The sequence below is a fragment of the Castor canadensis genome, chromosome 4 (genome assembly GCF_047511655.1).
Source record: "Castor canadensis chromosome 4, mCasCan1.hap1v2, whole genome shotgun sequence".
Classification (NCBI taxonomy): Eukaryota; Metazoa; Chordata; class Mammalia; order Rodentia; family Castoridae; genus Castor; species Castor canadensis.
In genome coordinates, this window is record NC_133389.1 from 19065273 (window position 1) to 19609834 (window position 544562).

Sequence of the window (544562 nt, forward strand, 5' to 3'; positions counted from 1 at the left end):
GCCTATAGTTCTCCTTTTTGGAGGTGTCTTTGCCTGGTTTTGGGATAAGTGTAATAGTGGCTTCATAAAATGTGTTTGGCAGTTTTCCTTCCCTTTCTATTTCATGGAACAGTTTAAGGAGGGTTGGTATCAGTTCTTCTTTAAAGGTCTGATAGAATTCAGCAGAGAATCCATCAGGTCCTGGACTTTTCTTTTTGGGGAGACTCTTGATTGCTGCTTCAATTTCATTTTGTGTTATAGGTCTATTCAGGTGATTAATTTCCTCTTGGTTCAGTTTTGGATGATCATATGTATCTAGAAATCTGTCCATTTCTTTTAGATTTTCAAATTTATTTGAATATAGGTTCTCAAAGTAGTCTCTGGTGATTTCCTGGACTTCCATGGTGTTTGTTGTTATCTCCCCTTTTGCATTCCTGATTCTACTAATTTGGGTTTTTTCTCTCCTCATTTTAGTCAGGTTTGCCAGGGGTCTATCGATCTTGTTTATTTTTTCAAAGAACCAACTTTTTGTTTCATTAATTCTTTGTATGGTTTTTTTGGTTTCTATTTCGTTGATTTCAGCTCTTATTTTTATTATTTCTCTCCTTCTATTTGTTTTGGGATTTGCTTGTTCTTGTTTTTCTAGGAGTTTGAGATGTATCATTAGGTCATTGATTTGGGATCTTTCAATCTTTTTAATATATGCACTCATGGCTATAAACTTTCCTCTCAAGACTGCCTTAGCTGTGTCCCATAGGTTCTGGTAGGTTGTGTTTTCATTTTCATTGACTTCTAGGAACTTTTTAATTTCCTCTTTTATTGCATCGATGATCCATTCTTCATTAAGTAATGAGTTATTTAGTTTCCAGCTGTTTGCATGTTTTTTGTCTTTACTTTTGTTGTTGAGTTCTACTTTTACTGCATTGTGGTCAGATAGTATGCATGGTATTATTTCTATTTTCTTATATTTGCTGAGGCTTGCTTTGTGCCCTAGGATATGATCTATTTTGGAGAAGGTTCCATGGGCTGCTGAGAAGAATATATATTGTGTAGAGGTTGGATGAAATGTTCTGTAGACATCTACTAGGTCCACTTGATCTATTGCATATTTTAGATCTTGGATTTCTTTATTGAGTTTTTGTTTGGATGACCTATCTATTGATGATAATGGAGTGTTAAAGTCTCCCACAACCACTGTGTTGGCGTTTATATATGCTTTTAGGTCTTTCAGGGTATGTTTGATGAAATTGGGTGCGTTGACATTGGGTGCGTACAGATTGATGATTATTATTTCCTTTAGGTCTATTTCCCCTTTTATTAGTATGGAATGTCCTTCTTTATCTCGTTTGATCAATGTAGGTTTGAAGTCTACTTTGTCAGAGATAAGTATTGCTACTCCTGCTTGTTTTCGGGGGCCATTGGCTTGGTAAATCTTCTTCCAGCCTTTCATCCTAAGCATATGCTTATTTCTGTCGGTGAGATGAGTCTCCTGTAAGCAACAAATTGTTGGGTCTTCTTTTTTAATCCATTTTGTCAAACGGTGTCTTTTGATGGGTGAATTAAGTCCATTAACATTAAGTGTTAGTACTGATAGGTATGTGGTGATTCCTGCCATTTAGTTATCTTAGTTGTTTGAAGGTTTGATTGTGTGTACCTAACTTGATGTTACTCTCTACTGTCTTGCTTTTTCTTATCCTGTGGTTTGGTGCTGCCTGCCTTTTCATGGTTAAGTTGGGTGTCACTTTCTGTGTGCAGGATCCCTTGCAGAATCTTTTGTAATGGTGGCTTTGTGGTCACATATTGTTTTAGTTTCTGCTTATCATGGAAGACTTTTATTGCTCCATCTATTTTGAATGATAGCTTTGCTGGGTAGAGTATCCTGGGGTTGAAGTTATTTTCATTCAGTGCCTGGAAGATCTCACCCCACGCTCTTCTTGCTTTTAATGTTTCTGTTGAGAAGTCTGCTGTGATTTTGATGGGTTTACCTTTGTATGTTACTTGTTTTTTCTCTCTTGCAGCCTTCAATATTCTTTCCTTAGTTTCTGAACTTGTTGTTTTAATGATGATATGTCGTGGAGTAGTTCTATTTTGATCTGGTCTGTTTGGTGTCCTGGAGGCCTCTTGCATTTGTATGGGAATATCTTTCTCTAGATTTGGGAAATTTTCCGTTATTATTTTGTTGAATATATTACGCATTCCCTTCGCTTGCACCTCTTCTCCTTCTTCGATGCCCATGATTCTCAAGTTTGGTCTTTTGATGGAGTCGGTGAGTTCTTGCATTTTCTTTTCACAGGTCTTGAGTTGTTTAATTAGTAGTTCTTCAGTTTTTCCTTTAATTACCATTTCATCTTCAAGTTCTGAGATTCTGTCTTCTGTTTGTTCTATTCTGCTGGATTGGCCTTCCGTTTTGTTTTGCAGTTCTGTTTCGTTCTTTTTTCTGAGGTTTTCCATATCCTGGCTGTTTTCTTCTTTATTGTTGTCTATTTTTGTCCTGAGTTCATTTATCCATTTATTCATTGTGTTCTCTCTTTCATTTTGGTGTTTATACAGTGCTTCTATGGTTTCCTTTATTTCTTCTTTTGCTTTTTCAAATTCTCTATTTTTATTGTCTTGGAATTTCTTGAGTGTCTCCTGTACATTTTGGTTGACCCTATCCAGTATCATCTCTATAAAATTCTCATTGAGTACTTGTAGTATGTCTTCTTTTAAATTATTCTTGTGGGCTTCATTGGGTCCTTTGGCATAGTTTATCTTCATTTTGTTGGAGTCTGGATCTGAGTTTCTGTTCTCTTCATTCCCCTCTGGTTCCTGTACTAATTTTTTGCTGTGGGGAAACTGGTTTCCCTGTTTTTTCTGTCTTCCCGTCATTGTCCTTGGTGTTGTTACTGTCCCTGTACTGTGTGTAATTAAGTATTTTCTAGCTTGTAATAATAAGAATGGTAATATTTAGAATGGAAGAGTGAGCTGAGATCGAAAGCAAGAAGTTAAAGAAAAGGGGAAAACAAATATACAGACAAGAGGGAGAAAGCAGAACAAGGTATCAGACAAGAGAGTTTCAAAGGTATAAACAGGGAGTGTTAGTGTACTAATCGACAGTAAGCTGGTCCGCGTCTTCCCAAGCCGTATGGGCGCCAGCCACTGGCGGCCCGGGGGCCTCCTTGGTTCTCCGTTTAACGTGAAGTGGAGATTCTCTGCGCTGGCTGGAGATGTGGAGGAGTCAAAGTTATGCCTTTTCTCGGTGATTATGCCTGCAAAGTGTGTCTCCAGCGTCTCTCCAAGATTTCACTATAGGAGGGTCGCTTTCTGCTTCCTACCTCTAGCCGCCATCTTGGAATTCTCCGCCCAGAGAATTTTCTAAGGTCAAAATTTAAGGTACTAATGTGTATTTTAAAAAATGTGTTTCTGTTCCATCAAAATAACTATCAAGATCTTTTGGTGCTATAGGCTGATATAAAATTTTACCAAAACCAAACAAAAGCTCACCCTCTAGATGGGATGATAAAACTGTAAGTTTTTAAGAGTCTACAAAAGGTAATTAATCCTAAAATACTAAATTATACATGTTACTAATTCTCAATGACTGAGCCTGTTATTTGGGGGCACCAGGGGCTACATGCAGGTCAATGACAACCCTGCTATATGTCCCAAGTTATTCTGTTAGTTAACATCAGCAGTCTGGGATGTAATTTCTTAACAACGTCTAAGCCATGGCTGTCTGTCATTGGGTCCCCTAACTTTATGCTTATCCCCTTATCTCTGTATCTGTATCTAATCATTTAAAACATTATCTTAATTGAATTATAATTTAAAAATGTACACGTTCCCCCATTTTTCTCAGTTTACAAGCTGACTACAACCCCATGGCCTAATACAAAAGCTGACCACGAGTGATGGGTTTGTATCAGCCAAGCTTACCTTGGTGCAATTTGGATTTGATAGTTAATTTCATATTGGTTACAACAGTTCATATGAAGATGTTTTCCTTTTAACACTCAACAGATTGTCTTCCTACATATTGTTATCTTTTCATTTTACATGTTGTTTTGGTATCCTGATGTTTTAATAGTTTTGTCAACATTCAGTATCAGCACCCCATTTTCAAACCCTCATGTAGGGGTGGAAGAAATGGGCCCTTAGAAGAACAGTTGACTCACAAGACAGGGTACCCTGCCACTCGCTTGCTCTAGAGACATCTGATGGAGCAAGTCGGAGGGGCCTTCAAGATAGAAGAAGGATGCTTATGGATCTTGAATGTTCTCATTTTCTCTCTCCAAAAGGGTAACTTTCCTCCTTTCCTTTTCCTCTCTCTCCCTCTCCAGCATAGGGAATTCCATTCAGGAGCCCTTGTGCAGAGGTGGAGGGGTGAATGGATTTTCCCCTTTCTCTTCCTTCTCTCTCTTTCTACCAGCAAGCATATGTGAAGCCAACTTATTCACTTGACTATAGTATCCTTAAGTACTGGGAGATGCTTTGATCCTACTAATCAAAAGTAAGATGACTAGTTCTCTTCATGGCTCATTAAAATTATTTACTATTCTTTATATCCCGCCTAAGTCCTAAAGTATTTTTCTAATAACACTAAAAAAAAAAAAAAACAACTAAATCTAAGTAAAAATTCTTTGAAATGGTTCTAATATTGCTAGTGCCTTGTATCTAAATGTTACAAAATCATTTACAGAGTTAAAAATATATATACATATAAACAGCTATGGTTCTTTTATCTAAGGTACATTCTATCTAATAAGGTTTTTAACATTTCTGCTCTTTATAACAAATGCTAAAAATTCTGCCACTTAGGCTTGATACCTATTTGTCAGCTAAAGATTGGTTTACCTGACATCTATTCATCAGATAAACACTGGTTTATCAGACATTGACCAGCTAAACATATATATGATACACAAATGAGCATCAAAACAGGGGCTTTTAAAAATTATTGACACTACTTTCCCCTAACCATTAGAAAATTTAAGGTTTTTAATTGTTACTTTACCTAACCAAAATTCAAGGTTTAAATTGTGGTTAACCATTATTATTTTAAGTTTTTTCATTACAGTTCTGATCCTACAAAAACATTTACAGGCAAACCCATGAAAAATGACTCTGACAAGTGCTTATCTATCGACCAGGACAGACATGCTTAAGTACTGGAGTCATTCTGTATTTTCCTTGTAAAAGCTTTATAACTGTTGCCTGCTGACACTTTATGACAAGGTAAAGGTGTCAGCACATCCTCTATGGGACAAACAATCAGATTAATTAAGCTTAGCCCAAGAGCCGTTTTCTAAAATAAGTCTCTTTGTTGCTTAATTTGACCAAAAAGATCACATTGGCACTGACTTCTGATCTGTTCAATGTGTTACTCCCCCTCCTCCATCGGGACAAAATCTGACTTTCTGGGAGAAGCCACTACCTCACTGAGGGACAAAACTGCCAAATTGGCAAAATCTTCAGAGATGTTAAAAAAAAAAAAGTTTAAGAGGATGTGACCCCTGAGCTGTCAGTGTCCCCCCAACTTCTTAAAAAAACAGGTGGTGTTCAGCTGCCCAAGACAATTCAAAAGAACTGTACAAATGAGAAGACTTCTCCAGATCCAGATGGAGTCAATTATGGCAGATCTCGAAAAGTAACCAAAGCTGAGAGATTTTAAAAAGGGGGCTCTTATATGTGTGCTCTAATATTTTAGACTTGTAGGCTTTTGGCAAAAGGCAAACTCATGTCTTTGGCCAGGGCCTTCTGTTTAAATGAAGGCACTATAACTTTCAGTGGTTTCTAACTTCTGCTTAGGGACACTGGGAGTCTTCTTTCTGTACAGCACTGACTCTTGATTTTTTTACTCTGTAATTGGACTGACACCTGCCCCCTGGTACACCTAGCCCCTAATGTAGTCAGCCCTTAATTGCCACTTTAATGACATTTAAGGGCCATATAAGAGTTAAAAATGCTACAAATATAAACACCAATAGGTAAAGTAACTATAAAACTCTTTTTCACTTTTCAAAATTACTTTTCCTTCCTGCCACACCTAGCAGGGCCCTTCTGATGCTCCTATCATTGTTAATGTTTGGAATATGCCTTCAAAACCAAATTTTTCTCTTCCAGAATAAAGGGCTCTAGGAGTCAAACCATGACACAACAGGGCCATCAACTTCCAGAGGTGGATGAGATCCATATGAGCAATCTTGATTGGGCTGGACAAAGATTCAGACAACAAACATCACTGTTCAAGTCCCCAAGGACAGCGATAGGAAAGGGGTAATATTCCTGATAGGTAGTGTCTACAGTCCCTTGTCATCTTGAAGCAGCTACCAAAGATTGACCCTCCCCCCTTCAGCAACCCCAAAAAAGAATTTTTGGAATATTGTCCCTCACGGGGAGTTTGAGGCAGGCTAGGTTAGTGATAGCCTGGGACTGCTCCCCCTCTTGACTCAAGGGCTCCTCCCCGTAGCCCACAGGTGAGAGGAGCCAGGTGATGACGGATTGTCTCCCCACCTCCAAGTTCGAGGTGGTATAAAAATGACCTACCAAGAGACCCCAGCCCTTCTTCTCTTCCCTCACCTGGCAGAATGGGTGACTCCCCTTCCCTCAATAAAGCGATTCTACCTCACCCCATCCACTGCTCTTGGATTCCTCCATTTGGAACACAAAGACCAAGATCTTGTGAGAACACCATTTGCTGATAGCAATTGGTTGATTGATCTCCTCCGTCACTTTCATTAAACACTAATGAGAACCACAGTGGGCCAGGCTTCCGGTCCAGTGGTTCCAAACCTGCATATGAATTCCTTAGAGGGCTGTGAAACAGGTTGCCTGCCGCAACCCTAGAGTTTTTGACTTTGCAGTCTAGTGCACCAGATGAGCTGCATTTGTAACACGCTCCAGTGGAGCTGGTGCTGCTGTTGCCTATGAGGTGCATTTTCTTTTGTCCTCAGCTTCTTCCTCTGTGCCCTTTTCCTGCTCTCTCAGCCCACCTAAGTCCCCAGTGCTTCTGTGGTTTGCTTTACTGTTTCCCCACTACTAGAAGCACAAGCTTGTTCCCTTCTGAGAGAATTTTAGGTAGTGGCACTCTAGATGCTTATGCCAGGATTCCTCCCTTCTTTTTCCTCTGAATAACCTCCCCTTCTCTGTCAAGTCTCTATTTCCATGTCTCCTCCAGGAAGTCTTCCTTCAAGTCTCCAGTTGTACTCTCTCAGAGTTCCTGGCACGTCCATCTCCTTGCACTTGGGTCCAATTACCTAGATGCAGCTCTATTCTCTAAAGACTGGAATAGGTCTTATCTCTATATGCTGGAGACCCAAAACATGGTGGCCACTCAATGAGAATTTTCCTGTCAGAAGGAAAGATGATAGCTTTGGGCAGCTTGGGCCTTTGCTCAAGGGCAGGATGAACCTGGGTTGGTATCACTGGACCCAGTGTAGGCAGAGAGCCTGGTGTGTCCCTTCATTTTTAGGTTCACCTGGAACTGAAAGACTTCCCTGCTGAGCTCAAAGCTGCCTGCTGTTTACTCCTCAAGACTCTTCCTGCCACACACTTAGGTTGTGTGACTCCTCATATTCCCCACCTTAAAGAGATTTGAGACAGCTTGCTCTTGACTCTCTTCCTAAACCTGTAAGGAACATTGGGTGCAAACACCCCTGGCCTCCTGCCCTTTCTCCCTCTCCAGAAATTCCTAGTCAAGTAGTAGCTTCTTAGGGCTCAGAGGACATCTGCCAGCATCTGGAGATGCCCTGAGTTGTCACAACTGGGAGTATAGCAGGTACTTAGAAGGTGCTTTTGATAAAAAGCACTACTCACCTTGGCCCACAAATTAACTAAAAGCAAGAAAAAAACCTGGTATACCTGCCACCATTTTGCATCTGTGTCCTTTGTTTTTCCACAATTACCTTGGGTTCCTCAAAGGATAGGACTGACTGATAACATCTTTATGACAAGGGAATGAAAGTATTCCTAAGGAACAGCAGAACCTCCCAGGACAGACCATTCCCCAGATGAGGACAATTATCTATAGAGATGAGGTTGAACCCTGGAACAGGAGTAAACCAGATTACTCCCCTCAAGTGGTGACAGCCAAAACAGCTGCTCCAGAACCCCTCATAATGATCAACCAGGAACCTTTTGTATGGGACTGATTAATTATGCATGTCTCTCTCCCTCTGCCCCAATTCTTCCTCTACTTAAACCCCAAGCTCATGTCCATACCCCAAAGATGGACTGAAATACTTACCCTCTCTCTTCCCACACATGACTAGTACATTAATAAATTTCCTTTCTCTGTCCTTCATCACTACTCATCTCTTTAATTGGCATATTGGGATGAGGGTCTGGACCTGACATGTGGGTACCCCTGGCATTGGGCCTAGGAATGTGGTTAAAGGAAGATGCTACTAGCATCTAATGGATGGAGGCTCAAGGGATGCTCTACCTCCTGCAATGCCCAGGACAGCCCCCACCATGCAGATTTATACCCCGCAGGAGGTCAGCAGTGCTGAGGGGAGAATCCCTGGCTAGTCGGCCTCTTTTCCTTTGGGAGGCCTTAACACCTATGGAGGGGACACTCTGCCATTTTTCTGGCAATGCTAAGTTCATGTTGGTGTGAGTCTCTAATTATCCACGGTCTGTGGGCTAAGCCTAAGTTTTCCTCAGGGCCAAAATGCCTGAGCAGTCTTAAGAATGTAATAATAACACTAGTAATAATTAATGGCCACCCTGAGCACAGGCCTGGGAACACATGGGTGCTCTCAGGGAAAAGCTGGAGCTGAGCACAGTGGTGTCTCCTTCCTGGCCAAGAAGGAGAGGGCCAGAGGCTGTCTTTGCAGACGACTGCTTAGAATAATTTTTCCCTGGAGAGGGAGATTCTTTCACAGCTGAGGAAATGCAAGCTGCTCTTAGAAAAGTCTGGGACATCTGAACTTCCCTTGGGGTCAAAAAGCCCATTGGGAACCCAAGTCTTGGCTACCACTGTGGAGCGGCCTCTCTTCCATTACTCTGAGAAATGAGTCAGGGACCTTAGAGGGACCAGGTCAGCAGTACAGAGGTGTGACAGAATATGTAAACCAGGCCTCAAGGCCATCACAAAGCACATTTTACACCATTCTGCAGGTTCCTGGCAGTGGCTTCTCCCAGCCAGGTCTCTCTTTTGCCTCTCCTTCCTCACACTCTCTACTGGACTCTCCCTGCCACAAGCCTAGGTCACAAACCTCCTCATATCCCCAACCTGAACCCAAGGTTTCAGAATACAGCAGAAGAGAGACACCTGCCAGAGAGGCAAGGTGGGCACAGTGAAGTAGAGAGCAGAGAGCAGCACAGCAGTCATGACCACACAGCTTGATGTGCACTTGGGAGAATGGACAACTGTCACTTAAACTCAGAGTGCCTCAACTTTCTGAGGGCTGAGGACTGTCTTGTGGATTGGACCATAAGAAAATTGTGTCTATGCATAAAATGCCATTGTCAGTTTCAGGGGGCATCGAAGAATCATCTTGATTCCACCTCTGGACTCAGGATTAATGCATCCATGCCTAGGACAGCAGGAACAGCAGCATCTCAGGTTGGCACCTGCCATGAGAGACACAGGGCAGATATTCAGAGGATAAAAGAGAAGGTAGGAAACCAGATCAGTGGACACCAGAGATAGCCAATTCCATCATTGTAAGAGGATGCATATCACCAAAGTCAAGTATTGATTAGCAGTAACATGACCAATGGGCGAGAACACAGCCTTGGAGCATGACTTACAGCCATTCGTTTATCCAATAAATGAATAAGCCTTGCCACTTTATCACGTGATTGGCCCTGTTCTGTCAGCTGGGGATCCAGGAAGGTCCTGGATAGACAAATCAGTCCATGGGGAACGATGGGGAAGCTTCTTTGAAAGGACAACTTTGAGTAGAAACATAAATGAAGAAGCAGGGTATGAGCATATGTAGGGAAAATGGTCCAGGTACAAGGAACAGCAATTTCAAGACCCCTGAGCCAGAAGTGCACTTGGCCTGTTGAGGAACAAGGGGTGTGGGAGGGGGAGCAAGTAAGGGGAAGAGAAGGCAGAGGTGAGGACTTGGATTTGTACTTCCAGTGGGATGGGAAGCCATTGAGGGATTCTGAGTAGGAGAGAAATATGAACTCATGTACATTTCCTGGCTTTCAATGGGGAAATCAGGAGGCACCATGAACGCTATGTGACTGTTGTAATCAGTTATATCACCTTGCCTTATCAGATAAAGTACCTACTCTAACCTGTTTGGGTTTTTTTTGTTTGTTTTTTTTTTATATGACTGGGTTTCAAAGCTACACATTTACTACATAGGTACTCTACCACTTGAATCACATCCCCAGAACTTCTTCCCTGGTCTTATAGGGAAATGGAAATGGAAATGTAGATTTTTGTTGAAATTTCACTTAAAATTGAATTTTATACAAATTTCATGTATCATGAAATATTCTTCTTTTGTCTTTGTTTCAACTTTTTGAAAAGGTAAAGGCCATTCTTGGTTCATGCAAAAGCAGGTGGAAGTCTGGATTTGGCCTCAGGCTGTAGGTTGTCAGCTGCCAACCGCTGGTATTGATGGTGCCCTGGATAAAATACATGACTTCTAAATAGCAGTGGTCACCATGCCTGCCCTCCTCATGCTCCTCCTCCATCCTGGTGCTAGGACCATGCACAGCCCCCACCTCTCCATCTCCTTGCTTTTCATGTTATTGCCATACCAGCCTGCTTCCCACTCTTTGGGTGATGCAAATCCTAGCCCACTGAGACTTCACACATGCCATTTCTTTCACCTGGCAATTCTTCCCCTACCTTGTCTTCACCTGGACAAAGGGCAGCTCTTGCTCAGAGTAAAGGTGACATAGTACTTCCTGTGGTAGACTTTCTCATACTTGTCACCTTTGTTTTTTGCTGCCCCAAAGATTGCCAGCAGCCCATGTTGGCCTGTAGTGAAGACTCTACCCAATGAGAACACATAGCTTAACTGGCACAATCAGTTCTCAGCTCAGGAAGCCATAGTAGAGACACAGAGGGGGAGTAACACACATGGTGGTCCATGAAGAATCTGAAAAGACACCAAAAGAAAGCAGGCATGTGGAGGCCACAACATGTCAGGGCCACAAGTCCCAGAGTCAGCAGAAGAGGAGTGCATAACAAGAGAGGTGAGTAGAAACTGTAGATAAGGATGCAAGTAATTATGACAGCAGAAAATGGGAATAAATGCTCCCCTAAGACCATAGAGGTCTGATTTATTTCTACATCATTGATGGTGACCTGATATTGTGGTCTCTGGATCACTCACAAATCCTGACTGCCCTGTGTTCATAGGACTAGTTGGAAGCAGTCTTTGTGGTTCCTGTCCTCCTGCCATGTTGGCCCTTAGGAAAATTTACACAGGGTCAGTGCCTTGTACATAGTAGTTGACTAAGAAATACTGACCTAAGAATGAGTTACTTGAGATAATCAAAGAAAAACAATGCTTCTTGCAAGTGAAATTTCCTAACATGTCATCTATATCTTTGGGTAGCGGTTTGGCGGTCCTTCCCTTGGAACTTGTATAGCCACTCTTTTTGTGCGTTGTGAAACCAGTGTATTATTCAATCTAATTGCCAGGCAAAGGTCCACTCTGAGATCTACTGTGCTCCTAGAGAGACAGAGGAGAGGCTAGAAAAATCTCAGGCCCTCAGTGCTCAGTGAGAATGCCTGGAAATACAGTAGCTGGCACATCTAAGTACCGGGAGATAATCTCTGATTCATTGTATCCTGCTGCAATGTGAGGTCAAGCAGAAAAGCAGGGTGATGTGCTCTAGGGAAGAAAGGCAGCCCAAAGAAATGGGAAGTACTGCAATTAGCTCTTGCTTGGGCTAAATGTGCCAGAAAAACGAAAAGGAAGAGCCCTTTTTGTCTGGGTAGAACAAGATTCGTTCTTGTCTAGGGTATTTAATGGGTCAACAGTCACTCAAGAGAACAATCTCTTTCACTCTTTTCCCACTCTCTCTCTGCATTGAAAATGCACTCCAGCAAAATTAAAGTTGGGTTCTGCTGCCAAGGGGGCCCTAATACAATCACTTTGGAATATGTGGTAGCAAACTGAAATGCTTTTGACCCACCACTGTTCCGATGTGTAGAGGCCCAGCGTACAGCTGTGGGGGAGCATTCCAAGTTAAGTGCAGCCCCAGGCGCGAGTGCACTAGCAGATGCTCCCTCCGCCCCAGGCAGAGATCAGAGCACCAGCTTTTCCTGGCTCAGAAAATTAGGAAGGAAAGTCCCGAGTGAGACTCTAGAGGAATTTTACCCAGCTTCTTTGAGAAATTAAAATTCTTTACATACGCTCACACACACACACATGCACACACACACATACACAAACACACACATACACACACATATTCACAGATACTCACACATACACACAGACATACACACATATTCACACATACATACACATTCACACACACACGCACACACACACACACTGCCCTAGTCATTTGTCAAGCAGTGCGATGCGCTTCTTGTAATTAAAAGGGAATCTTCGTGAGCATTTGGCTGCATTTGAACGAGGAAAATCCCCACCCAATACATTCCAGGTTTATAGTTCTGTTGTTCTCTGGAGGGAGTCCTGGGGAATGCTTTGGAAACCTGAAGGTAACTCAGCCTCCATCAAGGTGAAAATGTCTACTCTTTCCTTGCCCATGTACCTGCTTCAAAGATCCTACAGAAACCTCAGCCATTACACGTTGCCTGTGTGTTCCTCACTAGACTGGCAACATCTAGGCTCTGGGAGACCGTTCCATCTTTAAATTTTCCGTGGCCAGTGACTCTCTGGCTGCCTTCATCTTGTAGGAACACGTGACTAAATGTTGGTTGAATGAATGAGGACAGGAGCCACTGCTAGAGTCTGCCTGCTCATCATTGCCTCTTGTGCACTGCCTTGAAATATCTCAAGCACACGATAAATTTGTATCACATCAATCTTTTTTCAGATTCCCTATGGTGATCCTGCCTTATAAATTAAGAGGTCCTATGTTCAGTTCTTTGGAATCTGCGTGGCCAGCTACATTTTTGTGAGCCCATGTATATGTTGAACCCTTTGCTTGTCCTTCAGAAAGCTCGGAAGGAACTTGGGTATCAAAGAGAAGAAAGTGGACACCTCCACCCACTACGGAGGGTGCCTGCCATGGACTTGCTCCCCACAGTTTCCTTGAAGCTGTCCCGACAGAGGATCAGTGAAGTGTTCTTCTGGGGACCTTGGAGTAAGTTTTTGGTGACCAAGGAAGAAGCAGCAGTGGAAGAAACAGACTAATTGAGGCAGGTTAGCAGGCAGGGAAAATAACTTACTAGGGGCTCTCTTCTCTTAAGCAAACAAAGCTAACTGGCACCCCAGCACAGTTCTGAACCATCTCTAGAGCAATAAATCCCCTCTAAGTTGTAAATACCCTGGCATCATTACAAGATAGCCAGAAGAGGTGACTTTGGGTCTGCCTTGCTTGTTAAAAAAAAAATGGGGGGCCTGCCAAATTCAACCTCGCAGCTCCAAGTCCTCTTATTTAGGATCTCATGAATATTGATCACATCTCATACATACAATTAAAGGCTAAAACTTAGCATAAGCACAAATGTAGAACACCCCCGTTAGCCCCTCCCTAAGGACTGCCCAGGTTTTTCCCGCCTTACAACTTATAAATTGGGCTTAAGCAAAGAAATCAATGCTTCTGTGCCACCTGGCAGAGCCCACCGCTTCCCTTGCAGTGCTTCTTCTTCCTCTTTCTTTCCTTTTCTTTCAATAGTTTTGCTACTGTTTTGCTATTTGTGTCTCTGTCAAATTCTCTGCTCAGGTGACACTTGAGATCTTCTAGACTAGTGTCTTCTTAGACTACCCAGCCCAATAACAGAATGGTGTGGTTAATATGCTAACAACCCAGCCTGCACTGTGAAGTATGGCCAACTTACATCCTACCCAGCTCCTCTGGGAAATTCAGATTTTTCCCACATATAACAGAAAAGCCTACAGCTCCATCCTTCAATGCAGCAGATCCTGGGCTGCTTATTAGATTACCAAGTGACAAAGTAAAAAAAGGAGCAAGATCTTCATATGATAGCATTGCTTTCCTGAACAAAGAAATGCCCTCTCCCTGTGACCTGATGGAACTGAATTACCAAAGAGAACAAGAAGGACTAGTTCCCCAATTGTAACAAAAAGAGATCACAACATCAAAGACTCAGAGTTTCTTAATTTGGAAAGAAATGAGGGGCATTCAAGTCTCTTGGCTCCTTGTCTACACCTCTGGGTGGCACCTAACACAGTGAGGCAGAGATGTGTTTAGGCATCTATCCAACTCCAAGATAGACAGCAGCTTGGGAAAGAACCTGGCTTCATTCCTTTTTTGCAACCCCACAGCCCACAATATCTGACATATATGACCCAGGCCTGCTCAGTGAGTGACTGATGATGCCAGAGAGGAATGATGCAAACATGAACCCAGCCAGCAAGTTCTGGAATTCCTGGGTTTTAATTTCCTGATCACAGCAGAGTAAATTGGTTTCCAGTATTAGCATTCTATCTTCTCTAGGAAGTACAGAAGTGGAAAAATTTTACAGGTTTAAGAAGCGTCCAGCAAAATGTGTGTGTGAGCCATTGACATATGGTAACCATGACGTGATTTCATAAACCCTCCTCTGGAGCTGGATGAAAAGTAGGACAGGCCCTCAGTGGTAACTGTTTTGTTCAAGGAACACAGTGTACTAAGATGGAAGGATTCACAGGGCCTCGCCGGCATGATCCACAAAGAAAAGTAAGACTCAAGTGGCCGGTTTCCTGGAGAAGAAAACAAGTCATTGTGGCCACTGGTGTTCTCAGCTGCCTCCCTAGTCCCAGAGTGATTTTAACTGTGTGTCCTAGTGGAGCCTTTCATCTTGCAAACCACACTCAGGGTCAGTAAGTGTGCCTAGGAATGCTATAGTGGAAAAGATTGGTCAGATCTTCCATGGGGCAGGAGAGCAGATGAAAGCTGGTCTGGAGAAGGACATCAGGGGTTTGGAGCAGCAGGATTGTACGGTATGTGGTTTTAAAGTTGGAATGTGGAAGTCTTGCCTGCTAAGTGTGTTGCTTGAAAACCCACAGAAAGAACAGGTCTCGAATCTTAAATGCAGAACTCGTCATAATAAGCTAGTAATCGTGAGAAGTGACTAAATGAGCCACACGGGGAGAAAGAATATAGAACACAGAATGCCTTTCTCTTTGCTCTCAGTTCAGTTCCATCTGAGCAAGAGCTCAGGGTGAGTAGAGCAAACAGGACAGTGTGGGCCAAGTGCTGCCAGGGTCCTCAACTCTGGGAACAGCTAGGGTGCTGCCTCAATTTGCTGGCTTACTTAGACGGCTACTCTATGTCTCCATAGCCTGGTCACTCCCATCCTGACCCCCAAACTACCACGCAGATGTTTCATCTCTCTCTTTTCACTTCTCTCTCGCAGTGTTTTTGCAATATTTGGCCTTCTCTGAATTATGAACCTCCAGGAGGCAAGACTGTTACATGACTCATCCCTTTTTTATTTATAGATTTTCCCCCAGAACCTATCAACAAAGCAGATGGGAGCCGAGGTTATTGATCAAGTAATGGTATGATTAACCTGGTTCCCACATAGACTCAGTCATGAAGCATGAGGTTTTGTGAAGTAGCCAGGCTGAGGAAAGATGCAGGTAAAGGATGGAATTTTAGATTGAAAAGACTCGTGTTATGTTGTGGTTGCATAACCAAATAATTCCAGAAGCATTCAGAGATTCAGTTTGCTATATATGGGAGGGGACCACAATCTGTCATCTTTGCCCTGTGTGTTATGGGTCAAATAAAACTGTATGCTTTACTATAATAGTAGAATCCTCTGCCAATGCTTGTTCAGTTGGTGCTTTCTGAAAGAATATTGGTGTATTAGGTATTTCAGGGTGGTCTGGATCTGTTTTTGACAGTTGACCGTGGCAGAAGGGAAGATGTGGGAGGTAGAAGGAGATGAAGGGCAGGCAGAAATACACTTCTTTTTCTTCTTTGTACAGAAGGGTTTCATGACCTTGAAGCCTTTGTAGTGTGTCCCAGAGTGTAGGCTGTGCTCCAATGATGCTTTCCAGCAAGGAGCTTGGAATCAGTTTGCAAAATTTTGCTCACTGGGTTCCATATTAAATATAATTGGAACCATTAGGATGGTCCCAAAACAGAATGTGAACCAGTGACTGCCCATCTCTGGAAATAATGTTAGACAGTACCAGACACGTGGGAGCCACTCTGTATGCATTTATTTGATAAGTGACTGGTTGATTGATTAAATGAATTTGTTACTGATGGCTGATCCAACCCTGACAATTTGGTTAAACATACACTTGTTTAACCCACCCAGAACCTACTCTTACTGTAGATGACTTTCAGAGAAAGAATGTGTTCCAAACCAGACCACCCAGCTGGGCCACTGTCCCAGAAACTGCATGGTTTTAAAATATTCAGATTTGCTATTGTAGCTCACACATAGTTTACATATAATTTTCTTATGGGAATTCATTGAAACATAGGGAAGAAAGACTTAGCATACAGATTCAGTAACCAGCCTGGTAATTGGTTAAAATCGATAGAAACCAAACATGTTCTAGAACTTCTGAAAGGTCAGTTAAGCTATATGTAAATTCATTATAAAACCTTTTTTATGATGAAAAGGGAAGGACCCACATACCTTAATTTATTGCCTACGAGCCTGTGGTTTGCATAATCTAGATTTAACTTTCAGTGCTTTCCTAACTATTCATTTTGACTCAATAAGCATGGCTTGAATGATTACCAGGTGCCTCTCCTTACACTGGGCACTGTGGGGGACTCAAATATTTTTTACTGACTTGGGGAAATAAGAAAATTCACCATCATTATTATATTATGATACACACACATATTTTGATCTTCATCCATGGTTCCTGGCTCATATCTATAGTCTACATTGTCTGATAGAGTCATTAGAACCTCCTCCTTCCAGGAGGTCCTGTCCCAAGCGTACAAGAAAGAATGCACAGAGAGGCCAAGAAGAATCTGAACAGACAGGCTTGCTGGGTTTTCTCATCCCGGTTTATTAGCATTAGCTCAGACCCTTTTAATGTAATCACATGGTCACAGGACTGTCCATGCTCCAAACACACCCAAGCAATGATGAAAGTTCCCAAAGGACAGGGTTTCAAGAGCTTCTGAGTAGCTGGAAATGTGGAGGTTCTGGAGGGTGGTGTGCCTGGAGAGGGCCTGGAAGCCCAGCACCCATCCCCTACACCTAGCCCTATGCAGCATCCATCTGTATCCTTTATAATGATACAGATGGCAAACCTGTTTCCCTGAGTTCTGTGGCCCACTCAAGCACATTAATTGAACCTGAGGAGGCAGTGTGGGAACGCTGACTTATAGTCAGTGGGTCAGAAGCACAGGGAAAACAACCTGGGCTTGCAATGAGCATCTGGAAGGGAGGCTGTCTGGGGGATCTGAGCCTTCAACCTATGGGATCTGATGCCATCTCCAGGTAGACAGCGTCAGAACTGAATTAGATTAGGAGACACCCAACTAGTGTCTACTGCCATCAATTGCTTGCACATCTTGTGTCAGAAGTGATCTGCATTGTGAAAGTACAGTAGGAGAAACTGAGTCTGGGTTGGTTTTTCTTTTGTTATTTGATGAATCGTCATCTACTAACAACAGCATGCGAGAGGCGGGGTTCAGACGGACATATGGTTACAAGCACAAGAGTACCAGACTTTATTCAGAAATGACACATGATAGAGAGCACTGGTATAATATGAACCTTCTTGCCCAGACCAAACAGATGCCAACACACTTATTGAGTGGAAGGATTGCCTAGCAGTAGCTATTTAGTGTGATAATGGCGTTTGATAGTTTGGAAACAAACACCAATGTCACACTCCACAGCTCTGCTAAGGAAAATCTGTAGGCTTGAAGGTGTCAAGTCCACCTCCACATCCATTGTCACTCCCCATCATCAGGCATCCTCAGCAGCTCCACAGTTGTGACCTGAACAGAAGAAAGAGGCATCAAAGAGGAGCACCTTGAGCAACAGGGACAGACAAGCCCTCACAAAGGTCTTCCACCAACAGCAATAAAGACTACCTATGAAAATGGATGGAAAATTTGTTTACATCAATTTTCTAAAGGTCTAAGAGAGAATGGTTGCTACAGGGGATAGATTTTGGAAAAATACTTAGCAGAAGACCACATTATAAATTAGAATAACCCTATTGCATTAATGAATTCTCTCCAACTCTCATGTCACCATATTCCCCAATCTAACATCAGAAGAGTGATCAATTCTGCAGTCTAAGAAAGTTAAAAATGCCTTTCTGTATTTCAGTACTCTATTACTGTGATCTCCTCTCACTGGCATCCACTGGGTACAGAGGCATCCCACTTGCTCAAAATTTAAGTCTTATTCACCACAGTCAATTTCCATTAGAACAGTGGGTAGAAGATGGGGAGTTAAGAAAAAAGAAAGATGGAGAGAGAGAAGCAGTCCATTTTTAGTTAATAATACTCATTTTCTAGCAAAAAGGGAGCTCGTGAGTAAATCCCTTCTGGAATTACTTGGGTTCCTGCTAAAAAAATGGTTTCCAACTGTTATGTGAACCTTAGAGAATATAGAATAAGAGGAAATAAAAGCATTTTTCCTAATCCTTTATTTTCTCCTAATGCTTGGAGAGGGGAAGGTTGGGGGCCCAGTTATTTTTTTCCCCCAGGACAACTGAGTTAACATTTGACCAGAGCCTTGTTTTAACCATAAAATTGGTCTGAATTTAACAACTGAAAATGAACCCTTCTGCATTTTTCCATAAAAAATGCCCCTTGTTCCCATGCAGACTGTGAAATCACCCTCTTCAAGCCAGAAGTCTGCAGTTACAGCGCACTGTGAAGGCTGCCTGCTCCGTGGGGTTGGAGGATTGAGTCCTTCCTCTTTAACCCTTTCCCTTTTTGCTAGATCCATTTGCTTATCCTCTACTCCATTACTGCCTTCCTTGGGCTCCTGGCTGTGACCCTGGCTTGCCCCCACAGGATGCTGTCCTTTGGGAGGCAGCAGGAAAGTGCCACTTGGCCCAGTGTTAGACAAGCTGTCTTCAGTGGAACTTGCCACAAGTCAGTGCTATGTGACTCAGAGAGCATGAATGCAAACCCAAGAGCTCCAGCTGGCTCCAATCCCTACCACAAACCCTAGCACTGCAGAGGCAGCGGGCACACATCACAAGATGAACTGTGTTCTCTTTCCTACTGCTCCCCCTGCATTGTCTTTGCCCTAGGGACCTAGAACAGAAATCCCACACCTCCTAGTCACTCCAGAATGTTGCTAACCTTTGAAGTGAGGCTCTAGAAAGCCCTCAGCTCAGTTTGTAAGAAGCAAGGAAGGAGTGGAACACTATTCACTGAGGACAAGCTTGGTGCACCCCACACTGGGTCAGGGCCCTGTGCGCTTGGATGCTCAGGACCTCATGGTAGTGTGTGAGTCACCACCACTGCTCCATGAGGGATCTGTTTGCTTTGGGTTTTGAATAACCTGCAAAAGGGAAAGAAGAATAGATAGCAAATACAGCAGTTAATGAATTACAGGTAAGTCTTACCGAGGTCCTCTTCTTTATTTCCAGAGATGTATCTCAAGGAAAAAGTAAAAAATATGTAGAAAAGTGTACTTGTAAGGTTGTTTGTGGTGGCATTGTTTATAATAATAAAAACAACCGAATTGGCCAACTGTTGGAGAAGGGCAGTGTATTTAGGATGTACCACAGTCATTTAATTCATGTTACAGAAAAATGGTTGTTGACTTAGGAAGAAATTCAGGATTTATTATTGAATGAAGAAGCAATTTATCACACAATATCCACAGCATGAACCTATTTCTGTGACGGTGTCTAACATCAAAGTTAACCATGGATATCTTTGGGTGGAAGAATTATTTAATTTTTTTCTCTTTTTCTGTCTCTGAATTTGTTAATTTCTGAAGTTTGGTACTTTTATAGTGAGAAAAATAATTAGGATTTAAAATTTTAAGACTTTTTTCCCTTCTAGAGTCTGTAAGACAAATTCCTTCTTGCGAAACACTTTTCTGAAATTTAGAGGGTGGCACTGACCCTCCTGAAACACCTTTGTTTGTTGCATGAAAGTTAGTTCTGAGAGGGGCCTCAGGCCAATTACTTAGTAAATTAGTACTGAAATACTGTATCATGCAGTATGGTAATTTTATAATATTGTTACATCAAGCAATAAACTCATTTATTGAATGCCAGTTATTTTCTTTGCCTTGTGAATAACTTTTAAACATTGCTAAAATAGCCATCATCTTTTATTCCTTTCTTGATTGTTTCTGTAAGAAGTATTAAACTCTGTCAACTGCCCTGCAACAGTTTGCACAAACCAGAAGAACGTTTTCATTTATTTTCAAGCATCACTTAATAATGTCTCACTAACAAAAAATAAAAAGCGGTTAGTGCCAGGATCTACTCTTGGATTTTTAAATATTCATGTGGTCTTTTCTCATTCTGCAGGTTTAAAAAAAGTCTTCTAGTATTTTCAAATTTAACAGCTTAAACTAAATAACATCAGCTAATAACCAATAGAAAGTTCATAAGCTGGTTATTTCCTGTGGAAAAAAATAATGCTTAAGACAGAGGTGTTGGGGTTGGCAGAGAGGCTCAAGTGATAAGAGCACCTGCCTAGCAAGTGTGAGGCTCTGAGTTCAAACTCCAGTGCTGAAAAAAAAAAAGAGAGAGAGAGAGACGTGTTGGATATTAATCAGGGTAACTTATCCAAATGCCAGCAGAATTTTCTAGTTAGAAAAGACCTTCAGGGATCTTAGCTTCTCTAGAACTCTGAGCTCATCCATATACATCTCCCACCACCTATCTATCTATGTGCTGTTTCTGACATCCCTGAGGGAGCTGTCTATTGAACTCAATTTCTGTCCCTAAATGGGACAGAATCTCTAGGCATTTCCAGCTGCTGTGGTCAATTCTGAATACAGTTTTCCCATTGAACCTGTAGTATGAATAGCAAGCTGGGCTTGGTTTGCTTCTCTTTTAATGCCATGCGTTACTTTTCCTAAGTGGAAATGAAAACTCATTAAGGAGGAAGACTTTACGCAGCCTAACCTTCCAGCAAATTCCTTACCCTCTAAGTATTCTGTATTCATAGCTGCCAGCAAGGTGTCTTAGCTTTATAGGTACCAGGAATATGGCAACGCTTTGTGTTCTTCTCAGGTCAGCTCACAGCTTGTCTTGGCTTTTATATCTGGTTCCACGGGTTAAGGACATTCTAGGGCCGACCCCATAAGACTGAGAAGAGAGTGCTTTGGGGACTGTGAGATGTCACTCTGCTGCAAACTAACCTATCAATACAAAAAAAAAAATTCTTAAAAAGCAAAAAAAATAAGAGGCGATGCTTTTTCATTCCGAATCCTCATTTATTGTCACATAAAATAAATGCGTTAAGTGCATCAATTTGATTCTTTTAGACTATTATAGTCTAGGTGAAGACAAAAGAAGTCAATCTCATACTTCCCAAGTCCTGTCATTTTTGAAAGCACATGGAACTTTTAAAATAGAATGTTCCTGTCAACAGGGAGCAAAGCAGTCTTTCTTTTCATTGAAACCCATGTTGAAGGGGAAATCTGGAATGTTCCTTATTCACCCATCTGTCATTTGCATTTACCACCAGTCAGGGTGGAGAGGAAATTATTGGGCAAATTCTCAGCCCATGCTGGTATTTTGATGGACTCTTTCAAAACAGAATTGCTGAGACTTGGAGATTCCTACAGACCAGTTTCATTTCTGTGCAGGTTGGCCAGCTATTTCCAGTGCTGTTGAGGGGACAATTCACGTTGGACAGATGCATGCAAAAGAAAGCAACTCTAATGCTGGCATTTTAGAAGTCTAAGAACAAGACAGTGAATTTTGCCTGTATGTTTGCCCTGGACACAGGCACGAGGAGGATTCCTGGTCAAATAAACACAATTTCAGTCAGTCATACTGGTGGAATCCTGGTGGAAGGTCTTGGTGTTATTGATCAATTTGATCATTGTAAAATAAGAAGTGCTTACTGTACAGCTACTTCGAGGGCAAAAATAAAAGCCTACATTGCCTCTGGACCCTCCACTGCTCCCTGGCCTCACTTTTTGCCTTTATTGGGTAAGAAACCCTTTGAGAAAGTCTCTAGTTTTGCTCAGGCTTTCTGAAGAAAGTAGACAACTTCAACTACAGTGTGTTCAACACTTGGTGTTGCTTTAGAAGCCGTGTGGGGTCTTTTTAAACACCTAAGTCAGCGGCCTGATCATCCTGTCTCAGTCAGTGACCACCCTGAGGAAAGACCTAATTTACACAAGAACTAGAAGGCCCCAGAGACAAAGCACTTACCTCAGCTGGTGCTTGTCTTCTCTCAGCCTGGGGTCCCTCCTCTGACCATCATAAGGGGACCTTCCATGTCTGCCAGGTGTGCAAGGGCAGCCGTGGGCAAGAGCTCTGAGCTTCTGTGACTTTTAGGCCTATCCCCTCTCCCTTTATGGAATCCAGGGTTTAAAAGTAAACAATTCTTTCTCTTTCTGATAAGTCACATTAAATTATTGATTGTGGGGGGAGGGAGGGCTTGACCTTAGTCCACTAAGTCAGCGTCACCTTTGGTCAAACACTCAGCAAGACTGAAGGCCCAGCACCCCCCCCTCTACTGTGTGGAGTGTGCAGCCTGCCTGCCCCCGGGCAGACATGGGGGCCTAGGAGTGAGACAGGCAGCCACCCCTCATGAACATTTTCCCCTCAGGACCCTGATTAAACTTCTTTAGCTCTACACTGTCAACTTCTCAGGTCTCTAGATCCAGAAGAGTCACCTGGTCATAAGAACTCACTGAATTAAATATATTCCTGGCTCATCCTCCTGAGAGCTCTTGACCAATATTTGGAAGCCAACCTCGTGCTCCTCTTGAACTGGTCACTTGTGATGTACTTACGATGTAGTCACTTGTTCATGCCAACTTTATTTATGAAGCACCTCCCTGTAAGCTAAGCTCTGGGAAAGTGAGGGGACCAAGGTAAACAGAATGACAACCAGAGAGTTAGAACAGATACACAAGCAATGACAAACAGCCATGGAGCCCACCATGGTCCTAAGTGTATTCTGTTGTCAGCTATTATTTTTCATGTGTCTGATCATTTCTTTTTCTTCTTTAAGCCATTTTGGCTGTTTGCTTTCTTAAGCTTTAAAAAAAAACTATATGTTAAATTTTCTAGTTACCTAAAATGTGACCTAAAGTGAGGTCTGGCTTTTCTGGTGAAAGTTGATGGTGCTCTGAGGAGGCGAGCAGCCTGGATTAGTAAGTGCTATCAACCTGCCTTACATTTTCTTATAGTTGTCATGTCTCTTTTCAGGAAAAAAAAAAACTGCGGTGGCTTTTTGTTATTACTGCTCAAGAGCTGATCTTAAGAAATGAGTCCAAAGATGACATTTTGGTCTTTGCTCCCTAAGTTCCTATGGGGGAACAAGTTCCTTCCCTGGTGTCCCCTGACCTCCTGAGGCAATCCTGTACTCTCTCCCCCAGGAAAGATGGGGCCTTCCCATGAGGGCTGCTGGATTGATTGGCACACTGATGTGGTAAAGTCCCAAAGTCCATCCTGATGAAAAGGACATCGAAGGGCCCTCTGGAAGCCCTGCAGATATGGCATCTCTATGGTCTTTCTAAAGGACATAGGACTGGCATGGCAGTGTCAGAGCCACCTGTGGTCACTTGCTTTGCACTCTTGTTGCTTCTCATGTGCACAGCAGTCATATTTCTTTTTAGAAGTACTGTGGGGATATTCTCCTTTAAAGTGAAATGGATTCCTTGAGTTCCCTGTGTAGACATGATTTCCAAGGGCAGAGCAATCACTCCCAACACCAGGCCTCACCCTAAGTCCATCCAGGCCACTTCCATCAACTTCTCTTGGTCTGTGTAAATTGATAGCTTTTTGCTAAAGAAATAGATTTCCCTTCAATTAGAAAACCACAATGAAGAAATGTTCAACTTTCAGGCATTCTCTTTAACTTCCCAGCTGTGGTGCTTGCAAGGATTCTGAATTTCAGAGACAGATGAATCTTTTCCAGACTTCATTGAGGTTTTATTTTTTAAGGAATAAAGGGAATGCAATTCTTTTGAGAGAAAATAGTTGCAAATCCGGCAAGGTTGCAGTTTAGCTTGGAATGTCTAAGTCCCTTACGTATGTACTCAGACACAGGCTGTAAAAGTGGGTTCCACTAATGGGGAAAACAAAATCAGTTAACTTTCCACTGGCTGCAGCTGGAAATAGGCTCTACCCAGGTGGGTAACTGACTCCATGAGTTTCTCATCTTCTTGCCATGGACTCCAGGGTTTTTGAAATAGAAAAAAGTTTCTATGAAGAATGATCAAATTTGCCACAAGGGATTCTGAAGTTTGAGAAGTGAGACTCCTAGGACTCACACAGGGTCTTTGCCATTTGGGTACTTGTCTTTGTACCTGACACTTTATATTTCTGAGACTGTGGTTTGTTTCCTTTCCATGGAGCAAAGCTGAGATCATGTGCTTGTCATTTACTCTGAAACCTTGGGTGACACAGTAGATGGATTTGTCTGTAATCATGAGTAGAGGAAAACAAAGAAGTAGAGAAAGCACAAAGGTCATGGTTGGTGTAGACAAATTGGTTATTTATTCCACTAGTAAAGGAAGACACAGAGATGTCCAACTTGCCGAGTGTAGAGAAAGGGTCAAGCACAGTGGGACTGGGGGATGCTGACTTGCCATAGCCTCCGCTTTGTGACTAAGGGAATTGAGGCCACTTTCAAACCAATGTCACAATCCAAGACCTACGTGGAAACTGAATGTTGACAATGAGCCCTGCTCTGGTTTCATTGTTGTAGTCCACACTTGGGTCGACTCCCACAAAAGTTTTCCTCTTACCAGTGGGAACAGGTCCAGAACCCCAGAAGTGCCTGGGGAACAGAAGCCTAACTATGGGGGCCCAGGTAGGAGGATCATCACATGAATGAGCAGTAGTCACTCTCGGGAGGCATTGAAAACAAGTTACAGACATTATGATTTTCTTCTCATAAACTCTTCGGTATGTATCCCCAAAGAGTCAGAACGGTATACTTAACCTGAGGACCATTATCAGAGCGAGCTATACAGTAATTCCCGGGTGGCATCTAATAGCTTACTTCCAAATTTCCCAATTATCCTTTTATGTGTTTATTTCTTTTTAATTAGGATCTAGTCAAGACTCAAGCTTGCATTCTGTTTTTCTTTCTTTCTTTTTTAATGATAAAATGCAGTGCTCTCTAGCAATCTGTTAAACATTAGGATTCTGCTACAGTTTCTCCTGAGACTGACCACTCCTCGGATTTCAAAGGTAAGAAGTTCCAGAATGCAGGTCCTTTGAACTTCTGCCTGGCCTCCCTTTCTCCCTCTTCTGGAGATGAGCAAACACCAGCATAGGAAGTTTTCTTTCAACACCAAGACCCTAAAGGAGTCCACATTAGTTCATTTGTTCTAGAAATGCTTGTTGAGGGTCAGCCCATCCTGGGGATATTCTGAGTGTACGGCAGTAATACAAACAAACAAGGAAGCATAATCAGCTGGAGAAAAGGCCTTCCACCAGGGGGTTTCCATTCAGAAGGAGGAGGAAACAATACACAAAATAACAGCAGAGGAGGGTGGTGAGTTAAAATCAGGTAAGTAGGCAGGGACCCACTGTGGTGGGACTGGAGCAAAGAGCAGAGGAGTTTAAAAAGTAAACCATGAGGATACCAGAGGAATGAAAATTCCCGGGTAGACTGGCCTACAGGCTCAGCTTGGTCTCAAAAAACAGTTAGGAAGTCCAGTAAGGACAATGTGGTGTGTGAGAGAGATGGCGGCAACCAGATGGGGTGAGGGCCCTTCCAGACCATCGGAAGGGCTCAGATTCACTAGGTATTTAGAGTCCAGGACAGGTACTTGGACCTACTGTATTCACAGTTCGTGGAGCACGCTCATTGCTAATTGCTATTATAGTTAGTAAAGAGGAGATGAATTAGATTGGCATTCAAATAATTATTCAGGAATCAGTTCCACCTCAAATTCATTTCATAGTTAATTGATTCTTAGATATCTAGATACAACTGACACACAGGTTGCAGAGATATTAAAACATGGTGAAACTGTGTACTTTAAAATCAATGAAATAGTCATTTGAATGCTTCTTCCTCTTCCCTACTTCCTATCTGAGTGTCCTCATAGTCTGTGGTTAACAGCATTGACTTTGGAGCTAGACTGCCTGGGTGCAGACCTCAGCCCTCCCACTCATTAGCCCTCAATTTCCTCGTTGAAAGATTGGAATCAATAGTAGTATATACTTCCCAAGGTCACGGTGAGGAATACACAGATTAATGCACATAAGCTTAGAACAGTGCCTGGTACAAGGTAACACTACGAAGAGTTGTTATTAAATCCTTAAAACATCTTGGATTATTCTTGTTTTAATTTATACAGTTCAAAGGCTCAGCCGGTACATGTCAAGCAGATCTGAAGCCCACTCTTCTGAGGGCAATTCTACTGTCCTCCGTGGGTCTCCCTGCCACATACGTGAAGGCCGCCAGGCTCCGATGGCCCTGACTTTGCTTTTCCAGGAGTAGCTCAGAACCCTGGGCCTGTTGCCAAGCTTCAGTGATGCTAATTCCAACCAGTCATGCTCTCCAACCAGATGTTCTCCTGTGCTTACAAGCCACCGCCCTCGAGCATTTTCACTCCAAGTGAAGTGAGAAGCAAGAGCAGGCCTCTGCCGGAGGTTGTGCAGGGACTCTGGGGACAGACCTCAGTAGTGGCACAACTCTAGACCTCTTTTCCCTAGGAGGAGAAGGGAGAAGTGCTCGTGAATAAGGAGGCTTCCCCGCAAGGAGGGCCAACAGCGAGGCCCAAGGCAGAGTCAGAGCAGAGATCATCAGGAGAGAGGAAGTCAGTCCCGGCTTTTGCTCTAAATCCTTGGGACTAAAAGATTTTCATTGTACTCCCCTTTCTTCTGCCACCATCAGAGACCTGATTTGGAAAAGCAAAGTCATTTGAGCCACATGAAGAAAGGACACAGTGATCTACTCATTCATTTGTTTATGTTCCGACCCTAGGTAGCACCTCCTGAGCCTAAGGCTAGCATCACAGAGTTATCTCCCCCACACCCATGCCCCCTGTGCTCTTCAGGAGCATCGTAAGGCTTCTGGGTATTATCCCAAGGTCATGTAGATTATAAAGCGGTAAAGGAACAGAACAACTACACACCTGACAATCTCAAATGTATCCCAAATTGGTGGTCTCTGCTATAATTTTCTTGAGGGACGGGCTACCCATACGAAATTTAACAAAGTAACATACATTTTTGCAAAGTGCCCTTGAAATGAGAAATTGGTAGGCAATTATGGGCCGTTTGGCCACTGTGACAGTGTCCTCTGTCTCCCTGTAGGTCTGTTGTTAAGCTGAGTTCAGGTGCAGATTCTGGGTCTGTGTTTCTCTTGTGCAGTGGCTTCTTAGATGGAGAGTTTGTGAAGGGCACAGTCTCTCATACTGTGGTCAGCTTACTTTCTTCCCTTTCTTCTCTCCTTGCCCAGGTCCCCGGTACCCTCACAGGGAGGCATCTACAAGCATTCACCAGGAACTCCATGCCCCCTGGGGGCTGTCCACTAGCAGCTCCCAACACAACCATCTTTACTATCTTTGTTTCCTCTTTGTTTCCTCTACCATACACATATACTATTGATAGAATCAACCTAAGCTTCACCCTAAATCAAAACAGCATCCAGTATAAGGATTTTTAAATCAAGTGAACGTATTTGCTTCCTGTCCTGGTGGCAGCTGCTTTTTCTTTCACTTTTGTTTTAGAGTCGGGCAGAGAACAGACTCAGCACTTACTTTATTTTCTATTTTACAGAGCCACATATTCTTCCAGAATTCATGGTTCCTGATGCTAACCCAGTTGTTTGATCAGTTGTCTTGACAAAGTATTTTGCTGTCTCCTTCTTTCCTCTGCCGTCATTCCATCCTGATTCCGCTGTCACTTCCTAAGGTCTAAATGTCAGCTCAGAAGATTAGTGTGATTAAGAAGACATGATGCCAGACCAGTGTGTTTGCCTCAAGCACGAGGCCCAAATACTGATGACTTTCCCATCAGACAAGGGGCAGAGTGAGGAGAAGGGCTTCAGAATCGTTTACTCACCTTGTTTGTGAAACTAGACACACAAAACCCCAGTGAACTTAGGGAAGGGCTCCAGGATCGGAGCAGGACTCTCGGATTGACTGTCCCAAGCAGCCCTCCACAAAAGATGGTCATAAAACCTGGCTCTGAGCTTTGGCCAGGTGCTGTTGTTCACTAACACAGGTTCAAGTGTTCTTTGGTGGCCACACTGAGGAGAAGGGCTTAATTCAGCCAGCCACTAAGAACCACCAAGGAGGCACAAGGGATGTGGGAGGCATATGGGATTGTGGGAAACACATGGGATTGTGGGATTCATATGGGATTGAGGGATGCACAGAAGATGTGAGGGGCACAGGGGACGCCAGGGGCACAGGGAATTATGATAGACACAGAGGATTGTAGGAAGCATAGGGGATCATGGGAGGAACATACAGCAGCTCTTTGATAGTCTAAGTGGTGTACAGGAGAGGACAGAGAAGGAAAGCCCAAGGAACAGGAGTAAAACAAAGGTAGTGGGACCGGAAAGATGAAGAAAGGTGGTGGTCAGGTGTCTTTCTTCACAGAAACGCAGCATGAGGAGTGGTTAAGAGTGGGGGAACCTGGAATTTGCATCTTATTTCTGCTCCTTCCTTTTAGGGGGAATTGCAGCGTAAATTTCATAATTTACATAATTATATGTACAGCATAAATGTGTACACAACTGACACATGGTTAAAAATCTTTATAAATATTCTTATTACTTTTGGGCAGAGGAAACATTAAGAGGAGGGGCACTTGATTAGTAGATGGAGGACATGAAATTGTTGATTGACACGCAGAGAAATCACAGGCTGATTCCTTGGATCGCTCCTGTGTCCTCTTCAGCCGGACTGTGAACACCCACCGCTGCAAATTCCCTTCCTCACTCTGCTGGGGTAGGAGGACTTTTGGGTCAGAGATTTGGGGCCAGTCCAGAGGGCAAGTCTGGGCATTGGTCTGAGCCCCAAGGGTTCCGCTCTGCCTGAGTCTTCCAAGTGACCAGGGCAACTTCCAGATAACAGGTTAAATGCTAGGTGGGCGGTAGCACCATATCTGCTCATTGGTGCCCAGCCTTCCACCATTCATTCTCTTGTTACTCAGAGCTGCTTTGGCCTTTGAGAGGGAGAGCCAGAGTCCCACGCATCAGGTGGAGCCTTCACAATCTCTCTCCACCCTTCGATTCAGCAGGGTGGGACTGGAACAAAAGTCAGCACACCTGACATGGCAGTCACAGTTCTCAGAGTTGGGCTGCCTCTCCTCCCTAGCTCTGCCCTCACCTTCCCTGGCCCAGGGAATTGCCTTCAGTTGCCCTGCTGACCTGTAACAGGCATTCCTTTGGCATATTTCTCTGTAACAAAATACAACACTCATTCATCCCCTTGTGAGTGTCTTCCTTTTTGGGTTCTATAGAGCAATTGGTTGTTGCTTTGCTAGAAAATATAAAACTGATCATTTCTCCAAGACAAGGGAAATTTGCATGATTGCTCAAGTCTGTAATCCTAGCTAGTCAGGAAGCAGAGAGACAGAAGGACAAAGTCTGAGGTCAGCGCAGGCAATGTTAGCACAGAAAGAGACCCTATCTGGAAAAGCAAAAGGCCTGAGGTATGTAGAGCACTTGCCTAGCAAGCACAAGGTCCTGAGTTTAATCCCCAGTACTACCAAAGAAAGAAAGAGAAAATTCTATCGCTAAAACCAAATGCAGTCCTTTCTTTTCTGCTTTCATGTCTTCCTGCCTATCAAATAAGTTCGCATTTCAATGCTTTGTGTAAGTTTTGATGACCTTTTATTTATTTATTTTTTTCCCTTTTTCTTTTATTATTCATATGTGCATACAAGGCTTGGGTCATTTCTCCCCCCTGCCCCCACCCCCTCCCTTACCACCCACTCCGCCCCCTCCCTCTCCCCCCCTCAATACCCAGCAGAAACTATTTTGCCCTTATTTGTAATTTTGTTGTAGAGAGAGTATAAGCAATAATAGGAAGGAACAAGGGTTTTTGCTGGTTGAGATAAGGATAGCTATACAGGGCATTGACTCACATTGATTTCCTGTGCGTGGGTGTTACCTTCTAGGTTAATTCTTTTTGATCTAACCTTTTCTCTAGTTCCTGTTCCCCTTTTCCTATTGGCCTCAGTTGTTTTTAAGGTATCTGCTTTAGTTTCTCTGCGTTGAGGGCAACAAATGTTAGCTAATTTTTTAGGTGTCTTACCTATCCTCACCCCTCCCTTGTGTGCTCTCACTTTTATCATGTGCTCGTAGTTCAATCCCCTTGTTGTGTTTACCCTTGATCTAATGTCCACATATGAGGGAGAACATACGATTTTTGGTCACTCAGAATGATGTTCTCCAATTCCATCCATTTACCAGCGAATGATAACATTTCGTTCTTCTTCATGGCTGCATAAAATTCCATTGTGTATAGATACCACATTTTCTTAATCCATTCGTCAGTGCTGGGGCATCTTGGCTGTTTCCATAACTTGGCTATTGTGAATAGTGCCGCAATAAACATGGATGTGCAGGTGCCTCTGGAGTAACAGTCTTTTGGGTATATCCCCAAGAGTGGTATTGCTGGATCAAATGGTAGATCGATGTCCAGCTTTTTAAGTAGCCTCCAAATTTTTTTCCAGAGTGGTTGTACTAGTCTACATTCCCACCAACAGTGTAAGAGGGTTCCTTTTTCCCCGCATCCTCGCCAACACCTGTTGTTGGCGGTGTTGCTGATGATGGCTATTCTAACAGGGGTGAGGTGGAATCTTAGCGTGGTTTTAATTTGCATTTCCTTTATTGCTAGAGATGGTGAGCATTTTTTCATGTGTTTTCTGGCCATTTGAATTTCTTCTTTTGAGAAAGTTCTGTTTAGTTTACTTGCCCATTTCTTTATTGGTTCATTAGTTTTGGGAGAATTTAGTTTTTTAAGTTCCCTGTATATTCTGGTTATCAGTCCTTTGTCTGATGTATAGTTGGCAAATATTTTCTCCCACTCTATGGGTGTTCTCTTCAGTTTAGAGACCATTTCTTTTGATGAACAGAAGCTTTTTAGTTTTATGAAGTCCCATTTATCTATGCTATCTCTTAGTTGCTGTGCTGCTGGGGTTTCGTTGAGAAAGTTCTTACCTATACCTACTAACTCCAGAGTATTTCCTACTCTTTCCTGTATCAACTTAAGAGTTTGGGGTCTGATATTAAGATCCTTGATCCATTTTGAGTTAATCTTGGTATAGGGTGATAAACATGGATCTAGTTTCAGTTTTTTGCAGACTGCTAACCAGTTTTCCCAGCAGTTTTTGTTGAAGAGGCTGCTTTTTCTCCATCGTATATTTTTAGCTCCTTTGTCAAAGATAAGTTGGTTATAGTTGTGTGGCTTCATATCTGGGTCCTCTATTCTGTTCCACTTGTCTTCATGTCTGTTTTTGTGCCAGTACCATGCTGTTTTTATTGTTATCGCTTTGTAATATAGTTTGAAGTCAGGTATTGTGATACCTCCAGCATTGTTCTTTTGACTGAGTATTGCCTTGGTTATTCGTGGCCTCTTGTGTTTCCATATAAATTTAACAGTAGATTTTTCGATCTCTTTAATGAATGTCATTAAATTTTGATGGGAATTGCATTAAACATGTAGATTACTTTGGGGAGTATCGACATTTTTACTATGTTGATTCTACCAATCCATGAGCATGGGAGCTCTCTCCACTTTCTATAGTCTTCCTCAATCTCTTTCTTCAGGAGTGTATAGTTTTCCTTGTAGAGGTCTTTCACATCTTTTGTTAGGTTTACACCTAGGTATTTGATTTTTTTTGAGGCTATTGTAAATGGAATTGTTTTCATACATTCTTTTTCCGTTTGCTCATTGTTAGTGTATAGAAATGCTAATGATTTTTCTATGTTGATTTTACATCCTGCTACCTTGCTGTAGCTATTGATGATGTCTAGAAGCTTCTGAGTAGAGTTTTTTGGGTCTTTAAGGTATAGGATCATGTCATCTGCAAATAGGGATATTTTGACAGTTTCTTTACCTATTTGTATTCTTTTTATTCCTTCTTCTTGCCTAATTGCTCTGGCTAGGAATTCCAGTACTATGTTGAATAGGAGTGGAGACAGTGGGCATCCTTGTCTGGTTCCTGATTTTAGAGGGAATGGTTTCAGTTTTTCTCCGTTAAGTATAATGCTGGCTGTAGGTTTGTCATATATAGCTTTTATAATGTTGAGGTCCTTTCCTTCTATTCCTAGTTTTCTTAGAGTTTTTATTTGATGACCTTTTAAATGATAAACTCAAAACCTGCTCTACCAAGATTCAGACAGCACAATTGAGGTCATACATGAGCAGAAATGAGTGAGTGCTCCCACACACATCAGTGACAACTGCATCACCTAAGCTGCCTGGTCAGCAGCAATTGAGGATACCATTAAGCCCTAAAGGCATTCGAATTTCAGAGGAGTTGGGGGTGGAGGGTTTAGTAAATAAAATGCAATTGTTTCACAAAAATATAACTTTTGGCAACTGTATTTTCCTTTACCGTTCTTCCTCAACATATTCCCATTTCAAGGAATATCTATTTGGATACTCTTTTCTTTCCTTTATTTTTTGTGAGGATGGAGCTTGAACTCAGGGCTTCATGCTTGCAAAGCAGGGACTCTACTGCTTGAGCCACATCTCAGTGCATTTCGTTCTGATTATTTTGGAGATGGGGTCTCACCCCAATAGGCCTTGAACTTTGAACTTCCCAATCTCAGCTTCTCAAGTAGCTGGGATTATAGGTGTGAGCCACCCGTGCTGTTCCATACTCCTAATTTTGGATTCTGTTTTATTTGACTGTGTTCCATTGCCTGAATTTGTTGTTCACTAAACTGTACTGTGAAGTAAGTTGTGGGCTACTTTTTTTTCCAGAATAATAAATAGTGATACAAAGACCATCTTTATAGATGATTAATTACACACATCTTTGGTTACTTTTAAAAGACTGTCATACATAGGGAATTATTGTCTTTTTAATTGGGTACCAAAAACAATGGTCAAGGTATTCCTTTTCTGTGAGATCTTAAGTAGCCCACCTCAAAATTCTATATTGGGAATTCACTGCTGCAAGTCAGTCTAACACCTCCTTAGACCAAAAATGTCTCAAATCTTGTTTTATTCCCCAACAAACTGTCTTTCTTCCACTAGGAATGTTACATTTAGAAAATAGAAACACAGGACACACAGTTAAATCTTTATTTCAAATAAGCAACCACAAATTTTTAATAGAAGTATATCCCATGCAATCTGTTTAATCTTTAATGCTAAAGATTATCCATTGTTTATCTAAAACGCAAATTTTATTTTATTTGGCAATCTTATCCCCAGTGTCTTCCAGGAGTTTTTAGGATCTTGTGCTAATACGTTGGCCGAGCTCAGCTGACTTTGGAGGTTGAAGGTCAGAGCACACGATTACTTTAATGAAAGTGTTGCATCAGGTGGGGCATAGTGGCGAATGCCTGTAATCTTGACATTTGGAATACTGAGGCAGGAGGATAGCGAGTTCAAGGCCAGTCCGGGTTACATAGAAAACCCCTGTTCAAAAAAAGTGTTGTGTTAGCTCTTTTATTATGTGAGAGGCAATGTCAACAGGAAGGACAGTGAGACTTGGGGAAGGAACAACAGACTAAGAGTCAAAAAATGGAGCGTGACGACTCAGTTTAGCCCTTCTGTTACCTTGGATGGAGTCCTTTCTCTCAGGATCTCCATTTCTCTAGATCAACAGACGCTAACGACATTGTCTGACTCCCCTCAGAATTGCTGTGTAAAAGAAAAGCAGGCTGATTCATGTGAAATATTATATAAACTGCAAACCCCTGAACATATTACTCAAAAATTATGAGGAAAAGTCCCATGTTAGACACTGGATGTCCTCAGCTGGTACCGCTCTGGTCTTCCGCACTATTCGCTTGTGCTGCTCAGCCAACCCCTCCCCTACACACCTTCCCCCATTTCTCAAATATAGGCGAATTCATAGGCCATCAGAAAAACCCCAAGCACGTGGAAGAAAGGTTCAGCTGAAGGGACCAAATTCTCAAGATTCTTGTGCTTTAAGAGCAAGATTTTGATTAGACATGGATGTCGGGATTTATGAGATGTCTTCTTCAATGCAGGTTGTGGAAAAGGCATCAAAAAATAATCAGTTATCTAGACAAGAGTTTGGAGCCAGGAACAAGTCAATTGAGTTAACCCAAGCATATTGGCTCTTTTGCCTGAATTTATGAATAGGCGAAAAATCACAGGTGGGCCTGTCAAGAAGATCAACTGTTGACATTATGTTAAACTGTGGTATTTTGAGAAGGCTGAGGGGCTGTAGACGTGAGGCTAAAACTGTAAGATAGCCATGGCAATTGTTTTGTACTTTAAATATATGTGTGTGTGTACACAATATATATGTATATATAATTTTATATTTAACATTTTTGATCAGGGAGTATATTCTTAAACAACATGCAAAGCCTATAATCAGTTATTTCTGAACATTAGATGATAAAATCAAAAGACAAGAAAATTACTAGCAATGAAGAACTGAAAACCCATTTCCTCAGTTTTCAGAGCATTCATAGAAACCAAGATTGAACAATTCAAGATGCAAATCAAGTAAGCAGATGAAAACGTGGTGAACTTCATTCATAATTATACAAATGTAACTGAGCTACTAATTCTCAAAGAGTGGATGAGTGACAATTTTAAAGCTGGCCACACTGTGGGCAACCTGCCACTGTCAAAAGTTGCCATAATGTGACAGTCTACTTTTTCAAGGACAATTGATAGTACCTATCAAAATAGAAAACATGCATCCCTCTTGACTCAGTAATTCCATTCCTGGAAATTTTCTCTGTCACATATGTCAAATTTGTCCTGGGCTATGGGTTTGATTCTCCCCTCTCCGCCCCCACCAATAGATTATTCAATACAGCATTGTTTGTAACAGCAAAATGCTAAAACAAGCTAAATATCTGTATTGGTAGACTGCTTACGTGAAAAATAGCCGTACAACATAATACTGTGCAGACATTTAAAAAGAACAAGTTAAGATCAGAAGCCAGGGTAAGGATGAGTATTAATACTATGTCTTCCAAGTTCAAAATTGTTATAAATAAAAGGACATGAACGCATTCTTAGATGCATGTATTTGTTTGCACATGCATTTATTTGGTAATAAGAGCATACTTTTTCCTTTTTTTTTTTTGAAGGATGTGAGGGAAGCAATAAATGTAGGAAGACTTTGTCTCTCATCCCAAAGCCAAAGACAAGTACAAGGAAATATCAAAGAACTAAACTTTCTGCACAAAGCCTAGCTGGCTTGATGTCAGAGGTCAAAGCAAAGCTGTAAGTGCCAACAGATGTGATCTCCATTTGGAGGTAGAGGTCTTTGACAGTTAGCACTCCAAGGGCCAGACAGGGTTGGCACCAGGCAAGCATGAACTCGATTCTGGACAGGAGTTAGATAGTTAGGAAAGTTTCAGTGTAGATGTCTAGGGTGGTAGGAAGATTCGATGAGATAGCCTGACCTGAGGATGGATCGAGAAAAGATTCCTCCAAGAAGAAATATGGGGTCTGAGCTCTGGGTGAGGAACAGGAATTGTTAGGCAAGGGACTGGACTGGAGAGACACAAGGTAGAGGGGATAGCACATGTGACAGCCAGGAACAGGGAATTGAAGGTGAGTCCATGAAGCTGGAGCAGGTGTAGAACGGGAGAAGGCATGCCATGAGACCACAGGCTAGGTAGGGTGCTATCCTACAGGACACTGGGGACAAATGTGAGGGTTTCATCTTTATCACAAGAGCAGGGGGATGCTATTGAAGGTTGTTGAGTTTCAAAAGGCTCACTTACCTGGCAGTGAGAAGAGGGCATGGAGAACGGGAAGAGTAAATTAAGAGGGTTTGTTGGAGACCACATGAGGGAGGATCATGGTGAGAATATGGAGCTTGTGGCTAAGTTGGATGAACATTCCTGGGTACCTCTTGTGGTCTCTCCTTCAGTAGGACCAAACCAGCTAGCACAGCATCCATTCTGAGCTACCTGGAAACATGAGATTTTGGTGAAAATGGGGACTACAAGCGAAAAGGTATAAGAAAGACACACAGGTCTCAATAGCATTCATGGGGAACTCCATGGTCTGTAAGGCATCGGTCTATAGTCTATATTTCCAGCGTGCTGTGGGGCTCCATCCACCCCCTGGACTTTGGGTGCACAGAGACTTTTATTAATTACATGCATTTTCTTTAAGACGGACCAGCCACTAGAATAAACGCAATGGTGTTCTGGAGAATGGATTCACTTTCAGGTCCTGACTACATTGTTACCCCTCTTTTCAGCGTCATTCCTAAGGAACAGGTCCATCTCTAAGCAAAATTGTCAATTTGGAGAATCTGAGGTCCTGTGTTCTTTCAAGTGTTTCTTTCCTCTTTGGGACCTCACCCCTGCAGGCTAAAACATGGAGAAGGGGAGCTCCAGAGTGGCCACAAAAGCCTGAAAATTCCAGATGTGTCAAATCTTTGACTATATATGGGTGTTTGGTATTGATGAAATATATTTCAGTGTTTTACTTGTGGTCATTATCCATTCTCTTAATCAATAGACTTCAAAAACAACCTGCTATATATTGTGTGGGGGTATGTGTGTGGGGGGGGGTGTCTAGTGAATTTCTGTTTTGAACAAGGAGTTATTTTACTTAAGAACCACTAGTCTGGGACAAAGGCCCTGGCCTCTAGGCTACTGTTGTGTCATTCACTCAAGTGCAGCTAGGGCCAGGACACGGGCCTGGAGTCACTCATGGGTGAAACTGATATCCTTCACCTGGTGGGAGATGCAATTAAAGAGGCAGCTAGTGACCAGTAACAAATACTGTAGGAGCACATATGTGAGATACTTCCTGGAGGAAGTGGTCCCTGAGCCAGGACAAGAAAGCAGGGAAGGGACTGACTAGTGCAAGGGCTGGGGGCGGGTGCTGTGAGCAAGAGGAAGTGAGATGCCAGAGGCCTGCGATGAGAGTTGGCCTGGAGCAGCGGAGACTGTACTAGAGGGCAGGGGGAGAGGGAGGAGGCACGCTCCATGGGAAGCTCCACAGGCCAAGGCTGCAGTGTGCACGTCGTCCTGCCTAGCAAGTGCCAGGCCTGAGTTCAACCCTAGTACCACAAAAAAAAAAAAAAGAAAAAGAAAGAAAGAGAGAGCGAGAGAAGAAAGAAAGAAGAAGAGCTGCATATAGTGAGGGAAGGGAGACGAGGAGTAAGCGCTCATGGGTACAGGATTTCCTTCCGAGGTGATGAAGTGTTTTGGAATCTGATGGTGGTGGTAATGGTTGCATAAATTTGGGCATTCACTAAGACCCACTAGATTGTACTCTTTAAAAGGGTACATTTTATGGTATGTGAACTGTATCTCAATAAAAACAAACAAAAATTTCAAAACAGTAAGTTCCAGGAGTAGTTCTTCTCAATACCATCTACCCTTCCTACTTTTTCTCTCAAACAAAAATAAAAAGTATTATAATGTCATTTCTAAGTGAAACTAGCAGCCAGTAAATAATAATGGCTATTGTACACATCAAAGCTCACTGTCAAGGAAGGAGAGAGGGATGGAGGGAAGAAAGGAAGCTTGTGCTTATCATTGGCTGATCTTACAAACAATTGGGCCATTTTTGAAGAGCAACTTGAAAACTTAGGAAATATCTTTCTCTCTTTTTTGATTCAACCTATGTTTTAAGCCACCAGTACCTGAAATTCCATCATTAGAAATTCATTCCTTGGAATAGAAGCTGATGGGAATATATGGGTCTCTTTCCTGTACCCACTCCTAAAGTATTTAGGAATCTCTGTACTAAAAAGTGCCACACACAACCCCAAAATTTAGGATCCGAGTGTTTAAATATCATTTATTCTTATCACTGACAGGTTATAATCTCTCCAAAAAACACAACTGAAAATCCAAAATATACATAAAAGTAAAAATTTGGAATCTGGCTGGATGGTAGAGGTGTTGTGGCCTGGAGGCTGCTGGTATGGGCAACGCAGGCACAGAGTTATTGACTGCAAAGGAAGAGAAAAAAGGAGAAAAGGCCTGGATAGTTGTCACCAAATAATCATTTCTCTACCTTTAGTCTATCATTCACCTTAAAAAATGAGATCAAACCAAAGAGCCTTCTTCCTAATTAATCCACCCAAAGTGCATTTTGCTGTTAATGGTTGTTGGGCTGGGGACCAAGCTGCAAACTCATGGTCTGTGGCCAAGGCTGGTGTGACTGGGGAAATGAGAAAAGCCCCCCAGCCCTCCCAGGTTCTTCAGCAGGGCTGACACTGTCATCCACACTTACAGCAAGATTCAAGGTGAATGACACTTCATCTGTTCGTTGTAAGGCAGAAAGGCCAATGTGTGTGAAATCCTCTGAACCTCCCAAATCTCAGCTGGCTCTAGTCAGTGGTGACTTTGCCCTGTGAAGGTCCCCCTACCTGCTCAGCCTGGGTTTTCTTTGGTGACATCACATGACTGGCTGACAGAAGTACCTTAGGCTCTGGCACTGGGGTCTTTGTGATTAAGTTGCTCTGGAAATGAATGTAGTTTCCTGTTCTCCACCTCACAGCTTCCCGTCTCCCTTCCCTTCCCATGACATGTCATACAGGGGCGCAGTTGAGGGCTCTCCATTTCCAGCCATAGGCAACTCCTTCTAGATTCTAGAAGATTAAATAATGAAGGAAGGACTGACATTTTAGGCCATTGGAAAGACAGGCCCTATGAAGGACAATAGGTAGCCTCAGCTGATTAGCCCTGGAGAATGGAGTCCTAGAATCCAATGGAACTTTGGCCCTAGGCACAGTGGATGAGAATGGTCATTGGTGCCAGGAAAACACTGGAGTAGCCACAGAAGAGTAGGTTTCTGCAAGAGCCTTCTCCTTGGCCAGTAATGTCAACTGCCTCTATAGGGACTGGATGAGGCTCAAGCCTGTGCTAGTCAGCTTTTTGTCTCTGTGACAGCTACCCAAGAGAAACAATTTAAAAGGAAGAAAGATTTGTTTGGGCTCATGGTTTTAGCAGTTTCGGTCCAAGGTCAGATGGGTTCATTGCTTTGAGCCTAAGGCAAGGCAGAAATGGTGGTGGGAGTTTGTGCCTCATGGTGGCCAGGGAGCAAAAAGAGAGCACCTGCCCTAGTGAGCTGTCTCCCTCTTCTTTTATTCCATCCTAGGCTCCAAAGCTTTGGAGGGGCCTACACACAGGGTGGGGCATTCCTTCTCAGTCTATTGTCTCTGGAATAGACACACCCAGAAGTGCAATTTAGGCATCACTCAATGCAATCAAGTTGACTATCACAAAGCCTGTATTTTCTGATTCCAACTACAGAGCTGGTTCTATCCCCTCCAGCATCAGCAGTCATTAAACCGTAGAAAGAGTCTATGATAGAGAAGGTCAGAAATAACACTTAGGTTGGGTACAATGTCATGGATCAGAAGGGTCATTAACAAGATGAAGGTGTCATTTTATGAATAAGCAGAGCAGGAGGAATTCATCTGTAACTTTTGTAACTGTTTTTAAATAAAACCTGGCAGTGCCCTGGGGGCATGGTAGACAGGAAATTCTCAGTTTTTTCCAGTGAATGAAGGTATCCAGGAGTTCAGGCACTATTTTTCCAATGGTACATGGAGGAGGATTTCATTCATTCATTCACTCATTCATTTATCCTCTCTCCTACCCACCCACCTACCTGCCCATTCATCTGTTCAGCCATGTATCTATCGATCATTTTTGGAATATTTTTGAGACCTTGTTCTGTGCACTAGAGAAATGTTAATAAAGAATGTAAAGTTTAGCCTCAAGCTCATGGTCTAGTCTCAGAATTTCCCAATATGTGGGACAAATCTATGTGATTGCAAAGAAAACCTAAGAGAGTCTTATAATATACCAAACTCTTAGGGAAACTTTCTTTTTTTTCTTCTTTCCCATGTTATAATTTAAGGTGTTAATATTTCCTTTAGAAGTAAATTCTGCATTTGAAAACTTTACTCTGCCCGAAATACTTTGTTTTAAAGTTAAATTATCTCTTTCAAATTTCAGCTTTCAACATTAGAAGTAGAAATATGGAACCGATCTCTGGGCAGAATTTCTTGGTGGGCATGGTAGCTCCCTTGGGACAGCAGGGTGGGGCTGATGAAGCCAAGATCAAATCCTTGCTATGCCATTCTCAATCTTGATGACCTTGTCCAAGTCACCCCCCTCTCTTAGCCTGTTTCCCCTTCTGTCAAATGAGGATCCAAACAGGACCAAGAACAATAATTATGGAGGTCAATGGAGACAATGACCTGCACCAGGGGTTCCTGTATGCATCCAGCAGTGTAAATAAATTCCAACTGTTGATGGTGCTGCTCTGGTCTCTTCAGGGCGTTAGACTTCTCGAAATAAGAACAGAGGAAAGCAGCACTCTCAGCATCAGAAAATAATTGCATCTGATCCCCTGTACTGACTGTGTGGCCTGAACAGGCAGCTTTCTGACTGGTTTCCTCACGTGCAAAGTGGGGCTGTTAATGATTGCCCCCACCAGTGCTGTGCTGTTGGAACCAGATGTGTGTGGGTCTGTGCCTTGACGGTGAGAGTAGATGTCCACTGGCTGTCTTTTCCTTCTGTTGTTAGGCTGATAAGTCACTAGCACCTTTTGTTGTGAGCTGCCTCTCGTTCTCTTTAGATGCAGGTTGATCCTGACTAGTGACCTTATTTTTATGAAAGTAGCATGCCTTCCCTCCCTTGCCAGCCCCAAGACCCCTTCTCTTTGGGATGCACACATGTACGGGAGAAGGGAGGCATTTTCTCACTCTGGTGTTCATTACTCACTTTTTCTAAGTGAATGTAAAGGTGCCTTGAATTTGTCTTTCTCTCTTCCAAGGTCATGTCAAGGGGCTTTCTACTCTGAACGATCCAGAGGCCTACAGTGAGGAGTCCAGTCTCCACCCTGCATAGAACCTACCTACAGCCTCCCGTTGACTTTGAACCATTGCTAGATTGTTTATACCAAATTGAGAGTTATGAAAATAGTCATTATAGTCTATTGATTATTGGACAATCACAAGAAAAAGAGTTTTTTATGTGTTCAGTAAAGATGCAATCTTTAAAAAAATATTTTTGATCTACATTTGGTTGAATCAGCAGATACGGACCAACGGATATGAAGGCTGGCTGCATATGGCTGAGATATTTTGTATCAATACCCGTAGTCTCTTTTTAAAATTTTATTCTTTTTTATCATTTTTATGTTTACTCACATATGCAAATATACACACACACAGTCTCTTTATTGTCTTTTCCTGGCTTAATGATAGAATGTGAGTGGGATATTTCTCACTGGTCTGGAATTTCAACCAAAGCTCAAAGCTGTAAACAAGATCCCAGGGTTCTTGCATTCTGTAGAGAGCTCTGATGGGCCTCCAGGCTTGCCTCAGAGAACTTCATGAGAGGCCTCAGAAACCTCCCTAAGGCGCCTCCTGCCCAGGTGGGAGAACCTGGACCAGGAAAGGGCTAGGAGTCAGCTTGTGGGGGGTGTGGTGGGTCTGTTCTCCCCCACATGCTTCTTGCTGTGCAAGTGGGAAAAGAATCACAGTCACTCAAGGAGCCACACCTAGAAGGAGGGACAACTGGCTGGCTTTCCTGCCCGTTGCTTGCTGAGTTGCAGAAGGGAGAGGTCATGTGAAGAGACCCCACAGATGAAGAGGTGGAGAGTCCCAAGAATGCTGGAGACATCTCTGGCAGCTCATGTGGCCAGAGAGGCTATGTACCTTCTATGTCAGCAGGGTAGAATACCTGGGAAGATGAGGACAGCCCTTCCAGCCCAGTTCCCAGGGCCTCAGTGAGAACCAAGAGGACTCACCTGAGCTTTTCTGATCTCCAGGGAAAGGCCCAGAAAAAAGTACAGGAGGGACAGGACAGTGAAGAAACTAGAGAGGGCTTTGGGACTTGTACACCTCATTCTAGACCAAAAGAAGACAAGGCCCCCTTCTCTGACAGGTCCCCAGTGACAGAGAACATAGGCAAAGCACATCCCCACTCCCATGAAAACCACACTCACCACTTAGATATAGCAGGATTCCAGAACCTTCCAGGCTAGGGCAGAGAGACAGGGTCCCTACTTCTGCTAAAACATCAGCAAATGAGAGAACTCAGCTATCCAGCCTCCCTGCCTCCCCACCAATATCAGAAGAAGGGGGAGGAGAGGGGACAGAAGAAAGCCAGAGCACCTGCTTCAGCCACTAGGGAAAAGAAGAGTCTTCCATTATTAAAAAGGTTGCAGGTTTTTGTTTTGTTGAGGTTGTTTTTGTTTTTTATTTTGGTGGACAGGGTCTTCCTCCTGTAGCCCAGGCTGGCCTTGAACTCTTGATCCTCTTCCCTTTTTCCTCCTGAGTGTAGGGATTACAAGTGTGTACTACCACATCTGGTTTAAGAGGTTGGGATTTCATGAGAACTGGACACATTCCAACAACAGAAAGTGGCAGTATCTGCCCAATTTGTCACTAAGGGACAGTAAGGGGAGATTATGTGGAGGTCAGATGAAAGCAATGATTTTGGAGGACAAAGAAATGTTGATACTCCATGGAGTGAGTCTTCTCAATCAACTCTGTCCAGTCTTCCATTGTAAGAAAGAACCACAATTTGCTCAAACTGCTTCTCAGATCCGTTCAGTCCTTTGCTATCTAAAGCCATTGTTGCTATACTGCTTTCCTGGGTTGAGTCAACCCTGATATTGCTATGAAATGCTTTAGTGCAGAGCTCTAGAACCTTCATACAGCCTCTGCCTTTTGACTGTTGTCCTGACATAAACCCAGACTCTTTTGTGAGTCAGAAAATGTATGTTCCACCCCAGGCTCTGCTCTGTCCTGGGTGGCCGGAAAGCCAACTGTCTCTCTTGCGCTTTTCGTGGCTTCCTCCCCCTTCCCATCCTTTTGGGGCAGAACCCTCCCGTTGGCTCTCTTTGAGATCAAGTTCTGTTGTTTAGTCATTCTCTCCACAGGGTGTGATGGTCAGCTGTGGCGAGGTGAACCAGGGAAACAAACATATGGGTGTGAGTCACAGAAGAAGGGTCTCTTAATTCATGGATTTGTTCTGGGTGACACTGAGAAGCCGCAGAAAACTTGATGCACCTTAAGCACCTAAAAACAAAACCCCACAAGTCAGCTGCTGTGCCAATCTTGGACTAGAAGGGTGGGTCCTGCTCAGCTAGGAGGGTGGTGGGCCATTGTGTACCCGTTGCCCTCCCCAGAGTGGGATGGGGCACCCACCACACACTTCTCCATTGTCCAAACAGTTAATTTTTGTTTTGTTTTGAGACAGGGTCTCATTATGTAGTCTAGTTGGCTTTGAACTTGTCATCTTCCTGCCTTAGCCTCTCAACTGCTGGGATTATAGGTGTATGCCTTCATGCCTGTCCAAATAGTTGAATCTTTTTCTGCTAATAAATGAATTGATAACACGACATGGTTCTGAGGCCCATTTGGCCCATCTAAGCATCCCCCACACTCAAGTTCATTATGAAGCTACAAATACATGTGCAGCAGAGACAGAATTCACAGTCTCCTTCCCCAAAACCCAGTTTCCAGCCATGTGTGGCAAAATGATAATTTAACAGAAGCAAATGTCATGCTAAAATATTTTTAGTCTTCCTTGTTGGTGAATGAGTCATTCAGAATGACAGATTGCATTTTAATGGGGAGTAAGGACTTCACCGGCACATCGCCCTTTTCCAATTTATTTCAGAAGCCTCTCCTGGGTTCTTCAGGAAGCTTCTTTCTGAACAGCACATCCCATGGTTTTCAGATCAGTGAGACCTTCACATCCCATCAGCAGAACTGACACTGGCCCATTGTGAGCCTGGGTCCTCTTACAGGAAAAACGCTACTGAATTGGCCCCTCCCTATGTGCTCACCTCTGTGCCTGCTCTAAATTCTGGAACATCCACAACCCATTTGTTTCTTTTGTTTATTGTAAAAGTCATTTGTTCTATTCCAGAGACCTTAGGCTCTGAAGGAGTTTTTTGGGAGGCTGCAGGGGCCTCCTATCTACACAAGTGACAGATGAGGGCATGTGACAGTCATGCCAGTGCTCAGACACTTCTGCCCCCTTTCCTCTGCAGCCAGTAGAGAGGTATCAAAGGGAAGAGGGAAGAGAGGCAGGAGGAAGGGAGGAGATACCATGCCGCCATGATCTCTCATGGGGGCTTCTCAAAGAAGAGATCGCTCTTGCTGTCTATCAGTTCACCCCAGGTTCTAGTTCATCCCTTGGTTTATAGAAAACTCTCCAGAATCAGTTATTAAAGATTGAATGAATGATCAAGAAGATGAACTGGCAAGTTTTGAAGACAAATATGATAGGAAGTCAAGTAGTCTGGTAGGAATACTCCATCCATCCATCCATCCATCCATCCATCCATCCATCCATCCATCTTTCCATCTAGCCAACCAACCATGGCCCTGGGCTTGGGTGAGCAGGCTCAGATTTATCACTGCATTTGCTCTCTGGGTCATTTGGGCAAGAAATCTCCCCTAAGTCTCAGTTTCCTCATTAGTAAAGCAAGGGTTTTGGGACAAATGATCTCTAATATTCTCTATTTTTAAAATTGTCCAAGTGGATGGTTGCTATGCCTACCCCTGGTGCTTGGCTATTTTTCTCAACCCAGGCATACGTCCAGTCCTGGGTTATGTTACAGAGCAGTTGTTCTTGAGCAAGAACTCTAGGGTCATCAAAAGAGGTTGCTTAGTGATGGTTTGCACACAACTGGTCATTCACCCTGTAAAGGGGAGAAGGTAGAATGTTCTAGAACATTCTATGCCCATGGTAATTCCATGGGGTGGGGAGAGGGGAGGGGATATATATAAACCTGGAACATTTCCTCTTTGGATTGAGCTGTAGGTGAGCTATCAATCCATGGAAACCAAAGGCGCTGAATCTGAAAAGTCAAAAGTTGACTTTCCCCTTTCTCAACTCCAGCCAGCATTGCCCAATTCTCTCCAAACACTGCAGAATGGCTGTTTATGTGGAGATAAAGACAAGCTCTCTGTTGACTTTATTTCCAAACCCTGCCTTTTGGAATTGACACAAGAGGAGGGTTCACCCCTGGTCAGGCCTGACCCTCCGGTCAGCAGACTCCAAACCTCTACCTCTGCTCTCTGACTCGTCTCCTCAAACAGAAGGTACTGGAACAGATATTGACAACATAGACAAAATACAGAGCAACTTGGGCTTTGAACCTCAGAGCTAACAGGCTTATCACAAACTAGTCATTGCTCCGTTGTTTCTCCTTCCAGGGGTAAAAGACCAAGGTTTCTCTCCTTCCTCCAGCTGCTCTGCTGGGGGTCCTGGTCCCTGTGGGTGGGAGCACAGGTTGTGATCTGCGTGCTCAGGACCCAGTGGGACTGCAGAGGAGACCAGATCCAGGTTTGTGGTGGCTGCAGTGAGGCGAAGCTCTTGTGCGGGCGGTTGCCTAAATTGATAGAAAGGCAGCATCTGCACCTGGTCTGAAATTAGACTTTCTGGTCTCTTTCAAGCTCTGTGCTGTTGGATGAGTTTTTAATCCTCTCTGCACTGTGATTTCCCCATCTAAAAGTGGGACTAACAATGCACTTACTTAGTGAGGGCTGCTAGAAGGATTAAATGCTTCTAAAACATATTCGTGCTTGCAAAACAACACAATGCCTCACACATAGGCTGTAGCAAATAAATTTCAGCATGGTTAAGAATCTTCTGGAAAGTTTGTTATATGCAGTCTGCATGGCTCCATTCCTGGGATGCTTTGGGCCAGGGTCCAGGGCCTGAGATCCTGACCTGGGTGGTCAGCATCACCCGGTCACTGCTGTGCCCAAGTCTCCCTCCCCCGGCTGGCAGGAACCTATCCCACCACCACACCCCAGGAGAGCCACCAGCAGCCCCCTGGGCTGCTCAAATCCTCACACACTGGTGTCTGGAGTGAGCTACCTCAACAGCCTGGAAAGTTCTGTTTCTTGTCCAGTTGACCTTTGAAGTTTGAGCTGAAAGATGCTGCCCTCAGGGCTTTTAACTGGCTTTGACTTCTGTGCAGGGGCTCAAGCCTTCCTGCAGTTCTCAAATGCATCTTTTGTGACTGTAAAGCAATCTGACCTAGGGCCAGAACCTCATCTGATGGCAAACCCTGACCTCATCTATGAGTCACTATTCAAAGCCCGTGTTTATTGCCATTAATGTGGGTACTGTTGTGTTTGCTGTAGAAATAGCAATGGGTTTGCCCCGGACTCCTGGAGGGCAAGATTTAATACATTTCTTCTGAAAATGCAGAGAAAAGTTGTGCATTCCATTATGCGCTTGCACCCGAGACTTTGGGATTGGGTACCTGTGGCACATTTCATTCTGATTGTTGGTTTTTGACTCTGCTTTGCTACTCGATGAATATCCAGGAGCAAAACCCCTGGATTTCGTGCAATACCTGGCACGAATAACAACTCTCATCTCTTGGATGAACAAATGGTTTCTTGCAGTGGAAACCGCCAATCTTTCTTTCTGTCACGTTCCCATCCTTCAAGAGATTTGTGCTGGGATTTGCACAATTAATTTCACAGGGCACTTCGGTTCCTCTTCTTTAGAATCAGGCCTAAAACTTGGGTAGGCTGTGCCCAAAGTTTGGGGTGAGTGAGACCTGGGAGGATGGTGTTTCTAACAGCTAGATTCTTCTGTCCATTTAAACAGGACTCTGTCAAAGTCCTGGGGGCATTGGAATGTCTTTAAGAAAAGAATCTCTTCCAAGATTGGGGGAATGAATTGAAGACTTTCACCTCTGAGACTCTTTTGGCACAATAACAAAAGGGGCGAATGCTCTGCAGACCCCCTCTGCCAGGCTGGGAAAAGGCAAGAACTCCAGGGCAGGAGGCTGTGAAGGTGGCCTTGGAAGCTTCTGACCCAGCTGAGCTTTTAAAAGAGACTGGGAAGATTTACAGACAGCGTTATAAGAAGTTGAGTTCCCATTGTATGTGAGTCACCAGGCTCCAGGTCCTTGGGATGCATTACAAAAATGAGAGAGGACAGCCATCTTCTAAGGAGATAGCAGGTTGATATTTGGAGAATTCAAGTCCAAATCTCCCATGGCCAGGTGTAGAGGTTGCAAACTCTGAGGCATAATTATATACCAGGCCAATAAAGAGTGAGGTGGGCCAGGTAGGACAATAAGGCATGGAGTGGAGTGTGGCAAACTGCAAGTTTCATGCCCCATCTAAAGAGGGCAGTCCCTATTCAACTTGTTGATTGGTGCCGGGTCTTCTAATCTTAAAAAAGAAATCAGAAAACTTGAAATTTAGATGAAAATTCTCTATTTAAAAAAATCTAGGGAAAGCCAAATAAAGTCCCTAAGCAGTTGAGTTGTGACCCACCATCCAGTTTGCAACCTTTGTCACCATCCACACTTGGTGTTCTCCCACCATGTGGCCTCTTGGAAATCCATTGTGTGTTCCTGAAATGCTCTGGTCCCTCTGAGCCAGGAGCATCCCCAGAGGATGTGGGTGTTCTCGTGCAGCTTGTCACCCCGCACCTAGAAGCAGAGCAGGCTCACCTGATCCAGGCCACCTCCCTTCCGTGCACAAAGTCCTCTCAATCATGTGTGTCTTCAGCCAGGACTTACATACAGGAGATCACCTTTTTCTGCTGCCTCTCCTCCCTCCAACACGATTCCCAAGGCTCCTGTACCAGCAACAATTTTGGTCTGAAGTGATGACCGTTTCCCCGGGAACCTTGCGCTGTAGCTGCACTTGGCAGTCTAAGCCAGGCACCTGGCCAAAGAGGCCATCCATTCATTCACTATTTTCCAGGCAACATGAAGCATCGATGGGCACCAAAACGCTCCAGCTAGAGCACAGCACTCTTGGCAGGTCACTTTGGGCAGTATCAGCGACATTTGTTGATTTGTTGCCTTGTCAACTTTCTTGTTCCCTTTTGGAGACCCCAAATGACTTTCTTACAGTCGATCGGGCCCCTCTGTTGGGGGGCAGAGGTGGAAAACCCTTGTCAGGCTACCAGTGTTTGATTATTGGGAACAGACAGAGGCAGGAACTAGTGAGGCTCCTCAGAACTGAAATCTCCAGACACCCCGACCTCGCTGTAACCTCACACCTGTCCAGTTCACTAACACCCAGCGGCCCTGAGCATCCAAGGTACTGACAGCAGTGGCCAGGCCCCAATAGCTGATGGTGGCGGATATGAAGGAGACAATTAGACAAGGGGCAGAAAGAGACAAAGGTCTGTAGGGCCAGAAGCGACAGGGTCTCATGGATGAGGTGAGATGGGTCCTGAAGGGTGGCAGCACAAGCAAAAGCATGAAGGTAGAAGAAGGAACACAAGGCTCTGAGGGGACAGTTCCTTCTGCATGACTGCAGGGACACTGAGGGACACTCAGGTTCTCACTGGTTCATTTTGGCAGGGCTTTGGAGGGCTTCTGCAGGGCAGGCAGATGAGGGGGTTGGGTTGGTCTCAGCTGTGTGAGAACTGGACAGGAACGAGAGGGTGAGATGTGCCCTCAGGAGGTTACTGTCACACCTTGGGTGGCACATAGGTGGAGTGGCTATGGAAACAGATGAGAACATCACTGCCTGAGCCACTCAGAACATCCTTGCCATCCTAGTGCCTCCTTCCCTTCTCCCTCAACTCCATTCTTATCAGGAGTTTGCACCCATCATCCCTCTCCTGTTGTCATCTCTGCCTTCTGAATTGCCATTTCTGGTCACTTCTCATCCTCATCTGGTTGACCTGCCAGCAGAGCTTGCACATGTGGTCTCCCCTTCTTCATTGATGAACACCTTCCTCCCTGCTATCCCCAACCCTGGACCCCACTCTTCTCCTGCCCCATCTCCTCTCCCAATCCAGAGCCTCTTCTTCCCTTTCCTAGATTTAAGTGTCCTAAACTTCTGGATCCCACTTTCCACTTGGCTTCTTCCCATGGACATCTGAGATGACTCATGTTGTCCCTAAAGGGGCTTCATCTTCTTTCCTGCTTAGGCCTTTTGCATCTGCTGTTCCTGGGTCCCAAATGCTCTTCCGAGTGTTATCATGGTGCTCTCCTTCATCTCCTTAAGCTCTCTATGTGGCCTTAGCTAAAATTGTACCTCCCACCCAACCTGAAGCCATTCTCTGCTTTTTTCCCCTTGGCTTCATCAATACATAAATTGTACTTACTTGAAAATCTATCATTTATTTGCCTCCATGAGTATATATATTTCATGGTGGAAAGGAGCTGTGCGTTGCTTTGTTTAACTTGCTGCTTTTCTGGTCCCCCTACACATAGGTGGCACATGGCAGACACTCCGTACACAGTTGTTGACTGAATGAGGGACCATGTGACTAGAAAACCTCACCCTGTCCCTCCTTCCGCTTGGGGAGCAGAGTCTTGTACAGTGATGGAGCACTGGTGTGGATGTCTGCAAGACATGAGGGCGCGACTCCCTTCAGAAGTGTGGACAGGTGGAGGGGCAGCAGGGTGAAAGGAGTGTGAATCCGGGGTGGCGGGGATAGTTTGAGTTGGAGTGACTTGGGGAACATCCTATGATGGTGTCCATCAGGCGTTTGGAGAGGAAGGTCTGGAGAGAGGTAGGGGCCAGAGGTAGATTTGATAACTCAATATGGAGGTAATGACAAGGCATGAGAGGAGGAGAAGGAAGAGAAGGAGGGAACGAGATGGCGTGTGTGGGGATGCAGCTAGCTCATTCAGGCTAACTTTGCTGGAAACAGCTACATTTCAGAGAGGAGACAAACTAGTAGGAAGTATTTTGCAAGTGAGAGAATGAACAGGAGGACCGTGGAAATGAGAGCTTGAAGAGGAAGACCTGGTTTCTGGCATTGAACACTGCACAATGAGGAAAAGGATGAGGACAGGGGATTGGCTGGTCGATTTGACCCCCGAGAGCTGCTTTCCTATTGTCCTAACACCCAGATGGCTCCAGGGCCGGGCAGGACAGCAGCGGGCCTCGAGGAGCAATTCCCAGCAGGCTGCAGAGCCTCGTGATCAGAGTTTTGCTGGAAACAGGCTAAAGGAATGTGAGCGGCTGGATGGCCAAAATAAAGGGTCCCCTGAGGAGGGTTTCTCAGGGGCCAAGACAAGGGAGTTCTGGGATCGAGCTTAGGGTGTGATGGCTTCAGTGTTCAGCATGTAAGCTGGGGTGTCTAGCCCAAGGTCACGGTGGTCTGAGAGGTCCCTGGACCCCCGTCTCTGTGACCATTGCTCTTTTCCTGTCACCAGTAGCAGGTGTTTCCCAACCCATGTCTCTCTGCTGCCAAAGCTAAATATTTGCCCCTTATTGACTCAGCACGCTCCCCGTTACTTTTTAACTGGATACCTGGGTTCAGAGGCCTGGCTGTTATTTAACGTTAATGTTAACATGTGGGATTGCCATGTTCCCTTGCTAATGTCACCGATAAACCAGCAAGGATCTCCTAAGTCAACAGAAGGCCAGGAAGGGGCTGAGGTCCGGGCAGCAGAGGGTGAGGGAAGGACAAGACCCCAGGCCTCACACTTGAGACCTGATGAGTGAGCTAAATGGTTAGCATCCAAGACAAATTCCAAACACACTTTCTGAGATAAATGACATTAAATGTAAGTTAATATCTAAAATTCTTTATCAAACGGAAACACTTTTATAAATACATCATCATCCTGGCATCCTATCAAACATTCCTGGGGGTGAAAAATTCAGTTTTCAGTCTCTGGTCCCTTTGGCCTTCCAGATGTGTGCACAAAGGGATATTTGTGCAAGGACCTGGTAAACGTGAGGCCCTTGCTCTGTGGTGGAGGCAAGGCTGGAGCTGGGAGAGAGGGCTCTGTCCTATGTGCAGCTCCTGTGAGGTGCTGAGCTGTGTGACCTTTCCACATGTGTAGAATATCCACATTTACAGTGGATTTAGTGACCTGGTGCAGGTCCCCTGTCCTCAGAAACCTCCCTTATTCAACTCACTGATACCTAAATGTCATCATTTTGACCTTTACTCCTTTTGACTTAAGCCAAGCATTGCCTTTAGCATTCGTTAAAATAAAACCACTTCTGGAAGAGGTCATGTGTTTAGCCTATCAGTCATTTACACTGCAGTATAAATGAGTTTATTGGCTCTTTACTGAGCTAGGAGGTTAGACGGAGGGAGGGTGATTGGGCAGGAGGGAGGGTGATTGGGCAGGACAATCAGTACTTGAACAGTGCCCCTGGGTCAGAAAGCCTGGGTTCCCAGGCCACTCTGCAGCTCTCTTAAGCTCAGCCTGTTTCCTTGTATGCAAATCGAGGCTAACAGTATCTAGCTCCTTAGGCTGATTGGAGCTCTATGGAGAGTAGTAGTGGAATCATAAGCAAGTAAACTGAAGATATGAGCAGCATTGTCACTGTCCCAAGGACAGCACCACTCTGCAAGCAATCCTGAAGGCTGAAGATAATTCTTTTTTTTACGTTGGCCATAGCTGGGTGTGAACTCAGGGCCTTACACTTGCTAAGCAGGTGCTCTCCCACTTGAGCCATGTCTCCAGCCCTTTTTGCTTTAGGTTAGTTTTCAGATGGGGTCTTGATTTTGTCTGTGCCTGGCCATGGGCCACAATCGTCCTATCTATGCCTTTCGTATAGCTGGAATTACAGATGTACAACCATGTCCAGCTGTGTTGCCCAGGCTGGCCTCCAGCTGGGATCCTCCTTATCTTCATCTCCTGAGTGGCTGGGATTATAGGTGTAAGCCATTGTGCCAGGCCTGAAGATAAACTCTTAATGACAAAATTTGGGTTGTTGGTCCTAAATTCCTTCCCATTTCCTCTCGGTGCCACAAGATGTCTCCCAGCTTCCTCTGCAGTTAAGTATAGCCATGTATCTGGCTTCTGGCCAGGACAGGGGCAGAGGGTTTGCCTTTCCAGGACCAGTCTTCCTGCACCATCTTCCCCAGGCTCTTCTCCCTGCTGTGCCCATACATTGCAGAGGGTCCTGTCCCACAGGGTTGAGGGGCCATCAAGGGAGGGCACCCAAGGTCCTGAAGGTTTGCGTGAAGGAGCATCTGTTCTTACCTACCCAGGACTGGGGAAATAACACCTTCACCAAGCAGGAGCTGAGCAGTTTGGGGATTGCGCGTTGCAGCACTAACCTGCTGTGACTAAAAGCTCATGCCTTCTTCCCTCCTCAGGATCGCGACAGGTGGGAGCTAGGGAACTGCAGAACAATCCAGGCCACTCTCAGCAGGCTTGAGTCACTGGTACCCACCCATCACGAAAACTGGATTCCAACCTGGAAGTTCTTTTGGTTTTTTTTTTTTTTTTGGCAGTACTGGGGTTTGAATTCAGGGCTTCGCACTTGCTAAGCAGGTGCTCTACCACCTCCACCACTCCACCAGCTCAACCTGGAAGTTCAAGATGTTGTACAGAAGTGATCAAGGCTCAAACATCCCACAAGGTAACTGTACGTTTGCAAAGTGGATTGTCCTGCTCCCGCTCCATGTGAAATGGGGTTCCTAATTGTCCACACACACACACACACACACACACACACACACACACACACACACACACACCAGGCAGTACTGTGTACTGTAGGGTTTGAACTTAGGGCCTCACACTTGCTAGGCAGGTTTTCTACCACTTGAGCTACTCCACTAGCCTTTTTTTTGCTGTTTGTTATTTTTGAGGCAGGGTCTCACTTTATGCCCAGTTGGTCTGGATCACTGTCCTATTTCTGCTTCTCCCAGATCTGTGGATGACAGGTGCATGAGCCACCATGCTCCGCTCCTATCTAGACATTAAACTGACTTTTTTTTTCCTTTTACAAATGTCCTGTGACTTCCAGTCAATTGACTTAATAAATTTGATTTCTTCAAGGTAGCATAGCTACCAACGGAAATAAAAATTTTTGGAATAAATTATATGGTTCCATATAAAATTCTAGAACAGGCAAAATTAACATTGAAAAATTTCGGAGCGGCTCTGAGACGTGGGGCTGGGGATGGAGTTGGAGGAGGCTTGAAGGAACTTTTTGGGCAATAGCAGTTTGGGTTACATGTGCATTAGGTGTCACGCTTTAGTGAGTGTGCACTTAAGATTTGTGGATTTCACTGTACGTGACTTTTGCCCCAAGAAATCTTAATAAAAGACTTTAGTCCACGATATGCTGGGGTATTTGGGGGGTGGTATGGAAGTCTGTGGTTTACTTTGCAATGCTTTGGTGGTCCCAAGGGGCAGAAGGTGGGTAGGTGATGGGTAGGTGGTAAGACAAGCACTAGAAGGGTGGAGGTGTTGTCTAGGTGGTGAGGATGGGTAGAGGTGTTGGCTGTACAATACCGTTACCTTTCCCAAATCTTTACAAATGCTCGTAAAATGTTAACGGGGAAAGTCATTGTGCTTTGAGACTCAAAATGGACTGTCTTTAGTCCTGAGGGAGCAAATGGTGCTGAACACCAGGCCAAGCAACTTCTGTCTATTCTCTTTCTGCATTAAGATGGTTCATATTACAGACTTTACCAAAGACCTGGGGGCCCCCTGAGGAGTCTGTAAAGAGAGAAACTGACTTTGGTGTGGGGAGTCAAGGATCTGAACTCAGATTTGGGGTATTACTCTGTCTCTGAGTCCCCTTGTCCCACCATGGTGGCCTTGGCAAGAGGAAACACGTAGCCCCCAGATAGGGTGGGAGGAGAGCCAGAAGCAGCAAAGCCTTGTATCCCATGTTCCCTCAAGGACTGTGCCAGGTGCTCGAAGACACAGGTGAGCAGCACAGAGTGGCAGGGCCTTGGGAGACACAGAAGTGGTCGAGAAGCCTGTGGGAGTGCTACGGTGAGGGCAGAGTGACCTTGGCTAGAGCCTCAGGGTTGCAGGGTGAGGCTCCAGAGAGCATTGAAGACAGGGGCCAGGGTGGGAGGACCAGCACGAGGTCCCATGGCCCTGGAGCACTTGCAAAGCTCCCCAGGGGACTGAGAGGACCACGCCCAGTCCTATAACAGGACTGACCTGGCCACTCTGTAGGAAAGAGCTTCCAGAGGGAATTTGAGCTGTATGGACTGAATATTTATCTTCCAAAGACAACTATAAGCCAAAAAAGAGGCAAAGTGACAGTGAGAGAGAGAGAGAAAACTGAAGCTCTTTGTTCTCTGCCATCATCATGTGATAACAGGACCTTGGTGCAAGAGGCCAGTGCAGGGTGGCTGAAGTGCCACATCTGTGCCATGTGTGTGGCAGGGCTGTCACAGCCTACGGACTGCATCCGCTGCTCCCATCCTGCAGCTTGCTGTCCAGGTGACTGTGCAACAGAATACAGCAGGTTCCAGGCTGGGGAGCCCCTGCTCCCACATGCAGCCTCTTTTGGTTTCATTGCAGCTGGAAGCCTCTCCTGAATTTTGAGGAAGAAAATGAGAATCCCAGAGGGAGTGAGGCGGTAGTCAGGGGGCGAGATCAGGCCTCTGGGGAGAAAGACAACTTTTTACAGATGTTTCTGGACCTCAGCTCCACTGTGCAGATGTGCTTCTGGCAGTGGGTTTGGGTTCTTCACAAGCATCTGTGACCTCACCTGCGACAGCTTTGGAGCCTGTGGGGTCGCCTGGGTGAGCACAGCCAGGGTTGACCTAGCACTTCCCCCTGGGGCTCTTTGGCCTCTTCTCTCGACAGTGCCAACCTGTGCTCTGTCTTGCCCTGTTGTGCAAGGGCCGTACCACTGAGGGATGCTAGGTCTGTCTCCTTCTCTGTCCTTGCTTACAGAAATGCTCAGTGTGGCCATTATGGATCTGTGCAAGCAGCTTTAGAAGTTCCTAAGGACACAAATTAGAACAGATCCTGTTCCAGACTTAATGAAAACCTGGTCCTCTAAGCCTATGTAATTAGTCACATACTGTGAGATTAAGGGCAAGAACCAATAAGGGCACTGGACGAGCCGGTGCCCTTCTATTGCACCTCCCGTGATCACATAATTCCAGTGTGACCGGCTCTGGGTGTTGCAGGATAGGTAGAATCTTCACCTTTAGTTTGCCTTGGCATTCACGCTGGATAAGGCAAAGCAGGATTGAAAATATCCTGATTCTAGTACCTGCCTGCCAAGAAGGTCATTACTTAGAAATTGCCTGTATTTGCCTTTAACCACAGAGTGTGCCAAGAGCTGGCTGGAGGGCTGCCTGGTGCCCTTCCGCCAGGTCATGCAAGGCCCTGCCCCTCTAGGCCACAAATGGGCCTTACATTCCACTCTACAGCACTCAGCTTTTGTCTGCTCACTTGGTGGTGTGATTACTCTCACTGGAACACTCCTTCCGAGCAAACTTGCAAGTTAAGCACTTTCCTCACAGAGGAGTAGAGGTTTCTCCTCACCCAGCACCAGGCTGTGGTTTACAAAGCTGGGGAGAAAACATGGGCCACCCCTCCTGCTCCTTCAAGCCAGAGAACTCACAGCCCCAGTCCTCTGGAAATCTACCATTTTGAGAAGTATTCTCTCAGATGAGGGACTTTAGGAATCAGAAAGTGGCTTTTTTGTTCTCACCCCTGGGGACCCCTTTGAATGTGGTTCCTCAGAGCCAACCCTGCTAGAGCTAGTCCTAGAATTTTGGGACACCTGTGCTCAAATTCCTGCATCACTCTTGGTCATCAGAACAGGTTGCTTACCAGGTTACCATCCTGTCAACTGCGTTAGTGATGTAATTTATTCATCCTACCTTGCATTTTTCTCTAAGAACAAACATGTAAGAGTTCACGGTGGCTCTGTCTTCCTGAACCTATGTCCTTGTCAGCCTGGGTGAAGTGGCAGGAGCTCCTGGTGCTGGCAGCAGATTTCCAGCAAGCTTATCTACTTCTACCGCAAGAACTGTGACACAGGGTCCTGCTTGGATGTCACTCCTGGCAGTCCCGGAGGGGACAGCTAGGAACATGGAGAGGCGGGTCAGTACTAGGGTTGATTTGAGTTTTACCAGGGAACTGGCTCGAGGTCTAGCTATTTTTCCAGGAAGCACATGGCTTGCTTCGCTAGTGAGCCTCACCAAGTCTCCAGGTTGAGGGTTAGTCTGATTAAAAAAAGAGGATATCTGCCTTTCCAGGAACGAGCAGGTATGGATTATACATGTGTTGTATAAAATTAGTAATTCTTAAGTGCAATAAAAAGATGAGGACAAATGTGCTTGCGCCATGTTTACACCTGGAGTGTGGGACTTTTAGTAGACATTAAGATGAACATACTGTAAATTCACCTGCATTGAAACCCCCAACACGATTAGGACGACGCATTCACGAAGAAGCTTGAAATCAGACAACCCATAATACTTGATGTAGAAAATATTCCAGCTTCCATAATTCTTTATTAAATATTTGACATGTTGCATCACTTCTTTACAACGACCTCATTTTGTCACATTATTCTTTTGCTGTCAGGAAAACAAGCTACAATTTCTCTTTAGATCTTCCAAGAAGAAAGAAAAGCAAAAAAGGACTTGTTCTTAAACAAAACATTTCCTGTGTGTATCAAATTCAACTGTATTTTAAAGCTATTTTGATTGTGAAAATGAGCATTATCCCTAAGTTGTCTTAAAAAAACTTGAAGGTAGTTTGGTTTTGACCACTGTATCAAATAGGACTTGGCTTTGTATTAGGAGGTGAGTCTACAATAAAAAGTTACAGAACGAGGAGAATTCATTTGGAGTGCTTGAAAACTCTTTTCACCTTAAACGCCACTATTTTTTTCATGTTTCATTTGAGAATAAATTCTGAATTAAGGAATGACAGCAAATTAACACCTTGCTCCTAGGATTCTCTCAGGCTCCGAGGGTCAGAATTCTCAGAACACAGCTTGGAGAAAACTGAGGACTAAGCTCTTACTTGCTTTTGAGGCCAGATTACTCATAAAGGTGTAAAAATGCTATACACATATATACATGTGTATTTGGACAGCATATCTATGTATATATGTATTTCTGTTACATACAGAGTAGTAAAGGAAGAACGTCACACAGAATTAACATGAATGAAACTATGGCGATCTAGGTGAAATCAGTGTGAGAACGAGGGCCTGCCTGGCTTGCAAAGGAACACGAACACCTGCTGACACAGGTTATGGTCACAAGGAAGGCTTTGGATGCACTGATACAAGGTCAAGAATGAAGTACACTAGGTCAGGCACCAATAGTGATGTCCTTAGATTCCTACCATTACTCCTTACAAACATAAAACCAACAGAGACATGCATTTTTAACATGCATTGCTTTGAGCGCAACATCTTAAACAAAGGATAGACGCTGAATGAGAAGTTTTCTTGGAAAATTTTGTACCCACAGAAAGCTATCCCTTTTCTAGAAAACATTATACAGGCTCACGTCCTAATGCTACAGCATTTCCTCTGACACATGGACAACTATACTCTGGGGTGGAGTGTGTGTGTATGCAAGTGTATATACACTGTTCATTAAGGCTTATAGAAATTAAAAAAGTGGTCCAAAGTATATCACATTTTCTTCCCCGTTTTAAAAGCTAAAGTACAAAGTGGAGTTTATAAGGTTTTTGTTCTTTTTAATACAACTCAGTCCTGAAATTGGCAGTTTTGACATGAGTTAGGATGTACCCCAATGCCTGAATGAGACAGAGGTAGTGCGTGATCTTCTTGGGGGCCAGGAGGCAGTGGGGCTGGCAGTGACCCTGCACTGCAGCACCCCTACTGGCCAGGCAGAAAATGACATCAGTCAGCATTTCCCTCGGGGCACTGAGGCAGGGGAGATGAGGAGGGGAGAGGACAGCCAGCCCAGTGGGGAGGGGCTGGACAGCTGACAAACCCAGGCTCTCTTCCTTTGTAGACTTCAAAATTCCAGAGGTGAGATATAAGACAATTAGGAAAATACGAGAGCCAACTGGTAACTGTAGCACAATTAGAAGTTGCTTATATGAACTTGGCTTTCAAGAGAGTAAAACTGGGACCCTGGCAAGACTGAAGGGCAGGGATACATGTTATGCTGTCTGTGCAACTATGTGAGCTGCAGAGAGTGGCTCAAATATTTTGCTAACTATTTCCCCAAATCTGCTACTAGGTCCTTCTGTAGAAGGAATAATCCTTGTCACATATATCGTATCATTCATCACCTTAATTTAGGGAATATTTGATGTCACCTACTAAAGGGCTTTGGAAACAAAAATTAAGCAAGCATCTCCAGTTCTTGTTGTGGGGAGTAAAAAGGACTGGCTACAAAGAAATAAAGAATGGTGAATGTCTCAGGCGAACAAGGAAGGTACACAGAGTCAAATAAACTGTAGATAGACAAATGTCTCCTGCTGCCCGTTCCAGATGCAGTGGGCAGGAGAAGCAGCACACTGTCTGAAGTTAATCCAAATTCACCTGCAGACCAACGAGGGCAGGTACAGAAACACCTAAGGCAGCCAAGTGATGCTCAGAGTCCTGTGAGCCCTGGCCCACACTACAGAGTGTCATAATAAAAGGCCCTCAACAATTGTCCCTTCTCAAGGAGCCAGAGGGATGGGATTGTAGTGATCTGTGTGGCCTGGGAGAAGCAGGCATCAGAGAGACACCTCAAGAGTGTGGAGCAGTGAGTATAACTGCTAGGACAGGCAGGACAGCCTTCCTCCTCCAGGCTGGCCCAGAGCAGGGAGGCCCAGGGGGACTCATCAAGCTGCTGTCAGTGCATTTTCTGCCACTTACAACTACATCACAAAGATGACCAAAAGCAGACCTTGAGATCTGGAGACAAGACCCAGGGGCATTTTAGGCAAAGAGTGAAGCTTAACAAATTATTTAGGACTATTTTGAGTTTAAAAAAAAACAATAGCCAAATCCAGGAGTATTTAGTTGTTAAAATCAGATATGATTAAGGACATAAGAACTGCAGTGTCACTAACAATTATCACCTTTCAAATATTCACAGCAGTATTAACTCTTTTTGGATTTGGCTTAGAAATGATTACAGAAGTTTCTCTTTTCATATTTTCAATACTTGGCCGAGTTTGCATTTAGTGAATAATCTGATTTTTTTTTTCAATATACAGCTTACAAAATGACAGAAGAATCCCAGTTCTTGGACTAGAATCCGATTTCTCATCCTATAATTACACGATCATTCTCAAAACCCATCAAAGCATGCCGCCCAGCTCAGGCTTTGGCAGGATTCTGAAATAGAACTGGCTTTGGATTATGAAGGTTACAAAAAAAGTTTTTTTCTTTTTTTTTTTGTGTTATGTTGACTATAAGGGAAAAAGTAAAAAATAATGAACATTGTTTTTTTAAATAATTACTTAACAGTTAAGATTAACAGTTAAGATTTCTGAACTTTACCAGATATTTTAAAGCTCCATGAAAAGGAGCCAATTCTCAGCTTTTAGAATCCACCTTCTTTTTGAAATTTAGGCCTCTGTACTCTTCCACACACAACAGCCATCCAGGAAGGACTTCTCAGGGCAGAAATGTGAGTAACTTCTTATACCAGAGGTCCTTCTTACATAACAGAGACTTTAAAACCACAGTTTTGTTTTTTGGTCTTATCTACAACTGGCAAAAAATCAAATTTCCAGTGTCCCCTAACCGCGTAACAGGAGCAGAACAACACAAGTTAACAGGCCAGCGGGATTACCCATCACTCACGTTGTCTAGCCATCTTCTAAAAACATGACAAAATTCTGCAACAGAGACTTACAAGTGGAAAAGAACCAAACTGCAGTCACCCTGAATCCTCTGCCACTGGCTCTGCCAGCTTAATGGCTTGACCCCAGTGGATCACATCACATCTTTCCTTCCAGTTTTGCTCTAGCACGTGATAGACACGACTCACACAGTGCACAGTACTGAAGCATGCAGCAAGAAGTCATATGTAACAAAACTCAGTTAAGTGTATATTAAGTAAATCCTTGTAGTCGAGTAGAAATCACAAAACAACCAGAGATGACAGGTTTGTAGGCTCAGCTCTACATCCGGGTTTTTATACACCAGCAGCCAGATTAACAACGGGTACATTGTACCAGAATGCCGTGTGTAGGGAGAAAAAAGAACCATCACATCGAATGCTTCTGATAAAAAACAAAGACAAAACTAGGCATGACCTCCATGTAGTACATAAAGTGCCTTCAGAATCGGTGACGTTAGAGCAAGAATGGGAGAAAGCTACCATGAGCAAACACACAGACAGGACACTGGATGGTTCTGGCTTCCATAGGCTCAAATCAAGCAGTGCAGTTTCATTCAAAATGTCGCTACCACAAACAGCAAAGAGAAGGAGAGGATGACTGTACAGCAACAGGAAAGGTTTGGGAATTTCTCTGACGAAAAATGCTAGTTCAACCCTATCTCTGTGTGATAGCACGCATCATGACTTCTAAGGAATAATGGTGTGATTCCTTTCAAGTTAACACAAATAGATCATGCTATGTTACAATTCTCTCAGCCTGTGGCTATTATCTAAATTTGTACAAAAAAAAAGCAATGTCCAGTTTATCTTCATTCTATGGAAAAAATGCTCATTATGCTCAATGTTGTACTTGAAATTCTCTCAAAGTACTTGTCTGTAGAAGGTTTTTGGACAAAAATTAGTCTTCTGAGTCTAATAAAGTAGAGAGTGAGAGTGTGAAAGTACTTCAAAAATAAAAATGTCACTGACATTAAGCTTGGTGTGAAATCCAAATACAAAAAAAATGCTCACTTTTCCAAGTACATGAGACATCTTTAATTGTAATGAAATAAAATCTGAGAATCGATCTAAATCATTTAAAAAAGTAAACATGAGTTGTAATACTATACCTGTAGAGTGATTAATCCCATTCATTGTCTCAGAAAGTATGCAAAATATTTATTAAGGGCTTTGCCTGCAGAGGCACACATAAATAGGACAAGTCCTCCGGAAATGTAGTTAGTGTACATATCAACCAGTTGAGCACTGGTGGTGGAAGAGGTGGGAGTCGAGCCAGGGCTGTGTCCCCGCGGTGGAACTTGGGCTGGGCCCGGAGGAGGTTCGGCTCCCAGAGCCAGGCCGGGCTGTGTAGCTGCTGTCTGTGCTGGCTCTGCAAAAGTCTGTTAGGCAAATGCAAAAGTGCACGAGGAACTTGCTGGGCGGACCGTGCCATGGAGGCTGAAGGCCTTAATCCACCCCTTCAAATCCTTGAGCGTTCTCCACGGCCATGAGGAGTTTCTCTCGTAAATCTTCGAAGGTTTCGTATGGAGGTAAGTCGAGGCGATTAAAGCTATGAAGGGAACAGAAGGTGTAGGTAGGCGGTCACTACTTGTACTCTGCAGTCACAGTAACACTTCCTAGACTTGGCTAATGGCAATGGGGCATTTGGTGCCGTAGCTACAGTTTAGGAACTTGGCTTGTTGGGCAAGTGCTCTACCACTTAAGCCATGTCCCTAGTTCTTTTTGCTTTTAGGGTTTTTCAGATAGGGTCTAGTGTTTTCGCCCAGGCCGGCTTGGGACCATCATCCTCTTACCTATGCCACCTGGGTATCTGGGAGCACAGGCATGTTCTTGTTCTTTGAGATGCGGTCTGCTAACTGTTTTGTCCTGGCTGGCCTTGAACTGCTATCCTCCTAGCTCCATCTCCTGAGTAGCTGGGATTACAGGTGTGAGCCAGCAGGCCAGGTCTCATAGACACATTTTGATTTATTAAAACATAAATTCTAGCAATGAAACTGTCCAAACCAAACAGGCTATTCAATCTACAGAGGAGACAAAACAATCCATGAACCCTCCGTCTGGAGGGAGGGAGATAAGATCACAGTGAGATTCAAACCCCATGGAGCACAGGAGTGACGGACGGCTGGGCTGGACTAGGACTCTACCGAGCCCCAAGGCATCGCTTGCTCTCCATCAGGCCTGAGTCTGGCACTCTCCTCTGTATCACTGCTTTGTTTGCATCACAAGCCTACAAAGCAGGTAAGGTTACCTCCACTCTGCAGAGGAAGGTCCTGAAACGGGGAGGCAAAGCCACTCCTAGGAATACTGCGGCCCCAGAATGCCAACACTAAGTCACCCAGCTATCCAGAATCAGGCAAGCCAGTGAAATTTGGAGTGAGGAGCTGCATTTATCAAAAAGTTCCCACGTATTAGGAGGCTTCAGCTGGGGGCCACAAACCACTGTGGCAAGAGTGAGTTCTTCAGATGAATGGATGACCTCTGCAGGCAACTGAACTAACTTGTTTACAGGACCAAGTTCAAATTCTGCCTCTGCCAATTGCTGGTTATGTGACCATGGGCAAGTCACCTCACCTCTACCCTCTGCACTGTTTGCTTAACTCTGAAAAAGGGAAATTGCCGGTGGGTACAGGGAGAGTCAAATCAGAATATGCATAAAGGGGGCCAGTAGCAAGTGATCCAAAGATGGTGATGGTGGTCAGTGTTGTTATTCATTCAACATTGACTGGGGAGGGCTGCTGCCTGAACACCACCACGCCCTTGCCCAGCTCATGACCATTTAAGGGCTAGCATTCTGGAGCTAGCCTTGTTTCAGAACTGTACCTGTTTTACCCACTGAACCCTAGCCATTAGCCCCGGAAGGGAGGCAATCATTTGTTTTATAGAGGAAGAGCCTAATGCACAGGCAGGTTAGGTAGCTTGTCACACAGGGAGTGGGAGAGTCAGTCAGTCCTAAGCTGGCTCTGAAACCCAGATCTTGCCTGTTACGAGGACCCTCACCATTGCATTTAAAAGTGGCCCTCTCCAGGCACTGGTATGTAATTCCAAATCCAAGCCAAACAATTTTTCCTGCTTTCAGGGACACCCATTTCCCAGTAAGAAACAGATACAACTGCATGCCCAGGCCTTAATTCTTCATGAACAAGTCCCACTGAGCGCCATGCAGATTTTATAACATCCAGTAAAAGTTAAAAGACAGAGAACAGCACTGTGTCTCCTAGACTGGGGTTCTTGGACACGTAGGCAGCCTAAAGAAGTCCTAAAAGCATTGGTCAACTTTGTTTTCATACTGATGATGATCTAGAAGAATAACTGCACTCACTGTGACAACAAGTCCACTGCAGACTGCACAAGAAAGTGCCTTTCACAGAGTGGGGTAGCTCCTGTCTTAGGCCAGAGGCTTGCTCTGGTCCAGGGGTTGCAGCTCCCATAGGTCTGAAGACTCAGTCTCCAGGGTCTGTGACCACTTTCTCCTTTTATAAAAGGCCCAGCTAATTCAAGTTTGAGGCACACTGATGTGAGGGAGGGAAGGGGCCAACAGGAGCGTTAGATTGTAAATCTGAAACCATATCACTAAGGCCTTGGGCCTCAGTTTCCTTATCTGTAAGAATGGTTCATCAGATCACCCATTTCTTATGTGAGTCAGTCCCATCAGACACAGAGACAAGGCCCAGAAGGTGTCAGGTGCTCCATACTGTTGCTTCAAGGAACCTGGCTCTACTTTGCTACTTGGAGCCAGGTGACCCTGGGTAGGTCACTGTCCTCAGTGGACTTCAGCTTGCTCATGTAAGGTGTGGGCTGAATGAGATTACTGTCAGAGCAGGTGGGTCTGTAAGTCTTCATGAAGAGTAATTTAAAATATTCAAGCAGTGACTTTTACAGCACAGTGAACTGAAGCCTGTTAAGTGTCAGATGCTCAGTGGTCACATCAAAGCAAGCCAGACCAGTGGCTTTTGCTTTCCTACTAAAGCAGGCTTCTAGTTTGAAGCTTACTTGTGCATTTTACGTTCTCCTAGAACCAGGAAGAATCTAATACCTCCATGGGTGAATGTCACTGTAGAATTACTGCTAAGAATCGGCAGCAAATCCCCGTTCCTAGGCCACAACACAACCATGCCTGTGTGGAGCGAGGCCACTTAGGAGAGAAGCAGAAATCCTTCCTATAAAGGTCAGGGCTGCTTGCAACATGTCACCCTCAGCAGTGGCAGATCGCACAAAAACAAAACCCTCCTGCAGCCAATTTCCAGAGGTATCTTCTGCTCGCAGGCCTTTCTGTGGAGAGAGGCACCCCTGTGGGGAGTGTTGAGTTGCTCATGTCACCTCGGTAGCCAATGCAGGCTTTGAAAGCATGGCTGTCTTGAGACAGGCAGGTTCTACTGCTCACTGTGTCCCGAGGAGTCACTCTACTGCTTCCTAAGGGGCAAAAGCTTGTTGATCACTGCTTTGAAAACCCATTGGGCCAAACCTGTCTGTGTGCTGAGTGTTGTGTGTCTTTCAAGAAAACATGCAAGGCTCTTTCCTCCCCTTACAGTTGGAAGGGCACTCCACCCCTTGCCACTGAGGGCCACAGGTCACCTACAGACACTCTCTGCTCCTCCAGTCATAAGCACATTATCACTAAATTCCAGGGAATTATGGGTTATTGACAGGAACAAAAACCTGTCAATGCTCCTACAGGGAATTTTATCCTAAGTTCTAAACAGTCAGTTTAAGGAAAGTAAAAACCAACCCTGTGAGACTCTAGGAGTTTCCATGTCCACAAATGGTCTGACCCCCAGACCATCAGGGAAGGGGTGGGTTTGGAGGAGTCTCCGCAGCATGGAGCCCTCAGCCTTTCATGTGCAGTGGGCCCATTCAAATCATGATTTAAGTCTTGCTAGCATTTATTGTTCTGTTTATATCCTCATCTACACCTTTGTCACTTTATACTCTGACATATTTCTGGGCAGGACACGCAGCATTTTATGCCTCTGGGCCAGCATCACACAGAACTGGGTACCCAAGCCACCACCAGTTGACACCTAAGGGTTTCATCACTCACCATGTGTGAGCTCTGGGCAGTTTTTCAGGGCTGCCCCATTGCTCTATTGTAAACAGCTGAGGACCATTGGAACCTGGAGAGAACAAAGACAAGTCAACAGGGCTTGTGGGAGGACAAAGCTGCTGTGAGACTTGCTGGAAAAGGGAGGCAGGAAGGACAGACACGATGTCAGGGCAGGGGTGGCCCAGGTGAGTCATGAGACAGTCACACTGCCATGCAGTACTTCCTGTGGGGAAGCATGAGGTCTGTAGGAGCTCATGGTGCAGACTCTGCCACCCGGCAGGACAGAAGTTCACCAGGTGCCACAGACAGAACCCCTGCAAGTGCAGACACTGCCACCTCCCTTCTGCACTTGAAAGGGTTACAGGACTCTTTTAAAGTCAGTTTATAACCACAAGGGTGATTCTGCAAATCTAGTTTTAAAAGATGAAAGGAGGAAAAAAGAAAAGAAAAAAGGGAAGAGTAACTTTATAAACTGTGCTCCCTCCTGTTCCAGCTAGGTCTCCATGAGTACCCTACTTGACTGATGCAAGCACACTGGTCTGGAAAGAGGGAGGCCTGGGAGGCCAGAGGGGATGACTGGCTAGATTGTCACAGGGGGAGAAGCAAGGCAGAGGCAGGCTGCTCACCATAAAGTTCGGCAAATCCATTCATGGGTACTCGGGAGGTCCCTGTGACAAACTGGAGTAACCGGATCCGCTTCTCGGCGTCCATCAGTAGCACAGCCTGGGTATAGAGGCAGAAGGTTGTTATGTCCCCCTATGACACACAGCACAGGCAGCTGTTTGCAGGCTGGCAAACTTAATCTTACTTATACTGACTGCCATGTAAGACCTGGATACCTAGACAGCTGGCTCTGAAACCTGGGTCCCCTTTGTTTTTTTAAATGATCACAACCCAGCCTTTCTACTCATAGCAAGTAAGTGGTCACCAGGTCTCTTTCTTCTTCTGCCAATAGGCCAAAAAAAAGTGATATACAAAGCCAACTCTCTGATGGCACTGAGCCTGGGTTTCTGTGTCTGAGGCCTGCCAGCCCCAAGCTGACTATAATCATGCAGTGTTCCAGGAGTGTCCACACTAGGGAAACTGAGGTGAGGAGATGGGGTTTCAGATTGCAGACAAGTTCCCTAAAGATAACATTTTATTTACAAAAGGAAAACAGAAGCAAAAACTAGGCTTCTAAAACAATCTGTGTGCCATATAATATCTGAATTATAGCAATTGAATTGGCTTTATTGTGAATGTTACTTGAACAGCTATTAAAAATGTAAACTCAAAGCTGAGTGAGATTTGGTTGTAGGATTGCAAGAGTCTGGTTTCTTCTTTCTCTCTACTTCTGCTGTCACTTGAATATTAATAACAGACAGAGATTTTTGATACATAAATAACCAGCCTTTTTTTTTTTTTTTTTGCAGAAGGATTAACTGTCTTTTTTTTTTTTATTAGTTCGCTTACTATCTCTTCCCTTAATCTAACCCTTTCCTATTTTGCTTCCCTCCTGAGCCCAGCAGGATGCCATCATTGGCCATATGAGAGAGAAGCAAATTTCATTTACATCTTTGGTTAAGAGATACAAAGATAGGAATGATTATTGAATTAAAAAAAAGAAAGTTAAGAAAATGATTTCTTCACAGAAATGGCTTGTTGGGAAAGCCAGCCCAGCAGCAGGTTTACACCTTGAGCAAGCATCCATTCTCATTTCCTCTGCAGAGGCTCAGGTCCAGGATGCCGGAAGCCAGTTAACTCCTTTTCAGAGTCTTACTCAATGGCTTTCTCAAATAAAAGTCGCCTTAACCAGTGCTCAAGGAAGGACAGTGTACTTTCATAGGGACCTTGTTCAAGTCCTACTGCACAATGAAATTATGGAAAAGCTGCAGTTAGGGTGTCTACCTCAGTCCACCTTTTCCCTCCTTGACAACACAAGTACTGAAACCCCAATTTCTAGCTTCAGGCCTAGTAAGGTCAGACAATGGCATCGTAGACCTTGGTCTGTCCTGATTCAGGAAGGAACCTGAAGCAGGGCCTGGCCTGTAGCACTGGAGTTACCTTCCAGAACCACTGGATGACAGGGTGATTTGGGCAGTAGCCATTCTTGTAAATAGAGTGCTGTCTCCAGTCGTTCACGTCCACATCCCCGAGGCCACACATCAGCAACTATTAAGGAGAAATTTCAGATGAAGACAAGGTTGAGGTTAAAGCTGAGGAAATCCTACACTGAGACAATCTCCCTTCCTCCATTCTGGCATTTTGTCACTGTACAAAGCAGGTAAGCTTGCAATTCATGGAAATCTGTGAATGCGGATAGATGTTTGAAACTCTCCTGGCATGGTGGCTCACAGAGATGGTACAGCTAATGAGGGTGGCTCAAGCCAACCCTTGTACAAGAACATGGCATTTTATACTAGAAACACTGACCATTTTCCCCATCCCCCAATCCTAAGCACTGTACTCATGGATCTCCTTGTACTCTGTAGATATGCACACCATCCTGGCTGTTTCCCCTAAGAAATACTTGTCTGAATATTTGAAACTCTCCCTGCCCACAAGAGAAGCAATGCTTATGACAGCAAGAACTCATCTCCCCCAGATCAACCAATTCAGGTGACAACCAATTACCTCATCTGCCCAGGCATGTGAACAGAACACAGACACTCAGGCTATAAGTGTTTCCTTGACTTAGTACTAGTCTAGGGTTTGCCTTTCTTATACTATAATTCTCCACTAAGATAGTTTTCTGAAGACCAATGAATATGACAATCCTGCAGAGGGACTAGAATAAAATAGAAAGAACTACACCCAAAGCTGAGGACAAGAGTCCTACCCTTGACTGGGGACCACCCTACAGGGTCAACCCATGAGGCTGTCCACTTCTCCCTGCCTTAGTAACCCCATGTGCAAATCACAGGACTAGCAGTAACTTTCATGACATCCTCTATCCTAAAGCTTCCACTTTCAGGTAAAAGTAGAGAAGGCCAGTCTCTGAGACATACTTTGTCGAATGTGAAATGGACAAACGGTAAGGACCAGCACCACCAGCTTGTGGACAGACACAGGCTCCTTCCTTCTCTTGTGTGTCTTGACACAACAAAGGGCGAGCCACAACCTTGGTTTTCAAGTTATTCTCTCTGATCTATAGCAACACAAAGAAGCTTAGATGGACAACTCTTTAAATTGCCTTCTGTGCTACTAAATTATTTGGTAGCCTTCTGATGTTTTTCTCACCCAACATAAATCACTTCAAGTTCAAGGATACATTTTCTCTATAACCCCTAGTACAGGCCAAGTCCCCCATGGTAGAGATGGGGAGGCTGTAAAAGATACTAGGCCACCTGGTCTTGCAAGCGGAGTGCTACAACCCTGGAGGGCTGCTGCACATCTGGGCTCCACCCTACACAGTAATCACCTGCTGTGATCACAGAACCACGAGCCCATCTCAGCTCAGGGGGTCTGTCCTATAGCTGCCCTCTGATGGGCAAGTAGCACTGATTACTTTTGCTGTTCCTTACTCCCAAACCAGAAAACAAGCCCCACAAGAGAAAGGGAATAGAGCTCATCTTAAATGTATCCAATTGGACATCATGGATCAGAGTACATTAAGATATGATTTACAAAGTAATAAGAGATAATTTAAAAATCTACATAAAATAGTATTTAAAATACAAACCTCCAGCTCGTTTTCATCAAAAATTTTAATCAAATCGATAGGAAGCAGTTCTGTGAATCCCTGAAAGGGAAAAAAATTCACTTTAAACATTCTTTTCCTTAAAAAAGACAAATGTTACAGGAAAAGTTTTTCTGTTAGCTAGATAAAATACATCCTTTACTGATGATTCATGCAGCAGAGAGGTATCAAGTAACTGCAGTTCCAATAAAAACAGAATAGTCATACTAGAACAGTTTTGAAAAACTGTCAAATCTAGAAGGTTCAGGGACTTGAGTAATTTTTGAAACCCTATAATATGGGATATTGTAGGCAGGTGGATTCTGAAAGTCATTTATGACACACTATTATGAGTCAGTGTGTCCTAAAATGCACAGGCTACAGATGTGCAAGAGACACATTTAAAAATAATGTACTGACAGCATGGAGATGAAGCAAAAGGAGGCGGTGTGACCTGGTGTAGAAAGGACAGGAGGACAGCAGGCCAGGCTCTGGTCTCAGGCTTGCACTATCTAGTGGGTGACCCAGAACGAGGCTCTCAATGTGTGGGGTTGAAAGCAAGGTCTAGCAGGGGCAGGGCCAGGATTTCTGGAGTTCCTCATCTAAACAAAGTGTGAAATGTGCCCTCCCATGTTACACCCCTTGGGCCCTGACTTTGTTTTTCAGTGTTCTTCTCAGGCCAGGGCGGCACCAAACAAGAAATTCACACTGGTTCACCAGAAATGAGTAACGTGGAGTTGGGGTCTTTCCCAGCTACCTTTTTAGTAACTAACACTCATGGTCAGATTTTAAAAGGAATTTTACTTTTGGTCAATGTACAGCACTTTTTTTTTTTTGAAAGTACAGGGATTATTTTATTTTGCATCCTAGTGGGTATTCTCAGGTTCTTATGGTATATATATATATATATATTTTCTTTTTCTTCTTTTTGTGCAGCACTTTTTAAAGTGGTGATTCCTTCCCCACTTTTGAGGGGCATTGGAAGGGGCCTGGAGCATCCCCAGCAGTGACCATGTGCACCCGGGGGATACATGCTTCATTCTTCCACAGCAGGAAAGCCTGTCCAGGAGGCTGGGTATAACATAAAAACCCAGCTTATAAAAACGTGCCTTCCATGTAGCAGTACAGGAAAAAAAACTGTGGGGAATTTTGAGATACACCCATGGATAGAAAGGGCAGGCTCCAGAAGTGGGAAGTATCCCCAGTGGGATGGCCTTGTGGTAAACTGCCCTGCAGGTTTTAGCTGAGTCTTTAGATTCCTAGGCCCTGGCTCCACAGCATCGGGTGGCCTTCTCTGGATACACCGAGAACTTTAAGGTGATAGCTGTAGATCAAGTGTATAAAAGTCCTCTTTCAGGACAGTTAAGACAAATTAAAAAGAGCAGCAAAGCAAGAGAACACTTAAAAAAAAAAAAAAGATGGCAGTGCACCCAAACACTCATCCTGGAGTGGTTTACAGCATGAGCTGAGCTCTGCTGGCCTTCAGTGCTGTGTCCCCATCATTGTGCCCGTCACGGCGCTCACCTCCAGGAAGGCGTTCATTTGCTTCTGGACCCTGTTCACAAATCTCCACTGGATGACTAAGCTGTGGGGAAATAAAAAGGGACATAATTAGCCACCCCCACAACGGCAAGACCAACAGGGGGCCTGCTGCTGTGCACCCACTATTGATCATGAACCACAGAAACGTCGACGAAACTTCACTGAGGCTTTCAAGAGCAGAACACGGCTCCCCTGCCTCCACTAAAGCTGCTCTACAAATACAACTCCATGAGGACGGGAGGAAGGTCATGGGTTAGGGACGCACACGTGCTGTGCATGTAGGGACATGGGCCCATGCAGCCACACGTATGTGAAGATATACACAATGTTTGTAAAGAGTACCCATTACTCTGTGCATTATGCACACTGATAATTTTAATACCAAAATTTGGGGCAGGAATAGTAAGATTCTGAGAGTCTTCCTGGACCCATTTTCCCTGTGACAATGTTTGGTACAGAGCAGAACTCACTGCAAGATGAGTGGACTCTGGATCTCATCAGTGGCCTTTCGTTTTGTCCACATGAAGGGCAGCCCCCTCCATAGTGGCACTGTGACAATAACTCCTGGAGGAGCAGCCCACAGCATAACCAGTGCTCAGTGCCACCAGCTCTACAGTGCTGCAGTCATCAGCCCAACACTATTCTTCAGCACCTGGACAGTGCCAGGGGCAGCCAGCAACTGGAGATTCTAGTCACACTTTTCTCTGTGAAGTTCGCTGAAACCCTGCCTGGCCCTGGTTCCCATCACATTTGAACCTTAAAATAATTAACTGCAAAGAGTGATGCAGAGTACATGTCCAATTCCAAAGGCAACAGCATCTGCCAGGTGTCACGTGCGAAAATCACCCAAGGTCAGAACAAGCATGCCAATTAATGTGGACAGGTAAGCACCACAGTAGTTCACTTCTAGCTTATTTGTAATGGAAAGGCCACCAAGTCCTAGTTCCACTCTTTGCCAGGGTCTCCAGGTAGAGACTGCACTGCAATCCAGTTCTCCTAACGAGGAAGGACAGATCACACTAAAAGATGCTGAGACTCCCAGGCAATTCTCTGAATTCAAGCCCTGTGGCCCATTTCAGGTGAGAAGAAAGGAGGGACCCACCTTGTTGACAGGGAGAGCTCAGTGCAAACAAGCTTGGACAACTGTTGAACCCACAGCTGGGCACAAACCAGGACCCAGAACCAAACCCTGTTGCACTCACCTCGTCCTTCCCCCACCCCCACCCTCCACCATGGGAAAAGACTAGAGGATACTGGAAGAGAGTCCTCAGAATAGCTGAGAACTATGTTTGAATCATACGAATCTGTCAAAAATGAAAATGTAACGTTCCTCACTAAGAAAGACTTTGCCTGTTCTAAACGTTCAGGATTACATAAGATCCAGACTTCCAGAAGGACTCAATGTTTTGTTCCAGCACATGAGGCTGAGGTTAGGTTAGTAAAGTTACAAATATCAGAAAAATTCATTATGTTTACTTACACATGTTGAATTCCTTCTATGCATTTTAACCATTTTCCTTGGCTTTCATTATGGAAAAGAAGTCAGGAGAGAGACTGTTTTATCATTGGTAGTTCCTAATTTTACCACCGTGTGCTAGACACTGGGTTCCATTGTTGTTATTTTAAATTTTAGATGGGGCACCCATGTACTCAAAGAGGATGTGCAGCATTACCCAAGAATGTCCATCTTTTCACCCTGCTCTGTTTCTCTGTAGGGCAGTACACTGGAATCATGATACAAGCCAACTTCCCACCATTCAACTTTCCAGAAGCCCATCAAAAGGAACTCACATAGCTGAAAACTAGCCAATAAACTCAAGTGCGTGGCATGCATGAGCTGTTTCAGGAAGAGACATCAAGTATGCTGTTCAATTTATTAAAAGACGAAGTTGTAAATGTGTGTATACGTACTCAATATATTCCCTTTTGTTTTCATTCGTTACCATAATTTCTGACCCATTGGGTTTCAAATCCACTTGATATGTCTGTAATTACAAAGAAAAAACAATAATCACCAACATGAAGTTATTTTGCATATTACTGAGTAATCTTATAAAAGGTAAGCAAGATTTATTCATACCTATTACCCAGCAAATGGACTCAATATATAACAGAGTATCTAATGAGGCTTTTAAACTGTTAAGATGTTACACATTTAAAGATGCTATCTTTAAAAGCAAATTATTTTTGGTTATTTATGTCTTCATACAATGGGAAAGAGCAACATTTTTCATCTGCTCTTCATTTATCAAGAAATTAAATATGTTCAAAAGAGAAAACAACAGAGTATATCCATTAAGATTAGAGATAAAAGTTCTAATGCACTTTATTTGTTATTGGAAATAAAATTTTATAGTCATAAAAATGGATGCATAGAATTTTTTTCAAAGAGGCAAACCCAGGGACTTAAAAATAAACAAAGAAGGTTAGGAAGCCAGGGCAAGAAATTTATTTGCATGGGGACACCTCTCTTCTCTCTGCAGGACAGCTCCTTCTCTTACAGTGACCTTCAGTCATAAAGGAGTAAAGATGATGGATGCAAACCCATCTTCTACTGGGCTGTGTCCAGCCCTGGCTTAACAGCATTACATAGGGAGCAATAATTAGTACAAGGAAAGGGAGAGAGGGCCCTACCACTTAAAATGCTTGTTCTTATTGTATAGATTTTGAAACAAACAGAAAAGTATTCCGCCCCACCCTCCCTGCTGAGAGGGCCACATGGGCATTTTGGTGGTAACCCCTCAGTCTTGTTTGCCGAGGGAGCTGTGCTACAGAGTAAACCAAGCCTGAGAAGGGCTTTCCAGAATAAGTGTTCTTCTCTTGCAGTTTCTTCTGTGTTTTGAGGAGGGATCTCACTCTTTCACCACACGACTTAAGTCCATTTTTTTAATGGAGTCAATTCAACTCTTTACTATCCTCGATATGGATTTGAACCCTACTCCTGTATTTTCAGTCATCCTCAAATCCTTCCTTGTGGCCGTTTCCCTGTCCTGCTGCTATTCTCCAGCTCATTCTCATTCCTGCTGGTAGTCATCTCCTCCTGCCAGAACAGGCCAGGGCAATGCGGGATGACGTCAAACAGATTTCTCGTGGGCAGAGCAGGGGCATTTCCTATAGAGAACATTTCCAGTTCTTTGTTAGAGTTTTGGAGATTTGTGGACAGGGTTCATTAATACCTTTGTAGTCGTTTTTAGTAAGGCCCAAACTGGTCTCTCCTCCATTACTCCTTTTCTAGGACCCACATAGAGATCCAACACACATCACTGACAAGTTAATGAATTCAAGACCACCTCTTAGTACTGAGCAGACTTTCAGCAGAGCCACACTGATGGAATTTTTTTCTCCCCCTCTCCTCCCACAGCTCCAGGCAGGTGGAGTAAATATTCATAATTCCTGGCCAGTGCCTTCCTGGATTCACCCTTGCCTCTCTTTGCTTACAGGGCCTCCCCAGGTAGTGTTTGGGGCTGTAATTTCCAGAGAGCTACTGAGAGTGTCAACCACAGACAAACTGGGGGGAGTGGGGGATACACCTCTGATGTCTCCCAGACAGAAGGCAGTAATGGAAAGAACAAGACAGGTCAGCGCTACCAAGTGCAGGGAATGGCTCTCACTCCCACAGTAGGGCGAGAGTCTAGGTGGTTCTACATTTTTGGAAGATGACAACGTGGCTATTAAGATTTTAATGCGCATATATCCCCTTCTCACAAAAATTTCTCCTTCAGAATTTATATCAAAAGGGAAAATTAATGAAGTATACGGCATGCACATTCCAGGATTATAGTTCAGATTCTATGTCTATGAATATCCCAGGATTATATGTTTGGGAATACTGAAGTAGACTGCTGTGTATGTTAAATTGAACACTGTGTGCACAGTACAACCACATCTTTGTAAAAACAAAAGCAAACTTGCATCTGTGTGCTTTACACAGGATAGTTGTACAGGATATAAATCAAAATTTTAATCATGATTTTTTTCTTGAGGTAGTAAGAACAACAGGTGATGTATATATTTCTGTTGTACTGGCTCCCTTTTCATTATAAAGATTAATATAATTAGATGAACTGATAAAATTGGTTTTGAAAGAAAAGAAAGGGAACTGACCACCCATGCTAAACGACGAGACCACAGGCAATGAGTCTGCCGGTGACCTTTTGGCAACGTGGTTGATTCCATCCTGTTCTTGGGTTCCCCACCTCTGGTGCCAGGCAGCAATGAAGCACTCAGGGCAGGCCTAGGAAGGGCAGATTGCTTTCCCTCCAGAAGCCATGATGGAGGGTGTATCTCCAGCTCCCGACAGTAGCCTCTCTGGTCAAGCTCTCAGTGCTGCTGAGTTTCTACCCTTCTTGAGGTCTTCAGAGACAACATCTTCGTGGGAGCAATGGTTCAACTTTTTCAACAAGCTGCCAGGGATCGAATGTGCTTCCTTGTGGGCACAGCAGTAGGCCTGCCAAAAGTTGCATCACCAAAAGATCCCTAGTAGGTGGTAGGTGCCACTGCCACCTTTTTTGGTTAAGCATGAGGCTCAGCAGGAAGCAGAGAGAGCTGGAGGCAAGGCCAAATTCATGGAACTCCGTAGCGCCACTGTGCATGTTTCTTGGGCAGCCCTCAATCTGTGCCTCCCATCTGTCTAACTGCAGCCTTGCTATGTTTTCATCTCCCCCACCCTTCATACATCCTAATTTCAGAAATCCCTGCCTCAAGAGGGAAAGGATGAGATGTCTTCCTTGAGCTTCAGGTGCGACTGTGTCACAGACTGTCAGCCTGAAGCGCTTGGCACTGAGGAGAGAGAAGCCAGGATGGAAGGTAAGTGAAGAGTCTTTTCTGGTCTTGTCCTTTCCGACAGTCAGAGCTCTGCTCATGCAGAACTCTGACCCATGAGCTGAACAGCATCCCAAGGGGAGGCAGAGAGCCAGTGAGGGGAACTACCAAGGTCAAGGAGAAACTGCAGACAGGCAGGCCTGCACCCCAGGTATCCTGTTCCTGGGAGAGTAGCCTTCAATCCCTCCACTGTGGGTTGGGTTCCTGCTGTCCTTACTAAATACACTCTTTCACCTAACACTGGCTTTCTGGGCCAGCAGTGTCATTTTGTTATTGAGTTTCTGAAGAATGCAATATGAAGACCACTAATAGTGCCTTGCACACAGTAAGTGCTCAATAAGTACTGGAGAGACATTGCAGGTAGAAAAATTCCTCTTTTTGAAAGTCTGGTGGCCTGAGCATAAACTTCTTTCTTGCTCAGAGGAAACAATGAGGAGCTGTGTGACCCTCTCGAGGAAGTTAGAAACTGGATGCACACATCTCGGGCCCCTCCCTCACATGCTTCATGGCACATGCGTGCTTGCAGAGTTGGCTAGGGACAGCATGGCTTGTCCTGCACATAGTGGGCTCGGGCAGAGTGAGGCTTGTCTGCTTCTGAGACTCATTCCTGAGCGCAGAGCACTAACCATGGCCCCCTGATGGGCTCAGCACCTGTGGGATGCAGCCTCAGTGCACTGCTTCAACCTTGGCCAGAACTGCCTCATCCTTCCCAAGACCCCTCAGTGGCAGCAAAGCTTTGATACGGATGTCACAGGGGGTCTTCTGCATTATCCCCATCCTTCCCCTCTAACTCTACATTTCCTCACTGCCACCTGTCTGCCCACTGACTGGTCCTGCGGTGCTGCCCCCACCTCCAGTCTCTGGGTTCAGTTCTTTCTGGTTCTGTGCTCACTGACCCCTACTGGTTCTGTGCTCACTGACCCCTACTGCATGTTGAGTTTCTGCCTGCCCCCCAGTGCATCTCAACCTTTTTTTTTTTTTTTAAATAAAAAAGCTCCCCCTAAAGAGCCCTTTTCAATTCCCCAGCCTCACAACATGCCAACTCCATGAAAATTCTAACAGATGGATCACAGGACACCGTACCACCTACTGCAGCCACACCCTGTGACCCTCACGACAAGATGGGGCAACTTTCTCTACTGACACATGGGTCCTGCAGAGCTGTCCTGCATCTGTGGCCCTCTTTTCCCACTGCACAGCTGCTGGGAGGCCCACAAGCCCGGGCTCTCCAGTGAGGAACTTTTCCTGGTTTGGCTCTCAGAGGCCGTCCTCCTGAGGGGTGGGGTGTGAGCACCATGTTTCAGTGCAGAGGCCTACGGCTCTCTTCTTGCTTGGCACCTAAAACCCGCTCAGACTGAACCTCCGCTAGTTGAAATGCTCACTGCAGGCCCCAGAAACCAGCAGCTCAGGAGAAAACCCTACAAGGGCAACGACTGCAGTTCCATACATGAATTGAGCTTCTGGCCTGTCACCTCTACCGTGCAACAGACAAGCAGTAGTTCCATACACTGCAGGAGGCCGACTGCAGGTCCTCACCACCCAGGCAATGGTGCTTACTGCACCCCACGGAGGAAAAGACTTGTTTGTCCTTCAGGGTCACAGGCCCCCTCTTGGGTCAAAATCAGTTGCAGAGTTCGGTCAACAATCCTGAAAGAGGCCAGCAGCTCAAGCAGGTAGCCTAATGCTCACATTGTCGGTTCCACAACTATAGCTGGTGCCAATTGAATGGTAGGTGCCATGCTGCTCACCATATACTCAAAAACAAAGGCCACTGTGCACACGCCATGAGGAAGGCATGGAAGATGCTCTGAAGTACATGGTCTGTGGTTAAGGATGGGCTTCCTAGAGGAAAGGACCTCTGAACTGAAAGTGGGAGAGAGTGAGTTTCCAACAGAAGAGACAGCATGAGCAAAGGTCCTGGGCCAGGAAGGAGTTTTGGTGTGTTCCACAAGGCCACTGTGGTCTACTGAAAGTGCTGCATAACTCGTCTGGAGGAGACACAGTCAGGTAGGCCATGAATGGCCTCAAGGGAAGCCCCTGAAGAGTTTCCTACTGAAAAATGGCATGATCATTTTTACATTCTGAAATGATGGCCCTGTCAATAAGAGGCCAAAGTCGGTATCAAGAGACCAGTGAGGAAGCTACAAGAGAAGCTGGTGGCTTGGAAATGGGGGTAAGCAGAGGAACAGAGAGGTGTGAGAGGCATTTGTGAGATACAGTGAACAAGGCGCAGCGATGAATGGAACAGGAGAAGAGATTGATACACAGCCGCTTCCTTTGCACGAAATTCCTGCCCAGAATTCAGAGTAGGCACATCAGTGCCCTGTTAGCTTTCTAAAAAGGGAAGGCAATAATTTCACAAGTGGAAAGCTCCATCATCTCACTCATCTCAGGTGGTGTTGATTACTGCATCGCTCTACCTGATTCTACTCCAAAGTTAGAAGAATCCACGGCATTAAATGAGGAGGCTTGAGAATGTTTTGCTTGAATAGTTATCACAAGCTAAAATGATAAAGAAAATCTTTATTGGAAGATTGGAATCTTTACTCAAAGCTGGGCGTGGTGGTGTACACCTGTAATCCTAGGTACTCAGGAGGAGGGAGAGAGTGAGACTGCAGGAGTCTGGACCACCAGCACTGCACCACCGGCGATGTGGCACCAAGGCACATCTGGGAACACTGTTACTAGAGGCTTACAATGGGGCATGAGAAGAAGGGGGAAGGAGAGAGGACAAGGTGAAAGGTGGGCAGTGCTGGATTGTAAAGGAGAGCCATGCCAGGTTTCAAGTTTGCACTGAAGGTGACAGGAAGATGGTGTTCAGATTTCAGAGACATCACACGTGGGGTGTATGCTTGGGAGTGTCCCAGAATGTACTGGAAAGAGAAGACAAATAGGAAGCCTTGAGACAGACAGAAAGGAGTCTGCTATAGCAACACAGACCAGAAGCAAACAGGGCATGTAGGAGTGCCAATCACCGGACATGGGGACCTGCTAGACACGGAGGACTGGGCATCATGGGGGGACCATTCCAAATGACACCCACTTCTCACTGATTAGACCGGAGCAGCCATGGGGAGAGAGAAAGGCTACGGCTGCAGTGTTGGGTGCCCTGGGCCTCTGAGAGAAGTGGATGGGGGTGTGGGAGAAGCCAGGGCAGTTGGAGACTAGGCAGAGGTGTGGGGTAGAGACTGGGTGTGGTGGTAAGGGGCCAAGAATGGGAGGAGGCCACCAGACTAGTGTGGCTGGGACAAGAAAGCAGTGGGTAGAAGATGGATGGCGGAGGGACACCTGTCATCAGAGGTGGATGTCAGCAGAGGAAGCCTGCCCTTTAAGGAGTCTGATGATGAAGTGTACACTTGAAAGAAGGAAGGAAGAGCAAGAACACAGTGACTCCCTGCACATCTGGGAGTGGGCAGTGAGGATCCAAGGCAGTGAATGGAGGAGGCAGACAGCACTGGGTGGTGGGGAGGGGGAAGAACTGGAGCCCTGGAGAGGGCAGTGGCTGGAAGCCCCTCCCAGCCACATTACAAGGCCCCTGGGTAGGAACCTCACAAACTCTGGCTCTTAGGCAGGATCAGAAGTAAGTCAGAGAATGAAAAAAAGGGGACTTGGGAGGAGGAGATTCTTAATGGGCTGTCTACATGAAATAACAGGTGCCTGAAGTCCTTCTGCACATATCAGCCAGGAAGAACACTACAGATTCCCCAAGTTCTCACTCCCAGGTCTCACTTAGTGGTTCCTTTTGAAGCTCCAATACTTGGCAAGGGGAAACAAGTAGTTAATAGTTGATGTTATCAATAACTAGTTGATAGCTATGTTATCCTGTCTTCTCCTCCTCTCTTCTCTGTCTTTCTCGATGTTTTGAGACAGGGTCTTGTTATGTAACCGAGCTGGCTTTGAACTTGTCATCCTCCTGACTCAGCCTCCTAAGTGCTGGATTACAGGTGTGTACCACCTTTGTTTTTTTCCTCGATTAGTAACTTTTATCCCTTTACATTCAGCTGCTTCAGTGTCTTTTCTCTGAGATTCTCCAAAACTTCTCTAACCAAAGATGGCAGGGATCTGATTTTATGACTTCAATTATCAACTGAACAGCAAATGCATTTTTCCATAGTCATATATATTTTGATACAAATCTCGGAAGCAATAAAGAACAAATCTACTTAATTTTCCATATGGCAACCCTTAACATGGGTTTTATGACCTAATTAATGTCAAGGTTCTGTAGATTCAGTCTGAGAGATGGACATATCTCTGATCTTTTGTGAAAAGACAGAAAAAGACCACCTTCAGAATCTCTCCCAAGAAGCACTGTTACTAGGGACAAATGAACCAAAGGCTTCAGAGTTAGACAAACACACTCCCGGACCCTTAGGGTGATGAAGAAAATTCCAGGCTGCACCTTTACCTTTGAAACTGACTTTTATGATGAATCAGTCTCAATGGTAGTGTAGGGGCAAAGCAAGAAGGAATGACAGAAAGACCTGAGCTACGTGGAACCAATTCCGCCATGACAACAGAACCAGAAAGCAGAGACAAAAGTCCAATGCCCTTGGAATTTCACGTACTCATATTCACGTATTCGAATCACCAAGTTAACCATTGCCCTAGTTTCTGAAGTACCTAAATTCTACAGCCAAGTCACCCTGCTGGAGTTGGCTGGAGAAGAGGAGTGCTACGTCCTACCCCAGAGGTTCCTAGAACTTCCCTAACTTGTCTGGGAGAGGGAAGGGTTGAAGCTGAGACTTGGCTTCCTGGCATGACACCAGGTACTACTAACAACAAGGTGATAATTACCATGTAAAGCTCGTGTGGCTGTTTGCGATTGTCCAGCAGAGTTGTGTTGCAGCCTATAGGAAAGAAAATGCTCTTTGAAAGCCAAAAACTCCAGGGCTTGGCCACACCTACCTGCCCAAAGTTTTCTTCGTCTATGCAGAACATAAGGTCCAGTTCGGTAGGATCATTTTCTAAGATCCATTTCAAAGAGTTGTAGTATTCACTATCCTACAGAAATGACACAGAAAGCAAAATTAAGCATTTTTGTAATGCAGAACGGTAAACAGGCTCCCTACTCACCAATGTGATGATGCCTGCTCATCCCAAACCACCTCATCCCCTAAATGTAAAATACAAGTCGACAAAAACTCTCAGTAGTGACAGGGTTTGTGGTTGTATTCTGTCCTCTAATGAGGGGGGATGGGGTGGAGGCCACTCTGCAGGGTGGTTAGAGCTGCCAGCCAGCCTGTCAGGTCTGTAGAATTTAACAAGCACTGACCAGCAGACTTCGTTCTTGCAAGAGTGAGACTATAGATGAAAGTGGGAAGGATGGTGACTACTCTAACTGGACACCAGTGGGTTCACATTCCTGTGCTCCCTGCCTGCCAATTTTAGCAATAAAGGAGGCTGCTCAGGTTCCAGAATCCAGGGCAGGAGCCACAGGGCCCTCAGCTAATCTCAGCTCAGGCCCAGGGTCTCTGCTACTAGGGACATGATAGGCTCTAAAAAGCCAAAAAAAAAAAAAAAAAAAAAAAAAAAAGCATACTGCATTTAACCCTGTCAAAAGGTGTATAAAATTAGACTTTAGGAGCAATTTCTAGAGCTGTATGGTATATGCCTGTAATACCAGGCCTCAAGAGGCTGAGGCAGGATTACAAGCAAGACCTAATCTCAAAAACCAAAAGAGCAATGACAGCAATAAAAGCATAAAACATAAACAAAATGGGAAAGCTGGAAGAAAAAGTGAGACTGGAACAAGGCTGTGGACACCAGGCCTGCCAGAACTGCGCACACAGCTGTGTTCAAGAGCACAGATGGCTACCTCCTCTTTCCTACCAATGTTGAGCAGAAGTACTGGGTCAATGCTGGTCAGTGCTGAGGACTCGGGTCACACAGCCAACTATGCATGACACAGTCCACATGCCAGTGAGGCTGAGTGAGTCACAGCTTTCTAACCCCAGTGTCAGCATGGAAGCTGAGCTGCCAGTACTCTACATGGCCAAAAATGCTTCTGAGGACACTGGCACACAGGCAAATGCCCACACACTCAGGATGAAGATGGTGGGGTATAATACAGGTAATGAAAAGGACATTTTGTTTGTGTAGAAATTCTTTTTTGTGTAGAAAGTTCTTTCTACTCTAACATGGCCAGACCAGGTAAAATAATAGCAGTTCAATGTGAAAACTTCTGGTACTATTTGGAGGGCTTCTCCTGTTCTGAGGTGACTTATTCCTCCATGTTAACATGACAGGGTGACATTTTTCCTATTGTTTTGGCCTTGCCCCTGACATTTTTATGAGGTCAGAAAACAGGATAGTGGATGAATCTGTAATTATCTAGTATTTGAAGTTCTGGATGGAAAACAGGCTACGACAAGGTCTACAAAGGTCCCTTGGATTTAATTTGTTCACAAGCTCAGGCTGGGTAGGCAGAAGTAGCAGATTTGGGTGTATCTACCCTAAGTACCACAATTCTAGGAAGTGAACACTAATTTGCTTATTACTAAAATTAGGGCCATCGATTAGTTTTGCAAACAATTTAATCCTCCTTGTCACTCACACTGAATGACAACCTACAACAACTGCCGTGACTGTAAACATGGTCTCCGACACCTGATCCATAGGATAAAGCTCTGTGTGTACTCACCACAGACTCCATGTCATTCAGCGTTATCTGCTTTCCCAACATCATCTTGTAAAAGGGTCGAATGAAGAAACCTAAAACAGGACAAAAACTGGGTTAAGTTTCAAGTCTCTGACACTCCTGAGCATCAGAGCATGAAAAAATCTGAAGGCAAGACCAGGACAGCACAATCAAAGACCTTCTAGAGTCATCCACGAACAAGTTGAGAATGGCCTGGGAAGGGCAGAGCAGGAGGAAGGAAGGTGGTTGTACTAAGAGCTAGTATAGCGGCCTGAAAATGACTACTGGGCACACCAAACAAGCTCCAGGCCAAGCAGGAGTCTGATGCAAGCAAGGCATATGGCCAAGGAAGACTGGGGATGCAACTCTGTGGATGTTCAGGGGATCCCAGGGAGGTCACGCCAGAGAAAGGGCTGAGCAGTGAGTGGGGGCTAAAGAGAGGGGCTGCTCTCTGAGGTCAGCAGTGGGCCACAATTTTACTTGCATTTCAGCATCATTGCTTGGGCAGTGATGGGGAGAAAGCACAGGGAGGGAAATGGACATCCCTGTGCAGGTTGTGCAGGTCTGTGTAATCTTCCAGGAGGGCAGGCAGAGAGCTCAAGTGGGGGGACAAGGGCAAAGAGGACCTCCACTTCCCCTCATCCAAAGAAAGGTGGCATCACACGCCTCCTTGCATGGGGCTCTGTGCCCCCCACCTCTCACCACCCTCTTCTCCCCAGAGCCCCTGGCTCAGTGTGGTCCCAACTGATTGCCAACTGACATGACTAAGTGTTTGGCAAGGTAAGAAGAACAAAGACCTCAGCAGGCAGATGGGAAAGTATGCTCTACCAACACGGGCATCCTCATTTTTAAGCAACTGAGGACTTGCTGATCACACATCTTTGGCCATTGTGGCTCTTCATCTTGCAATTCCTGACATACCATGTGATCCCCTTTTGTGCGGACCCCTTCAACAATCTCTCAGGTCTCTGTTCAGGCTCACTTCCCTCTGTGCAGCCTTGACTGCAGCTCATGGGCTGCCCACCCCCCAGGTGAAGCTCTCCTGTACCTCTAGCCAAATCAGCCCTTCCTCAGAGTGAAACTGACTCCGTCAGTCCCCGCTTAGGAGGTGCCATCACTGTAATTCTTCGTTTTGTTTTTCTCTTTTTCCCACTGAAGTATGAATACACTCAAGTCAGGATCACATCTTACACTTCTTTGTGTTCCCTGACAGCAACTAATAGGGCCTCCTCACTCAACAGAAGGTGAATAAAGTGATTTTGTTTTGTAAGAAGGCAGAAGTGAACTGAACAGGTGGACATTATCTAAGTGGGATCCTGAAGCTGAAACATGCTATATACACACAGACAGAGTGAAGAAGAAGTATCCACTGTATACATATGACCAGAATGAGTCAACTGTGCCTAACGTATACACCCATGAACATGGAGCGTCAGAAAGAAGAATCTACTATTTATATACACCCATGGACAGAATCAGAAAGAAGTGTCTACTGTGTACACACAACAGAGTGAGTCAGAAAGAAGCATCTACTGTATACATACATGGGACAGGGTGAGTAAGAAAGAAGCATGTAATGTGTACACATGGACAGAGTTGAGTTAGAAAGAAGCACTGCTATATACACACACGGACAGACAGAAAGAAGCCCGTACTGTGGAGACACTTGGAAACAGCCATAAAGAACCATCTACTGTATACACAGATAGGGAGAGTCAGAAGGAAGTGCCTAATGTATACACATGGACAGAGTGAGTTAGAAGTGTCTACTTATACCTACAGAGACAGTTAAAGAACCATCTGCTGTATAGACACACGGACAAAATCATAAAGAAGCATCTATCTCTCCCTTCTGTAAAGTAAAATACTGAGACCAGAGCATCAAAATCAGCAATTAAGAGCAAAAATATATGAAAGGGGAAAGTAAGAGGGCATATCAATTAATTATCGAAATAGCTCAGGCTCCATAAATGCAATTAACACAATTCCCATGGAAACAGCTCTCTCTACAGTAACTAAAATGTCAGTCTCTAATCTTACTGTCTTCTGTCCTCAACCATTTCACACCCAAGTTCTTAAAAAAAAAAAACCTTTCTCATGAGTTTTCCTCACTGATTTATTTCTGTAGTGCTCACTCACAGTCACTATTTTTGAAATGACCAAGGTCATAAGAAATCTGTACAACAAGCATTGATATAGCCAGGTAGGGGGGTTTGATTTCCAACTTCCAGGGTACCTTGAATTTCTTCTGTGATTTATATGCTCTCGATAAGAATGAAGTTGCTTTGTGTCATGAGTTTCAGCAAGCACTCTAGGGTTAAGGTCTTAGCTGGCTTGTAACATGACTTTGAAATTAGTCTCCTCACATTAAATACTTAGGGACAAATAGAACAATGGCAGCATATTGATGGATTAGATCATCTTAATTAACTTTTTAATTAGCCTTTCCATCTGTCACCAAAACTAGCTCTTGCTAAAGGAAAGTTGTTCTGGAAAACATACAAAGCACATAAATACAGGGTGTTTGTGTTTCACACTTAGGTTTTATAAAAGATGTACACATGACGCTTTGTCTTCAGTGCCCAAGCTGATACCAGGATATCATATAAAATACCAAAGTAATTTATTGAGGGCTGGGGATGTAACTCAGTGGTAGAGTACTTGCTTAGCATACACAAGGCCCTGGGTTCAATCCCCAGCACCAGCAGGGCTTTTAATTATAATCTATGATATGAAAGATAAGACACCTGATAGAGAATCACAAACAGCACTGTTCATTACTTCAAGACTTTTAATAACTTACCATCCAAGAGTTTCCCATGAAACACTGCCAAACCAGCAACTCTTCCAATAAAGGTGAAATAGGATAAATGGTCTTCATTACAGAGGCCTGAATTGGGATTGATCTGAAGTGTGTAGTTGTCCCTTTTGGGAGATGAGAGAGTAGAAAAGTCCAATCATTCTTTAAAAAAAAGAAGTCCAAGAATCTGAATTTTACTTGTCATCTGTCCCTCGGTTCTATGGTGAACTTGACCATACTCTGCACCCAGTGGGAACAGGAGTAATCAAGGGGATGGTACTTACCATTTGGCCAGCCTTTCTGTGACTGACCTGGAGGAGCTGATACAGCTGCCCTATAGAGTAAGTTAAACCTTCAGAAACTGCTGATGTGTGCCTATTTGTGATCTACAAAAAATGTCCATTTCACATGGTTCAGCCAGTGTCTTGAGAAGATGAGAAAGCTCATATAGTAGGGGCAGGGCAGGGATTCTGAATGGCAGGAGTCCTTTAGAACATCTCTGGGATGAAGGAAGTTAATTCCAGAGAGGCTTTTGGTTTGGGGACAAGATTGTTCCTACAGGCCCAACTCATGTTTTGTCTGCCCATCACACTGTTTTGAAAAGGCCTGGAGAGCACCACTGCAAACCTTGGGACCCCTGGATGTGGTAGTGCTCCTTGTTTGGTTCACAATCCTGAGGATCTGTGGCTTTCCAAGCGGGCCTCACAGACAGATCCTTCTAGGGAGCAGTTTTGGGGAATGTGGGTGAGCGGTGAGGATCTTGTTTTCTACTGTGCCTTCCACTTCAATGTTCTGATCAATTTTCTATAGTAGGTTTTATCGTGGGACTCATGGGACAGTTAATTACCACTGTCAGCAAACTTGGAAATTCTTGGCTAAATCAACAGAGAATGTCCTGTGGCTGCCTCCCAGATGAGCCTTGGGATGCAGGTGAGCCCATATCCCTTAGAGCCCAGTCTGGAACGATGCTAAACACTCTTGTCAAGGTCAAGTGCTATTCTACTGAGAGTTCAGGACCAGCCTCAAACCTTCAAGCATCCTCAGTCTAGAGAGAAATGAGTGGCCTCGAAAGTAGCCAATGTTTGACTGCTTAGAAAGCAATTCAACCTGACTCAGTTTCCATGCCTGGCAGTGGTAAAATCTCAATGCAAGGAACAGCCATTTCTTCTCTTACAGGGCCAGGGTATAGTCCTTTGGGCCCTAAGCATGTGTTCTCAAAGTTCTCATGACTCCCCTTCAAGGAGTGTGACTTCAAAGATGATCCTTTCCACATAATGACTCTTTCTGAATTCTGACACTGACAAATTTCCCTCTTGAATTAATGTAACTTTGCAAATGAAAATTGCTCCTGTTCCCTACCATAATTACCCAACACATTTTCAATTTCATGAACCCAGCAGACAAGAGAAGAATCAATTTGAGGTGTTCACCGAGTACATTATTTCACCATGTAGGGTTAGGACCTGGTCTAGACTTGCAAGAGGCAGTGAGGTGGAGGTGACAGAGTTGATTCATCTCAAATGGGCGAGTACTCTCATTAAGTTTAAATTCATCGAGAATAAAACGATTCCTGTGGGGAACGCATTCTGAAGGAACCGCATACTTACGTTGCAGAGTACTCAAAGAGACCATAGTAGGGGTTGAACATCTCTTTGGACAGCAAGAAGAACCATTCTCTGGCTACACCGCCATAATCTAGACCTTTCTCTGATTCAAATTCAATCCACAGTCTTGCTTTGAGGACATCTGGTCTTTTCACAGACATGATTCTTCGGTAGGACTCTTCAAATATGTTATTTCTGTGAAGTTTCATTTCAAACCTATTTGGAATATCAGCCTACAAAAAAGAAAAAAAAAAGCCTTATGATCATAGAGTAAAACTACACCTTGCTTCCTCCTAGGGAAAATACAGGGTAGAAATAAAGGCAGGTTTCAAATAAACAAGCAGTAACAAGTGGTCCAGTGGTATTTTCTCCTTTATGGGTTTTTCTTGCACAGACATCATTGGGTCAAGGTGGGACACACAGCGTCCACTTGCAATGGCTTAGGCTGAGTTAGCAACATATGTTGCAGAAGAAAATCTGCTGAGTACAGGAAAGCATCCTTTTACAGACATCATGAGCACTTCTCCACCCACAAGCAAGTGAAACAGCCAACTCCATATGTTGCTTCAGTCAAGAAAAGACTTCATCCCAAAACCTGTGAGCAATCCCGGCAGCAAGGTTGAGTCCATTCTCATCTCCTGGTGGGGACTGCAGATGATAGAGATTATCTACAATGCCTGCAAGTTCATTTTGGTGGTGGGGGGAGTGAGACTTCAATTCTGCCAACTTTGGGAGAGCTATCCCAAGCTCCACAGGTTGCTGACAGGAAGATAATACACCATTCGTGAGGATGGCCTCCGAGAAGCATGAGGATCAGGACTGGCCTTGCCCTGGAATGGGTGCAGGCAAAACAGCCATGCAAATGCAGAGTGAGGCTGGGCGACAGCCACAAGTCATTGTATATTACTTGGGGACATGCAGATGACTCACAAAGAAACACTGTGGAATATTACATGTTCCAATTTGAAACTGAAGAACAAAGAATCATTTCCAAAGTAGTGTTGATGAGGTACTTGAATCAGGACTTTGGGACAGAGGCTAGATCCTGAGTGAGTGCAGAGGCTGTGAGTGTTTCATCCCTACCACAAGCTCAGAATGAGAACACTGACTGGGAGGATGGGGCAGGGAGAGGGGGAGATGGACCGAGGCAAACAGGAGGAGCAGAGCTGTGGCTGACACTCTCCTTTCCCAGTGGTGCCACACGGATACTAAGTAAACTGAGGCGAAAATGATGACTGATAGATTCAGAGAGGTGGGGTTGGAAAGAATGCAGAAGACAACGTGGAAGAACTTGGGGATGGTGTGCCAGTGGTATTATACACGACTCTAATTCACAAGACTGCCTGTAAGTGCCTTACAGATTGTAAATTGCCACTAAGAATTATAATTAAAAAAATTACACTTGGACCTCATACTGCCAAGTATTATAATTACACATTGTAAACTTTACTTATGCTAAGATACAACTATTACAGTTACAACTATACTTCTGGACTTAAATGGAAGGCCCCGAACACTTTTCTAACTAGGATCTATGTTTTCTAAAATACAACAGCCATACGCAATTGTATGGGCTTCCCTAGACTGCTTGACTCAGGTCCTGAATTATTTTGTCCCAAAAAGTCATTTCTATTTTTTTATGTATGATATATGAAACTACTCATCAGGTTATTTGATATGTAATACTGAGTCAATCTTCACTTACTGTTTCTGTTAAAAAGAAAAAAGGAAGGTCACATTTTTAATGTACACATATAAGAAACAAACATGCTGTTCTCTGTGAAATAACTTTGGTAACTCGCAAATGACTAAAGCACAGCATTTTTGGAAGAGATGATTACTCACGGGTTTCTTTAATTTCTTCCTAAAGTAGTCATATTTCTGCTTAAATTCTCTGGAGTAAGGAACAGCCTGGAAGACAAATTTATAAACAGATAATGCAAACAATATGCTTGAAATTTTATGTATACTAAGCCAAAATTCAGAGAATGTCATGAATCATAAGCCTTAAATACTCATTTTCCATATTTTTCATAGAAAATTTACATCGTGTCTATGTAGGCCAAGAGAAAGTCCTAGAACTGGTTAGGTTTCATGAGCACCCTGAAAACAACTATACTGGTAGTCAAGAAATCTTTTAGTGCATGCTACACAAATTGAGTATGCTTACTATGTGACTTTGGTCAGGTCTGAGTCAGGGTGTAATACATACATATTTATAAAACTAAGATATAGACTAATACATATATAGTTATTAAACTATTATATATTTCACATGTGTAGTATATTTGCATATTTATGTTATATATACACTATTTACATATTTTAAATAAGTATATATAATATATATGTATATTTTCTAATGATAATAGTTATCGGTTATGGCACTTTAACACCCAATCACAAATGATCTATACTGGTTATTTTGAAAAGTCTAATCCTGCTTTCAAAATCTTTGTGGGAAGTCAAGCATGGTGGGTCACTCCTTTAATCCCATGTAATCCCAGAACTCAGTAGGTGGAAGCAGGAGGATCTCCAGTTTGAGAGTAGCCTAAGCTACACAGCAAGTTCAAGGTGACTAGCATGAGCTGTATATTGAGACCTTCTTTCAAAAAACCAAGGGCTTGGGGCGTAGCTCAGTGGTACAGACTTGTCAGTATGTGCAAGGTCCTGGGTTTGATTCCCAGCACCACAAAACAAAACCAAACAGAAAAATTTGTGGGAAAATACCATGAGCAGAAAGAAGTGTTTGATATTCTTGTCAAGGAATGTATAAGTGGAGATGCAGTCATGAGGTTTTCCTCTTGCTATTTAATAGTGGTCTTGCGCAATTTCAAATGCTTTAAAATGTGAAGTAGCGATTGTTCTACAGTGGTGGGCTCAGGATATGAGTCAGCTGTAACCATCGAAAAGTTCTCATGTCTCATCTGGGTACAGTGGTGCATGCCTGGAATTCCAGCACTCTGGAGGCCAAGGCCGGAGGATCATGAGTTTGAGGCCAGTCTGGGCTACTTAGTGAGACCCTATCTCCAAAAACCAAAGGAAAAAAAAATTCTGATACACATTCTGCTAAAGTAACAACACTTTTATGTAGCCATTTAAATAACCTTTATTTGCTACATCGTAAAGCAGCTCAGAGTCAGAGTCCTGACTTTAGGTGATTGAAAAGGTTTATATTCTTTTATGAAGCAAAACAGATTGGCTTCTGCATTTACACAGATGTAACTGTGATAGCTCAGAGAAACTTCTTGCTTCTTAGGCAGAGTGCCTCTGCTGGTATCATATTGGGCTAAGTTAAAAAAAGTGTACCAATCTTAGCAAAACGTCTCCAGACTCCCAACTTTAACACCTTTCACCATGAAGAATAGATGAACATCTGAAGACAAAATGAAGAACAAAAACTTCTGTTTTTTATCCTCCCTTCTAAGACATGATCACACAAATAATAGCTAATCCAAAACAAAAGCCAAGTACCTACTCTTTGCAGAAAATGATCATGCCATCTGTTCTGAACTCAAGAGCGATGAAGACATCATACTTATGTAGCTTAAGAACACTCTAAAGGCAGTTCACACTGCCTAGGGTCTGTTCCTAGTTCAGGCCCATCTTCATTTGATTTTCCACTGAACACCAGAGCTGACCACATTCCCATGTGAAAGTTTCAGGCAGTGTTTAGTCTGATGAAATTATGGATGAATTCTGGTTCTTGTCACTATCTGGATAACCATGAAGGCAAGGACAAGGATAGAATATTCTGACATGAGCTAAAAAACACATCATGTTTTTGGCTCCACAAACACTACGTCCTGTTGCAAAGGAAAATTTCCTCTCATTTGTTTATGCATTTCTCACTGTTTGGTGGCACACTTGCTCATTCATCCAACATGTATTTCTTGAACATCTACTCTATGCCTGGCATTTTTTGGGTGAAGGAGATGACAGCACACAAAGCAAAGTCCTTTCCCAGTTCCCTTTGGGAGCTCACAGCTGTTGGGTGCAACAGGCAATAAGAAACAAGTGTACTGAATGATGGCGAGGGAATCTAATTAAGGTATATTGTAAGCACATATGTAAATGTCACAGTGAACTCCCCTGTGCAAGTAATAAATGCCAATAAAAAGGAAATAAGTGGATTATGGAGGGCGGTCAGGGAGGGCAGTTCTGACAGAGGTAACTCTGAGCAGAAACCAGAGAGACAGGAGAGGACATACCAGAAACAATGAGCATCAAGTCCCAAAGAGGGAAAACATGGTTGATGCCTTCAGCAAGAATTAACTGTGATCAAGGGAAGCAAAAGTTATTCCCTTGCAGTCTCTCAGGCCAGTTTTAGTCCTGAATTCTAAAAAGGCTCTACTACCAGATAGCTCTGTGACATACCCTCTCCACTAAGGAGTTTCTTCCCAGTTAAGTAGAAGGATTTGACTAGCTGAACTGTAAGGCTCTTCTATTTCCAAGAGCCTTTGATTTCCACCTCCAAATGTTGAACAAAAAGTTTCACCACTCATCATTGTGTATGCAAGTTCAATGGTCTTAGGTGACAGGTTTCCTCAGTGATAGATTCTAAAATGCTGCCTGCTGCCCCAGCCCTTGCCTGCCTTGTAACCTGCCAGGTGCTGATGAGGTGTGGGTAGAAATAAGATGCTGAGATATTTCTGGTCTTTCTTCTTCTGGGGAAAGATGCATGGAAGTTGAACAATCATTCTCCTCCAATAGTGATTACCTTTTCTTTCTACAGCTAGTTCTCATGATGGAATAAGAAGAGTAAGTTTTTATAGTCTCCTCCTGAAAAGATCCCAGCAATATACAAGGACAAACACATCTATCTATACAGTACAGCTTCTGAAGAGAATTATACATCCAGTTCTTTTGTATCATACACACCAAATTATCTGTTCTCTTTTGAAAATCTGGCATACCTCATTTCCTTGCATACAATTTAAATTGCAAAATAAATCTATTTGAAAAATTAATATGGCTATAAATTAAAACTCTTTAGCATTGCATTACATTTGCTCTCTCTCTCTCTCTCTCTCTCTCTCTCGTGCAGAGTAAAACCTGCCTTATTGTGCAAGTTAGCTTTCAACATCTAGTGTCATAATAATGACTAGTGCCAGTCCAGGTGATACCTGCACTCTTTGGAGAGAAGGGTTTGTGCCTAGCATGTGAGGCCAGCACTCTGGGGCTCCAGGCCTGATTTCCACACTTGCAGAGCTAACACAATTAGCTGCGTGAGCTTCTCACAAATTGGGAATCATAACACCAGCCCTCCCTTCCTGAGTGGATTGCTGGGAATTTCAAATCAGTTGATTACAAAGTTCTTGGAAAAGGAAAAAAAGTGTTCCATAAGCATAAAGTGGTCTTCATTCTAGCAGTGTGTCTGTGACGTATGTCATAGAGGGAGCACACCAACTCATCATGATGCTGTGTACAGAGCCGTGACAGAAAGGCTCCTCCCCTTCCTAAAGACATAAAAATGCTGAACTAACTTAGGGCTAAACTTTTTTAAATTTGGGAAAAAGAGAAGCTATAGTTACCAGATAAGCAGAAAGACTCAAACTTGGGAAAATAATGGCCACTGGACCTAGACCTAAGTACTTGTGTTTAGGTGTTCATCTTTTCCCATGGGGACACAGAACTTGGCTGGTGGTCTGTATGGCCCAGGAAGCTGGAACAGTCTTCTGCTTAGGGGGCAAGCACACTACTCATCAGACTAGGCAAACTGCAAGGAAGCTTACCTTTCATCCAGGACCACAAATGGGGGAAAACAAAAAAGAAACAGACCTATAATAAGTCCATACTCCAAGCCTGTATCAAAGTATGGGTATGAGGTTCCTGGTTATCCTACAGGGGTGGCACAAATCCAGGTTAAGAAGTTGACAATAAATACAGGTCAGGGAAAAAAATGAAGACATAAATCACACACTGAACCAGACAATATAATTCCACTAAGGAGAGTCTACAGACTTAGCAAATAGGAGATTTGCTACCTCTATAAGTGATAGAATAACCTGACTTAGATAAGTGGTTTTAAAATGATAAAAGAATAAAGAACAGAATAACTAAAAAGAAAAATTTTAAAGACTAAATAGAATTTTTTAGCTATTAAACTACTGCTAAAATAATAGACAAGATAAACAGATATACAGATTATAAACACCTTAAAAATTAGCTAGAAGAATTAAGTCATAACTTAATAATAAGGAAGAAGAGGAATGTGAAACTTAAGAAAGACATACAAAAATGAAGCAAATATTAGTTGGAATTATTAAAATAAATAATCAGAGAATGGAAAATGTATTATGCAAAGAAACAACATAGTATTTCCCAGAATATAGGAAAGACATGATATCCATATTAAAGATCTTGAGTCCAAAGTAGGATAAACACAGAGAAATCCACATGTACATTCATGACAGTGAAATTGCAAGGTATCAAAGACTAAGAGAAATTTCCAGAGAAAAGAGCTATTCACCCACCCAGAAATAGCAATTAGATTGACAGCAAATTTATCAACAGTTATGGAGACCAGAGAATATGGGAGAATATCTCGAAAGGACAAAAGGAAAATAACCAATACTTCTGTATCATTTAACAGGGTCCAATCAGACATTGTGAGATGAAGAGTAGATGTTGGCCTCACTGGAAGTGTTGCTGGACAGAGACTATCAGACTTGAGTCAACAGCAAAATCCTGGGGAGTGCTTGTTGGAACACAGACTGCTGTTCTCAACCACAGAGCTGGTGGTTCCATCCATTGGGGTAGGACTCAGATGTGCTCATGCGGTCAGTAGACCACACACTATGAACCATGACCTGGGTGTACTATGTACTTCATTAACAAGAAAACCTGGGGAGGGGTGGGGTGTGGACACAAGAACCAATGGTAGGCAAAGAAATTTGTCTACATATAGGTAAAATTAAATAAGCATTCACCATTGGAAGGTTTAAAGGCAACATGGTTTTAAAATTCTGCCCAACAAAGACATGGAAAAAGGCATTCAGGTTTTCTGAGGTACTAACTCTATGCACATGAGAGAAGAGAGATTAATTTTAACCTTGGTTAAAAATTTTAATGTGAACACTAGAAGAATAGAAAGTACAACTCATAAGCTCATAAAGAAAATAAAAAGTACTCTAACAGAAGGCAAGAAAGGAGAAAAAACATTGCAAATTAAGAGACAGGGAAGATGTACTGGGCAAATACAAATGAAGAGACAAAGTGAAAGTAATTAAATTAATTTCAGAAAAAATCGAGGGAGCAACAATTGCCATGAAGACTTTGACACTCCCTGGATTAGCTCCTACAGCCAAAGGGGGTCAAAACTAATAAAGGTATGGATAACACCTCAGGCATGACCTAACAGAAACGTAAAGAATTCTATAACCTACCAAACAGAAAATATACATAATTTTGAAAACATTAAAAAGAACATTTACAATGATCACGCCTTCAAGGAAGTTTCATATATCTGGTAAGTATTTCATAGGCACTATTCTCTGACCACCATGCAAGGAAATTAGAAATAAGAAATAGACAAGAGAAGGGCTAAGGGCCCTTTTCTCAAGTGACAGAGTGCTTGCCTCACAAGCATGAGGTCCTGAGTTCAATCCCTAGTACTACAAAATACAAAACAAAACAAAACAAATTAATGAAAAGAAGCGAGAAATGGGTTGGCAAAACCTCCTCTCGAATGCTTAGATAATAAAAAAGCAGGTTCAAATACATTATAAACCAAGAAGATCATATGCAAATTGCCAAACATTTAGAACTGAACACAAGAGTGACACATATACACTAAGTTGATAACTACCCAAATACACATACTCCTATTGAAAGCAGTATAATTTGTAACAAGAAAAAAAAAAAAAAGAAGATGCTTTGATTAAAAGAAAACAGAAGGATCTTTCTTGAGGGCAAGTCCACCTGAATTTATGATACCAAATAATTTTTAGTAATAGTAAGAACTAACAGTCTTTGAGTGAAGGTAGATGACTGATAAATAATAGAAACATTTGAAAACTTTAAAATTATCTTGTCAACAGTCTTCTGGCCACTTGAGAGCAGCACTGTCTCTTGAATCTTATCTTGTTTCTAATGACTTCTAACAACCAATGGTGAGTGTGATTATCTCAAAAATATATTGTGTAGTAAAAGGCAGTGTTTTCTAAGATTAAAAAGTTCCAAGGAAAAAATAGTTGACTTTTTTAAGGTACATTGCACAGAAAGTAGTACCAAAGTAAAGGAACAAATTCAACAAAACAAATCCAACAAATGCTAAAGGGATTCCAGTTACCGATGCACATTAGCAGGGCAACTTTCAAGTTTCCAAAAGACAGATCTTTGTAATTTAAAACATAATTTGAACTCAATCAGATTAAAGTCATGAAATTAGTATTTAAATATACTTATTGGCCTCTTAGCTCAGCACTTGCTGTAAAAAACTTTCGTTCGATTTACTCATGAATTCTTTTAAAGGGACCCCAGATCTGCAATCTTCTGCTGATCCATAGTGCATTTTCTGCAATTCCAAAGTATCTCTTTGTACTTCTAAAACTGCCACTGGCAAATGCTGCTAGGGCACTTCCTGCTTAGGACCACAGCCCGTCCTATAGACACATCTGCAAGGCTAATACCAAGTGTCTGTTTTTGGGAAATGCCAGTGGGGTTCTTCCTCCTCCCATGAGCACAGTGGGCTGCACCATTTTAAGAAGCCCTAGACCTCAATCAGAGCAGACTCTTCTTCCACTGTGCATATGAGGGTTACTATGAGAAAGCCAATGGGTCAGCATAGTTAAGGATTCTTAACTCTGCTGGCTCCCCAATGGAGCGACAACCTCATTCAAATGCCTATAGAATTTTAAAGATGGAGATGTAATTTAATTAGCATGCATTTACTAATGTTGGCCTAAAGAAATGACAACACTCTATAAACTCAGGGCTTGGTTTTGCTTCACACAGATATATAGGGAAGGAGGAAATTCTGATTCTACTTTTAATCCACCCTTTTACAAAGGAGAAGAAACAATGAATGTTTCATTCTGGTACCACTATCAAATCATTTTCCTTTATAATCCAGATCCCATGGAAAGACACATGCAGCCCTACCTCACCAGGAAAGCTCAGGGAGGAGGAGAGGGGAGAAGGCTTAAATTTTTCAATTTGTCCAGGCTCTTGGCATCACAGTAATCAGTAATATGCCAGAAGCAAGTGTTTAGATGCACCCACAATCTTAAATGGAAGAGTTAGAACTTGAGAATACTGACCGGACCAGTGATGGCTGGGTTCTGCAGTCTTGGGTCTTCCCACTGAGTAATTTTGCTATCTAAAAATGTTAAAAACAGATCAGCAAGTTAGTTCCAATCTATTCTACTGGAAGGGTGTCTTAGAAAGAACTATTTCTGGGTTCTCTGAAGGTTGTCAGTCCTCTATTCTGCTCCTCAAAGATACCAACCCAGAATTTCATGGTTAGACAGTAACAATACTCTGTATGACAATCCCTCACACACTGTTTAGTTAAAAATAAAAAAAAATGCACAACTAAAGTAAAACCATCTACTTGCACTGTTTTTGGCAAGCAATCTGCTGAAATTTCAATTATAAATCCCTGTTCTTCCAAGGATTTATAACTTGATCTTGATTTTCATTTAATTTAAAAAAGGCATAAAAGTTTTAGTTCCCCAGAAGGTTAACAAACACACACACATTTTTTTTCTCATTTCAAACACTTTTAAAAATTTGCTTATGATGTTGAAAAACTGCTTTCAATTAGGAACTCTACATTGAACGAATGAACAATCCATTACATGGTGTTACTCCCACACCCCAAAATCAAAGCAGCTAGGCATCTGAAAAACGAGAATTAGACACAGCTAAGGAAGATTCCAGAGAAAGGTTTCTTTTTTGACCAGGTTAGTAGAGTTTCTTTTCTTCCAAAAGAGTCAATGTGAACAAGACTGTCCAACACCACCTACATTGCTACTTGTCTAGGTGACAACACACAACAGCTGCCCTGGGTCTCTGAGGTCTGTAGCTATGCATAAATAAAAGGACTTTGGGGGTCCTCCGTGTGGGAGGAGAGTGGGGTCTGGAGTTGAACTCACATGAAAGATGTGGAGGGAGGAGAATGGGACTTCCAAGTTGGTCAAAAATTATTTGTCTGGAAAGTAACTCTGTATACTTTTACCCTGTTAGTGGGTTGATAATAAATAACAAAATTTTAACTTAATGACTCTACCAGGAATTTTTGAAAGTCTGCTGTTATTATTATTTTAATGAAAGCACAGGTAAAGTTAAAAAAAAATTAAAGAGCTCCCATAGCACAGGGTTATTCTACAATCTTTGTTTTGTTTTCACACTGGCAGAAAATTTACACGAAACTTTGTTTTAGAGAACCTTGATGGAAGCAAAAGGTACTTTTGGGTCCCTTCCTTTGAAAACAGAAGGCTGTGGAAAGTAAAAGTTGCTGTTTGCGATGGAAACAAGAGGAAAGAACACCACATAAGGGACACAGAATATAGCTGAGTAACAATTGTGCTTTATTAAAACACTAACTTGGATAATAGCTCCGTCCACTGGATTTTGTTATCAAAACAGAAAACAAATCCACTACTCTTGACACAGGAGGATTTCCAAATCTTCCCAACAGACTTAAACTTCAGGCTCTGCCTTGAATCTCCGCTACCATCCCATGGTATCTCAGCTCAACTCTACCTAAATTCTACAGATTGCCACCCAATGCCACAAAGAGCTCATGTGACCCCATATTCCTAGTTAGCAGCATCACAAAAATCCAAACCCTGTCCAAATCAGGGACCTGGCTCTGTTCTCAGCCCTCCTTTCAGGTGTTCACCAAACCGTTGCCATTTCTCGCCTCAGGGATTTGCTTTAGTTCTGGTCTCTAGGCTTCCCTGGCTACAGTTCCACTCACTTCTGTTCAAGGCTTCTACAGCTCTGATGAAAGCTCTTTCACTAGCCTCGGGAAAAGACGCCACCTGCCCCCCTCTTGCCTGAAAAATGAACCTAAGTGTCTGCATGTGGCAGATGCCCACTGACTCAACGTGGCCACTTCTGCACACCAGCCAGGTAGGATGAGGCTGCACTTCCCTCAGCATGGCATAGGATGGGCACAGCCACACATCTGCACACGTCTCCCTGCTGTGGAACTGCTCTTCACTAAGCCCAGCAGGCTCCATCCTGCTTGAAATCTACCTAGGTGGGAAGCTATTCTGCAAGACCCTCTTCAGCCTCCCTCAGCCCAGGTGCTCCAGTAACACAGAGGTTTCGCCTCTGACACAGCATCTGAGACCCCAGTGCCTCTCTCTGTACATAGCCCCTTGAGGATGGGCTGTGTGTTAGTCATCTCTCACCCTCACCACTACTGAAAAGGTCCTGACAGTAAAAGGAGCTTAATATACTGTCTTACGAATGACAGAATGACACTGACGGTGAACACAAAGTCCTCTTAAAACAGCCTGAGCTTTCAGACTCACATAAGCACCTGTGTGGTTACAAAGATCAATTTTATGATAATGAATGAGTGGTACCCAGCTAGACATTTTTTTTTTTAAAGAACTTTTCGGTCTAGGCTCGCTGTTTGAATTTGAGGTATGAAATTTCAAATAAAAGGACAAGGAGGAAGCAAAACGATAAGAAACTCAGCTAATTTAGCCACTGCTAACAAGTTTGGTAAAACTGGTGGCAGGAAAGACCAAAACAGGAGACACTGGAATTTTATTTTCTCTTCTAACTTTTGTATTTAAGACAGCTGCAGCTATCTTCTGTGAGAAGAATGACATCCTTCCTAAGATAGCTGAAGATTTTGTTCTATATCTTCTGCTAACTTTCTATGCCAATGCCAGGCTGACGCACAGGAGATGATCAGCAAGTACCAACAAAATGGGTCAAGGAGTCTAAACTGAAGACTGGTAGTGAGCACTGTCACTGCTTCTGAGATTCAGGCTTTATATTGTTAATCTTGCAAATAAATGTCTGACTTCTCAAGAAGAACTTACAAAGCAGAAAATAATTAAATAAGCTAATTAGTTAACAAGTAAGTACACTCAGGTCTGTACTTCAATCTGCTTGGAGACAGGAGGACTGAACAATTCCTATGATGATTGCTTTCAGGGTAAAATGGTGCATGTAGGAACCACCTTTCTTCTGTCTTGTAGGCACTATCACAGCAAAATGAGATTATAAGTTTCTAGAAAACTGTATGGAAATAGAGACTTCATTCTCTAAGTAAGGAAATACCTAAATGTTAAACCCATTTTCAAGAATACCTGTGAGCCCGAGAAAGCCTCTGAAAAGGTAAGGAAGGATTCAGTGCTTTTCACAGACTGGATTTGGTAGAAAGGCAAAGGAACTGCACTGTTTCATTAACACGTTCCCCTTTATCATTTTCCACTGAGTAACCCTTGGTAAATTATAGAGAACTGGCAAGGATGTAGCATTAAAAGCTAACAAGATTCTTGAAAACACATCTTTTTCTTCAGTGGCTTTTGGACACCTAATTTTTGCACTATCTGTTTAAGAGAACCTTCCCATATAGTTGTGCAAAGGCAAAATAAATTTTAATTTTCAATAAATGATCACAAATGATCACGTTGGTACAGCTCAGATCCACCAGGCTGAGCACGTGGTCTATACTACATCATTTGATTCCACAGAGCTAAAAGAGCTTCCCGTGTGCTGCTCTTGGCAAGAGGAACAGGGACTGCCTGAGACAGGTGCTAGAGCCAACTAGCAGATGGATCAGAAGTAAGGGGCAGCCTGGCATCAAGCAGGCAGCTGTCCCCTTCCCTGTCCCAGTGATCAGTGCTGGGGTCACTGCAGCTTCTCCGGGAAGGTGTTCTTCACCAAGGACAGCAATTTCCTGAGAATGTCACCATTGCCTCTCCATGAATGTGACTTTATTTACTGTTGATCAAGTGTCAACTACATGTTAAGGTTAATTTATGCATGTTCCTAGGGAAACAGTCCCTGATCTTTGTGTCTAATGAACACCACATTGGCTGCTTACGGCTGTGTTGTTCTTCCTTTGGCTCCTGGTGTTATAAAAAAAACATTCACAAAGTTCTTTCCAGGTTTTCCTAAGCATCAGATCACCAGCCAGAACACTGTCCCAATGTGTGAAATGCTAGTTGTGTGTCACAAACCAAGGCTGTGTTACCACTTAAGACCTTGTTTTAATAAAATGATTAGTACTATTCCTATTTGGTTTTGAAACTGATATTAAAATGAATAAAGAACTGAAAAGGCAACTGCTTTTCACTTTTAGTGGCAAAAAGGGGTGTGACCTCTCACCCACATTAGCAAATTCTCTTAAAATTCCAATTGTGAATAAACAGTATTTTGAGAGGGAAAGTGGGGTATGCATACACATTTTAAAGCATCTACAGCAACTATGCTTACTGTAAAATTCTGCAAAGTAAGCAACTCAGAAGTTTCTCTGATCAAAGACAAAGATTATATGTGTCTTGAAATATCTGATATAAGTCCAAGGGTAGCCAACTCCCATAAGTACAACCAGGAATTCTACTTTTGGTTTATTTGTGAATTACTGGGACTCTTCTTTAATTCAATTTGTGACAACCCTCATCCTCTCATTTCTAAAAGTAAAGTTCTGTCTGCCATGCATTTAGTTCCCTAGCAACATCCAGGTCCTTTGTGTGCAAGGACTCCTTGAGGCCAGACTTCTCAGCAAGGGGCTCACCACATGCCTTGGTTTAGTTATCAAAATGGGAAAGGACCAGCATTGACTCCCTCTTTATGAACGAAATTAAAACAAAGACCAAAATACTACCAAACTACACACAGATTTGAACTTTACATCTATTTGAAGATTTTTATAATATAATTTTTTCCCCAGAAATTTTAAGGGCTCTGGAAAAATGATCCAATGAAGAACAAGTCACCTCAAAAAAAAAAAAAAAAACAAAAAAAACGAAAAATCCACCGGGCACAGAGGCTCAAGCCTATAATCCTACACAGGAGGCAGAAATTGGGAGGTTGGAGGCCAGCTTGGGCAAAAAGCCATCTCAATCATGGCTGGGTATGATAGTGTATGCCTGTCATCCCAGATACATAGGGAAGCACAAATAGGAGGGTCGTGATCATGCTGGGAATAAAATGAGATCCTATCTCAAAAATAACCAAATGAAAAAGGCTGGTAGAGCAATTCAAGTGGTAGAGGCCCAAGGCCCTGAGTTCAATCCCCAATACCACCCTCCACCCTGAAAAAGTCCAGTGGCTATAAAAGCAAACATGTATTAGTTTATCTTTTAGTTGAAATGAGAAACCACACATTTATTCACAGGTGCTGGAGCAAATGTCTTCAGAAAATATACTACAATTTCAAAAAAACCAACTAGGTATGTATTAGTGTGTTGGGTGCAAGGGAACATGCTATAAATAGAAAATATGGTCAGAATGGGCTCCTTGCCATGAGACCATGAGAGCAGTGTTTTGAAAACTTACATGCAGCCAGAAACACTACTCAAGAATAGGTTTTTAAAAAAGAAATCATCACTTCTAATTTTATTTTCTATTTCCAGAGCGTATTTATTAAAAGTGCAAATGTCAAGGAGATTGTCAACCAAAATATTTGTTTTAAAAATTGAAAAGGAGTTAATAGGTCACAAGATCAAATTGGGTGAAAGCTTAATGGGCTACAGTGAAGCAAACTTAGGGCAAAGGCACAGTACCGTACGAGGGCACTGACTGTCTGGAATCATTCTCTCCACACAACACCTGGCTGCCTGGACAGAGAGTAAAACGACAAAGCTTTCACCATCATATCTGAGTTACCTTCCTCCCCCTGCGCCTGCACCACCTATGTGCTCACAGCAGGGTGGACTTACTGTGATCGATGTAAAATGTGCGGCCATCCAAGTGAATTCTTTCTTCCCAACCAGGCTAGTGTCCAGAGAAAGGGGAGAGAGAGAATGTGACATTGGTTAGCAGGTCCAAAATTAGACACCATTTAAAAACTCTAGGATGTTTTCTTGCTCTTCTCTCCTAGGGAACATCTTACACTGACAACAAAGTAAACACAAGCATTTTAAAGTTAACTTTTGATAACACAAAAGTTGACATCACAGACACACTTGGCCACCTCAAGCATTCATTCACAGCTTGAAGGAAGGAAAGAGGTACATTCTCAAAAGCTTGCCCTATGGCAGAGTGGACTGTGAAGAGCTCATTTAGTTACACAAATCCCGAGCATTACGGGGAGGATGGATGAGGGGTCATACACGTGTGTTGCATATAGTGTCTTGATTCATGTCAGCAACTATTTCAACAACCCAATGCTGTTCTCTGCTTTGAATGGTAACTATTCAGATTCAGGAACTAAAAGGTTTGGATAATTTTTAAGACATGGCTAGGATACCCTCATCATCTTCCCTGTCCTCATTTGCTATCAGAAAGTTAGGAATAAAACAGATGCAGACAATAGGCTTTCTTTTACTTTTTTTCCTCTGAACCCAGGCACCAAAGACATCTGGATGGTGACAGATAGTTGTATAATTTAATGAATGATGATTGAATCTTAACTTTTTTAAATCTCAAATTTTGCCCTAACATACTACACACCAAGCAACAGAAAGGTTCTTATGCTTGGAAAACAACAAGAAAAACTCCCATTTAAAAATAGTCTTGAGACCAACCCCTAATCCCTACCGCCTGGCTCCCAGCTATGTATCTACTACCTATCTATATTTTGATTGAGGGTGGACTGTTGAGGTGGATGCACGGTGAAGATTTTATTCCAAACTCAATCTGTACCAAAGAATACTACACCCCCTAGATTTAAAAACTGTCACTAATAAAGGAGAAAAAACTTAAAAAAAAAATTTCAGGTTAAATGACTAACAGTAACTTCCTGGGATTACTTATGCCTTTTTTTTCCATACTATTTTCAATATTCTTGACCCTATGATTAAATTAGCAATATGGATAGAATTCAGTGGTTGCTAAGTTACAAAACAAATTTGTGCTGCTTAAATTGTCACCTGTAGTGAATGCTACTTTCCTGTCTTGGTTCAAGGTCTACCTTCCACTGGTGATTTGCGATTCTTAAATGTCTTTTCCGAGTACAGGTTATCACATACACTGTGATGTACGATTAGAATTCCACTAACGGGACCCAGGAAGCTGGGACGAGGAGAGCCACAGGCTTCTCCATCGGCATTGGGTGTTTCCAGACCATTCTATGTATCTTCAGTGTACTCACAGGAAGAGGGCCAAGGTCATTAGGATTTAAAGATGCTTTTGACCGCATGTGTACTGGAAACTTCAGGCGTGGATCTTCCTGTAAGAAAAACATGAAAGATATTAAGAAGGACCCCCCAAATACACTTACTGACTCCTTTTTGAGCTGTGTTCCAAAGCAACTAGATTACTATGAGTGGAACATGGGAAGGGTCCCATCTCTTATCAGAAGACTGGCTACTCTCTCTCAGTAAAGGCTCTACTCTTCCTTCTTATGTGTGGTGAAAGGAGGAGAGCAAGAACATTTAGGTAAAAGGTTAACTATTTCCCCAAGACTTAGAGACAGTGAAAGGGAAAGGGTCCCAGCAGTGATCTTACTATGGAAACCAGGATGGAGGATGGAGGATGACATGACTCCACTCCAGAGAGAGAGTAAAACCCTCCAAGAGGGTCCATAAATCTTCCTCTGGATCCTGATGCATTAGGAACAGCACTTGGTCAATGATCCCCCACTCCTTCCTGAGCTAAGCAGAGAATCCAAACATCCGAATCTGTCTGGCCCAAGTCATGTGGCTATTCCAGAGACCGCCTCTTCACTGTATGAAGCCACACGCCTGACTACAGAACTTGGTTGAGATTCCTGAGCAGCTTCTGCACAACAGCTTCTAATTTATGTCTTACCAAAAATTTACAAGCAGTTTTTCTTAAGATACACAGAGAATCCACAAAAACGAGTTATAAACTCCTACATGCGGGGTCATGCTTGATGATTTACAAAGCATAGTGTGACACCTGATTTTGTGACTCCCCTTGCTGGGAGGAGGGGCAGGTGTTTTATTATTTTTTTTAGATGAGGAAACAGTGCCAGAGATAACAAGGACTTGCTCAAAGGTTATGATCCAGAGCCTAGGAACTGCCTCTCACTCAATATAGACCCAAATAGAATATGATATAACTTAGAGAATTCATGTCTAAACTTAGAAGATTAGAACATGAATGAGAAAACAGAATAACACATTGTCAACCAGAATAAAACATTGCCAGCCTAAGACTGAAAAGCCTACGGTTAAGCCATGCAATGCTTGCTTCACCTAGTTCCCTAAAAGCCTATGCTGCTGTCAGACTACTGAAAGATCTTCTGCTTCAACAGTTTTGAGTCAACAGTTAAGTCGCAGCATCAATGGATTATAACAAAGTGACAGGCTTTGGGAATTGCTAAGAATCAAAAACAGATCACCAAAAAATGAGGTCAATCTCTGCTTTCTGTTTGATACAGCAACTTTTAATTGAAGCACTAAATCATCTTAGCACTTTGTGATGAAATGTTGACCCTGAAGCTAATATATTTCTTAAAAGGTTAATATGTGGCATCCAATAAATGCAGTATTCAGTAGTAAGTCAGAACACAGAGAGTGAACACACACGCTAAGCAGATTTAGGATTTAGCAGGTCCTGGAAGCCAATAATCTGGTGATTATAATCTCAGTAACTGGTTAACTGTGAACAGAGTAAAGACTTAAAGCACTGAGTTCTACAACAGCTTCTCACTCAATGCTAACTCTGGGTTGATCAGGGGATACTACACTTGGCAGGGACCCAACGACCATGCCAGATGTGGAGCCAGAGGTGACTGTTACACAAAAGGAAGGCTTCTGGATCCACATGGAAGGTCAGCCATGCCCTGGAATCACACTTAGTCACCTGTGCAAGATAAGCAGCCTTTTTGGTAAAAAAACAAAAACAAAAACAAAACAAACAAACAAACCCCAAATCAAATACAAACAAACAAAAAAAGCCCTGGTGATTTAGAGGGAGACAGGAATTAAAAAAAAAAAAGAAGCTGAGATTAAAGAAAAGTGCCAGGTACTGGGAGAGTGGAGTGAAGTAAGAAGTACAAAATCAGCTTAGCTTCAGAGGTCTGTTAAAATGAACTTTCATGGCAATCTACGCGTCATAGGGTGTGAGGGTCAGAGGCCCTGCAAGTCCTGGTGTTTTATTATACTAACAATAATCAAAATGATGACTGCAGCTGCCTCTGAGTCTCTGAGCCTCTGAGAGCTGGCTCTTCCACTGAGCCCTTTGAACAAACCAAGCAGGTAAGCACCTCTGTAGCTGACAGACAGGTGACCTGGCAGCCAAGGTCTTGCAGTTCTTATGGACAACTTTATAGATGATGGTAAGATGGAATAGCTGGTAAGATGAATTAGAATGTAGGGGGCAGGGGGGAGAAATGACCTAAGCCTTGTATGCACATATGAATAATAAAAAAAAAAAAAAGAAAAGAAAAGGGAAATTTCCATCTTAAAAAAATTAGAATGTAAATAAATACATGAACCATACTTGGTTGTTTGTTTCTATTTTTGTCTCCTTGGTATAGATCAGTATCTATTTTAAAAGATGGGTTTCCTAATTTAAAAAAATATAGGAATACTGCCTGGTGCAAAAAAGAAAAAAAAAAAAAAGAAAGGCAACTATGCTTTTTTCTTTATTTTTTCTGTCCTGGAAAAGACCAGCAATCAAGCTGAGGCTATGATCAGCTCTATTAGTTTGAACTTGGGTAGAAAACAAGCTATAACTTTATTAAGGTGTAATCTTTGTTGTTACAAAAATAAGCTGATGCTTTGTCCCGTGAAAGGTATAAATATACCGACACACCACTTTGAGCTGCTCTCTGAGCAAGCTGAGCCTCCTGGGCTCTCTCCTGAACTGCCTGGTGGCCCCCAGCATGCATGCCCTATGGGCTGACCCAGGTGGGGACAAGCCATCCTTTCTTTTCTTTTTAATGTGGTCAGGATTTATTCTACATAGATTGCTGGTTACCACCTTCATCAGTTGTATATATGAATGACCGTGCCTTATAAATACACTTTGAGCAGAATTTTAATTTAAGAATGAACACAGGAAGAAGCTGACCTGAGTCTTTTCATGCTTCTGGTCAATACAAGAATCAACAGCCCAGGCTGAAGGAGAAAAAAGTACCATTTTCATTATTCTCAATCTGTTCTACCAGTCTGTTCCTTTTCTATGATAATGTCCACGTCTAAGAAGCTGTTCTTTCATTTATTCCTCTTTCAAAAACCAAAACAAACCCCCGACCAACTTGAAACAGATTTTAATCCAAAAATGATCTTTACTGTTCCTGCACCCTTCATCCTTTGTCAAAAATGGACATGTAACTTAGAGTGAATCCTTCCCCACTAAGAATTCTGTATACGTCTTTGTTTGAATGGGATGACACAGCTGCTTTGGCCTGTCTGAGTCTGGTTAAGAAGAGTAGCAGCCTGGGGAATTTCCAGTTGTTGCCTTAAGGATTTTCATTAGTAACAGCAGCAACAAAATGTTGTTTTAATAAATTAAAAATTTAAATGAGTAAATTAGTCAAAGAGTTTCTGGGCAAAAAGAAACAAACTGGATTTTATTCAGCAATGATGCCAGTAAGACATAAAGCTGGTGCTGTTAAAATAAAACCTGCCCAGCTGCAGTTACACTGTAGCTGTGGCGTGAAAGGCTGTGAAAAGGTTAGGGGATTTGATTACTAAGCTAGTTCACATTACTAAAATCATAGCTTATATTGGCAAGCCACAGCGGCTCCAGACTCTAATCCATCCACTTTTGTACTATTTGCCCCCCCTATTTCTGGAGCTCCAGTTTCTGGCCTAGAGTTTGGAGCTCCAGCAGTGCTACAGGACACAGGAACACCAATAGCATAACTGTGGGTTCTGGGCCAATGACAAAAAAAGATCTAAAACCAAAATCCATTACTCTGTTTTCCAAAGAGTTACCGTTTCTTATTCTCTGGCCCACAAACCTGTAACACTATCTTCAGACTAAAAGGTGAATCAAACAAACCTCCATGTCATTATATGCCTTAGAAGTAGTTATCAGTTTACCCAGTGAATGTCACCAGATCCCAATGGTAAGTGCTCTTGGCAGGTAAGTAAATTCCTTTCCTGCCCAATAGGAAGAGCTTTGACAGTGGTTCTCATTGAGGGGTGTGTGCAAATGTGTGGGGCAGTTTTGGTCATCAGTATGCTGGGGGCGGGTGACAGCAGCTATTAGTCTTCAGCGGCAGGAGCCAAGGATGTGAAATATCCCACAGCAGAAGACGAAGGCCTACCCCAGGTGCCAAGAATGTGCTTACAGGGACGTGCTGCACCACAGTCCAGACTTTAGGGAGTGGGCCACCCTCTAGAGCAATTCTCAAGGGATTAGACTAACATCACACCACAGAGCAAGGATAAATGGCAGTCCAGGTGACCTTGTGGAGGCCTTTTCATTAACATAATACTACTGATCTGTCAACTGGACATACTCAGTGCCCACCACTAGAAACAGGAATTTAAAGTGCGTGTTCACTGTTGATCCAAGACTGAGGAGCGTGGGCCAGTGACAGTCTCCAAAACACAAGTGGCTTTCACATAACATCAGTTCTGAGCAAGCTGCACAAATGATGGAAGGCCAAAGTTAATCTTGGAGGTAACTCTACCCAGACAATGAGAGGTGGATATCAGGGACAGGAAGAAAATAAGGCTTCTGCTGCATCAAAAGCAGCCAGAAATAAGAGAACACATTGTAGCTGAATTAAAGGCCTAACGATCACATATATATGAAAAAAAAAAAACCTGAGTGATTTTTAAAAGAATTATATATACTACCTTGGAAAAGCCACCACTTGATTCAGCTAAAGAAGCAGAGAAGCAACAGAGGAATACAAAGACATACATTCACCTTTGCCTAATCTTGTTTTGCCCAAGTTAAAGCAATATACAACTTCTTCATCACACATGACTTAGAACACATGAAAGAGCAGCATGACAAGAAAAATCAATTCAGACAAAATGTTCACTGAAGGAGCAATCAGAATTACACTGAAGTCATCTAACCCAGAAATAAAGGAACAAAAATATAGCACAGAAATGCAAACCACTAATCTGACATGAACACTAAGAATGAAAGTGACAAATCAAATGGAGGGTGGGGTAAAATCAAAGATGCAAAAAAGAAACTGAGAAAGCATTAGTTTTAAGAAATAATAATTTCTAATAAAATTACAATAGCTTGAGAAGTGATGCAGTGACATCAAAATCCTAGCAATATTGGAGCACCACCCTTTCCTCAGGTTGCTCGAGGAGTGCAGTGAGGAGAGGTGGGCCAACTTGTCACCAGTGCCTCACCAAACAGTGTCTGTGCCCACAGCCACCATGCCTACCAGTCCAGATGTGCAGCACAGGTGCAGGGGATGAGCTTCAGAGTTGATGAGGAAACTCCTCTACAAGAACTAAGTACTGAGCCAGGAAAGAAAGGGATTATTGCCAGACCTCATGGTGAAAACGGAGCCAAATAAAAGCAGCAGCCTTACCCACGTCGTGGTCTTTGTGTTATGGTCAATGAAGAAGGGCCGGCCATTTGGAGCTATCCTCATTTCCCAGCCGGGTGGCAGGAAGCTCTGTGTGACTTTGTGTTGTGGTTTGGGGGAGTTGTAAGGTGACGGCTGAGGGGACTGGGGATTGGAAAGGGTATCTTTCACAGCCCGACGTATGGGTGAATCCTTGGCACCCTAAGGAATAATAATCAGCATTAGAACTCTTTACCATGTGCTGTTTCCAATGTGTCAAAATGTACCTGGGAACTACAGAATGATCCTCCTTGGAGACGGACATGGGGAATGTCCTAAAAACCCTGTTTCATCATTCATTTACTTTTTAATCAACCTAACTTTACACTTTTTTTTTTGGTTGGTTAAACACACAACAATATTAAGTATTTATAATCACCATTCTTTGGAGATTTTACGGAGAGTCGAGAAAAATGTGCCCCTGCTCTTAATGAGCTCACAATCTAATGAAAAACAGGTTGTCAAGTTTAAGAGCACAGAAAAAAAGAAACCCTACCAATGGAGACAGCTACCTGGTTACCCACAATGTCTACATGGGAGGCTGAAGAGCTGTGGCCCACTCTCACTGAGCAGTAGCTTGACCCCAGGGCAATAAGAAGCCATCAGCCATCTCAAGTTCAGAACCTCAAGCGTTTCTTCTCTGGCTTTTCTAACTCTGACATTTGTGGTGTTCAGGGATGGCACTAAAACAATACAGACAGGAGAGCACAGAGCAGATGCCCAGCAATGGTTCAGAGATGCAAATATGCATCAGAAACATGTATGCCCATATAATGAAGACCCAACAGTCAGAGAAAAAAAAATGACCAAAGCAACAGCTATGTATACAAACTCAATATAAGCATTGGCATTTGAGAGCGTTATTACGCAATTCTAATGAGGTAACAGGCAAGAAGGAGCAGAACACAACAAGAACGGTAAAGTTCTGAAAAGAGAGTGCCCACATCCAGCACAAGTCACCAGGCATGGCACCAGCCAAATGAGGATGAGGACTGTTTAGAGAGTCCAGGATGTTAACTGGCGAGACAGAGAAGCATGGAGGAAGACCGCACAGATCACCCCTACCAACACCGGACTGATGAGGGAGGTGGTGGCTGCAAAACGCAAGTCCAAGGCAAGAGAGAAGAGAGAATGGTAGAAGCCATAGGACAGAGGTGACCCCAGTTAGATGAGGCGCCTTCTCACCTCCAGTGGGGCAGACAGAGTTACTGTTGGCGAACTGAGGCTACGAGGCCGGCGGATCTGAGGCTCGATTAGGTGGCTGTTACTGCTTGTAGCTGATCCAGAGGCACCATCTTCTGCAAGCTATTTTGGAGGCAAAAACAAGTTAGCGTCGTATGAGGCCTTCCTGTGTGTGATTAGGAGCGTGAACCCAAACAACACACACAACAATAATAAGAGGTCTGACCTAGTTAAAGCACGGAGGAAATAATTAAACATAATAATGGGGAGAAGGATGGAGAAACACATTTAAGGGGAATGAAAATGAATCACTGGCCTTGAGAAAAGGGGCAGTAGTGGGAGGGACTTGTACCCTACAACCGGCTCTTATTTTGAAACATCTTTCATGTTGCATTAAAGAAAAATGTGTCCAAGGACGTTTTGGTTTGAGGACCAAAATCTTCCTCAAGCAAAGATTATACTTAAAGTAATGCACGTGTCCTGTGAGGGTCTTTTTAAACACCGGTTCTTTGCAACAGTACACAAACACTGGGCAGGACAGAGGTCATGTGTAAGTCGGCTGTTGTGGCCTGCAATTTTAGGCTGGATGATGATCTTCATACCTGCATGATTGGTCGAGTCCATGTTGTGGTTCGATTGTTATGATTGACATAGTATGTACGTCCCTTAGCATCTTTTCTTTCTTCCCAGCCTGAAGGGAGGCCCGGCGTGGTATGTACATAGGCCACCGATGGCTGTTTGTGCAAGAAATCATTATTATTTAACAACTAGCATTTGCTTTCTGATCCCTTTAATAAAGTCACACACACCCAGATAATTACATTTTCGGGACAATGTAAGTTAATTCTATTTGTAAAGAAAAAAAATGTCAAAGGGTATCTGGGAGATAGAATTAAGCTTCAAATCTCTTTTGAGATGAACCCCACACAGCTGGGGTGGGAGAGCTCACATCATTACAGACTCAGCTCTCAGGTCTTGAACATAAAGGGTCATTGCTAAGGTGACTATAAAGAAAGAGAAAAATAATATAATCTGTTCTAGTTCCTAAATTTCATTGCCATTCCATGTAAAGACGATGGCTTTTCAAGTTGCCCAACACTACCGCCTATGAGAGGGGTTCTCTGGACACTCTGCTTCCGCACAGCTGCTACAGGGATGCTTCTCTAGCTTAGTCCTAAGTTCTTCCATCAACTGAGGCATACATAGTTTTCAGGGCAAAATAAGAACTCAACATAGAGCACCCCTAGTGGATGCTCGCCCTCCCGCAGCTGCATGCAATCCTGAGGCGTGCCAGCACCGACTGCATGGCCCAGCTCGGGAGGTCCCTGCACACTTGAAAAAGGAATCCCAAGGAGCCTCATACCCAAAGGCTGTGCTCACTCCAGTCCACTGATATTGAGTGTGTCCTTTTAAAGGGTAAATGAATCATGGGCATCTCTGGGTTTAGGGATGTGCCTGGTCTGCATAGTGCAAATCTGACCACAAAGGATTGCTGAGACTTTTGCTTATAAGAAGCAGTCTGAGAAATGCAGTCTTGATGAAAGAGCTCTAGACTAGCAAGCATAGGTCAGTGGTCCAGGACACTGCGGGCCAGAGCTGTCCCAGGAAGGCCGGTGGATCCTCCATCGGCACTGGAAATTGGTACTCCAGGGGTAGAGGCTCAGAAAGAAGACAACAAAGTATGCCACCAATGCTCCTGGGAGAACAAGAAAAAGATCCCAGCTACTAGGAATGGTTCCTCTGGGTGCTATCTTCCCTAACTGGGGCCTTTCCCCCACCCTCCAGGTATCTCAGCAGGCGTTGCTTTCTTGGAATTAGGCTGATGGTCTAACTCTCTTAACCCAATTTCTTTCAGCTCTTCTTTCACTTTTTCTGTTCAGTACTAATGTGCTTTGGTGAAGAGGGTCCTTGAGTTAGAGAAAGCATGAACAAACATGGTGCAGGTGTTCCAGAATGCACCTGAAGAGACTCCTCGGTTTGCTTCCTAAGCTTAACCACATGCCCCTGAGAAAAATGAACTTCACAGCAATTGGGAAGCAGCTGATTTTTGAATGGGTATTTCTAAGTCTTACTGACCAGGCAAGGTGAGATGACGTAGAAGAAACCTTCCTGCAAAAAATGCTCAGCCACTTCCTTCACATTTTACCAATGAGTCCTGAAGGTGCCATGAGACAGTTCCAAGACCGACTACAAACCACCCTGGATTCAGGTGTGGTAACTCAACAAGAGCAGAAGAATCATCAACTCTCAGACTTAATGCTTTCATGATCACTAAAGACAGATTAACCCACCGGCTTAACGGAGGGCACACTACCCACTCCCCCCACTTTCATCTGGACTTTCTGAAAACCTACAGATGGACAATGTCAGTTACCTAAGTCGTAGCCTAAATTGGTAGTGAACCAGTATTGTTGGCAAAAAGTATGTGCTACCAATTATTGACGAATTATGGTTCGTATGACTTAAAAAAATACCTTGATTACATGGAGCATTAAATGAAGCTTGTTACTTTTCTCTCTCCCAGCTAGGTTGTTTTTTGGGGAAAGGCAATTTGATAGCTCTCAGAAAACTCAGTTCTGAAGAACTTAAGATTATTTTTAGCATTCCTGGAAAGGATATTTATGAAGCAATTGGTAATATAACTTGGATGTGTCATAGATAATCTCAGAACTGAATTCTAAGCTTTATGAACTTCTAATAAACCAGGTTACTTTCACAGATCCAATACTGTCAACTGGACTAACTGGTTTATGGGAAACTGAGGAGTGCAGCAGAAAGAGCATGCAATGTAACTGAAATGTGCATTCTCCCTTCTACTGGGAACTGAACCGTCCTGTAATTTAGTTGCATTTATGCAAGATGGTGATATTATCTGTTTTCTTACAGAGTCCTCTCCAAATGAGCATGAAGAACAACCCGTGCTGATGATTCCATTTGTTAGTCAAAACATTGCCTCCCAGAGCACATGGGTAGTGAGTGGCAGGACTCAGCTCTACAGGCAGATCTGTGGAAGATGCCCAGCCTTAGAGCCAAACTATACCTTTTCTGATTGCTGTATGCACAGTAACGCGTTCTGGACCACTTCAAGAAACAAGACGAGTAATCAAAAAATAAATAAATACCCCTCCTCTCCAAAAAATCCCAAAAAACAAAAAACAAGCCAAAACCTGTTGGTTAGCTTAATTTAGCATTTTCACAGATTTTCATCTGTGGACCAAGTGTACTATTGTGTTTTATGATGCTAACAGCCACGAACTACAGCTTCACAGTGGCTCCACTTATTCAATTAAAACGAAGGACTCCATTATGTTTAAACTGATACGATTTCAATACGCTTTTATAAGTAACCCCTTTGATACTGACCATCAAGATTCTCCAAGACTTGCTCAAACACTGCTACAGTGGGATTTTGCTATACTTTTAGAATCTGTACAGCAAAGATCAGAGACTGTGCTATTCTTCTTGTATCTCAAGGGAGGCTCTGGCTCAAGCTGTCAGCAAGTGACACTAGTGTCCATTTATTTGCCATAAATAAAAGGGCTGTGGTTTCTCAGGTGAGAACCAGGGCTTTGTCATTATGCAAAAGGAATAAAAGTGCTACATGGAAAGACAGATGTGCCAGGATGATTACTACTGGGAAAATTCTATCAATTGTGGTACATTCATATCAAAACACATCCCAGAAGAATGATCATAAATAAATTTGAAAAACCCACTTTGCTGAGCTTTAAATATTCTATGTATTGTTTTTTTTTTTCTAAAATAAAATGAAACAGCAAACGTGTGCATGTTTGGGGGGGCACAGAGGAAGGAGTGAGACGATCCATTGTAGGGAGCTCCAGCCTGGGCACAGGCTTTGGTGCATAGTGAGGTGGACAGGAGCAGGGGACAGGGTCAGAAGGAAAAATTATGCTAGAGACACAACAGAAAAGAGAAAGTCCAGGGCAGTTATGACTAGGGACAGCGGGGTCAGAGGGAGAACCTCCCAAACCTTTCTAGGTATTGAGAATCGCAGCATGTATTGGCAAGACTAAAACCCCAAATAAACCCTGTTTCAATTTATTGACAGGAGAGGAGAGCACAGGCAAGAAGATAAGAAAAGGGGCAGTCTCTGGAAGCATGTGGGATCTCATTCAGATGGGTCACCTTGTCCTGCCAGGTGACTCTTATCACGGAGCCTGGAACTACAGTAATTTGGTTTATTCTGCCATTTGCTGTATTAGCCATCACAACTCTCCAAAGCTGTAAGGTTGCAAGACTAATTAAATGCAAAAATGGATGATGCATAAAACAACATTTAAGGGCATAATGAAACGAAATCATCTCATGAAATGGTCTGCCTTCCAGCTCCATTACTCCCATAGAAATTACCAGTGCACAGCTTGAAGTAAGCTAGCTCATGTAGGAATTAGATTTTACTGGAGGCTGAGCCTGGCTTCCCTAATACATGTCTTTCACATAAACTACAGCAACTCAATTCTGCAAACTGTGTTGATCATTACTGACTGTCAATTTGATTTTCTTTTGTATAATACTGTGCACTAAATTCAAACAATATACCTAAATTGTTCCTGTAAATCATCAACAACCTTCAGAAACCATCTACTGTATATGTAATTAAAGTTATTCACAAGTAGTAAGTAGTTACAGCAAACACATCAAAGGTGAAACAATAAGGGAAATTCTCCAAATAGTTCTCTCAGCTCAGAGCAGGCTAGCCTGACTTTAGGGATCAAGTAGAATACAATTAAAACATGTTGTCAAATTTAAGTGATCCATGACATAAATACTATAAATTTTTCAAAATAATGAATAACAATAATAGATACTTGGCTTAAATCGACACCAATTTTTCTAGACCATTTAAATATCTTCATTAGGCTTCCTGTCCTGGAATCGTATAAACACTTGTCCATTCCTATGAGTTGAGCCCCTGGTGGCAGAAAGGTCACTGTTTCATGCTGAAAACAAAATCTGCCCCCTGGTTTATTTTAACCAAACATTCTAACAACAAGGAGAAGCTCACCAGGAGCAGAATCACTGAAAGGCAAAGCTGTATTCTAAGTGGTCAAATAAAACACACTTATCTGCAACTTGACAGTAATAATAAAATCATATGAGACTAAAAATCATTCCATTTTATCCAGTACCTTCCAACAATCCCAAAACGGTAAGTTTAAATCTCCGTAGCACAAAGAAGTAGATCTTTTTTTTTTAAAAAAGGGAAAGAGTATATCCATCACCATTACAATATCAAGCATCCCCACAGGTTTCTGCCATTAATGTCTCATAAAGTACATCATTACCGTTGGCTCCTCACCACCCGTGACCGTGGACGAACGTGCTCTCCTAGTTGGGGCACTGGGCTGTTAAACGATAATTTACATCAATGAAATACACTCATAGGATGACCCATGGATTAATGAATCAGGAATCACTGCTGTGACAGTGCCACAAGGCAGGTGCCATGAGATCAGAATCCCTGACATCCACCCCATCCAAATGAAGCTGGGCAGTCACCAAATACCAGCAGCTAAAAGAAGTGTGGCCTTCACTGTCCCCATGCCACCTTAGAGACACTCAGGTTACACCTGTGATCTGGGTGAGCAATGACCACCTTGAAACAGTGAAACATCTTATAAGAGAAAAATGGAAAGCCAGTCCGCTGTGCCCCCGCTGTCCAAAAGTTAGCAGATCTTAAATCTGCCAAAGTCAGAACTCAGGTGAGAGGCTGCTGGTGATCAGTGAGTGTACAGCATCAACCAGAACAAGGAAAGGCGGGATCACCAAGCAAGTGAGCTCTTAGGAAAATCAAATTGACACTGATTTTGAAAAGGAGAGAAAGTACCATTAATTCATCAAGGAGAATCACAGAAGCATTAGGCTGAGAAGGAGTCCACCAGCTCACCGCAGTTGGTTACTCTGCTTTGCAGGCTCTATACTGAACCTGTCCCCAAAAAAGACACTCTCCTCAAAATTATTGGCCAGTCCACACAGGGTAAGTCACAACTGAATCTATTATGTTGATTAGTATACTCATGAATTTAGTTCTTAAACATAAAACTTTAAAAACCTGGAAAAAAAATGTCCTTTGAAGCCAACCAACAGGAAGACAATGGTTTCAAAAACTTTAAATGTGCTTCTATTTTCCAAACTCATAAAATAATCAAGATTTATAGCTATTAAAAAAAAAAAAAAACCAGTCAAGGCCTAATACCAAACATGTAAAAACTCAGAATATTTTCACCTCCAAAAGAAAAAAAAATATGTAAAACTCCTTCTTCGTAATGTGTACACCAAACATCTTCTAAGGCAGTGCTGGTCTGCCCTCCGATTGCAATATTTATTTTTACACATATTGGATGTTATTGAGCCCTCTATCATGTCTATGTTTGCTGACAGTGATTAAGACTGTGAAAGAGACAAATTATAGCCAATTCTTTGGTCACAGAGCTGCCTTTAAAAAGCGTGCACAGTGGCTTTGTGGCACTGAGAATGTAGGCCATCAGTAGTGGAAAGGAACAGTATCAGACTGTGTATCCATAAGAGTTCTTCCTGTTTAAAGGGATCAATGAATTCTCAGCGTCCAGGTCACCATACCATAGCTACAGTGACCAAACAAAGTAAAATAAAGTAAAAGGAATTATCACCAAGTATTTTCAGTCAAGTAAGCCCATTGAAATTGGTATAAGTTTGGGTGAAAAACAAAGCAATGAGGTTTTTAGCATTTTAGAGACTAGGGTGACAATCAGTGTGGGAAAGTCACTCTCTTTGGACAATTTGCTAGGGAATTTTTAAACGTCTCATTTATGTGGTGAATAGATTTGCACAGGAAAAACTCTTTCTCAGCAGCCTAGAAGGTTTTAAATCAAAACTGAAAAGCCAGTTGATGACTGGTAATGAGTGTGGGTTACCGGTGGTAGGTGGGCCTGCTCTGAAACCGCATCGGTGACACTGCAGGACCGCAGCCTGGAGGAAGGCTCTCTCTGCTGTAGGGGGGAAAGACAGTAAGTGTCAAGAGGTGTGTTACTAGAAACGAGTTTCAGTTTGTTTTTTAAAATCTATCAATCAATCCTACATACTTCTCTTTGGTAATTAGTGAAACATCTTTTCAGAGCAATGAAAGAATTCCTTGAGGGAGTCAAGCTATACTGCTTTGTAAGTCTCAGTGTTTTCAGCAGGTTGGGATTTTGAGTGGTTCTTAGAATCAATAGCAAAAACAACAGAGGGAGACCAAAACTGTTGGAAAGGAGATGCAGTCAGCAGCCAAGAGTTAGCATCCTGTGCTCTGCTTGGGATGCCAGCTCTGAGCAAATTCTAATGTGACAAGAACAGAGGAAAGAGGAAGACGCAAGGGCAAATATGGCTACTCAACGTTATTATAGTCGACAAAGAACAAGTTGGCTCTATTGTCTAGAGGAAGGCAGAAATCACCCCATTCTACTTCTGAGAGATCAAGGGCTTATACTTTTAGCTTCTGAGTGGAGTTCAAGAAGTATAGAAAAGAACAAAGCAGACCAGCGAGGCTAATCTCAAAACAACTTGTGTGTAATGTATCACATTGCTTTCACTTGGTCGTATTCTGTGTGCTTGAACAAAGCCTAATGGAGATGGTAGCAGGTTTCCCTATTAGCAAGTTCAATTTGTATCAAGGATTTATTTTCAACATTTTGCTATGACAAGTAAAATGAGATAATGTCCAGGCAAAGCTCTGTGATGGTGATGGAGTCTACCCAAGCCTTCTTACACTGGGTCGTGTGAAGGACCGAAAGTTCACACTACTGTTCTTGAATTCGGAGTGACCCAGAGAAGCAAAACCAGAGGAGGGCTCCCTAGACATTCTAGGTTAAAAAACTGGAACATAATGCCATGTTGCACTCAGGTCTTAAGATTATTTCATGCTTCTGCAATAACTAAATGCACAATCTCTCTAAACAAATAACAAGAAAAGCTAATTTAATATTTCATACTGAAGAAAACAGTTTTTGTTCACTTGATTGACTAAAGGTGTGTAGTTGCTATGATTTCTGCAATTCTTTCTTTCATACCCTTCAACATATGGAATCATTGCTTATGCTGTTTCCATAGCAATGGTGTTACCAGTTCACATGTTCCATATGTGCTACCTCCTTTCCCATCCACGTCATATGAAATTTCCATCTCAGTGGCATTCCCATTTTGAAAACATTCACAGAATCTTAATGTGAAACCATGTTAACAAGCATTGTTGCCACTCATGTGACAGAAGCCCAGGGTGCCTTTTAAAACAAAAACACCTAACCAAAGGACTAACAATTTTGTAACTATGCACGTGGCTTTTACATTTCATGTATTCCTCCCATCATTTGCATTCAGTAGGCTCAGAATGACTATTAGTTTGAGGCTGCCAATTTCAGTGGAGTGACTATCAGCCAATTTCTTTCTTTCTTTCATTGTTTTTTGGCTGTACTTGGTTTTGTACTCAGCCTCGCACTTGCTAGGCAGGCATTCTACCAACTTTGAGCCACATTCTCAGCCCTAAATCCAATTTCTCGAGGAACACTGAATTTGTGTTTGCTCTTATCCTATTTGCCGTGGGAATAATCTGAGTTTTATTCCCTGAACGTTTGTTTTGTCAAGTGCAAAGGCTCATCATGACTGATTCCATTACTTCTTAGTGTCATGGGAAGCTTCTAGAATGGTCTTTGTCTGATGGTTGAGAACCCTAGTTCAAATGCCACCTTGATGTCAGTGCCACCCTCTCTTGAGAAGTCATACTTTAGGACTCAGGTGTTATCTTTCGCCTCATATTCCAACCTTGTCTTAGACAGGGCACTTAACATGCTACCCTTCCCTGTCTGTGAAATGAGAATGACAGAGCACTTGGAGTATGACTCATGATTGGTTAGGAGCCTGAAACCTCCCATCTTCATGATGAAGGTGCTATTTTTATGAGCTTTGTGGCTTTTAAAGAAATTCTACAAGATTAAAGCTAGTCTAGGCTAATTCCTTTGATATATCAAGCTAGTGGTACATAGCTGCTTTTTTAATCAAGAAAATCGTTATCCACCTGGACTAATCTCAGCACAGCCCTGCTTTCCCTAGGAAAGGATGAACTTTAGAAAATGTCACAGGCAACTGGGAGCTGGAAGGCCCCTGGCTATCATAACATATGAGAGTCTCCTAAAGTAACTGAAAGTGGCAGACTTGGTTTTGCTTTCCCACAAGACCACTACTTACAATCAGAGAACTGAACTGCTCCCCATTGGAGTCTGGAGTGATCTGAAGCCTTCTGCTCAGCTCCTCTGACAGCTCCTGAGGGCTGGTTCGAGACACCGGGGAGGCTGGAGGCGGGGGCAGTACTAGACCGAGGGAGTCTCCTGCCATGTTCACTTCCTCTGAAATGGTCTCCCAAGGCTTTCAAGAAATGAGACATTGGAGTAAGTGCTAGGAACTGCGGATACTCTGATCCTCCCCCCAACAATAACAATTAGCTGTAACAATAACTATAATTAATATCTACTCAACACTTTCTCATGAGGCCCAGAATCTTCATGATAATCACAGGGAAGATACAATCGCTGTCCCAATTAACAGATGAGGACATTGAAGCACAGAGAGTAATTTTGTCTAAGGTAAGCAAGCTGGTGAATGTCAGGGCCATATGTGATCAAGCAGGTGGACCCCCAGGCTCCCCCCACTCCCAACCCGGGAAACAGCTATTGCCAGCACTTGTTACCACATGCACAGGAAACATCTTGAGTTCACAAACTATTCTTGTGGGTTTTCCTCTACTCTAACTACTGAAATTTCTCCTCCTTTTTTTGTGGCAATACTGGAGTTTGAACTCAGGGCCCTTGAACTTCCAAGGCAGGTACTCTACCCGGCCCCCCAGCCACACGCCCAACTCCTATTGCTGAGGGTTCTTATTAAACAGCACAGCAGTAAGCTATAATTCAACATTCATAGAAAGTAACTTTTAGTGCATTTATTATGGGAATCATGAATTTGCTTTTCTAATTTTGCTCCCTGTGACATTCTGTGATAGCCTTCCTCCTCACACTATGAAACTTGCAGTAAGTAGAGAACTTAAGAGAGCATGGAAGTTCAGATGGCTGATGTGCTAGTTAATTTATATTCCTTTTCAGTAATATACTAAAATTATTTAAAGGGAAAATTATAAACATTCACATTGACCCAAATTTAGAGGGATTTTTTAGTTTTGGTAATATCTTGCCTTTTGTGATGCCAAAACAATTCAGTAAAAACTTGTCTATGACACCTGAACAACTTGTGATGTTAATTCAATTGCCCAAATACAACTGTGACATCATTTAATGAGAAATGGTTAGACCCTGGGGGAAAATAAATTACAAAGTGGAAATATCTTAAGATTTTCTTACTAGAAATAATATCATTTCTTTTTGTAATAATAAAGACCACATGTACTTAGTCAAACATCTACTTTTTTTCTTTTTTTTGGTGGTGTTACGGACTGACCCCAGGGCCTTGTATGTGCTAGGCAAGTGCTCTTCCCACTAAGCTACATTCTGAGCCCGCAAACATGGCTTTCATAAGTACTTTCTAAATTAAGACATAGATGGGAATCAATTAGCTAGGATTGATTCGAGACATGGCGGAAAGAAGAAATACGACACAGAATCACCTCAGGGACTGTAGGAAGACCAGCTGCCAAGCTGGCAGCATCTTAGGAACATCTTACCTCTGGGCCCTCTCCGCCTTCCGAGGCCTCGGGCTCCAAGTCCTCGCTGATGTGCCTTCGAGAGCGGAAGCGTCGGTGTGCGGCCTCCTGGTTGATCTGCCTGATGTTGTTGTCCGACTCAGAGGACACATCCCTGAGAGGGGGCAGGAGGTGTGAGAAGAAAAGGGGTGTTCAGAAGAAGACTGCCACCAGTCCAATCCTCTCTAAGGGCCACACATCCACTAAGATGTCAGTGTCAAACACTGACAAATACGAGAGCTCTTCCACCTTATCCTGGCTAGAGTAGTGCAAGGTTCATCTCGATCAAATCAGTGTAGTTTTCAGTGCACTTTTCAGGTGCACACAGTCATCCCTTGACATCCATGGGGACTGGTTCCAGGACCTGCTCTCCTTCCCCATGGAAACCCAGGTCACAGATGCTCAAGCCTCTTACAAAAACTGGCATAGTATTTGCTTAGAATCCATGCGTATCTTTCTCTATACTTAAACTCTTCTCTAGATTACTTACAATACCTAATACTAAGTAAATGCTATGTAAACAGCTGTCATATGGCATTGCTTATAGAATGAAGATAAGGACAGGTCTATTTAGGTTCAATACAAGCATTTTTTCACAAATATTTTTGAACTGTGGTTGGTTGAATCCATAGATGTGGAACCTGTGGATATAGAGAGCACCTCAAAATGTTTGAGGCACAGTCAAAACTCCAAGTCCTCCCATCCATCTGCTGGAGTGGTGAGTCAGGCCTCTCTTTGGAAGAGGTGACAGGCAAGCTCACCTTGTCAGTTTTGCCTGTCAGGAGGGACCCTTCTAGAAGTCTAGCGATGACAAAGCACCCACTCTGGGTCATCACAATTGATCAAAGACTATGCGAATAGAACAAATTGAGGGCTGAAACCTGGAAGGAAGGATTCTAGACACAACATGAATTTTTTCGGCCGCTTTCTAACTCATTTTGACAAAACCTCACAATCATGACACGACACTGCACCCCAGACCCAGCCTGCCTTTTAAAATCCAGATAAACATCAGGCGCTAACTTCCCAATCAACTGGTATTCTGAAGAACACTGAAATGTTATACCCTATTTTTTGGTTACATAAGGTTCTCACTGCACTGACTTAATCTGGAAATCAGTTTTGCACTGTACTTCAGGAAATCATTCATTGAGGGCAGTACCAGCCAAAGGCTTCCAGGGTAGAAGAAGTCTAGTAAGACTTTATATCCAGTTAACTAAAATTATGTTGTAAGTTAATGTTTCAAATAGTTGAAAAAGTTATCTCAGACTAATGGTGCAAGAATCCGAGTCATGAAGGCAGTTTCTTTTTTATTGTTGTTTTGTTTCAAACACGAAATCCTCCTGCCTTAGGCTCCCAGTACTTCGATTACATATGTGCACTACTGCACCCGGCCACCGAGGTAATTTTAATTCTTAGCTTAGTACATGGTAATAACTGTCTGATTTCCTCAGATACTGCCTCTGAATTATGATATTTTCTAACTATATCAATTTACCTCTGAAGGTACTTTAATATTCTGTGAAAAATAAATTATGGAAAAAATTTTTTTTGATGATAGGGATCAAACCCAGGCTCTTGTGCATGCTAGATAAATCCTCTACCTCTAAGACACATCCCCAGCCCTTCTTTGTGTTTTTGAGACAGGTCTCACTTTGTAGCCCAGACTGGCCTTGAACTCATGATTCTTCTACCTAAGTCTCTTGTGTGCTAGGATTACAGGAGGGCCCCACCACACTCAGCTAAATGAACTAAAGTGAATCAAGTTAAATCTGGAGATTCAAGGGTTTCTGAACAAGTCAAATAAAGTTAAGGAGAAAGAACCCCTAACCCATAAAAAGTGCAGAAGGTATAAAGAGGGTAGTGTGGAAACTGACTTTTTCCCTTATCTAACTTTTCCCTTGTTTTTTAGGGAGTCCAGCGCAGGGAAAGGAAGGCCTCCCTCTGTCCCATGATGTTCTACAGGTGTATTTCCTGGCTCAGCCCTTCCCTCTGGCAGTCGTGTCTCACAGATTAGAATAGTCATTGACTGCTCCCTAAACCACATGCAAACCTGTGTTCAGAACTGCAACTTTCCTTGCTGCTTGTGGGTTGGTGATAAGCCAGCACAACACAAGGTGTATCTTTTGTTTTGGTTCAGTTCCTCAGACGCTGTCACCAAAGATGGTATTTCTTTTAACATGTTCTTGAGGAATGACTGACACATGAGAACTGTCTTAGGTGTTTAATGGGCAAATCTGGATACTCTGGGGGTAAGTGTACATTTGTGACACCATCACAAAATCACAAAGATGGAATATTTAAGACATGTGTGGAATGCTTTCTCAGGAATTACCTCATTAGTGTTTCACAACTCTTTGAGGTAAAGAGAGTTGCAATTACCCATTCATCCCTGAAATGCAGACTTTCATTCAAATGTTGCTAATTAGTGAAGTTGAAAATTTTTCCATGTATACAGCAGCTATTAATATTTCTTCTATTGTGATTTGTTACTAGTCCCCTTTCCACAGAGGTCATGTGATACTCAGGTCACCACAGGATGCCACCTTTGTGATCACTCCTTTCTTGTGCTGTTTAGCTCAGAAGGATGGTGGAGCACTGCTTAGGGTACCGACTACCAAGATTTTTCTGATCACTGTGCACAACCAAGCCTGGAGCCAACATCATTTTTATGACAAATAGCTAGAATAATCAAATAGCTTACCATACCTTCAATAGCTACGGTCATTAATGAAAAAGTACCAGAAATAAATAAATCAGCAAAGCCACTTCCATTTACTACCTCAGTGTCCTGATATTTATGCTGTTCTGAAAGCAATGAGCCATGCTAATGGTGCAAAGTGACCAAGAACATTTGACAGTCACAAGAACTCACTAGAAGGCTCAGGGAGGATTCATTATTCATTGCTTCAGATTCTATAGGCTTTATCTCCAAATGAAATAAAACCTAGATAGCTGACTTGGCCACCTTCCCTATCCACTTCCCCATTCACAGGCAGAATATCTTTGCATTTGTAAGGATGAAGAGTTTGTAAGAACACCTTCCAGAGGCTGGGTGTGATAGCTCAAGTCTGCAGTCTTAGCATTCAGAAGGCTGAGGGAGAAGGATCATGGGATTGAGGGGCTACAATAATGAGACCCTGCTTCACAAAAAACAAACAAAAAGCCTCCCAAAACATAACCCTCCCAGTAGACCCAAAAAAACCAGGTGCTGTTTTCCTACCACCTTTTTAAAAAACACCACTAGCAAATTTCTTTCGGTTTGGGCTGAAGAGAAAATGATCTCACTTGTCTTTATTAAGCATGGGAAATTATATAATAACTTATAATGCATAACTTACAATTGCCCCCTCCTTGTCTTGGCTACTAGGAAGCTCATAAATTCTAGGACTTTTCCTTTTTTTCATACTTCGGTTTTGCTTCTTACTAAGTATCAACAGACTTAGGTCTTACTGTACAATGTGACTTAATAGGATGCTTTAAAACCTTTTTTATAGTAATTGAGGTTTATTTATTTGCTATCATCAAAGCAAAACTCGCTGAGGGAACAAAGCATTATGTGGATCATTCTGCCCCTGAGACTGCAAGTGGATTAAAATAAAGGGCAATTACTCATCTTGACTTTGCAAAACTCCTATGCAATTCTAATTCTATCAAGGGGATAACGCGTAAATCTCCCTAAGATAGAAAAGAAAAGCTTTTGAGACAGTTTCCAAATCAACTAATTAAAAGGAACAAGAAAATCAGAAGTTAAAGGAAACAGAAAATTTCAAAGCCAATTTGTTTGCTGTTTTCCATTCTGGGGCAGACAGGAGAGGAAGCTGAAGAAGAGGGAAGGAATACATTTGTCAAACTTTGGACAAATCCAGCAAAAACTGATTCCTGGAATCTGTAGTAAAGAAGATGTCCAAAGCAACTCAGTTCATATTGAAAGTGGCTTCCCACCCTTGTACTACAGAGGTGCCGTGTTCATGCCCAACTGTGCAGGACGTGACCGAGCGTCTCTGACATTAAGCTTGGTCAGTACTCACATTAAGCTTGGTCGGTGCCACTGTGTGGTCCGGTTGTTGTGGTTGACGTAGTAGGTGCGCCCTAAATTGTCCACCTTCTCCTCCCACCCTGGGGGCAGAGGAGGAGGAGGAAGCTCTTCCTGGTGCTGAGAAGCTGAGTCGTTTGAGTCAACAACTTCCCACCCATGCTGTGGAATGAAATCAAACAGAAGATTGTGAGATCAAACTGGTCTTCAGACTACAGGCAAAAGACAATTACACTGTGCTCTGCATGGGCCTTCACGGGCTTCCTGTGGTCACCTTTGAATATTCCACCCCCCCACTCACGGACAAAAATTTCATTCAAGGTTTCAACACTCTTTTGAACAGTGGTCAATAATAAGTTGTTCTACCTTCTAAGGTGACTGTGTTGCAGGGAGCCATACAGGTTTGGATATGCAGTCTATTTAATTCCTTGAGTCAACTGTATTCTTTCCACGTTTCAGTTGTTCTCCAGGGCTGTACAAAGCCAATGACACAGGCCACATCACAGCTGCCACAGCTGTCACCCTCTCAACAGCCCCACAATGTAAAGAAGTGCCATATGCACATATGTTCTAACAAAGCACGGTGTGGGTGATGGGGGGAGCAGAGGCACATGGCTCTGCTGGTCCCCAGGGGTGATGGCCCTTAGGCTGCTATGATAGGAGGCAAAGCCTCCACCAGGCATCTGCTACAATCTAGGAGCCAGAAGCAGCCTGGAGGCTGCTACCACGAGGCTGCACAAACAGGCTTCATAGTCCCAAGATCAGGGGTGTGTGCATTTACAATGCATAGTTCAGGCATTAAGTACTGCTTTCCTAACATCCCCAGGAAAAGTCACTGGAAAATCAAGTGATTCACTGGTCACTGCAGTTGGAAGGCAGAAGAGTGTAAAAAATTCCTTGGATTTGACATAAAAATCTGCTGCTGTGCTTATGAAATCTTAACCTCCACTCAGCCTACCACCCACTTCAGCCTGTCACGTGTCCAGATTGTTGGAAGCCCATGGTGAAACACTGCCTGTAAATGTGGCCTTGGTCAGAGGGGGTGTTGGTCAGCTTGTCCACAACACATCACTCACGTGCCATGTACAAGCAACAGCTGCAAACAGATGTGCAAACAGTCACAGAGAGAAGGCCATATTCAATGGGGACTTTTGGAACAATGTGAGAAGCTGGCTAATGAAACAGCATCATGCTGAGAAGGTACACCAGGGGACCTGTGGTTCAGGTATGTGACCAGAGACAAAAGAAGCCACTATGCAGGAGGACTAAAAGGAAATTCCCCTGGACAGCTAATTCTAAAACGAATCTCCAGGGGAGTGCTCTCCTAATACCTGCTGTCACCTGTGGGCCATATGCATCAGACCTGGGGAGAGATTTTTTTAAATCACCTTATCCACTCCAAAGCAATTTCAAGTGCTAAGAGGAATTCACAGAGACTTGAAAGTCCAAAGCAATGACAGCCTAACATATGGGAGGGGAATTTTGCTGTCATTAGAAGATACCATTTCAGTGAATATAAAAAAAAGCAAGCTCTCCAATTATAAGTGTCACGACACAAAATGAGAAGTTCACTTGAGTTACCAAAACAAATGTATTTTGGTGGCCTACCGAAGACAGATTCAGGGAATGTGTAAGCATTTTCATCTTTAACTTTATAATTAAAGAAGCAAAGACTTCTTCGATGGCAGTCTCCCTGTGGAATACGAGTGGGATCTGAGCCAGGACATAGGCTAAGGCCTGCAGTTTTACCTCCGTGTCATCCCTCTGCTCACTGTTTTCTTCATCTTGACCTCCGTTTTTCGGCATGTAGGCCATTTTCAACCGCAAAAATCCCTTTACTCGAGATTTATGGCTGCATAAAGGAAGGAAATTGGTTATAAACGACGTGACTTGCTTACATCCTTCCTGTTTATGGTGACTACAGCACTTGGCCTCAGAGAACAAGTGCCTGAAGGAAGCATTAAGCACAGGCATCCTCACACAGCTGCCCTTAAATCTCACCTTCTAGGTCGGAGGAGAAAGTCCTTAAATGTATAGGGTCGCTCCATGGTTGGATCTTCTGTCTATGGGAAGAAAAAGGAAATTAGCAAAAACCCCAAACCTAAGAAAAGCAATACTCCTGACCATTTATTTAACACACCCGACAGGATCACGGGACACATTTAGAGGATGCATTTTTGAATGTTAAAAAACATGGCACAGATGGAAAGGTGCTGGTTCCTTAACTGATACCAGATTGACTCAACACCGACCTCGGAGCTCTGTGTCCTTCAGATCCACTAGATGTCACTATCCACACCAGGTTCTAGGCACTAACCCCAGCGAGACACAAATAACAAAATTATAGCCATCACCGCCAAGTGTAATTTCTAACTGCAGGGTACAGCCTCGACCTTCCTGAGCTGATTAGCTTTGGATGACCAGTGGGGCCTGGTGTCTTTTATCCCTGTGACTCAAGAAACCTAAACATGGAGTTACCAGAATACACAAGACCTAATTTTTGAAGGCAGCTCCACTTCTCACAATAACATATCAAGTCGTGAGCCTAGAAGAACTGACGGGTTCTCGCCTGCACTGAGTCCAGGCAGCACCATCACTGGCTTCTACTGGGCTTCTTTCATGACGCTGAGAATGCAATTGGGATTCTGTTCATTTCAAATGAGACAGGTGCAAAGCTTGCTAGTCTCAAAGCCAGAAACTGGAAAAATAAATGCTACTATTATTTTTCCAATACTGCATGTGATAAGCCTCCCTATACCTAGGCCCTTCAATTAAATGTAATTTAAAATATGTACTCTGTTAGTATGAGGGAAAAGTCACGGAACAATCATTTGTTATTCTCAGGGTAGGTGTCTGTGTACGTGCTTATATTTGAAACACTATCTGTTTATGCCTTTCTTGCTTTAAACTCTCAAAGAATTCCATCTCCTCTTAGAATAAAATGAAAATTCCTTCTATGACCTCTAAGGCATGTGATCTGGCTTTAATGACCTTTATTGTCAGTATGACCCAAACTCTCTGACCACTCCTCATATGCCAATCATCCTGGACTTACCTGCTCTGTGTGCAAATCATATCTAATCCTGCCGTAGGGCCCAGGCACTGGCAGGTCCCATCTGCATCTAGTCATCTCTCCCTCAGAGTTCTCATCTTAAACTGTCGCCAGCAACCCCCTTTGACCACCCTTTATCACTGATTAATCTTCCACTCCTGTCTGAAATTATTTCACTTGCTTCTTTACTTATTAGTTTATCAACATCATTTCTAGGATGTAAGCCCATGAGATCAGAGACCTAAATTTGTCTCCTGTGGTATCACCAGTGTCAAGAATGCCTGGCAGTAAGTAGGCACATGTGTAAGTAAGTAGCTGATAAATTCACCTGATCTGCAGAAACTACCGAGGCCCTGAAAATTTACTATCATTGCAGAAAGACAGTTATATTCTCTAAATTACTCTAAGGCAGTAAGCCAAACTTAGACACTTTGGGAGTATTTGCTCTAAAGAAGTTTCCAAACTTACATTATTTATAATGGAAAATTTAGCAATCAAGAATACCTGTGTTGGTATTCCTTTCTTTTTTTTTTCATTTATTCAACCAACAGATACTTTTACAGCAATGGCATATGAAAGACTGAACGCCACATGGTATCTGCTCTGGGTTCCTGTTAACATGAGGGACCATCACATCAACAGTTCACTAGAATCTAAGGCAGAACCAATTCAATGACGTAGAAGGTTACATTTTGTAAGAACTGGGTGGAGGGAAAGGACAGATTCTGACTTGAAGATCAAAAGGGCTTGGGGTGAGTGGTTCAATCTGAGACCAATGGAAAGGCGTTGATAGGTAGAGAGGTGGAAGGAAAGACAACACGGTGTAAGCCGAGCCTACAGAACCATCAGCGGGCCTTGGTGAGGATTCTAGGAGGTGTAGAGTGCCGGAGAGAATGAAAAGACTTCAGGGGGCGCTCTGGGAGTGAGTCTACCCCACACTATGCAATTTAAATGACCAATGCCTCACACGTTAGGAGGCAGACCCTGAGGTCTGTGCCCTGGCTTTGTTACAGAGCAGTGTGGGCCAGGTCAAGGTCTTTACCTCTCTAGGCCCCAGTGTCCTCATCTATAAGATGAGGCAGTAACAGGATCTTACAGGGTAGTTATGAGGGTTAAACCATCAGTTGAGAGGACTTACATACTGTCCTCCCAGGGTACCTGGCACTCTTAAAGAGCTTGGGTGTTATCACCATCAGTTGGTCCAATATCTCCACAGCACACGCCTATTGTCCACACAATGCCATGCAACAAAAGGCAAGGCTTAAAGATGAAAATTCCCCTTCATGAAAATCCTCTATGCTAGAGAGATGATGGTCTTTTAGACAACTACAAGTTTCTTCTTGGCACGTGTCCAGATTCCAACACGACCATGTTCCCTGCGGCAAAGCTAAATGGAGATTCCCAGGATGGCGCTGGAGAGCTCTGGTGGGAAGTCATGGCGAGGGATCGGTTAAACCCCAGACAATGTTTTGGTTAGGTAGAACTTAAAGAGAGTAGATGCTTTAGTATAAGTGTGGTCTCTACGACGTGTAGTGAGATAAATAACTTTGCAGACGGATAGAAGGAGGGGGCCTTGCTAGGTCCTTTGACTCAAAACCTGGCTGCAGCCACCAGAAGCTCCCAAGCTTCAGGCTACTCCTGCCTCTCCTCACAGCCATTCTGGGGACCGGGGACAGGTTCAGCACTAACATTATCCATCAATTGCTGGGCAAGTCACTTCCCTCTCTGGGCCAGCCCACATCTTCTCCCCTGGCAAACACCTCCAGGAATGGATATATGCCTCTAGAGTGCCGGTAAACTCCATGACAGTGAAGTCTGAATGCATGAGAAAGAACCACTGTCCCCTCACCACCACAAATACAAGAGTGAAAGAATGCTGATCACTCCAGTTATCTGCAGGCTCATCAAACAAGCTTACCACCCTGGAAATGTTCCACTCTAGGGAAACTCAAATTCAAAGGTTAGCCATCGCTGCCCTATGGAGCCTTGACTGAGCTGGTGATGCTAGCATTCTTCAGCCAGCCCAGTGTACTGCCCAGGGATGCAGCCATTCTGTGCTGGGGAGAAGGTGGGAGTGCTGGAGGCTCTATAGGCAGGGGAGACACAGGAACCAAGGGATAGGCTAGAAAAAGTTCAGAAGTACAACAGGCAAACTCCTGCCAGAATTCCAGTCTGTTGTTGGTGCAAGTCTTGGGGTTATTTTTATCCCCAGTTGGAAGGTACATGTTATCAAATACTGTATGAACTTTTAAGCAATGATGCACTGAACATAGCAAACAAATGTGAATGTGCAGCTATGGCCGAGGTTGCTCCTGGTGCCCCACTGGAGAAGGAAGCAGGAGCTGTGCTGAATCAGCTGCACAGGTGGTAGGGCCTTCCTTAGTTGCAGCCTCCCATGCCCTCTGCAGGTCTGAGTTCTGCTGCCAGCGTCTCCTAGGTAACGTGTATATCACTGTGGCCCTGCAGCCTCTGCTCAGGAACACTGGCGGAGCTCCAACGCTCTATCACAGAGCTGGATGGAATCTGAATTCATCTAGGCAAGCACCCCAGTTTTACAGGAAACGAGGCCCAGGAAGGAACACTAACTTGGTCAGTGTTACCAAGCCACTCCCTCATTTCCCAGACACAAGTCAACAATACCTGATAGATTCCCATCTTTTAAAGCCTGACCTTTAGAGACTTCTTAGGGCATGGCTTTCTGTTTCCTTAATTCTGTGGCCTGCATAATGGATCAACCTATTAACCTATTTGCTTTCCCTTAGCCCCTTCTTCTTTTCCTCACTCCCCTCAAAAGAAATAAAATGGAAAAGAAATATTAAAGACGAGCTGGAACACAAGCAAAGGAAACAGAAGTCCCTACTATTCTCCACAACTTAAATCCTATTTCATATGCATTTTTCCCACAAACAAAACTGGGAAGGTGGAGACTCATGGCTAAGAGCACAAGTGAATCATAATTCTAAGATTGTTTTCTCTCATCTGGAAGCATCTGGTAAGTATGAAGCACTGAGGAATCCATGATCAAGGAGGAAAGGATGTTGGGTTTCTTTCTCCCCCATTTCTAGCTCAAAGGACAAGGACAGACCTGCCTATTGCCTCCTTTGGCCACTGCAGGCCACAACTGAGGTGATGACTTTCTACCATGAGGAGGGTCCTCTCCACCAACCTCCCTGCCTGCCCCTTGATTTCCAGCTGCCTCCGCCTTGTCTCCCTGGCAGGGTGCCAATTTGCACTTGCATATGACAGACCACAAGGCCCAGCACAGCACTTAATTAATCCAGGTGCCCAGCTGTTAGCAGTGGGCTGAAGAGACTACCCTGGGAGGGGTGGGCATCTGAGCTGACCCTCTAGTCTGCCTGGGAGGCTTCTCTAAGTCAGGGAATTCATTGCTACAAAGGGGGACAGTTAAGGGAGCCCAGACTAAGCATATGAAAGCACAATTTTATATTGCAAACATCAATATCCATATTAACAGGCCTCTAAAATTCCCACAAACTGATTTGTTTGTTCTTCAACAAACATCAGTCATGAGATCTATGGCATTTCTTTTTCAAAATCATAGCCACAAAATATAATGTTTAAATTATTGAAACTAATTTCCCAACAATCGTGAGATTACACTAAATTTCCTTTTGCTGTTGATGTTCCTGATTGTCACTACGTGTTGGAACACTTGTAGACCAGAAAGAAGCAAGGCAGACACAGTGGCTTTTATTTTATTTTATTTAAAGAATAAAGGTTTGTATTACCTTAAGCAAACAAACTAATGCCTCATGCCTAGTCTGAAATAATTTAAAATAAGTAAGTGAATATAATATATGTCAGCATGAAGGAATAGGCAATGAATTATTTTGCTAATACACATTTGAAAAAATAGTAACAAAATTAATTCTCTTCATTTCTAGAATTCAAATTTCAGAGCCTTATCTCATCTAAGTTAAATTCTTCATTTGCAGAATTAGAGAGAAACAGCCTCCAGGAAGAGAAAAGGAATGAAAAGTCACCAAGGAACCTTGGGAGGTTTGGGAATTGTCACACCCACAATTCCCCCAAGTAGCTAGACATACGGTTTGAAGAAAAGGAAATCTAGAGCCACGCATTTCTGACCTAAGTCAGGGAACCCTATTTTTTTTCATGCGCCATCCTATGTTATAGCCACTTGCCCCATGTTAGTTTTCCTAGTTTAAATGAAGTAGGAGTGTGAACTCAAGCTGTTCCACCACACTAGCCACTTTTCAAATGCTCAACTGCCACATGGGGCTCCAGTAATGGTGGCACCCAAGCTACACGAGGGAGAGCTTGCCTCCATGACACATTCATAAAGATCAGAATCTGCCTCTCAATAAGTATTTGTTGAAAGAATAAATTCTATAGCCAATCATGAGGCCATATTAAATAAATTAATAACTGCATACTTAATGAGTCTTCAACCCCTGAAAAGGAGGGTGAAGAGGGTGCCTAGCCATCTATGCTACCAGAATCTGCTCTTCACAGACCTTGTTATGAATGAGACAGCCAGGGTATTTTTTTTCATGTTTCTATTTTCTTTTATCTAAAATTTGCTGATTTGGACAAATATTGGATCTAGAGGCCACTTACAATCTGCCATGACAATGTTATGTAGCTGTCGAGAAAAGACCGTCTCTATTCAGTCCATACTTATACTTGTGCTTTATCACACAAAATTAACAACACTGCACAAGCTCCCCACAAGTGTCCCCATAAATGTCAAGTATGCATGACAGCACCTCAAATCCTGGGCTCAAAGGCCATGTCCATTCAGAATCTGCTTTGTGGGTTCCACTACCACATGGAAGGCAAAGAATGTGTTTTCACTCCCTCTTCTTTGGTTTCCATTGTGGTCCATCTCTGTGAAAGTAGCTGGCTTTAAAAGCCAGTCAATTTGAAGGGCTTACGGTTCCTCTGTGCGGGCTTCTCTTTGGGCACGTGCATAATGAGGAGCCTCCAGCACTCCATGGTCGGCTCATGTTGGAGGACTCTGCTCTCTCCAAGTGCTCATTGTCCCACCATCTTCAATCTGCCAGTTCCTTTCTAACTTTTATTATTCTAATAGTGTATGTTAATTATATAGAAGAATGCATTTCATTGTGACATTTTCACACTTGGATACAACCTACTTTGGTCATATCCACCTCCCCATTAACTTGTCTTTAATCTAGCACTGAGATTTAATGTCACTTCCTTCTTTGAGAGCTCACTCTTGCCTCCATCCAAAATCCAAAGCCTAACTATTCCTTCCACTGAGTTGATCTCTAAAGAACATTTTTGTATTCTCTGAAGCCACATTCAACCTTTCTAACCCAGTCACCACTAAATCACCCAAACAAGGGCTCACTGGAGCAAGTTGCTGACAATCTCATTTGTGCCTCTCAGAGACTATTAGTAAAGAATTTCTCTTGACCAACATGTGGCTTTTACTATAAAGAAAACGGTAGTTAGTGACACCCACAAAAGAAATGGCCAACCAACCAACATTGTCTGAATGCACGATTTTATAGCTTCAATTTGACCAGCAGGAACGGAGGACCTACTGATGCAGAAATATGTGAAGAGTCTTTCCTTGAAATGTTGAGACATTCACATACTCTCAACGTGACCTGAACAGAGTCATCGGGTTTCTGTCAGTTTATAGGATTGGTCTGATGTAGAAACACTACACAGGCTCACACCCTTTCTCAAGGCACCATAAGCCTTGAGGTTTTTACACAGAGACAAACAAAAATATTTCAATGCTATCACTTCTGCTTCCAATCCCTTGGAAGGAAATGCACTTGAAGCCTTTCTTCCTTAATAGCTCCCCTGAGTGAGCAGGAGTAAATTGCTTACCATCACATTCCTTCACAACACATCTTCAAAGCTTCCCTGGTAAGACACAGTCTTTCTTGGCATCTAACATAAGGGAACAGCCAGGGTTTCTACACAGCAAGAGACATGTGCTAGGTGCTTTAAGTCATTTTAGTTTATAGACTATTTATGCTATGTGCTCATACAAAGCATTTAAAAACACAATGCCCTTGTAAGGCAGAAATATTTGGCTCTCCTTTCCTAGCTGCTACTTACGTTGCTTTGTGCTGTCCAGGGGAGGAGGGCCAGGAGGAGGGGTGCAACAATTTGGAAAACTGAAGCGGAGATATGGGATGCCCTACATCCACCAAACCTCCAGGCCTGTCCCCACATCCTGTCTGTACAGCCTCAGGATGTGGGTGACAGGCCACAGGCTCCATTGCTTCACCCATCTGAGCAAGGAGAAAGGCAACAGTGCAGTGCCGCACATGCCAAGGGAGCATGTTTTCTGAAGCTAGAGCAGTGTTTACTCAGAATCAATAGTGTCTTCTCTTCTGTCTCCATGATGATGGAGAGAGTCATAAACCCAAACCTGGGATACAGTGGCCTGTACAGAGGTACCCGAGAGAAACACCGTGTGTACTTCTAGCAACAGGAAGCAACCATCAGGACAGACTGAAGGACAGATTTGGGCAGAAAGGCACCAAGTACAATAGGAAGGGCTGGATGGAAGACTATTCTTGGCGTGATAACCTAAGGTGGAAAGGAGATGGGTCTGGGGACGCTGACAGGAACCTTACACAATTTGCACACATGGTGCTCACATTTAAGTTAGTCTCTCTGACCCTCTGAAAGGACCACTTTCTAACAAGGAGTGAGAGCTGGACCACACACACTTCATTTTGGCCTCTCTATCTTACCGACAAAACACCATTCTCAATCAAGACAGACCAGCTGGCAACAATTAAAAAAAGCGCAGTCCATGGCATATACCACAGAACATGTAACTGTCCTTACCGGAAGGTGACTAAGAGGCACGTCCACCTGACCCAGGAAGTCGTCTCGTGTCTGTGAAGAAGAGAACAGAGGGTTAATGTCACCATCCATTCACCCAGGGTCAGTACTTCTTAAAAACTGTTTCACTGCAGAAGGAGACAAGAGGGCCAGGGCCTGCCACTGGAGGCAGTGGGGAGGGCTGAAGGCAGAGGGCCATGATGAGGCTCTGAGAGCCCTTACCAGACCTGGGAGCTGAAACGCTCTGGTCTTTAACTGCTTGACACTGGTTAATGCCAATGTCCAAATAGAATGGTAAAGAATTGTCTCTCAGAGCTGTGAGTCTGTGGTCAGTCAGGGGGACACACATAAAGGCCACTGAGGCTTTGGACAGACTGGGCACAGTTCTATAAAAAGAAGACAGTACACACATTTTGGGGACACGATAACAAGTATTTATCATATGCTATAAACCCAAGAGCTTCCAGAGAGCTGGGAGTCTAAGGAAATAGATAAGGCTTAGTTATTAACTAATCTTATAAAATGCACATCATGAAAAACAAAAGCCCTTTCAATTCAGTAAGCGCACTGTTTACTTTTGGGGATTAGGTCCATATATTTGGCCATGTGTGTCCCTTGCTGTCTCTATTATCATACAGTGTGCTTCTTCCTAACTTAAATGGAATTCATTAGGAGACACTCACCAGTCCTCTCTTAGACCACGGGAGTGAGAACTCAAGTTCCAGGTTCTCTGGACTGCACCACAGGTGCCACACTGTGCCCTGCAGTTTCAGTGCTTGTGGCCTGACCTCTACTGCTCAAATGATTCAAGGCACAAATCAGAAGACAATGACTTCTGCCACCCTCATGTTGAAATATGCAGCTGTTTCCACCATAAGAGTACAAGAAATGCACACAAACTGGAAAGTTCTTTACATGTAGTCAAATCTGTCCCACAGCTAGTTGAGGAAAAGCCAAAAGAGCATCCCAAGCTTCTTTTCTGAATCCTGGGCTCTTGTTTTTGCTTGGCTGGTTTACTGAGAAATAGTCTAATTTATAGAAACTACTTTCCAAAAGTACTTGGAAAAAACCTCTTCTATTCAGCAGCAGGTAAATATGAACAAGATTTATGGAAATGATTTGCTCTGGGTTTAGGAATTTCCTTTTAGATAGTTTAAAAATTTCATTAACTAGAAAGCCATCTCTCTCCTCTGAATGATGCATGAAGGCTAATGAAAAATCAAAGTTAGCACTGGTTGGTATGCATGAAAAATGAGACTCGTCCTAATCCTTCTGATGAGATTTCAGTTCTTGTTATTCTCTCAGTTCGATCTGCTACAACCCCACCCAGAAACACATCACCCAGCATAAGTCTGCGAGGGAGATGCCAATAAGCTCTGTGTATTTTACCAAGAGCACCAGTCAGCAGAAAGCCTGGAAAATAACCACAGCTTTGCTGCCCAGCTCGCAGATCCATCCCCCCACCCCCACAGTGACTCACACCTATGAGAGACACACAAGGAGTTGGGGAGCGTGCTTGTTCATCCTCTATTTGGCTGAGCCTGTTAAAATAAAGTTGGTGTAAATGTCAGCTAACTACACCATCAAAAAGAAATGGAAGTTTATTGAATATTGGCCATAAATAATGTGTACAGCTCCATTTCCTCCCCCTGCTCCTCCCCTGATGTGTGAAGAACTAGGACACAGGATGTGATCATCAGGAGACAGTATTTAAAACACTGTTTCACAGCCTGCTATGGAAAAGGCTACTTATGAATCATGAACCCAAGTACATTTTAGCAAAAATTCACAAAATGTCCATGTGCTCCTGCTGTTTCTCTAGGGAGACATTAGAGTTCTAAACTGATCAAGTGAGTTTGACTCTGTCCAGATGCCCAAAGCCAGACGCCCAGTGCTAAGGTCTACAGCAGCAAATCTTTCCACAGTGCTCACTGCAGGCAGGCTCTGTGCCCAGGCAGCAACTTGAGGAGGCAGGCGCACTCACTGTGCCCACTGTAGAAGGGAAATCCCAGGCTCCTACCTGGGCAGGCTTGGTTCCCAAGCTCATTCATAACCCATATGCTATTGCATCTGTGAGTGGCAGGAAAGCAAGGCCTGCTCTAGCTCAGGGTACTCCTGGGGTGCTCGCTATCCAGTGTGGGGGGACCAGAGGAATTCTAATTACAGCCCAGACTGAGGCAACTTTAGGGGGTTCTGTCAAATTGCTCACTAGGCATGTCACCTCTTATACTGCACTTTCCACCTGCTCTTGCCTCAAATAAAAGTTGATTGAATTTCCCAAGGCACTATGAAGGTGAGAAACCCGCTCCTACCTTTCTAGATTCCTTACTACATTGAAACAATAATTTCTAAAACAACCAAAGACAAAGGAACCTCACCATTAAAGGAAACTGAAGGCTCTTACAGATTTACATCAAGGGAGATGAAAAGGAATTAAGTCCAGGACAGCATGTGGTCAAAAATGAATGGCCTTTAAGACAGCATCCTACCAGTCAATGAAAAGATGTGTCTGGATGACAGATCTAGGGCTCAAAATACCCCATTGTTATCAAAACCAGAGAAAGATCGAGAAGGAAAATATTTTTCTTCCCCCATTACAGGATTGAATTTCAGGCCTCAGTCATCCTAGTCAAGTTCTCTACCACTGGGCTACATTTCCAACCCCTATATGAGGTTTTCAAAATGCACTCAGCACTGCAAAAGAGATGCAGGGGGTGTGAGCAAGTCTGTTGGAGGCCTATATTTCAGAGGGGGAGCAGGTCTGTGGAAGGAAATCCAATTGTCACAACTTGTAACTGTGTGACAGTTACAGGTCAGGGATATAGGATGTGTGCAGAATCCCACCTGAGCCCTAGAGACACAGTGTCTGAGGCCACCACAAACATCATTAGGTCATTCCTACCACAGTGTGACATTTTATACCAATGGTATAAAAACACATTAATCAAATCAACTTTTAATAATTTGCATTACAAGACTATTTACATCAAACATCATGTTAATTACAAGAAGCTGCAAAAACCAAATTAACTTCAACTCAAGGTGAATACTGGCATTTCTGTGGTTATTTTTAAGTGGTAAAATAGTATGCTTTTCTTAGTGTGTCTAGCTCTTACTAGACACACTAGTAAGAGCTGCTGGTACCCGAGTGGATGCCAGGCTTCTCTGTCCTCAAAATACAAGACTCAGTTACTCAGAGAACACATTCACTCAAAGGGCTGTACAGACTCTTCTTTGGGTTAAGGCTGCACTTGAGGATGGAACTGAAATCTCACTAGGCCCCTATAACCCTACCCACATTCCCCAGCTTCCTCTGTTGACATCAGGGAGGAAAGTGACCAGGCCAGGAAGTATGCCTAAGGATCACAATGTACGACAGTGGTTTTAACCCTATAGTTGTTTACAATAAATAAGCAATTCCCCCCCCCCCCCGTGCTGGGGATGGGGAACCCAAGGCCTTGTGTGTGCTAGGCAAGTGCTCTACCACTAAGCTACATCCCCAGTCTCCAACTTTTAAAAAATTAAGTAGAATAGAAAATACTGGTGCCTCAAAGAAATACAAGTAAGTAGTTCTGAGAAACTTTTTCAATTGCCTCCATAAATAAACATATATACTAAGTGGTTATTAAGATGCATTTTTTTGTGTGTGATACCATCAAAAAATGTGAATGTCACTCAACTACAGAAAATGCAAAGCAGCCAGGACTACCTGTTGTCTGAAGTTTTCTCCTGAAAATCTCTAGGTAGTAATTCCCAAAATCTCAGAATTTCTTAGGACACACACAAGTATCCAGAATTTATAAGATCAGCTAGAGAATAGAATTTAAGAATATAGCGTATGGGTCCACCTCTGTATGCTACACATTAAGGTGAGCACCACACCTGCTTCTAAAAGGTAAGTCAGAAAAAGGACCTCCGCTTTCCCACTCACTCCATAGCACAACCTCTGCATGCTGCCATTTGCCATGCACGTGGTTCCCCAGCACCACAACAATGAGACAGGGATCATTTTATTTTTGGAGCAACTTCAGAAGCTTGCATTCAGAATTACCTTTTCAGCTTGAGTAACTTTCACAGAAGCCTTTTAGACCAAATGTTCCAAACACAGTGACACTCCCAGCTTAGTGCCTGGGAGAGTCACTTGAATGTCTGGATGAATTCTTTCTTCAGACCCCATCTCATTCCTCACTAGAGCATGGCACCAGCTTTGTCAGCATAGGCTTGACAACAGAATAGGATGCTTGTTTCTCCTTCCACTTGTCAGGCACATTGGCCTCCATCATGCAGACAGGAGAGCAGCTGTTGCTCAAGACACCGAGAGGAGGGTGGCCTCCACCACTCTGCATTGTGTGAGCCCCTTGCCCACGTCCTACTGCAGGAGCCCTGCTCCACCTCCCCCCACAGCATGAGCCCCCATTTTCCACATGGGCTCTGGCTTCAAGGCAAATTGGTTTGAAATATATCATCAAAGTTACCTTAATCAAACAACAGTTGTATGATATCTACTGAAGAATTCCATGATGAGATGTCCTCTGAATGCACGTGCTCTTAACCAATTCACGTCATAAGTACCAGAACACAAAGCCAAACCAATCTCAGGTATCTTATTAAAAAAATTATAAACACACACACACACGAAAATGGTTTTCACATGCTATTTAGTTTCTAGAGGGAAGGGCAGAAATATGCCACTCTCTAAAAGAGACTAGGGTGTGTCCTGGAGACACTGGCCCGATTTATAACAATGAACTAGACTTTCTTGTCAATAAACTCTCAGAACAAACTCACAGGACCTTAAGAGGTCTGAGTAAAACCACGCTGGGCAGGTGGGCAGAACAATGCCATGATGGCTTTATCTGCTGCTAGGAAAACCACCTATGTTGGAGGATGCTTTTCTTAAAATTCAGAAAACACAAAAACAGAAGGTGTAGAGAGGTGGATGGCGCAAGGAGCAGCTGCTGGTACCCACTCCAGTGTCCCCACGGTGCAGGCTGGCTGTGGTCTCAAGCATCACTGGGCTGAGAGAAGACACTCCTTGGAGGGCTCAAATGGGATCCCAGTTGTTCCGGGAATGACTGACTGCGACATCAGGATGAGATGTGCTTGATGGTCCTCTCCCTCTGGGAGGTTGGACGGAGTTCGAGAACACTCAGCCCTCCCTCAAATATAAGCTCATTCCAGTTGCAGTGTCAACAGAGAACCATTTTCACAAAAGAAGCACTTGATCATTAGAATTTGACGCGCAGTAAATTCGCAGGTGGCATGTGCTGGGAAGGAACTCTGGGAACCAGGCATGGAGTGTGAATAGCTCTGCTGAGCTCAGACCTTGCGAGCTCCAGGCAAGGACACACTGCTCAGCTCCTTTCAGTTTGGACAGCCTGCGTTTCTAGTGCTCCATTCCCAGTGGTCCTCAGCATGGGAGGAAGCTCTTGCAGCTCTGGGTAAGTGGGAGCAGCTCCATCATAGAGAAAGAGCCACAGGACTCCCCAGGAGGTAGGGAGTGGCTCATTCTGCCTTGGACCAAGGTTAGGATGGCTTCAGAGAGGATGGAACCTCTGAGCGGGGTCATGAAGCAGGAGTTTGGGGGAGGAAAGACAATGGGCTACAGCAGAAGCATGAGGCCCAAGCTGTGAGGTATGAAGACCTGCAGGAGGGGAAAGCAGAAGGCCACGTGTCACTGAAGTGTGGGCTACTGGGGTACAGCTGGAAGAGACCTGGAGGCTGGGTCTTTTTTTTTTTTTAATTTTTATTTTTTTATTATTCATATGTGCATACAATGCTTGGGTCATTTCTCCCCCCTGCCCCCACCCCCTCCCTTACCACCCACTCCACCCCCTCCCTCTCCCCCCCACCCTTTCAATACCCGGCAGAAACTATTTTGCCCTTATCTCTAATTTTGTTAAAGAGAGAGTACAAGCAATAATAGGAAGGAACAAGGGTTTTTGCTAGTTGAGATAAGGATAGCTATACAGGGAGTTGACTCACATTAATTTCCTGTGCATGTGTGTTACCTTCTAGGTTAATTAGTTAGCCCTCAACGCAGAGAAACTAAAGCAGATACCTTAAAAGCAACTGAGGCCAATAGGAGAAGGGGACCAGGAACTAGCGAAAAGGTTAGATCAAGAAGAACTAACCTAGAGGCTGGGTCTTGAAGGCCCCAGGTGGCTTGCTTAGGTTGAGAGAAGGCACATGAAGGCATTAAACAGATGACTGGCTGGGGGAAAGGATGCACTGAGGAGAGCTGAGGTCACTCAGCCGAGGCACCAGGAGGTCCAGCCCCTCTGACATTGAAGGCTTGGCACCTATCCACCAGAAGTCTGCTCCTGGGCTCTCTTGTCAGCAGGGTGAGACAACCCTCACAGTGCCCATCGGTAATCCTTAGCAATCAATGCTCCCCACCTGATGTTGAAATAATGCAAACCTGGAAGATGGTGGATGGACATGCACCCTGGTTGCCAAGGTTCCCACCAAGTGCAGGACCACCTGGCAGTGGGGCTGTTAGGGGCACAGGTTTGGTTAGTGTCCACGGTCACCTTCCCTTCCCCGTCTGTGCAGACAAGTCCTCCCTGGCCAGACATGCATGGTTACAGACTAGGAGAACTGATTGTGGTCTACAGTTCTGCATCTTTTCACAGGAAGAAGAGGCCACTGTTTGTCACTCTTCCAGGTTCTGCAGCAGGACCTGGCATTATAGTTACTACATCGGCTCAAAAGCTGTCCAGCTGCTCAAAGCTTCCGGGCAAAGGCCATCAACATGTCTTGCAAAGCAATCTGTCTTTGTAAAAATAATGCAAATGTAACCTGAGGCATTACTCTCTCTTATTTATGTCACTGCTACCTGGCCTCTTTGTGAAAGGAATGTTAAATTTGCTGAATAAACTAAAAAAAAACTTAATCAACCTTACCTGCTATAAATAAGGTAAACACTGTCTTGTATTCTACTTGTTACAAAGCAAACTGATCAGAGATTGAACTTTTTAAAGTTAATTTAAATGAAAATGTGTCCTTGGGTTCATTTAATGACACAACATTTGTTTAATTTTGTGCTTCTGGTTTTACGGTACCATTTGTCTGGAATTCTCAAGACTTCAGGATAATTTTCTCAGGATACATGTCTCATTTCTTCTCTGGAGAAGTTTTAAAATCAAATATTCTACAAGCAAATTTAATATTCAATGTACAAGGACAAAAGAATTCTATACTTTCTCTCTGAATTTAGCTATCAAAGAACAGATGTTAATAACCTCAGAAAATTAACTATAGACACCCTTAGTAACCAATGCAGACTCAGGGAACAAACTAGATAAAAGAGGAAAAGCGAATCCAAACATATCATGGATTCAATGCCCATTGCTCTATTTTGATTTTTTTTTTTTTTTTTAACCAGACTTCACAGTGAAAGCTCTTCTTAAGACACATTTCAGGGCACATGAAGCCAGCAGCCCACCTTGCTGCCTGGCTGGCAACAGTTTGTATGTATGGAATATCACAAGCCAGCAACTGGGTTATACAATGAGGTTAAGGCACCAGTGTGCTTGCAGACTTGGATCTGTAGTGACTGAAGACTCTGAACTACAATCACACAGGTTTGCACAAGGACACTAAGTGACGTTTTCTAAGGGCTCCATTAAAACAGCCTCACAACAGGAGCACTGGCTGCAGTAACATCTCTGCACTCGGGAGAACTCAACACTGAAAGCAATGTGAGCTCACGTGAGACTCAGTCTCATGTGCCAGGCCCAGTCAGAGGACAGGAATAAACCTGCCCACAGCCACAAAGTGCAGGCACAGCAGGCAGAACGCGACCCCAGCAGCCTGGCTCAGCTCCCACACTCTCACCATCACGAGGGGGCACCTGTAACCTCAATACCAGGTCTTCATGGAAACCGCAAACAGCTCCCCTCCCCCTCTGCAAATCCTAGATGGCCATGCTGCAGTGTCTGGTCTGTGGCTCCTCAGGGCTACACTTGCCAGGGCTGCAAAGCCCCCAGAAGCATCATCCTGCAGTGTTTTCCAAGTGCACATCCCCCCACGTGCCCTTTTCTCCTCATCTATTTTAACAGAAACGTGAGTTGAGCGAGGTAGGAGCTTGAAAAAGAAATGGAACTGACTGGTTTAAATTTACCTTATCATTCTACCCCCACAGTTTTTAAAGCAAAGCTCTCTGGGAGCATGCACACCTTGGGGACACATGAAGACTTCCCAGGGCACTTGGACATGACAATTCTAAATAAATCATCTAGATCCCTCCATATCCTCTTCCCTTTAGCTGAGCTTCCTGAGAACAGTGCCTGCCTTTTGATGCCTCTCCTTTCTGGCTCCTCCTTTCCACATTACAATCTCCCTTGTTGGGCTTTCTGAAGAAGATGTAGTTCTTATTCTCAGTCTCACCACAGTTCATCTTGGTGGGTATAAAACCCTCTGGATCCAAAATGAAGGGATAGTTGGAAAATGCATGGCTCTCAAGGGTACAAATAGAATTGAGAGGATGCAAAGGAGATGTATTTGATGTATGTAACATCTTACATATCTACCATCCATCTGCCCGTTTTTCTGGTTTTCTTTCTCTCTCAACTTTGCACTTGCTAGGCAGATACTCTATTGCTTGAGCTACACTTCAACCTTGCTTATTTGAAAAGACTCAGGCAAATGTTTTTTTTGGCACAAAATAAGCCCCTGTGTCTGACTGATTTAACAATGAGGACTGACTTTGTTAATTCAACTTATGGTAGATGTTTGCCATAAAATGAGATCATAAGACTAAATTATCTGATGTACTGGATGAAATATGTTTAAAGCACACATGAAATATTCAGTATGCCTCAAATTACGTTTTTCACCACTATTGGACTAATAACTTATTGAACTACTGATAAATTATACGTGCCAACTTTAAAAATGTATGAGAAACAGGTTTTGAAATTCTTTAGGGGGTCCACTGAGCAAAAATGTTTGGAGGTTGTTTAAAAGCATAAAATCTATTACAGAGTCAGGCCATTGGCTAGGCAATTAAAAAGTTTCCTTCAAAACTTCCTTTAAAGCTTCCTCCTCCAAGGGCAGAAAAGAAAAATGGAAAAGAGAAATTTCTCCTTTCCACATAGAATGCCGGTGAGAAAGAACCTGGACAGTGAATCTACAGAATTTTGGGGAAAAACAAAGCAATGTATCTTAATTAGACATTTCTCCTGACAGTAAAACATTTAAACTAAAGCTTTCCAAGGAAAAAATTAATTTTGGGCTATAGCAGATGTATAGCACAGAGTATAGGCCACCTTTGACTGGGTAGCAAGGCCCAGTCAGTCTTCTAGTCTCTCTAGGACAAAGTAACACCCACAGGCCCCCGGGCAGGTGAGCAGGACTCAAGTGTGACACAATGGAATCATCCACAAAGTTCTAAAAGCACACCACACACCTCATCTTGGACAAATACATTTCTGGTGGTGGGGCTCAGATGCTGGTGTGCTTCAAAAGCTCTCTGGCCAGAGTTGACAAGTGCAGATATACCTCTTGGTTTTCCCTGTCTACAAAAGAGAAACTAATTGCTTGTGAAACTGCTGGAGTTACATGGTAGTGAACTGGTATTGAATTGCAACCTCTAAAAGTATAAAGTTCCTTTCTCTTACCCCTTCGGTGTCTCTGCTGTCCTCCCAAATGAGAAATAGGTGGACCCATTTACACATGTGGTAAAAATAACTGCTGGGCCTGGAATGTGGAGGCGACAAGGGAGGGGCTACACTTTTGGCTGCCCCTGTTTGGAGCCCTAGCCCGCTGGCCTGATAGGGCTGGGATATTAATAGGAAAAAGACCACAGGTGCACAGACAAAGCACAGGGATTTTGCTGGTTGTGGCCAAGGGATATCTGCCTGCCACTCTAATATTAGGACTAAAAAGACAAATCCTGTTTCAAAATAGAATCAGAGGATGTGATCCTTAGAAGGGACATCAAAAGTCATTTAGTGCCACACACATCTGAGGCTTGTCTTTCTCGCTGACGCTATCAAGTGCCTATTCACCATCACTAACATCGTCAGTTGGGCAGGAGGTGCTCACCACCAATAGCACCAGCAGAGAGAGGATGGGTTTTGGACACACAAATCCCATGTCTACCTGCAAGGAGCTGAATAATCAAAGGCACCAAAGGTGCCTCATCTTTGCCATCACCACCAAAGGTCAACCTCTTCATAATGTAAAGACAAAAACAGCTTTATCTTGGACAGTAAAATTGGTAGTAAGTGAGTCAATTACTTTCAATAAATGTTATTTTTACCAAGGTTTCTCAAAGTTGGCACCATTAGCATTTTGAGTTGGAAAGAACTATTCTGTGTTTTATAGCCTGTGCAGCAGCATTTCTGGCTTCTGCCCACTAATCCCATAGCAGCTCTTGTCTCTGACTTGTGACAATCAAAAATGTTCCCACCTGGGTAGAAGCAAAATGTTCCCAGTTGAGCACCACTGTCCGATGCCTTTTCTCTCCCTTCTGCTCTGTAAAGTGTTGGGTCCATCTTTGGGAAATTTCATGTAAATGACCTAATTTTCATTAACTTTCATCTCTTTGAAACACCAGGGAAGAAGGAAGAGTAATGTAAGCCTTTGTGACGAGAAGGCAGCAGGACTAAGACTTGAACCCAGTCTCTCTTACTCTAACACTTAGAGTCACTTGTTTCTAGTACATATTTCTTGGGGACCAATAGCTCTACCACAGAGCAGGATGGCTTGATTACTTATTTAAAGAGAGGTATGTCCTTATTCTCCAGCTGGTTTCCAGCCTCCAAACTACTTAAAAAAAAAAATTCTGCAAGCAATGCTCCACACACCAGACTATTTCCTAATTAATGGGTACAACACAGAGCATGTGGCTACCAGGAAACCCCTGAGATGCTGAGACCAAGGGCCAAGGTCCTTGTCTGACAAGAGTTGTGTGTAAAGTAACCAGCAAAAGTAGTTTCCAGAACAAGGAGCCATATTTGGGTAGAACTGTAACTGGGAACACATAGTGGGGTTTCTGTCAAAGCCAGGAAGGTCCAGGAAAGTGGGAGAGGGAATGGGTGAGTACTTTAGATAAAAGTCACAGAGGAAAAAAATGCTCCGATACTCCCTTTAAATCTTCAACAATCAAACAACTAAAGACAATTAGAATTAGCATAACAGGCACCAAACTTACTCTCTGGTGACTTTTCCAAGAATCACGAGCCATTACAAGCCAAGTGCCCATGCCTGTAAGAAGTAGGTGCAGCCAGTTATTTGGAAAACCCACCAGGGATGAGGCCGGTGAAGCCCAAGAACAGGGTATTCCAACACTTACAGTGAGCGCCTAATTAAACTTTGTACTCTGATGCCTCTCTCTTGCCAGTCCCGAAACCCACATCTGTTGCACTGTGTGCCCTGCACTGGTAACTCAAGATGAAAGAGGTAAAGGAATCACTGCCTGTGCAAAGTGCACAGTCTACATGCACAGATGCTGTCTCACAGGCTTAGGGAAAGAGTGCTAGCACGGAGTTTGGAACTCTGGTCATGGTTCAGGAACTAACTAGCTGGATGACATTGGGCACCAAGCCTTTTGTGACCAGATTCCTCATCTGGAAACGGATGGCCACTTGTACTTCCTATGTAATAAGCCATTGACTACTTCAGATGTCAGTGGATGTGGCAGGCTAGTGCAAGCTGCTATTGAATGTGATAGCACTACTGCAGAATTTTAAATCCACTGTTGAGAACGAGGAGGAGCAGTGAGTTCCTGCCAGGACTGGCCAACTGGAAAACACACAGCTATTTTCAGCACCCCAGTGGGTGAGTTAGTCTGGTCTCCAATCAAAGAGCTCCTCCTGTATTGCAATGAGTTCAACATGTACAGTTTGAAAAGCCCTACTCTTTCCTGTGGGGGCAGAATTATTGAAAGGACTTTTAAAAATGGAATGACACATTACAAAGTTAATTACACCTTAAAAGTAAATATACAAAGAAATGCCATGAAATACAAAGACCAAGACGCAAGATTAAAGAAGACTCGGGAGCTTGGTCTAAACTCAAGGTGAGAACACGCTCTTGGGATTTAGGAATGACCCCTTTCCTCTTTCTTTTCTTTGAAAGATGATCTGGTGAGAAGCATCCTCAACTTATAAACAATCTACACTGGAGAGTCCTGTACAAATGTGCTGGTTGTTTGGAACATGAAGACTATATTCCTGGACAAAACATTAATAGCAATCCCTAGGCTGGAGAAGGTCTACATAATCTACAACATACCTGCGGCACCAAGTAGCACTAACCTAAGAGCTTCACTTAACACTCTAAGCCAATGCCAAGGTTCTTAGCAAACACCCCCATCAGCTCGGGTAACCGGGGATATGACAAGCCCCTTTCACTCACCAGGTGCACACCGGTAGGCACCTCTGTGAGTCACTTGCAGGGCAAGTGGACAATGATTGACAACAGAGGTAAGCTGCAACTAGAGCTGAGCTTGGGGCCAGGGCAAGATTTCTGGGTCAAATATTAATGAGAATTCTGCATTCAACTCCATGATATTTCAGTGGCTGATCTGAATATAAGTCCTGATTTTTCCCCAAAAAACCTTTGTGTAGAACAAAGGCTTCAAGAACACCCACACTATGTTTTTTATCCTGCAATTTTCAGACCCCGGCTTGAAAAAGCACAGGCTACTCCAACAATTGAGGAACCAGACAGAACAGCTCAGATGCTCTCTGAAACCCCTAACCTCTCTGAGCAGCAACAACGTAGAGAACCATAGTCTGTAATCTAATGCTTTATTACTAGAACCATGAAACAATTCGCACAGAACCAGCACATGGCCTTGGGTACACTAGGTGCCTTAGAGGTAAATTAAATTGTTATTCTACAGGGGACCTCCCTGAAAGAAAATGAGAAGAGTGACATGATCGCTGTACTCTCAGCTGTAAACCACAGAGAAGGATTGTCACGTAATCCCCAACCTTTCCACTGGTTGAAGCAGTGTTATTTCAGTAAAATTAAACTTCTCATGACCACATTTATGGGCTGAACACGAGACAGAAGGGAGTCAATGAACAGCAATAACCTAGAAATCAACCACTCTGAACTAGACAGATAAATTCAAATATTTAAATGAGTTTCAAATTGCCATTCTTTTACCTACTTTTGTCATTGAATGTTTTTTGGCCCCCACTGTGCAAAGGAAAGAATACTAAAGGAGTCAAGGGGACCTAGGTTTCTAACCATGGAACCCAAGAAATACTTAAAACCTCTGTGTCATGTTGTTTCCATTACAAAGTGTGGGGGCGGACTAGCGAATTCTAAAGGTTGTTTATATGTGCATAGGGATAGGTGATAAATTTTGCAGTAATATTGGTTTTCCTTGCTCTTATCATCAATTTGGACAAAATATTAACAAATATTTCTGTAAATCAAGGAATTTTTGCCTACTTCCAATTCAGAAACTGAGGGGGGCCCCTAGCAAAGTAGAGAGCTGCTCCTGGTGCACACGCCATCCAGGAACTGTGGGTACCTAAAGTGCCCTGCATGTACTGGGGGCTTCAGGAACACCACAGGAAACTGAGCTGGTACAGCTTGACTGCCACATCCAAACAAAGGCCAAGCATGGCCTCTGCAGACAGAACAATCCAGAACTATAGCAGGTAGTGCCACGTGCAGCTCTGTGGTATGACTGTGTGTTCCTTCCAACACTGCATAGTGCTGGATGGGGGACTCTAGGCAGTTACTTCCTTGAGATGAGTTTCTTCATCTGTAAAGTGAAGACAATAAGGATAGCCCTGAGAGCAGGCTGGTGTGAGAGTGACCTGGAAGAGGATGGTGTACCAGATGGAAGTTGTACTGGACCCAAATACTTGGTATTTGGACTCAAACAGACAAAATGCTGTAAAAATGTCTATTTAGGTTATAGGCAGTAATTCTCCAGTTTGCAAGGCACAATTTTCAGCTCTGAACTGACAACAATCAGCTTATATAAGGTACTCGCTGAGTGACTATTAAGGTATGAAGTATTCCAAGTTTTTCATGTAACTTACCTCACTTACCCTCACAACAGCCTTATAAGGAAGATACTATCCCCATATTATTGAAGAGCAAGCTACAACACCAAAAGCCCAGTGACTTGTCTAAGGTCACACAGTCGGTAAGCGGTGTCGGTAAACTCTGACCCATCAGGAAGTAAAAGTCTCAGTTCTGTGTGTGTGTTTTCTTGTTTTTTTTTTTTTCTGGATGAAAAATCTTACTCAGATATAGGAGCATCCTTGCCCATTCCTTGAATAGTCATTAGGATCTGTGGAAAATCACAAATGACCATTTAAGTACAATTGGAGAGTAAATTTTAAATTTGAGCCTTACTTTTGATGCTGTCTTGAGAAAGACTGAAAACGGTTGGTCACAAGATTCTTAAAACTAGAGGGCTTTTTCTATACTCTCCATACACACCCTCCTCAGTTCTTCTCCCAATGGGCCAGAGTGCATGTGAGGGGGTGGTATATCTATTTTATGAGTGAAATAAAACTTGATTACATATGTTTCAGATCACACCTGTAAAAGCTGTCCGTGTGTGAGTAAATGGATTCTACCTACCCATGGAAACCATTTAAAGCCAGTGGCAATTCAAAGCCACAGTGATAGCAACTCGTTTCAGAGTCAAGTTTCAAACAGAAGCTAAAATACATTCAGTATATACAAAGATATGGAAAAGCTGTTTTTGATTCAGTACATAATGTATTTTTCTTTTTAACTATCAACCTGTTCCCCCCTCCAAAAAAAAAAAAAACCCCAAAAAACCCCTTGGTATCTAGCAGCCAAGAAATGAATCAAAGTTATTCAATTCAGCCAAGCTCTGTCTTTATGCCTCTCTCTTTTTTTCAAAGGGGACTGAAGAGAAAAGATGACACAGGGACAAAGCTACCTTCTCAAGTTACTTATCATGCAGTATGCACACGGTGAGCGACAATTAGCAGCACTGTGTAGGAGGAAGTCCTCTTTTTCACCCTTGAAATTACAGTAAGAATTTTAATTAAACTGAATGATAGAATTTCAGAATGTTTGTTGTTCACACAAAGACAAGTTGTGTCCAAACACAGGCCTTCTTAAACCTTATCACACACAGGGATATATATGTAAATGTACATGTTATAATTTAGAAACAAAAGTATATGCAGACACTGGAGCTGATTTGATTAAAGGAATATTTAGAAGGCAATTGCCATTGCTGTAATTGCTAAGTGAGACTTGTGTTATGAATCATTATTGGCTACGGTCAGCAACTTAAACAATTTATCTAATTTTACTTTTTCCTGGAAGAAATATGCCGTGCTGCAATTTAAGAAGTCAAGGAGACAAAAATCCAGGGAGACACTGTCATATAAAATGTAATTTAGGAGCCTGGTTTATAACCAAGTTGAAATGGTAGCTTAAGAAATGTTTAATTTGCTGTAATGCCCTTGTTGGAAGGGACCAGAGAGAATAGTATTTGCTTACCTAGGGTGGTGCATGCTATAAAGAGCCAATAAATTCACCCAACCCATAAACATTTTTCTTAAGAAAAAAAGAGGGGGAACTAGAAGGCAATGACACACTTTAATGCAATGGTCTAAACATTTTACATGTATTATTATGTTTAATCATCCCAACAACCCTGAAGGTTATTAGCCCCGTTTTGAAGATCAGAAAAGTGTGATTTAGAAAAATTAAGTAACTTGCTCAAGCCCTACAGCAAGTGTGGCCAGTCAGGAAATGGAAGATCCAAGACTTACTCTCAGGCTTGACTTGGTTGTGTATATGGCCTCTGCAGATTACAGATGACCAGGATCCCATGGCTAAACTGGACATCAGGCCTTCCTAGACCATTGTCAATACCAACCACTACAACTCAGAGAAATTTAACATATATAAAGACTAAGACATAGGACATTCATGCAGACACATCAAGCTAGCTCAAATTCAAATTACCCAAAATGATGAAACAAGGTATCTATTATGTGTTTTCTTGAGCTTGTTCACACTCTGTATGACTGATTTAGGTGATTCTAATTGTGCTTTTAACACAGAAGCATTCTCTTAGTTGTTGCCCTTTAGGGTTTGAACTGCCATTAGAGAAAGGGACACTGACAAACAGACAATGGCATCATCAAAGCACACCAGAAAGGACACACACAGAGAAAGGGGCACTGCAGGTGGGCTCCAGGGAAAAAATGCAGTGACATGAGAAGCAGCTGAGAGGTAGACCAGATGTGACTATCTCCTAAATCCTTCCCCGTCAAATCCCCACACAGAGAGCCATGTAGCTCAGAGAGCGGGCTTAGAGGCTCAGACCCTTACTGTGGGTGTCACTTGGTGGCTTTGGGGATCTAACAGGAATGCTTCTTCACCAACCACCTCACATGTACATGTCCTCCAGCAAAATCACAAGGGCCCCAGGAGGGTGGGTGAGTTCATGTATCTCCCTCTCTCCCACAGTGCTTAGCAAGGCACCAGCACGTAGTATGTTCTCAGTAGTCACTCAATGTACCTTCAGGGCAGACTGGCCCCTGCATGACAGAATTGGGATTTTTGGCTCTGTCATTTGAAAACCATGCCACAGTTGTTGAAAAGGGAATGTGGCAGACTCAGTGATGGCCTGCAATGATATCAGGTCCTAATGCCTGGAGTCTATGTTACCTGACATGGACAAAATTATCTGTAGGTGGGATTAAATGAAGGATGTTGAGATGAGATTTTCCTGAATTGTGTAGGCAGCCCTTAATATATCCACAGTATCCTGGTAAGAGAAGGCAGAGTTAGACTTGTGACATAGACAGAGGGGGGGCAACAAAGCCATGGAGACAGGGACTTGAGGGACACAGCCACAAATATAGGAATGCCAACAACCATCAGAAGCTGGGGCAGTAAGGCATACAGTCTCCATCCCTCCAGACCCCCATCCTCACAGCCTCTGAGGAGGCTGCCCTGCTGGCATCCTGATTTCAGTCCAGTGGCAATGACTTTGAACTGGCCTCCAGAATTGTCAGAACGGAATGAATGTCTTTTTTTTTTTTTTCCTTTTTCTTTTATTATTCATATGTGCATACAAGGCTTGGGTCATTTCTCCCCTCTGCTCCCACCCCCTCCCTTACCACCCACTCCGCCCCCTCCCTCTCCCCCTCCTCAATACCCAGCAGAAACTATTTTGCCCTTATTTCTAATTTGGTTGTAGAGAGAGTATAAGCAATAATAGGAAGGAACAAGGGTTTTTGCTGGTTGAGATAAGGATAGCTATACAGGGCATTGACTCACATTGATTTCCTGTGCGTGGGTGTTACCTTCTAGGTTAATTCTTTTTGATCTAACCTTTTCTCTAGTTCCTGGTCCCCTTTTCCTATTGGCCTCAGTTGCTTTTAAGGTATCTGCTTTAGTTTCTCTGCGTTGAGGGCAACAAATGCTAGCTGATTTTTTAGGTGTCTTCCCTATCCTCACCCCTCCCTTGTGTGCTCTCACTTTTATCATGTGCTCATAGTCCAATCCCCTTGTTGTGTTTGCCCTTGATCTAATGTCCACATATGAGGGAGAACATACGATTTTTGGTCTTTTGGGCCAGGCTAACCTCACTCAGAATGATGTTCTCCAATTCCATCCATTTACCAGCGAATGATAACATTTCGTTCTTCTTCATGGCTGCATAGAATTCCATTGTGTATAGATACCACATTTTCTTAATCCATTCGTCAGTGCTGGGGCATCTTGGCTGTTTCCATGACTTGGCTATTGTGAATAGTGCCGCAATAAACATGGATGTGCAGGTGCCTCTGGAGTAACAGTCTTTTGGGTATATCCCCAAGAGTGGTATTGCTGGATCAAATGGTAGATCGATGTCCAGCTTTTTAAGTAGCCTCCAAATTTTTTTCCAGAGTGGTTGTACTAGTCTACATTCCCACCAACAGTGTAAGAGGGTTCCTTTTTCCCCGCATCCTCGCCAACACCTGTTGGTGGTGGTGTTGCTGATGATGGCTATTCTAACAGGGGTGAGGTGGAATCTTAGCGTGGTTTTAATTTGCATTTCCTTTATTGCTAGAGATGGTGAGCATTTTTTCATGTGTTTTCTGGCCATTTGAATTTCTTCTTTTGAGAAAGTTCTGTTTAGTTCACTTGCCCATTTGTTTATTGGTTCATTAGTTTTGGGAGAATTTAGTTTTTTAAGTTCCCTATATATTCTGGTTATCAGTCCTTTGTCTGATGTATAGTTGGCAAATATTTTCTCCCACTCTGTGGGTGTTCTCTTCAGTTTAGAGACCATTTCTTTTGATGAACAGAAGCTTTTTAGCTTTATGAGGTCCCATTTATCTATGCTATCTCTTAGTTGCTGTGCTGCTGGGGTTTCGTTGAGAAAGTTCTTACCTATACCTACTAACTCCAGAGTATTTCCTACTCTTTCTTGTATCAACTTAAGAGTTTGGGGTCTGATATTAAGATCCTTGATCCATTTTGAGTTAATATTGGCATAGGGTGATATACATGGATCTAGTTTCAGTGTTTTGCAGACTGCTAACCAGTTTTGCCAGCAGTTTTTGTTGAAGAGGCTGCTATTTCTCCATCGTATATTTTTAGCTCCTTTGTCAAAGATAAGTTGCTTATAGTTGTGTGGCTTCATATCTGGGTCCTCTATTCTGTTCCACTGGTCTGCATGTCTGTTTTTGTGCCAGTACCATGCTGTTTTTATTGTTATTGCTTTGTAATATAGTTTGAAGTCAGGTATTGTGATACCTCCAGCATTGCTCTTTTGACTGAGTATTGCCTTGGCTATTCGTGGCCTCTTGTGTTTCCATATAAATTTAACAGTAGATTTTTCAATCTCCTTAATGAATGTCGTTGGAATTTTGATGGGAATTGCATTAAACATGTAGATTACTTTTGGGAGTATCGACATTTTTACTATGTTGATTCTACCAATCCATGAGCATGGGAGATCTCTCCACTTTCTATAGTCTTCCTCAATCTCTTTCTTAAGAAGTGTATAGTTTTCCTTGTAGAGGTCTTTCACATCTTTTGTTAGGTTTACACCTAGGTATTTGATTTTTTTTGAGGCTATTGTAAATGGAATTGTTTTCATACATTCTTTTTCAGTTTGCTCTTTGTTAGTGTATAGAAATGCTAATGATTTTTCTATGTTGGTTTTATATCCTGCTACCTTGCTATAGCTATTGATGATGTCTAGAAGCTTCTGAGTAGAGTTTTTTGGGTCTTTTAAGGTATAGGATCATGACATCTGCAAATAGGGATATTTTGACAGTTTCTTTACCTATTTGTATGGAATGAATGTCTTTGACTTTAAGCCAAGTCGATAGCAACTTGTATCAGCAGCCCTAGGAAACTTGCACACAGGCAGAGATCAGTGTGAAAGCCTGCTTCCTTTGAGGCAAGGAACTGAAGGACAGGGTAATAACAGAGAACTTGTCCCTGGAGCAGCCAGGAAGCTCTTCCAAGACTGAGCTGCCTGGAGTGATCCAGTCCAGGCTTAAGTCCTACCTAACCAACAGTGCCTTGAGGTCTATGGAAACCTCTGTCCCACCAAAACCAAAAATGCAATTCATGGGTCAAGTGCAAATTGTACAAGAGATTAGGAGACTGTCTGGAAGTCTTCCCAAACTGTTGTACAACTGATTCATGCTACAGTTGGCGGCACACAAAGGAAACCCCACTCTTCTGTCTAAATCCCTGCTCACCTACCAGGAGAAACCTCCCTTATGGAAAACAAAGGCCACAAGCAAAAATGTACTACTCTACCTGCCAAACCAAACTCCTTGAAAAGTCTATATGAAACAATTACAGGCTCAGCTCTCCTGATCTGACACCCCCAAATCCTCAATGCTACTAAATTGAAATCCCCCACTTCTGGGGGCACCAACAAGATGCCACAAAATTCCACACTGGACGTCAAGTGAGGGGTCAGTCAAAACACAGTGCACTAAAAATGTTGTGCAAAATTACCTGCAGGCTGTGTGTACAAGGAGTATACCTAACAAAAACGAATGCTGTCTTTAGACCCGGGTCTTGTCCTCAAGATTATGTATATGCAAGCATTTCAAAATCCCAAAACAAAAACAAATCCAAAATTCCAAACATGTCTGGTCCCAAGCATTTCAGATCAAGGACACTCAACTTGTACTTTCCTTTCAAGAAATGTGAAGGGTTCTGAAGAGACTAGCATCTGCCATGTATTTCCTCTCAAAAATCCTCTCCTGTTTGTATGTATGTCCCTCGAGTGCCCAGGTACAGCTGCAGGTGGCTGTCTACCTATTTATACAGAAGCCTGTTGCAATGCTCTCCCTTCACAATATTGTAGAGAAGCAGGAAATCCAACACTGTACTGCTCAGAACGTGATGCTGAACTCATGAGGTTGTACTTTCTGAGGCTACCTGGTCAATGAGATACTGTACATGCTGAAGCAGTCAAGTTTTGATTTTTTAAAAGCTCATATATCATTATTTACAAGTGCCAAACTTGGAAGAAACCAAGATGACCTTCAGTAGGTGATGACTGAGTATGTAGTGGCATATCCGGAAACAATGGAGTATTATTCTGTGCGGAGGGAAATGAGCCATCAAGCCACAAAAAGACACAGAGGAAACGTAAAGGCACATTATTCAGTGAAAGAAGCCGGTTTACACGGCAGCATGCTATATGATTGCAATGATATGATAGTCTGAAAAAGGCAAAAGTGTAGAGGTGGCGGAAGATCGGTGGCTGCTGGAGGTGAACGATCAGGCAGAACTCATGGGATTTTTAAGGCAGAGAAAGTATTGTCTATGACACTGCAATGAGGACACGTGTTATTATACATTTGTTCAAACCTACAGAGGTAGCACACCATGAGGGACTCCTAATGTTATCTATGGACTCTGGGTGACACTGACTCATTGTGTCAGCATAGGTTCATCAACTGTCAAAATGGACCATGGCCAGTGGGATACTGACAATGGGGGAGGCTATGTGTGTGTGTAGGTTGGAGGCTCGCTGTGAAATTTCTGTATCTTCTGCTTCATTCTGTTCTGAATCTAACAGTGCTCCACAGTACAAAATCTATTTGTGAAAAATCTCCACTGGCCATTCAAATACCTGAAGGTTTTATTGTGGCTGCTTTTATGATAGAAGTTATTTTAATATTGCCAAAATAACAAGAGACCATTAGTTAGAAACAGAACACATACACACAATTGAAAATCACCTTAACTGCTTTCACCAATAATCTCAAAACATGAAGGGAAAATAAAAAGAAATCAACCTTGTCTGCAGGTTTAATAACAGAATGTGAAACAGTGAGACTGTCCCAGAAAAACAAGTCCTTGCAACAGTGAAATCACATAGTCTCAGTTGCTAGTTTTGAAAGAGCATCGGTATCTGTTCATTTCAGAACTGCGGTAATTTTATTTAGCCACTTCCTAAGAAATCTGTGTGAACAGCTGCTTGGTTAAAAAATAACGCACTGGATTTGGAGCCATTCAGTAAAAGTGTTTCCCTCCCGTTCCAGATGCAACTTTTTCTAAAAAGAAAAAAAACCTTACAAAATTAGTCAATGCCAAACCAAATTCAATAGCCTTGATAAAAAATCCCACCACAGATTCTAAAAACCTACTAATTTATCCTGGCTATCTAAATTAAGTTTTAAAATTGTTACCAGAAGGTGGTGGGGAGGGAAACCCTTCAGTTTATTTTGGGAGAAAGCAGCAAGCCAAAGTGAGACACGCATTCGATGATACTGATTCATCCTCAGATTCCTGTGTGCGAGTGGGAAAGGCTGGTGTACAGGTCAGAGCAAAGTGGATGTTTGTGGTGCTTGAGAGAAATGGTATATGAAAAACCTCCTCATGTCAAAATGTCCTTATTCAGGACATCCCACAAAACAAACAAATTAGAAGAACCCATTATTAGATGCCAGAAAATATGTGAGTCAAAGTTAATAAGATGTTTTGTAAAGAGGTTATGCTAATTAAAACTTTAAATTAATAACAGCAAAAAAGGCAGTTTATTATCACATGTTCATGCACACGGCTGAGGTATACTTAAGAAGCAGGAGCTGTATTGTACACAGCCTGGGTCATTAAAATTACTGCACCTTTTAACAATGTCAGCATGGATGCACAATTATCCTGTAAGCCAACGGATGACATCTATCTGCTATTCCAAAGGGGGACTTATTACTATTTAAAAATGATTTGTTCTTTAAGTTAGAAGCTAGCCAGACTGGTGTATCAATTCTGCTGGTATTCGATTTGTTCACAACACAAGCCATTTCTCATGTCACCTTCATAAAATAATTGAATCGGGCAACATGATCCAATAGTTAATGAAGAATCCATGGATACAATTATTCCAGAACTGAAAATGTAAGTCCCTGCATGGTACATTCCAATGTAATCACCAATCAATTCTGCCTTCATAAAATATCACTTTTCTTGTCTTGCTTGACAAATTTATCTGAACTACTAATGTCAAGTTCCCGGTCCATACACAGTTGGATATGATAAAACCCAAGAAAATGATTTAAGAAGAAAATATTACTTTGGGTACATCCTTTACCAAAGGCAAGTTTATGAATTTTGGGCTCTCAGTAACCTAAACTCATAAAAGGGAGCAAAAAATTAAATGGTCACCCATTCATGTGTCTTTAAGATAAACACTTTCTGAACCAAAAGATGTCACACCTTGCTCATCATGTTCAATTTAAAGTCATTCATCTGGTAAGGACACCTAAAGATACCAAAGGATATCAACCTTAGGGAGTTTAATTTCATATACTTATTTATACTAACAAGTGGTACATAGTGACCAACTCATTCAACATTTAATGAAAATTCAATGGCACATAAAATATTATATTAGACCACAGTGGATAAGAAAACACATAAAATCCCTGGTCTCATTGGAGCTTAGATAGAAGGATATAAAAGGAAACATACATAGAAATTTCTATAAATACAAGACAGAATGTAATATGAGCCTTGAGCAAGGTAAAAATAAAATACCACGGGAGAGCAGAGGAGCGGATGCACAAGTTGTGTGGGGACAGCCCAAAGAGCCCTGGGAAGGAAAGAGGGATGCGGGATGCAGAGGCAGGGCAAGGAGGCATCTGGAAGGAGAGACCACAACAGGGCAGAGGCAGCAGAGTTCCACCCACCCAAGATACCTGAAGGGAAAATGCCACCCATGGAAAGGACGACTGTGTGGGGAGGGATGTCTCAAGGCCTGTGACTCTACTAGAAGGGGACAGAGAGCCAGCAGGGAGAATGTGAAACTCAGAAAAACCACTCAGGGTTCGCTCATCTGAGAGGTCCTGACAGCCACTGGGACTGAGAGGGAACATCTGGTTTAATTTTCTGCATGCCTTTGCAGTTGAAGCCCTCTGGTATCAATAGGTTCCTCTTGTAGCTTCAAAAGGCATCTGCCAGCTACACACATCTCAGTCCTGAAAGAGTGTGGGTGGCATGCCTTGTGGACCCCAGAGCTGGGTTCTTTTACAATGCTTTTCCTACTTGAGGGTAACAGGGAATTTAATGGCCACATCATTTATGCAAACTAGCTTCTTATACTGGTTATAACCCAGACAAGAGACTGTAACTTGGCTTGTCTGTCTGTCTGCCTGCCTATCATCAACCACTTACCTATTTATTTTGAGACAGGGTCTCATATGTGGCCATGGCTAGTCCTGAACTCAAAATCCTCCTGCCTCAGCCTCCTAAGTATTAAGATAATAGGTATGCACTGTCCACATGACAAGCTTACTCTTTTTGAATAGGCAAAAGAGTTTGGGAGGAGTGTGGCTGGAAGAAGAGGGGAGAAGGGAAAAAGACAAATACATTTTAATCTTGGCTACTACAAGCCGCTGGCAAATACTGACTCTATCCATGGGGAAAAAAAATTCCTGAAAATCCTCATTTACTTATCAACAATTATCAGTGGTGAATTTTTTCATCCAATTGTGCTTCAATTTTAAAATGTGACACATAAGATTATTGGCAAATGTGGACGATAAAGACTGGGGCTGTCTTTAGCAAAGGCAAAGATTATAGCACAGGCAAAAGCCCCCCTCATTATATGCCAGTAAGCAGGTACAGTGGGAGAATTAGCCAGACTCAATTATTCTTGAGGCTCAGAAAATAGGCAAATGATGGAATCCGACAAATTAGATTAGCTCATTTAAAATGGCATGTATGAACCACACACGCCAATTTTAATACAGAAATACGGCTCACCAATTTCCGCTTCTCTTTCCTACCCACACACAGAGAAGACTGCGTCTTCCAGCCTCCGTATGGTCACACAGGGCCCTATCACTAGTTGCAGCCAATGTACTTGAGAGAAGGTGACAGTACCACCTCTGATTTGAGGCTTTGGAAAAAATCCTGTGCAACCTCTGCCAGCCTGGGTCTCTGTGGCAACCACATCTGAAGCCTGCTGACCTACAAATTGGCATTTTTTGTGAGTGACAAATACACCACTGGTGTGTTAAGTCACTTAGATTTCAGGGCATCCTAGCACACCTGTCTTTTTAATGACCATCACCAGCAGTGCTCTCTGAGGACATCCAAAGGAAAAGCTGAGTGCTTACCTTTGTGAGCAGAAGACAAGTCTCTGTGTGACAGAAAATTCTATGTCTGCCTAAATAAACAGTTCCATTTCATCAAAGAGAATATGACTACAATTTTGGTCCAAATTCCATCAGCAACAATCTTTTGCTTCAAAGTTGTATTGGGAGAAAATATTTTCTCACTCTAAATTGTAGAAGACATTGCCAGGATTCTTGTCACACATCATTTCTGAAATATTACCTTGCATTAACACTATTTTCACATGCAGCAAGATGAGGGACCACCTCTCCATTTTTAGATACCCTACCACCTCTTGCCTGGCTACCACTGCTTCTCTACATTGCAAGAACCTTGATGCTCTGGAGCTGGGAACTGGCCAAAACAGAGATCTCACCAGCGGAAGCAGCACAAAGATTGGAAGCATAATCTATTTCTTCTTGAATTTATGAAGTCCTGACAGACAATGGCTTCCAATCTATTTTGGATTGCCCAAACAATGAATGGAGATCTATTTTTATAAAACTTTACACTAGTAAGATTAACAAAAGATTCTCTATTGAACTTCCTGATTACTAAACCATAGACTAAGTGGTTGGTTCCTTAGTCAGTCCTTCACTCATTCATTTACTCAATAAATAATTTACTAAATGCCCCTTTTGTGCCAAACATGTACAGGCTCGGAGCACAGTAAAGTCCAACGCCAGTTCATTGGGTTTACAATCATATTAATTCGTAATAAATATTTCTCATAGTTGGAAAGTTAGTGGCTAGGGATAGTTTAACAGTAAGGAGAGATGGATGTAAAATATGCCACTTTCAATTGTACCTGGGAACTTGGGGACAAGGAATGAAACTTCTTAGACTCAGTCCAATTAATTGTGCTGTGGAAATCATTGAGCATTAATGGTACAGAATGCTATCAGTGGAATTAAAATTAACCTAAAGCAGAACTTGAAAACTTGCCAACAGCTGCATAGATAGATATACTCAGAGCACACAGATTTCAAGGGCTTTTTTAATTCCCATCACCCTAAAATGTGGAAAATCTACAGAACACATTCTTCTGCTTCGGACACTCGTAAATACTTGATGGTGATGCGGTGTCAAGTGGAGACTTCCCACCCCTCATTACCCAGAGCTTCTCTTGCTTTCCTTGCCTTCACTGACAGCAGCTACCTAGCTGGAGGAATGGGGCCTCTGAACATGCACGTGGCACCTCATCTTACCCTCCAGTGGTGTGTGCAAAGCACGCCACTGCTTAGAATCTTATTTTAAAAGTTCTTCAATATACAGATTTGAAGCCAAGCACGTTCGTACACACTGGAAGATTCCAAGTCCAAGGTCTGGGCTACATCAGGAGTGCCTGTCTCAAACACCAACGACAATGACACATTCCCACTAGCATCTCAGCACATCAAAACCCCCAAAATGGCATGATTCACACACTTGGTCAGCATCCATCATATGGGTTTCAGAAGAAAAAAAGTTGATATTCATAAAATTGTCTTTTCATTTTCAAATAGCCAACCAAAGCTTTTAGTAGTCAATACATTTTTATAAAGTGGTTAAATCACTGTTTTCTTTCTTCACAGATTAAAATTCTATCATAAAAGTATTACAGAAATCATGTTAGTGTCTATCACTTCCTGTTCAAAGTCTTATGTAAACTGATATTTGCTTCCACAACAAATTCCTTTTATAATCTTAATTTTTAAGGAAATGTACGCAGGTTTTCTTAAAACTAGGAGACTACCAGACTCATTCACGTTTCTATTTGACACATAAACGAAAACATCCCACCATTAAAAACGGGAAAGTACAGAACGTGGTGTTTTCATTCCCTTTATGGTTCAGTGAATATATGTGTGCTCTCATATTTGTTTATGTCAACATGTATCATTTTGTACAACAAACCTTGTAATAAGTAACATGAGTCTTCTCTTCTCTATAGCCTACTCTTAAATTTTTCTGAAAATTAGCAGAGGAACAGAAAGATTTCATGAGAACGACTGGATGGGCAAATTAGTCAGGCATGAACTAGCAAAGTTCTACTGTAATTTGATTTTAAAGCTTATTTCCTTGTCATATTCAAGATCATGTTCAACTGTAAATGAGTCTGGAATATGAACTATGCACACGGTTATCACTATTGCCTTTTTCTTTCCTTATTTTCTTTCTTTAACGGTTCTAACAGAATCTACCCCACCCTCTGAGATGGAGCAAGTGAGCTCTGTTCTTTGCTTACTCATTGTTCCTCCAAGCAAAATACACAGGCATGCACTCACATGCACTCACAAAGGTACACTGACCTGGATTCAAACTCCAAGACAATGATTTAATTGTTTATCAAGGCTGATGTTTTCTTTATGACAAACATATGATGCATGAGGAAGCAAATGGAAATACCCACCACAAAACCTCTCATAGACCTCATACTGCATATTAATATTTACATATTAAACCCGAAAACATGAAAGGCAGTATGAATAGAGGTATAGATTGTACTATATAAAATCAGGGTATAATTAATTACTTTATTCTATATGTCCTGACTCCATGTTGTTTCAAAATGCCTTGTGGAGATGAACTCATGAGGGTAAATGTCACCTTGCAGGCCATGGTCTCCATGAGCAGGAAGCAATATTAAAAGTGAAATGGTAAAGTCCTCGATCTTCCTTCTTGTGTATTTACTTTACATGAACTACTTCATTCAGCACTCTATTTTCAACATAATCACTGAGCAACACTTTGTCCTCTTTGTAAGTCAAGCATGCAGTTGTCTGAATTCTTTGGCAGTGGACAGACAGATATAGATGAGACTGGAATTTCATGCTGTGTAGAGAGCTGCCTTTTAGATCATATAGATCTTTATTAAACTCCCTAGCATTTTTACAGGATAAAGTCAAGTGTGGAGAAAGTCAAACTGTAAGATTCTAGCAAAAAAAGTTAAAGAACTGTTGTAAAATAGCTCTCCCAATTCTCAAATAGTCATCTACACTCTAATTCTTTTTGTGTAAATATTAGCCAGCAGTTGTTCATTCTGGGGAAACCAAAACATTATATAATTATGGTCAAAACACACAAAAAAAATGTTCCTTGTGTTTCCAGGGAAAAATCTGTACTGGCCAGCATATGTGACCCTGGAACCGTGAAAACTTCCAAGTGCAGGTTATGCACAAGAGGAGCACTGCCCAGTAAGGAGAACACTGAATCTTTGCAGTTCCAACATCTGCCACAGTACTTGGTGGTGAGTGATATACGCCCATTTATCCAAACTACCTGTCTTGGTGCTCGCTCCCGTGTGCTATGGATCAGCTACCAGCTAGAGATTTCCAGCTGCTGGAATGATCATGGGTGTATGAAACCCTCGGTCAGCTGAGACACACATGGAAGCAGTTTGTTTTCTGGAAGGACCACTTAACATGACGAAGAGTGAAGACTAAACTTGTTATTTTCACAGGATGCCACCGTATTTAAAACACCATTGCTTGGCAGAGGTTTATAACTAAATTAAATGTGAACAATTTACCAAAACTGAAAACATGGCATTTTCTAGAAATGATTTTAAGATACTTTACTTAACAGTCATCTTTCAGAAAATGACAGCAAATTCTTGCAGCTGGTTAGTCAACATCTCGAATTGGCACCTGTGTTGCTACACTGATGATGGTGTTGAAATGGTGAGGATTGGGGTGACATCTACTCTAGCTCTATGGAACGCAGAGCTGTTCTTCTGCAGGCAAATATTCAGTAAATGCTTACACTTCACATTGGCATGAATGATTCAGAGTTGGCTATGTTCAGGCTTTAATGAATGAGGTTTATATTATTTGCCACTTTAGAACTAAATATACACACTATAAACCTTGACAGTGTCTGAGTGAGAATGTAAATCTACATGCAAAATACTCCAATACTTCTTTGAAATGTGTACAAATAATTGATAACTGAAGTACGGAAACTGGAGAGCTACTTAGAAAAGAGGTTAAATTTTTTCCCTAGGTGAGCGGGCGCCATTAAACCTAACATTCTATTGATGGGTAAGCAAGGCAGCAGCTTTATTGAACGTGCTGGAATAAGATTTATAGGGGAAAGGGTTGGAAATGAAAGTTGACTATAAATATAGTCCATCTAATATTCACATCCATCTCAATATTCTGCTTCCATAAAATAGATTGGTTAAAGGCATTTGAGTCTTAGAGCCAGCATTTAATAGTGAACGGGCTTCAATATCTGTGTTCTAGGACTAGAATGTAAGTTTTATATTCTGGACTAATCTACAATCTCTCCTGGATAGGGGTTAGAAACATCCAGTATAAGGGCATGAGAGTTGACCACTCGTCCTAGATTTTATAGGTAATCCCAACTACCAGTTTGTCTGAACTGAGTAGCATCAGAGCCTGTGCCAAGGGAAGGCCTGCTTGAGAACATGGGAAGTATCCCAATGGAAGAAAAACCTACACTTGACGTTAGCCAAAAGGCTGAGCAGCTATTGGAAGAAAGATCTAGAAAAGAAAGGATATAAATTTTGTGCAGCGAATTTTTGTGCATTTTTAAAACAGTCCTAACATACAACTTAGATGCGGGAATGTCATCTTCATCTAGGAATTACAAATCCTGACCTTCTTAAAACACAACAAAATAATAGCAACAACTGACACTAATTCCTATAAGGAGGCAAGTGTAAGCATTCACAGAAAAGCTTGAAATACAAAAGGCCATTTTTCATGGAACTGACACATATCTGTAAGGGTTGAGTTTTTCTGTTATGTACCTTAGGGCATATTAAATGCATTCATTCAGTCGACAGGCATTTATTGTATTGCTTTCAATGTGTAATACTAGATGGCAAGTCACGTAATTCTGAACAAGTGAGTGAAAATGATGTAAAGAAAATGCAAGCAAAGAACAAGCGTTACCCAGAAAATTAATAGACGTCTATATGAATACCCTTTTCACTTACGGAGATTTTTCAAAATGTGAGGTGGAACACAGAAATAGAAACAGAAACATCACCTGAGATAGAGTTGAAGTTCACCAAAATGACTCTGCCATTCCTTAAAACAATAATGTGATCACAGCAAGATTAAGGATATTTAAAAGGGCACCAAATGAAAGAGAGAGACAAAAATAAGAAGCACAATTAAGGATCAATTCAAAATTATGATAAACCTAAAGAAATTTTATGTACCTTAGATTTTAGTTATCCTAGACAGTGAGGGAATAAGAACTGGATTTAGTAAAAAATTCAGCTAAGCAGAAAGTAATTCAGAGTCCAAAATAACCATCCTCTTATGACTTCTCCGTCAGATTAACAAATTAATCCCAGGACAGATACATACAGGGATTCAATACATCAAAAGGCCAACTGTACAAGGATGTCCCACCTTAAAGCCATTTTGACACATGAATAAGAATTATTGGGAGACTTTGCTACTATCAAATCCTAATGAAACTTCGAAAGACTTAAAGGGAAAAAAAATATGATAAACCAGTATAACTCAAAAATCAAACTTAGAGATGTCAGGACAACTGTGAGCAAATCAGTGATAATTTACTGCACGATTTACTGCACGATTTATTGGACTTTTATGTATCTTTTCCATATTTATTTCAAGCAAGCAGAGGGTTGGGACTAGAGCTGAGAATATTCACTATCATAATTAAGGCAAAACATTTACAGGCTGTACCTTCCATGTATTTAAAACAGGAGTTAACTGTTTAACTTTGGTAGAATTCCAAAGATGAAGATAGCCTTATCTTTTCAAACAGCACAGGGGGCATTTTTTTCAACTTAAATTTCCTATCACAGACAATAGCAGAGCTAGGCACATATAAAGATGTTCAGAATGCTTGTTTAATCCAGCAGCAAACTTCTCTCTTCCACGTACAAAACATATTGTGCCACTCAAAACAATCTGCTGTGCCCAAAATGCTTTTTCCTTGCTGTAGTGATAACCAATTCACAAAAATCTCTACACAAAAGTATAAGAATCTACACAGAAGGCAACACTTCAGAACACATCACCTTCCTCTGAGCAAGCCTCTCAAGCAGGTGGACCCCTGGTGCTAACACAGCACAGCTCCACGCCATGACTCCACAACAATGCTACACAGGTGACTGTGAGCTGTGCCACCCACAGATGACCACTTAGAGACTCCAGCCAGCCCTACACACAAGCAGCCATCTAGCTAAAGAGGGAAAAAAAAAAAAAAGAGGGTGATGCTAGGGGCGATAACTCCAAATCCCCTTAAACCAAGAGGACAATTCCCTAGTCAACAATGGACACACATTTGGTACAACCACGATGTCGCACAAATAGAAATGTGAGGAGTCTTTCTGTATTAAATTCCAAACACTATAATATCCTAAGGAAATACTTCAACAGTGTAAGAACAGAAACTTCTTGGTTTCCCAAAGCAAACAGGTTTTGGAATCCCCTGAATTAAATTTTGTTTTCCACTTTCTCTGACCCTAAATGAGCGTCACAATTCCCTGATGGTTTTTGTGTGAAGATCACCTAGCCCCAGACCATTCTGCAGATCAATTTGCAGTTTAGCTGTTAAGAGAAAATGTCAATGATCCCAAATTGCAAAGAAATAGCTCACTGATTCTTGCAGCTCATTTTGCCGCTTATATCTCAAACTGAATCTTCATGTCAGTTCTGCGGCATTGCAACCCAAGGGTACTTGGCATTTAAGTTTCAAAGGCAGGATGATTATGTTTGCCTACAAGTCTCCTTTTCTAAGAGTTCAGTTTCTGTTGTTACCATCCATTAGCAAAAGATGAACCAACCGCACCTCTGGATCAGAAAAAATTTCCAAAAAGGTATTCTTGCTAAATTTTCAGTTCTTTGGTAGTTAAAAAAAAAAAAAAAGTGTACAGTACCCACTCAATTTGGGTAAATACACTATCTCAATGCTTGCTGCAGCACAGAATTTCAGGACAGCTCCTGAATCTCTAAGGACAGATTTTACTAACTTTAATAAAGGCACTTATGACAGCCAGGCAAATAATCAGATGTAGTGTCTTGCCTTTTTAAAAAGAACCTTTAGATTTCACACTGCATCCAAACTAGGGATGAAAAGTGATTAAGTTATTAATGTATTCCCCAGCATTTGGGAGGTTGAGGCAGGAGGAGCTCAAGTTCCAGGACCTTTGGTGGGACTGGGTTTGAACTCAGGGCTTTACGGTTGCAAAGCAGGGGCTCTACCACTTGAGCCACACCTCCAGTCCATTTTGCTCTGGTTATTTTGGAGATGGGGGGGGTCTCATGAACTATTTGCCTGGATTGGCCTCAAACTTTGATCCTCCTGATCTCAGTCTCCCAAGTAGCTAGGATTACAGATATGAGCCACAGTGCCCAGCTCCATGTCTCCTGTAGGGTCAGCAGCATGACTTCATGACAGTAGTGTAAAAGCAGGTTTATAATTAAACAAATACCCAGACATATGGCTCAACAAAATATTTTTGTTTGCAAACTTCAATTTTATAAAAAGCTTTTCAAAGAAATAAGATTAAGTGTTCGGCAAACTACTTTTACTGAAAAACACAAGGTGGTGTTAGGAAGGACTGGACATTGTGACTTGAAGTGCCCACACTGATGGAGGCACCCAGCACTTCTACAATTCTCCCTCCCACCAGTGACAAAAGCAATTCCTGCCTTTTCCCCAGGAAAGTGTCTATTTTGGAACAAAATAATAAAGGCGCCCTATCATGGTGCTAACATAGTTCCTTCCAACTCCCGTCCTCCCCGTCCCCCCCACTAACTCTGAGTTTCGCTAATCCATTTTACTCTCCCCATCTAGGGCTGAGACATGAAAGACGTGAGAAACATTTGCCAAATGCTACTCTCAGGAAAAATAAATAAATAAAAACATAAAACCAAGATTACTCAAACAGAATTTCACTGCAATCAGCTTAAAGCCTCATCACGGCTGGGATACAGCAAAGTCTCCCCAGGTGGCCCTGCTTCCATCCCCCCCGTGGGTCTGTTTGGCAGACTCAGGGAACACGGTAAAAAGTATGTTGATGACAGTATTGGTTTGCTAAGACTGCTGAAAAAACATGACGAAAGTTGCGCCTTGGAGTGGGTGGTCACGGAACAAGAAACAAAGGCTACCATAGTAAGTTTTCAAATGGCCCAATGCACACCAATGCAAATGTACTCTACTGTACTCTACCGGGAGTCTCCACACTTCTACGGGGGTGGGCCACCTAAGTGGAAAGTAGTTAATTATGACACGGGTCATTGTTGGCTTAATCTCTGACAAAATTCCACTGCTCATCTCCAAAGTGCCTCTCACAGTAGGAGTGGAGAAGGATCAGTGGACACTTCTGGGCGGTGGACTCTTAGTGCTATGCTGTTTTCCTCCCATCCTAACTTTTCTACGACGAACACTCTAGTTATGGCTGGACCCAGCGAAAACCAATGCTCGTAAAATCACTTACAACGAGGCTTTCTCTGATTGAGCTCTCTTTTAGCTGCCCATTACCCCACTCCAATCTCTGTTGCTGTGACTTCCTAGTGGGGCCCATGACAACTTCCTGCCTTCTCGAAAGGCTCCACAGTCCCAAGTTCAAATGATAAACATGCCTGGTGACCCGTACTTCTTCCTCCTCCTAAATCCCTACCACACCCCAGTCTCTACAGCACCTATCAGCTTTCCATCACTCAAATCAAAGCCTTTACTCTGGAGCCCCTCAAACTTCCCTTCCCCCCACCTGCCCAGCCCTATACTCTCCTCACTGTAGGAAGAAGCAGGTGGACAATCACGTTGTAAACTCAAGACAATGGCAGTTGGGGACATTGTCCAACTTTTACAATCCTGTCCACAGATCCACTAGTGTGGGGTGGATTATAAACTAGATGGTCTGCTGAGCACACTTCAGGCATGGAAGGTGCTGGAAACCTGCCAACAGTACTGAGCCTGGCTTTGAGCAGAGACCAAGATTCAGTGAATCTTTTCTTTCTACTCAAAATTTGTCAATTTCACAGCTGAGTATATCATGCAGTCAGTTCTAAAACTCTGCATATAGGCCTAAAATATTTTCTATCTGGTCCTTTACAGAATTTCTCTTGGAATTTCTTAGACCTATCATCTCAGGTTCAAGTCTATCAAAGAATGACAAGAAATTATGGACATGCTTCAGTATTTCCTGTGCTGAAGGTAAATCAGGGAGAAAATATCCCTGAGGTTGAGAGTTTTTAACAAGGTACCATTCAAAAAATATATGATTAAGGTTTTGCAAGGTGAATCATATATAAGAGTCATCTGGGGTGCATATAAAAACTTGTTTTTATTTATTTGTTTATTTTTTGGCAATACTGGAGTTTGAACTCAGAACCTTGCACTTGAGCTATATCCCTGGTGCATTTTTGCTTTAGTTAGTTTTCAATTAGGGTTTTAAGGTTTTGTCTAGATCCATCTTGGGACCTCGATCCTCCTATCTATGGGCCTCCCTCACAGCTGGAATCCCAGATTGTGCCACCACACCCAGTTCATTTACTGAGATGGGGTCTTGCTAACTTTGTGCCTGAGTTGCCTTGAACTGTAATCCTCCTGATCTCTGCCTCCCAAGTAGCTGGGAGTATAGCTGTGAACCACTGCACCTAAAACTGAAGATTTTTGATGAGATCGTAGCCTATCCAAGCAGTTAAGACACTAACAACAACCTACAAGTAGATAATAGTTAGCGACCCGGAATATAACAAGAAATTTCAAACTTTTTAACCTAAATAACATATATAGAATCTTAAAATATAACATTTACTCATAGGCTATTTTATCACTGCATTTTTTGCATTTGGATTGAATAATACCAGCCTTCATAGTTGTTAAAGGTTAAAAATAATAAACATGAAATTTAAGCCAATGCCTGAAGAACGCTGGACACAGCCTTGGGAGGAAAGTTTGAAACCCTAGGTTTTCTACTTCCATCTGACCCAGGGAGAAGGTAACCCCTGAGTCAATGACATCCTGCAGCTACCTGAGGGAGGTGCTCTCACAGCACAAGTCAAGATGGACCACATTTGCAGTCTTTCACTCCTCCCCTGCAGAACTGAGCTCTTGACATTCAGGCTAGGACCTGCCATTTTCCTGCAGCTTCAAGGATTACCTTAGAATTACCTGCTCTATTATATTCACTGCTTGTATCTTCATCAGAGTACCTTTATCCTCTTTTCTTAGATCTTGAGGCTAGAGGCTCAGAGATTCCAAGATTCCAAGGCTAACATGAGTCCCCACGCCAACACCCCTTTCTCCTCCTCATCAAAAGCACCTTCTGAGACCTCCCCTACCCAGTCTCCTTTCTCACTGGCTGCCAAAGCCAAGGGTAGCATAGGCAACCCAGACCCTGGCATTGAGAATTCTCCCCAGGGAAAAACAATCGCCACACAGCAACTTGAATTAACCACAGAACATGGTTCCCTCCACCAAAACTCTTTAGCACAATGATATCAAAGCACATGGGTGCCCAACCAATCCCAATAAAAACATACCTGAGGCTCACAACATACACTGTACAAACTGAAAACAGTCCATGATACCATATGACTTCCTTTAGGCTTAAATCTTCCGCAAGTCTTCCTTGTATGTGTGTGTGTGTGTGGGGGGGGTGATACTGACTTTCTCTAGTATGCATTTTTTATTAATGATGATAATATTATAATCAACCACATTAGCATTTTCACACATCTTAAAGTTCCCACATTTATTCCCTATAGAAACTCTACTGTAGTTATTATTTTACAAATGAGGAAGCAAATTTATAAAAGTCAAGTTACTATGACAGCAAATGGCACTCAAATCAAGGCTTTTATTTCTTTACTACACTCTAGCAGACTGTTTTTAAAGCAGCACCCCAAATATATACATGCAGGTAGCATTAATTTTGTCTTGCTCTTGACTTCAAAAAGAATCTCTAATAAAATGTGAGTATAAAAAAGTGTCAAAAGTAGCCAAAAACTTATACAAAGCAGTCCTTCCTGCTGGTCAAAAAGATGCAGCCAAGCTGAGTGTCCTGCATAGTTGCTTAGGAAACCCCACCAGCTTGCTGTTTTCCTGCAGTACGGCAACTTGGCTGTGCACCCCAGGCAGGGAGTTTCTCTCCTTTGTCTATTCTCTCTCCAAATGTAATGCATCTGATCCAGTCTCAGCCTAGTAACAGGTGGGGGTATGGTTCCAGGCTGTTGGGGTAGCTGTGGTGGAAAGGCTAGGTATTGGCAACACCCCTCTGTGCAGGTAGGGACAAGGCACTGGGAGGCTGACTCAGTGTCCAGAGTCTATGCCCCAGTCTAAGCTGCTGAGGGCTCTATACACCTCATACTCAGGACATATCAACTGACCTTTGTATCTTTTCCAAAATACTCAAGAAATTTGAAAGTCTGAGTATGTCAAATTTTTTTTTTTGATCTGAGGTGGTTAATCACATGACATGGGAAAATCCACTGACATGGATAATTTGTAACTGATACCGCTCGTGACTTCATCCACAAGTACAGAATTAGCTTCATAGCCAATTCAGTTAAATTAGGGCTGGGTGTGGTGGCTTATGCTGTAATCCCAGCTACTCTTGGGAGGCAGAAGTGGGGAGGATTTCAGTTCAAGGTCAGCCTGGGCAAGAAAAGTTCACCAGACTCTGGGATTGGTGGTGCATGTCTGAAAACTCAGCTACAAAGCAGGGATAGGTAAGAGGATCTCAGTCTCGGGCTGGCAGCGTGGACGTGTGTGTTGGAGGAAAGAGTTAGCATGAGATCCTTCCTGAGAAACAAAACTAAAAGTGAAAAGGCTAAGGAAGAGACTCCAGTGGTACAGCACTTGCCCAGTAAGCAGGTTCAATCCCCAGTACTGCTAATCCCCTCCCCCAAATTCAGTTAAATCAGATGCTACTTGAATCAAATTACTAGTACCCACTATTAAAAAAAAATGTGGTCAAGTGGTGTGGTTATAGTGACCCCTGAAATACAATAATCTCTGACCTGAAATTCCAGAAGGCAGAAAACGAAGACTGTCATCCTATATGGGACCATTCCCATATAGGAATACTGGAAAGAAATCCTCACCATCCAAGTATGAGGTCACATTTTGCAGAACTGTGCTGAAAACCCTTTTCTTTCTACAGCTTCTGAGAACATCATCTTTCTTCCTTCAAGTTGAACAATTCTATTGCTGATAACAAAACACCCACTCTTTCAACTCACTCTGGCTACTGCAGCTGTTTCTCAGCTGTCTCGGTCAAGTGTATCCCTGAGCTATTCTGTCTGCCCATCCTGTGCGTGGCTCCCTCCTCCAGCTTCCGGGAAAACAGCTGTGCAAGCACTCCCCATCCCACACCCAGGGCTCACCTAGGGCAGCAGGCTCAGTTGAGCAAGCCAAGGTTAAATCCCTCAGGGCGGAATGTGAGGGATACTGTCACTGTCTCTTGGTAAGCTGTCACCAACAAAGCACCCCAAAACTGAGGGGTTTAAAACCACAGTGGCCATTGCTCTCTCACTAGGGTGGAGGGTGAGTGGGCAGTGAGGTGGTCTCAGAGATGGTGACTTAAGCTGCAATGTCCAACGTGGTGCCCCTCACCTGTCAGCACGTTGGTGGGGATGACTAGCAAGCTGAACCCCTCTTCAAATGGCTAACCTGGGCTTCTTTTCATGATCACTGGTTCCTCAATGCAAGCATTTCCAAAGCCGCCGGTTTTTAGATGCTAGGTGAAAAAGCAGTCTAGCATCACAGAATGGCCTGGATGCAAGACAAGGGGAAGTAAGCTCTACATCCTGATGGGGAAAGGAGTCAAGAGATGTGTGGCCTCTTTGCTCTGCCACACTGTCCTCCCATCTTAACGTAAAGACACGTGGTATGATTTTAGGGCCAGATTGAAAATCCTCAGGCCACACCTAAAACCTGTACACCTTTCTCACTTATTACATAAGCCTAAGTGCCTAATCTACACCAAACTGCCAATAACCACACACGTCTGTCTGATGGACACAATCACTGTTCAAAAACTGAACAAAAGCAAGCAAAAAGAGCGTAAACACCTGTGCCAAATGCTTCCAAAGTGACGATGGATCCTAAGGATCACGGAGAAGCCTGCAGCCTCATCCATTCCCGATGGCCCTGTGTCCCTGATACCTCAGCACAGGCAAATCACTTGGTACAGAATTTTGAAGAGGAAACAGTTCATCAGAGTTTTGTGTCTCTCAAGGCATTGCCATATTATTTGCAATCAGACAAGTGGCCACACGAAAGATCCCGGGGCCTCTGCTTATGTGTGCACTCATCTTGGACCACCGTTCACTCATGTGGCAACCACTTTCAGGTCCTCCAAAGTGCCCAACTCTTCCCAGCGCAGGACCTCTGAGTGCTTGGTGACTTGTGTGACTCAAACAGGGCAGCCCACAGGCAACTCAGCTCCTGGGAGGAAGGTTTCCCATCGCCCTCTGTCAGGAGGCTTCCCTATGACTTCCTATGTCTCAGCTTCCTGTTTACTTCCTTTGGCACATGTATGAAGATAGACACAAAGTTACTTTACCTATCACTATCTCTTTGTTACTCATAACAATAACTGTCTGTAAGGTCCACAAGGGCAGGGGCCACATCTGTCATATTTAATACTTACACCTCCAGTGCCTGGAATGCCGAAGGAATTCCCAAGTGTCACTTAGCCTGACTGACTCTTGTATATAAGGTAGCAACAGGAGCAAGTCATCAACCCTTCTGGATACAATTTATTCTTTTTTTGTTCAGGGGGAGAGGGAAGGTTGAATTAAACATTAGCTTCTTCCAGCAATACCACTGCATAGCTCTTGCTTAATCACTTGGGTTTAGAAATAAATAGTTATTCATATTTACTGTTTAGTCAGAAAATTCATTATCAGTAAATATTTGCTTCGTAGTTGCTCCTGTTTAGGAAACTTAATATTGTAAAATCTTAACACAAACACAGTAAATTTGGGAAGAAAAATTTTCCATGATCTTATAGAACACTGATTCTCTTACAAGAATCAAGAAATCTCATATATGCAAAGAAAACTCAGAAGTTTTACCTTTTTTCAGAAAATTTTAAAGTATCTTCTATACCACGGATGCTTCCCACCCATAACAAACTGCAGTCCTAAGTCTGAAGTTGTAATTTGCTGACAATCTTATTTCAAGCACATCCCAAATTAGCAACTAATTCTCTACAACATGCTTTATTAATAGACTCCTGAAATTCAGAGATTAGAGAGAAGCCCAGTCAGCATTAAGTTGGGAAAACTGGAAAATAAAAAGTGCATTTTAATAGAAGCAGGATTATAATCAATCAGAGAAACTTCATGCTTGATCCCTATAATAAATGGCAAAATGCACAGTAGGTACGTGCAGAAAAAAACTGCCGATCCAACTGATCCACAATCGACCATACATCCTGGTCTATAATATGGTTTCCATAATTTATATAGACCTAAATCTTCTTGGAAAATGTTACTAGCTCTAAGTTATCTAAAATAATTTTTTTTCTACTTGATATGACTCTCAATGGTAACTCTGTATCTTTTGGGGGTTAATGAAAACCAAAGGAAAAAAAATTTTGAGAAATACATTCAGAGGAAAGATAGCCATTACCAAAAAGTGATTTTGCTGTGGTTTTCTAAAAAAGAAGAGAATGAACCACCAAAGCCTTCAAAAACTTTTAACATAAAGTCATAAAAGTAGTTGCTGTTGCCTGGTAGTCAAGTGAACCAGAAAAATCTTTAAGACTATGTTCGTTGATTTTTTTTTTCATGGTTCTTTCTTAACAAAAAGTAGAAAATTCATTTACCCTGAAAGCATGAGCATATAATCCAGATAACAATAAAAAATTATGAGCTAAGAATTTTTTCTGATAGGAATTCAGCAGATAGGCCTGTTGCATAGGCTATCTCTAAACATCTGTGAACAACTTACATCATCTCTTTCACCGGGAGCAACAGTAATAAAATCAGCTAATATTTACTAAGTATTCATGTGTGCCAGGCACTATGCTACACAGCTGGTATAAATCATCCCATTGGATTCTTACGTTCAAATCTTACCATAATCTTAGCATAATCTATCTGATTCCAGATAGATTTGTCAAAAGGACGAAGAATGAAATAAGCAAAGAGATATGGGGAAGACAGACAAAAGAAAAATCATCATGCACTTTATTCAAAAAGATAACTACCAAGCTCTTTCTCCCAGTCTAAATATTCTTACTTTATAATGCTCACAAGATCAGCAAGTCCTCAACACATGAGAAGCAGCAGTTAGAAAAGGGAGGCAGGCTAGTCCACTGATACACAAGAGAAATGAGAAATAAACAATGATCAGCAAACGTCTCAAAGATCACAGTGGTTTGAGAACTTTAAGGAAGAAGCCATGTGTACAACATACCTTATTAGACCCCACAAGCACTGTTCACAGACACACTTTAATTTACGTGAAGAATAACTGGACATACACTAATCATGGCTATTAGGGTGACAGTGAATCAAAAAAAAATTGTTGGGATATGCTTAGGATGTTTTACTTAGAGACCAAAGAGAGCAACAGAACGGTGTGAACTACTGGCTGATCTGAAAGCCAAGCCATCCCTGGCAGTTCCCTTGGAGAAAGAAGATTCCAGATGGCCCAGATTTGGCCATAGCAAAATACCTGTGAAGCAGGAAGAATGGTGGTTTGGGCATCAGGCCACCTGAAGCCCAAGCTCTGGGTGCCACCTTCCTGTGTGCCCTAGGACAAGTGAACACCCAATCCTGCTTAAGAATTGACCCAGGCAACCTTGATCATCACCCCCCCCTTCCTTTTTAATATTCTTCTTTAAGTAGCCTGAAGAACAAACCACTTATTTATTGCCCCTCTCCAAAATTCATGAAAGTCCGACAGCTGGCCATGCTTTCAAGAAGTGGAGTTTTCAAAAAGCTACAGAAATGTACTCAGCTAATATTTACAGCAGGAAGATACTTTAGTGACCAGGAGAAAAGGTATTTGCACACAAGCTCCAACAGGACAGACCGGTCTTGCCACTTCACTTACTTCTTGCAGTTGGAAACTGAGGGGAAATTAATCCTTTCATTTCTAAGCTATTTGGGGAGATAAGCTCTTCTCTATATACTTTACAAATATTCAACTGGAACACTCCATTGCTCTTAACGCCTAGGTATTGCTCAACTTTATTTGGACAGGAATTGACTTGGTGAACCACTGAGCCACAAAAGCATACTTCTCCCATCTCCAACAAAAGGCATCCCACAGACAAAATGCAGATTTGGAGGTGGTGAAGGAAAAACAAGTAAGACAGATGTTCTAACAGTATTCACACCAACAGTTACAACTAACCAAACTCAGATTTAGGCTGGCAGTTGTATCAACTTCTTAAACCGGTCACTGTCAGGCCTGACTGCACATCAGAATCATCGGGTATCACCAGGGTATGATGCCCTGTCACCCCTCCATAACCAATAAATCCACTTCTGGCCATGAACTCCTTCATTGTGCTGGGTACTCAAAATCTGTGAAATTCTTTTTCCTCAGTCTGCATTATCCTTGGCAGATTCTATCCCATTAAAAGTTCACCTGTTAATTGGCAGAAATATCAATAAATTAAGATAAAATAAGACATCTGATGGCCAGTGGCTTGCAAGGGGCAGAAGGTTAATACTTCTTCTTCTCTGCTGTACTGAACCATTTAAACACCATAGTGAATGCAGGGAGGGAAACGAAAGAGTCATTCAGTGTGCTTGATAGTATTTGCATGCACCCAGAATATTTTTCTGAGGGTTTTAAAGAAACAACATATTAGATCTTCAGTCCATAAATGGTGTTCATTATTGCTGCACCCCCCCTCAACACACTTTACCTCCTACTCCACCCCCCTTCAGTCTCTCCCTGCTTGGGGCAAATCTTCCTACATCTGTTTTGCCTAGGAACCCAAGCCAGCATTCCAAAGGATGTCACCTGGCCACTGACAGAAGATTGTGACATATGAAGCAAAATAAGAAACCTGTGCAGAAAGAAAAGAACAACGTCCAGTGAGGTTTCTGTGAGTGGCAATCATTGACCTGCAGGGCTCAGGTTGTAAGCGAGGAGGCTCAGAATCACTTCCTGCCTCCGCTCTGCCCATGACCAGGGAAAGAATGCTCCCAGGATGCCTTTGTCCCCTTCTCCTCCTCCTCAAACGCAGGCCTGCTCTTCCACACACAGAACCTCTGCACAAGCCTGGTTTCTTTAGTCAAAGACACCTGAGGCGAAGTGGCTGTGGCCACTTTTTGAGGCCCACAGGACTTCCTTCCAAAGCATGATGCCTGTTTTTTCCCGTTGTTTAAATCACATCATAACAAAAATGTTCAGTAACTGAGACAAAGGAGCCTGTGAATCCTCAGCAGCCACCTAAGCCGTCTCTCCCTGCCAAGTCTTCCCCATGGACGGACACTGTCTGTCTACTCATCCTCAAGTCCTCAACCCATCAAGGAAATGCATGACAAACCACAGGACAAAACCAACAACCCAGAAGCTGAGGAAAACATGAAAAACCTTGCTCCCAGAAAATGCTTCTCAAGGGCCTGCCTCTCTCCGAGGGGGGAAGCTTGCAGGATAAATGAGCTATTTTCAAAGCTTGTATCTGCTCTGTAGCCCACACATTATTCATCAATGGACAATATGCCTTATAACAAATGCAATCTGCAAGTCAGAAGCAGACCCTGGTGCAAAACTGCAAAAATACCTCCACCCACGTCCAGGCATGCCACAGGCAGCACAAAGTGTCTTGAAATAACACTCCCAGGAGAAGCATAAAAGATTCCTTTTTCTAGGCACTGCAGTATGAAAGTGACAGGCTAAGCATGCAGGTGAGATGACCTCCTGGGAGAAAGCATGGGGAATCAACGTGGGGGAAAGCAGCACAGTCCAGGGACCGAGCTCTGCCATCCTGCAATATGACATGAGCTTACAGCAGCCTCCCCAGCTGGCTCCTGCTGCCTTGCCCTCCCTCCATCATTGTGGAGGCCAGCGAGGTCCATCTGGCCTCTACTCAAACCCTTCCTATAGCCTTCCATTTCCAAGTGTGCCACAAAGCCCTCCCTAGTCTGCATACCCCATGATCATGCCACCATTGTGGGGTCTAAACCAGATCTCTGTGCACCCAGTATGCCCATGTGCACCTCCTTGTAGTTCCTCCTGCTCTCTAGGCACACTTGGCACTGAAGACCTTGGTACTTGCTCATCCCTCTGAAGTATCTCCTCCCAGCTATGCACTCAGTGCATTCATTCATCAGCATCCCAGAGAGGCTTTCCCTGGCTGCCCTGCTTAAGCCCTAAATTGGCCCTGCTCCACACCCCTTTCCCCACACTCCCATGACCCTCATCACCTTCACTCACTAGCTCACAACATGAGTTTTCTGCTCCTGTTGCCCTGCGACCAGAATGCAAGTTAACCAGGGCAGAGGTTTGGTTTGCTTTGCTCGCTGCTGTGTACACAGAATTTGGGACAGTGCCTGGTATGCAGCAGGAGCTCACTGGATTTCTTAATGAATGTTTACCACATTATCTGCTAGCAACTTCGCAAAGCTGTCTTATCGGTCTCCTGAGGGCCCATCTGGGGAATTCTACCGATTTGTTTAAGCAGCAAAAAAGTTCCTTCTGTGAAACACAGGGAGGGTTCAGAAAAGGTTTAAATCAATATTATGATGGCATGAGTCAGAATCACATGATCATCTCCTGACATCCAACTACTCACCAAAACAAAGACAGTGGCCATCAACACTTAGAACCATCCAGGTTTCCTCTGCTCCTGAATCACCAGGATACAGATGTTGGGTGCAAGTTATGTTTTACATCACTGTCTGAGGAGTTCTTCCCATTATGACTGCTCTTCTATCCAAAAGTAAAACAGCAAATGGGGGAAAGGCATGCCTACAGGTTTTTCTATCATTGATTTAAACACACACACACACACACACACAATATACCAACTTTCTTCCAAAAATAATTCTCAATTAGTACTTCACTACAAGACTGAACTTTCTCCCTGTAGATTAAGGTGTTTTTCTAGATTAAGCAACCATGTACTTTCATCTGCCAAGATGAATGTTTTTGATTCTTTGCAAAGTCTGTTTTATAAGACGCCTTGCCTATTATCACACCTAACTCTGGCTTCAAGATTGTCACAGAAGACCTTGTCAGGGTCTCTCTGATGTCACAGTCCTGGGATGAGTACATACTAGGGTTCCACCCACTAGGCCAACATTGTTTTTCAGTTTTTCTCAATGTCTTGTGTTACACCAGAGGCTCTCTGAGAGCAGAAAACCGTAAAGCCAGCGGGCCATCCTGTCACCTCAGTATCTATCTCTAATTTGTGTGCAACTCCTCTTTTCACAGGAAAAGAATCTGTTCCTTGGGAATAGAGATGGTCTCCATGTTCGCCAAACTCCAAGTGTCTTTCAAAAGTTTAAAAAGTATGTGAAATGTCAAAATCTCTGCCAAGAGACAGCAAACCACTTTTTCAGTGATCCTTCTAGAGACCAAAGTCTCAAATTCTTTGGAAATTTTCTTAGTTCTGTTTTCATAAGTGATTCCAACATCTGTAAAAGGTCTTCATTTGAAGTGTCATTACGGCTTTTAGGGTACTTGATTTTAAAATAGGAAATATGGATAATTTTTTTTAATAAATTAAGTTCTAAAATAAGTGGCAATCTGAATGCAAATTGATACCTCACAATGAGAACTAGAATACCTAATTATGTTAATTTCAGGAAGCAGATTCCTATGGTGCTAGAGTTTTCATAAGTAAAAATAATGACACATAAAACTATCAACTGATCTATTCCAAATAGGTGTTGGCAGAAATGAAAATTTCACAATTTAAATTTCTGGGTGACAAATATATGAAAGGAAAGATTAAAGAAGTTATTCATTATTCAAAAGGTCTAACAACTTAGACCGAGATATTATTACACAAAGTAATTTATTAATAGCTAATACTTTTCAAACCATTTCTCTCCATCCATCCATCTGCTTTTTGTAATTTTATGGAAAGCAAAGGCACTTTAAAAGCAGAGAGTAGAAGGGGTTGAGTGTGGAGCTCAATGGTAGCGCGTGTGCTTAGCGTGCATGAGGCACTGGGTTTGCTCACCGTCATCACAAAACAAACAAACAAACGCAGAACACAAAAATCTCTTTCCACTTAGATTTGTAACTCCAAGTCAAGTAACTCCAACATTTCAAACCACAAGAATTTTAGGATTTATAAGTGACCTTATCATTTTACAATACATAAATATCTAAATCATTCTAAAGTCCTATCCATGAATACTGCCACCAGCAATTTCCTAAACTATTTTCAACCATAAATTCCCCAATCTTATATTTTCCATTTTTATAATGCAAAAGGTACAAAGGGATGCATCTGGGGGCTGGAATTTTCTGCCTTGTTAATTACTTCATTTACCTCCCAGTGAAGGGGTAGGAGAATCAGAAGGGTGGAAAAACTCAGAATTTTTCTAGTATTAACTAGAACTTTCACAACATAGATAGGAATCCACTGAGAAAAAGTTGTGCAAAGGATTATAGACACTGAAAAGATACACAATATGAGAAACTCGTATTAATCATTAAGAAAAACATCTGCTGTTTTCCTCTCGTTATGTTCTATTTTCATGGCTCAGAAATTTAATACTTTTATATGGCTGAGTCTGTCCAATTTTTGTGTTTCCCTTTCTTTTTCCGAGGTTAGGAATTTATCATCCTTCACAGAGCTAATACTAAGTTTTAACTGTTTCTTATCCTAGGATGTGAAATATTTTATATGAAATTATTTATCTTGAACTTAATTTAGTGCTTGGTTTAGGTTATAGATCCATTTAGTATAAATTTTTCCTAACGATTGTATCTACATTTCATTGAATATGGTTTATTTGAATAGTGAAAATGTGGGTTTTTTTCCTTTTTTGTTAAATCTGGAAGTATATTTAATGTTATTAAATTAGTAATATCTAATATTTAAGTTTAGGTACTGTGGATAACTGTGATAACATTTTCCATATCATAATAATGCAGGGCAAGGATTAGCATTTCTTATGTAATATCATTTTCAGTAAGAACACATGCAAGGAAATGTTTAAAATATTCGTATCTTTGGTTCTTTAGGGTAAAGTCTCTACTGCATTTGTAAATGTGAATAGAGTCTACCCTATAAAGACGGTTTGCTCATCTCTGTTCACATTATGATTCTATAGTATGACACTGCATAAAGGGGACAGTGATCTGTCTCACTCCTGGGTCTCTGCTACCACCATCCAATGACAGGAACCGCATCTTGTAACTCCTACTGCTCAGCCCAGTGGGGGCAAGTACGCAGAGAACAGCTCTAAAGAAGGTGGCCAGCAAGGAAGGAAGATACCCCACCCGAGGGTGGATGAAAAGGAGAATAACTGTTCCTGCTGATAAGGAGAACCCAAAATTCTTCAGGGACATTTCCCATTAAAAAATAATTTGCTGTCACCTGCTAATCGCAAGTGAGGTGATAACGGCCACCATCACATTCTTGACCCTTCTACTTTCAGTCCTCTATTAGGGCTTCTCTCACCATCCCACTGAGACAAATCTGGTCATCCCTCAGGACACAGCTCCAATCTTGCCCCTCCATGATGTTATTCTTGCCCCTTCCTTGCTGCCTGGGGTGGGTGTCAACACTCACTGAGTGCCTGCTGTCAGGAATAAAAGCTTCTGCTGGGTGGCCTCGTGGGCACACTGCCCCTCTGTCTGTGGAGCCGAAAGCTCTAAAAGCCAGGATTTGCAAATGTTCATACTTCCAGCATGAAGGCAGCAAATAAAAAAAAAAAAATTATTGGTCATATGAGACATAAAAGGAATATTCTCTATCATTGCAAAAGTAAAGCCCTCCATTTCCATGTCTTTAAGATGAAAGGAAATTGTCTAATAATTTCTAACGCAACTCAGTTCTGTAAGTTTATGAATCTGAAATAAAAAATGACTCCTGTGCATATTACCTGGAGAAAAATGCTATTATACAGAAAGCAATTTCACCCAAAGGGTCAGGGCAGGCTTTGGGCACGCTGTGTGCCGAGCTTTGGCATCTGGGCACTCCATCAGTGCGCTGATGGGTACAGCACGGGAGAAGAATTTTTAAAAAGCATGGCTTCAACTAATAAGAGGCCAAATCAACTAAAATACTGAAAATATCAAAATGTTTACAGTAATATCACAATTCAGAAACTCTTAATCTATCTTCACAATACAAAAGAATCCCAGAGCTACGCTATTAGCTTACTGTACTCATGTGGGGCTGATTCCCTAAGAAAGTTAAGCAATATGTGAGCACTGCAATGTAACTCCTAGCCTGAAAAACTCCCGGATTTGAAAAGGTGCTAGCTTTTTTAGATTGGAGTTATATGGACATTTCAGTATTTCTGTTCCACTTCAACTTTTCTGTTCAACTGAACTGTAAAACTCTGGACCAAACTAGTTTTTTCCCTCCTTATTTAAAAAAACAAAAAAGAAGAAAACTCTCAAAAAGTATGATCATGAAGTTTTAAAAAAGGCTCTTAAGAAAACTGAAAAGTTTTGACATCGTGGGTCATTAAGAATATTTTGAAAGCTGACAGTTCTAGATTAACCATAGAGAATAAGAAAAAGCCACTGTAAATCTTTCAGGACCTACTGGAATCATCAAGTACCTATGATTACTAACCCCCCAAAAAGAGTAAGCAGGATAATGAAGGATGGCTTAGGTCAAAAGCAGATGCCTCAGAGCTCTTATATGCGGAAGTAAAAGCCACCTGACTCACTGCAATCTGTAAAAATTGGCCTTGTAAAACTCTAGAGACCTGTGAAATGCAGATTTGCCTGGGGGATATTCTGGTCTCTTGGTATCTGGAGGAATTTCCTTCATTCTGTTTACTGAGTATTCCACACAGTGCTTAATGTTAAAACAAACACTGAATGGCTATTTTTTAAAAATAGGGAGGCTGGGCAGGCACTTAAGGAACAAATACAAAGTATGGGAATTGTAAACTAGCAACAAAGATCAAGCACAAGAAAGGAGGATCCCTTCCAGCTCCATTTCTAATACTTGCATTTCCGACCTGTGAGATACAAGCACTTTACACTTCACAAGTGTTAGAGCAGGCTGTGTGTCTAAAATGATGCACACAGAAAAAGCAGGCTTTATGAAATTCAATCTGCTTCATCCTCCACCAGAAAAACTAACTTCCTGTTAAAACATGGTGATGCCTACAGACACAGTCACATTCAGGACACAGCACAAAACTGGCCAGGACAGCAGGGACTTACTTCCAGGCCCACTCATATCAGGCCACCTGTCTCACTTACTTATTCATGTAACCTCCTCTGTATCTTAGCTTGCCCAAATAAGCAGTAGCAGAATAATCAAGAGATGAGAGAGACAGAAGGAGTGGAGGGGAGGGGGGAAGATGGGGGTGGGGGGAAGAGAGGGAAAGAGGGAGACAGAGACACAGAAAGAGAGAGACAGAGATATATCCTCTGAGAACATTACGCACCGTGATGCACACAGTCAAGATTATTTCTAAAACTTTCAGTAATCCCACTGGTCCAGAACTTCATAACATCTACTTAACTAATATTTTCTATTTCATTCTTTTAGACACTTTTAATTTTCCACCTGGAGAGGGCCATGCCCATCAGGTGGGCTCTCATGGATTATGTTTCTTATGTGAATTAAAGGAACCAGGAGCCAAAAATAGGATAATAAACTTTTGAGTAATTACCAGGCAATTCTGGATGGGAATCCTCAATTTTTTTTGGTATTTACAGACATTCTGGTACCACTCAATCAACAATTATAACATCTATGAATTTCACTTTTTCCATTATTGAAAATGTTATTATATTATTATTGAAATGTAGTGTAATTAAGAATCAAAAGGAAAAAAATGTGTTTAGAAATTTTAGCTAATCTCTCTTGCCAATAACAATACACAGTTAATTATTTTTATTTTAAAAATCTGCTTGATGATTTCAAGTTATCCAGTAGCATTATAATTTAATCTCAACTACACAAAAATATCCATCAACTAAACAGAAGCATCCAACATTTATAAAATTGTAAGATAATTTTCACATGGGACAAATTTCTTCTGGCCTTATGAACTATTATGTAGAGATAGAGAATTGTTTTTATTAATATGTACCATAAAATTGGAGATTTAATTCAATGACTAGGAACTCTGCCTCTAGGCTTGGCCAAGCAAAGCAGCTGCGTCTTTTGTGCAAACCCTCTGGAAGGCAGTATCTAGTAAGGTATATTCCCAAGTATCTCCAGAATTCTCAAATCCCACAATGTGAACATTTCATACAGACAGCGTGACACTGCTTCTCAAAAGCCTTAGCCTATAAGGAGTACTAATAAACCTAACCCCTGGAAATGTATTACAGCAAACTGACCTATTAAAAAAAATAGATAGGAAATGTGGCCAGAACTTTGTAAGATCTCAAATTGTCAACATTTCTAATATAATCAAAGGTTCTTTTCTATATTATGTGGCTTGCAAATGAATTCTTTTCAAGAACTGCCTCATCCTAGAGCAGTGCTAAGAGACAGACGGTTAGGGAAGACCAGGTGACAACAGAAAGGACATCAGAGCTAGTTACTAAAGTCAACATTTCCAAGGATGCCATAAACGCATGAAGTCCTTGTGTTTAATGCCATGCTGACCAAAAATGGATGCTCACAGTTAACAAAGTACTCAAGAGGAAGACTTGTGCATTTGGTTCATCCATCAGGTACTTCCACAGGGGCTCCCTTATCTAGACCTAACAAGAAAACTAGAAGTGGCATTTTTTGAGGGGAGAGTGATGCCAAAACCAGGGAAGCTGGACAGTTTTATCACACTTTACTCATGAGAGAGCAGACTTAAGAGGGAGTGTATCTACCTTAGAACCCGAAGACTGTAAATTGCCAACCCTGGCTCTTCAGTCTTCAAAACCTTCCCTCTGTTAGGCCAGTGCTAAAAAGGTGCCAAACAGAGTCATTGCTAAACTTTTCAGCAACAATGTCCATCACAAGAAACATTAAAATTGCCTTTTAGCTTAATTATGCAAACATGCACACACACATATACCATCATGCATACATAGGTTGCCATGACATACATACAATGTTATTACACCTAATGTCAACATTACATACCTTCACCTGAAATAACACTACTTCACATGCTTGTTGTGAAGCCCAGTGAGATGATGCCTATTCAAGGGGACAATCACACACTCTAAGTGAAATAAACATAAGCACTTGTCAAATGGTAAAATACTAAAACATGAGGTATCACTGCAAGTCCTGGGTGTTTGGAAGTTGACAAATACAAACTGGTGACAACCCTGTGCACTGCCTACATCAACCTTTTAAAATATCCCTGAAAGCAGATGAAATTTTTAGTAAAATGTTATTTCATATATGACCACACGAAGAGAGATTATAATATCTGGGAGGGAAAAAAAAAGCTTATAAAATCCAGTCAGAAAACAAATCAATGAAAGGAATATGATGCCTTTTTCTCTTACCCATTACAATGTCATTGCTGAATTTTCAAAGAAAGTGATTGCTAATACATTTGATTTTCACAGAGTTTTTTGGTAAAAAAAGAGGCACCAATAAATATTAATACAAATTTTTCTGTATGATAAAAGCATCTTCTTTAAAAGACACTCAAACTGAAATTTCTCCAGATGAAAATAATTTAGATATCCTTTGTTGTCCAGTAAAATGAATTTTCATTTGCAAAAGACTGGTGCATCATTTCTGTGAAGAATATGTCCACAGAGGACACAGGAAGGCTCAGAGCGCCTGGGATGGAAGGAAAGAAGGACACTCCCTCCCTACTAGTGTGAGTAGGAGGTGTGACAATTCCTGTTTCTGCCCCCTGTGGGCCTTTCTCCCTCTGTTTATGTTACAAAAGCTTTGTGTCAGCAAGAAATTGAGATAGTCCTTGAACCTTTCCAAGGAATTAGTGTAATGTTATATACACAGTGGACCTCAAACACTTAGTAACATTGATGGAACTAGAAAGCTGGCTCCTCGGGTTTGTAAAATGTGGAGCTTGTCAGCTATTCTGCACAAAACAGTGTTCAAAGGGGGCATGTGTGTTGGTAAAGGTTGCCCCAACTTCCTTAGAACAACTCCAATGCAGGGAATAGGCTCATAATCAACCTAAATGACCCCCAAATTAATGTAAGAAAACACCTACGTTATCTATTAAATAGCTACTAATTATGCCACAGATTAACAGATAAATTCCATGACCTCTGAAATATTTTAGCTGATGACTAAAAGGACAATTCTGCTTTCTTGATGGTGGCTGACCTGGTAGAAATCTATGATCCCATGGGGCTCCCAGTATTTTTTCTAAGAATCTAGCTGGTTAATATTTTTTGGAGTCATGTTGTGTTTAGATTTGGCCATGGCAGGATGTTGGAAAAGCACAGACAGATAAAAGTACTCAGCAACTTTGCTTTGTAGTAAGATCTGAGCTTACAAAATTTGAGCACATTCATAAAAGGAATCTGGAGTGGTTTTCCCTAATCAAATGAGATTTTTCTATACCATTCAAAACCCAGACTATAATCAATTTTAATTAATTTTGCATATAAACTTAATAATGAAATGCCATTCTGACCAAAGCAGCAGATATTTGAAACGCCAAAAAAGCCTGGTGGCAGCCAGACTATAGACGCCCAAGTGAATGTTTTCCTTCAAGATAAATAAGGCCACAGCCAATGCCAAGGCCTTGCAGCTGCTGCCTACACTTAACACCCCTGGTCCACATGAAAGACTTACGAAGTTGCTGAATGGAGCAGACAGTTTTCTTATGCGGCTAGTTTTGGTTTTGTTTTGAAAGAAAACAAAAAGCTTTTGCTCAAACCCACTTACCAACCATGTACTAATTTATGTGCCCATACAAAGATATACGCATGAAAACTGTTCACTTGATAGAATTTATTCTCCAAGACAAGCTATTCACTCAATAATTTGGATTTCTGAATTTGTAGAATTTTTTTCCCCACACAACACATATCTTGCAAGATTGAGCAGCACTTGAAAGATACACATAATTTTAGTATATTCTATTTATTTCTTAATTTCATTAGAAACTCCAGACCAAATGAGATTTTAATCATACAAATGCATTTGTCCTTGACATTTGAACTGCAAAATGATGCACGTTGTCTACGTAACTGAACAGTCATCAAAATGTAAATGCATTTTTTTTCAATCTTCACGTGGTTGGTGGTCTGAACGAAAGCCTACAAGCCCTCACAATGATACCTTCTTGGGGTTAAAAGCAACCATACTATCAAAACTCTATTGATATCTGTATCATGGTACAAAAAGTAGAATGAATGGGTTCAAACCAAGACAAAGAACTTAGCCAGCTCCTAATAAATGGGTCTGAGATAATAAAAGAGGACTTATGGAAGAAAATAAAAGAGAATCCTATTTGTAGTTGGCATTTGGTTGTATCTTTGAAATGGTTAAAACCAATGATGGGCAGTGATAAAGCTTACTTGAATCACAAAAAATACATCTGGACACAAAGCATTAAAGTACAATACAATTCTAAAATAATCCTCAGATACCTACTTTCAAAAGATAATCTGCAAGTGAAATCCCAACAAAAAGTCCTGCACACATTTTGCAATCACATCCTCAAACTGGTAATCACATGAAACTCTGGAAAAAAGTATCCAACTCAAAATCCAAGGACTTGTTCTTGTAGAACACACTCAATGGCTAGAGATTACCAGAAAAAGAACCTAACTGATTGTCAACTTTTCTTCCCACTTCTAAACCATGAAAGCTGCAGAGTCATCAGAGGCCTGGTGGAGTCAGCAGCTGTCTTTCTGTGCTCCATTTCACTGAAAGTGAGTAAGCTACGCAATAAAGCCAGAATCTCCTCCAAGGCGTCTATTTCCACAGCTGGAGACAGGGCACTTACTATTCTATATACAGCATCCTTGGCTTCCACACTCAAGTGGGCAGTGTTAGGTTGCACTGCCCTGCAATCTGACCACTAATGAATCCCCATCACAGCTTCCCCTAATTTTGGTCCATAAGCCAATCTGCCTCAAAAGCACATATCTTGCAGTTGCAAAGGTGACACTTTTCTTGTTCAGTACTACCAAATCAAAGACAATAAATTATCTGACAAAGGACTAATGACCTCCCGCAGCTCTTAGGAAGAACCAAATTTTTTATACAGTTGCTTACTAAGAGACCAAAAGTTGCTATATCCGCTCACCTTTGTCAGGTAAAACTGATTCTTTTTAAAGGAAAGCTGTCACCGGCTGTATTTGCAAGCAACTTTTAAAATGCATTTCCAACATCAACATGTTGGGGCCCTCATTTAGTTTTTGGGAATTTTAAGGAATAGACTGAAATTCTTTTAAAACAATAATTGAGTGTGTGTTTTCCTTGGATTTCCAAAACAGAGAACTCTTTGACTTGAGGTCCTAAAGAAAAGATATGTTCTAAAAGGTTAAGTAGTTCCGTGAACCTCTACCAAAATACTGGATCACAGATTACCGTCGCTGAACGTATCCAGATGTTGGGTTCCAAGGGCCCGCAGCAGGGAAGGAAACTCCCTCAGAGAAGGATGGAGTTTACTGAAGCTACGCTGCAGAATAAGCTTTCTGGGTTGGAATCGTCCCTTCTAGGTGACTGGCTCACTACACACACGCGCACTTACCGGGACGCCCGCTCCAGGGGGACCGGGACTGTCGGCTGTCCCTTCTCCTGGACTCTGGGGAGCTTCTTCGGGCCCCCGAGTCACAAGAATTCGGAAATGCTGCTGCCCTGCGTTTTGATCTTGCCTGATCTTAAACATGCAGCCTTGACCCTGCGGAGTCCTCTCCATGGAATTCGTCCTGCGGACCTCAGGGGCCATCCGGCTGGCCCGAGGCAGTGTCTCCGGGGCTCCCCGCTCTTCTGTGGGACTCCCCCGGCCTGCTCGGGGCTGGGTAGGATACGAGGTGCTCCTCTCCAGCCGAATGCGGGGATACCTCACCAACCTGTCCCCCTTTGTGCCTGTGAAGCCAAAATTGAAATCACTGCTTAGCCCTGGAGCACTACCTTGATGGGGCTGCTGCAACTGGAAGACAAAGCATCGTTTCCCAGAGCTTCCAGCAGCATCTGGAACGTGTTGCAGGGACCAGCGCCTGGGCTCAGGTGTGGCCTGGCCATCGAGGCCGAAGGGTAGCAGCCGCACCTGGCGCACGTCGGCGCTGGAGGCCCGGTGTTGGATGCGCAGGCCTGGGGTGGCTTCCTCCGTGCCATCCACAGGGCCCGGGCACCGCACGCGGCGGCCGCACGTGCCGTTGACCTGGGGCCCTGGGTCCCGAGCTACTCTAGGTGGTGAGCTCTCCGGGGTGTCCTCTGGCAAGGGCTCCTGCAAGCCACTCTGAGATGAGGCCCTCGTGGCTGTGGAGGTGATGGCCTGGTCGCCGAGGTCGGATGCAGTGCTAGGTGGTGGCCGGTCATCGGGGCCCTCGGGCGGCCCGCAGCCCTCGGTGGCTGCATCGGTGGCCTTGCGCTGCAGGGAGATCTGCACAGAGGAGCTGCGCGTGGGGCGCGCGTCCACGCCGGTGAGGAGCTGGGGGATGAACATGGACGTGCTGCGCTTCAGCGCGCCCACGCCTTCTTGCAGGCCGCCGCCGTCCTCCCCTGTGTTCTGGGTGAAGGGATGCGGGCCGCCCCTCCGCGGGAGGGTGTGGAATGCCATGAAAAAGTCTTCTTCTCTCCCCTGGTCTAGGATCTCTGACTCGGGGGCTGTGTTGCTGCGACCAGAGCCAAAATGAAACCGAAGCCGATGGGCCATGGTGACCGGAGGGCCGGGAGGGAGAGGGCGAGAGGCAACAACAAGCCCGGCACTGCCAGAAGTCAAAACCCAAAGACACCAACTCCAAGAAAATGTGTCCCACCTGCCAAACCGTTAGCACTGCGGCACCAAGAGCGACAGATAGCAGAAATAGCCCAAGTGACAAGCGGCATTCCAGGCATGATTGGATAAGAGCAAAAAGCTCTCATCTACACTGGGACAGAGGGTAGGATGGCCAGAACCACATGACCGCGCTCTCCCCCTCCAATGCCAGCTTCTGGACTTAGTGCAGTTTCCCCCTTGCTCTCATTTTTTTTTTTTTTAAACAGCAAGAGCCTGAAACAGCACCTTCCCAGCTGCTGCTGTTCTGTCAGGAAGGGGCGGCCCAGCGGGGAGCTCGGGCAGCTGACTGAGGCTACACACGCTGGGGGCCACGCTGCTGTAAATCTGACCGCATCACATTCACAGGGCATTTCTCTCCCAACTATGCACAACGCTGGGACTCTCTCTATCCCATGCGCAGGGACCCCACGTTAAACACAAGCACACACTGGTATGTCCCTGTCACACCAAATGATGACAAGTAAAAGATGGCTTGGCTGCGAGAGAGAAACCCTTTCACAAGCGTCCGAGGTTATGTTTCTGTTATTTATGATATCACTACACTACCACGAGGGAATGCAAACTAATAAAATGTCCTATAAATACGATTACACACCCCACGGAATTAGTATCCCTTTAACGGGAAATAATTAGACCATGATCTACAAGTAACAAAATAGCTAAGCAGACGCACAGGGGGCACAGCACAACATACTACACACCCAGTTGTGCGTCTGGGTCCACCTCTGGGTGCTATAAACATTTTTCATTTAAAAGGGATCTCATATATAAAATGGTTGTCAGAGTACTAGAGAGAAGGAACCCAGCTGGAGAAAATATTCTCTCTCATGTGCCAGGTAGGAGAAAAAGAACACCCTCCCCTCCCAACTCCCCTGTAAAAGAGAAGGAAAATTGAAGAGGGTATGCATGTGGTTTTTGCAGTCATTTAACACAAGAATGTTCCCTGAGAAGACTGTTTTCCAAAAAGAAGTCAGCAATATTACCACAGTTGGGATACAAACATGGAATCTTGCCAGGTTTTCAAGAGTCGAAAAGGAACTAAGAAATAAAGTACACATTCAAAAATTTGTCATCAGGTTTGTAGTTAACTTGGAAATATTCTGTGTGGTTTAGATTATTTTGTATGATTCAGAAACAGCAGTCATTTAACAAAGAGGTTTATTTAGGAGGGGGTTAAAAAAAAAATAGGAAGGGAAAATACCAAGCTACAAAAAGTGACAAAAGGCTTATTTTAAAATCTCCAAAGCATGACTTTCTCAATAGCTTCTACAGTGGAGGGTGTGGAAGATAAACCCTGTGTTTACACACATCTGAACTTGGTTTTTAAATGCATGAGTTTTAAATGTCAAAAATGACCTCTATGAGAGACACGGAAGTTAGTTTGTTTAATGCTAGAACTTTTAAGTACTGCCACAGTCACGTACTGTCTTTACTGGATTAACAGCCAACAAAGAAAAAAGCTACCACCAGCAGCATTCTCTGCATAGCAGCACTGCTGCAGATGACCTGGGGCAACACTAAGCATTAATTAATATTATAAAACATGAATGTTCAGATGAAGTTTGTATTCACAGGGGATTTCTTAAGAGATCTGCCTTCAAAGCCCTTTTTGGTTTGGAAGTACAGATTCCAACCTAGGGCAAGGTTATTTCAACTACAATCGTTATTTTAGAACATGAAAATGGGAAACCTAAGTTTTTTTAAACAGTGAATTTCTTAGTAGAAGAAAATTAAATGATGACTGATGCTTAATTATGTGAAACCAGGATTCTCTCATTTTCAAGGTCAGGGTGTCTATGACTTGTATTTTACAGTTTCTCTTGCTGACATATTGTTAATATCAAACTATTCAAAAATTTGGAGTTTCAATTGAATTCTGCAGAAAGAAGGGCTCCTTCGAACCAATTGACATATGTAAGTTTCAGGTAACAAGTATGAGTATAACTGAGTACACTGAGTTTGAATACCACTTCTGAGGGTACCTCAAGGGCTTACACATAATATGATAAAGTTCACTGTCAGAGTTGGAACACTCAGCTCACAGTTACTTGAGGTAAACAATACTAGTTAGCTAAGAAAACAAAATGCTTTAAGCAAAATTTACTGCTAAAATTCCACTTCTAAGATAAAATCTTAGTAATATCCCACATATATATTGTATTTATATATAAAATGTCAGTTTATATCAGTTACATCTCTTTGAAGTTTTTTGTGGGGTAAGGGGAAGGAGGGTAAGGGGCTTGGGATGGAACCCAGGGCCTCACACATGCTAGGCAAGCCTTCTTCTTCTGAGCTACAAACCCAGCCCTTATCTTTGGTTCTTTAAAAGTACTCTTGAAGGTACCCCTTTTCAAATACAATTTCAGTTTATGTGCTAAGCATGGCTTCCCTTTTTCCGGGAACTGTTAAGATTCTCATTCCCCAGAGAGTCCACCACAGAGCTGCCATGCAATGTGTTATGGGGCTACAGTCCGGAATATATTTAAAACCCCCACAGAGGTGGTTTTCATGCTTCATGGCCTCCTTACAGACTTGCTCATGGTTCTGTATTCCCCAGCCACAGCCTAACCACTCAGGTTGAGACCGTCACCAGTGACTTTCATTAATGTTTATTGTGACAAAAATACACACATATTCAAATAAGTTTCTGTCTGAGCAACGCAAAGTAGTAGGACAAAATAATCTTCTCTTTGAGCATATAGTATATTGTTGTAGGTACAAGCAAAAGTCAGAGTTTGAAAGATACTAGTCTGAAAATTCAGTTTCTAAGAAATGAAGCAAAATTCAAAATGAAGGATTCACTCACCAATCTGTTTTCATCAAATACTTCAAACAGGAGTCTGTGGTTCGATGGGTTTACCTAGAAGGGATATGAATAGTATTTAAAAAATGAACAGGAATCATTTGAAGTATGAAATAGGGGAACGGAAAGAACAGAATAATGCTTTAAAATGTACCCAACTCGACTGCATAATATGAACAATTAACCTAATTGTCTGGAAATTCTATTTCTACTAAATAAAATTTTCTTTATTGAGTTGACCATTATTCTATTCCTAATACCTAGACATATCAGAAAAACACAGGACTCTTATTTGTGTCTCTAGATAAAGAAAGCCTTCTACAAAAGCATCCTCCTGTCTGTATACTAGGGTCACAAAGGAAAAAAAATAATAATAAAATCACAAAAGCAGTTATTCGCCATTCTGAGCTTCTTTGTGGGGTATTATTTCCTTCTTAAATATCAGCATTACGTGACCTCATTTAATCCCCACAGCAACCCCACTATGTGTAACTATCACCTCACTTGTATACAATGAGGAGCTGCGATCACGCAGGTCAATCAACTTGCCCAGGAGCCCACAGCCAGTATATCTGTCGGGCAACCAAAACTTGGACCTGGTCTAGCCTGCTGTTCTCCAAGGCCTACCTAAGCTGTAAACCATTACAGAGAATCAGAAAGAAATACGTCTCCACTTCCAGCAATGTGGGGCCAAGGTCAGAGCTACAAGGTTCACAATGTTTGTTTGTTTTTTCTTTCTCTTTACCAAAACCTCACCAAAAAGGCCCATTTCATCATCCAGATTTAGGTATCATTTACTAGCTACCAACCTGGTGAGACATGGTACCAGGGGTTCTCATTTATACCACGCATGTAAGCCAGGGAACAAGCCTATGAAGGGACAGCTTCTCTCTCCTAGTGACAGATAAGGAACCCAGGGAGACTGGATCCTTGGGGGCTTTTCCAGGGTCACAAAGGTTGCAAATGATAAACCCAGGTATACTGTTACTAGTCCTTGGCTGCCTCCGAAAAGAGCTCTCTGTGCCACATGACCTCTTCTCCTGGCCCCATGGTCCACCTGAAGCTGAGTGACAGAGCAAGCGGGTGTGTTTGTATGTGTGTGTGTGAGGGGGGTTGGAGGGAGTGGGGAGGGCACTGATGTCTGCTCCTCAGCTCTGATAAGGGGTCGCACATCCATAGGAGCTGGCATACAGTAGATACTCAGTAATAAAAACAAAGATCTTAAAAACCCCACCAACAACAAAAGTAGAAATTAAATGTGTCTGTAACTCAGATTCACTGAAAAAAGTTCTAGATATACTAAAACTCACATAAATATGGTTCAAATGAAAGGAGTGTTAATAATTTGGAATTTCCCAAGAAGAAAGCTGTATTTGAGAGCTAACCTAGGGCCAATAACACCTCTCTGTCTCCAATCACTTCTCAGTCCTTCACGGAGTAATTTCAAACACATCTGGTGGAGGCCGAACACAGAATCTACCAAGTATTAAAATATCAGTGCCATATTTCAGCTCTGCGCATAACAGAAAACAGATGCAGGATCCAGGCATCCAAGTTTGCAGCACAGAAAGTCCTATCATGACTAGAAGAAGGTCAGGACCAAGAATATGGGGTAGAATGGCAATTCTTCTCTTGGGAATCTTCACTAATTGTAAAACTTCATCTGGAGCATTTTGGAGATGAACAGTTTTCAGTATCACAGCTATACAGATAATTAAAATGTTTTCATTTTAAAAAGAAAAAAGATCCTTTCAGTTAAGTAGCTGAGCAGTTTAACATTTCCAAAATTTTGGTAACAAAACCAGCAACAACTACAAAAGCTCACTAAGCAGAAATCTCAGTTAATTCACAGAATTCAGTCTTTTCTACATACAGCTGCTCTAAAGATTAGATATAAAAGGCCGAGAAAATTTTATTTTATTCAGGGGCTTTTAAATTCCAGAGGTAATCTTATACTACACATGTGTATATACACTAAATACTTAAATTATAAAACTTGTCCTTCCTTACTAGTATATAACTGGTAAGTTTTCTTTTTCTTTTATTTTTCTTGAGGGTGAGGGTAGGCAGGAGTGTTAAAGATCAAACCTGGGGTATCAAGAATGCTAGGCAAACATTCAACCACTGAGCTATAGCCCCAGTCCCATTACAGGTAATGTTTAATGTTTCCACTACTGTTTCACTCTATCTCTAAAATGATTCATAATCCATGTCACATAGAAATAATTCAACTATTGGTTTAAATTGCATTTTATCTTAATTTTTAAAAGAAAAGTTTGAGTTGAAAAGATAAAATGTGGTATTTGCTTCCCCCCGCCCCCTCCAAATTCCAAATGAAACAGTCCAGACTTTGTGTCTACTACTCTGGAATACATTACTATACGTTAGGAGTTTACCTAAACATTTCTCATCTTAAAAGATATTTCTCATTAAAAAATGCTACAGCTTTCTTTCCATATGAATCAATTGTGACATAATCAATCTAGATATCAATAACAATTATTACCAGAAAATGAAAAACTTACTCTAAAATAAAATTCTTCATTCCACTTTGGGTTCAGCGTCTGGAAGAGAAATTATCTTGTAATATCTTTTACAGTCTTGGAAACCAACAGTTCCTGGTATAATATAGTCCTCACATTTACTTAAAACATTTTTCTTGATTAAAAAAAAAGATTTTCAAAACAGCAATAAAAGCAGCATTTAGTCAATTATTTGAGACTATACTTATGAGACAGATGACTCATCACTATGAAACCATAAATTGCAAGCTATCACCAGAAGGAAAAACACAGGGGACTTGCAAAGAGCCATCATCATGAAAACACAAAAATCCCCTTCAAGAAATTAGCACTGAAGTGAGTATTCCTATCAAGAAGGAAATGAACTTTGTTGACTTCCCTCTACCTTCCCTTCAAAACAAGCCTGTTTTGAAGAGTAATGGAGTAGGTGGGGAAGCCTGAAAGTGTTCATTATTTGTATGAGTTTTGATATTTGAAGAATAGCATATAAACAACTGTATTTAGCATCGGATTTCAACACACACAAATACACACACACAACACACTCACTCACTCACATAAAATCCTCTGCTAGTTATAACCAAAAGGGATCTAGGTCCCCCTCCCTCCCAAATAACCAGATTAAAAAAACCTATCCTTTAATCTTCCTCTCCATTGTCCACCATCCATATTTCTAGGGATCTATTTAAATATACATCTCATAAAAACATGGAAAGGATCCTTTCTCCTCAGTCTGAATAAGACTGTCCAACATTCTTCAAAACTCAGATGAAGCATGTTCTCTGAAGGAGCAGGCCCATCTTCGTTGTTTTCTGTATGGGCCTAACACTCACATAGATGTGGCTCTTCAAAATTGTGCTAAAAAAACAAAAACAGCTTATCTATAGCTATGGATATTTTTAGTCAAAATGACATTTGCCTTTATCATTCCAGTTCCTTTAATAGGGAGAAGCAAAAAGGAAAAAAAATTCAGCACAGTGCACCATAAAAACACAAAACAGAACCCTTGCAACAGTGAGCCAGCAATTTAAAAAATCAGCCTTTTGTCCACTCACAGCTCCCCAGTGAATCCAACAAATAATGGGGGTCACACTTTGGAATAGGAATGGAGCTGGGATGGCAACGAGGGGGAGGGGACAGGGGACAGGGTCCAGAGGGAGCCAGGGCCCTTGCCCGAGAGCAATTTCACTGGTCGGTACAGGGGGTGGCAGGAGAGGGAAGCACATGACAAAAGGAAAACACAAAATGAATGGAGGCCTGCAGTCTCACCATACTAACCAGGAGGCTGGCAGCCAGGAGCCCAGAGCACCACCCTCCACCATGCGCAGGGAGGAGCAGGGCCCCAGCAGCAGGAAATGCATAGCAACGCCCAGGTCACCGGTGTGGGTCCCTGGCTCCCGCCTAGCAGGAGACCAGGACCCCTGGCTGCCTTCCCTGAAAGGTGCCCGCTGCACTGGTAACAGAACAAGTGACAGCGCCTAGACCAACACAGCAAACAATGGGCTCCCTCCTCGCCGGCATCCTCCCACTAACCTCAGCACTGGCTTCTGTTTGCAAAACAGATTTTTACTGCCAGTCTCAATGCCAGGTGGAGGGCACACCGTTACTGTTTCCTACACCAACAACCTGGCCAGACCATACATCTCAAGTGTCTCTTTGGCAGCCAGACAGTTAACAGAATTTTGAAAGCAATCGTATTCCCGAGAAAATGTGTATCAAAGTGTTAGACTAACCAGCTCCCCAAAGGTGGTGAGAAAAAAAAAAATAGTGTCCCACAAATAACCCTAAAGTCAAAGATGAAATGATATTATTATCAAAAGAAAACATGCATCTTCATTAGAGCACCCAAATACATACATATATATGTATACAAGAACATGGGATAGGGAATTAAGGAATTATAATTATGGACACTGGTTTTTTAATAAAACTATACATAAAACTCAGGAAAAGAAAGCACATATGCACAAATAAGGGCAGTTTTATTTTAATATATTCTGTATTTTCATGTAGCTAAGCACGAAACAATTATTTCAAGTTAAACCATTCCCTTTGTCCCACAAACCACTCCATGTCATTAAATACATTTTAAATTATTTTGATTTCTTTATGAAAAATAGCAAGCCAACAAGAACAAATTCTTGTATTGTTGTACTCTTTGCAAGAAAAAAAATGACCTCTTGTAGTAAGACATTTTCAGAATACTGTCTTGATAGTCATTTATCTTGGATTAATATAGAAAAGTTTTGGTCTGTGGAAATTTTTTAGATTTAATACTTGCTGATAGTTAAAAATATTGTTATCTTTAAAATATAAACATCTACAAAATCAAAATACATAATTTAATCAGGCTAACTTATGATCTAAATGAAATTTGGTAAAGGATGGGCAACCTACCTTTTTAATTGTTTTTGTCTGTACCAAAGCAAGTTCTCTATTCTCGTCTGCTACGTACAATGAAAGCTTCACGTATGGATCACTGCAAGAAAGTATTTCAGATTTAATATGATTATACTTTTAATTAAAAGAAACATCAACTCCTAAATGAAAATGCAAGTATCAATTAATGTCCCAGCTCATATGAATTAATTATGTAAACTAAACAATAACATTGTAACCTGCCTACTAAGTCAACATACTCTGAGAAAGTCCCTATCAAACACAGCCACAGCCAATATTTATTTAAAACACACACACACACACACACACACATGCAGGAGAAAAAAATATTCTAACTTTAAAGATAACTTTCTTGAAAATAATTCAAAATAATTAAAATTGCCATAACTTTTTCTTAAGCATAGATTCTGAAATGATTACAAGAAAGATTATTAAGAGGCATAGAAAATTTGTTCACATTAGTACAATCTTGCTGGAAAATTTAGTTTACATATTATTCATATTTTTTCTTTTACTGTGTAGGTAAAAATCATTTTTCTTTTAGTGGAGATAAACCATCTTAAAGGTAAAACAAGATAAATACACAAAAACTGAAAATTAAAGTCTTAAAAATGAGGAGATTATTCAAAGTTACAGATTTGAGAAAAGTGTAGGCTAAATTTCAGATTTCCTGACTACAAGTCCCAGAATGACTTGCACACATCACATACTCTTTTATAATTATTTCCTTGAGAAACAGAAATCTGACAGGATGTGCACTGAAAGGATTATTTAGTGTGGACTACCTACTAAGAGCTCAAGTCTACTCACACTCTAATATTGCCAACCCTGGGGTAGCTCAAATTTCCTCAAACTGTCACTTTGAGAAAACTGAGGGCCAGAAGACGTGTGTGTGTGTGTGTGTGTGTGTGTGTGTGTGTGTGTGTGTGTGTGTGTGTGTGTGTGTGTGAGGGGTGCTGGGGTTTAAACTCAGGGCTTCACATTTGCAAAGTAGGTGCTCTACCACTTGAGCCACACCTCCACACCATTGTGCTCTTGTTATTTTGGAGATGAGGGTCTCAGGAACTATTTGCCCAGGCTGACTTCTAATGGTGACCCTCCTGATCTTGGCCTCTTAAGTAGCTAGGTTACAGACTTAAGACTTAAGTACCTGTGCCAGCTCAGAAAATTTTCTTGTTTTGCACTAGAGATTCTGAAAAAATCATAGAAAGGTCTTTTTATGTATTCAGTCCTCAAATTTTTACTCATCTATGCTGACAATTTAATTCTACCAATCTATTAGCCAATTTGAGAGTTATACTTTAGTTACCACAACAATGAACCTGTTTTACAACTTCTAAAATGTTTCCAAACCAAAGGTTACATAGAGTACTTTAAAATGCAATGACTAACTAAAATATCAACAGAAACGCTTCACATAAGATTGGTAGTAACAACAGAACTACCATCAATTTCCAAGAAAACAAAAATCAAAAGTCAGTGAAAAAATTGTTGGTACCCAGAAAGATAATATTCAATTTTGCTTCTTGTCCATAAACTATAAACCTTGATTGGTTAAAATGTCTAAGCAGATGTGCACACTTCTCCTTATCTGGGCTTTAGGAAAACATGAGCCAAGAGCCAGAACCCAGCCTAAATTTAAGACCCCAGAGCATCTTCCTCGTGGGCACGCCAGGTCTGGGGCATGAGTTGGTCACTTTCCAGGTCAGTGGTGCCCAGACCTTAGCGTATCACTGGGTGCCATGTCCAAAGCTGAATTCAGTCTGGCAGTGGAGTGGCCCCAGAATTTATATCTCTAGCAAGTTCTCAGAGATTGAAGTTCCTGATAAAGGAAAGCACGATTGGGAAGCCACTGTTCTAGATGGCATTTGAACAAAAGTATTTTGCAGCTACAGAAACACAATTTTTGATATCCAGACATCAAAGTATTGCTAAAAGACAAAACAAAACAAAAAACAAAAAACCCTCAATGCCTGATTATCTCTGTAAACTCAAGAACAGGCTCCCAGTGTATGACGGAGTTGTATGATGCACACACACATGCATGCACATTAGGGAATATTATAAACTCTCCTGTTGTCTTAATTTTTATGTCCCTCACTATCATTGCTGGCTACTGCAAAATGGCAATAAGGATCTAAGCCTTCACTTTAATAGAACATCCACATTCTTCCACCGATCATTTATGGCAGTTTGTATCCCCTGAACATGCACAGTAAATGACACATGCAGCTGGGGATTATGGGTGGGATCTCTGGGAGTGAGACAATGTCCTCCAGCTGTAATGAGGAAGGCACGTCTGACCACATAACAGTCAAAGTGCACACCCCAGTAGGTGCTAGGGTATGATGGACTCTGTGAATGATTGACCAAGAAACTTCCTGGAAGGGAATTCAGCCTGAAGAGAAAACCAAAGGCCAAAGGGGCAAGAGCTGGCTAAAGGGCAGTAGGGTATAAACTCAAAGGGAGGAGAAAACAAGAGCCCAGATGATTTAGGTGCCTCTTCCCTTTCTTCTGGGACTCAATCACAATCAACTTCAGAAAGTTCATTAATGAAGTGGAAATGACAATTCCTACCTCATAGGGCTAACTGTAAAAAACAGAAAATGATGCTGTAATACCAGGACCCAGCACAGCACCAAACACACAGTGCATGTGCCCCAGAAATGACAGCCATTGTAAATGGTATTCTCTTCTTTGCTCTCTTAGGGAGCATTTGGGGTTCTCTGGTTACTTCTTTCTATTCCTTACTTCTGCTAAGTTTGCTGATTTGACTTGACACTGATTTACCATGTAGAGCAAGCTGGGTGCTAGCCAACCACATCTCACGGTGCCTCTTGTTTTACACCGGCATGTATAAGATCCACAGAGACCTGAGTGAGGATGCTCAAACCAGTCAGCTTATCCACAAAAATTCACTCGATTCCTATTCTCTTATTTACAATCCAACAATTTACTGTCCTCATGGCTGGCATTTAGTACACCTCTGGGCTAGTGTTAACATGGTTCTCTAAGAAGCCCAATGCTTTGTAGGACCCTGTGGGTTGACAGAGGAATTTTATTCTTCAAATCTTTTGTTTTAGATATCACATTTTTTTCTTGCAGACTAAGGAAACAACAGGCTGGTACTAGGACTCAAACCAACCTTATTTACTGAATGCCTATTGCATGCCAGGTGAGGAGACAAGACTCAGAAAGTACTGTTCTTCCCCATCCTCTTGGAGCACAGAGAAATAAAAGTGATTGTGACTGATCGTGTACCAAGAACCCAGGAAGATAAGTCAGTGGCAGCGATCCCTGACTTTACTCAAGCCAGGGTCACCTGGAATCCCAGTGGCTGGTCTCACTATAGACCTAGGAGTCTGCACTGATCAAGCATCCCACATAATTCCATGCTGCAGAGAAGTCTGAGGGCACACGTGTAGCCAAGCAGGAAGATCAAGGTGAGGGGATTCCAGGTAGAAGGACCAGAGGCAAAGACCCAGTGATGGACTGGAGCTGAGAGTATGAACATCAACACATCTGGCTTGGCTGCAGTTCAGACTATTCAAGAACAGAGAGGCTAGGCTCAAACCACAAAGAGCCAGCCATTCCCTCTAGAGCTCAAATCTTGGCTCCCTTATTCAAAACTCTGCAACACTGGGAAACTCTAAATCTCAGCTTTACCATCTATGTAAATAGATAACACTTCTCGTATAAGGATGCTGTTGGGAAGAGCTTAACATATAGTAAGTGCTCAATAAGTGTTAGCAGCCACCATCCTCTTCTTCATCACAAGGATACTGAAATACAGAAGATCTGTGGTTTTGTTCATTACAAGGAGATAAAACAGTGGGTAGGTTGAGCAACAGGCAGGCTTCAGCACCAAAGAATGAGAAAAGTCTACATAAAAGTGGTGAGGATCCAAAGGAAAGGATTAGAGAGTGCAGCCAAAGGCGAGCTGCAAAGAGCTGGGTACCTGCCTGACACTGTAGGCAGGCAGGTTCAGAGGAGAGAGGAGTCCACCTAACTCCACATCTCAGGCCTCTTGACAAGTCTTGTCAATTCCACAAAAGCACCTGGCTACTTCAGATCTTTTTGGTCCATACCAGTTATGACACATTTGTAGGTAAGTCTGTAAGAACATATCAAATAAGGTTGGAGTGTCACCAGAGAATCCCAATGATCTAGTGTTATTTCAACTACAAGTTTGAAAATTCAGGCCTCCACATCTAAGTGCAGACCAAAAAAAGAAATGCACCTGGAAGGATCTTAGGTACCTCCATATTTTCCAAGAAATATATAAGAGTGAAGGGAAAAGAATACTTGGGAGACTCAAGCTGTTCACTCATAATCAAGATGCCTCAGCTGTACACAAAAGATTTCAACTGAAGTGAAAAGGAGAAGGGTGAAGTCAACTTATCTTTGAGGTATGAAACCCATGGCAAGAAGACAGATCTTTACTGGAATGAAAGCATAAGGGACCTAATAGATGCCAAGTTATTCAGCAAAAAATTCACAAGTGTCTGCTCTCTCACAGGAAGTCACGAAGAAATCTTGGTCAAAAATCCATTTTGGTTCTGCAAAACTTAGAGAAGAGGTTTCTTAAATAGAGGGACTCCTGCCACATGTCCATGGTCATCTCTACTACAGGTACAGAAGGCCTGCATTGACCTTAACTGAATTTAAGGAATTCAAGAGATGGAAGGCACATGCCTATCATCCCAGCTATGAGGGAGGAGGAGGTAGGAGGATTGTGGTCCAAGCCTAAACTGGGCAAAACCATGAGACTCTAGCTAAAAAACAACTAAAAGCAAAAGGACTAGGGGGTGGAGGGTGGCTCAAGTGATGTAGTGCTTGTCTAGCAAGTGCAAGGCCCCAGTACCTCAAAAAAAATTCAAAAATTCAAGAGATTGAAGTGTTATCAGGGTCTCATTCCACCTGCATCACAATTAAGCAAAGATGGAGAAGACAGGGTCATTCCTCGGGGAGAGTTGAAAACAAGCATTTCTGGGTTTGCCCTGTTGCTCAACCTTCTGGGACACACTGAACAAGGATCATGAGTCATGGCACGTCACTAATGGGATAATGTCTGACCAACTCCATTTAACTCACTGAAGTGTTCTACATTCTTTTGCACCTGTTATTTACTCATTTTTATCAGAATAAATAGTCCATGCTGAGATCCACATATTTTCAGGGGAACAGGGCAGTGAGAAGAAGGTCAGGAGCTGCCTCTGGGCCAAGTGTTTGAGGTGGATTACATTCAGACTACAGCCAGGCTGCAGTACACCACCTGTCTATTGGGCATAAAGTTCTCCTCCCATGAAACTTGGGTATCAGACACTGAGAAAGATCCATGACCAGGAGAAAGCAGTCCTCCTTCCCTGTGAAAGGGAGGAGCTGTGCAGCCAGGAAGAAGGCTGTGTCTTGGTTCCACACTAGCAAAGGATGGGGGGCAAACGACTGCAGCACATTATACCCAACACCATATATCATGTTTATTTTGATTACCAGACTCACTAAGACTTACCCAAACCAGAGAAAGCATCACTGAAAAACCCATTTTGCTAAATGACAATGTGTTTGGTTGAAGGTTTCCTCATTCTTTTCCACTCTTATTATTATCAGCAGTGTTACAAAAGTTACTTAGATCCTCAATAAAGAAATAACACTTACAAAACACTTCTAAGTAAGGAAAAAAAATACCTAGAAAGTGTGAGAAGAAACAAAACACATGAATACATGTAATAATGTTGAAACGGAAGTTTTTAGCTAACAAATTAAGACTGAAAAAGTTAACGCATTCTAAAGAGATACAGGCATTTTAATACTTTAATACTAGAAAGATAAACTATTTCAAGTTTTGTGGAAAGTAATATGGCAGATATAGCAAGAATATTCAAAGAGTTAATGGAGCTTTGATCCATCAAATCTGTACCTAAGAATTCCAACAAAATAATCAAAGATGTAAGCAAATATTAATTTGCAAAAATACTCATTACAGCATCATATACAGGAAGAAAAAGTTAGAAGCAATGTTCTAGCCCAATAGAGAAGTGATTAAATTAATTATGGTAGAAACATACACTAAATTATAAATCATTGAAAACAAATTTTCAAAGAATATTTTTAAATGAAAGAAAATGATCATGGTAAAACATTAAGGAATAAGCTCAAACTAAAAACGTAACTAGTTCAAAAATATATATAAAAGTAACTAAGAAAAACATAACTAATAGTCACTCTCTCCAAATGATAAACTTATGAATTACGGTTATTTTCTTCTTTATAAAAATTTTTTTTCTAAATTTCCTCCTGTGTGGAAGTACTTTAATGAGTGCAAAAATGTTATAAAAATGCCAGTAACAGTTACACAGAGGCTTCAACTATAATGTACTCTTCAATGGGGCACTGACCCTATAATTTCATGGCCACTGAAACCTCACTAACAAACCCAAAGAGTTTCACATATTTTTCTTCTACCTAGGAAACTGCCTGAAATAGATGACTACTGAGGGTTTTTGAAACATATATTCCAGCCCTTAAAACCTACTAAAAAGGCATGCTCTATATTTTGAAATTCAGCACTTGTCAACAATACTGGTAATGAGCCCCTTCCTACTCTTAAATATGTATGATTTTTCAACAAATACAGGAGAATAATAAGTCAGATTACACTCAAATGCATTCTTACACTAGTTCTAAATAGATATAAAATACATTAGAATTTTATACTTTAGGCATATTCTGTGAAGCTGTTCCAAAACAAAAAAAAAATACTCTTGATGATTTTGTTATTTGGAGCAACTAGTGGCTGTGTAATGTATTCACCTAAATAAATTGGACATGTGTATATATACACACACAAAAGAACATAAATGGTGATTATTCTAAGATGATCTGAAATGCTGAAAAAACTTTATGAACAGTGACACATACACACACGCCACCTCTAATTCCTGAAAGGAGGATTCTAGTGTACCCTTTCACAGATAAGAAGAAATGATTGAGCCCAGATTCTGAACCTCATTCTGCTCCCAAACCCACGGTTTCCCCAGAAGTACACTTGACTTAAATGGTGCCATTTAAGTGGCCAGATTCAAAACAATCCTAAGATTAAAAAATAGAGAACAGCTAAAGAAAGAGTGGGTATAAACATACATGAATTACGTACATTATGTGTTATATATACATGCATGCATAAATGCTTTGTAGCCATTAAAGTGATATCAGTGACAAACTTGACACAGTCATCTATGCTATATTTAAAGATACTGTTATTACAACTACAGAAGCAAAGAAAACTACTGTTAAAATTATACCAAATACATGTCAAATATATACTTGATATATATATACCAAATATATAAATACACAATGGTATTACTATACTGGTAAGATGAGGAGTGATTTTTTTTTCTTCCTTTCATCTCTATTTTCTGGGTGACATAGATGTGTCGCTATTCATCTAGGAATGCTAAGACTGAAAGGTAATACAGTTCCGATGTGGCCCCAAATAAATGATAGCGAATAGAGAATTTAAAATTAAAAATACCATGTACACATCAATGAAGAAGGTAGTAAAAAAGGTATTTACACCATTAACAAGCTCTAATTTAACAAGTAGTCTCAAAGAGTCTTTAAAGAAAGTCATGTAAATATACTAAGTAAAAAGGAATGCTAGAATTTTCTTAGTTTAGTATCTATGTTAAATATCGCATTGGTGCAATAGGCTTTTTTGTCTGAGTAATATCTCTTTACCGGTCTCGTGTCAACACAGCATATTCTACAGGAAGTTACAAAAATCAACTCAAAGACCTCTATCCCCATGCACATGTATGGGTGGGAACAATTAAAACCTCCTTACTTGGAAGAGAAAAATGCTCAACTTCCAAACCAATTAGACAAGACTGTGCATGAAAGGATATCTTCTAAAAATTTAACCCAGGAAAATGTGAGCACGTGCACACGCCCAAAGCCACAAGCACACACTCAGGGAGCATTCCACTACCTGGAGTGGGGAGGGGGAAAGGTTGGGGAAGAGTTTAGAGGGAGTTTACTGCCTAACGAAAGTGAAAACCCAAAAGTAATCGGTTTAGAATAACAAGAAATGAGTTCCTCGTTTAGAAATAAGTTAACAAAAACTATCGTGAGCACTCCTCAAATAATACAGTAGATATTATAGAAACCTTCAGCCAGATGAGAACGCTGTGTCAAGTACCAGCTTCCATCTTTCATCATAGAGGAGGCCCATGTCCTTGCCCAATATTTTCTTTTAGGCTCCTACTAACAAGGGAAAACTAGGCTGGCTGACATGGACCACAGTCTTTAACAATACTTTATACTCTAGCAGAAATAGGAAATTTGTGAAGTCTATTAATCATTTAGGCACAAGCAATGTTATCACATAGAAATCTTGTGTTACTAATCCTACAAAAAAGATGAACTCAGTGAGATTTATTATGGAACGACTCTGATGTTCCATCAGCCTCCATCATCTTGTGTGATAATGGGTCTTTCTTCAAACAGTCAACTTTCCAGAACCTTCTGAGGGCTGTATTCCTGCCGTCCCTTGCCAGGATCTATTTTCTGATGTTGTTTGTTCGTGAGACAGATGAGCTCCGAAGTTTCAGGTGCCTGTACGAGAACTCTATGGCATGTGTGCTGGGAGGATGCAAAGACAGAACTGCTGGTCCTACACTCTGCCATAGTACCTGAGGTACTGAGGAAGGCTGGGAGGTGAGGGATTCCTAGAGCAGATGGTCTTCAACTGGGCAGGCAGCAGAATCACCTGCAGGCTGACATGACTGACAGGTAAGATTCCTGGGCCTCAGTCCTGAAGTCTCCAATTCAGAACCTCATAGTTTGCATTTCTAAGGATTTGCTTGTCCGCCCACTTTGGGGACCACCTGTGGTCCCACCTTTTCCTCTTTGTTTCTCCAGAATACAGCACAATGAATTCATTTATCTCAGTATTTGGGACGGGAGGGAGTTAGAGGCAGCTCCATCACTCCGGGTTACCAAGGACTCTGCCTTGACCATTTGACACCATCCACATTCGCTAAGGTCATAGGGAGGGCAATGCAAGGCTTACCTGTAGTTGCATTTATCATCCAGCACCGTTTTGTGTTTATCTCAGTGGGAGTGGAGCTGGAGAGGAGAAAGCAGGATAAAGGCAAGCCAGGTCCTGCCTACTTAAAACAACATTGGTTGTCTAATACAAGAACAATTAGGAGTACCCTGTAACAATAAAAGCCTGTCAGGAATTCAGTCCTGAAGGAAATAAGACATAGAAAAACTCTGAGACATGAGCCCATCGGTCAGTCTATTTGTTCTTACAAGAGTCTGGTGGGATACTGAGTTACCAGACCTGCTCATCCACTTCCCTCCTGGGTAGAAAAAGTCAAGCCGACTAGAACTTTGTAAAACAAAAATCCAAAGACATACTCTTAATTGTTTAATTATATTATATTCCTTTTATAACGTAGCTCCATTCATCTCCAACTTGCAAAGTAGGTAGCCTAAAACACAGAGCAAGACCCATGGTAATGGGAACGAGTATGGGAACAGACGTGCAAATTAATTAGTTACTCTCCTGCAATCCTGAAAGTCAGGTCTTTGGCTAACCTTGCATGTCCTCATGACTGAGAAGATGCTGTTGGGCAGACAGAGGACATTGGACTTGATGTCAAAGCAGAGTCCACACTGAGCTGTGTTGATCCAGAAAAGAGGGCAAGTCCTAAAGTACAGAACTGTTTTGAAGTCAGACTTTAATAATTAAATAGGACAAAAAAGTTCATTAACTCTGGAAGAAGCAGCCTTTCCCTAGTACACCTTGCTTTTACTTGGAACCAATCTGACTATGTCCTTAAGAAAAGAAAAAATTTAAACCCAGAAATAGACATCCACCGAGGGAAGATGACAAGGGGAAGACGACCAGGTGACTGAAAAGATGCTTAAGCCAGGGAACACCAAAGTGTCGCCAACCACCACCAGCAGCTAGAAGCGCAAGGAAGGAGTCTCCTCTCCATCCCTAGGAGAGAGCCCAGCTGAGCTGACATGGATCTCAGACTGTTAACTTCCAGGACCTCCCAACAATTCACTTTTGCCAGTAGATACCCAGCTCCTGGTGCTTGGTTGTGGTGGACCTAGCAAATTATTATTCCATTAAAGCCAGGTTTTATCAGAAACCCTCAGTGACAAGTGTGTCACTGAGCTCTGGCTTTTTCTCATCTGAGAATGATGGCTTGGTAATTATTCCAACTGTTACATAACATCTCCAGTGGGGGCTGGAACAGGACCCAAAATCAAATGTCAGTATCTGTGAGGCTATATGCATGAAGAGCTAAACCAAATGCTACCCAAAGAGCCCAGAAATACTTTCAAGTCCATTCATGTCAGGATTTGCTCTCAAACGAGTTTCCTAATACTCCCATAAAGATGTTTCCAGGACCTTATTGCCTTTGGAACTGCTGGTAAGGGACTGAGAACCTGTGCAAAGTTGCAGAACACCTCATGTGCTCTTAATGCTACCCTGCCCAGCCTGCTATCAAAACCACAAGACTGCCTGTGAACTCCTAGAATTCCTCAGGGAATCAAAAGAACAAAAGTGTTCCCTCCAACTCTCAGAAAAAATTATTTTTAGAAATTTTATCTTCAAGTTCGTTAAAAGTGCAAACAAACCTCAGACACCTCACCTTTCCACTATGCAGAGTACCATGTCACCACAAGATATCTTAAAATGGAATTTAAAAAGAGAGGGAAAACTGTGTTTCACAGTGCTATGATCAACACACAAAGGGCCAGTTCTGATAATGCTCCACACCCACTGCTAGAGCTGAGTGTCACAGGGTGTACATTTTCCCAGTTAGGCAGGTTAGTATACAGAATGTCCTCCCATAGGTCCATAGGCCACCAAGAAGAAAGGGCATAGATGAAAGGAAGCCCTCGTCAGCATAAAAAGCTTGGTTGACCCACTCCCAGCATGAGCACCAGAGTCTCTCACCATATTGCCAAAGTTGCATACACTGGGAATGGCTCCTGGTCTCTGACTTACCCAAAAGGATGGACATTTGGGTCTCAGTGGTTTCAGCCTGGTTAAACGATAGGAATCTGAGGGCATTTAGATCTTTGAAATTCTCCCTTAGGTGAGACTTCTCCAGAACCTAGTGTAGGCTCCATTATCATTAGTAGGGTATTGGTCATTCACACACACCCCCCTCAAAAGACACATTTCAAACATTACAAGTTTATGCTACTAGATGACTTTGCTTTATGGACACATCTGTTTCTTCCTGTCCCCGAACCACAGAAGAAAGCGTTTTAACTAACTGAAGCAAAAGCACAGGGCAGACAGATCAAGAGCTTTGCAGGGAACAAAATGCACCTGTCTCCCATAATAGCTGTAGAGGTCGGACCTCTGTTATATTTAACGAACAGAACACAGGGTCCTTCTTTAGCGTTTGCTCTATGCTTTAGAATTTCTACTAGGCAGCAAGTAGAGCACCCAATTTAACTCAGTTTCCAATAGCAGCCACATCTGTGTAGTTCTCCAAATATGTCAACCTAGTATCTTAAAAGCACTCAGCCCACTCAACTCTGGTAGATCCTCCACCATTGTTACATGTGCTCTTAGGCTTTCTCCCATTACCCATCTGAGTATTCCTCATTCTTCCAGGCTCCAGGCAGTCAACGGACACCTTCCTAATCATCTTCTCACAACAAACCAACCCTTAATAACCAGCTTCTCCATTCTCTGAATTCCTACAGTCATGCCCATTTAGGCCACTCCTCTCCGTTGGCTCAGGTGACTTTCCGTACTGTTTACTCCTTTTGGAGCGTGTAACTCTTAATTCTCTTCAACTAGCTGCAAATCACCTAAGACCACTGTGTATGTTTCAGGCTTGTCTGACTTTTCTATGGAACCCTGCACAAAATGAGTCCTCGCGAAGTAGTTCTTGATTGTATGACTTCTTCCCATTCAGGAGAGGCTAGCTTCTTTCCAGGGTTACACATCTGGAAACAAGGCCATGTCCAGGTTGCCAAAATGTGGTGGTCTCAGCACATTCCTTTCTTGTCGCTTATGAATAAGCACATGCAGAATCTGTCCCCAATGTAAAGCTCACTTTCTTGAACCTGCTTCGCTTCCTTCACTTTCCCACAATGGGGAAACCCTCTCAGGGTTGCTTCCCAAAACATCATGAGATATAAGCCCAGGTAAATTCAAAGAAACAAGAGGGAGGGGTGCTGGGGGAGTTACACAGTGACGCACATTTCAACCATGCTACCCAATGCCAAAAACTGAAGTCATGGGCCACTTTTCCTTAACTAAAATTATGAACATTTTAACTGACCTAGGAAGTTGACATACCTCTTTGGAGGTAGGTGGAGAAAACTGACATAGTTCTCTAAAGGACTCAAGAAATATTACAGTTTGAGGACTCCCTTATGGAGAAAATAATACGACAGTTAATTTCTGAAACCTTGATTAAGCTGCCAATACTTGCTTATAAATTGGAAAGGAAGGTCACATTAAAAATGGATCCTAGCTCACAATGAACCAGTACACATTCCTTATTCCAGTTGTTCTCAGTATTGGTTTTTATGCCTATGTAAACTGCAGCTGATGTTTATCAAGCCTGAAAAGATTCCCTTTCAAAATAAAGATGTGTGGGCCTCAGTCCACACACCAAACAAACTCTGACACGGCTTTTAACAAAGGCAAACGACTGAGAAAACATTCATTGCAATTAACCTCAAATTTCTGCAGAGCTGCCATGGAAGGAGGTACTATTAAACAGTGACAAACGACAATTACATCAAGTATGTGCCACTTGTGGATGCAACAGGCCTCACCAGAGATATGCACTCTCTTCCCACTGGGTCATTCAGGCACAAGAAGTTAGAGCACTGCAGACAATGCGACTGGGCACATGGACTTTACCATCCTGTCGGGTGACACGTAGTGGCTATACTAAAGCTGCAGTTTAAGACCTCAGTCATCAGTGTCCTGGTGGTCTGCCTCTTTATAAGCAGGCACAGCACTCTGATCCGCTATGTGCCACCTAAACTAAGATATGGTATCTATGTAGGGACAGTTAGACATGTTAGCTAAATTCTGCTCATTAATTACCAATGAGATTTATGCACTGTATGTCCTATAGCCTGTCGTTTTGAGGAAATTCTAAAAAGTAAATAGATCCTATGGAGGTCAAAAGGAGAAGGAAGAACTCCCCAGCTTTTATATGATTGGTAGACAGTACAGAGTAGCATTCTTCCTGCACTTCAATGTGCACGGTAGTCACCAGGGGATTTGGTTAAACTGCAGACAGAACCCCAAGGACGTGCCGTTCTGAATGTTCCCATGTGACAGCAACACTGCTGTGTCAATCTTAGTATAGTTCCCTCAGGAAAGAGCTGCAAGTGTGCAAGAGTTCTCATAAAGAACTCAGACCTGGGAACGACAAAGTGACATGCAGGTGCTCCCCAAGCTTTCATCTGCAGCCTCTTTGCACTCTACAGCTTTGCCTGGCTGGGCTCATCCAGCCCCCAACCCCTCCATAGCCAGGGACACCCCATCCTCCGTGACTACTAACCACTGAGTGATGGCCAAGTCTGGTTGGTCTCCAGCAAGGACCTGAGGCTTGAGCTTCAGATAGGCATATGAGGCCTCCTTGTTGTCATCCCAACAACCCCAATTAATCACTTCAAGGATAAAATTCACTGCAATGTCTAGTCTCTTCTTTTCCATGTCTTCTAATGCAGTTCATTATTAACCCAAGTCTCTAAACAGAACCCATGGGACTCAGCCCCTGCATTGGTTCTTTGTAACCTACAAATAAAGTCCAACCTGTTATAGCATCCATGTGCTCAGCTCTGCCTCCAGAACCATCTCCCAGATGCTTTGTATATTTAGCCAAGTGGGGAGACTTTGTGACTTTTAGTTCTCAGAGCACATGTTTCTTTCTTTGCTGGAAATGTCTTGCCCCCGCCTGGCCTTCACATGACCATGAAGACAAGCTCAGTAACTTCCTGGTTCTCAAACTTAAATCTGTGGACAGAAGTCTGTTATATAGCAATCTTTCACTTATATGAAATCTTTCACTTATTTCTGCTATTGGTCCTTGCAAACAGGGAATGTCTCTGTCACTTGTGTGTATCCCATTCCAGTCACACAGTGAATCTTCAACACAGACCTGCTTTACAAGGTATGGTGCTCGTCCTACAGCAGGTTAGGCTTATGGAGAACGAGGATCACAGGGTAAATCTTAAATTTGGCAGACGCTGGGAAATATCATTATTTATACTGTGAAACTAGGCCACAGCCCTAGCTCTATTATTTGAAGGTGTAATACTCCAAAACAGGAGTAAGCTGGATAGATATACAAAAGCCTCAGTTGTGGTCCTTTGGTTGGTTTTTTGATGTCATGACTGAAACAAAGAAATCCAACAGCATTGGAGCAGAAGCTGAACGTGAAGGATAATCTGCTCTTAGGGAGTATGAACAAGAGGCAATTAATGAAGGATTATAGCTAAGTAAAACCACAGTGGAACATGTAACTACAGCATGTTGAACACTGAAAGCCAGAATGCAATAAGGTAGGAACTCCCACACTGGGTAAAAACACTGGCTACGTCAGCAAATGACTATAAGGAACTTCACCAAGCTATTCCCCTGTAGACGGAGGCAAGGGCCAAACTCCAGCTCTTAGAAAAGCATGAAGGAAAGTCTGGCAATTTAGATTTTGACCTCTAAGTAGTGAGAGCCACCCAGGCAATTCCACTACACTAATGCACAAAAGTGGGGTAAGACAACCTACAAACTGTTCATCTCCCAGGGCCCAGGTGTCTGCTCTCCGAATTCAACAAACATTCACTAAGTACCCCAATGTCAAGTGCCTAGAAACATCAGGGTCAAAGAAAGAGAAAAGTCACTATCCTTGTTGGGTTTATATCCTAGCAGGAGGGGACAGGTAGTAAACAACAGCAAATAAATAAGTGAGGTACACAGGGTATGGTGGTGGTACACACCTACAATCCAAGCACTTGGGAGGCTGAGGCAGGAGGATCAAGAGTCTGAGGTCAACCTGTATACAGAAGTAAGAAGATGACCAATACTAAAGAACGAAGAAATAGAAAGACTGGTGCTGGTGGGAAAAGGACCATGCTGGCCACAAGGGACCTTCCTGATCTTGTGAAATCTATTTTAAGCAACACCTTGAAGCAAACACAACATTGCCTGCTGAAGGGAGGCGAAGAACTGAACAAACAAACAACATTGTCTCTTTGACAAAGGCAGGATTTTTGTCCCCTTTAACAACTGGCCTGATTTAGGTAACAGAGCAACGTGACTGAGGTACACACCTCAGAGCAAGATGTGCACAGGTTAGTTTCCAACTCTGCCACTTGCAACTTGATGGTCCTGGATTCCAGAATCAATTAGAAGACACTTGAATACCTCTCATGAGGGGAGAGTTTCTTTTCCAGTAAATATCTTTTCATTCTCCTCTAAAACCAGTGACCATTTACCCTTCTAGGTACAATATAGTCTTCCACAGGAACAATACTTTAAACAATTTCTTAAAGCACATTTTCTTACCATTAACCTAGCATAAGTTACAACTCACTGTCAAAACCAGCCATACAGGACAATGGCAGGCACTACAGGCACAGAACCACACTGTGCTGTCCTATAAAGGCTTACCTACCCAAGAATTGTAATCTCTTTCCGTGACCGCTCTTCCTTATAGCTCCAAACGCTTTCCCTGTAAGTATATGATCTGTGGACTTGGCTCTAGCTCCCTGTGGCATGGATGGCCCAGGCCCTTGTGAACACTTGGCCTCTCCAATGGGAGTGGCCCCCATGGGGTTCAGTGCATACTTGCTGAATAAATGAGTTTCCCCTTAAAGGGTGTGTGTGTGTGTGTGTGTGTGTGTGTAGACTAACTAGGGCATTCTCAATTTGGAGCTTTTTATTTTGTTCTCTGCCCACACTTCTCTTCTCAGAAGCAGAGCTAAGTATAGATGTGCACCAGCATGACAGAAAAGGCAACTTAACAGTGACTGGGGTAAGACCCAGGATTAGGCACCTGCAGGAGGCCAGTGGAGAGGCCCCCGTTCTGGGCAGATAAGTGCCTGGGCAACTCCCTGCCCAGGGAGGGGCCGTGGGCTCCATCACCCACGCTGCTCTGCTGAATCTCACTGTGGGGTTTTTGGGCTTCTCTCTTAACTGGTTACTATTAAACTGAGGTGTTGTGTTTGTCACCAAAGCTTTCAGTTGTGTGTTGCGCTCAAAATCAAATTTTAATGACAATACCCTGCAAAGGGATGAATTCATCATCTCTGGGGACTTTCCTTGCTGTCTCTCTGACTCTTATCTTCAGCTTTTAGAAGCTTTTTGGCAGCTAAGTTCTTATACTTCTCCAGAAACTTAAGCGTCCCCTGGCACACCCATGACGAAAACTGCTCTGCTAGGGGTGGGGGACTTTCCATCAAGAAACAAAGGATTGGGTTGCAATGTGGCTCAAGTGGTAGAGTGCTTGAGGTTCTAGCCAGGGTTCAATCCCCAGCACCACAAAAGTTAATTAATTAACTAATTGATAGACAGATAGATGAATGAGTGAATAAACAAGGAATGAAAAAGAAACCTAAGTGCTTTAAAACCAGCTAATGAAATTAGGAGACCTTCTTTATCATCCTGATTAATCTTACAAATTGAGTCTTATTTGTCTTTGGGAAACAGCCTTATCAGTCAGGCCAATGCTACAGCACTGATACTATTAATGTACATATTTTTAAAATTAAAAACTTAAGTGAAAGTAAGAACAAAAGATTTTTTAAAATTATCTCAACACAAATTGACAAGTATAAGGAAAAAGGAAGTTCTCTTCAGTATTTAGCACAAGAGATGGCCACCAAATATGTTTAAGTGACTAAAAGAATGAGAAGACAAATTGTTTTCAAGCTGTGATCAAGGCAAGTGACTTAAACTACATATCCAATGAGTTAAAATATCATACAAATACAATACCAGACAGGACAGTGTCCAAAGACAGCAAATCTCTCCCAGATAAATCACTCACTGATGAACCTCACATTCAATTCTGCCCCTAAAAACCTCAATAAAAGAGGGCGAGAGAGAAAAAGTGGAATACATTAAAATGCCTTGACACCTGCCACCCCATTTCCTTTAGCAAAGTTAGATTTCCTGAGTCTCAAACTTGTCTACTTAGCATGGTGGATTGTGGCCCAAATAAACTCTTGATCCTGTTAATTGAGCTAAAAGGTTCAAATTTATGCACTGGCAAAGGTTCCCAAAGATCATGTCCCCAGGGTACTAAACAGCCTCTGCCCAAGAACCTGTGAGCTCAAGGCCTTCTGCTGAGGTGACTGGGTTTCCAGTCACGGGCCTGGGTCAGAGGAAGCTGTTTATGACTGTATGTGATCCTCTGCCCACAGCAGGCCACATGAGTAAGAGCAGAGAGCAACACAGCTTACATCACTGAAACGGAGCTGCCTTAAGTGGTTCTACTGAACCCACTAGCCTCTAACAGAGCCTGAATTTCCACTTAGTCTGAAGTCCCTGTGTTCACTCCCTCTGCTTTTCCAGTAACTCCCTTGTGCTCTTCTATTCTCTAGAAAACAAAACAAAAGCCCAGTCCTTTGTTTCTTGAGATGATGTCAATCAGAAGCTTGACTTTTAACCTTCTTCCAGTAACAGTTACTAGGATGAATAAATAGCTCCCATCTGTCAGCTGAGAGAACACTGCTCAAGATTACCTGACTAGATCTTGTGATTACTTGGGCTGATTGGGTTTTGGTGACCACAGCTGGGCAGGAGGGATGATCTGTAAGATTCAGATGCCAGGCTTTCTAGAAAGGTGGGAAATAAACTCAAGGGGCTGAGTTTCAGGAGAGCTGCTGGTGGTCATCTTCAAGCCTGACCCACAAGTCCTGCTTGGTAGGTGGAATGGCTCCTGGTTGCTGCCTCCTTGCTTCCCACTGCCCACCTGTGCTCCTAGTACACTGAGAAACCAGGCCAGGCACAAGGGAAGCACAAATATTTACTGAGGTGAGGATGTGTTGAGTGACCTCTGTGGAATTCTGAGCACCAGGAACGCAGTACAAACAGATTCCGAAAACACTGAGGGAAAACACGTGCTGCAGAAAGTGAATGACCTCAGAAACCCGGGGTCTGGGTGAGGGAGAGCTCAGCAGACTAGCTTCAGGGCCACCTGCAGAGAGGAAGTCCTCTCCCAAATAGCAACTTATATCATTATTACTCTGGGATTTCTACCAAGACTAAGGAAAGGGTGTGTAAATGGCTTACCTGTTAGTTGATTTGGAAAAGCCCTAGGAGATGCAGACAAATGACATAAACCCTGCCTGGAGTGAAATGTAAGAACAAAAACAACCCTCTATCCCAACCCAACCCTGACAACCATGAAAGCTACCCCTTCCTCCAACTGCCCTGAAGATGTTGTCAGTGAGTGCACAGGACTTGCCACTACTACAACCACCAAACAACCACTTTGGAATACCACATTGTTCATCTCCCCAAGAGGAGAAATTCCTAGTCCCTTTCTGCCTTCCTTCTGTATCTCTTTGTTACACAGCCACAGTCTTTCCCAGTGACAAAAGAAAGTCCACAGTGACAAGAGAACATCTTGAACATGTTTTAGAACCCATATTTAGTTGCAGTGTGACCCTCCAAAATGTTTTTAGACTAAAGCAGCTAAATTCTCATGAAAACAATAGCAATGAAAACTCTAAGAAGGCTACAACATCCATAACTGATCATCATTCCTGTCATTTCGCTTGTCTAAATAAATAAAAGGCGTTTCTTTTTCCTTCATGACTTCCCCCATCTTTGTACTCAGGTTCTCAATCAACTCATCCTTGTCCTCCTCACAGACACTTTTAAAGTCCTTTAAATGCCTTCTTCATTTATATAGTTCAGTTGTTTGCTTTTTGTTTATTTGACAGAATCTAAGTGAAACGAACGCAGACAATGTACTTTTCAATGTAAAATGAAGTATTTTATCAGCCAATAACTCAGATTTAGACTAAAGGCTTTGGTATTTCACATTGGTGATACATTTGCATTATTTTAGAATTCCAGTGATCTTAACACTTGGGGATATCAGGAATACTTTGTTGAAAGTAACCTGGCTCACTAATGAGAAGGTGTGGCTCACACGCATATTTATTTCAGGTTTTGGCAGTGTACTGATATACACTAACTTCTGAACTAACCGTTTATGAATCACTCTCAAATGAGACAGTAAAGAAACAAATACCACGTGTTAATCATAAAGCTGATTTGAGTGAGCTCATGAGTAATGATGCATGACAAATGACAGCAAAACCTGAAGAAAAATTTCAGTCGAATTAACGTTCTTGGCTTTCATTTTTGTTTTCACCAAAAAAAAAAAAAAAGTCATTTAGCATAAATCCTATCAGCCAAGGAAAGATTTCTATCGATACCATCCCAAACTTCAATATAAACCATAAGTCATTCTCCAAGCAAACCATCTCGTGACCCAAGATGGTATTTCATCTGAAGCCAAGCCCAGCTGGTGTCTCCCTTTTTTCCAGTGAGAATTCCTGGTCAGAAATACTCAAAGAACAGGAAGAAAAGCACAACTGCTTCCTCCCAAAGCACTGGTTTCTAAATCAGGGAACAACCTTTTTCCATGAATTTTCCATGAATACCAAAAGGCTAACAAAAGTAACCATTCTGTTTTCATTTGGGGAATGAAAATTATACATTTTTCTGAATAGTCAAGACAGAGAAGAAAGCTAAGAATAGAGAGTCAGATTTCAGATCACAACTCTTTTCAAGTTTCTTTCTACACATCGAGAGAGCAAAACTGATCAAACTGATCAACTATCACTAACCCCAAACATCGAGAAGCATTTATAATGGAAATTCCTGGCATGGGTTAGCATAATGTTACTGATACAGAAATAGTATTACAACCAAATCAAAGCCCGAGCCAGTAGATGGTCTGTATCCACTCAACGATCAACGTCTTTGTTCTTACCCATGATTTTCCTCAAGGCTCACGAAAAACAAGGCAGCGGTCCCACTGGAAAGCACTCAGCCAGACTAGTGTTGCTGGAAATTTCTCTTGGTGACCCTGGAGTTCCCCTGCTTCTTCTTCTGCCTGTCCTGGTTCACACACACTTCAGTGGCTACTAGGGAACACCAGCAAGTTTTAACACAACTGACAAGGAATGCTGCGAGCTTGCTACTTATACTGATGATTCACGTCAATGACAGCTAGAAAGAAATGTTTGTTGGTGGAAACGGAGTTGAGTCAAACTCCGCCCCTATTGTAAGGATTGAGTAACTCCACCCAGCTCAACAATCAGCTCAAATCCTCACCCAGTGCCCTAAGGTAAAGTAACCTCCAGTAGTTCCCACAACGTCTCTTCTCCAAATGACAGTCGTCAGTGGGCACGGCTGAACCCAAGGTTTATCCCCTGGCATGGGTGGCAAGCAGAGGTCCCATGGTTTTGTAACGACTGTAAATTTGCCTGGGCTGTTTGGCTTATTTAGAGCTGCATCAGAACTGGGCACAGGTGGCTGCACGCCTATAATCCTTGCTACTCAGGAGGCAGAGATCAGGAGGAGCATGGTTTAAAGCCCAGCCCAGGTAAAACAGTTTGCGAGACCCTATCTGGAAAATATCCAACTACTTGGAGTGGCTCAAGTAGTACAGCATCTGCCTAGCAGGCATGAATTTTGAGGCCCTGAGTTCAAACCCTATTACTGCCAAAAAAAATAAAGTTGCATGTTTCCTGGGGCAGGCAGGCTATGGGGTAACCCCTTCCCCTTTCACAGCTGACTCAACTTTCTATCCTGTTCCTCATGCCAGGGCCTACACCAGGAGGGCTATGACCATGTTTTCTAGCTCTCTTAAAGGAGGTGGGGGGAAAGCCAGGAACAAGAATGACTATAATACAAACTACAACACAGAACAGAACCCACTGGGGAAAGCTTGGTGAATCTGAGAGCTGGCCCCAGTCTATAAATCCACAATTCCAGTTTTCAGGTCACAGCTGTGTGCCCTAAGGTGTGATCGAGGGCACTGAGGAAGCAGAAGAGTCTAGCGGGCACTGTCACTGGACTCCCATGAGCAAGTCAGGTGTGGCTCTTCCTCAGGTTTGTGACTGCCTTGGTGTTGCCTCTTGTCTCTTGCTTGAAAGATGTCACACACTGCTCTCCAACCCACGTGGCTTTCCACAATAGCAGATATAGCAAAAAGCTAACTTTCTACCTTCACTCAAATCTGGTGGCATGCTCACTGGTGAAGTGCTCCTGGCCTGTCAGCTGACAAAACCTAAAAACTAGACTTTCCAGTTCCCTCTGGAGTTTCCAGAGGTGGCAGGAAGACAAAGAGCTCACTGGCGGAGCCAGTGACCCCTTCTGGCAGAGAGGATCTCTGAAGGATTGGAGGAGCCAGTGGGCACCAGGTTACAGGCAGAGAGAATTTACAACCTCAGAGACAGGCTGAGGGTGCCAGCCACTTCCAGTCCAATTCTCAAACAGGAGAACACCTGGGGTCTTCAGCAGGCCAGGACACACAAGTGCTGAACAGACTACATTTAAGAGCAGGAACTCCATCTTTAATTAGTCAAAAATTCTAAAATTAAACTGCAATTGTTTCTGATTTGCATGCTAGCTGGAAGTTTAAATTAAAAAATAAGAAACACAATACAGAATACACTATAAGCAAATATATATAAACAAGCCAGGTAAATTTTTAAATTATTATTTAGCAATTTGCCTTTTCCCTTAGAGATAAAAAGCATTTATATTTCACATTAGCTAACTGTGATGGGCTGAATTGTATTCCTCCAAAATTCTATCGTCTTTAGCCCAGTACCCTGGAATGTGGCCATATCTGCAAACAGGATCTTTAAAGAGGTAATCAAGTTAAAATAAGTTCAGCAGTGTGGGCACTAATCCAATGTGACTGTATCCTTATAAAAGGTAAGTTGGGACACAGACAGGTACAGAGGGACAAGTGGGAGAAGAAGGCCACCTATAAGTCATGGTGTGAGGTCTCAGAAGAAACCAACCCTAATTTTGGACACTCTGATTTTAGACTTTGAAGGCTCCAGAACGGTGAGAAAAAAGAAGAATGTGATGTTTAAGCATCCAGTCTGTGGTACTTTGATGTGGGAGCTCTGGAAAATGAATACACTAGTTCAATGATTGTCTTGTTCCAAGTATTAATATAAAAATGAGGACAATTCAGATTTCTGCTTAATAGCCATTGTCCCAGAACCATACACTTCACTTTGGTGTACTCCCTCGCCCACTCCCTTGTCCAGGGAGGCTCTGCCTTGAGAAAATGCATAGAAAAGCCTCGCTTGGGAAGACTGACAGGGAAAAAGGCTGCCATGTGACCTTTCAAACTCCAATTCTGCCACCTCCATTTTATTCAAACTTACTGAACGGGTGGTTTGCATCCAACTCCCTGTCACCTACGTCATTCTCCCTAACACAGAGAATCAGCTTCTGCCCAGCCTACATTAAAATGGCACTGAAGCCAGTCTGTGACAATCTTCGCACTAAATTAAGCAATGTTGCCAGGGAAGGGAATACAAGAAGGCTCCCAATTCCCTTGGTCTGCAGGAGGAAATTAGGGCCCAACCATAGCAGTGCCACACTCAAGGAAGAGGTGCCAAACATCCAGTCATGATCAAGTGCCACCCCCCTGCCTCCTCTACCTCACTACCTAGGCCAGCCTGGAGCCATTCTAGCAAATTTGATCTTCCTAGTTTCCCAAACCAAAGCGGCTACTACCCAGGCTACAGTGTAAAAAGGCAGGGTGCGGAAAGCAGACAACCCAGGGAGCACCGGGTCTGACAGTGAGTTTGGCAAAGGCTTTCTTAACCTGGCACTGCTGACATTTGGCTGGGGAGAGTGGAGGGAAGGCTGTGCTGTGCATTGTAGGATGGTTAACAGCACCCTTGGTCCCTATTCACTGGGTAAAGCTCTCACAAGGTGTGTCAATCAAAAACATCTGAAACTTCTCAATGCTCCTGGGAAGCAAAACTGCCCCCAGTTGTGAACCACTGGCTTAAAAGGACAGAGGCTTTGAAGAAGAGTCAGGGAGCCGCTCTGAGGTGATAGGGAAGAAGGAAGGTTGAGCTGCTGTTGACAGGTAAGGATCAGGGACGGGGAAGAGCAGTTTATAGCACTTCTCCAACTGAGGCCTGTCCAGGAAAATAAAAGTGTCTGGATTTAAGGAACAGGAAGGGGCTGGTGACTTCAGACAGAGATGTCAGTTTCACAATGTGGGCAGGATGCAGTAAGCCGAGGGAATGGAGGAAACAGCTGTCTTTCTTGTCATGACCCAGAGCCCACGGTAGCCAAGGAGAGGCTGCAGGAGGGATACCCATGAACGACCAGCAGAGGGTCTGCAGGAAGCTGGCAATAGAGGGGCTGCCTTCATTCATGTTTATCCTTTAGGGATGTTTTATCTCAAATTTCGAAATAATGTCAAAAATTCTGATGTTCCTATAATTCCATATTATTTCCAACTAAGTGTTCGTCGTTGGATAATTTGCTCCACAGTGTTTACTGCACTTAGAAGACTGAGTGGTTGTAGGGTGGGGATTTCTACACACCGCAAGGGTCACAGTGGATTAGTATGTGCCAATGAAAAGCAGAAAAAGTATATTTTCAAAAATAATTAAATTGTAGGTAACATAACCAAAAGGAATAAAAAAAAAGTTAAGACTGACTTCAGTCAAAACAAGATCTTATTAAGAACATAAAATCTGAATTTCTTGGTAGTATTCCAAAGACAGTTCAGTTTTTGTATTTTATTTGCTTACATCTTAAGCCTTAAAAGGACTTTTCAATTAGTGAGAGCATCTTGAGATTTCTTTCCTGAAAAGCCACCTATGGATTTACCTATACGGTAAAGCCTTCAAAAATCACATTTCATTACTCAGGAGGCAGAAATCAGGAGGATCGCGGCTAGCCCCAGGCAATTAATTCCACAAGACCCTATCTCGAAAATACCTAACACAAAAAAGGGCTGGTGGAGTGGCTCAAGGTGTAGTCCCGGAGTTCAAACCCCAGTACCACAAAAAAAAAAAAAAAAAAAATCATGTTTCAAAAAATATTACAAACTAACATAAAATGTTCACCATAAAATACTGGCTAACAAGTACCACTGTAAGCCAGATGTAGCATTAAGTCAAATTCACAAACTCTTCTACATATGTAGATACAGCCAAAGGACTGAAGGGATATAAAACAGAATGGCAACCAGTTGTCTCTCTTGTATTTACCAGGAGGTGACTCCTTTACATTTTTTTTGTTATAATAAGTTATTTAAAAACTGGTAAGTATCTGTGTATTATCACTTACTTAAAAAGAACGAGTAACCAAATGAAAAGAACCGAGATGCTTAGAGTAAAATAAACCAAAATTTTTCTGTTTTGCTCAAAACCAGCTACAGTAGAAGAGAAAAGTGGGACACTTGGAGGGGGAGGAATTAAATTGAACTAAACAAGGATGACATGGCACAGGCAAAAATCTTTATGTAACACAGGCAAGGTTTGGTGATTATAACAAATCTAACAAGTTTCCTAACAAGGTCTTAAACATACCCTCTTAGCTTGGTTTAACCTTTCCTTCCAGTGATTTATCAAAGAGGACAATGTATGGTTTGAACGCATCACAGGTTCATGCGATTGAGTATCTAGAGACTTTATCAAAGCATCTAAAAAGAAAATAGTTTCACCAAGAACAGGACTCCTGTTCTATAAACACCATTCGGTAAACAACACTGTGTACCGCCTCCTATCATAGCCCAAGACCCCAGTGCCTGTGTCCTCCCAGCATTTATAACCTGGCAACTTACTAGCTTAACTGTCTAGTTCCTAATTCCTGAAATGATGTGGTCCCAGAATCCTGAGCACACTGTCACAGGGAAGAAATCCTTAACCTCAGTGGTGCCCACTCAATACTGGTCCGTACTTTGAGTGCCATCCTCATGCACCCATCTCCTTCCCATCTCCACTTGGCACCTGAGACCTCACCTGAGCTTGGGTTCTGTCACACACTGTTCCCTAGCTATTTCTTCTCACCTCAGTGGCCATCGGCCAGCCAGTGGTCAAGGTGAAATTTTTTTCCCCTCTGCTCTTCTTTCTAGCTCACACATTCAGCCCATCAGCAGGTAGAAAGGGCTCCATTTCCCAATGAATCTCCAACCATCTTCTCCTTTCCACACTGATGTTCAAACCCTCCTCTCTCATCTAAGCAACAGCAACAGCTGCCTCAGTGAAGCGCAGCAAGCCACTCCCCTTTCTGCAACACTCCTGGCCCCTTTCCACCACCTCAACCATAAAAATGCAAATTCCTGTGGTGGCTCACACAGCCTAATGAGCCCTGGGTCCTGCCTGCTCCTTTATCCTCATCTCCACCAGATCTCCCAGCCCTACTAAGCCTTCTTACTCTTCCTCACACCTCTCAAGTTCATGGCCACATGCCTCCCCCGCCCCCCTACCACCACAAACAAATCCAGCTCTCTCTTTTCTGATGAGAGCTCAAAGAAACTTTATGCTGGTGGGAACATAACTGGCACCACATTTTAGGAAAGCAATTCGATAATATGGACTAAAGGTATTTAAATTCTAATACTCCCTTGATTTAGTGGTCTCATTTCAAGGAGATAGCATAAGAACAAAATCTAGTTTAAGATTTTTTGCACAAAGATATTCACAGCATCTTTTTTCTCTTATATGAAAAACTACAAGCTCACACAGAACAGACATGATTAAAAAAGACACTGAATATTCAGAAAATAGAATGTTACATACCACATATTGAAATAAGTGACAAAAATACACTGAATCTATACTGTGACCACAAATACCTAAACATGCACATTCCCTTTCCAAAAGACAAAAAGAAAAATGCTAAAATATAAAAAGAGCAATTAATATTAAAACATTAAGAGCAACTGATGCTCTTTCTGTAGGTGATAATTTTTCCTTCTTTTTTTTTTCCCCTAAATTTTTCTTAGACTTAGAAAGATGTGCAACATTTCTATTAGAGAGAAATAGCCCTTCTTATGTTTAATAGGAACAAATAACGATATAAGTAATTGTTAGCTTTCCAAGTCACCACAGAAAATTTAAGGGCACAATGTTAAAATTAAAGGCTTCTCTATGACAACATGCACAATCAATTAAATGAGAAAAAACATTTTTAACATGACAGATGAGTGAAGTACACTTGGTTTTTTTACAAAGAACTCTGAAAAAAATTAATGAAAAATTAACAACTCAAAGAAGAAATGGACAAAAAAGGCACAAATTAGCACTTCATAAAAGAGGAAGTGCAAATATACAGAGATAGCTGACCTCACTAATTAAAGGCATAAAATGACAGCTCTTCCCTTCCACATCAGCAACAATAAGGTTGAGAAAAGGTGGCAACACCGAGGTATGGAAAAAATAGGTGTTTTCATCACTGGTGGAAACAAATCATAATGCTTGAGGGGGAAATTTCTCAATATCTGTCAGCATTGACAGTGTTCATTTGATCCAGCAATTCAACTCATGAATTTATCTACAGAAACACAGAGATGTATCAATAAACACCACAGACCTTCTAAAGCATGACAAGTCTAAGAAGACATTGCAGATACATCAACAGGGAAAAACACCAAAGCCATGGTAGACCAGCACTGTGAAAGGGACAGACGGGGTCTTAGAATAAACAAAAGAAGAACTTTAATTAAAATGCCTGGAAAATCCAGAAAGATATCAGGGGATCAAAACAAGAGCAGGCTGGAATACAAAAAAACCCAACCAAACAAAAAATACAAAGCTGCAGGGAAGAAGCAAGGATTTTTAACCTCAAACTATACCACTCTGCAGCTTCTCCACAAGGAAAAAAAAAATGGGATGGGGTCAAGACTTATGACAGATGGGTGGCAACTCAGTTATTAAGTTGGTGGGGAGGGGAGGCTTGAAAATCCATGCTGCCCTGCTCCTGGCACCATTCCTCCCCATTCCTGCCCAACTTGGAGGAAGAGCACTTCTGTCTTTTTTTCTCATGCTCACATACTCACACACAGGACATATAAAGAGGGATCATGTCTTTGTTTTACAACCAGATGTATATGTTTTTCTCCATCTTGCTTCTCATTGTCAATGTCTCACAGAAACCCCTCCAAAGCTAACTCAACATACCTCTAATTCTTTCTATTGGATGGCTGAAAATATTACATGGTGCAAATATTCTGTAAGTCAGCCATTTTCAATGATGGACATTCACTTTCAGCATTTTGCCAGTAAAATGGTACAAGAAACAATCTTGTTCCTAAGACTTTATATACACTTTTATTTCTAAACAACAGATGTCCAGGATTAAAGTGTGACTAATCTCAACTGTCAACTTGATTGGATTGAGAAGTGCCTAGAACTAGTAAAGCACACCTCTGGGGTGAGTGACTGAGCAAATGCGTGTGTGTGTGTGTGTGTGTGTGTGTGTGTGTGTGTGTGTGTGTGTGTGTCTGTCTGTGTCTACGTGCACATTTCCAAGAAGGACTAAGGGCGGAAGACCCACTCTACATGTAGGCAGCACCATCCCATAGGCTGGGGACCCTAATGGAATAAAAGGAAATTCTCCTCCATACACTCTCACTGCCATGATGTCCAGCCTTGCTTCAGGCCCAGTGAAATGGAGCATATTGATCACAGGCTGAAACCATGAGCAAAATAAGTCTTTTCTCCTTTTAAATTGTTTCTCTCAGGCATTTATCACATTGATGAAAAGTCTGGCTAAATTAGTATTGGGAGAAAACACTTCTGCTACATCCTTACCAGCAAGAAGTGTTATTCTTCTCTATTGTTTACCAGTCTGGTGAGTTTCAAGCGCTGTCTCATTTAAATCCACATTTCTGAGTAATACAAACTGTTCCCCTTCTCGTGGGTTTGCTGGGTGCCCACATTTACTCTCTGTGAATTACATATTTGGGGTTGCTTGATTTTTGAGACAAGGTCTTGCTATGTAGTCCAGGGTGGCCTCAAGCTCAGAATCCTCCTGCCTCTGCTGCTTGAGTAGTGGGGTGACAGGTGTGCACCACCACGCCCAGCTTGTGTTTGTATTCTTTATTCATTTTCCTTTGAATTGTGTGTTTCCCAATTCCTAAGTTATTTTTATGGTACAGACATATAAACTCTTGTCTGTTGTATGCTATATTTACCCTTCAGCCCCTTAAACAATGTATCTTTTGGGACATACTGCAAATGTGTCTCCCTTTCTAGAGCTTAAATTTTGCTTAGGAAGTTCTTCCTCACCCTATGGTTATATGTGCAATTTCTTACATTCTCTTGTAAAATCTGAATTGCTTGTTTATATTTCAGTTTCTGAAGATTCTGGGACTTAATTCTGATGAGAATATAAAACAGAGGGCTGTGTCATTCCTGCCACCCCCACTCCAGAAGAAGAGATAATTATGCCTGTCCCAGCCTTTAGATGATGTATGCTTTTCCCCAACAGAATGGAACTATTTAACTCTGCCTCTTAATGAGAAACAGTCCTGCCTTAACTACTTGGTTCCACTGAATTATTTCTGTGCCTGGTATCACTACCACACAGATTTGATCATGAGAACTTTCTTATCATATTGTGATCACTGGTGAGCCAAGTCTGCTCTCACTAGTTTTCTTCTCGTGCTTATCTTGCTCTTCTCCAACATTATGCATTTATTCTTCTATATAAATTTCAGGATTATTTTACTGAATTAAAAAATACCACCTTGGAAATTCTAATTGGAACTATAATTAATCTACTTATTAATTTTTGAAAAAATATATTTGCATCTTCTCTATCTTCATTCCTTGAGATTTTACTTCCTATCCTTCAATAAGAAGAATATGGGCATTCGTTCAACTTTTTCCTAGGTTTTCTGGTGCTGCTGTCATAGGAATACGTCTTACCTTCCACTTCCATGTGCTTATCTTGGAAAGAGAGAAAACATAATTTCTAGAGACTTATTTTTTTACCCAGCTACCTTGGCATCTCCCTATTGGTTCTAAAATTTTGTTTTCCCTCCAAGCTTTTAGAATTTCTACACATACAAACATTTCACTGAACCTCTAAGACAACATTGAATAATAACTGTTAAGGAATACATCCTTGTTTCATTGCTAATTTTAATTGAAACAGTTTTAGAGTTTTGCCTTTTATCAAATGTCTGCTGTTGGGATACACACACACACATGTACATATATATGTGTGGATATATATATATATATATATACATATATATGCACCTTTTAAAATTTTTGCTCCTATTTTGCTGTTTTAGATTATATTTTCTTAGGAACAGCTGCTAAACTTAAGCAAATGGCTTTCCAGCCTCTGTTGGCCTGTCATAAATGCTTCTCATTTACTATGTTGGTACAACAATGGATAACAGTCCTTAATCATCCTAGAAAAAAACAACTATTTATTAAATCGCATTAGCCTTTTGACGCACTCAAGATACTATGTGTTAATAAATTACTATGAATTTCTGTGTTTACTTACATAAATAATATTGGTTTACACCTTTCTCCTTTAAAATGTATCCAAGTTTTTAAGTTAAATTATAATGGTTCTATAAAATGAACTAGGAGACTTCCCATGTTTTACTATGTCTTAGGATAGCACAAATAACTCTGAAATTTTCTGTTCTTTTAAGGTTTAACTCAGCTAAAAATCCAGAGTGCGGCTGCCTTTTTCTTTGGTAACTCTTAACCACTTTTCTTAGCTCTTCTATAGTAATTATTCAATTATTCAACTGATCTGTTCTACCATGCTTCTTGGATCAACTTTGGTAATTCTTATTTCACTAAGAAATCTGCCCTATGTTTTCGGATGTGTTGCTGAGGGTTATGTGTAGTATTTTCCTATACAGCCTATTAATCTCTTCTGTATCCCTTTCTTATTCCTATTACCTATTTCTGCTCTCCCTTTTCCTTTAGGTAGGAGAGGATTAGCAATCCATCCCTGAGTAGAGGTCAAATGGAATACACTGTTAAATGTTCACCCTCCATTTCACATTTGGGAGAAAGTGACTGGGTTCATAGACATGTTTTAAAACCTATACAGGTTTAAAACACACCCAACAGAATAAATTCTGTAGCCTCTCTTAAAACATCTACTGTAATCAAGACAATGTTCCAAAGCTAAGCTATCACACAACCCTGTATGAACAAAGTTCCATTCTGAGGTCATCACAGTGAGCTTACTGCTAGTGCAGGATTTTGGTCTATTAGGTGGGGGAGACCTTTTACAGTACAGGTTGATATGTAATTTTCAGGAAGTCAAAAGGAGTGATTCTTGAGAACCTACGTCTCTTCCAGGTCCAGCAATACACACTGCCAGAAGAGACCTTCTCTATGTGACAGCTTCCAATGGCAACTCTCAAAAACTGGTGGTGAAGTATCCCCAGGTGGGGTGGGAGGGAGGCTCTGACCTAATTAGAAAAGTGTTTGATGCCAGAAGGGGAGGGGCTACTGCTTCTTTAATCCTCACACTATAGGGGATTTTTGAGACTTAAAAGTTCCCAACCTGGCTGGGGCACTTAAAAATGACACTCAAATAAAATCACATTCACTTATGCTCTACTAATTCAGAGTTATTTTATGATCTGGAAAGAGTTCAGACTCACGTTTCCATTTTTAGACTCTATGACAACAGGCTGAGAAGGAAGCTCAGCTCAGCCTACTTGGGGGAACACACTTTAGAAGCTCTGACTCATGTAAACAACTAACATCTTAATAATTTATGTTAGCTAAAGCAAAGATTTCTATTTGGGTTGCTAACCATAGACCCTGTAAGCTAGAACCCAAAGGATAATTTTAATATTGTCCATATTTAATTTTTTCGCTTTGTTCCTGAATGATTTCCCTAACGCATCTCAACAACTAAAATGTTATCGTTAAACCCCCACTGTAACACGAACTCTTTGGTGGGAGAGAGCATTTAATGTTCCCCAGGGTCTTGATGCCATGTGTACCCTTCCCTTTACACTATGTCTACTTTTAAGGAGAAAGGATCATAATCCCACCTTAGGTGAACAACCACCAAGACACAACTAAACTGTATCCTGTTCAAACAATCTGCAGACCCTGGGCACCAGCCAGATTCAGTGCACATGTGCGAGTCAGGGAGTGACTGTGCCCAGAGAACATCACTGCCGGAGGGGCACTGATGCAGCTGCTACTAAGTCACAGCTATAAAAACATGGAATACGGCCCCGGAGTTCTAGATCATCAAATCTTAGAAGCTTCGGCTGGTTCTGAATAAGACTGGCAACCTGAGTACCTAGATATATTCCTACTGTGCTAGAAATAGCAATTGCACAGTGCTTCCCTGTCTTGTGCACATATCCACATCACTCTACCTGCCTTAACCCATTCTGCAGGGAGGAAAATACAACTCTAGAACCATAAATCACACAGATCCAAAGCCCTGCACTGGTTAGAACCCTTTTCCTATTTTCTAGAAAAATCCTTTAAAATGAGTATCTGTTTGCACTCTGATTTTCATTTGCGAAAAATTAAATGGAATAATCTTTGTTTTCCAAAGTTCAGTGATAGTCAACTCCTTATTATGGATTTTTTAAAAAATTACCTGCTTTAGCCAGGGAGAATTTTCAGATATTTTCCTATTGTACTTTGAAGTACATTTTACTTTCTGGTGGCAATGTTTCTGTTTCCATTCTTGACAAATGAGCAATTACTAAAGCTTAAGGAAAAGGTAGAATGTCTGTTTTCACAATGCAAAGGCCAAGAGGGGAGGGGGAGACAGGTCACAAGGCTCATGACTGGGATAAGGTGGGCAGGCAGAGTGCCTTAAAGTCACCCCATATTCTCATCAAAATGCTGCTGCTGGTGTACCATGAAGCTTACCTGTACCCTACAGAGGTAGGAGTACAACTGGTTCCTGCTTGCATGTTTGCCTAATGAAGTCCAGGAGCTATACACCACCATGGCTCCCCCAAACTTCCACACACACTAACAGCTCCAGTCTCAGCAACAGTAAAACTCTACCACTTGCCACTTCTGTAACACACTGGCTCTTCACCCATTCTCTCCTGTCTTAGCTACACTAAGTTACCTTAGTGTCAGCAGAGACAAATGTCTATGTGCCTGGGTTTTAGACAATGCTGCTGCCTCCAGAGGTTTACACCTGAGGCCAAGAGGCAGCAGCCCAGTTAAACACAGCTCCACAAGCAGGGAGACTGGAAAACTTGCTGGAATCTGCAAACTGACTTCATATACATTTGAAGTTTTAATAAATCCTATACCCAACCAAGGGGGTATCTTTCACACTCCTGAGAATAGCTTTTATTTCATTCAGAAGAGGGAAAGTAACTAAGGAAAGCTTCATGTATTAAGCTGGGATCTGAACTGGATCCCACTCAGTAAATAAGCAAGTTTCACCCACACAAAGGGAGACAGGAGGCCCTAGGATACCAGATTTCTAAATGCAGACAACAGCACAGAGGAAACAAGAGTCAAAACCTATACAGGAAATGCAGGCAGCTTGGCCAGAATGAAGGGGCAGAAATAGAGGTGAGGGGAACTGGGTTGGACCAGAATATATTTCAGAATATTCTACCTGAATACAAGAGAAAGGATGGGCGCCTTCTTCCCTCTCTTCATCACTAGTGGTTTCTACCACTTCTAATATAAAACTTCAACTAGTGACTAATGGATAGCCCTGAAATTTCAAGATTCTACTCCCCACATGTTTTCTATTCTTATTCTACACCAATTAATCATCTCATTTCCCTCTTCTAACTGACGCATTCCATAGTCTCTGCCTCCCTCCTTCTCATATTTTCTCCCCCCTTCCCATCCCTCTAGTCAAAATAACCCAAGCTACTTTGGATTACAAAACAAACTTTCAAATATTTTTACCAAAAACATTTCTTCTAAATATAACTTCTACAATTTTGAGAAAGGGCAAATATTTTTGCCAGGTGACTATTTACCTTCCTTTAATCTCTGTTATGCCTTCAACCATTTGTGAACACAACAGATTGCCAGCAGTGTTACTTCAGGGCTTAACTGCTCACACTTCTACCAGCTCACAACTGCCCAAGAACTAGCTGGCTAGTGACCATAAAACCACACTAAGTCTTTAAGAATTCAAGGAAGTAATGCTCTGAAGAACAGGAAACACAAATCCGTCATAATAAAAAAGATACCTACAACTGATTCTGTATTGCCTGCTATCTTTGGTAGATGTCAGAATATCTGTAATTAATGATAAAATATTTACTCAAAGAGTTTAAACTACCAATCCAAACATTTCTGTTGAGGTGTTCAGTTCGTTGGATATTTGTATCTAACATGCATTCTATGTAATCATTGGTGTGATAGATCTTGTTTCCTACCTTTTATTTAAATCTATATTTTTCTTTTCATTGTGACCCATTCAATTTCACAGTTGGGGAGTTTCCCTTCATCTCACAAACCATTTGGTCTCTGCTGCTTTTTATAACACCTTCTTGATTTTATTAAGTAGTCCTCAGGAAGGTGTACAACACTCATACATCCTTGTATGTGAAGAGTGTTTAATGTTATGAAAATTATGGAAATTCTAAATCTAATTTTAAAATGACTTGACCAATGGTCAGAAACATGTGTAATTCACACACATCACAACCTGTCACCAGTCAGCACAATGACACATAACTTTCAAGTATCTATCTAAACGTCTGTTCACTCACTTGGCTGGAGTGCTCCAGTGAAAACCCTGCCCAGTGGAGATTTCAAGGTTTCTATTAGATCATAAGCATCTTAAAGTTAGACTAATTGTCATCCTTTCTGTATTGTGTACAATCAACTTGTCTATTAAGCAAAATAAATGCTTATATAAATAAATGAATCACCATTAGCTATTTTGTCTAAATGCATTAATGACCACAAAGTCAAGTACAGATGGACACCATAACAATCTGGTAATAAAGCCAGCAAGGCTTTACAATTCATAAAGGTTGAATTTTTATAAGTTGTCCTCTGAAACCAGTTAATTTTGTGGGAAAAGCAATGACTTTTCTGTAGTAGTTGGTTTGAAGTGGATTCCTTTACACCAGGCTGATAAGATTAACCAGCACAAATCTTAAAATACAGAAAAGTTTCTTTAATTATTCCCTTAATAAATCATAGTACATAGTTGTTATCTTTCAAATGGCACAAGTTTTTAGGGTCTGACTCACTCATCTTTTCAGACAGTTTGGCAGGACTTAATTTATCTGAGAGATCAACTACCAAATGGAGAATTTCATGTAATTATATAAAAAGTAAAATAATCTGAAAAGTGTTTTTACCAGTCATAGTTATTTTAACCTTCACTAATTCGGATGCAGCCAACATAGTGTAGAAAAAAAAAATCATCGTTTCTTAGTATAAAAAGTTGTCTTTTAAAAACAAAAACAACAACTCTTATTCTTGTACATTTATCAACACTACATATTATTAGGCTAAACTTGTCCCTATGGTCTGCTAAGCATCATCACTGCACCTATATATTTAGATTACTTGCCAGTTGCCAATATTGGCCCTCTGAAAGTGAAATTTAAGAGACTAAAATACTGAATCTAGTAATACAGGATTTTGATCATGACAAGGATTTTACTACTATCTTTCACTACAAGGTCAGTTTGTGGAGAATGTAAAGAGTAATTTGCAATTAAGTTTTTATTGAAGTTCACACTGAAGCCTAATGTCACCAGTTATCAGCACATGTTCATCCATGCTCGTACACACCCCTCTCCTCCAGGTAGCAGTAAAGCAAAGATGTGAAACTAGCAATGTTCCCAGGCTGGTATATAGACTAGGCAGCATATTAAAGTCCTTAAGGTCAATGATGAGAAAAGGCACAATAAATTACAGCTAGCTCTCAGTGTTCATGGGGCGTTGGCTCCAGGACTCCTGCCCTCAGGACAGCAAAGCTATAAGGAAGCTCAAATCCCCTACTGAAAGTGGCACGGTGTTTGCATATAACCTATGCATGTCTTCCCATCAAGTTTACACTATGTCTAGATTACTTATAACACCTAATACAATGTAAGTGCTATGTACATATTCTACTGTTGTTTAGGGAATCATGAGAAGACAGAAATCTGTTACATATTCAGTACAGATGCATTTTTTTCACATGTGTATTTCTGATCTGGGGTTGACAGAATCTTCGATTGGCTGAACCATAAATATGGACCCTCTAGGTATGCAAGGCTAACTATAAGTACACGAGGAATGTATAAATTACCATGAACAGAGTACGAAATAAGTAACACTAGAGTACTTGCCAGATGGACAAGTATGAGGTATTAGGGATCAACCCAGAAGAGTGATGAGGGCTATGTTGAATGTATGAAGCAGGAATGGCAGGTAATGCCACCTGGGAAAGACTCCACTACCAAAGGGACCAATCCTGATCCCCTTCCAGGGGAAGGTCAGGATGGGACCCAGGACAGGCAAGCTGGCATATCAGGAGAAAAGGGAGACCTATTTGTTGAAAAGGAGCCTGCATCCTGTTTACAAGTCACTGCTGCATCCACTTCTGAAGAGAACACCAGGCCAGCTTCTCCAACTGACATGCACATGAGGCCCTGGGAATTAACAAGCAGATCCACCTAACTCAGTACCTCTGGGGCATTTTGTCTATCTGACATCCTGCCTATCTGACAAGCATGCAGGTGACACGCTGGTCCATGGACCACTCCAAGTAGCATTAACCTAGATGACACCTGGCTGAGGCAGGCAGACAGAAGGAGTGCAACAGAAAGAACACCCCTGTGGCAGGTGGCAGGCAAGAGAGCTGAGCTCATGACTCTCCTGTCATTTCCTGCATTTCAAGGCCTTCATCTGCAGAAGAAGAAGCCCATCTCCAAGACTCCTTTCTGGTTTTCAAAACTTAAGTCAGGGAGAAAAGTTTACCTGAAAATCTGCCTTTTACATGAGGGGTTGAAGAGCAGGGCTGACCTTGAAGTAATAAGAGGTGCTGAGGAATTATATGTCTGTGAGACAAGAGAGGAAGACCTTACTTATTCCTACTGGAATGCCTGGACAAAAATGCAGAACGACAAATACGCAAGGCTATTTTTTACAGAACACCACACAAGCCTGGGAATAAACCATGTCTATCAGTTGAGGGCTTTATTACTTCCATACAACATAGTAAAGCCATCCTAGGCCAAAGGAAAATGGAAATGTTGGATGAAACCCCATGGAGAGTCAGCACTGTAGCAAGTCAGCCTTGACCTATACCCACAGGACACAGTACTTCAGAGAACTTGGATTTCTCAAATACGTGATAAGTTACCTCACACGAAAAGCAAGTGAGTCCCTGCTTAAAGACCACCACTCAGTTTTAATTCCCATACTGGCTCAGTCATAGCAGTTATACTGTCTGGGTGACAGTAAAGTAGATTATCAAAGTATCTTCTTAGGGTATGACACTTAACCAAATACTTCTTTAGGTACTAGTGGAACCCAAAAGTACATAAGCTATTATTCCATTCCCAAAGTTAGTTTAATCTAATTAAGAAAACAAGGAGTAAATGCATAAAAAAATTAACCTTGAAGATTTTGAAGAGGAAGGCAGGATGACAATAAAAGGAATCAGAAATGAGTACATGATTAACTGAATAATGAATTAATTAAACAGGCAAAAATCTCCCTAAGAATTGAAACGAGGGAGAAATCACAGAGTGGATGAGAAAAAGCAAGTTAACCTTTCCACGCTGGTTTCCTTACCACCAAAGGGAACATTAGACTTGATTAACTTTGAGAGTGGAAACGCATCTGCAATCCCAGCTACTTGGGAGGCAGAGGATGGAGAACTGCCACTCTGAGGCCAGCCCAGACAAAGTTTGAGACCCTATCTCAGAAATGAAATATAAACAAAAGAGTGAGGAACATGACCCCAGTATCAAGAGTGTTTGACTAGCTTGCACAAGACCCCGAGTTCAATCATCAGTACTGTCCCCTCCCCCAAAAAAAGGTTATACATATTTTTTAACTCTGAGATGGCCTTCTGTTTCAGCCTTGATCATACAGTGAAGTAAGCAGCAGACATGTCCTTATCCTGTCACAGACATGAGGAAGTTGACCCAGGCCTCTCCAGGGCTACAGAAGGGTCCCTGTGACAGCCAGCCTATAATTGGGTCTTGCACCAGCTACCACAGAACTGAGAGGTGCACCTTCCAACACAGCAGGGAGTTTGTCCTGCCCCTCCATTTCTCCCTTCAGGCAGCTGAAACTAGAAAAGCACCAAACTAGGGCCTGGGGTGTAGCTCAGTGATAAGAGCACTTGCCTAGGATGCATAAGGTCCTGTGTCCTACCCCAGCACTGCAAACAAAAAAGAAAAGAAAATCAAGTAATTATCATATTTCTTAACTATTTAGCTATGTTTAAAAAAGGCACTTTATCAATACTTTTAATTCGAGCTGGGTGCCAGTGGCTCATACCTCTGATTCTAGCTACTCAGGAAGCAGAGATCAGGAGGATCACAGTTTGAAGCCAGACCAGCCAAATAGTTTGAGAGACCCTATCTTAAAAAAATCCCATCATGAAAAAAAAAGGGGGGGGGTCTGGTGGGGTGGCTTAAGGTGTAGGCCCTAAGTTTAAGCCCTAGTACTGCCAAAAATAAAAAAATTGAATTTAAAAGATGTCTTATTGTCTTAAAGTTATGCCATTTACATGTCCCACTAATTCACTGATTCAAAGGGCCCTACTGAGCAGTTTTGTGAGAAAGAACAAAAAACTATCCACTCTTTGTGGATAGGGTACTCAGGGATCTCACATTGTTTTCTGTGGTATTTCTTATTGTGTATATCATTTAAAACAAAGTTGCTTGACCTTAACACTACTGACACTTTGGGCTGGATACCAGTGTGTGAAATGTCTCCAGATACTGTCAAATGGACTTTGGGGGAGAGGCGGGGAAAGAACTACAAGTAGTTGAGAACCATTGACTTGAAACAATTCGTGATATGTGTACATGTAACAAGATTTCAATGGGGATTAAATGACTACTTTTTAAAACCTTTTATAAGGCCACATAAACCTGTTTGTCTTATAAACCATCACTAAGGAAGACCAGAGATGCAAAATTATGGTTTTTCCCCAGTGCTTTCAAAAATAATAACTATAATGTCTAGATTGAATAATTTCTTAGAATCAAAGAATTCTGATTAGAAATCAGACTTCACTCCATCCATCCCAAGATTCTAAAATAAACATCACAGCACCCAACCTAGCCAAGCATGAGGCTGACCATGGTCTGGGAAAAGAGCCAAAATGGACAACTCATGACCACTGTGTGCCACCCAACCCACCCACACCCACATCCTGCCTCAGAGGGACCACATTGCCCAAAGATCATGTTGCTACCCACAGCTAACACGGGCCCCATCCTCTAAAGTAGAATTAAGGCCAGGGAAGAAGAAAGATTCACTGAGGAAGGATGTGTAACACATATTTTAGGCTAATGTCCTGAGGTTTCTTTTTTATTTATTTATTTTTTCATTATCTTCTTTATTTTTTTTTAATATTTACTTTATTTTTTTTTATTATTCATATGTGCATACAAGGCTTGGGTCATTTCTCCCCCCTGCCCCCACCCCCTCTCAGGTTTCTTATATGTCACCCTGCTTCTTTTGGCAGTGAAGGTATAGGAGAATACTTCAATAACCAACATGTAAAGAGGATGAATAAGTTCTCAAGGGAAATCGGAGAGACTGGAGGTTGGTGCCATCCAGATTTTTAAAAACTAGTTCTGAAAGGTGCCCCTTAAACATCATACAAAAGGACATAATCACTTTTGTGACAATAAAAGCTACTTCTCATCTTTTTTTTTTAGGTATCAATATGAACACAGAAATCACCATCGGCACATATTTAGGTCACAAGAAAACGGCTGATACCACCTGTCCTACAAGCTGCAAGGTCATGCAGACGGTGCTTCTGTCTACACAGGAGCCAACTGGTGTCCCAGCAAAAAGGGACCAGCGCAGACGGTTGCCAGAGTGGCTGAAAGAGACCACGCAGTTACCATCTGCATCTGGGAAATATTAATCATCCAATACCATCACCACCACCTGGACAGACTGGATGACAGCAGTTCCCTAGAGCAGGCTCACCAGAGGGTGTCTGGATTCCAGGGTCCCAGACCACCTGGAGTCCCCCACCAGTGAACAGCTCTGCAGCTGCTTCTTCTACAGTTCCACCTCATCTATCTCAGCTCAACTGCACCAAAGGAAAGATCACATAACTGGAAAACTGGCTCAGCCCTGATCCCACCAGTGGGCAGCAGGCTGGAAGGGAAGAAATCCATGGGAGGAAGACTATGGAGTTCAACTGGGAAGTCCCAACCAAGCTAAATGTTAATCGAGGCCTAGAATCATTTACAATAAAGATCATTAACCGGTGCTCAGGTATGAGGTGGGAGTTCACATGTTGAAAAAGTGTTGCAAAACACACCTTTTGAGAGAGGTAAGAGAAATGTACATCAGTGGGTAGGCAGAAGCAGAATGGAATGGGGGGGGTTGTGTTGGGGAGGGGTAGGGCAGGGCATTGCTTGCTTCCACAGCTCCCTGGGTTTATTTTGTTCTTCCTGCTCCTTTACCAGGTATACCAGGTATAACTGTTACCTCATGTGCGAGCAGGTCACAGATAAGGAATTATAAAAGGTAAGGTTTGTGGGGTATCTCTCAATAGAAAGTCTCCTTTTAAGGTGAAGGCTTAGGCTCTACAATTCCAAGTCACACACAGAAAGAATGGCATGCTACCCAGTCATTACACTGCTCAGCTATTTTCCCCACATCCAAAGACTCAATTACACATAATTCTCAAGCAAAACAAGAAATCACCATCGAGCCAACGGGGTCAGAAGTTCAATTTCACACATTACGAATGGCCATGATTTAGAGGATTTCTGACAAATGTCCTTTCTGAAGTATTTCAAGTCGCTGTACATGCTGGGGCTTCCTCCTCCACCCCTCAGGACACCACTCTAGCTCATGTCTCAGCGTTTGTCTGAGGCAGCCCGAGTTTCTCACTGCTTATGGAATTGCCCCAACACTGTATCATTGCCCTGGTTTTCCATCCAGCATTGCATAATTCAATTTTACTGAAATTATAGATATGCCATAGAGCACGATTTGCAACTAAACTGTAAGAAAACAAATGGAGAAAGGAGAACCATGCTGTCTCTACCAGCACAACTGACATCAAATGGAAAGACAGCTTATTCTAGAAAACTCTTAGATGTTTCTTAATGGCAATCCTCTTTAACTTAAAAAAAAAAAAAAGAAGTGCCCATTTTACTTTGTCCTAAGAGGAATAAAATTTCTATATTTGGAGGCTGAAGAATATGGGAGAGAAGACAAATGAATAATGAGCTAGCACTCAGGTACCCTGTTTCCTCATTTTTTAAAAGTTCTCAACTGAATGTCTGTCCATATAAGAGCAAAACCACTAAATCTGAAGACCAAGTGATAAACCATGTGACTCATCACCAAGTCTTTCTAATAAAAGTATAAAACAAATGAGGAAGGTGTGTGTATCCCAGGAAGTAAGTCACAAACAATACAGGCGCACCTGTCCAAGGCAACCAAGACGACTCCATAAGCTATGTTTTAAATTGAGTTCAATATATACTGAAGTCTAAAATGGAAAAATAAATAAATAGAAGGTCTGTCCTCATTTCACTTGGGGTTTTGTACCAAATTTCTGAACTCTGTGTGACAGATCCCCTCACTGTGTCTATTTTTGACATTTTCAGGAACACGGAGACGACAAACGCAATAATTTATTCATGCAGGAGGGGGAGGCACCAGACCATTATCTGCATATTTTTTCAGTGCACTGCCCTGAAAACAGGTTTCAAATAAAATGACAGAGGCTGTACACATAAGTCATTAAATTTTTTCACTGTATTATCTTTTAATTTTTGAAGCATGCAAAAAATGTCTAATGAACATTTTTTTAATTAAAAAAAACAAGTTTAAAGAATTCCCCAAATTCTGGCACATTTGGGTTAAAATTAATAGATTCACGGTAAAAAAAAACCAAAAAAACAAAACAACCAGTCTTTTGCTACTGTCCTCACAGACCAAGTAAAAAGGGAAGCGGAGCCTTTGGTGGCACTTACCAGATTCCAGGCAGGATGACTTCTTTCAAAGGGGAGAGAAAGCAGGCTAGTCTAGATGCAGACGGTTGGTCTGTTTCCCCTAACAACAGCAAGAGCGGAAGAGAAATCCAGGTCTGCCAGTTCCCGACAGGTAATCAACAGCCTGGAGCTGGCAGGGGGAGGTCCCTGCAAGGGGAGGGTTCTGAGCAGCTACCGCCCAGGTAGAGCCACACAGCCACCCACCAGGCGCCCTCCAGCTGTGTGGGGCCGGCTGTGCTGAAGCCTGCCTGGGCTGCAAGCGGCTGCTGATGCCTCCTGCCTCTCGAATCAGGAGCAAATTCAAACGTGGAGAAGAGAGACAGCTCATCAGAGGCGGCCAGCCAATGACTACGGGAGAAACTTCATGGGTTCAAGGGACACACAGAAAACAACTCAAACCACAGCCCTCCTTTTTGAAAATGAATGATGATTTTTCCTAAATGCTTCTGCCAATGTTAAAAGGAAGAATATTCAAGGGAACAAGGAGACTCCATACTTTCGTTTAAATAATCGTTCCTTTGTCCCTCTAGGTAGAGAATGAGTCTATATTTTCATCAGCCAAAACAAGCTTTGGGTTCCATCTACACAGACTTGTTAGCTTGGTGGCACTGAGCAAGTTTTCTGAACCTGTCCCACCCTCTGCTTTCTCACCTGTGGATACAGAGCCCTGAGACTTCCTCCATGCCCTGTCCTGAGGAATCAGCGAGATGACAGGTGTTCTGCACTCAGGGTGCCTTTGCCCGTCTACATTTCCTTACCCTCCAGGGGCGTGAGTGCAAAACTACTGTCCTAACTTATCTACAGTTTCCTCTTTCCCCTTTTCTTAGAGCCTTGGGTAAAGACTGATCCCAGAGGCTGGGGTTGGTGGGCAGGAATAGTTCAATGGTACAGCACCAGCACTACAAAATAAACAAATAACCCACTGCATGTCTAACAGCAAAAGGTATTTCTCCCATCCCCTTTTAACCATATCTCCAACAGGTCAGAAGGCCAAGTTTAAAATCAGTTTTGAATACAGTGGTCATAGAGACAGATCCCATGACTCATACCTAAACCCTGCCAGGGGACACCAAGATACAGCTAAAGGTAGAAGAGTCTTCTGCCCAAAGTTCCACATAAATTCCTATGTCAAGGTCAAGCGGATGCTCACTACCAAGAGCTGAGAGTGTGGAGGGAAGAACTGACACGTAATTGAACCAGGTCTTTTTCTAAAACGCTTCCTTTTAAAGACAATTACTTCTTATAATGAGAATTACTAACTACTAACACCACTCTTTAATAAAGATGACAAGCAAGTGAGCTACCCACTCAACAATATGCTTATCAGGTGACCTTCCGTGGGTGGGATGGGGAGACCCAGAGTCCTACCTGGGCCAAGAGGCCACCATCACCATCTGGTGGTGGCTGTTGCATATTGCAGTCATGAACTCTACACCATCTTCAATCCACTCTCCCAAAAGGCAGCCCAGGGAATTCCTCCTCTATTACACTAACTTTCTGACAGCTACTTTGGCTGCTCAAGGAAAACCTTCATTCTTTCCCACCAGATCTTATTTCTGATCTTCATTTCTTCCCACAGTTCTGCTTCTCCCTACCCACCTCATTTCCCCACCTAATATCTGGAGATGGGGTTACAAAGAATAAAATTCTCAAAATACATAGAGAAAAGAGCCAATATGTTCCCCAAATTGAACCAAGACCCAACAACACTGATAAGGCAGCCATCTTCAGCCAGTGCTGGGAAGAGAGCAGTTGAAGACCCAGGAAGTATCAGAGAAGAAAGGGTCCTGGAGCTGGGTCCTGACTAAGGAACAAGATAGGAGAGCTCTGATAAGTTGCTCTCTACTTGCAATCAGGTCAGAAACAAGAATATCTGAGCAATGTTCCTAACCACTTCTCTCCACCCAATCCTTCATCTATCCCTCAAATACAATAGGTCCAGAAGGCTCTCAAAAGCAGATACCAACCCAAGGGGGAAATTATCAGAGCAAATGAAGAAGAATTTGGAAAATTCATATTTAAGGGTTGTCACTGGGATAGTCTCTTAAGTAATCCTAGTGGTTTCTAAGAAAGACCCAGGGGGAGGATAATAAGTATGGGTTTTATAGGCAGCTGTGCCCAGCTGTGGCACAGGTGCAAATCTTTCTACATGTGTAGCAGCACTTGTTTGGCGTATAATAGAGAGGATGGTACCGAGGAAGAGAGGAATTATCAGACCTTTCGACTATGTAAAATGTCCTGGCTTTTAGTCACAGTATATTTGCAACACTATAAAATTAAGAATCTCACCTATATTTAGTTTAAGTATATACTAGAATAATTCAAGAGGTAAGTTTCAGTACCTTTTGTCTTCCAATCAGATGAATGCTCTCCAGTATAAAACAGTCCCAAGAAATAGCTCATCTATAACACAGATTGTATTAAAAATTCAGCGCGTGTGCACACACACACACACAGACACACAGACACACACACATAAAGGTCTTGATTTTTTCTTAGCCTCTGTGCTTTTAAAAAAAGCTTTGCAACAGTGGACTGGAGGTGTGGCTCAAGCAGTAGAGCACCTGCTTTGCAAGCCTGAAGCCCTGAGTTCAAACTCCTGTTCCACAAAAAAAGAAAATGAACCTTTGTAACTAATCACAAGTGCATCCCCAAGGCCCCACAGACTGCAGTGCTGTGTTGGAACATGGCAACATCCAACTTCGATTGTTTAAAACAAGCAGAAATGTAGCCTCTATGCAAAGAACACTCTATTTGTTTAAAAATCCTTTTTTAAAATCCCTGGTGGTCTCTTGCCCATGTCCATGGAGCAAGCTGAGCACAAATTAGCAAATGGTGATCAATTCCTGGAGGCCCTGGAGGAGAACTCTGTTCTCCATCTCCCTGTACAGCACCTTTCAAAATGTCTTTCACCACAAATGGATGGCTTCTGAATTCCACTGGAAGACAGAGCACGTACCCAACGGCTGCATCTCCACCAGCTGACCTGGCAGAAAGCAATGATGCCTGTGCTCGGCTAGGTAGGAAACAAATGAACCATGTAGACATGGAAAAGCAAGTCAAGGCAGCAGAGTAAGAAACACTGGAGTGAGTAGCAAACTGCCAAAGGGCTAACAACGAGTCACAAACCTGGATCAGCCAGGAATCGGGAGACTTGTAAACTAACTCTAGGGATCCCCTTCACTACCTTCTTTGCTTGCTTTTTGGGGGGGGGTAGGAGCAGTGATAAGACAAGGTCTCATAACCCAGGCTGTCCTGGAACTTGAACTGACAATCCTCCTGCCTCCACCTCTTTGAGTGCTGGGACCCCAGCCACCACACCTGGCTTCGATTTAATATCTTAACTTCCCAAATTCAGCAGCGTACCATAAGGAACATCCCTGCCATTCCTCTTCTTGTTACCGAGTCAATGGTATGTTGACAGGCAGTCAACAGTGACTGGGAGTCAAGTCATTCGTGATCCTGGGCAATGCATTTAACTCTTGGTTACAGCACGCCCATTTGTTAAAGGTGACATCTTTTTGTCCTGCAGTGCTGTGATCCAGGCTCACACGTTTAGGAGCCCAGGCTTGCAAAGCCAACATGAATGCTGTGTCATTCAGCACGTATTGCTCAGGCCACTACCACATGTCTATCAACCACTGTGCGCCACTGGAGTTTCCTAATGGAGACCTTGTCAGGGCGCCTTTCACCATCCAGTCTTGTCTTGAATTTCTCAAGTCCGGTTCAACCACAGTCTTATGTGTATTGAACACATTATTATGTGTATACAATCTAGTCGTGTATGAATGTGATTGCTTTATAATGAGCCTTCCTCACTTAAAGTTCTAAGCTGCTATACAATAAGGCCAAAGTCTGTTTAGGAATTTACTTCAGACAGCTTTAATTCCAGGAACTTAGCTACAAAATCCAAATAAATAAAAACAGCCTCTGAATTCTGCAGCAGCAGCCACTAAGGCCAGGCCCGTGAGCCCAGAGCTGCTCTCATTACAACACAATTCTGAACATGCTCCATTATTTAGCTACCCATTAGGAAGAGTGGCTCCTGGTCTGCTATAAAGACAGCCAAACATCATTACTATAGCAACCCAAGCACATGATTCATTGATATAGGGGGCATTTAAACATGGCATGCATTGTAATTAGCAGCAGTCAACTCAGAAATCAGTAAATCATAAGCTTGGTACACCACCTTCCACCTGCAGATAGAAGATGGGATTTATTTAAATAATAGGGGTGAAGGATTGGCTTTGAGTAGAAATCATAGATTCTCACTCACATAAGTAGATAACTTTATCTTCCAAAACTAAAATAAACCTTTCCAATTATTACAAAAGCAATATAGATAGGATCACTTCTTGGCCTTTAGGCTAAGATTAGAGTAGAAATATAGATTCATCACAGGAAAACCATGTATACACATCCATATTTAGTTAAATGGAAAGAAAATATTAAACACCATGAGCCCCCTTCCCTGAGGTAACACAATTCTAACAACTTGGTGCCCAAATACACTTTCACAGCCAGATGTAGTGATGCACATCTGTAATCCCAGCACCTAGGAGGCTGAGGCAGGAGGATCACAAGTTTGAAGCCAACCTGGACTACATAAGGTAGTTCAAGATCAGTATGGGCTGTGTAGCAAGACCCTGTCTCAAAAACAATAAATAAAAGCACCCTTTCAAATTGTCTACACTTTTATGTTTCTTACAAACTGACGAGATCAAATCATACAAACTTAACTACAACTTAATTTCCTATTCTGTTGCAGTTATTCTTTATCATTGAATATCTGTAACATCATTTTGATGGCTTTATACTATATTATAAAGACATATCATAATTAAACTAATTTATTCCAGGTTTTCTAGTGCTCCCTCTAGTAGTGAATTCTTTGGATATGTGAGGACATGGATGCATGCCTTGGATATATAAAGATGTACATGCATCCTCTGTATACATAAGGAGTAGTACAGTACTCCCTCACTGCTGCCCAGGATGAGTGCCTTTGAGAGGTGTTTACTAGATCAACACACACACACACATTTTTCTATATATCTGTTAACATTAAATACTATATACATTGGAAAAAATTTAGAAAATACAAAAAGCAAAAATAGTTGCTATTCCTACTCAAATACAAAGCTAATGTTTTTTTGTGCACCCTTTCCAGTCTTTTCGAGTTTTGTACACAGGTTACACATCTCTTATTTGAACATTTGGGACCAGAAGGGTTGTGGGTTTCAGATTCTGTAATGTACAAATATCAAATGAAATTGAATAAACATGAAATTCATTTATGCTTCATATACACCTTACGCACGCAACCTGATGATCATAAGGTCAGCTGTGGAATTTTCCATGTGTGACATCATGCTGGCACTCAGAAGGCTTCAGATTGTAGACTACTTCATATTTTCAGATGGGGGATGATCAACCTGAATCATTTTCCCTCCTAATTAAAAAAACTATTTGTTTTTAATATTGCCTAAAGGAATACTTAGTTTTATTGGAGTTTCGATTTTTAAGAATTCTATATAAATTTTTCATTTACCTACTTCTAAGTTTAATAACATGAATAATTCAATTTTTATTAGACAAAAGTCATAAATAAAAAAATACTTGGATTGGGTTGTGTGACTCGATATGGAGGAAGTAAGGACAGAAGAAAGGTGGGGAGTGGAGGAAAAGCAGAAAAGATCAAGGTATCTGACACACAGCTGCCCCTACACTGCCTTTAGGTCTTAGGCTTATTACTGACTTAAAAGTCACTAGTTATGACCTATGGACTCACTCAAGAAAACAGCCAAACCACTGTCCAAAAAGGAAACCACCCCAGGTTGACCAGGACATCGTCAAGGGTTCAACTCAATGCCTTACGCTGTTTTGTGTGGTTAGTTACTGGGCCTTGAGTCTGCTACACTAGCAATCATCAGGCGTGTTTATTCTGAACTTGGACAGTCACCTGGAGAGCACAAAGCTCACATAAGTCTAGCTGGATGGTGAAATATTACCCAGGCAAATCAAGTCTTAAGACATACCAATTTATACTCTAGGTTCACTTACCTGTAGGATCATGGCTTGGCAGCTATTTCTTCCCTCCACTGGCGTAAAGGTTATAGCTGTGGTTTGGAGTTTGTCAGAAGGAGAGAAGAAACATCCCCAGAGCATTCCAGGGCAGTGGAGTTCAGGTGGGGAGCCACCCAGACAGTGTTGAACTTTAGAGACAAAAGAACCTGCCACCTTTCAAACAGCAGGCTTAGAGAAAAAGGCAGCAGAAATTTGAAGTGGGCTTTATAAAGTCTAAAAATAGGCACTTGCAGCAGAATCGTTTCTTTAGAGAACAATTTTAAAGATTCCCAGGTGTCAGCTGCTCGCTGCCTATCAGAGGAGGACAAAGGCTTTCCAAGCTGTCCAGGGACTGCAAAGCCCAGTGAGGGTTTCCTTGACTTGCCTGGTGCCCCTGACAGGTGAAAGAAACATCTTTTGTTCACAGTCCAGCTGCATGACAAAGGGGCCTGGGGGAGAAGGTCAAAGCTTGGTTTCTGATTCAAGATAGCAGCACTGAATAGGAACTAAAAAACATCTCCTGCCACGCACACAGATTGAAAGAGCACCAGGCCATACAATCATTTTCATTAGTAAGACAGTAAATTCGCCCACTTGCAAGATTAATAAATACTGATTTCTTATGAAGAGTCAGTCTTCTCTATACCACAAGCATCATTGTGCATTTGTTATATTTCCATTATTCGAAATCAGGTCTTAAAGGCAGGCCGGTAGGTGCAGGCCCTTTCTACCAAGATGATGTCATTGGGAAGGTCAAAGACTGAGACTATGAGACCAGAAGTAACAGCACTTAACAGGGTGGCGGGTGGGGCTATGCTCACCCCCATGTGGATACTGAAACACAGGACAGGCCACAGTCAGGAGGGCAAATCTGGTTCCGCCACACCTTCTAACTTTAAGTCCTTGGGGTAGCAAGCAGCCTGTCTGACTCAGTTTCCCCAACCGCAGAGCTAGGCTTACTCAGTGGCTCCTGACCCTACCCATCCATGTCTGGCTCTAGGCTACCTGACTCAGTCTCTGGGATGAGCTCAGCAACAGTGCATTTTTGAAGCTCCCCGTGGGGTTCTAACATAGAACCAGGCTTGAGAGCTGCAGTCTCTAGAGGCCTCTTTGATGATCAAGTTCCAAATGCACCCATGACCTTGGCTCTCTGCTGTGACTGTAAGCTTAGAGCTGACATCCAATGAAAAGAACCTGGATGAGAGTAAATCCAGCACAGAGAAGAGGGGGACAGAAATGAAGAGGTGCTGATGTCTAAACATGGGACCCACCTGCTTTTTAATGGAGACTCTGTTGTTACTAATCACCGGTGGCTACAATAATCAGGAAATGCAGATTTCTGTCACTCTTTCACTGTGCACACGCACACATCTCTTGGATAAACTGACAGAATCGGGAGAGCTAGATATAAGAGAGCAGGCACCTGCCATTTTAATACACATTTCCAAAGTGCTAGAGGCTCTATTCACAGACACGCCCTCCAACAATAGATTGTGAATGGTGAACGCTGTTAGTTTTAAAGTGTTTGACGTGGAAAAGGTACTGACCCTTTAGAAATCTTGTCTACAGAGAGTGCTGTTAAAATTCTGACAATTAATTGTGGGACAGGCGGCTTTTCGTTGGAGTTTTACTTGGTGTTTCTCTTATCAGATAGGAGGCTAAATGCCACTGGTGTTCCCTGTTCTCTATTCTCTGAAGATCAGTTAGGTTACTGGTCTTTCATTGGTTTGTGGAGGATCATATTTTAAGGAAATTAGCTCCTCCTCTGTGATGAAGCTGGCAGCATTTTCCCCAGTTTGTCTTTTAACTTTATGGTGTTGATGTTGCTGTTTCATTTTGCCACACATCTTTTCCAAGTACCATCAGTCTAGTGTTCACACTCTCTTCGATTTTATGTTGATGTTGACATAAAACCATTTAAACTTCAACTTAAAAACTTAAGGCTGTGATTTGGCCAAGATTGGGAGGATTATAGGCCAGTATAGGTAAAAGGTTAACAAGGCCTCATCTCAACAAACAAGCCGTATGGGATGGTTCATGCCTGTGATCCCAGCTACACAGAAGGTTCTGAGGCCCACAGTGACTTATGGAGTTGCAAACAACAAATGACTAAAACAAAGCCAGATGCTGTGATCCTCACCAACCCTCACGTACTCTCAGAGAAAAGATTTGAGACACTCTGCTTGTCTTAGTCTTAGTCTCCCCATCTTGTCCTGCCTTAAATTAAAACTAACGCTGTGTAACTTACAATCAAAGACAGAAGTTTAATTCTCACAGTTCTGGAGGGTGCAAGGCCAGCATGAGGACTTCGGCACTGGCTGTCTCTGAGGATGGCCCCCTCCAGAGGACAGAACAGTGTATCCTGAGTGGCAGAAAGCTAGAGGACCAGAGAGGAAAACACCCTCCATGAAGCCCTTTTGTGATGAGCTCTCCTGGCCTGACTTCTTACACCCACACTGCAACACTGCAGCAATGCTCAAAGGGTCTCCCTAAGTGGGCCTGGGGAAGGGGGCTGGGAAAGGCATTTACTTCCTGCCTTACACATGTCTACTGGGATTTTCACAGCAACATGCATCATTTTCAGTATTCTATAAATAGACACACTTCAAAAGTAAAAACAAACAAACAAAAAGGACAACAGTCGCACATCTGCAATTCTCTGCATCAAAATGGAAAATAACAGGAGTGTGAGGCCACTTGGCAGTGCTGGCTCCCTTTTCTGGACGAACAGAACAGATGCCTTTCTTCAATGGGCTCTCCGTTTGGCATCTTTAATATGTACATCCTTATGTCGAGCCAACTTTAGGCCAACTTTAGGCCTTGCCTGGAGGATGTACAACCTCACCAAGGGCAGCGACATTACGAGCTGCCCACTTACCGTTGTCAGAGACACTCTCTACCACAAACGCCCAGGAGGATAAACTCAAGCAGGAGGAGGGCAAAGGGGAGGGAAAGGGAGGCTTGCTTGAGAGTGATGCTGAGTGACGCTGTGGACTACCCTGATGAAATGCCTCCTGCGATAACGACCTGTAATGCACTCCACACTCCTGCCCAGCGCTGAGCAGCCTGGGAAACTCCCCTAATCAGCAGGAGGAAGGAAGCGCCATTCTCCAAAAACAGCACTTTTCTTCTCAGCAAAGACAGCTTCAGAACTGTCATCTGGTTAGTTACCTGCTAGCTTTGGAGGCTTGACTACTTTAGGGGAAGGTGTCTAAAGAAACAATAAGACCTGTATCTGTGTAATGTCTTAGCATTGTCGAGGTTGGTCACGTGAAAACATTATCTCATGAGAATATTATCTTCCAATTAAAAAAAAAAGAGAGAGATTTAAAAATGTATCAATCCCTAGGTCACTGGAAAGACCTGTAAGAATTGTTCTAATAGCTCTGAGAATAAATCTTAATGTTTTCAAAGGATAAAATATGTCTTTATTCTAACATCCTAAAAAAATGTCACTGACACTTTTATCCCTAAGTGCCCTTCCCCCATTTTCTGTCCCCCTGAATACATGTGTGACTTTCCTCTTTTTGCAGACTTTTAAAGATGGCAAAGGAATGGAAGGACATTATTGTAAAAATGTATTTATAACTATGTGCATAATTTTCCTCTGTGGGTATGTTAGGCACCGCTCCTTGGCCTTAAATTCCTTGCTGAACATTTACACTTAGGCAGTCTGCCCAAGGTTTCTTCCACCAAGACTTTATGGATCCTTTCCCCTGCCTCCAGGAGAGTTTTATCAAAACACACAAGTAATAAAACTCAAGCACACCAGAGAGAAAATTAACTAACCTTACATTTAAAAAAAATTTTTTTAATGACTGCTGCTATTGTTCTTAGAGGGTCACTTTGATCAATGTGAAAAGCAATAAGCCCTATACACAGTACAGCCATGTTAGCTTCAAAATTTAAAAATGTGAAGACCTTTCCACCCTCTTCTGAGATTCTTTAATGTCATGGATTGGTTAATTAGCTTCTCTGTAGTATTGAAAACACGTACAACTTCAGATAGAGAACCATATGCACAAGAAATTGTTTTATTCCAAAGTTAAATATACATACTTTTGAGATGACCCATGGCTCATAGGCAGTTCCTTCCAGCAATATTATTTTTTCATATTAAGAATGTCAGTCTAGAAAATCTGATCTTTAAAGAAACCAGGAAGAGTACTAACATTCTAATGTGTAAAAATTTGAAAATAAAAATGCATTCCAACTCACTTTGCCATTGGGACCATACTGGAATACAGTACTTGTTTGCTCAGCTCCATTTCTTTCCAGTATCTGTTAATTATTCCTATTAAATAAGTATCATCTTGTTTTGATGATCTTAAGAATTTTTAATTATTTTGCAAATAAAAGGAGGAAATAATGTTTAATACTAGGTATTGCCTACTTCAAAACCAACTAGGTAAAAAGTAGGAACTGTGTGTTGGTACTTGAAAATGATTTAAACATCTGTCAAACAAAGTAGATGTGAACTGATTTTTTTTTTTTTTGTCTTTAAAAAAACAACTTCAGTGGATTAGTATCAGATTTGTAGACCATTTTTATGGGCTAGAATGAAAATGCACCTGAAGAACTGACCACCAGAGGGAGCTCTAACTCCCGCAATCCACCAGAGCAGAGCCACTCAAAGGGCCTTCATGGGTACAGTGTTTCAGGATTCCCACCTCTAAAATGATGGCATCTGTACCAACCTTACAGTTTGGAAGAGCTAAAAATAATGTGATATGCACTTGTAGAGAAATTTTATATTCTTAAGATTGATAACACAAATATTTTAAAGAATGCGGGACAGCCAGGTGTGGTGGTACATGCCTGTAATCTCAGAACTCAGGAGACTGAAGAAGGAGGATTGTGAGATCAAGGCCACCCTGTGCTATATAGTATGACCCTCTTTCCTACCTGCCCCCCCACCAAAAAAAGAAAAAAAAAAGCACCAGGGAGTAACTCAGTGGTAGAGCCTAGCATATGCAAGGCCCTGGGTTTGATCCTTAAAGATACCTAGAGAATAATAAAAGAACAAGAATACTACTGAAATGAGAAAGTGAAAAAAAAATGTGCATATATGAGTTACTTGGAAAGCATACAGCAAAAAAAGTTCAGCCCAGTGGTAACCAGGGCTAGGGGTCTGGAAGAACAAGCCCTGGCGAGCCAAATGCATGCAGGGGTGGATGAGGTAGTGACGGCCACAGGCTCGGTGTCCCTAGGACAATACGGGACTGTAGCAAGTGCAGAAGACGCAGTTCCCATCCACGTGGGGCTGAAGGCCTTGCAGGAAAAAATTTCAACACACGGGCAAAGTACCAACACAAAGAGTTACACAGGCGAGGGACAAAGGCCAGTGCCTGTGTGACTAGGAAGGTGGGGCAGAGACTTTCAATGCAGAACAAAGACAGAACAAGTTGGTTGTGCAGAGAGGAAGAAGGTAATGATATGCCTCCAGTAATGAGCAGAAGATGTACTGAGAGAATTCTGAGGACCCACAAGACTAAGTGTGGCCTTTCAGTGTGGCCATTCAGTGAAGCCTAAGGAGACAGGCAAGGACACAATGGAGGGCTCACAAAGGGCTTTGGTGTCAAACTTAATCCAGGCAAGGGACAGAACACAGTCTGTGTTCATGTTTGAGAAGGAGAATTCCATACAGGTGTGGAGGGTCAGAGAGAAGAGAGCAGATACAAACCCTGCTGAAGAAGTCCTCTCTACAACACCGAGAACCAGACCTGAGGCAGCAGGGATGACAAAGCCAAGGACAATTCTCAGGTCCCCATCATGGATGCCTGAACAAATGGATCATTCTAGAGAAAGAGCAATGTCAAAGATTTTGACATTCCAGACCAAATAGCTGTAAGGGCAAATGATCCTAAATTATGCAGCTCTGCCTATGGTTCAAATCCATTTCAAAAACAAGATGGTTTGGCTATACAATAACAAGACAGCTTGAAGTCATACTGTGGGAAGCCAGTGCACCATTCTGGAGAAAAGCAACGTGCAAATTTTTGTTATCCAACTAGCTACATAACATTAGAAATCACTTCAAGGCGCTGTTCTCAGTGAACTTCCAAGTCAGTGCAAGTGAGGGAGAGTGCTGACAGACATGTGGACCACCAAGACTACTGTTTTCTCACTGAGAAAACGGTGATAAAGTTGTAAGATTTGCCCATTTTGATTTCTCACCCAGTCACTCCCAAACTTGAGTCTTTCTTTCAAATGCTTCTCTGCTTTCCCACCATGAATACCTAATTTTGAGCATATAAAAATAGCAGTGACTTGAAATAATCATCAGATCATCAATAGGGGAGGTACAAGAATGCCCCTAAAACAAGATAGGACAGCCAGGTAAGCAGCCCTTGAAGCATTTTCATTGCTCATCCCTCTGTGTGCCACAGGAATGTGAACACCAATTAAGACTCAAGGCAGGCTCATACCTGTAATCCTAGCTACTTGGGAGGCTGAGATCAGGAGGACAGTGGTTCGAAGCCAACCAGGGCAAATAGTTTGGGAGACTCTATCTCAAAAACACCCAACACAAAAAAAGGGCTGGAAGAGTGACTCAAGTGGTAGAATGCCTGCCTAGTAAATGTGAGGCCCTGAGTTCAAACCCCAGTGCTGCTTTAAAAAAAAAAAAAAAGAAGAAGGGAGATTAAGGCATATTTTTATCACTTGTGTTGATATTATACAGTAGGAATGCCAGTCCTTTTAATAACTGACTGAGGAGTTACACATTGTAGATCCCTTATTAAACATTATCTGCACTACGGTCATAAGTCTAAGAAATATGCAGGAAGAAAAACAAGCAATATTTCTCATGTGATACACTAACTTAAGTCACATATCTGCATCTGCTTGCATGCATATAAATCTAGCTTTATTTATTATTCATGGACTTTATGCACAAGGCAGAGAGGATAATTATCTTCTCTAAGACCAAAACATTTTACAGTTGCATGCATTTGTAGACCTTAAAATTCACAGTGCATATCCAAAAGTTTATAAGCTGTATTTTAAGCTTCTTGCCCTTGCAATGAAAAAAACACAAAAAGCTACTGTAATATCTATCTAGGAATCCCACTCCCCGGCTCAAAAAGTCAATACTTCAGAATTACTCCTTGTCACTGCAAGCCAGAAGCTCTATGATAGAGTTTCATTTGGAAATCATGACCAAAGACTACTAACACTCCTAGTTCTAAATAGATCTGCTATAGAAAATCAATGACATACTTTCAGGGATTCAGAAACTGTGGCCCAGGAGCCACTGGTACACAGTTATGCCAAATTTGTTCGGTTAAGGGTTCAGAAAATGACACCATAAAGTGAAGGCGTCAGAAGCAAGGTTTCTTCTGACCTTCTCCTGCCCCCTTATCTCTCATGCCTCATTCTCCCACAGGCCAGCCACAGACACAAGAACTCCTCTTCCCCAAGGCAGGTCATAGAAACCAGAACCCTTTTTCCCCAAAGTCAGACAAAAATCTAAAAATATTACTCTATCCTTTTCCCCTGACATTCTGTGTAATAACCAGCCATAAAGAAACTGAGAGCCTCATTCCAGAGGGGTCCTTGGTCCCTATTCCTGAGGGGCCATAAGAATTGGACAGACAGCTTTGCTGGGTTTCCCATTCAGTCTGTTTCCACTGGGTCAGACCCTTTCGTCTAGTTGTAGTCTACACTGCTGTCCCAACCTCATTAAACCACTCCATAAAAATGGACGGTTCATGCTGGGCCTTTGGACTTGCAATCCCAAAGCTCCTGTGTTGGTAAAATCATGATGAAACAAATCTGTGTGCTTTTCCCCTGCTAATCTACATCAGCTCATCTCAGCGCGTTTCCTTCAGACCATCAAAGGCAGAGTTTGCACTTCCTCTAGTTGCTATATTGTCCAAGGCTGCTTCTGTGTCATGACAGACACCGTTAAGTCCTGCAAAGCCTCAACTATTTGTCTGGCCCTTTACAGAAAAGGAAAATAGTGTGGTGTCAGAATATGTTTGGCTTTTTGTTTTTTTTGGGTATTTTTGCTATGTAAGAACCTGCCATGTAAGAACCTTAAAACAGTCTAAAAATTCATGTCTTTCAGACCCTTCCCCCAAATATAAACACTAAATAGTTTTATGAAGCCTATGAGAATGTTTTTTAGAAGATGAACTAATACAACATATCTGAGAAATGCAACATTTTGGGGGCCAGGTGTGGTGGCTCACACCTGTAATCTCAGCTACTTGGGAGGTATAGGTAGGAAGATTAGTGTCTGAGGCCAGTCCCAGGCAAAAACGTGAAACCCTACCTGAAAAATAACTAAAGCAAAAAAGGTCTGGGGACATGGCTCAAGTGGTAGAGGACCTGCCTAGCAAGCAAAGGCCCGGAGTTCAAACCCCAGCACCACCAAAAATATAAATAGATAGATAAATGAAATACAATGTTTCAGAGTTCCAATGATGTTATTCCCAAAATGGAAACACTATCTTCCCAATCTCCACCTCCCAAGTAGATAGGATTACAGGCATGAGCCATTGCGCCTGGCCCTGATTGTGCATCTTCAAAGGTATGACTTTTGGGTATAATGGGAGGCTCTCACCTTAAACAACGCACATGTATGGCATGGTGGTCCAGAGAACACCATTCTCCAAACCTGCCAGAGGGGTGGGTGGAGAGCAGCCTGGCTGTGGAGACAACTAACTGACAGAGAACACTCCCTTCCTGGTCCCCCTGGTATGAAGCCAGCAGCCCCCTGTACCACTCCTCCTCAGATCGGCTCTTGCAGTGCCTCCTGCCTGTGTTCCTGAAGGCTTGGGTATTAATTCAACTTCTGTAGAACAATTATTTTCCTTCTGTCTTTCACATTCAGAAGTGCTTTCCCTTTGGACTCACTGCAACTTGGTAACCCCCACCTTCTTTACACATTGGTGTCTTCTTTCCTACCCCAAAAAGGGAAACTGAGGAAGGTGGTGAAACAAATGCAAGGCACTAGAATAAAGGCAAAGGCCAAGACATGGCCTGAGTTTCCTGAGCAGATGACTACTGTTTTCAGATCTCCAAAAATGGCGAGCTATAGATAACCACACAACCACACAGCCTACTTTATCTCACCCCAAGTTGTTTCCCTCAGAAAATTTATGAAGAACTTACTATGTGTTGAGCCTCATTTTCTAAAAATGTATCAAATTCTTGGTAACCACAGCAACAAAAGGAGGGCAAGAGTCCTGTCATTTTCCTTCTACTCTCTGTCAAACCATTTAGTGGGTCAGACTCCTTTGTGACCGCAACACATTCAAGCATCAGGAAGCCAGGCAAAGCAGGAAATCCTTCTGAGGACAGGATTTTCACTAACACACCACTGGCAAAGACCTACCTCCCAAAAAGCCCCACAATTCACATGGAAATCTTTCAGAAGTGATCAGACAGACATTCCCTGCATTCTCAATGAGTGCACCCTGGAGGAAGTACGGTCTTCCCTCTGACTCCGGATCTGCAGCCAGCCTGGGGACCTAACTCAGAGTGGAGTTGGCAGCCCTGTGCACTACCCATCTGCCACCTCTGGGAGCCAGGGGCCTGGCTGGTGTGCAGGCAAGCACTGATGTGCTTCAAAAGGATGGTGCATACAGTCATGTGTGTAAAGACCAGGTCAGCACAATGTGTAAACAGCTGTGAAGTTGTTATGGAATCAGAAGTGTTTTTTATATGTGGGGGAAGACAGTTAACATCCTTTTGCCATGGAGAGAACAGTGAGAACATCCCGTCTGAGTTAGGTTCTTGGGGCATGAGTAATGGCAGGCTCTCTGATGCAGGGATTTTTGAGGCAAACGCTTTTTAGCCCAGAGGCCATTAGTACTGTTGGTTGATTGTGATTCTCAGCAATGCCCCAAACAGCAAGGCTGCTCAGACAGGCCCCAAGAGAGACAGGGAGGCTTGCAAAGAGCTACAGATCACAAACACGGTCTCTCTGGTATAAGGTGCTCTGTGATGGGGGAAAAGAGAAGTCAGTTTTAGTTGCTAAAAAAGATCTATATGGGGAATAAAACAAATGCAGGACTGTCCCACAGCGGGCTCCCAGCCGGTCACGTCCATCACAGAAGGATGCTGACTGCACATAATATAACAGGAGGGATCCTTGGTGGCCAAAAGGGCCCAGTCCCACTTCCAGAGGACATCCAGCACATACCTCTCCAGCCATACATCCCCACACAGACACCAGCAGTGTGTCAAGATTTTCCAGAAACCTGGGGTTCTAGATTTTTAATATAGAATCTTCCAAATGTTGGCTCAGGATTTTTTGTTTGTTTATCTTAATGCTCCATGGGCCAAATAAACATGTCTGTGGATTCCATCTTTCTACAGAGCCCAACAGTCTCCTTCACCAAAGAAGTACTTAGAATTGAGAGGGATGTCAAGTACTCACAGCTTCTCCCTTAGTCAGAGAAGCAGATTTACTTTGTTTGATAGTGTCAAAAGGGGCGGGGCGGGGGGGGGGGGCAAAGAAAAAAAATAATTTCCAATCATTTGGGAGAAAAAGTAAATTAATATTTTAAACCCACATGTACACAATGCCAAGATGTAATGTACATGACATGTAAAATCACCTTGCCACTTACCTGGTGGCCATCTACAGAAAAATGGAATTTGACATTTCAGGAAGCAGAATGCCCCAGACTTAGCCAGGCCCATCTTAGCACTGCTGAGAGTGGCATAACCAGACATTGTGACTCCCTTCACCCATTCCTGTCCCCAGAACTTTAAGTTGAATTTGGTCAAGCCTTTACATCCAACTTCTAACATACAGGACACACGAGGGAAAGAATACATTAATTCATTAATTGATGACCCAAGGAAGCAATCAAATACTGTCAACAAGACAATCTACCTACTAGGAGGAGAGAGCTGTTCTAGACTGAGAATGTCTCACAGACTTTACCAATTAAAGACGATATATGATTCTCAGTTGAATTTCAACAGCCAGACTGAAAAGGCATTTGAGAGACAGTTTGGGGAATTTAAATAATGGATAAGGCAATAGTGTCCATTAGGCAATTACTTTGCATTTTGTGAAAACAGTCCTGTGGTTGCACAGAAGTTCTTATTTTTCAGAGATGTGGGCTGCAGTATTTAGGAGCTAAATGGTATGATGTATCTGTAATTCACTTTTGAATACTCGGCCAGTGGGGGGGGTGGTGTGTGCAGCAATGATGCAGCAAACACAGTAAAATGTTAATAACTTAAATCAAGGTTAGGAGACCAAAGTACACTGATGCCACAAAGCCACCACTACATGGTAAAAAGACCCCATGACTCTCAGTCATTAGGAGAGAGAACTTTTTCACTTTCTTCCAGAGCCCTCCAGTCCATGTGTGTTTTAAATTTCAAACCACCGGCTACTAAAAGAAAAAATGATAAAGACCCCAAACAGGTCCAACTGAAGCCAAGGGCTCACCCCACTGTGAGCAAGTGCCTTGCAACCTTCTGTGTTTTTGGAAGCAGAAAACTGTAGACTTGGTGTCTACATCATTGCTAAATTTTCAGGAGCAGCTTATAGTCTCAAATTCATCTTCTGAAACCTCAAATTAAGACAGTGAGGAGAAAAAGGCAGGGGGTTAAGGTCTAAAACTTGCATTAAAGTGACCTGATTCAGTGCCTGCTTATTCCTATGACAAAAAGGTTAAATGCCTTATAATACAAAGTTTGCTGAAAAAGATCACAGCCTGAAACCTGAAAAGATATTCTAAGTTTAAAACAAAAACTTTCAGATCTTACTTAGCAAAGTCCATCTATTCTAAATCTGACATTTACTCCCAATTCAAAAAAAAGGAGCATCTATCATCAATTATAATGGCTGGTTCTGTACACCTGCTAATGCAACAGCACCAAATTACCCATCTGGGTTGTGGAGGGACCCTAATGATCTGATGACAGGAACATCAGTCTGTCACTGCAAAGAGCACAGCACAGAAGTCACGTAAATCTGGGCTTACTGGTCCCCTGCTCTTCTACCTTGGGCTGAGGACAAGCTCTCAATTTTCTAACCTATCAAATAGTGGCAATTACTCCCTTTCCATAAAGCTTGGGCAGAGCTGATGGCATCATATCATGTTCCATGCACATAACCAGATGACCTGTAAGCTTGACAACACTCCATAAAAAAATTCTATCAATGGCCAAAGTTCTGGTTCAGTTCCCAGCTCTGCAACTTAGTGGTGGCACAGATATCACAACCTATTGAATTTTTCTCACCTCAGTTTCCTTATCTGCAAAATGGGAAGAACAATAGTGCCCACTACATAAAGCTATTGGAAGGATCAAGGGAGCTCCCATATAAATAGCTCAAGCCAGCTGGGTTCCTCTTTAGGTGCCAGGCACCTCAGGAGTCCTAGGTTAGTATGCGGAGATGGCTAAGATCAAGAACCACACCTCGCACAACCAGTCCTGAAGTCAGCTCAGAAATGGCATCGAAGAACCCCATCACAAAGATAAAAATCTCCTAACAGGGTAGATCCCCCAAGGTCCTGAGACTCTACATTTTGCCAAGAAGCACAAGAGCCTGAAGAAGATTCAGGACAATGACACCAAGGTCACAAGTGCTGGTGCCAAGGCCCTCATACAGCCCAAACTCCCAAGAGATGCCAGTTGCAAGCTCAGCCACCTTGCTACCTTCACCCACCCCAAGCTCAGGAAGCCATCACCAAGGATCCCAGGTTCAGGCTGGGGCCACACACTATAGATCCATCTTCAGTTCCAACTCCAGCTCAGGCTCCCAAAGGTGCCAAGGCCCCCATAAATGTTCTGCCAGTCAACACAAGCACTCAAGCACTAGTGTGAGCCCTGGTCTGCTGGCTGCAGGGGGCTGGTATTCTCCTCTGCTATTTGTACAAATAAACCTAAGCACACAGTAAATGGTCCATAAACATGAGCTGTCATGACTTGCTACCCACCTTCCTCACACCCCACTTTAAGAAAGCATGACTCGCTCACTCTAACGGCACACTTCACTGTGGCCAAACAGCAGGGCTCACCCCTGCCCCACCATAGTGTCCACAAAGCCTCCCAGTAAGGTGAGAGGCCTACTGATTCCCACCTGTAATTGCTGATGAGGTTCCTGATGCTGCTGTGGCCTCTGATTCCTCCAACTGCCTTGGTTCCTGACCCAGAGCTGGCTTCCTTATGCCTGACCCCTCACCTCCCCTTCTCCTGGTGGGATGATGGCTAAGGTGATCTGCAGTGCCTGTGTGCTGACTCACCCATTACTCCTGCCCTTGCATCTGTCTTGACCCCTGATGCTAAGGGATTGGTACAAAACCTGAACCGTGGTCCAGTCTCACGCACCCAAGCAGAAATTTCTGAGATCTGCCACAATAAGAGAGAGCAGTGCTTCTGTGGGGTAGGAGGCAGTAAGTTTGTATTAACCTTCCATTTTTCTGACTGCTCAAGATCCTTTTCTCTCATGCCAGCCTTGAACTTGCTTCCCTTGGGCTCCTCTCTCTGCACTCACTGTTGACGAGAATCCTGGGCAGGCCTCCTCTGCTGGTCTACATAGAGCCTATGCAAAATTAGAAAAAGCACCTCCCCCGGATGCCTGGGGGAGGAGAAGAATAAGCCCACAGTGTCTCCAGGAGCAGAAAACAGGCCCCCGCTCTAGGCCTGCAGCACTGGGCCACAGCTACAATCACACCACACTTAATGAGTTCAAGACACTGTATAGGCCTCTACTACGTGCAAGATCCCTGAGCTACAGTCACTAATAAAACAGGACTGCAGCTTCTGAGCCACTAGCTCTGCCAAGACAAGGCCTGCAGGAAAGAGGAGACTCATGGAACAGCCTGGAGACAGCAGCTGTTCTGTCCTCTTGGGCTAGAGGCCAGAGGACGGGGCTCTCAGCAGGTGTGCTGCCACTGGAACTGGCCCTTGAGAAATGAGAGTAGCTGCCAGAAAGGATGTAAACAGATTCCAGGCAGAGCAAAACACATCAGTCAAGGCAAGAAGCAGAGACTTGATGGCACATTTAGAAAATGGTGAGTTTTCAGTGAAGGAGTAGGAAAAGGAGGGAAAGACCAAGACAGACCAGGGCCCAATTCATGCAGTCTTTTAGTAATTACTTCTTGAGGACCCACTAGGTGCTGTTGTAGGCCCCGGAAGACAAAAAGTAAATGAAATAAAACTGTAGTCATCAGTCAAGTTGAAGAGAAACAAAAGTATAAAACAAGGAAGTCACTACCTAATGTGCAGGAATTACGGGCACACCGAAGACAGAAAGTGCTCTGCTGGAGATGGGGAGGTAGCCTGAGTGACAGAAGTAATGGGGCCCAGCTAGCCAAGTGCTGGAGGCTGAGCCAGACCTGGGTGAGCTCCAGACAGGGGGCACCATCTTGGCACAAAATGGTGGGAGTAAAGGTCAGAGGAAGCTGGGCTGCACTGGGGCCCTGCAGATGCTTGTTTGGAACAGGGTTTCACGTCCCTTTATATTGGCATTTCACAGGTCTGCTTGTTTAAAGGATTAGATTTTCTTTTGCTTAGCATGGTTTTAAAAAGTGTTTCAAAAAAATAATCACATAGCATCCTTTTCACGGGATGGATAATAAAGACTTGATGCCTGTGACTTAGCATCTCAGTTTACATCTTATGTCCTAATGTCCCATTCAATGTGGCATTTATTCTTGACAGAGTGCCCCAGTTTGGTGAGAGATCACGTGACTGCCCTTTTCAGCCCTCAGCATATGTATGCCACTGTTCTCCACGTGTACCAACTGCCCCAATGCTCAGGCAGGGGCCACAGCTCAGCCAGCCAATCTGCTCTGAACAACAGTTCCTTTAATACACTTAGACTTGGCTGGAAGGAAGATGGAAAACCATCTTGCATCCTAAGTGCTGGGTTGGGGCCAAGAGAACCAAAACAGAGAAGGGTACTTCAGCACAGGGCTCTCAAGGGAAGATGGACCAACTCCAGCTGAGGGGGTCCCACCATCTCCAGTCGTCAGATGGGGCCTCAGGCAGCCTCCATCACCACCCTAGCAGGGCAAAGGAGGCTGAAGGTATCATGAGTACCATCCAACCATCACATATCCCCAACCATCACATTCTGCCCACCCTCTTTCTCCATTTTAGGCCAAGGAACCCAGGCAATCATCCCAGAGACCACAGATCTCTGTTTCTGAGCACAGTTCTGCCTCCTCCATTGCCACTTTATAAAACAGCCCTTCTAACTCCTCTGTTGTCCTTCCATAGCCAGGGTTCCTACTCCTATCCAGTCTTTTTTTTTCTTTCTGTCATGAGACCCCAACGCATCCAGTGAGGCACAGGTTGAGTGAATACTCAGAGGAGAAAAAGACTAGGCTACTGCCCAGCTGGGGTCCTGTACCAACAGAGCTATCACCAAAGACACAGGATCACCAAATTTCTTAATCCAGATTATACATGTCAAAACTATCTAGTTCTCCTAGGAACAAAATACACTTTTAAGTTTCCCCAAGTTAGGAATTGAAAGGAAAAAAAAAAAGAGAGAGAGAGAGAGAACTGCTGCCTCTCCATGTCTGTAGAGGAGGACTGATTCCAGGACATCCAGGAACACCAAAATCTGCAGATCTCAGTCCCTCGTATAAAATGATGTAGTATTTGCATATAACCTCCACACACACACATATATTTCAACTCATTTCTAGATTATAATACCTAATACAACATAAACGCTATGTAAATAGTTGTTACACTGTATCGTTTAGAGAATAATGACAAGAAAAATTTCTGTAGTGTTCAGTATAGATATAACTTTTTTTGCCAAAATATTTTTGACCTGAGGTTGGCCAAATCCATGGATGCAGTACCCATGGATTCAAAGTGCCTGCTGTATTAAAATGACTGTGCCATATTCCCAAACTATTCTTCTACTACGAGGAGAAAAACCACACCAGAATCTAATTTCTTCATGCAATAGCCCACATGGAGGGCAAGCTTGCCAAATACCATTGATGCCAAGTTAGGGATGCATGGTTAGATCCCATGGGCAAATGTGGCACCTGGTCAGCTGTACCAGCATAGGGCTATCAACCAAGCTCCCAAGCTTTGCAGGTAGCCCCATGGACTTTGCCTAAGAAGTCCTCCAGCTGGTTCTGATGAATGCCTCAGTTTAGAAAGTACTTGCCAAGCTCTCCAATAGCCCCTCCCTCACCCAACATAAAGTAACATACCTGGCTCCAAAGATGTCCTTTTTAGCGAGATCAATTCCAGAAACAACTTTTACTCTGAGAATACGAGATTCTCCCTGTTGGAGAGGAAAGAAAAACAAGATTAAAAACCTGATCTTCAATGGACTGCTCTCTCACACCCAACATGAAAGTCAACGATTTCTCCTCAGGCCAGCACTGGGATACAAACTGATTCCAGCACAGACAATTCCTCCTTACAGTGATGGCCGAGAAACAACACTGCAGTTCTGAAATGCTAAGACTCTAGAAATGGAAGCATCCAGGTTAATTAAGCTCAAGCTTCATTAAACTCAAGTTTGATTTAATATCAGTTATTCCTGATATTTGAGGAATAGTTCTCAGTTGTACCAAGAACATAACCACATATGGAACAATCTATGTATATCCAAGAATAGCGCATTACCATATTATTATATAATAAATAAATCCTCCTTTGAAGTTTATGTATTTGTAAGCATGGCCAGAAATACAAAGGAATAAAAAGTTTTATGTGGTAAAATATTTTCTCAAAATCAGAGTGTTTTTCAAAATGTGACATCAACAAGCAAAAATAATTTCTTAGCTCCGATAAAACTGAAAAGTGTCATCCTGAATGGTAACCACCCAAACCATCTCAGAAGTCAACTACTCATTCACTCATCCATCTGATCTTCATTCATCCCAACATTTCCTATGCATCTCCTGGGCATCAATCTTGATACACAAACAGGAATATGTTCCTGGATCTACTGGAAGTGACCAAGAAACCAACAAGAATCCCTGTGATGGCACCATGAGAAAGGGCATGGGATGGAGAAGTACCTAAGGACTAAGGCATCCAGCATAGATAAGCTGGCTTGCTTGGAAGGAGGTGGTTGGCCCAAGTCTCAAGTTTCCCATTTGAGGCACTGGTAATACACTGAAACAGAGGACTGAGCCCTAAGTATCTATGAAATAAATCAGATAGCTAAATAGATAAATGGGGGAAACATTTGGTACGAGTTAAAAACTTTGGAGTTACCAGCCTAGAGTTGATAGTTGGTGGTTGTAGACAAAGTTATCTAAACAGAGTGAGGAAAAAAAATGGCCAGAGATGGAGTCCTTGGGAACACCATCTCTGAACAGCAAGAGTAAAGCAACTTATAATTCATCTGTCCAGTATGTTTAATTAAGACCTAGGTGAAGGGAAGAAAGCCTAAGTGATTATGGAAAGTCAAAAGAGAAAAAGGCAGAGCAAAATAAAAACATGGGAACAGGATGTTGGGCCTTGGGCAACCAACCACATATAAAACATACATACATGTAACTGGAACCACACGCCTAAGATAATTCATCTTCAGGATTTTTCTATCCATTCATCCATTCATCCAGCTTTTCAGCTATCACTAATACAAGCTACTGAAGTACAAATATACAGGGGAACACAAATACAGGAAAGAAGTCATTCTCAGCTTATTTGTCTTATGATTGATCCTCCTTTATACATGGGCTGGGGGTGTAGCTCAGGGGAAAAAGAAAACAAAACCAAAAAAAGCCAGAGATGCATTCAGGTTTGACAGCCCTTGTGAAGCAAATGGGAGATGCAAAAGCAAAAGCAGATAAGCAAGACAAACACATTTGCACAGCATGGCAGTGTCTCCTCGGTGTGCTTATAAACCACCCAGGGTGAAGTGCTTTTCCCTTGGTTCCTTTGAGTGCTGTGGGGACACTCCCACCTGTCTCCTGTATACTTGCAGGCCAGAGGTCAAGAATTCTTTCTTTAGAAATCCTGTGATGCCTCCCACAGTCTGCTCAGCTTAAAGGATGTCACACTGAAAGTAGTGCTTACATGTGGATCAAAGTTTGGCAACACCACATCTCTTGTGGTATGTTGTACACCTAATCAGAGTTTGTGGCCCACAAGTACCCATGGCATACAAATTGGGAATCGCTGGTCTGCCTGACAAAGAGGTTCAGACTGGAGAGATATAAGGAATCGCCAGAAGAAGAAATGGATGACAGAAAATTGCCAGGGAAGAGGGAGTCTCATTGCAACTACTGAAGGTAGTAATTCTCTGAAATACTACAGCACTGGAGGGAAAGGGGAAAGAGTCTGATGGGACCATGCCAGGGGGACACTATTAAAGGGAGGATAATTCTATGGGCCAATCCTGGATGCTACAGAAGGAGATGACTGGCAGCAGGGAGGGTGAAATGACCCTGAGGAAGAAGAGGTCAGGTTCCTGATAAGCTGTAGACCTGCTGATACCTAGATGCAGCTACTCTGTCTGCATTTGTAACTGCCAGGGAGAGATGAAGAAGAACAGTAACTACAATGGAAAGAAAGGTCCAGCAGTCACCCTGCACAGAGCAGACAATAAGCATTCTGGGAGAAACTACTTATCTCTTTCATGAAACTTTCAGAAATCCTTGCTATAGTCCTGGACTTTCCATAGACTTGATAGAGGACTCAATCAAACCCTAACTGGATCTGAAGGAACAGGATAAGCCCAGCTAACACCTGGGTCCCTGTGCCTACCTTCATGTTGGGTGAGTGGTCTTACATGGGGCAGGCCTACTTCCCAAAGCAGGCAATATCAGGTAAGAGTTGTATGAGTAAATCAAAAGAAATTTAAATAAATGGATAACTAGACTTTTCTAAGGGAAATTAGCTCATTCACTTAATAAATATGAGCACCTGCTCTCCTATCTGAGCTACAGCAATAAAGAAGACAACATTGCGTCTTCTGCAGCCAGCCTGTCCTCTGGCATTGTGGTTCACGATAGTAGGAACACAACCAGCCAGAGCCTTTCTAAAGAGCAAGAGTAACATCACCAAGTACCTTAAAATTTCATGCACAACTCCCTTCGTTAAACAAATTCCCATTTAAAAGTCAGTCCTAAGAAATAAGCACAAAGCGCAAAAGGAAAAAAAAAAGCTATCTAAAAGGATAGTTATGAAAGCAGTTTTTCAATGGGCAAAACTCTAAAAGTGCCTCTCTAGAGCAAAGAGCCAATTCCATGCAATGAGCTATAATACTGTCATTAAAAACGTGTAAGAACCTGTAATAACGTTCCTCATTCCACAAGTATCTACTGAGTACCCACCAAGTGATGTGCTGTGTATGTAAACAAGATAGTTCCTGCTTCACAGAACCCGTAATCTAGTAGGCAGAAAGACAGAATGTATTTTCATAATGCAAACAAACAAGAAGACCATTTCTGATGGTAGGAAAGTGCTCTGGCAACAATATGACGGCTAAGCAAAAGCAAGCGAGTAGAGCGTGATGGTGGACAATGTGTGGGTGGCGGTCTAGAAAGGACACTTTGGAGAGAAGACACTTGAGTGGAATCCTGAGGAGACAGAGTGATGAGGACTGGGGAGCTTGAGGCAGGCTAACAGCAAGCTTGGGACACAGGGAGAAACCAGGGAAGTGCCTGGCAAGTAAGGGGCAGCATGGTAGGATGACGTCAGAGACCAGAGATGCAGCCTCAGGAGAGGATAGACAGTATTCCAGTCATTTGGGAGAACAGCATTGGAAAGTTTTAAGCATGGGAATTACAAAATAGGAGCCACTGGGACTGTTGTGGAGGATGACTACAGGGAAAGGGGACCAGGAGGGAGAACTTGAGGCAGAGAGCGTGGCAAGAGATGGTGGAGCTTCCAATAAGGGGGAGTTGGAGAAATGGCCAGATTGAGCAAAAATAAGTTCAAAATAAAATGTTTGATTTTTTAAAAAAAGGTGAGTTATAGCCAAGCAAGTTGTTCAACAAACTGTTTCCCTTTTCTACCTGAAAAATTAGCTAAAACTTCATTTCCCATCCTTCCTTGCAGTTAAGGACCATCATGTAACAAAGTTCTGGCCAATGGAATATGGACAGTAACAATGAGTGCCTCTTCCATTGGACAATATGCCTATCTCATTGGGCATCTGCTCTCATCCCATCCTTCTGCTAAATGGAGAAGATCTGATGGCCAAGAGGATAAAGCCTCATGAAGAGAGTAAAGCAGAGCACATGCCCCCAACCAAACAGACTACTCTCCCTGAACCATGAGCTGGCAATAGACTTCTGCCTAGACCCACTGGAAGCCAAAGCCTGCTACAGCAGCTAGTCTACCTGTATATACAGTGTCATTTCATTTTTTAAAAAATGTCAGTGATATATCTACGTAAGAAAAAATCTGGAAAGGATGATATGGGGTAATCTCCACATAATGGGTAAGCTCTTTGTTTTGCTTCATTTTTCCTTTTCAAACATTTAATATTTTTATTTAAAAATTAAACTCTTGGTGTGGGGATGCAGCAAAAATAAGTACAGTGCCTGCCTACCATGTGTGAAGCCCTGGGGTCCATCCTCTGCACCACACACACACACACACACACACACACACACACTCACACTCATGTTTTACAGAAACTTCAGGAAATACATAAGAAAAAGAAAATTAAGAATTTAAATCATGGGTAATGGTGCCATCCCAGCTTGCTACATTTCTAAAGTGAATAAACCTACTTCTATCATTATAAAAACAAGCCTATAAATTATTATTTTTTTAGCCACCTCACATAGAGCTACCTGTTTTGAAGATGTGAAAAGGGTTCTTTTATGGAATATGCTGACAACAGCTGGCAACAGCTGGGAGTACAGAGAGGAGAGAGCCTTTATTGAGTACTTGCTGTTTACAAGCAGCTGTTGCAGGAAATTTCAGTCTCTGAAGTTCAAGCAAAGACAGTGTTACTCTATTAAAAATAGTTTTTACATATACAGCAAAATTTTCTTATCTTTGTTTCCTCAAAATGACAAGCTTAAACATAGATAAGCAGTCACCGTCATTTGGTAAAGAAACATGTGACAAGGTGTGTGACTAATTTATCACACACACTGGGCCCCCAGGCTGAGCAACTGTACTTTCTGAACCGTTTTATTACTTTCATAAAATCTATGCATGATATTTTGATCCCTGTTTATGACTCCAGTAGAATTAAATATTTAACTAAGGTGGCTTGACTTAGACAATGAAAATATTATTCATACACTAACTGCACAATGTAGAAAGGACCAGGCAGAAAAGAGGCTAGGCCAAATACAACTTCCTGTGTCTCTTCCTGTTATTAATCTATTGTCTTTGGGGACTGTTATATAACAGACATGATTCTGTATACTTTATATGTGCTTTTGCTTACTACTAACTTTTCTCATTTTTCATCAAGACTTAGACGAGAGAAGGCACCAAAACACACATGTCACAGTGCACTAATAAGTACAGTGCCCCTTTGTACTTATTCTGAAGACTCATCTGATCGGCAGGTGTGTGGCACTCCGCAGTCCTACTCCAACCATGTATGAGTGGTCACTAGATTCCCATGTCTGCCTACAAAGTCTCTGGAATACATAATCTACCAAAATTGTCCCCAGTGGTAAAAGACATTGCAAGTTCCAACTCAAGCCTATCATCCTAGAATTTGCCTTTCTTCCTATAACCCCGTCCTAAGGAGGTAACTTATCTTTTATCTTTATCTACAATGGCAGCTGCTCTCCCCAAAAGAAGGTAATAAGCTGGGTTGGGAAACTGTGTTCTTCCTTCACAGAGAGCCAATGTGACCCTAGATCTCATATACACCAGCTGTCCCTGTGGACAAGGAAGTCCTAAGCCAGGCGCCTCAATAGTACGTATTTACCGTCCCTATTCTAAACAGCATTTATAGTCTTAGCTACAGCCCATGACACTTGCAGGCTCACATCTGGTCTAAAAGAGATTACTAATTTTGAGGGGACCAAAGAACTATGTAAGACACACACACACACACACACACACACACACACACACACACACACACTAGATGCTTTAAAAAAACTTAATAAGCTAGGATATACACAGTGTCCACTCTGCACCTGCTACATGGTCAGGGTCATTAATCTTCCCATTCCTGCATGTTCTGAGTCAGGATCCTCTTTTATTTTATTTATTTGCTTATTTAGTTTTTTGAAGAGCAGTTTCAGGTTCACAGCAAAAGGTGAGTGAAAGGCACAGAGAGTGACGACAATTCCATTGTCCCCTCCCCCAGAGCCTCCTCCACTTTCCGCGTCCTGCCCTCATGGTGACAGACGTATGGGAACACATCAGAATCATGCACAGCCTGCCGTTTACGTAGGGTTTGCTCTTATGCTGTGTACTCTATGACTCTGTATAAGCACATAATGGTACGTATCTGTCACTATTGAATCATACACAGTATTTCCACTGTCCCCCAAATCCTCCTACCTCATTAAAAGACAAAATGTCCCACACTGTCCTATCCCCTCCCAGCCTCACATCCATTCCTGTCATCTCCAACCCCTGTGATAGCTTGTCCCCTCACTTTCTGCCCTCTAAAACCTCCCACTGTTCACTTTTCATAGTGGCTTCCTCGACCTCACAGTGCTGCCACTCCAAACTCTCCGTCAGTTCTCCACTGTGACGGTCTAATATGCAGTCAACAAAAATGTCCTAAGTGACTACTGTGCTCAAGACATGGTGCCAGCAAACAGCAGGCATGCAAAGCTGAACATCAGTCTGTCCCCAGAGAGCTTAAAATCAATTGTGGAGTTAGATATATGTTCGGGGATCTCAAAATAAGCAGAGGTAAGAACAAAGATGCCGTGAGCCCACCTTTTTCACAGATTTAGTACAAGTGGTTTTGACCAAGCATGGTAAAAAAAATAATGATCAAAACTTTTAAAACAAAAATTTTAACCCCCCACACACATTACACAGCTCAGTGGATGCAGAGAAGCTCTGTTTCATATTATCACGTCAGTTGTGTTTAAATCACTGTGAGCTGCTGAGGGTTTCCCTACCCTTAATTTTGTGAAAATTTGCCTCCCAAAAAGCAAATGATGCCCCAAAAGCAAGATAATAAAAGTAAATGTGCCTAATTGAAATGATAAGTGAAATGTGAAGCTTTGTTGAAAGGCAGCAGGACTTTAGGAGGAATTGGGCAGCATTTTGGGGAAATACGAATCTATCATCCACAGTAGAGAACTGAACTCTACACACCCCAAGCATCCGCAGTTTTTCCTCAACTGTAGCCTCCTTGGAACTATAGACCTGTCGATATCAAATGGTGGGAAATGAGTGGCCCAATACCAGGATCACTCGTCCAGGCTTGATCAGGTAACGATGACAGCAAACAGCCCTTTTCACAGGACCATCCACCACCGCTGTCTGTCACCACTGTCAGCCCAACACGCAGGTAAGGTTCCAGCCCTAGAACGTTCCAAACAAGCGACGTTCAAAGACATTAGTGCCTGGAAAGTTGCAGGAGCATAAGATTCATTGTAATCTAGATTCCTCAACGTTTTCTAGATAATGGCCATTTTTGTGGCAAATGGCGAAGAAGGATCCCTTTCAAGTACAGGGATTCTGCTCTGGCCTTCCAGAGCAGACTCAGAATTTAAATGTGAAGAGGACTCTAACTTCAAGAAATTAGGCTGTGTGGTTTAAAATACGTCCACAAATTTTTGATATTCCTCTCTTTAAGAAGCAGGGCTTCACCACACTAAGACTCCACCTCACCCCTGTTAGAATAGCCATCATCAGCAACACCACCAACAACAGGTGTTGGCGAGGATGCGGGGAAAAAGGAACCCTCTTACACTGTTGGTGGGAATGTAGACTAGTACAACCACTCTGGAAAAAAATTTGGAGGCTACTTAAAAAGCTGGACATCGATCTACCATTTGATCCAGCAATACCACTCTTGGGGATATACCCAAAAGACTGTTACTCCAGAGGCACCTGCACATCCATGTTTATTGCGGCACTATTCACAATAGCCAAGTTATGGAAACAGCCAAGATGCCCCAGCACTGACGAATGGATTAAGAAAATGTGGTATCTATACACAATGGAATTTTATGCAGCCATGAAGAAGAACGAAATGTTATCATTCGCTGGTAAATGGATGGAATTGGAGAACATCATTCTGAGTGAGGTTAGCCTGGCTCAAAAGACCAAAAATCGTATGTTCTCCCTCATATGTGGACATTAGATCAAGGGCAAACACAACAAGGGGATTGGACTATGAGCACAGGATAAAAGCGAGAGCACACAAGGGAGGGGTGAGGATAGGTAAGACACCTAAAAAACTAGCTAGCATTTGTTGCCCTTAATGCAGAGAAACTAAAGCAGATACCTTAAAGCAACTGAGGCCAATAGGAAAAGGGGACCAGGAACTAGAGAAAAGGTTAGATCAAAAAGAATTAACCTAGAAGGTAACACCCACGCACAGGAAATCAATGTGAGTCAATGCCCTGTATAGCTATCCTTATCTCAACCAGCAAAACCCCTTGTTCCTTCCTATTATTGCTTATACTCTCTCTACAACAAAATTAGAGATAAGGGCAAAATAGTTTCTGCGGGGTATTGAGGGGGGGAGCGGGAGGGGGTGGAGTGGGTGGTAAGGGAGGGGGTGGGGGCAGGGGGGAGAAATGAACCAAGCCTTGTATGCACATATGAATAATAAAAGAAAAATGAAAAAAAAAAAAAAGAAGCAGGGCTTCATTTCTCTCCCCTTGTGTAGAGGTTGAACTTAATAAACTCTTTTCTAATAAACGAATATAGAGAGGGGGCAGTAGATGACTCTGAAGATTAGGCTATAAAAGACCTCACCTTTCTCTTGGGTCACTCAGACGAGGGGATGCTGGCACCCACCGTGTTAGCCAGGTGAGTGACCAGTGCTCTGTTTTGGGTCTGTATTATTCCCCAAAGGCCCATGTGCTAAAGGCTTAGGTACCAGGGTGGTGGTACCTTTAAAAGATCAAGCCTAGTAGAAGGGAGGTGTGTGGCTGGGAGAAAGGGATATTGGGGCCCCGGCCCCTTCCATTCTCTGCTTCCTGGATGCCATGAGGTAAGCAGCTTTGCTCTAGTATACATTTCCCGTCATGAGGTGCTGGCTCGCCACGGCCCCAAAGCAATGAGCCAACCAACCATGGACTGAAGCCTCCAAAACTGTGAGCCCAAATAAACCTTCCCTCTTTTAAGGGTATTATCTCAAGAATTTTATCATAGCCACAGAAAACTAATGCAGCTCCAGTCCAGCCTTCAGGTGACAGCAGCCTGGCTGACAACCATGAGTACAATCTCACGAGAGACCTGTGCCCACTGCATGCCAGTAACTACACAAGGCACACGTGGAAGCCACCCAGCTGAGCCACTTGTGACTTCTTCACACAGGGACACCACGAGTCAATCCATGTATGTTACTTCATAAGCTTCTACGTTTGGGCACAATTTGTTGTGCAGCAATGGAGAGCTAACATACAAGCAAAGAATCCCGTGCAATAATTAGAATCTAATTTATCCCTTTGTTAAGTCAAGAGTTTCCTTTGAATTACAATAACATTTCAAGAAGAAAAAGACACCAATGCAAAGTGAAAACTATTGCCCATGTTTGCTTTACTTTTATCATGTAAAAGGAGTGGCATTTTAAAGTCAGAACTAACAGAAATTGGTGACTTGTGCTATGTAAGTGCAGTGCTGTATTATTTTTAGGATATGTGGAAATGGATGTCTTAATTAGTACAGTCAATATGTGAAACAAAGGCACTTTGGAAAAATCTAGGATTTGTGATCATTCATAAACATAAAATTTTTTTTAAATTCCAGAAACAATGGTGGTAACATTAGAGAGTAGCTGAGAAACTTACATTGCCATGAAAACAATGCTAAATTCACCTTTCTTCTCTATTCACACACTCCATTTATGTTATTGCTACTGGCAGGATGTCGAACACGATCTCATTTGCTTATTCTTTCAAACACCGTTGAGTTCCTAATATGTGCCTGAATCTGTACAACTACTGTTGAAGGAAGGCAGCTTCTCTCCATCCCAATCCACTTGCTGCCATGAGTCCAATCTTCCTCACATGCCTCTTCTCCATTGCTCTCATGGGTTCTCCCAATGAGCAAATGCATCACACTAAAACTCCTCAGCCTAGCACTGCAAGTTCATCATAACCACTGCCCATCAGAACTACCTGTGCTCAGCCCTAATGGTCTGCTCAAGTTCAGGAAGTGACTCAACTCAAAGTATCTGCTCTGTATGAAAGCAGGACATGGGATCAATGAGAGAGAGGGCAACCCACAGGACTTCCTTTCTACAGGTCAGGGGAGAAGCAGTGCTATAGATTGGATCGGGAATGTCCAAAGGCCTATGTGTTAGAGACATAGTCCCTAGTTTGGCACTGTGGGAACTTTAAGAGGTGGGCTCTAGGGGGAGTTCTCAGGTCACTGGGGATAATGGGGTCCCAGCCTTTTCTCTTCTACTTTCTTTTACTTCCTGTCCACAAGATAAACAGCTTTGCTCTGCCAGGTGTTCCCACCATGCTGTGCTGTGCTGCCACAGGCCCAAAACAATGAGGCCATCAGTGTTAGGGGTTAGTTTGACCTTAACCTATCAAAAAGCTGTTTCCAAAGACTTACAAAACCTACCCTAAAAACCAGATAAAAACCCCTATATGTCACATTTACAACAGCTCAGTCTTTCTGAGTCCTACCTGTGTGGGTGCTCTGTCTTTCTTTACTTCAATAAATGTTTTTTCTCTATTTGCCACTCACTTGTCCAGACTTGTCATTTTTCAACTGACCAAGAACAAAACCCCAACAAACTCAATATCGGTAACAACAGATCATGAACTGAAAGTTCCCAAACTGCAAACCAAAATAAACCTTTTTCTTTAGAAATTGCTTGTCTCGGGTATTTTGTTACTATCATAGGAAGTTGACTAATATAAGCATATACACAAGTAACTGCAATATGACTGAATAAACTTAGTAACAGTGATGGATGATATTCTGTGAAAACCCAGAAAAAGGAATTAGAGTACACATGAGTTAGGGAAAAGAAAATGTCCAGAAAGTTGGGGAAAGGCCCAGATGAGTAGGCAGTTGAGCAGGTCCTGTGAGAATGAGGAAAGAAAGAAAAGACATTTCAGACAAGGGAGAGAAAGTGGATGTGCTGGGAGGAACTGGCAAGTATGGGTAGGGTCCTGGTGTCCTCCTTGTGTGATATAGGTAGACCACTAAGCAGGCAAGGGAAGGAGCACGGGGCAGAGAGACTGAATGAATCAAGAAAACAGGTAAAATCCTAGCTTGGGCTCTTAGTCCCTTTAGGAGAACTCATGACATTCTAGGAAATAATTGGAGGGAAAAGGCTGGTAGGAAGGAGGAACTGAAATTCAAGTGACTGAGAACTGCTGAAGAAGCAGGAGTGCCATGGCCTGGAAGCTATCTCTGGTGGCCCTGGAGAGGGAGGATCTGCCAGGCCCATAAGATGAACTATGGGAGAAACCAGCTACAAGACTAGGGGAGGAAGGTAGCCTTCTATCAGCCACATGTGCCCGTCGAGGGGCTGGCAGACCAGCTACAGCCACACTGCCTGCTTTGGGAAGGCCTGGTAACAGCAGGACACAAATTCCAGCAGAACTGTACTCAAGCACTCATAAGATTCCGGCCAGTCCCAGTGCTGGATCCAGAGAGCTTGCACTCAATCACACAGGTAACTAAATGCTTTGACCCATGTCTTCAAAGTGCTCACCTGACACTGCTTCCTGTAAGCACAACACTAGGTGCCTTTGTTGCCTTTGTTCTGGCTTTGAATAGAGCACAGCCAGGGCATTCAAGGTGGTTATTCTGAGTTCATGGTCCCTATACCCATGCTGTATCATTTCACCCAGCAGCTACACCTCTGGGGAAGAGAAGACTGAGCAGGAGGGCTTAAAGCAAGTGGTAAGGAGTGTGTGTGGTAGTAGCCTCCGAGTCAAATCAATGGATTCACATGTGTCCACCATCAGCCAAATGTGTGCTGCAGCAAGAATCATGTTCTTCCACGAGTGGCTTTCAAGTAGAAACACGAACTCTTCACATGCCAACAATCCACAGCAATGCGGTGATCAAGAGAGAGGACAGGAAAGGAGGCTGTCACTGAGCAAGGCCCAAGGAATGAAAGAGCTGGCAAGTGTTCCAGTTCAAAGGACATGGTCACCCTCTTCTGCTAACTAAAAATTCTCTTTTTACTAGAACACTCGGTCAAACTCCCTGTAAAGTCTTCAAAGAATCAATTTATCAATGGTTCTTTTGTTCTGAATTTTGTTTTAAATATCTCCAAGATCACTAAGATGAGAATTATCTTGTGTTTATAGTTCTAAAAATGATCATAATAAACAATGGCACTTTGTTGAAAGCCAAGAAGTCATAGCTTGGGATCTGAAAGTCTAGATTTTTCATGCCAGCCCTAAGGCTGACCTCTCACAAAAAGTGAGGGCTAGGCTTGGGTGGGATGTATAGTTTGAATAAAAGGAACTGGAAGAGGTCTCAAGGGTCCTCAAAGAAGGCACCCATTCCAGGTGGACTCCGTGGCCCCCAGCATTTTAGTGTGATGCATGTGAACAAAGCTCCCAAGAAATTCAGACAAGTGTCAAGTGGTAGGGACTTTACGCTGACAACATGGGCCATGCAGGAGGGTGAAGGCACGGGGCCCTCTGCAGGCAAATTAGAATCCATTGCAGGCTGCCTGGTGAGTGTGAGCTCAGAACAAGGGCTTAGCTTGATGATGCAAAACACATGCTGGGCCCATCCCATATCAGGGAGACCCTGCCTCTGCTTCCCAGGGGGACCAGGTCTCCTGGGACAGGAACCCTCTCCAGGCATCTGTTTGCTACTCTCTGGCCAGCCACTCACTTCCATTCTCACACTCTGTCCTGACCATGCAGCATGACTGACAACATTCCCCTCCACAGATAGCAAGTGAATCCCGCAGTCAGCACCCAAGTCACCTCCGTTGGGATCACAGCTGTTCCCAACCTCTTCGGCCACAAAGCTAATACCTTGGTTCCCCCCAATCAGTACCTTATTTGCTACTAGCCTTATCCTCAGAACAGAACTCTTTCTAATTCCTGGGTAAGAATGATGGCTTTCGCTACACAATTATTCATCCATGCACCACTGTTGGAAGCCTTCCTATGCTGATTCTCAGAGGCTACACAGAAGGCACTGGAAGAAGATGACTAGGAGAATCAAGGCCCAGAGACCCATCTGCTACACCTGAGCTAGCATCTAAGACCTTGGGCTCTATTACTGCTTCTACCAAATCAACTCCCGTGCAACAGTCACCTCAGAGGGATTACAGAGATGGGCACACATCCCAACTCTAAAGACAAGAACCTACAGTTCTGTAGATTATGTAGGCTGGGCATCTGCCAGAACCAGCCGCGTGCTACTTGTGTTCAGTTCCCTTGCTTCTCCTGTAGGTGTCAGCTTCAGGGTTCCTAGACTAGTTAAGTCCTCCTGCGACCACCTCTGCAGCACCCTGTTACTCTCTGCAAGCCCTTGACTGTCACTGCTTTTCAAATTAGCTCTCCTGACCAAAGACAATGCCCTTGGAGGCAGGGGCTAGAGAGCAGCTCACATGGATAAGGGGACATGTGCAACCTTTCGTGGCCACAGAGTCACAAAACAACCCTCACCTCATTCAACCCTATGCTCCCAGACTCTGGCAAAGACATAAATCCAAAGGAAAGGGGGGGAGGGTGAACTACGAAATGGTCTTCAGGTACTTAGAAAAAGAGAAAAGTATACCTAAAGTTGGCTAAAAGTAAGATTCACAAACTTCCTTTTCTGATAAGATTGCTAGTTCCAGATATGAAGCACACATAGTGCACTAGAGTGTGCAGGCTTCAGCCGGCAGATGCCACCCCACACAGCACACACTTGTGGCTTTAGGACCGGAAAACTGTGTGAAGTAGATTCATCGTAGTTAGGAGGGGCTTCATTATAGCCAGGCGCCAACTCTTCTCCAAAGTATAATCATTAGAAGACTCCAGGGTGTGTCATAGGGCTCTGTGATTAGATCCATCCTGCAATGTTCTCAGCCAGGAACACTTGGATAAGAATGTAGATGGCAGGCTAATCCAATTTGCAGCTGATCTACACCACTGGATAAGGATGTCAGATGACTCCATCAGAATCCACAAAGATCTCATCAGACTGGGTGATGAGCCAAACAGCATAGCCTGGAGTCTGTACTGGAGTGTGCACTTGGCTACCCGTTTGAGTGCGGATGGGCAAGACCGTATCCAAGGGAGGTCCAGGAATCTTTGGTGTTTATCTTATCTCAAACTCAATATGGATGAGCTTAGAGGAGGGCAGGCTTCAGGAAATCAGATGCGCCTCAGTGAGGGGAGCTAACGTCTAGTTGTTAACTCCCAGCAATGCCACTTGCATCACTGGAAGTTTGGAGTAAAGGATGTCATCATAACCTGTGCTGGGCCAGCAGGACGTCCAAGACCAAGGGTATGATTTAGGAGGGACATTGTTGTTTTGCTTTGTTTTTTTAATAGGATGAAAGCCATACAACAGAACATTAAACAAACAGAAGAAAGACAGCTGTTCTGTATGTAAGGTCTTCAAAATCCAAAATAGACTGTCACATAAAAAACCAGAACATTCTGTAAGGTGTGCTAGCCTTTATAGGGAAAGGAGAGGACACAAATATTTGCTTGCATGTACATAATGAAAACTTCATAAGGACAAAAGAAACTGGTAACACTGACTCACTCTGGGGACATGAATCATCTAGCCAGGGAGAGAGGTACCAGGAAAAGAGAAAGGGACTCCTCATTGCATAACCTTCTTTATTCTTTGAAATCAAAACCATCTTAATATAGTAATGACTCAAAAAATATGTTGAGTAGCCAGGATAATTAATAAAAAACAAATAAACACAAGACACATGAAGAATGCTGTAGGAAATGTTTAACCTCTGCTTTTTTGTTTTGTTTTTAAAGCAGAATCCTTCTGGGAGAAGGAGCTCAGATAACAGTAAGAGCAAAGTCACTTTCTGTGCTGACACAGACTGGACTCACTAGCAGGGGTGGGGGGACTTCTGGGGTGAACTCAGGGCCTTGCAGGGAGCAGGTGGCCTCCAGGGGAGGGTAGCTGTCAGAGAGCAAAAGCTGGCAGCCTGCCAAACACATCAACAGGAACAGGAAAATGAACCAGACAGGCAGTGATATCCTTTCCCAACTCAGAGATCTTGTGATTTCAAGACTCCCATATGAGAAGCCAGAAAGTTCAAGAGCTGTGTGAGATCACACAGCATTCTAAATAAGCATGCGGGTGACCTCTCTAAGACAAACCACAGGAATGATAACTACGTTCCCACTTTCTGCTTGGTGGGACACAAGATGACTCATGAGTCAGAATTCTGCCAACTTGCAACCAGTTTCTAATGATCACGAACGCAACAACCCATCGGAATGAAAACGGAGCACCTGTCAACATCTGGGGAATGTATTTATTGCTATTCTTACTCCATGTTGCATTCCAAAAATGGTTTATGGCGCCTAACCCACTCTACAGATGTTTAAAATTCCTTTCAGTAAAAACACCAACACTTCTGTGACGATGAAAACATGAAGAGAAGGACTCTGAAAGACACAGAAAGAGATCACTGATTCAAGGAGTGGCAGAAGACCAACTTGAAAACAGCAATAGTTAAAGCAAAACAAACAAACCAAAAAAGCAGGATCATAGGTTGGGAAGTGCATGAAGACAACCTGGCCTCAGAAAGAGCTGCAAAGGGAACTGAGCTGTCTCATCAGAAACATCCAGAAGCCACAAGGCCCATGCTCGTTAGAACTGCAGGCGTCAGCTGCAGGGTGGCAGATCCAAGAGTGCCATGAATAAGTGAATGGTCCTTGTGCAGCCAGTCATGACCAGAGACTCCCAAAGCCCAAATTTTGAGCCCACCCCTAATTCCTCACTGCCCTCTGAGACTGAAAACCAGCAACTGACCACAAACCAAGAGTACCGGTCACCTCAAATCTACCTGCCAGGTGTCTGTGCACCAGAGACAACCCATTCATGGTCACCAGCTTTGTGCTTAGATAAAGAAGACAAACATGCCAGACACTCTGATTTCCTGGTGGGTAGAGTCACTGCTTCTATAGCTTTGCTTCTTTAAAATGTGCAAAAGGTCCACACTCACACTGACCGTCACTCACCCTCACCATGCAGCAATGCTATTTTATTGCAAAGACATAGCAGCAAAATAACATATCACCAGAATGACGACTAAAACTCTATTCGCTATCAGGAATTTGCCTGGTATTTTGAATCACGTAGTTTTGAAAAGCAAATTAGAAATTTATTATGTATTTTTTCAGGTTCCTTATTAAATACCTTGAGACTAAAGGATTTCGTCTGGGATATAACTTGGAGTGGCTTTTGTTTTTAAACTTAATACTATGAAATCAAGTTGTCTAGCTTTCTTTTTCAAACCACAAAATAATCTCTATTCCTATGTGGGTATGTACAGACTCAAAAGAGATATGTAACTAAGCATTACCAACACAAAAAGATGACAAAGGTTGGGCTCCTTCCAAAAGAATGTTTTGGGAGGAAAAAGGAAAGAAGCAAGAATATGAAGGTATTCTCTTCTAAGGCAGCTGCAGGGTTTTTATCAAATACTTTATTCACTTACCAGTCAACCTCTGCTCAATGCTATTTCTTTGTATCACTTGAAATTAATGTCTGATTTTAATGCTGAGCACCTTGTTCCTGTTTCACAAAGATTCCTGACTCACTTTTCCTTCTGACCTTCAAATATGTCCCTAGGAGACACAGGTGCCAACCTCTTCCCACCTCTAACTAAATCTCTTCAACCATAGTCCCTGCCTGGGCACATTTGTACTTTTTTACAAAGTGTCTGGTGTTCTCTATGTCCCTCAACAAAGAGCCTATTACACTTGGAAAAGCTTTTTCTTTTCAAATCATCATCAAATGAGAGGTTGTTGAAAGGCAAGAGCCAAAGCTTCACCCACAGGATGATGCTCATATTGTAACACTCCACAGGTGAGTCTGGCTGACTGGGCCTGGGAGCAGGTGTCAGGTGTGGAAGGCAGGCTCCTCCCACAACCTGGCCTGTTCTTCTGACTTCTTCTCCCCAACCCCAAAGACACAGGAACAGCATTAGCAGTCACACAGGTGGCCGTCAGCAGCCATGCAAAGTTGATGATACCTAGCCTGCAACTTCCAACACTACACACAGACTGTTGCCCGCAAGAGTCTATGGCAGAGGTGCTATGAAGCCACAGGACTGGCATGGAGCGTCCTCTTGGAAATCAAGCAGGATTTTTCAAAATGTGGCCCCTGACTACCAGCACTAGCAGCACCAGACACCATGATGGAAATGTGGACTCTTGGACCCTACCCCAGACACTAAAATCAAAATCTCTGGGGCCAGGGGCCAGCAATCTATGTTCACAAACCTCCAGGTGATTCGGAAGCACAATAATACTTGAGAAACAGTGCTCTATGAAAACAAATTGGGGGGCGGGGGTGGAGGAAAGAGGGGCCATAAATCCGTGACAGAGTACTTGTGCAAGGCTTTGGGGATTGATCTCCAGCACCTCAAAAACAACAAAAACAAAACAAGGAAGTATCATGGAGCATAAACTGCCATTTGCACACATTTTTAAGATTTTACATTTGCAACTGGACTGAGCTGGACTCTTCCACAAGGATACAGTTCACTCTGTTTCCCCAGGGAAAACATGGACGGAAATGCTGAGAAGCATAAGCAAACTTCCATAAGCAGCTGACTCCCAGATCTGTGTTTGCATCTGCAGCCCTTCCCTCCCCAGTATCTCAGTCGAGTATTCACGCTGTCAGAGCCAGCATTGCTGGGCAGGCAGAAGCACTGGATCTACACAAAACACCGAACAGACCCTAAAAGGTGTTCACCTCATTCCTCCTGTGCAGAGCTCACTGCTTCTTGATAATGCTGGTCAAGAACCCACTCTGTGTGGAGAAACAAACCATAACATCAGTGAAGGCCACTGAACGGTGGAGGGAGCAGGTGGTGTTTCCACTCTTCGTATAATTTTATATGATGTCTGAATTGTTTGGGTTTTTTTTAATTTTTCCAAAGAGCGTGGAGTATACTTCCATAATACAAAATAAAATTGTTTTCATGAGAAGACAGAACCACTTTATCTCCTACAATTTCTACCAAATCTAAATGGTCCTGTTTATCCTATGTTATACTCCATTTCATCAAATATGTATGAACAATAAATTCCTACCATCCCCTACCTACTGCAGTAATTGCATTCCCATCCTATCCTGGCAATGAAACCACCATCAAGTCTAGGCATCTAGGCCTTTCCTTTCCACACCATCCCTCACCCCATGACAGCCTCTTACACAGCCTCTTACTTTCTCTCTAACCCCAGATTACTGCTAAATCCAGTCAAATAAATTACTATTAACACTAGACTACTCAAAACACCAGTAAGCCTTCTCCAGACAGCTTGCATGTGCTCGCATGAGTGTATACACACACATACACCCCCACCACCCCCACCCCCACCACATGGAGTCCACTTGCTGGCCTACAGCACACAGCTTCATTTTCACAACCATCCTGTGAATCACCCAGCCATGGCTGGCATTGGCTCTGGACCCTCACTGTCATATTTCATGAGTATTATTGAGTACCTACTGTGCACCAGAAGTTTACATTTCAGAATGATGACCACTCAGCCATGACCTCCTGAAGTGCACCTGTGACTCATGATGGAGATCAGAGCAATGAGGTGCAGACAGGAGCAAAAGGGAAAAGCACTACAGAGAAGGAAACAGTCCAGAAAAGTGGGCCGAAGAAGAAGAAAAGCTGGACGATACTGACTAGCAACGTACAGCACTGTCTTCAAAGACTTTCTTCCTCCAGCTCCACTCTAGCATGCTCTGCGAAGGAGACCCACGGACAAGCAAATTTTAGGAGAGCACCAATCTCTCTGCCTAGTTGAGATGTGGCCTCAACTTCCGGTAGAGTCAAAGTTCAAAATCCTTTCCTACGTGGAGGCATCAAGAATTTCTATTAGATTAAGAAAATGTGGTATTTATACACATGGGATTTTCCTCAGCCACAAAGAAGAATGAAATTTTGTCATTCGCAGGTAAATGGATGGAACTGGAGAACATCATCTTAAGTGAAGTTAGCCAGGCTCAGAAGGCCAAAAATCGCGTGTTCTCCCTCAAATGCGGACTTTAGATCTAGGGCATGTGCAGCAGTATTAGAGGACACAGGTCACACTAAGGGGAGGCTGTGCAAGGGAGGGACAGGGCAAGGGATGGAAACCAAAAACTTGAATGAGGTTGATGGCCTCACTGTACAGGAAAGAACATAGAAATCTTGAACTGGCCGGGGCCACCATGGGAAGCGGACTGGGGAGGAGTGAAGAGGACTGAAAGAGGTGAACCAATTGGAGCTGTAACACACATATGCATGGGAACAACACAAGGAAACTCCCTGCGTAGCTATCTTTATTTCAAACTAGCAAAATGTCAAGTTTCTCATTTTATCTTTTATGTTTTTTCTTCTATAAAATTGGAGAACAGAGGGAGGAACAGGATAGGTGCAGTTGGCACTGTTGGGAGGGAGGAGGTGGTGGGGAAAGGGGTGGGAGGGTGAATATGGTGCAAACAATGTATACACATGTATGTAAATGCAAAAATGATACCTGTTGAAGCTGTTCCAGGAATCAGGGGAGGGGAAATGTGGGAGAGCAGTGGAAGGGTGAATTCATGTAAGATATATTTGCTACATTGTAAGAATCTTTGTAAATGCTACAATGTACCCCACCCGGCACAATAATAAAAAAATAATAAGAAGAAGAATTTCCATTAATCCACCAAGGGCAGGACGGGGGAGTGAGGCAAGATTAAAGAAGTGGGGTCACTTGAACACCACTCCACCAGACCATGGCCCCCAGATAGGCTCCCAGCCAGCCACAGCCACCAAGGAAAAGCCAGGCAATAAGTATGTCCATCCCAAAACTTCCCGATAGAGCTCACACTGCGGCCAGCCACCTGAAGGAAGACACAGTCCCCCTCTCAGAAACAGAGCTGCTCCTAGTCCCTTCCTGGTACTCAGCAAATAACATCCCATGCCATCCAGCTATCTAAGATCTAATATGTTTTTGTCAGCCCAAATCATTGGTGCCTTTAATTTTCTCCTTTTAAGCTCTAGAAACAAAAGTCTCAAACCAGCAGTTACAATTTATCAAAAACAGAGGAGACTATGTGCAAGGTATCCAGCAGGTAAATGGATTTATTGATACTAGAAGGAAAAGGCACTATCCCTTTGCAGGATAAGGGAGGCCATGTTTGGCTAATTCCACTGAAATCTTCATCCAATTCTCTCAATAGGCAAATAATGAAACATCAACAAATCTAACAGAAAACTACCTTTCCTCCAAAATTGGCCCCAATTTTCAGCATTACTTATAGAAGTACACACACACGCGCGCGCGCATGAAGATAGCACAATGAAACCCACCAAAAACTATTTAAAGGGGGAGGGCAGAGGGTGGTTAAGAAACAAGAATACAGATGGGGTGAATTTGATCAAAGTACAGTAGATGTTATAAATATTATAATTAAATGCCTCTGTACAATTAATTTATGCTAATAAATTTTTTTCAAAAACTGATAAAGAGCCTGACTATGACAAACCACATAAAACTCAACTAGTATTTACAATACTGCTTTGGTTTTCACTGCACACCTTGAATAACATTCACAGACACCCCCTTTTTTTCTTACCCTCCAGGAAGGAAAAAAAATCAGAAATTTCATGGTACTCATATATTTTAAATCCATTCATTTTCTTGGTTTACTTCCTAGAGTGACATCTCCATTTAAGACCCCCAATCAGGCCTTAGACTTGTTCCTTACTAATAAAGTTCACAACCCTGAGGTCTGCACAAAATCCTGCAAGAAAGAAGTAAACTAGGTCAACTATGCTAAAGATGAATTCTAGCTCAACGGTCTTAAGATTGGGCTGGGGATGAGGCTCAGTGGTAGAGCATTTGACTAGAATGCACAGAGCTCTAAGGTCCATGGGGGAGTATCTTAAGGTAATATAAAATTATGATGACTATGGATGGATTTACCGTTTTAAAATGCCACATGGGAAACCATTTTCCCCCATCAAGAAGAATCTTACCCAGTAGCAGTTTCTTGAAGGCAAGACACCTCACTTAGGGGAAAAATCCACACTTGAGAGATGAAGGACTAGACTGCAGGACCATCAAGGGCATTGGCAAGTTCAGAAGAGGACGCACAAGCTTTGGCTGCAGCCAAGTAACTTTCCACTGGCAGGAGGCAAGGTCAACGACAAGCAATTTTAACTAGACTTGTTAACGTCCCAGTGACGTGCACAAGAGGGTGCTCCCCTCTGGAAAAGTTCTGCTCTGCCACCCACTTATATCACATCCCAAGTTCCATCTGGACACCAAGGTTCAGACTCACAGAGGTCTGCAGTTACCTCTTCAGAAATGCTATGAATTAGAGCCAGAAAAGTCCAGGTAAGGTCCACCCTTGGTAAATACTTGGAGGTACATCCAGTCTTAAAGGAACCCTTATAACAGTTCATCTTTGCCCTGTGCAAATGTTTCCTCTCTGCCACTTTCTGCTTAGGCAAACATACAGCTGACTGTTTCTCAGAAAAAATGATCAGTATTGTTTCCATCGTGACAAATACATTAAGCTTGTGTTTAAGGCCAATTGCTCAGCCAAGTGACATTTCGTTCTCATCAGCTGTTGGAGTAATCAAATAATGGAATCACCTTTTTCCCATGAAGATTCAATAATCTTCTATACACTGCAATAATCTCACAAAAAAATTTTAATTAAGTTTGTGTTACAGGGTGAGTTGCATCCCCTCAAAATTCATATGTGGAAACCATCCCCCATCCCCACCCCACTAACTGGAATGCAACTGCATTTGGAGACAAGGCTTTTAGTGAGGTAATTTCGACACATAGCGACAACAGGGCCACAGACAGTTCATGTCCACAACACAGAGAGAAGGTGGTCAACTACCAGCCAAGGAGAGGGCCCTTGGGAAAAACAACTTAAGCAGTACTTTGGTCTCAAACTTCTGGCCTCCAGCCCCAGGTGAAATCCATTTGTGTTGTGTAAGTTACCCAGTGTAGCGTCTTTTGTTATTATAACACTAACAGACTAACAGAGCTGGAAAGAAAGGATTGCAGTGATCAATGAATTAAGCAAGATGACATAACTCTAGTCAAACATCACTTAATGGGCAGTTATAGGGGAACAAACAGGGGAGAACTACTGGCTCCCATGTCCACTGATGTACACACAGCTTGATCAGTAAACCCCATTCCGAGTCCATCTCTTTCTGCAGGGTATGCCTTGAGCACAGCAGCTGGGCCCTAGGACAAAGAGGTCCTAGGATGGGAGTGTGGATAAGATTTGTTGGCAGAAATGAAAGGCACAGAAAGAGGGACCAGAGCCATCAAGAGAGTGTTCCAACCCCCAAGGAAGAACAGAACAAGACAGTGGACAAAGGACAAGAGGAATCAACCCCACAATTTATAGTTAGTGAACACACGTATAAAAAAAAATGGTCTCCCTCATCACCATATTTAAATTAAAATTGTGTGTACTTTAATTACTCTTTTTTTTAATTTTTATTTTATTCATATGTGCATACAATGCTTGGGTCATTTCTCCCCACGTCCCCTCACCAGCGCCCCCCCCCCCCCCCCCGCCACCGCCCCGCTCTCTCCCTTACCCCCCTTTACCCCTTGCTACCAGGCAGAAACTATGTTGCCCTTATCTCTTAATTTTGTTGAAGAGAGAGTATAAGCAATAATAGGAAGGACCAAGGGTTTTTGCTGGTTGAGATAAGGATAGCTATACAGGGAGCTGACTCACATTGATTTCCTGTGCATGTGTGTTACCTTCTAAATTAATTCTTCTTGAACTAACCTTTTCTGTAGTTCCTGGTCCCCTTCTCCTATTGGCCTCAGTTGCTTTAAAGTATCTGTTTTAGTTTCTCTGCATTGAGGGCAACAAATGCTATCTAGTTTTTTGGGTGTCTTACCAATCCTCATACCTCCCTTGTGTGCTCTCGCTTTCTCATGTGCTCAAAGTCCAATCCCCTTGTTGTGTTTGCCCTTGATCTAATGTCCGCGTATGAGGGAGAACATACGATTTTTGGTCTTTTGGGCCAGGCTAACCTTTAATAACTGTTAAGTTAGAAAAACTTAAAAAGTTAGCACTCACTGCCTTTTATACAAAAATGAGCACATCCAGAGCAGTGGTATTTGTAACCATCATGATACTTTATAGACCACAACATTGGGGCTGACAAAGAGACTGACAGCCTTGTCTAAGTTCAAGTGTCTACAGGAAGGAGGCAGAGGCCAGACAGAGCTCAGGTCTTTCTAAAAGTGCTTTGTAAGTGAGGGGTAGTTTAGCTCCCCAAAGGAAAATATAGAACTGTGTAGAGACATTTTTTACTGTCACAAGTGGTGACATGCTACTAGTATCTACTGGACAGAGGCCAGGGAAGCAGCAAACAGTTACAGTAATTAACACTGCTGTTGTAATTACCAGGTATTGTCAGCTAGGATAAAGTGCCAATACTTTACAAGTGTATCATTTAATCATCGCACATTGATGGGTTTTGCAAAAGAGGAAAATGTTGCCCAAGTCTTTAAATGAGTAGTTCACCCGGTACTTGGAGATAAACAGTCTAACGTTAGAATTTGTTCTATCGAGAAAAACGCTGTGGATACCTGACTTGTGATACCTGACCACGCCCATGATATATTACTCATAGTAAAATGTAAGTTACATTAGAAAATAGTGCAATATGCTTCCAGGTTTAATTTTTTTGGATGACATGGGGCCTAATTACTTATTCCATCTTCTCATCCAAATCCACCATTTCCCTTATTGGCCAGGACATTACAAACTGCATTCTCCTGACTCCCTTTCCTACTGGGGCCTGCCTCCCCTCAGAAGTCCACAGTGCCTCAAAGGGATTAATAAGAATCCTTAAGAGTAAACTAAAAAAAAAATTTTTAAGGCTGCTTCTCTCAATATATAACCATAGTCATTTAACACATTTGTAGAAAAATGTGCTCCATTTTGGTCAAGGAGACAAAACCAAAAGTATTTGAGGTAACATTACAACAACAACAAAAAACTCACTGAAGTGCATGCTAACTCTATCTAAATGAAAATAATAATAATAATAATAATAATACCTAATGTAGTATTTGGGGACCTACCATCAGACCATGGGGGAAATGCTGTATGTTAACTAAGTCCCCCTGTCCTTGCTATGAGACAACTTACAGCCTCATGGTCTGGTTGAACTCATGCTGCAAAATCCTGGTGCTATCCCTTGGTCCCTCTCCTCTCCTTCCTTGAACAACTTTGGAAATCCTTTGGCCCATCTGCCATGCTGTCCAACACTGCCAAGTCTCTACAGGGACCATTAGCAGAAAGGATTAATTCTAATTCCTGCTGCCTTCCACTACAATCTGTTCCATCTACTGGTCATCCACGTTCCTAGGACATAAACCTCTTGCCACTCGCTAGCTCATATCATCTGTCTCTATTTCTCTCTCTCTCTCTCTAGTGTGCTTTTATATCTTTAAATAGGACAGCACCATTACTAGCATTGGCTTTATAATAGTCAACATGGAAAGCCTGTTGTTATTACTGCAGATAAAGAAAAACTAAGACACAAATTAAACAGCCCCTTTTGCAAATATGTTTATGTGGATTATAGAAACTTTGGAAAATGCCATAGACACTATGGCTGATGTATCCCAAGCCTTCTGGAAGAACAGGCAGCTGAACTCCACCTGATGAGGGTGAGTCAAAACTTACGATCTGAGGTCAACAGTGTAGGGTTACTTATTAGCTGTGACCCTGGGCCCATCACTCAGTCCCAGTCTCCCTATCAGTGAGAAGAGCTATAATACATAAATACCCCTCATTATCTATCTTGGAGGGTTGCCAGGGGAGTTGACCGATGCTTATGAAGTATCCTGACTGCCAACCGGGCACCTGTCCACATTTGCATGCTGCTTTGACCCACCAACAGGGAGCGCTCCCTATTGATCAAATCATGGAATCTGTCTCCTCTCTGGCAACCTCCATTTCTGAAGACTCTGCCAGCATCTAGACATAGGTGACTTTATCACCAATGAACATTTGAGATATAGACTCTTCTTCAATGGTTCAAAAATCAGACAAAAATGGGAGGTGAGGTTTGTGACTGCAATTTTCAAGCACTTTTTGTTGCCATACAGGAAATGGGAAATTGAATTCTCATTCCTAGAGTCTTTGCTCTCTAGGCCTAGTATTCCTTAAATATGGGGGCATTTAAATGAAAACTGGAAAGATCTTTCCTTGAACCCACAGATGTTGTTTAAGCCAGTAATAAGAAATATATTAGAGGCAGTTGTTTCTACAAAACATATACAAGGGAACATTCCAGAAACTTCTTTAATATAGCTTGAGTTTCAAATTCTGTCACTCAGCAATCCTCTAAGGTTTGGAACATATGTGAGACCATGTGGTGGGGCTCTGAAATGTCACAGGAATCTGTCCATATCAGCTCCCCAAACTATCCCAACAGGGAGATACAAGGTAATTCTGAAAAGGAAGAAAACTATATTGCATTAAATCTGAATCAGAGTTTATCATTAGGATGTTTGAGTTCAATTAAGACATTTTGTAGAGGAAAGAAAAAGATAAACAGGTACCTGCTTCATAATATTTACCTGAAATCTACCATAACCTCTTATGTGGGAATAACAAGAGAGGGCAGAGCAATTTTCACGACTCCTGTGAGCTCCATCAGACAGCGGTGTGTGACTCAAGAGCCCAGCAGGTTCACCAATCACAGGCATGTGTCCCAAAGTCATTTCACGTTTTGTTTTAAATTTGGAAATCAGGAACAGGTCAGGGAAATTTTCAAATAATCATATTGCCTACATTCAATCTAAATGAATGATTTAGATAGAGACTTAGATAAATTAAATATGTGAACACACATACTGTACACATATCCATATTCGTATCAATAGTCATATCACTAAAAACATTCGAATACCCAAATATGCATAACACTAGCCCTGAAGGAGAAACAGAACTTCTTATACAAACTACAATCATTTGTACAGGTCCTGCTCTCAGAAACAAAGAAAAAGACTACATCTGAGCCCACAATCACCAAATGATGTGAGCTAGCATTTAACTGTTCTCAAAATACCAAAGTGCTTTACAAAGAAGGGGTCAATGTCTCATCTTGTTTGCAGCCCACCCTGATGTGTTAACAGAATTTGGCTTTATTATGTAGCTCAAGATGTCTTTTTAAAAATACCATCCCAACAAATCCTCTCTATGATGACATGTTTTTATATTCCCCAATCTGAATGATAGACATCACAGCCCACGTAGCCTCATTGTTGAGGGACAATACCATAAATGATGCTTGTAAAACATGCTCTTGTATCCCCAGTAAGGTGACAACCCAATCGGCAGCGGGAAGGTGGGGCATGACCAATTCTGCCACCATACTCCTTGTGCTAATTAAAATGTGAGACAAAGCTGCAGACATGTGTCCAGTGCCATCAGTGTGACAGCCCCACCAAGATGCAGGGACATCTTCCCATCCAGCCTGATAGATTATCACCTTTCTACCCATGAGGAAACTAAGGCTCAGAGAAGAGAACCATGGGGTCAAAGGGTAGCCTGCAATGGAGGAGCCAGCCTCAACCGTAGGTCATCAACTTACAAAAGCCACACTCTTCCCCAATCTCTCTCAGTAGAGCCATGTCACTGCAAATTTGACAGTCATCAGAACCAAATGAAATCTGAACACTTCCTCCCCAGCTTCTGATAATCTCAGAAAAGTAAGCAACGACTCAGAGCAATGGCCACTGCACCCAGTTTTTCTCTCCGGGAGACCTGAGAGTGGCCACAACCAGCACAAAGGTTTGATTCAACAGCAGATCTTTGTGGCAAAAAGGATGGATTATGTCAGAAAGGCATTTTTCCTCTGAGAAAAACACTGAGAACATACCACTAAAAATGGAAAGGGATCTTCTGCTCAGAAATGGACAAAAGAATCCATTGATTGCCATACGAAGGAAATGATCTGATTGGAATTTTTGTAGCAGAAAGCACTAATCCACATTTTTAAAAAATACGACAAGGAACATACAGTCTATTTCCTCATGCTGGTGGCCCATCATAGGGAAAACAGTGGGCATTGTAAGCCTCAGGAATTGTGGTTTTAATCAAGTAGCAAAATCACAGACTAAGATTTGAGCCCTTCCTTGGCTACTGCAATACAATCTCCCTGCTCTACATTTGACTTCCAGCCCTCGTCTGTCCCTTCTATCCCTGGCCACAGAACCCTCTGAGGTTGGGTATTGGTCTGTCATTGCTCCAGTCACTTTCTGTTGCTTTAATCCTAGTCTTCCTGGCTCTGTTCCTGCCTCTGCTCTTTCCCTTGTCCAGTGCAATCATGTAAGGAACCAACAACATTCAGTGGCAAAACAGGTAGAATATAAACCTCATCATGTCACTCTCTGGCAACTCTAAGTCAAGGGCTTTAACCTCACCTCCAACCCTGCCTACCTGTGCAGTTTGCCAGCCTCACCTCCCTCCACTCCTGCTTGCACTCCTGTACCACCCACCACACACTCAGTCACACAGTGAGGGCTTCTGCTGTGCTTTCACAAAGCTGCCCTCTCTCAGAGAGCAGCAAAGAGAGAGGGGTATGAGCACAGCTACCCCAACTCAGCCCATCTGTGTGGCTCCACCAGCAAATAGAGCAACTTTTCTACCATCAAGTGATGCACACAAAAGCCATCTCGACCCTTCACTACCCCTAACAACCCCCAGAACTAGGGCTTCTCACTTTCTACTTTGGTTTTTCTCTGTATTTATTTGGTTGTTCTTTAACAAACATGCCTGAACTATTTTCCTGATTATAAAATTGAAAGAATAGATTATCCTTAGTATATCAGCACTATAGTATATCAGTATACTTTCTCCATGTCATCAAAACAAAGTTTCAATTCATTAAGAGTTATGTCCACTAAAATATATTATGAGGGTGCTGACAAATTTATTTAAGGGTCTTCTGTGCAGTAGGATAAATAAAAGGGAATCCTACTGTTGTCTACTTATTCCCTTTTTTCCAGTCTACCTGTAGAGTATGTTCAACAGTCACATAAAAACTATAAAAAGTGTGTGTGGCTGGGGATGTAGCTCTGTGGTAGACTACCTACCTAGCATGTGCAAGGCCCTAGGTTCGATCCCTAGTACCACCAAAAAAGGAAAAAAAAGAAAAGAAGAAACCTATAGAAAACAATCTTAGGTGAACAAAAGTAACTATAAGCGTGTTACCTGTACAAACTATATCAAGTCACGTGGAGGCAGAGCCTTGCAAACACAGGAGATTGGCCAGAGAAGAAGCAGACATGGCTTTACAATGGAGGACTCCTGGCCCCCTGTAGCCCTTGCAGGATCTGTGGGACTGTACTGGCAACCACATAGCTTCTTATCCTGTCTGTTAGAGACTGGATGTTTGTGTTCACTCAAAATTTATATATAGAAATCTTATCCCTCAAGGTGATGGTCTTAGCAGGTAGGGCCTTTGGAAAGTGAAGGTGAACGGGTCACAAAGATGGAACCCTCATAAGGAGGTTACTGTCTTAGTGCCCTCATAAAAACACATGACAGAGCTTGCTCTCTCTCTGTTACATGACGCTACAACAAGGTGGCCAACCAGGAAACAGCCACACCAGACCGTATCTCTTAGCACTTTGATCTTGGGACACAAGGGCCTCCAGAACCATAAGAAATGAATGTCTATGGTTTAAGTCACCCATTCTATGGTACTCTGTTACAGCAGATGGAGCTAACACTCTGTCCCTCAGCTAAGGAGGGAATGGGCTAAAGGTATTTATTTCTCAGACTATTTATTAATTTATTAAAAAACTAAGTAAAATGGCTTTATTTTTTTTAAGATGAGGTTATATACTTCTTCACATGCCCATGGGGGTGGGGGTGGGGGTGAGGATTATAAGGGAGACAGAAGAAAGAAGGCACCCTATACCAGCCCAGGGTTTGCCCAACCAATGTACAAGTCTCAACGACTGTTAGGACATCAATTTAGTGAATCTATTTTATTTAACAAAATAAAAACAGCTGAGAGCAGAATAAACAAGCATCACATAACTAGGAATTATCAGAAACCAAGAAGAGGAAGGCATTAAGGAGACTCAGAAAAAGATACCGAAAGTGAAGGCCTCAGAAGCAAGGTTTCACCTCTCACCGCTGGTTCTCCCACAGGCCAGCCACAGAAACAAGAAATCCCCTTGCCCAAGGCGGGTCATAGAAACCAGAACCCTTTTTCCCCCAAGACAGACACAAAACGTAAAAACTAAAGAACCATAAAGAAATTGAGACCCTCATCCCAGAGGGTTCTACACCTGACGGGCCCAGAAGCATCTAGACAGACAGCCTTGATGGGCTTCCTGCTCAGTCTGTTTTCACTGGTCAGACCCCTCTGTCTAGCCACAGTCTACACAACTGTCCCGGCCTCATTGAACCACTCTATAAAAATGGAAGGTTCACCTTGGGCCTTTGGGTCTTCATTCTGAAGGCTCCTGTATTATATAAAACCAAGAGCAAATATATGTTCTAGTTTCACTTGTCTTTTGTTATAGGGGTGTCAGCCATGACCTTTTATGATTGGTAGGAAAGGGATCACCCCCTTTTCTGCCCCTAAAGAGCCATCAAACAGAGACCCAATGTCAGCAAGAAATTGAGAGAAAACTCAAGATAGGGACAGAAGATCCCAGAATGTGTGTGGGCCCTGGGGTGACACCATCCAAATTGAACCATTGTGGAGGACCCCAGGAAAAAAATCTTCACAAATGCAGGCAGACACAATACCTGATGGGTCTGAGGGTTTGCAGATGATACTGACACAAAGGAGACAAGAAGGGGAATACTCAGCAAATAAAACACAAGACAGGAAGAGGCCAAGGAGGGCAGGGAGAACTATTCGGGTATCTATGCTACCTAGTTACTTACCAGTGGTGTCTACACAGTTATCACAAAGTGAGCACAGAGAACCTGACTTCCTCTACACTGTAGGAGAGCCATATTGGATGTGGTAGGGACAGGGGTATGTGGGCAAGAGAGAACTGATCCTTAGGTTCCAAAAATGGGAATCAAGTTCAGAAATTCAAGTAGCAGCAACAGAATCAGAGATTTTGAGATAAAAGCAGGAAGAACCAGTTAAGGGATGGAAATGGTCACCTGTAAGGAGTGGGAAGGGAAAAGACTTCAGGGCTTACCTCCCTTTTACTCTCTCAATTGCAAGGTCTTTAAAGCCTTTCCCAGGTACCAAGCTCCCTCCCCACTGGTGCCCAATCTTTCTTTCTTCCTCCTCAAAGAGCCTCAGCCCTTGCTGCTCCTCCCCCACTGCTCTACAGCACCTTCCTGTTCTAGCAAGCAGGACCTGAAGAATAACAAACAGCTCCTTCTCATGTTCTTTTACAAGGACTGTACCTATAACATGGTGCTTCTTATCTAATTTCCTACAACAATGAGTCAAGCCACAAGGCCCATAAATCACAAGGGTTGTCTTTCTCTCACAGAACCACCAGAGTACAGCTCACAGCTTGGGGGAGCGGGGAGAGGACCTTGCACCCCTCAAGGTGGGGCTTTTTCTGCTTTTTGAAAGCCACTGAATTTTGCTAAATCATACCTCAAGTAATTTTTTCCCCAGGTCACCTGTCTTATGCTTGAATTCAATGTAAACATTCAACAGCAGGTACCAAAAGTTCAAGACAAAGTGTACAGGAGAAATTCATTAACTGTTGTTTGTTAAAAATATCTCTTGATTTTTCCGTGAATTAAGAAAATCAGGCTATTATTACATTTTAATGGTCTTCTTGTGTTAATGGTCAGAAGTTCCCAGGTTCATGCCTATCCACTCTCCTGTTTCCAGTACAGCAAATAAAATTAAGTCCTGAAGATAGAGAACCCCAATGTAACCTTTGTGCTGTCCTTGCTCTACTTCAACTTTGGGAAAACAGAGTGCTTAGTAAAGAAATGAGTGTTTGCCGCCAGTCCCCAAGCAAGCAGACAATGTGCAATTAAAATAGTTTGTCCGCAGCTAAACCCAGGACAGGAAGGGGTCATGTCACTGGAAACGCACTTTCTCTGCTCATGTAGAAGAATCCTTCCTGAAGCACTATCTTCCACAACAATAGCAAACCAAATCCTTCAGCAGAATGGTTACCTTCATTATCTAGTCACAAAAAGTCTCAAACTGAGTTTACATTTATAATTTTTCTTTGATTCCTTAGTTGATGCAGTAGGGTTTGCCAACAGAACTACCTGTATTTAGCCACAGGGGGGAGCAAGCGAGCAGCTTCCTAGCCAGCCACCCCAGGGGTACTGATGAGCAAAAGAAAATCCAGTGTCTTCTTCAGGAAATGTGCGATCTCCCCACGTGAGACACACTTCTGTTCTTTCCATACCCTGCCTGGCTTAGGCTTTCTTTCCTCTCATTAAATGGGTGATCCAAAACCAGACAATACAATCCCACAAATCAAGGGGTGAAGAATATTCCAGTCTTCACCCAGAATACCAATGAAGAGAACTTTGTAAAAATGTTAATTGCACAAGAAAAGCCAAGACCCAGTGGGGAATTTACTAGAAAGAGGTTGGCAGTGGCCAACTGTGCCAAAGGCTGGTTTCTGTAGGCTCACAATTTGGAATTTCACAGTCTACACTGACACAGCTTCCAGAAAGGCAAAAAGTGACTTTTATTTCAGCACAAGGTCAGATGGCCTCTATACTAGTATAAATTTGCAATCAGATAGAAGGGCAAACCAAAGGAAAGAGGCGGCACAAACACAACACAGCCTGGGTTCTCAGAAGAGGCAAAAACACACAACAAACTGTAGCTTGAAGGGCTATATTCCCTAAAGAAGAGAGAATAGGCTCTTTGCATTGGGCACAAGTCTGGTCCCAGCCACTCAATCCAGCACAGTAACTGGGAACCAGATTCTTTCAATTCCTCTGAGCTCTGACCCTATCTATGCACGGGAGGTAACATCAACCTCCAGGGGGAAGATTCAGTGGTGGCTACACAGGACGTGCACAGGGACTTCGGAGCAGCACAGAGAAGAGGGAAAACAGCTGCACAGAAGTTTTGGAAGCACATTCTCCTAATTATCTCTTTCCTCAAAAATGTCAAGGGTTAAACAGTAACATTTATTTAAATATAGAAAACCATAAGAATTCCATTAGAGTCCAAATGCAGGCTCTCCCAAATAAACCTAAAAGAGCCCCATCCACAGCTGTTATGTTCCTGCCATGTATTCAACTGACACACGTGTCCTCAGTCGCACCTGCCAGGCATGCAGGAGAGGCTATGCGGGGATAATGAACACCTGCGGGGCAGAGAGACCTCTGCACAGGTTGTCGGGAGGCATATCAGTTTTTAAAGCTAGTACTGATCTCATAAGCAAGTGTAAGGTTTCTTCTCTGGGCTTAGTGATTTCCTAATTGACTTGTCTGATCTCTTGACACATGAAGCATCTAAACCTTGGCTAACACATTTGGTTAAAGTCACTTTCCATCCATTGCCTTCTAACTTTGTTTTGACATTTTTCACAAACAAACGCCTTTAATTTTGATGAGCTCAAATCTAACACCCACATTCTCATCCCTTCAAAAAAACAAAACAAAAACAGGAAATCACATGGGCTGATCAGTTCAAAGACCTTCACAGGTCTCAGGCCCTCCAAACTCAGAAGGGCTTCTAGAGTAGCATGAACACTGTACATCAGCAACTCAGAAGACCTCCCAACCTAATTCTTATTAGTATTGCATCCCTTTAAGAAGAAGGAAGCTGGGGTTGTGGTAGGAAAACTGACTTGCTCAGAGCATTCCACAACATACTGTACATCCATCCTATCTGAGGACAGAGGTTCAAAAGCAAAGACCTGTAAGTGCCTTTTGCTAGGCTGCAACTGAACAGGAAAACTTAAGACTCTTTCACAGAACTGTAGGTTAGGTTAAATTTGGCCCTGCAAGATAACAACACTTCATGCTATTTAATGAAGTCATTTCTCATCAGTCCAGCAAGAGTTCTCCAACTACCATCACACTTAATCAATGAAATACAAGATCCTGAGGACCCATTCCTACCTGGCAGCCCCTCAAGGAAGTCATCCATAGGTAGTTCCACTGGTCCTCCTTTCCCAATCCCCTCTCTAAAAAGAACCACCACCACCAAACCCCACAAGTTGCCTTTTTGGTGGGAGGGGAGGAAGCCAAGGCCTTGTGCATCCTATGCAAGTGCTCTACCACTAAACTTGTGTCCCCGACTCCAAACCCCACAACTGTCAATTGATAAAAAATACAGGCTGCGTATCCCTTATAAAAATGTGTGGGACCAGAAGTGTTCTGGATTTTAGGTTTTTCTGGATTTCAGAATATTCACACATATATACTGAGATATTTTGGGGGCAGGGCCAAATGTAAACACAAAATTCATGTATATATCACTTATACTCTACCCTTAGCCTGAAGGTGATCTTATACACTATTTTTTTTTAACCTTGCCAGTATTAGCTTTATTTTAATCTTTATCTACTTTTCAGGACAGACAGATGTGTACACATACAGCCTTAATTTGCATTTCTTTAATAGTGAATTTGAACATGTGTTCACCATTTCTGATTCAGCTATGTGATTCCTTATATCCCTCGTTCCTTAATCATACCAGGTTAAAGTATCTTCTTTTTTTTTTTTTCTCTTATTATTCATATGTGCATACAAGGTTTGGGTCATTTCTCCCCCCTGCCCCCACCCCCTCCCTTACCACCCACTCCGCCCCCTCCCTCTCCCCCCCCAATACCCAGCAGAAACTATTTTGCCCTTATCTCTAATTTTATTGTAGAGAGAGTATAAGCAATAATAAGAAGGAACAAGGGTTTTTGCTGGTTGAGATAAGGATAGCTATACAGGGCATTGACTCACATTGATTTCCTGTGTGTGGGTGTTACCTTCTAGGTTAATTCTTTTTGATCTCACCTTTTCTCTAGTACCTGTTCCCCTTTTCCTATTGGCCTCAGTTGCTTTAAGGTATCTGCTTTAGTTTCTCTGCGTTAAGGGCAACAAATGCTAGCTAGTTTTTTAGGTGTCTTATCTATCCTCACCCCTTCCTTGTGTGCTCTCGCTTTTATCATGTGCTCATAGTCCAATCCCCTTGTTGTGTTTGCCCTTGATCTAATGTCCACATATGAGGGAGAACATACGATTTTTGGTCTTTTGGGCCAGGCTAACCTCACTCAGAATGATGTTCTCCAATTCCATCCATTTACCAGCAAATGATAACATTTCGTTCTTCTTCATGGCTGCATAGAATTCCATTGTGTATAGATACCACATTTTCTTAATCCATTCGTCAGTGGTGGGGCATCTTGGCTGTTTCCATAACTTGGCTATTGTGAATAGTGCCACAATAAACATGGGTGTGCAGTGCCTCTGGAGTAACCTGTGTCACAGTCTTTTGGGTATATCCCCAAGAGAGGTATTACTGGATCAAATGGTAGATCCATGTCTAGCTTTTTAAGTAGCCTCCAAATTTTTTCCAGAGTGGTTGTACTAGTCTACATTCCCACCAACAGTCATACACTATTTTTTAATAATTTTGTGCATGAGGTATCTTCCCACTTGTGGTTTCATGTCAGTGCTCAAAAATTTTCAGCATTTGAAGCAGATTGGATTTTGATTTTTTCAAATTAGGAATGTTCAACCTATGCCAGTCAGGATAAGGCTAAAAAGCTAAAGGTTGCTTTTTAAAAAATTATTATTGCTTTTTGTACTACTCTGAAATTCAAGATAAAAATACAAACGTTTAAGATAGTGCATGTAAGTGAATAGGACTTAGAAACTTGCCTAGTCAGTCCTGGCTCTCTGAGATTTTCATCTTTTAAGGTTAACTCCAGTGTTTTTTAATTACTTGGGTTAATTCCTGTATGTAAGATAATACAACACACAAGTTCAAGGAGAACAAACAGGCGAAAAGCATAAGGCGTGTACTCCACCATGTGCAGAACCGTTAACATACAACCAACCAGATGACAACAGAGCCGGACACAAAATGAATCCTGGATGGATGGAGTTATGAGAATCACATCTGAGTGTCCCTACAAGTCTAATAAGGACGTACACACATGCCATTTAATGAAGTCATTGGTTGATCATCTGTTCAGCAAGAGTTCTCCAATGACCATCACACTTAATTCTCCAACTCACATGGACCTGAAAGAAGGCTGCCGACAGACCTGGGTGTCCTCTTTCCATGGAGCAGAAAATGGCCTAGTGGCACAATGAGCTGGAGGAATTAGTTCGTTATCCGTTTCCATTATTTTATCTGATCCCAAACCATGATGGACACAGCCACACTCAAATTTCAGGGTACTACGCACATGGAAGCCAAATGCACATGACTGTGTTACTTGGCTGAGACATGGTGTTTTCCTCTTATTGCTGGTGACTGCGAACTGTCACTTGCTGAGCTGGCCAAGCAAATACAACCACAGCTGGCCATGAACTCCTCAGTCACAGAACCAAACACACGCAACTGGCTGGACCACTTTCTGCAGGCAGTCTCGATCAGCCATCAGGGCTGAGCCAAAAAAATGTACACATGATAAATAAGACGATAAAGTACACGGCTACTTGGCTTTTTAAATCCCAAATGCGTCATCTAGAATTCTGACTGTTTTGAAAACAAATGTTAGAAAACCTTACCCCCTGCCAAACCTCCCCCCCAATTGAGAGCATGCGTGACCGGCGCTCCACAGCGTGGAACTAACCACACTGTATTTGATGTACTCAGTGAAGCGGGTACTGTAGGTAGGAAATCATTAACAGTACAGTGAAAGCGCTCTGGGCAATCCAAAGGCCAGGCTCTCCCAGGAAAAACAAAAGCCACCACTGCCCTCTGCATCCGGAAAAGACTTCATCCTATGCTCCAGGCATTTCAATGTGCTCTCAGCCACAGTGCACGGAGTGGAAAGGGCTATGAATCCCAACTTCAGGTAGCAGTGAGAGCAAGTACTCTCGAGCTGCACCTGCCCACCAAACCCAGGAAGAAAAGGTACAGCGGGGCTGCCTCCACCTAACCTGTGACAAGCAGTAAATTCATCTGCGAAAATAAAACCAAGCATATCCAATGGGAGGAGGGGGTAAGATTTAGGCTGCAATCCAACGCTTGTGTTCTGGAATCTGTTACCAAGATGTCTGTATTATTGACTCAAAGGCCACACACTATGGACAGCTAGACATGCCAGTTCCCATCCAGCCCCATCTAATTCACTTCAAAGGGAAGGTTCTTCCAACTGTTAAGTTTCCTGGGATAAGAATTTATCAATGGCCACAGCAGGGGATGTTGGGATGAGTAAATGAAGCTGGTGTCTGGCATCCCAGCTGGGTAACAACCTCTGGCACTTTCAGAAGTGACAAGTAGTCATCCCGGTCATCCAAGTAGGGATGAGGCAGTAAGACTGGAAAGGGGAGGTAAAGCAGATGGTGGAGAGAGCAGATCTGTTGTCCAGAAGTGAAGTACAGAAAGACCGTAGCAAAGGAGGAACATAGAAACTTTGAAGGAAGTTATATCGGGGTGTTTTTTGGTTTTTAGGGTTTTGGTATTTTGGCAGTGCTGGGGGAAAGGCAGGACCTTGTGCCTACTTGAAGTACTCACCAGCAAGCCACCCTTCCAAACCCCAAAGGGAATTTTTAAACAGAAGTGTTATAAGGCCACTTAGAAGGACCCAGGAGAAAGTAATAATGCAGAGGAAGAGAGTTAACTACGGGGTGGCTTCCTTGGGGAAGGGGAGGGCAGTGGCTGGAGACAGGAGGTGGAGGGTATTCCAGCTGCTGCAGGGAAAGGCAGACCCCGTGGTCAGAAGATGAGGCCTCAGACTGACTAAGTGTCTTCTTTTTTCTCATAAAAAGCAAAGTCATCAGCCAAGAACAGGAGAACTGACGAGAAAGCCGAAGGTGTGAAACTGCATTCCCAAACTGATGAAATTACTCAAAAAGTATAACAAGATGCCGGATGGGATGATGGCAGCTGTCAGCAGAGAGCAGTCACAAGTCTGATGTGTATGCAGTGGGCAGCGGGGGAGCAACTGGGAAAATGAGTTTAGCCAGGGTGGGAGTTGAAGCAGAGCTGGGGTCTCCTCATCAAGTACAAGGTGGTTTGGTTGCTCACAGAGAGGACCTTGAAGTCTAAGCTGCACAGGGAGGTCCCTTGAGAGCACCTCAGTCTCTGAGTAGGAAGGATAGAATGAAAGTTCGTGGAGTAGGTTTGTGAAGTAACCAGGACAACAAAACCTATGGAGAGTGACAGAAATGAGGTACAGAATGTCACTGGGGCTGCAGAGACCAGGAATGGAAAGGCCACAGAGGGAGAAGACCTCAGAGAGCCCAAGGTACAGCCCTGACTCGTTACGATGTGTTGCTGCCACCGTGAGACAAAGCATCGCCAACAGGGACAGCAGCGTTCACAGAGCTGTTTCTGGTAATGCCAGTACTTGGCGTTGGGATGGACTTTGACAAAATATTTTTCCTCATCAAAATTAGAATGCACTGTCTAAAATGGAAGTGATGCACCTTGGTAAAGGCACATACAGCATTTAGACTTGCTTTTTTAGCATTCATTCGGGCTGAGATGAATGTAGAAATGCTTATATTATTTACATTCTTTGCATTGTCTTCCTGCTCAGACTATTGCTTTCATAACATTTATTTTTGCCAAAAAAAAAAAAAAAGGAATAAGTTGCTGTGTGGAGGACCAACACACACTGAGGCTTCTACAGTGTGGTGACAAAAGAAAGGAGGCACAAAGGGGTGGACAGTTGGTGACATGGGGTTCAATGGGAGTGGAGGTTTTAAAAGATGAAGAAGGAAGCCAGGTGAGCTACAAATGATGAGAGGGAAAAATGGCCCTGCAGATGCTGTAAGGAAAGTGATGTCTTCAGGAAGCAGCCAGACCCATTTCCAAGAGAGCAAGAAAGTAGTACAGCATTCAAAGGAGGCACCGGATGTGGGGACTCTGTTGATGACACAGGGGATCCAAAAGACACAGCAAGAAGGGCAAGAGAGCCAATGCAAACAGTCAACAGAATGGTGGATACCACTTTAAAACTCATTTGGTGGCCAAAAATAGATCAAGCAGGCATCACCTCATCAATCCAGTGGTACCTAAACAGGCTTCATGTGGAAGTCACCACAAATTTTAAGTCTCTTAAGACGGGCATGCTGGAGGTATGAAGGCAATAGCAACGTCAGAGCCACTCAACTGTGTTTTAGACACATGTCAGCCACTGAAGACAGCCAACCCTTTCGTCAGCTTGCTTTCCATCACTGGCACTCCAGCCCAGGGAGGGACAGCAGCTTCGAGCAAAGATCAGGTACCACTAGAGGGCGACACAGACCCAAAACTTGAGCAACTCACCTGCCCTGATTTTAAAAAAGGAAAGAAACAAGATTTACACAGCAGAAACTACTCTGCAGTTCAAAACTTTAGCTCTTCTTAATAATACTACTAAAATACAGAAAAACACATGCATGAATATTCAGAGAAAAAGGCCTCTAAAGTTTGAAGCCAAGCAGTAAGAATAGCTCTTAAGTACCTTTGAAGTTAGAACATACAATACATAAGCAGAAAACATCCTTGAGCAAAACTTTAGTGAGAACAAAAGTAATGGAAGCCCCTACTTCCTGTCTAGATCTCCAGACATCAGCATTCAGGAGGACTAAATTCCAGCACATCCAACTCTATGCAATGGCCCTAAGGACAACGCAAGATTAATTTGCTCCAAGGACAGGGGTAAGACTAAAATAACACCCAGCTCTCCTCCAGGATCATATGTGTTTCATATGTGAAAACCCTTTGTTTTGCCGTCTATTAGAACATCAGCACTCAATATGCAGTCATCGATTCTCTACTTCTGAATCATCACTCTACTCTCTTCTCCTCTTCACTGCTTCCCCAAAGTGGGGAAGGGAACACCTAAGAGATCCTGGCACCTGAAACAGCAAGACTTCCTCAGGTTAAACTCAGTCCTAACAATTACCAGTTGATATTTTCGTGTCTTGATTGAAAACATCAAATTCACTCAGTTAGCAAACATCCACACTAAACACCTACCTGGTCCCTATCTGCATGTCACCTACTGCTTAGAAAGATGGCCTGAGCAGAATAAGTACTTGTGGTACACACAAGTACAAAGGAATGGGGGTGACTGAACCTATTAAAGAAAATTTTCCTGAATTTCAAGTAGAAAGGGGCATTTTCTCAAGGGGCAAGCACTTGCTAAAAACTCAAGCTAGGCTAGGCCTTGTGTTAAGAATATCTTATATGGTTACCTCATTCCATCTTCACAGAACTCCATGTGGTAACTGTGAGTAACCTCATTAGAGAGAATGGCTGAGACAGAATTCGAACTCAGGTCTACCTATTCACACCTTCTCCTATTATTTATTATCCTTGGCATACCAAATCAGAAGACCTTGTCTTTCCTCCTCCTCATGTGTACCTCCTTCCAACCCCAGCCCTTCTCCATCCTTGCTGCCTGTCCTAAACATGTGTATTTGGACTGTTCAATCTGGCTGACACAAAAGGTGGTTCAGGGATCCAAGTTCCTGAAAGAGCAGGTGAGGGGCACCAAGAGACAGGGAGAAGAAACCTTGGCAAGATTTCTTTCTCAAAGGGTCAACAGGATGAATAAGGAGCTCGCCAGGTGGCCTGTTTGATGATTCCATGGGTGGCTCTCTGCTGTGAGCTATGATTGAGAGGACACTGGAGAAGGACAGGCTTTTGTTCCCAATTCTAGCTGCTTGTTAGAACCATCTGGGTAGCTTTTGAACAAACCCACCAATACTGGGGACTGCCTGCATCAGTGCCCTGGGGATGAGCCCAGGGCCTTCGCAAAGCTCTAAACCCTCCCCAAGTGACTCTAACTTGCACCTAATTGAGACCCACTGGGTCACATTCATGGCTAGGAAGACAGGACAAACCAAAGGTTGGGGGACTGGACTGCAAACTCTTAGCAGTCATCCAGCCAAAGTTAGTAGTGTCGGCTTGTAAAGACAGGAAGCTGAGCTTGGTGACATTCACCAGCAGTGTTCTGCAGTTAGGAGCAGAGAAGAACAAGCTAGGGTCCTCCAGGACAGCAGCAGGAGGTAAAACCATGTGACAACAACTCACAAAGGTATCCGGCATGAATACAGGGAAAAGTGACTCCAGGATCCACCTGCTGGACTGGGAAAATCCAGGGAGGCCAGCAGACAAGTTCAGGAAAGAGAATGGCCTATGTTCGTTTCTCCACATGGAGGTACACAGATACCACATTTTCCACATGGCTCCAGCACTTGGGAAAAGTAAGCAGGCAACTGGAGTTTGGTAAGCCCTCCCAAGTGCTTCTGCTGCCCTTGTCCCCTGGGACAGAAGGGGACAGTGGACAAGAAGACAAGACCCACAGGTCTAGTAAACAGAGGAGGGAAGACTGCAGAGTCTAAGGGCTTAGAGGTAAAATATCTTCACTAATTCATGGCTCGGGTTAAAGGAAGCAGTGCTGGTCATGGGACCAGCATGTTGGAGAGCCTGTTCCCATGGACATCAAAAGCCTGAGGATAACGTTGGGGCCCGGGAAGGATAAAAGTGAGACCAGATGCTGAGTTGTTGCCCAGGAAAATGGAAGCAAGTGGTATAACTGAGGTCAGGACCCCAAGAGAGTCCCTGCTGAGGTGGGGTGCCAAAGGTAATCTGAAATCGGCCCCAAGTATAACATCAACTTCCCAGAGCAGGTGGGACCTCAGGCTTTCACTGGAAAGACAGAAGGATCTTGACAGTTATTTTAGCTGGAACCTCTCAGCTGGAAAACAAAGACATATGACAGGCTTCCCTTCTGCTGCGACAGTTCTCAATGAGAAACTATAACTGTTGGGGAGAATTCCTGCAAAATGCAGGCTCAGTTACCAGAGTTAAAACTTATTCACACTTGATAAATATTTCAGGGCATTTTCAAAGATTTGGTGCAAAAGTTCCCAGAGTAAGGCCGGGCTCAATGGTCCAAACCTGTAATCCTAGCTACTCAGGAGGCAGAGATTAGGAGGATCTGTGTTCCAGGCCAGCCAGGGCAAAAAAGATGGTGAGAACCCTTCTCAACCAATACCTAATTGTGATGATACACACCTGTCATCATGGCTCTAGGAGAAACACAAATAGGAAGAGCAGGCTGGCCTAGGAATAAAGCCAGACCTTATCTAAAAAATAACCAACACAAAAGGACAGTAGAGTAGTTGGTAAAGCTCCTACCTAGCAAACATGAGGCCCTGAGGTCAATTCCCAAGTACCAAAAACAGTTCCCAGAGTGGTGGGTGACACAGGCCTGGAGGCTGCAGCATGATTCTTAGGACTGGTTTTTACTATAATCAATTTGTTTCTGGAAACCAACTATTTCAACACAATCACTGACGAGGCAGAACTTCTGGCTGTAATACCTGGAAATGAGATTTTTAATATATAAGAAAAGCCAAAAGTTCACTTCACCAATTCAGTTTTCATTTTTTCTATTCGTAAAACTTTAGGTCACAGGTTCTATATCAGTCTGATGTCACACACATTCAAAAATCCTCAAGAAATAGAGTTAACACACACACAGTGTTAACCGATGGAGCAGAATGTGTGCGTAAGCATGTGGATGACGGTGCCTGTCACTAACACAGATGGGAAGTACAAGCTACAAAGCTGATGGCGTTGAAACTCCTTGTAGTTCTGAGTGTACTTCGGGAAATACTTCATGGATGAAAGGGGAAGTGAGCTAAACAATCTTGGGGTCAAAGACAAGATTATGGGGCTGTGCATCCTCACACGCCTAGAACATTCCTCCTGCTGGGCTGTCATTCACACTCTGCGTTTGGAGCCATGGTTGTAAAACCATGAGGAAAAAGACCTGGAGAAAGCAGAGGCAGCTGCCATGGTGGGGTTCAAAGCAAGAAGGCTTCTACTGACTTTTCTACTGGCTGCATCACCAAGGAGAGAGAGAACTGCCCCGTGCATGTCACGGCCAAGGGTGGCCAGGGAACCAGAGCCATGTCTGCATCATTTCACAAACTCAAAGGCACCTGTAAAGTAATGAGGAAGGTTTTTCACACTTACACACCCAGTCTCAACAGCTTATAATTTTACCTTTTCCACTATAACATGGATCCCCAATAAAGAGCAAAATAGGGCCTTCTGCTTCCCTGTAAATAAAGACAAATACACAGGAACTATGTGGCTGGCTTCCAAACTCAAATGTACCCAAATCAAATTTGAACCTGAAAAAAAATTAATTGATTGCATATTATCTTGATCATAAATTACTCTAGAAGGTAGGAAGGATGGGCTGTTTTTCCTGCTTCAAGGCAACTGGGCGTGGATCTATTCCTACACCCTCAATAATCTATGCGCTGACTTAAATTAGTGTCTGGAACCATGACCTGAAGAGCATCAACAAAAAACAAAGCACTCAGAAAAGAAAGAAGTGGTTCTGTGATGCTTTGGACTATGAAATTCTATGGTTTAAAATTCCCATTTCATTCCTCAACTGTTTACTGAGCCCTTGCTTTCTCCCAGGTGTGCTGAGCAGAGCTTCTCCTGCCCTTTTCGCCCTCCCTCACTCCACTTGGGATAAGAACAGGCAGCTGCACATGAGCTCAGATGGAGAACTGGCTGTGGCGAAGCAAGCCCCTTCCTCTTGCTCCACATCCTCCTCCACCTCTATCCCCGATGGACGCACTGCTCAGTGAGCTTGACCAGGCCCATACGGGTACTCGCCAGGGTGGCAGAAAGGGTGTTAAGTTTGCCAGGTTCCACGTTACAAAGTTCACTGGCCTGGCCGCATAAGTCACGTTCTCCTATGCCAAGCTTTAGCACTGATAAGGGATGTTGCTTTGGTCTCTTTCTGTGACATGCCAAATGGGGACATTCACCTGATTCACACAGATGTCATGGACAGCCTGGATGGCTCCAAATTAACAATGTGTACGTCGTCTCATCTGAACAGGTTCTCTAAAATGCAGACCTTGAGACCCAGGCCCACGAATTCTGCAAGCAAGCAAGTCTGGGGAGGGCTCAAAAGCCTTCACCTGGGACTCAGTGGACTGAAAGTGCAGGGAAAATGCATGGTGCTTGTACCACTGAGTTTTAGAGAAACAACACGTCATTTTTCTAAGCCTGATTGTCCATTTCCATAAGATAAAATGATTTTATGATCAATCTGGCAACCCCCTAAAAATGCTCACATTACGAGACAACTGCAAATAGGAAAGGCAGTTCTGAGTAGGAAGTCTAGAAGAGGCATCAGAACTAAACAAGCAGCCAGCACGCTCACTCAGTTACCTATGGCCCAAAGAGGCAGGCTGTGGAGTGAGCCTGGTCCTTGCTCAGGCCCTGGAGCCGCTGAGAAGGGACACAGCAGTTTGGGTGAAAATTTTGCAGTCCTGGCTATGATCAAGTCATCTAAAAAGCATCCGGCCTAAATCTGTGTTTCTCCTCCAGCAGCCCCACTTCCAAGCCACAGTTAGAATTCACTGATGTATCTTCTAGAGCCCGGATTTAATGCAGAACTGGCCAGCTCCCTTCTTCTTTCTCCACGTCACCAAGTTTGTAATGTTAGACAGCCTAAAGTTAAGTCTACCACTGCAGAAGGCAGACTACCAGTCCCCAGACGCCCACATCCTAACCCCAGCCTTGTGACTATGTTACGTTACATGGAAAGGGGGAATTAAGGTTGCAGATGGAATTTAAATTGCTGGATTATCCAGATAGGCAGGATGTACTTACAGGAGCTCTTAAAAGTAGAAAAGAAAGGCAAAAGAGGATCAGAGGTATGACAATGACAACACTTTGCCTTGGAAAACAGACGAAGGGGCTGAGGAAGGCAGGTGCCTCTGAAAGCTGGGAAAGGCCAGTGCTGTCTCCTGGAGGTTTTAGCCCAAGATGAAGCTGCTGACCCTACAGAACTGTAAGATCTGTGACCACAGAGAAAACCTACCTTTTAACACCTCAAATGTCTGAGACTTCTTTCTCCATGTACCAAAAGGATCCTGCTAATCTATGTTGCGTGCAGTACAAAAACACATCCTGCATTTTCTGCATTTTATAAAGCAAGAGAGAAGATAAAAAGCTTTTAAAAACCTGCCACAGGATCTTACGGAGACAGCAGCTTTACCACCTCAAATGCTGCCCAACACAAACAACAAATCCAAACACGAGAAACTTGCAAAAACACATTTTCCAGTTCAGCGGATGAGTTTTCATCACACACGGGCCCCTCAAATCTCTGTTTAAGTATGCCTGGCCCTCCAAGCTCAAAAACAGTCTCTGCTGGGCCCTGCCATGGATGTGTTCATAATTCTAAAAAACACAAAACAATGGAGGTAACTCCCAACAGCACAAGACGCAGGGGTGGCCCACTGCAACCGTGAGAGCGCCCGGCCTGGTGGCAGCAGGGCTAAAACATGGGCCCCAGGTACAATTGCAGCTCCAAGCGTCCAGCTGGGTGCTGAGGCAGGTAAAGCCTATGTCCTCAGCTCTTTTTCTGTCTCTATTTTTATCACCACCCCCTTTCTAATTCCAGTCCATTTGCCACTTAGGCCCAATGACATGTCTTATAATCAGATGATACCATCCCTTCGCTGAAATCCTTCAATGATATGTCACCGGTGACCCCCTGAATAGCAAATTATCAGCCTGTCTTGGGCTTCCTCGAGTTCCCCAGTCTCTCTGCTCCAGCCACACCAGCTGCACTTCAGTCCCCAGCCTGGCAGCGCTTCCCTGCCTCAGAAGCCCATTTGTGGTCACAGTGAGTTCCGCCCCTCTGCTGGGTCTTTCCTGACACATCCTCAGCCAAAGAGAAAGTAAAAGTCCACTTAGGAGTCCCCTCCCTGTCCCTCAGAGAGCCTGTGCAGTCTGAAGCCATGTCTGTCTGTGTTCCTATGGGATCCACCCCAGCTACATCGTATACTCAGCGACAGACCGGCTGCTCTGTCACTCAGGAACACTGGGCAGGCGTGAGGTGCAACCTGGCCACTTAATAAGGGGGGGGGTGACAAAGCACATAAACTCCAGAAGTCAGCATGGCTCCCATCCTGAGACACTGTCCTAGTCCTGCAGATCCCTGCAACAAACTACCACCCATGGGTGTCTCATACAACAGAAATTCACTTCTCACCGTCCTGGAGGCTGGAACGTCAAGACCAAGGCTGCAGCAGATTCCGTGTCCACAGTCAGGTCTGAGCTGTGATCAGTCATGGTGGCAGGGCGATGCACATTACAAGGGCACTTGGGGTGTCTTCTATAGAGGTACTAAGCCCATGAAGGAGGGTTCTGCCCTCAGGACCTCATCCCCTCCCAAAGTCACCACCTCCAGAGACCATCACATGGGGGTTAGGATTTCCATGTAAGTTTTGGGACAACCACAGTCTACAGCAGAAACCATACAGTTTTCCGGAATGAGTATTCAAATATACACACTGAAAATACCTGATTTTTACCAACTGCACTCTGAAGTACTACAGATGAAGACCAATACAAGCTGCCTTCTAGGCTCTTCCATGAAGATAGTGGTGGGCTTTGATCTCTTGTGCTAACCCGTGACTCTACAGTGTAAGTCTAAGTGTCTCAGATAAAAGCCACTGAGTGGGCTGTTGATTAAGTTAAACAAGCAAATACATCACAGATTAAATGGAGGGTGGGGGTCTCCGACAGGTGAGTCCCCACATAAATCACACGCTGACGCAAACAATTCCTCATGAACAACGAAGCACTGATAAATCCACACACGTTACAAGAGCACGGCAGCAAGGAACAGGAAGCTGGGACAGGATGGCAAAGCAGAAATGCAATCTGAGTTTTGCATTATAAGACTGAAAGTAGCAAGGGACGCCCAACCAGGACAGCCACACTCTCAACAGCAGGTGAGGACACAGAGACCCGGGAGCCTCCATGTGTCACTGGTAGGGACATAAAATGGTAGACACTTTGGAAAAGTCTGGCAGTTCCTCAAAAAGCTACCCACAGAGTCAGCACACGAGCCAGCAATCCACTTCTAGGTACAAAGCCAAGGGAAATGAAAACAGGTACACACAAAAACCTGTACAAGAACGTGCATGAATGTGCATAGCAGCTATTCTTAACAGTAAAAAAGTGCCAATCCAAACCCATCAACTGACAAATGCGTGTGTATATGCAGAATTCCACAGGCCTCCACGTGGCTCCCATCTTCAGAAACCACTCAATTCTTGCAGTACATTGTAGCCATGCGGTGGAATATTATTTGACCAATAAAAAGGAGTAGAGCACTAACACATGTTACAATATGGCTATACGTTAAAAAAACTAAACTACACTAATTGAAAGACGCCAGTCATAAACAAACACACATTGCATGATTCGATTTATCTGAAATGACCACAACAGGCAAATCTAGAGAGACACAGAGTAGATTAGCATTTGCCTAAGGATGGGGAAAGAGTGTGTGGGAGAATTTAGCAGTGATAGATATGTGGTATGGGGTTCCCTTTTGAGATAATGAAAATACTCTAAAATTATAATGAACTATATACTTTAGTTTATATTTGTTTGTGGGTTTTTGTAGTTTTGAGACAAGGTCTTGCTATGTAGCCCAGGTTGCTCTCACATACTAGATCCTCCTGCTTCAGCCTCCAGCGTTCTGGGATTATAGGCATGTCTCACCATGCCTGGCTGACTACTTCAAATGAGTAAACTCTATGGTATGTGAATTATATTTCAATAAAGCTTTTTTTTAAGCCATCTACATTTCTGACATTCAGGTCATCTTAAAATACCTATGACAAAAGGATAACAGTGGCAGAAGTGCTTCTGGTCCCAGCTGGGTGTACTTCCTTGTGCATGTACACACAAATCCCCAGACACATATCACAAAAACAAATAAGTCTGCAACTGACTTCTGGCTTAGCAAAGGCAAGCCACTCAAGGTTCCGCCTCTCACACAAAAACCTAAATCAGGAGGGTCTAGGCTGTTCTAGAAAACACTTCCCAGATCTCAGCCCCACCTTCAAAAGCCTGAAACAAAGCTTTCTCTCTGAGTGCAGGTTGATATGGGTCGACATGGCATGGCACAGCTCTGTCTGGAGCACACCAGGCACCTCGGCTGGTAGGGATGAAGCGCTAGCTCCTGGGTTCCGATGTCAGCTTCGCTAAAAACCAGCAGAAGTGTCATCAGTTCACAAAGTCAAAGGTGGTCATACAGCAGGCCTCGTGGTGCATGCCTGTAAGCCCAGCACTCAGCAGGCTAAGGCAGCAGGCTACGTAGCAAGACCACGTCTCACCCACTCACCACTGAAAAACAAAATGGTCACATGACCACACCAAGGCTCAGTGAGTCAGGGAGAATTCCCCCACATATTCTGGGAATGTGAGGTCAAACATTTATGAACAATCTCAATGACTCCCCTGGACACCAAATCGCCTATCTTCAGGACCACACCCTTCTCTGCCCTTCCGTCCCCCATGGGAAAGGACGAGAGCTGGTCCTCAGGCATCTCTACTCCCACCATCCATTATGGCAACCTCCCCCCGCTCCAGCCTCTGCCCTTGCAGGAATGGCACTATTACCCACTTGGACACCCAAGCCAGACACCCCGGGTCCTCCCCATCCTGGCCACGTTCACCTCGCCACCTGCCTCTTACAGCTCTGCTCTCTCTCCCTCCGGGGCTCCCACGGCTCCAGCCCAAGTTCACGACCTCAGACTCAAGGAGATGATCACGAAAATCCTGGGCTCTTTCCCCATCTTTGCATCGCCATCGGTTTCGTCTTCCTACTCGGTGACTGTCACAGCATCACCTCCTGGTTTCAAATCTCCTGCAGGCTCCCACTGCCGACGTGCCCCATGTGCCATCCTGTCACTGCCCGTGGCCCCTCACTCCTAAACCGCCACCTTCCGACCATGCTGTGAACCTGTCTGTCCCCATGGCCTGCAGTAACCTCTCCACTCTTCTCCTGATGACAACTCTAGCTTCAGTGCAAGAGCGGGGTCCCCTGTGGAACTCCTTCTGCAGGAACCCTGAATCCTAAAGCAGCTGTTCTCGCCACCTGCGCGACAACAAGGATTTAGACTTGTCATGGCAGGCCGTGATGCAGACCACCTAATTTTCTTAGCTCTTCTCACAATACCAGTAAGAGGAGTGAAAAATAAACACGACTCAGGAAGAAAAAAAAGGGCAGCTCTGGCCGGAAGACGTTACCAATGATGCTAAGCAAAGATAAACAGATGCCCTTGGCAATTCAGAAGATGAAGATTAAACTCTTATTTCCTCTTACATTGTTCTTTGTTAAGAAACTACTGTGCACATCTGGGCACGGCGACCTCCAGAACGATGAGGGCCCACCCTGCAGTCCCTGCCCAGTGGGTGACAGGTAAGGTGCCCCCAGTGGCAGCCCACCCTGCAGCACAAGACTTGAGGCCACACAGGTTACATCACAGACAGCCAGCTAGTGAACTCGTGCTATGCAGCGTCACCATGACCCATTAAGGCAATCCCTGCACAGCAGCCCAGTGTTCTCCATGGGGACAAATTTCCTAAAGCTAGGACATGTCCAGGGTCACCATGTCTTGCTGCCACACAGCTGCTGGCCAATTCCCCCAAGCTGAGCTGCGGGTCACCACACCTTGTAAAGTTCTAGATTCTCCAGCAGTCCCTAACGCCTGTTGCCTTTACCTTGTCTCTCCTGGAAGAGGCTGAGGCCCCCCAGCCTCCCTGCCAACAACTGCCTCCGCGTGCTCGCAGCAAGCCCAACACACTCTTCTGTGTGGGAGGTCCTCACTGGCAGAGTGAGGGGTGTCCGATGCACCCGCGTGATCTGAGAGGCATGCCAACAGTCATCATACAGACACACATACAGGTATGCCTATCAACTATTGTACAGAAACGTGTACAGGCGGTTCTCAATTCATCCAGCACCAGCGATCATAAAAATGACCATGCAAGTGAAAAACACACTATGTCAGCAATCGATGGAAAAAAATGCAATTATTCCATGACCTTTAAAATATCTCATCAAAACATTAAAAATTATCTCTTACCATGAGTTTTAAGTGTACAGGGACAATTTTTAAAGGAAAATCACAGGCTGTCTTTAACAGCATTGGAAACGCTGAAAATTGAAGTGTTATACTTCCTTGTTAAAAAAAAAAAATGTATGGAGGAGTTGACTAGTGTTTGCCTTCTTTTCATGTCACATAACTTATGGCATTTTGACAGCAAAATGTAACACTGGTGGGGGAGGGGTGAAATTCATGTATCACAACATTAAGGGTTTTAAAGTGAACTGGATCTCACACATTCACAGTATCAAACAATCCTTCTATGTTGTTCCAAAACATTTTTATCACCCCAAAAGGAAACTCTGTACCCTTTAAGCTATGATTTCTCATTCTTTCCACCCAGGCCCAGCCCCTGGCAACCACCATTCTGTGTTTTGTCTGGGTAGATTTACCTAGTCTTGATATTTCAAATGCATAAAATCTTAAAATGTGCGCCATTTTGTGTGGCTTCTTTCACAGAGTGTGATTCTTCTAAGGTTTGCCCAGCCTGCAGCGTGTACCCGCCCTTTCTGTATTCCACTGCACAGCTATGTCAAATCGATTTTTAATCTAGTCAGCCATTTATTTATTCATGCACTGATGGACATTAGAGTTCTTTCCACCTTTTGTCTGTTGGGAATAGTACTGGATGTGCCATAAATATTTTTATTTGTTTAAGGGTTTTGTTTTGTTTTGTTTGATAGTACTAAGGGGTTTCCACTTTCCACTTGAGTCATTCCACTTCACCAGCCTTTTTTTTTTTTTTTTCCTGAGACAAGGTCTCACTGTGTAGTACAGGCTGGCCTTGAACTCACAATCCTCCTGCCTCAGTGTGCTAGAATTATAGGCATGCCACCACCATGCCCAGTCATACATATAAATAAGCAAATAACATTTTATCCTTTTGTACCTTCTATGCTGGAAAATAGTTCTGAGGCTCCTTTCATGAGAAGTTTGGTCGGCCAAAGCCACTTCCTCTAGGCCATCCTTATTCTCCCCCTCCTCTGAGGACAGGTTCACCCTCCCTGCACCCGGCTACACTTCTCAGCTGCACTGCCAGGGCTGCCTCGGCCACACTTCTCCTACATCTCCATTTAGGTTTGCATTTCACTTCCAGCCTTACCATTGTTAGCTTCCTGTTGTGCCTTTATCTTTTTGGGGCAATTCTCTCTCAATTTTTGCAAAATATCACATTGGTTCATCCCTGGAAGACAAGGTGGCTACCAATTACGCACTTGACCGTCTGTGCATGAACCCGGGACTGCATATGGTCCATGGTGGACAGACTGGGAAAGAAGTGCCGTGGCTAGTCGGGGATCCTGATGTGCGTGTGTTATTTATGTAGCTGTGTGTGGATGGAACTGTGTACTTTGCACAATTATTCGATTCAGTCAACTCACTGGGGTCACTAAAATTTGAACTGTGTTGTTGGGCAACTGTAATTATTTAAATCATGGTAATTGAAATCCATGCTTATGAGAACTGCACAAAGCAAGGACCATCCATCTATGTGGATAGTAGCACTCTAAATACAAATGCATATACACACATAACAAGTGCAGTACACAGTAATTAGTTTGAGGACAAGTCGTTGCCAACATTGCAACAAGGACAAATGTACAGGGGCCGTCTCAGACCCATTCCACTGAGCTTGCTGGGAGGTGTCCTGGAGTGCCTGCTGTGTGGGTGGTGACAGGAGACACAGCCCCCACCTCAGGCCGCTGCCTCTTCAATCCTCCTTCTTCCCTGTCATCTTGAAATGAAATCACAAGCTGGTTTTGAGCATGACAACACAGACAAAAGCACCCTGGAAATAGCATGACAGCCACTGGCTGAAACTCCCAGTGTCACTTTTTTATACGGATTTTATTTGTTTTATATTATATCTTTTACAAGGAAGAAAAAATGTTTATGTCAAAATTGATCCTGAGAGAGGGCCTTGAAAGAGAACTCACTGACAGAAAAGTGTGTCCTATTCACTATACAGAACTTTCCAGGGGACAGTTTCATTTACTTTCTGGTCTTGATCACGTATTCAATACACGGCGTTACAAGATAACAGGTTTCCAGGAGGTGTTGTTACAGTAGTTCAAAGGTTTGATTTTGTGTTTTAAAATCAGACTCCCAAGTACCATGTCCTTGCAGACTTGTGAGTCACAACGAGAGTCCTAGTTCTCTGCCATAATTCCTGCCGCCTCCCACTACTACCTCCCCACAGTGGGACTGTGTCAAGATGGCTCTGTGATGAGGAAGAGGAAAATAAAGAGAAGAAAGGAAAGTGTATCCAACCTATTTCAAAATAAAACCAGTTTGACAAAAAAAAAAAAAAAAGAGAAAGAGAAACTGAGAAAAGGATAAAAGTAGGCTAGGAGTTAAGTCATATACAAAAACTCACCAAAGCAAGGATCAAAACACACTGGTTCTGGTAATCAGATCAACATTAGGAGCTTAATAAGTGAGTCGTTCACTACTTCTTTCTATCCTAATTGTTTTTGAATTGTCATTTCATCTTGAATAATTTGCCCTCTTTCCCAGAAGCACCTAACATGACACAATGAAATTTTTAAAAGGGAAGGAAGGAGAGGGGAGGGAGGGAAAGAGAGAGAGAGAGAAAGAGAAAGAGAGGGAGAGAAAGAGAGGGAGAGAGAGAGAGAGAGAAAAGAAGGAAGGAAGGAAGGAAGGAAGGAAGGAAGGAAGGAAGGAAGGAAGGAAGGAAGGAAGGAAGGAAGGAAAGAAAGAAAGAAAGAAAGAAAGAAAGAGAGAGAGAAAGAGAGAAAAGACCCCTTCCATCCTGGCTTTTCCTTTTCTTGGCTTATGGGACACTTGGTATGAACCAACGCCCGGAAGAGGTCTGACAGGGCATCCCCTATCTGCCCTCCATAAACCGCACAGAACAGGCTTGGAATTCCCATCTGTGAACACTGCTTTCTTTCCGTGATGTCATTCTGAAATCTCCCAACTGAAGGGAATGCAAAAAGCTAATTTGCAAACGGAGGCTCACAGGACCAGCACAGGCCGAGAGGCAACATTCGTTTGTTACTCAAATGACACTTGACAGGGCTGAACCGAGAAATGCTTATTGGAAAACCTCAGCCCTCATTACCCGAAACAAAGAATGGGCTCTTTCCATGACCAGCCACTCCACACACCAAATGCAAATGACCCTGCAGAACAAAAACCGTACTGAGAAGGCTCAGATTGCGAGGGCCTTGTTCTAAGTCCGGCTGTTCACAGCCCTGCACAGCTGGCCAGGCCGGGCATGGAGAAGCAACACTGCTGCTAAACCTGAAAGAGTCCAGTGCAAGGAGCTCGGGCTTTCTGCTTAGCACTTTTCCTTCTCCTGATTGGTTCTATTAAGTACAAATTTTACATTTTATTAGTTTGCTTTGTTTTGTTGATTCAGGGTCTTGCTATGTTGCCCATCCTGGCTTTGAACTTGCAATCCTCCTGCCTTCGCCTACCTGGAGCTGGGATTGTAGGCACGCACCACCATGCTTAAAATTAAAATTTCATCTTACACAACAAGACACGCACTCCCTGCTGGCATTTTTTACAGCTATGACTAAACTTCCTTAATCTACACTCAGTTATCTTCTTTTTACCCCCTAAAAGGATCTTTATCCTCCATATTAACAAAATTGGTTATTTTCCTCAGTTCACAGGACACAGACACACACGCGCGTGCACACACACACACACAAAGGAAAAAACATTAGGCCTTTCTATTCTCTCTCTCCCAACAGACAGATTTGGAAAATTTTAACCAAACTGCATCCCAGCCTAGGTTGGAAGGTACTCAGGAGTCGGGTAACCAGCAATATCTCAGGGGGGATGAGAGTTGTTGTGTTTTGGTTTTTGTTTGGGTGTAGGATGGAACCTTGCACACATAAAACTGAGGTGGGTGTGGGAAGAGCATATAGAGATCAGGAGACAGGACCTTCCTTCCAGGTCTGCTCACTACTGCCTGACATAATCCTCAACTTTCAGAGGCAGTTCAGTCAGCCATGATGCTCAGAGGCCTGATGACTGACGGCCCAACGATGTGTCCTGCCTACTCAGCCCCACACAGGACCCCTCGGCTCCCAGTGGTAAATGCTCCGTGTCCACTCCAGTAAACTGCAGCAGTAGGTGGGGCTCTGGCTTCCTTTAAGAAGCCTGAGCACGTGCCATCCCAGACAGCTTCTCTCTGACCTGCCTGCCAGGAAACTCAGAGCTACCATCTGTCTCAAATCCATTCTTTATCCCTTTCATCCTGGGTCAACATTAATCATTTTCATTTTATTGGGCCTTCACTTTTGTCATAAACTGCCTCAGATATTTTGAAAAGAAGGCAAAATAAAAAGTAAGTGAAGGAAACAGAACATCAACCTAGCTACTTAAGGCTGATCTTCCTTGAGGAGATTTCCTACACTGTGTGTGACACTGAAGATCTGGCTACTACAGTGTCTCCTGCCAGTTACCCACGCTGTCCCTAAATCTCAAACCCAAAGGGCTACCCTTCCGTCCACTTAAACTGTGCTGGTCAGAGTCTCCATCTCTTTCAACACAGGTTGCATGTCCCTTGTTTGAAATGCTTGGGACAAGAAGTACTTCAGATTTCAGAGGTTTTTGGATTTTGGAATATTTGCCTAACCTGTTGAACATCAAAAAGCCCTGAGATCTGAACAGGAAGCTCAGCCTGTATAAGAAATAACGAAGCAAGTATTTCTCCTATCATGGACACTGGCCCCCAGCATTTGTGCAATGAGGTGGGCTTGTTAACACATAAATTACATTTCCTTTAACATGGGCTATCTTAAATTGTTACTTGGTGACATGAAGTATCACTCTCCCACTCTAATAGGGAATAGCAGTAGAGAAGGAAGTTGCTGGCTGGGTCATAGCAGATATTCAACAAATGTCAGTCACATATGTGAGAATCCACTCACAAATAGTGTAGTGCATTCAACAAACATCTGCAAATGCTTTCAAGGCCTGATGCTGGGTGCCATGAAGGAATAAAACAACATCAGTACCGACCTCAAGGACACCTCCTTATGAGGTCCTGGTGTATAACAAAATACAAACAACTGGAATCTGGACAAAAATAGGTACCAGACATTCACACCTGCAAATACCTGCAAATAAGTTTATCTGACTCCATTGAGTCACATGTCCCAAAAAAGATGGTCACCACAACTATCACACAAGGTGGCAAATAAAACCCATCATGGCAGGTAATATAGAAGTGACCTGGCACTTACTGTGAACATCTACGTACACTTTGGCTTGGGTTTACTGACAAAACCTGTGGGTTGGGAAGCGCTTCACCATCCTTTTACACACTGGGAAACTGAGGCTCGGGGCAGGGGTCGGGGGGAGGTGATAAGCAATGTGACACACTTCCAGATCTGCTAAGTACAGAATTAGGACTGGGAGTCACTATCTTCTGACCCTACAATCTCTGTGCCTCCACAGGGGAATCCAGAACAAAGACCATTTGTCCTTAGGGGTTCAGGAAATGATTCAGAGAAGTGTAAGAGTGATGGTGGTGGTAGTGGTGGTGAACACAGCAGCTAACATATATATATATATATATTTAGATACGATTTTTCTTCCTATTATACAAGGAAGGAAACTGAGGCACAGAGAGGCCATACAACTGCAAAGGGGCAGAGCAGACAGCTTGCCTCAGAAGTCAGTGCTCCTAACCACTCAGGACATTGCCTGTTTTGTTTGCATGGATCCAGTTCCATGATCAAAAGCCTGGAGGCTGAGTACCATTCACTCAGAAGAGAATGAGAAGAGAGGAAAGGAGAGGCCCTATCAGCCCTGGTAGGCCCAGGAGTCTGAACTGCACCAGGCAACTGTGGTGTAAAGGGACCAATCAGAGTAACATGTGCCAGGGCTGGCATCCCTGGAGCAATGTGTGGGTGGCTAACATGCATGCAGGGCCACTGCTTCAGTCCTCCCCACCCCGCAGGCTGGTCTGACCCCATGGATGTCCCTTGCTCTGGCCCTCCCTACTGGGGACAGAGTTCTTTCAATTCTCTTAAAGTCCTCTGCTCAGCCCTGCCCCAAAACTTGAACTCTCCTCCCTTGTGGCTCTGCACATGCATTTGCCAAATTCTTCCTCGTGATTTGGTCAATGTTCTGTATAAAACTAAGGCAGAAATGCCACTCTCCAAGCTACTGTTTTTTAATACCTCCAAATACTTCCTCTATCTATCTATTTACTGAGACAAGGTGGTGCTATGCAGCCCAGGCTGCCTCAAACTCCAGACTCTCCTGTGAGCCTCCTGCCTCCTTGAAACCCCCTCTGACATGCAATATCACCAGGTTATATCTGAAAGCATTCTCTCTTCCTGTTCTACTTGCATATCTGATTCCAGTGTATCTAGTCAACAACAGTTAAGGTTTTGGGGCTCCATGGACTCTGAAACCTGAGATAAGGTCTTACCTACTGGGTGACTCACTTGATAACGAGCCCAGTATTCCTGCCACTATGCTACCAAAAGCTGTGGAGGCAGCTCCAGGCTGCTGTGACCTTCTGTTTCTGATGTCCTTCACCAACTAAAAGAACATTGTGCCTGGTGCTGTATTAGTTCAACTAAACACATGTCTATTTTAGGCTCTGTTTATTCCTCTGGGAAACAGGGTGCTTGCCCCACTTAGAATGGTCCCTGCAGCCACCTGCAGGCTGCACCCAGCAGCCTGGGCTACAATTCAGAAGCAGACACTCTCCAGCTTTCTCTCTGTTCCCAACAGCACTTGGTCAGGAGCTGGCACTAAAATGTTCTCAACAGTGATTTACAATGGTCTCATTTCTTTTCCATCAGAATAAACAGCTATGGAGCTGGAGGGCTGCATGATAATTCTTGGGAACAAAACAGTCCTCATGCATTCACTTTTCCCCTTTTTCTTTTTGAAACTGAAGGAAGAATTCCAAATGGTTTGCCTCTTGAGATGCCGGTGGCTTCTTCTGAAATGCCCTTACATGGCTAACATGAAATCTGAAGAGAAGAAAATATCCCAAAGTACTAACTGCTACCTGCTTGCTATTCTTCCTCATGTCAATTTGCTACAGTGATAAAGATTTTGCAAGGCTAAAAAGAGTTCACATCCTGACACACTGCATTCCAGGATTTATGGGCCCGCAGGACAGATCAATTGTATTTTTCCATTGTAAAGGAAAAGTCCCCTGCAGCTAGTGGAGGCAGGGAGCTGGTTTTAGAACTTGCTGATGGTCCTTGTTTCAAAGGCAACTCACCATATGGAATCTACAGCCAGGGGAACTTGTGGCAGATAAGGATGATCACAGAACAACTTCAATAATCAAACCTCCCTGAAAAGGTGACTCACTATCCAAAAGCAGTTCTCCCATACTACTGACCATACCACATTCCTGTAGAGGCGAAGACACAAATGAAAGGTAGGAACCACACACTAAGTTCTATCAAAAGAGTTCTCAGGAGATGGAAACAAGTTCATTCCAACAGAAGGAGCCCCCAAATATAAGCATTTGCAACTCTCCAAACCTATGGCCTAGATGTCCTTGTCATGTAAGGCAAAGCTTTCAGGCAGAATTTAAAGTGTGCGCACTTTTTATGCTCAAGTAAAAATATTGGCAGTACAAAATAGAAGAAGTTATGTGAACAATTACAGGGAGCAGGCAGAGATGCCTCCAGAGGCAATCAATGCCCAGGACCCAAAAGGTGAGGGTTCTGTGTGACCCAGCAAGGGTAGGCAAGGGCTAAGCTCATTCTCTCCCTGTGCCCAGCTCTGACGTCACAGGGCTCACAACACAGCCCTGCATAAGGGACAATTACACACACATACACAGCACAGTCCCACACTGACTTGTGCAGACAAGGGGAAGTGAGATTACGAGTAAAGGAATGGGAGACTGAGTGTGCAAGAGCGAGAGACTGACGGTGAGAAAATGAGCACAAAGAGTGGACGCAGGTGGCTGCACCATGCTAATGGTGGCTCCTTCAGGACTAATCCTTGTCCTTGTCATTTACCAGTAAGCACTGCCACACAGATGCACCCCTGCTTCCCCTCCCCTGCTCCGTGGACAATGGGGAGCTCGGTTCACACTGGTGGGCAGCCAGCCCCACTCAGGAGCAGAGAGCCCCACCTCTCGAGTGACATCAAGTCAGGAGGAAGGACAGACATGAGGAACAGATAACAGAACCCTCGATATCAACATCTAGAAAAACACTAAGGCCCATGTGAGCACACTCTCAACAGGCATCTGAAATCCCACGGACACACCTAGATCCTTCTAACCTGTCCAGACAGCAGCCAGAAAACAATGACACACAAACAGAAAGACACACAGTGCTTATGGTTAAACTCATAGGCCAGGCCCAGGGCACTCCCTGCTCAGCTATTCTTTCTAGGCATTTGGGGAAGAGGAAGCGACAATAAAGTCACATAGCCTGCACATTTCTTCCATGTAACTCAGGTACACCTGCTTCAACCCACATGCTGGCTTCCTGAGCCCTCAAGACACAGCTTCTGTCCAGGCAGCCCTGGGCCCAGTGACCCTCCACTGGTATTCCACTTGTTATGACGAAGAGGGAGCGAGCTGTCACCTCACCAGGAGTGAACTAAGTCCACAAGCAGGAGAAAGCACAAAGGGCAGTAATGTACCATCAGAATGAGAATGCCATGGGGTGAGTGAAGATGGGGGACTCCAAGTAGAGGATATGGACAGAGCAAGTCAGGTACCAGAGTGCCAGGGAAAATGGAAGGAGAATGCCATGGGCCAGATTGGCCAGAATCACAGGAAGGGGGAGAAGTTACAAAGGCATGGCTGGGGGTGGCCCAGGAAAAGGGCTTTGCAAGCAGAGCTAGGGCACTGGGCTTTCATTATGCAGGCAGCAGAGAGTGACTTGCAGCAATCTATGTGGCCTGCCACTGTCTGAACCACATGAAGACTGAGGAGAGAAGGGGTCTTTTTTGCAGTGCTGGGGATGGACCCAGGGCCATGCACATGTCGGGCAAGTGCAAGCTACATCCCTAGTCCCTGGCATATCCTTTTCAGACAGTGGGATATGAACAATTTTTAAAGAATCGTTCCAATTGTATAACAGACACTGTAATTCCTTCAACTTTAGCCTGTTTTGGATCTTATATATCACTCTCCTAAAATACTCAGACAGTTCACCTAGTGTGCTGGACAAAGGGTTTGTTTGGATAGTTCACGGGAATTATCTTCCTCCAGCATAAACTGTGCGGTGTGTGATCTCTGTGCCATATCATCAGATGACATGTGACCACACGCCAAAGGAGAGGGTAGCACCAAGATATCACACCTCTTTCTATGAGGAAATTTCCTCCATGAATCTGGCCGTGAGAACCAAAGCACGCGCGCACACACACACACTCACACACACGCTCACACACGCGCTCACACACACGCTCGCTCACACACTCACACGCTCACACACACACGCTCACACTCACACACACGCTCGCACACACTCACACAAATGCACACACACTCACACATGCTCGCACACACTCACACACGCTCGCACACACACACACGCACACACGCTCACACACACTCACACACGCGCGCACACACACACGCACTCACACACACACTCACACACACACACTCATACAATGAGTTGCGGGTACCCAGCTTCATTCTAGGTGGGGTGGCACATTCTTTTACCCCGCCTGGAGATCACTTTAGTTTGCTATTCCTGTTTTTCAAGAAAAACCTGCTACACTATAAACCCGAGCCTAAGGGACAAAGACAGCTCTGAGATGTCATTACTAACAACTCTGATGGACTGAAAGGCTGAGTGTTTAATATGTCTTACCCATTTTCACCAAACACCTCACTGTATTCAAGATGCCTATGGAATTAATACTTCCAGAAAAACTCCTGTGTGAAAAGCACAATGCTAGATGTCAAGAAAACTTTTTAAAAAAATCATTATATTCAGCAAAATTCGTGTTCCCGAACAGCTCAAGCCACAGAGACCACTCCTCTCGCCTTTCATTGAAATACTGAAATCTTGTTTTTGCATGAATGCCACTGAATGTGTCCATGTACTGCTGAAACACCACTGGAAATGGGGTATGTAACTGGTCTTCATCCTTTCATACCATTTTTGTTTTTTCAAACCTGTGAATCTTGACGTTCCCAGGAACTGCAGGGTTAGCCATTTGTACTCCATCTCAAGTGCTGCGGCTTTTATGCTTTCCAGTGAATGAAGTCTTCTAGGTCAAGTTTTCTAGATCAAGAAAGTTCTTCTTGTCTTCTCCAGCCCATGGTGGCAATTCCTTCTCACCGCCATTTATTCTATACAGTTCAGCAACTTTCTTCAAAAGCCTCTGTTCGATCATGTGGAAGTCTCATCAGAAATCTCCCGCCTACTCTCGTTCCTGACTGTTCAGCACCTGTGACCTCTGCTATGCACCTTGGATGCCCTTGACAACAGTGCCCACCCAGAGACACTCCATTCTCAATTCCAAATCAGAGCTGCTTAGCCACCTTTCCTGCCATCTTCACACCATCCCCCATCCACAGCCTCAAAATTACACACACAGATCTGACTCTAACACCCTCTAATCTTTCTTCTATTCAAAGTGGGAGAAAGCATAAGACACCTGGTTGATGTATTTACATTTCCATCTCCTACATTGCTAATGTCCCCTCATCAGTATCCAGATCAAGATGTCTCACCCTGAAACGAGGATGCTGATGGCAAGTCGCAGGGCTGCTCTGACTTCTGCCCCATGACTCACTTTTACTCGGTTTTTAGAGAGCTTATTTACCATGTTTGGAGCTGATACAAAACTACAAAGAAAACCTAACAGGTGGAATGACAGAACTGTGAATTCCAAAGATGACATTTAATGGCAAATGGTGGCATTCCCTGCTCAGAGCCAAAAAGCCAGATTATAAGGGCAGTGGGGGTGGGGGGCGTGCAATTCAGCTCCCAGGACACGTGCAGGCTCAAATCTTCTCATGGTGTGAAATGAGTCCACGAATAGTATATGGCTGCCAAAGGAACTTCTACACTCTCGGACGACATGAATGACACCATTGTGTGCATTCGGACACAATGACAAAAACTCAGGCCATACTGCATTGGCAGAACACAGCATGGCAGTGAGAAAGACGATTCTGGCTCCTTGTTTTACTAAGTGCATGAACAGTGCCAGATTCTGTAACCCGGTGCAAGACTCTATGGGCTCTTCTGCAGGAGGGGACACTGCACATACTCACTGTCAAGGTCACAGTGAAGATTAAACGAGTAAATCCAAACAAAGCCCTGAGCAGTGTGCCTCGCTCAGAGGAAGCACTCCGTGAAGGGAGTTATGCTCAGCAGCCTCCAGGGACTGGGCACAAACCACAGATCAGCCCCCCTGGGTAATCTGCATATCCTATCTCATTACAATTCATCTTCATTTATAAATGAGGTATTGGGGAGTTCAAGAAAGTTTAATAATTTCCCTAAGAACAAGGAAGGGCATCAACTCAAAATCTAAGGGGCTCCACACCCTGAGTTCTGCTGCACTGGAAAGCTCCCAAACTCTCCCTCCTCACTGTGCTACACTGTGGTCATTACACTTTAAGAAGATACAAACCAACTCATCCCGGGTCCATGGATAACGGTGAGGATGGTGAAGAGCTCTGATGAGGTAAGAGATGTACCTAGGGTCTTGAAAGGCAGTCATGGGGATGGCAGGCTCACCTGGACCTTAATACCATGTGAAATTGTACATGGCGACAGTCTGCACCTCAAAATAAAGAAGAACCTTCTCACAGATGCTACTTTCCCAAGGGTGGAGTGAGAAGGCCTGAGGCTCTGATTAGCAGGGACACTCAAACATCAGCCCAGATAACCACTCACTGAAGAGGTCACCCATAGGACATTGGAGCAGGACTGCTTTGGGCTCTCATTCAAGCTAACAGTCCACTATCAGATGGCAGTTTTAACACAGCATATCCTTAAGGAAAAAGTTCTAGAGAAAGAAAGAGCAACAAAATCCAAATCTTGCATACAATAAATCACCAGTGTATCTGGCTAATGTCACCATGATAGGAAAGAGTAACTGAACTGAGAAAACTGAAGGAACCAAAAGCTCAAAGTAGTTGATGCGCCCCTCTCCCCCAAAACAGGAGGTTTTCTATCTGTGCTTAATAATTTTATGATCCACTATCACAGACTTTTGGGTCCTCCCCCCAAATTCCCATAATAATTTACACTTACAGTACACCTTCTATTCGACCCCTAACCCAGCCACATATAGTTTCATGACCAGAGTTACAGCCTAAGAACTGAAACACCAAAAAGTGTCCTGGTCATCTCCAAAGGCTACTAACTCCTTGCTCCAGGCTGAGCTGTGCCACCCTGCAAATGCATGTGGTTCAAGTCCTAATCTCCAGAATCGGAGAATGGAGCTGCATTTGGAGATAGGACTTTAAAGGGGTAAGTAGGTGAAAATGAGGTCATGAGAGTAGACCCCACTTCACTGTGACAGTGTCCTTAGAAGAAGAGGACTAGGACTCAGACACACACAATGAGAAGCTCACGTGAACACAGGCATGAAATGAGTTCATCTACAAACCAACCTTGCAGACATCTTGATTTTGGGGTTCCAGCCTCAGGAACTGTGAGGAAATAAAAGTCTGCTGTTTATACCACGTGCAACACTCTGTCTCTGCAGCCCTAGCAGACCTACACTCTGAGCTGGAGCTCTGTCTCTGACCACCAGCATCTCCCATTCATCCTCTACCTTTCTGAGATGCACTGGAATCCATTAGAATGTGGTTACTTCAAACCTCCCACCTCCCGTCCTCTCATCTCATGCAGCGCCCAGCAACCACTCCCAAAAGCTTTTTCCAACACCAGTGACATTTCACAGTAGATAAGGTTTGCCAACCTCTTTTTCTATGAACAAACTATAGAATTATAATGTAAAACCTGAATGGCCAGGAAGCCACTATTAAATACGAATGAGGTTTTCTCTGAGGCCAAAACTTGCACATACCAGAGCAAAACTATTTTCTAATTACTAGGCTGCAAGCCTATGGCACCTGGAACAGTGTCTGGTGAGCAAACAGAACTCAATAAATATTTGTGAAATTCAAGAATACCTGGCATTTAGTCTCATAAATAAACTGGAACATGTCATAGCAACAGATCAAGTAGTCTACAACTATGCCAGTCAACAGAATTACTACACTTGAGTCACAAATTTCACTCAGCTTCCTCACCACAAGGACAACCATGTAACTTATACTTTACTTAGACATTTCTCTAAACGTTTATAAAACGGACACTGAGTAATAAACATCCAATCATGACGTTCACAGGGTCTTTTCAGAAGCACTCATTAATAAGAGCAGGGGACACATATACTATATTAAACTTCAACTCATGGAGACCTATTCCATGAGACGCTTCACAAACAGGGACAAAATAGCAACTATAATTTAATCAGAAGACACTCCAGGGACTGCTATGCCCTTAAGATGAGCCAGGCTGCACAGTTTTACAATGCACTGAAATGCAACCAATTGTTTACGGGGTGTCACTGAACCACAAATGGCATGTCAGCCTCCATGGAGGCCCTAAAAACTCACAATTTGATCAGTGCACATAAGTGTGTTGAAATAGCACACTGTTCCTCAATATGTATAATTTTTACATGCTAATCAAAAAAATGTTTAAGGAGACAGAAACGTTAACTTCCCTGTTTTGTTTTAGGCAGTGCTGAAGTTTGATCTCAAGTCCTTGAGCTATGTAGGCAGGTGCTTTACCACTTGAGCCACCTCCCTCTCCCCCAGGCACTTTTTGTTTGAAGTTATTTTTCAGATAGGATCTTGATTTTGCCTGGGGCGGACGTTGAGCCTTGATCTTCCTACCTACACCTCTCAAATAACTGAGATTACAGTCTTCAGCTACCATGCCCAGATTGTTGGCTGAGTTGGGCTCTTACCAACTTTTTGCCTCAATCTAGGATCCTCCAGATCGTTGCCTCCTGAGTAGTGGGATTATAGATATGCCCCAACTCACCTGGCCAGACTATTCTGATTCTGTCATTACACATCTCATACATGTACTGCAATAACACACTGTACCCCATAATCATAAATGCATGCAATTTAAAAGAAAAAATTAAAGGGATTAAAATTTTTCAATTTTTCAAAAAAGAAAAAAAAGCAACTCAGGAAAAAAAAATCCAAGCCAGGCATTTATGAAGTCAAGGCACTATTCTCAGCAGACATCCAACGTACAGAATGGCTTGCTTTAAGGAGATCAGTAGATGTGGTTTTTGTCTGATAAAGTGAGCCCCATTAAGATTCATAGGACACCCACAACATTTTTCAAAGAATTGTACTGGCAGAATCTCATCAGCTTGGTCTGAAAGGCAGAGACGGAAGACAGTGAAGTTCTGTTGGTAGCAAGCAGACTGTCAAATGCCACACAGCTGGTTACAACTTAACTTTCACTGAAAAGGATGAATATGTAGCAATAAATGATTGTTCTTTTAAGATGTTAAATCAAGAGGTTGTTACATGGCCTTAGGTAATATAATAATGCACTTTTCCCAAGAAAACCCAAAACACCCAGGGAAGATTTACAATCAGCCCTCTAATGTTTGGGATTCCAGTGTGCTTTCCTAAGAGAGGACTGTCAAGGAGGCCAACTCCTAGCTGGGGTTATAGTTTCCTGAAAACTGTCTTGGGACAATCTGTGGTTAATTTGTGTAAAGTAAAAGATTCCTCTCTTACTAGGGGGAAAAAAATAATTGTTTAGAAGGATTCAGCTTGGAAGGAAACTATAGAATCTGTTTTAATTTAAAAGAAATAATAGCTCATTAAGCAGAGTCTCAGTGACACTTTCCATAACTTGTCAGCAATGGGGCTGAAGTCCCCATTTCACGTTATTGTAGTCATAAGTGTCAAGGCTTAAAACTGTGACATCATCTCAGCTCTCAGCTCTCCTGTTCTGAGCTGTGAGTTTGCCTTGCCGTTTTTAGGCTTCCAGTCCTTTCCTTCCTGTGTTTGTCCATTTGTCCTGCACACTCATTTCCCTCCTCCCAGCCTCTTCCTCTTCACTCAGTCCCTACTGCAGAAGAGTGGAGGTTAATTTTCCTTTTATGGTGTATCTTCTGGTGTATATTTTTGAATAATTTGAATACTTAACTCATTGAGGAAGACAAACCTTTACCTTCTGAAAATGTCAGGGAAAAAGTCTTGAATCCTTGAGTTTTAGCCCCTTGTTCTGCTCTGTCACACAGGACAAATGGTGATATTTCTGGAGTGAGGGAAGTGTTAATCACTTGGGCTAGTTCAGATTGTGCCCAGTTTAACAGACTTTCCACCGGTGGCTTGGCCAGTGGATAGCTGGATTCCTTCTAATTATTACTTGGGGATTTATCTAAGTGAGAACCATTATAACAAGGGGTGTTACTCCTTTGTTTGGGCAGAGTTCGCTTTCAGCTATTGAAGTTTGAGTTGCTGACTTTCATATGTGTTGCACTTTGATCTTGTAACCCTTTAAAACATTTCACTTGGGCTCTGCAGAACATCCGATTTTTCCCTTTCTATTTTTATGGTGTACAAACCCCTCAGTACAAAGCCCTGGGATGGCTCCCCACAGATAAAAGACCACATCCAGACCGCTGCCTGGCGCACAGTCACCCATACTGGTCCACTTCACACCTCCCACCTCCCACCACTGCCAAACTTTCAACCCCTGCCCCTCTCCCCAATAACCATGGTCTGAATGTGACCCCTCAAAGTGCTTGCAAATGTTGAAGCCCTAACCTCCAGTCCCTCAAATGTCACTGTCTGGTATCCTCATAAAGAAGAAGTGTGAACACAGACTCACCAAGGATGCTGGGCACAGAGGGAGACCATGTGAGGACCAATGAGAAGGCAGCCATATGCAAGCCAAGGAGAGAGGTCTAAGAGGAGACCAACCTTGCTGACACCTTCTTGAACTTCTAGCCTCAGAACTATGAGAACATAAATTTCTGTAGCATTAGCCCCCCAGGGTGTGGTATTTTGCTATGGTAATCCTAGTGAATTAATAAAGCCACTGTCACCCCTGCTACAATGCTAAAGCCCACACAATTTTAATGAGACATAATTCATGAGTTCATATGACTAGACAATTCAGTAGTTTTTAGCATACTCACAGAGTTGGACTACCATCCCAACAATAAAATTTCAGAACATTTCACTACTAAAAAAAATTCAGACCCATCAGCAATTACTCCTCCTTTCCCTCTATCCCAAAGCAACCACTAACTGACTTCCTGGTTGTACAGTTTGCCTGTTCTGGGCAGTTTATACAATATGCAGCCTTTTGTGACTGGTTGCTTTCACTCATGTTTTTAGCGTCCACCACGTGGCAACAGGCATCATTGCTTCATTCCTCTTACAGATGAACAGCATTTCATTGTATGGGTATACCACATTTTGTTTGTCCATTCAGCAGTTCAAGAACATTTAAGTTGTTTCTACCTAAATTTAAAGTCTCATTTCCATCCCAAAGTATGAGTGTTATAGGTAGACTCCCTCTCCTCCCCAAATCCCATGAGACACTCTAAATCACTAAGCCCAATACCTAGTGCTAAATTAATTACACCTAAGCATTAAATATTATATTATTACCAACCACTGCAACACTTTCCGTATATAGCACTAACTGGACCCTTCGTTGTCATCATTCTTGTTTGATGTTCATTCAACCAGTCAATAAACAATGACTGGGCCTCTAGTATCATAAAGAACCACACTAGATCTATGCATTCAGTTAACAAAACATATAACCTTCTCGACTCTTAGAAGTCTTAATCTATTAAGATTTCAACTTAGAATTCAAGTTCCTAATAAAAACATATATGTTTTTTGAGTCATTAAGAGAAACTAATAACAAGACATTTAAAAAGAAAGACTTTGGGCTGAGGATGTAGCTCGGAGCATTTGCCTAGCATGTGCAAGGCCTGGGTTCAATCCTCAGAACTGAGGAAAAAAAAAAAAAAAAAGACTGATGAGTAAAAGTGTTTCCCAATGCTGTATTGGTAATATGGAAATATTAAAAATAGCCTAGAATCCAAGGATATGACTCAGATAAGTAATTAAGTGAATATCCATAGAATGGGATAGTTCCCAATCATTATAATGTTTACTTAAGCTATTTCTTTACTATGGAAATGCTGGATTTATAAATTTAAAAAGGCAGTATAAAATGCATAAACAGTACTATCCCAACATGTCAAAGAATATTCACTAGAAAACCAGAATAAAAGAGATTTCAAGTTGCATATTTAATCCTAAGTGACAATCATTTTCTGTACTGTTCCTTTCCAAAAGTGAAAGAAATGTTTTTATTTCACTGTACAATAAAATAAATAGCCATGCCAAATATAATGAGTTTATTAAATTAGGTAGTTATAACCAACTAGACGGAAGGTGTTTTTCAGGAAATACAATCTGAATTCTATGCAAATCACATTCGTTATGGAGAAATTTCCTGGCAGTACCAGGTAGTTCAGCACAGAGCGAACACTTAACTTTTTTCTGTAATAATTAAGGTAAGTGCTCTAATGTAGGGACAGTGACCAAAGTGCACCCACCACACAGGTTCAGGAGTAAGAGTGGGACAAGAACCACACACAGGCCATGGCTCAGCAGCAGGGCTGGGAACAACCTTGTGTGTTTTGCTTTGTTTTGAGTGAATTAATTCTAGCATACAGATTCTCACATGTGTACAAATAACAATAAATCCCCTGCTTATAAAATGGGTTGTGTTCCAAAAGTTCATTGGTAAACTAGCTGTAAGAAACTTGGAATGTGTTCTCCCAAACACACATCAGTTTTCAAAGCTAGTCCACGAGCGTCTATTTCACTTGCAGAGTAGCTGAAACACTGGAAGCTTTTAAATTCATTGAAAGGAGCAGGGACACATAATACCTTTAAAAGACCCAGACCACTTTTTACTTCTGGAATTCCAATGCTTACAATTTGGGTGGCTCACATTTCTGACAAGGTATCTTTTTCCCAACTCCACTTCTCCCGGGCTCAGGAAGCCTGGTATTCAGTGTGAGAGGTGCTATGGGTTCATCCCAGCTCCACACCAGCAGGACAAGGCAGCCACGAGCATAACTTCCTGTCACCCTCCAACAAGTCTGCTCACCCAGCTCAGTCTAGGCACACTAATATTCAATCTACCTGCTGGCGAATGATTGCTTTCTTTTCTTTTTCTTAATTTTACTTAGTGGTTAAAACAAACAAAACCTGACTCCTCACTGAGAGCAGGCAGGCATGGCTACTCCTAGTGACACATGGGGCTTGATCCTAATGAGCAGCAAGTATAGGGATGGGGAACTCTAGCCAGTTCTCCGCGACAGGTGTTTTTCTCCTAACACATTTGCTTCCGCAAGTTACCAAGAGGTGGCTCAAGGTGACAAACATGCAGCTTCTCACCTTTCCAGACCAAAACTGTCTTTAGGGGAACAAGCTAGCTAACAGAAATGCTCCCACTATACCAACCCACAAGCTTCAGAGTCTCAAACACTAAGAGAGCCAAAACCCTCAAAGGTTATGATGTCAAACCTAAGGCTTTTATCAGAACTTTCAAACCTGACTAAGAGTCTGCTCATCTGGACCTCCGTGCACACATCAGGAATGTGCTCCTGGGAGACTCCACAGCCATAAGCTCTGGGTCCCACGCTCTCATTCTCTCCCAGGGACCACCCTCATTGTCCACCTGGCTCCTTCAGTGTGTCCATGCTCAGACCCCACCCAGATAAGCAGGAAAACACACAAAGGAAACTTCATGACTCCGCCCCAGCACGAAACTTTTCCACCCATTCTTCCTGCACACTCACTCCTGAAGCCTACAAATGCCCCCAACTCCAAGCTCGTGCCACATGGAACCCCACACTGCTGCCTTCTGAAGGACCTCAGTCCAGGAAGGGGCCAAGAAGAGCGAGCCTGGAGGTCTTAACTGAGATCTGCCACTTCTTAGCCATGACTTGGGCAGTTCACCGTCTGCCTCAGTTTCTTCATCTACATAATGTGGCCTGACCAATAATATCTCGTTCTTTCCCTTGGAGGGCCAGAGAAAATCCTGTTACACACCTGCTCTCTTCATTCTCACGTTAAGACAAGCCCTTCCCATTTTCTTTTTTTCCCGTCCCATTTTACATTTGGTTTTCTTAAATGCCAGGAAAACATAGAGTAAGTAGAGCAATTACTGGAAATGGATCTTTTTCAAGTGACAGGAAGCCCATTCATTGTGGAGTCAAATTAGACTTCATGAAGAATGTCTCCCATTCTCCAGGGGCCGCTGATGCACTCACTTGGAAGGAGCCACAGCCCTGTCCCTCCCATGACAGCCATGTCCCTGTCCCTATGCCCACAGGGCAGGATCAGGAATACAGCTGTATGAACAAAAGAGCTGCACTGTGCACTAATTACTGCTATCCCAAAGTGCTGTTTCCTGTTATGTTATACTTTAAGATATATCAAAAGGAACCAACTGACAAGCAACTCTTACATTTTCAGATAAATTTGCTCAAAGTTTAACATCACTGACCTTCTAACAAGGTTTTAGAAATTAGCTGATCTTTGAATCAGGCACCTCCTGGACATAACTCTGCATGCAGCAGAAACCAGGCAGATATTGACAGGATGGTCTTCAAAGGTCCCTCCAGCTCTTAAAAACCCATTTCATGTTGTGACTATTCTCTTAGGCAATTTCTTCTAGACAAAGAAAAAAAAAAATTTCCAACCTTGGCACAATTGACTTTTGAAATTGACATACCCAGGGCCTTGGGCATGCTAGCAAGGGCCCCACCACTGAGCAACATTCCCAGCCCCTGACATTTCTTTGGGTTCATATAATTCCCCATTGTAGTGGGAAATCTGGTATATTAGGGACGTTTAGCAGGATTCCTACTCTCTGATCAATAGCCGCCAGCAGTACGCCTGCCCGAAAGTGTGACAAGTAAACCATGCCAAAGACTGCCCAACGTCTTTGGTTTGGAAAGCAGCCCCCAGGCAGGAACCACTGTTTTAAGCAAAAGATTCCAAGGAAACCAAAAGCAGAACTCCATGGTCAGGACAAGAGCAATAATCCAGCAGCAGATTTTGGGTGAGGATTGGTCATGAAATAACCCAGTAGCACTCCGGGGGCAGCGGATCCCAAAACAATTAGTCATGACAAGCACCTGAGTGCTTTTCAGAGCACTCATCTTCAACTCAGAAAGCTCTGTGATGATGCTTAGAATTGAATAAAAAAAAAAATTCCAGGCTGGGAATAGTGTCACATCCGTACAATCCCAAACTATGTTGGAGGTAGAGATTGGGAGGATTGCAGCTGGAGGCCAGCCAGGTAAAAAGTTAGCAAGACCCTATCTTAACCCATAGGTAGGCACAGCACATGCCTATCATCCCCAGGAGACAGATCAGGAGGATCACAGTTCCAGGTCAGCCCAAGCAAAACAGTTTTTGAGACCCCCATCTCAAGGGAAAAAGCTGTGCATGGTGGTATGCCCCTGTCATCCCAGTTACACAGAAAAGCACAAATAGGAAGACTGGGGTCCAGGCTAGCCCAGACATAAAAAGAGACCCTATCTCAAAAATAACCAGAGCAAAAAGGGGATGTGGTTCAAGTGGTAGAGAATGCGCCAAGTACAATGACTTGGGTTCAATCCCCAGTACCACAAAAAAAAAAATCCTGAAGCCCTCCATAAATACCACACGAACTCAGGGTTTACCACTGAAGAGTACCAAAAGTCTACTGCGTACTCTGAAATGTATCCAAAAGAAGATGGCTGGATGGAGGTAGGGTTAAGCATGGAATAAAACAAGTATAGCAAAATGTCTATTGTGGAATCCATACGGTGGGTATGAACAGGTACCCACTATGCTTTTTTTCAACTTTTCTGTAGGCCTGAAATTGATCATAATAAAATATCTGGGGTGAAGGTGAAGGGAGGACCTGAAGCACACCTGATGCCAGCAGGATCTGAAAAGCTGAAGTAGCACGGCTCCAACTCCTACCTGGGTTGAAGGCCACAGGCTTATCTCACTGTTCTCTGTGTAGTCTGTAGCCACCCAATGGTGACTACACAAGGTCGAGAAAATGGAGCCAAGCCCTGTTCCCTCTCTGGCCCTGCTACCTCATTTCAATCCTGATAGTCCATTAAAATAAAACAAAACTTACCACCTTCCCTAATTTTGTTTAGTCTTTTTCATTAAAGCCTGACACCTGATGAAGAGTTCGTCATAGGCTACTAAATTTATTTTTATCCTTTACTACACCCAATTTTAGAAATGAAAAGTGTCCTATTATGCATCATGGATAGTTACAGGTTTTGCTTTTCATGTAACATTGACCACCAACTCTTGCCTCCACACTACACTCTATACAACTCAAATTACTGACACTCTTCCCCAGGGCATTTGGGGCCTAGCCGCAAATACAACACCTTCAACTTTCACATTTGTGGGCTTCTCAACTTCCCACAAACCCCTAACCACTGAAGCTGGACAAGTAACATTTCCACTGGGCCCCAACTCAAGCAACCAAGGAAACACTTTTTATTTTTTTTTATTTGTTTATCGAATAGCATAATCATTTCTCCTGATGTCAGCAGTGCTTTGTGCCAGCCTAATGATTACTTTGTGCCACTAAAGCAGAGGAAAGTCAGTAACAAAATACATGACCTCCAGCTAGCACTGACAAGCATTCTCACTTCCAGGACTCTAATCCCTTCCACTTCCTGTTGGCTCCATAGTAACAGGAAGTCCCTGCTACTGCGATGTTCTCTGGTCCTAAAACTCTATCAAGTCATATTCCATCCTAACATGAGGGTGGGTAAAACAAATCCATACTAGAAGGGTTTGAGGGGCTGGGGATGTAGCATGTGTATCAAGTGTTGCAAGGTCCTGGGTTCAATCTCCAGTGCCAGGAAAAAAAAAAAGCATTTGCAATATACACAGGTTTATTATTATTTTGTCCTAACAACTGCTGTCCACACAACACCTTTGGGAAGGCCTCTGTCACTCACGTGCTTTATGGTGCCTTTCATATTTTCCAATATCCTCTTACTCTGAGGCAATCATCCCTCACCTGTTGAAACCGCTACAGCCAATACTGCAGCACAGTCCTCTCTTCTAATTCCCTGCCATGTGTGTTCCCTGCCATGTGTCTTCCCTCCCTATCTTAATATTCACGACCATTTCTTTCCCTCCAGTTAACCATCAGAGACAAGAATCTGTTTTCTTCTTCAAAACGAATGATCCTTGCTTCCTCTGGAATCAATCGCACAACTGCAGTGTCTTACGTCCTCTATCCGCCAGATGGTTGTCATATGCTCAAGTTGCCCAAGGTCATCTCTAAGGCTTTTACATATTGTGTTACGTCCACTTTTTTTTTCCTTGAGCCAGGTACAGCAGTGTGTGTCTGTAGTCCCAGCTACTCAGGAGGCTAAGGCAGGAGGATCACTTTAGTTCAGGAGTTAGGGGCCAGCCTGGAAAATAATAATCACCATGATAATTTTAATCGTAACAAATTTCTTGGCATTTTGGGAACATGGGAGCAAAATGACAAGACAAAAAGAGTAAGAAAATGAGGAGGAAACAATCAATATATCCAACCTCAGTGGAAAGCGCGAAGTGTGTATTCCCTAGGGTGCATTCACGACCCTAGGGCTCATATTGTCCTCTCACCTAGCCTGCTGCTCTTAGGAATGCTGGAATGTTCCTAATTTTGCTCCCTCCCTCCAGTGATAAGGAAGCTGACCCTGCCAGAGGCAGTGTGCTGGGCAGGGACAACCAGATGTAGACTTAAGAATTCTACACAAGGTACAACATGCCTGAAGTGTGCACGAGTCAGATCATTTCCGCTTAGTGCACTGTTTTACAAGATCTTAGCTGTGTCTGGATGTGCGCTCATATTATTTTTAAATGTGTTTCACTGACATTTAATTCATGCACCATTAAAATCACCCTTTTAAAGAGTAAAATTCATTGTTTTTTAATGTTTATGGCTAATTCTAAAAAACTTCCAACCTCCAACAAATGCTAACCTAATTTGTCTCTATGAGTTAGCCCAACCTGGACATTTCAAATATATGTGTAGTCTTTTGTGTCTGGCTTCTTTCACTTACAAGGATGTTTTTAAGATTCATCCATGTTACAGGATTTTTCTGAACTTTTTAATTTTTTTGGTGGGAATGGAGTTTGAACTCATGGCTTTATGCATGCAAAGCAGGTTTTCTACTGTTTGAACCACACCTCCAGTCTATTTTGCTCAGGTTATTTTGCAGATGGAGGTCTTGCAAACTATTTGCCTGGCCTGGCCTTGAACCATGACCCTCCCAATCACAGACTCCCAAATACCTAGGATTATAGGCATCAGAGCCTGACTGAACTTCATTCTTTAATGACTGAGCAATACTCCATTGTACGGGTAGATCACATCTTATTCGTTATCAATTCATGTCCCAGCACCCTTCTAAAATGCAACTGCCCAGGAGTGTAATGACTTCTGGACCCTCAATTCTATTTCACTGACCATTACAGCTGTCCTTATGGTAAAATCTGCTGACTCAATAATTGTACCTGGGTGGTGAGTTTTAAAATTTGAAAAAGTGTGACTCCTCCAGCTTTGTTCTTTAGATTAATTTGGATATTGTTTTGCTGTTGTTTAGTGATTTTCCTAAACTAATTCTGTAAAGTCTATACTTTTAATCATGTGTGGCCTGAAGTCTCTTAATTTTGTGGTTCACTAATGATTAGTCAAAGATTTCTTTAACTGCCTGAACTAATACATTTTCTAGCCTTTGCCAAGAACTTCTCCCCTGGCCTCTGAGTATTTGTGTGTGTGAGCGTGTGTGTGAGTGTTAGGCCACCCCTTCAATGCTGTGCCAGACCGTTTATACCTCTGCTTTAGACTTCACTTCTTACTTGCATAAAGCCTCATGGTCAGTCACAGATAACTTAGGGCCTTCTGAAAGTCTTTCCAGGACAGACACAGAACCTTCTAGATTTCTAGGAATATGTTGGAGTTTTCAAAGTCTCTAATGGACATTTTCTTTCTCAATTTTTTTTTTTTTTTTGGTCTACCACTGGTCGGCCTCAAATAACAACATGATCTCAGGCAGCTGTGATTAAAAAAAATTACCACTGATTGTTTTCAACAAATGCTCAGCGGGGTAGAGATGTTTGCACAAGGTGAGGTACATCAGATCCAATAAAGATAAGCCCTCGTCCAATAATGCAAGCTACCAGACAGACCATATAGTGACAGTTCTTTGAAGACAGTCCTTTTGGGGAGCTCCAGTTCTGTTCTGCTCAACCTGTGGCTGGTAGACTCAAGGCTTTTACCGCTAAGGCTTTAAAGCCACCACAAAGGGGAGACGGGATTAAATTAAATGCAAATTAAATCTCAATGACTTCTTTGAATAATCATTCCCCAAATTGTTGCTAATTTCCATAGTTCCAAGAAACTTGGTATTAATGTGTGTTGTCAATGCTTTCATTGCTTTTATGGAGCAGTATTCCGAGGTCCTGAGTCTATTAGACAGATTTCCAGGGCCTTTATCTCCACCGTTGCATAATATTTTAGTGGAGTAGTATTATTTTAAACTCAGTGTTACTGTCACTCACTCTCACAGCATTAACACTTCTTATTCCCCTCCCAAAAGACTGCTGCTTCTTTAACAACAGAAGCAGCCCAAGAAAGATCTGGAAAATCCATAATCACTGCCCTCTAGCCAGTCAAACTTTCTTCTAAGGGAATCCCTAGGACTGCTTCCTAAAACTGAGCTAACAGTGAAAAATGATTCAAATTTGGAGTTCTTTTAGTAACAGGTTTCCCTGGCTACTAAATTTGTATTGACTTCACCATCTGAAAGTTGGTTCCTGATGAGATGACCTCAATTTCTATTCTAAAACTACAGGTGCAGAGATACTTGAAAAGGCACAAAATACAGGCTGTCACAACTATGCTTATCACACTGCTGGGAAGGCCACAGGAGCAAGCCATACCTTCTGATAAAGTGTTCTAGAGCACAGTGTGGAACGGGCAGCCATGGGAGAGTATACCCTTTTGAAGGAGAATTAAAGACCTAGAGGCCCTGCTTTGCTGCCCACCACAGATTACTGCCATCCATTCAGGGTCAAGATTGGGCCACAGCCATCTATCCACCTCACTGACACTCTCAAATGTCTTCCAAATGTCTCCTACAGAGCAATTCTGCATCCATAGACAACACCTAACAGAAAACAATGTTCTCATTTTTATCTCTGAGATAAAAATGGCCCAGGATCATAGTCATTTTCTTCATCCGGTTCTCTCATTTTTCAAGTAATCACATTTCCATCAGCCAAGATGAAAAGCAAATCATTACCAAGAACAGGGACAGAAATGTTTCTGTTGTCTGTGTTTCAGAATTCTGTAGACCTGGACTGGAGTCATGGCTCAGGTGGCAGAGCGCCTGCTTAGGAAGTGAGGCCCAGACTTCCATCCCCAGAACTGCCAAAAGACCAACCTAGAATTCTGTAGCTCTGATGCAAAACACGGCAGTCCCATTTTGCCTTCAGGACATTCTATAATCCCATACCCAATTTCCCACCATGACATAGACTGCACACCCCTACCGCCACCACCAGCTGTCATTTAAGGACTATGAATTCCCAGGCCAGCTAAAGTACGTCAACCTCCCAGATTACTACACCTCACCTCCCACCTGTGTGACACTGCACAGCACTTCCCTTTAGCTTCCAGTACTGAAAAACTTCACTGAGATACAAAGTACACACCAGAAAGGACAACATACATGGGCAGCTATACAAATACTAAAAATGTGGCAAAGTCCTCACAGAGCAATGCCTTTCTCTGCCTAGCATACACTTCCTGACAGACCCAAGGTCATGGAAACTAGAAGTATACCAGGTGTGCCTTCAAAGGGCTCCAGCCAGGTATGCTTGGTGTCTTGCAGACATCTGCAGCGACACACCCCACACCAGCAACTGCTTTAACCAGAAGATGTCAAATTAGACCATTCCCTAGTAATCCTTTAATGAGAAGAGCAAAAGGCCATCAGAGAGCTGAGTGGTGACGCTAGGATATGCATCTTTCATTTTCATTCTTCAAAGTCTGAAGTCACCATATCAGATATACACATCCACACAAAACTAGACTCAAATCCTCCTAAAGCAGGACATAGGATTTGGGGTTTTATCCAGATCTGCTGTATTAGAAAGCTGTTGGTCACTATAACGAAATACCTGAGACAAGACAAGTTTATGAAGAAGAGGTTTACTTGGCTCTCAGTTCTGGAGGATGATAATCTGAACAGCAGCACAGGAGGGCACGGAACACTGCCTCACAGCAAATGCTGGCAGTGTGTGTGGGAGGAAGCAATGACATCTCAACACAGGTACCGGAGCTGGCTGGTGTGAGGAAAAGCCTTAATCCCTTTCAAGAACATATCCACAACTGACTAGGACCTCCCACTAGGCCCCATCTATTAAAGGTTCCACATCCTAACTTCCACGCTGGACACCAAACCTCCAACACAGGGGCCACTGCGGGGACAAACCACATCCAAACCACAGCACCTGTCTGACACGAGGACTACACACTGCTTAACTGATCAAAACCACGAGCCTACCACGTGCTTCTCCACATGCATTTGTCTCTTCAAAGCTACATCTTGTTACGCTTCTCATCTCTTCTATTGTTGCTCTTTCTTGGCCAAAACCAAAACCACTTAAGTTAGCTTTAAGAGTTTAAAACTTAAAATGTTTAAATTGATAAGCACATGTAAAAACATTTGGGACTGGGGATGTGGTTCAAGTGATGGAGGTCTTGCCTACCAAGTACCAGGCCCTGGGTTCAAATCCCAGTACCAGAAAATAAAATAACATTTCAAGATAACAAATGCTAAGTTGCATTGTAGGTGTACATGAGATCTAAATCACAAATCTCACAAAAATAAGCCCAACCCCAATCAGACAGCAGCATTCAGGAAGAAATCTCCATTTCTTCCTTTTAACCAGTTATTTAATTTCCTAATACCCAGAAATCAATGGCCAAACACCTAACTTCTATGAAAACAGAGGCTGCAGAAAAGGGTTTACCCTCCCTCAAAAACATCCCAAATATAACAATAAATACACTACCGAACAAAGTGGTGGGCGGAGAAGAAACCATGTATATATTCCTACTGCATAGAAATCTACCAGTAATTTCAGCTGTGTCACATCTCTTACAGCAGAGTAAGATGTACCAAGTTTCCTTCCTGATACCAACTGTAAAAGATACTGATATCGGAGTGTGGCTAATTCTTCCTAAACACTCATTTCAACAGTAAGTTATCATTCAACATGGTCTCGGACCTTCTCTTCTGAAGTCACCGTCATTGAAGGCTGGATCCCATTACGGTCGACACTCTGAGTGGGGGGACAATGTGCCATCCCAGGGGAGAAATTTAACCTCTAGAAGCAGCTTTAAAGCCACTCAGCAACTAAGATGAGTGTTCAAGCAGGTTAAGACTATTTTAATGAGGTGTTATCGTGACATAATGAGATTAATATGGTGGTAGCCTGGCTGAGAAGGCAATTTTGACAGAATAAGGAATGCTGAGAAACTCACTGGCCCATGGTCCCACCATTAAAAGTAAATGAGGTCCCTCAAGAAATCATCTTGAATGCTAATGTTCATTTGGATGACAATTTCCTGCATATCTCTTAAAAAAAACAAACAAGTAGGTCATTCTATACTTTAATGTCATTCCTGGTTAAGGGAAACAAAAAGAAAAGATCATTTTCTTCAGGCAAGAATAGCAAAGCTCAATAGGAACCCTGTGCAGCTAGAAGTATAGTCACTGAGACACCAGGTCACACTGAATAGTGCACAGCGATCTGAGCTCCACCTGGCCAGGCACTCCACAGCAGTAATAATTGATCTGTGTTTGCCTTGAAAACAATACAGCAAAGCATTTGGCACTTGGGAAATCAGCTAGGTCATCTGGTGGTGACAATGGAACAAAGGGTTGCTAAGGAATGGGAAGAACAGCAAGTAAATGAATTATGTGCATTTACCGGGGAAATTTTCAGTACCAAATGATCTTTAAAAGTAAAGACTGATGCAAGATCAAACAACAAATGAACAAGATGTCCTAGGTCTAACAGACGGTCACAATAGAGAGAAGTTCTGGGACCAGGCAACAGTCATCCTCAATGTGATAAATCACAGCTGTAGAACGGTTCACCAGCCATCAAACAGGCTCACTACTCATAAGGGTTTCCTCCCCGTTGGATATGACTTCTTTGAGAACAAAGATCACATCTGGCAGAGGAAACCTCTAGTAGCAATGATTATCTTACTATATTAACACAGATGCTTTTCTACTTACGGGATACATCCAAATAAACATAAGTTGAAAATATCACAAGTCAAAGATACACTTAATTTACTTAACCTGCTGAACATCATAGCTCAGCCTACTGAGCCTACCAAAACCGTGCTCAGAACACCTCCATCTAACACAAGCCTGTTTCGGAATAAAGTGTTAATATCTCATATAATTTATTAAACTTGTTATGGGAAATGACAAAGACAATGAATGTATGTATGATTTTTGTATTATCGTAAAGTCAAAAAATGGTAAGTTGAATCACCGTGAGTCAGGGGCTATCTGTACAAGCATGACCAGCAGATGTATCTCAGCACTCCTCTGTGATTTCTGCATCTTCTGCCAGCCTTGGAGTCATGATCAAGATGGCAGAAGTAGTTCTCCTCTGTCTCAGCTAACACGACTTCTGATCAATGTCTCCCTGTTCCAGCACAGAATGACAGAGATCTGAATAAAGGAAAACACATCACCACTGCAGGGCACAGGATATGTCAGGAAGAGTTTTCCTAGCAAGCAGTACTTAACTAAGCACAAATGATAATGTAGTTTTAACAAAACACTATCACCTGCTACAGTAAATTCAGATTGTTCATTTGAACTGCAGCCATTGAGAATTAGATTTCTAAGGAATTTGTCTGTTGTTTATGGTCTTAGTGATAACTGTGGTAAGATAGCAGTTATAAGCATGTTTAATCCTTTTTATATCTGGGTATATGCTAAGAACATTATAATAAAAATAATTTAAATATCACATACCTCCTGATGTTTTCTCTCTAAAACAAGTCTACCTCATTCAAGCTTGAAACATACTGTATCGCATATCCTGTTGCCTATTGTCTTCCCTCTGCAGAACTGGAAACACATAGCTAACTATTCTTCCTAAAGAGAGCAATATTAGAATAAGATATTTCTGGGTGGGAAATCTTACAACATTAATTTAATAGCTAAAAACTCTTTACTTTTAGGGTTATTCTTCAATGTTAGGCTGTTTAGAAGTCTTCCTTTAATTTATCTACCCTTTGACTTGTCAAAATTTGCTATCAGTACTTTCATGTTGTACATGTGAATCTAAACATCAAGGACCCTAAGAAGAAACCATGTTTCAGTTCAGCGTTGCAGTGTAAGAAAGGTGAGCCAACAGTGACACACATGAGACACACACATTTCTCCACTTCTCATCTGACTTTGTATTAATGTATGTCATAGTTAAAACATGAACTTAGTTTTGGTCTCTCCCAACATAAAGTTTGGTGCCCTGTTTACCAAACCCACTGATAGATATTCCTCCTCCCCCACCCCCAGCTTGCCTAAGCATCTGCCTTCTAACAGGCTCGATGGAGAAGCACACAAGTTCCCCAAAGAACCACTGCATGGACTGTGGGGTCCCAGCACCTTCCAGAACGACAGCTCTTTCCCACAGGTGAAGCATGGAAACTTCAGGCTCACCATGTTTACCCAACAGCCCAAGTGCCCCAGGCAAAAAAGATTCAATGCAGTGATGTCTTTGTTTACGTGCAGAAACCCTCCCACAAAAACCAACTACTTTGGTGTCAATAGCACAGCCTCATTCAGAGCAAAGACTACCTCCAAACACATATATAACTGAAAATACCAATAAGGAGACATTACAAAGCACCCAACTGTGAGAACTCTGTCCCTAAAGTGCTAGTGATGGGTCACCAAGAAAGGTGACTACCTACATCCAAAACTCTTCCCAGGAAATGGATGATGACAAGTAAGAGAAGGCAGCAGCATTAAAACAAGGTGGGGGGTGGCAGGGTAAGAGAGAGAGTAATAGAGGGGTAAATTTGATCGTAGCATGTATTGACATATCACAATGAAACCCATTTGCATAACTAACATTTGCTAATATAAAAAAGAATATAAGAAAAAAATTATAAATTTCCAAAAAGTGGGCAGCAGCTAAAAGACCTCCTCACCTCTGGCATATCAAAGTGTCTTCAATAGCTGAAGCACCTGTAAACCCAGGGAGTCCTACATGATAGTTCAGATTCCGCCTTTCATTTCATCCCTTCCCAAAGGGACAGTCATCGGTGTGAACACCTGCAACCATCCTCGGGAAAGAAGGAGGGCTTTAAATTTAACTTTTACATTGAATCTTACCTTACTTATAACAGGGTTTTTGAAAGAAAAGGTGACAAATGTTCCCACATTTACATCTGCATGGGAAAGCCAATGACTAAATGGTGTTTCTTGGACTACTGCTATAAATCCTTCAGGATTAGAAAATTCGATCCACTGCAGAGCTGACTATAAATAGCCACCTTCCTTCCTGCCGCCTCTAGTCTGGAGCCACCACTACCGATCAGCACCCCACAACCCAGCATGCGCCTTCCTTCACAAGGCGACTGAGAATGAAGTGACAGTGGGAGGAGGGCACATGTGGGTTTTGACATACAAAGATCCAGATCACGTGACCCATGCTTGCTAAGCCTCAGTTTACTGATCAGGAAGACAGGAAAAGTGGTATGATCTCACACGACCACTTTATGAGTTAATTCCCCAGCCATGTAAAACTGACGATACCCTAGAGTGGGGTTCTCAACATCAGCACCACTAGCATTTTGGGCCAGATGGTTGTCATGGAGGCTGTGCAGTGCCTTGTCAGATGGTCAGCAGCAGCATGGCCTCCACCTTTTAGATGCCTGTAGCACCTCCCAGATCATGACAACCAAAACGTCTCCAGGCATTGCCAAGTGTTCCCTAGGAGAGAAAGGAAACACAAGAGCCCACAGTTTAAAGCCACTGTAGTAGGTACTTAATAAACACAGATTTCTCTCTTCCTCCCACCCACATAGACTTCTGAAGCAGGAAAGCTAGAGGGCTATTCTGGACACCTTTTTCTTTTTTTTTTTTTTTCTTTTATTATTCAGATGTGCATACAAGGCTTGGGTCATTTCTCCCCCCTGCCCCCACCCCCTCCCTTACCACCCACTCCGCCCCCTCCCTCTCCCCTCCACCCCCTCAATACCCAGCAGAAACTATTTTGCCCTTATTTCTAATTTTGTTGTAGAGAGAGTATAAGCAATAACAGGAAGGAACAAGGGTTTTTGCTGGTTGAGATAAGGATAGCTATACAGGGAGTTGACTCATATTAATTTCCTGTGCATGTGTGTTACCTTCTAGGTTAATTCTTTTTGATCTCAACTTTTCTCTAGTTCCTGGTCCCCTTTTCCTATTGGCCTCAGTTGCTTTTAAGGTATCTGCTTTAGTTTCTCCGCGTTAAGGGCAACAAATGCTAGCTAATTTTTTAGGTGTCTTACCTATCCACACCCCTTACTTGTGTGCTCTCGCTTTTATCATGTGCTCAAAGTCCAATCCCCTTGTTGTGTTTGCCCTTGATCTAATGTTCTGGACACCTTTTTCTCTCACTTCATCAAACAGTAATTGAATCTGATGGAGCCTGCCTCCTAAATACCTCTGTCCTCATTCCCTTGCTCATGCCCACTGTCACCACCACCAATTCTGCCAGGACCCTACTAAGGCTGCCCAACTCACATCCACTCTCCCTGATGCTGTGCAGTGAACTTTGTTTATTTACTTCCAGGACTACTGAAGCTAAGCACCTGCTCTACCACTGAGCTACATCCCCCAGTCCCTACACCGTGAACTTTTTTTTTTTTTTGTGGTACTGGGGTTTGAACTCAGAGCCTACACCTTGAGCCACTCCACCAGCCCTTTTTTGTGATGGTTTTTTTTCATCCTAAGCCTATGCTTATTTCTGTCAGTGAGATGGGTCTCCTGTAAGCAAGTTGTGGATCTTCCTTTTTAATCCAGTTCGTCAAACAGTGCCTTTTGATGGGTGAATTAAGTCCATTAACATTAAGTGTTAGTACTGATAGGTATGTGGGGATGCCTGTCATTTAGTTGTCTTAGTTGTTTGAAGGTTTGATTGTGTGTACCTAAATCGAGGTTACTCTCTACTGTCTTGCTTTTTCTATTCCTGTAGTTTGGTTGTGATGAGTTTTTTGAAGATAAGGTCTCTCAAACTATGTGCCTGGGTTGGCTTTGAACCCCATCCTCCTGATCTCTGCCTCCTGGGTAGCTAGGATTATAGGCATGAGCCACTGGTGCCCAGCTATGCCTCGAACTTTTTAAAAAGTCCAGATCTCAACAGGTTGCTCACAGTGTCTCAAGCAAAATGAGAGTCCCAGTTCCCTGACAAGATCCAAGGCTGTTCATAGCCAGTCACTTCTCCCTTTGACTTCACAGTCTCAACTCAGCTGTGTCCTCCCTTCCCCACCTACTCCCCAAGCCTGAAGATGACACACTGCAGCCTAATGGCTCCACTCACAGAACTATACTGCTTTGATTCAAGTCCTGGTCCTGCCACTGACTAGATTGATGACTTTGGGCAAACTACTTATCTTCTTTGGGCCTCAGGTTCCCCACCTACAACACTACCTACTGCAAACCTATGTTGTAAATGTTTATGTGTACTTTTAAAGTTTTATTATAATTGACAAAAATCATGTCTATTGAGTACGTTTTGGACTACGTATCCATTGTGAACCATATTCATTGTGGACCAGCTAACTGACATACATATTACTTCACATACTTAGTTTTTGTGGTGAGAACATCTAAACTCTATTCTCCGTGATGTTCAATACATTTCTACTAACTACGACCACCATGGCTCTTGCTGTTCAGCCAGTGGCCGTGTGAGTTTTCTCACTTTCACCTTCTCCAAACAGGTTTGTTGCAGTGGTCCTGTTCTTTTTTAATCACTGCAGGATGTGTTTTGAGGGCCAATACCTATCTATTCATAAATCTAAAAAAAACCTCTTTCTAGAGTAACAGAAGTACCAGCACATCACTCAGGGATCCTTGTGACACTGAGATGAGTATCTGATTGCCTCTCTGGGAAAATGGAACATTTCATGAAGGTGAGCACATGAATCCAAGAGTGAACCACAGGATCCTCATGGCTGTCTTCAGTCCAGCCCAAGGGGTCAGTCTAAATAAAGGTCATTTTATCCTCTCCTTGTCACAGCTGGCTGAAGATGCACAGCTCTAAGGCTCTGTGGGCTAGTAGGAGAGGAGAGATGTCCTGCAGGATTTGGGGAATGAGAAGTCCTTAATTGTAAGAGAAAGCCACAAGAAGCTGTTCTCTTTCTTCAAGTGTTTAAAAAAACAGCATGGCTCTGCCTGCCAATGGCAGCCACCCTTAGATGAATATGGCCCTAGAAAGAGCCAGACAGTAGATGGTAAAGCAAAGAACAAACCAGGTTCCTTGATGACATCACTGAGCTGGCACAGCCTCTGTCTAAGTGGATGCTCCCTACAGATCACAGCTGAACAAGACAGATGGAGCGACAGCACCCATGACAACTACCAATAATCTATCATAGTATCTGTGCATCATGACGTGCCGGTGGTGCTGGCGAACACAAACCCGAGAGTTCTAAGGTAGCATCAAGTATAAATGGTAATTTGTGAGGGAAGAGAGTGTGAGATGAATGCAAGGAACCCACCAACACACTAAACTCACAGTCTAAGATGAATCCTTCTTTCAAAACCAGTGAAACACTGAGATGGGGCTATTTCTCACCAAGGATAAGTCTCAGATTAGAAACAACACAGTAACCGTCAACTCCACCATCTTGTTTGGAAAGAAGCGTGCTCTAGGTCACACTTAACACTTAAAGGATACTACGAGTCACCTGACAAGCATAATGAACAGCTTACTGTCACTTAGACATTTGTATGGCTGACTATAGTGAGTGAGTATGGCTAGGCACAACTAAACTGTGACAACTAAAACTATTTGCTGGGCACCAGAGTACAAGCCTGTAATTCCAGTCATTCCAGAAGTTGAGGCCCACGAATTCAAGGCCAGCCTTAGCAGCAAGACCTGGTCTCAAAAATATCTTAAAAACTATTCAACAATGAAACTGATTTATAATAAGATCTGTAACTCAAACCCCAAGAAAACAAAAGTACAGATTTGAACTGGATCACAGGCCACAATCTTCATAGAACACTTGAAAAAAATTTCAGAGAACACAAAACACTACTAAAGTTAAGCTATTTTAAAGCAACCGTCATGAACAGAAGGGATGAAAGAAAATACAAAATATTAAGTGTCCATAGTGGAGAAAAGGAAACATCTATCTTACAAGCTGCAAGTGAAAAGAAAAAATCCAATTTACCAGTTCCCTTCTTTGGAAAAATACTAATTTGTTTATCCCTCCACCTCCTACCTTGGTGGGGAGCTCCTGTCTGGCAATTCAATGATGCTGTTACCCTTGCAGACACGGCAGTCCCTTGATAAATGTGTGCTGCACTGAACTAACACTGTATCAATACTTGGGCCAAACAAGCGCCCCAGTTTTTCACCTTAATCATGCATTTGGGGGGGCTTCTTTCTGCCTCATTTTTATTCTATCAGTTATTATTTTAAGTATTTATGGGTTACAGTATAATAACTCAGTGTGTAATGATCACAAGTCCTAATGCTTAACATTTTCATCTCCTGAAGCACTTTTTACATTTTTGACTAACGTGTAACAACTGTACATCTTTATGAGGTACACGTGCGATATACTGCTGAAGTCAGGGTGAGAAACAGGGTCACCTCCCTTGTCAGCACTTTGCGTTCAGAGCCTTTGAGCTCCTCTCTTCAGTTATTCAGAATAGGTTACTGTGGATTACAGTCATTCCACTGATTACTTTTAAACTTATATTAAGAAGCAAAGTTTTATCATGTAAATAAAGAAAATACAAGTCAATAAGAAAGGAAATATAAAATTACCCAAAATCCTTCTGCTCAACAATAAGCATCATTAATGAGCTGTGATACACTCCTAGTTGTTTTTTGTGTGTGTGGAGACATTTAAGGACAATAAGATTCTACAGCACCACCGCTGGGTAAAGTACTTTTTCTACATTGCATGTCACTGACCTCTCCATGTCAGCAAATAACTCCCACCTGCCACTCCCATGGCTGCAGGACACTCCCCTACCTTACTTCTCACAGCACAGAAGAAAAAGCTCACTCCCAGCTAAACAGTGTCCTCTCATTAGTACTAGTCACTAAAACTAAAACCTGGACTCCAGGGGCAGACACGGCCTGCGTGAGCCCCAACAACTTCTCAAGAATCAGCAGAAACATACCCTAGAACCCCAAATCAACGTGAGTTCAGCTGCCTTTATCTGTGGTGTTCAGGGCACTCCTACAACTGGTTGGAAGTTTCAAAGCAACCTGATCATGCTTACATCCAATTATCACACACAACACATGACGCACGGAAGGCCCCAGACAGGGAAGCAGTTTTGCTTTTTCTTTAAGCCTCTTCCCTCTTCCCAATCAAACTGGGCAGAGGAAGTCAGTACTCTGGTACCCAAAGCCAACTCACTCAGTGAGAGAGAGAAAATGAAGACCAGGAAAGAAGGCAGTGTTGCCAACAGACTGCCCACTCCTCAGGTTGGAAGGGGGAGTTCTGAGGCTCAGGCATAAGTAGGAGGAGCTTTTAATTCAGTAGCACACAGGTTTTGTTTTGTTTTGTTTCATTATTATCTATGTTGGGGAAGTGTGTATAAAGGGACGATGAAGTTAATCAGTGCACACTGTATGCATGTGTTCAAATATCACACTGAAACTCATTAATACATACAATTAATGTTAATCAAAAATAAAATGAAGTATTAAAAATAAAGTTAATATTGATACTTCCTAAACAAACCAATTCTTTAGGCTCACACTTTCATTTTCACGAAAAAGAAAAAAGACCACTGTGACTTCTAGCATTCAAAAAAAAACCTTACATATGTAAATAAAACTAATTCGTCTAATACAAGCATGTTTGATTAACAAGAAAAATGGATAGAAAGAAACTTCATCATGTCTATCACCTCTCACACAGAGCCTGTGCTCGCTGGAGTCCTCTCACTGGTGAATCTAACACTCACATGCCAATGTAACTATAAAACTACGTCACAGAGGTCAGTTAAAAAAAAAACCAAAAACACTCATCAAACAGCTGTGCAGCTCAACCTCCCGTTAGGCAGAAATGTGTGGCCACCGTTCCCTGTGGTAGTTCTCTCTATTCCAACAATCACATTTTACCCACTGTAAAGTCAACTTCACAATATGCTTTAAAAACACACTATGAGCTGGGTGTGATGGTACACACCTGTAATCCCAGCACTTGGGAGGCAGAGGCAAGAAGATGGCAAGTTCAAAGGCAGCCTGGGCTACACAGCAAGACTCTCCCACTCTCTCCCTAGCTCTCTTTTGTTCTCCCTCTCCCTCTCGCTCACACACACACACACACACACACACACGTAAAGTAAAACACAATCTGGAACTGCACCCAGGAATGCAGAAAAAGACAGACCTTGAGTCCGACTGGAAGTAGGAAATGTAATTAAAAGTTGGAAAACTGCACTAACACAGGCAACACCAAGAGCTGGGGTGCAACTCAGCCCCTAGTCACAGCACTACTAGGTCCCTTGAGATAGGGCACAGGCTCTCTGCCTGGGAGACAGGAGGAAGACACACATTAGAGCCACATAAGTGTCACCAACGCGCCCCTTCAGCCTGCTGGAACCATGGGCCCCTGGAGCCCAGATGATGGGATGGAACCCACATCAGCAATAGGACATTTCTCTCAGATTATGCATCCTCTTTGCAGGACCACTGTCCCTATGAGCCCTTCCAAGTCCCATGTTCACTGGATGGATTGCATATCACAGCTTTTTATACCAAAAGAAACCTCAGCTTTGAATGGCCCTTTCCTCCTGGTGAATAGATGGTATAAAAAGAATGAACCATGGGTGCCTGCCTGCCAAGGTATCAGAGAACACTGAATTTGATGACAGTTAGGGAATCTGAGAGCCTTGACATTAAACTTGGAGAGTTCTGAATCAATACAGGACTCTGGAGTCAGGGACAAAAAGTAGACTAAAGTGTCACATTTAAGCTCATTACCCTAGATACACTTAGGTAATCCAGCTTTTCTCACTTAAAGCATTACAGCAACAGTCACCATTTGGACTACTCCACTTCAGAACAAAACACCACAACTATACTGAGATCTTGTATTATTCATGAGATAAGTGGCCTAAATGGTTATACCCACCAATCTCTCTGCTAGGACTTGAACCACAGGAATGAAGAATCTACCTCCCAGCCTGGTACAGGGGCTCATGCCTATAATCTCAGCTACTCAGGAGGTGGAGATCAGATCATGGCTTGAGCCAGCCCCCACAAAAAGTTAGCAAGACCCCATTTCAATCAACAAGCCAGGTGTGTTGGCTTACTCCTGTGGTTCCAACTAAGAGAGAGGCCTGACAAGTAGAAGGACTGAGGTCTGAGATCAGCCTGGACAAAAACATGAGGCTATACCTGAAAAATAGCTAAATGAAAAGGCTGGGGGCATGGCACCTGCCAGCGAATACTAGGCTCTGAATTCAAACCCCAGGGCTGAAAATCAATCTCAGTCTTTCTCCCTGTCTCTCCCTGTCTCTCTCTCTCTCTCTCTCTCTCTCTCTCTCTCTCTCTCTCTCTCTCTCTCTCTCTCTCTTTCTCTCTCACTGGGAGTGGGGTGATAATTTGTGTCTTTTCAAAGTCAGGGACAGTAAGTCAGGGAAGAGTCCATGCAACAGAACTGAAGAAGTCCCTACACATCCAAGAAAGGATTACAACAGAAAGGCCCTCCTCCATGTGCTTGGATATTGTGGGGATGTTCCCCAAATCCAAATGCCTGTCCCTCTTACCTAAAGTTGAATATTTCCTGGTAAGGAGAACCTTGAAAACATGGAATACCTGATATTGTCCACTGGACAAACATCACGGGGTGAGGGAGGGGTGGTGGTAATTAAATAACTGGGTTTTTTACATTTATAAGAAAATACTGTTTTCTAAATTTAATTACTTTATTCTCATCTCTAGATTAGGCTCTCATTTCTATATTCTACCAACAAGCAACAAGCCAAAAGTAACATTAAACAGTACAAATATTGCCACCTATAGTCAGAAAATGAAATATATTGTTTATACTGTGACCTGGAAGAGAAAGGAAGTAAAAACAGAAAGTAACATTTTGTTACACTTCCTGCTCCCACCTCTTCATCAATGCTACTACTGGATACTCATTAACACTATTTTATTTTGATTCTCCTTACCATGAATTGTCAAAGGCATCAATACACAGTTTGCTTTATGATCAATTAACAAATAGGTCAAAGCCCAGTGTGGTAATCCACAACAATAAACCCAGCTGCTTGGGAGGCTGAAACAGAAGGCTCACTCAAGCCCGAAGTTTGGGACCAGCCTGAGTAACGCAACTAAACCCAATCTCTTAAAACAGATACATAGGTAGGTAGATAGATAGATAGATAGATACACAGAGATAGACATACACACATATAGCTGGTACAGTGACTCAAGCCTTAATCCTAGCTACTCAGGAAGCAAAGATCAGGAGGATCACAGTTCAAGATGAGCACAGGAAAAAGTTTGTGAGACCCCCATCTCAACCAAAAGGCTGGGCCCTGGTGCTGTGCATCTGTCATCCCAGCTACTGGAAAGGTATAAATAGGAGGACTGTGGTCCAGGCTGACCTGGACATAAAGCAGAACCCTATTTTGAAAGTAACCAATGCAAAAGGGTGGTGGAGCGATTTAAGTGGTAGAGCACCTGCCTAACAAGCACTAGGCCCTGAGTTCAAACCCCAGAACACCCCCTCCCCCCAAAAAATCAGTAAAACAAATTCATCTACTCAAACACATATAACACCAGAAAGTTTGAAACTCTCTCTCTCTCCTCACTGCTGATACTCTTGCCCAAAATTCATTGCATATCCCATGGGATTTTTTGTGGTTTGGTTTGGTTTGGGTGTTTGGTTTTTGTGACGCTGGGGATTGAACCCAGAGTGCAGCTATTAAGCCATGTTTTTAGGATGGTGATTAAATTGTGATGAATACAATGTCTCTTCTATTCAGAACAAATGCAGAAGTAATTTAGCAGGAACTCCATTGTCGCAACAATGTTATTTTCCAAGATCATTTCTTATTTTTAAATTGTTTTACTGGTGTGTATTCACATGCAACATATCTCATATCTGGTGTTCATTTAAAGGATACTTTCAATGGCTTTTTGTGGATTCACAAGGATTTTTCCCCTGAGACTCTGCATTTCTTTCCTGATATGTTTCAAGCATATTGAGGCTCAGCAGAATCCTAAAACTAACTTTCCCAAGTAAGTTTCCCAGTGATGGAGCACCGCTGCACTGGACAGAGATGCCTGGTGCCACTCAATGACTTTCCTTTCAACTGGGTTCTGCATGTAGTTATAGAAGCTGCAGTCATGTAAGGACTCCCATTTACCATTGTCCTCGCTCCTTCAATTCATTTTTATTCCTTCAGTTCAGAAAAGTGCTTTTCAATAAGGAATTAATTCAAACACTCTGACTTAATAAAACAAGGTGATATAAATACAAATGTCAAAGGCTACAAATTTCATAGACACTGCTTTTTTTGGTTGGTTGGTTGGTTGGTTGGTTGGGTTTTGAGGAAAGGCCTTTTGCCATGTAGCCCAGGCTGGCATTCAACTCACAATCTCCTGAATGCAGAGAAGTGCTACCAGGCCTGACTACATCATATCCTTGATAAGCATTAAATTTTAATGAGAGCAGAATTATTATCTGCTAACTTTACCTTTGGGCTGGGGTGTGTAGCTCACTGGTAAGCTACTTGCCTAGCATGCTGAAGGCCCTCAGTTTGATCCGCAGCACTGCAAAGATCAACAAACAAATAACTGCTTTTATGTCAACATGAAACCCAGGCCCTTTTTAAGAGTCTCTGTCAAACATTTTGTGGCACAGACGACTGTAAGTGTGGTGGTCCCTGTCCTAGGAATGCACGCAACATACCATGGTGTGTGCTGGACATGACACAGGAACTTAGGGTTGGCATGATTGGACAAGACTTCTCTTCCTTCAGAAAACTGCCTGTCAGCATCCACCTTACACGCACACAACACCTACACTGTAATTTCCAAAAGCAATCCTGTTCTGACCGTTTGGCACTGCACACTGCAAAGGCGGTATGCAGGGTTTGTCCATCTCTTGAAAACACACACCGATGGCTCTCCAAGACTGATTCTCAATCACCTACAGATGGCTATTCAGGTAGCACACCATCCAGGATTCTCGCTTCTCTGCAAATGCTCATTTCAGAGCATTCCCCTCACTCTAGCCCTTTTCACAGATACCAAAAGGCAGAAATCTGACTTAAAAGTGTTGAATTGAGGCTGAAGGTATCAGAAGAACACTTGCTCGGCATGCATGAGGCCTTGAGTTCAAGCCCCAACACCCCCCAAAAGTGTTCAATAATGGGGGTACTGAAATAGGTGGCTTAGGGTTATCCCGGGTATCTAATTACCATAATTCATCAGTTCTAAAACATCCTTATTTTCATATTTAGCATCTCTGAAGTAAAGATGCTTCATAAAATTGACAGCTTGTCACAATTTGACAGCAATTTCTTTCTTAGTGGTACATAAAATAAATGGTGCATCTTAAAGCTGTCAGCATCTTAAAATGAAAGAAATATGGTATCCGCACCAACGGTTACCCTTCAACATCTGTTATGAAACTCATGCTCACAGACGAATCAGTAAAGAGACCCATACCACAATAGGGCATGGTGGAGACAGCAGTGACCATACATAACTGCCACATCTCAAGGACCATAATGCAAAGCCACTAACTGTGGCCAGATGAGAGTGTGGCCCCAAAGAAGCAAGATGGGCTCATCATTTTCATGGAAGCTTCTAAGCTTTAACACCAGTGGAGACCACAGTAAGCAGGGTTCCTGGTCAAACCAGGCCCTACAACACTACCAGTTTGCCATCCCTATCTCTGTTTACGTTATTATGAATAGTCCAGTTATGAAGAGCTTTCAAGGTACTTGGAAGAAACAGAAGATTATTTAGCATGTTAAAAAAATAAAACAAAACAACAAGCCGGGCACCAGTGGCTCACACCTGTAATCTTAGCTACTCAGGAGGCAGAGATCAAGAGGATGGCAGGTTGAGGCCAGCCCCAGGCAAATATTTCAAAAGACCCTATCTCAAAAAAAAAAAAAAAAAGAAAAAATCACAAAAAAAGGGCTGGTGGAATGGCATTTGGAATCAACATATCTGGCCCAATACCTTGCTTGCTGTGTGGCTGTGTGTCAGTGGGGGCTCACTTAAGCTCTCTGAGCTTCTGTTGTTCATTGTAAATCACAGCATACCTCATAGAGTTTTTAACATGAGGTAGCATGTATAGAGGGCTTAGCACAGTGCTCCATGCAGAGGAGGTATTGGAAACAAAAGCCAACTGTCCACCCTCGTTTGTATGGAATAAGGAGAGCGTATCAAAGTGCCATCCTATCCCAGGTCAGCCTGGCCTTTATTCATATGCCATTTACCTCATTCTAGCCACCAAAAAATGTGCCATTTTAAGTGCCATATCTAATCTTAAAAGAAGGCTGTCATTCAAGTTCTAATATTTCAGTAGAAAATTCTTTCGATAAAAGAGATCTTTCTGAGATGTAATAAAAGATTTCAGAAGGTGAACAGTAGCATTCATGAATAAAATATGCCAAACAGTGCTACAGATGGCCAAAAATAAATAAATATGAAAAAGAAAAAAAGCCCTCCAAGGACCCAAGCCAGATGCAGAAACTAGTCCAAACAGTTCTGATTCCAAACCAAATCTGATTCTTAGCCATGAATAAGAAGTTTTGTTCAATAGCTAATCCTTCCAACACTGAAGCTCATCTGGTGGTGATTTCAAATTTGGTTGCCGAAGCTGACCTCATTTATTTCAGAGCGAATATGAATTACAACTCACCAGAGGAATCTCAGCCAGAAACACACAAAAATTAAACAGCACATACATCCCCAGGAGCAAAGCTCACATTTTAATCCTCTCCATTCTACAAGCAAGAAGAAACCTAGGTGGCTAGACCCGAGCTGATGGTCCAAGGAGCAAAGCCCTTGACTTTGGCATCCTATTCTGTGCTAGGTTAACAGCATGTTTCATGGTCAGCAGTACAGAGCTCAACAGTCTTTATAAGATGAGACATAATTAAGTACATTCCAAACATACAATGCTTTCCATCAGCCTCAAGTGCAAGCACAAATTATAACAAGTCCATTAGGTATATGTGCCTATTGTGCTAAGAGGTTTATCAGTAGCCTTTCCTCTGCAGCAATCAAAACATCTTCATGTGTGATGGTCTGCAGCATGAAATCCACACACAAGTGCACCCATATTTAATGTGCCTTGGGAAACCCAGCCTGCTGTTGGTTCCATCAGCCATTCTACTTTTAGAGCCTGTTCAAATCATCCATTTGTTTTCTTAGACTTATTCAGGAAGACAAGACAAGCTGTGCAAAACCAACAATTTGTTGTTAATATTCTACGAAGGCATTCCCTGATTCTCCAAACAGCAACTTGACAGCATGAAACCTCCTATAAAAAGCAAATACCACAGTAAATGTGAAGTCATCAAAATAGCCCAGGCTTGTGTCTTCACTGGCAGCTGAAAAGGGAAGACAGATGAGGTTTGCGTTGTGGGATATACCATGTGTGGAATTAAGCAGTATCAGCAACATGGTAATAATAAATAATAACTATGTCTTCAGCACCTCTTGCTATTCGCTCCATAGCCCCCAAATATCCTTGTGGCAGCATGCAGGAGTGACTCCCGTCACACAGAAGCCCACACACACTCAGTTCTGTTTATAAGCTTCCTCCACCTTCACACCCCACTCCAGTTAAGATCAGGATTGACTCGTCTAGAGAAAAGTGGCAAGATTCGCTCTAGGTGTATTTTAACACTCAGTGTAAACAAAGCACAAACAACAGTGACAGAAATGTGATTCCTCTATGTGCTTGCATTTCCCAAAACATTCTTACAATATTTTTCAGGGAGCTTTTAAAATGTTATTTAAAATATTAATGCTATTTGAAAAACAGTTTTACAGAATCTAGGGTACAACACAGCTGTCTTCATCCCTCCTGATAACCTCAATCCAGGCAGCCCTTTGTTTAGGAATGCTGTATCTCAGCACCTCCAAGAGCTCACTGCCTACCCTCCACTGCTACTAATTAAATGGAGAAGGGGAGGATGCAAGAAAAGGCCCCATTTAAAGAAGAAAAGCCAAAATGGGGAGGAGAATCCCCCAGGTAAATGAAAAAAATGCTACTTTTCACCCATCTCTAGGTAACTACACACACACACAAAAAGGAAATTATTTTACACAGCAAAGCATGGAAAAAACACAAATCACATATTTGCATTGTGATCATTCTTTGGTAAAATAAACATCACAGCAAGCCTTGCCTAGCACCTTCGAGAAAAAAAAAAAAAAAGACAACCCATGCACACCCACCCCTCCCCGCCCAAGATACCTATTTCATTACACGCTTAGGTAGAGCACACACACACACACACACACACACACACACTCTCTCTCTCTCTCTCTCACACGCCAGAGTAGGAAAGCTGCTGGTAGCCAAGCCATAACGTGAGCTCGTCTCAGATAATAGCCTCTCTTTAAACCCCACCCCCATCACCAGAGAAAGAGGGAACCTCAGAAAGAAAGAAAGCAGGGGAATAAAGAGAAATGGAGAAAGCCTGAATTTCCAGGCATCAACTTTTCATGAAATGCACAACCAGGATAGGAAATACCTCCCTGCTGAGTAATGCTTCACGAAGGGTTGTAAATTCACCTCTCGAAAGGGGAGCCAGACCTGGGCGCGCACCCCGCCAGATGGCAAACCACTCCTACCTGCTCCATCCAGCCTGCCTGTCACGCCGCGCCCGCGATGGGCCTCCCACCCCCCTTTTTGGCAGAGCAACAAACCAATAAGAGCCGAGCGTGGCTGGTCGAGAAAAGGCTGAACAGTGATTTAGCAGGATCGTTTCAAAAAGGGAGTGGGTAACCGGAGGAGAGAGTGAGGGTAAAAACAAAGCCCTTTCCAGTCAACTCGACCGTTTGGGGGCGTGGCCTACTTCATTCGCTTTATTAATAAAGGGATCAATGGAGCTTTCCTCTCCCCACCCACCCCGGAGGTGCCGGGCTTTGACTCCTCGGGAGGAAAAAAAATGGCAGGGCTGCAAGTTTCCAGCAGCACCTGCCACCACCTTTCGTGACCACTTCCACCCACCAAAAAAAGACTCAGAAATGCACAATCCTGACTCCAGACTCTGCAAGACATAGGGACGGCCACACGCAAAACTCCCGGCGTCTCCCGGTCTCCCACAAGGACCAGCACACCCTCGCTTCTGAGCGCCCGCGGACACGATCGTTAGAAAGAAAGTTCCAGGGGGAGACGATCGGGCTTCTCCGCAGCCCCCCGCTCCCCCCGGCTGCGCGGATGTCCCACCGCGACCCAGACGTGACACACATCCTGGACTCAGAGCTGCAGGGTCAAGAGACTGAAAGTTGCCCGACGGCCCCGGGAGACGCGCCTAGAATGGGGACCCGCGGGGTAGGAAGGCGCACGCGCCCTCCGCCTACCCCAAAAGCGCGGAGCGGCAGAGCTGCGCGGGTTCCAAGGGCGTCGCGCCGCTTTATTTACAAACAATGCGCTCGGCTGAGAGTGGGGGAGGAAGGACCCAACCACCCTCCCCCTAGGACCCCTATCTCCAGAGCTCCAGAGTTTAGGGCTCCCCTGAAAACGCAGGGGACGCGCACCTCAGCGGTGGTCCGTCCCCCACCCCAGCCGGCGCCGGCAGGAACTCCCCGGGGAGTCCTGGGCGGGAAGGGGACGCCGCTCACCTCGTCTTCCGAAAGTCCGTAGACCTGCTCCCCGAGCCCGGTCGCCATGGAGCCAGCGCCCCGCGCGGGGTCCGATGCGCTCCGGGACGGCTGGGCTGCGGCGCGGGCCGCGGGTCTTCCCTCTGCTCCGCGGCCGGCCCGTCCCGCACCCGGCCCTGCGCGCACTCCGCCGCAGGGGAAGCGGCCGGGGCCGGCAGGTGAGGGTGCCGGAGTGTGCGCCCCGGCCGCTGCCGGCACCGCTTCCTCCCGGAAGGCTGCAGGACGTGAGGGTTGGCAGCTCCCGAGAGCGCGCCGAGAGGCAGCGGCAGCCCCAGCGCTTGTCCCTGCGCGCGGCGGCGGCGCGGAGCCCGCCGGGCTTCCCCTCGTCGCTTCCCTCTCGCCCGCCGGTCGCTCTCCGCCCCTCTCCGAGCCTGCTCTGCGGTCCCTGGGACCCGGCTCGTCCACCCCCTCGCTCCTCAGTCCCGGCCCCCGCTCTCCCCGCCCCGCCTCCGCCTCCGACCCGCCTCCTCCCACCCCGCGACAGGGGACCCTCCCCGCTCGCCGGGGCGGGCACACGCGCCCCCCAAGCCAATCACAGGCCGGGTTGGGGGGCGGGCCGCAGGGGTAGCGGATTGGCCCCACGCCCACCCCACCTCGGGCCAGAGCTCTGCGCGGCTCCCCGGGGGTCACCCGCCGCGGAGCGGGTGCGCAGGGGCGTGCCCATTGCGCTAGGCCTGCAGCGCTGACCCTCCCTCCTCGCCCCGCTTCCCTCCGCTTTGCGGACTGGACCTTTGGGGACGATGGAGACATTTGCAAACAACAACAAAATCATCATGTCCCTTTCTATCTCCCTGTCGCTTTCTCTACCCAGAGCGCCGTAAGTGTTCAAAGAGGGGAACAATGGTTGTTTCTAGGCCCCCTTTAAATTCTTGGCAGCCCCAGTAAGCCGGACTTGGCTACATTGTCAGCTCCCCAGGGCGATCAGCCTGCCCCGGCCGCCAGCCGAGGAGAGGCTGCCCCGGTGTGGTCACGAGTCGCCATTGCCCGTGTCACCCTTACCGGGAACAAAACCAGTACAGCGCCCGCTCTGAGTACACACCCACCCACTGGAAGGCAGACAGCGGGGTTCTTTGAATAAACGGCAGCTCAGCTCGTTTTTGAAACGCAACGTTAAATAGCAAACTCAAGTTTAAGGTTATCCTTTGCATATGCAAACGGTTTCGACGTCTCATTGGCCACCATAGGATTCTTCCCACATCCCAGCTACTGGTTCTCTAGCAAGCAGTTCATTTAATCCTTCGGATTTATAGGAATGCAAGAGACTATTTTAAATAAGTGAGAGAAATTCGTCACTCGACTTTTTCAGGAAGCCGGTCCTTAAATTTAAATGTTAAGTGCACTTGAGAATTCAAATAGAAAACAGACGCATAACGTACCATTTGCCTTTGAAAAAGAAAACATCAAAGTGCCTGCTTGGGCATTATCGGGTTGCTTTTAGGATTTTCATTCAAGAAGTTTGGAACTCACGTGATCCAACAGAATCATTTTGCCCTTTACTAAGTATCTGCTGCTCGCCCTGAAAACTCAAAAGAAAACGGGGGTCCACCCATCCTCACTCATGCTCTCCTTTGCCTTCCTGCAAAAGGACTGGGACTTCAAACGTGTATCCTGTAATGGGTTTCCTTTCAAGATTCAGCCCCATGTGGTCAACACTCTATGCAAGCTGTTGAGTCATTAAGTCAAGACAGTGCTTAGCTATCACAAAATCCCAGCTGGAAAAAAGTAATCTTTATGGGGGAGCCTCGTTTTTTCCAAGTCAAGAATTTTCAACCTCTCAAGCCTAGATTTCTTCTTTTGATGAAAGGTACACACAGAACTTCTAATATGCCCTTCACCTTGCCTGCGACCACTATAAATGTGAGTCTGTGCTTCTCCACTCTCACCAACAGACCTCTGTCTGTTAGAAAATCATAATTTCTAATCACACAGGAAATCTAGGAGGTGAATAGTTCCTGACTTAGTCTTTGGGTGAGGCTGCATCAACCGGAAACTGTAGAGGGGTGTCATACTTCCTCTTCCTGTCCTCCACCATCCTGCTCCCACTCCCCATAACCCAACAGCTTGTACCCACCTGCAGACTGGGCTGTGTGTCCTGGGCTTTGCCTGAGGGATGGTTATGAGAGGCACAATACGAAAGTTGCCATATGTCATTTATTGTGGAGTGTTTACAAAATTAGGACATCATTCAATGTCTCCTACAAGAGGACTCAAGAAGTTATTTCAGACCTACGAAGGAAAGTTTGATTTCTTTTAACAATCTGGTGCTTTTGCATTGTGGATGACAAAAATTCTTTCAACTGATTTTGTTTTTCAATTTAATTGGCTACCAGGAAACTTGGGGTCAATTTTATAGCCCAAAGCCATAAAAAAGAACCCATAAAAAATCAATCTCCTTTGTAACTATGCCCGCAACTCCCCCCAGGCAGTGGTTCTGTACATTGGGTACACATTAGAGTCAGCTGGGGAGTACTGAAAAAGACTAAGTGCCAGTGCCCAGCACCAGAGACTCTGATGTGAGAAAGGTTTAGAGGAGGCGGGCAGGCATCAGTACTTCAGTAACATCCCAGGTGATGCTAAGATACATGTAAGGCTGAGACCTGCAGCCCAGGCCATTAATGCCCAGACTTTGCTATATGTAGAAACTCCTGGAGCTCATTATGGACTGCTCTCTGCCTCCCACCCCCAGGCCTTCTGTGTAATTAGTACTGGATGCCATGTGGGCATCAGACAATTTTGTAAGCTACTCAGTGGTTCTAATGCACACAAAGGTTAGGGACTTCTGGCCTAGCATTCTATCCCTGTCCTTTATACAGTTCCAGTGATCCTCATTTTTTCTTATTCCTGTTTTCAGGTTAAAAGAAATTACAGATTACAAATACACTCAAATATTTTGAGAAATAAGGTAGGTTGTGAACAGATATACTTAATGTGCAATATCATCCATCAGTTTTATCCACCTTCTGCCTGTACTCTGAAGTCTCAGATTAATAATCTAACTTCTTTGAGGGAATGACAGAGGACAATCCTTATGGGACACTATTCAGCACTTTTATCCAAAGCAATTGAGTTCTTCCAATCAGATTCATATCTACCCAACAGTTATATGGAACCATAACTTGTAGACTCTCTAGAATTTGTTCCCTTCTGTTCCCTAGGAAGGCTGTCTTTCACATCTTAGATTTGATACTGAGGATGTTTGGTAAATGCTCCTCACTGGGATCATCAGAAATGAAAAATTATCAAAAACATTTTAAAGTGTAATGGATAATCACAGAGAGGGACCATTTCAATGCTACAGCTCTTTACAAATTATTGAATTGAAAAAATTATGTGTGTCTTAGTCACACCTGGAAGAACCGAAAGCAGAACACTACATATTGTCACATATTTTAGTAAGTTGCATATAAATTAACACTAGATTTTTCTCTTCAAGTTTTGGTTATGTCTTGTGTTTATTAAAAGAAGACTTGTGGAGCAGATATGTTGAAGACTGCTGATATTCGTAAAAACTGTTGTCATCCTGGAACTGAGCAACATTCCTTGACACACTGAGAAATCTTATAAACTTAAGATGTTTATGATTACATAAGGACATAGCCACGATTTAGATTTTTGACAATTGTAGAGTGGGTAATAAGGATGACTTCTAAATGGCTCATTTGCATAATGATAGCTAAACTTTTTAAGAAATAAATTTTAAACATCTATGTGCTATTCATTCTAATGCTGAGGTATAGATATATGATTTCTGGTTTTCTTCCAACCTAACAAAATATCTGATTTTAACTAGCTGTGTTAGCAATGCACTTGATAAAAGTCATTATCATTTCTGAAATATCTGAATTTGTTTCCACGTTTTTTCCATGTATTTTCTTCCTGTTTTTAGATGAGTCTTTATTGAATAATATTCTTGTTTTCATATTGTGTGTCTTTCCTTCTCCTGATTGACATGTTAACCTGCATTTCTATTCTTTTACTGATCATACTTGACATTTTACGTGTGCCTAAGGTAATAAAATGAAACCTAATATCCTAGCCATCCTTCTGAACAATACAAGAAGTTTAAACCATCGTTTTTTGTTGTTGATGGTGGTGGTTTGGGGTATTTTTTGGTTTTTTTTGTTTTTGTTTTGAGATAGGGTCTCAGTATATAGCCTAGGCAGGCTTCCAACTCACCATCCTCTTTCTTCTGCCTCCTGCGCTGGCATTATAGGCGTGCATCACCACATCCAACATAAAACATTGTTTTTGATTATCAATTTTTGCATAGTATTGATACCCAGTTTCATTCTTGTCACGAGCACTTATTACTTCAGTTGAGTACAGAGAGATGGCACTTATTACAGAGAACAGGGTTTTTATTCAAACAAATTCACGTGACACTTTCCTATGGATCCTAATGCTGTCTCTGCTACCCTAGCCAGCCAGGGGTTACTCAGACCTTCCCCCAAGTCTCGCTCACCGTGCAACGTCTTCTCAGCCGATGAGGGTGGCCTAGCTGTTCCCCAGGGGATCCTCACAGCCGCCTTCAGTGCAGGTCCAGTTTCACGGTTCACTGGCAACACCCAGTGGTTGTTGGGAGAAGGGGCATGCTCACAAGTGGCGGCTGCCTCCACGTCAGGGTCTTGGGACAGACTCTGACGGCATGGTCTCCTGCGGGTAAGAAGGCAAGTGAGGTTTTGGGTTCCGGCCTGAGTTTATATACCCTGTGGTATCCTCACCACCCCTGTTATCTTCACTGTCACCTCAGGGTTAGCTTGTTTGCATATCAGCCACCACCTTAGGTTTGGTTTATTAGCATATAAGCCTGACATACTCCAGCTGGTTTCTAAGTCCTAACACACACTAGCTAATACTTCTTATTTCAGCAGTTTTTCATACTTTAACACAATACAACAGTACAACAACAATCTAATGTGTTCACCACAATTCTGAATTGTGGGTGTGATGCTGGTTATCAAACCCAGAACCTCACAAGTGCTAGGCAAGGGCTCTACTATTGAACTAGACTCCCAGCTCCATTTTTTTTAACCACCATGTTAGATATTATTATATTATACAATAATTTAAAGATTTTCCAATATGTTTTCAGTTTTTTTCATAAGGATTCCTTATACTTTCTTAGATATTCCTTTAGTGTTATCTTCCTTTCTTCCAGAGGGACATCATTTAATTCCTTTTCTGAAGGGTCATTGGTGATAAACTCATTTTTACTTATCTGAAAATGTCTACCCTCACCTAAGGCAGATGGTGAAGTTTTGGAATATAGCAGGATATAAATAAACATTCTTTTTAAAATCATATTATCATTATACTGGGAGTACATTGTGACTTTATAAAAGTGCTTACAGTATATCTTAGTTCAATTCACCCCCTCCATCATTCTCCTTACTCCCCACCCCCAATAAACATTCTTAATGTAACTAGTAGCATTGATCAATTTTTTCCTACTCCCATCATTCTGAAGTTTCAGATTTGTAATCAGTTTATTTGGGGAGGACAGGACAATCCATAAGAAAAGACACTCAGTCTTATCCATGGTAAAACTGACTTATTCCTGAGCACTTTGAAGATATTATTCCTCAGATGTCTAGCCCACATGGTTGATGATAAATGGATGGCTGTTAGTCTAATGAGTGTACCTCAAAAAGCTACCTGCCTTGTTTTTAACTGCGTTGGGCTCTTGGCATTCTAAACTTTCTATAATTTGTCCATATATGGTTTCCTTTTCTTTATTTTGCCTCATATGCTTTGCCCTTTCTGTATCTATGGGTTGAACTATTTTATCATTTCTGGAAAATGATAAAATAGTTAATAGTTCACTTACCATTCTTTCCCCATTCTCTCTATTCTCTCCTGCTGGGACCCCAGTTAATTACATATCAGGGCTTCCATTCCTATTTCCCAGGTCTCCTAACCTTCCCATGCTCCAGCTCCATGACTGTCTATGTCACACATCAACTGATTTTTTTTAAACCTCTTTCCCATTTTGCTAAATTACTATTTTATTGAGTTTAATTTTTTGTTTAAAGCATAAACAACTTAGTTGTTTAATTTACAACTATAGTAAAAGTTCCACATAATTCTTTTTCAAATGACCTTGTCATTCTTGATAATGTATTTGTGTGTCCAAATTTTATTTCATTAAACATTTCATAGCCAATTAGTTTGCAATTTGCTAATTCCAATATCTAAAAGTTTGGGATGTGTCTCCCATTGTTTCTGCTGGGTCTCCTAGTACACATAGTGCCTTGATTCCATATGTGCTTATCGGGAATTTATTTGGTTGTCATTTTATTTATTTAATCCAAGGTAGTAGGAATCCAAAGTTGGATTTGTGTTTGCTTCTTTATGATTCAAGAGACACTGGCACTCTGAGGTCACCCTGATACCATCTGAGGGTCAATTTACTATAGAAGGCTCAGGTTCAGTCACCAGCTGATGGGTCTGTCTTCCTGACTGACTCATCAGCAGAACTGGTACAACATTCACTTGCTCCTTACTGCATCATTCTTTGGTTTTAGCTAACTTTTTTAGGGTGAAAGAATATGACAGATTGAATTACTATTCACCAAGTATTCACTTCCCCACCAATGATATGCACCTGACCCTTAATTTACATATAACTCATATGCCAATGGCATACAAACAAAAGTAATAATGTGGGCAATTCCAAACAGACATCATGAGGCTTTACAAGTTTCTGCCATCTCTTTGGAGCTCCTGCCCTCTACCAAGAAGGAGGGGGGCTGTTCCTTTAGCCTTAACGAAGAAACACGTGAAACAGACATGAGCCTGTTTCACGTCACTTAACTTTAAGTGTCACTTAAGTGACAGTGGTCACTTAACTTACAGCTGACAACACACAGGGCAAAGTGTTTATTGTTGTAGACCCTAAGGTTCTCAGAGTTTTGCTACACATCATTATTGCAGCCAAAGATGACTAATACATGGAACCTTCGAGGTGAATTTCCCTTACTTACTGCAAACTCAGCAATAAATGTAATATGTTAAGATGGCTAGAAAGTGCTATGACCTCCTTTATAGATGAAGCACTTGAGATTTAATGCAGTTTTTTTTGGCGGGGGGAGAGGGGGGTTGTCCTAAAAGAGGCACAGCCAAATTTGTTCTCTTAATAAAAGCTTTACTGCCACTCTCAGGCTCACTCTTGTAATCCTAGCTACTCAGGAGGCAGAGATCAGGAGGATCGTGGTTCAAAGCCAGCCTGGGCAAATAGTCCTTGAGACCCTATCTCAAAAAAACACCCATCACAAAATTTGGCTGAACTTGAGGTATAGCCCCTGGGTTCAAATCCCAGTACTGCAAAATAATAATAATTAATAATAATAATACCTTTGAATTTTCATTTATCCCTATTAACTCATTTAGAAGTTAAAATTTAAAAATGAACTTTCAACTTCCACATAGAACCCCAAATTCATATTTCCTAGAAACTGGGCATTTTATTCATTTTACATGCCACTATAACAAATCACCCAAGCTCATTGGCTTAAAACAACACCAATCAATTCACTTACAGTTTTGGAGACCAGAAGTTCAAAGTCAGCATCTATGGTACCTAATGGAGGTGCTACGTGCTCCCTGGGGCTGGAGGGCAAATTGGTGGTCCTGCTTTTTCTGGCTGCTAGAGCTGAATTCCGAGCCAGTATCATTTTCAGAGTCCTCTCTGCTGAGGCAATCATATCACTTCTGTCTTCTACCAACAGTCAGATCTTTCTCTGCCTCCCTTGAAAAGGGGTTGTGATTATATTCAGGATTCACCCAGATAATCTAGGTTTAACCTCTCCATCTCAAGCTCCTTCACTTCATCATCTCTGATGAGCCCTTCTACCGCATAATGGAACATTTGCAAGTTCTTGGGATTGGGACCTGGATGTCTTTGGAGGCCATTATTCAGCCAAGCACAAGAAGTGTGGTAATAAATTCCCATCTTTCAGATGGGTGCCAGTGGCTCACGTCTGTAATCCTACCTACTCAGGAGACAGAGATCAGGAGGCTCGCAATGCAAAGCCAGTCTAGGCAAATAGTTTGAGACCCTACCTCGAAAAACTACCCAATACAAAAGAGGGCTGGTAGAGTGGCTCAAGTGGTAGAATGCTTGCTTAGCAAGCATGCAGACCCTGAGTTCAAACCTCAGAAACCCCCCCACCAAAAAAAAAAATCCAGTCTTTCCTTTTCTGGATGCCACAAAAGCTGTATGATTTGAACCCAAGAGTTGGGTAAATAAGGAAAATGGTTTGGTGTTTCCTATTTCCTTTACATTTTCAGTCTCTAGAAGCAAAATAAATGATGTCCTTCAACTCTCAGGTAGAAATTCCAAAACAGGTGCTTTAATTAATGATTTCAGTAAGTTCATTGAGTATTTATTTTAAAAACTTTAATTTCTTTAGTAACCCGAAAAAGGTATGAAAAGTATGTCTATTCATTTTAAAACTCTTACTATTCCACAAGTAAGTGTAGGCTTCCCAAGGACTCTCTCTACATATATTATTTGAATTAAAAGTAGGAAGACCAAGACAAAGTCACTTCATGAGTCAACTAACCACTGCAAAGATGTCACTAACAATGTGAAAATAGCTTTCTTCTGTGTGCTGGTGGCCAACGATGAAGAATAGGAGGGGGAGCATTGGGATTATTTAATCCACATCCTGCAAATCCTCCCTGTCAGCACTGGAGGCTTCACAATTGATGAGTCGGGGCAGGGGGTGGGGAGGAGAGGGAAGCATCTAGTGTTTTCTGTATGAGTTTTTCATTCCCATCCTTGAATGCAACACAATGTGCTCACTGTCACCCTATCCCCTCCACTCTTGCTCCTTGTGAGGTGGAGTGCTCTGTCTCTCTGGGCTATTCTTTTATCTTAGCGATTAGGTCAAAAAGGAATCCCAAACACAGCTGTTTCCTCACAGACTCTAGGCTCTGTTTACCAGCATCTCTATGAATCCAAATCCCTTGTGAATGTCAGGGACATGTCAGGTGGAGATGGGAAGATGCTTCTCCTTTCCTAGGAGGGCAAAACTTTAGGGGACAAGATTAAAATACAGGAAAGAAACTAAACCAAAGGTTTGCCAATGTGACCTATTGGCAAGATAGTGGGGAAAGGAGGTTCCCTATGAAGGAGAACTGATCTGAAATTAGCAAATTACTCTGATATTTACTCAATCCAGTAATCCCACTTCTAAAACTATCTGCCATGGAAAATGATATGTGCATTTCAAATATCAACCCAAATGTCCATTAATAGAGAAGTGACTGGATCAATTATTGGTACATTCACCCAGTAGAGTACCTGTAAAAATGAGTGAGAACACTCTCTCTATACTGATATGGAGTAATCTCAAGGATTTATTAAATTAAACGAAACAAAGTGCAGAACCATGTTTATCCTGGGCTACCATTTGCATATAAATGGAAAATTTTACCTGAGTCTGGAAAAGACAGATACTATCGGGGCTCTGTCTCTTGGATCTGTGTTTCTTCTTCTGGAGTCTGGTTTCCATATTGGTGTAGCCCAAACTACTCATCCCCTGCAAAAAGAGGGTTAGTTTTAGTTGCTTTGACCTTAATAAAACTGAGACTGGTGGGAAGAACTGGTCTTTTCCAACTACTCTATCAAAGAAGGAAGGCCCAGCCTGGGTCACAGACCAGCGCAAGGGGACAGAAAGGACAGGGTAGAGTAGTTAACAGCCCCTCCAGGATTATGTGTCATGAGGAAGAGAAAGGTCCATAAATGAAAGGGGTTGCTGAACACACAAGGACAAGAGATGCCCACTATAGGCTCAAACCTCTAAGAATAAGACGATGGGAGAAGGTGATCTCTTTTGCCTAGACTTCAAAATTGTACACAAAATTTGTGAACTAATAGACATGGTGTGCCTTATCTTGGGGTACCAGACATAAGCAGCTATCAACTTTTTTTAGAACTTATATCCACAGCATCATTTTGAGTTAATTTGGAGGGTGCATAATAAAAGGCTTCTCCTACAAGATTTTTTAAAAATAAATTCTATTGTGTCTATTTAAGTTATATAACATGATGTTGTAAGATACATATGTAAGTAAAATGGTTTCTATAGTGAAACAAATTAACATATCCATCATCCTCAATTATCTATTTTCCCTCTGTAGAAAGGGTAGCTCAGTTAACCAAACTCCTGACTACAATATGCTATTAACTGCATGCTTCACAGTTTTCCACGTGTTCATCCTACATACTTACCCTTGGTGTCCTTTGACCTCTCTCTCTCCACATTGGAATCTAGGATGTGAGCTGTGGATTGCAAGGTGGAATAAAAACATCAGTACTCACTTGGTACTAGAATAAAACAACTTTTGAGGTTCTGTTTCCATATAGAACAAGGAACAAGGGCAGGGCTCTTGTTCCCCAGTATAGTGCTTCTAGAACTCCCTGGGCTGCTGTAATGGAGATCTCTGTGGGTTACTGGAAGGAGCTAAACAGTTTGGGACTTACAGAGATACAAGCCTTCTATAATATAGCAGGCCACCTGCCCAGTCTTAGCATTTGCCAAAAATGGGCTAAAACTTTCAAACAAAAGCAAGATTTCTGGGCATGGAAAGACTGCGATGCTAAGAAAACTCAAGTGCTTTGGAGATTGCCATTTGTATCAGCACGAAATCTTCTAAGAGCAACTGCTGTTATGGATTTTTACAAAAACAATTTCTCCTCCTCTCTTTCCCAGGGAAACAATCTTGTCACCTTCTAATAGGTAACTCCAATCAGCCCTGCTAGCTAATGACCCTTACTCTGCATGGTCCCCTGCATCTTCTCAGTGAGGCCTCACCTCCAATTAATTTAAAACAAACAAGTCTCCTCTGCTTTTTGGATGAAAATTTCTCATAGTCATGTAGACTCAGGTCCTGTAAAAATCTGAAATCTGCTGTGATTTTGTAGCATTGATTACTCTATGTTAGAACTGCAATATATTAAAATTTCATTTCTTTCCTTCAAACTTGAGTGGATTTTTTTTCGTTTGGTTGTTTGTTTGGTTTTGGTTTTTTGTGGTACTGAGAGTTGAATTCAGGGCCTCAAACTTGCTCACATTTATTCACACTTGCTAGGCAGGCACTCTACTACTTGAGCCATCCCACCAGCCCTTTTTACATTGGTTACTTTTGAGATAGGGTCTTGCTGTGTGCTTGGGCCAGCCTGGACTGAGATCCTCCTATTTGGGCTTCCTCGTGTAGCTGGGATGACAGGCACATGCCACAACACCAAGCCAATGGTTGAGATGGGGTCTCACAAACTTTTTGCCTAAGCTGGCCTGCAATTGTGATCCTCTGCCTCTCAAGTAGTTAGGATTACAGGCTTGAGCCATCTTGCCTGGCCTTGAGTTTCTTATTAAAACTTTAACACTGTAAAGCACTTCTTTCGCATTCCTATAATCATATCTACTTTCTTACCACTGCCATCCATGGATTCCCTCTTTTCCACAAACGTATGTCGAGTGAAGACCAGTACCTGGTTAACTGACATCCTATCCACCTCAACCTCTGGGATAGAGCCACCTGGGAAACAATAAACAAATACAAGATTGTCCCCACCCTCTCAATTCTCAGGTCCTTGACCTTCTCCTCTTCTGCTCTATATAAATCCTAAAATCCATCAACACCCCAATGTGCTCCACCTCCAAACTCAGTGGTTTAAACGCCATCCCAATCAGGATCTCACACTTCCTTTGTCATCATCAAAAGCTCTATTTTTTCCCAACTCTGAGGTCTCTTGACTGTAACTTCACTACCCTTGTTGTCTTGCTTAAATTCCAGTCTCACATTGCATCCCCACTCTTGTAATGACTCCCAAACTTCTCTCTCCTATTCCTGCTTTAGCTTTAGCCTGAACCCAAGTGGCTGAGAATTGTTGGAGAAAAAGAAGCTTGAGAGTTTCCACCCACTGAGAACTCACAGTGCCAACCTCAACTGGCTGCCATATTCCCCACCCTACCCCCTTTTGTACCCTCACTGTCCATGGCGATTTCACTTCCTAGTTTCAAGAGAAAACAGAAACCAGCAACAGGTCTCCCACCGCCACACCTAGAAACACATCCTCATCCACACCTCTGACCTACTCTTTCCTCCTCTGTCCCTTCTCCTGTTAGACATCAGTCATCCCAAGGAAGCCAGGATCCCCTCCCCTTCTAGTTGTCCCTTCTCTTGCACATCAAATCCTTTCCATCAGGATTTAACTTTTTTCCTATCCACAAAGGGAAATAAAGAGAAAGCCCTCTCTGGATTTCCCAACTATTTCTTCCTAATTACTTCATCTCACTTCTCTTCACAGTCAGACGTCTACACCTGCAGTCTCCACTTCCTTACAACCACTCCCCCAGTCAGGTTCTCACCTTCAACACACCACTGACATTTCTTTCATTAACTTCAACAAAGACATACATGTCCCTTAGGCCAGTGGATGCTTTTTTCACCTTAATTTGTTCTCTTAATGGCTTCCACCACAGAGAGCTCCTTCTTCCTCTGGAAATGTTCTGCTGCATTTCCTAGGCTCATGACACCAAGCTTGCCTTGTTGACTTTCTATCTTTCTGTCTTCTACTCAGTTTCCATCACAGGTTTTTTTCTCCCCATCCAATGAGACCCAAGGGCCTCACTGCTCAGCCCTTTTCTCTTTATGCCTTTTATGATGTCTCCTGTGATTTCTCTCATCTTTAATTACCATCACTTCACCAAAGATTTTGAAGTATACAACTCTGTCCCAGACCTCTCTTTTGAGTTTTAAGCCTGTGTGTATGTGTATATCTAACTGACCACACAGCTACTCCCAGATGTCCTAAATTCAGTACGTCCTCAATTAAACACTTCATCTCTCTCCCATCCATCCATCCCCCAAATAAATCCTAGACAGAGCAAGTAATATGGGAAGAGACATAAAAGTCTGAATGAGAGAGATAAATCTAGGAGCAACAAGAGAATCTATGAAGGTAAAAATGTCAGAAATGGTAAGAACAAATAAATAAAAAGAAGTAAAGAATTTTAAATGATATTTACTCACCCTTCCTTCACTACTTTTTTTTTTTTTTCCTGTAGTACTGGGGCTTGAACTCAGGTCCTTACACTTGCTAGTCACTCTACCACTTGAGCCACTCTGCCAGCCCTGTTTTGTGTTGGGTAATTTTGAGATAGGGCCTCCCAAACTATTTCCCTGTGGCTGGCTTCGTACTACAGCTCTCCTTGTCTCTGCCTTCTGAGCAGCTAAGATTACAGGTGTGAGCCACCAGTGCCTGGGTCTCCATTACTTCTTCCAAAGCCAACTCCCTCTTTATGCTCTCATTCTCCATCCATCTAATTTGGAAGGGCTGACTGGATCCCCTGAAGATATCAACACTGACCCAAGCTTAGTCAATCAGAGTGCCAGAATCCCCGATCACAGTGATTGGTTCAGGAATGGTCACATGACTGTAGCCTAGTTTCTATGATAATGCAAAAGGTTGCAAGTCTAGAGTTGCTGGGACCATCTTTGCCACCATGTGGGAATGACCTATCTAAGAAGACAAGAGCAGAGTAATAGGCTCTGATTTGCATGTTCAAAAGATAATTCTAGCTGGGGGTGCAGGTCAGTGGTAGGGTGTGGGCTTAGCAAGAGCAAGGTCCTAGGTTTGATTTCTAATACCAACTGCCACCCCCCCAAAAAAAAATGGAAAAGAAAACAAACAAACAAAAAAACAAAAAGAAGAAAGATCACTCTGAGCAAACAGTAATTGCTGTAATTGCTATGGTTTGGATATTTTTTTAAAACAGGGTCTCTATAAAACCTAGGCTGGCCTTGAACTTGCTAGGTAGCCTAACAATCCTAGGCTTGCAATTCTTCTACCTCAGCCTCCCAAGTGCTGGGATTATAAGTGTGCACCATCATACCCAGCTGGTTTCGATCCTCAGTGTCCCCCAAACGCCATGTATTGAAGGTTTGGCAGTCTGTGGCACAATTGGCAGATAGTGGAACCATTAAGAGGTGAGGCCTTGTAGAAGGAAGTTACATCATTGGGGCTATGCCCTTGAAGGAGCTATTGAGACCTAAGCTCCTTCTTTCTTTGCTTCCAGACCACCGTAATCTGCATCATAATCTCCTCTGGCCTGCTTTTGTGGACCACTTAGAGTTATTTGAGATGTTCTTGGCCTTTTCCAGGAGAGCACTGACAGAGCCCAGAGTTGGAGAAGAGCATGAAAGAGGCAGCACTTAGCCACATAGCATCACTGACTCCTAAATCCAACATCTTTTGCTGGCCCCACCTCTCTCCCCTAAAATCTGTCCAGCCACTAAGAACATGGCTGACTTTAAATCAGACTGCAAAGGGTCAGTTTGAAAGAAAAGCATCTGAGGCTCAGAGATTAAACTGCAAATAAATGCAAATTCTCCTTTTTGTTCTCGCAGTGCTAGGGATGAAATTCAGGGCCTTGTGTGCGCTCATCAGGGGCATGGTTCTATTTTTTGACAGCAACATCAAGTTTTTTCCTTGGAGTGTGCAATGGTTTGAATGTACTCCCCAAAATTCATGTGTTAGAAACAATTCCCAATCCAGGGATGTTAAGAGGTGGGAACTTTAAGAGGTGATTGCATCATAAGGGCTTTGCATTTGAGGATGAATTGATGTTATAAGAGCCATTTGGGCCTCTCTTGCCCTTTTGGGCCATGCAATACCTTGTGGCATGGGATGATGTAACAAGAAGTCTCTCACCAGATGTGGTCCCTTGATTTTGGACTTCCCAGCCTCCAGAACCTGACCAAATAAACTACCATTTTTTATAAATTACTCTGTCTGAGATATCCTGTTTTAGCCACACAAAAGAGACTAAGAGCATGAATTCCAAGAAGGCAGGGCTTCTGTGGACAGGGCATGCTCTCCATGGTGGGCCCAGCATGGAACTGATCCCCACATTTAGTAAGCACCCATTAAATAATAATTCTATTTATGGGTCTTATGTAGACAACCAATGTGTCACTCTGCAATTCTGATCCAGCTTACAAGCTTACAACAAGGGGATTCCAAACAGTACTGTGATGAACCCTCAGCAGCCAGACAGGCCTGGAGGTCACTGAGGTAAATGAGGCTGTTGTCTCTGTCCTGTTTCAGTCATCATGCCTCACCCCCCCTTCTTAATTGATATAACTGAGGAGCTGATATAGCTCCCCCTTAAGACAAGTGAATCAAAGATGATTATTTTGAAGAGAGAAATGTCTCTCTCAAGTAGATCTTTCCTCTAGGACAAATTTCCCATTGCAGTAAGGAAGACAAGGATATTCACATACGCTCACCTTCCCTGACACACAAGGCTGGTGTACAAATGAATTAGTGGGTGTTACTAAGCACCGAACTGTATCTATACATTCCTATACATTCCAAATATTCAGCGGATTCAATGGATTGCTTTGTAATACACAAACAACCTTGTTCCACCAAGTGTGATCTCTACCTGTATAAAAGCTTCACAGAGTTGTGCTTTCACGTGAGAATAACTATTGAAAACGACAAGCCTATACCCTGGGAAAACAAAGGATTAGCATGAGAGGATAAAGGCTTATAAAACCACAAACACATGAGAGAGAGACAGTCATTATATTCTAGAACACACAAGTTTGAGACCCCATCTTGAAGTTTAAACATTTTTATATTTTACACAGACAGAGGCTTATGAAAGTTATCACCGCAAGAGATGGGGCCAAAGAATTAAAATAAATTCAAGCAAAAGGGAGTTAGGTCAGTGGGCAACAGAGTTAGAGAGAGCTTTTATCATTTATTGTCATAAAGGCAGACACTGAGTGCCACAGTGTGTTGAGGATTTCACTTATAGCCTTTAACCTTTTTCTTTTTTTTGACAGCATTGGGGTTTGAACTCAGGGCCTCACACTTGCTAGGCAGGTGCTCTTACCACTTGAGCCACTCCTCCAGCCCTTATTTTGTGATGGGTTTTTTTTAAGATGGAGTTTTGCAAATTATCTGCCCTGGGCTGGCTTTGAACTGCAATCCTCCTGATCGCTGCCTCCTCAGTAGCTAGGATTACAGGTGTGAGCTGCTGGCGCCCAGTGCCTTTAACATTTCAAGTTTACACCATGAGTGTGATCATGGGCCCTCACGCTGCTGTGGGAATGCTGGCTTGATCACCAGCAGTCTGGCCTCGTGTGATGGGCTATTTGTTCTTGCCTTTCACCTGCAGTTTTATAAAGGAAATTATATGACTTGTCATGTGAATTATAAATGCTAGAAGTTTAGACTAAACTATCCTTGTCTCTCTCTTGAAGAATAAATATGATCCCTCTCGGCACTCTACACTAGCTATGTGCATATATGTGTGCGCCTCTGTGTGTGTGTGTGTGTGTGTGTGTGTGTGCGCCTCTGTGTGTGTGTGTGTGTGTGCGCCTCTGTGTGTGTGTGTGTGTGTGTGTGTGTGTGTGTGTGTGTGCTGCTATGGGCAGTGTTCCTTCACGCACAGGTGTGTGGGAAATAGAGGGAGAGGCAGATGTGTTTCCTAGACTCCTGCTCTCAGAGCCAATCTGAGTTTCCACACTCACTCCCAGGATATCATCCATTTCTAGAGTCATCGTGGAAATCTCAAAACCAAACTCATTTCTTTTTCTCCAGTTCTGCAAAAGAAACATATCACATATTGCTGGGGATGTGGGAGGAATACCACACAGGAATGAAATAGAACAGCAGCGCGCTTAGGAATTGCAGATCCAGGTGTCAGTTGCGATAGAAATTTCTACTTCCCTTTTCTGATCCACTAAGAATATAAAACATTCTGGCTCCAAGTTGTACTTTTTTTTTTTTTTTTTAAAGACAGTCTTGCTATGGAACCCAGACTCAAACATGGGATCCCCCGGCTGCACCATTAAATTTCATAATTGCTCTTCCATCCCACTGTGTTTAAACAAATTCATGGAATGTGATGCATAGCTCCTCCATGAAAGAATTTAAGTAGAATATCTTATATGGGGAATATAAAATCATACACTGGGCAGGTTCCCCAGGCTGAATGAAATGAATCACTAAGTCAGTCCACAATATCACTTGATTAAATGAACAGATCTAAGCTGTCTGGAAAGGGTCAACTCCCAAGGCTGGAAGAAATCATCTTGGAGAGACATCACTGAGTTCCTCATAAACAGCTTCATTTTTATTAGCTGATCAAGACACAGTGAGACTTCTGCACAATGAACGGTAATGGATTAGTGCATGTGGCTTAGAAGGAGGCAGGGTTCTAAGCAGTTAGGATAAGCAGCCATTGTCACACAGCTGAGCACAGCTGAGCCTCAGGAGTGCTCTTTTATTCTGTCCTCCTTCGCCTGGGAGATGGACGTTGGCAAAGCTGTAATAAGCCTGTCAGGAACCCACTCCTGTCATCAAAGACTTCCCTCGGCCTCTGCTAATCTCCTTGTTTATGGTCTGTTCTCATGCAGGCAATTGGAGGACAGAGGGAACTGAAACATTTCCATGACAACAGTGCTTTATTAAGAGAAGAAAATGCTAGAATTCTTTTCATGACCAGACCGTTCTGAAATGAATAATTGGCCATAAAAGGTTATCCAATAGTTTGGTTGTTATTTTTTTTTTTTTGGTTTCTTTTTCCCAACCCAAATAATGTTCCAGTGATTAGTTAAAATTGAGGACTAATACTTAAGACTCTTGGATCCTAATTAAATATATAGTTTAATCACACTCTCTTCCATTTTCCCAGCAGGGAATAAAGATCTTAATAATAATGGCAGGGAGGGGTAGTTTTTAAGATTAATTAGCTCATGTTTGTAAAGTGTGTTTTGAGGTGGCAAAATGAAAAATATAAAATTTTATATGCGCTTTGTAAAACAATCTAATACACTTCATCCCATTTGTACTTGAAATTTATGGGTTTTGGCTGCTATTTCTGAAATTTAGTACCTCTAAGGTCATTTTGAATTGATTGTATCAGTTATCTTCTACATCATGATTTAAGAAACACACACACACACACACACAACTTGTGAGCCCCAAATACACAACACAGCATGGGCCTTCCATGGAGAAGGCCAGAAATTCTCCTCAGATTTCATTTCTTGCTTCCAACCCTCCACCCCTATTTTCACTGTGTGAGAAATACACTCACCTATCCAAACTCAAAGAATGGATTCAGAGACATGTGGAGTACAGTGAAAGTGAGACTTTAATGGTGACCTTGCAAAGTCTGGTGCCTGATGAGCAGAGATCACAGAAGCTGTTACAATAAGCATTATATTGTCTAGTGTGCAAGTCCCTCCCCGGTTCTTCATTGGCTGAGTACTATGGGGTTTACATTCCTTTGCTAGACATTACCTAATTCCTATTGGGTTATTTAAAATACGCCTCTCGGGATTGGTCAAGGTTTAGAGGTGGGCTTTGGGTAGTTATCGGTCTTTGTGGTGGGAAGGTCTTCATGTGAAATGAATTTTCTGGCAGGTAACTCATTCTCTCACTCCATCTGATTTACCCCATCCAGTTTTAAGTGCCTTGAAAATGGACCACTGACCTTATTTCTAACAACTGATTCAAAACATGAGGCCACATTTGTAATTACAGATTCTTCCTGACAGCTACCAACTTTGACCCTCTCTTTAGTTATGTTTTCAAATAAGCAGAGAGATATCATATAACATACTTGGAGTACTAATTTTCTAAAAAATGAGAATTCAGTAGAAATACAATAATTAGTAAATAGTATTGAACACATTTTACTGACAGTTCAGAGTACTCTTAGGAGTCATAATTAATATTAATTATTTTCATATTCTATAATGGATTTCCATATAATAAATAAAATAGTCCAAGTTCACTTTGTCTTTATAAAAAAATTTTAAAACTCTTATTTATCTCAGTACCAAACACAAAAATCTATATATGGGAATTTAATAATTTTTATATCAAATTGATATTAGCCATAATCACCCCATACTATAGGTAGTATTTTACAGATTTAAAAAAAAAATGACTGAGGCCCATAGAGGCTAAGGAGCCAGCCCAATGCTACGCTGCCAGAATTACAGCACAGGGACGCCTGACTCAATATTGTGTCTATGTGGTCCACACCATGAATATTTCTGTCTCAGTGCCTAGACAGTAGAGAGAGAATGCATTCAGGATGGGCTCATTCCCCAGCAGTTCATGGAGCTTATGTGCCCAGCATCAAAGCCGTCCATGTTGGAAGATGGGTACCACCATGTGTAGAGCCCGTGAAGAACTTCTCAATACTGAGAGATCTCCACCTTTCAAGCTTGGGTTTATCTATGCTGAATATGACTCCCATTTTTCCTTTGGGGTCCATGAGGGGTGGGCTCTTCCCTACTGATGATGACAGTAACCATCCAGACATACAGCCCCATGGCCTGAGGTCAATGGTGAGAATGTTTCAGTTCCCTCTGATGTTCTCAGCCTCTGCAGCACCTCACAGCCCAGGATCCAGTCCCAGTCTCTACCCCCCCCTTTGCTCTCCACCTGTCGTATCTCCTCACTTTTCCCATAGTTCAAGTGCCACAGTCACAAACTCCAGCCCCAGCTTACCCACACCATCCTCAAACTCAGAGATGAGCCAGGTAGACAAAGTAGGGAGTGGACTGGTGGACTGGGGGTGACAGGTCAGAGCAGTGTGTTTGGCTGTATCAGAGTCCTGGAAGAGTGGCAACAAGAGAACAGTACCCTCAGAAAGGAAGGGGAAAGCCAATATGATGGGGAAAGGTGGGGAAAGCACAGCTTATGAAAAACTAAGGTGACACATGCCTGAGAAAACTCTCACAGAATTGCCAGTCTTGGCTCTTTGTAACTGAGGAAGAGACAGACCCCAGTGTGAACAAGTGTACAATTCCTGCATGAAGATGAGGCTGTTCATGAATGTTCTTTTCTTATACTTATAAAAAGAAATGATATAGTGGAAGGGGAGGGAGAAGCAAGGAGGAGGTAATCTGGGACCCAGCTTTGTAGACAGCTACCGTATTTTTAGAATAAAAAAATCCTCACACATGCTTGAAAGATAAATCGAGTGTCCTTTGGGGAAAATGAGACCGGCCATTTAAAAGCTTGACTTAGCCAAACAATGTAAGAGGTGTGGTTCCTGTCCCCACACAGGAATGTGCAACCTCCACCTGGGGCACAGAGGGAGCACAACGGTGACTGGAAGCCAAGGATGGGGACTATGTGAATTTGGTCATCCTCATTTACTTAATTTATTAAATATTTGTTGAATGCACAATACTAACAAGTGCAGGGAACATAAAGATGAGTGAGCTAAGCTTCTGTTCTAATTCCCAGTTTCCTCATTTCAACCAAGGCCCTTCCCTGTTCTAAGAATGTATGGTTTACGAGTTCTTTGTTCAAGACCAAGGAAAAGTTAAAAAGCTGTCTTCTCCTCAAAGGCATCTATTGCTCTTTGATAATTGAACAGTGGTTAATCTAAACCTCAAATAAGCCTAAATAACAGGCCTTGACTTTGCTGTCTGTAAAGTGGGGAAAGTAACACCTGTCCTACCATCATCTGGAAATATACTTTGCCCAGTCTAAGTGTTATTAGGATTTACTCCACAACAACAAGAGGCGAGGTCAATACTCAGCAGTTCTTAGCCTTGGTAGCATGTTATAATATCCTGGAAAAACACAAAAATACCAACACTGGAGCCTACCTTTAGAATATTGACTGGATTCAGTCAGGGCCAGGGCCCGGGCATCTGAGTGTTTTAAAATTCCCTTTGTGATCCCGGTGTGCAGTTAAGGTGAGAAGGGCTTCTGTCAATTCATTTTAAGGACACAGAGTTCTTACTTGGCTAGAATAGGACGATCCCTCCATTTAAATCAGCACTTGAGAAAGTTATTCAAATAAACACACACTCTCCCTGAGGCTATGATTGACAGCACACTGGCAGCTATGATTGTCACCACAATCTGGCTGACACAGCCAGCAGGAACAAAATAGGTTTTCACCTACGTATTTATTTATTCATTCATTCATTTATTCATTTTTTAATTGCAGTTTATTTCCACAAATCTAATCCCTCCTTTCCAGCCTCAATATAAGGGAGTGTTACTCACTTTATAACATTAATTCTCCTCTTGGCTTTAGATATGAGATAGAAAAAGCTGGCCTGAAATGTACTCAAGGCCTGTACTCACTTCCAAACCATCTCTGCATGGGGACCATGATGTACAGCGTCCCCTCCAGGTAAGATGGCGATGGTGCATATATATCATGGTGACATTCAAAGTTCAGGTGAATGTGGGCCTAGCATGGGTAAAAACCTACTCAAATGGAGGCCTGTAGGGTTAGAAGACCTTGCAGAGGAGACAGCTACATCCTTTGCCACCTGCTCTCAAAGCAGGTTTGGATTTTGTTCCCCGGATGCCCGTGGCATGGATTCCCAGCCTGAGACTGATTCTCTTCCTGGCATCCTTTGGGACATGTTATTCCTTTGCTCCAGTGACTTTCACAAACATTTACAATTCATTGCTTTAAATGTAAATCAAATGGTAAAACCCAATGAGCCAGGAGGCACCCCAAGCTCTTTTTGTAACTCTGTGTACACTAGCTAAAGGAATGGCCTACAGAATGAAGGAGGAATTGTGGCGGCACAAGGAGAAGCCCTTTCCTGGTTTTCATCTAAACACCATGTCACATACACTTTTGGAAATAAAAAGCAAAAATGTACTTCACCTTTCCAGATGGTCCCTTGCCTCTACTTTTTAGCCTCTGCATTCTTCAAGTAGATCTTTTTCATGAGTGACCAAAAAAAGATAGCCAAGGTACTGGCAGCTAGCATTCTTATCACACGTTGGGCATTGTGCTAAGAGACTTTAGGCCTGTTCTTATTTAATTTCTACTACAAACCTGCACAGCCATGCTGTTATTATCCCCATTTCACAGAAAAGGAAACTGAGATACAAAAGTGTAGTATGTTTGCACATAGCTCAATTTCCAAACTCATGTGCTTAGGAATTCCCATGAAGCCTTCTCTACTGAGAGAGTTCACACTCTGCTGCTTAGCAATTTCAGTCTAACTAGGGAAACAGAAACCCCAGATATCACTCCTTAAGTTCAAGTGTGACAAAAAAGCCAAGAAGAGAAGGAGTGGAAGGAGAGCAGCTGACAGTGGTGAGAGCTACTGCAGGTTGAGAAAGTGCAGTCGACCCAAAATGAATGCTTACTATGGGCCAGACACTGTTCTAAGCACTTTTCTTTTCCAATTTTGGATATGTTTCACATCAGGTTTTTGAGCTAGGTACTGTTACCATCTGCATTTTACAGAGGAACAAGCTGAGCTCATAGGTTAAGTCACTTGCCCAAGGTTACACACTGAGATGAGACTTTCACTGCCATGCTGAGACTAGCCAAAGGTTCTAACCCGGCTTCTTGCTGAAAACAATTAGCCTAAAAATGGCCTGGATCAAATATACTTTAAAAAAGATCTCCTAGAAAAGGGTGTAGGAGGGTGAATGTAGTGCAAATTTTATTTACACATGTATGAAAATTGGAAAATGAGACCTGTTGAAACTATTCCAAGAATGAGGACAGAGGGGGATAAAGGAGAATGATGGAAGGGTGAATTCAACTATGATATATTGTAAGAACTTCTGTAAATGTCATAATGTACCCCCAGTACAACAATAGTATAATAAAATAATAATAAAAAAGCCTCCTTCAAAGCACATGAAAGCTCACATGATAATAAAGAACCATGAGGTCAAAATCTAAGAAAAGGTGAAAACTTAGAAAAATAAGAACACTGAGGGTGCTTTCCCATTTGAGGGAATTTTCCTGAACTTCAGTTGTTAAGGCCTATTGGGTAAAAAGGCAAGAAAGACAAAGCCCTGGCTTGCTCAGGTAAGGAGTCAGATAGGAGATCTACATATAAACCCTAAAGTGTTTACATACTTAATGTCTAATGATGAATCAGAAATAAACTCACCCCAAGGAAAGACTTCTGAGACCTTAACAGATCAGGAAGGATCAAACCTATGGCCAGAGAAGCTGTAATGGAAAATAAGTCATCCTATGGATTTGCAGCCCAAATTCACAGCATAAATTCTGAGCAGTCCAGAAAATCTATGAAATTATCCTAAAGTTGTCCCAGACTGGTAATACTTTGAGGAGCCTGGAAGAAGCAAATGTTACTTTCATCCTGGGCTTTAAGCAAGTCCCTCAAATAATCTTCCAAGGAAAATGCAGAGTTCACAGGAATGAGTAAATGAACATTCAAGGAAACCATTTACCATAAGTGAAAGAAAACAAATTGAGAAACACAAAAAGAAAACAAATCCATAATATTTAAATTATCCAAAATAAATTATGTTTTGAAAAATATTAAGCCTACTGTATCAAAAAAAATCAGCAAAGCTTGAAAATATCTTCAAGGAATAGGAAAGAAACAAACAAAAAAGATATTGCAAATTCAAAAATGAGAATTTACAAAAGCAATTCAATGATTGAAATAAAAACTCAATGGACATATTTACCATTGTATCACACATGACTGATGAAAGAATTAATGAACCAGAAGAGAGGTCTGGAGAAAACGTACAGAATGCAGCAGAGAGAGAGAGATGAAAAATAGAAAAGCGTCATTAAAAGACACAAAGGGCTGCTGAGGGTGTGGTTCAGTGGTAGGGCATGTGCCTGGCATGTGCGAGGCCCTGGGTTCAATTCCCAGTACTGCAATAAGAATCAATGAACATGAAACAAATAAAACCCCCCACAAAAGTCTCACATATGCCTAATCAGAGTTCCAGAAAAGAGAAAGAACAAGATTGGGGCTAAAACATAAACTCTAAATTTTATACATGCAGCAATGACCAGCCATTGAAGGAATTAAAATAGGACATTGCTTGATGCTGTTAGTGCAATTTATTGAAGGTGGAAAAATCATTTGGTGGAGGGAGCAAAGAGCCTGCAATGTGTCCTGTGCTCTAGTTAGTAGGTCAGGAAACTTGGTGAGGGGTTGCATCTGCCTGGAAGATGGGGAACATTTTTCTAATTCCCACACAGACACTATATGACAGCCCTCGCCCTGTCATAATGGGTTCCAAGTTTTGCTCTATGGATGTAGACTCGAGAATGGCTTTTCCCCCAAAACATGGTATCAGATCAATTTTTCATCTTTTCCCCCAAAGCTTAGACTTCCATATGTCATCAAGAGGTCAACTACTAAGAAAAACAAATACACATTCATGTTTATTTGCTTCACATGACATTAGTTTTGGTCTGGATCTACTCTGCTTTATGTAGAGTTTGGTTATTGTCTTCCTTCACAGTTGTTTTCTTCTCATTCTTCTTGAACACATTTTGGGGTGGAAAATGAAAATTCATCTCTTTTTATTTTTTGTTTGGGTGACATATGTAATACAATATGAATATTGTTTTGCATTCTGAAGCATGTAAGCTATTTCTTTAATTACCAAAAGATAGTCACTGTTTATGACTTTGTGTATTATCTGAAGTCTTTGATCAAAAGAGCGGGTCAATTGTCCATCAGCTGACACATACTATAATACATCATTAGTGAGTAAGGGATGGCAACTGGTGAATAGTTGACCTTGAAACCTTATGAAATGCGGCAGAGGTGAGATCACTGACAACTGCAGAATAGGAATTAATGGTAGAAAATAGACATTTATATTCTGTTAATCATCCTGAAGGGAAATAAGGCTGGAATTTGGAGGTTACTCTGGACTTTACTAGGAGCTAGGAGCTGAGATTGGGTAAGGAGCACATGACTTCTGTAAATGGACTTGAAGTTAGGAGAGACAGAGTGAAATCTGCAAGGTCATGGGTCTTGGGGACTTTTGAGCTAGGCTAACCAGAGGAAACCAAAATTACCTCAAATATCTAAATGATCTGGGGCTCTCCTATAAAATGCCTGGGGTAGGGGCTGAGCCCAGTTTACAAGATCAGAAGGCAGCAAGCATTTGCATGGCGGAGAACCACTGTCAGGAAATGAAAGCAACTTATTTGCAGCAAATCAGGCTCATTTATGACATCTTATGGAAACTGTGGGGAGGGAGAGTTTCTGCTGAAGACTGGATGGTAAATTGAATTAATTACATAGCACCATTAGTACTAATTAAAGATATGCACTGCATCATTGGTATTTTCTTATTTAGCATGCTCTCAGCTGCTTATTTTCCTTCAGTGAACACAGAAAATTTTAATAAAGGGTTTCATAGAATCATTTTAAACTTTGGAATTCAATTCTCCTCCTACCACATAACTGAAAGCACTTAACTTCCTAATTTTCCTTTTATGGGGAAATTCTGCATCTTACTCTTTTAGTTGAGTGACATCTTATTGTACTTATATTTTTAAAGAAGAACTTGCTAACTCCATCACTAAGATATTTCTAAGAAAGGAAATATCTTATTCTCTTCTGCCTCCCCATTTTCTCAAAAACAACAAAAGCATAAACAGGACCTACAATTCTGGAGTTCTGTGCCAAGTAATGGAGAAGCAGTATTGGATAATATTTTAACAATCTTTTAAAAAAGATATGTCATGGGAAGGGAAATAGATACACAAATAAGTCACACAATTCAATATAGTAAGTGTTTAAGTAGATTATTGTGTAATAGATAATTGTAGCACAGTAGAAATAATAACTTTATCATTTTAAAGTATAAGTACCAAACCAGACATGGTGACACATGTCTGCAATCCCAGCACTCAGTTCAACACCAGCCTGGGCTACAGAGCAAAACCCTGTCTCAAAAACAAGTATTTATTAAGTACCTATGCTGGACAAAACAGGCTAATTGAGGGGGATGAAGAAATAATAACAAAACATCCTTGCCCCCTTTCTTAGAGTAGGCAAGCTTGTGAAGAAATTTTTGAGAACTTCAGAAAGATTAGCTACACTTAAAAACCTCGTAATGTGAATTCTACTACGTAGGACCCCATGGTAAGGAAGAAACATATGATATCTGCAAACCTTTTTAGCCCAGAGAAATCTCCTTCCCCAGGAGCTAGGATGTGTTGGGTCAGGCAGCTATTTTCCTCTGATGTTCCAGAGGGTTGCAAGGACACATGGCCAAATTAGTTCATTTTTATCAGAGGTCTCTAGCAGGGCCTTTGGTAAATGTTTAACCGACAGGTTTACATTGTACCAGTGGTACACACTTACTATAATCTCTTCTTGCTGTCTGATTTGTAGATCAGAGGTTAATAATAGTTTTGAGACTAGTTATTGATTTGTGAAGTCAAATATTCCTTGGTCCTCGCCAAACATAGATGGCATTCCTCATCCAGAATCGTTGGTATGAGGTAGCTGGTACCTGGAAAGAGGAATTCTTCTAAGCCCTTTTGTACAATAGATTTGTAACAACAGCATGTCTATGGCTGGCATCTGATTTCACTCAACACCAAGATTAACTGCCTTTCAAAGACTATCTTGACTTTGCCACCACCTTAGTCAGTATTTACTTTGCACTCAATACCGAGAGTCAAAACTTTACAGGCGGAGCACAAAGCCTGCTGATTAAAGAGTTTCAGACAGGGAGGAACCAAAGCAATGTAATGAAAAAATGGAGAAGTCACGGGTTGCCATTTTGCTTCCTTGTCAGGAGTCCTGGTGGAGTCAACACTGGCCTGCCTCTCAGGATTTTCTCAGAAGGAAAATGAGACAATTCGATGAGTTGTGCAATGCGTATGGTTTTTTTCCAGAGATAGGAAGTCAATGGGAGTGACGTTTGTGATTCACATTTTTATTAATAGCACTCGCTAAGCATACCAAATGTGTGGTATGCGTGCTATTCGACTCTCATCACACAAATGGTCCTACACAATGTGGATTGAAAGACTCTTTCTGCCAGTAGCTCATTATGACAGCCGGCTCAACCACAGCCTCAGCTTATACTTGAGGACACTGATCCTCAGAAAGCTTTGGTAAAATTTCCAAGGGCCACGCAAGGGACAGTAGAACTCTGACTTGCTGAGATCCCCACCTGCTGTGCTCCATCTGCTACCCTGCCTATTGCTGTGTTTCTTAATACGGTGGACCTGCATCTCTCCTGTTGCACCTGCATGCAAGCCCCCTGGGGATCTTATGAAAATGAAGATTTGATTCAGTAAGTCTCATGTGGAACTGAGTTTTGCATTTCCGAGAGGGTTCTGATGGTCCAATACACTTGGTTCATAACCATCCCGAGTGAGAAGGTGGTCTATGGTTATGTGTTTTGTATTGTTCTTGCCAGTTCAATGTTGTCACCGTTTGTGGCACCTCCTTCTACCTCATTGTGTACAGGTTTTCATTGGTCAGGACAATATATCAATATATCTGCTGTCAGTTCTTATGATCTGAAATAATCAAGAGATTCATATATAGACCATTCACTTACAAAAACTGTAAGGTATCTCTAGGCCATTTCTCCTTTAATGTCATTCCTGCCACTGTTGAGACATACACCAGGCTCCAGGACCAAAGTATGGGATAGAGGCACAGCATTGTCCTTGTACAAATGCACAAATGTGAGAAAAGGCCCGACAAAGCTGTTTAAACATAGCTTAGATCATGCTGAGATGTATTTTTCAGACATGCATGAGAGCTGAAGTAGCTGTTTCCTAAGACTGAGGATTCCAGGGTCTCTGCCTCTCCCACGTAGCCTTGTGTGCCAAGGCTGTAGCTCTCCAGGCCCCATGTTCCAGACCTGTAAAGAACATGGTTGGAAGAGATGACCTGGAAGGTCTCTTAAATTCTAAAATTCCATAATTGTAATGATTTGCAGCCTTTTTTTTTTTTTCTTGTTTTGCCTACCAAAAAATGTGATGAAATTTTTATCAAAGAAACAAAGGGCTATTTTTTTTTCATTTATGTAACTAGGAAGATTGTAATGAAGATGGCTGGCTAACACAGGACAATTATTTGCTGCTCTCACTTGCTTGTTGCTAAAGCAGAAAGAGTCATGGGTTAGGAGATGATAACCAGGTTGAATACACTACGCAAGTTACTGCATCTGTCTGCGTTTTGGTTTCATCATCTATAAACTGATGGGATTGATGGCTGTGTCCATTTTGGTGCTAATGATTCGTGTAGTATTTTTATTAGTCTACATGAAACTGTATGTAGGAAGCGGTTTCATCATAACACTTCCATATATGTTTATGATGTACTTTGAGCACATTTATCCCCTCTATTACTCTTCCTATGCCCTCTCCTTCCTCTCCTTTCCCCTTCCCCTCTGCCTCTCTAATAGTATCCCCTCTATTTTCATAACTTCCTTTTTGTTTTATTTTTCCCCTGACTTCTACAAATTGGAGAAAACTTGTCACTTTTCTTTGTGGGGCTGGCTTATTTCACTTAACATGATGATCTCCAATTCCATCCATTTTTCTGCAAGTGACATAATTTCATTCTTCCCAATGGCTAACAAAAACTCCATTGGTGTGTATATACACCACATTTTCTTTATCTGTTCATCCTAGTCTGATTTTTCATAATTTGACTATTGTGAACAGTGCTGTGTTAAACATGGATATCAGGTATGTTGACAATAAGATGACTTTGATTCTTTTGGGTATATACTCAGAAGTGGTAGATGAAAATAATTACAAAAATTTTAAATCTAGTTTCTTTTCTCAGTCTCCCATGTATACCCATGATGAAGGTAGTGGGTCCCTAACCACACCCTGCATCTTCATGGATGAAGCAATGAAAATTCCCACACAACACGGACATATCTTTCACTCTAGCCTTCCCTCTATGAATAGCTAGTACAATGAGTGAGTGAGTGAATGAGCTACTGGTCCCATAGGACATACAGGAAACAGACACGTTAAAGTCAGTTCTGCTGAACTTCTTTAAGAACGGTGACTCCAGTTTCCAGGTAATGGCACAGAGATGCTGGCTGAAGGGCCAGCAGAAGACACATTCATCTCCTGAACTCTTTTTTGGCAGTACTGGGGTTTGAACTCAGGGCCTCACACTTACTAGGCAGGTGTTTTACTACTTGAGCCATGCCGCCAGTCCCCGAACTCTTGAAGTGCTCTGTTACCCTGCATACACGATGAGTCATTATCGTGTTATTAGCAAAACCACAGTGGTGCTATAAAGCCTGGGAGGGAAGAAAGTCAGCAGATTTGGGATCCTCTTTAGTTTTTATTTCAATCCCTAATGCTAAATTTTAATTTGAATTGGGAATTGGGCTTAATCAAAAGTGTTTCCACAGGGAAGATTGTGAAATTAGAACTTTTAAATAGCTGCTCAGTTTGATTTCAAGAGAAAAGTCCATCTTGTAGGGAGCCTATGGCCAGTAGGGAGTTGTGGGCAGATATAATTAATAGAATCATAGATATAAAAATAGGAAGGAGCTCATCAATTAGTCTTACTTCTTGTTTTTGGTACTTCTGAAAGGTGAGCTGGGCACATATATAAGGGAAAAGAAAAGTTACTATTATATCTGTTACAATCAGATTTACCTCTGGCTCTGGGAAGACACAAAGACCATTGTGGGTCAACACTTAGGAATGCACATTTCTAGGCCCCTTCGTGCCCATATTCTCTTTCAGGGGCCTGGGGCAGGGCCAGGAATCTGTATTTCTTACCAAGCAATCTAGGAGAATTTGAGGCTCAAGATCTGAGCAATTTGCAGTCATTCCTACTTCTACCTGAATAAATTTCAGTTTCTTTCCTTACCACACATTGTGTGTTTTTAAGCCAAAGGAGGCAGAGAACCTATGATTAAACATAAGGGGTTATTTTGTAATGGTTCTGGGGAGAGGTGAGTTTGGAAGAAAAATAGCACAAATACGAAGGAAGGATGCAGTGGGAGAAATGTTTGTATCAAAGCTCTAGTCAGAGTTAGTCAGAATTTTTAAAAATTAGAAGAGAGCTCAGTCTCAAAACCTCCCTGTTAACATATTTCGTGTACCAAGGAAATGGAATTGTTCTCCAGTTCAACCCCTCAAACTAGAAATACTTCCACTGGGGGATGAGATGGGAAGAGGAAGGCCCTTGAGGATACTTTCTAAGACCAGACTTTTCTATAAGCTAGCCAAATGCCTACAAGTACCCTCCTCCGCATTCTCTTCCTCCTCCTTGTCCTCTTCCTCTCTCTTCTTCTTTTTGCTTTTAAGACAACATCTTACTATGTAGTCCAGGCTGGCCTTGAACTTATGATCCTTCTGCCTCAGTCTCCTGAATGCTGGGATTACATGTGGATCCCAGCATGGTGGATTACCTGCCACCATGTCTGGCTCACATTATGCTTCATATATAGATTGACATATTTGTATAATTTATATATGTTTTCTCAGTGCTAGAGTTTAAACTCATGGCCTGACTTGCCGGGCAGGCACTGTATTACTTGAGCCACGCTCCCCCAGCCCTTGTTGTGGTTCTTGATGCAAAGGACCACTGTGATGGTGGAGTTGATGAACAGACACTGTTTCTGGTGAGGGATGTACAAGGAGTGACAGTAATTTTGCATACCAGGGCCTCATAGGAATTGAGGAATTCATGTCTTTTGTAAGAATCAGCTGAGTCCCTCCCTTAGGACTGGCACTACACAAAGAATACAGAAGACACAAAATCCAGTATCTCTATTTTCTAAAAGTTTACAGTCTTGTCAGGGAGCTAAAACAGACATGAATAACACCAAAAGCAATACCAGACCTTACAAACAGTGTTGCTAAAGTGAGTATCATTTAACAATTTCCTATATACCATCAGCCAATTGCCATGTCAAAATTCACCTTACATGACAAATTTCCTTTTCAAAATGTTTCTCCCACATTGTATTAGGAATTTTTTCCACTTGGCTCCCTTGTGCTATTTATTGGTAACTACTAAAAATAACTATTTTGCATGTGGGAAATGATGTGAATTGTTGTGGCCAGAGGGAAAACTGCAGCCATTCATCTTTTCCAAACTAACTATGCCAGTACATTCATATTCCCACATGCTTTTTGTCTATGGAATGGATACTCCTTCCAGTGAGAGGTAGGGTCTACATTCTGCCCCTTTGAAAGTAAGCAGTTGCTGAGGATGACATCCATCTGACAATCAGCCTGATGCTGGGCCTGTCCACCTCAAAGCACAAAGAAACAAACTCTGCCAAACACCTGAATAAGCTCAGCAGCAGATGTCCTCCAGTTGAGTCTCCAGATGAGAGTGCAGCCCAGCCAATACTTTCATCACAGTCCCGTGAGACACCAAGAGGAAGATCTAGGGAAGGCATGTGACCTACAGGATCTGTGACTTCAATGTGTACTATTTAAGTCACTTAGTTTGTGAAAATTTACTGTATAGCAATAGGAAACTAATACATCTGATTACCTTGGAGTTTGGTCACACAGCAATAAAGAGACAGTTCAGAGAGCTCCAGCTGGTCCAGCCCCCAGTTATTTGAGACTTCCCAGCATCTACCACCAAGCATAAGGGGAATTCCAGAGGGTCCCAGTTCTCAGCCTGTGGGACCACCAGATGACGAGTAGATAAGAGACAAGCTATCTCCACTGAATCATGTTCAAACTGTAAATTCATGGGCAAAATTAAAGTTATTGTTGCTTTAAGCCACTAAATTTTAGGGGAACTTGTTATGTAGCCATAGTAACTAGAACAGATATAGGAAGAGAGCAGTTACTGTTTTAGAAGACTTCATAGAAGAGGAGAAACTTGAACTTGATATTAAGGAAGGATTTGTTGGGTTTGATGGATTTGGGTGAAGGCATTTTGAACTAGAAGAACAGCATGACAAGTTATATGGGGGTGGGGAGGTGGAGAAGAGGGTGTTTTAAGGCCCTTATAGATATTTTCTGGGTAGAAGCTCTTTTCCAGGGAGAAGTACTAGCAATGGTCTGCTACTTTTCTGACTTTACTGGGTTCCACAAATACTTGCTTATCTGCTTTGCTTTAATTCTGTTATATGCATATATTTTACATTGAGTATCTAGATTTTTCATTGACTGAAATAATAAGCTGTTTGTAGATTATTTATTAATCTAAATCGTTAGGTTGCCATAAATTCATTCCATATTCATCCATATTGGACAAAACTCGAGTGAAATTTCAATTTATCAGTAGGTAGACCAACTTGACATATGAAATAAAGTCTACAAATCAATCAGAATGCTTAGATTTCTTAAACACTGAGAAGACATGTGAATACAGTGGAATACTCTGACTAAAGACTGTCTGTAATCCTAGGTTTTATGATGTCAATAATTCAATCCTCCCCAGAGTTGGTTGAGGAATTGTGAGATTAGCAAGTATGTGCATTAACACAGACAATCTGAGTTGTCTGGGTTGTTATGGCAACAAGTACTACGTAGTTTATGTTGGAGGCTTTCCATGACATAAGCCCATCATCATGGAGTCTAAACGTGGTTAGCTCTGTGACAAATCAAAACTTCTAACTTAGGCACAGCAATGCCTCATGGGCCTCATCGTATGGGGGCAGGAAACCATTCACCATAGGGAGGAATCTGGAACTGAGCAAAAAGACCTGAGCCTGGTTTCTGAGTCAGGAACATGTGTACATACTCTGGAAGGCCCCCTTGCCAATTAGGGAGTCTTACACAAATACAAAATTCAGTGGCTTAAAGCCACAAAGAGTATTTCTAAGACTTCCAAGAAGGTCAAAGTAGAAAGAAAAATTTGGTGTCAAGCTTTCAGCTTTTGTCTAGAAGTGACACACATTACTTCCAGCGACATTATATTGGCCCAAACAAGAAACATGGCCACACCAACTTCACAGAATGCAAATTCCACCATGTGCCTGGAGGAAGGACTTGTAAAACTTGGTGATGAGTACCCGCAATTAGCATACCAACATGGTCCACAATGACTGCTCATCCTCAGCACATGGACATGGGGTCAGATTCTTCTTTGTCACGAGTGGCTGCTCTGAGCATTGTAGGAGGTTTAGCAGGATCTCTGACGGCTGGCCATAGACACCAACAGAATCTCCTCCCCAAACTGTGATAATCAAAAATATCTCCAGACACTTACAAAGGTCCCCCTGGGGAACAGAAGCAAAACTGTCCCTGGATGTGAACCACCAGTTTAGAGGAACACATACCTGAATCCACAGGCTGTGGTGTGAGACTGCTGAAGTTTTTCTTACTAATTATATACCTTGAGCAGTTACTTCATCTTAGTGTCTTATGGGTTATTTGGACTAGGAACACACTAGATCAATTCTACAGGGTTTGAAATAAAAGGGAATCAGGGTGACTAATGAGAGTGACTCAATAGATTTATATTTAATATATTTTGTTTCTACTCTTTTCTGTCACTTGATGTTTATGGAAAAATATTTTTAGTGAGCAAAAATCAAAGTTGATTCTTTTTCTGTTGAGTGCTTGCTCAGAATGAAGTGCTACTAAGGATCAGGTTCAAATGTGATCATTGTAAGCCCAGAACCTGGAATAGGCTGCTGCCTAGAGGGCCTCCAAGGCTGGGGGGCCCAGGCAACCATCTCAAAAGTCTCCTTTAGAATGCTCTTGTTGCTTCTTTGCAATTCTGCAAATTCTTATTCAAGTCTATTCAGTTGGGTGGCCTGGTTAGAGACAAACCCAGGGCTAACCCATAGTAGTTGTTGGATAAATGTTTGTCCAATAAAAGGAATGGTGCTTTAGAATGAACCACTTTTGAAGGGAGGAGGAGGAAGAAAGGAAACTGGTTTACAATCTGGCATTAAAAAAGGATGGGGAACAAATGTATATTTTATGTCTCAAAACCTGATAAAAGCATGGAGGTGTGGCTTTAAGTGTTAGAGTGACTGCATTGCAAGCATTAACTCCAGAAAAGCCAAAAAAAAAAAAAAAAACCCTCATAAAATGATAGTAAAGACATTTTTACAAAAGACACAAACCCATAGGAACAGGAAGCATAGGTGAGGAAACAATTGGAACTTGGAGAAATGGCTTGTAAAGGGTTAGCAGAACCAAATAAGCTGAGTTCTAAGCTGGCACTGGGGAAAATAGAGACCCAGCCTGACTTACAGCACAGAATGAGTGGCCCAAAAGCTCCAAGATTGGTGGCTCCAGGCATCTTCAAAATTGAGGGATAAAAAGACATTGCTAAAGAAAGGAGCCTGTCTGAAAGTCTGTTTAAAAGTCAGTCAGACACCTAAACAATGAAGGACAAGAATGAAAAACAGGTTATGCTCAAGGGAGGTCATTAATGGGAGAGGGATGGTAAAAGAAGGAAGTAAAGAGGTGAACATGGTTGATGTACTTTCCGCACAAGAATGAATATAGAATATTTAAACCTGCTGAAATCACCATAAGAAGGGCACTAAGGTAGAAAGGAGAAAAATGGAGGAGATGAACCAATTTCCATGTATACATAGAAATGTCATAATGAAACTTCCTGTATAGCTATCTCAAACAAAAATGCCTTTTTAAAAAAAATAAAGGACAGGAAGGTAAAACAGGTCCTATCTGGGAGTTGGTACCAGTGGGAGGGGGAGGATAGAAGGGAAGGGTGCAGGAGGGTGAGTATGGTGGACATACTACGCATTCATGTATGTAAATGAAAAATGAGATCTGGCGAAACTATTCTAAGAATGGATAGAGGAGGGATAAAAGTGAATGATGGAGGGGTGAATTTAATTAAAATATATTGTAAGCACTTTTGAAAATGTCCCAATGTACTCCAGTAAAATAATAATAGGATAATAAAAATTTCAAAAAGTTTCTACCCTGAGGGGGGAGGATTAGTCAGACCCAGGACCTGGTATGGTGATGCATACCTGTAATACCAGCTACTCAGGAGATGGAGGTAGGAGGATTGCAGTCCAAGGCCAGCCTAAGCAAAAGCATGAGACCTATCTGAAAACCAAACTAAAGCAAAAAAAAAAAAAAAAAAAGAAAAAGGCTAGAGTGAGGCTCAAGTGGTAGAGTATTTGCATAGCAGGCACAAGGCCCTGAGTTCAAACTTAGTACCTTCAAAGAAAAAAATCAGTCAGATCCATGGATCATCTCTTAACAATTCCCTCACTCTGCCAGAAGATTCAAGATTTTTCCTTAAAGATAGTCTCTGCATTAAGTTCTCAATTACTGAACTAAGAAGGAGGGAGACGCTAAGCAACCTCAACTGAGTGCCAAATCCCCTTTCCTCTTCTCTGAGATAGAATAACAACCAAGTCTTCTTGGTAGGAGATTAGAAGAGCTTTCTAAGAAGACTCCCACAGGTAAGGGGGAAACACCTAAAACACAGGTTAAGACCAGGTTTTCCCACTAACCAGTCTAGCCATGTTATTTTGCAGTGAGGTTAATTGTTGACAGACTTCAGGCACCTGCCCAAAAGATTTCTAAGAACATTTTATTCTCCAGATCTTAACTATGAGCGGACAGCCAAGAATTACTGGCTGCCATGGGTAGCCTCAAACAGGACAGAAGCCAATGCAAATAAACAGAAAAACAGGACTTGTAGGAACAGAAACAATGAAGGCAGAAGAAAGTTTTAACAACTACAAAATCTTCTTAGAGAGATAAGGAAGATATAGCCATTAAATGAGAACAGCAAGTTATAAAAAGGGAGTACTTGGGGAACAAAAATACCTGTTAGAAATGAAAGATATGAGGACATAAAATAAAAACTCAATATAAGAGTTAGAAAATATAGCTGAGGCACAGCAAAAAGAAATAGATGGAAAGGAGTGAAAAATATAAGAAAATTAGCAGATTACTACAGGATGTCCAACATCTGAATAATAGAAGCCCTAGGAAAAGAAAACAGAAAAACGCAAAGGGAAGAATCACTGGGCTTGGGCTATAGTTCAGTGGTAGGGTGGTTGCCTAGGCTGCACCAGGCTCTGGCTTCCATCTCCAGCACAGGGAAGGAGGGAGGAATGGAGAGACAGAGAGAGAGAGAAAGAGAGAGAGAGAGAGAGAGAGAGAGAGAGAGAGAGAGAGAGAGAAACCAATAATGAAATAATTCAAGAAAATTTTTCTTGGAACCTAGAGATAAGAATTTCCTGCTCGGAAGTTCTATCAAATGCCGAAGATAATAGGTAAAAATAAACCCACAACCAAGGCACTGTACCAGGAAATACAAAAACAGCTGGAGGTGTGGCTCAAGTGGTAGAGTGACTGCTTTGTGAGTATGAAGCCCCAAGTTCAAACCCCAGTCCTGCCAAAAAAAAAAGAAAAGGAAATGTGTGGAAGTTCTCATGAAAAAAAAATACAATAAAAACACTTGGGGGCAAAGATGAAACCTTAAAACTTTCTGAGGACAAAAGGTGATCACAATGAAAAGATCAGGAATTACAATGTCCCCACATTTCTCAAAAACAACATTGGAAGCTAGGGAGATGTGGAGGAATACTTTACAATTTTAAGGTAAAATTTTTTTAACCTTAGAATTATATTCTCAAATAAATCATTAACAAGTATAAAGATGTATAAAGGTACTTTTGCAGTATAAAGGTTGAAAGAAATACCTCCCATGACCCATTTTCTCTAAAAACTATTAGTGCTGTGTTATCTGACATGGTAGCTTCTTGGCTATTTAATTTTATCTAAATACAATTTAGTTAAAAATTTAAAATTTAAAATTTCCTCCCTTAGTCATGCAACCCTCATTTCAAACACTCCACAGTCAAATATGGCTAGTGAGAATCACATTGGGTCATGCAGGTACAAAATATTGTACTCACTGCAGAATTCTGCTGGACAGCACCACCCTGAGTTGTGCCCCACCAAGATGAGTGGACATTATAGATAGCACTGACCATGAAAAGTCATACGTAATGTTCTATATAAGGATATGAGTCATACTGTCTTTTTCAAATCTGAAAATTTCTGAATTCTGAAACAGATAAACAATTATAGACTCATGTTAATAAAAATAAAAATCTAAAAGTTAAGATCAAGATGGCAAAAACTCAGTATTGTAAAGGTGTCATGAACTAATCAATACATTCCCCTAATTAATTAAAAATATTCCAACTCAGATTTTTTTTCTCCCTTTCTGGAACTTGACAAGCCAACCCTAAAATTTATTTGAAAGAGTAAGCCTTAAAAAGAGAGAGAGAGAGAGAGAGAGAGACAGCCAGGAGTGGTTCCAGCTATGCAGTAAGTGTTGGTAGGAGGATTATGGTCTGAGGCTGACCCAAGCACAAATGTGAGACTCTATCTGAAAAATAACTAAAGCAAAAAGCTGAGTGCGATGGCTCAAGGGGTAGAGAGCTTTCCTAGTGCTTGCTTAGCCTAGAGTGCTGCCTAGACGCCCTGAGTTCAAACCCATTCCCCTGCACACACGAAAAAAGCCCCGCAAGTAACTGTCATTCTATTACACATTGACAAATATTCAAACGACTGCCAATATCAAGTGTTGGTGAACCGGTAGAACGATGCTGGTGATCACATATTGGTGGTGTGATTGTAAATTGGTTTTTCATGTTAGAAAGGAATCTGACAACACCTCCTGTAATGTTTCTACAGCCCAGAATGCCACCCACTCCTAACAGCCATGTCAGAAAGGTCAGCAGCGATGAGCACAAGGAGAAAGTACCACAGTGTTCTTCGCAGAGCTGCTGGCGATAACACAAAACCCAGAAACAACCTAGATTTCCCTCATACAATAATGGATATATTGGTTGTGGTTTTGTCAAACAAAGAAACATCACATCTCTGTTAGAGATAATGAATTAGGCCTTATGAATCAACATGGAAATACCAAATTCTGAACAATAAAACAAAGTTTCAGAGGAATACATACAGTACACCATTGAAACACAGTTCATTAGTGAAATTGGTTAAGGCCTAGACACACCTGAACATAAATTCCTTTAAAAACACAGTTGTTTTTTCAAGGAAAACCTTCAGAATCCATGCAAGAATGGTTTAAAACCAGTTTTTCAAGATGAGTAAGTGCAGAAGCAGCCAGTTCCTCTGGCCTGTGACCTTTTGATGTCACAAGCTCAAAGTCCCCTGCACAGAACATGACAGTTCCCATGACAGAAGAGATGCAACCCATAAAGAAACCTAACTATGTCTACACCTGCTCCAAAGAACCCTACATCTTCATCTTCTCACCATCCAATCAACAAACGGCTTCTCTGGTGTCTCTTCCTACGCACTCCCCCCAGACAAACTGATTGGGAAGATATATTTGAGCTTTTGTATCTCCTCTTTAATGATTACCCCGCAATAAAAAAAAAAAAAAAAAAAACCTTTTTCTTTTTGCAAAACCTACTGCACAGTGTTGGCTCCAGTGCCCCTTGTGTAGCAAGGCCTTGCTGGGTATCACAGGCACCTTCGTCTCTCAGTTTTAAACCTGGTCTCGTTGGCTGCCACATCCTCTTTAAGGTCAGTTCTCAAGGTCATAGGTAGAGCCTCTTTGGAATCAGCACATGGGAGGGAGGGCCTCAAGGGAGACAGTCTGATTGGCAGGGAGGGACAGGACAGAAGTGGGTCTGTGATGTGTGCTAAGCTGAATAATGACTTTTAGAGATGTTCATGGTCCAATCCCCAAAGGACTTGTTGATGTGATTGAGGATTTGGATGGAGAGAATTTTCTAGATTTTCTAGGTGGGCCCTAATGTAATCACAGTGTCCTAGGGAGAGGCAGAGGGAGATTTGACTATAAAATGGAAGTGTCAGAATGATGCAGAGTGAGAAAAACTTGACCAGTCATGGTGGCTTGAAAGACAGAGGAACTATTTGGGAGGCAGAGATTGGGAATATCATAGTTCAATGCCTGCCTGGGCCAAAAGTGTGAGACTCTATTTGAAACATAACTAAAGCTAAAAGAACTGGGGGTGTGGCTGAAGTGGTAGAGCACCTGCCTAGTTCAAACCCCAGTACCTCCAAAAAGAAAACAACAACAAAAAAAAAAAACCCAGAAGGGTCCATGACCCATGGAATGCCAGGCCGCTTTAGAGCCAGAGGAAAAAACAAGGAAATGGCTCCTTTCCCCAGAGCCTCCTGAAGGAATTCAGCACCACAGACATCTTTTTGGCCCAGTGATACCAGTTTTAGATTCTGACATCCAGAAGTCTGAGAATGAACTGTGCTGCTTAAGACTCTGAGTGTGGCAATCTTGTTACAGTGGTGTTATGAGTCGAATTATGTTGGACCCAAATTCACAGGTTGAAGTCCTAACCCCAGTATCTCAGAATATGACTCTATTGCAGATAGGATCTCCCCAGAAGCAATTAAGGTAAAATGAGGAATATGGTTGGGCCCTAATCCTATGACTGGTGTCCTTAGAAGAGGAGATTAGGGACACAGACCTGTGTGAGTACAGAGGAAAGACCATATAATGACAAAGCAAGAATTTGTCTGTCTGCCACCTTGATCTTAGGCCTGTAGCCTCCAGAATGGTAAGAAAACACAAGTCTGTTGTTTAAGCCACACAGTCTGTGATATTTTGTTATGGTAGCCCTAGCAAAAGCAAAACATACAAGTTGTTTCAAGAAGACCAGCTACACCCTAGTGTTGTAGACTGAATATGCATAGCACTTTACATGAACTTAAACATCAATCAAAACAAAGGGATGTAGGATTTGGAGGAGCTAGACCTCCTGCCCCCCACACCAGCCCACTGCTGACATGGTCTTTGCCTTTTTGTGCTCTTCAGTTTCCTCTGCTTGGCTCTGAATCACCAGCCACATCGTTTGCAGCTCAGTGTGCACCTTACCATTGATAATGCTGCACAGTTACCCACAGCACCTGGGGGAGGCCAATGGCAAAGACCAGGGCCTCCCTGCGGCCTGCATACCTCACAGGCAGGCGCTCTGCTTTGTTAGGGAATGCTAACCCTTCACCAATTTTGTTTTTGCTTCCCTGGTTTCTTGCAGGGTATTTGTTTTCACTGGTTCTGCCTGCCTCGCCCCCAAGCAAGCTAGAGCTTTTCTCCTCAAAGCACTTGAGTTCTAAAGAAACAAAAGTTTTGTGAAGGAGTCGTTAAGGCACTCTGTTTTATCCTCCACTTCCCTTGGGACAAATTCCATTTCAAAGCTGGGGATACAGTTCATGGTAGAGTGCTTTCCAGAGGTTATGTGTTCGATCCCCAGCACTACAAAGAAAATACAACAATAACAAAACCCTTAAATTCCAGACAACTCTCCTGCCCTTTCATGTGGCTGTTTTCAAACCTGTCAACCATGCCATGGAACAAATTTTGTTCCTTGGCTTCTAATTCTAATTCTGATATTATTTGCCTCTCTGTAAGTCTGTCACCTTACTTTCCTCCAAATCTTCAATTTTGTATTGAAATTAGTATCCTCCCCTCCTCTTTCCACCCTTTTCCTTCTTCCCTTTGCCTTCCTACTCTTCCCTTCCTTCCCCTTTTCTTTCCTTCTAGAAATATCGATCTTTGTCCTTATGCAAGGTTCATGTTTCTGATCAGCCCCTATTAAACCCACACATTAACCAGGGTGATACAACCAAACATGGGTCCTTCCATGTCCCTCATGGAGTCATGGGTTACTTGGAACACAGAGGCTATGCAGGAAGTTAGAAAACATGATGACCATTGGCTAAGAACAATGGTGAGGATGTTGATAATGAATAATGTCCTGGACTGCTGACATTAGCAGACACATTCATGACATACAACAGGTCTTCCAGAACCAAAGCCTCTGTATCCCGAGGAAAATGACAACCCTAATCTGATGGTCCAAGGTCAAAAACTCCCCCACCTGATATGTGGGAGGAGTTGATGGAAAATAACCCAGTCTCTGGAAGTTAACCCAGTTTGCTAGGACTGGCCATGTCTGTAGATCCCAAATAAGCTTGAGGTCTTGGGACCTCCACCGTAGACAGTACTTCTTGAGCCTGCCCACTCTCCTGTCTGAAGAGTACATTTTTGCTCTGCTTTCACTTCGCTTTGCAGTAATAAGTCTGCTCCTGCTTAAGTCTCCTTTTTATTCACCCTTGAATTCTTTACCCAACAAGACAACAACTTTCTGGCCCCCAGACCTGGTACCTGAATCAAATGACAGTCACAGAGGGGCCCTGAACCATATGCTCTCCCATCTCACTGTCACTACTGTCTTGTCACCCATCTAATCATCTATCACTAGAGAGTTTTACTGGAAATGTAGCCATTTTTAGTACTTAGATGATTTTCTGGGCAGTCTAGAAGAATTCTCCACATTTTGATTTAAGTAAAGATAAAGTTCAGAGGTTAGGGAAGAGCCAGAAGTTGGGTCTACCATCTAGGATATATTGATGACAAGCAACCGCAAACTCTATGAACTGTGGCTTAAACAATAAAGACATCTTGTTATCCTACCTAAAAATGTCAGGAGGAATCCAGACCAGAGCTGGACTAACAGCATTAGTTAAGGAGCTGGGCTCTTTCTACATTTCCTTCTCCACCATCTTTCATGTATTGGTTTTTCATGTTTACGACTCAGGCCTCAATATTACAGAATAGTTGCTACAGATTCAGACATTGCAATACCATTCCAAAACAGGAAGCAGTAGACAGAGGGCAAGAACTAACAATAAAAGAACATTTCTAGACAGGCCTGGTAATACGCACCTGTAAACCTAGCACTTGGAAGCCTGAGGTAAGAAGATTGCTAGTTTGAGGACAATCTGGGCTACACAGCAAGACCCTGTTTCACAATATGCATGTATGTACGTGCACACACACACACAGAGTACATGGTATCTGCAGGTTTATGATGCCAAGGAGACCACCAATGAGAAAAAATGAATGTTCAGGACCCATGGAGTTCATTACTGTACTGTGGATTCTTGATTCATTTTTTTCCCATAGGGCCGCCCAACTTCCACTAAAGACATGCCACCTATCAGCAAATCTCAACTCTTCACTTTAAGCACATTCACTTTTACTTTGCTTTTTGGGAGGCAGATTTTCACAAAATTAAGGGCAGGAAGACACTCAGCAGATCAGCCAGTGATTTAAATATAGCTGACAAGAATACATGACTGACTGAGAGCTTCTCCTCAACTGAGCTGTATAATTTATGTGTGTGGGAATTTAAAATTTCTTTAAAAAATATTATATTTTTATTGCATGTGCTCAAAAGCACATGTAATAAAACCACAAATAAGGTGGGTTTACTGTGTATATATCCGCTATGCCTCTCTTCTTTCATCTGTAAAGAAAAATTTTTCACATAAGTTTCTGCCTCCTTATATCTCATTGACCAGAACTTGGTCACATGATTGCCTTTAGCTGCAAGGGAGACTAGATAAGTAAGGAGCTCACTTGTCAACTTCTCTGTAGGAAGGTCACTCAGGGCAAAAAGAATGGCTGTGTGTTGGTCAACTGACCATGTGTATCATAATTCTTAACACTCAAAAAGCTCTTAAGTTACAAAATTTCTCAACTTTATCTTTACTCAAAATCTCCAAGGGAGTTGAAGGGGATAAAGATGGAGGAGGGCTGTCTCTGGCATCACCCCAACTCCTCTCCTCATATGCTTTTGCCAAAGTCCTACATCACACTACATGCCCAGACCTTGTACTTTGCTTAGCACTGTTGAGGCTGTGCTTACGTTCAGAAGCCCTGAACACTGAGTGGAGATTAGCGGTCTCTAGTACTTTGATTCTTATTTATCAGACAGAAATCTGTTGGCAAGAATCTGATGAGACACTGGTGGCATTCTGGAAGCCTGTAATTCTTGAGACAGATAGAACTTGTCTCCATTGCAGGCGCAAGTGGCCTCAGAGTTTACATATCACATAGAATGGGTTCCATATTTCCATATTGGATGAATGAGAGCCAATGCAAATTTACCAAAAACAAAACAAAAAACCAAGATCACATTTGTTGGGACTCTTAGGGCCTACAGTAGTGGTTGGTAGGAAGTTGCTAGAGTGAAAGGCAAATTTAAAAGATATCCTGTTGACTTTGAGAAGGAGAAAGGAAAGACCATTCATAGGTGTTGTCAGGATGGAGCAAAGGTCATCTTGTGATCAGACAGGAGAGCCACCCTAATTTATCCTCAGAACTTCCAAGTTTCAAAGGTGTAAATGAAGAACAATCATAAAATGTTTTGTCACTTATGTCTAAAGATGACATTGGTGACTCACAGCAGTCGGGTATCTCCTAGTCATTTTTCCCATAGGAGCAGTAGACTTGTGTGGTCTGCTTGCTCTCTCTTGCTGTCCCCTACCTAATGGAAGAGAATGTTCTTTGAGAGGATCAAACAGGACAAAGAACTCATAGTTTTCATGGAACAGGAAAGTGGCCTGTCTCTCTCTTTAGGCGCCTGCTTCCCTCAGATGCCCCAACATTGCCCAAGTTTCCTGAGCCTAAGGCACAGGCCCTGTGTGCCTACCTCATGTCTGGCAGTCACCTCTTCTCCAAAATTGCCCCTCTTATTTCTGCTTCAAGCCCTGCTGTGTTTCCCTGGCCCTTCCTACCCTGGATGAGGTTCTGTAGCTCACCCTGGGAAAACCACCCCGTTTTCAAGTGCTCTCTCAATTATCACTTCCTAGGTGAAGTCTCCTGGGACCCCCATCCTCCTGCAGCAGAGTGGGCTGTCCTGTCCTCCAAAACCTTATATGATCCTGAACGGTAGGACTTAACTGAGTATTACATTATTTGTGGATGTGCATGTCTCTGCTTGGGACCGTGAATTCCCACTTAGGTCACAGACTGGATCTCAGTCATGCTGAACACATGTTTGCCTCAGTGGAGGTTCCCAGTAGAGATCTGGTAGATGAAGAAATAAATTTCTCTATGCCAGAAAAATTAACCCAGGCTGAATCTTGATTGCATTGTGGTTTGATCATAAATTTTAATGTTGAATGTGACCACTTTATCACAAAATGAGCACTTTAACAAAAAACAAAACAATGTTAGCCAACTGTGGTGGCATAGGCCTGTAGTCTCGGTTACTTGGGAGGTGGAGGCAGGAGGATCATGACTTTGAGGTCAGCTCAGACAAAATTAGAGAGTTCCTGTCCCCCCAAACAGAACACAAACAAAAGAGCTGGAGGTGTGGTGCAGTGCTGGAGCACTTGCCTGGTATGCATGAGGCCCTGAGTTCAATTGCTAGTACCACATATACACACAGAAACAAATGTTAAATAACTTATAACTATCCAGTTCCAAAAATTACTATAAAGTCACATTAATTAAGACTGTGTAGTATTTACATAAAGATGGAAAAAGATTTCAGTGGGCAGAACTGAGTCCAGAAATAAACTGACAATTATGGCATTTATAGTCAATTGGTTTTTGACAAAGGGACCAAAACATCCCATAAATTTCAGCAAAAGGCATGACTGTTTATATAACAACAAAAAAATGAATTTAGACTCTCATCTCCCCCACACGCAAAGGATCATAGACTCAAGGTAAAAGCTATAAGTACAAAACTTCTAGAAGGAAACACAGAAAGAAATATTTGGGTTTAGGCAAAGGGTTCCCAGATACATCACTAAAAGCATGATCCATAGAAAAAAATATCTGAATAGTTGATGTTTGTTAAATTAACATATTTCATGTTTCAAAAATATTGTGAACGTGAAAAGACAAGCTACAGACTGGGAGAGAACACTTACAAATCATATACCTGACAAAGGACTTGTAACCTGAGCATATAAAAACTCTTATAACTCAATAAAAAGGAACAAAACAAACCAATTAAAAATGACCAAAATTCTTGAAAAGACATTTCACCAAAGAAGACATACATGAGCATATAAAAATGTGCTTGACCTCAATCATTAGTGGGGGAAATAAAAACCCCACTGAGGTACCACTTCACATCATGAGGATGGCCATAACGAAATGGTCCAGGTGAGAAGGTGGAACCCTCATACAAGGCTGATGGGAATGTAAAAGAATGGAAAACAGTTTGACAGCTTGTTAAAAGGTTAAACATAAACCCAGAAAATCTTCCCAAGAAATCTACTCAGACTGGGTGTGATAGTCAATAATCCCAGCTACCCTGGGAGGCAAGGAATTTGAGGCCCACACTGGCAAAGGTGGCAGCAAGTTCCTGCCTGAAAACAAAACAAACAAAAACATAAAAGGACATGGGAGATGTGGCTAAAGTGGTAGAGTGCTTTCTGAGCATGTGCAAGGGACTGGGTTCAATACTCAGCATCACGAAGAAAAGAAAATTTACGCAAGAGAAACACAAACACACCGAAGATTGGCTCCTGACTGTGCATAACAGCATTATATATTCCCGACAGCACCCAAAGTGGACACAGTCCAAATATCTACCGTCTAGAGAATTGATAGCACTGGGTAGTATATCCGTACAAGAGAATATTATTCGCAAAGGAAAAAGAAAGAAAACACTGCCAATGCAACAACATGGATGAGCCTTACAAGCTAAGTAAAAGAAGCCAGTCACAAACCAGGACCAGCAAATATTGGGAGCTTACATGAGCTGATAATTTTTGAAGCTGGGCGGTGAATTATTCTCCATAATTTTGTATATGCCTAGAATGTTCCTTTATTCTGAATGTTTTTAAAGATCCCACTTTTGTATTGATGATATCTTAAAAATATTTCATCTTATTGCACACTACTCTCATTACTATTTTCTTCTTTGACCTGGCCTATAACATCCTCATAAACACACACACACACACACACACACACACACACACACACACGCTGTGTTCCTTATTTTAGCTGTTCTCAGCTTAGCTGGCATTCTTGCTCTCTCAGGTCACTTTCTTTCTCACTGCTGCCTTCCCTCTGAGTTCTCTTGCACTGGGTTTCCCCAGAGGGCATCTATGCATGTTCTCACACTTGGCACAGACAATAGTTTTTGCTACCCAGCTTGTATATTGTTCAGTTGTTTTCAGTCGTCTGCTTACACCTGTTTTGGAGCTCTGAAATCTTCATTTGTACCTCTGAAACACACTCCAGTTAGCTTTTTCTACAATTTAAAAAATGCTAGGGCTGAGGACTTGGCTGAAGTGGTAGAGCGTTTGCCTAGTAAGTACAAGTCCCAGTACTGCCCCTCCAATGCTGTATTTAAGCTTCCATCTATTTAAGCTTCCTTTCTGGGGGCCTCTACCAGGCCAGGATATCTTTTCATATGTATATCCCTTTGAGGAAAGGATATTTGATAGTAATTTATAGACATTTAAAGCTCACACAAACACTTCATAATTAATATTTTATACAGGCTCCTTTGCTTCTTTGCTCCCAATAATTCTTACAATTTGTGGTAAGTGTTTTATATGCAAATGTTATTTAATTTATACTTCACAACTACCATAAGAAGCAGAGTTGTTATCTTCATCTAATGGATAATAAAACAGAGACTTTGGGAAACTTTGGGAAATAACTTGCCCCAAGTGGCTGAGGCAGAGGGAAGCCCAATTTGTTGCCAGCATAGACACCACAGACTATTTGGCTTTTTTATCAGTCCTGAGTGAGACTCCACTGTTGACAGTGGGGGCTGGGAACTGGAAGGAAGAAGAAATGTTAGAGTTGCCATCTTCTCTCTCAACTAGACCCTCGACTAGCTTGAAGGAATGAAGAGATGCTGGGGAGGGTTCCTATAGGAGTGGACAGACAAAAAGACTCAGTTTGGGGAAAGATATGCAGCTATGGTTTCCATAACTCTAAAACTGGTTGTCCTTCTGATATAACAGGCTATCTCTCAAGGAGTCACTTAAAAAATATAGGAACAGCAAATACAGTCAAAGTAGAGATACAGAAAACAATCTTGACAGTGTCTGAGAGGAGGAGTTTTTAATAATCCTGGTGAGAGAGCCAATCCTGGCTACAGGCAGAACAGCTGGTAGGATGATTTCAGGCCTCCATCCAAAATAATTTCTTAGACATATTGTCTTAGCTTAGGGTACTCTTATAAGACTATTATAGTCTTAAATAATAAATATTTATTTCCCACAGCTCTGGAGGCTGAAGTCTGAGGTCAGAATGGCTGCAGGCTTGGTGATATTCTTACTGTATTCACAGTTGGTTGCTACTTATATCTGCACATGGAAAAAGTCAGCGAGAGGGGAAGCAAGCCTTCTTGTGTTTCTTTCCATGAGAGAAGGAATCCCCATGTGGTGAGGGCTCCACTCTCATGACCAAGTTGCCTTCCAAATTCTGTCACATTAGGAATAGGATTTCGACATGAATTTGGAGGGGACACATTCAGTCCACAGTGCACATCTTCATGAAGTTCCAAAGGAATGAGGATAGAGAGACAATCCTAAGGGCTTCTAGAAAGTCAAAAAACAAATCATCTGTAAAAGAATGAGAATTAGATTGAAATCAGAAAATTTTTTTTTTTTGTGGGACTGGGGTTTGAACTCAGGGTCTGCACCTTGAGCCACTCCACCAACCCTTTTTTGTGGTGGGTTTTTTCGAGATAGGGTCTTGAGAACTATTTGCCAGGGCTGCCTTCGAACCACAAGCCTCCTGATCTCTGCCTCCTGAGTAGCAGATTACAGGTGTGAACCACCAGCACCAGGCGGTATCAGACTTTATCTACAAAACTGGATGGTAGATGTCAGACAGCAACATTTTCCTGTTCCTAGAAGTTAGAACTAAGCATCCAGCAAGGCTGTCAATCAGATGTGAGACTAAAGAAATGACATTTTTAAATAACCGAGACTGAGAAAATTTGCCTGACGTTTATTCCTTTGGAAAAAAGATGTCAGTGGAATAAAAATTCAGTTTTATATGGATACTTCAAATGTTGCACTTTCAGAGGTCTAGATGTATTAGAATACAGAAGCACTGTTTCTTCTCTATGGACAGGATCTCATTTATTTTTTTCAAGTAGAAAATAATATCTCTATTATTTAATTGTATTATCATTTATATAATTGTAATATTGTAAATGTGCTTATTGGCTCTTTTTTTTGTAGTACTAGAGTTTGAATTCAGGGCCTCACTCTTGCTTATTGCTTCTTGATTTTCAAAATTGGCCTATGGATACATCATAACATTTATTGAAAAGAGATGGTGAGGGACACAGCTAAGGCAGTCCTGAGAGGAAAGTTTATAGCCATGAGTGCATATATTAAAAAGACTGAAAGATCCCAAATCAATGACCTAATGATACATCTCAAACTCCTAGAAAAACAAGAACAAGCAAATCCCAAAACAAATAGAAGGAGAGAAATAATAAAAATAAGAGCTGAAATCAACAAAATAGAAACCAAAAAAAAACATACAAAGAATTAATGAAACAAAAAGTTGGTTCTTTGAAAAAATAAACAAGATTGATAGACCCCTGGCAAACCTGACTAAAATGAGAAGAGAAAAAACCCAAATTAGTAGAATCAGGAATGCAAAAGGGGAGATAACAACAAACACCATGGAAGTCCAGGAAATCATCAGAGACTACTTTGAGAACCTATATTCAAATAAACTTGAAAATCTTAAAGAAATGGACAGATTTCTAGATACATATAATCATCCAAAACTGAACCAAAAGGAAATTAATCACCTGAATAGACCTATAACACAAAATGAAATTGAAGCAGCAATCAAGAGTATCCCCAAAAAGAAAAGTCCAGGACCTGATGGATTCTCTGCTGAATTCTATCAGACCTTTAAAGAAGAACTGATACCAACCCTCCTTAAACTGTTCCACGAAATAGAAAGGGAAGGAAAACTGCCAAACACATTTTATGAAGCCAGTATTACACTTATCCCAAAACCAGGCAAAGACACCTCCAAAAAGGAGAACTATAGGCCAATCTCCTTAATGAACATTGACGCAAAAATCCTCAACAAAATAATGGCAAACCGAATTCAACAACACATCAAAAAGATTATTCACCACGACCAAGTAGGCTTCATCCCAGGAATGCAGGGGTGGTTCAACATACGAAAATCAATAAATGTAATAAACCACATTAACATAAGCAAAGACAAAAACCACTTGATCATCTCAGTAGATGCAGAAAAAGCCTTTGATAAGATCCAACACCATTTCATGATAAAAGCTCTAAGAAAACTAGGAATAGAAGGAAAGTACCTCAACATTATAAAAGCTATATATGACAAACCTACAGCCAGCATTATACTTAACGGAGAAAAATTAAAACCATTCCCTCTAAAATCAGGAACCAGACAAGGATGCCCACTATCTCCACTCCTATTCAACATAGTACTGGAATTCCTAGCCAGAGCAATTAGGCAAGAAGAAGGAATAAAAGGAATACAAATAGGTAAAGAAACTGTCAAAATATCCCTATTTGCAGATGACATGATCCTATACCTTAAAGACCCAAAAAACTCTACTCATAAGCTTCTAGACATCATCAATAGCTATAGCAAGGTAGCAGGATATAAAATCAACATAGAAAAATCATTAGCATTTCTATACACTAACAATGAGCAAACTGAAAAAGAATGTATGAAAACAATTCCATTTACAATAGCCTCAAAAAAAATCAAATACCTAGGTGTAAACCTAACAAAAGATGTGAAAGACCTGTACAAGGAAAACTATACACTTCTGAAGAAAGAGATTGAGGAAGACTATAGAAAGTGGAGAGATCTCCCATGCTCATGGATTGGTAGAATCAACATAGTAAAAATGTCAATACTCCCCAAAGTAATCTACATGTTTAATGCAATTCCCATCAAAATTCCAATGACATTCATTAAAGAGATTGAAAAATCTACTGTTAAATTTATATGGAAACACAAGAGGCCACGAATAGCCAAGGCAGTACTCAGTCAAAAGAACAATGCAGGAGGTATCACAATACCTGACTTCAAACTATATTACAAAGCAATAACAATAAAAACAGCATGGTACTGGCACAAAAACAGACATGAAGACCAGTGGAACAGAATAGAGGACCCAGATATGAAGCCACACAACTATAACCAACTTGTCTTTGACAAAGGAGCTAAAAATATATGATGGAGAAATAGCAGCCTCTTCAACAAAAACTGCTGGCAAAACTGGTTAGCAGTCTGCAAAAAACTGAAACTAGATCCATTTATATCACCTTATACCAATATTAACTCAAAATGGATCAAGGATCTTAATATCAGACCACAAACTCTAAAGTTGATACAGGAAAGAGTAGGAAATACTCTGGAGTTAGTAGGTATAGGTAAGAACTTTCTCAACGAAACCCCAGCAGCACAGCAACTAAGAGATAGCATAGATAAATGGGACCTCATAAAGCTAAAAAGCTTCTGTTCATCCAAAGAAATGGTCTCTAAACTGAAGAGAACACCCACAGAGTGGGAGAAAATATTTGCCAACTATACATCAGACAAAGGACTGATAACCAGAATATACAGGGAACTTAAAAAACTAAATTCTCCCAAAACTAATGAACCAATAAAGAAATGGGCAGGTGAACTAAACAGAACTTTCTCAAAAGAAGAAATTCAAATGGCCAAAAAACACATGAAAAAATGCTCACCATCTCTAGCAATAAAGGAAATGCAAATTAAAACCACACTAAGATTCCACCTCACCCCTGTTAGAATAGCCATCATCAGCAAAACCACCAACAACAGGTGTTGGCAAGGATGTGGGGAAAAAGGAACCCTCTTACACTGTTGGTGGGAATGTAAACTAGTACAACCACTCTGGAAAAAAATTTGGAGGCTACTTAAAAAGCTAGACATGGATCTACCATTTGATCCAGCAATACCACTCTTGGGGATATACCCAAAAGACTGTGACACAGGTTACTCCAGAGGCACCTGCACATCCATGTTTATTGCGGCACTATTCACAATAGCCAAGTTACGGAAACAGCCAAGATGCCCCACCACTGCTGAATGGATTAAGAAAATGTGGTATCTACACACAATGGAATTTTATGCAGCCATGAAGAAGAACGAAATGTTATCATTCGCTGGTAAATGGATGGAATTGGAGAACATCATTCTGAGTGAGGTTAGCCTGGCCCAAAAGACCAAAAATCGTATGTTCTCCCTCATATGTGGACATTAGATCAAGGGCAAACACAACAATGGGATTGGACTTTGAGCACATGATAAAAGCAAGAGCACACAAGTAAGGGGTGAGGATAGGTAAGACACCTAAAAAATTAGCTAGCATTTGTTGCTCTTAACGCAGAGAAACTAAAGCAGATACCTTAAAAGCAACTGAGGCCAATAGGAGAAGGGGACCAGGAACTAGAGAAAAGGTTAGATCAAAAAGAATTAACCTAGAAGGTAAGACACACGCACAGGAAATTAATGTGAGTCAACTCCCTGTATAGCTATCCTTATCTCAACCAGCAAAAACCCTTGTTCCTTCCTATTATTGCTTATACTCTCTCTTCAACAAAATTAGAGATAAGGGCAAAATAGTTTCTGCTGGGTATTGAGGGGGTGGAGGGGAGAGGGAGGGGGTGGAGTGGGTGGTAAGGAAGGGGGTGGGGGCAGGGGGGAGAAATGACCCAAGCCTTGTATGCACATATAAATAATAAAAGAAAAGAAAAGAGATGGTGACATTACAAATCTTCCTATCACAAAAAATGGTGATGTAGCCAGCAGAAATTGGAGGAAGATTGGGTAGTGGTGGTAGGAAGTTTACAAAATGAGGAGAAACACTGCTTGCAATTAGAAGATCAAGAAATGGAAGTTAAATTCTATTGTTAAAATGATTAATTTGTGAGAGACTGAATATACAATGGCCATACTGTGTATACAGATAGAACTTGAAGCCGTGGTCTATAGGTCACCTGCCCAGAAACCCACTCCCTCCTCTCTGATAGGCAACCCAGAAACCACCAGTATAGCTGCCAGATTACCATCCCTGTTGATAATCTAAGAAGCTGAACAATGACCCAGAAGTCATTCAGCCTAAATGGCCAGGACTTGATCAATAACTGACAGCTTCTTGAATTTTATCCCCACTTCTAACTTAACACCAACTGGAAGAAACCATACAAGTACCATAAAGAATGCCAAAGATCGCCCTATTCTAGTTAACTCAGTTATAGCTTCACCAGCCAGCAGCCTCCAGCCAGACCTTGCCCAAAGCCTTCCCTTCTTTCCACTCTCAAGCCTTCCCATTCCCCTGCCTGCCTTTCAGTCTCTACTAAGATGCAAGTGACAGTGGTGGCAAACTCCCTCACTATAGCTAGCTCAGAATAAATAGTCTTTGCCTTTCACATTTGGTGTGTGTCTTCATTTATTTCCAGAGTTGACTCATCAAAGACCAAAAGATAAAAATATAATAAGTAAAAATTTAATAAAGGAGAGAGAAGATGAACCAACATCCTAATTTTCTTTTTGATGAGAAGTCAATAGATTCTATTCAAAGAGACAAATCAAGAAATAGGGAGTGTCATAAGAAGGAGTACCTTACGATTTATGAAGAGAAAATGGTCAAAATTAGCCCCTCCCCATGAGCAGGATTGAGATGGGGAAAGGGAGGAAGGTATTTTCTTTTCATTCCAGAACTTTCTCCAATGCTTGAACTTTTGTTTTCATAACAACTCATTTCTTTTGTAATTGAATAGATTTCTAGATAGTTGCCTTTTATTCCCCTGAATAAGAATCCTGCCTTTAAAACATGGGTAGACCTAAGGAAGGCAAAGTCCTCAGCATTGACCTTGGAGTGAAGACCCAGGCAATAGGACAGCCATGAGCAAAGAATGAGCAGCCCCAGGTGCTGGGGGGTTCTGGAAAGAGGTGTGCAATTGTGAGGCAGTAGACGAATGATCACAGTCATGGAAGTGATTCTCAGCGTGCACATCAAGACATCCAGCTTCCCTGAGGATGTCTGCTCTCTTATCTAGTCAAAGACACGGAAGGTCAGACCCACATCCATGCAAATGAATGGGAGAAAAACAGAATGAATCTGAAGACACAGAGGTTAAAGAAAAAACAGGCTCTGACACCAGGAAGCAAAGCAGGAATTCGTGGGAAACTCTCAGATCCATGTTTTTTAAGGAAGCCGTTAATCCTCTTTCACTGAAGGTCTAAAATAACCCATCTGTTCTGCTTTATGCTTTTTAAAATTATGATTATTTAAAAGTCTGATTCTTTTCCTTTTATATCACATGTGGGAGTGGATGGATGATGAATACTAGAGTAAAGTCTGAAATGTTTCTTGCAGCTCCTAGTGAATAATTGAGCTGGTGCCGGCGCTGCTGAGAGGGGGGAGGTCACAAAAGGTTGCGGTCTTATTTAAGCAGCTGAACAGCTTGCTCTTGTCTGTTAACACAAGGAAAAGAGTGAGTGGGGGCTTTGTTTCTTTGAACACCCACTTCATGGCTGCCTGCTACAGGACAGCCAACAGCAATCCTGTCTCATGGAGCTCTTCAAGCTGAAGGAAGGTCTCTGCCATTCCAGTGAAGCACACTGTTGACACCACTGCAAAACTGAGACCTTATTTTGGCAGTGGGTGTAGTCAAGAATCCGTCACTTCTATCCCGTATGATTCTTAAACTAAGATTCGGTGTTAGGAGTGCAGCTCAATGAAAGAGCATTTGCCTAGCAGGCAAGGTCCTAGGTTCTAACCCCAGCACCACACATAACAAAAAATCCTTCCATACAACTGTTGATTCATCTTCTATGATGTACCAGACCCATGCAACCAAGTCACCACCTCTGTATTTCCCATGTCTTTGTTGAGCCTGCCAGAATTTCACCAGACTCCTGAACCAGGGGCACATGTTCTCAGCTCTGACCAGGAAGTCTATTATTATAAGGAGCATGGGAGAAAGAGTGCTGGAGCAGGAGACCTGCCTGAGGTTTGGTTGTCAACTCACTGGATTTTCAATAAATCAGAGCCTCCTTTTTCCCTCCCTGGTAAAATTTTACTAGGACTTCCTAACCTCTCTTTATTCCTCCGCCCACACAAGCTTTGCACTTCATGGTTCACTGTACATCACAGAGGCTGTAGAAGTAGAGGATCCTAGGAGATGGAGAGACCATAATAAGAAATATGCAAGCAGCAGTTTACACTGAGTGCCACATGAAAGCTTAGGTACCTGCTTCTGTGTGACTGGGGGACTCCAGATATTTGTTAATTTCCCAATCTCACAGTCATCTTTCCATTAGATTGCATGCTTTTTCTGGGTTACTATTTCCCACTCTTTTTCCAACAACTGGTTTCTTGGCAAATTTAGCAGAGTTTCTGATGGGTCTAAGCCCAAAGCAATGGTTTCTTTATTAAGTAAGAAAGTCACAGTTAAGAGGCCAATTGGGATGGGTCTTGAACTCAAGTATTGAAGGTTGTTGGCAGCCTTTAAGAGACCAGATTTATTATTTTCATTTATCCTTTTTTAAAAAAGTACAAATATGTATGGACGATAGCTCCATCTGATTCAGTATTGCTGTAATGGTTTAAAAAAACCAAGACCCACTCCCAGTAAAATGAAGGTGCTGTCTCTTGTCTTGGACCCAGCACAGCCGGTCTTACATGAACGCCTTTGATTGGCAGGACATAAAGAAACATGGCTTCACTTACTGTTTTCTGCTGTCTGGCCTCTGCTATACTGAAAGACAAGCCGGTAGGGGGATGGGTGAGTCTTATCAAGGCAGGCTACAGTCTCTGCCACATCCTCTCGGGGCAGGAAATCACAGATGGATACTGCATCAACCTGTCAGGGAGGAGCCCCCAGTCCAACTCAGGTGCTTACTCCATGGATGTGTAATTACCTTTCTGTGTGATATGCACTATGCACGGCCAACTGGTCTGGAAACACAAACACTGCCATGGGGTATGGGGGGAGTTACAGAAGACTAGCAACAAGGAGGTAACATCTGAGATCTGAGTTGTGAACTCAGAAACAGGGGGTGTCACAAAAGGCTGCAAGTCACACAGGGACCTCAACAGCACCCACGTGGGATGGGAAGCAGCTGGGATGGTGTCTAGCTGCAGAGGCTAATGAGCCCAGGAGTCAAATACAGGAAGAGAGAGCTGTACCCTCAGGCTCACACCCCTGTGTGGCTGAGCTGCAGTGCAACCCAGAAGCTGCACTGGCAGTTAACACCTGAGGGCTCTAAAGCCAGGTCATCTGGAGTCAGAGCCCAGCTTTGTTAATTACTATCTGAGGGTCAAGTTAAACCCTTTAAGCCTTAACTTTCTCACTTGGAAATGTTGGTATTGCCAGTGCCTGCCTCCTAAGGTCAAAAGGATGATAACATGAGGAACTTGGTCCAGAGCCAGGCACTTTGTCCAGTCCCTGTTAGCTATAATGTGGTCATGATAATTGTCAGCATTTGAATCATTGATGATGTAAGGACAGTGGGACGTGATGCCTGGAGTGATATCAGGGATATGTGGTGGGTAGACAGTGCATTGATGGGGGGGTGGAGGACAGCATTCCAGAGGAGGCAGTGGCCAGAGCAGGGGACAAGGGCACAGTCATTCTTTCTTTCCTCAGTTACAGAGGTAATGCTGATACTTCTGCAAGGGGCAACAATGGAACTAAAATTCACAGAAAATATGTGTGCAAGATCACAGATTCAATGATGCTACACAGATTCAGAAATAAGGAAGGTCATCCTCAGAGCCCTACGCACTGGGCAACAGCAGAATCAATCAGCTTTCTGTCTAGACTGGTAACCCTTCTCATCCTCTTAGCCCCCTTCTCCCTGCATTTGTCAGAGCTCTCCAGAGAGATAGCACCCATAGAAAATGTACTTAGATAGATGAGAGAGGTTATCAGTGAATTGGCTCATGGGATTATGGGTTGTCTGCAGGCTCGAGACCCTGGGATGAGAGCAGCATGGCTCAGTCCAAGTCCGAAGGCTTCAGAACCAAGGAAGATGAGGGTATAATACTCAGGTGGAGACAAAGAGCCTCAGAATCCTGGGAGTTCTGGCTGTAAATCCTAGAGAGCTTGACTTGATTAAGGAAGTCCCAGCTCGGGGGAGGTAGAGAACACAGCCTGATTGGATGACACCCTCGGGCACTGGGAGGGGGGTCCTCCCTTCCCAGCCCATTCAGAACCACAAGATACTGTCCCCTGAAATGCGTTCACAGACTCACCCAACACCATGTGCTTCCAGGGGTCTAGGTTTCCTTATTCCAATGGAGACCTAAAATTCACCATTATCCCTCTTCACCTTTACCTTTCCACCCACTCCTTTCCTGTTCTCTCCTCTCCTTTCTATCATGGCAGTTCTTGGGATTATAAAGCCTTGAGGTATTGGGGAAAGGAGAGACCTGTGTGGCATCTTTGACTCGGTTGGTCTCTGCAGGGATGGATGTCCCGTGTGAAGGTTACTCAATTGGATTGAGAGGCACCTGGGAGATTAGTAACACCTCTGAGTGGGTCTGTGACAGTGTTTACATTACTGTCCAACTGACTGGGCACCTCTTGATTGGAGTGTTTCAGGTTTTTGGTGAACTGAACAAAGAATTGGACAAAATGCTCAGAAGTAGTAAGAAAAGTGTAGATTTATTGACAGTGAAAGTACACTCCTCAGAAAGGGAGCAGGCAGAGCAAAGACGCTCCAAGGGGCTGAGAGGGGCAATCTTATGATTGACAGCTTTGATTGACAGGAGGATTTTACATAACTTGTTTCTTACTGTACAGGCTCCTTCCCATAATGCAACAGAAAAGCCCATGAGTGGGGTCAAAACTGCAGTGCTAATCATATTTAATGACCATGGGGTTAGCTAAGGACAAAGTCCCTTTTCTACTGCACATACATCAGTCCAGTGCTTTCCCTCTGTGCAAACATCTTTCTTTTTCAGGGTGTAGCGGTAAGTGAGTTGACCACAAAATAGGCTTTCCTAGCCAGATGTTTCACGAAGGCGGCATGTCCTAAGCAGGACTTTTTATGACTTCCTGCCTGGTCAGTCTCTACCCCGTTTTGACCAACCTGTATTTCCCTATTCTCCTGCTCATATCCAGATAGGATTAACACAGGGAAAGGTTCACCCTGAATATGGGCAGCAGCATCCCATGTGCTGGGGCTCTGGATAGAATAATAGGGGAGAAAGGACAAAGCTTGCTAGTGCAGCCTTTCTTCCCCCACCCCATACACACATTCTCTCTCTCTTTCCTGCGTTATAACACCCACCTGGTGTTCCTATCACCCCTTCCACAGGGACATGGGTTGGCCAATGGGAGAAGGTCATGAATGTGAACATGCAAATGAGGAAACATCGTCATGTTTTCTGAAAGCATCACTCTTGTGAAGTCAGGCCTTTCCGGAGGTGGACTTGATTAGAAGGCATGCTTGGAAGGGTGAGTGGCAGGGAACCTGACTGGGCTGAGAAAGACTAGAATCTAAAGCTGAGCATGTCAGGAACACAAAAAGCATCTTTGGGGTTTATCCTAGTTTGATCTGGGGCAGGCATTGCCAGACTTTTTCTGTTCCATTCTGCCCAGTATGGTGGGGCAAGAATGCAAATTGCAGGCCAGCCAGTCCCTATGACCTGCCCATGGCTGCCCAGCTCACTGCAGGCTGCTTCTCACTTGAGCATCCCCTCCAGGTCTGAGGTCCCTCTGCTGTCTCTCTGCTGCTCTTTCCCTTTCCTGAATATTTCCCCAATTCCCTTTTGGGCTGCTTTAAAAAAGCAAAAACCAACCAACCAACCAACCAACACCCTCATCTCCCCAAGAAAACAAATCTTAACTGTTTTATGGTAGCCAATTTCAAACAAGTCTTGAGTATAGTATAATGAGCTCATGGGTATTCATTACCAACTTCAACATTCATCAACTCATGACCAATCTCACTTACCTGAATATATCCACCCCTTCCTATTTGAAGGAACTCTCAAGTATCATATCATTTGTGGTACTTTTTAATATCCCCTTTGGCAATTTGCCATCTTACCTAAAATGTGTGAGCCCTTCACTCCATACCAAGACTAGATTCATAATCACTTGTGTAAGGCACAAACTTTATATCTCTAATTTCGTTCAAATGTCACATCACTCTAGGAACACTGCATAAGTCTTTGGTAGAGGGAACAGATTTTTAGTAATGGAAAAAAACAATTCCACAATTTCTCTGTGTTAATGAACAAAACTACCAATGTTCAAATGATTTTTAAAGAAGTAAGTGTTTCAAATTAAAAAAAAATTTTTTGATTGTTATGCTGGGGATCAGACCCAGGGTCTCAAATGTGCTAGGTAAGAACTCTACCATTTGAATCACTCCACCAGCCCAGAGTTCTATAACTGAGCTGTACCCTCTGCCCCTTGAAAGCACTATAAAGGAGATAAAAGTTGCTTCTCTTTAGTAGTTAGCATTTCTGTCCCCTTCCCCTGTGATGTTTACTTAATTAGTGATGTTTACTTAATCAAATCCTGTCTGTACAGATTGGTCAAGGAAATTTCCACCCATCTGAGTAAATGAAGTTGGGCAGATTTTTACATGGCACATAACATCAGTTTTTCAGCCCTAATTAGTTGGGGAAACTGGGAGTATAAAAACAAAAGAAATGTCAGCTTCTTTTCTCAGGTGGTTGTGAACTTGCTTCTGCAGAGGGACAGATTTTACTTAGAGAAAATGACACTCTCTGCTCTTTTCTAATTGCCTTCTTCAACAGAGGTTATACATGAGGGCTATCAATAAAATCCTGGACTCTCAGTTCCCATAATGGTAAATATGGCTAAGGAGAGACCAACTTCACCACTCTCAGGAATTTACTTACCAGAGGAAATCTTGGGGCTTGCTTTTTTGCCAAAACACACTGTTCCTAGGATGACGAGCACATTAGCTTTGTCATTTGTCTCTAAATTCTGTATATATCCCTTGCTAGTACAAAAGTCAAGTTTTAAGGAAAAGAATGAATAAGCAGGTAACCTGGCCTAAGTATTGAAATGTGACACTTTCCTAAACAGGCCTGTAGGCTTAAGTGTTATGTGTTGTCAATATTTTATCAGTCAACAGTCTTACAGTACATATTTGCAGACAAATATTCTGACCACCAATGTTGTTCCCCATGACACATGAGCTGTTCCTTCAAAACTAGCCCTATCTGCAATCATTTTATATTAATATGAATCATGTTGAAGAAACACATTTTCTCTCATAAGAAATTCTATTTATTTTTATTTAAATCACCTATGATATTTCTGAATTATTCCAGAAAGATCCATTTCTAAATCTTGATTCCTATTAACATTTTATAGTTTTTAGTAGCTTCAGGATCAACTACAAATTTGATTCCTGATTTTTCTTTTCCTCAGAACTGACTGTAAATAATTAAGCTGGCCACTAGGAGGGAAAGGGCAGATTTTGCTGGGTGTGGTGGCATGTCTGCAATCCCAGCTACATAGGAGGCAGAAGTAAAGGCAAATCCTGGGCAAAAAGTGTGGGACCCTACCTGACAAATAAACTAAAGCTAAAAGGGCTGAAGAAGTGGCTTAAGTGGTAGAGGAATCACCTTGCAAGCATAAGGCCCTAAGTTCAAACTCCATCACCCCCCAAAATGAAGCTATTTAGTGAATCCTAAATTCTTCATCTAGGAGAATTCAGGACTTCCAAAAGTCCATGCTGCCAGGAGCAGGGAGGATCAGGGTTACAGTCCCAATATTTCAGTCTTACTCATGCTGTTTTATTTTTTCATTCTGTTTTATTTTTTAAAATACTTCTGGGTGATTTCAGCATGATCTTATAGCTCATTTGCCCTCTAGCTGATTTAAACTGGGTTTGCATACTAAAATATATTTCACTTATCCATGCCTCCCTTCCATTTATGGAAATAAAATGTGAAGATTGTCAGGAGTGACTTCAGGAAAACAATGGAAACTCTCTGTGTTCCCTGTGCACTTGAACCTTTGTAAAGAAAAAGGATCTCTCTGGAATTTAACACCAGTCCCTTGGGAAGGGTTGATGCATCATCTTCCCTCAGGGTGAAGACCTGTGAGTCACAAATGGCTGGACAATGGCTAGGAAACAGGAATGTAAAGTCAGGGCTGTGTGTAACTAGAAAGAACTTCTGGCTGTCTTATTTTACAAATCAGAACAATAAGTAATGGATAATGGTGAGATATGCATTGTGTGGTCATATAATGAAGAGAGAAGAAAGAAGAACTTGGAACATGAGTTTGTAGCTAGGTATACAAGGACATGGGTGCAGACTATTCTTCAGGCTCTATCTGCTCACCTTCTGTTAGTGATTCCCAACTTTGCAGCTGTCTGGCATCCATGCTACCTGGGGTGCTCTAGGGTATGTTGACAATTGACATTGAATTTCATGGTATGAAAGAAAGGTATTCTTCCAAGTTCCTCTGATTAGCTAAGGAGAAATATCTCTAGCACTCACTGATACCCCTTTCCTGTAGGCTCAAAACTCAAAGCCACCAGTGGCTGGTTAGAATTTAATAAACAACATTGTTGTTATTCTCTGTGTTTAAATTTATGCTATCTTCAAAAATTTGTGGCAAATAGTAATTTTTTTGTTGTTTTGAGTTGTATATTTTTATTTTTTTACTAACACGCATTAATAATACAAGGGAAAGTTTTCTACTTATGAAAAATAAATCAATTTGGATAGGAAAGTAAGCTTATTTGTAGAAAAAATAATCTAGTAAAAATAACACGTGACGTGAAGATAAGACAAAATTGAAACAGTGGCAGGTGACATGTTTGCAAAACACTGCACTGAGAAGATAAAGTGAGCTGAAGGTCAGAGTAGGATTTAACAGTGATCAAGTGACAGGTACTGGGTAAGACCTGGCTTGTGCCTTTCAGGATCTTATTTTCATTTGAGAAGACAAGGCATACACTGATGAAAATAAAAATATCTCAAGTCTCAGTGTTGAACATTCAGAGAAGGATATGTCTTGCCTCTCTGCCATAGGAGGAAATTGTTTTAGAAACATCAAAAGGGACTCCTCCTTTAAGGTTGGGTATGGAGAAGTTGAGAGTGAGGAGATCTGACGTTATACTAGCCAAGAATAGAAGCATTTAAAAAATTAAGCAAGAGAGGAACACCATTACCAGCACAGCTGTGGTTTCCAGCAGACTTTTGTATGATTCCACATACAACCTTATAATCCAAGCTTTGTTTTTCCCATATTTTTTCCTTAGTATATTTTAGAGCTGTAAAAGCACACACTCACATACACTCCAGTGGGATAGAAGCGAGTTCCAGCAGAATGGAGAGTACTGTGCAATACCTGTGTCTTTGACAGGTTCACCCATTTGTGAGGACCTCAGTCTTTTTATTATCACAAAAAACACCAGGGATGAATAAGAAAATGCTTATTCTTCTATGTTGTTTAAACTAAACTCGAGTCTATTTTGTAAAACAAGTCAAATTTGGTTGCTTTGAAACTTTGAGCAAATAGTATCAGGAAAGGACCCTGAGAATTTTTAGTTTCTTTTTATTTATACCAGTGAACATTTATAAGGTTATAAGAAGTATTTTCTGTAAACAGCAAAAATTTCAAGTGGCTGCAAAAGCTGTTCATTAACACCCTCAAATTAAACAATCACCAGTTAAAGATTACGAGCTCTTGTTAGATACTCTACTCATGCTTTGACTTTGAAATGGAAATTTCCTACAACTTACTCTCTGAGCTTTCAGAGGACTTTAATTAAAGGTATCCTGAGACTGCAAAACACACTGCAAATATTACCATTTGCAAAGCTTAACAGAGTGAATAGGAATTCTCTTGATACCAAACAATGAAAACCAAAAACAAAACCCAGGAATGAATAGTATGTTGATTCAGACTGTATTCACTGTTTTAAGAGACAAAACCAATATGGATGATCTCATGGAAGAAGAAAAGAGGTAGAATAATTGCAAGGATATTGAAAAGATCAGAAAATCAATGGCTAAACGAAGAAGTAAATCTTGGAAAGTGGTCAGAAACCAAGGTTGTTCAGAACATGAGACAGAGGAACACATGCAAAAATTCCATTACACATGATTGCTGTTGGGGTCACCTTCCTGAGTATCTACATTCCTGAGATGCGGGCCCAAAATTTAAATTCCCAGGGGAAAGAATCCAACTGGCTAAAGCCAAGTCACATGGCTCTGTTGGAAGAAGGAAAAGAAGCATATGATCCCTTTCATTTCCATAGTGATAGAGTCACTACCTTCCACCAACTATTGTACACAACAAGGACTCTAGGGAAGATGGGTGCTAGTCAAAGGAAGAGGGGCTGGATTCTGGATTGCCTAAAATGATAAGCATCCATTACAGTTGGTGATCTGCTGAAAGACCAACTACTAACCATGACCCCCAAGTTCAGTTTGTGTTCATCAAGCTCCTTGAACATCTAGAACTTGGTCTCTCGTGCCATGAGTCAGGCTCCATAGTGAAAAGAAAGAATCTAGGGCGGCACAGGTTAGGCCCAAGATGGGTCAAGAATGTGGTTGTTCCTATTGGAACACTGGCAAATAATTTCTGTAAGTTCCCTACTTATATCAAAACTTTGATTAAAAAATGTATTACAAAATTCATGATAAATGATAGCAATTTATCAATAAAGATTCAGGTTAACTGATAGAGAAGAGCTTCTTATATATATTGGTTGTTCAGACTGTATACATGAAAATCCTTTGAGGGACTAGGTACCATTCTCTTCCTGTTCTTTGTTGTCAAAAGAGCTGTCCCTGGCTAAACTCATCTCTCACCACCATCACTACTGTCACCACATGGGGCCCTTCAGAACCTGTTTGTATTGAAACAAAAAAGCTCTCGTTTGCAGCTCACTAATACACAGACTCCAAAGCTGTGTCATCCCTGGAACTGCCTGTGAACACTGGCTTTCCATGACTCAATTGTTGTTCCTTCCTGAACTTTGTTGATGATATTCATAAATGCTTCAAGTATATGGGCAAAGGTAAACTAAAACTTGCTTTCTGGTCATGTTAAATTTACCATCTGAATTTTATAGCCTAAATGTAAAATAACATGTCTTTCAAGTGTGTTCTTCTCTGGAACTCCTTAGGCCTGAATCATTGCATTTCTAGAATTTGCTCTTTTAATGTTAGCTGCACTTCCACTTTGCACATGCTATCAACATCTAGGAGGAAGCATGACCGCTCATGGGTGGAGTGAGAAGAGTGGTACCATTTAGGTGAGAAGTGTTTTTCTTGCCTCTACCACCCAGACAGCAAGAGGTGACACAGAATGGAAAGGCTCCATGAGAATGCAGCATGTAGGACTGAGGATTAACCTTACCCAAGTTGAGATCTGGCTTTTGTCCTTGGGTACTGGGAGGTGATATATAGTTTCCTGGAATGTCCTGCTTGGTGGGAGGATTTTTTGTTTGCCTGGGGGCTTTGGTCACAGGACAGTCTAACAATGTGATGAATGATGTATGGCCCATTCTGACCCCTGAAGGGGGTTAGAATTAAGTGCTAGCCTGCTCTCTGGGAAGTCAGGACACGAAGATCAGTCATGTAGGCAAGAGCCCCAGTAAACACAGTGAACACTAAAGGCCTGGGGCAAGCCTGCCTGGTTAGCAATACTCCATGTGTTGGCCCACAGTGGTTAGGAGGAGGGAATTCCTGGTATGCCAGCTTTTGATGAGCTCTGTGAGCCCTTCTAGTAAATTAGTAAATTCTAGTAAATTATAAATGTGAAGAGAGTGCTGGAGCACAGATTGAAACAGGCGAGAATCATGAATGGATGCTATGTCTAAGGAGGCTATTTTGATGAAGATGAGGATATTTGTATGGTTTCAAGTGTTAACTCACCAGTGGCAATGAAAGAAAGAGAGAGAGAGAGAGAGAGAGAGAGAGAGAGAGAATGCAAACTCTAAAGCAAATGGAGTGAATGTGTATAAGATGTGCATCTTAATAAAGGATATACTAATATTCTCTGTGCTATTATTATTTTTGTGACTTTTGGTAACTTGACATTACTGCCAAATAAAGATAAAGTGTTTTGTGTTTATTGCACCATCTCTATTCTACCAATTGATTACCTTTCTTATACATAAAAATTACTAATTCATAAATTTATCTGTTTTATGCAGCTTGTGCAAGATTTTGTTAATCTGCTTTGAAAACTAAAGGGTTTGACATCCAATGATAAAAGGTATAATCCTGGAGAAAGTAGGATGAATTAATTGTAGATAGCTGTGAATGGGGCTGGATTAAAAGCACATCCATCCTACATGTGTACAGACTCGTGGTGTGGGACTCCCACATGCTAAATGCATTTTGGAGAGAAACACAGGGGGTAATAGAAACTGAGGAGTATTCCTAGAATCACAGATTTGGAAAAAAATCTCTGCGAGCTTATCTGATCAATTCTCTTGCCTTAAACATGAACAACTTAAACTATCTCATTAAGGTCCTTCCAAAATAAGATTTACACTTCCCCAAGACAACTCGTATCAATATTTAATTGTCAAAATCCTTTGAGAGGTTTACTAGATCCTCTTATAATTGACTCCCATCTTTCTCTTGCTCCATGGTAAGCAGAAAGAACATGTTGACTTTTACAGCCACAATAACGTCCTGAGGTGAACAGCACTTTATAAACGCCAAACGTAAATACTTACGTTCTCAGGGTTCACCTTCCTCATATCAAAGGTGGGCAAACAGCTCTGCCTTGCCTGGTTGTGTAGATTAAAGGGCATGAGGAATTAGAAACAAAAACTCAGACTAAGTGAAGTGAGGACACCCCAGCCCACAATGAGGTTTGGGGCAGGTGGGGAGTCAGCTAAGGTAGACTGGAGTGGAAATTGGTATGAGCATAGCCGCACATCCCAGAAGCCCAGCTTCCCCACCTCCAATCCCACTAGTTTTATCAGATTGAGGCACCAGTGTGGTTTTTTTTTTGAGACAGGGGCTCCCTAGCTGGCCTTGAATTTGTGATCCTCCTGACTCTGCCTCCTGAGTTCTGGGATTACAGGCATGCACATCACACCCAGCCTGGGACCAGTATTTTTTAAGTCTCCCTGGCTGTTCCAGTTTGCAGTGGCTGAGAATCACTACCTTAGAGAGCTGTTTCCTGGAGTGGTCATTATTCTCTTCCTCTATGGCTTCTGTCTCTCTACTACCTAATCACAAAAGGACTAATGGGTAAGAGACTGTACTAGAAGGTTCTGGAGAGTTCTCCTGCTCACCAAATGAAAAGAGGTCATCTTTAGGCAACCACGTCCACCTCAATTACTGAGAGCAAAGTAGTAGGGCATTGTTACACAACTCCAGGGGGCAGTGTGCACATCATATTATGTGACGAGATCCTTTGGAAACAAACTCACTGTGAGTGAGGCCACCTGGCATTGGGCAACAGGACAGCCATGGCTCAAATGCTGGTCCATAATGGGTGAATAATTAAATGTCACTCTGAGAAGAAACACGCTAGTGTTCCACTCCCTGGATGTACCCTGTACTCTGACTTGTTACTCAGTGTGGTTCAGGTGTGGGTGCTTACGTCACTCCCTGGTTCATGGGTCCAGCTGTGGTGGGCTTACAGGAAGGTGAGTGAGAGGCATGGCTGACTACATGGTGGGTGCTAGGAGATGTTGGAAAAACACCCCAATAGCCCTCAACATATCACCCACCCACTTTGCCATTGGGCTCCATCTTTCCCCCAACTAGGGGTTTTGCAAGGAGCAAAATGTGATCTGAGAAGGAATCTAAATTGCCTGTAATCCTAGCTACTTGGAAGGCTGAAATTGGGAGGATGGTGGTTTGGGGCCAGCCCTGGCCAAAAGTTTGCGAGATACCACCTCAACAACAACAACAACAAAGCTGAGTGTGAGGTGCATACCTGTCAACCCAGCAACTGTGGGAAGCTTAAGATAAGAGGACTATAGTCCAGGGCAGCCTGGGAAAAAAGTGAGAGCCCTATCTCCAAAATAACCAGAGTAAATAGACTGGAAGTGTGGCTCAAGCAGTCAAGCAGTGACCTTCCAAATGTGAAGTCCTGAGTTCAAACTCCAGTACCACATACACACACTTGCAGATCACAGATTAGTCTGGGATGCACTCACTGCGATCCTGGCACTTTTTTCCTTTCTCCCCTGTGCTGCACTTTGCAGATCTTTATCTCATGCTTTTCTGATTGAGCAGAAGCTTCAGTGTTTTCACAAGAGACAAACCCCTTGAGTCCTGGATTGCCTGGAATTTTTCTTACCCTACATGCTATCATTAGGATTGATAATTTGGCTGCGTATAAAATCCCAGATTGGAAATAATTTTTCTTTAGAATGTTGAAGCCTTTGTTCCATTTTCCTCTGGCTTCCAGTGTTTCTGTTGAGAAGTCTGATAACATTCTGATCCCCAACTCTTTGTCTACTACCTTGTTTCCTCTTTGGAAGATTTTTGGGGATGCCAGGCACTGGTGGCTCATACCTGTAATCCTAGCTACTTGGGAGGCAGAGATCAGGAGGATTGTGGTTTGAGGTCAGTTCAGACAAATAGTTCTTGAGACCCCTTCTCCAAAATAACCAGAACAAAATGAACTGGAGGTGTGGTTCACATGGTAGAGCACCTGCTTTGTAAGCACAAAGCCCTGAGTTCGAACCCCATTCTCACACACACACACACACACACAAAAGGTTTTTGGGGATCTTCTTGTCACACAGGTTCTGCAATGCCACGATGCTACATCTTGATGTAGATATTTGTCACTTACTGAGCTGAGCAGATGGAGGTGCCATTCGCAGCCTTAAGTTCTGAAAGCTTTTCAGGTTAAGTGTTCTTAAAGTTATTTTTGTATCATGAAACCCTTCTCTCAATAATTTTTAGCTGTTGGTCTTGCTATGTTGCCCATGCTTGTTTTGATTTCATGAGATCAAGCTATCTTCCTGCCTTAGTCTCCCAAGTATCTGGGACTATCGGCATGCACCACCATGCCTGGCTTCATGTTAATATTTTTAAATGCAAAAAATAAAATTCACACGTTTATAAAGGAAAACATTTCCACTGAAATATAACAGACACACATTAAGGAATAAATCAATCACATGATTGTACATGTGCTTAAATAAGACCTAGCAGCAAGTTTAAGGACTATGATTTTTTGTGGGGCGGGTGAGATGGGAGTTTGAACTCAGGGTTTCATGCTTGCAAAGGAGGCGCTCTACTGCTTCAGCCACAGCTCTAGTCCATTTTGCTCTGGTTAATTTGGAGATGGGGTTCAGGAATTATTTTCCCAGACTGGCCTTCCAACTAGGTAAGACTACAGGTGTGTGCCACCTGCACCTGGCATCTATCATTTTTAAATTAGAGCTATGTACAAACTAATTTCAAGATATCTGCAGTAACTACTATATGATTTTAAGTATCTGTGATTTCTATTGGCGGCAAAGTTGCAGATACTATTGTGCTTTGCTGCTTACATTTCTAAAGGAAAGAAATGTCGTCAATCTGTTGGAGGTTAGGAAAAATAAACATGTATTTTTATTTCCCAATCGAGTTCATGGATTAAGATGCTTCACAGACCTTTTGAGAGTGTGAATCCCAGGTTATAAATTCCTGACTCAGAGCTGGCTGCAGTGGTATATTCCTATAATCCCAGAATTTAGGAGGATTGAGAGTTGGAGGCCAGCCTGGGCTACCTAGTGAAACCCTGTCTCAAAAAAAAAAAAATCTGAATCAGATGCTGGATCTGCAATTTTCTTTTCTCCCAGTTGTACACCTCTTTGTCCTTTTGTCCTGACTTCCAGGAAATGACCTTTATTTTATCTTTCATTCTTTGGTTGAATTTTCTAAAATTATATATTAAATTTCTAACAATTATTTTTGTTCTCAAAAATGTTACTTAATTTTAACATCCCTGCTTTTGTTTCATACATGCAATATTCTTTCCTATCTTCTGAAGTCTTCTGAGAATATAAAATAAAGTTTTGGGTTTCTTGTTTTTACTTCTCTTCCTTACATCTTTGTCTTTTTCAATATAATTACTTTTCACTATTTGGTTATTATTGATCATGGGTTCAAAACAATCTACCACAGGACTTTTACTGGCTGGATCTTTTTCATAATTTCCCTATAATGATGGAAGATTTTTAAAAAATTGATTTACAATTTACATAAAATAAAATATATACATCTTATGCATATAGCTCAATGAACCATAAAAGATCAAGATCTCTATTTGTATTATTACTCCATGGCTTCCTTGTGGTCTTTCTCAATAAATACTCCCCTCCTAAATATAGCCCCGAGTTGACACCATGTTAGTTTTGTCTGTTTTTGAATCACATAAATGGAATTATAAATTATTTACGTGCTCTTTTGGGTCTGGCTTTTTTCGTTCAACATGTCTGCAAGATTGTCCATGTTAATACAGTTATGTCTCTTTTATTTATTTATTTACTTAGCTCTTTTTACTAAGTAATAGATTATAGTAGAAATATTTCTCATTACTTATCCATTCACCTATGGTATATTTGTCTTGTTTCCAGGTTTTGGGATTGTTTGTTTGTTTGAGACTGGGTCTGACCATGTAGACCAGGCTGGCCTTAAACACAGAATCCTCAGCCTCCCCAAGTGCTGGGATTACAGGTGTTTACCACCACACCAGGCTGTTTTCCAGTTTTGGGGCACTGTGAATAAGTCTCTCTGAACATTCATGTACTTACATACATACATATACACTGCTAATTATCTCTAGGGCTTTAATACCATCTCTTTAAAAATTAAAAGTCAGTTTTTTAAACAGTGGTATCTCTGGACCATCTTATTGATTTCTGTGCTCACAACTGTTTGTTGTGCCCTATACTGCTCCTTAGGGTTCATATTACTCCCTCTGTGCTATAGCCTTTCATGGTGAATCTTGGTAGGTGGCAAATTTCCAATGTCTTAATTTTGTTCTCATTCTTCGATAATAATGTGGACAACCTGCTGTTGAGAGGCAGTTCCTCATGTTTGTCCAGCCTTCACACTGCTGTCGAGAGGCACCTGTGTCATTCTTCTTACCCTTTAGATGATCTGACTGCTTTCTCTCTCTCTGGTAGCTCCTAAGATTTCCCTCTGAAATTTATATTCAGCCATTTCATGACATTATTTTTAGGTGTGTTTTTATATTTATATATTTTTTTGTGGTGAGAATACTTTTGATTTAAGGACTTTTTTTTTTTTTTTTGGCAATTAGGGAACATTCCCAGTCATTTTCTCTTCAAATATTTCTTCTTTCTTATCTCCTCTTTAAAAATCCTTTCATTATTCCGTTATTGTCTGCTAAAATTTCTGTTAGAGATGCAATTTCTCCAGATCCTAATTTCTCCATGTTCACTTTAAAATGTTTTAGAACCACAGCCACTCAGAATGAGTTTACCTTTTGATGATTTTCTTGCATGTCTTCTCTAAATTTTTTTTTGTTCATTTTGGAATTTTCCCCTCTCCCAATCTCCCTCTCTTCCCCTCAATCCCTGTCTATTTTCAATTGCTTTCACCACTGGCCCAACTCAGACTCAGGTCTTCACTGGGAACATTGAAACTCTGCCCCATAATGATCCAGAAACAATTTCAAATCGGTCACCAAGTCCTTTGTAATTTGACTTCATTCCAGCAACACAAAGTATTTGTGATATTTTTTAGTGATCTGTTTTTATGTTATGTTATGTTTTATAGTTTATTAATTATTGTTACATCGCAACAATAAGGGGATCCTAAATCTTGCACCTACCCTACAATCTTGATTGGAAGCCCTCTCCTCTTTAACCCATAGAAATCTGACTTCTGTTCCTGCCACACCCAAAAACCTACTTTATAAAAGGACGTCAGTAGCTGCCATGTTGCTGAACTAAATATACATCTTGGTGCTAATCATACATGACCATTTAGCATGCTGGCCTATTGACACCTTCCCAAGTCTGCGTGATCTGCTCTCGTGGCTTCCATGACAACAAACACTTTTTAAACATTGTGGTAAAATATATAAACCCTAAGATTTACCATATCAGACATTTTAAAGCATGCATTGAGCAGTATTAAGCCTGTCCACACATTACTATGCAACCAACACCACCATTCATCCAGAACTCTCTCATTTTACAAACCTGTATCTCCATCCCTGTTAACAACTCCTTGTTTCCTTCCCCCAGTCCCTGGCAACCACCATTCTACCTTCTTCTTGAATGTGACTGCTTTATGTACTTCATGTAAGTGGAATCATACACTATTTGTCTTTCTGTAATTGGCTTATTTACTTAGCTGATTGTCCTCAAGGCTCATCCATGTGACATTTTCCCCCTAAGCCCCTCATGACTTCTCTTCAGTGTCCTCTTTGTTCATCCTTGCTTAATATTGATCTCTTTGGAGTCTGTCCTAGAGTCTCTTCTGTGTCTATTGTCCCCTCCCCCTGGGTGGCCTTCACTTGCATGGCTTTAGTGATGGTCTACACCCTAATGGGATCAGACACACATCTCCAGCCCAGACTTCTCCCCATGCTCCAAGCAGTTCAATTATCCATGACACTTTTCCTTAGATATTTCGTCAGCATGTCCTCAGTTGACTTCCTTGTCAATCTTGCTCTAGCTAAACTGTTCATTCTCTCTCTCTCTCCTCTCTGAGAAATGGACACCATCAACTACTCCTGGCCAAAAATAGTCTTCCTGACCTATTCTTTTTCAAGTTCATTCATTGAATCTAAAACAGACTATCACGTCTCTAGCCTGAAATACAGCTTTCTGACTGGCTCCTCTGACTCCATTCTTATGCCTCCCTTAAATATTCTTTGAAAACAGTCCTTCTCAAGTGTAAATCTGATCCTTACTACTCTTTTCTACTGAAAACATTTAGTGGCTTCCAATCGCCTTTGAAATAATGTCCAAACTTCTTAGCATGGCTCCTTTTGGCCAAACATGAATCCATCTTTGGACCATGTGCTAACAATCAAACACCAGTAACATTTCTTTCCTGAGTCAGGGGAAAAGCTTAGAAGACATTTTCTAAGAAACTGTAGCCGGACAGTTAACAAGGCAAACAAGCAGTTAACTAATTAGCACACATGCGCTCATAAGGTTGGCACATGACTGGTGAGCTGGCACCAGCAGTGTAGCTGGCCACATGACATATGGAGCCCTGGACATGAGTGGGACATCTAGCAGGAAGTCAGCACCCCAGGTGTGCTGAGCAGACTCCTCATTTTTGACTGTCCCCCAGTTTCCTATTCCCTAACACAATTAACACACTGGGATGTCTTTGTGTGAGTAGGATCTGTGGTTCCAGTTGATAAAAAAAAAAATGAGGACAAATTTTAAATGTTAATAACATCCATTCCAGGAGAAGAGCCAACCTTTTCTTTTTTTTTTTTATTCATATGTGCATACAAGGCTTGGGTCATTTCTCCCCCCTGCCCCCACCCCCTCCCTTACCACCCACTCCGCCCCCTCCCTCTCCCCCCCACCCCCTCAATACCCAGCAGAAACTATTTTGCCTTTATTTCTAATTTTGTTGTAGAGAGAGTATAAGCAATAATAGGAAGGAACAAGGGTGTTTGCTGGTTGAGATAAGGATAGCTACACAGGGAGTTGACTCACATTAATTTCCTGTGTGTGTGTGTTACCTTCTAGGTTAATTCTTTTTGATCTAACCTTTTCTCTAGTTCCTGGTCCCCTTCTCCTATTAGCCTCAGTTGCTTTTAAGGTATCTGGTTTAGTTTCTCTGCGTTAAGGGCAACAAATGCTAGCTAATTTTTTAGGTGTCTTACCTATCCTCACCCCTCCCTTGTGTGCTCTTGCTTTTATCATGTGCTCAAAGTCCAATCCCATTGTTGTGTTTGTCCTTGATCTAATGTCCACATATGAGGGAGAACCTACGATTTTTGGTCTTTTGGAGCCAACCTTTTCAAAATTAGAGGGCGAGGAATACTAGTGCAGCTCATTGGGGGTATGGAGGGTAAATGGGAGCTCTCTGGAGTAAGCACAGGTGGATGGTTTTAGAAGCTTGTTGGGGGTGATTAAGTAGCAGCCTCACAATGCCCCAAAGAGCTGTCTTAAAGGGGGAAGAACTCATGACAGAAAATCATTTGTGAAAACATTTTAAAATTGTGGTAAGAAAAACAGGATTCTTTTCTGCCTGTGTTTAGGTTCGTTAGTCTTTGAGAAGCTATGGAAAGACCTTTGGCTGATGTGGCGCACATCAAATTTTCCATTGTCTCAAGTGGTCCATGGAATCTTTGAAACCAGTCTATAACTTCAAGTTAAGAGCCCCTGACTGGGAACCTAGTGAGAACCAGAAGAAAAGGGTTTATTTGACATAATCACGATGAGTTTTTAAGAGCAAGTTAGATCCAACAACCATGCAGGACACATGCATCCATTGGTAAAAATGGGAATGGAGCCAAGAAGCAAAGAGCGCATCCCAGAGGAATGGTGACGCTTAAGGACCATCTCCCAAGGTGGAGAGCATTTATACTTAAATTGAGAAGCTTTTGCTTTCATGGGGCAGGGGAAGGGAGTTAAAAAAGACTCCTTACCTTGAAAATGCTATTGGTTCTAGAAAGCAGGATGATCTGGGATTGAGAAGAGGAAATGCTGAGAGGTTACATTGAACTATGCTTGTAGGAAAATTCTAACTTCCATTTACTTACGGCTTTAACCAAAAGAAGTATTTAAAATAAATAGATGATTGCATTTGACAATAGATCCTAATTAATTAAGACCTCAGTTAAGTAATGGAGTAATTATCATTGCCTAGGGAACTTGTGCTGGACTGTCACAGAAAAAAATGACACAGAATCAAAGCATGACATGGGAAGAAAAGAGCTCTGAAAAATGTGACCTTCGGGGCTGAGATGTTTTGATATGCTTATTTTTTAAAAATGATTTTTCATGAATATTGATAAAACATTCAAACCACCTTTATGAAAAAAGTTACTGAGATGAGTTTTTAAGTGTGCATTGTTCTGTCAGGGAAGCCAGAAAACTTTTAGAGTTTAAGAAAAACCCCAGACCAGATGTGGTGGTACAGGCCTTGTAATACCAGCTATGGAAAAGACAAAGATGGAAAGATAGAGTTTCAAGGCCGGCTTAGGCAAAAATATTTAACAAGTGAAATCCTCTCTCAAAACACAAGCTGGTGTGGTGGTGCACGTTTGAAATCCCAGCTACTCAGGTGGCATGTTAGAAGGATTACAGACCCAGGCCAGGTTTGGGCAAAAGCATGAGACCCTGTATCTGAAAAATAAACTAAATTAAAAAGGATCCGGGGCATATCTCAAGTGGTAGAGTGCTTGCCTAGCAAGTACAAGGACCCAAGTTCAAACTTTCATTCTGCAATAAAAAGAAAAATCCTTTTCTTCCTTACACCTCCATTTCAACACCTATAGATTCTCAGTTCTGTAGACAACCTCGCAAAGTTACCTAATCAGTCTTTAGGTAAGGTCCACAGAAGCAACTCAGACATCCTTTGCCAATCCACTCAATTCCAGGCAGTACCTTGAGATTCTAGAACAGGACCTGCTATTGAGTTGGGGTCTTTAGAAGATGTGTCCACAGGCCTCACTCTGGTATGTCCAGGGCCTTGCGTGCTTCTTGTCCTTTTTTGACTCAACTCTGATATTGGCACTTGCATTCACCTTCTTAGATGTCAGAACCTCTCCTTGTGTTATCCAGTGTCCAAATCAGATCTTGACTTTGAAGCTCTTTTTGCCCACCTGGATTCCTTCCATCCTGGCCATGTCAGTGCCTGGTTTCCAGTTGCCAGCACCTACCTCTCCGCCTGAGAGTTTCCACTGGCCGTCAGAGTCTGCTGCACTTCAGCATCCAGCTGGAGGAAGTGCCAAGCAATCAGGACCCTGAAAGCACTGATGGGGCATATATAACTCCTTATATTCCAGAGGGGACCACCCTGCAGTGCACCTCCAGACTCTTTTTCCAAGGATCCCTAGCTGTCTTTACCCTCCCATCCTATAAACTGTGACTTATCAGCCCTACTCCAATATTAATCCAAAATATGATTCACTGCCATAACCCAAGTCTAAGTGACCACTGTCTCATCCCATGACTGCTCCAGCACCCCTTACAACAAGGTTTAACCTCAAACTCAGTCCCCCTTCTCACCCAGCATGTCCTTGGCCTCCGCTCTGTCGTATTAATTGGGATGTACTGCGTGCTCATTTCAGCTCTAGCCTGAGCAAAATACTTAAAGATGAGCAGTGGGTGAATTTTTCTTTGATCCATCACTGATTTGCATCATAAGCAATTGGTGAAAAGTATTTGCTGGATATCTTTGTGTGAAATAGCTAAGTTATAGAATTGCTTTTCTCCCAACACCATGGACAATCAAAGAGACGTTGACTAAATATTGATGATCAATATTTAGTTAGTCTATGTGTACATTTACAAAGAACTTGTACCTTCCATTTTAGAGAGCGTATTTCCACGGTCTGGTACAGACTATGCTTAGAATACTGACATCTATTCCAGACGTTAGCCTGTGGCTCTCATGCCCACCTGATCCCATGGCCCTGACCCCATGTGACCTTCAGATGTGAGAAGGGGCATGTCTCACATTATCAAACGTTAACATGAAAATGCACCATTGCACTAAGGAGCGTTCACTGGGCACCTGGGCTTCCCATGGGGATTGGGTGTTTCTCAGCTGCTGAACACCCTCTTGACAACTAAACCTGGAAATCTACTTTACCTAGACAGTAGGAGAGGCCACTGTCCCAGTTGCCCTAGCAGCTCCAGCAGAAAGGAAATTACATCACCACCCTGCAGTCACTCACAGGGCACTCAGCTCAGAAGTGCTTCCAAATCAGTTTGGGCAGAGTTGGCTACGTGGACACAGAGCCAGGAGCACATTATCTCCCATATGTGCGAAGGCAAATGCATCACTAACAAGGGGACTGGCTTTCTGATCTCCGAGGGCTTCCCTGGCACCCTGAGCCCAAAACGGTGTAAAAATACTGCAGAGCACTAACTTCATTTTTACAAATAGCATTTCCTTTCTGCAAATGAACAGCATTTGTTTCAACAGAGATTTGGCCAGGTCTGCAGTAAGGTATTTGTGCAGTGCTCTGTTTAAACAGAGGGAAATAAGCACCCAGGCCTCTCTTCTGACAGTGACCAAGCTCAAGACTTAAACCTGGAAGAGCCGGCATCCAGGGAACACAACATGGAAAAGAAGAAGAACAAGAGGAAGTCATTTTATGGACTTTGTTTTTTGGCTTTTTTTTTTTTTTTGTGGGGCTGGGGTTTGAACTCAGGGCTTTGAGCTTGAAAAGTAGACACTCTATCACTTGAGCCACACCGCCAGTCCATTTTGCTCTGGTTATTTATTTATTTATTTATTTAGGCATTACTGGGGTTTGAACTCAGGGCTTCACATTTGGTAGTCAGATGCTCTACCACTTGAGCCACTCTGCCAGCCCTTACTCTGGTTGTTTTGGAGATGGGATCTCATGAACTATTTGCCCGGGCTGGCCTCGATCCTCAATCCTCCCAGTTTCAGCCTTCCAAGTAGCTAGGATTATGGATGCCATCTCATTTTTACAGACTTTTAAGGACAGAATGCCTTTTGCTGAGACCCAAGTCCAAGTGACATAACCTTTTCATGCAAAATAGAAAATCAAATGGAGCTGATATTTCAATTGATATACTAAAATATAGATTATCTTGAGCAGACCTGGTTTTATACACAAGAATATGATACTGAGGCTCAGAAAACAACACATCTGGCACAGTGGTAGCTGAGTATTTGTGTCTGACTGGAGGGACTCAGAAGCAAGGGCTCTGTCCTTCTGCAACCCTTTCTCCTGCTCCCCTTTCCTTAACACCAGCCATAGAACTAGAGCCCCACTCTCCCAAAGCTGCTCATAAAGCCTGGAAATATCTAGCTTTCCACTGCCTTTCTAAGAGCTGTCCCTAAAGAAATTCTCTGGCCTACTTTTTCTGAGAGTAGATCATAAGACCCTGATCGCCCAAGAGGACCTGCCTCACACCTGGGAGGAAGGAATGCTGCCCAGAGAGGCCAAGAAGTCTGAACAGGTAGATCTGCCTGGGCTCTGCTCTCAGTCTGTTACCTTTCTGTTTAAGCACACTGCTATACAGATGTTAATTCTTCCTTTCTGAACCAAGTATAAAAGTAGTTTCCCCTGGGTCTTGTGGCCTTCTTTTGTAAAGACTCCATGTCATGTAAAACTTTTTTTTTTTTTATGGCAGTACTAGGGTTTGAACTCAGGGCCTCATGCTTGCTGGGCAGGCACTTTACCACTTGAGTCACTCTACCAGCTCTTTTCTATGTTGGTTATTTTCGAGATATGTTCTCGCAAACTATTTCCCTGTGGTTGGCCTCAAACCACTGTCCTCCTGATCTCTGCCTCTTGAATAGATAGAATTACAGGTGTAAGCCATCAGCGCCCGGCCCCATGGAAAACTTTAATTAAATAAATTTGTTACACTTTCCTCTTGATAACTTGCCTTTTGTTATAGGAGTTTTGGCTATTATCCTTATGGTGACAAGGAAAGGCACGGCTCTTTTTCCACCCATACAATAGTTAATTCTGTACATACTGAGAGTCGAGGAGCTCAGATAGATGTCAAATAAATATTCAAATATATGTTATGGGTCCAGCAGCATCTGTAAAGTCTCTGTGCCAACTGTCACAAACCCCTGATGTAAGTTTTGGACCACATTTTTCTACTTTGGTGGGTTTTGTTCTGTGTTTCCATCAACATTGGATGGCAACTTACTATTTTAGGGAATACATAGGGTCATGGAAGAGATACTGATTCTAATTTAAATTGTTTAGAAGGCAGAGTTTTTGTTCTTGCAGAGGTAAAATGCTCAATGGATGAAATAGTTGTATTAGTTACTTTTCTTGTCCCTGTGACAAAATACTTAACAGAAACAACCTAAGGGAGGAAGGATTTATTTTGCTCATAGTTTCAGAGAGTTCAGTCCATGGTTGCTTGGCTCCATGGGTTTGGGCAGAACATCATGGTGGCAGGTGGCTAGGGTGGTGGAAGTTCTTCATCTCATAGTGGACAGAAAGCAGAGAGAGACAGGAAAGTGCCAGGGACAAGATACCTTCAAGGAGCCACCCAAGTAGCCTACTTTCTCCTGCTAGATTCTACCTCCCAAACGTCCCAAAATAGTGCCACCAGCTGAGGAGCAAGATTTCAATACATGAGATGCAGGGGGACATTTCACAATCAAACCGTAACATAGTGAGGGTGTTGACAGTGATGATGTTGGAGAAAAAATGTGTCAGTCAGAAGGGGGAAGAGCCAACATGAAACATATGGAAGACAACATAGAGTAAAGTACAGACACCATTACCATCAGAATCTAGTACCATCCTGGGAGTGCCCTTCAATCAAAGGCCAGGGTTCAGGCTGGGGAGCCACTTCTCTGTTGAGAGGTAAATGGATTGAGCAGATAAAACCCATTTGTTTTTAGCCTTCTGTGTTGGTCTGTCCATGAGGGATCATGCTTTGTTTATGGCAACATGAACATTTTCAGGTATGTCATTTCTTTCTCATTATGAATTATGAGTTAATGTGGGAGGTTACCATCATAACTTGTGCTTGGATAATTATGAGGTTACCTCTAAAAGTTGGATCTCACAGTTCTGAGAAAAGTGGGGATCAAAGCCTGCAGTGCTGAGGGCTCTGGCCTCACCATGGCGAATTATCAAGGTCTCTGGAAAGTTCTTTTGTACATTGTAAGCAGAGTTGCCTTTTGTAAGAGTGTGTGTGTGTGTGTGTGTGTGTGTGTGGTACTAGATTGACCCAAGAGCCTCCCGCATGCTAGGCAAACACTCTACCACTTGAGCTATACCCCAAGCCCTTTCACTTTTATTTTGTTTTTTGAGATAGTGTCTCAGGAATTTTGTCTAGGCTGGTCTTGAACTCAAGATCCTCCTGCCTCCTAGGTAGGCAAAGTTGTCTTAGAACACCCCTGTATTGTTGAACTCCAAGTAAACATCATATCTGCCAGCTTATTGATGGTGAAGCTGGGACAGTGGGCTATTAACAACTTGTCTAAGTTATTACACCCTAGTAAGCTCACAAGCATGGAACTACACACTGGCAGGCCGGGTCCTTTGCCCTATAACAGGCTTCTCCTTGGAACTGTTACCACCTGCTCAAGGCTGGCCTTATTCAGTTTTTGCCCTCCCACTTAGCACAATATCCAACAGAGAACCGGGCCCTCAAGTGTTTTGAATAAATGAATAGTGTGAGTGAGAAGTCTAAGCTCAGCTTCCCAATCTTCTTTCATTTGACCCAGCTGCCGCTCTTGGTTGTCTGACCCACAATGGAGATGCTAATGCCTGCCCACATTATCCTAGCCTGGTTTAGAAAACGGCACAGGGTTGGGCTTGTGAGCTCGTTTTTATCTAAGTGTAAGTATTTAAATGAGCTCTAAAATTCCACCCACGGTGTGAATGTGTTCTCACTGCCCTGCCCAAGTGTACACAGATTGTACTGTTCCTGACACAGTGATACATTCTGTGTTTCAGGAGATGGTCACCATTCTTAGCTGCATTTTATAGAAGAGGAAACTGAGGCTCAGAGAGGTTACAGAACTTGCCTAATACATGCAGCTAGGAAGGGAAGGGATTGGATTTGAGCCTAGGAAGTTAATTATTACACTGATCAACCCCCAAGTGGATAAGAAGTCTTATACCCTCTCAGGGATTTTTTTTTTTTTTAACTACAGTCTCTCTTAGCCAAAAGTTTGGCAAGAGCTATTTCATAAGATTGTAAGATATCAGAGCGAGAAGTGATCAACTGGTCCTGCCCTCCTTATCGAAGAAGCAATGAGACTGAGGTTCAAGAGCTGACCAGAGTAAAGTACACTCACCGCGGGTGTACATGGAGAAACCCCTTTGAACATTGACTTAGGGATGAATAACGAAAGACAGGACTGTGAAACAGGTACAGTGTGTGTGAGGGGGGAGGGGAGAGGAGGAGATGAAGGGGAGGGAATATGGTTGATGGGCTTCATGTACACACATGAAATAGAACGATGAAATCTCTTGCAATTGCTTTAAGTGAGGCAGGGAGGGACTTGGGGGGAGGGATGGTGAGAGCCATCTAAACAAGGTACGATGTAAGGCCATTCAGAACTGTCACAATCAATCCCCCCAAACAATGAATATATCTTAATAACAATGAAAGAACAGAAGGAAGGAAGGAAGGAAGGAAGGAAGGAAAGAAGGAAGGAAGGAAGGAAGGAAGGGACTAGACCTTGAAATGTAGGACTCTAGCAGTGGGACTGGCCCTTGGAAAGTGGCCTTTGTACCATGGCAATGACCTAAGGTAGAACCAATGCCTTCCCTTTGTGACAGGATCTGAGGGACACCCAGGCCATCTCAAGGAATGCCCTGATTGCCTAGACCTGGCCTGCGGCTTTAGAGTCCCATTCTCCACTTTTGTCACCCCTCAATCTAACTTGTTTTTTAAGTAAACATGGAGGCAGGGCATGGGTGGCTGTCTGCCCAAGTCATGACCCTCAAGTGGACACTAGCTCCTCCATCAGACCAGCCAGGGTCCTCCCAAGGGGAATCTTTTACGCTAACACTAAGAAAAGAGATTGAGGGGCAGTGAGTAAGGTAGGCCTTGAGGTTCTGGAATAGCTGGGGATGGGATGAAAGAGGAGACTGCAAAGACGGGGGAAGCTGGAAAGGGACAAAGAAGTTGAGAAACGATGGCTCGCTCACTCAGCTCCCCCAGCCCATGGTGTGGTCCCCCAATTGTACTTTGGAGTTTAGTTAGCCAAGGCTGTGGGCCCCTCATCATCCAGCGTGGCCCCTCCTCAGCCACGGGTCGCCTCCTTAGGCCCTGGGAAGCTGGTTTTTCTTCTGGGGAAGAGCCCAGCTCCCCAACTGGCCTCTGTAGTCAGGGACTCCTGGACATGCCATGGGGGTGGGGGTGGGGTGAGGCTTTTCCAATGTGGTGGAAAAGGACTTGGTGTGTTTCCCATCCAGTGTGTCTGTCACCCCTGTCATCTAGTGTGTATTGCAGTAGAGGGTATTTTCCCTTTTGTCTATGGTATGACAAATGCCCTCAGTTTTATGTACATTGAAATGTATGCAATTATTACATAAACAGGCCATTTATGAGAAATCAAACAATGTATGAGAGAATTAAAAAGCAGAGTCCACTTCTTCCACCCCATTCACTCAGAGTCTATATATATTCCAATGAAACACTTATTATGTTTCCCTTGAACTAAGTCTATTACCTGTATTTCATATACAATTTTACAGTTTTCCTTTTTTTAAAAAATTAACCAGATAGACCACGAACATTGTTTTGTAACCTGTCTTTCTGTTTCTTTCTTTCTTTGTTTTGGTGGTAGTTGGGGTTTGAACTCGGGGCCTTACACTTGCTAAGCAAGTACTCTACCACTTGAGCCACATCTCCAGTCTTTTTTTACTTTAGTTATTTTTCACATAGGGTTTTGAGTTTTTTCCCAGGCCAAGATCTTCCTACCTAACCCTCCCACATAGCTAGGATTACAGTCATGTACCATAATGTCTGGCTTGTTGGTTGAGATGGAGTCTCACTAACTTTCTACCCCCTCTTCCCACCAAATCATGATTCTCTCAGTCTTTGACCCCTGAGTAGATGGGCTTATAGGTGTGAGCCACTTTGTCTTTTCTTTTTTAAAACTTAACTCAGTCTGTCCTGGAAATTTTGCACATCAGCACACTTGCTATCACCACGTTCTTTCTAACTGTTGGCTGGTGTTCAGTAGTGTGGACTTTACTCTCTTCATCAATTTTCTGCTGTTAGACATGTGTTGTCCCTGTTTTGTTTTTGTTGCAAATGATGTTGGAATGCGTGTTTCTAAATGCAACCCCTGTGCATGTCCCTAAATGTATACCCCTGAGCACATGGAAAACACGCAGGGAAAAGTTCCTATCTGTAACATTGCTAGGTTAGATGTATTTATTTAAAACCTTTGCAAAGACTGCCAGACTGTTCTTCCAAAGTCTGTTCCAATTCAGACATGTTCTACACACCTTGTCAACATCACCAAGGTCTTGTTGGTGAGATGGCACACCACTGTGGCCACTTTGCCTTTCTCTGGTTAAGTGACATTTTCTCTTCACACAGTAATCCCATTTGTATCCTTAGGTAGATTCAGTCCTGAGGATTTACAAAGAAACACACGTCTGTTCAATAAGTATTATTATGGACTGAATATTTTTGAGTCCTCCAAATTCATATGTTTAAATCCTACCCGTCAAAGTGATGGTGTCAGGAGGTGCAGTCTTGGGAGGTGATTAGGTCATGAGTCGGGGTCCTGGTGAGATTAGTGTTCTTATGAGTCACCTCAGAGAGCTCCCTCACCCTCTTCCCCACCATGGGAAGACATAACAAGAAGTCAGGAGCCTGTAACTCCTCCTCTGGGAGGAGGGTCCTCTCCAGAGCCCCAACCTGTGGGCACCCTGACCTTGGCTTCTGATGGTATTTTGTTATAGCAGCCCAAGCTGACCAAGACAGCTGTCTATACTTTCTGAAGTATCGATAAAAGGCAAAAATAGATTAAAAAAAAAAAAAGCTAAAGGGTTGATGGAATTAAGCTGTTTTAATATATGCATTTGGTGACTCATTATAGAAGTGACAACCTAGAGGTTGAGTGGCTATGGATGGATTCTCATCTGAACAGAGGATAAATCTGTAGTGAGTACTTCCTTCAGACAAATCTGAGCTTGAACAGGAAAGTCCAGATTTAGAGATAGATTTACTCAGGAAGTGATTCCTTGGTTTATAAGTGATTTCACCAGAGGATTCCTTTATATGGTCAGTTCCCCTCTGTGTATTTAAAATAAAATGCCCTCTTATGAAAACCTGTTTCCTACACACAATGTTAAGAATACAGCTAATAAGTGAAGAAAGGTAGGTGTCCTAAAATGTGTTGTTTTCACAGGTGAAGCTGTTGGGTTTTTAAAGATGTCTACTGAAACTGAAGAATGAATTATGAAAATGTGCAATTATTTACAATGGAATTTTATTCAGCCATAAAGAAGAATGAAATTTTGTCATTTGCAGGTAAATGGATGGAACTGGAGAACATCATCTTAAGTGAAGTTAGCCAGATTCAGAAGCAAAAAATCACGTATGTAGAACATAGATCCAGTACAAATACAAGTATTATCCTACATACATATAAATATACACATATAGACAGAACATGTTTCCAAAAGTGGGACTGTTAGAGGAGACTGAGGGAGGAGGAAGAGAAGAAAAGAATGACAGAGTGAATAAGAATGAATGCATCTCACCTGTGTAGGAACAATGCACAACGAAGCACATTGAAAACTGTTGAACTGTGAAGGGTAGGAGAAAGAAGAGGTGGAAGGGCAGTGAAGTACATTAGACTGATTTAAGCACAATATATTGAAAGGAATAGGATGTCTCAGTGGACCCCAATCCCCTTGTTGGAGAAACCAGTACCAAATGCCCCGTGTAGATAAGATAAGCAGGGCTTGGCTTGGGCATATAGAATGTGAAGAATGTGAGCAGGTTGCGAAAGATGATGGGATGTACGTGCAAGATGTGCTCTGCCTGCTTGCTCAATGTTGATAACGCAAATATGCGCGCAACTACTGACCTTTTACTCTATAGGCTAGGAAGTACACGTACTCTTAAATGGATAGGCTAAAAATGTATGTGGTGTTACAAAATCATTGGTTAAGTATTGCGCGGGCTTTTGCTGTAACGGCAGGTAGGGGTCTATATAAGATCTCCCCTAAAGAGGCTCAGGGTTGTGTTTTCCTAACCGGTCCTGCGTGTCCGTGTGGGAGCTCGACCCTGGTTAGCCAGCCCAATAAACTCTGCTTTGTTGATTGCATTCATGCCTGGCTCTCTGTCTCTCGGGGGAATAGGAATCCCATTCCTAACATTTGGAGGTCCCAGCGAGATTCCATTTTCTGGAGAGACAGAACTTGCCCGCGAGAAAGCAGGGGCGATCCCAAGTCCTAGGAGTTGGGAGGGGATCCAAGACCCTCATTTGGAGGAACTTGAGTGTTCCATTTGGGCCGCGGTGGGGATTCAGCCAATCCCCAGGGAGATTCATTCTGGGAATCTCGCTAGGAGGACCACAGGGTCCTATTGGGAGAGGCTTTCCTCTCATTTGGGCTCGAGCATTTTAGGAACCCTGGCGCCAGGTGAAGAACTAATTGAGCTAGTCGACCAACCACCCGTCAAGTGGACGCCTTTCGGCCTGATATCCAAGTTGGATGGTAAGGAGGTTGAATGGGGTGCGCACCAGTGTGAGAGAAGGACCGGTCCAAGCGAGTGCTGGAGAGTGTTTTGTGTGTGTGGAATTATTGTTGCCTTCACCCTTTTTGTTCTATCTCTCCTGGTGTTTGATTCTCCTTCCACAATGGGACAGGGACAAACAACCCCAAAGTCTCTGATCCTTTCTCACTTTTCAGAAGTTAAAGAAAGGGCCTTAAATGTGGGCCTGGTCATCAAAAAAGGTAAGTTCAACACCTTTTGTTCTGCAGAATGGCCCACCTTCGGAGTCGGATGGCCCATTCAAGGTTCCCTCTCCCTAGACCTGATCACTAAGGTTAAAGCAGTCATTTTTTGGCCAGGCAATTGAGGCCATCCAGACCAAGTTCCTTACATTTTGGTTTGGGAGGATCTGGTGAGGAACCCCCCCACTTGGTTAACAGCTTTTCTGACTCACCCCTCCAGTTCGGCCCCCGGAGCTAAAACCCCAGTCACGCCCGCCTTGGTCATAAAGGAGGAGGAGAAACTTCCTCTTCCCACCCTGACCGGTCCTCAGAATAAGGCACCTCCCTTACCATCTCCGGTTTTACCAGAGAGTTCCCCCCTTTACCCATCCCTCGCAGGGGCAGAAGAAGATTGGCCGCCTCCATACGTGACTCCCCCTGTCCAAGCCAGTGCCCCGGAGGAGGAAATTTCCTCATCCTCCTCAACAGGACTGGCAGCAGGAGGAGGAATGGGTCGAAGACTTCGCCCCCGAGGGATCCGGGAAAGGGAAGGGGAAGACGGGCCCTCCTCATCAACACAGGGGGAGGAAACTGTCCCTACACTTCCAGTCTGGATGGTAGGCCAAGGGGGACCGGGAGGGGGGCAGCAGTTTCAGTACTGGCCCTTCTCCTCCAGTGATCTATATAACTGGAGGACGCAGAACCCGCCCTTTTCGGAAGACCCCAAGTGTCTCATAGATCTCTTGGAGTCCATCATGCATACACACCGTCCCACTTGGGACGACTGTCATCAGCTGCTCAATACTCTTTTTACGATGGAGGAACGAGAGCGCATCCTCAATGAAGCAAGGAAGAATGTCTTGGGGGATAATGGGAGACCCACAACTCTCCAACTGGCCATAGACGAGGCCTTCCCCCTACGCCGCCCTGATTGGGATTTCGGGACCGCAGAAGGTAGGGAGCGTCTCCGAATCTACCGCCAGACTCTTATGGCCGGTCTCCGAGCGGCCGCTAGAAGGCCCACCAACTTTGCAAAAGTAAAAGCAGTCGTCCAAGGGGAAAACGAAAGCCCGGCCTGTTTCTTAGAGCGCCTCTATGAGGCATACCGTCAGTACACCCCTATTGACCCTGAGGCGGACCTCCACCAGTCTGCTGTGGTACTCTCATTCATTAATCAGGCAGCTCCAGACATTAGGAGAAAACTCAATAAACAGGAAAACTTAGGGGAAATGACCATTAGGGAAATGCTACAAATAGCAGAGAAGGTCTTTACTGCTAGGGAAACTCCAGAAGAAAGGGAGGAAAGGCGGAGGAAGGAAGACAGGGAGGTCCAGGAGAAATTGAGAAAGGAGGACCGGGAGTTCCAGGCTAAGGAAAACCGAAAGCAACAAAGAGAAACGGCCCATATTTTCCTAGCAGGTGTCCGGGACCAATCCAGGGGAGGGGGCCACGCCAGGACCCCCGATAAGGAACACTGTTTTTACTGTAAGGAGACTGGGCATTGGAAGAGAGAGTGCCCTAAGTTAAAGGGAAGAAGAAGTTTTGGCAGGAGACCGGGGGATAACAGAGAAAGGGAACGAGCAGTAGAGCAGGCCAGAGTCCTCCTAGCCGGAGAAGAGGACTGAAGGAGACGGGGCTCGGATCCCCTCCCCGAGTCTTGGGTAACAGTACATGTGGAGGGGAAGCCGATGGGGTTCATGGTGGATACCGGCGCCCAGTATTTGGTCTTAAACAAGGCACATGGACCTTTGAACAAGGAACGAACAAATGTTGTTCAGGGGGCCACCGGTACACAGTTATGTACATGGACTACCAAAAGAAGGGTAAACTTAGGAAAACACCAGGTCACACACTCCTTCCTGGTCGTTCCTGAGAGCCCTGCTCCCCTGCTCGGATGGGACCTGCTCACCAAAATAGGGGCCCATATCCATTTTGAACCAGATGGAATAATTGTGACTGATCGAGAAGGGAGCCCGATACATGTCCTGTCCCTATCATTGGTTGACGAACATCATCTGTTTGAGAGTCAACAGGAGCCAGGAGGGGACATGGCCCAATGGGTAAAAAGATTCCCCACGGCCTGGGCAGAGACTGCGGGAATCGGCCTCGCCAAACACCTCCCTCCCGTAGTTATACAATTGAAGGCTTCCGCTCTTCCCATTCGGGTGAAACAGTATCCTATGCCCGAGGAGGCTCGGAGAGGCATAGCTCCCCACATCCGCAGGCTAATAAAGGAAGGAATACTGCGGCCTTGTCGGTCTACCTGGAATACACCTCTGCTCCCCGTCCAAAAGCCAGGAAGCAAGGACTATAGGCCTGTGCAAGACCTGCGAAAGGTAAACGAGCGGACGGAGGACATTCATCCCACCGTTCCGAATCCCTATACCTTGCTCAGCCACCTACCCCCCTCGCAAGTGTGGTATACAACCCTTGATTTGAAAGATGCTTTCTTCAGCATTCCATTGTCAGAAATTAGCCAGCCGCTATTTGCTTTCGAATGGCACGAGGATGGGGGCCAATCTGGACAGCTTACTTGGACCAGACTGCCGCAAGGATTTAAAAATTCTCCCACCCTGTTTAACGAGGCCCTGAGCCAGGACCTGGAACCCTTTCGCCGGAGCCACCCGCGAGTCACTCTATTACAGTATGTTGATGATTTACTGTTAGCGGCAGAAACCCGAGAGGAATGCAACGAGGCTACTGAACACTTGCTAATGGAATTAGGTGAGCTGGGATATCGGGCGAGTGCCAAGAAAACCCACATCTGTGAAAGGTCAGTAACATATCTGGGTTATCGGATCGCAGATGGGGCAAGATGGCTGACTGATGCCATGAAACAGACTATTTTGGCTATCCCATCCCCCACATCCACTAGGGGAGTGAGAGAATTCCTGGGCTCCGCGGGGTTCTGTAGACTCTGGATTCCAGGATTTGCGGAAATAGCCAGACCTCTATATGAGGCCACCAAAGACGCTCCAGATTGGAGATGGGGAGAGAGAGAACAACAGGCCTTTGACCAGCTAAAGGACGCTCTTTTACAGGCCCCTGCCTTAGCCCTGCCAGACCCCACAAGACCATTCACTCTGTTTGTAGATGAAAAAAAGGGGGTAGCAAAAGGAGTCTTGACCCAACAACTAGGTCCCTGGAAGAGACCAGTGGTATACCTTTCCAAGAAATTAGACGCAGTAGCGGCAGGATGGCCCCCCTGCCTCCGCATCATAGCGGCCATTGCCGTGCTATTGAGAGAAGCCGATAAATTAACCTTTGGACAGGCCCTTTGGGTCACGGCCCCTCACCCGGTGGAGGGAATCCTTAAACAACCCCCTGGGAAGTGGATGACGAATGCCAGGCTCACTCATTACCAGGGGCTCTTGTTGGATTCCCCTCGGGTCACATTCACAGATCCCGTAATCCTGAACCCTGCCACCCTGTTACCTAACCCGGAATTACAGACACCTGTCCATAACTGCAAAGAATTCCTCTCCGAAGTTGCACAGGTATGGGCTGACCTAAAGGATACCCCCCTGTCCGGTTGCAAATTAAACTGGTACACGGATGGAAGCAGCTTTGTCCAAGATGGAGTCTGAAGGGCAGGGGCAGCTGTAGTCGACCAAGAAGGAGATACGGTATGGAGCAGCGCCCTCCCACCCGGAACCTCAGCCCAAAAAGCGGAATTAATTGCCTTGGCAGAGGCCCTGGAGAGGGCAAAAGGAAAGCGAGTCAATATCTACACCGATAGTCGCTATGCTTTCGGTACCATCCATGTCTACGGGGCCATCTATCGCGAAAGAGGATTCCGCACAGCAGAAGGAAAAAATCTAAAGAACCTGGCCGAGGTCCAGCGTCTATTAATGACAGTGGAAAAACCGAAGGCAGTGGCAGTGATGTATGTCCCAGGCCACCAGTCAGTCTGCCAAGATGCCGGAAGCTGTCGGTAACAATAGAGCAGATCAAGAAGCAAAGAGAGCAGCAATGGTGAGTCCTTCCATGGTCGCAGCTGTAGATGTGCCTGTCCTGGAGCTCCCTTCGTTACCCCCCTGACCAGAATACTCCACGGAGGATTTCACCTGGATGAGAGCCCACTCCCCCATTAGAGAAGGGGAAGACGGATGGAGAAGCGACTTGGAAGGCAAGTTAATTCTGCCCGAAAAACTCGGACGATTCCTGTTGGCTAACTTACATAAGTCCACCCATTTGGGGCGGAGAAAATTGCTAGACCTGTTGACATCTGCGCAGCTCCAATTTCCGAACCAGACCGTGGCAGTCCGTCAGATTGTGGAAGATTGTGCCAGCTGCACAGTCATGAAACCAGGACGAAGGGAGGGGCACCATACAGGTACTCGGGAATGGGGGAGGGCCCCGGGAAGAAGTTGGGAAGTGGATTTTACTGAGGTAAAACCAGGAAAGTTTGGGTACAAATATTTGCTGATATTCATAGACACCTTTTCAGGCTGGGTGGAGGCATTTCCTACAAAGAAGGAGACTAGTCAGGTAGTGGCAAAAGCCTTGCTAGAGGAAATCATACCCAGGTACGGGGTGCCCGAAGCAATCGGGTCAGATAACGGTCCGGCTTTCGTTAGTAAAGTCCTGCAGGGGCTAGCCCAGGCTATGGGGGCTAATTGGAAGCTACATTGTGAATACAACCCCCAGAGCTCAGGGCAAGTAGAAAGGATGAATAGGACACTAAAGGAGACTTTAGCCAAATTGGCCCTGGAGACTGGCGGAGATTGGGTGACACTCCTTCCCTTAGCCATCTTCCGAGTCCGGAACTCCTCGTATGTCCATGGGCTAACCCCCTTTGAGATCCTGTATGGGGCTCCACCCCCCATCATTCAAAGGACCTTAAGCCCGAGACTAGATGACCTGGCCCCAAATTATTTGATTATGCTATAGGCTCTAGCTAAAGTACAACGACAAATATGGCCCCTAATTCAAGGGTACCATACTGATGAGAGGACCCCGAACATGGAACATGGCATAGTCCCGGGGGATATGGTATGGGTTAAAAGGCATCAGTCCAAAACCCTAGAGCCTAGATGGAAAGGACCTTATGTTGTACTGTTTACTACCCCTACCGCCCTCAAGGTTGACGGCATTGGACCTTGGATCCATTGCTCCCACGTGCATTGAGCCAATCATCAAAAACAAGAAGGGGCTAAAGAGTGGACTGTACGGCGGCACCCAGACAACCCATTAAAGCTGAAGCTCTTGCGGCCCGAAAACATGCAGAGTCTTCAGGAGCCGTCACGAATGAATTGGATGATCTTCCTGATCCTGCTCATTGCCCGGAGCAGGAGCTTTGCCGAAACCAACCCTCACCAGCCTTATAAACAAACTTGGATACTCACCGATGGAGAGACACATACCACCCTCAACGAGACTACTCACACTGCCCCATTGGGAACTTGGCGGCCGGAACTACAATTCTGCTTCAGAGACATCAATCCTGCCTACGGGGCCACCGCCCCGGACTCAGCTCGACGCTATGGTTTTTATGCTTGCCCGGGCCACAAAAAGAGCAAAGACTGTGGGGGGATACAATACTCTTTCTGTAAGTTGTGGGCATGCGTCACATCTAACGATGGTAAATGGAAATGGGGAGTATCAAAACCAGACCTGCTCAAATTTGCCTTTGTAAATGGGGTACCATGGGGAAGCAGATGGGGGGGGGCCTGCGCCTTCCACATATCACCCACGAGTGCCGGCCCGCAGATCTAGATAGAATCAAGGTCACTTTCACTGAAGCTGGCAAAAAGGACACCTCAGGATGGATGCAAGGAAGGATATGGGGAATTGTATTTTATAAATATGGTAGACACACTGGCTCGACCATAGTAAGTCAGATTGAAAATTGAGCCCACGGGGCCACCGTCCACAGCAGTAGGCCCTAATAAGGTACTTAGGCCACCCTATGTAAAGCCACCTCCCCAACCTTCCACAACTCACCACCTTCCCTCAACCATAGCCCGGGCTAATGTTACAACTCCAAGACCTTCAGGAACCAGCCCTCCCCTGGTGAGGCCCAGTCTCATGACCGGATCTAAAGACCCCCTCTGGGAGCTAGTGGACGCTGCATTCCTGACGTTAAACCACACCAACCCTAACATGACTAACTCCTGTTGGTTATGTTATGATGTGAGGCCCCCATTCTATGAGGCAATAGGGCTAAACAACACTCATGTTACCTCACTTGAGGAAAACCCCGCCCAATGTTCCTGGGGAGACCGTAAGAGAGGTCTGACCATACAGCAGGTAAGCGGCCAAGGAACCTGCTTAGGAAAAGTGCCAAGGAATAGAAAAGATTTATGTACTGTTACTAACACCAGTCTTACCTGGGACAATACTATTAAATGGGTAATTCCAAAGGACAATGGGTGGTGGCTAGGCTCGCGGTCCGGACTCACCCCATGCCTATCATCTAAAGTGTTTAACAGCTCTAGAGAATTCTGTGTCATAGTGGCTGTGCTGCCCCGCATCCTCTATCATTTGGAGGAGAGTCTATATTTATACTGGAATACAAAAACGGTTGAAAGGAGGAAAAAGAGAGAACCTATTTCCGCACTAACTATTGCTACCCTACTCAGCCTAGGGCTAGCGGGAGCAGGAACCGGCATAGCCTCTTTGGCCACCCAGCATAAAGGGATGTCTTCGCTGCGCGCAGCCATAGACGAAGATATAGAGAGAATAGAAACCTCCATTAGCCACCTAGAAAAGTCCCTTACTTCTCTGTCTGAGGTAGTACTTCAAAACCGACGAGGTCTGGACTTGTTGTTCCTCCAAAAGGGGGGACTATGTGTTGCTCTAGGGGAAGAATGTTGTTTTTACGCCGACCATACTGGAGTTGTTCATGACTCCATGTCTAAACTTCGAAAGAGCCTAGAACAAAGAAAACGAGAAAAGGAGGCCGGGGAGAGCTGGTTCAAGTCTTGGTTTAACCAGTCCCCATGGTTAGCTACCCTCCTATCTACACTGGCAGGGCCAATAATAATCCTCCTATTACTTGTTACCATAGGACCCTGGATTCTAAACCGACTTATGACTTTTGTCAAAAGTCGAATTAATACTATCCAACTTCTGGTCCTCCGCCAACAATATCAGGCTCTTCATCCCCTTGAGAATGATTCCTCAATTTAGGCCATAAGAAAAGGGGGGAATGAAAGGAATAGGATGTCTCAGTGGACCCCAACCCCCTTGTTGGAGAAACCAGTACCAAACGCCCCATGTAGATAAGATAAGCAGAGCAGCAGGGCTCAGCTCGGGCATATAGAATGTGAGGAATGTGAGCAGGTTGCGAAAGATGATGGGATGTACGTGCAAGATGTGCTCTGCCTGCTTGCTCAATGTTGATAACGCAAATACGCGTGCAACTACTGACCTTTTACTCTATAGGCTAGGAAGTACACGTACTCTTAAATGGATAGGCTAAAAATGTATGTGGTGTTACAAAATCATTGGTTAAGTATTGCGCGGGCTTTTGCTGTAACGGCAGGTAGGGGTCTATATAAGATCTTCCCTAAAGAGGCTCAGGGTCGTGTTTTCCTAACTGGTCCTGCGTGTCCGTGTGGGAGCTCGACCCTGGCTAGCCAGCCCAATAAACTCTGCTTTGTTGATTGCATTCACGCGTGGCTCTCTGTCTCTCGGAGGAATAGGAATCCCGTTCCTAACAATATTTACAGGTAAAACACCAAGGCAAAACCCCACTGAACAATGAACAGACACTTCTACAATGAAGAACAGGAATGTAAAACAGGTCATGTTAAGGGGAGGTCAACAGCAGGAGGGGAGGTAAATGAAGAGGATAAAGAGGGGTGAATATGGTACTTTCTATACAAATATAAATATGGAACACAGAAACCTGCTGGAATCACCATAAGAAGGGGAATGGGGTAGGAGGGAGAATAATGGAGGGGATGAACCAAATCCGGGTATGATATATGTAAATATGGCAATGTCCCAATGAAACCCTCTGTATAACTATCATAAACTAATAAAAATGCTTCTTAAAAAGAAGTCTGTTGAGATGGGGAGGATATAGGATGTATTTTCTCCTCCTTTCCCTTTTCAAACCATCAAGGAAGAGGTTCAGTTGATGTTGCTCTCAAGTAGGCACAAAGTTATTGCTATGGTCCACGAGGGTACGACCAGGCCTGGCTCCCAGCAGAGCTGGCACCCTGCCCCCAAGTTCTCCAGAAAGAACAGATGTGACTTCAGGGGAGTCCTGACTCAAAATGACCAGCGCCGTTTCCAGCCAGACCTGCACAAGCAGAGCTGCCCTGAGGGCAGAAGCTCTCTGAACTTGAAACTTGGCTGATTAATTGTCCTCCAGGTCTTTCACACAAACAGATCCTTCAGCCGTTCTCTGCCTTTTAGGAAGTGCTACCCCACAGACTTCTTGACCTTTTCTGCCTTTCCTGAGATAGTAGCCCCTTTATCCTGAAACCCAGACCTTTGAACATCAAGCTGGTCACCAATGAATTTCAGATGCGGGAACCTGAGTTGGACAGGTGTCCCCTCCCATGCCCCCAGCAGTGGGAGTAGGAACATTTAATCCCTTCTGTATAATCCAAGAGTAAGCAGCTCTACCTCCCCCGGCCCACAGTATGACAATATCTAGACTTTTTCAGAGCCAGAAATGACAAATTCTCACCTTTAAAAGTGACATACAGAATAGTCAAGTTTGTTTAAAATAGATTTTTTTTTTGTAAGTACTTTCATTGCTTGAAAAAAAAAAAGTTTGCTCATCTCTTGAATAATCCCTTTGTGTATACTATTTTTGTTCCTCTTTATAATTTAAAAAAAATATATGCTCAATTCAGTAATATTCCTCATGAGAAGTGTGGATTCAAATTCATTTTTCTACGTATGGATATCCAGTCACAGGGACATAATTTTGAGAATAATGATCCCATTATCTATTCATTTGTTTTGCTTGACTGCTTACATATTTGTGTATGTAAATTTGTGTATCTATATCAGAACCTTTTATATTTGTACTCTGTTCTGTTGATCGTGCCTGTGTTTTAGAGAAAAATCCCAAAATACCATTTTGCTTATTTTGGTACTGTAATAAAATTGATATTCAGGTAAAGCTAGCTGTATCTTGCTGTTCTTTTTTTAAAAATCAGTATTCTCTTTATTTTTATGAAGGAATTTTAGGCTTATTATATTAAGTTCTATAAAGTGGGCCATTAGAATTTTAATTGGAATAGTGTTAAAATCCCAGTTTCTAATGGAGAGACTCATCAGCAGGTCAATACTTCCTCCTTCCTCTAAGATACATGGTATTTTGCTCCAGTCACCTTAGATGAATTCCTAAACATTTTCTATTTATTTTTGCCTGCCTTTAAAACATTCTAATATTTTTATTATATTTTCTTTTACATAGGATACTGAAATTTGGAGATGACTCTCACAATCAGACATTTTATTGCACTTTTCAGTAGTCTTTACTTATTTTTTGCCTTCTTTGGGTTTATTAGGAATACATTTTTGGCATTAAAAACAATCTTTTAATTTCTTTTTACAGAATTTTAAATTCTCCCAGCCCATCTTATCAAGTGCCAGGGCTTTAAAAACTGTCCGTAAGCAGAAGAAAAAAAAATAAAGGCTCATAGTAAGAACCAATTATCAAAGAGAGAGTGAGGGCCTCAGAGGTAAAAGGCAGCTACAAGCAAAGGAAGGAAGATTTCAAGGTGAGATGTGTACCAGGAACTCCACTTAGCAGAATCTCCCGTAAAGAGAGGGAGGGTAAAAGAAGGAAGTTAAGAAGGTGAATACGATTGATGTACTTCCTAGACAAGAATGAATATAGAATTTTTAAGCCTGTTGAAATCACCATAAGAAGTGGACTAAGAAAAAAGAGAAAAATAGAGGGGATGAACCATCTACATGGAAATGTCACAATGAAATTCCCTATATAGCTATCTTAAACAAAATGTCTTTTTTCAAAAACAAAGGACAGAAAGACAAAATAGGTGCTGTCTGTTGATTGGCACCAGTAGAAAGGGGGGAGGATACAAGGAAAGGGGGTAGGAGGGTGAATGTGGTGGAAATATTGTGTACTCATATATGAATACGGAAAAATGAGGCCGTTGAAACTATTCCAGGGAGATAAAGGAGAATGATGGAGGGGGTGAATTCAACTATGATGTATTGTAAGAACATTTGTAAATGTCACAAGGTACCCCCAGTACAACATAAAAAATAAAAGAAAAAAAAGAATCTCCCTTCAAGAGAGAATTTCCTTAAAAAGTGCACACGTTTGGTGAGTGAGAGGTCTAGAGTATTATTTACCAAAGACAAAATTTGAAAACCTAAAAGCACTACAACTGGGAAATTGATAAATAAATTATGACTTTCTGTGATTAAATAGGATGTGGACATTAAAAAATAATATTTGTAAGGGGTATTTGATCACTTAAGAAAATGGACAAGAGTTGTTTATTTAAGGAACAAGACATGAATTAAATATATGTGTAAACAACAAATCTAAATATGTATGTTTAGAGAGAAGAATGGAGGGGCCATTACTTGTGGCTCTCTTCAGATTATGGTAATATGAGCCTCATTATAAGAGGTATTATTTCTACCTGGCTTCTTGGAACAATCTCTGTTGAACCCCCTGAGCAGGTGAGGAAGAAACTCAACTTCCCTCAGGCCCCTTTGTTGCACAGTTGCACGTAGGGGCTTCAGGTGACAACCCCAACTGAGGCAAGCCTTCCAGCTATTGCCAAGAAGACAATAGGTGCACTAGGGTCTCACACTCCAGACCAGTCTGTGCAGGAGATCTCAGAATCATACAGCTACACATGTCTGAACTCTGGGGCCATGGAATTGGGAAATACCATAAAATGGTGACTGTCTGAAGCTGGGATATTTTGGGTTAACTTTTCACGTAGCGAAAGCCAGAGCAGAGGAGGGTGGCTGTGTTTGCAGGAGCTGGTCTTTATTTGGGTGGCAAAGTGGCGGGGCTCCCTTGCCTGTTGATTTGTACTCCCAGAATCACTGGGATCTCACAGAAGCTCAGAAGTACTTGGGCTCCCTGACTGAAGAATTCTAGCAAGAAAATTCTGTGTTTTACAAGCCTCAGTTTCTTAAATCCCCTTTTCAAAATTACCCCAGGAAATTTGCATGGCTTTCTTCATCGGTAACTATCTGCTGAGTGCTGGAACTTCTTTACCTGGTGCTTTGTGTGCTCTGGCATCCTGAAGAAGTCTGCTAAGGGAGACTCTCCCTCCAGTGATGAGTGTGCTGACCTGGCAGGAGGCCAACAATTCATCAGGTCCAGGACAAGAATTTCTTTTTTTTTCCCCCTTTTCTTTTTTTGGTGGTACTGAGAGCCTTGCACTTGCCTAACTCTGCCACTTGAGACATCCCACTAGTACTTTTGCTTTTGGTTTGTTTTTCAGATAGAATTTTGCTAACATTTTGCCTGACTCAGCCTTGAGCCATGATTCTCCTACCTCCACCTCCTGAGTAGCTGGGATTCTTAGATGTGAACCACTGGCTTGTTTTGAGCTAGGGTCTCATTAACTTTTCCCCAGACTGGCCTCAAACTGTTTCTACCTCTGAAGTAGCTGGGATTATAGACATGTACCACCATACCTGGCCCTCAGAACAAGCATTTTCATTGTTCCTCTGTAGAAACTCCCTGCATATTTGGGCTGGTTTTGCTCTCCCTAAAGGAACTGTCCTCATGGACACATGGGTACTGTGTCCTGGTCACTGAGTCGTTAGAGCTGGAATGGTCTCCAGGATCATCTAATCCTCCCTCTTCATTTTACAAAAGAGGAAACCGAGGTCTCATAAGTATGGGAGTGTTCTAAATTAGATTATCTGCATCTGGCAAAGAAGTGGCAGAAAGCCCAGGCTCCAGGGTCCAGGCCCATACTGTGCATGTGAGGTGGGGGAGGTTTGGGTGTGTGCACACCCTCACACACCCTCTCATAATGTCCATGTACATACAAAATGAGAGAAGGGAACCAGCATGGGTGCACATGACTATAATCCCAACACTCAGGAAGTCAAGGTAGGAGGATTGTGAGTTCAAGGCTAGCCTGGACCACATACTAAGACCCTATCTCAAAAACCTAGAAACTCTTGATTTTTAGCACCTAATCAGCAGGTTCCTTTACCTTCTTGTTTGTTAACTTTCCTCCATCAACAGTTAATGTTAGAAATCTCTCCCTCTAGGCACTGACCACTAGGCAGTGGCTAGGTGACAAGGGCCAGTGGTCCTGGTGTCATCCCTGTCTCTGCTCAGTGGAGCTGGGCTCAGGGATAAGGGGAGACTTGAGGGCAGAAGAAGCCGTGGCCTCCCATCCTGTGGAGGCTGGGCAGGTACAGGGCCACCCTGTGGCTTGCTGGACTGAGAACGCCTATTATTTTGGGACTTTTGGATCTGCTTTTAGGACACTGTTTGCCGGAACACTCTGACAATTCTCACACTGGGTGCATGCCCGTGACAGCCATATGCCCATATGTCGTTCTCTCTTTTTAGAGAGAATGAATGTGTGGCTCTTGTGGGAACAGCAGGAAGTTACATAAGAATGGATCCAATAGGTAATATTTACAACCAGGCTAATTTTCTTAATGAAAATGTTGTAAGAATTCTCTTTTTGGAACTCTAGTCTCTGGATATTTTCTTCACAGCACATCTTGAAGCTTGATTACCTTCATTCCTTTACTAAAACCAGGTAAGAATCATCACCAATGGTGTACCCTCCTTCCAAGAAGGGTAAAGTTCAAGTTTGCTATGCAAACCTTAGATTGAAGGAGAAAGGGAGTTGACTTTGTATCTACCAAGTACACCATGATTATGATATGGCTTGAGGATGTTCCCCCAGGGCTCACGTGTTAAGCTTGCTTCTCAGTGTGGCAATGTAAGGGTGGTGGGACCCTTAAGAGGTGAGAGTGCTGCTCTCTGAAGGGATTAAGGGAGTTCTCATGGGACTCTGAGTTAGTTCTCATGAAAGGGTGGTTATAAAAAGAGCAAACCTGGCCCCTCTCTTTTTTTGGCGATGTGATCTCTTCCTCTTTCAGGGGCTCCTGCCAATGTGGTGCCACTTTCCACAAGGTCCTCAACAGAGCTGACCTGCCACTGGTACCATGTCCTTAAACTTCTAGAATTATGGGCTAAATAAATCTCTTTTCTTTATAAAGTTACCCAGCCCCAGGAATGTCATTATAGCAACAGAAGATGAACAAAGAGAAGGTATCTTTATGGAATGCATGCCTATTCAGGATGCTCAATTATGTTCCCAAGTTGCTCTCTAAGATGGCTCATATACACCATTTTTAAAAATCAAATGATTCCAAGCTCACATAAGAATTCCACACAAAAATAAAATGCTTATGGCCAAGAAGCTGGGTGAATACTGCCTCTCTCCCATGCTGTTTATATGGTGAAATGATGAGTCCATTCTGTTTGTTCAGACCTTGTGTTTGTTTTGCAGCATTAGTATTCTGCTTTTGTTCCAGACAACATCTGTGTGGTGTAAAATCTCAGCCAGTTCTTGTATTACCTGAGCAAAGGAGACTGTCGAGTACTCTCAGAGGCCCACAAATTAATTCTGCAAACATTGACACAACCCAGGGTTTAGCATCGGGGTACAGAACCCTGGTCATAAATCTGTGAAGAGAGAAAACATAAAGAGCTTGGAGTTGTCTAAAGCAATGCTCTTTGCAAAATTTAATGCCATAAAAAGAGGCTGTTGAAATAACAACTCTGATTATCCCCACCTGCCTTTCATTTCTTTCAAGTTTCTTCACTGTGATCAGCAGAGAAGTTCTTTCTTTCCAAGACCCATGAGACATCCCTGTTGGAATAATTTGACAAAGCCATATTGGCTCAATGGAAAAAAAAGTCCTTATTAGTTATCACTTCCTACTAGCACATATTTTCCCATGTGGGGTAAGGAGACCCTGCAGGTGCCACAAACACTCAGATAAGCCAGATCCATCCTCAGTTATTTAGAACTCAGCATTCTCAGAGCAACAAGTGAAAGAATCAAACATAAGGATCCTTGAGGGCAGAGCATATACAGTTGGCATCTCCTTCTGGAGCAAAGACATGATGACATTTGGGCATCTATTTTAGAATTTAAACCAGGATTTCCGAGTCTAATATTGGGAGCAGTGGCTGAGCCCTGGAAGAACTCTCTGCTTTGACAGGGACCCAGCCAAAGACCTGAGGGACACTGGGGCCCAGTCCAACTGGGGAAGGATGCTGCAGAGGGCCAAGGCTCACACATGGCATTCTACCCCTTTGCTGACATTGACATTGAAGTGCAGGCCTAAGCCAGGGCCTGGAATAGAAGGTGTGATCAGAACTGCAGAGAGGAAGCCTAGACAGAAACTCAGCCCTACAGAACTGTCACCAAGCAGGAGCTGGGTGAGGGCTGGTGGTGTGCTGGTAAATGTTAATAGCCAGCTCTCTGGAAAAATCATATGTATGTTTGTTACAGATTTTATTGATATTATGGATGTGTAGCACACAACTTACAAATGATAAAATAACATTCTTTATTTCATGCAGGCAATTGATTCTCACAGAAAGCTCACTGGCTACTAGGTGAGCCATGCTTCCTTCTAGAAGAGGCTGTTTGCCTTCATCTTGTTCTTGCTTGACTGGCTTGAAACAGAAGGGAGCTTCATTCCTTGGTCACATTAGGGTTGTTAGGTTATTCTGTGAGGAACTGTAAAGATAGAGGTAGAGCCATCAGGAAGCAATACCAGTCATGCCCACTTCTCAGTACCTTTGCTGAGCCCAGCTCACCCATGCATATGTCACCCACCTGCTGGCTCATGAAAAGACCCATACATACTCAGGGTTGTTATGATAGCTGCAGAGATTATTGCAAACTGTCCTTGTGTGTCCCAGCCTGTCTTCTTTGTTAGCAACCCTTCACAACCTCATTTGGATCTGTTGAACTTGGCATTAAATTTCTGAAACTCTAACTCTTGGATCCATCTCAAGATGCTAGCTTGAAAAGTAGTTTTTAAATCATCATTGGTGGTGGTAAGGCCGAATGACACAGGCATCTTACATACTACTAGTGGAAAAGTTAATTAGTATATACTTTATAGACTTCAATTAGCCAGTCTCATTATGCCTTTAAAGGTCCATAGTTTTTGACCCTATAATCCCAAGTGTAGGAATATTTGTTAAAGAAGTATGCAAAGACACTGCAAAGATATTTATACAGAGGATATTCCTTTATCTTGTAGCAAATAATTAGGGGTAACCTTAAAACCCAATAATATAGTTGTGTTTGAATTAATTATAAGAAAATATTATGTGCCAATCTACATTTTAAATGTTAATTTAAAATATGTTGACTTGTGACAGTCTGTAGCTCCTTATCACTTAGTTTGTAAACCTATGTGCTGAAAAAAAAATTTCCAAAGGAACGTTCTTTTAATTTCATAAAAAGATGTAATAAAAACTAAGATTGAGCTTAGGGAAATTTACTTCACTGTCAATTTGAGAATGCAAATGTAAACACTCGGTGGGACATTAGTCACAGGAAAAGATGCAACTAATTGGAAATAGTCAAAGTCACAGAATAAGTTTATATCTGGATTGCCGTTACAGTTTTTAAAAGAAGCAGATGCACTCTGGAGAGAAATTTGTCCACTTGTGGCTCTACCTTGTAAGTCACTACCAGCTCAGGGGATGTTGAAGGATTTGCTTTGTCACACTGAAGTACACATCCATGACTAAACAATGCATCCAAGTAAGGCTCAATATCTTAAGAATAATAGCATTTAAATTTTTAATTACATTTTCTACCATTACAATCAATATTTATTAAGTGCCTAAAAACAAAAATGACACTCTGCTGAGTGCTCTGTGAATTATTCAAAGGAAGGTTGTTAGAGAAATGAAGCCAGATCTACAGCATGGCTGTCGTCATTCCTCACTCTATCTCTTCCTTTTGCTGTCTTTTCACCCTGCTGTCACCTTTTCCAACACTCATTTCACCCCAGATCACTCTTTTCTTCCTACCTTTGATTCTCACATTTTCTTTCCCATGTGATTTCAGGCTTGGAAGTCTGTCTCCTATTATTCTCTCTCTCTTTTTTAAAATGGCTTCATTTTAATTAATGTTCCAGCTTTTCAAAAGGTGGAATTTTGCCATTTACTTGTATCCCCAGGCATTTAAACAAGTGCTGAGTAAAAATTTCACATTGGAAAAAATTTGTGGACTTGAATTGACTTCACTCTCTGTTCAGAGGCTAATTTAAGATTAGAAATTCAATCCTTAGCTTTCAGAAAATAGGTAATATTCTGAGGCTTGCTGAACCTGTCAATCAATTCAGCCCAAAGACTATAGTCAAAAGACTACAGCCCAAGTCATTTTTCCTTTTTTTAAAAATCAAATGTAGACTATTTGCAACATGAACAGAGCAGTTATGAGCCACCTCTCAAATAACTCACACTCAGGGCCTATTTCTTGCCATTCAAAGAGCACAACTAAGCCCTATTTGAAGAAGAAAGGAGAATAAAAGCAATGAATCTGATTCCTTTTTCCCAGCCCCTCAGTCATAAAATAGAGCAAAAAGACAAAATCGTTCCTGGGACAGATATAAATGACAGCATCTACCTCTGAGGGTAAGAGAAAGAGGAGGAAAGTCTTGAATTGTATCTGGAATGCTTGAAGCAAATAAAGTAAAATGGTAACAATAATTGAATCTGGGTGGTGGTTACCAGGGTGCCTGTCATGTAAATTACTGAACTTTAAGAAGAAAAGAAAGAGGGAGAAGATACTAATAGGTTGATCAATTAAAGAATGAGATGTTTCCACTCTGCATTTTTCCTGGTAGCCAGCTCAACAGGTGGGAATATATTTATATGCTGTAGAGCTTAAGCAGACCTTAAAGTATATATAGGTGTAGATCAATGCAGGTACTCAGAAATTGTGACGGTAACCTGTGGGGTGGGGTGTGAGCTAGCTCAGATATTCCCAACAGACAGGTTAAAAATGTGAGCCAGCCTCCCAGCTAGAGAAAGTGAAACAGGATGGAGCTTAGGACATTCAGCATAAAGAAAGGGCAGGCAAAAAGTTGGTGACATCCCATTTTCACAAATAAGCATTAGTCGTGGTGGCACACAACCTGCAATGCCAGCTATGTGGGAGGCAGAGGTAGGAGGTTCAGTGTCTAGGCTGACCTGGGAAGGAAAAGCACGAGACCCTACCTGAAAAGTAACCGAAAGCAAAAAGGGCTAGAGGTAAGGCTCAGTGGTAGAGTGCTTGCCTAATAAGTGCAAGTCCCTGAGTTCAAACCCCAGTACCACAAGAAACACAAAAAACAAAACAAAACAAAAAAAGGGACATCCCAGAGAGGGGATGTAGTTTTTCTTGCACTTCAAAGTGCAGGAAGATACAAAGTAGTACCTTCTTTTCCTTACAAATTTTTGAAAGGCATCAGCACCAAATGATGGTCTAAAGGATGCTGAGTGCTCACAGTCCTGAGCAAGCAGCCATACCCGTTACTGCTCCTTGGAACAGAAGATATGCCCTGCTGGGAGACATGGACACTGACTTGGCCACAAGCCATGATTCCTCAGGGTGTGAGATGAAGGGGTATCAGGAGCCACCACCCCCCCACCCCCCGTCACTGTTCTTCTGCTGATTCACCTAAGAATGAACAACGCTGGGAGTAATTCAACGCTGATGTTCTTGACATTTGTTTCCATGGCAACAGCTATCACTCTAAATGGCAGTCTATACAGAGGATGTGGATGAGTGCATGGAACCTCCGGAACCTGGCTGGGACTCAGTAAAGGGCTCTTGTTACCTTGTGAATGCGGGACAGATTGTGTCTGCCAGCAGACTTGCTGGCCCAATCTAGTTTAGCGAAGAAAAATCATTATGCCTCTAACACCTAGAATCATGTTCAAGAGTAAACCCTCCCCTGTACTCCACAGCCTTGGCGTTATTTAATTCTCTCAGCACCCTTTGGATGGGAACTGTTATTATTCTAGCTTTAAAGAAGAAACAAATGGTACCGGTAGAAGTTTTATGATGTCCACAAAATCATACATAAGGTAACTGGTAGAGCTGGGACTTGGCCCCAAGCCTGTCAGACCCAAACCTCTGCTATACTTGCAGATCTGACAGCAAAAGACACCAAGGGTGACATGAATTCCTACTTATTCTCTAAATTTAGTACCTTAAAATTTAGCTTCTGTTTTTACCATGATTATTCCCTAAAGCAAAGTCACTTACTCCTTCTTATCTCCATCCACAAACACTCTGGTAATTATTACATGTTAGCTTTAGTAGCATCAGTATTATCATGTATTAGTTTTCTTGGGCCATTTAATAAATACCACAAGTTGGGTGATTGGAAATGACAGAAATTTAGTTTTTCACAGTTATGGAGGCTGGAAGTCTGAAAACAAGATGGCAGCCAAGCCATGCTCTCTCTGAAGGTGCTGGGAAAGAATCTTCATTGCCTTTTCAGTTTCTAGGGGCTCCCTACTGAGGGTCAGTGTTTTTTGCCTGGCTTGGCAGCTGCATCACTCCAGTTTCCACTTTCCTTGTCACAGTGTCCTCCCTCCTGGTGTTTTTCTGTGTCTCTAAAACTCTGACTCCTTCTTATGATATGAGCCATTGGATTTAGGGCCCAGCTAACCCCCCTCCCCAGTGTTTCCCTCACTGGAACTCAGATCTTCCACACCAACTATATTCTGCCTGATGAATACCCTGGACAGTTCCTGCTTCTCCTGCTCTGCCCACAGGATGGGACTTGGAGCTTCTGACAACCAGGACCATAACCAAGCATGCCACATCACCATGCTCTCTACTTGGTTGTCATTTCACCTTCACCTGAACAACTGCCCTTGTCAGGATCCATCAGCACAAGTGGCAGGTCCCAGGGAGAAGGGCATGGGGTCTTTTTCCCTTTCCAAGGCCTCTTGTCCTAGAGCAATGTGATTATGGTATCCTGAGGACATAGAACTGCCACCTAGGACTGGTTCAAGAGATTCTGGCACTGAGGAAGCCAATTGACCAGGCGCCTTCATGGAGGGAAACTTTGTCCTTAGTTCTCCATACTGGAGCAAAAAGCACTTCATCCTGGCTCAGCTCTTCCATGGATATGTCAACCTCACCTAAGAGCAGAGGCTCCTTACAAGACCCTCAATCTTGTCACATTATCCTAAAGACATCAAAGCAATTCTAGCTCTCATATAAATAGTCCCGCTCCAGGTAGAATAATTTATTCTTGAAAATGGAATTCTTTTTTTCTTAATATATCTTGGCCCTCCTTCCACCTGTATGTAAGCTGTTCCAGGCAACATGCAAGGCCTGGAGATACACACCCACGAAGTCTACAGGGCTGCTAGAGCAGCTGTTTAGCCTTTGGTTGTTTATCTACTGCCCTTTGGATAAATATTTTTAGAGTTTCCATGTTTGCATAAGAACAAACTGTCCTGCAATGCACAGTTCTTATACATGCATCTTTGCTCAGTTGTGAGGTATTTCTGTATAAGTTCCTGGAAGTAGAATGGCTGGAAGGGAATGCATTCTTGGGGCTGGGGGTGCAGCTCCCAAGCACCTGCTTTGCATGCTCAAAGCCAAGTTCAATTCCTAGCACTGAAAAAGGAAGGAAGGAAGGAAGGAAGGAGGGAAGAAGGGAAAAGGAACATATTCTTAAACTTTTAAAATCAGTTTTGTTGATATATAATTTATATACAATATGTATGCATGAACTATCACAATGAAATCCCTTTTAAAATTAATATATGTTAATAGAAATAAGTAAGCCCATATAAAATGTATAGTGAATTTTAACATGCACACGTAACCTGTGATTATATATGCATACTTGTTTGGGTTTATGCGTCACCCTAATCCAGTATGACCTCACCTTAACTCAATCACATTTGCAAAGATCCCCATCCCAGAATAGTCACATCAAGGAAGGGGTGAGAGATGGGGCATTTATCCATCTTTTCCTATCCCTCTTTGGTTCAGGTCACTCCTAGTGAATGAGTCTTCCAAGTTTCTTGCCTGTCCCAGGCATGGGTTTGAAGCTCTCTGGCAAAAAGATGCAGGAGTTTGAGACAGGAAGACATTGATGTATATGGAAAATGAACTGTACACATTTGGTCTTAGGTTTATTCTCTCACTTGAAATCATTCTCAGAGTTGAGTTTTCATGGCATGGTAGATGTAACTCTGCATGAAAAGGTAGGATAGTTGGGTCTCAGTTCTGGTTCTGCTGTGCTGGCAAGCCAGGCCTTCCATCCTCTGGGCCTCTTGCCCCATCTGTGAAAAAAGAAACTTGGATGCATCTAAATTCCTTCTGCTCTCAATGTTCTATTCTGATTTGTCTCTGTAACCAAGAATTTTCAGCTTGGGGGAGGAAAAATGCCAATCTACCAAACAAGTAACTCATTAAAATAGAAGAGTCTCATTAATTTTTTTTCTAGAGAAGTGAATTCTTAAAAATAGGGAGGCATATGGAGTAAGAGAGGAGGAGCAGCTGTTCTGTTTTTCTCTGGGGATAGGATGAAAGGGACTGGACTTAAATTATGCCAAAGGGGTTTATTTAAATTAGACATTAAGAAAGTTGTGAGACAATGAAATGTGTTACCCAAGATTTTGGAACCTTTTCTATCTAGAGAAAAAATTTAAAGGATGTGTTTTATTTTTATTCTTTAAAGTATACATACACATATATTTCTATCTGGTCTTTTGTATGTATACTGTACTTCACCATAAAATGAGAAAGTATAGCTATGTCTTTCTAGTAGCAAATGACAGATAAGAGACAGTCATTCACCACACCCACCATCTCTGACCTGTGGCCATGGCAGACATTACAAATTAATCACTGCTGTCTTCCTGTCCAAGGCCAGGCACGGCCTCATGATTTATCTCAGTACCATGGTCAGGCAGTCACTACCAGTCAATCAAAGTTGGCCAACAAAGTGGAAACTATCTGCTCTCTCAGGCTGTGCTCAGAGGTGACTCAAAACAGCTTGAACAGAATCCCAGGAGTACACAACGTTTCTGAGTTTCCTCAAATAATGCTGTTAGTGCCCTGCCTAGGAACTTCAGCATTTAAGAATGATTTGTTCTTATGAAAATGCAGATTCCAGGACCCCACCTCAAAGCTCAAAGACTCCGATTGTTATAAGAAGAAGCCAGGTCATTCACACACATACACACACACACACACTCACACACATATTTTAATTTTTTGTGGTACTGGGATTGAACTCAGAGTCTTGTACTTGCTAGGCAGGATGCTATACCACTTGAGTCACTCCCCCAGCCCCTGTTTGGTTAGTTATTTTTTTGAAATAGGGTCTTGCTCTATGCCCAGGCTGATCTAGACCATGATCCTCCTATTTGTGCTTCTCTACCTAGCTTGGATGACTAGAATGCATCACCTTGTGCGACCATTTGTTGAAAGTCTCACAACCCCCCCCACCCCCCCCACACTCTGTCCCCTTGCCTTGAACCACAGTCTTCCCAATCTCTGCCTCTCAAGTAGCTAGGATTACAGGCATGACCTCCCAGGTCACATACTTTACCACACAGTGATTCTGTGTGACTGATTGATCTAGGGATTCCTCTCTGGGATTCACTGCCATGGAGGGAAGGATGTGAGTTACAAGCTCCCAGCACAGGTTCAGAGACCTGTAGTACCTCTCTGCATGCCCAAGCCTTTGTTGTTCCTGTTCAGACCCATCGGCAGTCCAACTTCCAGGGAGTCCTGGAGTCTGCACAGATATAAACTCTTCTTGATTAGCAACCTCGTCTGTTTTCCTACCTGGGATTCAGGTCAAAGTGAACCCCTTCGAGCTCTCTTTTGAGTTGCTTACCACCTGCTCAGCGGGTCAGGAAGTTTAGCTTTTTACTTCCCTTAGCTGTCTCTGATATTTCAGATTTCCATACCAATCCATCCCTGGACTTTTCTAGTTGGTTTGGAAATCGTTTTTCTTTCTTGACTCACACTTGACTTTCTTTATAGCAGGACTAAATCTGTTTCATACATTTTTTTAGCCTACTAGTTGTATGTTTCAGCCCTCAACAAATTTATATTCACTCAGCTCCCTAATACAGAGGGCTTATCACAGGGATCATATTAAAAACATTTGGCCACTAGTCAGAGTGAGATTGTGAGATAAAAGTTCAAACAGGCAAATAGCACAGACCTTAATTGGTCAGAACAGACACAGCTCTTAATGTGTGCCACATTAAGTTATGTCAGTGTGATGGGCTTTAATACTGATCTCACAAAGATGTCCTTGTCCTAAGCTCCAGGTTAGGAATGTTACCTTTTAGAGCAAAGGGGTCTTTGTAGATGTGGTTAGGTTAGGGGCCTTGTGATAAAAAGATTATCCTGGATTGTGCAGGATGGCACTAAATGGAATCACAGTGTCCTCATAAGAGGAGGCAGCTGGAGACTTGATTAGAGAAGACAGAGGCGAAGTGGCCATGGAAGCAAGGTGTTAGGCTGTTGGATTTGGAGATGGAGTGGACATGAGCCAAAGGATGTGGGTGGCACCTATAAGCAGAAAAAGTAAGAAAACAGATTCTACCCTAGAGCCTCTAGAAGAAAGACACCCTAACACTTTGATTTCAGTCCAGTGAAACTAATTTAAAACTCTGACCTCTGAGACTGTAAGAGGATACATTTGTGATATTTTAAGCCAAGAAGTTTGTGGTGATTTCTTACATCAGCCATAGGAAGCCAATATATCTAGGAATATCAGACTCAAGATGGCCAAGGGAGAGCCTGAGGCCACAAGGAGAATTAGCCATTGCCTAGCCTGATAGTTGGACTGCAAACCTCACCACAACAGGGAGCTGGGAGAGACTGGGACTGAGGCTCTGAGGTCTCCTGGCAAGAAGGGAGTAAGACAAGGGCAAGAAGAGGACATATTTAGAAGAGTACACGTGGCCAGAGTCAAAGCAAAACTATAATCAGGTCCTATATATATGCATCCTAGAGGATCTGATTACAGTCCTGAAAGATATATACACATGTAACTAATTACTGTATGCAACTAGAATATCCTTTATACTGTTTAGGGGGCAACTTAAGTGTCCAGATTAGTTGCTGAAAGCACAGAAGAAATCTACTCTAGTCTTCCAAGTCTCCCACCCTCATCCCGAAATGCATCCAGAAGCCCCACAGGATTCAGTAGGGTTTTGAACTAGTACCATGGAAACCTGGCTTTGTGAGAAAACAACTCTCTCTATGGGATTCTTGGTAGGTTCTTTGGGAACCCCCATTTCTAAGAACCACAGTGCTGATCTTTTGTGTCTAGAAGATACTGACATAAGGACAGACACATAGATCAATGGAACAGTATTGAGACTCCATAAATAAGCACTTTATTATGGTTAATTGATTTGTGACAAGGTTACAAGGATAATTCCATGAGGAAAGAATAGTCTTTTCAATAATCAGTGCTGTAACAACTGGATACTAACATGGAAAAGAATAGGTTTTTGACTCCTGCCTCAAACCATATATAAAAAATTAACTCAAAATGGATCACAGACCTTCATGTAAAGGATAATGCTACAAAACTCTAAAAGAAAACAGGAATAAATCTTTGTAACCATGGATCAGGTCATGATTTTTACATATGACACCTAAAGCATAAGCAACCAAAGAAAACTTAGGTAAGTTGAATTTCATCAAAATTAAAAATATGTGTGTATCAAAGGACAGTACCCAGAAACTAAAAAGACAACTCCCAGAACAGGGGAAAATATTGCAAGTATATACTGTTAAGGAACTCATACCTAGAGAATATAATGAATTCTTACAACTCAACAATTTTAAAAAGTTTTACTTGGGCAAAGAATTTAAACAGATGTTTCTTCAAAGAAGATACATAAATGACCAGAAAGCCTGCAAAAAGATGCCCAAGGAACATTAGTCATTAGGGAAATACAAATCAAGTCCATAATTTCATAACCATGATGATGGCTAAAATAAAAAAAAGACAGACTATAAAAAGTGTTGGTGAGGACATGGGGAAATTAGTAGTCTTCTACATTGCTGGTAGGAAATGTAAAACGATAGCGTCACTGTGGAAAATTAAGCAATTCTTCAAAAAGTTAAACAGTTACCATATGATTCTATGCTTCCACTGCTAGATATATATTCCAGAGAACTTAAAAAGTATGTCCACCCTAGAATTTGTTCACAAGTACTCACGGCAGCATTACTCATAATTGCCCAAAGTGAAAATAACCTAAATGTAAATCAACAGATGAATGGAGGACATATTGTGATATATTGATATAATGGAATATCGCTTGCCCACAGAAAGGAATGAAGTGCTACAACAGAAATGAACTTGGAAACATACTAAATGAAAGAAGCCAGATCCAAAAGGCCACATAATGTATGGTTCCATTTACATAAAATGTTCAGAATAGACAAATCCACAGAGACAGAAAGTAAATTAGTGGATGCCAGTGACTGGGGGGAGAAGGAAATGGGGAGTTATTGCTAATGGATATGGGTTTAGGAGAGGGGATGACTAAAATCTTCCATAATTAAATAGTTTTAATGGTTGCACAACCCTGAGAATATACTAAAACCACCAAATTTTACACCTTATAAAAGAATGGATGCTATGGTATATGAAACACATCTCAATGTAGTTGTTATTTTTAAAAGAGAGGATAAAGGATAGGTTGGGTGGTTCACAGAATTATTGGAGAGGTCTTTTAAAAAGCCATGTTAGGGTAAAACAGCTGGAATTGATGCCCTGGCACTTGCTGCAGAGTGTACTATTGAGGCCATCCTGTCCCAGTCAGTGTGTGCCAGGGGCCGCACACAGTACTGCCTTGAGCACACTCCACCCTTAACCTATACAGTCAAACTCGCTGCCACTCAAAAGTTCTTGAATCAGGCCTGACTGGCATGTCTGGCTGGAAGACACTAGACCATGTGATTCTGCCCAGCTGCAAGGTAGGCTGGGAAAATGTCCAAATCTTCTATCGTGGAAATAACTCAGAGTCCTAGATGTAAGAATACGGGTGAGGTGCAAAGCCACTAAAAACAAACAGCAAAACTAAGATAGTTTTGTTTTAGTCTGCTTTTCTGCAGAAAAACCAAAACTATCTTAATCACAGTTCCCCTTTTCCCCTTGATTATTACTTTCAGGTCCCCCGTCCATCCACTGATAACTGTCTACTGAATCTCTATTTGCTGCCAACCTGTATTTCAATTAGCATAGCCAATTGATAGGGCTTAATAATGCTCCAGATTATTTTATGTAACAGGAAACTATTGAGAACTAAAAAGCTTTTATGATAGAGAAGTGTGAGTGGGGTAGTGGGAAAAGAGCAGGCTTTGGAACAGGGCAGATTTGAGTATGAATCTCACCTCTGAAGCTGCTTTCTGAAACTCCAGTTACTGTGCCTGAAAACGGGGATAACATTAACTTTTAGGGTCAACATAAGTGCTCACAGGGATCCTATCTACAGAGCTCACAATACTTGGACAAAGATCTATGAGAGGCTCAGTGAACAGAAGCTGTCGTGGGAAGGCGTTGAGAACATTGAGGTTCTTTGCGAAGAGAGGAGTAGCATGCTCAAAAGTGCTTGGGAATGGCAGGCCTGGGCACTCCTAAAGCCAATTGGGCCCAGGAGAAAGGAAGCGATCCCAGTGAGATGCTGAGGCTACTTCTGAAGATGGATATGCTCAGTGCAAAAGCTTTTTGCGTCATTTACTACTTTAGACTTGCAAATCAAACTAGTGTTCTGTGACTGCTTCTTTAGCTGATAGGAAGAAGCACACCATAGTCACCAATTCAGTTAACTTCACAGAGAATAAAAAGCAAGTGTTAGGTTCTTTGTAGGCAGTCAGGTGTGTACATTTCACAATGTTTCAGAGGAAGAAACAATGAGTTGATTCCTAAGAAATAGAGGGTATGTCTACCCATATAGTTATGAAGGTCATCGATAGGAGAATGAAACCTATGAAGTACTTCTAAATTATGCATTCATTCATTCAAATATGCATATTCAGTACCTACTTTTAGATGGGGCTGGAATTACTTTTCCCTTTGCTCCATATTTCCAAATGGGAGACAACCATTACTGTAACATTTGCTATCCCCTAAGATGCTCATGTGCTCACCCTCGTGTGTGTGTGTGTGTGTGTGTGTGTGTGTTCATGAGAGAGACATGGAGATTTACCTCCTTAGTGGTGGAAGTCAACTTGACCTGCAAAGGACACGAATTTTAATGGAGGTTGAGGGGTAAAATGCAGAAAAGTACCTGCCCAGGCCCATTTTCTGCCTAGGCATTCACTTTCCACCCACAGGCCTCTCTATTGCAGGCTGACTTTTGTTCTTTCCTAAACATCCTGGGATTTCCTCTCAGGATTAGAGACCTCGAAGCCTTCTGGTGCATCACACTCAGCTTCCTGTCTCCCAGGACAGAGTCTCTTCTGAGAGCAGAGTGTTTCCTGTGCTTTCTCACCACCCTCTCCCTCAGCTTGGAGAAACTGACTGGCTTTGAGGACCATTTTTCTGACCTGTCCTTGGACTCCAGTTTCTCAGAGCCTACTTTCTCACTGGGTCACTGGGTTAAAGCTTTTACTTCCTGCTAGTCCCTTGAGTCTGATGGCTGTGGCCCTTTCTCTGGTTTTTTCCACCTACAAATTTCTAGCAGAGCAACCCTGGTCCTGGCATCTCCCTGTGCCTCTCCACCCACTTCTCTAAAATCTTGGCAGGCAAAACCAGGACAAAGGGAGTAAATGGAAGGGTTAAGACAAAAGGAACCTTTGCTTTTGTGTGCTTTCTTTCTCCCTGTGGCTCTGGCCTCTTTGAAGAGCTGTACCCACACACTGTAATGTTAACATTCACCCATTGATCTGTAGCACATGGCCCTTCTCTTGCCCGCCATCTGTCTGCAACCTAACTGCCTGGCTGTGCTTACTGCAGACTGTAAATAAACCAGTAGACTCAACTTCTGAGGGAAAAGCAAAGCACAGAAATTATGCTAACTTCACCCCTAACTCATTTACATACATATATTAATATGAATCATGTTACTATTCCAGCTGTTTCATTGTTACAAGTAATCTTCAGTGGTAAAACCATCAGGTATAAATAACCAAACCAAACAAAACTAAACAAAACAAAAAAACCTCTGCACCCCTCCACAATTCCTAACACAACCTTGCTTAACTACAGCAGAAAATCTGCTATAGTGACTGAGAATTTAATTCAATAAATTTCCAGAGAATTTAATTTCCCTAAAGATGGAATTCACCGTGATAGTCCCAAGACAATGTCAGAAACAACAGGCTATGGTAGCTGGTTGGAGTTGAACTTATTTTAGGAGAACTTGAATCCAAACACACTAGTTGTTATGCTCGGTAGGCTCAATGCACATCACTCTAATGAGTGCTAGATCTTACATAATCCTTGAGCAGATGGTCATAGCCCTGATTTTGTGCAAATGTAAATTATCTTCTAAATGAAATGTGCTTGAGAAAGATATACTAGGTTCAAATTTCCAAACACAGAGGGGAAAAACCAACTCACCAAAGTTCCGTTATTTATTCAGCTGGTTTTGAATAGAGGTCTCCTAACCAATGTTTTGAAAAATCTATTCCAGAGTCTTGGGAATAGAGAGAAGTCTTCTTTCTCTCTCTCCCAGACTCCATTCAAACCATCTGTGTAGAGGGAGGAATTTTGCTATTTTGGGGGCATTGTGTAGGAATGTTCACATTCTAATCTTATAAAACATACTTTTAATTGAGGTTTCATTAACATACAATGAAATGTGCAGTCCTTAGATGTTCCGATGGATAAATTTGGACATGTGACCAACATGTAATATGATATAGATCATTTCCATCACACCAGAAAGCTTCCTTCCCTCCCTGGACCAGCAGCCACTGGTTTGCTTTCTGTTACCATCTCATCAGTTGCAGCTGTTCTAGAATTTTGTGTAAGTAGAATCATACAATAAGAACTCATGTTGTTTTTTTAGTTGAACAATTAATTTCTTTAATTGTTTCTGAAGTTCATTCAGGTTGTCACATGCATTCACAGCTTGCTCTTTTTCTAAGTCACAGATTCATAGACTATATTACATATTCATAGTCTATTAATATATTCTATAAATATATTACAGTTTTTATCCATTTACCCGCCCAAGGGCACTTGGATTCTTTCCAATTGTTAGCTCTAATTCAAAAGGGACAGTCTTTTATTTGTTTTAAGTGACATTACTGCACCAACTAGATACATATGTGAAAAAAATGAACCTCAATCCCTATCTCACTCCATATAAAAAATGTGAAATAGATCACAGACCTAAATACATCAGCTACATGCCAGGAAGAAGCATAATAAATTCCTGACCTTGAGGTGGCCAAAGAGTCTTTTGACCAGAACACATGAATTACTAGCCATAAAAAATGTTAGATTTTATAAAATATTTAAATTTCAGCTCATGAAAAGATACCATTAAGAAAATAAACAGGAAAACCACAAACTGGGGAAAAAAATAGTCACACTACATATATCTGACAAATGATGTATCACGAATATACAAAAAGACTTATAAATCAACAATAAAATGACAAAGGGCCCCACTTAAAATGGCCAAAGACTTGAACAAACACTTCATAAAACAAGAGGTATAAGCAGCCAATAAATCCACAAAAAGGTGCTCAAAATATTTAGCCCCTCAACTTTTAGAAGTTCTCACGAGCAATTCATCTTGTGGGTCATTCCAAGCTTGCTCCCTTCCTCCTATCCACTGGAAGGAGTAGACAACAAATGCTAAATGGGAATGGATTTTGCATTTGTACACTTAGCCTCCAGTTCCCTCAAACTACACACTTTCTGCTTAGTAATCACAGAGCATGTTCTAGAACTGCCGATGTGACCTGGCCTGAAGACGCTGCAGCAGAGCCCCTCTGTGCATGGTTCAGTATCGCCTGTCTCTGGCCACACACAGGAAAGGAATGGGGGTGCAGGCAGAGCTGGTCAGCCCAGGAGGGAGGGAAAGTGAGAGCAAGTACACAAGGGCTTCATCAAATGGCTGTGCATTCTATGTGAAGGTCAGGTTCAGGCTTTTTAAAGAAGAATAAAATTAGAGCCTTCAAAGGACTAATTTTTCATCACTAAGCGTTTAGAAGAGAAAGCATTGGTCTCCATGCTACTCTAGGGGGCGAGACTTTAGCTTTCCTAAAGAATAACAATGTTTGTAAGTCATCAGTGTAACTATTGACAGAGCACCTGCTCTGTGTCAGGCACTGCTGTAAGCATAGAGAAGGGACAACATTGTCAGGAAGCTTAAAGGATTTGGAACAAGGTGCTTTTCATCTAATCAAACCCATCCTGATCAGGGAGCTAAGGAGGAGTTCCCATTTGGAGAATGAATTCAAATTGCATGCCCCTGGCCTCTGGTAGTCAAACATTAGGAACTTGCTGTTGTTAGGTATGTTTTGTGTTGCACCTTGAATCCAGGAAACAAGCTGCTGGGATAATAATATTAAAATAGCTTTTTATTTGAATCTCAGCTGGAATCAGACAGGGATTAAATTCAGGTAGATACAGAGTCTTTGCCTTCTAACTAGTTTCATAGGCTGTAGCAGATGCAGGAGGAAGGGATGTACGCTAAGAAGTTGGCTCTACTGAAAGGCGCTCACCCAACGGAACCGAGTGTAATGGAGAGACCGGGTTATCCAGTTAAACCTCATTTGGGTGTAAGGATAGCCAGACAAGTCAATTTATCAGGTAACCAATGCTCATCTATTGAATTTAAAATACATTTTGTTAATTCAAATGTTATTTTAGTTTACATATTCCAATATGTAGTCATATGCAACTTAATAATGAAACATTTTATGTTCTTTTTTTTTGAACCAAGATTTTGACATCTGGTGTGTATATACATGTAGTATGTATTCGTTACTTATTGGTCTCTGTGATCAAATATCTGAGAGAAACATTTTGAAGATGGGAGGACTTATTTTGACTCACGGTTTCAGAGGTTTCAGTCCACAATCCTTGGCTCCGTTGATTCTGGGTTTGGGGTAAGGCAGAACACCATGGCAGTGTGTGGTGACAGAAGCTACTGATCTCATGTGGACAGGAAGGAAAAGGAAGGGAGAGAGAGGAGAGAGGTAAAGATAGAGGAGAGGGAGGGAGGGAGAGGAGGAGAGGGGGAAAGAGAGAGAGAGGAAGAGAATCCTGGAACAAGATATAGCCTCCAAAGACACACCCCCAAGCACCCTACTCCTTCCAACCAGGTCCCACCTTCCACAGTTCCACAACCTCTCAATAGTCTATTCAAATTTTGATTAAAACATTTATTAGGTCTAAGCCCTTGTGAGCTAATGGTCTGTGGAAACGCCCTTACATACATACCTGAACCTCTCAACCTAGTCAAGCTGACAATCAAGAGTAACCTTCACACAGCACCTCTCTGACGACCTGCAAAGTGAGGGTTCAGTGCCACAGGTAGCTCATGGTCAGCTACCATATTGGACAGCAGTGGCAGAGGATCTCTTCGCTCATGTGGGGCCTATCGCAGCTTTCACCTGGGTGTATTTTTCTCTCCAGATTGAAGCTCCTTAAGGCCAAGGCAGACATCTGTTTCACATCATAACTTTCCACATTGCCAGGTATAAAAAGCTACTTAGAAATTACTGGCCAATTAAAGTAGAATTTAAGGCTGGGGATGTAACTCAGTGGTAGAGCACTTGTCTAGCACGTGCAAAGAGCTTGGTTCCATCTCTAACACTACAAAAAAAGTTTATTTCTTAGAATTTGTTGGTTAATCAATGTCTGATTTAGTCTCATGAATTTTGACTCAGAACATTCATATTCTTTAAATGGTCATTTGGGGACTTAAAAGAATATTTTTCCCATCAAGTATAGATGAGCTGTTTTTTTTTTCTGCATTTAAAGGCAGTTCTCTGTTTTCGCTATAAGCCAGAGGTGGGTACAGTGCCCTGCTACCTGCCCTTCCCCCATGTGCTGCCTCCTAGGGACAGTACTTCCCAAAGAGGAAGGACAGTGGGAGTAGCAGCAAGGATGGATGCCATCTGTGGTTCCCACATCAGCCAGATAGAATCCCCAGAAGTGTACATTACTAGCAAAAGCAAAAAAAAAAAACCACCACCACCGCCAAAAAAAAACCGTGCTTCATTATTCATTGGAAAACTTACAAAGATAAAATAACACTTCAAGTCTGCATAGCATTTCACCATTTACAAAATACATTTGAGTTTTTCTTCCTTTATCCTTTCAACAACTTAAAAAGCTCCTGGTAGAATGCCCACCCTGAGGGTAACTGCTAGGTACCCTTTTTGTCCTGTAAGGAAGCTGAGCAGAGGCAGCTCGGTGGGTTGCCTGAAGTCACAGAGATAAATAAGTATTGGATATAATTTTTTATTCCAATTGTTTCCCAAATATTGAAGGCCCAATCATTTGTGGAAATTTCACTAATGCCACAAAATACTCAAATTATATTGGCTCCAACCCTAACTTGCTAAACTGTCAGGAATTAGCTTCCTTCCATATGTCCTCTAGAATGTTCTGGGAGTCTCCTGAGGCACTAGAAGCAGCCCACCCCCACTCACTCTCCATTTTGACAGTCTTGTGATGAGACCCACTCCTCTCCTCAGTGCTAATGGCCAAGGAGCACTCACTGCTCTGTTGGGCACCTCTGCCCCCTGCTGGTGACCCCTGTTCATAGCACCTTTCCAGCCATTATGCTGCTTCATTCTGTGAAACTTCCCTTCTCTAGCCTCTTCAAAGCATCTTAGGAGTCAGGTAATTATCACAGCTAAGCTATACTGATATGTTCTTTAGCGGACAGGAAAAAAAGGGAAAGGAACCCCAAAAAACACCTGATCATTTCAAATAGATGTAGCAGCACTCTGAGTTTCCAGCCTGGACCCATCATCAGGGTTCCTGAATGCAGGTTCCTCTTAGCCTGCATTCAAATGTGCGTGCCAGCTCCCACATTGTCAGACACTGCCATAGTGCCCAGAACGACTGGTATGCAAGGGCAGGGCACAAGGAAATTTTTCCTCTCCCCCCGGCTCTTCCTTTCCTGACCTATATAGAGTCAGGTTGATAGGATTGCCAGAGGGAATGGCCACTCCGCTTAGGGAAGCCCCCCTTTTTACCCCCCACAACCCAAGAGCTTACATTATGGCCTCGAGTGAGACAAATGAAATCAAACTGGAAAATAGAGGCTACATCCCTATGTTCTGGGGTATTCAGACGTAAATGACTCTGCATCTGAGATGGGTCCACTTGCTGTACACAGTCTTTCCTTAGTGTGGGGTCATGTTCAAGTCTGGACAGTCCTTCTAACTTCCACAGAAACTCAAATCCAGATCTCCTGCTTGCTGCTTGTTCGAGAACACACACAAATCTCAAGAACAGGCAGTATCATACAGACATAGAACGATGTAACTCCCTGCTGAGAAAAGTAAAATCTTTTCTAGAAAAATAGTCAATCTAAAAGAGACCCTTCTTGGTTATTTTGCAAAAGCAAGAAAAAGCTTAACTCCTCAGCCTAAGAATCTATCTGTGGACCACTTTGCCCAAAGCAGGTTTTCTTCTCTAGAGAGGTCTATGCACCACCCACAGAGAGGGGCTTTCCCTGACATCAGGACAGAAAGGGACGGCCTGCCTCATGAGACATTTCATGTCCATGTCTTAGGAAGTACTTTCCTAGGAAGCTGCAACTTTAAAGTGATGCTTTTACCAATTACTAAACGCAGCAAGGTTTCCAAAAACGGCTCACAGCTCTGGGGAGGGCAGCCTGTTATACTGGCAGTTATGCAAGCCCATGCCCTGCCCAGACTCCTGTGGCTCCTTGGACAGTGTGGGGAGCAGAACTTCACCTGCTGATGACTCAGTTATTATAACATCAATGACCACGCTGTTTTAACACAATGCCGCCTTCGGGGAAGCTAGGCTGGGTGGGTCAGTTTGCCCTGGTGTGCCATGTCCCCAAACAATAACTCCTTGGAGTTCTGTCTCTGCTTTGTAGGGTTTGTATTTCATACTTGCCTTTCAGGCTGTTATTTTGTGGCTTCCTACTGCTGTTTGTTTCCCAGATTTGAAAATTTAAAATCATGCAGGTGCACATTTGGCCCATGACATCCTTGTTGTGGCTGAGAATTTTGACATCCAAACTTTGAAGATCTGAATCCAAATGAAGAGGCTATGTACTCTGAGAATATTGGGGACTTAATTGTTTCCTCTTTTTTAAGTTCTGCTACTGATAGGCATTCATCCATCTAGTCATTCAATAATATTTATTAAGTGCTTTTGTATTAAGCACAAAGGGGGTATTCATAACCTTGGCTACACGTTGGGATTACCTGGGGAGTTTTAAAGACTCCTGATGCCAGATGTCCACTTCTATCAGGCTCCCAAATTACTGGTCCTGTGTATGGCTTTGACAATGAGAATTTCAGAAGCTTCCCGGGTGATTTTAACATGTAGCCAGAGATGAGAATGCCAGCTCCAACGGCTAAGTGACCTTTCCAGAAGTATGTCAGTGTCAGTGGGAGCCCACGGGCCCCCTTCTCCATCGTATCTGATGGCCAGTTTCACCTCTAGCTGTCTTCAGAGTTTGACTTTGACCGTGCTTTTTGCTCTTTGGACTATTTGAGTCTTTAAGGATGTTTTTCTGAACCTATCTCTTTTTTTTTTTCATTTTTCTTTTATTATTCATATGTGCATACAAGGCTTGGTTCATTTCTCCCCACTGCCCCCACCCCCTCCCTTACCACCCACTCCGCCCCCTCCCTCTCCCCCCCTCAATACCCAGCAGAAACTATTTTGCCCTTATCTCTAATTTTGTTGTAGAGAGAGTATAAGCAATAATAGGAAGGAACAAGGGTTTTTGCTGGTTGAGATAAGGATAGCTATACAGGGCATTGACTCACATTAATTTCCTGTGCGTGGGTGTTACCTTCTAGGTTAATTCTTTTTGATCTAACCTTTTCTCTAGTTCCTGTTCCCCTTTTCCTATTAGCCTCAGTTGCTTTAAGGTATCTGCTTTAGTTTCTCTGCGTTAATGGCAACAAATGCTAGCTAATTTTTTAGGTGTCTTACCTATCCTCACCCCTCCCTTGTGTGCTCTCGCTTTTATCATGTGCTCATAGTCCAATCCCCTTGTTGTGTTTGCCCTTGATCTAATGTCCACATATGAGGGAGAACATATGATTTTTGGTCTTTTGGGCCAGGCTAACCTCACTCAGAATGATGTTCTCCAACTCCATCCATTTACCAGCGAATGATAACATTTCGTTCTTCTTCATGGCTGCATAGAATTCCACTGTGTATAGATACCACATTTTCTTGATCCATTCGTCAGTGGTGGGGCATCTTGGCTGTTTCCATAACTTGGCTATTGTGAATAGTGCCGCAATAAACATGGATGTGCACGTGCCTCTGGAGTCACCTGTGTCACAGTCTTTTGGGTATATCCCCAAGAGTGGTATTACTGGATCAAATGGTAGATCCATGTCTAGCTTTTTAAGTAGCCTCCAAATTTTTTCCAGAGTGGTTGTACTAGTCTACATTCCCACCAACAGTGTAAGAGGGTTCCTTTTTCCCCGCATCCTCGCCAACACCTGTTGTTGGTGGTGTTGCTGATGATGGCTATTCTAACAGGGGTGAGGTGGAATCTTAGCGTGTGAACCTATCTCTTGAATATTGGATGTATAGAACATATGATTAGAAGAATCAAACCCTAGGATGAGTCTGACATTACTTCAGATGATAAACTGTCACTGATTTGTGATCAAATTTTCATATTTTAAAAATCCATACCTCTTCCTAAAACAGTAGATCTTGATCTACAGAGAGCATAATCTCCAAACATCACTACTTCTCCCCTCCAATCTAGAAGCATAAAGACATGAGGTATATTTTCAGCTTTACCACTGGCTTTCTGTGTGTCCTTAGGTAAGTTACTTAACTCCTCTGGGCTCTATATACCTCATTTAAAATTTTCCAATAATGTGTGTCACAAACAATTTTATAATGAAAAGATTGTTGTGGTCATTAATTGGGAGGAATTGTGAATGAAAGCTTTGTTTTGTAAAAATAAAATCAACTGTATTTCTACAAGGTAACACATCTACTGGGAATCACAGTTGGCCCTTTGCTTTTTTTTTCCCACAAGTTTTAACTATAGTTTAAGTTTTTAAAGGCATATAGAGGGCCTGGAGGTGTGGCTGAAGTAGCAGAGCACTTGGCTTGCAAGCAGAAGGCCCTGGTGACAGCTTTGGCACCAGAACTCCCTGATGACCTTGTCAAGCTGCCCTCTCTGCTGATATCCTCCTGCTTCATGTGGTTTCAGACTTGTAGTCTGGCAGGTCTCTGAGACTTCCCCAGCACACTCCCTCTTCGGGTTTCTCTGACTCTTGTTTCCTCTAATGCAGTCTTTGCATACGGAAGCCCAGCTTGCTGTTGGCTTCCTGGAGAACTCAAATTAACACCGCTGGCTTCTTCCACCCTAACTTGCCCTCTTCTTGGTTGGCAAATGCCAGGCAAGCACAGAGCAGATGTGCTGCATCGGCGAGGCCTGGCTTTACTTGTGTCGGGATGACTTTGTCTTGGCTCTCTAGCTTGGGTCACAGAGACAGAAATCCTAAGGCGTTATCATGGTGGGCTCATATGAACGAGACAATTTGCATTAAAAATTAGCAGGTCTTTGTCTAACAGAAACTAAGTCTGGTTTGATCATGAGGTCTGACCTTACTATTTAGGTCACGTGGCAGACGTTTTCTGCTCTCTGAAGGATCTACATTGGTAACTCCAAGGTTTTTTTTGGGGGGGGGGTAACTCCACATGTTTAATTAAAAACTGTACACTTTATTTATTAATTCAGGTTTGTTTTTGCGGTGCTGGGGATGGAATCAAGGCCCTGTGCATGTTAGGCAAGTGCTCTACCACTGAGCTACACCCCCAGCCCATAAAAATTATATAATCTTAAATGAAAATTTTTAATTTTTAAAAAAATACAAATCATATATCTATTTTAATTGCATTGGTAAGCAAGAATTGAAATGAATAATATTTTTTCTAACCTTTTATGTTTCAAAAGCTAGGGGAACTGGAATACATCATTAAGTCATTTGGTAAGTCTAGAGAAAGTACTTTAGTATTCTTCCTAGAGAGTAAGGGAAGTGAGAAGCTCTAATGACTGAACAATAAATTCTTTTGCAAGTCAAGTGGTTTCCAGTTTTCTGCCTTGAGCAAAACTGAAGCAGTATTCAAATGAGCTGTCAACTGAGAGAGAAAAAATAGGATTTTTGGCGTATGTTTTAGAAGTAGCTTAAAGAATTGAACGCTATTGCTATAAGAGAAATTCTTCTGCTTCTACGTACTTATGTAAGTCAATGTTTGCCAGCACTTGGATCTATAAATAAAGGATAAAATCAAAATTGTTGCTAACTCTGGCTCATTCATTCCCATATACATGAGCCCACCGGAAAACAAGAGTGACAACAAATATTCTTTCTTTCCTTCTCTTCTTTCCTTCCTTCCTTCCTTCTTTCTTTCTCTCTCTCTTTCTCCCTCCTTCCTTCCTTTCACTTCATATATGCTAGGCAAGAGCTGTATCTACTGAGAGCACAGCAAATATTTTTATCCACTTATTGAGAAATGTATTGCAAAAAGCAATTTTATATTTCCTGTTTGATAATTGTTTTCAAGTTTAACACTTGACATATCTTTATAACAATAATGAATAAGATACTAATAATAAATGCATTAATAATAACATTAATGATAACCAAGAAGCTTTTAAACACTGAAAACCTAAGAACACAGGAGAAAATTTTATTTGTACTATCGCAATTTATGTAGATATTTTTGTAGCAGAGAAGTAAAACAAAGTTATCAGCAAAAGTCTTTGAATCATAAAAATACCTTACATCAGGATAATACTCTAATAGGGAAAGGCAATGAAAATATGAATTCAAGGAAAAAAGAAGTAGGATAAAAATTTTGTGCTGTTTTAAAAGAGCTTGATTATGCCTTTTAAAATAGAAAATGGATATCAAACTACTATAGTGTTTGGATGTCACTAGGTACATTTAAATAATAAATTTGCAGTAGCTCCACTTTTAAATGTACTTATTTGCAGGATGTCAGAAATAGCCATCTCGTGTAGCTGTGCTTGTTTGTTTGTTTGTTTGTTTGTGATAGGGTTTCCCTGTTTACCCTGCCCTGGCCTCAGCCTCTAGAGTGCTGGGATGACAGCATTCTCATCACACCTAGTTATGCTCCCTTGTTCAAGCTGATGATATGCAAAGGGTTATGGAGATGTGGAGTTTCCTAATTCATTGAGATAAAATTTAAAATCTATGTCTGAAAACTACTGGCAGTCCAGGGGTCTCAACCTCATTTGGACATTATGAAAGACAGACCACGGGATGTCTCGAGACACTTCTCCCTAGGAAACACCTGTCTGCATCTGAAAGGCATCTCCGCCCTCAGGCAATACAGAAAGAAAAAAGCCATAAAACCCACTCCCCACCCCCCCCACCCCGACCCACCTGACCACTGGTTTCTGGGTCCCCCTGCGTTCTCCACTATGCAGTCTTTCTCTTCTCTTTTCTACAAATAAAATCTTTCCGACCGCCTGTGCTTTCATCCTCAGAGTGGGCTCAGGACCCCTGTGCACGTGAAATTCCCACGCATGTCATCTGTGTATTAATTAAAATACCTGGAAAGTTTTTTTAAAAAAAAAAATTTATGTCTGACTCCACTCTATACCAAACAAATCTCTTGGGGGTGGGACCCAAGCCTTGGGATTATTTTTAAGCACTCAGGCATTTTCATGCGTCTAGGTTAGGGGCCCGGGGGTCTTGAGGATCCCTCAAGAGTAGCTGAGAGTTGCCTGGATCTGAGAGGAACAAGTCACTGAGGATCTGGGCTCTTGGGGAAGAAACAATGAGGATTTAAAACCTTGCTGAAGCTGGTCACCGGTGGCTCTTGCCTATAATCCTAGCTACTCACGGTTCGAAGCCAGCCCAGGCAAATAGTTCGAGAGACCCTATCTCAAAAAACTCTTCACAAAATAGGACTGGTAGAGTGGCTCAAGGCGTAGGCCTGGAGTTCAAGCACCAGTACCAAAAAAAAAAAAAAAAAAGAGAGAGAGAGAGAGAGAAAACCTTGCTGAGACCCTGTCTCTTGACTGTAATCTCTGGTGAGAGACAGAGGAGCTATGCTGGGGTCTTAGAAATAGCAGGGTGTCACGACCATCCATAGCTCCCAGTTCTCAGGGTTGCAAAGCCCCTTCTTGCTCTGTTCCTGCTTCTCACAGCGCTGGGACCATGCTTTCTCTCCTTCACTGAATCTTGGTCAGAAAACCCAACCGCCCTTTGGATCCAGGAACTGAGAAGAAAAGTAGAGGGATTTGGAGACAAGGAATGTAGGACAGTCACTTACACTCTCTACTCCTGTACAGCACTCGGAGGCCAGGGTCCAGCCTGGTGATCTCCAGTACATTGATTGGGTTAATTCTGGCATGATTTACTCCTGTGGAGATGATTTGAGCTTGACTGTGTCTCACACATAGCAAAGAAACCAAGGCCCCCAAATACATGGACTACTGGCATGTACAAGTAGGTAAAGCCAAAAATAAACCCAGGAGAGAACTAGACATGAGATTCCCAGCGGTCTAGGTGAATCTCCTCTCCTGGCTGGTTGTGTGACCCTGGCACTTCATCAGACAGAAGGTTGAATTGGGTGAATTCGAACTTGTGCTCCAACTCCGTGATGTTCCTGAGGCCTGCTAGTGTTGTGGAAAGTTTGTAAGTGGTCTGAGCCCATTGTCAGCCTAGAGATCACATCTCCCAGGGCTGGGTGAGAAAAGGGATGGCTCATTGCTGACATGGGCTGCCTGCCCCTGGTTTACTGGTTGGCTTCAGAAAGCCTTCTACATTCTTCTCCAGTGTCTTTCTCAAGCAATCAACATAAGACATCAACTGATAGAATTTACCAGCCACACCTAATTCTGGGAAGGCCAAATGAGAAAGGTGTGTCTCACATACAGGATATTTCTTTTTATCTTCCATACCTACTATGTTAATCTCCTGTGCCTGCTATAACAACAGATCACAAACTGAGTGACTTAGAACAACAGAAATATATTCTCTCACAATTCTGGAAGCCGGAAGTCTGAAATCATTATTACAAGGTCAAAATCAAAGTGCTGGTAGGGCTACACACACCCCAGTGGGAGACTCTGCTCTCACCTCGTCCAACTTCCAGTGGCTGAAGCTGTTTTCTGACTTGTGGTTGCATCATTCCAGTCTCTACCTCCCTCTTCATATCACCTCTCCTCTGTGTGTGTGTGTGTCAAATTGCCCTCTGCTTCTTCTAAGGACAAGTGTGATTGCATTTAGGGACCAGGTAATAAAGGTAATACCTCTGTCTCCATCTTCACATGTATAGGTGTTGTGGTTTCAACGTCTCTCCTCCGAAAAATGGGTTGGAAATTTAATCCCCGATGCAACAATGTTGGGAGGTGAGGCCTAGTGGGAGGTGTTTAGGTCGTAAGAATTCCACCCTCATGATTGGCTTAGTGCTGGTTAGAAAAGGGTTTGAGGCTGCAAGTTCAATCTCTCTCATGTGACAACGCATGGTATCTTCTGCCATGTTTTAATGTACAGTCCCTCCATCTTGGACTTCCCAGCTCTAGAACCATGAGCCAAATAAACTTATACTGTTTATAAATTATCCAGTCTTTGGTAATTCTGTTACAGCAGCAGAAAATGGACTAATATCACAGGTTTTAGGATTAAGGGCTGACATCTTTGGGAACCATTGTGAAGTCTGCTGCACCTAGCAAAGTGATATTACCCGGGTGGTAATGAGCTTTCTATCAGTAACTGAAACTTATCCACTGTGTGGTCCCTGGTCATGGCCTTCCCCGTGGGCCTGGCATCTTAGCTCCTAATGATAGTGTTACCTCTTACTTCCAACAATACTCAACTTGAGAGCCTTGAAACTCTAGGTATCTTCCTGAGATAGTGATATGTAGAAAAATGATTTAGGCACTTATTATCAGAGAGCAATAGAAATGGAACAATAGGACAATGGGTTCAGAACGGGCCCTGGGAAGGGATGGTATGGGTCCATAGGGAAGAAAGTAGGATTTGTTCATCAATTATTGCTCTGTGCTATGGATGTCATCTTATGGTAAGGAATTTCTTGAATCATCAGTGTCCTAAGGGGGCTCTGTATAATGGAAGGACAATTTTCTAGGCCACAGGACAACTATTTATAGGAGCTCAATTGGTCTGGACAATCTGGAGCCATATGTCCTCAATCTGCCCTGTGAATGGTAGTAAGAAAAGAAGGAAGAAGAGAATGATGAAGAGCAGAGAGGAGCACGAGTGCATGCTCCATTTTTTGGATGTCCTTGAAAAAGAAAGCCAAACAACAAGAGAGCAGGGATGCAGTGTCTCGATAAAGAACATCCACCTAGATAGTTTTTTAAATCAAGAAATGACTCAGAATGCAATTCATAGATGTGAAAGGGGTCTTTCAGGGTAGCCACAAAAATGGGTTGCTAATTTTGGAAGGTCCCTTGGAAGGACCCAGCACTTGGTAAGCCCCATTAAAGATTTGTTAATTCATTGATGGACTCAGGACAGCAGGGAGTCATCTATGCAAAGCATGTTTTCGATTCAGATAGGTAGTAGATTCTTTTCATTCTGTCCTCATGTCTGCTGCAGCAGTTCTTTAATTATAATTTGAGATGTGTGACATTATGTTTGGATTAACACTGAATTCTTTTGAACCAATACTAATGCTCTGTAAAGGGTTTTCTTTGAGGTTTTAAGAGCATCAACTCCATGGTGTGTAGTCCATTCAGAATCAATCATATAATTCAAATAAATGACTCAATGCTTTTCTTCTTTACTAATCTTTTTATTTGTTGATTTCCTCACACTTCTAAGCCATTCTGTATTTTCTTGTTATTCATGCTTTCAAATACACATTCACATACACACAGTGCATGCTGTCCTTCCTAATTCAGTGTCAGCTGTAATATGACTATTTCCTCTGGAGAGTCAATGGAATATTAGACACTACGAGTCCTCTGATGGGGTACAAGTGTTTGAGTGATGATTTTAATCATGTTGCATCTGAAAAACATTAACTTATTACAATCCTTCAAGAACAAAACCAAACCAAGGGCTATTCTTGCTGCAACATGGGGTGCAGAGAGTCAAGTTCCTGACCTGGCTCTGCTGCTAATTTATTATGTGACTTCCCTGCCCAGGGAACTTACCACAAGCTGTTCCTTCTGCCTGAGTATTTATACTGACCTTCTACCAGATGGTTGTTACCTAAGCATCAGGTTCTGGCTTTAATGTCATTCCTCAGTGATGCCTTCATGTAGTTCATTGATGGGAATTTTTTATGGTGGGACTGGGGTTTGAACGCAGGGCTTCACACTTGCAAAGCAGGTGCTCTACCATTTGAGTCACAACTCCAGTCCCTGAGTGTAGCTTAGATCCTCCTGTTACATTCCATCAGGCCCTGGTTCTCCTGTTCCTCCACTCATTATTCATTTATTTGAATGCCTAATATACTCCAGACAATGTGGTAGATGCCTGCCCACAAAGAGCTTCTATAGGTGATGGGGAGAGGTGGGTGGACAGACATAAAACAAGCTTGCACACAATAGAGTTTAACCATGATAAATGCTCCAAAAGAAAAGACATGATGAGAAAATTTACCAAGAGACACATAGGAGTTCAAGCTCCAACTGAAGAGGTGAGACCCTACGACCATTCTTGTCTTGCACCTGCTCCAGAGCTCTGACTCAGAACCAATTTTTAAAAACTGTGCATTGAGGCCTACCAAGCACCAGGCTGTGTTGTGGCTTTTTCTCCAAACACTGTGCTTGCCAACCCAAGACTGTCTAGCAGATGGTGGGCTCAGACGCTGACCTATAGAAGGTGGTCTGGCTTTGTAGGAGAATTGGACACTTCTGAGAGGCAAGGAAATTTTTAACAAGTGCTAGCATCACAACAAGGTCCATTACTGAGTGCAGCTTTTGACAACTGACCAAGGAAATAGCTATGAAACAGGAACTGGAAGCTATGAAAAAGAATGTATCTGTGTGAGTGTAAGGTGTGGTGAGTTCCCTGTTCCTCCTGCAATGAAAAGATGAGGCCTGGTGGCCATGTCTGTGACATAGGACTCTGCCTCTGACCATGACTAATGGAGCTAACAGAGCCAGAGTAAACACCTAAGTTGGACAAGCGCAGTCAGTACTTTGACAACAGATGATTGGGCCAGAGGGAGCACCCATCCCAAGGCAGACCAATCAGAATGGTTCTCCAGAGTTTTCCAAATTGGAGCTAAGGAAAGGATCCAACAGCCAGGTGCCAGCAGGGTGGGGGAAGTCTACTAGAGTCTCCTACTGCAGGAGAAAAGGAAGTTCCATGGAGAAATAAGAAGAGATAAAACAGAGAGAGAACGTTTGGCCTGTTATTGCTTGTGTTACTCAAATCCCCTGGCTTCAGTTGTTTGTAAGGTTTAAAGGGGCCTCCTATCTTACCATGACTTGTTTTTTTTTGTTGTTTTTCTTCAATTCTTCCATTCTCTAGATGATTGAGTTGGATTTTGTCACTTTATATCCCATAGATCATCAGCTGGGGGGAACAGGACCAGGTGCAGTCTCAGCTCCAGGGAATTATACCCAAGACTGAGAACTCTAGGTAAGCAATTTCTCCCTCTTCAGCAATGTTTATTTCAGAGAAATTATTTGAAGATATTATTTTGAAGGAACTAATATATGATCATTATCCCATGTCAGTGTTAATTTTGTTATTATCATAATAATTCAGTACAACTTAAAAAATATTCTTAAGCACATATTTAGCATCTAGGACACTACTCTTCTGGGAACTGAGGGAAATTAATGACAAAAACTTTTGTCCCCCAGTCTAGCCAGTTAGTTTGCTAGTACCACAGACTGATGGCTTAAAGAAGAGAAATTTATTTTCTCACACTTTCAGAAGTTAGAAACCTAAGATCAGCCTTCGTTCCACCTGGGCTTTGAGGGAGAATCTTCTCAGGCCTCTCTCTTGGGCTTGTAGAGGGCTGTTCTCCTCCCTTATCTCCAGGTTGTCTTCCCTCAGTGTGTATCTGTGTCTACTTTTTCTCTTTTTATAAGTACACCAGTGATATTGGGTAGGGGCCCACACCTCATTTTAATTTAATTACCTCTTAACGACCCTATCTCCAAATATGGACACATTTTGAGGTGCTGAGGGTTAAGGATTTCAACATGAATTTTTGAGGGGACACAGATCAGCCCACAAAAACTTTTATTGTTTTAAGCCACTGAGACTTGGGTGTACCACAGCATACAGAGCTCAAATCACCTTGACTGATAAAAAGAAACAATCACGTGTTAGCTCAAAGGGCAGCGTTGAGTCGCCTGTGCATTTTTATGGTCTTATTAAAAGCCACATTGGGGACTGTATTTTAAAAAAAAGTTGTGTGTGTCACAGCCATGAATAAGTTAGCTAACAGAGGTATCTTTAGAGCTGGAACATACTACTTTTTTCTTGTTCAGGAATCTGAGAGTGGGGAAAAATAAACGTCTCTTTCCAGGTGGACAGGAAAGTCCAGTCCATGGAACAATTCCCAGTACTGTGTGGGGCAGTGACTACCACCTTCCTTTCTCATGGGGATCCAAGATGGCACACCAGGCACCTAGACTGATTTCTTCCCCTCAGGCTTCTCCATGGGTGCCAGACCTGCTGGGAGTCCTTGACAGTTATTAACTTGAATGCTTCTTGCTCAATGAGGTGTTACCATAACAGGCTAATTCCTTAATCACCTGTTCAAGTTTTCCCAAGGCCTATCAAGCCTCACCTCCTATTTCCTCACAGTTCTGAGACAGCCAGAATGTTAAAGGCAGTTTCCTGCTTTGGGGTGGGTCCTTTAGACTCTGTGTCAGTTTCAATGACTGTTGTAATAAATTAGCACAAACTTGGTGACTTACAACAAATGAAATTCATCCTCTCACAGAACTGGAGGCTAAACACCCTACATCAAGATTTTTTTTTTTATATGTGCATACAAGGCTTGGGTCATTTCTCCCCCCTGCCCCCACCCCGTCCCTTACCTCCCACTCCGCCCCTTCCCTCTCCTCCCCACCCCCTCACTACCCAGCAGAAACTATTTTGCCCTTATTTCTAATTTTGTTGTAGAGAGAGTATAAGCAATAATAGGAAGGAACAAGGGTTTTTGCTGGTTGAGATAAGGATAGCTATACAGGGAGTTGACTCACATTAATTTCCTGTGCATGTGTGTTACCTTCTAGGTTAATTCTTTTTGATCTCACCTTTTCTCTAGTTCCTGGTCCCCTTCTCCTATTGGCCTCAGTTGCTTTTAAGGTATCTGCTTTAGTTTCTCTGCGTTGAGGGCAACAAATGCTAGCTAATTTTTTAGGTGTCTTACCTATCCTCACCCCTCCCTTGTGTGCTCTCGCTTTTATCATGTGCTCAAAGTCCAATCCCCTTGTTGTGTTTGCCCTTGATCTAATGTCCATATATGAGGGAGAACATATGATTTTTGGTCTTTTGGGTCAGGCTAACCTCACTCAGAATGATGTTCTCCAATTCCATCCATTTACCAGTAAATGATAACATTTCGATCTTCTTCATGGCTGCATAAAATTCCATTGTGTATAGATACCACATTTTCTTGATCCATTCGTCAGTGGGCATCTTGGCTGTTTCCATAACTTGGTTATTGTGAATAGTACCGCAATAAACATGGGTGTTATGCTAGTTTTTTAAAAATACATTTCCCCATTTGATTTCCAAAGTTATCTATACATGTTCAATAAGCTGGTTCTTTTGTTTGTTTGGCTGGTTGATTTTTGGGGGGGGGGTTGTTTTGTTTTGTTTTGAGATAGGGTCTTGCTATCTATTCCAGGCAGCCTTGAACTCACTATGTAACCCAAGCTGTTCTTAAACTCAGCTCTGTAGCTCAGACTGGCCTCAAATTTATGATTCTCCTGCTTTAGCTTCTGAGTACTGGGATTACAAGTATGTATCACCATGCCCAGGAGATAAAACTTTTTTTTTTGGTGGTAGTACAGGGGTTTGAACTCAGGGCTTTGCAACTTGCAAGGCAGGCACTCTACCACTTGAGTCATGCCTCCAGCCCTTTTTGCTCTGGAAATAGGGTCTTACTTTTTTCCCAGGCTAGCCTGGACCACAATACACCTAATTTATATTCCCACCATAGCTAGGGTGACAAGCATCTACCACCAAGCCCAACTTTTTTCTATTGAGATGGAGTCTCACAAACTTTTATTACCCAGGCTGTCCTAGAACTGTGATCCTTTGATCTTAGCTTCCCAAGTAGCTACAGTTATAGGCATGAGTCACTAATGCATGACTCAGAATAAAGTTTTTTAAAGGTGGTTCTCATTTTAAAGAAAAATCTGAAGGTTTTAGTTTATAAAACCTCATTACAGTAAGAATATCATCAAGATGTGTGGCTGCAAAAACAGGGGAAATTCAAGCTCTGCCCAGATCTAGGGTGGTAATTAAACATGATTTAACAAGAGGCTCCCTCTTGCACACTATCAGGGTCTTAAAGGGCACAAGACACAAGAGGTGACTTCTGGCGTCATAGTTCCTTATTTATGGATGGAATTTCTTCATTGTCCTGGCTGGCTTCTTGCTCCTTGTCATAGCTTAGACATTCTAAGAGAAAAGCTTACATCTCCTTTTCAGCTTTCTCTCCCTCCATAAACCACAACCCTGAAGCAGCCACCTGTGGGCTCCGTGTCTTAACCCTGCCTCCCAAAGGACTCCTCCCTACTAGAATGTTCCAGCCCCCCTAAGGTTTTGGTTCTTTCCCTCCTACTTCAGGAACCCACTGCACCCACTTGCTTGAGTCTCCCTTAGGAGAAAGATGGAGCAGGTAGATGGAGAAGTGATGCCTTTGGGTAAGCATTCCAAGGGAGACAACCAGAATGGGGTTGGGCTGGCCATCAGGCCAGGTGGGAAGACTAGAGGAAACAGGACATGTAGCTAACAGAAGTCTTTGAGAGTACTCAGATCTGAATGCAATTAATTAGTGGTTATTACAACTCTCATCTGTTAGGTAGATAGTTCTAGGCTCTACCCTCTATGCTTCATCTACTTTATGCTTGGTTATCTTAACCTTCACCTTTTTCTCTTAGGAAAACTAAATATCCCTCTTTAAAGATAAGCAAATCAAGGCAATGAGAGCTTAAGCAACTCATTTGAAGCCAATAGCTAAGTAAATGTTAGGGTCAGCATTCTACTGGGAAGGTCTAACTCCCGTCTCTCCCCACCATCCGTCGAGAGAAAGAAAGCATGGAGGTTTATTATGCTTTACACAGAAGATAAATGTAGAGACAATGGGTCAACATTCCTGGGAGGCAGACTGTTGGCTCAGTCAAGGGGAGGATTCTGTAATGTTAAAGCTGCTGGGCAACGAGTGGGCGGCCTGGTGGCCAGAGCCTCCCAGCATGACAGCATCTACGCAAAATAGACAACCATCTGCTGCAGATATAGTAAGGAATTCCACCCTGACCTGAAGGTTAGGCCAGGAGAGCTTGATGAGAGGATGTATCTGCTTTGTTCAACGAAGCCCTAATAGATTCTAGAAAGTTCTATAAAAGCCTGGCATTCCAAGACAGTCAAAGTCTGATATGGTCCTTTGTAACATTAACTCCAACAACCACTGTCTTCTGATCGTGCCAAAAAAGGTAGTTTGACCAGGTTCATTTCCTGGGCTGCTTCTCCTGGTCCATCCTCTCTCTCATTTGGGATTGTTTTACACTCTTCCTATGTTCTTTTCCTTTATTCTGAAAGAACAATGGTACACTTTTACTCTCCTTAGAACATTCCCAAGACATGAATAAGGCTTGAATGCTCCACTCTCTTAATGAATAACTCCACGCGTGCCAAACATCAATTCGCACTTTCTTTATAGCAAAGTTTGAGTTTCTCAAGCCCTGAATTCCAATAGTCTGGTGTAAGAACTTCCTGACATGCTCTGATTCATTATGGTTCTCCACTTTCCATGGTATTTAATGCCTTTATTCTGGGGAGCTGAAGAATACTGACACAGGAAAAGGGGAATCTGAGTTCAAAAATAACAGTATCACAACCATCACTAACACTTACCTAGTACTTATTACACACCAGGTCCCGTCCTGAGCACATTAAGGGTAGTAACTCATTTCATGTGCACGACAACCCCATGAGGTAAATCCTACTCTAGTTATCCTCATTTTAAAGATGAGGAAACAGAGGCACCCCACGGGGAGTTAAGTAATTTGCAATGAGCAGAGCTCCACTGTCCCATCTTTTGTTCACACTCTCTTGCCTTTGTGTGTGGGCTGCTGATGATGGAGAGACCCTGGCTGGGTTGTCCACTTCCCTGCCCTCTGGCTTCCTTCTCTATGAAATGAAGAGGAGCCCAGCTGCATGCTACCTCCAACTTCCAAGTGGCAGTGACATGATGTGAAAATGTGGCTCTACATACAAACTAATCTACCAGCCAAAGACTGCAATCCACCTAACAGGGGGGCCTTCTCAGTCTGCTTCCTTGGCTCTCCATGCATGAAGATGACCTCATTTGATTCAGAAACCCATTCCCTGGGTGTCTGTCTCTTTCTCTGCAGCAATTAACAACCCATTTCCCCTCATTTATTCCTGGATACAACTGGTAAACCAGTGTTTAGTACATGGAAGAACACACCCCCAAAACCATTTATTAGCATTCTTTTACTTCCTTTTGACTAAGTACACCACTAAACGTCTGCTTGAGACTCACTATTCATTTCCCCAAAATGCATTTATTGAGTGTATTGAGCACTGTGCTAGGCTTTGTATTCATAGCTTCACATTTTGGTGAAATCTCATTTTGGCAGCTGTTTTAAGGTTATGCTAGTTGCTGTAACAGATAAACCTCTATAGTTCAAAGGTTTAAGGGATAAAAATTCTTTCTTGTTCAGGTAAAATGTGTTAGTCAGATTTCTGTCACTGTGACAAAACACCTGAGCTAGTTACTTATATGGAGGAGAGGTTTATTTTGGATTAGAGTTTGAGAGGTTTCAGTCCACAGTGACTTGACCATGTTGGGGGCCTATGGTGGCACAGTGTATTATGGTGGGAGTGCATAGTAGAGGAGGTCTGTTCACCTCATAGCAGCCAGGAAAGAAAGAAAGAGAAAGGAAAGGGCTGGGGTCTCAGCATCCCCTTCAAGTTCACATTCCCAATAGCCTAACTTTCTCCTACTAGGTTCCAACTCATGAAGGTTCCACCACCTCCTAAAGGTACCAAGTTAAGGACCAAGCCTTTGACACATGGGCCTTTGATGAACATTCCAGATCCAAACAGCATAAAGGGTAAACTCATTCTGACCCAGATTGTTGCCCTTTTGTGGCTCCCCCTTCCCCTGGGCCTTGGGAGTCATTTGCATCCAGCTGCCTTGTGAGAAATGAAAGAGCAAGAGTACAGCAGACACACCTGCCTTCAAATCATCTTCCCTCAGAAGTCACTCACATCCTTTCTACTCGCATTACCCTGGTGACAACTTAGATTTGATGCCTGGGGTGGATGGATGTATAGGAGTGGAGTGCTAAGAACGTCACCCAGCTTGGCAGCCTCTTCCCTGAGGAAGAGGTGTCTTGGTGGCACCTAACATGAAGGCTCTTCAGTCACTATCTGTGGTGAATAGACCAGAATGCACCCATCTGGACTGTTGGACTTCCCCCTGGGGTTCCCCTGAGTGGTGCCCTATGTCAGCAACACTGACATTACTCAATATAGCTTTGGTAGCTTTTCTTTGAAAATTATTTTTAAAGCCCAAGATCCTTTTCTTGTGAATCCTTCAATGGTAACAATGCGCACTGTCAGGGGACTAATTTAGTGCTTGCGAAGTCACAAGTCATTCAGAGTCAAGTCTGGAGCATGAAGTTAGCACTGAGTTCAATCTCATTGTTTTGAATCAAAGTCAAGATGCATCAACAAAGTAGAGAGATTGATTCTATGCTGAATTGGCCTTGAAAGCAATTCCCTGAGATGACCTGCTCTCAAAAGAGCTTTGAGCAAGGGGAAGACTTTGAACAAGGCAGCAGAGCAAGAATGAGATTGTTGGGATATTAAATATAGACTCCAGGACAAGTCTGCAGACCCTCCTGGGTCTCAGTTTCACGATCTGTAAATTGTGAGGGGGTATGGACTAGGTCTGCCTTCCCTGGAGCCTTGCCATTCTGGATTCGGAGGAGAAAGCCTTCTCAGGGATTGCCTGGAATACCAACCTTTCTCTGCATAGGTCAGTGCTGGATGATTTGTTTTAAACACAGTCTCATTATTGCCTAAACAGCCCCACATTTCTTTAAGAGTCCAAGTTGAAAAACCATCTATCTGGTGCTGATAGGTCCTAGCTCTGCTACCACATGAGACACTGGGCAAACCTGGGAGCCTCTAGATCCTCAAATATGAATTGGAATAAATGATAGCCCTCTCCTGTGGGAACAGTGTGAACTCACGAGTGAGCTAATGCAGTGCCTTAGCACAATTCCTGACACTGCTGTCACATTGGGTTGCTATGACTTTTACTATCCCCCATTCCACTCCAATCTGTTCTCTAACTACCTATCAGGGATGTGGTAGATGAAGCCCCTTGAGAGAATTCATACTGCTTCCCTCATAACATCCTTCTTGGGTGAGTGCTGTTTTTTAAAAAGTAATCATAATAGCTGGTAATTTCTTCTCTCTGTCCCCAGCTCTTCCCCTAAGCGCCTGCCACTCAGAAGTCTGGCCACTTTCTATGAGACATCCTCCAAATGCTGACTGCCAGTTATAAACATCTGGTTGTCTCTCCAGTCCTTGCACTTGTAAATTTTGTAATTGTTCCTCTTATCTTCTTCTTTCACAATTCTGACTCCTCCTTGAATAGGAATTGTCTTGTCTTTATATCTGGTAAAGGGGGACACATGGAAGGAAGTCATTAGGTGTGTCTGAGCCTCAGCTCAATGGAGTTGGAATGTCATAGCTGCACTACAATCACCTGGGGGGCTGTTCGAACTCTCAATGCCCAGGCCACACCCCACACCACATTCATCTGTTTCCCCAAGAATCTGACATCAATTAAGCTTCTAGGTGATTCTAATATGCAGCCATGTTCTGGGTGCTTTTTCCCCGTAATGTGGTCTCACACTACAATCAATCTTTTCTAGTCTCATTTGTCACAATATTGAGTCACATTTAGTCTACTGCTAAAAAAAAAGTTACTGTGTCTTTTTTAACATGGTGAAAAGCCATGAATCCTCAATCCTCTATTGTATGCTTGGTTTTTAATTATTTAAGCACAAACATTTATACTTATACAGGATAACTATTTTCTGGTTAAATTTGTCTCTTTGTTATAACCCAGAAGTCAGAAAACTTTTTCTGAAAAGGGTCAAATAGTACATATTCTAGACTTTGCAGGTCATGTCTGTGTCACAAATAATCAATTTTATAGGGCAAATTGACCATACACATCCAAACAAATGGATGTAGCTGTGTTCCAATAAAATGTTATTTACAAAAACAGGCTGTGGGCCAGATTCACCTATGTGCTATAGTTTGCCAACACCTGTGTAAATAATCAACTTTATTTTAGTTACTGATTCTGTCATATAACACATCGGCTATGACTTTCACCTTCCTTTGATCAGCAAATCAGTTAAGCAACTGTTCTTTGATTTTATCTAAATTATTGACAAAATTGTTGAATAAGACCAGTCCAAAGAAGTCTGTTGAAACCATAGTGAGATACCATTTTATACCCATCAAGGTGGCTATTTAAACAACAGAAAACAACAAATGCTAACAAGAATGTGGAAAAGTTGGAACCTTGATGCCTTTCTGATGGGAACATAAAACTGTATACAGATGCTATAAAAAACAGTATGGCAGTTCTCAAAAAATTAAAGATAGAATTACTACATGATATACTCATTAGTATAAAAGAATTGAAAGCAAGGATTCAAATAGTATTTCTACACTAATAGTCATAGTAGTAGTATTTATTATTGTTATTATTATTAAGACACTGGGACTTGAACTCAGTGCCTACACCTTGAGCCACTCCACCAGCCCTATTTTTGTGAAGGGTTTTTTTGAGATAGAGTCTCACAAACTATTTGCCCAGGCTGGCTTCGAACTGTGATCCTCCTGATCTCTGCCTCCTGAATAGCTAAGATTACAGATGTGAGCCACCAGTGGCCAGTCACAGCAGTAGTATTTATATTAGGCAAAAGATGAAAACAACCCAAGTGTCCATCAAAAGATGAACAAGTGGAAGATAGGGCATATACATACAATGGGATATTATTCTGTATTTAAAAGTAATGAAGTTCTGACATATTGTCGAAACCTGAAGACAGTGTGAAATAAGATAAGCCAGACACAAAAGGGCAAATATCTAAAGTATTCAAAGTTGTAGAGATGGAAAGGAGAGCAGAGGTTGCCAGGATCTGGGGGCGAGAGGAAGGGGAATTATTATTTAATGGGTGCAGAGCCTGTTTGGGAGGATGAAAACGCTTTAGAGACGGATGGTGCTGGTTGCACAAAGTGTGAATGTTATTAATGACGCTGAACTACATATTTAGAAACAGTTAATATGGTAAATTTTATTTACTATATATTTGGCCACAATTTAAAAGTTAAAAACAGAACCTGAAGATCAGCCTCTAAAAACATCCTTCCAGTTTTCATCAATGTCTGTGTGTTAGTTAGTTTTTCATCACTGTGACAAAATACCCAAGAAAACAACTTAAGAGAGGGAGGATTTCTTCTGACTCACAGTTGCAGAGTCCGTGGTTAGCTTACTCCATTGCTTCTGGACCTACAGTAAGGAAGTATATCACGGCAGAAGGGTGTGGCAGAGCAAAGCCAGGAGAGAACAAGAAAGGGGCTGGAGACAAGATATCTCCAAGGACCTACTTTTTCCACCTAGACCCCACCTCTTCAGTTCCCACCACCTCCCAATAGTCCATTCGGCTATGAATCCATCAATGGATTAATCATGATGTTGGAGTCCTCACGACCCAGTCACCTCTCAGAGGTCCCACCTCGAAACAATGTTTGAATCTTTGGGGGATATTCCACATTCAAACTATAACAGCTGGTGACAGAAAATTGTGAATAAAAATAAATGAACCTGGTGTCCACCTCCTGATTCTATCATTCCTTTCCTGTTACCCACAAGTAATCATAAAAAAATCTCAGAAATGCCTTCAAATGCCTACTAATCTATTAGCACAATTATTATTCTACCAGTTTCGTTACCTGTCAAGGAAAGAACTTAGGTTGGCTTTTCATTCTAGAAAAGACTATTTGGTGGAAGGCCTGAGGACCTGCTGGGGAGCAGTGTGCAGGCCACCCAACAGGGCATGGTCAGCAGATGCTTTGGAGATTCCATAGCCACCTGACCAGAACACACCTGGGAAAGTCTGACCAGCCCCCTCCTGGCAAGTACACAAATAAACAAGTCCCTCTCCTTCCACATTTTTGCTTGATCTCTGTGCATTTTCATGCAAAATACCCACAATGGAGCCACAGCATTCCAACAACTGATTCTGGCAGGAAGGTAGCTGGCTCTGTGGTGTGTCGCTCCCTCTAGTGTTGACTAGGGGAAAAGGTCAAACAGGCTTTGGAAACTTCCTTCTGTGTTTGGCATTTTTGCAACAATTGTGTTGTCTATTTTCCATGTTGTAACTATAATTCTAAAGAAAATGTTCACATGTTAATTTGAAAACTTCTAGTACTAAGATTAACTGTCAAAGGAAGGAAGTGAGGGAGGGAGGAAGGAAGACAAAAGAGAATAAAAAAATTATGATGCTTTTTAGCTCTCAGCTTCCCAAGAGAGTATTCCATGAAGGAAATAATCCTCTTATGACTGAAGATTTATTAAGGATCAAAATTAATTTTCGTTTGTTTTATATACCATCCACTTCCTTCTTTCCTTTGTGTTTTCATTTCCCTTCTAATTTTTGTTTCAGGACCCATTCCTAGAATGTCTACATGGCAAATGCCTTTAACTCTGTGGACCATCTCTCACTCCGAGGTGCTCTCCTTGTCTATTAGACATGAGGAGGTGCTTACTCCTGTGTCTGCCTCATTTTGTACATAGTGTTCATGTTATCCTGAGCCAGTGGCTTTTCAGACTTCGTGATGCATAAGAATTGTCTGGAGGACAAATGAAAAGTTCCCACCCCCAGAATTTCTGAATCAATAGGTGGGGTGAGGCCCACTAATTTGCTTTCTTGACAAGGTCCCAGGTGATGTTGATGCTGCAGTCTAAAATTTGTACCTTGAGAACACTAGTCTAAATCCATCCTAGTAACACCATGGTTCTTGCCAACCATTGACACAGAAGGCCTGATTGAAGCCAACCAGAACACAGTGTTCCCATGGAAATTCTGACTTCTGAAGGAAAGACCTCTATTCCATGGCTAATGAATGATTTCTTGCTGTGCACATGAGGAAACAGGTAGAACTAGCTGCCACTCATAGCTATGTCACAGCAGCAATGTGAAAGCCATAGGAAGGTGTTTACATGAATAGCAGAATAGCAGAGAAAGAACCTGGTCCTTTGTGAACTCATGGCACCACTGAGTCAACCAACCTTGGAGCTTGACCCCTCTCTGAACCTCCTGTTAAGTTAAATAATTCATTTTCTTATTGGCTTGAGAGAGGTTTTCTGTTACTTCCAATCAAAACATCTTAACTGATACACCTAGGAAACACCAAACCATGACCCAATTGACCCTTGATGTACTCCTATACCTAAACAGATGAATATGTTTTGAAAAAATAATCATACAAATCAAACTGACTTGATTTGCTTCAAAATTATAGCCACACTTCTCACATGGTACCTATGAATGCCTGAATATTTAAACTTGTTAAAATATTCTCTTTCTTACTTTCTATGATGGTTGTTTCACACTTTCTCTTCTCTCCTCAAGCCATCCTCCCTGGGCCCCACTGTCTCAATCGATGGTATTGACTAACACACCCCAGAAAGGTAGACACAGCCAGAAAAGAACCATTCCTTTTCTACCACCAACTTACGTGCGCTTGTATCTGTGTGTTTCAGCTTCCCTTCTGTTGGAGATGAGGGAGGACACCCTTCAGTTTTGCTTTGAGTCTCAGTGCCCTTCTGTTCCCAAAGACTTTGCTCTTACAATTATTCCCTTTGCTTGATCTGTCCCCTCTGCCAGATCATTCCCATTGTCAAATAAGTATGTTTAGATCACATGTGTCTTTTTAAAATATTTTCCCTTGGCACTTCCCTTTCATTCTCAAAACTTCAGGTTCAGCAATTCTGCTCCCACCACACGGGCTTCTCCCCTATACTGATTCCTGCTCAGCTCTCCAACCTCTAAATGTCAGTTCCTTCAAGGACTTTTGTCTTCACTCCTTTCCTCCTCAATATGTACCTTCCTCCTCTAAGTGACCTCTCCCTGTCCCAGGGACACAAATGTACAACTGATTGCTGTCAAACTCATCATCCCTCTCTGGCAAGCCCCATACTCACTCACATTTAGTTCTCAACCTGATATCACAACTCAGATGTCTAACTGGTTTCTTATAAGAGTCCCATGTGAAAGAATTAAAAGACCCAAAACCACACCAAAAATGCCAAAAATCAATACAAATAATACATAGCAATGGCCTTACATTGTCTGTAATAACATGCAGTTATCACAATATTTACTTGAACAAGCTCTACATACTTTGTGTTTGTTGAATAGAAGTGTTTGTTGGCTTAACTGCCCTCTCTCACATACCCATAAGTAAACTCCTTTTATGTGCAGGAAGTCTTTGGCATTGGTTTGGACACAAGCTGAATGTCTTACCTCTTCTGGGCAGTAGGGGGTATCTGCTTTTCACCCTGTTGAATGTCCAGCCCAGTGGGCAGCCATTACTGTAGTAACTATTACTCATTTGTAGCAAGAATAATTAAATATGTCTGGCAGCAACGTTGACTTAGCTACTCATGGACCTTTGTGAAAAAAAACCCCTCTGTTTTGAAATAATTATACTGTAGAGGAGGTTGCACATGATTTTTATTCTTCTGTATATGTTTTAGAGTAAAATTTTCCAAGTCCTCAATATATCCAACTGAAATTCTGGTTAAGATTCTATTGCTGTCTTTATAATGCTAGGCTATTCCATCCAGATCCAAGAAGCCTCAACCTTTACTCAGATCATCTTGTGTCATTTATCAGCATTTAAAATTTTTATGCATAAAACACTTCTGTATTCTTGTTCAAGGCCTAGTACTTTGTAGTTTTTGTTACTATTATAAATGGGATATTTTTAAAAGTAAATTTTCTAGTTGGAAATACTAAGTACAAAAGTGCTAACTATTTTGGGAGGTGACCTTGTATCAGGCAATATGCTTATTATTTCTAATAAGTTTCATACTCCTTTTGTTTTTTACCATAGATTATCATATCACTCACACAACAGCAATTTTAGCTCTTTGTTCTAATGTGTCTTTTTGGGGAGGTGGAGGGTGAGTTAGGGTCTCATTGTGTAACCCAGACTGACCTCAAACTTGTACTATTCCTGCCTCTTTCCTGGTGCTGGTATTACAAATATTGGTCACCACGTTCAGTTCTATCACGTTTTATAGATGATCTTTATTTTTTTAGTAAGATATATTCATTGTATGTAGGGGACTCATAGTGAGAATTTTGAGTAGGCTTACATTGTGTCTTGGCTAGATCTCCCCCACCATGTCCTGCCCCACTTAAAGCAATTGTAAGCAGTTTCATTGTTCTATTTCATATATGTATATGAAGCCCATCAACCATATCCCCTCCCCTTCATCTCCTTCATTCACCCTCCCCCCCAACAAGTACCCCCACACACATACTGTACCTATTTTACAGTCCTGTCTTTCGTTATTAATTCCTAAGTCAATGTTAAAAGGGGTTTCATCCCCAGTGTGAGTGTACTTTACTTTGAGCAACTCAACCCCTTCTGTTATTCTCCTTTACTCCTTCCCTCCCATTAGTCAACAGCTTTCAATATATATTGTTATATTGTCTACCTGCACAGATGTTATGTATTTTGATATGGTTGATGCTCTGTCATTCTCTTTTCCTTTCATTCCTCTCCCGAGTTCCAGAGAGTAGTTCCACTGTTACAAACATGTTCTACATCTGAGTTTGTACACGATCATGCTTGTTTTTGTGTATATGTTTTAGATAACCTTTATTAAGTTAGGGAATTTTCCTGCTTTACTAGTTTTCTAATTGCATATTAACATTTTAGCATTGTTGGTGCAAGAAGGAACACACAGATCTGTGAAGCAGTATAGAAAGCTCAAGGATAGGCTCACTTACATATTGAATCTGAGTTTATGATAAAATGGTGTCCACAGAACAATGGAGAAAAGATTATTAACGTATATAAAAATGTTTTTAGAAAAACAAATTAATTATGTGGAGAAAACCAAAACTGAATCACTCCCCGACAGTCCACACGAAGGTGGGTTCTACATGGATTATAGAGTGAAAACTAATTAAGGCTTCTGTTCTTGACTTATTAGCTTTGTGACTTTAACAGGTCACAGTCTCTCAGTTGGCAAAAGAAAATACCTAACCACTTCTACTCACAGAGCTACCATTAGAACTTTACAAAAATAGAATTCCAATTTATTCCCTCACCTCCTTTGTGCTATTATGGCCATATATTTTACTTTTGCATATACTATAAATCACAGTTGCTACTTTTTTTGCTTTATAAAGTCAATTCTCCTTCAGAGTAATTAAAAAGAAAGAAAAAGTGTTTTTTTATATTGAGTTTTGATTTCACTGGTTTTGTAGCTCTTCATTTCTTTGTGTAGATACAAGTTTCTCAATGAAATGACATTCCTTCTGCCAGAAGAATGTCCCATAACACTTTTCATAGAGTAAGTCTTCTGGCAATGAACTCTGTCAGCTAGCATTTGTCTGACAGTCTTTATTTGCCTTACACCTTTCAAAAAGTATTTCCACTGGGTGTGGAATACTGGGTTCAGAGACATTTCTGCTTTTGATACTTTAAAGATGTTTGCATCTTTTATTAATGATGATTTGCATAGTTTCTAGCAAGAAGGCTGCTGTAATTCCTATCTTTGTTCTTTCTAGTTTGTCTACTTTCAAGTTGTCCTAGTTATTTTTGTTTGGCACAAGTTTGAATATGATATGCCTAGGTGTGGGTTGTTTTATTTTTTGGTTTTATTTTGATTGGTTTTGTTTCTGCAGCATAATGTTTTTGATATTTATTCTACTTGAGACTCTGAGATTCTTGGGTTTGTGGCTTGTCTTTCATTCTTTTTGGAAAACTTGTGAGCATTATCTCTTTAAATATTTCTTTTGTTCCATTCTCTCTGCTCCTGGAAACCCAGTTACAAACATGTTTAGTAGTTGAGTTTTCACAGCTGTTGGAAGTTCCGTTTTGGGGTCCTTTTTCTGTGTTTCAGATTAGGTAATTTAAATAACCGCTCAAGTTCACTGATTCTTCCAACAAGTCATTGAAGGAATTTACTTCTGATACTGTTTATTTTTTTTAAAGCATTTCCATTTGAATCTTCCCTTTTTATTTGATAGATTTATTGAGATACACCATAAAAGTTATCCTTCAAAATGTATAATTTCAGGGGTGAAGGTGTAGCTCAGTGGTAGAGCACTTGCCTTCCATGTGTGAGGCCCTGGATTACACAGCACCAAAGAAAAATAAAAGTGTGATTTAACTGTTGTTAGCACACTCTCCATTGTCTAATTTTAGAATTCCTTCATCTACACACACACACACACACACACACACACACACACACATATACACACAAAAAGCCTGCACCCATTCAAAGTCACTTTCCATTCTCACAGATTCTTCTCCTCCAGACATTTCACACAAATGTGGTCTTTGTGTCTGGCTTCTATCACTTACGAAGTTTTCAAGGTTCATCCATGTTGTAGCATGTAATAGTACTTCATTCCTTTTGATGGTTAAATAATATTTCATTGTATGGCTATACCTCCATTTGTTTATCTGTTCATCAGCAGACAGATGTTTGAACTGTTTCCACATTTCAACTATTATGAGTAATGCTTCTGTGAAGATTGATTCACAGGTCTTTGTGTGGAGATGTTTAATTTCTTTTGGTTATATGTAAGAATGAAATTGCTAGATCATATGTTAATTCTAAGGTTCTTTGTGTGTGTGTGTGTGTGTGTGCATGTGTGTGTAGTCTTGAGACAGGGTCTCACTATGCTCACTCTGTAGCCCAAACTGGTCTTGAACTGGTAATCCTCCTGTCTCTGCCTCCTGAGGGCTGGGATTACAGATGTGCAATCATATCTGGCAAGATTCAGTTTTTAATAAAGTACCAAACTGTTCCCCAGTCACTGCACCATTTTCTATTTCCATCAACAATGTAGGAGCTTTCAAATTTCCCCAGTCCTTGCTAATCTTTGCTATTGTCTGCTTAAAAAAAAAAACCATTAGAGTAGGTCTGAAAAGGTATCTCATAATGTTTTTAGTTCGTTTGTCCAATGGCTGACGATGTTAATCCCCTTTGGTTGTATTTATTGTTATTTGTACAACTTTGGAGAAATACCTGCTCAAGTCTTTTTTGTTCATTTTAAAGTCATTAGTCTTTTAATTAATGAGTTGTAAAAGTTCTTTATATATTCTGGACCCAAAGCTTTTTATCAGGCCTTTATATTTGTATATATTTACTCACATTCTATGGATTTCCACCTTCTTGATAATGCCTTTTTTTTTTTTTTTCACGGCCCTGGAGTTTGAACTCAGGGCCTTCACCTTGAGCCACTCCACCAAACCTTTATTGTGAAGGGTTTTTCATGATAGGGTCTCACAGAACTATTTGCCTGGGCTGGCTTTGAACCTCGATCCTCTTCATCTCTGCCTCCTGATTACAGGCATGAGCCACCAGCACCCGGCTGATAATATCCTTTAAAGTGCAAAGATTTCTAGTTTTTATAAAGTTAAATTTATTTCCTTTTTCTTTTGTTGCTGATGCTTTAGGTATTACAAACCAACTCCTATTTTAAGGTTACAAATATGTTTTCCTGTTTTCTTATAAAGGTTTTATAGGTTTTGCTCTTACATTAAGGTTTATGATTCATTTTGAGTTTATATAAAATGACATAAGGTAGGGGTCCAATTCCATTCTTTTTGCATCCCATCATCAATTGTTAAAAGACTATATTGTCCTGACTGGTTGTCTTAGTGCAAATCAATTGCTCATAAATGTATGGATTTGTTTTGAATATAAAATTCTATTACTTAATCTGTACATTTGTCCTTATGCTGTACAACACCATCTTGACGACTGTAGCTTTGTAGTAAAATTTAAAATCTGAAAGTATTCAATTCTCCAACTCTTTCTTTTTCTTTTCCTTTTTTTTTTCCCAGTGGTATTGGAGTTTGAACTCAGGACTTCACACTGGCTGGTCAGGCACTCTTCTGCTTGAGGCACCCCTCTGGTTCTTGAGAAATAGGGTTTGCTTTTTGCCCAGGCCTGCCTGGACAAATACCCTCTTATTTTAGGCTTTCCACCATCACTGGGTTGACAGGCACACACTACCATGCCAACTTCTTTTGGTTGACATGGGGTCTTGTAAACTTTTTTACCTGGACTGGCCTAGAACCATGATCCTCCCAATCTCAGCCTCCCATGTGACTTGAGATGACAGGCACATGCCACCACACCTAGATATTGATTGAGATAAGGTCTCACTAACTCTTTTGACCAGGCTGGCCTTGAACTCCATCCTAATCTCAGCCTCCTAAGTAGCTAGGATTACAAGCATGAGGCCACTGGTTTCAGCTCTGTTTTTTTTTTTTTTCACCTTGGTTTGACCATTTTAGTTCCTTTGTATTTCTGTGTAAATTTTAGGATTAATTTTCCCTTTCTTCAAAAGAAGGAAGAGTTGAGAGAGAGAGAGAGAGAGAGAGAGAGAGAGAGAGAGAGAGAGAGAGATTGAGAAGAAGGAAGAGGAGGGAGGAACAAAGAGAGACGAAAGAAAGACCAACTGAGGTTTTTGATAATTACACTGAATTAGAGGTCAATTTGAAGAAAATTGTCATCTTAATACTATTCAGTCTTTCAATAAAAAAAATACTGGTTTCAGCCCCAAGTGTGGTGGTAGGTACACCTGTGGAGTCCCAGCACGTGGGAGGCAAAGGTGGGATTGTGAGTTGGAAGCCAGTATGGGCTACATTGAGAGATCCTGTCTCAAAAAATGTTTTCTTTCCCTTTATTTAGATGTTTTAAAATTTCTTTCTATGATACTTTTGCACATTCAAGTCATACTCTTCTTTTGTTAAAACTTATTTCAAAGTATGTTATTCTTTTTTGATGCTGCTGTGAATAAAACTATTTTCTTAATTTTATTTTTAAATTTATTGAAGTATAAAGTATTGATTTATTTTTATATATTGTGTCCTACAATCCTACTTAACTTGTTTATTAGATATAAGAGGGTTGTCTATATATAATTCTAATATAGGTTCTATACATAAATCATGTCATCTGTAAATAGACATCATTTTACTTCTTCCTTTTTTCTCTGTGTGGCTTTATTTCTTTTTCTTAGCTAAATGCCCTGACTAGAAAGTTCCATGCAATGTTGAATGAACGTGTGAGTGGACATCTTTGTCTTACTCCTGGTCTTAAGAGAAAGCATCTAGTCTTAAACCCTTAGTTGTGTCTACCATTTTGCTATTCTTATGTATTTTTTCCTCTATTCCTACATTGCTGCTTTCTTTTGTTTAATAGAAATTATGTAGTATATCATTTAAATTCTTGTGTTGTTTCTGTTATACTTAGTTCATTTTAGCTAAGACATTTAATTAACTTTAAATGCCCTACTTGGATTAATAACAACTTAATTTCAATATTATACAAGCATTTTAATAAGAATTTAATTTCAACATTATACAAGCACTTTCTATATTATAGCTATATTCTCTTAATCTTTTGTGCTATTTTTTCAGGCAAATTATATCTTTATATATTATAAGATTATCAACATAGCTTTATAATTATTACTACATGCCCTGTCTTTTAAGACAGAATACAAAAGAGGTTACAAATAAAAACATATTGGTACTGTCCTTTAAATTTACCTATGTCGTTACCTAGGTACTCTCTAGTTCTTTATGTGGATTGAAATTATTATGCAACGTCCTTCGGTTCAGCCTGACAGATTGCCTTTAGAATTTCTTGTAGGGCAGATCTGAAGAAAAACCCTCTCAGTTTTTCCCGTTGATTTTTAAAGTTGTCCATTGTTTTTGAAGGGTTCTTTTGAGATATGGAAGTCTTTGTTGAGTCTTTTTTCCTTTCACTACTCTGATTGTGCCTTCTCACTGCCTTCTGGTCTCCATTGTTCTAATGAAAAGTCTGCTGTTAGTCTTATCGGGAATGCCTCATACACAATGAGCCACTTTCTCTTGCTCCCTTTAGGGCACTTTCTGCGTCTGGCTGTTCATGGTTTGACTATTAGGTGTCTATGTGTGGTGCTGTCTGACTGCATCCTACTTAGAGTTTGTTGAGCTTCTTGGACATGCAGATTAATACTTCTCATCAAATCTATGAGCCATTTCAAACTTTGCCATCAAATTTAGAGTTTTTCTGCCCTCTTCCTCTTTCTGTTCTTTCTGGGACTTCTGCTCTGCCTACCATGCTTCACTTGCTGGTGTCCCACAGGCTTCTCATGCTCCATTTGTTTTTCTTCATGATTTTTAAACTCTTCTTCAGACGATCTTCATTGATCTGTCTTCAAGTTCATTGAATCTTTTGTCAGTTTGAGTATGCTGTTGCATTCCCCTTGTGAGTTGTCATTTCAGTTTAATGACAGTTAACTTCAGTTTTTAACTACAGAATTTCTATTTGATTTTATATATATATATATATATATACACACACACATATGTATATTTATAATTTCCATGTCATTACTGATTTCCTCTCTTTGATGAGAAATGATTCTCATTCTTCTCTTTAGTTCTTTAGAAATGGTTTCCTTTAGTTCTTTTAACCTATTTAAAAGTCACTTGAAAGTCTTTTCGAAGTTCAACATTTTCCCTTTTTTATTAGCATATACTATTGGCTGATTTTCCTCTATGGATGGGCCATACTTTTTCCTATATCTTTGTATGCCTCCTAAACTTTTTCTTGTTGAAAGGTGGATATTTTAAATAATATGTTGTGACAGCTCTGGAAACCAGATTTCTTCCTACCTAGTGTTTGTTGTTTCTATTGTTACAACTGCTACTGCTTTCTTATGTAATGACTTTTGTGTGTTAATTCTGTACCTCTTTGTAACATGTGACCCTTGAAGCTTCTGCTTACTTAGTTTGGTAGTCAGCTGGGAATTGGACAAAGACTTCCATAAATGATTTGAATGAGTAAGTCTCTTAGCCTTTGCAAAATATCTTTGTGTCTTTGTTGGCTATGCCTTCTATTCTCCAACAAGCATGTAATACTGTACCTTAGCTTTTACTTCCTGCTTCCACAGAGCCTCAAGTTCAGCAAGAAGTGAGATATTATGACTTTTTTTGATCTTATACTCAAATCTGCACATGAATATTTTCTTCTACAATCTCAGGAATGTGATGGAGGTTTTCAAAGCCGAATAACCCAAATTAATTCCCCAGCTTTTTTTCTTTTTAAGTTAGCACCAGCTGTCTGCCAGCTGGTGACCAGTTGTCACTAATTGCTTTCATCAAATATTAGACAGATACTTTAGCAAGCTTTGAATCAGGTCAAATAAAGACAGGACCTAAGAATGAAGCCTAGCAGTATGATCCCAGGAAAGTCAAACAGAGACAGTTCTCTAGTGTTAGGGCCTTTTGGTGCTCATAGCATGTTCTGTCTTCTCCCATATTTGCTACGTTCTGATGTTCACAGCTAACATAGTTGAAACTGCTGGTTTTCAAAGCTACTGCAGAGCTGAGGGAAAGAAGACAGGATTAGGGTAAATTAAAAACACCACAAGTCTTGCTCTTTTCACAGAAATACAGTCATTTTTCATAAATTAGTATGATGCAATACTTTCAATTCTCAGCGTGTTGCAAGCCTTTTGTGAATTCCCACAGTTTTGGAAAGTTGATTTTGACAGTGGTCTTAAGGGGGAATGGATTTTCAGAGCTTTTTGCTCAACTCTTTCTTGTCATTTCCATCTCTGTTGAAATCCCTCATTTGTCCATCTTTGATATTAGACATTTTAACCTATTAATCTCAGTTGGTGGGTTTTGTTGTTGCTATGGTTTCCTTCAGTGCACCTCCAGCCTCTAATCCTTCCAGACTTGCCTTGTGGTTCAGGTGAGGGGTAAAAGGATATTCCTACCTTACCCTTAGCTTCCAGGCATCTCTGCCCTATTGGCCACAGAGGGCATCTGTCTGCAAGCTTTTGCACTTCCCTTAATGGTAGACTAGTATTGCTGGGTATGTGCCCTTGGGCTCATCTTGGGGGTTGAAGAGGTTCTCTCTTGCCCTGGTCCACCCTCAACAATCTTAGGTTGGCTCTGTGGCTGGGCCTTCTGACCTGGGTATTCACTTCCAGTAGTGAATCTTGTATCTGTCTTGTGGATCTGGTGTAAGGGAAAGTTTTTGCCTTTTGCCTTTTCCTGTAGTTGTGGGGGACATCTAATGGTATGAGTATAGTATCTTGGATCCAGGGCTCTTTCCTATTCTTCCTGCAGGAGTAGAGTTTTTTCTTATCCTTTCCCCAGAATCAGTTAATCCTTATCTGTGGCCTGGAGAGGAAGGTTTGCTGCTCATCCCCAGTGGCTTGATACTTTTGCTATGTGTGCACAGAGGGCCCAGAGAGGGAAGTAGGGGTTCACAGTTTCCCACAGTGGTAGCCAGCCTTTCCTGAGGACCTGTACCACTTAGGATGCCTCTCTCTGGTCTCTTTCTATGCTCCAACATTTCCTATAAGCATCTGGCAGAGGCTCATGGAAAAGAGTGCATGAGTGGCCAGTCCCTTGTTTTTGGATTCTTGGGGGTTCTATATTGTCATGCCAGTCCATACTCAGCCTTTAGCAATTTGTTAAATTTTGCTCAGCACCCATGGTGCATACAATCCTAACTACTTATGAGATCAGGAGAATGAGGTTTGAGGCTAGCCCAGGAAAATAGTTTAGGAGAACCCATCTCCAAAATAACCAGAGCAAAATGGACTGGAGGTGTGGCTCAAACAGTAGAGCACCTGCTTTGCAAGTACAAGTACAAAGTCCTGAATTCAAACCTTAGTCCCATCCCACCCTCCCCCAAAAGGTATCTCATTTCTTTTTACCTGAATGTGTGGTGCCTCTCTCCTGTTTGCTCTCTATCACAGCTGAAACAGTTCATGCATCCCGTCTCTACTTAGAGGGACATGTCTCTCCATGAAACTCTGGCAACTTTATAGCTCTGTACTGTCTGCCCTGTGATGTGCTCAAGTAATGATTTTGTAGTTGATTCAGCATCCTAAGAGAAATCTTATTGTTAGGGTGAGAGTCATGCTCCTTCCAGCTCCTCATTCCAGGTGGGAGAGGAACCATTACTCAGGGGTGTTGTGGGGCCCAGGTGAAGAAGTGTACAGTGATTCACCAGGTAGATTCCACAGTCTCCATAGTAATTAAACTCGTTGCATTTTTACACAAGGACAGTAGGCAATAACTGTAGGATTGCAGCATCACTTGTAATAACAACCTAACAAACAATGGACACAATTAAATATCAGCAGTAGAGAAGATAAATGGTGACAGGACAGAATACACAATGTAACAGAATGGTGCACAACAGTAAGCACACTGATGAATCAAAGATGCATGTCAAGCTGACGAAGCTAGCGTCAAAAGGTACATTCAGGATGGTTTCAATGAAAAGAAAGTTCAAAAGCATGCAAAAAAGAAAAAAAGATAACTGGGGTGTAGTACACCTGATAAAGCTATAAAGAAAAGCAAGGAAATGGTTAGCACAAATTCAGAGTAATGGTTATTATTTTAAAGTAATAAGCTGGTAAAAATCCAGTACAATTTAGGACTTCCATTTCCTGGTGACAGTTGTCCTCATTGCTTTATAGGACTTTGCGAAGGTCAGATGGGATCACTGATGATGTGTCAGTCTGATTAAACATTAATCTCCTAGCTCGAGGTGGAGCCTAATCTGGGTTCCTTTCTCTGTGGATGTGAAGACTTTACCCAGAGACTCTGACTCACAGACTATGTGAGCTTCATTGCTACCTCTTGTCATCTTGGGAACCCAGGGCTCAGAAATGGAGGGTTTTCTGCAAAGGAGACAATTAAGAATTCAAGTTTCTCATTAGTCCTGGTAAGGCTTGGTACATCTTGACTGTAGAAGTGGTGAATGCGAACTCATATAACAGCTGAGTGTCCTCAAAGAGGTCGGGTTTCATGGCTCATGGCTGTAATCCTAGCTACTTGGGAGGTGGAGATCAGAAGGATCATAGTTCCAGGCAAGCCAGGACCAAAAGTTTTTAAGAACCCATTTTAACCAATGACTCGGTGCAGTGGTGTGCACCTGTCATCCCAGCTATGCAGGAAGCACACATAAGAAGATTGTGGGCCAGGCTGACTAGCTTGGGCATAAACGTAAGACCCTATTTCATTGGCAGAGTGGCTCAATGTTTTAGTTACCCATGGTCAATGCTGCTCCAAAAATATTAAATGTAATATTCCAGGAATAAACAATTCCTAAGTTTTAAATTGTGCACTTTTCTGAATAGCGTGACAAACTTTCATGCTGTCCCACCTAGAACGTGAATTGTCCCTTTGTCCTGCATGTCCATGCTGTATGTGCTACCCACATGTTAGATGCTTAGTGGCTACATTGATTATCAGATCAATTGTCACAGTATCATAGTGCTTGTGCTCAAATAACTCTTGTTTTAGTTAACGGTCCCAAAGCATAGAGCAAGGGCTGGTAGAGAGGCTCAAGTGCTAGAGTGCCTGCCAGCCTAGCAAGTGTGAGGCCTTGAGTTCAAGCCCCAGAAACAACAACAACAAAGATACAAACCATACAGCAGTGATACGGTAATTTAGATATGCCAAAGAGAAGCCACAAATTACTTGAATCACAAAGTACTTGAGTAAAAGTCTGTCATAGGTGTCATATTTAGCATATACAGGGTTTAGTGCTAGCAATCATTTCAAGCATGCACTGGAAGGACTTGGGCTGTATCTCTTGCCATAAGGTAGGACTACTGTAGTAGCCCTCTCTCTCCTCACACCACTGTGACGAGGATAGTTGTGGTATCTCTGTTTTCAAAAGAGATTTGCCCAGGGGGCTCAGAGAGGAAGTGGGGGCTGAATACAGGTCCACTGGTTTGCCCCAGAGCCCAGGCTCGTCACCACCACTCTGGGCTACCTCACTGGGCCCTGGGAGCTCTCTCTGATAAGCCTGTTGCTCATCTCTGGCTCTGGAGTTTCAAGGTCATCCATTTGAATGGGCAGAGGGAGTGGACTAGCCCAACTTCCTGTGCCAGTGTGTAGGTGTTGGCTTGTTTTCATAGCATTTAACTGCTGGTCTGGAGCCAGGGCAGGATTTGCAAGACCCAGGGACCAGCCTGAAGTTAATACTACTGGTGGCTCTTGGTGTCAGAAGGATTTTCTCTCCTCCTTGGGACAGGCTGTCTACAACAGCCCTGGAGCTGAGATCACAAGAATGCACAAGAAACAAGGTGAAAATATGCATTTAGAGCATAAATGGAAGGAACCATCTAGCGAGGCTAGGAGAGAAGCAAAGGTCAAGAAGCAGCTCTCAGCCTTGGCAGTTGACTGGTGGGCAAGTAGTTCTCTGTCCTCATCCAGGACATGAAAAACTACACACAAGTTCCCAAGCATGGCTCTGCCTCTAAATTCTCTGCAGAGATAAGGAAAAGAATTTAGGCTTTTCACCCCAACCCACACAATTCAGATTCAATGCAGGAAGCCAGGTATAATTCTGGAGTGATTCATTCCCCAGGGTTTCCAGATAATCCCGTCCTTAACATATACAAGACTCAGAAGAGAGTTCTGCATTGCTGTAAGCTTTGCATTTCATTACAGAATTAAATTTCTACCAAAATGCCAGCAACTCCCATATGTGTAAGAGCTGGTGTGACAGGGCTGGCTGGCAACAAATAGACAGACTCCTTCTTTTATAAAATTCCTTTTTTTTTTTTTTTTTACTCTGAAGTCACTATACCACTCTTATTTGAACTGCATGCAATCTTGTCTTATGTTCTATCATTTTTATTTTACAAGTGGAAAATAGGAAAAACTGACTATTTTGTCAGGACTCACAAAGCTCATGAAGTCCTACTGGATACTGGGCAAATGAGTTTCCACAGAAGTTTTCCATATTCATTCGCATATTTGACAAACATTTACTTAGTTCTTAACAGTAAGAACATGAAAAATGTAGCAAAGAAGCCAGGCATGGTGGGGCATGCCTGTAATTCCCAGCACTTGAGAAGCTGAGGGTGGAGGAGAGCAAGTTCAAGACCAACTAGGCTGCATAGTGACACCCTGCCTCAACACTCCCCCAGCAACAAAGAAAGTATCAAATAATGTCACGGACATTCTTCCTGCCAGATCACTCTACTGGAACCCATTTGAAAACATCATCAGTCTTTTCAAATGTGCAGAGCTGGGAATGGAAAGGATTGGAACCCTTCACAATGAACTTAGACAAATTCTTGACTTTCTAATAAGAATCTTAGTTCTGCTTTTTTAAGAACATTTATTTTCATTTCACAATTGGTAAAGTTTTTCTTTTTTAAAAAATTAGGTTAAATTAATTGTACCAAGGGGTTTCATTGTGATATTTCCTATGCAGACGTTCAGTGTGTTTTGATCAAAAATTTTCTTGGCATTTTTTTTTTTTTCCTCAGACTGCAATGACCATGTTGGGCTCCAATTCTAGTTAATGAGTAATAGAAATGCACTTGACTGGCTCTCTCTCCCCTCCTGCATTGCTCGCCTGGAAAAGGCTCCTGGCTTGCCATTATTTAAAATACTACCATTTTAATTCACTTAAATACTTATTTATTACTAAAACAACTTTTAGAACAATACTTATGTAATTTAAATTATTTCCACCTACACTAATTTTAGTGCCCCCCCCAAAATTCCATAGCTTTTATGTCCCTTTATCATCTTGTATGGTGATAGGTTTTCCATAACTGCCAGCGTACGCACAATTTTGTGATATTTTGAATGTAACATACTTTTGTCAACACTTTTCTAAGGTGTGGTGGAATATGAAAATGTTTTGGTTTTGATAGCTGCGCGATACTGCCAGGCATTGTCATTTTAAAAAGAAATGCTGACTGGTAGTGTTTAGTTCTGAAAGTTTCCTTGGTCCCAAATGTCCTAATGTATGCTTGAGGAAGTTGAAGATCAGAACTTGCTCACTCTAATATGGCTGGCTCAGGTGAACCCTGTAAGTCTGACTTCCCTGAACCGGGGTTGAAGCCTGGGTTGGGGACTGAGAAGGGACAAGAATAAAAGTCAATGATGAGCACTGCTCTGCTATAGTTTTGATATTAATAACTCTTACGTAGATCCTTTTAAATGCTCCTCGACCTCATTACTGCTTACCACTCCTTATTACAGAGCCAAAGTGACTTTTTTTTTTTTGTGAATGGTATGGAGTTTGAACTCAGGGCCTCACACTTGCTAGGCAGGAACTTTACCACTACAACCATACCTCCAGCCCTCTTTTTCTTAAGTGTGTACAATTAAGTGACCCTTCCTTCCTCTTTTTCTTCCTTCCTTTCTTTTTTTTTTTTTTGTTGTTGTTGAGGTCTTTCTATGTAGTCCAGGCTGCCCTCAAACTCACAATTCTCCTGTTTCAATTTATTTAAATATCACAGAGAGAGTTGCATCACTACTATCCAATTGCAGACATTTTCTATCACCCTCTCTCCTGCAAAAGAACACTGTACCTATTAGTTGTCACTCCCCATCTTCCATGTCCCCTAACCCTGGCAACCACCAATCTGCCTTCTGGCTCCATGGATTTGCCTTTTCTGGAAATAAAAGACCCCTAATACAAAAAAAAAAGTCAATGATGAGAATTTCTTGATCACCCAACTGGGGCTCTACAGTATGGATTGGGGAAGGAGGTAGGGCAAAGGTTGTATGCACATCTGCACACCTACAGTTACATACACACTCACATGTTGCTGCAAGTTCCTGGAGATGGTAAGGTTTCCAAGGCCTGATCCAGTGTTTTGGGTATAGGAGAATATGCAAACCTTGTTTGAGAAGGCTTCTGAGGAAGCACCGTGTCCAGAGAGGACTCAAGAAAGTTAAGGGTGGGAGAGGGAGGGTAAAAGAAGTTAAGAAGATGAATATAGTTGATGCACTTTCTATGTAAGAATGAATATAGAATTTTTAAACCTGTTGAAATCACCATAAGAAGAGGACTAAGGTAGAAAGTAGAAAAATAGAGGGGATGAACCAATTCAAGTTTATATATATATATGGATATTCCATATATTATATATAATATATGTGGAAATATCACAATGAAACACTCTGTATAGCTATATTAAACAAACAAGAATGCCTTTTCTTCAAAAATGGAGAACAGAAAGGTAAAATAGAGGGAGTTGCTAAGTAGAAGGGGGGAAGGAGATAAGGAAAGGGTGAAGGAGGGTGAATATGATGGAAATACTATGTACTCATGTATAAAAATGGAAAAATGAGACCTGTTGAAACTATTCTAAGAATGAGAGGAGTGGTGATAAAGGAGAATGATGGAGGGGGTGAATTCAACTATGATATATTGTAAGAACTTTTGTAAATGTCACAATGTACCCCCAGTACAAAAATAATAATACAAGTTTTTTTTTTAAAGAAAGTAAAGGCAAATTTAGGGTAGGTAGGATAGAAAATGGAGGGATGGAAGATGGGATCAGAGAACGGGAAAGACAGAAAAGTAAGCACTCCACTGTTTTCTCACTTGCATAGTAACTGTCCCAAAAATGCTGTCCCCACTCTGATGCAGGTCACAGAGTAGGCCCCAACCACCAAGATGATATTTCAGGCATATTTTCCTGGTCATAGCTGATTGGACCAGAGATGGACACCTGACCTACCGTGATCCAGTCAAACTGTTTTCTGAGGCAGTAATTCTGTCAATCATTAAGTGTTTTTATACTAACATTCAACCTTAGATGCTATAGTTATCCATCTTATAAACTGTGGTAGAGAAGCAATGCATGCTGATATACCAATAAAGACTATAGAAATAGTTGGACACTGGTGGCTCATGCCTGAAATTCTAGCTACTTGGAGGGCTAAGATTGGAAGGATCACAGCCTGAGACCAGTCTGGGTAAATTGTTCGAGAGACCCCCCCCATCTCCAAAATAACCAGTGCCAAATGGACTGAAGGTGTGGCTCAAGTGTAGAGCACTTGCTTTGTAAGTGCCTGCTTTGCAAATGCTAAGCCCTGAGTTCAAAAAAAAAGAAAAAGAAAGAAAGAATATGGAAATAGATGTCCACAGAAGAAGCACTGTGTGGGAGTACTCCCCAATGTCTTGTCACCTCTCAAGGCCTGGTCTGTGTGGGCAAGGCCATGGTCAGCCTGACGGAGGTTTCACATTCATCTAACACACAACAGAGGAGCTCAGACCCACACAGTCATTCAGGGATCCAGGCTGACTGAGGTTTTGTTGCCTGCCTCCAAGGCCTCTCTAGGCATCCACCTGTAGCCACATGGAGAAGAGAGGGTAAAAGAGACACTTCCTAACCACTGCACTTTACATGCCCTTGCCTAGCTGGAGTAGCTGCAGCTCGAAGAGCTGTTCTTTTGGAAGAGAAAATGTAAGTCTCTGGTGACCATTTGTCTGACTTTGCAACAGGATTTATGAAAGCCAAAAGGCAAAAAATATTGGTGGATGATGTTAAATGCACCCAGGACTTCACATTGCAGTATTGTAGTATGTGCTTCTGGCCTCAGTGTACCCTCAGGGGCATTCAGAAAGCTGCTTGCATCATAACTACTTTCACAGCTCAAATTGCACCACAGACCCAAGGACCCAATTTTCCCAGCTTCCAGTCCTCTCTGTAAAAGCTATTATCTTTTGTCACCTTCTCGGTTCCCTCAGCAGGAAAATATCCACTTATTCAATACTCTGGCCATCAGCAATTTGAAATGTCACCCAGGAGAGTGCTGCTTATAAAGAATGGGCAATTCACAGCCCATTTATTGTACTCATTGTTCTTTAGAAATTATTAGGTCATTTGCCTTGCTCCTGATTGCTGAAAGTGAATTGACCATTAGCGGGAGAATATTAGCTGCTAAGTGGAGTGTATTGTAGAAAATTCTCAAAGACCATTAGTTTTTTTGTAGGGAGACCATTGGTGTTTACTGTTTATTGTGTAGTTCAATTGCATACATTTCTCCCTGGGGTTGTAAAACCTTTAAAAGCATTGAGAACAGTTTTTTTTTTTTTTAACCCACTTGGAAGTACAGCAAGATGGAGATAGAGCTAGTGAATAAGAGAAAGAACTGGTGGCAATGGCTTTGTTTTAACTCATCATTCCACCTGATGGATTTCCTTCTTCCTCGGTGTATTGTTCCCTTTCCCTGAGCTCCAGAGTTAATCATAAATAATGTACATCAGCTCATTTCACCCTAAATGCAAATATCAGTCCTGGAGCAAATATTTAAATAGTGCTAATCAGAGCCTTTCTGTTCTTTTATTAACCCCCAAAGTAAACACAGCTTCTGACATGACTCTCTTTTCTGTGAATGCTGTTCTGAAATCTCCCTTACAAGTCACAGGATTTTAATTGACCCTCTGCTTTTGCCAAGGAGGAAACTGAGACGTAAAGCAGTTGTGTTTTCCTCAAGAAGACTGGCTGGTAGGTAGCACTGGGGACAGCCTCAGGATTCCAGCTGCCAGCATGTCCCCTTCCTTCTCCTAAAATGGCACCCATTCCAGGGTCTGGGGACTCAGGAAAGGCAGCACCACAAAGACTCACTCCCACCTCCCACCCCAGTCTGGTGCCCTTGCAGGAGAAGATGGTGGTTTAATGAAAACAAGGTATGGACTGAACCCTACTTACTTCTCCAGCCTCATCTCAGCAGAAAGTTCCAGCAGATCTGCTGTGCCCCAGACCTCTGTCAAGGCTGGTCTTCTGATTGGTTCTTTCTTCTCTTCTCTCCTACCACCTCCAGTACAGTGACTTATTTGGTCTATCTCCCTCAATATGCTTGTTGTAAGTACCAGGAGGGCAGGGTTAGATCTTTCTGCCACTGTTGGATTCTTAACTTTAGCACATTGCTTTGGACTTAAATGGTCCTTGATAAATGAATGACATTTAAGGGAACAAATAAATGAAATTCTATGTCTTTTTTGGTCTGATTTTTGAAACAGGGTTTCCCTGTGTAACTTAGAATTGTCTCATATTCTTTTTTTTTTTTTAGTTTATTCCTAAATTAGGCTGTTTGTTAGTTTATTTATTTATTTATTCGGTGGTACTGAGGTTTGAACTCAGGACTTCACACTTGCTTGGCAGGTGCTCTATCACTTGAGCCACTCCACCAGCCCTTTTTTGTGATGGGTTTTTTCAAGATAGGATCTCTCGAACTATTTGCCCAGGCTGGCTTCAAACAGTGATCCTCTTGATCTCTGCCTCCTGAGTAGCTAGGATTACAGGTGTGAGCCACCAGCCCTTATTTGTAGAGTATTTTTGAGATAGGGTCTTGCAAACTATTCACCTGGCCTGGCCTGGAACTGTGATCCTCCTGATCTCTGCCTCCTAAGTAACTAGGATTACAGAAGCAGGTAGGGTCCTCCTGCTTCAGCCTCCTGAGTGCACGGATTGCATGCATGCACTGCTGTGCCTGGTTCTTCACGTTTTTTAAAACATACACAATGGACTTCCCTTTTGGGGGAGCTTTCCCAGGATTCCCAGAGTCCAGGAGGCTCCACCCAGGTGCTGTGGGCACATCTCTTACCACCATGGCCCTTCTCACATTGAGGTGTCACTGACCATCTTGTCCTATCTACCCCTAGGCCAGGATGAAGGGCTTGGAGATCATGCCAGTCTTCATTGGCACATTCCCACTGTCCAGCACAGGCCTGTGTAGTTCACGCTTAGTGTTTGTCAAATGAATTACACTTTAACTCTTCCAATTCCCAAGTTTAAACCAATATGTTTGCTTCCAAGGAGAGTGGAAAGCAAACACATCATCATCCTCCATTCACTATTTGTTTTGATTGGGCATTGTGAATGGCACTCCACACATCACCAAGTATATCCAGGCCCCCACTAGTTTGTGCAAACAACTGAGAACACTTGTTCCACACTTGTCATGACTCTGTACATCTACCTCCCCAACTGCCAGCTTAGCCCATCTTAAAGTGGAAGACCGGTGCCTGTCCATCTGGCTTTTTCTTTCTTTCTCAGACTTCATGAGCTCTTACCTTTTCTGGTTTCTGTGAATCTACTTGGCCTGTCTCTTCCCTTCTCTTCCTTCCTCTGCTTCTTTCCCTCCTCTGTCCTATTCCCTCCTCTTCCCCCTCTTCTACTTTTTAATTTTCATCTTTTCTGTTTCTTTTTTTAATAATTAAAAAAAAATTTTTTTTGAACCCAGTCAGAAAGTCCAGCCTTGATAGAGAGCTGGAGCAGGAAAGGCTCTGTTGAAAGTTTCTGTTGGGAAACATGAGGAATAGGCTGGAGAAATGAGCTGGTTTAGGCCACAGACAGCCTTGGGAGTCCTGTTGTGGAGTTTCAGCTTTGTCCTGCACCTGATAGGCAAGTGATCTTCCACTTGAGCTATGCCCCTGCCCATTTTTTTCTGAACTCAACGTAAAGCTAGCGTTCTAGACAGATGACATAAATTATTCAACTTCTCTGTGCTTTCCTTTTTTAACTATAAGTGGGAGATGACAAGAATACTTACCTCATAGGGCTTTTGGGAGAAATAAAGAGGACAACATACACAGTTCGTGTAGCAGTGCCTGTCACATAAAAAGCTGTGCTGCTGTTGCCGCTGTCAGTACATAGGCCTGCCCAACACACCACCCCAGTCTGGCTCAGACTGCTCCTTGTTAATCAATCAGCAAAGACCAGCCAGCATCCCTGTCCTGTTTCCAAATGCAGAAGACCCAGCCAAGGTCAGGCATTAAATCACTATGGTGGGCCGAATGGGTGAGATGAAGTGTAAGGTCATACATATTACCTGCTATGGACTACCTCAAAATTTATGTGCCCCTCAAAATTCATGTTGAAGTTATAATCCCCAGACCTCAGGAAATGACTGTATTAAATCATGTATAAATTCATTTTTTTAAACAGAAACTCTGGAGTTCCCTTTCATGTATCTTTTTAAAATCATTAAAGTTGACAAAATCCTTCTTGACACTGAAAGGTGTTTCTCAAGCAACACTGCAAACTCCACTCTTCATGTGCTTGGTTTATTTTGGGAGAGAAGACTGAGGAAGTACAGTGAGAAGGGCAGGTGTCCTTTATTGCACTTCACCTCATAAACTTTCTTTGCCACCTGTTACCAACCACACCTACAGGATGGGCTAGGGATAACAAAAGCAGCATTCAGAAGATGACAGTTACACGATTCCAAAGTCAAGGTTGCCTCTTTAGTGAGTCCACCCAAATAGCTGTGGCGTTTTCTTTTCTTTCTCAACAGTTAATTCAGTCACATTATTTAGATTTCATTACTTAGATTTCACATTATTTAGATTTATTATTTAGATATATAAAATGATTTACAGTGGAAGCATTTTGGGTCCCTCATCTGTGCAGTGTTTGGCTCCCCAGTGCCCACAGGTAACTTAATTACTTTTATTTCCATTGTATTCTCTCAGAATTTCATTAGGCCAACACAAGCATGTAGGACCTCATATACATCTTAAGTTATGGATCATTCAAAGAGCACCATATCTTGTGGAAATGACCTTTCTTTCAGGACTTTTTCCTTTTTAGTATAAAACAGTGAGCCTTATTTATCTATATAAGGAATAGGAATAGTACAGTCCAGCCTTCTAACTAGGACTAGGATTCAGTAGGTATAAAATTAATTTAAAATATAACTCTAAACTTTATTTCTTTGTGTTTCAGCCAAGAACTATGACATGCATTTCTGAGTGCAAAGGTAAAATGGGGACATGGACGTAGTAGACTGTACACAGTACAAACTCCTGGGCAGAAAATAGGCATTATAATTGCCCTAACACAGACCATGTACCTTTGAACCTTATTTGGATGACAAATGAACAGCCTTAAATTATGGTTTAAAACTGTTAAACTAGTTTGGCACTGGTGGCTCACGCCTATAATCCTAGCTACTTGGGAGGCTGAGATCAGAAGGATCATGGTTGGAGGTCAGCCTGGGCAAATAGCGAGACCCTATTTCAACCAATAGCTGGGCATGGTGGCATGTGTCTGTCATCTTAGCTATGTAGGAGGCTGAGATCAGGAAGATTGCAATTCCAGGCCATCCTGGGAGGAATAAGTTCATGATACCCTATTTCAATGGAAAAAAGCTGTGCGTGGTAGCCCATGTCTGTCATTTCAGTGATGTAAGAAACGTAAGTAGGAGGGTGGAGGTCCAGGCCAGCCTGAGCAGGAAGCAGGACCCTATCTCCAAAATAACCACAACAAAAAGGGCTGGAGGTGTGGCTCAAGCAGAACACTTATCTAGCAAACATGAAGCCCTGAGTTCAAACCCCAGTACTGCCAAAAAAAAAAAAAAAAAAAACCCAAAACTATTAAACTAGATTTATAAGTCAAGACCACTGCTATCAGACATAATCTCTATAATAAACTCCTCATACTAAACTTCTTTTAGTATGTACAAATGTCACTGCCATTAGCCAAAGTTTATTGAGCTTCAGTAATGTGCTTTCTAAACTGTAGTGTGACTACTGAGTTGGGAGAGACCTCTGAACTTCCATAAGTTGGCAATGAGTCAGAGAAGACGCCAATAGAATTTGAAAACTTATGGGAATTTGGTGGTTGTTCTCTTTCTTTCAACATACCTGAAAACTAGAATCCTAAATAGCTGAATAGACTTTTATAGCATAAATTATTTTACATGAAAAATTTATAATTATTTTCCATAAGTAATGTTAATTTACAGGCTACATTTTAAAATCCTAGTATAACGTCTTTAAACAATCTAGTCTATGTGAAATACTTGCCTTATTCGTTCTAGTATCATATTTATTGTATATAATACATATTGCATATTATTTTGTATTTAAAATGAAGTTGCAGGTGGCTGGGCACATAATTTAGTGGTAGAGAATGGGATTAGCATGTGCGAGGCCCTGGGTTCACCCCCAGCACCAAAACCACAAAAACCCTCGTAAATTCCTGGGAGAGATTCTACTTGTCTCCTGTTAGATTGTGGTCCCTCCTGGTCCAGTTTGGAGTGGTTTGGTGGGGATGTTGGAAGGGTAGCATCCTAAGAAGAGATTGATGGTGGAGAGCAATGATTGGACATATCTTACAAAGTAGGAAAGGAATGAGGCCAGCATGTGGCCTGGTGAGTGAAGCAGGGTGCTGGTGGCTCACGCCTGTAATCCTAGCTACTCAGGAGGCAGAGATCAGGAGGATCACAGTTCAAAGCCAGCCCAGACAAATAGTTCATGAGACCCTATCTTGCAAAACCCTATTGCCAAAAATTGGGCTGGTAGAGTGGCTCAAGGTAAAGGCCCTGAGTTCAAGTCCGAATACCACAAAACAAACAAACAAAAAACAGGTGAGTGAGTAGTAGGTGTTGAACAATGCTGTAGGAACTAGAAGAGGTAGTGCACACTTGTAATCCCAGTGCTCTGCAAGACCCTGTCTCAAAAAAAGAAAGAAAAAGAAAAAGATATTTCCAGACTTTTTAAAAGTATTCCCAGGGTTCATTTGAACTCTGTATTGAAAGTATTTCTAATACTTTAAGCCTTTTAAAGGGAAGGCTAAAGTTGGGGGTCAGGATGAACGAGAATGGTAAACTTCTTAGAAAATGTGACAAAGCAAACTAATGGACAGACGAGAAGACTGAAGCAATGGCATTGGGAAAAGAGCCTTTGCATGTTTGATCTTCAAATGAGCACAGGAAAGTTTACTTATTTACCCGATTTTTTACATCAGTGTGGTAGTCTTGGGAGGCCTGCACTGGTGACAAATATGCTGCCTCCATATATTCTGAGGTCATGCCTCAGAATGTATTGAACTGTTCTCTTCTTGGAGATTGTGGTCTTGCAGCCCTTCATGCAAAGCGGAGGTCAGCTAAATTACTCTGGGATTTGAGATTCAAATGAAAGTAGCTGCAACTCTATGGCACAGTGGGGCGGGTGTGACACAGCTACTCCAGCACTGCTGGCTACGGACTTCAGCATACTCAGTGGCTTTCTTGGAAAGCTCACTGTGAGTTCTGTGAATGGTGCCCCACCACGGCTCCCCAGATGAGAGCATGGCACCACTTCCTCCATCCCTCCCCAAATATTACTTGTATGGGACACTGGCCAGTCACAAGTGTCACTGAAGGATGAAGAAACAAATGATTGGTGTTGGTTGTCGTATGGGAGTCTGTCATAGCCATGCTGGGCAAATAACCCCACACTGAACAATGGCTGTCCCTCTTCCTTCAGTCCTGAGAAGCTCTTGGCCACCTTCATTCCCAAGTGGACTTTTTTCCACTGGTTGCAAGGCTTCCACCATGTTGCTCTGAACTCTTGCTCTCCATGACCCATTGTAGACTCCATCAACTGGAAAACTCAGTTGTGTAAAAACACTCTAGGTCGTGCCTTAGCCAAGGCACATTTGTGGGTTGTTCTGGGACCCTGACTTTCACAGGAGCAAATGGAAGACTCTGAAATCTCTGTCACTCTCTTCTACTTCCCCTCTAGCCCACTGAGGAAAGGAAGAAACCAGATAACAGCTCTACTTCTCCACTGAAATGATTTTTTGGCAGTACTGGGATTTGAACACAAGTCCTCATACTTGCTAGGCAAGTGCTCTACCACTTGAGCCATGCCTCCAGCACCACTGAAATGATTTACACAGGCTTCTCAGAAGATGTGGTTGACTGGCTAGAAATACTTAAGGTCTTAAATAACCATAGTTTTCTTCTTCAACAAATGTAAAGACTGATGGTTGAAACATTGAAGCCATTCACCCAAAAGCTTGCAGTGAGCAGGTGGAGAAGCAGGAGTCTAACCCAGGCTAAAAATGCTAGGTCTAGTGATTGTGTTGCCACTAGGAAAAGGCTGGGGAGATCTCAAATATAGAGAGAAGATTGAGACCTCCATCCAGCATTTCCAGGTTCTTGTCACTCAGAGAAAGAATTCAGAGACAGACAAAGTAAGGAATTGCGAAGTTTTATTACAAGTACATACTCAAGAGGGAGTCACTTGGCCCAGGATTCTGGACAGTGTCTTATGGGCAAACTCTAATGGAAAGAAGGCGTATTCATGAGATGGGGGAGGGGGACTGTGTTCTAGGAATGGGTTAAGATTTTCCCAGAATAGGATTTACTCCCTTTTCTGTCTTTATATGGGGTTTTCAGTTATATCATGGTGTCATATGCATGAGTGAATAGCCAATCTTGCAAGGCTAGCAATCTGGAGATATCATTATAATGAAGCAAAGGCCGTTCAGTGATTGTCAGGGTCAGCCATGTTTGTTGCAGTCACTTTGGGGTGGTCTTAGGTATTCTGTTTTGTTTTGTTTTTTGGAGGTGTGGCTCAAGTGACAGAGCACCGGCTTTGCAAGCACAAAGGCCTGAATTTAAACCCCAGGTCCACCAAAAAGAAAAAGAGGCCTATTTATTTTTTTCCTATTCGAGCATTCACATAATGGCCTGCTGTAATACAGCCCTGTACTTGCATTGGTCTTAGACATCATGCAGTTTGCCTCTCTTTTCCTTGTGACTATGTAGGTCACCTCCACTTTACCATGAAGCCATGCTGCTTTGTGTCTGAAATCATGTCTGAAACCTGTTTTAGACGTATACTAGTTCTCTCTCAGTCACAACTATTTTGATCCTGCTTACTCATCTACATAATTTGTAGACCCGTTTTCTTAATGTTTATATTTCTCCAATATAAAACAATAGGAAAAAAAGGGCTGGAGGTATAGCTCAGTGATAGAGCACTTCCCTTTTATGCTCAAGGCCCTGAGTTCCATCCCCAGCACTGAAAAACAACCAACCAACCAACCAATAAAAATCTTGTAATACAGGATTACTTGTTCCATCAAAATTTCATGTCTACCTAGGACCTCAGAGTGCAACCTGATTTGGGAAAAGGGTCTTTGCAGATCTAATTAGCTAAGGTGAAGTCATACCGGGCTAGGATTGCACCCAACTCTAACAACTAATATCCTTATAAAAGACCAGGTAATGACACTCAGAGGAGGTCATGTGATGGCAGAGGCACAGTTGTAACTGTGGAAGAATATAGCTACAAGACAAGAAAAACTAAGGATTGTGACACTGACCACAAAAAGCTCAGAGACACAGGAACAGATTCTCGCTAGAGCCTCCCAAAGGAACAAAGCCTGCTCACGCTGATTTCAAACTTCTGGCTCACGATCTGAGAACAAATAAATTACTATTGTTCAAAGTCACGCAATTCATGGTACTTTGATATGGTAGTCCTAGGAAGCAAATACACGGATTAAAAGCAAATCGGAAATTAACAGTAACCAACCAACCATGGGTAAATCATTTATAGCTGCTATTGACAGCGTTTTGTTCTACACAAAATGTTATGTATAGTCATACTGCAATGCTACTTTTGTTTCCTTATTTTTGCTCAGTGTGATTAGCATTTATCTAGACTAACGTGTAATTTTTGTAAGCTTAATTTCAATTACTACAAAATGTTATATCAAGAGGATGTACCATATGTGACTCAATGTGATTTTGGAATGTATTCTGGGGTTCACATTTACTTAATTAACAGGTACAATTTCTGTAGTTTTATTGGCTCACTTTGGGATTGTTTGCTCATACTCCAGAAGCATCTAAGAATTCAGAGTTAGAACAAGTTCTCCAGCTTCCCACCTTACTCCATGTCTTTAGTGGTATGACCTTTGGCAAATTACTGATCCTCTGTGATTCCAGTTCCCCCCATAGAAAATATGTAAAGGGAAAGGGTACTTCCTGGAGTTGATTTGAGATCCTGAGAGGAGTTAATGTCTTGTTAAGCCAAAATAAAGCATTTGTTGAGCTGTTATTGATACAAGCCAGAAAATAGACCAGGCCTTGGGACAAGTTCCCTCAACTTTCAGCAGCAGGGCTGGAGAATAGGTGGAAAAATTTCCACTGGACCTAGAGCTAGAAATAGTTTTTATAAAAATTGCAGAAGGAATATAGAAGTTATTTACATTGACTCGACATTGGCTATTGAGAGATGGGACAGGTAACACAAAGGAGCTGGGTCCTATGGAGGAGTAGTTGTTGCTTCTGGACTGACTGGAGTTAATAGTTCAGAAAGTTCATAAGTAAGCAGGCTGCAGTGGCACTTGTGGTCATCCGTGATGGCATTAAGTCAAGGTGTCAACATACATTCAAGAATGTGAAACAGGCTGGACATATGTGACACCCTGCGTTCTATCAAAACCAACTAAAAAAGAATATGAAATAGTCTTCTCTGGTTTTGCCTGGTTACCTGATTAACTTCACTCTCTCTTCCCACCTCCATCCTCAGGCCCTTGTAGGGACATCACAGTTTTCTTTAATCATTCTTCATAGCACTGGTTCATGATAAGCATTAGTTAAGTTAAAAATATACTGATGAAATTTATTCAGAGTGTCTACTATGGTTAAGTTATTTGGAAGATATCAATATAAATTAGACAAACCTTATGACTCTATTACTGGATTCAAATGTCTATACTGTCTGCTACTCAGAATTACCAAAAGTCAGGAGATAAGAACTGGTGGAATAATCAGATTTACTCAAGAGCTAACAATCTTGAGAAGATAAAGGGTCTTCTTGTTTTACTCAATGCTCTATCTTGAGCTGGGTGCGGTGGTACACAGCTGTAATCCCAGCACCCCATATGGTGAGGTTTGTAGATCAGGAGTTAAAGGCCAGCCTGAGTTATGAGGGAGTCTGTAAAAAAAAAAAAAACCAAGATATGTCAATTCAGAGGCACAAAAGACTTTTATGAGAAGGGAAGGGAAGAGAACAGGAAGGCTGTGTGCTAAGGGGGGTCTTTGTCATCTAGGCTTGAGGTCTTGTCTTCTAGGCTCTGGTCTTCTTTTGCTTCCTCTCCATGCATTGCAGTGGGTAATGCACTTACTGTTTAGAAAGACACATTACTTTTCTACACGTTCACTCACACGTTTGCGTTAGTCGATAATACAACAAATGGTATTTTCCATAGATCTAAAGAAAGGGGGGGCATTACAGAGGTAACCAGATGTTTTGGGTCCTACACAAAGATTATCAGTTAATATTTTAATCATTCACGTGTGGCTTCTCTTCAGCCAAAGGATTAGGGAGGGTACAGGAGTATCCCCACAAAATATGGTTTCAAGGGAACCCCGTTGCAATCTCAAGAGAGTCAATATACTTTTCAAAAATGGAAGGACAAGGTGATGGAGAACCCAGCACTTAGCCACATCTCTATGAATCCGAAACAAAACCTCAGGTGTGAGGCTGTAAGAACATGTAAGTGGTACGAAAAGGCAAAGAAGGGCAATATAAACAGTTGACAGAAGACAGGGGAAATCCAGAAATGCAGAACTTCGCGTTTGTAAAAGAAATAAAGGATCCTAACATAGAGTGCTAAACAAAATGGTGGAGAAGTGGTTGAGTCCCCTCCCCCAATGGGGCTGTAGGAAAAAGAAATCCTCCTTGGGAGACCCACAGGTGCACAAGCTGTACACAAACAGCTGACACTCTGCAAAAAAAAAATTGTTTATTTTATTTATTTATTTTTTTGAAGCTAACATTCTTTTTATTATGGTAACCTTTACAAAGTAGTATTTAAAAATAAATCACCTCACAATTGAAGAGCTTCAAAAGTGCTGTCCTCACATGGGCCAGCAGACACTGATCATGGTCCAATGCACACACACACACACACACACACACACACACACACACAGAACTGCTCCTCGCCTCTTGTGTGAAAAGCCTCAGCGCTTTTTCCAGGTAAACTTTCTGGGGCTCCTCCTGGCCTGGTCTCTTCTGTAGATCAGTAGTAAGTAGTCCAGCTTGTCTCATCCATTCCACCTCGTCCTCGGTGATGAAGCTGCACAGGGTTTTAGCTATTGCCAGGCAGATGGCTCCTGCCCGTGCTGATCTCCCACCCCCAGGGACAGTGCAGTTGACATCACGTTTTCCAAGTGGGTCAGGGAAGTGAAAAGGGCACATCAGCTGTTCTCTGTCCTATGTGACCGGAAAGTAAAGAAGATAATCGATTCCATTCACTTTTATTTTTCCACTTCCATGTTTGTAAACAACTGCTTCTGCTTTTGCACTCTTTCTTTTACCTTCACTGGTGCTAAAGGCCATTCCTTGCTTGTCATACTGCACAGGTTCAATCAGCTGCTTTTTTGATTGAATAGTTACACTTCTGCAGAACCTCTGCACAAATTCTTCTTCACCAGGACCACACTGCAATGTCAATAACTCTTCTAGTAGCCGAATGAACTGCATATAATCTTGATCTGACAGGTTTTCCACCAACATTTCTTCTAGTTCTTCCTTAATCAGCCATCTGCTGCCAATCAGGTCTTTGGTTTCAGTCTTTTCTGGAAGAGGATCTTTGTAGTTTTCTAACTGGAGTAGCTTTCCATATACTTCATGCATTAATGAATAATAAGATTGTTTGCCAGTATAGAAGAGAAAATGAAATGGACGGCCATCTTCTCCCCACTGGATTGCTTTTTGTTTTGGAAAAATCTGTTCAGGATGCTTCATTATTGGCCTGGCTCATTTCTCAAACAGACCACTTGGAAAAAGGTAAGTGATAGCTCTATCAATATCCTTTTGGGTAAAAGTTTCCGGATCTTCTCCCATCATGTTGGCTAAATGTCTTTTTCCTATGTTGAACTCTACAATCTGCTTTTTAATAAAATCCTGTGTGTATGTTTCATGTCTTAAGGCTGGAACATTTTTCTCTGTTGTTACAACTGTAACAAACTGTTACAACCTTACTGACTGAAAGTCATCTCAGGAGAGGTCTCCATGACCCCTCAGTCATGGAGAGCAGAAAACTCTGAAGTTTTCTGCAGTTTTATATCTCAAAGCCTCAACCATCCAGCCCTCCATTGGTTAAGCAACTGACCACTCTGAGAATCCATGGGGACCCAGGAAACTAATTGGGACTGGGACTGAGATTCACTGACATAGAACTACTTGGGTGGAGAAAGCAAGTTGCAAGCCTTACCTTGCCACACTGGAATCCCCAGAGCTTCTGGGAGATGTTGAGTCCAGTCAAACTGAGAGCCAGCTGGGAGTCAGCATGAGCCTGACAGAGCTGGGAGTTGCCTTAAATTGAGTTGGGAGTGAGCTGGGCGATAACAAGAATAGGAAGTCAGCCTGGAGCAAACTGGAAGCTAGGAGTTGAGACAAACCATCAAAAGCCAAAGAAGAGACATAGCCAACCTGCAAACAGTACTTTCTGTCTCCTTGCAGTGCTGGCAGTTGGGCCCAGGACCTTGAGTGTGCTGGGAGGTACTGTGCATCAGAGCTACATCTCTCTGCATCTAATCTGTTTTGACTTAAAAAAAAAACAAAACCAAAACTGCCCCTCCCACAAAATACACTGCAAAAGACAAAGCAGGTGGGGAGGGGAAGGAGGGGGAATTTCACCCTCCTCCTCAACAAGGAAGACTCATTGACTGCACTTTTTTCCTTTCTTTTTTGCTGTTGTTATTTTTTCTTCTTTTCTGACTGTTTTGTTTTTCCCTGTACATAGTGTACATAGTGTTCCCTCTCACTATTATTTCTCTCTCTCTCTTTTTTTTTTTTGGCAGTACTGGGGTTTGAACTCAGGGTTAGCACTTGCCAGGTAGGCACTCTACTGCTCTGGTTAATTTAAAGATAGGGTCTCACTTTATGCCCAGGCTAGCCAGGAACCATGATCCTCCTATTAATATTTTCCTCAGTAGTGGGGATAACATGTGTGTGCCACCACACTCAACTTTTTCTGTTGAGATGGGGGTCTCATGAACTTTTTGCCTGGGCTGGCCTAGAATCACAATTCACCTGATCTCCATCTCCCCAAGTGACTAGGATTACAGGCATGAACCATCAGTACCTGGCTGTCACTATCATTCGTAATACTTTCATCCCATATACTTTCTCCATCTTAACCATCTTGCTTTTTCTCTTTTCCTTTCTCCATCTACCCTTCTTTTTTATTACTTATTAATACCTCTGCCTTCAGATGTTTACCCTAAACATCCTCCTAGTTTATCCTAACTATCCTAGTTCTTTCCTTTCTAACCTTATTGGGGGCATAGTTGATGTTTTCAATTGTCTTTTTGTAACATTTAAATATTTGCTTTGTTTTTGAGTTGTTGATTTCATTATTACTGTCTGCCTTCTCTCTTTTGAATGGTAGTAAAAGACAAATCCAACTTAACAGATGTGCAAGTTGCAATGTAAAGAAATATGAAAAAGCAAGGCAATATGACTCCACTGAAAGCTCATAGTCGGCTGAAATACCATTCAAAAGTTTACTTGTACAGTGCTAGGAATTGAACCAGGGCCTCAGGCCTGCTAGATAGGCAGGCACTGTACCACTGAGCCATGGCCTTAGCCCTAAAAGTTTACTTTTAACAATGATCAATGATTTCAAAGAGGATTCAAACAAACAGACAAATGATGTAGGAGATCAATTCAAGACCTGGATAGGAAAGTCAGCAATATGGATAAGAAATTCATCAAGGAGGACTTGGGGATATAGCTCAAGTGGTAGAGCCTAGTGAGCACAAGGCTCTGGGCTCCATCCCCACCCAGAAAAGAAAGAAAGAAAGAGAGAGAGAGAGAGAGATGGAGGGAGAGAGAGAGATGGAGGGAGAGAGAGACAGAGAGACAGAGACAGAGAGAGAGAGAAGGAACGAAGGAAGGAAAGCAGGCAAAGAAAACATTTAACAAGGAAATTAGTATCTGGAAAAAATGGAAATGAAAAAATAAATTAAAAAAACACAGTAAAAAGCATTATCAATAGACAATATCTATCAGAAGAAAGAATATTGGGGATTGAAGGCAAGATCAAAAATATTGTATTCAGTATGCAATAAAGGAAAAAAATAAACAAACATGATCACTACTTTCAAGAACTCTGGGACATGATGAAGAATTCAAATCTAAGAATCCATGGGACAGAAGAAGAGCTGTGATACAAGCGAAAGGCATTAAATACCTAGTCAATGAAATTATAGCAGAAAATTTCCCAAATCTTGAGAATGATATGGACATCCAAATACACGAGGTATGCAGAACTCCAAATAAGCATGAGTAGAAAAAAAACCTCTCTGTGCTACTTTATGGTTAAAATACCAAGACTAGAGGACAATAAAAGGATATTGACGACTGCAAGAGAAAAAAATGCCAACTTACAAAGGCAAACATATTGGTATTACTTCAGCCCTGCCAGCAGAAACTCTAAAAGCCAAAAAGTGTGAAATGATATATATCAAGTTCTGGAAGTAAAAAAGGGCTAATTGAGATTACTATTCCAGCAAAGTTGTCCTTTAAAATCAGTGGAGAAATAAAGACCTCCCAAGATGAGCACAAACTAAAACAATTCATGACCACTAATTCAGCATTGCAGAAGATTCGTAAAGGAATCCTAGATGCAGAGAAGAAAGAAAGACAGTCACAAACAGGAGAGGTCAGGAAAGAATAAGTTTCATGAGGGGAAATAGATGGACACATAAGAAATAGTGAAGAACCAAACGTTCAACTCAGTACACCAGCAAAGTCCAAAGATGAATAAAAGTAAAAAAATAGAACAAACAGTACTTGAATCAACCAGGGGAAAAAAATTCACAGGAATCAGCAAGTACCTGTCCATAATAACCCTAATGTAAATGGTCTAAACTTTCCAATCAAAAGTTAGAGACTGATTGATTGAATTAAACTACAAGCTAAAACTGTTGACTACAAGAAATACTTTTCACAGGCAAAGATATACAGACATTGAAAGTGAAGGGATTACATAACAATATACTGAGCAAGTGGAAGTCAAAAGCAAGCAGAAGTAGTTCTACTTATATCTGATAAAGTAAACTTCAAGTCTAAATTAGTCAGAAGAGATAAAGTATACTACACAATAATAAAGGATCAACAATCAAGAAGATATAAGACTAAACATCACTGCAACCAATTTCATAAAACAAATCCTGCTGGAAATAAAGGGAGAAACAGGTACAGATATAATAATAGTGTGTAACTTCAGCCACACTCCAGTCAACAGATAGATCATCTGGGCAAAAAATAAATAAATAAATAAATATCTGAAAGTTAAATTGCACCACAGATCAAATGGCCTTAACAGGTATCTACAGAGTATGTCATAGCACAGAATAGTGCAGAAAATATATTCTTGTCAGCAGCCCATTATCCAAAATAGATCACATTTTAGGCCACAAAGGCATTCTTAACAAATATTTTTAATTAAGATAATTCTCTGTATCTTTAAAAATCATACTGGAATAAAATAAAAAATTAATAACAAGAGGAAAATATAAAGGAGACTGAACAATACACATTGGAATGATTAGTGGGTTGTTGATGAAATCAGGTAGGAAATTAAAAAATTCCTAGAACCAAATGAAAATAAAAACACAACTTATCAGAGCCTTTGAGTGACAACAAAGGCAGCACTAAGGAAAGTTTATAGCTATGAACACCTACATTTGAAAATCAGAGCTATCACAGGTAAATAACCCAATGATGCAACAAGTCTCAGAAAAACAAGAACAAGTCAAACTCAAAATTAGTAGAAAGAAAGAAATAATCAAAGAAATTAATGAAACAGAGAGTAAAAGAATAATACAAAGAAATAAAGAGTTGATTCTTTGAAAGGATAAACAAGATTAACAAACCCTTAGCCAAACTTGCCATGAGAGAGAGAGAAAACCCAAATCAATAAAACTAGGGTTGACAAAGTGCTAAAAAAATTGGAGAAAAGACAGCCTGTTCAACAAATGGTGTTGTAAAAATTGGATATCTACATGAAGAATGCAGAAACTAGGTCCAATCTCTCACTCTGTACAAACCAATTCAAAATGAAGCAAAGGCCTTAATGTAGAACCTGAAACTTTGAAACAACTACAAGAAAACATAGAGAAGACATAGATATAGGCAATGACTTTCTGGATAGGACTCCAGTAGCTCAGAAAATAAGAGCAAGAACTGAAAACGGGATTGCATCCAACTAAAAAGCTTTTGCATAGCAAAGCAAACAATCACCAGAGTGAAGAGATAGCCTACAGAAAGAGAGATAATTTTTTGCCAGCTCTTCATCTGACAAGGGAGAAATACCCCAAATATATAAAGAACTCAAAAAATTAAATACCAAAAGAACAAATAATCCAATTAATAAATGGGCCAATGACCTGAACAGTTTTCAAAAGAATAGATACGAATGGCTAATGAATACACACAAAAAAATGTTCAACATTCTTAGCAGAATGGAAATGCAAATCAAAATGACACTGGCATTCCATCTGATCCCAGAAAACAAACGACAAATGCTGGTGAGGATGTAGGGAAAAGGAACCCTCATACACTGTTGGTAGAAATGTAATTAGTGCAGCCACTATGGAAGGCAATATGGAGGTTCCTCAGAAAACTAAAAACAGAATTGCTATATGATCCTGGTATACCACTCCTGGCTATATATCCATATTACAAAATTATAGCCAGGTGCCGGGGGCTCAAGCCTATAATCCTAGCTACCCAAGAGGCAGAGATCAGGAGGATCTCAGTTCGAAGCCAGCCTGGGCAAATAGTTCATAAGACCCTATCTCAAAAAAATTTATCACAAAAAAGGACTGGTGGAGTAGCCCAAGGTGTAGACCCTGAGTTTAAACCCCAGCACCACAAAAAATAAAATAAAATAAATGTTATTTTCAGGAAAATGGATGGAACTGGAGATCATCATATTAAGTGATATAAACAAGATTCAGAAAGACAAATACCACATCTTGTCTCATATGTAGACTCTAGATTTAAAAAAAATATATCTATCATATCTATCTATCTATCTATAGATAGATATGATAGATGGATTTCTCTCCATTTATCACCATTTTCAATTCGAAGTCACATTCATTTTAGCTCATAATGATCTGTTATGATCTGTGGCAAAGAAGCACGTAACTGCCATTCTAAAGCCAACTTAGAAGGTTGATTGTCCTGCACTATATATACATACATATATATATATATATATATATATATATATATATATATATACACACACACACACACATATATATATATATATATATATATATACGTATATATGGTGAAATCTACCATTCTGTAAAATTAATAACAATAACAAAATGCAGGACTGGGATGTAGCTCAGTGGTAGAATGCTTACATAGGATGCACAAAACCCTGGGTTTGATCCCCAGCATTACCAAAAAAAGAAAAAAAAATGCATGCAACTAATCATAGCAGAAGCAAAACATGATAAATTGGGGTAGAATATATTCTGCAGGCAATGGACTGGATTTCCATTTCCCTCCATTAGAGCATATGTATTGCCATATTGTTTTCTACAAAGTTACAGCAGTTCACACTGTGCCAACCAATGCAGAGGAGTCCTGAACCCTTCCTGTTTTGAAATGAATTTCTTTAATGCTGCAAATGAGACATCCTAGTTTGCTTTAATTTGTATTGTATTACTTTTAAAATTTGTTTTGTGGTTTTGGGGATAGAACCCAGGGACTCATACATGCTTGATAAGTGATCTACCACTGAGCCCTACCCCAGCCCTGTTGTAATAATAGATAAATGCAGATATTTAATAGATAACTTCTAAACTTTAAAAGATGAATGACTTCAACAATTGAGCCCCGGCAAAGGAATGTGCTACAAATAGAAAACAAGCCCAGTGAAGAGTTTAACAGGACCGTGAGCAGCACAGCATTTCTGGAATAACAGTACTCAAGGAGTGGCCTTTATCCAGATAAATAACTTCTCATGCTTATGTTTCACTGCATCATTTCATTGGGTTAGTATGATTTCCAAATGAGGTAACAGATGTAAAACAAGGTACATTTTAAGAAGGGGTGTGGGGAACAGGGAGAACAAATGGAGGGGATGAACCAAACCTGGGTACAATATATGTATATGTGGAAATATCACAATGAACTCCCCTGTACAACCATCAAACACTAACATTAAAAATATTTTTAAAAGGTGCATAAAATGAGATCAAAATAATATTATGTGCTTTTTAAAAGGTTACATTATTTCAGTGACACACCTCAAGTGTTTATCAGATACACTGGCAAATATGGAAGGGACATCAAAGGTCAAGTTCAAGAAGTGATAGTTATGAAAAATGCTCATAAGCCTCCAACCTCCCCCATGACCATGAGGAATCACAGAATCTGTCTGTGCTCTAACAAGATTTGCCATGAGAAGATTTGAAAATCAACCACAGTGATCAAACCAGTTGATCCAGTACCACTCACCTATCACATTTGGACCATGTTTAGAAAAATCTAGATAATCATAGAACAGTGTATGTCTTTCATACCAAACATACCATAACACAGAACAGGGAAATCCAATGGCGGGACCTATTTACAAGTAGACAAACTTACCAAAGCAAATTAGAATTATGTGTAAATTAGCAAAGTATGCATATCTTGAGGTGATTTTATATTGAAAGAATTGTTTTATTCCCAACTGTTTAGATTTGCATTTTTTATTTTGCATTAGTAATAGATTCACAAGAAGTTGAATGACAAGTGAACCAGACAGAGAGGTCCAGTGTACTTTTACCCAGCCTTCCCTCATGTTAAATAACCAGAATACAATATGAATACTGGGAAATTTACATGTATATGCTCTACAGAGTTTATTCATATTTCACCCATTTCATCAGTACACGTGTGTGTAGGTAATTCTGTTCAATCTTACTTCATATGAAGTTTCATGTAACTTTCAACACAAGTAAGGATGCACAACTGTTTCATTTCCACAAGGTTGCTTGTTGCAAAATCCTCCATCCCCATCCCTAAGTCCTGGTAATAACTAATCTGTTCACCATGTTTATAATTTCAAGAATGTTACATGAATAGAATCATATAGTAGGTAACCCTTGGGATTGGCTTTTGCCACTCAGATTAATTTCCCTTAAGATCTGTCTAGTCAATCCAGTTGGCTGTCCCAATGCTTCTGTGCACTGTGTGTACCATTGCACAAGGCTGTATGTATAATGCTCTTTCCAGTTTATTCCTGGTCGTGTCTTGTGACATAGACATACTCCAGTGATCAGTTACTGAAGGTTGTTTTAAGTTGTTGGCTCTTAAGCGTAAAGCTGCTACAAGTATTTGTGTCCAGGTTTTGCATGAATGTAAGTTTTTATTTCTTGGGGATGAATACAGAGTACTATCTCTGGGTCACACTATTAGGCTATGTTCAGCTTTTTAAAGAAGCTGCTCAATTGCTTTCCAGTGTGGCTATACCACTTTACATTGTGGATGTAGAAGAGGAAAGACATTTTCTCTCTACTTTTCAGAGTTCTTAGTTGAGTTAGAGCCCTGGACAAAAAGCAGATTAATAAGAGAAAAACCAAAGTAAAGTTCATTCATCTGTATACCTCAGGAACACATGTGAGATACCCAGAGAGATGAGGAAATCCCACCAGGCTTAAACACCCTGTTTGCTGAAATAAAGAAAGAAGAGTGGCGGGGAAAGCCAGTTATGGGGAGATGCCCAGAGAAAGTGCCATAAACAAGGGTAAGGTTTGTTGTGTTGTTGAAGTCAGTCCTTCTGCATGGCAGAGTCTAGGGATTGCAATTATCCTTCTCCAGATGCTCCCTCCCGAGAGACTTTTCCTTTACACATGTAAATTGCCCTAACAAGAGGGTAACTGCTCCACTCAGTTTCTATAACTTTTCCTGGACTACCAGTTTCTCAGAATTGGAGCTAATTATCTCAAAATAAGTCTTATGTCGAGAAGGCATATTTTGGAGTGGTAGATTTTGTTCTCATATCATCACATTTGGGGCGGCAGATTCTGGTCTCCTATATAAGCAATGTATGAGAAACCCAGTTATTTGGCATCCTTGTCAGTATTACGTGCTATCATTACTTTTTATTTTAGTCATCCTGATAGGTGGGCAGTGTTTTCTCACTGTGGTTCTAATTTGCATTTCTATGGTGGCTAATGAAATTGGACATCTTTTTGTGTAGAGCACCTGCCTAGCAAGCATGAGGCTCCGAGTTTAACCCCTAATAATGCCAAAAAAAATCTAAAATAAAAAGTATTTTTCTCTAAATAAATCTTCAAGTCCAAAGAATGGGATGCCTTAAACTTTTAGTTACTATTTATTGAATTGTTACATTTCAGTCATGGCCCTATGCACCTTGTCTGCACTAACTCATGGGATCTTCACAATTGTATGAGACCATAAAAATAAAAATAGCTACTTACAGAATATCGACTATGTGCCAGTTCTTCCTAAGTTACACACACACACACACACACACACACACACACACACACACACACACACACTTACCCTTTGCTGCCACCCGATGAGACAGCCCCATTTTACAGATGGGAAATTTGAGGCCTGAAAGGCTGAGTCATTTGTCCAAAGTCACCCAGCTAGGAAGTGGCAGAGATGAGATGAATGGAGGAGTCAGCCTGACCAGCAGGGAATTTTTTTTTTTAAGTTTTGTTTTGATCTTTTGAGACAGGGTCTCCCTATGTAGTACAGGTTGGCCTTGAACTTGTGGTCCTCCTGCCTCTGCCTCCCATTGCTGGGATTCTATATGTACATCACTGTGCGTGGCTGTATTCCACCACCTCTGTGTGTACTGATCACATCCTATCTTACAGATGAGGAAAGTGGGACCCGTGAAGAAGGCTGTATACATTCATCAATGTCACCCAGGAGTAAGTAGACCAGGTCAGCATTCAAATCCAAAGTAGACTTTGGAAAACATGCATGATATCTTTTTCTAATGATTATTGTGGTAAAAAGAAAGCACAACATAAAACTTATTATCTTAACCATTTTAAAGTTCAGCAGTGTTAAATATATTCCCATGTTTGGGAAATAGAGCTCCAGAACGTTTTTATTTTGTAGATATGAAACTCCACACTCATTGAAAGTCAACTTAACTTTTCCAGCTTCCCTGAGCCCCTAGTAACCACCATTCTGCTTCCTAGTTCTGTTTCAGGCATTGACTACTCTAGGTACCCCATATATGAGGAATTGTACAGTATTTGTCTTTTTTATGACTGGCTTGTTTCTCTGAGCATGTCTTCAAGGTGCATTCATGTCAGAGCGTGTGTCAAAATGTCCTTCCTTTTTTAAGGCTGAATAATGTTCAGTGGTATGGATATTCAAGTATCTTTGACCCAGAGCTCACACTGTTGTCATCATAGTTTATTACCTTCCACAGAATCTTCTAATACCTTCTCTCACACACAGTACCAACTCCATCCATCATGGATACATAATGCTGTCAGTCATTATTAATTTAGAAAGGGCTTTCACATTCTCTCTTTAAGTGCCTATAAGATACACTTTACCTGGTCTTATATACTTACTATCTCTCTGGGGTTTCTGCTGTTACTCTATGTCGGTGACAAAAAAAAAAAAGATCCAAAGATAACAAATGTGATTGTTCTGACAACTTAGATTGACTAATGGCAGCTTTCTGGAACAGGATTCAGACTTTGGTCTGAACTCAGAGCCAAAAGCGGTGTTTGCCACAAGCTTAGGAGGTGGAGTAGTGACATTAGGTAGTCAACTACCTATCTGTCCTATAGTGTGACCTCCCGTCACATAGATGAGGGAACAGGCAACCAGAGTGTGAGTAGAGGGTGGATGGCTGGACCATTTAAAAGATCATTCATATGAAAACTTGTGTGCCTTGGTTGTTCTCATGACTAAGTAAACGAAAGTAGAGGTGGTGACGTCACTCTGGGTCACAGTGAGGAGTGTCCCTGCCCACTGAACTTCTTTGTGATTGCTTCCATTTATTTTCTGGGTTATGGTCAGGCCTCCCGTCTAGAATTATGACTTCTCTCTTTTGTCTTGTAGGTTCAGCCCAAGCAGAAGGGGAAAGATATAATTGCTTCTCTCTGAGCCCCACTCCACGAGCAGCTTCCTCAGCCTCAAGAGAAAAGAGGGAGTCGCACTTTCATTTATTCCCTTGGCAAAAAGAGAGACCCATATGGGTCACTCAGGGCCACATGGAAGGAAGGGAGGCTCCCGGAGACTTCTCAAGAAAGCAGAAAGCAGCGTTTAAATTGTGCAACTCTATTTCCAATGCCTGCACTTTTTCAATTATACTCTCACACTGAGTCCTTTTGTAAAACAAATTCTCTTCATTAATTTTTGAGTACCTTTTGGGTCTTTTCTTTTTTTTCTTTTTTGGTCTACTAGATTTCTCAGGTCCTGGAGGGGAAAGTCCAAGATCAAGGCATTGGCAGATTCCATGTCTGGTGAAGCCTCACCCTCATTCTTCAAAGACGTGCCTTCTAGCTGCATCCTCACATGGCAGAAATGGTGAACACTGTGCGGGGGCATGGTAGGTGGGAACAAACAGGGTCCCCAAGTCTTTTTAGAAGGGCACTAAGCCCATCTTTTCTTTTTTTTTTTGGTGGAACTGGGAAGGGGGATTGAGCCACACTTCCAGCCCATTTTGCTCTGGTTTTTTGGAGATAAGATCTCCTAAACTATTTGCCCAGGCTGATCTTGAGCCATGATTCTCCAGATCTCAGCCTCCCAGATAGGTAGGATTTCAGGTGTGAGCCACTGGCACCCAGCACTAATCCCATTCTTGAAGGTAAAGTTCTCATGACCCAATCACTTGCTAAGGGCTCCACCTCTCAATACTGGGGATTGAGTTTCACTGGGAATTCAAACCATAGCAACATACCTATGCACTAAAATATAAAAGAAAGAAATGGCTGGGAGGGAGATAATCCAAATTAAGGATAAGCCAAATTTAGAGAGAAGGAGATGAAGGCGCCCACAGGGACTCCTCCAGGGGTGATGTTTCATTGTGCAAGATGGCGGCTGTTATATCACCTTCATTACTCCCTTATACATGCCTTTTCATTTTCTTTTTGGAGGGCTGGGGATCAAGTCCAGAGTCTAGTGTATGTTAGGCAAGTGCTGTACCACAAAGCCATATCCCAGCCCTTATAAATGGTTTAAATACAATATTTCATGTCAAAAATTTCTAAGGAATGTTTAAAACAGCACCTTACCTTGATGTTACCATTACTATTGTTTTGATGATAGTTTTCTCAGTTGATTTAAGCTAATGACACTCTGCTCTTGCATTAGGAAAACTTTAGGTGATAAAGGAAGGGGAACAAGAGGATAGTACACAGGGAAAAAATCAATTCTGCAACCTCCCACAGGTTTAAGAGCCAGAATTCAACCTTCAGATTATTTTCTCTGAGAAAGCTGAGAAAGGCTTCGTGCTTTTAAAAGTCTTTTTCTTATGAGACCTCAGATAAAGAGGGTAGAAAGTCAATAGCTGTCATTTTCCCAGAGGGTTGGGTGGGGGAGAAATTGGCTGTGCTTTGGGATAAAAAGATGGCTCAGGTGGATCACTGCATCCTCCTGCTAAAGATTGCACCCAGGATGGCCAGGTGCCAGTGTCACATGCCCATAATCCAAGCTACTCAGGAGGCAGAGATCAGGAGGAGTGCTGTTTGAATCCAGCCCCAGGCAAATAGTTTGTGAGACCCTATTTTGAAAATACCCAACAAAAAAAAGTCTGGCAGAGTGGTTCAAGTGGTAGAGTGCCTGCCTAGCAAGGGTGAGTTTGATGTTCAAATCCCAGTGCCACCAAAAGAAAACAAAAAGCTCAGGATGTCTGATGGCTTGGTCTCCATTGTCTACTCCAGCATTGTGCCACATAGAACACAAACGCCAATCTGATAAAGTCCCACACAGGACATTCACCTGCAATGCAGTGCTGACCCAGTAGATGAGGGATCACACACACAGAGAAGTCAGACACAAAGGTTTATCTGCTCCCTAAAGTGACTAAACACAGAGACACAGAGATCCAGTCACACAGGAGACTTCAGTGAGTGGCCTTTGAGCCTGTGAGATGCACTGGCCGTGAGTCCCTGAAGTAGAGACCAAAATATAAAATTGCCAAAGTCTAACCTGACAGCTGTGTCACTCACATGAGAAACAGATCGGTATGTGTACCTGAATCCTGGTCTATCCATTCTAGAAAGAAGAAATGAAAGAAAAAGCAGTTGTCACCTGAGGTATTTGTGGATTTCACCATATGCATTGTAGTTATTTACTGAATTCTTCTACATATTCAAAGTTGCTTTTCAGTCAAACTATGAAATTAGTAAAATTTGATCTTTGTTCTTCCATCCCCTATTCTCTGCTTTCACTTTTTTTTTTTAATTGATGGTTAAATTAGTTAGGAGATGAGGTCAGGAGATGAGATTAGTTAGGATATAACAGAAAGGACCCAAAATAACACTGGCTTAAGTGAGATGGAGATTTATTTCTCAGACACGCAAAAAATCCAAGCCAGTATGGCAATATCATCATCACACAGAGGGTTTCAGCGCTGCTAGCTTTTATCTAGTTACTCTGTACTTTTCAACATGTGGATTTTCATCCTCCGTGATCCAATCGGGCTGCTACTGACCCTGCCAACTCATCTGTGTTCCATCCCGCAGAAAGAATTAAAGGGGCAAGGGGCATGGTATGAAAGTTGTGCCTGTCACTTTGCTCAAGCCCCAGTGGCCAGAATTTAGTCCGAAGCCCACACTAAGCCACAAAGAGGAGTTGATTTAAACACAAACGAGAAGTTTGGCTTCAAAATGAAGACCCTGAGTAATTTAGAAAAGGAATACTGTTTATTAGGTGATAGGCTAGTGATTAATTCAAGGTTGTACTGTAAAGAAGAATCAGAAGACCCAAGTACACCAAGAAGACACTGATGAACTCAGTGACAAGGAAGTGATCCTCTGTTCTGGACAGGAGAAGTCATAAGTAAAAGAGAGAAATTAGGGGACTTCCAGGAAAGGGAACTTGTGTTTGATCTATTGACTCCAAACCTTCCTGACCTATTGCAAGCACAGGGGCATGCTGGGAAAGTCTGGGAAGTTTACTTTGGGAGTAAACTACTTGTTGAGTCAAAACACGTGTATAGATCAAATCCCACGCTCTAAGCAAGAGCAACGGTTCTCAGCTTAGCTACCCAACCCAGCATCATGCAGCCCATCTCCTCCAGCCCTGCGCCTTCTTCTCTGTGTGACACCACCCTGGTCTCTGTGTTCTAGAGCACAGAGGACATTTCTGCCTGAGCACTCGGATGGGCTGGTTCATCTGTCTATATTGCTGTTTCCTAAATGCAAACAAGCTGTCTGCCTCCTTCCTTCAAGTCTCGGCTTAAATGTCACCTCTTTGGAGAGGTGATCTCTGACCAGATTTACGCTGAGGATGCTCCCAGCGGGGCATCAGACTAGAATGTTGACACTGCCATAGTGCCCAAGGGTACAGATAGATGAGTTTGGATGTTATTGAATTCAGGTGATGACATATATGGCCTGCCATCTTCCTTCAGTCCTGTGTGCCAGGACCACAACTGCACTTCTACAATGTGCTGACATTATGACAGCTCTTAATGAAGACTGTGTGTGTGTGTGTGTGTGTGTGTGTGTGTGAGTGTGTGTGTATGTGGTACAGGGCCTTGTGCCTACCAGGCAAGTGTACAACTGAGCTACACACCCAGACCAAATTTATAGTTAATCATTGTTAGTTGTGCTATTCACTTTTGACTCTAACTCACTGATGGTGAGTTAGAGGCAAAGCTTCAATAAGTTTTCTTTCTTTTTTGCCAAGAAACAACATGCTTTTTCTAAAAGTAGTGGTGACAGTAAAACTAATAATAGCAATAGAACCTGTTCCAAGGAAAGTAAGACCAAAAATCATATGTACAAATTGCTATGGTTTGAGTGTGGCTTGTCCCCCAAGGGTTCATGTGGTGGAAGCTTGGTTTCCAGTGTGGCAATGTGAGAGGTGAATGGAACCTTTAAGGGGTGGGGCCTAGTGGGAAGTTATCAGGTCATTGGGGCGGCACCCTTGGAAGGAATTATGTTCTTGTGAGACCCTGGTTGGTTCTTAAGAGAGGGTTGCTATAAAAGAGCAAGACAGGACCCTTTCCACTTGCTGGCTTCCTGGCTTACCATGTGATCCTTCTCATGAGCTATGATGCTACCCAGTGTGAAGTCCTCAGAGGCTGAACAAATGAGGCAACCTGGTCTTGTATTTTTAGCCTTCAAAACTGTAAGCTAAATAAACCTCTTTTCTTTATAAAATATCAGCCTCAGGCATTTTGTGATAGTAATGAAAAATGAACTAATACACTTAGATGCATGACCCCTTGTCTATTAATTTGGATTTTGTAGATATTGTTGATGGCAAAATGTTAAAAGAATGCTGTGTAATTTGTAGAGATATTCTGACTAATTAAATAACAAAACCAGCAAAACATAACAGCATTTCTATACAAGGCATGAAAAGTTTAAAAATCAAAATAATCTTTTTAAGGAAATAATAACAAATTAAAAAACCAATGCTCAGGTATTTTATAAGGCATTGCTGAGAAGAAAAGGTGCAATTGCTCAGATACAAAAGATGCGTCAAGGCTGCTTACTGTTTTCCTATGATACTCCAGCTCAGTGTACTCAGGACTAATGCTGTAGAGACAAGCCTATCGAAAAGTAAAGCTAATATGTTCACTGCAACTTGACCCATGCATAGCTACTGTTAGTGGCAGTTTTTCAACTATGTATATGTGTAATTCTGTATTTCTTTTGGGTCCATTGCCTACAGACACGTACATGAAGTTCATAGAGTGTAAAGGCTAAGTGTAGGAGTGAGCTCTGGCGGTCTAGGTGTACAGAGTCAGAGTTTTGCATCAGAATGGAAATCAGCACAGAGCTTCCTTTTTCGAGAAAGTCTACTACAAAAGAAATTGCCCGAAGAAAACGATGTGCTCACTGTCATAGCAAAAATTATGACCTAAGAAAATGTGTTAAAATGGAGCTTATCATGTTTACATGCTAATATAAAAGCCGATCCTGTGTTATTCCTGGGTGCTGATGCAGGGTGTTTGTCAAGGAAAGAAGTTGTATCGAGCATGTCTGGACTAGAAAGAAAGCCCTGTGCATCTCAAAGCTAAAAAACTAGGTTGCTCCCAACTTTCTAAAGGTGAGAATTATAAGAGCTCTTTTGCTTATTTTGTCATCTTCAGTGTTTTCAGTAATCTTAACACATCCATACAAAGAAGGAATACAGCATTTTTGCAAGAGATTAAAAGGCACAGGTGGAAGTTAGAAGTTTGCTAGGATGGTTTCTACAGACATCATGATTACAGATCATCATGATATAGTCCAAAATTATCAGTAAAACCCGTGATGGTCTTGATGGTGCACAGCTGTCAAAAGTTACCAGCACATACCTTCTGAGTTGGAGAAAATGTTCAGCATTTCATTTTTCATCAAAAGAAGATACACATTCAGGCACCAGTGGCTCATGCCTACAATCCTAGCTATTCAGGAGGCAGAGATCAGGAGGATCGAGGTTCAAAGCCAGCCCATGCAAATAGTTCGTGAGACCCTATCTTGAAAAACCCTAACTCAAAAAAAATAAAAGAAATCTGGCAGAGTGGCTCAAGATGAAGGCCAGTACTGCAAAATAAATAAATAAATAAAAGAAAGAAAAAAAAGAAGATACACAAATAGAAAATTCTTAGAGACAGAATCCATTTCTTTTATCAAAAGATAATTTAAACGGGTCTACAATTTTACAGAATAAATTGTTGGAACCATCTATGATACATGATCAAAGATACATCTTGAAAATACAGCACTACTTGCTTCCTTCTGCAGAAAAGGGAAAATTACTATCCTGAGCTCGGTGCAAGTGCTTTAAGATTTCTTCCTCTGTTTCCATCACTTCTGCAAGACCAGTTTTTCTATTATGAGTGTTCTTAAAATCAAACATAGAAACAGTTAATAATGGTATACATTATCCTCTGCTTCAGTCCAACTTAGATTAAATAAATTCAAAAGCAAGAAACGATTTCATTTGTCTTTTAAAGACTTTACATATATCCTAAGTGGGTGCAAAGAGTACATGTAGGCATTTGATATGCAGCTTTGCGTTTTCACTTGTATATCTTGGGTTTTATCCTGGAAGAACAAGTTTTGAGTTTGTGGCCAGCCTCTGTATTCCTTTAGTGTCCTGTTTTCACTGCTTTGAGGACCATGGTCATACATTTTGTCATTCTTTCCTCCATCCTTATGCTATGTTGGTTCTGGTATTATTTATTGAAGTATCATTTTTTTCCTGTTGACTCCAATAATGAAATGTTCGAGCTTATGTTTTAAAAGTCTTTGATATCCCCTTTTCCTTTCCTCTCTTTTTTTTTTTGAGGGAGGGGTAGTATGAGATTTCAAACTCGGGGCCTCAAACTTGCTAGGCAGGTGCTGTACCACCTGAGCCACACCCCCAGCCCTTTTTTGCATTAGTTATTTTTTAGGTACAATCTCACCTTTTTTTTTTGGCCTGTGGCCAGCCCTGGACCACGATCTTCTATCTCTGCCTCCATGTAGCTGGGATTACAGATGTGCACCACCACACATGACCCTTTTATTTTCTTCATCATTTATTTTTATCACACTTTTTAAAAGAGTTGGTGGAAAACAGATTGGAAAAAAAGAACAACTGTTCCTTTATTTTGGATTGTTATCAGCTCAGCCTAGGGTTGTTTTCCTCAGTTTGAAATAGAAATCACAAAGAGACAAGCGATACCATGTGAAAAAGGCTTTGGGGGAGGGCGGGGCTTATTCTTGAAATTAAAGGAGACAGCAGAGGGGATGGATTCCAGGGTTCCAGAACTGGCTCATATAGACAAAAAAGGTGGGTGCATAGTCAGCTGTCACACATGATCCCAGGAGTTTTGCACACATCTTAGCAGTTCTTTGTTCTCCTACTTGCGTTTGCACTTGACACAGTGATCTGCTCACGCACATTGGGTCCATGTACTCAACTCTCAAAAGATGGTGGATATACTTTTTTTAGACAGATTCTTGCTATGTAGCCCAGACTGTCAGCGTCTCCTGCCTCAGTCTCACAAATTCTAGGATTACAGGCATGCTCTCCCATGTCCAGCAGAAGGTGGAGTAGGGTCGTGTGTCAGTCAAGTTTAAGCCTGTGGCACACACAGGTTGTGGGAAAGCATGGGGAGAAGTCTGCAGCTCCTGAACTTGTTCATTGGCGGAAACATTTTTTGAAAGCAGCTTGCCATCAGAGCAAGAAGCCTTGGTTGGGGATCAGGGACCCTCCTTGCTCTGTCTCAAGACATTCAAGGACCACTGACATACACAGCCGTTCCCGGTCCTACCCTCAATCCCTGCATTTGTTTTCATGGCGTTTGCACTTGACATCATGTTCCTGTAGCTATTTGATCATTTGCTGGGACCACTTCCACTATAGCGTGGCTTACTGAGGAGCAGGACTTCCTGATTTACCACCAAGCCTCTAGATCCGAAATCTTGCTGTCACTTAGGATGTGGTTTCTATTTGTTTTTGTGGGGAAAGGACTCTGCACTTAGGTGAACCATTTGGCCAAGAAAGTTGCCCAGTATTTCTTCAGTGTCCACATGGGTTTTCTTATCTGGTCTTAGATGTCACGATAAAATTGCCTATTCTAGGTAACTCATTTAAAATGGAATCATATGGTATTTGTTCTTCTGTGTTTTATTTCACTTAGCCCACTCTCCTCAAGGTTTATCTATAAATCAGTTTCCTACCTTTTAAAGGCTCAATATTGTCATTGTATATGTGACACATTGTTTTGTAGTAAATAGATGTAGTAAGAAAGCAGACAGGGAATATCTATTTGAATACGAAGAACATACCAGAGCACTTCAGAACAAAAGGAATCTATTAGGTAGAAAGTTGCTCCCCTAAAGGACTGTCCTTCGTCATATAAAGATGACCTACTGGCAGGGACCATGGTAAGCTATTCTTTTCCCACTTAACATTAACTGGGAAATTCCTGATTTGAAAAAGAATTTTTAATGCCATAAGTATATCAGCAAGTAGTCAGCTGCACACTGTGGTGACAAAGCTCAAATTACTGGACCAGGTCCAGGGGGATGAGGTCACTGATGAGCCTGGCTTATGTGGGTGCACTCAGATGACCTCAAATTGACAGAGAGGCTTTATATGGAAACACCTCTGTGACAACTATGCAAAAGTAGCTACCTTCTGGACACAGCTCTGGCAACCAGTTTTTCCTCAAGAAAGGAAAAAAAATCCCCAGAGGAAATGAGCTGTGAGTTCTTCCCTGGAACAAAATTAAAAGGTTGACATCCAAAATTAAAACAATGTAAGAAAATTCCAAAGGAAATACTCTGTCTCCATTTAGAAATATGAAAATCACAATGACCATCAGTGGGGAGGGGCTTTTGAGTCTCAAATATCTGGATCCCCCTCCCCTGCCTCCTCCCCGAAGGCACCATGCTGATGGAGGCTCCCTGCAACACTTAGATATTCTTTCTTCAGACCATGATTGTCTGCCCCCCTTGCTCTTTTTTCTGTTTACTCAGCATCTATGAACAAGGACTTACTTAGTGACCCTTGAATGGAAGGATGCATTCTCTGCCTTCCAGAAACAGCCTGGTATTGGGGGAAAGAACTTAGGACCCTCCTTCTGCTATCTTATTTATTTAGACTACTATATCAGCTTCATTTATCTCATAGGGAAAATGAAGCTAATAATACCTTCCCTGTGGGCTTAGTCTATGGATGCCATGAGGTAGTGTCTGTGAAAGTGTCTGGTTACAAAGGACACTCTGTGAATGTAGGTGTCTACATCCTTTCTGACTTTGTAGCCCAGGCACCGTGAGGTAGAGGGGATCCAGTGAGGAGCAGAAATGGACAATGGCCCTCCCCCCACATGCCTGTACCCTGAGGGGAGGCAGTCTCAATCAAGTAATCACAAATGTCTCTTTGAGCCTGGGTCAAGCTCTGTTAAAAAGGAAAGGGATCAACTGAGAATTATGAAATGTGACTTTGTGAGGGTAGCTTCTCTTGGAAGGGACCAGTGACTTGTGACCTGTAGAATGAGTAAGCATTAGCCAGGTGTCAGGATGAATAATTATTCCAAGAAAGAGATGAAAATGACAAGGAGGGGGCTGGAGGGGGTTAGAACCAAAAGAGAGAAGCTGACACACCTGGTGAAGAAGGAACCAGATCAGGAGGGATCTGTTAGCCACCCTGGAGTTTTTTGTCTTTTTTTCTGAGATCTTGGGAAGTCCTTGGGACAGAGGTTGCTGTCAAAGGCTAACATTCCACTTGTGGGAAGCTCTCTGGTTCAAGGGACTGTGTGGCAGACTGGGATGGAGTGACAGAAATGGGGACATGAGGGTGGACTAGAAGCTTTGGGGGACATAAAAGCTTAGATGTCATACGGCTTTCCCTACAGACATGTTTGTAGAACAAACAGCAAATCTGTGGTATGTTTTATATACAGGACTGACAGCTGGCCCACCATGAAGCACACATCAAATGATACACCACACACTGGCCACACACCACAACATAGATGGGTCTTAAAAACATTGTGCCAACTGGAAGACATTCATGACAAAAGATGATGTAAGTGACCCCATTTATATGAAATGATAAGAAGCAGAATGTTATTGAGATAAGAATAATAGTTGCTGGAGGAAACTGAAGGGTGACAGCTAAAGGGTGTGAGTCTTCCTTTTGAGGTAATAAAAAGGTTGTAAAATTGCTTTGGGAAATTTTTTGGGTTAAGCAACTCTATGCATACACTGACGGCCACTGATTAAATTGTGAATTGTATGATATACAAATTATGTCTCAATAAAGCTTTCATAGAGATGTATATGTATGGAAGAAGGTGTGACGAAGTCCCATACTTGTAATCACTGCCATTCACGTCCAATGGACATGACCTTCAAAGTGCCAACATGGGCCTCTCCTGACCCAGCATCCTAAGGGAGGAAGGCATCCCCGCCCTTGGCACTGCTCCCTGACCCTTGTCTCCCTGACACTGACCCCTTCCAGAGCAAATGAGACAGCACCTTCTGCAGACTTCCAGGACTGAGACAGGAAGAGAGAGAGAGAGAGAGAGAGAGAGAGAGAGAGAGAGAGACAGAAAGCACCACAATTTCTTTTTCTAACTGCCTCATTGCTATCTAGTTGGCTGTATGGATCTGGAGTTAAGATCTGTCATATGACAGCAACTGCCTAAACAGTGAACGAGGGCGGGACAGAAACTCCTACTCATCCTCCAGGTCTCATTTAGATGCCACCACCTCCCAGAAGCCTTTGGGAACTTCCAGGAATGAGTCAGGGCCCCTCCTCTGTCTTCTCAGTTGGCCTGCGTGACAGCGCCTACCCTGCTGATGTGACTGCCTGTGTCTTTGCTCTTGCTCCCTCTGAGCTGTCACTCATTCAGCTGTGTCCCTGGCTCTACCACAGAGGTTTGTACAGGCCTGAGGGAGGTTTCAGGAGCAGAAGAGCAGGAATCAGTGTTTCGTGATGTTATGCTTCCCTGGTGCAGGGATCACTCTTGAATTGCTCAAGTTTTGGGTATCTGCCTCCTTCCCAAACAACTCTAGGTTGTACACAGAGGTGACATTGCCTGACTGGCCAACTCCTCATTGTCCACCTGGGGTGGAAGGAAAAATAACCCACCAATGCTGATACTAAGGGGTTTTGCTTTTTCCTTTTCATTTTCAATATGCCAGTTCCCTGGGAGATAGATTTCAAGACACTCCACTCCCAGTGGATTTCTGAAATCACTGATAGTACCAAACCCTGTGTATACAGTTTTTCCTAAATATACATAGCTATGGTAAAGTTTAACTTATAAATTAAGCATTGTGAGAGATCAACAAATAACGTTATAACAACCTACTGAAATAAGTTATATGAATGTGGGTTTTCTCTTTCTCTCTCAAAATGTCTTAATTCCTGATCACACTGTAGTAATATTTTGGACTACTGTTGACTGTAGGTAACAGAAACCATGGAAAGCAAAAGTGTGGATAAGAAAAGCCACTGTACATCGTCTGCCTTTCTGAGAATCAGGGATTGCAGGAATGTCACCTTGAGTGGGTTCCAATTTAAAAATATACATTATGTGTGAAGACATATGTAATGCATATATCATTTTATCTAGGAAAGAGGATCTGTACTAACCTATTCTGGTTTTCTTAAAGCTCTGAATGTTCTCAAATGCCACCATCTGTTACATTCAGCATTACCAACAACTAAAAAGCATTTACACTTAGTTGGAATAAGTTATACCATCCCTGCTGTCAAAGGTCAAGGCAAACTGTGAGCTACCCATTTCACTTTACTCTACAACAATTTCCTCCTTGGGCCTCAGCATCCTTCTGTCTCAAATGGGTGGACGATTGAGAATATTAAGGTTGTTTCAACTCTCAAAGGCTTTGGTCTGTTTTTATTTGCTGAATCCTTTCTTTAAAATGTGGAAAGTTTAGTCTCACCATTATATCAGTGAGGAACTTTATTCAGCTACAAGTGACAGTGATCTGAGAGAGTGACTTAAACCCATAAAGGTTTATTATTTTCTGATGGGAAATAAGCAGAGGGTGAGATAGTCTGGACAGATGGAGGACACCTGGTAATCTTTCTGATCCACCCTCCATAGAAAAAGGCTCCATTGCTTCTCAGCCTGTGGCTAAGATTATGGGTACAAATGACTCCATCTTTAAAGTCCCTTCAGAGTCAAGATGGCAACCAGCAGCTGTCATGATCACATTGCCAACCAAGAGACCAATGAAAAGTGTGAGTTTTCTGACTTTTAGGTCACTCTTAAAATCACCTGCAACATTCTGCCTAGGCCTCATTGGTCAGAATTTGGTCACATGGTCATCCAATTGAAGTGAGATTGAGATACATGGTCTTTTAGCTGAGCACATTCCTGCCACCAATAATGTCAGGATCGGTGACCAGGAAGTGGGTGATGGATATCAAGGTGGGCAGGCACAGCTCCATCACACTGCTGTTTCTATTTGACAGCTGTGTGAATGCAAATGACAACCTGAGTGAATTAAAGTCCCCAGGGAGCCTGTGTTGACTCCTGTGCCTTTCAGCCTGGGGTGGGAAGTTCTCACTTTGGTACAATAGGTAGTGGCCCCTTGTACCTTGAGGGGCTCTGAAGGAGAACCTGCTTCAGGAGCTCTGTTCCTCACACTTGACCATTGCTGCTGCCTGGAACACCACACTGAGGGGTTCGGCCATGCAGATAGCATAGCAGGAAATGCATGCCACCACCACCCCTACCCCACCCGGCCAAAGGTTGACACATGCGTCCACAGCTGCCATTGCTCTTTCCTCTCGTGGAAAAAGAAATACTGAACCACGGGGATGGGAAAGAGCAGGCACACGACAATCACTGAGTCCTAGCATGCTGGGCCTGGGCAGGGCCTGGGCAGGGCTCAGGATGTCAGAGGGATTTTCAGTGAGGAAGGACAAGCCTGCGAACAGGAGCTATCATAGGATACTATACCGTGTGCCTCAGTGATGTGAGCACCTGGGAGCAGGCACAGGCCTCAGACTCTGTCTCCCGAGTCCTCCTCCAGGAGTAGTGCCACCATATAAGCTGCTTTCCATCTTTGCTCCACAGAGGACTAGGATTCCTGGGAGAGGGCTACAGAGGAGGGTAGGAGGAGGTGAGGCTCTGGGCCCTACTTGGTGTGAAATCAGCCTTCAGCCAGGCACTGGTGGCTCACGCCTGTAATCCTAGCTACTCAGGAGGCAGAGATCAGGAGGATCTTGGTTCAAAGCCAGTCCAGGCAAATAGTTTGAGAGACTCTACCTCGAAAAAACCCTGCACAAAAAAGGGCTAGTAGAGTGGCTCAAAGTGTAGGCCCTGAGTTCAAGTCCTAGTTATTGCTAAAACAAAATAAAACAAAACAAAACAAACAGCTTTCATTGGATCTGCAGGTTATACAAATGGACAAATGGGGGAGTGGAAATCTTTAAGGCAAGAAAAAAAACCTACAAAATTTTTAAGGATATAAAATTAGGCACAGGGCCCTGGAATTTCCCCAAAGTATAAGTGTCATTAAATTCACAATAATCCTGCCACTGGGGACCCCCGCCTCCCTCCCATTGCTTTAAACATGTCAGTTTCTCCAACATGTTTTACACATGACTCTCCTGTCTTGAAGTGTTAGTTTTTAAGGAACTGAAGAAGGTTGGATATTAAGGTGCTTGAAACCGCCATTCTGCGTGTCACTGTCACTGCCTCGGACAAGGCCACGTAGCACACATAATCATCTACCAACATTTGATTGTCCACATTTTTGAGAAATTAATTTATTTCAAGTGAGTCATAGGAAGTATGCTTGTCCTGAACTTAAGTGCTGGAATCAGGGAAGCAAAGTGAGCTTTGACTCACAGAGAGAATTTGGGCTACTCTTGACCAGGTGCTCGATGGTTGTACATTGACTAGACTTGAATGCAGGTGGAATTAAAAATGGCTTCCCAATGAAGCATATCTTTAAAAACTGATGTGTGTGATCTTTAAACGTTGTGTGTGTGCGTATGGATGTGTGTTTTGCAGTGATGTGGATCAAATCCAGGGCCTCATGCATGCTAGGCAAGTGCTCCACCACTAGGTCACACCTCCAACCCATTTATGTGTATTTTAAATGTTGGAATTTACTTCCATTCACGGATGGGGGAAGAAGACTCAGGTTGAATTTTCAACACCTGTGAAAATATGAGGAACATTTGGGGAATGCCTCATCCATATTAGAGCAATGAGCTTGATGGATGAGAAAATTCAGAAGGTATCTTCCTTCTGAGTGCAGTACTGAATTCATTGGTTAGCTCTTTCTCTTGTCCTTATAATTTTCTTGGGTTCTAAATACGCTGTCCTGTGGTTTGGATGTGGTTTGTCACTCCTCCTGAAATTTAATGCACATCTACATTGAGGTACAGTACAGTAAAATTTTAGAACTAGAGGGAAAGCTTCCAGAAAGTGGAAAGATGGCCGAATACAACATTTTAGGAAACAGAAAAACATCAAACATTGACAATAACACTAGAATCTAGAATATAATGAAACCATCCTTCAAAATTCTGGGAATAAAATGCTTTCTGATCTACAATTCTACATCTAGTCAATTTATGAAAGTAGAATAAAGACATTTTCAATATGTATGATGTACAGACCCCATGGGCTGCCATTTTTCCAATCCCTTCTTTCCTATTAACTGAGATAATAGCTGCATACTCGCTTTCCCAGCCTTCTACAGTTGAAGGTATCCCAATCAACATGGTAGGTCTCAAGAAATTCTGTCTCATGTTTCCTTTTTCAGATGTGCTCCACTAGAATTAGCAAACACCACAAAAAAAGGATGTGGAGGACACAAGTAAAAGGAATTCTCAGATGATGCCAGACCATCCTATGTGACAGTACTGTGTACTGGGGCAAAAAGGCAGGTTGCTGCTGCTGGGACTGTTTCAAGAGAGAGAATGTAAAGTGATACTGACTGAGAGGAATTTTATGGTTATGTGGAAAATATGGGGACTGAACATGGAAGACAAAGTAATTGGGGGGAAAGGTAATTGTTAATTCAAGATAAAGCCCAAAACTTTATGAGAAGGAAGTGTCACAATATAGCCATGGATTAGCTGTGAACAATATTTCCATATTCACGATTAAGTGCCCACTGAATACTGACTTAATACTACATTGCAATCTAATCATGACAGGAGAGT

At 42.4% G+C, this 544562-nt stretch overlaps 1 protein-coding gene, 2 long non-coding RNA genes and 1 pseudogene across 14 annotated transcripts; 1 reads left to right on the forward strand and 3 right to left on the reverse strand.

The window, feature by feature from the left end:
- Positions 1-17040: 17040 nt before the first annotated feature.
- Positions 17041-22950, reverse strand: LOC141422464 (uncharacterized). The gene is made up of 2 exons (XR_012447018.1): positions 19330-22950; positions 17041-18003 (listed from the first exon to the last, which is right to left on the reverse strand). It is a non-coding gene; the product is annotated as an uncharacterized lncRNA (long non-coding RNA).
- A 28316-nt stretch (positions 22951-51266) lies between these two features.
- On the forward strand, positions 51267-60341 carry LOC141422465 (uncharacterized). The gene is made up of 2 exons (XR_012447019.1): positions 51267-51721; positions 52345-60341. It is a non-coding gene; the product is annotated as an uncharacterized lncRNA (long non-coding RNA).
- On the reverse strand, positions 56445-353461 carry Nedd4l (NEDD4 like E3 ubiquitin protein ligase). Of its 12 annotated transcripts, XM_074069742.1 has the most exons (32): positions 353314-353461; positions 259010-259083; positions 195574-195655; positions 193180-193218; positions 190658-190711; positions 133319-133369; positions 125446-125507; positions 125194-125296; positions 123440-123606; positions 119391-119523; positions 117908-118084; positions 115603-115677; positions 113995-114054; positions 109291-109422; positions 108692-108811; positions 107471-107668; positions 102134-102211; positions 100761-100815; positions 100605-100658; positions 95163-95221; positions 87745-87810; positions 85903-86132; positions 84299-84420; positions 81499-81569; positions 79764-79859; positions 71946-72019; positions 70017-70077; positions 68496-68555; positions 66878-66985; positions 65461-65557; positions 64832-64904; positions 56445-61342 (listed from the first exon to the last, which is right to left on the reverse strand). In XM_074069742.1, the coding sequence occupies exons 1-32, from the start codon at positions 353359-353361 to the stop codon at positions 61240-61242; spliced, it is 2982 nt and encodes a 993-aa protein (XP_073925843.1). In that variant the 5' UTR covers positions 353362-353461; the 3' UTR covers positions 56445-61239. The 12 variants fall into 12 exon arrangements, with proteins under 12 accessions (XP_073925843.1, XP_073925844.1, XP_073925847.1 ...); XM_074069743.1 differs by lacking the exon at positions 100605-100658 and having other exon boundaries at positions 353314-353460; XM_074069746.1 differs by lacking the exons at positions 259010-259083; positions 353314-353461 and adding an exon at positions 236763-236896.
- Positions 353462-518662: 165201 nt separating this feature from the next.
- On the reverse strand, positions 518663-519674 carry LOC109690922 (small ribosomal subunit protein uS9m pseudogene; annotated as a pseudogene).
- Between the last annotated feature and the right edge of the window lie 24888 nt (positions 519675-544562).

What these genes read in the sequence shown, in the direction of transcription:
- Nedd4l (XM_074069738.1), bottom strand. Translation starts at nt 187,728, where the DNA reads ATGGCCCATCGGCTTCGGTTTCATTTTGGCTCTGGTCGCAGCAACACA. An exon ending in TGCCTCTTAGTCACCTTCCG is followed by an intron (nt 125,508 to 133,318) that starts GTAAGGACAGTT and finishes TTCTTCCCATAG; the next exon opens with ACAGAAGATCCAACCATGGA. An exon ending in TTTCTCCTCCGACCTAGAAG is followed by an intron (nt 125,297 to 125,445) that starts GTGAGATTTAAG and finishes TCCTTTATGCAG; the next exon opens with CCATAAATCTCGAGTAAAGG.